The sequence below is a fragment of the Triplophysa rosa genome, linkage group LG20, assembly GCF_024868665.1.
Source record: "Triplophysa rosa linkage group LG20, Trosa_1v2, whole genome shotgun sequence".
NCBI classification, from domain to species: Eukaryota; Metazoa; Chordata; class Actinopteri; order Cypriniformes; family Nemacheilidae; genus Triplophysa; species Triplophysa rosa.
The window spans coordinates 7,319,173-7,862,154 of NC_079909.1; the positions used below are offsets into that span (position 1 = coordinate 7,319,173).

The window sequence follows — 542,982 nt, forward strand, 5'->3', positions numbered from 1 at the left end:
TCATCAACATATGTGTAACACTGATGAAACAGAGAGACCAGAGAAAATGTTGATCATTTGCTAAAACAGATCCTGGAAATAAGATTTTTGGATATTTCTTAGTCTTATATAGATTTAAAGCATTTAAATACAATCATTTTTTATTTTGTTTTGTTAAAAAGTGAATTTTGTATGCAGTTCATTTACCACAGATTTACACAATTGCTTGCAAATAAAGAAGTCTGTTGTACACACAAAACAACTTTATTTCATTTTTTCTTTTTTCGTAATTGTCCTTTGCTAGAGCATCTGAATATTTTATAGCATTTCTTACATTTTTAGAACTCGTATCATATAATGAAGTCTTCTATTTTACTTTTATTTTTTGCCTTCAAATTTTGAGCATAAATCCATTTGACCCATAACTCAATGGGTCAATAAAAAACTTGATTAAATAAATATTTCCTAAAACAAATTAATATTTAGTATATCACAAGTAATATAATATTTAAAATATTTTTGTAATATTTCACACTATATCTTTTAATTATTATTTTCTGTTAAAAAAGGCTCAGATTTTTTTATGCATTTCATTCACTACCTACTTACATTCCTTGCAAATAAAGGACTCTACTGTAAACAAAAAACTTTATTTAATTTTCCTTTTTTCGCAGTTCTCCTTTGCCAGAGCATCTGAACATTTTATAGGAACTCAAAATATGTTTTATTCGCATGATTAACAAATAAAAATAATTTCATAGTAACACAAAATATTTTAGGACTACATGTACCAGAATGCATCGTGATACAAGCAGGAAACAACAACAACAACAACAACAGCGACATCTGACTCGTCTAGACTCGTTTAACTGCAGAACTGGTACCATCGTTGCTCTAATAATTCAAAGGTCTACATTATAGTTTCATTTCACATATGAATAATTTCTGATGCTCTTTTGAAAAGTAACGTTGAAAAATAACACGGGATTAAGCAAAATATAAAAATTCCAACAAACATTTTGAAAAAAACGTCATTCGAGTATTGTTCTCATAGGCGATCCATGCCAACTTGCCTTGAAATCTTCATGACATAAATTCTTGCACAGTCACAAAACAATTCCAATGCACAAACATTCCCACATCTGTATAGTTTCCCCTATTCTCGTCATTTTAATGAAATTGTCACAAAAGCAGAAGTGCTATGTGGATTTTCAATCCATCATTTGGAGTCTTGTTGTTATGTAGAGATCTGTTTGCAGCGTAAGGCCTCGGCCCACCAGTCTGTACGCCAAAGCCTGTGATGTCACAGCGAGCGGGCGCTCAGGGTCCCGAGGCCTATCCTTCAGCGGTCCTTCTCAGCACAGATAAAGGGAGCGAGTGCAAGTGTGGGAGATCTATGCGTGACGGGGCAGCACATACTGTAGAAAAGACCACATTCAAATATGACAGAGAGAGAGAGAGAGAGAGATAGAGGCGGATACAAAGAGTACAAGAGAGCAACACAGGTCTGGACTAAGGTTAGAAAGCCGAAACACGAGACATTTCATTGACAAACATCCCTCTTCCACTTGGCACTGTATACACTGCGAAAACCCTTTTTTATCAGTATTTTTGTCTTGTCTTCCAAAGTACTGTCATATTTTAGATAAATTTACTCTAGAAGCATAAAATCATATTTTATATTGAACTATCATTTATTTTAAAGTTTGAGCATAAACCCATTTTGCCCAATTTATTTTAAACAAAAAAATAGCGAAAGGACTAAGAAAACGTAATTTAATAAATATGTCCTAAAACAAATTGTACTATTTCACACGATTTTGCTTTTAAAGTAAATCGATCAGCATTATACTGGAAAATAAACAAAAATACTGATCACATTTTTGCACTTCAAGACAACCAAACTCATTTCAGAATAAGCACCAGTGAAAAAAAGGCCATTTTTATCTACTGTTTTTTATCTACTCAACATTCTTGTTTTTTTGTATGACAAAAAGATAATAGAAAATTGTTGTCACATCACCTCCCCTGCCCATGATTCCAAAAGCCAAGGATGTTCCATGGTAGCATGTGATCGTATACCAAAGCTAGTATTTCCCCCCATTAAAAAAGTATTTAGTGTCTTTGGCAGATTCACAGATATAACTTTCTCTTTAAATGAGTAATGGAACAAGTTTTCTAGTAATTTAGCATGTGATTGACCGCTCTGTACATAATGTTTATAGGCGAACATCAGCATCCTCGCACACAAGCACAAACACACATCGAGATGCTCACACATTCTCACAATAGGAAATCTTGAGCTCTGATGAAAGCGTTGGCTCAGGTATGATAACACAGAGAAACAGAGTGATTCAGATGGCAGTCGGCTTAATCCTGACACACAGATGTTACAAATGCTAGACACTTCACATCTCCCTGTCTTTGTCTGTAAACTGCCCCAAATGTAGGCATCGACAATATTGGCAGACATTCTGCAGGGTTTCGCGATGGGGAGAAATCCGTCAGTCCAAGGAGCAGGTAAGGAGCAATGTCTTTAGGCCGTACTCCAGAACTGATGGGACGGGTGATGTAATATGGGGCAGGGCACGGTGGATGGGCGTGGTCAGAGGCAGAGGATTATAATGCTATGAGGGACACAGGAGCAGAAGCAAAGGAAGGATGAGCCACAGGCTGGGCGTTAATGCGCAACCACCACCGCTGGAGTCATCTGTCAGGAACGGCTCTGGAGACTCGTACAGAGAGTCATCTGAGAGAGAAAGAGAACGTATTTCATGTTAATAATCACATTTACAATTTTTTCGAATCTTTGCTTTTTCATGTTTGCTCTCACTTACATGCAGTGGCAGAAAACAGTATAATACCAGCTATCAATGTGTCACCTGTCGTAAGCTTCAAGAGTCTCATTGAATGCCTGCAATGCTTTAAGTGTGATAAAACCTGCATCCCCATTCAAAAGCTCCGCTAAAAGTGGATTTACTCCACTTTTGACTGTCATCTCAATGTAAAAATGCAGCTCAATTTGTTCACCCAATGTACTTCAATAGAGAAGGATCGTGTTTGGATGTACGATTTCACAGTCGTGATTTTAGGCTTTGAATTCTTTGCTGTCTCATTGGTGAGACCTTTAACCCTCGTACTTTTTCCCAGCCTGCCTTTCAAGGGACGTTTATTCCAGGTTCAAGAGTTCCCGTCCCTCAAGCCCTGAAGACAATCAAATGACGTCTGGGGTTTATATTAATCCTCATTTTCAACTCAAGATTAAGATTCTATTCTGTCAAACAGCAGGAAAATAAACAATGGCGAGGCGGGTTGAGCTGGACCATAAAGTCCTCTTCACGGAAAGGAATCTATTGTTAGCTTCCATCCCGGATGCACGTATAAATATTTCATGATGAGTCCACACCCCAATGAAACAATATTCAGGCCTTTACAACTTTCTACACCCCTAAGAGCCAATGGAAAATAAAACATGAGATTCGTATGATTAAAATCTTACTGTTCATGATCTTTCAGGAAATTGAAGGAGTCACAGGTGCTCGAGTAAACACATAAATGACTGGTGAGATGAGAAGTGGTTGTTTCTTCAATTTGCATGTGGTTTTCTGAACTGCTCTCTGGAACGGAGCACTCGTGTTTGCTAACAATTACATCACGCTAACAGTCTGTCACTGGAGTCGCAGCTTCTCAAATCTTAACATGGCCCTTAAAGAAGGAATTAATCACTGACTTCACTTTTGTTTGCTGTGTTATTGAGATAACAAACATTTCCTTTTTTTGTGGGGTATTTAACATCAAGTTAAATGGATACTCCACCCAAAAATGAAAATTCTGTCAAAAATTACTTGTCCGCAAGTTGTTGCAAATCTGTATAAATGTCTTTCTTCAGATAAAAACAAAGAAATATATTTGGAAAAATGTTAGCAACTGACATTTCTAGAACATCCATAGTAGGAAAAATGACAATGGTAGTCAAAAGTACCCCAGAGCTGTTTGGTTTCTTAAATTCCTCAAAATATCTTCTTTTATGTTCAACGGAACAAAAAAATGATACAATAATTTTTCCTACTATGGTAGTCAATGATGTGTAGTCAATTGTGTTCAACAGAACAAAAAAATGTATACAGATTTGGAACAACTTGAGGGAGAGTAAATTATGACAGAATTTTAACTTTTGGTTGGAGTATCCCTTTAAGTTCAGTAAACTATAAAAAAATTACAAAAAATTACTGGCAATTTTCTGCTAGTACAATACAAGTTCCATTAATGCTAAAACACAACACAATGCTGTGCAAAATAAATACAGGTTAAACAATTGTAAAAAAAAGATGAATACAGAAAATGTCTTCATAATAATATGGTATATTGTGCCCTATTTTTACAGTGTAGATATTCAAGAGCAGAACTGTATAATCTGATTTGTTATGTTTGTGAAAAATTCTGAACTCAAAATCTATATAAAATTTCACAATTTTTCCAATATTTCCCGTGTAACAATTTGCAGAAATTGATGACTGTTTACAGTAAAACACATTTTCAAAGGTCTGTAAACCCTTCTCTACACACTAGGCATGTGATGGCAAAACAAATCACAAAATATGGAGATCCAAGGTTTCAGAAGGACAGAAGTGATTTAATTGTCAGATATATTCACCGTCAATAATAATACTTTTACGGTACCATGTAGCTTTTCACTTATATTGACTGCATTAAAAAGATATTGGCATGTTTAAAAAGTCAGTATTTTTTGCATAGATTTAGTTCACACGTGTTCTCCATAAGCAAAGCATTAAAGGCATTCTTAAATTTGACTTATTTTATTTCCAGAGAAATGTAAACAATTATGCTAATAGGTTATTTTGAATTATTCACTGTACCTTTAGTTGCCCTCAATAACAATATTGTGCAAACGATCACGTAAACAGTGATATTGAATACCGGCACACGTTAACTTTGCACTATACAAAAAAAAACAGGGTTACTGTCCAAGTAAATTGTTCTTGAGCAAGAAAAGATGCAAAGTGCCATTTAGTCCAAAGAGCTGATCTCTGACACTGAGCAGGTCTACATGGGCTAAATACAAAGACCGAGTGTTTATTAAAGCCTGGCTTAAAGAGCACATTCTCTGGACACGCTGGCAACATCTCCGGAGGGAGAGTGATTTAAGCAGCGCTACTCGTAGATGTCAGGTCTACCTATCATGAGAGGTTAAACAAACCGAGGCCTCTGGGTTTAACTGCAGGCTATACTTGTGTCTGTGATTGTGTGTGAGAACCCCCCGCAGGTCTCTTAGGGTCTGCGTCCGCTCGCCTTGATTAGTTGCAGGTCAAAGTTTTTTGATTGTGATCTGGCCTGTGTGAGATGAATAGCTTCCTACAGTAAATGCCCCCGAGGAGCAACACTATCTCTGCTCCGCTTCTGGTATCATGAACGATCGGCCCCATAAAACCTTTGGCCCTATAATACAAGCTGTCTTTGTCACGACTGGAGGTCCATAGCAATGGGAATGAAGTTGCTAAACATAAATTAAGCAAAGCTGAGGATGTCAGCCATCGCTGGAGTTAATACAGGTGTTCCCGGAATTCCCATGGTTGACCCGCCGAGTTAAATCAAGCTGGACACGAGGATTGGGATGTGAAATTCCTGGTACTGATTTAGAAGTATCACCAGGTCTGGTATATAAATAACAAATATAGTCAGAGAGTTCAGACAGGTCAGATGCATGCTGGGAAAATACTCACTCGTAGGCTTGACGTACACTTTCAACTTCAAACATGGCTTTCCAGCAAGGTTAGGGTGCGGTGAGGCTGTGGAGAGAAGTTGAAAAAGTTTTTGTTACAAAATCTCTTTACAAACCGATACAGTTAATCAATCTGTCCTGACTTCATTTACATGGAAAGGAATTGCAAAAGTGAAACAATACATCTTGTTTTACAAATGATTTAAATCAAAACCTACTAACCCAAACCAAGTGAGCACAGAATGTAAAACATTTCTTATTCATTTTAAGTTTTTACTGTGCATTTCAAGTAATATCAATCAATCTGCATTTGGGTTGTTTTGATTAAGTAATAATTCCTAAAAAAAATACAGCTAACTAACACAATAAAACACAACAAAAACATGATGAAATAATAAAAAAACATCACCTTGGTTTACACAATTTTGTTCAAAATCACTTTCTTTCTTAAAATAAGATTTTTTTACCCGACTGTTGCATTCTATAGAGAAAAGACACTGGTGCACTGATGACAAACACACACGTGACATACCATGTCAGGTGACATCATTGCAACCAGGGTAGAGCGAGAACACATTTCCATTAATCTGCCATGTGACTCTCTCACACACACTCCACACATGACTACGAGATGTGTTCTCCATTGAAAGTATAACTTCATTCCAGTACTTATTTCCCTCATCACCTTCAAAAGCCCACACTTGGATTTTTGGCTAATTTTTTAAAATGGCAAATGGAAAACAAATCACGATTTTTGCCATGACACAGTTTTCAGGCCGCTCTTCAGATACATAAAAATTCTTCCAGCAATTACCACAAATCAGTCAGAGGCTCAGCTAATGGGCAGCTGATGTATTCGGCACAAAAAGCTTCTTTCGGCTGAGCTCTGTTCTAACAGGTGTTCTTAAGTGTATGAACATTGAATTGGCACCGGGTTTTCTCTTGCAGTCAAAAAATAAAATCCTTGGTGGAAAAGACATAAATTACTTTGTGCTGTATTTTTACAGTAAGTGCATTTGAAGGAAAAAGTGTTGCATGCACTGTAAAAGAATCCAGTAAAAAAAAAAAATTACTGGCAGCTTGGGCGCCAGAAATAAACCATAATATAACAGGTTTTACCTGTAAAATGACACGTTTCCCTGTTTTCTTGTAAATTTGCGGTCGTTTTCTGTAATTTTACGTTTTGGAGTGTAGTTTTGGGGCACGTTCTATGCACACCGGATCAAAACTGTGCAGTACAAAAAATGTTTTTTTAGCAAATTTAAACACTACATTTACTACAAAATCTGTGCCACAAGAGTCACTTGGTTTTTCATTTCGTCAACCAACAAACGGTGGATTTATAGCAATCTCTGCCTATTAAGTTAGCACTTCACCTTCAAAATTACCTTTGGAAAAAGGAAATATTCGGATACCTAATTGGTATAATTAATTGGTATATAAATTATATTTATAATTGGTATATAAAAAGACCAAAAGTCATGCTGACCTTATAACCTCAAGCTGCAATCTCCAGCTGGCTTCTTCCTTTAATGCTCATGCATGTGTGTGTGAGAGTGTTTATGGATGCATGAAGCTATATCACAGTGTGTTTTGTGCATCTGAAATCTCATAGCGTTTTAGATGTGTTTGTGTGTGTTGGGAGGGGTCTGAAATCCCCCTACATTTGCAGTATTCAAGCACACAGTCATGTGAAAATGTCACAGTTGCCATTTACTCCCTTACTCTTTTTCATCGGGGCGGGGCGGGGTCGATCCAAAGGTGATGGACATTTTCTATTGTTGTGGGATCACCAAACTAAGCCTCGGTCACCCCCCTCTGTAACCCCATGGCCCTTTCTGCCAGACCCCTTTGCCTCATAACCCCAGGGGCCATGACAGCAACAATATTGATAGTAGCCAAACACTCCTCCGGAGGAGGAGACGGTTTTCGTGTGATGAATAGCCAGACTAAGTACTTCACGGCCCAGACCGCTGTCTGGAACAAAGGGCGCACAATAGCGGGTCTCGCACCGAGCAAAAGGGCGGACTGCATTAAAAACAGCTCAGGACAGGCATATGAAATGCCCGGCCTTGTGTGCAAACTTTGAACCATGGGATCTTTTTTCTTTTCTTTTCTTTGATTGACCCTTCTCTTGGTCTTCTTCTCCCCCTTGTTACTGGGGTGACAACATCACATGGTTGAAGATAAGGTCTGGGACGCCCCGCTGGTTTGGGGACATTTTTTGTGACACCCATCGCCTCAATTTCCCGGACAACCGTGATATGTGAAAAGATGCCAGGGCGAGAGGCTGGCAGACCGTGAGATATCTCCACATATAAGAATCACACTAATATTTTGCATCTGGCATTGTTTCATTGTATCTTTGTATTCAAAGTCTGGAACAAATGACAGATTTTTGTAAGAGAACTATCCCAAATTTCTGTTGGTGCATATCAAAGTTAGCATTTTTTCTTTGGGGTAGTGAAAGCTGAAATTCCTCTTTCTGAGCATAGAAAGCGTTTGGTTTTTCTCAACCTTCAGGCCTGCTCAGTATTTCTTGCCTATAAATCTTTGCCTGTTACAGACAACAGATGGCCATGAACCATTAGAAATGACTCCTCAAACGATTATTAGGACAAATGTGCTTTTAGCGTTCAAAAGAGCAATTTGTGCGACTATGCTTTTAGGATCAGGTGTCCTGACATACACGGGGAGATTTATAGATATGAGCAGAGCTACAGGTTTCCCCCCCCGAGCTGAAGTCCTTTTAAGCCGAATCACTTTGTCCGGTTATATTGGTAATGCCCCTGGGCAGCATTTTCCAGTAAGCAAGGCTTCAATCTACTTAATGTGAAAAGACCAACATCTCCAAAACTGTTGGTCAAGATTAAGTTCCATCGATATGGTTTATATCAAGAATTAAATCTGATAACAATGGCATCATATATTTTGTTTGCTTGGCTCAAACTCTTTTAACTGCAATATTTTCAGTTTTTCATATTTAGTGTTGCAGTGCATTTATCGAAAAGAATAATGGCTATTTCAACTGTAATTTCAACTGTTACACACATGTAAAAAGGGACTACGGTCGCCATATTTAACTTTTCCATTTGTCCCTTTCGATATGTGAACGGTCCCCTTTCCCTCCGTTTATAATATCTCTGCCCTGAGTCCAAAACCTCTGAACCGCTGGTCTCTGAGGGGACGGGGAGGTTCTGAAGCAACCCAGGACACAGCGAAGAGGGAGGGCGGACGCTAAAAATCATGCCATTCCCTTAATGAGCTGCATTTATTTAAGATGAAAAGCCGCTTTTTCCACACGCAAACGTTCCTCTGAAAGTCTCTTCCCTCTTCTCAAAGTTGAGATAAACACACACACACAGAGAAAAAAGCATAAGCGACAGGAAAAAAAGAGGAAAAACAAAAAAAGAAATGAAATTGCCTCATTAATGCATCCTGCGTGCTGCCCGAAGCCTTTCCCTTTGCCTGAGCCCAGCGGGAGACCTTTTTATCAGGCCAAAGGACACCTTTCACAGGACCATTAGTGAAACAGGGACAGATGCACCCGGCAAATTCCCCCTGTCATGCAAGTGAGAGAGAGGAGAGAGATAAAGCAGTGGGTAAAACAAAAAAGAAAACAAAATCGCTCACTCCATCCGGTCAGACCAAGGTCTGACCTTGAGGCGGTGGGCGGGCCGCCTCTGGAGGGCGAGGTGTCAGGCCTGTCATCCGGGCGCCATCCCGAGCCCAAACTCCCCCTCCAGGTTAATGGCTTTTAGCTGTTGTTATGTGAAAAATGTTAATGACTGGCACCCCAGAAGCTGCGCATGCAATTACCCCATCAAGATCCCCATGTTAAATATGATTTGACCAATAAGCATAATTTGGACAGTTACGCATGATGGCCTCGGTAACTGGTTTTGCACCGATCTCACCCGGAGCGGCAAAGCGAGTTGTTAACGGTGCCCGCGCCATCCAACAAATTGACATTTTCATCAGGCAGAGAGATCGGACACGACCGACCCCTGCACGAAAGTCAGATAGGGACCCTGGGGAGTAACCGGACTTTCCGCCCGACTCGCCGCTGATTAAACTCCTAGACATACAAATTGCTATAATGAATGTCTCTGGATCTTACTGCTCTGAATGTCACTTCAACTAATGCAATAGAGTACACCAGACATTTAAATGACAGTGGTAATTGATTTTTAGACTATTTTGATTTGTTTACCATGTCTGGCATTGGAGAAAAAGAGACAATTTTATTCCTTAAAGGCTGCATGTCGTAACCTAAACTTTTATAAATGACAATGGATAGAAACTGCTTAAATACAAATGAAAGTAATGCACTTAAGAATCATGTGCTTAGCATAGCTTATTTTAGCAATAACTTGACCTAATATTTAATTTGATATTCAAATATTTTGTATGCAGATTTTGGCACCAAGCAAATCTTAACACATTCACTTTTACAACTAAAGTACAAAGCTACAAACATTGTTAAGATTTCTTCTTAAAACTCTGAGATCTTACAATCTGTTCTTTCTTCATTTGCTAATCTAATGCTAACTTGAATTAGCAACGCTAATCTAATCTAATCACTGTCTTCAAGAAGCACTTGAAAAATTAAAGAGATCTCATTTGTTAGTTTTCTTTTCTACAGGTTGGCACGTTATTCAGAAAAAAACCCACTAACCTTCTCTCTTTCTCTCAACAGGTAGTGGTCTAGTTTTTGCTGAAACTAGTAACTTGGTATTAGCACCTATTGTATTATTGCTCCCTGAACTCTCTGTAAATCGCTTTGGATAAAAGCATCTGCTAAATCACTAAATGTAAATGTATTCCAAAAATCATATTTTGACATTGAACAGGCCTGAAGTATGTACAGCGCGAACGATCGAAGGTTTAGAGTCAAAACAGATTTCATAGACCAGTTCCCTCTTGGCAACATATATCGGATTTGATATCAGTAAAGAGAATTCCCCAGTAATCTGGCCTTTTGTTAAATTGTTAAAATGCAACACATGCCGATGTGCACTGGTGCAAACGATAGCTGAATAAACAATGCCATGCGGTGCCGGATTAAACTACGAAGCAAAACCTATTAATGAAGCTATTTCTGATATGGAGACAAAATTCCTTCTTTACAAATCTTCTTTAAAATTGAAAATCTGGTTCAATCCAAACATACGCTACAAGAGTAAAGCTCATCGCCTTCTGATATTTTAAAGTCAAGTTGTCGCTCATTTTCAGCACCTTGCGTGCACACTTGCTGCGAACAGACATCTTCCTGAAAGTTCAAGTTTTCTTGAAAAAAGCTAACTTCAGCAGATGTCTTTTTGTTTACAAGAATTTTACAAACAACATATCACTCCATATGGAACACGCGTATAACAAATTAGTTAAAAATGTGACCCGTAACATTTCAGTTGATACTCTCTGATCAGATCCATAAAGCACGTCACTAACCAAAGTTTGACTGACACATATTTTATTTGTGCTTTCAGCCATACGTCCCCAGAGAGCTCATAACAGAATTCAGTTTGAACTGTGTGCCCGTTATCGATTAGAGTCTGTTGTGAAATCTGTATGTCCTTATCAAGTCTGCATTTACCCTTTACACCCCAGTTCCTGTAACCCAAGAACCATCAACTGAGTGAATGATTGGACCCTGGGGCGATACTGACACCTGGTCGCAGACGGCGAGGAGTTTTTGGGGTTGAAGAACGAGTTAAGGAAAAGGTTACTCACAGATGTAGTAGTACTCATGGCCTGGGCGGAACTCGAAGCCCAAGGAGAAGGGCGTAAACAGCTGGAACTTCTCAGAGAACTTAAGAGGCCCGTTCGGACTCGTCGGCCGATTGCATTCCCAGCGCTTGAAGCCTTTCATGTGGTGGTTGCAGGTGGTGTAGCCGTCGTAGTTGACCATGAAAAGGATGTAGCGTTCCATGCGCTCCTGAGGAAGGGGGTCCTCGTAGTGCGGACAGTAGATGTCCAGGTAGTCGTTGATGGCCACCTCCACCGTGTATTCTCCGTGCATGAATCTGAGGAAACAAACACACACAATTTATTGTGCATTTTTCGAGAGGGACAAATTCACAAACGTTATACCAACGACAGGCCGGAGATAGAAAATGTAACATCTTTGAACTCCTTCAAAGTAGACTCTTTTATCAATAGTAAAGAGAAATTGCTAGTGGCTCCTGTCACTCATGGTGCAGATATTCTCCATGTTGCCTGTGACACGATGGGATTGGTGGGTGGGGGGGGGGCGTAATCTTGGTGCTAAGGGGCCGAACTGACTGGAATGACCAAGTAGAGGTGGATGAGCGGAGATTGACAGCGGTTCAGAGAGAGAGAGTCACTTCATTAAGGCTTTTCATATGGCCTGGCTTCAGCCCAGCTCTTCTGAAATGAGTTTGCTGGCTGGGGCAATTTAGACACAAATTGAGCACCTGCAGGAAGGTACGAGTCAAGTCGCAGAAACCGCATTCACTTCGCTGGAACTGCGGCTTCATGTGCAGATGGATCAGAAGAAGTGCTGGACACATTACAAGGCGGGTAGACGGTGGGCGCATACATGTTTGAACCAATTCCCAACTAAAAATTAATCAATGTCTTTGCATTTGGGATAGAAATAATCTGGAAAAATTGAAGGGGGCATGTTATAAACCTATCGTCTTGACTCATGAATATTAATCAGGATTATAGTTAGCATATTCCTTACTGGATCGCATTATACCAAATATACTTTTTCCAAAATGAGAAATTGTGCCTTTTTGATATTTCTTTAGACTCAAGATCTATGCATTGGTATTTGCTCACTGGGATCCAAAATGGAAAGGCAATTCTCTTAAAAGGATAGTTCACCAAAAAATAAAAGTTCTGTCATAATGTATTCATCCTCATGTCAGTTAAAACCTGTATATGACTCTTTCTACTATTTTGAGAAATGTCTTTTTGTCCATAGTGAAGTCAACAGGGGTCAATATTGTTTGGTCACCAACATTCTATATTTGTAAATATAAGATAAATATCTTTTTTTGTGTTCTGCAAAAGTCATACATGTTTGGAATGACACGACGGTGAGTAAATGATGACAGAATTGTAATTTTTGGATGAATTATCCCTTTAAAGTTCCCACAGGTGTCCTATAGTAGGTGAAGTTCATAGCGTTACTGTGTAGACATGTTCCACTAAGAAGTATATTTCATAAACTGATGAACTGAAAATAATAATTAGTATCTGAAACTGTTTTAAAATTGCTCATCATATTGTTACTGATGCTGACATAATAAGTCTCTCATCCAAAACGCCTGAGGTCTCACTTTTAATGGGTCAATTTAAGTGCCAAACCTTAGCATGGTTGTCACATGGCAAGCAAGCCAAGGCAAGATACACCGAAGCACACACATACACAGGAGTCATTCAGATCTTCTCTTTCTGTCCAGAATGTGAAGATTACATGAATAAGATCTAACATCTCCAGCAGAGAGACCGTAATGGTTCGCTACCGGTGTGGTTGACACACCTGCTCCATCCTCCATTCTCTGTGCCATCAAAGCAGCCTCCTTCACAACAAACGCAGAAAACCAGATAGCAAATCCACATTAAGTGTTCGCACACAATGTGAAGCCACACCAGGACGCTTCATCCAATTTAGCCGAATATGAAAGTGCAACAAGGACAATATGACATCAGAAGACATGCTCTGGGTGCACAAAAGACACCACAACAAAGACCCCCCCATACTTTCTGGGGGTCTTTGAGGGGTGAGAGAGGGTAGGGGAGGCACAAAACTGGGGGGCTGAGATTTGGCATCAGATGACAGCTAATCTAGGTCTGGAATTACTGTCAAAGGGCCAAGACAGGCCAAACACCAGCTGTGGTAGCAAATGAAGCTTCTCCAGACGTCTCTTTACCTTATCGCTGCGTCCCAGACTACAGCCCCCTTCACCCCTGCCAGACTTCCCAATTTCTTCATTCAGTTTCACATTCTTCTTTGTTCATCAGCTATACTTTAAACCCTTACGCTTGCATTACAGTTGACACGGACCCCATCAGTGGTGCTCCCCTAGTAGTCAACAAGCCCATCTCGTAAAAACACCTCATGTTCATCTTTCACGACTTCAGCGTAGAGCATACATTTCTCTCCCTGTCAGCGGACAATGTTTTTCTTGTCCTCCATTTTTTTGTCAGGTTCCTGTTAATCGCGGCTTTGCCAGTAAGCGATATCAAGAGTGCAGGGGAAGAGTAATGACAGAATGACTTCGCCATAGGACCCGCTTGATGTTTACCGAACTGTAAATTCAATCATCTTGCCATAAAAACATGTGTTAGCGGCCCTTTAATGCGAAGTGCGCTATCATTACCAGCGTTCCGCGGGTCAGGCATATCTTTTACAGATTCATACGGTGCATTATGCCTTAATAAATCGATATTGATGCCCCGTTCCCTCCTCCCCCTACATTCCCAGATGTCATAAAATCCCGAGGAGTCGACCAAATGATCCAACACACTGAGGCAACACGTCGTTCCCTTTGATTCAAAAGTACCTCGGTGTAAAAAATGACCTCACAGCCAATGGCTGGTGGATATGGGGTGGCGTAAGGGGGAGAGATGACAGATGGAAATATCAATAAGTGAGCCCAGAGTGTTTAGAGAGAGCTAATGCATGCAGTTAGGTGAGCTGGCTTCATCAATCACACTGTAGTCAGTTCACTGCTTCACTTCCTCAAGTCCTCCGAGCGCAGTCTCCAACAGACCTCCCACAACCTCTCTCTCTCTCGCTGTCTGCTGATACAACAACAACTGATCTCCCATCAGCTCTAAAAGAGCTGTGAAGCCTCCCTTTCTCAGTGTGATGTTTTCATCACAGGCCTAAACTCTAGGTTAGAACCAAAAGGATGCTATTAGAGAACGTTTTCGTTTTTTTCCCATCAAGCACTTAGTGCACAGTATAATTAAGCAATAAAAACATGTTTTTATGACAATGTTTTTTTCTAGATGAAATGGAAAAGTGAATTGAGGCTTTTTCATATATCTTATGCTTCCTCAATTGCAAAAGCACAGTCTGCCAAGAAACTGCTACATTTGCCAAAACATGTACAGGAAGTCAATTAATTCTAAAAAGTAAACATAATTTTTAATCATATTTCCACAAACTCAAGCTATCCACAGGAAATTTTAATCTTTACGGCAATAACAGTATAGTTTTAGTGCAAACATTGAAGACAAAATGAAGTGGATTTTAAGTCTTTAAAGCAATTAATGCCCAGTTTCACAGACAAGGCTTAAGGCTAGTCCCAGACTAAAATGAATGTTTGAGCTGTCTTAACTGTTAAAACCTTGCCCTGAATATCTTAAAATATATCAGTGCCATTGTTTTGTCTCAAGATGCACACCAGTAATGTTTTTTACATTAACATTTTCATAAAAGCAACTTAAATATCCTAATCTAACTAAGGGTTAGTCCTGGTGTACCTCTAAACCCTGTCTGTAAAACCGGGTCTAAGTCTCCTAAGCAACGAAAGAGCAACTTTCTTCTTTCAATTTTCAGTTGGATTTTACGGTTTTATGAAAGGATAGTTCACCCCAAAACAAAAATCCTGTAATTTATTCACCCTCGTGTCATATCAAACCTTTATGACTTCCTTCTGCAGAACACAAAAGAAGATATTTTGAAGAATGTTGGTAACCAAACAACAGCGGTACCCATTGACTTGCATTGGTTTTGTATTTATACGATAGAAGTGAATGGGTAGCGGCATTATTTGGTTACCGACATTCTTCAAAATATTTTCTTTTGTGTTCTGCAGAAGAAAGAATGTCATACAGGTTTGAAATGACAAGATAACAGGATCATTTTTGGGGTGAACTATCCCTTTAATAATTGTATTTATTATATATACAGTATATTTGAATTTGTAGAAGTTTGTGTATTGTAGGCACCTCAGAATTGTATAATGATTTATGTAATTTTTCATATTTGATATTTTTGGGATTGTTCTTTAGAGTTCTGACATATAATAGAAAAATGAGCTTCTAAAAGCCTCCAAAGAACCAAGTTGCTAATTAGTACCAATGGAGCAGAGTTTTTGCAAAACCTAGTGAGGTCGGTCTTTGAAGAGCCCTTGTTTTTATAAGTGTGTGGTAATCTGTCTTTCCTTCATGTACTTTGTTTAATACTTCTTTGATGCTGGCTAAAAACTGTGAGGACTTAGACGTATTGCTCCCCACAAAGTGAAAAAGCTGCCCTCTATTGCAGCTCTTGCCAGCTGAGGAGAACACATGTGAGCAGAAATCCAACTCTCCATTTTGGGCTCTTTGATTCGTTGTTCAGCCACTATCATCCCCACAGGACTTCAATTAATCAGACCGACCGCTCTCATTCCGTGTGTTTGGAAGAAGGGTAACTCTCGGGGTGAACTTTCCCGGCGGTGCGGCTGAAGAAAGGGTTTGAAGTGCCGTGATTTACAGCGATGTCTGGCCATCAGAGGGCCTCGGTTCCAGATTTCCGAACTTCCATCAGTAAATGTTTGCCTGTAGAGGAGTCTGCTCTCTAGGACCAGAGCAGAAGGTCTTTAATGCATGAGGTTAAAACCAAACAAATGGATCAGATAAGACAAAATCTAAGATTCAGAGTTGTTTTTAGAGGCTCCTGAATGGCGCAAACAAACGTGAATACAATGCGCAAGATCAGATTTTCGTACAAATTGTGTCCCCTCAAAAAAAAACGTGAAACTGATTTTTATAAATAATATACACAGCTTTCGGGTTTCTCTAAGTTTGCGGCCAGGACAAGGTAACTTGCTCTTGATAAAGACAGTACATCTGTCTGGTACTTGAGTAAAAAGAGACCAAGGAACAAAACAAACAATCCTTATCCTCCTTCAGAAAGCACTAGACTCTGAGCCAAGTCATTTACTGTACTTTCTACCGATCTTTCCACAGAGCAGACGCTCAAGTTTGCCAGGCTCTTCCAGGTCAAACAGAGCTGATGAGTTTGTGAAGGTCTTGCAGAGTTTCGCCCTCATTTAGACCTTCCCCAAGCTGTTGGTTTTCTCTGCCCTGAACCTTAACGTCAAGTTGCAGCCAAAGCAAATACATGCGTTTATTCTGCAATTAACCAATGACCTGGTTATATTAGTTTAGGGCAAACATGGCCAGATATTAACCTGGCACAAGCCTTGCACGCTTTCGCATAATTCTCTTTCAAACGCAGCACCATTAGGTTTGAGACTCATCGCCCGTGGCGTGCCGCAGGGCTCTAGAGTTGCTCCCAATGAGTTTTGAAATGATATGGGCAGCTATGTTCAGGTTAGCTTGGGTGTCCGGGGTTTAACAGCACATTTGGTGGGAACGTAAGCGAATTGGGGGGGATGTAGACGGTGCAAGTGCGTCTTTTGGCCTCAGTGCTATATTGGAGCTTCAGATAACTAACTAAGCACACAAGGCCCCAGAATAGCGTAGTGAAGTGATATTTGGAGAATTTTTTTTGGAATGTATACTTCCATTCGATCGCAAAATAAAACAAAACCAAATAATATATTTTAAGGGGAGCGGGCTCAGGGGGTCACACAAAGCATCCACAAAACACAAAGTCAAGCTCCTCCCCCCGGCTCCGCGTGTGTGAGAATGGCCCTTTGTACCGACGGCTTCGGGTCTGGAACCTATTTCCATCCGCTCAGCTTGGGCTTGGTCTGTGAACCACCTCTCCCCATGTGGAACATGTTTATTGTTCTTTGTGTCAGGCAGACGCCGAGACCTCCGTGCCCCCCTCCTCCCTCCACATTTCCCCGCAATCTCCCCTGTTATTCCAACTCTGCTTGAGCAATTTTTCTATCACAGCATTTATGCAAACGTTATCCCAACTGACGTTCAACCGGCGCTAGAAAAGTTGGGTGGGGGGGTGAGAAAAACAAAACAAACTAAAAGACTTTGGGGCAGATGCCCCAGGGGGCAAACCTGATGTGCTTTGCGTGTACGGAAAAGAAATGCTTATTTTATTTTTGTGTAGTGTTGGTGTCAGATGTAATCACTCTGTTTCTAGTAAATCTGTTGTGTATGTTTTGGATGTACAATGTCCTCATTTACTCCGGGCCACTGTGGGGTTGCATCGGTTACATAAAAGCTCACCGGAACACTACGCCCCCATGTTTAATTACATTTTTATGTCTCCGTCTACTTTGTAAGACCTTTCAGTGATTGAAAAATGGTGGGAGTGAAAAGAACTGACCACTGCAGTCCGGCAAATGAAAGAACTGCCAACAAATCTGTGTTCTATCATCAAAAGCGTGTTCAGAGAGCAGCTGCGCTGGGATGCTGTCTGTCATTGTACTGCAGCTCTAATGGGCTACTAATGGAGGATGTTTACACACACACACACACACACACACACACACACACACACACACACGGTATATATGGAATTCACTCGAGAATGAACTGCGTCCACTGATAGCATAAAGTTTATGTGCACTTTATTTTTGCAGCAGCAGATTCGCTGAAGGAAGTGTGCCAATCCTCTAATGGTACAAAACACGCCCTAAAATTAGCGCTGGGTGCATTTCGCATGCCGGTGAGGTAGGTCGGCTGTGATCTGGCATATTTTACTGGGACTTTACACTCTCCTCCCACTGTAATTCAGACACCTAAATCTGCTTTTTATAATGCCAGAAGGGTGCTCGGGTGCACATCACATGTACCGGTTATAACATTCCTTCCCATCATTTCATCATAACTGATGAATTACAGCTGCAAAGATCAATGGAAAACACACACACCTCTTTTAAACAAAATCTGAGATAATGGAGTCCAAGTCTGGAGTTCTGATCCATACTATATTTTTTACTCTAAACTGTATTATCAGCATAACAACTTGAGTAAAAAGTTCAACTGAAATAAACTGACATTTTGAATTGCACAATGTATTATTTTGTACATACCTTTTTGCTTTAATGATAGCATGTACTTGAGCTGGCATGGACTCCTCGAAATGATTGGAGTTAAATCTGATGATTATCCCAGCATGATGTGAAAACGTTCCAAAAAGCATTTTGTGTGCTTCAATAAATCAAGGAAATCGAACCAACGGCGTAATAATGTTACTTTTCTAATGCTCACAATCTTAAAACTTTAATTTCGAAAAATCTAGATTTTCAATGTAGTTTCTGTAACTTTATGATAAATACATTGTGTTATTAGGGGCAGAGGATGTTTGGCATTTATGTGTGCGTGTTTGGTTCTCCGTGTCACCGGCGGCTCTCACAGTGACTGTAATGAGGCTTCTGGGATTTAATGGCTCAGCTGAGAAAGTTCTCGCTCGTACCTGCAGACGCCTGTTGAGAAGCATCCCTCACCGCCCCCAAAAACACACACTGCCTACAACAATACACACGGTGAAGCCTTCAACAACACTCACGCTGCTTAAAACAACACGTATTCACACACACAACACACACATTCCCTACAACAACAACTACCTCCCACAAAATACACAAACTTTCCGAAACAAAACACACAGTTTTTAAGCCCTACTGGTGAGTAGACATGATTTTTATTTATTTATACATTTAAGTACACCCTAGGCTACCCTTAACGCTCACACAGACCTGATGGTATTATTACATTACATTCAAAGCAATAGATGATTTGGTAGATTAATGTTATTAATTATACGTTTTACTATGTTTGGGAAGACATTTTTAAAAATGTACCTCATAAGTAGACCAACTTGAAATATATTGTATTTACACAGTTTTTGTGAGAACATCCCAAAGATCCTTTCATTGTTTTCTGATGATGCTAATCATATTTTCTATACCCTAACCTGTACACACACGCACACACACACAAAAAATGTTTTGTGTATAATTTTATATAATGGTTTTGAGCTACTTATATTTTCTACCTGTTTCTTTAATCCTTTAGAATAAAAAATGCATTTAGAAAAATTATTAAAAACATTGAAAAACTTATATTTAGATATACGTTTTTTATGAATTCAAAATGTTTTATTTTGTGTATTTAAATACTACACTTTTATTTAAAAACTTTTATTTAATAAAAAAGTTATTAAAAAAATTAGGGCTGTCCAATGATTATTCGCATCCAGAGTAAAAGTTTGTGTTTACAAACTGTGTACTGTGCATATTAACTTGTATTATTAAACACATACACAGACATGTATGCATATTTAGGAAATACTGTATTTATTTTAGGAAATGTATTTATTTATATTTACCAATAAATAAATGACATGTATCTTTTATATTTTTCTAAAATATATGCATGTATGTGTTTATAAATACAAAATTAATATGAACAGTACACAGACATATATTATGTAAAAATAAACTTGCAATCAATGTAATTAATGGCGATTCATGGTTTGACAGCCCTAAAAAAAACATGAAATGTGTTTGGAAAAATAAAAATGCTATTTACTTAATGAAAATGACATTCTAGATGTTTTGAGGTTAGATTACGTTTGACTTCTGGGAAACTCTAGCTACGGTAAGTATAGCCACTCTGCTGAATCCTGGCAGCTTTCACTCATGAGGTTAATCATACAGGACTTTATGCTGAGTATAATTTAAACAGCGGCTTAAATTCAAACCCAGTTGGACGTGTTACTTTCCATACTAAAGCCTTTATCAATACAGAGAAAAATATGAGGGCCAAGCAGTGTTTAATTCTAAATCAACACTAATTCTAAATGCATTCTGCAAGCCGAGACATTTTATAAGACTCACTACTGAATGGATGCCATAACACATGTTCAGTTCTTCAGCTAGACTGTACTTGAAAATAAAAACATGTGTGAGGCCGTGATCCAGTCAAACATGTCTGGGGTTCTCTGCTTTGTAATCAACGCTAAACATTTCTGAAGGCTGTTGGCTTTGACCAGCCAATCCTTCCTTGCTTATTTGAGCAAGCTTACGTTTTGACGGACAGACCGGCTTCTGATTAATCACGCACTTACTGAAGTATTGTTTCCACTCCCCACATTCTGAAAACATCAGCATGCGTGTAGCGGCAAAATGTAAAGACTATACAGGTTGAGAGTCATAACCCTTTTTACCGAAGCCATGTGCAATCACTTTAGAGTCGTATGAAGTGTTTGACTCCATGGAGCTGTGCCACATTATTACGATTAACTGGAATAAAATCCACTTTGTGTGCGTTACGTCCTCTAGGGGGCTGCTGGGACCCACACTGTGTGCTTGCGAATGCTTTTCTCCACAGTGTGATAACATGCTGTTTTTCTCATCATGGGGTGTGTAAACACCTGTCCTAGAAAACGCACCAATCGCAAACAAACAAACAACCAAACGAGAGCGCGGCGATGAGCTCGGCAAGCAGGGCACGTCTGAGCGGTGACGTGCGTACAGACGCCGCATACGTGGGAAACCCTGTAATTGTTTCTCTAGTTTCGCATACATGCGCACTTTAATGCCCCCCGACTTATTCTCTCTAGCCTGACAAACACACGAAAGAGTTGAGGACGCTGTTCTCGGGTTTCTGCCTCTGCGTAATAAGGACAGGGTTCGTCAGCGGACATCAAACACAAAATGATGGTAATGCCGTGCACTTTAAAGCTAAGTATATCAGACATCACACTCACTCCGACCCGCCCTCTTTGTCTTTTTTAACACCATTAGCAAAGTGCAGGGTAATAGTGTTATAGGACCGCCCCGGTCCGCAGAAGAGGGATAGGGTGACGGACTCGCATCCACTCGCCCGCTCTCATCTCGCCCGGCCTCTTTTAAAAGGGCTTGATGTATTCTTTTCTTCTTTGGCAAGTACGGGGCCATTTTCTCAGGCATCGCCGCACTCGGTCAAACATCTCGCACTGAAAAGCACTAACCAGCGTTCGCTGCGAGAGAAGAAAGTTTTGTATTCGACATGCTGCGATGAACCTGTGTCTCACTATTTCAGCCAGTTTATTTTAAAACCACTATATATGTCAGGTCTTTCTGCATATTTGCTCTCTCTAACAAAGGGAAATGTTATTTGAAAGCAGAAAATATGGAAGAAACTATCAACGACACAAAAACAAACCAAACACCTTGGCAAAGTGTCTGTATTTGCTCTGTGGATTGAACATCACATGCATTGATTTTCCACACAACCTCTCCGGCACAGGCATTCGTCACTCTGCAAATGTAATCTTACTCTCTCTACAGATGCATGGCGAGATCTTCAAGTTAAGCTAAGTGTGTTATTCTCCAAACCGGGTGTAACCTAATAAACACCTTTTATGTGGGCCTAGACCACATGTGATGGGTTGCATTATGCAGAACTTACCCCAGGTCAAGCTGTAATGCACACGGCTTCTTTACTCTGGAAAAATATACCGTATCAATTTAAAATTCATGTTTCTAAGGTCACTGATTTTTGCATGCTTGTGGTTTGAGTTGAATCCTAATTTTACCAAAAGTGCAAATTTATTGGTTTATCGTGTTTCATGTGAAAGGTTCACGCACAAGGGTACTGAATGAATTAATCCCATTGTGTGTTACCAGGCGCAGCTGTTTAAGAAATGAACGTTTGTAAAACTGTAATTTGAAATCGCTCCTTTTTGTGATTCTTGAATCATTTGAATGCACATCGTCGGAGAGGGAAGCTAATGGATGCACAGACCCTAGATGCATTCCATGCGGGCACATCAAGCTGGGAGGTGGAGTGAAATCCATCCAAACGTTCCGGCAACATTCTTACATAGCAATTACACGAGGGTAACTTATAAGATACCATCAGTGCTACAGCGAACCTGCAGAGTCATCAAAACCCATGTGTTTGTTTAACTCCTCCTTCAACCAGGTAACACAGGCCACGCCCCTAAACACAGGCCCCACCTCTGGCTACGCCTAAGAACCAACCGCCGACCGTGTTTGGGAGTGCGCGCAACGGGTCGGTTCCTGAGCTCAGGTGGAGGTCCGCCAGCTCCGCCCGCAACTTGAGCCTTGTAATGACAAGAGCCAAGACAAAGCAGGCAGTGTAGTAACCGTCCAGCTCCCAGGCAAGACTCCCAGATGTGAGATAAAAGATACAAGCGTTGAGACAAAGTTATCTGCAGCCTGCATCAGCCAGCGGGGGAAATGGAAACCAAAGCCTATTGAGCAGACTGGATCAGTGTGTCTAAAACACCCACAGGAGAAGAAGACAGTGGTGGTGGGGTGCACCCCCCTGGGCGGAGAGGTCCAAAACACAAGTAACCCAAGCCACGACTACCGCCCATTCCCAGGGTCCCCTTCCTCTACACCCCCACCGCCACTCCGACAGGCTTTGCAGGGGTTTTCTTTCCAAACACTCTTCCATAGTGATGAGATGACAGAATGGGCCAGGAGATATGTCTGTTGTCACAGGACTCATCCTCATGTTCTTGCCCTTTCATGTAGTGGCTATGCATTAGCCATGTTTTTTTTTTGTGAGAGGTGGCAGGTCGAGAAAAGATCCCCACGGAATCGCTTCGGTTTCTGTTCGCGGTCAGATCAGAGGGCACAACCTTTTCATGATAAGTAATGAACCGAGATCAGAGGTCTTGTCGTATCACGTATCGTATCAACAAAGTGACGAGCTTGAAAATGCGTGGAAAGGATCTTAACTATGTAAAGAAGCATACTAATGCTTTTTTTTACAGCTAGAGAGAATAGTCTTTCAAGGGTATTTCATATTTCTTACACAACACGGAAAAAGGCAGCGTTGATAAAAAGTGCAAACAGTACCCGACAGAGGTAATGCATTTTTTATGACCGCCTACATGACACGTTTACATATACACGTTTATGTTCCTTAGCAGATGCTTTTGCACCAATATTATATTTAAATATTTTTTACACGTGTTAAACTCATAAAAACTAGGAATAACATAAAACTATGGGAATTAACTACAAACAATAATAAATAACAAATATAATTTATAAAAATAATAAACAAGATAAATAATATAAATAAAATAAAAAAATAAAATTTTAAATAACAAATAACTACAAACAATAATAAATAGCTCAAAATAATTCATAAAAATAATAAATAAAATAAAAACTAGGTTATATTTTAGCATCTTTAAAGTATTCACCCTTTGCCTAGAATTTGTAAAAATGTACTCTTGGCCTATTCTATCTATTCTGTGCTCTTATTTGCTGCTTTTTACACACTACTTGGCCCAATATTATTCCGAACCTTTTTTCAATATATTTTTTTAATGAAATTAAATGGAATTGATGTGTTTGTGGGGTTCTGGGTCGGTGTGGTTGCCTTTATGAAAGACTCAAGGTAGTGACAATGGCATCAACCAGAAAGACTTGAACTCTGCTCCTGTCTGCCAATATCTGAAAGAGTTGTGGCACGAGATAATTTCCTGAGGTTAAATACAAATCGAGCTAGAGGATTTTAGATGGCTTCCAGGGGACTTGGGTAGCAGATGCTGGTCGGCAGGAAGGGGGATGCAGCAGTCTAAAACGGTAACAATTAAAGCTTGGAGAATTATCTCAGAACCCATTCAGGAGATAATAACGATTCAATAAAACCAATTAGTGCTAGGTTTTTGGCCACAAGACACAAAAAATCTAACACTAAAATAATGCTGGAGCTTGGCTGGGGAATTTGTCTACATGCGTGTGTCATGGTGAAGAATGGTCAAAAGAAAAAAAAAATAGTCCAGAATTATCTTTTCTCTGTAGAAACACACAAAAGACAACAGGCTCTAATTTGTTAGCAAACTCTTACAAGAGGACAGAGAAGAGCTGAGGTCTTTACTGTCATGAGCATGCTATTATCAAGTACCTCTACTCACTTGCTCTGACTTCCATTGTTTGGCTTCACAATAGTGATCTGTAAAGGTTTAGGAATGAAAGGTGTGCCAGGATCAAAGCAGGACTCACTGGCCATTTTCAGCAGGCGGTGAAGTAAACTGACACTGATGGAGCAGATGATGTTGGGAGGGGGTCATACGAACGCAGTCCTAGCTATGAGTGTGCACTAAATCTACTAGATGTCCGTTCATTACCTACTTTCTCATCAGCATCTATCAAATTACCATTACATCCCTGTATACCGGTACGTATGTCCACCTTAAAATACATTTCATCTCGAATCCTAACTTTTCACCCTTTAGAGCTTATCATTGGAGCAGCTGTCAGCTGTTATTGGTTAAGCCGAGTTAAAGCGAGTTGGATGTCGGGTAAATCAAGCCAGCCAGATCAGCTCCAGTGTAACAGACTACAGCTCTACATGAAACCCAACCGCAAAGTCGCACAGCGTCTAGATCTATTCCAACCTTTCTGAACTTCTCCTGAACCCTTCTGGGCGGAGCACCGACATGTTGCCGCAATGCACTGGAATACGGTTTGAATACGACACTGCCACGTGGTGTCCTATTGATTCCAACATGCCACCGGCGTGCATTACGAGAACAAAAGCCGTGTTCGACAAAAACGCAGCGATTAGTACCAATCTATGTAAGAGAAATGAACCTGTAAATTATTCCTCCACAGTCAACAGACCAACTAACAAGACTTTGTTTTAGTGATTCAAGCACAGCAGATATAAGCTGCGAGTGGTGGCCCGGGGCTACAGCTGAAAACAAGCTGGGGAAGTCGCTCGCTACGGACAAATCTCTCTTTCAGAAGCCTGCGGTAGTCAGCCAAGCTGGGGGGACCGAATCCATCAGAGAGCCAGACGGCAACCAGGCTGACGGATCGATGGGGGCTGTGACCTCCAGCTCTGCAGCCTGTGAAGCTGGTTGAGAAAGTGACAGTTGAGATTTAACCATCGATTTGGGATGACAGAAGTAAGGATCGCACGGAAGAACGAAAGAAAGGAAGCGATACGTTTAGCCTCTGTGGTAGTCGAGGCTCCTTTGTGAATTTCTGCTTCTGTGTTAATCATAGCGAGGTGATCCCAGTGGCCGTCCAGGGGTCTGGGGGTCAGGAACGTTGAGGAACATAATTTCCCTGCTGTGTGGTTATTAGAGAGCAGTTGTAATTCCCAGAGCTCAACCGTTTTCCCTTGGCGTCAACAACTAACAACAAATTAATGGCAAGGGCCGAGGTCCTGCTGCTTGACAACAGGTCCGGAATTAAAAAGGTTTTCCAAAGCTTGTGTGTTACCTCACCCTGAAGTAGCCTCTGTCCCAAAGGAACGCAATATGAGAGTCAAGGGAAGGAATTTACTACAAGCAATGTGTGCATTGTTTTAGTGCTCAGCTCTCTGTAGGAATTATGCAAAAAATTCAGTATACTGGATTAATAGCACAAGGCTAATATATAATATTTTTATAAGGTCTCTGATAAAAAAGAAGACATTGGAGATAAATCTAACTTTATAGAAAACACATAATAGTAAATCTACATTCACCAAAGCAAACTTTTGTATGTACTCAAGATAAGGGGTTTTCAAACCAGGGGGGCTCCAAAAGGTTGAAGGGGGTGCCCAGAAATTTCAGGGGAAAATAAAAGCAAAAAATGTCAAAGTCTACTGAAGATTATTTTTGTTAGTGTTTTTCTACATGCATACTTTTCAAAATTGATTATATTTGTACCTTTCTAGTGAGTTTTTCCTCACTATAGTTACTTTTTTGTACTCAAAGTTAAAGTTGCTACAGTACAAAGACATTTGAATTGAAAATGTCTCTTCATGGTTATAAACATCTAACCAATGAAGCAAACTATTTAAGTTTGGAAACAAAATGTTGTCTTTATAACATTTACTATTTATCTAAAATTAAAAACAATTGAAAAGGGGGCCTCACAAATGGTTCATCTTTTTGGGGGGTCCTTGGCATCATAAAGTTTAAAGATCCCTGCTCTAGACAATGTACAGTATTTGCTAGAATACACAAAATATAATAGTCACAAATCAATGTAAATTACATACTTTCATTATGCACTATTGATGATTGTAATGGTTGCAAGGATTTTCACAACTCATTGTCTTTCTTCATGGTAAACTTGTGGATAAGCTCTACAAGCGTGATTGGACTCTTTGAGATCTAAAGACTTACACCGGTCACGTGACTCATGCTCCGTCACAAAAGGATTTTTTCTCTGGCATACCAGCTCAGATGCCGGCCCTCCGGTGATCTCTCAGGCTGGCCGATGTTTGGCTGGAGCCCGGCAATCGTAAAAGGTTGGGACTGGCTGTCCGCAACAGCGAGCTGCAGCAGGACTGAAATGTGCGTTAATTGAGCCAACGGCATCCAAACCCTCCATCTGTCCATTTTCTCATCTCTAAGGAAACGTCATTCTGAGCTCAGTGCAAGCTGCTCTTGGCCAGAAAAACACTCCACTAATAATGGAGAGGTACAGCAGTCCACCAACACAAAGAAATTCATTCATGTGTTTGTTGAGTGAACGTTGACAACTACATGCTTTTTAATATAACTTTTTGATAACAAGCAATTTACAGTGCTTAACAGTTACAGTGGCTTTTAACCTTAAGCTGAGCAACAGGTTATTCTAATGGACACTTGGATTTTTACATTTGCTGCATTGCACTGAACAGCCCCGCCCACAGTAAAATCTTATTGGTCAAAAATGATATTCCACATAGCTGTACAATAAAAAAATTTGTGGTCTAAATAACTATGTTCTACATTGCACAACATTTTTACACTCAATGTGGGCAGACAAAAATGAGATGAGGAAATTACAATATATATTAGCATAGATCAATTTTTTTAAATAACTATTTAAAGAATAATTTTACTCTGTCAATAACCACAGACTTTTTGTTGAATATAATTGTTTTTACGATGCAGCATGATGTACATGTGAACGATTCTGCAAGGATGCATTAAAGATCCATTGTATGAAATTTAGCAGCATCTAGCAGTGAGGTTGCGAATTGCAACCTCACTCCACCCCTCCCTTTTGAAGGACTACGGTGGCTGACACAGGACTAAGATGTTGTTACATTTTCGGGTCTTTGACGAAGGAGATAACATATTTACGAAATGCGCTCTGTAGATCAGTGTGTCCGTTTGGGGCTACTGTAGAAACAACATGGTGAAGTTCATTCCGGTGTATGTAGATAGAAATAGCTCATTCTGAGGTAATAAAAACATAACGCTTCATTATGTAAGGTCTTTATACACCTCTGAACACATAGTTAGGTATATTATATTGCATTTCTGTCCATAGATCCTCCAAAAAATTACACAGCACATTTAAAACAAATAATCGATTGTTTAAAAAATGTAACTAAATATCATCTGTGCCAACAGTTACGGTTACGGTTGTGCCTTCACTCGCGTTATCGAAGAAGCGCATGCCTCAGAGCGTAGTTTCAATGCACGGCTTTTTGAATTGTGAGACCAGTGACAATTCATACCCTATGTACGCTCTCCAGCTACAATGCAAGATGTTGCGCAAACAGAAAAAAACTGTGTTTAGTCATTATATATGTTTAGCCCCTAAATTACTTTTCACTGGAATCTCATCCCGTCATGTTTGGTTAGGTCACCGTGTCCATATGCCACACCTTGCATTGGGTATGACCGTGGTGTGAAAATCCCCAGCATGCTTAAAAAAACGTGAGTAGTGGTCTGGAAGACGAAATCCCAGGAGCGCAGAGTGACATCTTGCTCTGTCCAGGTTTACACCTCTTTGCAGAATCCTGCAGAAAGCGTGTGTTTGAGTCTCAGCGGTCATTAAGCCAACTGTAGGGCTAATTGAGCATGGTGTTGCGTGTCATCAGTGCATGCAGAGAGCCTGCTGCCCACCGTGCGCTTTCCAAGAATATGTCTCTGTCTGCCCGGCAGAAGAGACAATTTTAGCACCACAACAAACATCAGTGTGCCGTGCAAATGTGTTTGTGGAAAAACGACACTAACTAGTTCCAGACAGAAAAAAACATGTACGCATAATCGAAATTCTGCTTGTGACCTTTAACCAAATGCGCATGATAAATGACACACTGTTTCGTGGTGCTGTTGATGTTCTTCACCAGCAAAGCAAACACAAAATCCTTCTATTTTAGCAATGCGGTACCCCAAATTTAAAGTGACAGGCTGTCATAATATGTATAACTTTAAGAGTGCAATATAACCCCAAGAGGCATTGGGGGATATTAAAAAGCACTATTACTAGCCAGACAGCAGTATAAAAATGTCAGAACTGTTAAACCGCTGATACAGGATGAACACATGTCTAAAAGTTCTCCTGTCGTGGGCACCCACACACCTCTCTGTTCGGCTGGGTATGCAGGGAATAAATATCCTTTCACACAGGAAGACACTCATTTCAGAAACAGGGACGCCTCTTTTGTCCTTTTTTGGTCTCTGCGTGAATCGCAACCCCACAGAAAGATCTGGAAATAGGCATCCACTCAGGGGAAACGGGCACCGGCTCAGCAGAACCCTGATATTATCTCTCACATTATCCCCCCCTCAGACAATGAGGGTGGTTAGAAAGCAAGGAGAAAAGGATAAAGATGTTACTTTTTGAATCTTTTGCATCGAGTAAATCAGTTAGAGGTGAGAGGAGGTTTAATCACAGCGGCTCATCATCGCTGTCCTCGCGCCACTCAAGGACAAAGACCTGCCGCCACGGGCCCTTTAAACCCCCAGCCTACGGTTTTATTGGAGGGCGCTGAGAGAGGCCATGAGATGAGCATCTAATGGTGAATCAGCACTGTTCTCAAACAGGTACAGCTGAGGGGTTGTTGACCTCAACAAAGTCTTCCACCAACAATCTGGCTGGTTGTATATGTGGCACGCAGGTGCAGGTTATCAGATCTCGGTTTCATTACGCGATTCTGTTTTGAACCTTCATGACTGTTTCTCTGAAGCAGTGCTTCTGAACCGGTGGGTCAATGGTCTATAGAGTTGTGTAAAGCAGGGGAAAATCATGTTGTTGTAAAATGCAAAATGCAAAATAATAATAATATAAAAAATAACAGTAATAACAATATATAATTAAAAATGTCCAAATTTGTTTATTATATTTTCACAATTTGGTAGGATTTATAGGTTATGTAGTTAAAAAAAAGTTATTTACATTATTGGCCAGAAGTGATTTCCAGGGGAGCATATTTGTACAATATTTGTTTTTGATGCCCCTTCTGGTTGGATTTTATCATCAAAATATGAGGTGTTGCAGTTTACTGGGGGAAAATTAATTGGTAAAAAGTAGTGCTGTCCAATTGATTAATCGCGATTAATCGATTCCAAAATAACTGTTTGTGTTTATATAATATACTGTATGTGTGAGTGACGTATATATTTATATGTATATATAAATATACAGAAATGCATAGTAAATATGTGTAATATTTATTTATACTAAAATAAGAGCTGTCGAGCGATTAATCGCAATTAAGAATAAAAGTTTGTGTTTACATAATATATGTCTGTGTACTGTGCATATTAACTTAGTATTTATAAACACAAACACATACACATACATGTATACATGTTTAGGAAATATTTACATGTGTTTATTTATATTTATCAATCATTTAAATTATATATAAATATTTATAATTTTTTATATTTTTCTTAAAAATGTGCATGTACGTGTATGTTTTTATAAATATAAAATGAATATGCACAATACACAGCCATAGTATATTTTGTAAGCACAAACTTTCTTTTTATTCTGGATGCAATTAATCGCGATTAATCGTTTGACAGCCCTAATTTAATATAAATGTATACATATTTATGTAAATATTTGTTATACTGTATATCCACATGTACTGTATGTGTGCACATTTATACATACATATAAATATAAACGGCACGCACATATTATATAAACACTTTTTTATATTGGAATCGATTAATCACAATTAATTGATTTGACAGCACTAGCAAAAAGGCAAACCAGAGCGTGGGTTTACACACACAAAAATGCATAGATAAAAAAATGCTGATCCTGATGCAAAACAAGTAAAGAAACACTGCTCTAAAGATTCCTTATCAACAAACCAAACAGCATTATTTTCCGTAAGTATAAGTCGCTAAACGCAGCTGGCAAACAGCATTTCACATCAGAGTCATTCAGACGACATTGCCGTGTCAGTAAGCATGTGATTAAAGCAGTTCTTCACTAACCAGTTTAATCTGTGTTAGCTGATACTGGTCTCTTCTGTCTAATATTACAGTGGCTTTGATTTTAAAGGACTTAAATCCCCAGGGGATCTTCAGCCTGGCAGGCCCCGGGCTCTTACCCTGTTCTCTGTGTATTCCACAACATTTATCTGTGTTCGGAGCCAATGACAGTAACGAAGAGCCAAAAAGTAATTAAAATGTTCCTTTTGTATATAAATAACAATGAGAAGTATTGTCCCTTTGAGCTGTTAAATCACAGAATTCATGAGCTCAAGTCAAATATAAAGAATGCTTTACATGAATGAGACTTTAATATGAGGTGTCCGGCTCTGGTGACAGTGAGAACATCTGAGAGACTGTGTGTGTGTGCGCATGCTGTGGCGATGTTTGCCAGGAAAGGTAGACTGTACGGCCCTCTAATGAGGCAGGGATGAAAGCAGCAGCGAAAGCAGATTACAGATGAGCATTGTATCGATTTTTAATTGACTGAGGAAAGTTATGGAGGCGGCAGAGGGCAGGCTGGCCAGATTATGAAATTAGCTTCAGCTGTCAATCACAGGGCTGGACGAGGTGTGGGGGTGAGCGTTTAAGGTCTGGATCCATTGCTTAAAAAGACTCTAAACAGACAACAATGACCTTTGATCTTTGACCTCCATGCCTGCAGTGTTGATGGTCAGGACAGACGGAGCACAACAGCTGTGATTTGACACAATAAAGATAAAAAGACACTCAAGTAGAGAGAGAACGCAGATAAATGACACATCTAGGGTCTTCAGAAAGGTTTGATATGTAGGGTGAGCGTACCTCTGTAGGGTTGTGAGAATTTTGAAAGCTAAAAAATGGGTCAAACTCCAAAAAAAGAGGTTGAGAACCTTGTAGTGTATTATTTCTCTGGGTCACACACTTCTTTGTCATATGACATCCATTTCATTATGAGATCCATTCTTCTCCTACATCAACACTGTTTTCTACTGGTTACACACACACACACACACACACACACACGCACACACACACACACACACACACTTTATCTCTTGAGGATACATCCTCTTTTTTCTACCACTGCCCTTCTCTATTTGCATCTTCTCCTTCACAAGCCCATCTCTCGTCTTCTCTCTCTCTCTTTCTCGTTTCTCTCTCATCAGTATCCTGAGGGAAAGTGCAGAAGGCTTTGATCTGGTCTTAGTTTTTTCAGAGGTTGAGAAGTCTTGAAATGGGAAGTGCTCTCCAATTAACTCGGGTTAAATATTTCAGAGGCTACACAGCATTTTTTTCCTGATATGGAGAGGCTCTACAGAGGAATGGAGAAAGCTGTACTCAGGCCATAATATGCTTTGGCCTTCGTGACATATATTCTGTATTTTGAGAAAAATATCAGGCTTCGAAACTGGATACGGCCTGGGGTTAAAGAATCAAGTTTTGGATGATAATGGGTCCATTTTACGTACAGTAGTGTCTATTGTGGATATATGTTGTAATACTGCTCATCTCACCACGCTGAGTTGATTTAGTTTTTTTGCCAAGCGAATGAACTACAAGAGAAGCGAGGATACTGACTGATTGGAAGTGACAACAGTCTGGCTGGATATGTTATATTCATGTCCAACTAGATTACTGTGAACGTTTTGATGATGGACTTCAGACATGAAACATAAACAGAGCAGCAAAATTCCACAGAAATCATGTGATGCTCGGCTCACGAGACACAGCTGGAGCAAAACGCCTCTGACCTTCTTGTCAGTGACAGACAAGAACCTGAAGAGAGGAACACAGGGGAGGAGGGTCAACAGTCAAGCAGGTCACAGTGACCTACCCTTACCAGTCTCCTTACAAACACCCTACAAAGGTTCAAATCTGTCATGGATCTGTCACAACTATTCACCACAGCACTGTCCATGAATTGGACATGAGACTATTGAATTTGAAAATGAAGCAAATGGTAAGTAATAGGGGATGCTTAATCCTAATTGGAAAGTATTGATTGTCAACGTCAGGACGTCGAACTTGGTTAGACTGTATGATGGGTTTTATGCTCGATCCATTGATTATGAGGTTTGCTTTGAATTACCACCCTGTTCACAAAATTTGGGATGTCCGCATGAAGTTCAGAACTATGTTGATAAATAAATAAACATAAAAGACAACATGTATGAAATAAAAAGGTTCAATTACATTTTTCTAACTGTACACAGTTAAATTCAGTTAAATTTCTGTTTTTTTCCCATTTTACTTTTAAAAAATTGAAATGCGGTAAAAAATGTCAAATTACAAGGAATAGACTGCAAATTTACAAGTCAGGCGTAAAATAACACAAAAAACATGCAATTTTTACTTGAATTTTACCTTACAAAAATTGATGCTATTTTTCTGGCACCTTGGAATATGCCAGAATACGATTTTTTGTGTTGTGTTCATAATACGTTGTGTTCAAAATGTTGTCCACATCCAAACATGAATTGATTATCAATTTACAATCTACATAATGTTTTACCAAGCATCAAATAGAATTGAATTGTATCTGCGATATCAGCCTCTACACAGTTTAACAATAAACTTAATTAATCAATTATAAAGCCAACATTTCTTTAAAAAATCATGTAAGTGGCTAGAGCCCACAAGCAGACAGCATTGCGCAGGCTTAAAGCTCCATCTGTGGTCTTCAGCATCTACAAAAAACAATCGAGTCCCAGATGAGCAGTACGATAATACTGTGCCATTCACACATTCTCTCCGCTCACCTCCCGTCTTACATATTACACGCGAAACATCGTAGCTTTCCGACTTCAAACTACCACGCACACCAATACAATATGCATGAATGCGAAAAAAGAGTGATTTTCTCCTAACGTGCCTCTACGCTTCCTAATGAAATCCCGGGGAATTACGGATAAGCACCTAAATTATTAAATTTTCTCAAACTGTTGCTCACGTATTAATTTTTTTTTAATAATTCCATTTGAAGTGTGTTAATGAGGTTGGTGAGCCTTGGCCTTTTTTCCCACGTGGAATAGAAAAGGAAGGTGGAAATAATGTAACACCAAATTAGCCAGTAAATGGAGAAGAGAAACTGTGACTACAGGGAGTTGGTCGGCCGTACTGGCCTGCGTTTCAATTAAACGTATGTGTACAAATGTGTGTCCGTGTGTGTAAAGCCTCGACTATACGCAAGAATGCAAATGCTATTGCCTATGTGGCAGCTTTCGATAATGTAGAATATAACCTAAATACTGTAACACTGGCCATCATGTTGGTTATGAAAACAATGGCCAAGATGTATATCATGTATATATGGTGGCTACCCAGCAGAGGTATCAGTCATAAGCTCATCACAGAGGCATTTTCCAAGGAAAATTAAATAAATCGGAGGTACAGTTTCTTCTGCAAGCGATTTATCAATAATGAGACAGAGAGAGAGAGGGATATTGAAAGGTAGAAAAGAAGTCGGTAGTGACCACAGAGTGAAGCTATGCTGACCAATTGAGCAGGTTTGATCGTGTTCAAGTGCAGCTCTTGGTTAATGGCTATATTGATTGGTCTCAGTGCTGCTCTAATGAGTTGCTGTTTCTGAAGGAGGCAATGAGCTGAATTGAGTGGCTGATCCACACATCTGAAGCTCCGCCCAGACGTTCTGTTCACAGCAGAGCCCAGTGCAAATGACTGCCTCTCTCAAACCAGGATCACAATCACAAATCCATATCCCCATACATGCCTCGGTCATTTTTTATATGCACGTTAAAATGCCCTTTTAACATATGTACACATTTATTTTATTTTTTTATTATTTAGTCTTCCTTACAAACATTAAGGGAATAGTTTAACCAAAAATGAAAATTCTTTCATCATTTATTCACCATCATGTCAGTCCAAACCTGCAGGACTTTCTTTCTTCTGTTGAACTCAAAAGATGTTTTAAAGACTGTTGGTAACCAAACAACATCGCCCCCCCATTGACTTCCATTGTATGAACACAAAGTATTATTTCTTCTTTTGTGTTCCACATGAGAAATTTTGGGATTATTTATCGCTTAAATGACTTGCACTTCACATATTTTTGGGGGAACGTCCAAACCATGGCAGAAAATCATTGTTTAAAGCCATGATGTGAAAAGCAGGCTACTGGCTATTAATTGTTTAAAAAATAGTTTTCCGTCCTATTAAAGAAACCCACTTCCTGTTTAAACAATAGAAAAAAACATGACATGTCCGTCAAGCGATTTCAATGGATCTTTCATTCGCTGTCAGTGAATACCCCTTGGAGTCTTTCTTTGAAAATCCCAAAATTATAGTAATGCAAAAATGAAGCCCAAATAAAAAAGCTCATTCCTGCTCAGTTGCCCCTCAACCACCATATAAAAAGCCCAGCATGCACGAAAAAACCTCAAAAATAAAAACAAGAAAACAAACACAGGGATGGCCATCGGCATGCCAGAGAAATAAACAGCTCCCTGATTCTGGCACAAAGAAAAATTCTGGCTCAAATTCCCCCAAAAGCTACTAATTCTATCCAGCTCTGCCTGTTTATTGGTGCCGAGAATGAAGACTATTTAATGGCATGGCACATCGGCGATCGTAAGCAAACAATCCGCTTTTCGTGATGGTTTCTGAAGGGCATGAGAGGGCAGAGTTTAGATGAGCAAACACATGACGCGGCACATGGCGGAAAATATATACAACCACATTTAACCATACAAACATGCAGTTCAATGTCTTGCCAACTAATTCAGCAAATCATTAAACACCCCCCTTAAATTATGCAGAAATCATTTGGTCCTAATATCTGATGGTCTATTTTAGCACAAATACACTTCAAAAACATTTTTACACAAGCCACAAGCACTCAGGTTTGTTGCCATAAACAGTTTTTGTCATTGACGATCTTAAAACTAACTTCTCTCTTATGTAAGTGACTTAAAGCACTTAGTTTTTGTCAATTCCTATTTTAGTTTGACAGGTTAAATGATAAGCTAGCCAGACAGCTGGCCGCTAAAATGAAATGTATGTCCAGAGACGGGCATGCGACTCAGGGGTCAATCTTCTCAGAGGCACACCGGACGGAGAGAAGCGGAGGCTAATTTCCTCATGGCAGAAGCGGGTCTAAGAGGCTTTACATGCGTTTAGGAGGTGAAAAGTAATGCGTGCGTGAGGGTGTGAGCGAAGGAGTCCATTACGTCCTGGTTTCTCCATCAACGGGAGATCGTTTCCACAGGCGCGCTGCCGAGGGTTCGGCTAACAGCATCTCATGCGGAATTAGCGTGGATCAATGTGCCCCGCGCGTCAGGTTTCGCTCTGAAGATGTTCTCTTATGGCAGATGGTCCGCAGTTTATCACTTCAATTAGCTTGCACACACAGCGTGGGGATTTGGAGGGGGTGTGGGAAGCACTCAGCGGAGTTACCGGCCTTCCGGTCCAGCTTTACCGCAAGACCTGCTCGACTAGATCTCTCCCACCTGTGGCTATGGGCCACATCTTGAATCCCATTTCCACCAACTACCGCATGAATTAAAGCATTAGGCTTTCACTACTGTTTCAAATCAGGAGATTAAAATGGCCAGGAATTTGAAATATAGCCAACAGGATGGACTTTAATAGTTTTGGATGATGGATTGGTTCCGCTAATGGCCAAGGGATCCCCGTTTCACATAAACAGATTATTTCATTAAGGGCTTTAATTGGTAATAGATTGTATTGATCAAAGCTTTTGTATTTTGGCCGACGTGCCTGCGACTTTCCCCCTCTCCCCATTGGCTGAAGCTGTCAGGATGACGCCGCGAGGAGCTTTTTACCTGCGCGAGATGATTGGTTCAGCCTTCACATCTCATTTGACTAATGTGACACACCAGCCTGTCAGGCACCGCACGCTCGCGCTTTTTTGGAGGGCTGCCAAGCACTTCTTCCACATTTGCAATTCAAGACTGTCACGAAATTAAATTCGTCCTGTTCCTCTGCGCGGAGAGGAATGTGGGAGCGTTCAATGCCATCATCACTTTTGGAAGGGCTTTCCAGATTTCATTTCACTCGTCTGTCAGTGAAATGATCCGTTAATGTCATACGCGGAACGTATTTTAGCATCACCCGCAAAACTTTTGAAACAAACGGTACGTGGGACCAGAGGAAATGAAAATGTAAAAATGTGGTGATGGCGTGTGCAAGTCACCATCGTGATGCTGTTGTGAGTGGTTAGCAAAGCGTTGCTATTTGGTTGTTAAAGTGTTTGGAATGGTTTTTAGAGCAATGTTGGAAGTGTGATGTGGGGGGTGACCGAAATCTAAAGTGGACAGACAAGAAACAGGTGAACACCACCAAATGAAGAAAAGAAATGTGTTTTTCATGACCAAAATATGAATAAAACGTTATACATCACCAGCCCCCAAGCAAAAGTATAGTGATGTTTGCTTTAAAGGGATAGTTCACCCCAAAAGTTGGTCAATTTATGAACTCACGTGTCATTTAAAACTTGTATATGACTCTTTCTTCTGTGGAACACAGATGAAGATATTTTGAGAAATTTCTCTGTTTTATGTCCATACAATGGAAGTCAATGGGGGTCAATATTGTTTGGTTACCGACGCCCATCAAAATATCTTCTTTTGTGTTCTGCAGAAGAAAGAAAGTCATTCAGGTTTGGAATGAGATGAGGGTGAGTAAACGATAAAACAACTTTCATTTTTGGATGAACTACACCTTTAATAAAAACTAAACACTGGGAAAATGCAGAACACTAGTAAACAACAGGGTGCGCTTTTTAAAAGAAAAAAATGTGATCTAAGAGCAGTCTGGGTAAAAGCCATCCTAGAAAGGCTGGCCAATCTGTATGGAAGACAGCTTTCAAGGTTGCACATCCTCTCTCTTCCCCACCCCTCTTCTATCTTTCTATAATTGATCATGTATTCCTGGGCAGGATCTTCTCTTGTGTCTGAGTGCCAGTGGGTAAATGTGGATCAAACATAGAGATCTATTGAGGTCTCTACCTGCGGCACCCGCCAACTGCCACTGTCACAGGCCACCGAGAACACCCGCTACACCTCGTCATGAAATTTAAAAATAAATCCATTCATTTCCACATCAAAGGCAGCACTGTCGTCTGTCCTCACTAGCAGAGCTTGGCAGGTTGAAGTTGCCTCTTGGCAAGGTACTCGAGGTTCGTTTCTCCAGTTGGCTTTCACTCAAGGACAGGTAAACCTCTGCTCTTGTTTGTTTGAAAAATTATTTTGGATTGACATTTTAGATGCACAATGGGGCCTCTTTGTAAGCGGAGTCAAAACCTCAGGGCGAATTTTCTGACCTTTCAAACTTTCTTAATTAGCTCTTTGGTGTCACAATGTAATTAGTAAGTTGGACTTGCACCCTATCTAGGGACCAGACACTCGAAGGGTGGGCTCTTTTGACTTCGCAAGCAAACATCCAGCTACCACCCAAAATATTTGTATCACCCTTGCAACCGCACAGCAACTCTCATCAACCCTATAGCATCAAGGTGATGATTTCGGCATGGTCAAGCGCCATCCACATTTTCTTCAGGAAAGATCTAGTGCATATTTTCCTATGGCGTGGTGAAAGACCGTTCCCCGTCGTTAATTTGAGCACTGAAAGCTCACCGCACTGAAAATCCAAATGTGGACAGATGTGATCATGTATTAATTCCCAGGGACCCTTTGGCTTGTTGATCCCGGGGCTCTATGCTGCCATGATCTATCAATACCAAATTCACAGATGACCCGCTGTGACCGACCCGATAGCAAAGAGGGAGGGGTGAGAGTGTTAATAACATACGCAAATACAAATCTGTCATGCTACGGACCAAACATTTATCCAAAAAGGACAAACCCTCTAAAACAGTAGTAAGGCGAATGTAAACATCTGGGGAAATCGAGACCCGTCGACAGTTTCTGGAAGTTTCAATCATGCAGTAAATGTGCTAAAACGTGAGTATTGCATTTACATCATTATAATTTGTTTTAGATCAAACTGGACTTCACAAAATTCATTTCTTTTAGGTTGTTGCAATTAATATATCACGCTAATAGAATGAAAGAAGAGCCCTACAAATACAAAATATATTTGCAGCCCCCACAACCTCACAGCTGGCCCACAAGATGGAAACAGTGACGTGCAAATAGCGTTCAGCACAGATTTTATGGGCGATTTGCGCCTTAACCTGATTTGCATGGCTCTTTAGTGAATCGGGTGCTAAGCAATGCAGACACTGTGCACAAATAAACAGTTTTATTAGTTAACACAAATTTTAATAAATTCCCCCTCCATGAGCCTATGTGTATTGCAGAAAACTGAAGCATATACGCTTGTGAACTGTTTGCCGGCAATGCACGCCAGCACGTGTGTGGAAAAACCCCGCTACGTGGCAGCAGGGACTGTGGTTAGCCATGTGGCACTGATGGCAGCATAGGGTGGTATATCCATGACTGACACGTCCTTTGCGTGTGACGGACTGACAGCAGGAGGCTGGAAGTTGGTGCCCAGGAGGAGAGCTCGTGTTGCAGAGTCGATCCGCAACGGATCGTCTGACTGATGTGGCGGGGGGTGGCGAAGCGTTGGTGGCTGCCATCTTTGGTGGGTATCCAAGAGTGGCACACGTATCAAGCCAGGTAGGGGGTGGCCGGTACCACATCCGACAGTCCTGAGGTTCAACCGCCTATCAAGGCAAAAGCAGGTGTACATGTCACGGAGGCTGACTGCGATTGGCCAACGATCCCAGCATGGGCCCCAACAAAGAGTGCGCGTGTATGTGGGGAGGAAAGGAAATCTGTCAGAACGCTGCACGGCTCACTCACTCGCTCTCGAGCTGTCACCTCAAATCTGGATCTGTCATACCTGTTTACACACTTGACACCTTATTTCTGGGCAGCAATCGACGCTTCTGAGTACAGCTCTGCTAGTTTAAAATCACGCTTCCTCATTCATCTCCGAGTTATCGACTTAACATTGAGACTGATACTCCAGCACATTTGTTCAATAGTCTGCCTCCAAAATCAAAGAGAAACGCATACCGTTTTACAGCTTTTTGGCACGTGTTGTATAACTGAATGAGTCTCAGAATAAAAAGGCTCTGTTGTAATACAACTGGGACCGCCAATCCCAGCTCCGCATCAGTCATTCTGAAATATGGATAATGCTGCCTTGATAAAAAGCAATTTATCTGAGAAACAAAAGCAACTAATGGAACACAGGCCCTTATGTCACAATGCTTTTACTTTGTGACACTGACTACATGAAGAACCCCATAAGATACCTATAATAAACACATTATGCATATTAATGAATCAAGGACAAAATGTATAAAACCTCTTGAGAGTATCTACTGTATGCTCCTTGATAGCTCTGTTTCAAAATCTAGTGAGCTGCTATAGTATATACTGTAGTATATCTTCTGCATTTGAGTCCAGTTTCTATCAATAATAAATACCACGAAAAGCATTAAAACATCAAAAATAGTAAAAAAGATCAAATTTGTCAAATAAAATAAACGTTTCTTCTGATCTGTGTTTTACCAATAATTTTCAAATTTCAACATTTTTTCCACTGAACTTGTCTTAAGGTATTCTTGGATGGCATTTGCTACAAAGGATAAATAAATAAAACAATAAATTAGAGATGTACCAATACTAAATTTCTACGGAGAGCCGATTATTCAGAGTGATATCTACGGATGCCGATAGTATGGTGGTTATATTAACTCCCATTAACTAAACTCTGAAGATTAAATTAATATTTCTTAACTTTCTGAATGTTATTAATTCATATAATGACTGTTAACATTGAACGTCAAACTGGAGATGTTTCTTAACATTTACTATACACGGAGTACAAATTCATTGCATTTTCCTGTCCTCTTGATTGACCCTGATCATCGGCTGTTTCCAAACTATCGGCTGATAGCGTGAAAAATTGATTTTATCGGCCGATACCGATTACTGGCCAATATATTGGTGCATCTCGACAAAAAATCTATAAAACAAGCATGCAAAAGTCATAATGGGATGTACCATCCATAACTCCATTGTGTTTTCGGTAAAGGAAATGTCATCTCATGAAAAAGTTATCAACCAAGGTGCTCTGGGTTTTACTCAAAATCTTAAAAAGGCCTTTATCGCAACTTGGCTAACAAAGTTTAAGTTGGGGCTAACAAGCCTTCATCATTGCACCTTGGTTGAAACTTTTTCACAATACACACAAAGCTGCCTTACTTATCTTAAAAGATAGCAAAATATAGTTCCCTACCTTGAAGAAAAGGTCTCATTGTCTCCATTTTGTACCAGAGCTGCAGTAGTGTGTGTAACTGCACATTATCAGTGCATTTAAATATTTATGAGCAGCTGTATAATGTCAGTCTTTACACTTCTGACTTGGGTTTTAATCTAATATGCTATTAAAGCCCACAGGTCTATCTGTGCGTGTGCGTACATCGAGACACATTCCGAGAGAGAGAGTTGATCACTCTAGAGTGTTTGCGGACAGAACGTGCGAGCTCATGACAAGAAGCACCTTGCGGGTAGCTGTGACTGACAGTACAGGTCACCCTACGTCTGGATCAATCACAGTTGTGGAGCAGACAGGGAGGGGTGGGACCCAAGGGGCGAGGGCGGGGTGCTTCACTCCCCCAATCCGAGGGTCTGTCTGTGGGACCGCCGGCCCTGGACGAGGCCGGTGCCTGCTGCTCATCTGCTCACGGGCAACACACGGGCAAGTCAGCAGCCATTAATGCCAGTCAGCTCACATTAGCGACCTCTCTTCCAAATATTGGATGCAGCTCAGATTTGTGTGCCAAAATTAACATTTTGCCACAAAATATAAGAGGGAGTGATTTGAGAACTGTCTATAAACTGTACAAGCCATTGTATTATATACTGCATTATTATTAATAATAATAAAATGACAACTTCCCTGTCACCAAAACAAAGGCAACCAATTATAATTCAGATCCTAATGCATTTATTTTGTGGCTTAATACACAGATTTACACAGTATTATGTTACAATTGCTTTTAAAGTTACCGTCGGCTTTATTTCCTCACCAAATCCAATTTTGACTTGCTTTTGGCGTCATATAATTACAATTTTGGACCCTGGACAATTGAGAATATACATTTTTAGTCACAAATTATTACATTTTAGTCAAGTTAAAGTAAAACATTTGGCAAAAAAGAGAGTAGGATGTAGCATTTCTAGCATTGATGGTTCTCGTTCACAATTTACAGGCTTAAACTGCTAATTGAATTGTTGTAAACCTGATAGTTTGATGCAATCCGCTGTCTCTGGCTTCCATAGCAACAAAGCGTGTCTGGCAACCACACAGCAACACTATCATTTCCCTTTGTGAAAGAGAAAAACTTTAAAGCCAAGACAAGGCGTCAATAAAGGTACGAGATGCTGCCAGTCGATATCATGCGACTTAAAAAACAATCTTGTGACTGAAAGCAAACACCAGTAAAGCAAAGAGGAACGTCGCGCAAACCAGTAAGAAAAATAAATAAATGTACCAGCAAATGAAAGACACAAGGCCTTAACTGTTTTCCTGGAAATTTTCCGAAGGGCTGGGGGAGACGTGGCAGACGAGCGATAAACCAACCACAAAACGCGGGTGCCAAAATCCTGCGAGCGATACCCCCATCCAGACACATTTTGGAATGGCGAGGGCCCTCCTGCATTACTTGTTCATCAATTTCCATTTCATTAAAAGGGTTTATGAAAATACGCTCTAATCTTAGAGGAACACACTAAAAGCTCAGAGGTTCAACCCCCTTTTTTCTTCACCAAGGCATTTTTTGTCAAGACCCCGAAGCCCCTGTGAGCAGTAATGGATGCTGTTCCACAGGTAAAGAGTTTCCATTAGGCATAAAAATAATTTAATAAAATCCAACGCCTTTCATGCAAAGCCTGTTTTGCGTAATAAGGCAGGATGTATTCTGCTTTAATATCTGCCTGTTTCTGATGCTTCAGACCCATGCAGGCTGACACACACCGCTCACCCGTGGCCAATTAGTGGAACATCAGGTGTCCGTGGAGGCTTGATCCCCATCCTAGTTTTGTTGCCTCCTGAGATGGCCACCAGCGCACACGCTGGGTCCCAACATGGTACGGGCCGGCTGTTCAAACATCTCAGCTCCTCGAACAAACACATCAGAGCTTCAATCCCACGAGGCACCACAGGTCCAACACCCTGTACGCTATCTGGAGACGTTACCCAGGGGTCTCATAAAGAGAGACGTTTGAGATCCCTTGCTGCAAACTATGTTCCACCACTATCTCTCCGTTCGCTACAATGTCACAATAACACAAATGGATACATTACAATAATTAACGCTTCCTCATCTCTATCCGTCTCTAGAGGTGAGGACAGTGTGTGCGTTTGTTTGCCGTAGGTGTGCCGTTGCGCGTTGATGTGTGCGTGTCCATGGGTGTGGGTGTGTTTGAATGACACCGCATAAGTCAATCGGCATGGTTCACGAGATGTATACGAAAATAACACGTACTCCAATTAAAGTCAATATCGAATGGCCATAATGGAGGGTAATTTCAGGAGGAGGTGGAACGCAAGGAGCCCGCACTAATGAACATTACATAAACAGCTACAATTACCTGCGAAACAATTCGGCCACCCAGCCTCACACTGCCGCCCTTCTGATGACTCCGATGGTGATTCACCTCAGTGGAAAATAAATATTACATTGTTCCATTATTGTAATATGTTTACAAAGAGTAAACATTAGAAAACAACCCTGATGTTAATCACCACAGGTCATGATGTAATGAAAAGATGCGTCTTGAGTGAACGTCTGAGCTAAGGCACCCGGGGCAAGAACGCAGTGGCCAAAAATCTGCTATCCTAACAAAAGAAAGTCAACATATCAAGGAGAAACTTAATTATCGTGTATTTGTTTCTTGCATTACGCAACATAGCCTCATCTCAAATAAGACAAAATGTTTTTTAGACATAGATACCAGTTTATGAACATGATGGTGGAAAGACAGGGCATTAATCTGTCAAAAAGGGACAGTTCACCCAAAAATAAACATTTGGTCATCATTTATTCACCCTCGTGTGGTTCAAAACCTCTATATGACTCTTTCTTCTGTGGAACACAAAAAGAGATATTTTGAGATATGTCTCTGTGGTTTTGTGTTCATACAATGAAAGTCAATGGGGGACCATGTTGTTTGGTTATCAAAGTTTTTCAAAATATCTGCTTTTGTGTTCTTGAAATTACATAGAGATAACAAAATGATGAAAGAATGTTCATTTTTGGGTGAACTATCCCTATACCGTACCTTAAAGTGATAGTTCACCCAAAAATGAAAATTCTGTCGTCTACTCATCCTCTTGTCATTTCAAACCTTTGTGACATTGTTTCTTCCGCAGAACACAACAGAAGATATTTTGAAGAAAGTTGGTAACTGAACAGCACTGGCCACCATTCACTTCTGTTGTATGGACGCAAAACCAATCCAAGTGAATGGGGGCCAGTTAACAACATTCTTCGAAATATCTTCTTTTTTGTTCTGCGGAAGAAACAAAGTCATACAGGTTTGAAATGACAAGAGGGTGACTAAATGAATTTTTATTTTTGGGTGAACTATCACTTAAAGGCTACCTTAAGACCCATCACCCATGTGAAATGTCATATAACCTTCACTATAATATTTCATTGATTCATATTGATCACTGATCGCTGATTTTTATTTGGGCAAACATGACTAACACAGCATGAATGCTTTATTTTAACCCAACATGAAGTGCTCTTAACTCTCGAGTACGATGGTCAAAAACCCAACCTGTATGAGCTCTGGTTCTAAAAGCTCAAACTGCATTTCGAATCTGCATTTCACACAACAGAACGGCCTCCGTTGTGTAATCTGTGCTGTGTCCCTGTGCCACCTGTATCTGCTGTACACACATAAACCTTCCTCTGCTCCAACTCTTTCCAACAGGACACACATGGGATGTGGGACACTGGCAATGAGACACCAATATGCTGCTCTGTTCTCCATCCATGCAGTCTGTTAGTCTATTAGTCATAATACCGTTTTTAAAACACTTTTCTATTCTATTCTATTCTATTCTATTCTATGATAAGCAAATAACATACAGTCTTTTCGCATCACTGACAAAATATGTAACAGAAAGATAAATTATGAATCTGAATGTGCATTCACATCACCGTCACACGCTGCTCGCCGTAAATAATTGGTAAAACTTACTGGGTTGGTAAATATTTATTCTATTCAAATCCCCATTCAAAGAAATCTCACGTCCAAACGTGCAGTTGCATTGAATCTACAATCGGATCATACAAAGGACACTTATAGCATTTATTTGCTTTTTATTTCATGTAAGACCTCTGCGATGAATTACTCAAACAGAGCCCCATACAGCTTCTCATATCTCACCTACAGTACATGGTTAGAATTCCACACGTGAACTTCCCCTACAGTGGGAACGAATCAGTGGATCGCTCAGACAAAATTAGGCCACTACGCTAGCCTGATCTTCATTCCCCCCGTACGCAAGGATGAAGGAGGAAAGCATTCGAAAAAGAATGACTGGAGCCCAGGGCAATCATGGCAGAGAGCAAAAACATACAGCCGTCCCATACACACGCCGCATGCAAACATACGCACACATTTCATGAGACTGACAGGCTCCTTTGCTCGATTCTGTTTGTGTGAGCGCTCTCTCGCCGCGCTTCTCCACGAGCAGCAGATGAAAGAGCAGGATGCTCCAGCGCGAGCCTCCCACGGGCCTCCCGAAAACGTCAATACGCTCCCTCAACACATCTAAAGCAAGATGCACACATACACATACGAGCTTACATACAAACAACAGGGCGAGATCTCCAGCAACCACATAACACAAACATGAGACATTTTCATACGCCGTTTTATCAATAAATATCTAATCCTGACGAGCGCAAACATTTCCAGTGGGAGCGAACATTCTAGTACGGCTTCTTGGTTAATTCGCGTCAAATTGTTTTTTTTTGTTTCATTTTGGGGGTATAAGCATCTGCCAGAGGAATCAAAACAGCCATCTGGTAACACAGGAGGTCTGTGACAACACCAAAAATCTAGGGTGTATGAAGGGTTAATGTTTAAAATAAATTATTTTGTTCAATTACTACCTATTTGGGACACCCAGTAAAAATTCCAGTGGTACTGTAAATTTGACTATAATTTTAGAACAATGCTATGATAGTTTACTTGAAAAGATTGAACTCATTTCAGTTTATTGCCAAGGCAACATTTCTAATTTTCTTTTAGCTTGAGGAATTAAAACTATTAAGTGGAAAAATTAAGCCAAACTGAAACTGAAATAAAAATATATGTAACATTTATTTATAGCAATATAAACAATACAAAATGACAAAAGCATATAACAAACTGCTAAACATTAAACTTATCTAAGATATTTGAATGATCTAAGATAAATGCAGATTAAGATCTGCAAAAATTTCCTTTTTTTATTTTGACCAGTTTTCTCCAAATAAATGTCATTTTGAAAATCTGAAAATAATTTTGGAGTGGTCTTTTAATTTTGTATTATTTACCATTTGTAATACTTACACTTAATACATTTTTGCCATAACAATATAATATAAATTGGATTGCATTTTCTTTCATTATTCTTTTGAAAAAATGCAATTAATTTTGGGTTAGGTTAGCGCCAGGTGTATCAGTATATCAATGCCAGGGTAACCGAGGCTGGTACTTAAGCCCCAATGTTGGTATGGAGCCAAGCCTACTGTCTCTCAGCTAGATCTGTTGGTTGAGTATCTGCATGTGTTCAGCTTTAGACTATGAAGCTCATAGCTTGTCATGTAGAGGAAGGCAGATCTAGCGGTCTGGTGCTGCTGAGGTAATGAGGCTGGCTAATGAGATGATGCAGTCTTCCTGGCCCTCTCTGAAGAGAACTCCCATCTGCCCGCTGGAGAATCAGCTCCCACAGGCCTTGTATCTGGCGTTTCCTCAAGTGGATGGTGACACATTGCCTCATGCCATCTGCCCTGTGTGCCATCCCTTCTCCACACCTTCACACCAACATGTGTGTATGTATGTGCGCATGTGTGAGGGTTTCTTGATATGTAGGTTATTAAGGCCAAAGGCACACCACATGACTGACGCTTGTTTCCCTGATCAAGACTCGGAGGAATTCACTAAACGGTAAAACTTGCAATGGGAGACAAAGTGTGTTTAGAGAGGCTGCATGTGTAATTCACTTTATCTAAAAGATTCTCTACATAGTACCCAGGTTCCTCCTCAAGGCCACGGTGACATTCAGGCCTTTCATTACTAAAACAAGTTGATCTTATCGGATTCTGTGTGACTATCCCTGGCAAGCGAGAGAATATATAACGTATATTAACTGCTGCTGAAAGAGGGGTTTCTTCACATGAATCAAGCTTTAGTGTTGCACCCTACACCGCATGAAGAAAGTGCCGCCAGGCTGACCCTAGCAGCCTGCGTGATTTACAAGCTTCTACAGGACAAGAGGTCCTTCAGGGGACCTGAAAGGGCCAGGGGTGTCTGCCTTTTGTGTGTCTTACAATTAATTATCCTACCACTAATAACGCAGCCTTACCTGCTGGGAGAGGGTCCCCGGCATGAGGGGGGGCCGGAAAGAGGTCAGCAATATTTTAGAACCGTAACAGGTGTCATGGCAACTGCCCTATAACAACAACTAAAAGCTAAACCCCTCCCGCCACTTCCAAGCTAAGCCAGAGCTGATCCAAGACCAGTTGCGTTACAGCAACTGAAATTCGCAACTGTCCACAGCACGCTGTTCTTTATGTGGTCCAAGCATACATTTTTACATAAGATTGAATTCCCGATTAGTTTGCCCGATTGCACACTTGGGACCTGAACCCGAGAAAATTTAGCTTCCACCAAGACTGGATAAAAAATAAAAAGTTTAATTGGTATTGACGCAGGGACTGATGTGGAGGCGACCGGCGGTTGAGAAACTCTAGCGTGGGGCTGAAGGTTAAATTTAAACCCTTTCCATTCTTTCTGCAGCAGTTTTACCCAGAGACTCTCTCCCCAAAGCCTCAGGTTTCACGAAGCATGCAGTCTGCACAGCGGATACCACAATTGCTGAAAATTACATGCCTGTTTGATTTGGATGATTTGGAAGCTCTGAGGGGACGGTGAAGATGGTGGGTGCGGGTGTGGGGGTGCCGTCAAGGGGGAAACCGGAGCCATTAACCACAGCCAGATTTAAACAATTACAAGTCTCCATCAAAGATGCTGTTGTGCGGTGGCGTAGCGCGAAAAAAATGGATGATTTGCACCGTCAGAGCACACCAAATCTGTGCAAACAATTTCGCTTCCCCAGTGACACTAAAACAGGCCCTTCAGTGTACCCAAAAAGACGCTGCATGATAGACTGACAGCAAGTTTTCCATGGATGCTAATAGTTGTTGGAGCTCTCGGCTGCCTTGGATGGAATTCAGAGGATCCATGACCATAATAACAAGTGATGTTTTCTGACCTGTGGTGGATAGAGAAACAAATGTGTTCTTGTTTCAAACAAAGGAGATTTACAGCATCTTTGCCAGGGTGTCCTCAGTTTGCCTATTGTAATTCCAAGAATCATTCAATAAACCTCTACCTCCAGCAACAAGAACTTCAACACCATAAAGACCAGAGGTGTGAATATAAAAGGCATCACATAAATTACTCTCAAAATTCAACAGTGATAAGGCCTACCTATCAGACACTCAATGGCAAATATTTGGACCGCATCAATGTTATTCTGTCAGACAGCTTGACAATTGCAAAAGCAGAGAAGATTTTAATTAGACGAAAAAACAAGCGGAACCACCTAAGAAAACAACCCAACGGGGGTCTGATAGCTTTATTTTAGACTCCAGCGGCTCCTTTACACGCAACCCAGGGTGTGGTAAAATAACTGTGCTTATTCCACTTAGCAAGTAACAAAGCTTGATACGAACATGAACCCCTCTTAGCCCTGTGCCCCTAATAATGCCTGACATAGCCACACAAACTCGGTCTATCATTAAGTAGTGGAGCATTTCAACACAGTCAAATTAGTGGCCCTGCACCTCTGCTGTCAGTCTTTGTTTAATGATGTTTTGTGTTCGCGTTACACACAGACGGTGGGAGATGTGCAACTGAGAGACTTCTCATTAGGGAAGAGAGCAACTCAATTAGTGCAGTCAGAGAGCGCGGCCTAGTAACAGCAACCCAAGAGAACTTGTGACCCCGGCTCGGCTCGGTGCCATTCAGACCCCCGCAAGGCTCCTACCGAAAAAGAATTTGTCTAAGCTACGCCGCCACTAACTTATCGCAGCCGTGCATCTGTGCCACAATGGCCGCATCCATTCCCTAGATTCCCAGACATCTGCCAAAGGGGAGACGGGCACGGCGTGAGTCCCACAAGCTGTTTAACCCAACCTATAGCCGTGACCAATCGATTGCATGAAATGGGCACGGACGCCTCCTCCTCTTCCACTTGGGGGCGGAGTCAGGAAAGAGGGAGTCTGGCAAAAAGGGCAAATGCCTTTCAGCATCTCAGCATGCAGTGAGGACAGTCCAGTCTTAACCCCCCCGCCTGCCCTCCCACACTCTTGCAACTTCGTCTTGGTTTACTTCTGGACTTCTTTTTTCTAAGGGTAACCCCTCCCACCGTAACCACCCCCCTTTTCTTTCCAAATCCATTTGTTTGCGTAAATGAATGAACGGCCAACAAGAGGGACAATCCAGTTCACATTCTTTTATTTTGCATGTGTGCTGTTGAAGATGAGGCAGGTTTAATGGGGCACAAGACCATAAAAAGATTTTTTAAGAATGCCATGGGTTGAGTTTAGAGGTTGACTCCTAAGAGAGCGGAGCTCTTCAAAGAAAGACCCACATATAGCCAGTCTGTCAATTCCGAAGTGGAGAAAATTGATCCACCAAGAAAGAAGCAGGTTACAAAAAAGTCGCTTGGTTCTGACACGTTGCATTCCACACCCAGAAGTAAACATGTTTGACAAAGAAATGCTATTTTGCGAGGGAAAAAAAACGTTTTTGTGGAGCTTGGCCGTAAAATAGTATTCTGGTATTATTGGTCATGACATTTAATTACTTAAAAAGGTTCCACATGGGCCCTCTCTGCTCCCCCATGCTGAATGTGACAACCCATCGACACACGTTCTTGGCCCGAATGTTTTACCAGTTGTCACAGCTGAGCATACAGAGACAAATACAGTCCTCAGACGTTTAACCCTGATCATTCTGTCCGGCTAGAAGGTGGATGCAGATGGCCGTGAATATTTAAATTGCTCCATGTGTCTGAGAACATATTGGGGAGGGGGAAGGACCAAGCAGAAAGAAATCAATGCCTTACTCTTCACCTCAAACAGTTCTGCAACCCCACAATGTTAGAACTAAACTTCTTAATTTACGCAAAGGAAGAAATGAACGGAAGACTCGCACAACGTCCTGAATAGAAGACCAATGGCCCTGCCAATGCTCGGGTGCCTGATCAAACAAGACACTCAGTAAAGACTTGTCTATCAGTTCAGCTCAGCAGGTAATAAAAGTCACAGGTCAATGCCATTGATTTGTAGCGCTCCAGCAGCTGAAATTCGATGCCTATAACACCTCTCAAGTGAATGTCAAGGTGGAGAGTATTTACCAGACACCCAAACACAAGAGACAAGGCTGTTGTTTTAGCCTATTCACGGCGGTAAAAAGACATCTAAAGACATACAAGCTGCGCTAAAAGCCTCCGCAAGAGCCGCGTTCTAATCTCCTGACAATCCTGAAAGAGAAAACTGGCCGCATACCAAATATGTTCAAATAAAGGATCTCCGTGATTTTTTTCAAATAAGGTTTGGATTTCGGCAATGTAGATCTTAACAGCCCTGGATTGCGGCCTAATCTGAAAATAGGTCCCAATCACTTTGCCAGTGGACTGGAGGATTTTCCAGTGTCTCCATGAACTCCATCAACTCGTGTTTGCTCACTCTCGGTCACTCATTTGGAATGCATGAATATTATACCCAGGGCCGCGCACCGCCGAGCGAAAGGCTCTTAAGGTTCTCAAAAGGCACGTTTCGATCTCCGTTGAGCAGGTAGATTAGCTGATCTATATGTTAACTCTCAGGAAAAGCTCTTTAAAGATCACCAAACTAGCGGGAAACACGGGAGATTCATCTGTGACTGGATAAGATACAGGAATACATTTTTTTATCGATGCGCCTGGAAACAAACTCATGTTTATGAGATAAAGCTGACATCAGCACGTTTGTGAGTAAAATAAAATAACTTTTGCGAATAAAATCAATACATTACTGGATTATTGGCAACAAAACCAAAAATTGGACATTTTCCACATTTTATTTGATGCACTTCATTATCTACACACTATAAATACATGGTCAAATCTTATCCGACCATCGTATTCATAAAATAAGTGGGCTATTTTATTTTGGTATGACCAAAATCTTCCAATCATACAGTCTACATATTACGCTATTTTTCCCAGACAGTCGCACCATTTTTCAGACTTTTTCAGATACTGTAAACCCGCTTTAAACGGCAAACAACAAAGCAACAGTTTTTACACCTTCCTTTTTAAATGGGCCATTTCGCCAAAGGTCTGACTACGTGAGACTAGCAGTACGCTGGCGATAGCGCATCGCAACATGGGTGGTTTTAACCTGTTCCCATGACTGTCTGTTCTGAATGTTTACGGGGGAACATCACAGCGGGGAACCATTATAACAGAAAAGTCTAAAGGAGGGGAAAATGGTTGCATAGTTGTGCCAGATTTCCATGGGTAATTCAATCTCATCTGGGTTTAAGAGAGAGAGAAATAGGGGAAAGGAGAGAACTGCCCGTTCAGATGCACACTGCTCAACACACGCAGTGATCTTTATTACATTTCAGGCTCTGGGATGGAACTATTTAACAGCCACGGGCTCTGGAAATATCATGGTTAAGTTTTATTTTTCTGTATCTGCAGGTCATCCTGCTTCTTATAACCTGGAAGAACAAAGAACGTCTGTGGCCACTGCAGAAGGAAACATTGATCTACGGGCGTTTATCAATCCTGCTGACTAGTCAGTATTGTTGCAGCCACTTTTCTGTTTTTCTAGCGGTAAACTGCAAAGCTCTTCCTCAAGCCGTAGAAAATTCAAATAAAGGGTCTGTGTTCAAAGTGAAACCTATTGTGTAACACCATCTCGCTTTTTGCCTTTTTCTTGGCGTTTTGTGTACTTTTTCCCTCCGAAATGGGAATGTGTGTAGCGGTCAGGTTACTTTTGAAGTGTCCTGAGGTACAGTACTACGAGGGGGGGAAGAAGATTTGTTCTGCTTGGCTTCATGTCTGCTGTATTCACACAACCCCTGAGCTGGCTGCCTGTCAGTCCTGGATATGGAAGGAAAATCAAAGGGGCTGGACAACAATAAACCTTCCCTGAGTTTCTTTATTGTGAATGGGGCTGAGGATTTTCCCAAGTAGCGTTTGCATACTATAGTGGACACCTGGAGAGGAGGAGAAAGTTTTGAAAATGAAAGTGACTAAGGAAAATTACATTACTGAGAGAGTTGAATATTTGCTTTTGTTGCGTCTAAAAGTAGGTTATGCACAAAACACGCCTCAAAAAGACAAATTTAACACCGTTTCAGATCAGGTGGGAATTATTTTACGTAGCCTTTTAAAGTAGCCTTTTCTGTTCATTTAAAATGTATGTTTTATTTTCAAACACCCCTAAAACATAATTTACCAATTTACACTGATTCACATAAAACTATTAATGGCTTGAGTGCTCGGTTGTAAAACTAATATACAAAGATTATGATGATTAAAGGCGGGTCATTTTAACACCAAATTTATCCATATCTATACTTCAGACTGAAACTGGGTAATTTTGTTAAATTTAATAAAATAAAGAAAGATCCACAGAGTATAATGTGGCCTCAAAATAACAGGAAAAGATTAGAAATAAACATAGAAATGTTTTCCACATTTCCCCTTCAAACAAAATCTCATTTCGGATTATACAGACACTGAAAAGAGCTCTACCACGAAACCACTGATGTGATTTTCAAACGCTTTTGAGTCAGCCAATGAAAAGCCCGCAAACTCTGGGCAGGGCCAATCAGAGAAGGGCAGGGCATCCTTGTATCCGGGCGTCTACTTTGCTGCTCTTGGCCGTTCTGGTTTTTTGCTCACGCTGGACCAGTATGTGCCCTTATCGCTAGCCTGCCACTGCAGGGATTACATGCTACAGGCTGCTGGGAGCACGGCCCTACCCTCTTTAATCCAATCACTCATTAAAATTTCATGCAAATCCCACAGACAAACAGAGTCATGGTCAGTGATTGGGGCGATTAACCCACCTACGGTGAGCGGCTGAAGGATGCCCTGAAGAGGGGATGAAAGGTGATCTGTAACAAGCCCATGAAAGATCAGGAGCTTTCACATTTAGCTCTTTCACCTTTCTTTAAGACGTTCACTAGCACCCACAAGCACCCGCTGAGGTTCTCAGCGTGGATCTCTTGTGCTGCTTGATGTGATCAAGCACCTCACTGTAGCCTCACTATCCACACATCTTCCTGTAGCACTGACACAAGCACACCAGTCTAACAGAAGACCGAGACACATGGAAACACTCACGCTCCATTCAGAAACCTAGTGAGCTGACTCATTAGACAGCATTTTAGACAATAGCCTTTAGGACACATCCAATGACCAAATTCTTAGGCATCTTTGTAAAAAATATTTTTACAAAAAATGATGATTATTACATTTTTTTTAAATAGTGAAAGATATAAATAAAAAGTTATAATGATGGAGCTCACTTTTTTGCTACAAATCCTTATTCCATATCAACCTCATTGCACTTGGACAGAAAATCTAATACACGAAAGTATTACACGAAAACTGTTATAAAATAAAATAAAAAAATAAAAGTTGAACGAATCCCTAAAAGTAGAATCTGTCTAGAATTACCGCAATGATAGAAATCTTTCTGGAGCTCTTATAACACTATTAATTTAAGGTTATTATTATGCTTAACTGCTTGCAGTACATTATCTCTAAATAGGCCTATAAAAACACAATTTGTATTAAATGTGTAATATCATACCTTATTCATAGTTTGTAATACTTGTCTATTTCAACAAAATATTATTTAAATTCAAGTGGTACATTTCCCAAATCCTTATTTATGATATATCTAATATTTAAAAACTTCAATTGATTATTATTAAAAACTGAGATGAAGAGAAGATGAATGTAGACATACATACTTGTGAACCTAACTTGCACAAAAACTCTTTTAGATTAAAAAAGTTTTTACATTTACAAGCATGGGTCCCCATAATTTAAGTGATTATGTAGATACCCCCACCACACACACACACACACACACACACACACACACACACAAACAAGCGATGTTTAAAACATGCCCAAATCCTTGAAACTTAAGTGCTATCTCAGGTGACCTGTGCTTTGCTGTTATCAACAGTGGATTTACTAGAAAACCAGCTCAATGGGCCCCGCGTCAGCTGATGAATCTGCTTAAACAATTAGCTAAGCCCAGACTGAGACTTAAACAGAGGTGAGGAATGTGAGAAACCTCTTCAACAGCTGGCTGCCTCTTAAAATCGTCCATGAATGGCCTTGAACAGGCTACCGCTATTCGTCTGAGCGGAGGAAACCATGGCATCAGCAAAAGCATGCTTTGATGGCTGCTGGTTCCAGATGAGTGACCGCACAGCTTAACCTTTGACCAGCTGGCAGAGGGGTCCTTGTGTCCCCATCCCTGGACAGTGGGGTGAGAGGACCGCAGCATCTCATACACAGGGACGTGCAGAGCGTGGTAGCCTCTCTGCCCTTTGACCTTACTTGCCAAAATGTCCTTTTCTTTAAATGAAATTTGAATGTTGTTGTATTTATTATAAAAATATTTATTCATATTTGTTTCAGATGAATTTTTAATGAATATCAAAAAATAGTGCTTTTCTATATCTTTATCTGCAGTTCCAAACATAACGAAGTCAATGTTTTGTATGAAATATAAATAAAATGTATAGTTTGTATGAAATATATATTCTATTTATAATATGAATATTGTAGTCAATCAAAATTATGTTATAAAAATACAACATTAATATAATGAATAGTATTATTTATATTTTATTTATTATATTATATATTCATCATTTACTTTTATGTATAAATAATTTATTATTATATTATAAATTATATAATTTGGATTTGTATATTGCATAATGTGATATAATAAAATACGATTAAATCATTTGTAAATAATGTATACTTATTTTACCTACATTAGTAAAAACAATAAATAAATGTATAATCTGTATTTGTATAATAAAATATATGATACAATAAAATCTAATAAAAAAGGTCATATAGTAGATTTTAGAGCAGCTCTAAAATCTACTATATGTCAAGAGCCACCAGTTCAGATAGTAGATGTTTGTAAGAAAATCCATACAGCTCTCTCAAATCTCAGAGCAGGTCTATCTGCAGGGTAACGTCTTCTGAACATCACCAAGGCAAACTGATGATTTGGGCTTGAAGAAATCTAATCTTCTGGAAGGAGCGTTACTCGTTCAGAGCTATCGAGGGAGGGGTGCAGACCACCTCTGAGGGGCCTTTCAGACCACTGCACTAAACCCAGGAAAGATTTACAAAAGATTTCAACACCGAGTTCGATGGATTTCCTCATCCATTCTTTAGCAGAACAGAATTCTCGTGTAAAGATATTTTCTGTGCATTGATTTTCTACGCACACTCCATCACGACCTTGGGGCATCTGTTGTAACGGATAAAAAAGTTTGTGCATAAGTTGCAATGGAAAGAAAACAAAAACTCAGTCCTGACACTACCTTCTCGTGACCAAAAGCAAAGTTTTAGTCATAAATATACTTTGGTGTGCGGGCAGCTACACAGTAACAACCCGTACTGCCTTTGCACAATCTCATATTACTCCGAAGAGGCCAGTGAATAAAATATGCTTGTCCAAACCGTGTTTGTACATGTGGCCATGACTCCACAAAGCCCGGCGATGTCAACAGTGATTTAGCATCATTTGTAGCAAAGCAGCCTCGCTCTGGATTTATGAGGAGTGAAGCGTAAACCATGTTCCCGCACAGACTAAACCGAATCAATATTAATTGAATCATCGAATATCACTGTCGAGAGCCTCTTACTGAACTTATATTAACAGGAGAACCCGCTCGCTTCTCAGCCAGCGATGGCAATTATTTAACGAGAGTGACACTGTGAATTCCAAATGAGGAAAATTCCAGCGCCGACCCCGGATGATTCTTCCCTTCGTGACACCAGGCCATTTGAGATTGTTTTACGCCTGACGCCTGTACAGAAATTCATCATTAGACCAATAAAGAGCCATTATATTGGAAAACATCTTACGCTGTCAAACCCGGTATAAAATATCTCTCCGAGATCATTTGGGCCCTTTCGTTCCCTTTCTTGAGCGATACCGAGCAGAACTGTACATGACAAGAGCAAAGCTGCCCAAATAAGGGAACAATGGGAGTGTAAGGAAAGTCATTCATCTTCATTTTAGCGCCTAGGAGAGAAATAAAGAGGCCGAAATTACTCTTAGACCACTGAGCTCACCGCCGAACGTAGTCGAAAATCAACGACATCAAGTAGCATTCATAGGCCCGCATTGTGACGAAGAAAGAATCGGCGTGGATTTAATTCAGCCACAGAGTCACAGAAAGATAAACAGATACTACAGGCTTCTCATGGAAGAGACGTGAGCAGCGTCGTTCATAAATAAACAGCACGTTTCGGCTAATCCCTTCCCCTCGCACACACATATTCACTGGTCTGCATGACTGCACATGCTCAAACATTCAAATGCAGCTCAGCGCCTCACTGCTTATCCACTGCGCTCTCTAACTCCTGCTCTGTGTTACAGACCTCATGAATGATTTTCAAAAGGAAACAAACAGGCTGGAAATGCGTAATACGCTGACTAAAGTTACGGGGTGTGATTGGAGAAGCGCATTGCCTCGCGTTCTGACCGCTGCATTATGCAACGCTTGAACGTCCAGCAGTTCTGTACATTGTGTGGGTCTAAAATCGGTTCCCACAATCCTCGGCGCTGGGAGAGAAACCTGTCTCGCATTACACATAACGTGGATTCTGAGATGTACTGAAGTTTATATCCTGTGGGGATTCCCAGTGTTTGCATCGAAGATCTCTCACTCAAAGGCTTTGGCTTTAAGGTGGGTTTCGGATTTTCACTGAATAAGGGAAAAAGTTATATACAACAAATTTTCCTTATAGCAGATGAACTTGCCCAAAAATGAAAATTCGGTCACCATTTACCACCACCCTCTCTAAATTTTGGTAACAGAACAATGGCGGCACGTTCACTTCTATTGTAGGCACACAAAACCAATGCAAGTCAATGGGTACCGCCGTGTTTCGGCTACCAACATTCTTTAAAATGTCTTCTTTTGTGTTTTTCTGCAGAAGAAAGTCAGACAGGTTTGAAATGAAAAGAGGGTGAGTAATTCATGACAGAATTTTCATTTTCGGGTGAACTATCCCTTTAATGTATGTTGTGTGTAAGATTTATCAGTGCATGTTGTTTGAAAGAAAACATTTTTTTTGCTTCGCCTCTAAAATAATGTTCCAGTTTGGCTGATTTGGGTGTTTAAACCACCATAAGCAATAAAGGGACCACACTTTACAATCCCATTAACTGTACATTTGATTTCATTCGATATCCTGGCTCACCCAGAAAAGCGAGAAAAAACAGGTTGAAAATACAGATTTAAAAATGTAATTTTTTTTAAAATATCAATTATGAAACTTTTATTTCAAAACGAAAAAGTAAACTTGCAAGATATTCCAATAACATTTATAGTAGCACGTAAAAGCACAAAAATCTTACCTTTTTCATGACACCAGGAATCCAGCGTAAGGAAAACCAGAAAGAGAGAAAAAAAGAACTGGAATTAGAAACATTTCAAGGACGTCAGACACAGAAAAAAACCATTGAGCTCTTAATTTAATTTAGGTCAGGGATTTACACACTTGAAATTCTTTTCAAAACAAATGATTAGTGTTCCTAAACAAAGGGGAAATAATTGATCTCAAACATTTAGATACATTAACCAATAACTGGACAGGTGAAAGTGTTTCTGAGGTCACGGAGTTGCATGTTTCTAATGACATGGAAATCAAGAGGGACAAATAATTAGGGTGATTGGTTACACAGAGAATAATGTCTTAACAGAAACATGTAGTGCACTGATCAAGTTTCACTTTCCAAAGTAACTGGATAAAAAGGCAAAACAATCAAGAACATGTGAAGGTTGTTACAAGAACTTAAAAACTAGTTCAAACAAAAAGGAAAATGTTATCATCATGTACCTCATGTTGTTCCAACCGCTTATAATTTACTTTCTCCTGTGAAACACGGTTACGAAGAATCTGAGCTTCTGGTTTCCATACAAGGAATATTAATGGTTTTATTGTACCAAAAACACATCAAAACTCCACATTACTTGTGTGCAACATTATAAATGTGTTTTACCACTGTGCACACATTGTATGGACTTTTATAATAACATGCAATTTTACACATATTTTCTGTTTTTTTCTATAAACAAATGATATGCTATTTTATACACTTTTATTACCATTATAAATTCCAAATCTACTTTTATTGTATTGTAAAAAGGGAACACTGACATCCTGCTTCATTTCTTTCATGGAAGAAGGAAAATAATATGGGGTCGGAATGACATGAGGCATGAGGTACATGATGACAAAAGTTCCCTTTTTTGTTTGATCACACTGACAATTTTAGACACGGAATCAACTTCTGACACCATAAAGGACTGTATCTTGTCTTGTCGAGAAGCCGTGTTTGCAAATGCAACATTCACGCCAATCGGATAAGACCACCTACTCCTTTTCTCTTCCGTCCCTCTTCGAGGAAAAAACCCAACATGCTTGCTGTTCTTGTAATGAGGTTTGGATAGACGGTGTATCTTTTCTGAATGGAAAAGGAGAGGGCCACAGGGTGGGAAGAGCTGAATATTCAGTCACACACTTCTTAGGAGGATTCGTACGACAGAGCCTCTCGCTCTCCGCTAACCAATAAAACACTAATTGGTCACAGAACCCGTTTCCAGCCAGACAAAAGGAGCAGAATCCCCTCAGACCGAAAGAGTTTAGTTCTCAGAGACTCTCCATTATTCCTCAGAGGAAGCCCCATAACTTCAAGAGTAGCTCGGCAGGGGTGCAAAGCTTTACAAGAATCAGGAGTTTGTTTTAGAGACGAGATGGAGGAATGTAGGTCCTAGGTTAACGATGACACAGAGCTCCACTTATCGGAGTGTTTTCTGCTTTTGTCAAGTGCAGGTGCTTGCGCTGTAAAACATTTGATCTTAAAGGAGCCGTCGTGGGGAGAACAGCATCAGCTTGCTACACAATATTGGATCCTTCACGTTTTGAGTATTTCTCTTTTTCCGTTTCTTTAAAAACGCTTTAGAGTAATGCGACCGAGCAGATGAAAGTGTTTGGAGCTCCTTCTTGGATGGTAGTGAATGTGTGATATACTATAGAGAGATGATTTTAAGAGGTATTGCACACAGATCAACATGGCCTTGAACTTCTTTTTGGACAAAAAGTGAGCGATCCGGAATCCTACTCGTTTTTCACACGAACTGCTCGCTGGCTTCGCATCACAGATTTTGCACTTTCGATTGCTCAAACATCCCCTCGCTTTCTTCCAAGAAATTAGAGCAATTCCTATAACGGCACATCAGCCAATACGTACAGCTTAATGACAATAAATACTTCCATTAAACACGGAGCGCAATTGGAGCGGCGAATCAAGGAGGATATTAAACACAGATGTGGGCCTGAAAAAAATCAGCGACTGAAACGACCAAATTCCCTCACCCCCCTCTCAGCTATGCTGAACGGAGCCCAAAAGAATGACCAGCTACACATGCAATTTAGATAAGATATTATTACAAGGAATCACGGAACGTTTGTATAGTTTCGAGTAACATAACGTTGCCTTGAAACGCTGCGATGAAAAATTACTTGGAAACTTGATGGTCGCTCCTATGAAATATCAATCCACGCCGGGCTGCCGTCACAGCTGTCTCGTTTCTTTTATCTTCCATGCGTGCAAAATTTCACTCATCTATATGTTGTCTGTCTCCTTCTCCCGCATGTCTGTTTGACCATCAGCGATTTCGTACGCCGCCTGACCTTGGTGTTTTCCTACGAGGGCAGTGGGGAAGTAGAACAAAGGGCCTCGAGCTTCCTGCCCGCTCGTTTTTCCACAGTCCAAGAAACTGTAGGCCAAATGCCCGTGTCTTGAATTTATTGTAGCGTGGGCATGATGCCCAGTTTAGTACTGTGGAGACAGACATTGGGCCTCTTTCGCTGAAGCCTGGATAAGACAGAAGAACCAATATTCTGCTCCTCAACGCACACACTTGGAGAAACCTAAACTAGATTGTATCTGAGACTGAATCTGTTTTTTTCGGCACGTAGAGCTCCTGACTCTTGCTGGTGTTCGAGAACCAGATCGGCTAGTAAACCATCTAGACCATCCTAAACCAGCTAAGACAAGGAAACCATTGTAGGCTGGTCTAAGCTGCTTCATTCAGCAGCGGCTTAATACCTGTGAACCAAAACATGGGGATTGTAACTACAAACCCCTCTGAACTACAGCCCTCAAAAGCCTAATTTGCTGTGAGATACCGAGTGTCTATAGTAGGTCAACAAAAGCTAAAGGATGAGGGATCTCATCCCCCTCTCGCGTCCCGGCTCTCTTTTGGCCGAAACACATCTCAAAGGCTAATCAGATTTGGGGGAAAATGAAAAGGTTTCCAAAGGACAAGCCCTATAATCCTGAACCCCACCCGGACCCCCTCCCACCCGGTCTGTGCAGAAAAAAATGCGGCAAGAGTTTTTGCCGCACTCCTTCCAACCTCCGATGACCTCACCACTGCTGGCTTTGTCAGGTTACCCCAGGCAACGCTGGCCCTACTCTTGAGCAGCAGTTGGCTGCTTGGAGAGGCGACCCTCCTTTTGACAGGAACATGCCCCTCAGCCCCCCTGCAGATATCCTTAAATACCACCCTATGGGGTTGGGGCAGTCGCTCAGGGTTCCAACCAGTATAAATCTACATAGGAAATGTAACTGAATGGAGATATGGCGAACTGAATGGCTAATATTCATACTTTCTTTTATGGTTTTAGCAAATGATTCAACCAAACAGTGATGTTTGGTGTTTATTGCCTTATGGTCCCTTATTTGTATACACCCCTTCTTCATGAGAGAACATGATTCAACAGGTGAATTCACTGTGGGGTTTACATGTAATCACCTGATTGGAACTCCTCAACAGTGTCATAGTAACAATATTGCCATAGCAACAGCATCATGTAAATATGATTTATACTCACAGCCAATATTGCCCCAGTTTTACCTTCGATACCTAGACATTGGGTGACTTAAACGGACAGTCCACCCCAAAATGAAAATTCTGTCATGAATCACTCCAAACCTGTATACATTTATTTGTTTTAAAGAACACAGAAGGTTCTACATTCATTAAAAGACCTTCTTTTGTGTTCTACAAAATAAAAAAATATATAAAGTTATTTTTCCTACTATGGCAGTCAATGGGGTCCAAGAACTGTTTGGTTACAGTATAAGCATTCTTCCAAATATCTTTCTCTGTGTTCATCAAAACAAAGAAATTTATGCAGGTTTGGAACAACTCGAAAGTAAGAAATTTTATTTTGGGGTGAACTATCCCTTTAAAGATGAAGTGTGTAATTTTTGTTGAAATTCATGTTCATCTTGAACTTCATTGTCCATTGACTATCAACTTCATGTAATCGAATGGTAGATTGATTCCTTTAAAAAGTCGAAACACTGTGGATTTGTGACTAGCAAACACTGCTAAATTTGGCCATCCCAACCCGTCGGTGTGACTAAGTTTGTGTGACCTATAACAGATGCTGAGTGTTTGGAAATCCAATTTGAATCATTTTTGCGATTACATTTGGCGACACAGAAATGACACACTTCAGCCTTACGAAATCATTTGGCAAAAGAGATAAAAATTACAGGTCATTCTTGCAAATCTTTGCAAGCTGTTGTTGCAATCCGGTCCTTTAACAATGGCAAAAAAGTATCAGTCATGAAAAGTATTAATCACCAGGGCTGTCTGCATTTTGTGAATAAAAAATGAAGCAAAGCTCATGTGTCAGCAGTTTTTTCGTCTGCACCTGAGGTGGATTTCGCGAGCTTTCCACTGTCTTTCCAAAACATTTCATATCTTGCCTCATTTGCTTTGTAGATTGATGATGAATGCATTGAAGAGCATTAAATATGTGCATAACATCCACCGTCATGGTGAGTGTTTCACAATAACAATGTGCATTGGACATATTTACACAACTGGAATGGCCCTACGTGGGAAATCTGTTTTTACGCTTTTACGATATCCAATGACTATAATTCCTCTGCAAATAAACACAGCCCTAACAAATATCTCTCGTACATAACAGCGAAAGAAAAATATATCCCATAAACCACATGAATAAACAGCAAAGTGAATTATACCGCGTCGTTTATCATCTTAAAAAAATAGTTCACCCCAAAATAAAGAAAATTATGTCACTGTTTACTTAGCCTTGAGTCATTTCGAACTGTGTGCTGTTACTTTTTCCATGAAAATGTTTTGAATAATTTTAGGTATTTCTTTACATATAATAAAAGTTCCTATTGACCACGTCTGTTAATATTCAAAAAAATTATACAAAAATGTAATAAAAAGAAGTGAAAATCGTCTATCCCTTTTATCACATATACTTTTCTTGTAAACATTTCCTCACACAAAGCTTTACAATCGTGGTCACTATTAACATCACGTTATAAAAAAAAACAAAGATTCTTCGAAAATTACTTGCATATTCCACTGAAGTAAATACCTGTTTAAAACAACATATAAACATGAATTTTGGGTGAATTATTACTTGAACATTCATCATGACCCAAAGTCAGCCTTTCATTTATCAGCCGCAGTCTGTTCTCAATCTAAACTCAATGAGACTTCCAGCCGAGTTGGGACAGAGATCCCATCCTGACTTCATCATCCCATTTGTCAATACTCGCAAATAAAGTCTTTTTCGGCCTATTGACTGCAGATTGCCGATGCGGGGCGCGTCGTGTGATTGTAGCCGGCTAATGCGCAGAGCGGCACAGAGTAACCGCAGATTGGCGATGTGGGGAGCATGGCGTTCTGCGACCGTGCCTCCACTGAGACAAACAAAGCAGGTGAGTGGGAGGCGGAAAAGGGATGTAGTGAAGGGGAATTCGGCATCCCACTTCATCAGACTTCTTATCCTGGTTAAAGGATTATTGATTGGAGAAGCTCATTAAGCCCTTTTTCTGACATCTCTGAGAATCAGCGGTGGTAACACGGCTTAATAATTTCTTCCTCGCTGGCCTTTCTCCTTTGCGCTATTCCAGCGAGGTTTTAAAGATCAAACGCAAGCGACGGTATTCACACCTGTCGCAAAAACTTTTTTTTTTCTGTCGCAGATACAGCAGATTAATCTGAAATGTAGTATGAGAAAAATCCAAAGACAAATGAACATCTGCTTTTTTTGTTCTAGAGCGACATTGAGGTTTTGCGATGGTGTTTTGGGTGTCGTAGAATAATTTTTCGTAACATCATCTCATTAATTTGTGCATGGACAGGTTTTCCTATCTTGCAGTCCACTGAGAGAAAAGCTACTTTGAAAATCATAATTTAAAGTACATTGAACCTATTTAAGGGGACAAATACCTTTTAATAGATTTTATATAGACTTTTTTTTTGGAAGTATTTATTTAGTACAAAACCAGATTTCAATTAGGATGCCAGTGTTGCACTTGAACTGATAAATACAGCTTTTAAAAATAGATCAAAATTATATAAATATAATCATATATATTAGAGATTTTAAAAAACATTTAAATAAATACATTTTAAATAATTATATTTTCATACCTAATATGTAAAACGTTGCCGGGGCCTCGAATAAATCTGTGAGTCACTATATTTTTACCTTTCTCGCCATTAACAGAAAAATTGATTCACTAAAATGAATCGAGGACACAGAGCGAGGACAGTTCAGGAGAGCGTTTTTAATTATTGACCATTTGCTGAGCTGTAAAACTGCACTCGCAATACTGCACAACATAAAAAAGAACTATGTGTTGTCCAGGAGCCTGTTAAAAGTGCTTCGAGAGGAAACAAAAACACACACCAAACAAAAGTCGGAATAAAAGTTGTCTGAAAGGTCGTTTTATAGACGGAACAACAAATAAGCAACATTTGGAAAAACAAAACAGAGCCGAGAAGTGCGGTTGTAACGAGACCTCTGACAGCTAGTCATCCATATCTGCAAGTGACCGTAAACGGCGCTCGGGACTGAAGGGGCCCCTTTTATTAGAGCACTTTAGCAGGCCTGGAAAATCTGCCCAGGGTTAAAGAACACCATTTTTCTTGCCATTTTCTTCCTGAGGGAAAAAAATCAGCAGCCAAAGTTAATCTAAAGAGACACCCACAGGAACAGCACAGAATCCAAGAACAACCCTTCAGTTTTGTCTCTGGAGCGACTGCAGCCAGCGCTGAAGAGAAACAGCCGTGTGAAGAGACAGCTATGACGACCCTTGAAAAGGTCTAAATGCGACGAAGAGTGTGTGAGGTTCGTGTGCATGCGCCTGTGCTGCAGTCCTGCAGATTTACTGTAACATTATTGTATACACTCATGCTAAAGATCCTGAACACAAATAATAGTAACATTACTTTAAACACAGCTCTTAAAATGCTTGATTCTGATTGGTCAATTCTGCATTACATATCTGCAGTGAAATATTTTTGTATAAATTCCTATAAAGCTGCATTTCATGTCTCTCTTTCTTCTCACAATTAAAGACAAAACTATAATTTATGCCCATTTTTATTCTTTTGTTCTTTCTTTCTTTCTTTCTTTCTTTCTTTCTTTCTTTCTTTCTTTCTTTCTTTCTTTCTTTCTTAGAAACAAAGTGACTCAGAAAACTTTATTGATATACATTTTATTGATATAAATTTTCTTTTCTTTTTCCTTCTTTCTTTCATTCCTTCTTTCTTTCATTTCTTCTTTCTTTCTTTCAGATTCAGAAAACTTTATTGATAGAAATGTTCTCTTTTTTCTGTTTTTCTTTCTTTCTTTCTTTCTTTCTTTCTTTCTTTCTTTCTTTCACTATGTTATAAGCAGAATAATATAGTCAACCAGAGAAGTTGGGAAAATGCTTAAATGATTCACTCTTTTCAATTTGTCCATTTTACAAAACAGCTATTTGCACACAACCCAAACTGAGGCAGTTCTCCAATTCAGCACACCACTATTGTATGTCATACTGTAATACAGCATACTTTTTTAATACTTTATCATTTCAGAGCTTGACATCCTCAGTCCCTATTCACTTTTGTTATAAGCAAAAGACTCTCCAGGATTTTTCTCCCTTTAATAATCTCCCTTTAATAATTTTTCCACAGTACAATAGTGAAACGACATGAGGCTGACTAAATATTGACAGTATTTTCATTTTTGGATTAACTGTTCCTTAACTTCTAAACATGGATCAAATGTAATTGTATAAGGCCCATGAGCTCACTTTTATTAGAGTGCTTGCATACTTTTGTGTAACATGTAAATATGATCAGCGGGTAATGCATAAGAACTTTGGACAAACGTCATCCCTGATGAGCTGAGCTGAACGATACGTTTCTTCTTAGATGTGTGGCCGTGTTTCTCTTGTCCAGATTAAATCCTCAGTTTCAGAAACAACAGACAAGCGAAAAGCGCAGGGTCCGGCGCTGGCTAATCCACCATGGGCTGTCAGCCTCTCACATCCACCCGTGAGTTGATGGAAGCAGTTTGAGCTTGATCATAGACATGAGTTCATTAATCACCCACCGATTCTCCCACTGTCACATCTGACAGACTGAGGAAACGTGTTTGCCGGAGAGTCTGACATCCAAATCATGCAACTTAACGCAGCGGGTTGGGGAACGAAAAGCAATAATGAAACAGAAGGGGGGGCCTGGGGCGGGGGGTCCGGCTTTGGAGAAGTTGATACGTGCGTGTGAATTCATCAGAAATGGAACATGTGTTCGGTTAATAATAAGGAGCTCATCAAGGACACTGGAAGGGAGCATGTGGCTTCATAATTGAGATTTTTTAAATCAATGCGTTTCCTTCCTGAGGGCCCGCCCCTGGCCCCACCCCTTGCCTGTCTACATTTCACCATTGTGATGTCACAATGAGCAGGTCGACTGTAAGATCACATAGTCCTTTAAGCAATGCCCTTTCCTTCTCTAGCCGAAAAAAAGGTGCTAATATCATTACTGGATTCACTTTAGGGGATTAGCTAAGAATTCGAGGACGTAATCCCTATATATCTTGCGCACAACATCATATATCATCTTTTCTATAGGATTAGCCCTATGCAGTCATCTTCCCCATGTAGTCTGATGTGGCACACACACACACACACACCTTTGGAAATGAACTGACTCATGGAATTTTTGAAGGGTGGATAAAGCTGCCAAGAGCATGGAGTCAAAGTGCACTAACATTTATCAAGTGTGAGATGTTTTTGTTACCTTAGCCAGCCTATTGTCCAGCATCCCGCAACGTGAAAGAAAAATCAAAATGAAATCTCTATTGTTTCTCCTAGAGAGTGAAGAAGACTTCTTCTATATTCATGTGCTTCACAAAATCACAAATCTTTCGGCTCAAGCAAAAAGCTTATTGAGCTGGCATGTGCCTCCCTTTGAGTTTCAGAAGAGATCTCAACAACTGTCTTGGCAAGATAATGAAGATGTTGATATAAACTGAAACATTTCACTTCAAATTCTAATCCAACAAAATAACATGACCGCTTTTATTTATACAGCTCTTTCACTGTATGGAAACAATTAACATATTTTAGAGTATTTGAACGTGATTATATAGGAGAACCAGTTTAGAAACCGTTGAGAAATAACACTGGAAAGAAAATGTATTAAAGATATTAAAGTGATAGTTCACCCAAGAATGAAAATTCGGTCCGCACCTACTCACCTTCTTGTCATCCGTATGACTTTCATTCTTCCACAGAACACAAAAGAAGATCTTTTTAAGAATGCTGGTAACTGAACAACTGCGGTACCCATTGACTTGCATTGGTTTTGTGTCCATACAATAGAAGTGAATGGGTACTGCCATTGTTTGGTAACAATCATACTTCAAAATATCTTCTTTTGTGTTGTGTGGAAGAAAGAAAGTCAGGTTTAAAATAACAAGAGGGCGAATAAATGATGACAGAATTTTCATTTTTGGGGGTACTAGCCCTTTAAACATTACTTCAACAATAAGCACATGTAGAATATTGGCATCTTCAATTTGCCAACCTGAGCATTTTTGGCGTCCCAGCTTTTTTCCCTCACAATGATAGAATATTGATGTTGTTTTGCAAAAAAGACCAAAAATTTCACCACACTGCAGAAAAAAAAACCTTGACAAATTGGATTTGACCACTGCTGTCTTGTTAACCGCAATCAAACCACAGGCCGGACTGTCAGTCATTTTGCCACGGACTGTTACGACATCACCGCTGAGGGCCGACGGAGCCCGGAGCCACATTCACACAGGAAGTGAGAATAACATGCTTATTCTACCTTTCAATAGACCTTTTCCTTCACTGTCAGGCCTGCTGACTGTAATAAGGAAACCGCGGAGAAAAATGGAGACAGACGCTGCCAGGGACACAGTTACATTCTGACAAGTTTTCCGGTAAGAATCACATTTGCAAAACAGGTCATTCACAAATAAACAATAATTACGTGCCTTCCGCGACCTCAGCGGTTTGTGCTTTCCCCCCGGGCACACAGGAACGAGTCATTAGTGTCATACGAGGTGAGAGAACGCAAAACGCCATGCAAATTAGTCTCTACATGAAAAAAATATAGCTATATACACAAAAACCAACCTTCTGAAGAGTCATCGTGGGCACGTGAGAAAACAAACAGCTTTCTGGGAAAACAGGAATAATTACATTTGATAATCAAGCGGTCATCAAAACCATTATTTAAACACGCACGCCTAACCGAGGGGAAACAGAGTTGATTATGATGAAGCTAATGAACATCGTGTGAGAGACTAAAAAATCTTGGTGATGTGATGGCAAAGCATTCAACAGATAATCTTGTTTCCACGAATCTGGCACCGAGTTGGTTTTTCTAACCTTATTGGAAAACTGCTCGTCTTGTTTGGTAAAGTTTATGCCAAAAATAAGGAAATATCATAAGGTAATAAAATATATTATTTTCTGGAAACAATTAATTACTCTTATTAGTTTAAAATAGATTTAGATTTTTACTGGAAAGCCGGACAAAAATACTGATCAAATATGTAAGTCAATGAGCACTTATGTCCACAATTACGATGACAGTCCGCTCTCGGGGCCGCTCACATCTCTACACTCTCTAACCAAAAGACCAGAAATATCATTCACACCATCCACAATCACACACCCACTCAGGACTTCAGCCCGAAAGAGAAATGAAACCAAATTTATCAAGCAGGAACCCGCTCCCTTTCTTCCACAGCGGCTTTCCAGTCACAGCTGTGAATCATTGTGCGCGACGCTACGAAGAAAAACGGCTTTTTCTTGAAGCGTTTTCTTGGCTCTATCAGCAAGACTCTGTAATTGCAGTAAGTTCGCCTCATTCCTCTGTAACAACAGTCGGTTTTTTGTGTTTGGAGGACATGGCCGGAGTCTGGGTACATTTATACGGCTGTAATTAATAATTCTCTAGGGAGCGAGCCAAATGACTTCTAATCACTGCGTCTCTCTCTGCCAGTCTCTGCCCAGCGGCTCACCAAAAAAGGGCTTAACCAAAACGCGCCGGTTTCATCTTGGTCCCCATCTCGCTCTCCATTTTGTGTTCCGCTCGCATGAGTTGAAGAAAAGAGAGGCTCCAGTGAAGCACTGTCCAAAATGGCAGTTTGAGAGGGACAAGTACCAACTATCAACAAATTTGTATACAAGTAAAAGAAGCAATCCATGATGTTTTTGGTTGAACATAAATAAAAAACACTTATTGAGCAAGTAAATTAAAAATCAAGCGTTTCTCCTTACCATACCCTGATTCAGAATGGTTATTTATATTTTTTATAATTTGATTTATAATAATCAGTTGGGTATGATTAAACAAAAAAATCAGTTTGCCGTAATATGACTTAAAGTGTAAAGAAAGCTTCCAAAACAACCTTAATTTGCGTTTTTGGGAAAAATGGAGGACCTACAGATGTTAAACTACTTAAGGGTGAGTAATTAATTGCAGAATTTTCATTTTTGGCCGGAGTTAACCTTTAACCCACATAAAGTATGTTAAGTAACCTGCAATTTTATGTTTCAAACAGAGATGGCGATAGAGAGGCAACATTTTGGATCGCAGTCTTAAAGGGATAGTTCATCCAAAAATGAAAATTATTTAGTCATTTATCCACCCTCTTGCCATTTCAAACCTGCATGACCTTCTTTCTTCTGCAGAACGCAAAAGACGATATTGTGAAGAATATTGGTAACCAAACAACATTGGCCCCCATTGACTTCCTCTGTATGGACACAAAACCACGGAGACATTTGTCAAAATATCTTCTTTTGTGATCCACTAAAGATAAGCTCATATACATGTCTTGAACAGCATAAGGGTGAATAAATGACGACAGAATTTTAATTTTTGTCATGATTTGACTTATTAACAGGCACCTTTTAGCAGTTTTGAAAATATCATTTTGTGTTTAGCTAATCCACATCAACATAATTCCACAAAAGTGGTACATCTTCTTCTTGCTATGTTTTAGGAAGTGTGCTAGATATTTTACAAAAGCGAGGGCGAGACTTCAGTTTCACTTTACAAGTAAAACACTGATAATCTGTCACAAACTGTGGTCATATAAGTAAATATACAAATGCATAAGATGTAAACAGAGCGATGTGCTTTATTTAGAAAGCAGTGAGGAGTGGAGGACTGTAGTATTGCTGCTCTTTGATCTTGCATCACTGCAGAAAAAAGCATTAAAAATCATAAATGATTCAGCAGTTTTCGCTGAAGCCTTCAAAATATGTTTGCCGTGTTGTGTATCCATTTCTACAGTGCACTTTTAAGGCTCTTTAATCTATTAATATCCATACATTTAAATCGATCGATATAGATGGATGGGTTTATGATATATTTTCTGACCGAAAATAGGAAATACCTCTAATACGAAGCAGAATTTATCATCCATGAATATCAATGATATTACTTTTGTGCATATACACATTAAGACTTTTTGAAAGATAAGAAAGAGTGGAGCAGCGGTCACGCGCAAACACGAACCAAACCAAACCAAACCCAGACAGTGGAGCAAGATAAAATTTGTCCTTTTGCTTCCATTTCTTTCACAGGAAGGAAGCCCTAGTGAGGCGTAAAATTAAACCCAAGGCAAGACCTTCCTCTCATGATCTCTTAACTAGTGTAGGCCTGGCAGCTGCTAAAATTATTTAGTTATTTTGGCAAAATATGCACCCTTAGCTACAAAAGCACACGCAAAGGATGGAGGAAAGAGCAAGCAAGGCCTCTGAAGGTGCATCTACAATGCTAAACAGGAAGCTTGCTTAGGCCCCGGCATTCGTTAGCTTTGCCTTTGTGGGCCATCCTTTCCCCACCCCAAAATACAAACACACACACACACACACACACACTACTACCACACCATATGCAGAAAGAGAGCTGAAGAAGGAAACATGAATTATTTATGGAGGCCTGTCTTTAAGAATTAAAGCATGCGAGCAGAAAGCTCCACATTGTACCACCTTAAAGAGAGACGAGACACAGAGTGAGGGGGTAAGGCCCGGCCCAGGAGAAGAGCTGGGGGGAGCATCTCTCCGGAGGGTCTTGAGCACCAGTGCTGTCTGGAGTGTGACAGCGTGCAGACCGAACGCGAGTCAAACAGGACGTTCACCTCCTCCTCCAGCCCTCCGAAACTAGGATGAGTTCCTTTTTTTAGTGTGTCCTCATCCAAACCCCACTGACTCTTATTCTTTGTCTCCCTTCGGCAGGGGAGCATGTTTGTCTGGCTTTTCTGTAGACCGTGTTCATCATATCGCTTCTCTAAGAAAGACGGTTTCGTTTGGGAGGCACAAACGGCCCGTGAAAAAAAAACAAATGAAAAAATGACCTAAATCCCAGCAAGTACCCCAAATGTTGAGCTCCCCAGCCATTCAGCTTATATCAGACTTCGCTTCTTTTTAAAAGTGGATGCATAGCGTGATGGAGACAAGAGGAGAAACGAAATGCAGAACACTTCAACATTGACCTTCAAGGGAGATTTCAAAGTTTTTGTTGTTCTTAAACTAACAAGCTGAAATGTGAAATTTTCGACTAAAAACGAACAGAAAACTCTTGCATTGTGGCTGTTCGTTTACACGACAACAGCGTTTTGGGGGACTGAAAACGCATATTAAAAACGTGTTTCAATGTGCAAGTTTTTGGAAACTACACATTGTCGCTTCGGTGTAAACTGTGAAAAAGCAAAACTGTTAAATTGCTGACGCCATGCGTATGCACGCAATGCAATATACTTATTGTTTCTCTAGCAAAAATAGATTTACTGCAACACTACGACCACTACGACACATTATTTCCATTTGCCAGACTCTAAACAAACATATACATCGACAAAGAGTATTAAAAAGCACTTATGGCTTAAAAGCGCACTGTAAAAAAATCCTGTAAAGCAGTGGTCACCAACCCTGCTCATGAAGATCCACCGTCCTGAAGATTTCAGCTCTAACCCCAATCAAACACACCTGAACTATCTAATCAAGGTGCTCAGGTTTGCTTGATAATTACAGACAGGTGTGCTGAAGCAGGGCTGGAGCTGCAGTCTGCAGGACGGTCGATCTCCAGGAGCAGGGTTGGTGACCCTTGCTTTAAATCAACAGAAATTTTCTGGCAGCTGGGGCGCCAGAAATGAAACGTAAAATAACAGTTTTTCCCTGTAAAATTACATGTTTCTCTTGTAAATGCTGTCTCTCTCTATAATTTTACGTTAAATAAAAAAAATCTTAATATTACAGTTTCTTTTTTTACATTATACATGAAAAATGTGTAAAAAAACAACTGAAAAATTCTGTAAAATTTAAAGTTATGTTTTTTAGGTAAGTTTATGTTTGCAGGAGCATAGTGCTTCTTTAAAAAGTGACATCGCCAACTACTGGTCTGGCATGCATAATACAACGTTTTCACTTGTTTTTGCTGATCCGTGCAAAGGCAGATCATCCCTTTCGAAGCACTACGGTGGCTGACACAAGACTAAGATGTTGTCACGTTTTCGCTTCTTTGTCGAGTGAATAACGTATTTACGAAACATGTTCTGTTGAGCAGTTTAGTCTGTTTAGGGCTACTGTATAAACAACATGGTGAATTCCATGCAATGGGGACCCGCGGTGTATGTAGATAGAAATAGCTCATTCTAAGATAATAAAAACATAACGCTTCATCACGTAAGGGCTTTATACACCTCTGAACAGTGAACACATATGTATATTATATTGCATTTCTGTCAATAGATCCGCAAAAAAAACACACATTGGACCTTTAAAATGAATAATAAATATGTTAAAGCCACTACTTTTATTTGGATTTGTATTATGTCGGTTTTATTATGTGTGTGTGTGTTAAAATGCGTTTTCTGTAACGGTGATTCGCAATAATGTAAACTGCAAAACACACTGAATAAATAAACTCATATTGAGCTGAACTGAAATAAGCACTGTTGAAATAAATATGGGCTTGGTTGAGTCGAACCTAAATCTCACTTGTTCTCAAACAATAACCTTTATTTAAAAACACTGCCTGTTAAGTGATTGACTGACTAGGCAGCAATGCACCTGCTTTTTAGTTTTAAGCACAGCCATTGTGTATTGGGGAAAAGCAAAGCACCCTGGGTATTCAGTCCATTAAAGACAAAGGCCAACCGCTGACATTGCTTGCAAACATTTTACACGTGCCTCTTTGTGAGCGCATGCATGAATATGTGCGACATTTCCAAATGCGCGTGCACCATGTGACCAAGCAGCTGGAGTACGGCGGGTGGAACAGACAGAAAAAGAACAAAAATTGAACTCCAACCTCTGAAAATCTCTGTTTGTGCCTTTCCAGCCGTGTGCGGCGGGCCTGTGCTGAATACTGTGTTAGTGTAAGTAAGTGTATAATGTGTACCAGCCTCCGAGCAGTCTGACTTTTGAGTAATGCGTGTGTGTGTGTGTCTGTGTGAGAGAGAGGTGAATGCTCAGATAGGGTGCCTGATTATATATGCATTGAATAAAAACTATTTCCCCAGCCAGCAAGCCTTCCAGCTCCGCCCAAATACTACAGCTCCCTCCCAATGAGAGGTGAGGAAGAGAGAGGGAGACGAGCCATGTGAAATGACCCTCAGGAAAAGCCTCATCCTGTGCAGTGAATGACAGAAGAGGCCACTCCGACCGCTTCCCCGATCACTATCCCTAAAAAAACGCTTTTCCACACAGTACGGCGCTCCGTCCTGCCCTCGGGGTAAACTGAGACATTCAGGTCTGACAGCAGTACAGCAGAGGGCAGGACATCTCAGCTGTACATCAGCCTTACATTAATGTTTCCAAAAAAAGAGACATTTCATGTACCGAGTGGTGTGAAGGAGAAAAACAAGGAAACGGATGAGGAGAAATTGATTCAAATATCACGGCTTCTGACAGCCATCAAACTGACGCAAATCCACAAGAGCAAATTCATTTCAATTCATCTCCGCATCTTCACGTTCAACTACACGCTAAACATGCTGATGCAATGCGTTATTGCTCCCATCAGAGCTACTGACGATATTTCTTTTCTTATTGCCATTTCATTCCACTTGTATTTATTACTCTTTGTATTTACTGAGTATTGTCAGGGGTCCTGGGTTTCCAATCCTGCCTGTTATTTTTAACCCTGAACATGTTTGATCAGTGTTGGAGATGAACTCTGTGGTACATTGACCCTTCAGGAGCAGGATTGAAGACCCCTTGTCTACTTGTACATCGTGCGCGCACACTTTTTTCCCCTGACACAAGAACCAGAGCCCATCTGGCACGGTTCCATGCTCTGGTACAAGCAATGTGCAAAGTTTAATTCGTACAACTAAACAAACAAATTACAGATGACTGACAATTTCTAAACAACCGAATACGTTTGCAAACAAATGACCCATATTTGTTTGCAGGGAGGTTATGCATTACCGCAGTCAGTTGCGTCAATGCTCGGCTCTCAAGTCAGGGCAAACTCAAATGGCCTGGCGAGGAGTTGAACTAAGACAGATTCACAGTAAAAATAAATTCTTTCTGTCCCAGTGTCAGTTTTTTTCACACTGTGCGTCCAACTGACTCTCATAGCAATTCGTAACTATTCGTAACTGATTCGTATGAATGTGTATGTCATTCGTATTTTTCAGTATGATCTGCTTTCACACCACCGATGTTACGTTTAAGAGTGGGGTTTTGTTATTGCTTTCATAGTATGAATTCATACAAATTAGCAGTCTCGTAAAATAGTTCCCATGAGATCGGGCTGGTGTGTCTAATTTGTCTTGTTCAGGAATCAATCTCCCAAAGGGCAGCTCCAAGACACAAGATTTGGATCATGTGAATTACTTTGTGGTTTGGGCGAAGCAAGGTTACAGCCAGGGCCGGGAGGCTAGGGGGGCATTCCCCCCAGATTATTCTTGGGCCCCTCCTAAAATATCCAGATGACAATTAAAATAAGTAAAACTGTAATACCTCTTATTTGTATTATCTATTAAATAATATTCTGATAATTTAATCACAGAAAACTGCAAAAAATTATGCTTGCAATGACTTATGATTATATGTCTGCCGAATAAATGATTTCCACACCCAGTCGAGCCAGCCTAGTACCCGACCTGGTTACAGCAAATAAAAAGTGCTGAAGTATTTAATATTTCTCCTTTTAAACAGTAAAAATGGTTTTAGGGGATTCAGTTTGAGCTCTCTAAAACAAACTACACGCTTTACAGTACAAAGACGTGCGAGTGTAATCCTGTAATCCTAACCTGTGGAGATCTCCCCGTCTATGCCTATCACTCTCAGCCTCAACGTTTCTCACAGTCACTTTTACAAAAAGAACAAGGAAGGATGTCCTTCTACCTGCGGAGCATCAGAAGATTAATAGGCCACCTGTGACACTCAAAATACCTTAGTCTGATACAAGCACTGCCTTACAACTACCACATATGAGATTCGGCGTTAGCCAACACTTGGTAGCAGGTTACAATGACCAGACTGTAAACAAAAATGAAACGCTACATGTCACGTTGTACGCTGGCAGCTATGTGTGCATATAATAAAAACTCAGTGGTTGTCTAAATGAAGTGCTAAAATGCATCTGAGATGCAATCACTTTTTTGTGACTCTGACATATGACTTCATTGCGTCTGCTGTATAAAGAAATTAATTTTAAAATGTCACATTTAGGCATCACGCATCATTACACGCACATCAATTTAGCTTCAACCATAGCAAATTATATCACTGGAGAATTGAGACTGTAAATAAATATTTCATGACAAACAGACTCAACTTTAAAGTGCTTTGTATTTTAGACGTTTTAATTAACAACAACAAACCCGGTGACAAATGTAGCATCAATTTGAGAACGCAACTCTTTTTTTTATACTTCTATATATTCATGTGGGCTGGGAGGAGCTGCCTTGATAACAGCGGGTGGAAAGTCAAGGAACGTTACTGCTAGTTAGCTAGTTAGATAATAACAAATACAATATAGCACAAAGGCACACAAAGTGGTTCACATCTGCCTTTTTATCATTTGTTTCCTATTTGAATCTGTCATCTTTCATGTAGATGCTCACATGTGAAATCAAACCCCATAAATGCCGAAGCACTCCCAGCCATTCAGGTGTAAAAGGCTATAATGCAAGTTTATCGGAAGAAAAGCGTCAAAGAAAATAAAGCATCATTGCCACGGTATCATTACCTCAATAACAACCTAAAAGTTCACTCATCCTTCTGAAACAAGCTGTATTAAATGACAGCATCACCTTTAACAGCATGAAGCTCAAGTGATCCTCGCTTTCCCTTTTCAAGACCGTGATCATGTGACGTGTCAAATTGCACGAGGCACATTTATGACTAATAAATTTATGATGGATGGACCGCTCAGCTGAGATGCCAGGCAGATGAAAACAAAACACTCATTCGCCATCACTCAATTTGCATCTGCGGGCATCAGCACGTAACCAGAGACTTCCGCGAGCGAGCACTCCGGGCCAAATTGAAGCTGATTTATGCACAATTCAATTTCGTCGAGTGACGCAACTTCGCAGATGGACACAAATCGTTGATTTATAGTCGTGCTCTAAGAGGTTAGGCTGAGCAAATGAAAAAAAAGAAAGAAACTGGAAATGGGGAAAGGGGGCTTCAGCTGTCTACAGCAAACCTGCTCCCCGTTCCGCCCCAATCCCGTCTCCAAGGCAGCCATGGGGAAATCGCCATGGCAACAACTCCCACCTGGGAGCACTTGTTAACATGAAAGTTGGAGCAGAGGAGAAGGAGAGGCTGGCATCTAAATGGAACGGCTGCAGGCTGTGTGTGTCTCAACAGGTTGAAGGGAAGAAACGGGTGCCAAACAGGAAAAGGAGTGGAGTGTCCATCCACCAGCCGAGTGTCATACGAGGCCCGGCTTTTCTAACGCAGCATCCACTCTCTAAGAAAAGCGGCCCGAGGACGAGCCACACAGCAAGACTGTGAGGGTGAAACCCATTTTGCTTCTATTCCTAAAGGAACATTTTATTGCTCAGAGGTGTGCTGTGTCATACTGTAGCTTTCTTGCGTTCTTTGTTAGTTTCAACTCGGTCTCAGATGTTTTTGAGGCATTGTAGCGATCTCTGCTGAAACTCTAAAAGCGACACGTGACATTACGGGGGTCATTTTCTCAGCAGAAGAACTGAGAAGCAGAAAAGTCTCCATTTGCTCATGAAGTCTCAAGTCTCATCATCAAACATCTAGGAAAAACAACAGAGATAATAAAAATATCTTTTTTATATCAAGTTTTCTTTTCAAAACAAGCGCTGTCCAAGTCTAAGGCTGAATATAAATGGCTCGGAGCTGTGCCGAAATCATCCGAGGCACATAATTGAAGAAAAGCCTGATGGTTCTGAGTAAAACTGAGTGGTTTAAGTGATGACGAAGATGAGAGAGATTTTCAATTTCAGTCAGTAACGTGGAGGTCATTATTTTTCTTTGATGATACCATAATAGAGTTGGCTGGGATATATATTCAGAGCATTCTGGAATAGAACCACATTAGCGCTAAGATACCTTTCCATCTACCAAATCTTACTCATTTGTCCAGACCACGGCCCGGGAGGGGCGACGGCCCCCGCGCCCCAGAGGGCAATTCATCCATCTTATCATTCTATATCAATTTCAGGGAATGAAAGTTAAGTAACACGACGAGGAGAGAAACTCATCTGATCTTGAACCATGAACGCTACTTCCAGCCTTGGCAAACCTAGATGAAGCCAATGAGAGGACAGGAGGGTGCAATGACTGAGAAACTATACGTGTGGTGAAGTATGCATAGTGTGTCAATATTTTTCTGAATGCAAGTAGTGTTTCGTCTCTGAAAATGTACAAGTACTAAAATTTAGTCTTAAAGGTCCAGTGTTTGAAATTTAGCGGCATCTAACGGCTCACTCAACCGCTCCCCCTCCCTTTCAAAGTATTACGGTGGTTGACACAGAACTAAGATGTCGTCACGTTTTCGCTTCTTTGCCAAAGGAGATAACGTATTTACAAAAAACGCGCTCTGTAGAGCAGTTTGTCCGTTTAGGGCTACTGTAGAAACAACATGGTGAATTCCATGTAAGGGGAGCCGCGGTGTATGTAGATAGAAATAGCTCCTTCTGAGGTAATAAAAACATAACGCTTCATTGTGTAAGGTCTTTATACACCTCTGAACACATAGTTGTATATATTATATTGCATTTCTGTCAATAGATCCTCCAAAAAATTACACATTGGACCTTTAAAAACAATTAAGTGCAAATGACCAAAAATAATAATATAGTACTAGAATAGTATTAAAGTACACCCCTGTGAAAGAACCCTAAAAAATTTACAGAAAGCATATAGTTGCTGGCATGGGGGTTATTTGAAAGGAGCGCTGGGACCTGTGTCTTTCACCTTTCTCAATATAAGCCGAAAAAGACTGACAGAAAAGACAGTTAGCATTGACATTTCATTATTCCATACATTCATTTTGTATCTATCAATCTTGTAAGACACCATAGGTGTACACAAGACGTACAGTAGTGTAGGTACAGGCACTGAAGTACTCACGCCCAACTAGGGCAGGAAGAACAAGTTTTATGTGCCAAGATCACAAAGTGAACGTCACAAAGTCAATTCGATAGACTCATACTGCCTTTAAACCAGCAGTGACTTTGAAGACAGAATGACATGCCTGGCCCTGTTTTAAATTTTGAACAACTCGTCTTCGAGTCAGAACCAGCTGGATTTTTTCCATCTCTTGTTTTCTGGATTCTTCTCCGGCCCGCGTGTTAATTCTTTGACCGCTGTGGACAGGCGGGGATGGACGGGGGCGTGAGGTGGATGACAGGCTACTGGTACTTTAAAAGCACTGGCTATTTCTCACACCACGACACATCAAAGGCGAAACCCCGTTTTCTGACTCCATTACCAGCGCTGGCTTCGAAATGAAAAAAGACAGAACGAAAATCGAACAAAAGGGCCATCTCTATTTGGCGAGCGAAAACGTAAACAATTAATTTACAATAAATGCCCATGTGGAACATATTCATTCATCAAAACAAATATTCTTCTTCAGTGTCGTACTGCAGCGCACCAGAACACGTTTCAATAATGCATCTTCTTAAATAATGAACAGATTTCAGCCGGCGTACCAGTAACGACATATAAACAACTCTTTAATGAGCTTTCTACGACATTAAAACGCCTGAACCTGTGCGGGGCCAAATCACCGCTCTGAAACTTTACAATATACATACACTCCTAAACACGGCTGTAAACTTTAATTACGGAGTCGGCGGTGCAATAACGCGGAATAAAATGTTTGATGGCTTTCCAAGGGTACTCTCACACCGCATTTCCACCGGTTTTCCACAGAGCCACCAGACTCGGTGCATGTATTGTTCTTCAGATATGCAATGTTGTAAATAGGGCGTAGAGTATATTTCACATTCAACTGGATCGACCAACCTGTTCTGCAACATTTGACACACTACAGCTTGGCTGCTAAAGTAAAGCTTTTTCAAATTCTTCCAAGAATGCCTACTGCTATTAATAAAAACATAACGGGTGATTCAGCTGTGCTAATGTACAGTTGCTATGTGCCACTACGGTGCACAGTTAGCATACGGCAAGAGCTATATCTACTGTATATAGCATGTTCAATTTGACAGAGTTTCAAACATTCACTTCCTGCTAAATTGAGAGCATACAGTGAGACAGATACACATTTATAGCCCGTTTAATTTGACACGGCTCAAAAAATAGACATCAATTTTCTGCTAAACTAACCTCGTGTCTCCATCAGCTCCCTTGCACCCGAGATCGTGAATGAAGTATATCGTGTACACGGGTTCGGGCACTGGTAAGGACCCTGGCTCCCTTCTCATTGGGACACGGTTCACTTATTTTCCTGTGACGTGACTGCCCTGTTCAAAAAATCAGCACATGCTGGGTTAGGTATGTTTTGATGCTGGTTTAAGCTGGTCATGTGCTGGTTCCTCACCAGCTTAAACCAGCACATGACCAGCAAAAACCAGCATCAAAACATACCTAACCCAGCATTTGCTGGTTTTTCAACAGGGTGCTTAAGCGCGTTGTGATATACTTCACAGCTGGTATTACTTAACAACCAGCAAAACCAACATCAATCTGACTTTATTTTTTAAATACTGGTTGAAGCACATTTGAGAAACACTTTCATTATTCTGTTACATAGCAGTGCACAATTTGGTCGATTATTAAATTTAACTGTTAAGATTGTGTTGCCTGCCTGTCTAGTAACATTTGTTTATACATAACAAAAAATAAGCGTTTGTCTTTTTAAAAGTTATATCGTGTTTCATGAAGTTCATTGAGTTGGTTCCTGCGATTTCAGTTAAACGTCTTCAAAACTTTTCATGTGATTTCCGCTAAGGGAACATAGGGAGCATCGATGCTCCCGGGTTTTTGCGGTGAATTGTGGGAATTTTTAGGGAACGAACGATTCAGTGCACTGGAAGGATTTTGCGAATGAGACATCCCTTAAAATGGCTGACTCCCTGGTCAGTGCCCTGACTACTGAACAAGGGAGCTGATTGAGACACAGGGTAAGAGTAAGTTGTGCTAGCACCACATAATGTTCTCTGCTCGTATATCTTTTACACATTTCTTAAAAACGGAACAAAATTATGAAACGACGCCGTAACAGATAACAGAAAATGTATGTCCCTTCTAATAGTTTTGGCTCTTGCAGTTTATTGAAGTGTCTTACGGCAATTAAATCCTCAGCTAAAACAGCCGAGCCATGCAATGTGTGGGAGCCCCTTTAATTAAAGGCAGGGAAATTAGTCTCAAATGTGCAGCGAGTTCAATTGCTTCTGCTCGCTTAGTTCAATGAGCAATGGACCGAGATCAGGTGATCAGGTGAGTTTATTTGCTCTCAGGGCCGAGGCTGCATCTACGGCTCTAAAAAAATCTACATGCAAATACTGAGTCAGCTTTTCCATTAAAATATGTTAGCCACAGGGGTGCTTGCTTTGGAAGTCATTTGTGTTATAAAACCACATAGGAAACGGTTTAAATAACCTTGTGTATCAATGTGGGAAATAAAACATTTGGGGAATTTGTATAATTACTTGAGAAATACATTTGGTATACGCACATTTATCATTGTCCATTCACAATAGATAGATCAAATCAATGTAGAGTTTAGTCATGGCAAAAATTAAAAGAGTAGCTGTACGAAAAGTTTTTTCTCATTTTAAGTGGTCTGACTTTTCACCATTTCCTGTAAAACAGAGAGATCTATCAGTATCTCAACTATAAAGTTTCTATTCAATGACTTTTTCCTGGATTCAAAACCAAGAATTTTACATCCAGTTTCACAGAGGGGCCGCCAACATCACTTCCATGATGGACTCTAAACCGCAATTTCCCCAGCACGAAATGCACTTCCTGAGGAGAATAAAAGACTGTGAGTGCGTCCAAACTTTCAGGAGTTTGCAACATTAACATTAAATCAGACAGCGTTTAACGAAATGAACTGAAGAAAAAAAAATTCTCTCTCCTCTCTCCATCTTCTCCTCCTGGTCGGCCATCCCGCCTTCTCCTCCCACAATGCTGACAAGCAGGCCAACTGGATTTATTTATCTATTTGTGTCCCTCCTCACCGAACCTCCTCCCAAAACCTTTCCACCTCCTTTCATTTCCACTCCAAACGCTGGAGCCAGTGAACCATTTCCATAATCTCCATTAAACACTTCAAATGGGCCCTTTAAGAGCGCTCTCATTTGCATAATCCCATTAACTCCCCCGTTATTGCTCTGCCTTTACCTCGTCCTCTGCCCCGCTCGTACGGACGCCCCAAAATATAGAGAAAAGAAAGGAAGAACTAGGTGGGTTAAAGCTACATTAAAAAGAAAATCACAGACGGACTCTTTCATAGGAAATCATAAAAAGAGGCATGCAGCGGTATTGATGTTTATTGTGACCGGGGTCGTGTTGTCAGATGGGTCGGTGAAGATGAGTATTTTCTAGTTAATCACTCACTTAACATGCAGCAAAATTTTATGATGTTTATCAGGCCTCGAAATAAAACTTTTAAAACAACATCTTATAAAGTGACTTGCCTAGCCAACATTTTCTTGTTTACATGAATCAGTTTATGAGTCACTTAACAACAAACCCACATTTCTGACATGACAAAATGCACAATGAGCTTTTAAATGTAAAAACGCATCTCTATGAAGTCCTGTAGGGAGTTAAAATATTGTAGAAGCTTTGATCCATTGTTTGGATTTAATTTGGGGAGCTATATTTGTTTATTCATTGTCTTTTTCATGTGAAACTATTCATTTAGATATACAAACATTTTTTAGACAATAATGAATGTGGGCAATTTCAAGCAAATGTCAACCGGGAGATAAAAAACAAGTTTTTACCGAAGGTTTTCACCATACTGATAAGTCAAATGTCAATATTAGGTGGTCTAAATACCCATGTGAAGTCTCAATGTTTTTAAAGCACTTTTGTTTTAAAAGGATAGTTTTCTATAGTCAAGTGAATTTTCACATCCATAACCGACCATATTCCTCATAAATATGAACATTCATGAACATGAAAAAAACTATTTTGTATGAAAAGCCATCTGTTCTCCATTTGTTGTATATTATTGCTTCTGGTTTGTATATTTTAATTGACAGAAATCCTACAAAGTACGTTGTCTCTGTAACGCATGATTTTTTTAATATATATATTTTTTCTGATGTCTGGACTTTATCATCAATGGTTTAGTAAAAAATAAACAGATAATTTAATATACTGGTAATAAATACACTCTCTGAGAATTTATATTTCAAGTTTTGACTAAATATGTCTCTGGAATTGCCCATATTCAGTCTTTAACAGACAGATAAGGTTTTGTGCAAAAAAAAATGTGTTTAGTGTGAGCAAACATTTACACTAAAACGCAATATTGGGAGAAAATATTTTGCAGCTCACATTTTATATTTTACACTAAACTTCATACATTAAAAATATCAAATTTATAACTTATTTTAATAGAGGTCACATTAGACATGCAGACAATATATACTATTCCAAATGCTTTAAATGTTATAGTTTCTAAATATCTATTGTGAAAATTCTCAAATCTGGTCATACTCGGCTTTGAAAAAAATAATTACAGTATACATTTTTTATTAACAATATAAACAAGTGGAAATGCAGATAGAAAACTCAAAGGATCCAAATTTACTCAAACGTATCCAAACTGGTGTTAGTTACACACTACTACACTTGCGCAAACACACACATACACGCAACTGTGATTCGGCTGAAAAAATACCCACAGTAGGCATTGATACATGAGAATGTGTGTTCTGTGCCAGAGTACGAGCCATCACGCATGGGTATCACAGCAGAGGCAAAAAAGTGACATATGGCAGTTCCTTCTGCAAGACAAAGGGGCAGATTTTTTCCCATTTGGCCTTCATGCAGATCAATAAACAATCTGTTTGCTTTTTCGGTATTTAGACTCACTCCAAGTGCCACTGTGAGCGACACAAAACACCCTGAAAGAGGGGAGAACTGGCCCAGAGCTGACAGCTACCTGTGTAATACATGTCGAAGAATTGTGCGCTGGCCTTGAGTTACCGTGATGGAAATTTACACCAGCAAAAGTCTTGACTGATTTCTGTCCAAGGGTAAGAACTGGGTGACGAAATGCTTTAAGCTGTAATATCGCGTTTCAGATTCTCAACGCTCTCTCGCACGAACAGCCCAACGGAAATGGGGCCCTGTTTGCATGTGCAACACATTGTGTTTGCTGTTACGAACACTTATCAATCAATGTGGGTCTGAGAATCTACAGTAACGGTTTTAATGTACCGGGAGGCCAGAGTCTGCCTCGTCTTTTTGATCAGGCAAGCATGTCTTTAAAAGAGCCATTACATAAATGCACGGCATAATTCATTCCATTTCTTTCTACTCGGATCCAAATAGCTTGAACCTGTGTGTAACTAGGTCTCATTCCCCGAGGATGGGGAACAGATTTGAACAACAGTTATTCTTTGGTTTAAAATGATTTATGAATAGGCTACACGCAGCATGCTAAAGCCATCCACAATGAAGAGCACAAGGGTTCTAAAAACACTTTTATTTTATACAAGTCAACAGAATTTATACAATGTATATCAAATCACATATCCAGCGAAAACAACAAAGAGAGCGTTGTTTGTTTTTCATTAGAAGAGGGTCTTTATCTATAGCGCGGTAATATCATAGCGAGTTTGTGGAAAGGTCATTGCGTTCCCAGATATGAGCTTTAGTCCCAGTAACTAATAATCAAAACATTCATTTTGAGCATCCAGGTACAAACTGTAGTCAAAAGTTCACGACATACGAAGTATGTGTTTCCATGAACAGGCTTGAAGCAATTTCAGCCCTCCGCTCTGAGAATAAAACGCAGCACATTTTATTCAGTTTACGTACATTTGGAAAGTTATTGGCGTTAAGTTCTTAGCATATGCAATACATAGGGGAATTTCAGAAAGATGCAAATACAGCATCACAATTCCTGTCAAACCATCCAGTGAAACAGTCAAATGTTTTGCACATTGAGCTTTAGCATTGCAGGACACCTCAGGCAAAAATACAGGGAGGTGTGTTGTGCACAACATGTGTTATTCATCTCTTCAGAGTCACTTGTAGACTACTAAGGATTAATATTTGGACCAGGCCGAATATTCAGACAACATTTGGAGTACATTATGAGATGATAAATGTACCTGGTTAGCCGATTAGCAATAGTGCTAATTTTTCCAATAGTGCTAATTTGGTAAAAACTGTATAAATTACATTTGCTTTATTTACATCTTTTTTTGTGCACATCTTTTCACTTTTACATAATTTTATTTATTTATTTATCTTTTTGTGTGCTAATTTTGGGGGAAATTAGTATAATTGTGTTAAATAAATTTAAACACAATAAAATGTTAAACATTGCTTAAAGTATACTGCTCTCTTAATCGTCCCATAAACAAACCAGCTAACATATCGCTGCGGTCTTTCTAAAACCTAGTATCTCCATATCTCATGATTTTTATTTTTTTCCCATAGTCAAGTCACTATGTTTTGCAAATAGCTAACCAATAAAAAGTATTATGCTTGTCAACTTTGACAACATAGTATTTAACCATTTTAAAAGTACATTGTATTTTTCCATTTCCTGAAAAACTGTTAATTTGGACATCCGAGGTTTCGGAAGCACAGCGAAGATATTTAATAAACAAGTTAAACATTTGCGTAGACTTAAATTCCAGTGGAGTTCTGCAAACACACGTTCAAGTCTGGTCATCAGCCTGCCTGCTCTCTAGATATTGCAGCCCTTAAAAAACCCAGGTTGACTACTAATTTACACCTGTGAAACTCAGTAGTGTTCTCGAGCCCATTACACCAGTGCTCAATGCACACAAAACAAAGTTTCCTGTCAGATATCACCCAAGTGCTCCAGCGTGCCACTGCTTCACAGTTGTGCCTCAACTCAGTGTGATGTGGGGATGTGATTTTGACCAGAATGAGAGCCTGAGGCTATTCCACAGTGAAAGTGTCGCTCTCCATCCAGGGATCTCAAGCTGAGAGAGTGGGTGTTGGGTAAAGGGCCCCCTGAGAGTCAGGGATTAAGGGCAGCATTAACAAGCCTTGTGCTCTGTGCCACTGCGACCCAACCTGGCACTGCAGAGGACAGCTTTCTACCTAGCGAGTTTACAGAGCGGCGAGCTAAAGAGGCAATACATCGTAATATAAACCAACTTGTTTGTAAAAGAGCAATATTCCCTCTGCTATTTCCCCCTGAGTGGCCATGGATTTAATAAACTTTGTCTAATGGATAAAATATGTCTCTTTTTGTTTCAGACACAGTAAACATATTGAAAAGCAGCCCGGAGTAAAACAATACCTCCGTCCTATTTGTTCGAGCTGTTACGCTTTGGCCTTTTTCAGGTGACGTGATGTCATCAAGCCCATTCGGCTTCTTTTTCTCGTGCCAAACAGACATTTAAATAACAATCGAAGAGTCTGCCTTTCTATAACTGTCAGATTAGATTCAGGCTCATTTCGGACACCGACGTTTGAAGTTATCCGAGTAGCACTCATTGCGTTTTATTGATACCACCCCCCTGCTCTAGCACACAAAGCACATCCAGACCCTGTAGTCTGTTGAAGCTGATCAGTCATGCAGACTGGTTCAACTAACAAGGCTTGATTTCCTTAAAAAAGACCCTGAACAAAGCGCCTTTAGCCCCCTGCCATCTCGGCAGCACTGAGAGTTGTCTCAACTTTAATTATAGCTCTGATGGGCGTCGGGCAGGGGACGCACGGGCCCTTGCCGACCGGCCCCGCGGACACACCTTCTATGGGAACTTCAGTTAATTGCAACTGCTGAACTCTGACGAAACTGAAGGAGAGGGGGCTGCTGTTCCTAGACTTCAGAAATCCCTTTTGTAAAAGCTAATGTGGCAGAAAAGACCCTTGCAGTGGAGTCTCTCACTGCTGATTTAATCCCTGTGTGTCGAGTGAGCTCTTCAATAAAAGGCTCAGTGGCTTGGTGCTTCCGAGGATTTCCTAATTGCCCATTCTGCAGACAGATTAAAACAGCTCTGGCCAGCACCTACTAACACTTGGAAAGGGAGACGGTAAAGGATCAAACCCAAATGAGCCTGCTGCTCTTTGGAGGGCATCAAACGTGTCCACTTCGAGGGACCATACCTCTGGGTTTGGAATCTCAAAGACCCCACCAAGGGGTTACCAAAATTGTGACCCGGATCGAGGACCCTTACACTGATCCACTGACCTCCTTCATTTTTCCAGCCCGCTGGACTTTTAGATCATTCACCTTACCACGAGTCAACATCCCAAGTTCATCTACGTGGCAGCTTCCAGTCTCTGAAATTCTCCCCACTTACGGTCAAGTCCCGAACGCACTTTCGTCGTAGACCATCAAATACAGGCCCACAGAGATCACATCTTGAAAAGTCCTTAGCATGGTTCACAACCACGCCTAACGCAAATGACCCATGAAATTCCCTCTTTCCCTGACCCCGGCAGCGACACAAGGCTAGGGCTTTTAAAAGCACTGAGTGCTGCGGTGTCTAGTGAGCAAACGGTCTTTTGACCACTGCCTACAGGTTTCGGCAAAGAGTCCTGTGACCGTTAAGAGGTAAAAAAAAACATTTTCCCAGAGTGCTTGGTAATGGAGTGTATGGAATGACGTTTTCCACACTAGCTGTCGTGAATAGATCTGGACAGTGTCCAGGCCGAGCGAATGTTTAACTCTCGGTGTGTCCAAGAGGGAGGCTCTCGAATGGGGAAAATAGCTAATCTGCGGGATGCGATGTGTTGACAGGCAGAGTTGCTAAAGACCAACAGGCAGAGATGTGGAACAGATGCATGGCTAAGGGATGATGCAGTTAATGGTGCAGTAAGGGATGCAGGGGGTTGGGCATCTTTCCAATGCACATTGGAAATAATTGGTGGGTGGCCTAAATAGGTGTATAATCAAACTGGTTTTGGATTTGACCATTAATATGCGTTACCGATCAAAAGTTTTAGAACACTTAGTCAGTTTCATTCAAATATAGTAAGCACATCAAAACTGTGCATTAACACAAAGGGTACTTTGACAATTATGTTGCGAGTAAGTAATTCTAAACTAAAAAAGTAAAACTTGTTATATTATATATTTTAGCATCTTTACTGCAGTCAGCTTTTTGCAGGAATGTTTTCTCGGTGGTTCCCATCTATTCTGTGCTCTTACTGGCAACCCTTTTTTCATTATTAAAATTAATTAAAAATAAAATTGTAGTTCATAATGAAAAAACAAGTTTTTATTTGCACAATTTTTGGCTATGAAACACTTTCCCGATATTTAAGCACACACCTTTAGATCAAAACCTTGTTAAGATAATAAGAAACATTTCAGTCAACTGTTGTAAAACTTTTGACAGGCATTGTATTTCTTAGGGAATGTTTAAATAAGAAATCCGGTCGACGGAGTGCCATGACATGAAACATCATGCAGGGGTCTTGCGACATGTTTCTAAAACTTGGGCTGTTTAACATTACCAAACATTTCGATAGTAAATGGTAGGACGTGTAAAACACAACACAAGGGTCAGAAATATTAGTCTAAATGTGCGAGTACTATAAAGGGGACTAATTTCTTTAGACCGGGTTTTAATTTTGCTAAATATCTAACATCTTAAAATTGTCAGCACACTAAATAAAATACTGAAAATATACCCTACCTAAGAAAAAAATCTAGCCGACCTCACCAAACGACTAGCACATTGTTGGATAACTAGTCAACTGTTGTGACCCATCCCTAGAGACACCGGCAAACTAAAGTATTTCCACCACACAAGCCATGATGAAATGCCACATCTGCGTGACCCAAAAATAAGACATTAGGATCTGACAGCAATATAGACAGATTATGTGTCTCAGTGATGTGTTTGGCTTAGTTCTTTTTCGGCGGAGGGTTAATGGTGATGGAATAAGAGGTTAATGACACTGAATCTCCTGTGATTGTTGCCATTGTCACTGAACTCTAAACATCTGGAAGAAAACGGATAGAAATGGATGGTGCATTTGACCTTATGTCTGGCCTCCGTGTTGGGGAGAATTCTCCATCATAATTAACTATCTGGGTCAAACTACAGATGAGAAAAGGTTAAGTTCAGAAGTTTCATCCATTTCCACTGAAAGTTTAATGAAGAAACCGACAAACCCGATGATTTGTCTGCGTCAACACACCCACTATTAGGCTTTCGTTTACAAGAGGTGAATAAGGAAATTCGGAACACTTAGGTGATTAATAATCAAAAATGACTGAAAAAAGTTAAACAGATATAGGAGCGGCCTAGCATTGATGATTTCCAGATTGCCCGGTTTTGATTTAGAGGTGCAGTCTGTGAGATCTGGATCACGGATGTTTTAATGCAAAAGTGTGAATCGTTCCCTTGTGATGGAAAAAAATCGAACTGAAAATCATTAAGCGGTGCTGAGGTTAAACTCTCTAGAAAGAGAGCGATACAGTTAACTTTAAAATGAACAAAAAACATCTTTGATTTTTGACAGATCTCCACCATATACAATGATACTACACAACACACAACAATAGTACAAAAATGTATAAAATATAAAATTAAACCTAGAATTCACTATTGAACTAAAACTACATTAAGGATAGTTCACCCAAAAAAACGAAATTTCTGTCTTCATTTACTCACCCTCGAGTAGTTCCAAATGTCTTTGTTCTGATGAACACAGAGAAAGATATTTGGAAGAATGCTTGCAACCAAACAGTTCTTGGCCACCATTGAGGAAAAATTGCTTTGTTCTGTTGAACACAAAAGAAGATATTTTGAAGAATGTAGGACAGCAAACAGTTCTGGGGCACTTTTGACTAACATTGCAATTTATTCTACTATGGTAGTCATGAGTAGGCAAGAACTGTTTGGTTATATGCATTCTTCCAAATATCTTTCTCTGTGTTCATCTGAAAAAGAAATTTATACAGATTTGGAACAACTCGAGGGTGAGTAAATGATGACAGAATTTTTTATTTTGGGTGAACCCATTTTAGCTCGAAATGATTTCTACTAACTACATACTGTATGTTAACACACATAAAAAGGCTCTAAAATCCTCATCCAAAATTTTGATGATTATATAAAGATGTAACTGACTTTACAAATATTTTAACACTTAAACATTACAATATATAAAATAACTTACTAATTAATTTCCAATGATCATCTTTCTTTATTGGAAACCATATAGTTTCTATCTGCCCCTATAATCAACGAGTTGAGAAAAGACCTCTGGAGGAGTTTGTCTTTCCAAGGTAAAATCCTTGTCTTAAAAACACATCTCTCTTGGGATGTTGTGTGTTTGGCCTTCAGAAAGACCGCAGTCCTGTCAGTTGTCTTCAGCCCTTGTCATACAGCACAGAACATGATGCATGCGATAATCAGAACATCATGTGAACGGAGAGCATCGCTGATGTCTCATTCGCTTAGGAAATCATTCACGTTCACAATGACACTATGTACTCACAGCCCAAAAACGTCTCAAGACCACAGCCATATTCAATTACACCAAAATTCAAAGCAAATATGCTGTTGGGTTGATTAAAATCAACATGAACTCAGACCCTATTGACTTTCCTAATACACATTCCCCTTCCTATTGTGCACGATTCACCCCTGCGAGTTATTCCAAAGATAAACTGTTTATTATTTCATAAAAAAGTGCCGTCACCATCTCCTTATTCTTCCTTTCAACCAAGATACATCACAAATAGACAATTTTTCATGATTTCCAGTGAAATATCCTGCTTATAAATCTCACGTTGCACAAGTAAAACAGGTTGACCTAAAGCGCTACATGTTTGCAAAAAACCATGCGGTGTGTTCGGTGACTAAACACCTTTGTTTCTGGACTATAATTGATCCGAACATCGAGACGGGACAGTAAAGGAAGTCTGTAATCCTGTTAGCATAGCACATGAGTCGAGATGGCTAATCCTGTTTAAAGTCACAACACAGGCCAGGTAATCTTCCTGCCGTCTCTAAAGATGACACATCAATCCACGATCGCACCTGCGCCAGGATAAGCCATCTCACGCTCAAATAATGTACTCGTATGGTGTGGAAAATGCAAGATAAGTACTTCTCTAGCACTTCTGTAGGGGGTTTTAAAAGCTGTCAAATGGGTTTTATCCTACACTTATTTGACAGTTCTTTTAGCGCGAAGGTAGATTGAACACAGTGACCGACTGAAGCTGAATAGCAACTTATGTACAGCAGAGGCGTATAAAGATAAGATACAACCCAAAGGTAACTCCATTGCAGCCTTGCTCCCCAAATTCGCTAGGAAATAGGATTTGAAACATTTAAGACATACGTCCCAAACCACTAAGCACTTCAGCGATATCCTAATATTTGGCTGGATTAATCTGATTTTCGCTCATTTTACAATTATAGATTCTGCTTTGGCCAGAGGTACCATAGCCTCTCCACACAGAATTCAGATTTGGAGGTTTTTGTTTTCCCTGTCACAGTAACCTACATTCGGAGGCAGCCGAGGCATTTCTAGGGCTGATTTAGGCATGTGCAGCGCCGCCCGCACGTCACATCATGCCCATCACGAACAATGCACACCACTCGTTCCATGTCTTCCTGTCTTTATAAACAGACAGCAAGAGAATAAAACTGATTTTACTATCATAAACACACAGTGTCGCTAGAAAGTTTTCACTTTGAGAAGAAAAAAGTTGTTTTTATCCTCACAGTTTTACACAGGACATAATTCAGCATAACTTATACAGTCATGTACAGTATGCGGCGGATGTTGATGGCACCATAAAAACGTGGCTGTTACTGCGGCGTGATGGATGTTATTATGCACACACAACATTTCCCATCTGCTAAATATGGATTTGTAGATGCTGCAATTCCAAATTATATTTTTGTGCATAGTATTACTTTTCAAACCGTGCAAGTCAAAAAAGTAACTGCATAACTTTTTGATGGTATTTGGTAACTCAACGCAATTACCTTAAAAACTGACTGGGGTTAGTTGTCACACAAGGGCTATTAGCATCTATTAGGTTTTAATGCAATACAATGTTTTTTTTCTTTTTATTGAGGTAAATTGTCATATAATTCGGAAGTTATTATGATTATAATTATTTATATAATATATAATTTATATATTTTTTATTATTGTTGGTCAAAGAAACAGTCCAATATTTTTCACATTAATGTTAATTTTACTGTTTTATGAAATGTTCTGTGTATCAAAAGAAATTACATTTTGCTAAAAAAGCCCTCACTAGGTTTAACCGCAGGTTCCATTGCGACAAAATGCACCTCCAATGGTCAGTGAATGTTCTTCCGTTACATCAACAACAGAAATGTTTGTTGTTTTGTTCTATACAATAGTATGCAATAAGTGATTTTTGAAAAAAAAATTGAGGATTATTCACCAGAGAAAAAAAATGTGACAACACACCCCTCTCCAACTTTTGCTTGGCAAATAAGCTCATGCAGCAACACTAAAGTTTTTCATCATGAATAATGCATTTTCATTCTGCACACTCCAGCAGATCTCAGCAGTGTCCACCGCGCAACTCTATCATCAGAGGACCTCTAAAATGTCACTTTCTTCAGGCGCTGGTGGCTTTGTGCTTGTGACCAGAAGGGGTCCAGACACCAACCTTCTTGTCCACTTTCCAGTTCCAGATGAAAACAGCAGTTTGTCCCTAAAAGCAACTTCGAAAATAATTTAGCCGTCTGAACACAACGGACTGCCGTCCCTCCTCGTGGGCTACTGGACGTGTCCAAAAAGCACTCGCTGACATTCTGAAAGCATCTAATATTTTTTTAGGAGTCTAAATATTATATTGTGCTCTGTGCTTGTGATTCTTGTATTCTTTTGTACCACTTCTGAATTTGCCAATATGGCATTACCATTAGAAAAATATCAAAGGTGGCCTCACGAAATTTGAGCATGTTTGAGCAAGATGTTGCATGATTATTGTTAGTGATTTTGTAATAGTGATTGACGAAAAAAATTGTTGTGGCAGAAATCATGCATTTAAATTTGGTCAATCAACTCGACCTGAACCATCCACAAAGCATTTGCCTTAAACTGAAAATTCTTTAACCCTTTGAACTCAAGTTATAAAACAACGTAAACCAAAGCTGTTCCTGTACAAACAATAAAAATGCAGAGTGTTAAATTCAGTAAATGCTTATAAAAATTGTGGCACTGGTTAAAAAAAAAGATGTTATTTTGGTCATGCTGACTCATGCCACAGAGCTATAGTACCCCCTCAACTAAAATAGTTTAATGACAACCCTAGTGTCCTGTTGAGGAGATTTTCACCACTAATAACAAAATCAATCAATTGTAACTTAACCCAACACAAAACCTAGTTTGCATTTAGCAACTTGCATGTTTTTTGTCTACACATACGTACATGTAACGTACATATATAATAAAAATTATTGTTGACAATCTCCATTTGACAAGCAGTATAATGTTCGTTCTACGTCGAAACACAAAATAATAATTTTATAATAAATAGTGTGATTTGTTTGTCTTCACTTATTTACCTTTAGTCTATTGTACATTGCTCTACCGACGAAAAAACAACAACTAACAAAACCGTGTGTTCTCTACATAAATAGGGATGTACTCACTGTAAAAAAAAAACTCACTGTACAAAAAACTCACTGTACGATAATACCTCGGTATGAAGTCCACGGTACAATTTTTATTGCAATATTTGAAATGACAAATGATGACTTAAAAACGTCCCATAAGCATCCTCTTTTCTTTATCCTCTAATCATAACTGTTGCTTAGAGGTATGGGTTATAGTATGAGATGGGTCTAATGACCTAAAAATCCCTTTTGTCAAATAAAATAACTGCACCAGATGGACCTTGCCAAAGGCAACATCTATTATTTTTTCTAGCATTCTCTGTTAGGTCCAGAAGACCTAACGTTTCATACAGTCATGTCCCCACGATAATATTGAGACAATTTTGCTATTGCTATAACACGATATTGATAATATTGTTACATCCCTAAATACTGCTTTCTAAACATCATAACATATTTAACTTGTTATAGCATAAATTAAACTTAAGAGCAGCGCAGGATTTTGATTTTTTGTTTCACAGTGCAAAATTCAGCCGGAGTTAACTAAAATGTTGACTTCAATGACTTATATGAATCTGTGCCAAGCATAGCTGTACTGCTTGTGTTTTAAAGCCAACAGACACAGACTAACTTCACTGAACCACATGGTTTATGGTGTGCGGAGAACAAGTGTGAGGTGAAACAGCTACGTCGCATTTCAAAACTGTCCCACTAACCCTGGCAGTGGGCGTACAGCAGGTATTTAGGGTAAGGGTCGGCCATTTTCCCTCATAGATTGGTCCCAACCCAAAGTCCCTGCTGTGCCAACACCTTCCCACATAACAAGGCTTTTCTCTGGTTCTGCAAGAATGACAGGTTTGACGTATCTGCAGGTTCAAGAGCGAAACCTCCCAGATGACTAATGGGTCGATGTCATACTTTTCACATGTCTGCTTTCTTTCCTATTCTTTTACTTTAGAAATCTCGAGTTATTTGAAGGTCAAGGCCCGCTGTGATGTGTGAGCGGCTCCTCCCTCACGCTTAAAGACAGGACCATGTGTTCAGCGACTCTACACCCGCGTTGGTATAAAGAGACATTCGCAAAGTGAAAACAGGTGAATCAACAGAACGCATCAACACTTGTCTGATAATTCCAGTGAGGAGAGATGAAGTCAGACGCCAAATAGATTAAATAAAACATGGTTTGGATCACATGAAAGCCTCCTGAGTGACTCCAAGATTAGGAATCAAATTCTGCTAAACTTTATTTAATCCTCTTAAAACTTGCCGATTATACTGTGTACATTTTACATAGTATTTATGTGACACAGTGAAGGTTTTGCCAGAAAACAAAGGTTAATATTGTTTCGTAGTAACAATATAGTTATATTTTGTTATTTCGTGTAATATTTTTATTTTTTTATTTTACACTGTAAAAAACTATGCAGCTGAATAAAAAGTAATTCTGAATAATTTGTGGACAATTTTATTGAAAACAATTTTGAGGCATTTGGTAAAATATTTGTTTTTGTAAAAAATATTTTGGTAAATGTACTTTTTTCATAAGAATTCAAAAAACGTATGCAAAATGTCTGCTTTGAGTTCCCACACTAAAATAATATCCCATTCAATTTTTAAAAATATATATTTTGCATTTAATAGTAGGCCTATCTGCAGCTGTGTTTCAACAAATTATATCTGTCATCACATTTTTCCATTGTAAGTGAAAAGAATAAAACTGCTACGTGTCCTCAAAAGTACAGCTGGAAACAGAAAACATCTGACGTTAAAAATACACTTCAAAATAGTGCAGCGAGTAAGAAACGTGATATGAAGCGCTTAAAGGCTTTTGTGAACTCCTTTCTCCAAAGTAAACAGCAGTATTTTAATCTATAATGCTCCCCGATGATACTTTTGAAAAGTCTAAAATAACAAAAATTCGGGGCGTAATTTCGCCTCCCGTAAACCGGGCTTGCTTTTATTTGCTTATTTTTAAGGGCCAATATGCTACAGTAATAAAAATGTCAAATGAACTGTGTAAAAAGCCAAATTGAGCACTGTCCTTTTTAACTACTATTTATTTACCCACAATTCCATTTCTGCTAGTGTATAATGCTTAAAGTGCGTGACTGTAATTATCAGCGCTATAACTGAGAATTAAAGCCGGCCGCTTTAAGCATTACATTGTACAAATGGGCCTCAACATACCGTTTTACAAATAAGGATCCGGACGTAAAATTACCCTCCATTTCCAAGAAGAGGGCTGAGTGCATTTCTAAATAAAACTCACTCAAGGAGAGAAATGAGGAGTTTGTAGAGGGACATAATGAGCTGACTAAACTACTCTTACGGCCGATTGGGAATTAAGGGAACGCCATTTGTTTTATGAGCGAATGAAACAATGCTTTGTCCGTACATCCTGATCGAAGCCTTAGAAAATCATGAAAAAACTGTAGTGATTTAAAAAACAAAAACAGAAAAGTTTAACAATAGTCACATATTATGAAAATGAAAGTCAATAAATTAAAATACACATTCATTGATAAACGCCTCATTGTACATTACAGGGAAGAGTCATTTAAAGTATTAAAAGAGCGTCTTCAAGAACACATTCTGAACAAGAGCTTTTTGGTACTCTCATAAATGCTGTAGACTAAATGAGAAAGGCCTCCGAGACAGAAAGAGAGACATGTCCTGAGCTAACTTGGCCGAGAACTCAATGGCACCTGCAAAAAAGCCAAACAATACGGTATTTTAACAAATCCCAAATCCTCAGTCTTTCTTGTATATTTGCAGCAGAGCCACTGTACAGTGCTGCTTTGAAATCATCTGCGCTTTCTTCAATTTGGGAAAGATCCACCCGTGAACGTGCACCTACTTCAAACCAAGTGTCGAGCTCCCTGGATGCACGTGACTGCCAATGTGCTACGTGAATGTGGGTCAGGCATTAAAATGTATGAGTAATACAGAAGGCAGGGGGACGTAGTGATTGGGTCTGTTGCCGGGTATAAAAACAGACTAAAATAAACCGGTGCACAGAAAGAGGTGAGGACGAGGGGGTGATAAGGTGCCCAGTTAGGTCCTGGGAATGAATTCTGGTTTATGTTACGCTCCGCACAACAAGTGTGAAAAACTAACTGTCATGGCGCCCGCATTGAAAGCACTTCTCCTGCTGGTTTCTTTAAGGACTTTCAGTTATGACACTTTGACTGCGTACAGACAGATTGACTGACAGAGACACTTAAGCTTACTTGAAAACTTTCTCTTTAACTACTGTATATAAGCCTAAAACTATAATGTAAACGAAAGTGAAACAATTAGGGATGTTACCATAAAAGGACAAAAAAACAACTTAAACCAATAAAAACAAATAATGTGTTTTGCGCAACTGTGCAAGCGCATAAACTATCAAAACGCTCTCCAAATTCCAGGTGACCTAAAATATTTAGCTTTACAACAAAAACAAACACGGGGATTTATAAACACACACCCTTACTCTTTTTTTTGTAGCTGTGGAGCGTTTGTCCACTAAAACGTTTTGGTTTGTTTGGATGTCACGTCAAATCTGTGTAAATGTTCACGTACGAGCCGTCATTCTGTCGCAGGGTGGGGTGCAAAAATGCCGCAGATAATGGCGGAGAGGGTTATGTTACTCCAGCAATAGAAATTTACAGAAGCACAATCATTTCCCACCATTCAGCCAATGCTCGGCTAAAAACACAGCGGGACATTTGAATCCAACCTGCAGTAATGTAACTTTGATTAACGCTGAAAATGAAAACACAGGGACCTGCCTATGAAATGGGCTCTGGGATCAAACTCTCTCTGGGTTATTTTATTTAATGAAGCTTTGAACCTAGGTTACTCATTACAGAGGTTCTTTGCTTTTCGTTGAAACCGTAACTTATATGTTACAGCCTTTTGATGCAATAAAGACCCTTTGCATTATTAACATTTCATTTCCGACCACGTATTTAGAGAAACGGAGACTCATGAAACATTTTGCCACTGTCATGTCATTGATAATCATTAGCAGATGAATCCAGAGTTCAGCAGTAAACACCATGGAAGAGAATGGAAGCATTATGGCTACAAGCGCTGACCTATAGACCTCTGTAACTGAATTTTTCTCTACAGTATCTAAACAGAAGTGGCCGTAATCTCATAGAAATGAAGCACTAGCTAGCCTGTGTGACTTCATGCCCCCATTTTAAAAGATGCACTGTTTCTTTTTTTCAGCCAGTGACCACCATTCCCACTGTAATGTGATTTGCAAACTAACGAATTCACTGCGTCCTGCGCCCTGTCAGTCTAAGTGCATTCATTTTACTGTCGTAACTGCACATTAATGGCTGAGAGTCGTTCAGGAAAAAAACAATGATTATATTTATACCACTTTAATGGATTAGCTCATTCAATTAAACCACTGCAAGAAACTGCGTCCTCATGCTAAAGCTGCAATAAGTCATGGGGTGGATGGCGATTCGGGGACTGGAATGGGTTTCAGAACTGATAACTCACAAAGTTCTGCTTACAAAGTGGCAAGATCCCTCCCTCAACTCTTACAGGTCACAGTCCGAACAAAAAAAGAGATACTTATTTTATTGTGAAATTTTACCGAGCTATTTTTGAGATGCTGCGTGGATGAAAGCGGACTGTAAATTGCCACCCTTCAGCTGCCTGAAATGAATTTTAAGCTCACGTACAGCTGGAATTTACAAAGAAGCAAATCTGAGTGAACTCAAAGTTCTGCTTAAAACAGAAAAATCAATTATGTCAAACACAACAAACCGGCCACTGGGTATAAATGAATCATTTTCCACAATTCAGCCAAAATACCGCTGGAATATGACAAGACTTAAAATAGAGAAAAACGACTTTTGTTAAAATAAACAACTTTTGCGTGTGTGTTTTTATACATGGGACTATGAGTGCATTTCATCACTGTTGCTTGCGTGGAAAAATATATAAGCATTTTTGTCGTAAAGCAGTAGTGAAAATTTGCAACAGAAATACAAATATTAAAAGTATCCTTATCACATACATTTTTCTGACTAATATGAAGACACTACAAACATTTATCACTTCAAGTGTTATTACAGCATTTGTAAAAAAAAATATGAACAGCAATAATACACTATAATCAATAAAAAACACTACCCGAGGTGATAAAACTGAAAAGTGAAAAATAAAACAAATGGAAAAAATCTGCTGATTTGTTCAAGTTATATGACACATACTCCATTTTTGTCTTCAGCTCGTACCACATTCCAGAGGCAAGTGTGAGGGTTCACAAAATGGCCGACAAACCCGTAAACTGGGGCAGAATGTGGTGCAATGTCATCCACAGCCGAAGTTTGACACGGCCATCCAAGGTCAACCTTGAAGTCATTAATTTCCAATAATTCCAATGCCAATGGAGGTTAATGTTCCTAGGAGAACAAAACTCATGTGGTTTCACACAACCATATCTATGTCATGCCCTCATATTGCCTATGTCCTCTGACACCACCCAGCTCTGTTAACCTTGATGAACCAATTAAACAATACCAAAAAATGAACAAAATAAAACCACACGAAATATAAAATACTTCAATGAAAATCTTCAGTGTTTAGGTTTGCCAGCGTGTCCTGAAATAGTTCATTAAAATGAATTGGTTTGTTCAGATGTCATAGCACGATGTAAAGTGAGAGACGCTTAATAAACTTGCAAGAATTTTTTTTTAGAAATCATATTGAATATTTTTACTGGTTCTAAAGCCAACAAATATATATTTTTATAAATAGTATTTAAAACACAACCACAGTGAGACAAGTAAAAAACTTTGTTAAAAAAATTTAAAAAAATGATTTAACCAATTGCACAAAAAATCTAAAGTTTGGCAAAATATTCATACAAGCACCAGACATCATGTGCTTAAATTATTTGCTATTCACAAATGCATACTAAACCCACCTTTAGAAGTCAAAATACACAACACTGTCTGCTAAATTGCAAAAATCTAAAGGTCTGCATTTACCATAGCTGCACATAATACTTCAAAACTTAAGCCACAATCAGTTTTTATTTGGAAAAAATCCATTCTGAAACACACATGCCTGTTAAAAACTGCACTCCAAGCTCTGTGTACGGACGTCGCCTATTATCTGTGCAGCTTCAAGTGTTGTAACCTACGTGGCGACTCACTTTCCACACTAGCCGCCCATGTTAAGTCACCACCCGGCCCGTACAACTTACTATAAAGTCACGAGGGTTAAATCGACACCTTCAGGCTTAAACTCCAACAGAGCAGAAATATATTTCGCTGTATTTATTTGTGCTCTGATTGGGGTCATTTAGCACAAGCCGTTCCTCTCACACGCTCTAATTGAAGCACGTAACACAACTCAAACAGTCGAGGCCTGATTCAAACCACACCAGACAGCCCCGCTCACTTACGGTGGGGTTCTGGAAAACCACAGGTCGCGATGAAACCCGCAAGTCTAACTTTAGTTTCGCAGGCTTTCTAAAACCATTAATCAAGCTAGATCAAGCGCACGGCACTGGAATGGACAACACCTAATCCGTCCGTTCTGAGTATCCGACCCACCAGGAAAAACCTGGAGGATCTGGTATCTCATAGATCTAACGGCTGAGCAGTAAAATCGATAACATGGGCTAAAACACTATCAGCAGTCTAATAATAGAGACTCAGTTTCCCCGAGCTCTTTTACACACAGAGGGAAGACCGTCTTAGTTTAGCTGAACAAACATTTCACGGATCTGCCATAACACTGCAAATACAAAGTCACTGTAAAACTGGTGGCAAAAAACGGCATGCGAAATTAACCCAGACCAGCCGTAATCAGTGATTTGATTATTTAAATCTGCGGAAGCGTGGAATACAAAACAAAACAACTTTTTATCAACTTTTTTTTTAGAGTTGATAGATATGATGATGAGTTGTAATTTATGCTTTCTTTTTTTGGAAGGCATCTAATTAGGTCTGTACCTAATCTAGAAATAATCTAACGTCTATAAAAACACAATCAACAAACAAGATTTATTACTGTGACTTAACCGCTTTTCTGCAGAGTGCATTAGCTGTTTACTTGTAACGCAAAGTCAAGGAAATTAACATATTTCAAAGACAAACTCAAAAGACGAAACCAAAAACCGAGTTAAAAAATTGAGAAGTTACACTCCAGCAGCTTCGACACGAACTCTAGAACTACAAGGGTGTATAAAATTTCTGAAAGAGACTCTTACACCGAGTATTTACATCCATTCCCTTTTAAGAAACACAAGCAAATTTGTCATCTATTTTTCCTTTCAATGTATTGTTTGTATATATAAATTCAGATCTTAAGATTTTCCAGTCAAATACAGGGGTCCTTAGACAAACTAAAAAAATGATTTCCCCCCCCAAAACTACTTCTAAATTCTTCATATCACTATTTTTCAATAAACACACATTGGTTGATTCTTTAAAGCAGATACAAATGTGGTACTAGAAATGACTAATGCATTTCACGCAAGCATTCTGTAGGCTACTAAAATGTAATACGTTTGACTGTGGTTGGACAAAGCTCTGTCCCGTGCCAAAAACTAGAGTAGGAGCACTGCTGGTGCTTCTGAGAGCGGCCTGATGAGGAGCGGTGGGGTGTTGCGAGCGGGGGGCTTCATCTCAGACTATTTAAACCAGATGCGATATGAAAGCACAAGTACTGATCCCACCTCAGGAACATCCATGAAAGGATGGAAAACAAAATAACATTATCTTTAGAAGCGGACAGGATATCAGATCGTGCATTTATTTGCATATTTTTCGCGATTATCAACCCAGCAGACCGACGGCGCATAATGTAACACAGCATATGGCCCTGAGTAACTCATAACAGACACCATGCTAGAGTGTCAAACAGTAAGCATGCAATAAATGAGGCCATAAAGTTACAATGTGCTCATAGAGAGGCAGATTTTGCGAGAAGACCTATAAGTACTTTCGAATGGAACACACAAGACGTAATGGTGCCCGCTGTCAGACTGAGACATCTGAGGGCCTTAAACACAAAGGATTTTTGTGACTTTAAAATTGTGATTTTTTTACCTTGTGTGTTACTGGTGCATAGCAGTGTATATTTGAACTCATCCTCTAAATAAAGAAATACATTTATATAAAAACAAATTATTAGCTTTATAAATTGGAATTATATATATATATATATATATATATATATATATATATATGGTTAATTTAAATATAAACATTTAATGCATTTTAAGAATATTTAAATTTGTAGCTAATAAAAGTGAACTCAAAAAAGTGACTTTACAGTAGTTTGCAAACACCTGTACAAACTACCACTGGCTTCTTTGCAAATGTAAAAAATACATTCAAACCCAACTCTTCAGAATTTTGTATGTAATTAAGTATTTCATACCTGGGATTCGTGCTGTTCCAGTATACCGCATACCGGTCTGAAATGATCTTACTGTCATCCGCACACACGGTGACCCAAAACAGGAGGACGACCATCGAAAGTGTCAACTCCATCTGATATGCAATACTGTTCTTGTCCATAATGTCAATGCAAACGGTGAGAAAAGACTCAGTCAATGTATCGATAAGTTAAGAGAAATCTGTCTGTTCTTTATTTGATGATCATGTGTGGGTGAGTCTCGTTCACAAGCATTACCAAGACGACAAAAGTAAAGTCAAAGCTCAGCGAATGAACTTTTCAGGGACGATCCCAGCATCTCTACCTCCACAGCTGTGCAAGAGTGAAATTGACAAATAACGCAGTGTTTCCATGTCTTTCATTCAAAACGGAGCGTTTCCTCACACGCGTTTAGAGTCGCGCGTGACACTTTTCGTGCGCCAAATATAATACCGCTTGCTTGTCACATCCATTCTTCCCGATAGTGGCTTTTGCAAACTTTACTCGCACTTTGTAAACAGTGACCAGATAGTTGACATCCATTCAGTTATATGTCCATGCTCGCTCCTGTAGATCAGTTTTGGTACTCCACTCATGTGCGGGAACGCACGGCCCCGTGAGCGGGATATCCGCGTGTCTCCCTTTCAAAGCGATCTTCCACCAGTCTAAAAAGTAGCCTAGACTCTGTTCCGTATCTTGCTGCCGTGTGAAAGTTACCTTGGTTGCAAACGCGCTGCCGAATCCCGGAGCCGCGCGAGCGCGCGTCGCATCACCCGCAAAGTTGATGCTGTGGTCCTTTAAACGTCGCTTCTGTCAACGAGAGCCAGAACAACTCGCTGCACCTCATAAAGCGTCGCTCTCACAAGTGTGAAATGACATTGTCTCTCTTTCCAATACAAAGACGAGCCGTCCTTCCTCTAAAGCGCGCTGTCTCTCTCTCTCTCTCTGCCGTCTTTCAACACATGTCTCAGTCTCTGCGCTGTCTGTCCTCTAGTGCGGGGCGGAGCTGATCGAAAAGGGGGACCGCCTGGACCTATACACTGAAACTTCGGAGATATTGCCCATTAAGATGGTCATTAAATGAAATTAAACTAACAACAGCTCTCATTAGATAATGATAATTGCATATTTTCTCCTTTCTATTTTGGGGTGTGACATCGTTAAATGTGTTTTTGCTTTTAGGCTGAGAGCTAATTCAGTCAAATCAAATGACTCTGCTATTACCTAAGTTTAATACTACCGGAATTGTAATATTCCCTGCTCTGAAGTTTTGATTTCTTGAAAGTACTTCCAAGAATGTTGTTGCTTTTTGTAATTTGGCTGTTTGCATGCAACATGTACTTGTAAAGACCTTAAATTGTTTCCGCATAATTTGGTCATGAAGAACATTTTCCTTTATGACCATATCATGGCATTTAAACTACAGAAAAGTTTTCTTGCGTTTAGTCCACATCTTGCTAGTATGCAAGTAAAAGTTCCACAAACTAAGTTAAAGATTATATATATTTAAATTACTCTTCTAAAACTGACGAATACTCTGGATAACTTATATTGCTCCAGCAGACCAAATGTTTATTTAATAAAATGCTCTCTATAGTGAATGCTTCTTTTCATGGTTCTGGCTTGTGGCTACTAGAGGAAAAAAGAGAGACGAGCCCTTCAAAATATCCACCCTTAACATTCTGTATCGAGGACACTTAAACTTCCTATAGCAAATACTTTTATTCAAAGCGACTTCGAAAAGAGGTAGTATTCAACACTTTTCTTGCCAAGTTAATTCATGGTGTCAAACAAACGCACCCCATTTCTACCATAAAAACATGAAAATAAAAAGTTAAGAATGCAGTTCAAGCCCCAAATCCTAAACCCAAAATATGAAAGTCTAGAAAGTTAAGTAAAGAACCAACAAGAAAAGAAGAAACCTAGTTTGCGAAATCAGAGCAGGCATTTTGTTGCACATCAGTTAAATCATCAGGAGGGAAAAGAATGGGAGGGGGATTGTTGCTGTGTTTGGTGTGATTCTGGCAGACTGTGGCTTATTTAAAGGGGGGCTGAGTGAGAGAGAGAGAGAGAGAGGATGGGAGCTAGGAGCGAGTCCACAACGTGTGATTCAGCACTGATTAATATTTAAGCAGCAGAGTAGGCTGGGGGCTCAATAGGCACGTAGGAAAGAAAAATACAAATGAAAGTTTAATTTAGCTTTTAAAGATGGTACAGAGATTAATGGTGCTCATGTATTAAACATTCAATGCGTTTTATGCATATATGTATGGAGCGTGAAGTGCTTAATGACTTGTGGAGGGGTTTGTGAAATCATTATATCCCAAACGGGATACAGATGCTATACAAGGCAGGCCTACATCACACACACGGACATCAATTCAGTTCTGTTGTATTCACTCGCTCCGCAAACCTTGATAGGATTAAAGTAATGCATGTTTAAATAATATACAACTTCAAATTCATTTAAATGTCAGCTTAGCCCTGATACTAAAAACATGTCTATATTACTCATTGAATTTTTTACGTGAAGGGGTGGATCACCTGTAACCTTCAGTTACCAATCCGGATCCTTAAATCACTGGATTACATCACACATCCCGCTGTTGTTCGAATAAACATTAGCAATGCAAATAATATAGTATACTATGTGTATTGTCGTATAAAGCTTCTGCCAAATGCATAAGCGTAACGTATTTGCATGAGTCATGGTTTCCCTTAACAATGACCAAGATGACCGTATCATGAACATCTCCGGCCAAAGCAGGAAGCATTATGCCTGGCTTACATGTAAAAGCTTTGTTTACGACTGAACCTACACAATCACAAGAGAAATGAGTCACACTGTTTCTACACATTTTGTGTTTTGTGCATCTGAACAAACCTGACCCAACATTAAGTGTTTGCCAGCAGAGGGCAGCGTGACTCACTGGAGTTGTAGCCCTTGGCTGGATCTGCCAGCTTTGTTCAGTTTCATTTTTGACAATTTCTTATCTGCGTCCATCGGCGCTGTGCAGGATCCATCAGCAGTCATATTCATCCACTCGAAAGCAGCAATGGAAGCTACGAGAGGAAATGTTAGCACTGCTGCTAATAAACTGTTCACAAACAAATTTCTCTCCCTCGTGGAAATCACTTGACAGGTCCAGACAATGTTTGAAAAATATATCTGTCAGCGTAATAGGTCACTTTCTTAAAAGCAGTCAGTTGGAAACGTATTTTGGCCTGAAGAGAGATGTGGCTAAGAAAGACAGGAGTCCACATCTGTTTTTTCTTTTCCTGAAAGATCTGCAGCAGCACACGCCAGCAACCGCCATGTGTGTAAAAGTACACTTGAGGGAACCGGCATACCTTTCCAATAAAGCTTCAAACGCAACCGTACTTTTGCCGGACAACAGCCGAGGTTTCGCTCGAGCACTTTGACAGCTGAGAAAGGGAGATACAAATACACACATACTGCAGGAGTTTTAATAGGTGGGATGTTGCTCTTCGCTTGGTCTAGATGATTTTTTTATAAGGTGACTGTTATAAATACTTGGGCCGGTCCTGTTCCTGTGCAGTGTCTTTTGAACTTTGTAAAAATGTACTTGCTTGAATTGTTACTTTAGAAAGTATTTCTATTAAGCGGTAACAGATTCTAAATAGTAATGCTCTGGCCAATGCCTAAGGTTTCTTAATAAAAATGTTAAAATGAACATTCTGTCATCATTTACTCACCCTCAAATTGTTCCAAACTTGTATCAATTTCTTTGTTCAGCTGAACACAAACGATGATATTTGGATAAATAAACAGATCTCATCCCCCCTTTTCTGCCATAGTAGGTTAAATAAAAACTATGGGAGTCAATGGGGATGAGATCTGTTTGGTTACTAACATTCTTCAAAATATCTTCCTTTGTGTTTAGCAGAACAAAGAACTTTATACAGGTTTGGATCAATCTGAGGGTGAGTAAATGATGACAGAATGTTCATTTTATTTGGGTGAACTATCACTTTTAGGGTGAAATATTCCACTTACTATACGTTTTTATACTTACAAAAAAAAACTTGCACTAGTTTTTTGTTAGCGCGACTGCTGAACATTTCAAGGGCCCCATGTAAGCAAAAAAAAACTTTAGGCCCGTAACTCATTTTTAAGTGTGAATGTCTGAGACATGGCTGAATTGGAAATGTCTCAGCAGCTGGAGTCAGTCCTCCTCTGATGCAGATTGTGAAGGTCATCAAGTCCCTTATGAAGCCCGCTGTAAACTTTAAATGCCTGCTGGCAAATAAAGTGCTGGAAAGCCCGCAGATACGAACTCCATAGCCAAATCAAAATCCAAAGGTTTATCTGACTTTAGTCCTTTAATTGCCGAGAACTGCGCACAAAGCTTTTTAAACCACGTGAAGTCAACGAAACACACTACATGGTAAATTAAACACATACGATAGTGCGCCGCGCTTGGTTAAAGGCAGTGAGTTCACGATATCGTACATCGACAGATGTCCTATCAGATTACTAAATCATACACGCACACATGCATACAGTCACACAAATATCATAATATTTGGACCACCTCCACTGGATTAAGAGTAATTTCGCAATAAAGGAAGTGATTTTCCTCACAGAAACAGCGGGGAAAACATGCAGCGCACCGTGTGACTTCTCACTCAGCAGCAAAAAAACTTACAAATCAGTCCCATCTGTTTGCTTTCTATTTAGCATAATAAAAGCATTCACAACATCGTTAAGAGTGTTATTTTTACCCAGCTCAGAACACTTTATGTTAGTTGTCTGGCTTTCGGATGTGAGTGCTAAATGTAAACACAAGGATGTCAGTTGTAGGTCTTACCTGCTGCTGCTGCTGCTGCCTCCGCCGAGCTGATGGACGTGTTTGTGACGTTGCGCGCCCCCTTTTGAGCGTTGGAGGCATTGCACTTAAAAAAGGCGTCTTGGGGAATGTGATACCGTGTTTGTGATGTTATCTGCATGCTTGTGTTTGTACATGACGGTGTTTGCTTTAAGAGCATTCAGCTGTTCATTTTTAACACATGCGGTTTGATACAGAAATGAGATAAGGAGAGTGTGTTAGGTTATACAACAGAAACAATCAACTTTATGGGCCTTTTAGTCTGCCTACATGCTTACAGACACGTGGGTACCAGAGTGTTATCAAGGCGCCATCATTCTAAAATCAGTCTGGGATGGCAAGAACTTACGTGAAACCCAGCTGGGTGGACTTTTGCCACGAAGTGAATATGTAAGACCCGCTTGTCTTTCTCTTCACCGTGGAAGTGAAAGTGTCCAAAAGAAGAAGCGTTGACTTTTCAGGCAAAATGGGGGTGGCAAGACTTCAAGGCCCATCCAACATTCTGCCTTCTAAGAAACCCCCATGTGTCTGAATTCAGAGAAAATGTATATCCTGTGTAAAACATCCCACAATCCTTTGAGTGAAGTTAAATACATGATGGTAAGAATGACAAAGTATCTAAAGCAGCAGTTCATTATCATTTACATTTGAATTATAAATAATCATTCACATTCTAATTCTCTTGTTTTGTTATTAAATGAATTTGTATATATTGTGACATTATCTCTAAGTCTCTGACAGACCGGTCAGTGAAGCACTAAAGCAGTTGCCTTCATTTTCAGAAAGAGCCATTGAAACAAAGATACTCTGTTGTCATGCCAACAAATGAAGCTGTCTAGATGAAGGCACTTCTAAAGCAGCCTATGGATTTCTCCCATTGGTCTTAGCCTCGTAAAACAAGGTTTTCGATCCTGATTGCACACCTGCTGTGTTTCTTATTTCCCCTCTCTGCTTATTTTTAGGCTGTCAACAACAAACATCTGCAGCGTAGCCAACTTATCTGACTCACCTTCTCTTCAAAGGTGCACTCAGTGATTTTCGGTTAATTAAAATGTTTTACACATGATGGAACGTGAGAAATATAATTTACATTTTTGCATTTAGCAGAAGCTTTTATCCAAAGCAAGGATACATTATAACCTACATTATATATTATATTGGCCATGCAATCTTGGGAATTGACATGATTCCCCTGGCTGAGTGACAGAAAGAGTATGTTTCATTAAATGATGCCCCATTACATGAGTTAAGAACTACTTTTCCTACGTTTCATTCATTGCTGCTTTGTTTCCACTGTCTTTCTGCCACCAGTATGCGTGCGCAGCTGGCAGTGACGTAACCGTGGCGTCGACTCCAATTTGGTCTATTTGCATGAAAATAAAGAAAAAAGGGCGGGATTTCTTCTTTAAGGATTTGATTGGATCGTTAGATGTTGGAGGCCAGGCCAATTAGACAGGAAATTTTCAAAAATCCTGGGGCATGTTCAAGCTCAAACCGGTGCGCAACGTTTTGCTACGGTTTTCGGGTTGAACGACACGTTTCCTGGAAACGGTTTACAACGGTGTGCAACGGGCTTTGAGATACGTTTTCTCTTGTTTGGTGGGTGTGTCAAGAATGTCAGCCCAATCAGCAGCAACATGTGTATAACCCACGCAGTATTAAAGAGACAGCTCGCACAATGGGAAGTAAAGATGTTTACAAATGTGTCTGCTGCAGCTCGGTATACGCAACAATTGAAGATATTAGAAGAGATGTATTTTACAGTATTAAACATGCATTTATACCGATTTCATCAGACTCTGAAAATTCTTCAAAAAGATAGCACTTCAATTAAAAATAATGACCTACACAGTTAAATAATTTTTAATAAACTCTCTCAATAAAAAAATAAGAATCGTCAGTTTTGATTTCGCAGTGCCTTTAAAACTCATAGCATCCTTTTCTTTCCTCTGGTAAAGCAAGAGTTTATTAGACACATTCCTGTGCAACAGAGATTCAAGGAAAGATGAGTCAGTTCTCTGCATTCACATCATGAACAGACCAATCTAATTACCGGCCGATTCTAGCAGCTTGAACAGATTACATTAGCCCTCCTCCTATGAGCTCGTGCGAGCAGAGAGATGGGTTAGCGTGGGCCGGCCAGCACTGGTCCCACTATTAGATTAAGCAGCACTGTGTGGTGGTATGGCACTCTGTCACCTACCAGCTAGCAGAAGAGCTACCGGCAACTCTCTCGTCTCTGAAGGTCATTAGAAGCTCTTAAACCATCACAGCTGGGGTCACGTGGGGTCAGAACGGTAATTTCGTTCCCTTCGGCAGTTTCTGTTATTGACTGGGACATCAAGAAAGAGAGTTATGATTACAGAGAATGTTTCAAGAGGCATTACATGAACCCGAGTTGCTATGTAAGACTGGGGAATCGAGGCAGAGAATGAACGGCAGGTGACAACAGAGATAAACAGGAAAAAATTGAAGCTGCTTGTGCATTGGCTTCAGTTGTTGGCCTGAACAACACAAGATGTCTCCAGACTGCAGATTCCTTCTCCTCCTCAACCAGATCTGTTTTTAATTCTGTGATATATCGCTTCCGTTCCATTTGCTGGCCATATTGGTGTCTACGTAAACCGAACCACCTTTTGCTGATGCACATTTGAGCTCAGACTGTTTTAACATCAATCCAAAGAATCAAACTGTATGTTTTCGTGCAGACTGTACACTCTTAAAAATAAAGGTGCTTAAAAGGTTCTTCACAGTCATGCCATAGAACAATTTTTGAACCATTCAGTTAACTATTCTTTGAAGAACCATCTCTTTCTTACCTTTTTATAATCTGAAGAACCTTTTTTCGCCACAAAGAACCTTTTGTGAAACAGAATGAAACCATTTAGAGAAAATTGTTCTTCTATGGCATCGTGAAGCACCTTTAGTTTTAAGAGCTCAGGTCCACGCTGAAATTTATAGTGTGGCAGAATCCTAAATTATAGACCGTGCACACTGCCAAACACAGCATTACAGACCCTCGCGTCCTAGAGCACCAAAGTGTGTGGTGATGATTGGAGACAAATGGAAAAACACTTTAGTGTCCAACACCTGAATAAAATCTAAAATCAGGAGTGGATGTTCATCCACAAGATACTTGGATCTTCAAGTTTTTTTGCCATAAGAGAAGACACAACAAAAGTATCGCAGATCAGATTTTATGTGCATCTTTCTGATGTTTTAAAATGGCTGAATGATTTTTGGTGGAATTTTAATTTAATTTATTTTGAGGATAAAATAAATACCGAAACATTTAGGCCCGGTTTAGAAGGCGAGTCCCAGACTAAAATGAATGCTTGCCCTGACATGTCTTAAAAGTCTCAAGATGCACACCAGTAGCCTAATGTTTTTCTAAGGCATTTTTATATTAAGCGACTTAAATATCCTATTTAACTAAGGCATATTCCTGGCGTAAGTTATGAAATATAGTATTTGTCAGTGATTTGTGGGTTTATATTGTCTTATCTTTTCTGTCTACTCTATACCAACCAAGAACATACATCTGCAGAAAAAATTAAGACACCATTTCATAATTGTTTTTACTTTTTGCAAATTTACTATTTATAGGTATAGTGTTTAAACATTATCCATTTTGTTTCATTCTTTGAACTACTAAGAGTAGTTCTCCCAAATTTCGAATATTTGTACATATATTTAGGAAAAGTTCAATAATTATTTTTTTATGTGTTAACATCAATTTTTATCACAGTTTTCATGTGTCTTATGCGTCAGTCTTTCACAGTTGCTGTTGGATGACTTTATGTCACTCCTTAGGTTTGATTTTGTTGAAATTCAACAAACACTGGACTGGAATGATCACAATACATCTAGAAATGCTGATTAAATTAACATTTGGAATGGCTGTACATATTTATCTTATCATTTACTCTCACACAAACATGACTGTATCTCAGTGTTGTTGCGGGCATAGTTGTGATCTGAGTCATTATCAGTCATGAGAAGGCAGAAGAACAGACGTCACACAAGACATCAGAACGCCAAGCAGAACAAAATCAAGCTGCTAAAGCGTTCGCAACACATTGGAACCCATAAATAGAATTGACCTTTGCTCTTTAACACAAATTGCATTAATGAATACTAAACATCAAAGAAATAAATCTGCAGGTGCTACAGCTGTCCTTACACCTGCACAACAGAAACACATTGGTGTGTAATTGGTTGGGTTCTCTATTATTCCATTAATTGCTCGAGCTAAACATTTATCTATCCATTATTCCTGCTGGGCAGGCTATTAGCATAATGAACAAAAGTGCTTATTAAAGGAATCACCTAATAGTCTCATAATGATCTATGACAGAACACTGTCTTATTGTTTCAGTATTACTACATATGCTAATTGAAGGGCTGGTGTGACTGTTGGTTTGACTGATCTGGCCTTTGTCATAGACGTTAAAGGCCTAATTACAATTCTAATTACGACAAAGAAACTTGAAATGGAGTCCATTTCCATCCGCTGTATGACTTATTTTGCTGTAATAAGAGCTGTGAAAATCTGCTAAAAATGAAAATATTTCACAAGCTTGCTCCATAAAAGGCCAAAGGGCTTAAAATTACAGTTTCAATTCATAAATTACAGTCTAAACGTTGATAAATTATATAGCCAGCTTCAGAAGGAAATTTTAAACGATGAAGGCTGACCGCACCGCAGACGGCTGCCAAAAACCGCTCAAAAGCAAGTTTATAACTTCCAAGTATAAAACTATTTATTGCAGGCAGTGAAAGGCGAATCTTGAAATTGCGGGGGGGGGACAGTGTAAGTTCTGATGAACTGAACCGCTCAAGCTGAACAAATGGAAACACTCAGAGTCCTGGGAAGTGAGGTGTCTAGAGACGACTAAAATAGGTGCACCTGGAGTCCAAATTTCACTTGGTGCTACAATGAATAAAACATGGTCAACATTCCTCCTCCTCCTTTCTCTCTCTTTCTCTCGCTCTTTCCTCTTTGTTCCTTGCTCTCGGATGCAGTTTCAGGCTCCTTTATTGGCATGACAAATAACATTAGATTCGTATTGCACAGCGGTAGCTCACAGGCTGTGGACAATGGTTTTAATAAGCAACTGGGCTAAATAAATGATGAGAGGGAAATATATACAGTAGGTTTAATAATGATAAAAACACCCCGGACTACAGAAATTGGATGAAATGGAGTAAATTGGATCACGGGAGGAGTCGGGGTGGAGGAGGGATGCCAGGAGAACTGTCATGGGGAAAGGTAGACGGTCGGTGGGCGGCAGCTTATATAGGTTTGGAGAATGACTGACAGGACTGGATGATAAAGCTCCTCCTGAACCTACGCATACAAGTTCATTTAAAATCAGACACCCACAACTCTGCCTCGTACACATGATTTGATTTACTTGTTGTTTGAAGGCCTTTTGCATTTAGTGAAATGGCTAGCCGAAGCCGTTATTAAGACTGTTGTTGAGAAAACTCCAAACAAAATCTTTTTCTTAACAATTTCTTTACACAGGGATGAATCCATGATCCACTGTTTCAGAGCCAAACTGAGCAGGCTTTTATCCAACAAAATTGGACCATTAATGTAAATGGAGGCCCATCAGAGCCCGTGACAGAAACCCAGAACAGAAGAGCGTCTTTCTATGCTATCTGAGCAATAATGGCACGAGATACAAACGTAAGGTAATGGAAATAGCCGCTCAGCTTCAGGAGAGATCCATTTGGGACGGTACTATAAGAGATGCAGCACTGAGTTCTGACTGGCATAATCATACCATCAATAGAGCACTTCATAATGCACATGTATAGACACAGATTAAGTCTATCAGTGGACTAACGACCGCTCACTCTGTTATTCACCACAGCACCACTAGATTTTTTTCACTGCCGGGCAACATAAACGCCCTAATACCCCAGTGTCCCTTTTAATTCTTTCTCAAATAAAAATATAAAAAGAAAAGCAGCTTTAAGAAACAATAACAGTAAGCATATCATTTATTTATGCTGCAGTGCATGCTGGGAGCTTACAAACCTTAACAGCACTATGCTCATATGATGTAGGTTGTTCTGAAAAATTGGCTATTGGCTATATAACTTCTGTAGGGAAATATTATTGCTCTAACATTCACGTAACATTATTTAGGATTGGTCTACATCTGACATTTTCATATATTTTCAAAGTGATTCACATTTCTGGGCTTGGTTAACTCCAAGCTGCATATGCTGAATAATATAATGTCTTTCTCTGTTCAAAACCATACTATCCATACTGATCCATGATCCATACTATCCAAGAAAACATGCAAAAAAAAGACGCAAGAAAAAAGATTGCACAAACAAGTTAACATTGCCAATGTCACAAATTTGTGGTGACCCAAAAACTTTTTTACCTTCATAACTTTTTTTTACAATTTCAATGGCTTTAATTTTGCTTTTTGGTTTAAATCCTGCAACTTTACTTATTTTCAGGTTCAAATATAGCAAAAAAATCCCCCACATTTTTCTTCCGGGCTTTTGTACCCCACTGTCTGCAAAAAAAGAGAAATGCAAGTTTTGATGAAAGAGCTAAAGACTCGGGCTGCATTTACTTCACTGGAACGAAGAAAAGAAAAAAGTTGGTAATGGGGGAAAACGGGCGATGACATCAGTAGTTTGGTGGTGTGGAAGCTGAAGTGGCAGTGGGGAGGGGTGAAAATAAGGCTCGATTACTCCCAGACGCAGATCCGACCAAAGACCACCTGATTGAAAACAGCGACCCACTGGCATGCAGAATAGAAGCTAATCAGAGAAGTTAAGGAACTTTAAAAGGAAGACATGACCGCATATGTAGGTCAGGGCCAATGAGCTTCTCAGCATGAGCTTTACAAAGCTGTAGTGTATCAATGCAGCTGAGATTATGACTCCTGCCGGACCGAACATCAGAAGAGAGCGTGACCTCATGTTTTGCCGTGATAAAATAACCATGAAAGCTGGCTGGTTGCTGGACGGCTTCTGATTATGAATATGTACAAAACCCATGAGTCACTACAAGCTTTACCTTATTATAAACGTTACATTTCACATGTGCATCATGGGCTAACTTTATTATGTGGAGACATGCTGCTTCATAAAAGGCTTGAGATCAAATGGTACATTCTGAACACCAAGTCAAAGAATCAAAGTACAGAAAAATACAAATCAACAAAACATGTTTCACTTGATATCAAAATGAAATTGCATTTGGGAAGTGTTGTTACACAGCATGAGTTGCAACACAAGCAAAAGAACAATGAATGAAAAAAATAGAAACATATACATTTACAGAAAAGTTTAAGTCGCACAGCGCACATAGGCTGTTTTACAGATGTTCCAAAACAACACGAAAAGCCTTTCAGCTGTGGAATCTAAGCATCTGTTTCGTGTGATTCAGTGTGTTTCTGCGTGGGTTAAGATGTGTTGCTGATGTGTGTGTTAAAAGCTAAGTCACGATTTGTGTTTGCGATGCATGTGTTTAAGATTGGGGTTGTGAAGTGTTTTTAAGAGAGTGTGTGTTACATGCTGGCTTCAGACATTCACCAGCAGTGAGAACGCGGTCCAGCCTCAACCGAAACCAGAAGATTTAACTGTCAGAAAACTGAAATAGAGGAAAATAAAGATTCTTTGATGGTTGATACCAAGCAAATCCATATGGTATCGTGAACCATTTTTCCAAAGCTGATGTTAAATTACGTGATGGTTTGCATTTTCAGTCTTTGAATTGTTTACAGGTTTACTTTACATATATGAAAATATTTGTATGACCTTTTTAATATGCACTAAACAGTATCCTATTCAATTTCAGGCATTGATGTTACACAATAACTCTACACTGGTTCACTGGTAGTAACTTTAAATAAGACATGTGTGCTTTTATTTAATGGCCAGTAAACAGAACCGAACAAAAAAGTTCTTTGTGAAACTTGAACATGTTTTCGATCAGACTCCAAACCCCTTTGTGGTTCTTATTGGGATTTTCATTTTTAACCGTGTGTGATAAAGCCTTCTGGGGATTTGGGTAAGATATTTTCCAAACTGTAAGCAGCCTTAACTACGGCCTACAGAGAAAATTTAAATGGGTAATTTCATGCATTTTTATTATTAATTGATTCCCCTGAGGTCCACTTATAATGTTAGTAAAGTTTTGGCGCTTATGTCCCACTCTTCTTTCATTCAGATGTTTCCCTGTGACGCTTAGAAAAAATCCAATATTTTGTCTGCTGCTTTTAAAATAGGGGCTTCTGTGTTCTATTGCTCAGCTTATTAAAACAAAGTTATTAACAAGACATTGTCCACTTTAAAAGTGTCTTCACACAGTTGAGGTTGTTCAGAATAAGTAGTGCAGTTTAATTTTGAGTTCAGAGGTATACTTCATTTTCACAGTACATCAAGGTTTTATATTTGAAAGGTGAAGGAAGATTCGATCCTTACTGTATGACCTCTATAACAAAAGGCCATTCTGACCATTAAAAGCCTGTGAATAGGTAATTTCATTATATTTCCTTATAACCATTGTAAGAACATAACAGTATTTGAATGAGTGTTGCCTTCTCAGACACTAAGATTTTGATCTAATAAATTACGGTAGTTGAGATAGCGAGTACTGGCTCTAGTCAATTGAACATAGACAAATGATCTACTGTTAAACTAGCACATTCAATGACATCTGTTTCACAGAACGAAGAGGTGGTGATTTACAGAAGAACATTATTGGTTACATGACTATGTGTCTCTTGGGTACACCGTACCCAAGATGTGACAGAGACGGCCAGCTTTAGGAATCAGACACATTTATCAAGGCTAAGAAGACAGCAGCTCTACAGCCGACAGGAGCAGACAGGAGGGCTGACCGCGGCAGTGGCTGCTGTTGACAATTTTGTCACCTTCTGGAAGACGAATAGGTGAAAGGCTTTGAGGGATGAGGGAAGATGATACTGGAAGCATACAGGCCCCTGTGGAGTTCCTGACAGAACGTAATCTGTTCATCACCAGGTCAACCTTCATTGTTTCAGATGGTGACTACTGCAAAACTTTCCTCTGAGGAACAGCGTGAAGAAACGATTGCCCTCTCTCACGTCTGTCCGTTTCTTTTACTTTCTCTTCAGCAACAACTTTGGGTATTAAAAGTAACACGGGGCATGTCAGGAAATATGCTCATAAACCAGCTAAATGAGCGGGCTTTATTGAAACGTTTAAATGCGAACGTACTTATTATGATTAACACCAATTTGCCACTATTCTGACAAGCCTCCAACTCAAGAAGTCAAGGTTTAAAGACAATCCAGACTGGTAATTACTGACTTACGTTGGCACTCAACATAAATACAACCGTTCCGACACGACTCGATTGCGGCGTCATTAACGGACAGCGCTGAAAACAGGTGCTCAAAGAGAACTGTCCATCACAGGAGAATTTTAGAAATACACAAAAGCTAGTTAGAGGTCACTTGAGGATCCATCAAGCATTAATTGGGCTGTGTTTTATTGTGTTTTGGGAGGAAAAAGCTCTCCCATCCAATCTGAGCGTTGAAAAGGCCCTTGAGTGTGATGGGAATGGCAGTGGCTCTCCAGAGCTCCGAGAAGGAATGATGAGTGCATGGGGAAAAAAAACTTTGTCCATTCTGCCCACTGTACACCTTTACAAGTGCAACCAATTAGAGTAATTGAAAACAGGAGACGTGTCCAATTAATAGTTTGTTCGGAGAATGCAAAAATGGGGTAGAGTGGTTCGCGGCGGGGCAAAAACAGGAAGAAAATTGGCAATTATTTACGTCTCACATGCCAATGCCATTATCTGCCCATTCGCTCTCACCAGGGATTCCTGTAAATAAACAATGGAACGGGCAGAGAGCAAGGGCTGCCGGGAGGGAGGCAGAGGGCAAAATATGACCACCGGGGGAAAAAGGCACTCTGACTGGAGGTATTCAACCATAACTTTGCATAATACCCCTTTAGGCAAAATCGCAAACTGATGGGCATCCGAACGGCGGGCATGCCTAACTAGCCAATGGAGCCATTAGGAAGGCCTGGCGTGGAGTTTTTTTCTTCACATGTCAAATCATGCATGCTCACTTTTCTTCACCAGACAACACATCAAAACCTTTTCATTTCCATCCCTTCCATTTTGCGAACGGCGCACATGGCAATTTATATTGATCACTCTGACATGCGGCCCGCGAGTGCGAGCGTTCGACGGTGTGGTAAGATTTGGGCAGCACTTACGCCTTCCGGGATATGGCAGGAGATGTGCCATAAGTAGTTTGCACGGTGGGGGGAGAGCGTGTGCGGCCATTTTTATGCGTGTTTTTGTGGGTATTATGGGAAAGAGGAAATTAGCATATAAAGTATTCACTTACAAGGTGATTTTTTGCTTTGGTGCACCCAGCCATTCTACTGACCTTTAAAAACCTCACAAAGTCGCTCGCAAATTGTCCAAAGTTAACAGAAGAGCTTTTTCGTTTGTCTGCGCTAATTTGTGTGGGCTCTGCAAATATAAACACGACAACCATTAGCAAATGTTTTCTGTTTATTGTGAAGCAAGCATGTAATGGAAGAGGGAGTTTGTTATTTCGTTTACAGTTGTGAAGCTGAAAAATACAGCGTATATGCAAATAAATTGTTTAATAAAGACACCGGATCTCACAAGGCAAAACAAGTGAAGGGCAGTTTGAGTCACAAATCCAAACATGAAAGAGAACCAATAATGCATATCGCTGCTGTCTTTCTGAAACCTTGTATCTCCATATTTCTTGATTTGTATTTTTTGCCATGAATCATTTTTGTTAGTTAGCTTTTATGTTTGTCACTGGGTTTTGCAAAAAAAAACTATTAAAAAGTGCTTGTCAACTTTATGTAATCATTTAAAAGTACAGTGTTTTTCCATTTCCTGAAAAACAGCGAAATTGGACATACAAGGTTTCAGAAGGACAGCGACGATATATTGATGTAGATAAATAGAAAAACGTTATACAGAACATGCGGCCTTTGCGAATCGCTAATCTTTATGTCGCTACACAAAACTGTACCGAACAGTTTCTGTCAGACATCGCAGAGACGCATCACGGGGCAAAAGTGTGGCACGCGCTTGCCCTCGGATCGACCTTTGCTTTGAGGCGGTTGCAATTGCTCAACACCTAATTTCGTGACAAATGTTATAAAGATCTGGATGGAGATGAGATTTTGAGCGATCAGTTTGTTCTTATCTTCAGTAGCTAACGACATTCTGTAGATCATCATCATTTCCTCGGCAAAGCCTCGGTTTTCCCGAGAGGCTGCGTTAAATGAACCTCGCTCAGGCCAAATCAGCTTAACTTCCTCTCAGCATGATAACGATACCGTCTCTTGCCCTCGGGATGATTCTCTCGGTGGGTGAGTTATGACAAACACCCCCAATCACACCCCACCATCACCCAATCTTCCAGATAAACGAGGGGAACTACAATGACGGAGTTTCATATCTTCAGAAGAACAACAGCAGATGAGAAAGAAATCACGCTCATTGAGCACACTGCACTATTTGGGGATGAAACAACAAATCAATAAAATCAATATACTGTGTAACAAAATATAGTGTTATTAAAATCAATTTATAACACATTGGTAAAAAACACAGTGTAGTACACAGAAGAAAACAACTAGTTGGATGTACCTTTTTGATGTTCATTTGCATAATTGTTTATTTACTAAATGATTCCCATTTACTTCATTAGTTTTATTTTTTAAATAAAACTAAATTTACTTAAAAAACTGTGTGCAAAACCTTGCCACAATTTTTTTTAAGTAAATTAACTTAATAAAACGTGTGCAAAAAATTAAGCAAATTAACACCAAAAATTAAGTAAATACTAGTTGTTTTTTCTGTGTAGTAAAAGGACTCAATTATTCATTAAAAACATTTTAATAAATAAGAAATATTTTTATTATATTTATTCTTGTATTTATTTGAGTGTATTCTCAAGTATTTATTTCATTTTGCAAAATATTATGTCCATCAGCTAGCAAAGATTAAATAATATTCGATATTTTTTATGATTATATATTGCTATAAAATTGTCAAACTTATAATATTTTGCATGCAGAAACTAAGTAGGCCTACAATCATTTGATGAAAATATATCAAATTAACCATAACTGAAACTTTCCAGAGAATGAAATTATGAGGGTTCTGATATATTTATAAGTAAATATTTCCATTAAACACATCGTTTGTGTTTTAATTTGAGGTTTTTAAACTGATCTACTGCTTTTAAACTAAAAAAAAACAAATCAAACAAATTTTTAAATCACTTTATATTGCAATTTAACATATAACACATACAGTTTATATACAGATCAATTTGCACATAGTTTACAAGAATATTCTGAATATTCAATAAATTGATTGATCAAAACAATAATAAATCAGTTAAAAAATGATTATATTATGATAGTTGCAACTCTCTCTCTCTCTCTCTCTCTCTCTCTCTGATTGATGCGAAGTGAGATGTGCTATACCGCACTTGCTGGAAGTTCAGACAAGCTTGAAAATGTCAGTAGCTGCTGCGTTGTGGAGACGCTGTGAGCTCCTCTGACAGCGTCAGCGAGAATATGGACTGATTGGCTATAAAACCAGAAAGATGAATGGATGGGCAAGGAGAGCTGGAAGATGGATAGAAAACGAGAGGAGAAAGATGGATAGATGTCTCAGCTGTCAAACGTGTCACCAGTGATGTGTGAGACGTGTCATTGGTAAATGGAGTCCAAGTTCAATCAATCACCAGAACGTGAAGGATCCATTGAAGCTTATAATCTTTCGAAACTGCTTATTTTTGCAATAAAGCTTCCTATCGACCATAATTCGTGATGTAGCCACTGCGCTCTTGACAAAGCCAAACCATTACAAATGCAATAAATATGAAATGAAAGCAAAATATTTTATTGCAAGGACCTACAGATTCTTCCTGTAAGCTTTTCACAAGCACGTCAAGTGTTCATCGCTCTCTGCTTGAGTTTCACGGTCATGCTTTAGCCTTCATTCTCCGTGGGCCAGTCCCGTTTTGGCGTTGGTCACGAGGAGAGGCCTGCACTTATCCAGACCTTGAGGAAAAACTGTCAGCACAGCTACAGGGAAACTCCGATTGTTTTTCAGCAGGAGCTTTGTATCCCCACTGAGAGTGTTGATGGCTCTGGGGCGCCGTGAGGACGGGGGTGGGTATCGACGCAAACCTCTGTTGAAAACATATGGAGAGCCAACAGGATTAAAGAGACTGATAAACACCCCGTCTGCGTACAAATCAATTAGCAGGGAGCGTCCAAATGTCGGCGCCGGGGTGCATTTGAACACGTACCCTACAAAACCATTAGGCCTACGAGCAAAAATAGGCGCATCTTACTTTATTGCATTTTCAACACACAGGCGGCAACAGTGGGCACAGCACAGGCCTTCCATCCGCTTATATGAATAACTTAGAGACCACCGACGGCTGCTCCTGATAGCTGGAAAACTCATGATGGCATTCGGTGAAAACTCCAGGGCGGGGAAGTGATCACAACATGCATCTCTGAACTGTTGTCTAACTGCTGGTGGCAGCACAGAGCTGCTGCGGGGCCAGCGGCGAGCGGGACAGAATTGCCACAGCCTGGTGCCGCCATCAGACGCAGAGGAAGATGGAGATGTGCAGTTAAGAGCCTCATTTAGGGGGGACGCAGATGCTCCACCTGCCTCCTATTGTGAATGTTTGAGAGAGGGAAGAAAGACGGGAGGGAATTTTCACTTTGGGCAGCCACAAGTGATTTGTAAGTTGCGTTGTTGGGAAGGAGCGTGGTGACGCCGCTATCTTAAAGGAACAGTTCACCTGAAAATGAAAATTCATTTCCTCACACACACGCTGTTCCAAACTCATTTTAATTTTTCAAACATTTTATGAATTTTTTTTATGAATTAAGGCTACTTTCTTTAAATCTTTAAAAAGATGATATGATAGCTTTGGGTACAGACCAATTGTAAGTCATTTATTATATGGTTTCGAGTGTGTATGTGTGTGCGTGCGTGCATACACCCACTTAACTATATTTTAGGACGAATTTGTACCCAAAAGTTAGCAAAACCTGTCAAACTTGAATAAAACCTCCATTTGGGGATGTCCTCATTTGTAAAGATGCTAGAAATATAGTAAATCAAGTTTTTTCAAAATTGTAAAAATGCTAAACATTTGAAGATCCGTTAGGGTTAGAGTGTGGGTTGGGGTTATATTATAACTTTATATGAAAACCATAAAAATTTTAAGAATGTCTCAGATGTTTCAAGCTGTCCGGTTTTGTTTATTGTTTATTTCATTATTTTATTGCCATAAAAATAAAACTTTAAATTAAAACAGAAATTATACTAAGGATTTTATGGTTAAATAAAATCTATTATTATAATAATTCTATTAAAGAATAATAATACACTTTGAAGGCGATCTCATTAAATCTCAACTTCTTTGATTGGAAACCAGATCCCGACCCAAACTCACGCCATTGGTTGACCCAATGTAGCTGTACACACAGCACAATATTTGATAGCGAATAAAAAAATCATCCATATAATTGACTCTGACCATCGGAACAGAAGAGAGTATTTAAACTTTAGAAGAAAAGTGTTAAGCTACTTGTTAGTCATAGTTGTTACATAGTTCCTTTAAATCAAAAGAGAAGTTACATGGCAAGCTAAACTTTGAAAGTTAGCAAACAAAGCAACTACTTGCAAGCTGTTGATCCTCCTCCTAGTTTAAACTGATGAAAAGATTAGTTGTATCTCAACTAGAGTGTCATTGCTGTGAGCAGAATGAAGTTGATAAACAGAGAAGACAACAGGCGCTTCCGCACACAGCTGACTGATAATGAGCATCCGAGCGTTACCTGAGTTGTCTGGTTCAGTCATTATTACGGGCCTTCTGGGGGACGTGCCACTGGCCATCTAATTACACACACAGGACTGTGGTGTCACTCCTAAACTCTGCTGTCATCGGACACAGATGGGGTTTGATACCTTTAATTAGCGCGCGATGCCATGCCCGGGTGCTAATCAGAGACAACAGTACGCAGTACATCAACATATGACCCCACCGCGGTCACACTGCGCCCCCGCCGGGCCTCATATGGCAGCGGAGACACGGGGGAATAATCTATTAAATACTCGACAGGAAATCGAAAGAGATGAGAGGAGAGATGATGGCTTGAACTGTGACCAGAGGAGCATGAAGGAAAAATGAAGGCCCACAGCTCTCTCGCTAACCCTCGTTCTTTCTCTCTGAAATGAAGAGATGTTAAAAAGCAGTGGGGGATGAGTGAAATATTGATATTGGTGAGAAGTGTGAATTTGAGTCACTCAAGAGTGTGTGTGTACGTGTTTGCATGAGTATGTACTGTGTGTGTGCGTGCGTGCGTGTGTGCGTGGGGATGCACATGAAAGGCTGCACTGCAGGTGTGACGAGCAGAAATGCACAACATTTCTTTGGCACCACTGTGCGTGTCAAGAATAAAGAAAAAGACACAAGTGTTTAGTGTAAGTGTGTGAGCGTGTGTTATAATGAGAAAGGGTATTAGGGAGAAAGGACCACGGTGCACGGGTGAAGTCGGAGGTATCTTTGATCAATGGCTTGTTGTGGTATTCAGCAGGTACTGGTTGCCCTGGTTAACATTTCATCTCAACGGCAGCTGCTCAGATGGTGCAGGACCCCTTTATTTGATCAATGGTCGAGTTCTGATATGAGAAATCTGATTGGCGCATCCTGAGCTGTGACGCCAAAAGCAGCAGACTAGGAAAAAGACAAGTCCTTGTAATGCTTTTACAAGCCTTTCAAATACTGACATTTTCACAACAATATAATATCTGCCATTTGTTGCATCTAAAAACCTGTATTTGTGAATAAATTGCTATTTTGAATGGCTGTCAGTTTGTAAACACACTGTAATTTATGAGACCAGCGGGGGCTTAACGGCACATGCTAACAAGATAAATCTCGACATGCTCTGACCTTTGACCCTGACGTTGGTGGGTCAACTGCTGAAAAATTCCAAGAGGCAACTGCAATCATTTTAAAGGACTAACAGGTGTCTTGTTTTTTTTTGTTTTTTTTTCCGATAAGAGGCAGAAATATAAGAGCCAGGGTTTTATTGAACAAAAGCCTTTTTGTGCTTTTGTGTTCATTCAAAGAAAAAAAATGACAGACTTAATTAATGACAGAATTTTCTTATTAACTATAACTTTGTCTTTAAATATGAAATCAGATGAAAACTGCCACTTAATTGAGATTTGTGTCCTTTATAGGATTTGAATATGGCACTAGGGGTGTCACAATACATACATTTTGACCATGATATTAAAGTCCATGATTTTTCAATTCATTCTGATAATGTTTTAATTATACACATATGACAAAATTGTAAATGACTTGTTAAAAGTTTTTTCTTAAAGGTCCAGTGTATGAAATTTAGTGGCATCTAGCGGTGAGTTTGTGAACTGCAACCAACGGCTCACTCCACCTTTACCCTCTCCATTCAAAGCACTACAGTGGCTGATACAGGACTCAGATGTCGTCATATTTTCACTTCCTTGCCGAAGGAGATAACATATTAACGAAATGCGCTTAGAGCAGTTTAGGGCTACTGTAGAAACAACATGATGAATTCCATGTTAGGGGACCTGTGGTGTATGTGGATAGAAATAGCTCATTCTAATAAAAACATAACACTTCATTATGTAAGGTCTTTATACACCTCTCAACACATAGTTATGTATATTATATTGCATTTCTGTCAATAGAACTTTGTCCTCCAACTTTAACTTTAAGAGCTACAGCGGTTACAAACTCTCTTTAATCCTTACACTTAAAGTTTTAGTTTGATTTGTTGGTTTACAAAATGAATTAAATTTAAGATGAATTTGACTGAAAGCCTTATTATGTTCAATAAAAAATAGATATTGTGATAATATCATTACCATTATGGTCATGATATATGGCACCTAAAAAAAGAATTGAATTTGTACATTTGTAGAGGATTTTCCCTTCTGATTCCGTCTTTTTAGGCATATCCTTTATTTTACAGACCAATATGTTATAGTTAAAGTATCACATTGTTTTTCATATTTTTAAAGTGGTATTTATCCAGACCATGCATCCTGTTACACCCTGACAACCTTCCCAGCAACATACAATATTCCTCTCAAAGTAATGTAACCTCTGTGAACATAAAACTTCAGGTTCTTACTCTAAACTCTCCATAAAATGTGCACCAAGCAATAATCTCTCGCAAATAAGACTCAGTGGCCTATTTATACCTGTTATGACTGTGAATAGATCTGCAGAAATACAGCAGCAAACTTTCACACGGCCTTCTTCCAGCCGAAATGACTTTTTCATGAGCCTAATAAGAAATTATGGGTTATTATATTCTGCCGCTTGACACCCTGATTATAAAATAGCACAACACAAAGAAGTGGGAGAGGAAAAATGAGGCGAGCAAGAATGTACCACTTTATTTAGAAAAGAATCAGATTGTCTAATTCATTACTCTCCCAAGAAGCAATATACACCTCATTACACTACAATGAATGGGAAAAAATTATTTTCCCACCTTACATTTGCTCATGACTGCGACCTAATCCTTAGGGCCTCGGGGTAACATACTTTGTTTCCTTATACATCCCCCGCATAAATTCTCATCTGCCCTTATTTGCCTCTAATTCAACTTTCTACCCAAGTTTAACCATCCATCTGCCCCTCTCAGCCGAGAGCAGATGAGACACTATAGTAAAATATATCCCATGTTTTACAAGATTTACTACATGAACTACATTCATTACTTCTGATAAAAGTCTCTAGTGTTCTCAATGGGTTCCGCTGTAAAAAAAATAATTCAGTGCTGGGCTGATTTTAAAGAAATCGTTCACCCAAAATGAAAAGCACAATACATATCTGTTTGACTAAATGTACACTCTTAAAAATAAAGGTGCTTCAAAAGGTTCTTCGATGCCATAGAAGAACATTTTTTGTCTCCATGAAGAACCTTTAACATCCGAAGAACCTTTTTGTTTCACAAAAGGTTCTTTGTGGCAAAAAAAAAAAAAGTTCTTCAGATGATAAGAATGAGAAAGAGATGGTTCTTTAAAGAACGTTTGACAGAATGGTTCTTTGTGGAACCAAAAATGGTTCTTCTATGGCATCGTGGCTGTTCTTATGCTGTGAAGAACCTTTTAAGCACCTTTATTTTTAAGAGTGTAATAAAGGACCAATCACAACAAACCTTGTATAAATATACAAAAATCTACATTTTGTTTTTTGTGAAAAAACGTCTTCTGGGATCAACAAAAGAAAGAAATTCACACAGGTTTGAAGAACACAAGGGTGAGTAAATGAGGAATTACTGAAATTATTGTTTTTAAACTTCAAAAAGTGCATTTTCGATCTGAAGTATAAAGTAACAACGCTCCCTAGATTCCTGAAGGGCTTGTTGGAACAGAATATTGTATTAACTTGTTAAACTCAAGGATATATGATCGCCTTGCTCCAAAAGAAGACTTCTTGGAAGCATCTATTGAAAGAAGTGAACCATTTTCCACATTAGTATCTCCAGAGAGAGAGGACAAATTCATTAGCACTCCGCTGACTGATGGAGCTCTTCTTTTAATATTACTGTTTTTGTTTTGCTTCTTGAGTTTCCACTGCTTTTTCATACTATAAAAGTGTGGTTTTAGGATTTGTTCTGGCACTGTTTTACACCTCAAAGGAAGGATGTGAGAGATAAATTCTAGTCGGAGGCTGTCAAAGCAATCTGTCACTAACAGAGAGGATATTATTTTTTCTTTTTATTCTCAAGACATTCATTTTATTATTTTTAGTCAAATGAATGGAATTTGTTCATTAGGAATTTGATTTGCATTGGCTTTGATTTTTTTATTATTTCAACAAACGTTCAATCCATTGTTCTTGAAATAAAAGAAACTTTAATATTTTGTTTGTGTCTGATGGACAGTTAGAATCGCAAATGATTTGTGGTGGTGTTGTAGCATCATTTTGAGCTCGTAAAGATAATATTTCCAAAGAAATGGATAGAAATCTGTCTTACCGCATTATAGCGCAATGCTTAAAGGTTTAAAATGGATAGTTCACCAAAAAATGGAAATTCTGTCATCATTTACTCACCCTCAAAATGTTCCAAACCTCTACAAATTTCGTCGTTCTGCTAAACACAAAGGAAGATATTTGGAAGAATGTCTGAAACCAAGCAAATCACATCCCCCATTGACTCCCACAGTATTTATTTTCCCTACTACGGCAGTAAAGCGGGATGAAACCAAACCATAGTCTCCCTTTGACTTATGTAGACGCATGATATCAAACAGCTAACATAAAAATCTATCAGCTTCTACGGAGCCACAAAATAAAAGCGACTTTACAATCACCTTCATGAATTGCTCTTTTGCATGAGAATCTCTCGTCTCTGAAGTGTCCGTCAACCTCATAGGGAACATGGTCCAATAGCATGCGTGCCAAGTAAAAGTGTGTGTGGTTGCGGGTGTTTAGTGAAGGATTATGCTAATGAAATTTGGGAGAAAAAAAATCCTGTCCAAAAATGATTCGGGCGGAACGCTCGCTCAGGCGGGTTGCTTGACTAGCGTGTGTGACCGAGCCGGCAATGCCCACGCTTTCCCACAATCCAGCTTAGTCCATTGGCATGTCACCATGAGGGTGCAGAGCTTCGGGTTGTGGAGAGGAGGAAGATGAAGAAAGAGAACAAAAGGGACAAAGAGCGGTAGATAACTGAGAAAGGATTTTGGATCTCGTATCTATAAGATTTACTGCATAAGATACACCCTTGGGAAACCAAGGTTCATGACTGGACTCAAACCTGTGCCATGAATTCCTTTCCATTCATTTTCTAAAGTTTCCAATAAACTGGCAAAGTTGCAAGCCAACAATCAGTTGCGATTATTAAAGGTCACGTGGTCAATTATCTATGTGTTCTGAGGGGGAAACGTTTTAATTCCCGCGAGCCCAGACCAGAGACTGGCTGTAAAATCTAATTGGTTGACCTAAATGTACTTATTTGGCTCCAGTAAAGTGGACTAAGAGTTCAGTCTCTGGAAGTAATTGTGTCATCAAGTTATGGTTTTCTTAAGGAGTGAATCATTTAAGTAAGTAAAGTTACCTAGCTGAAAGTAGCATCAGTCATATCGTACAGGTAAGAAAGAGCAGCATCAACATTTTTCTAAAATCTCTTGAGATGATTCTTTCAAAGAAATTCATTATTTGTAACTCACCGTTGGGTCAGAAAGGCACAAACCCAGCCGTTGGGTTAAATTATCCCAGAACATGTTTATATCTGACCCAGCAATGGGTTAAAACAACCACCGCGTAGGTTAATTTACAACCCAATGGTTTGGTTTGTCCCTTTTTGACCCAACGCTGGCTTCTTTTTAAGTGCAGTTTTAGATATTCATATGTGTACAAAGTAATCATTTAAAGGGATAGTTCACCCAAAAATTAAATTCTGTCAACATTTACATGTTTGCAGTTGAGACGGTGAGTAAACAATGACAGAATTCTATCACTTTAATATAATAACAATTAACAAATACATTTCAGTCATATTCAGAGTTAACGTTTCTTTTTAATGAATGCCAGATAAGGATGGGGCATGTTTCACACGTCACATTGTTGCATTAAACAACAAAGCGCAAAAAAAAAGAAAAAGAATACACAGAGGGAGAGGGCGAAGGCAGAATGACAGAAAGAATGATAGGACAAAACAGTGTGAAGTTTCAGTCTGCCCTTTTGAACTTCATGCCACTGGCATTGAGTAGAAAATGGTTTGTCAACAGGAGAGTGACCGCAGGGAAAATCACCGCGGCACCTCTGAGAAACAGACAGCAGAAAACAGCCTTCTGATCTTCATGATCGCCAAAATAAGAAGCCTTTTCCCGATTGATTTACAAAATGACACGAGCGGTTTGGAAAAGGATATTTCATCCCACGAGAACATCGTCCGCTTTTGCTGCATCCGCGTGTAGCCACAGGTGAGAGCTCGCTCTCAAACTGATGTCAATCAGCAACAGAACACAATGCAAACGCCACAGCTTCAGCGGAAAATAGCGTGAAACTTCCACTAGGAATATTTTATGCTTGCTGTGCAGGCAATGGACAAATGGCCGAGGAAAGCCGGAGCGACTCAGTGGGGAACCAGGAAAATCTCCACACCGGCCTCCGGATTTCAGACAAAGAGGCACAAAAGGTAATTTTTTATCTGCCGAGCGGCATCTAAAAGGTATCAAGCGGGCGCTGCTTTTCACGGATGGGAGAACAGATGGACTGCTGAATCAAGCTGGGATGATCATCAACAACACACCACTGCTCCTCTGCCTTTCAAACAGTCCGAGCGTAGCTTCCCCCTAAGTTGGATTTTCGCTTTTCTTTCTTTTTTTCTCTCTTCGACTGAATTAATCTCTCTTCTGGCATGCTTTTCCTTAAAAGGAGGATTCTAGGCATGGCTTGGCAGCTGGGTTGCCTGCGTTTCTTTTCTTTCTGTGGAAATCATTAGCTTCGATTATTTGCTTTCCTTGTGAGTTTGTTTCTGTGCAATTTCAGGAGGTTTGTAAGTTGCTTGTGACATCAGACGGGCACTTTAATGGTTAAACAGTATTCTTACATAAAAAACAACATAAACAACAGACCCTTTAACTATAGGCCTATACGCTCGACCTGATTTTGCCAAGTGGTTGATAAGGACAACATTTTTATAAATAAAACCCTAACCCACACCAAAGCCCAACCCTAACCATAACTTACCCCTAAAATCAGAGGGAAATGATAAGTGAAAAACAATGGTCTAGAAGCACCAAATCCTGGTTGGAAGATTAAACTTAAACTAAACTGTAAATTTATTTCTGAAATCTGATTGGTTGATTTAAATGTCGTCCCAGGGTCAACATGATGTTGCCCTGAGGACATCAACCACTTGGCAAAAGCAGGAGAGCCAGGCCTATACGTCATGTGATGTTGCATTAGCTGCTCTCGTGTGACCTGTATGTGACTCTTCTGTGAAACACAAAAGAAGATATTTTGAGAAATGTCCATACGATGGAAGTCAATGGGGGTCAGACTTCTTGGCCAAGAGCGGCCCTCAGTCTGTTCTGTCCATCAGCGATTGTGTTCCGGCCGATAGTGCTTGTGTTTTGCGTTCCGGGGGTCCCCTTCCGTTTATTGCGTTCCGGCCCCACGTTTTGACGCGGCCCACCGGGAAAGGTCCCCATTCGCCAGTCCAATGTTGTTTGGTTTCCAACATTCTTCAAAATGATCTTCTTTTGTGTTCTGCAAAATAAAGAAAGTCATACAGGTTTAGAATGATTTAAGAGTAAGTGAAGAAAGAATTTTCATTTTTGGGCGAACTATCCCTTTAGGTAGATACAAAGAGGTGTAGAAATTGTATTGAAATGAATCAGTTAAAATAAAGTTTTGACATATGATCTCATGTCACTGTAGCCTACTACTGTATTTATATGGTAGGATTATACATTGTTCTGTCGGTGCACACAGACATTAATAATTGACATTTAATCATTCGAAAAATCACATTTTCAGTCACACTTTTCATATATAATTAATATATCAAATAATTCATATTTGACTTTGACATTCCTATCAGTGTTCTGGTCAATAGAAACTGAATGTGTTTCTGAAATGTGGCATGAGAATCTTGTTCATGAACTGGTATGAACAGAAACTGACATCATGCACTTATCATCATGTCAGTGTGAAGTAATGATTATTCGCGCGAGCCCTTTTCTCGACCCTTTGAGCAGCATGGTCGAGAAACAGGCTGAATTAGGAGCTAATGTAACCTTTCTGTTATTCCAGCATAATTATGTTAATAATTATAATTCCCTGTCTTATTTAGCACTTTCAATGGTTCAGAGGGCAGGAACAAGGCCAGACTTCAGGCAGTGGGAAACCGGCCGCTGCTGTGTGAGTTTACATTGTGCTCCTCTATTAGACAGGTGGATAGCGCCATCTCGTGGATACATTATGAGCAATCACCGCAAAATCCCTGAAGGAAAATGAAAAGTAGCCTAGGTTAAAATAAATTGTCTCCCGGAATCGAAGTACCGAAAATTACTAAATTATTAAAACACATCTAATGAACAATTGCAAATAGCTATATTAACATTCATCCTTGTCACACACAAAGTACCCCCAATATTTTGGGGCTGTGCACAGCACAGAAAATAACGTCAAGTATATGTTGTTGTTTCGTGATGGATCCAAAGATCAAGGTGATTGTTTGTTTTGTTTTATTATTTTGTAAAATACAGAATAACGTTAAAAAAAACTCACAAGAATCAAAATAGAGAATATAATTTGATGTTTTTAATTACAAAAGAATCAAATTCATTTACAAAAAGGAGACCAATTTCAATAGAAGGCACATCTCAAAGTCATTTCAATTATCTACTTTATACATTTATAGAGAAATACTCCGTGCATCAGAAAATCAATATTTCAGGAAATGTGTATGAAACACTACATGTAATTATTAGTAAGGAAAGCCTTGTCCCCAATGCACCATTTTGCACATAAACATGCCACAGAATTTCAAGATGTGAAAGTGATATGTTTGTACATATGTGTGTATTCTCAATTCCGACAGCCTATTGAAATGCTCTTCACACAAATACAATTATAGATTATAAAACATAAGATACAGCTCAAATCACACCTATTGTAATAACAAAGGTGGGAAGAGCACAGTTTCATAGTCAGACTTCATTCCTCTCAACCATATGATTAACTGTATTATGTAAGAAAATAAATCCTCACTTAACACATGGAATGATATGAATAAATATACTTGACCTAAATAAACCATGTGGGAATTTAGTTTAGATTCTAATAACAAAAATTGGTATGATGATGTTTTGGTCATTAATTATCATGACTGGCAGATGCCGCCGAGTTAAGTTTTTAAGAGAGAACCAATGCAACCCTAAAATCAAAGTGCAACCCTTATATATGCTGGTATTTGGCATAAACATGAAAATAAACATGAAATCTGGTAATTTACCACATTTTCAGAATTCATATCTCAAATCAACAACCAGTATAGTGCAGTTTATAGCAGAAAGAAAAGTGAAAATACAAAGATATCTGAAACTTTAGAGAAAACTATTTTTAAAAATAACATTATAATCAACGCAATCAAACATCTAAAACAACAGCAAATACACAAAGTCCAAACAATATTACAGTCTCATAAATAACCAAACATTTTTTAGGCTTTCCAGGGAATGTAAACTGAACATCAGGCCAGTTGTTTACAATATGAATTATTAACACCCATTTACTCAGCCAGGAGTTTAGGATCCATAAAAAACTCTGAAACATTATGCATAAGTAGCTTTGGCACAATCATTCCCAAATAAATGTTGATACTCTAATAACCCCACACCATAAACAAAATGCATGATCTTCATACACATTTCCAAGAAGATCTATTTGGTTACATGAGTCCAACATGTATTGGTCCAAACTAAGTAAACCACTTTATTCTTGGAAAAAGGCATCCCGTCATCCTGCCTAGGTCCTCCTAGGGTTGTTGAAACTGACAACACCAACAACCATTTCAGTGGAAATAACGGGATTGTCTTCATCACATTCTTCTGTCTGCAAGCAACAAATAAATACCCCCAGAGACTCATCTGTTGAAACAAGCAGGTCAGTCAGGGAGTACAAGTACTGTCTGAAGTGTAAATTGTCGAACACTATAATCTCAGTCCGGGATATACTAAGGTTCACTGTCATTGATTGAAAAATGTATTGGTTGACTACCTTCTGAAGGAACTGGCCTCATAAACAGTGTTGTCTTCTTCGTCGCTTTCCAGGTGGGCCATCTCCATTGTGTCATCGTGGTTTGTTAAGAGACCATATTTCCTCCTTTGACCTGTCGGCTTCTTCAGACTTGTTCAAGAAATGAGGATGATTAAAGAAATAAACAACAAAGGCAAACATTTAGTTAAAAATGGCAATTAACAAGTTGTGAGCTCCTGCGAAAGTGAAACATTTTTTGATTATAAACGTGGTTAATATAACCTCGTGGCACTAAATGTCAACTGACAGGAACCTGTGACAACAAAGACCGCATATGTGGGCATCAAACAAAAACATTTAAAAGCGAATATAATAACCAAAAGTGATGTCTATGCTCAACTACGTTTAAAGACACTTTTAATTGATATTAAATTCACGTTAGATGTTTTAGGTCAGACTCACCGAACCGCTCTCACTAAAAAGTAAAGAACTCCGATGGCCGTGATGCCGATGAGAACATACAGAGCCCTCCGAATCATGTCGCCGTCCAGAGAGCGGCCCGCGCCGGAGGGTTTTACTTTCGATGCGGCGGTGGTGCTGATGTTTTTATGGGGCTCAGGACTGATTGTGGTGTTGGCAGTAGTCTTGTGTAGGGGTGATGTAGTGGTGACAGGCTTCGGCGAATCGCCATGGTCATCGGCAAAAGAAACAGTCCACAATGCCAGAAATAGAAGAAAATGTGTTAAAGATGTCATGGTAGCTTGGTTCCTCGGTTTTGAAGCTCGAGATGTAACTTCAACGCATATGAAGTTCGGTTTAGCAACTCAGTGGAGTTCCTGTTCCTCATTGATGACGACAGCACAGGCGGTGTTACGGACAAATGTGTCCGGACTCCGGAGAGGAAACAACAGCGTAATCGGGTTCCCCGTAGAGAGCGTGATGAGCAGACTGGGATTATTTTCTTTCTCTTTTTTCTTTCATCTTTTCGTTTCGTTTAATGTAAATCCCATTTTGATTGTTTATCTCTTTGTTCTCGATTAAAAAAAACATTTTGACGTCACGCCCCCGTTACTTCCTGCTGTCGTCAACATAGCATGAACGAGGCGTTTGAAACTCACAGAGGTGTGCGTCCAGGCTGCCCTTTTCCCCATTTCTTTTCCCATTTTCTTTTCCTTTCTGCAGATGTATTATAGATAAATGTTTTATAGATTTTTAAAGGTATTGCTAAAGAAAAAAGTCAAATCCCAATATGATTAAACGGTTTTATTAAACGTCAGGTTACTTATTAAATTGTTGAGTTTGTTAAATTTTTATCTTTTTGTATTGTATTGCAATTATTTTATTCACCAAAATAAATTTCTTAAAACTGCCTATTTTATAAATATGTTTCAATTACTTTAAATAAATACATAAAGACGAATTAAAAAGAATAAACAAATGTCTTGGGGAGTTTTCTTACTGTATGAGGTCCCTCTATCCGTACATCTTGTTTATTTATTGCAATTTATTTATTTTATTTATTGTTATTTAAAAACCATGTTGATACCGTTGTTGCTGAGTAACTTTTTTTATTAGCCATTACAAGCTGAAAAAATAGCAACATATCCACGAACAATGGTGAGCATTTGTCAGATAACTACAAAATTACAGTGTCTTTTCATGTTTATCCTCCCTGAAACCAATGAAATGGACTTGTCAGTCAAATTGATAGTTTATGTGACTAACAGACATTCAAATGTTTATTTCCAGCCACCAAAAAGAAAAACGCCCACCAAGTCCCCAAAGTACGCGTCCTCAGAGGAGACGTACAGTCGTGGCCAAAAGTTTTGAGAATGACACAAATATTAATTTTCACAAAGTCTGCTGCCTCAGTTTTTGTGATGGCGAATTGCATACTCCAGAATGTTATGAAGAGTGATCAGATGAATTGAATATTATTGTGAAGTACCTCTTTGCCATGAACATGAAGTTAGTCCAAAAATAACATGTACATTCCATTTCAACACTGCCACAAAAAGACCAGCTGACATCATGTCAGTGATTCTCTGGTTAACACAGGTGAGTGTTGACGAGGACAAGGCTGGAGGTCACTCTGTAATGCTGATTGAATTAGAATAACAGACTGGAAGCTTTAAAAGGAGGGTGGTGCTGGAAATCATTCTTCTTCCTCTGTTAACCATGGTTACCTGCAAGGAAACGCGTGCAATCATCATTGCGTTGCACAAAAAGGGCTTCACAGACAAGGCTATTGCTGCTAGTAAGATTGCACCTACATCAACCATTTATTGGATTATCAGACACTTCAATGAGAGAGGTTCAATTGTTGTGAAGAAGGCTTCAGGGCACATAAGAAAGTCCAGCAAGCGTCAGGATGGTCTTCTACAGTTGATTCAGATGTGAGATCGGGGCACCACCAGTGCAGAGCTTGCTCAGGAATGGCAGCAGGCAGGTGTGAGTGCATCTGCACGCACAGCGAGGCGAAGACTTTTTGAGGATGGCCTGGTGTCAAGAAGGGCAGCAAAGAAGCCTTCTCTCTAGGAAAAACATCTGGGACAGGCTGATATTCTGCAAAAGGTACAGGGATTGGACTGCTGAGGACTGGGGTAAAGTCATTTTCTCTGATGAATCCCCTTTCCCATTGTTTGGGGCATCCGGAAAAAGATTGTCCTGAGAAGAAAATGTGAGCGCTACAATCAGTCCTGTGTCATGCCAACAGAAAAGCATCCTGAGACCATTCATGTGTGGGGTTGCTTCTCAGCCAAAGGGAGTGGGCTCACTCACAATTTTGTCTAAGAACACCGCCATGAACAAAGAATGGTACAAAAACATCCTCAGAGAGTAACTTCTCCCAACCATCCAAGAACAGTTTGGTGATGAACAATGCCTTTTCCAGCATAATGGAGCACCTTGCCATAAGGAAAAAGTAATAACTAAGTGGCTCGGGGACCAAAACATCAACATTTTAGGTCCATGGCCAGGAAACTCCCCAGACCTTAATCCCATTGAGAATTTGTGGTCAATCCTCAAGCAAAACTAAAACCGACAAATTCTGGCAAACTCCAAGCATTGATTATGCAAGAATGGGCTGCCATCAGTGAGGATGTGGCCCAGAAGTTGATTGACAGCATGCCTGGGCGAATTGCAGAGGTCTTGAAAAAGAAGGGTCAACACTGCAAATATTGAGTCTTTGCGTAAACTTCATGTAATTGTCAATAAAAGCCTTTGCCACTTATGAAATGCTTGTAATTATACTTCAGTATACCATAGTAACATCTGACAAAAACATATAAAAATCACTGAAACAGTAGACTTAGTGAAAATTAATATTTATGTCATTCTCAAAACTTTTGGCCACGACTGTACAAAGAGCAGGTCTGATGTGATTTTTATTGCACAAAACTGCTGCAGTTTAGAGAAATGTTGCATAATCTACACACACAATATTGTATTCACTTTAATTCACAACACTGTACGGGCATCATTCACTCATCATTTCATTGCTCCATTATAGTGTGGGGTTTTTTTTAGTAGGAGAAGAAGCCGTCTGCAAGATGAACTTCAAAAAGGTCAACAAGAGCGCAATAATCTTAAAATACAGAGAGACGAAATCCAAACATTTTGGGAAATCAACAAAAAAGATTTGGATGAGAAAAAACGGGCGATGGAGGAAGCTGAAGTGCGTCACCAACAAGAGATTAAGGTCTTGCAATGTAATGTTATTTATACTTTCAATTAAAAAGTAGGACGCTTTTATCCAGTGCATTCGATATCACAATGTTTAACTAGCGCAATCCTATAGGCTACAAAAAACACACACGTACCAATGTGATGTGAGGTGATGCTGACGTGTGTTGTTGTTGTTGTTTAGGAATATAAACAGAAAGTGAAGAACCTCCTCTATGAGCAGCAGAACAGCCTGTCACAGCAGAAGGCTGCTGCAGACGGAACATACTGAGCTCGAGACGCAGCTGCGCAGGGATCTGCGCAGGAAAGAGCGCCAGCAGTCCACTAAGAATTACCTCAAGAACTTTCAACTGGTGTGTGTGCATAATTATAATACGCTACGACAACAACAATACTGCTCAATATATCTCACATGATGATGACACACTGTCTGAGCTAACAAACACCTTGCGTTTTCAACAGAAACATGCTGAGGAAAAGACTGACCTGATAAATGACTTTTCCAGACAAATACGAGGTTATTTTTCTCTTAGATTATCATCAATTGCGAGGTTCTTACAACATTAGACATTTAAGTAGAATCACAGACAGGGTCACAAAACCTTATAGAGTGTTAAATATACAATTGAAAACAGCATATTTATGTTGGCTTGATAAAGCTTTTTCTGAAAACTTAAAATTGCTGAACCATTGGTAAAGGCCTTACAGCATGACAAAGACAGAGACAGATCAATCTGAAAGTTTAGCTATTCATTACTGTCAGAATGCAATTCAGTGGGACTTTGGGCCTGTAAAACACTCTCACCAGTTAGATCTGGTCTGTGTCGAGTTTGCATAACATGTACAAGTGTTTGTCTTACTGGCAAGGTTAGATTTAATGATTGAAAATCTCATCACAGAAATTGAATCTAAATATAAGCAAAAGATGCAGGAAAAGCATCAGCATCAGCAGGAAAAAGAGAAATGCGAGACAGAGGTTCACGAGATTGAGGAATATAAGAACAATCACATTACTATGCTAATGCACAACCACAAGAAAGCTTTGGAAGAAATGAAAGACCACTTCAATAGCATCATCCACAGGAACCTGGACCTCATCACTTCACTCAAGGTGTGATCAAAATATGCATTAATGCATGATTTATACGTATTCCCAAAGCTTAAATGGTAGAGCATGCCACTAGCAACGTCATGGTCATGGGTTTGGTTACCATGAAGGCACATACATTGATTTGAGACCCATGATGGTGGTGTTGCTATTGTCATCCTCTGCCACTTGAGTTACAGCAACCAATGATTTGTCAATCCTTACTTGCATGCAGGAAGAGTTGAAGGAGACTAAAATGAAGGAGATGCAGGCATCTAAAGAGATGGCAAAACTGCTTCAAGAAAATAAGAAACTTATGGAGTCTAAACAGGACGACAAAGTCACAGAGCTCCATAAACAGCAGAGCCAACTATGAGGACATGAGCCACTGAGATTATTTATTGATCCTTCTAAATATAACAATCTTCCTTTTAATTTATTCAAAAACTATTATTATATTATTTGACTGCTAATATAAAACATGACTTTTATTCTTTACTGCGGAATGAGAAACACTGAAGACAAAGTTTCTTTGAAATTAAGTACCTAATAACAACAGGAAGAACTTCTTAGAACACATTATAAATGTGTAGTTCAATTTCATCAAAGCTTTTTTTGCATATAAATAAACGCACAGACGGTTAAGTAAACAAATATTTATTGAATGTAAAACACATAGAAAAGTACAACTAGGAATGTCATGAAGAACGAGACTGCAACGGTGTAATCCTGATTTTAACCATTTTTATATTGAACTTTATTTTTGCATGCTCATGGTCCATGGCTGTAATCAAAATATACATGTTTTCACAGGTATAAAACCCATAACATTATGATACAAAAATAGCATGTACACCTTATCTGTCTGACTACAGGTAGAAACAGTTTTCAATCTAAGGCAGATGTTATATATCAAGGGTTTTTGTGTTGTGCAAGGATGCACAAAAACGTTTTTACACATTTTTTAGGCATTTTAAAGTGACTTTTCCAACAAGGCAAGTTTAAAGCGCATGTTTATCAGCCTCTAAACTTGAGATTGGTCCCATACAAAAGGGAAGTAGTGAAAAATAGTAAAAAAAGTTAACAAACTGTTTGTAATATAATAAAACAAAGGTGGCGTTTTTTCCTCTATATTCCCTGGTCCAGAGCAGTGCCAGATTTGCATCACAGGTTTCTCGTTGCCCTGACAAGCCTTTCAGAAAACATCTTTTTAGAATTTTGTACAGCATTGTGTCTCTGGACTTGACTGCTATGAATCTACCGGGACTGTGATCATTTTAAAAAGGCACTTTTTTGTATTTCCAAAACAAATTTTCACTTTAAGGAGAATAAAGGTCCCAGCTCCTTATTTACAGAGGTCACTGAAGGCCATTGTGTCTGATGTGTTAAGACTTGTGTGATGTGCACAGCTCAGCAGGAGTGCTGATTATCAGATATATCTGCTGACCGTCCCAATTCACCTGCACTGCTGTTTCCATCACGCAGGCGTTCTCTACAGAGAGATATCCAGAGCGTCAAAGCCACGCTTGAGCACTGAGAGGACATGTTTCTACAAGCCATTTGAGGCAATACGTGTCAGGCTGTCCCTTATGAAGGCTTTGGTTTCGAGCTGTCGCGTACACGCAGGTACATCAATACATACAAAACATGGGGCATTTAACTAGAATAGCTTAAATAATCTGCTATATCACACATTAACATGAAGCCCAACACTACTAAACATTATTCAAAATACAGGACAAACAATAAACAGCGATTAATGATCTACTGACCACAGCCAACATGCAATGGCCCACAGTATAAAAAAACAAGACAAATCTAGATTTAACTATTGGATTCATACACAAATGATTGCATAAATTTGTTTGTAAACATTCTATTTCTAAAGATACAGTATAAATGCTAAAGCTAGAGGATATAGAGAATATAACTCTGGGATATAATGCAGAGTTCAAGGCCTGTACCATCGGCTTACTGAAATGATCCATGTCTGCAGAGAGCATGAAACTGATTGTAAACTACAGATTTGCAAACATGATTTGCAGAGGTTTGAGGTTCTGGGGCAGTAAGGCACAAAATGGTATGTTGTGGAATTAAAGGCCCGTGGAGGTTGAGCTCTGCATCTACATAAATCAATCGTGTCTAGAGTTGAACTAGCCCTAAAACTGAATTGGGGAAAGACGGAATGACATCTACCGATTAAAATGATACAAAATAACATTGATCAACTTGAAGTCGAGGGACAAACAACTGCTTTAAAACCTTGATTAAAATATTTGATTAAAACATATGTAAATATTTAAAACCACTAAAATGCCTCTTAAATAAAGTACAATGGAATGATGAAAGTGAGCTTTTTAGTTAAGACTCGAGGTTTAAAAATAACGGGCATCTCCAGCCCCCTCTAACCCAGCATTTGTTTCAAATAGTGGATTTAGAAAAGGAAACCCTAAGATGGTGGTTTTCTCCAAGGTCGTGATTGTGTAACTGAATGAGAGACTCGATTGCTTCCTCCACTGAACCCATCTGAATCAAAGCCATCTTACGATCCTTCCTGAAGATAGATTGATTTTGACACATCAGTACTTCACCAAAACCTTACTACTGACACACTGAAGATATTAAAAAGCAACAGCAAGACTTACTGAAAGAACTTGAAGTTCTTAACCAGAGCACCATTGCTAGCGAAGAGCATCTTGAGTTCATCTTCAACAACAGCGGGCCTGAAACGAATACATCAATAAAAGTTAACATTCAGGTTTTTAAATACGTCATATAAAAAGAGTGAAATGTTGTGTTGGAACTCACGGGATGTTCGAAAGGTGCAGAGTGGATGATGGAGGAAAGATGTTGGAGTAGTTTTTGGAGCCTGGCTTCTTGAAGCGATGGAGAGGAGAGTTACTGTAGTCTTTGGTGAGACCCTGATCCTCATGTCCCTCTCGTGGCATTTGGACAGTCGTGTGTTTGGAAAGCGTAACACGCAGGGGCCTGCCATATAACTTCTGCCCACTGAGATGGCTCATTGCTAAAATGGAAAAAAAAAAAAAAAACTGAAAATATTGTAAATATTACATAAGGTCTGAAAATAACGGTCAGGTTAAGGATGTTTACCAAGCTGAGCTTGTGTCACATCAGACATCTGTACGAGAGCATTTTCCTTTTTGTTGAACATGATTTTCACTCTCAATACGTCCCCATACACACCTACAAACAGAGAAACGGTAAGAATCGTGTCTTATACAGTCGGTCAGTATGTTATAATACACACCCTCATCAAACCAGCTTGAATGCTATAAAAACTTCAGTTCACAATCAAGATGCTCCATTATATCACACCATCACATGCTTTATCATGGTACAAAAACTTGTAGAATTATAACAGAGACGTGTCTCGCAGCATTATTATCTGGGGGGCTCTAATGTAAAAAAGACGCAGGAACGTGTGTGAGAATTTTTTTTAAAGATTTTAGAGAAGAAACTGCATTGCACAGAATAAAACTGAGTCGAGAAAACAGTTAAAGCACAAATGCAGATCTTCAGTCTATACTCGATTTCGAGTTAAGTGCAGATTAACGTAGGCAGCCTGATTGACTGAGATAAAAAGAACTTGAAAGAAAGGGGATGAAAATATATTTTAACCCAAAAAAGGATGAACTTATAAATCAGCAGGAGTCTTGACTATTAACCAAGTATTTTAAACAGCTTTTCACCAAAGACATGCAAAAAAAAAGGTTGAGTGTAAAGTTTTCCAAAGCATGCAACATTTTACAAGACGCCAATTTGTTTGGTGCATCATAAAAAGCTGCAGCCTCCCACTGCGTTCAGAGGAAACACTTCATCGCACCACCAGAAGGCTGCAGTTTTTCATGACGTGTCTCATCTCACCACACCAAATACTGCAGAAAACAAGCGAGGTACTCAAAGACCTCGCGGCCTTGTGAGGAAATAAAACCAACTTAAATGAACAAAACAAACGAGTGACCAAAAAAGATGCTAAAGGATGACATACCGAAGAGAATAAAGAGGCAATGGGGCGTAACTCTCTTTAAAGGACAGCAGAGGGGGGCAGCGGAGGAAGAAGAGACAGGTAAAGATCGGAGGCAGAGTGGAGGTTCAACATATCCGAGGCAGCGAGGCAGTTCCACAGGAAATGGCGAAAAACGATGGTTGGATCATGAAGATGGTTAATGGATTGGGAGCAGGAGAGAGGGGGTGGGAGAGGGGGGTTCAGGAGAGGTGTGTGTGTACGTGTTTGTGTTGATGTTTGGTGTGTGATCGTGTTGGATTGTGTACATGTTCAATCAGTAAAGAGAGACATATGGTGCGTGCAGCCAATTGGCAAAGAGGAAGTTAAAAAAAAAAAGAATGGGATGAGGGGAATGGGGAGGGAAAAACAAGAGAAAAAGGAGGTAAAAAAACAAGGTCAGTATACACAAAGAAATACAAAGTAAATATAGTGCTAAGTTAACAGAAACTTCACCAGCAAAATAGGCTATTCTTTAGCAATTAGTTACAAATGTACTCATTCTCAAATGTGTTAACCTGTTCAATGCTACACATATGCAAATGCATTTTCCTATGGTCTGTTTAAAAGTTAAGAAACTAGTCGACTGTTTATCAAGCTCAAAATGGAATCAAAATATAGATCAATACGTCAAACTCTAACTCTAAAATGGATATAAAACACATGCATATGAATGTCTACTCACACCCTGAACTGCAATAGTTGGCAGAGAAACTATTTTGATCATTCATAAGAATAAAAATATATTAATAATGAATAAATAAATATTGTTTATAATGTATAAACTATTAATAAATCAAAAATATGATTTGAGCATTGGTTTAACATGGTATGGGTGTTATAAGCCACCTCAATACAACAGACCAACAGGAAAATACAACTTTTCTTTTTACGATGGTATGATATTGGCAGAGATGAGTGGAACATGAAGTCAAGAAGCAAAATATTTAAATAAGAGCAACACAAGAAAACAGAATGAAGCGCAACTGAATGGCATCTTTTTATGTGAAATCTGAGGATGTTAGAGGAAGAAAATAACCGAACTAAAGTACTTGAGGAGGGGTGAGAATACTGTGTCAATAAAGAGACTGAGCTTCTGTTAATGGAAACTCTGAAAACGGCATTTATCTATTAACCTCACTAACGCTAAAAGACTTTAACAGCAATACTACGTGTAACATCTTCGAAATTAAACTACAGCTGATGGACGGGATGCTAAGACCTGTCTCTCAAAAGATCTAAAAAATAAACCTTCATCTGGCGAGGTGTGGGATCTACTAACCTCAGGGTTCAGGTTGCTGACCAGCATGACGCAGTGGCCGCCGGGGAATGTGTGGAAGCCCATTCTGCTCGCAGCTGCAGCGGCCGCTGCTGCTCCGGGGATGGAAAGCGAGGCCAGAGCTCCGTGAACCCCAGGCAGAGTCAACCCTGAAAGAAAGTAGTTTTCCTTTTAAGAAATCAGACATGTATGATTAAGAGGGTTTATAGACTTATGGATACGCAGTCTTACCTGTGGCCTGCTGGATGGCGAATGCAGGTGGGAAGACGTGAGCTCCTCCGTACGGTGCAGCGGAGATAATACCAGGAGCTGTGAAAAACAAGGCAGGGAAAATTATTCTTTGGCCTTTTGAGACAATATGAGTGCTAAGAATTTGATTTCAAGGGAAGGGTTTATAAGAAAAAGAGATGCTGGGCAAAATGATATCTTTATGTACCAATAGCAGTCATAGCGTGATGTTCGAGACCAGGCTGGCTGTCTCCTGTGGGCAGATCTGGTCGTGTGTAGTCACGGCTCTTGTCGTTGTTGTATTTCACGTTCAAGCTGCTGAGCTTAGAGAAACTGATGCGCAGGGTACAGCAACCGTTGTAGATGTTCTGTCCATCCAAAGCCTTGAGAGAAAAAAGCAAATGTACCATCTAAATATAATGCCCACATCAGGTCAAATGCATTTAAAATGCATTTTGAAAGTATAGTTTGTTTATTAAGGTCACCAATGCATTAAAAGTCATCGCAATCACGGTCATTACTTATATTGACATATAGATGGCGCCACTCACCAGCTTGGCATGCTGTGCGGTCAGGCCATCGGCAAACTGCAGGAGAGCTTGAAACTGGTTGTTCTTTGTGAAAGTGATCACCTTTAACACCGTGCCAAACTTGGAGAAGATCTGTCAAGGAAACCATTACACAAACTTAAGTATCGAACAATCTTTCTGAATGTGCCAATTTGGTTCAGTATAACAGAGAAAGAGAACTGGGCTGGGTTTCCCGAAACTTTCGTATCACTACGTCATTTTTAAGAATATATATCGCTACCACTCTTAAGGTATAACTTAAGAATGACGTAGCGTTAAGAAGGTTTCGGGAAACCCAGCCCTGGAGGATGCTTATACCTGATGAAGGACATCCAGGGTCACGGGGTAAAAGAGGTTTTCAACTATGACTCTGAGGACAGGGCTGGGGCCAGCCATACCAGACGGGTCAACACTAGCTAGAGCCAAGCTGCCTGTCTGAACGGCATTCACTGCCTGCAGTGCCGCCTGCGCCCTCTAAAAACACACGAAACGACAAACACGTCAAGAATAATGAAAGGTTGATTAGATTTAAAAAAAGAAACACCACATTTTCTATTTTACCCCTATGTCCTTAAAAAGTACTTCTTTCCAAACACAACATTCTAAACAAGACTGGCGTAAATGCCATTAGCAACGTTTCATGTGTTTACTCAAACAGAGCGATGCAAAGCAAATTTAGCAATTCTCCAAATGAGTGCTGATGGGCTGCAGCTGTGGAATTCGCTGCTTAAGGCCTTCAGAGGCATATAAACTGTGTTTACGGGCAGCGTGAAACACGTAGCCACCAAGAAAAAGGATGCAAACAAGACCCTTCACTTGTATCAACTATCAAACGCACAGCTGCACCAAATAAGTCTTTATGTAAAAAAACATTTACGAATCAATCTGTAAGATGTGTACTGGAAGACTTAAACAGTGTGTATGTGATGTTCTGGCAGTGGGTGGATGCTAACTAAACATAAAGAGGGTGAATGGAAATGAAGGGTTGTTTTTAAGCACATACCACTTGATTTGGCGAGTTGTCTGTTTTGAGCTCTTTGTGGTTGGAATACTGCATGAAGATGGGATGGTTCCTGATGACTGGTGTGACTGAAGAGTAGTACGTAACCATCGTCTGAGCAGCCTCCTCTGAATTCATCTCCAAGAACGCCTGAGCAGAAAAACAGCAATGTATGCCGTTCAATTCTGGCTAAACAATCTCAGGATTAGAAAATCAGAGTATTGCGAGTAGAGATGGGAAGGTACCTGATTCTTTCCCTTCAGCATGAGCAGATTGGTGACTTTGCCAAACGGAAGGCCGAGGGAGATGACCTCAGCTTCATTGATGTCATTGGGGAGCTTGCGGACATGTATGACTCTAGATGGAAGACTAGGACTTCTGATGTCCCCTTTGAACTTCTTGCTGTCGCTGCCGTTGGCTGTGAGCAAAGCAGACGATCAGATGGTTTGCAGAGACAAACCGGAGCATATCTGAGAAGGTAACAATAAGCGAGACTCTACCTGCTGAGCTCATGATATAGGGCCCGCTGGAAACACAGGAGAATAACTCGTCAGATCCTCTCTGGAAAAATAAGGATAAACACATGTCACGAATACTTATTTGCGACTTGCAGACTAACAGTGAACATCAAAGTTAGCAAAAGAGAAATGAAGGTGATCGTTTTCACACTTAATTTGGGTACCATCCAATATTTTGGTGTATTTGTTATAAGTTAATGAGTGTTAACACGCGGGAAAAGAACAATGTGACGACATCCAGCATTCTTGTGAAACGGCATAGCCTTAAGGGTGGGTGAGGTCAGAGATCAGCCAGTAAAAACACCCCCCTCCCCTCGCCCGGAGCTGAATCTGGAGACACAAGACATCTCGTAGACTGGGGAGAGGGGCGGCTTTACGTTTCAGGTGGTTGATTCGCTGAATCACTGACCAGTGTTTCAACAGATTAAAATAACGAATCTCAATTAATCTGTCTGTAATCCGAGTTCAGACAATCCAAACAGCAGGATGTTGTTATTGCAATAAATTGGACGCATTCAGTGCTGATGGTAAAAGTTAAAGCGATGGTAAAACCAGCGTATTCAGCCGAACGGAGCCCAATTAACCACACGGCCTACCCACCACGTATTAACATTCCACAGCCAAACAACTCAATGAGAACCACATGTAAACCAGAGGAGGGCGGCTATACAACAGGCATCTGGTTCGGCATCTTAACACACCGAGCCAAGCTATTCTCTGAATAAACAACCTTTTTGAGGATTACTCCAAAAAACGCTCAACTTGAACTCAGGAAAGACTTTACGACTTGTACGGAAACGTTACTTGCAGCTCTTCTCAATTGTTGGTTACACTAAAAAGCACTACAAGCTATTTCCAACAAGCTTAGCATGTTATAACCCAACACAAGTTCGCAAGGACATTTTATGTTCAACACAACTTGCCTTGTGCTCTATGAAAAGCATCTACACCATACATTTCCACAGAAAGTGATTTGCATGCTTTCGTGTATAAACAAATGCGTAAGCATGTAACAATGTAGCTATCACACTCTGGATAAAAAACGTATGCGTTTGTGTTATTCTACGTAAAGCAGTCAAATTCTGTGATGGGATCACAACAATGTATTGCAACACTAGCTCTGTCCATTTACCCGAGTTAATGAAGCATAATGAATACAAACATTCAATGTGTTAAAATGTGTTGGGTGTGGCATGATGGGATACTGCGTTAAACAGAATACAAAGGTGTGAAGAGCAGGGAGGAAGGGCCGAGACCACAATTCACAACTATAGAAACGGGGGCCGTTGCCAGGGCAGCTCTGATTGTAATGCGCTCACCATGGAGACCTTGTGCCTGCGTTGCAGGTAACTGAAACCCAACCCGGAGCTGAATACACAGAACCCATTCTCAATACGCCCAGGTGTGTCTTTCACCCACAATTACTGTCAAAACTCCAGCCGTTTACCACACTAACCATACAGGTTACGAGCACAGGTCTAGACCTCAGTTTTACATCACGCCGTAATGAAACCACCAAACATTAAGTCTGTACAGGCTATATATTTACATCAGGTCGCTGTGCACACAGACATTACAAACAGGATGAGACAATGCGTTAACAGCGTATTGTGTATTGTAAATGTGCTGTAATCAGTACCTGTGGCACACAAGCTTTCAACAAACATTCTTGACAAGATACTGAGAGACAGAGCGACCGATAGCATCAAGCAAACCCCATGTCAGCCCTTAGCCCCTCCCCCATTCATCTTCCCCCTGATCAGCCCTGCTAAACAAACACAAGAGCTACATGTGTTTGCCGAGTGATGGGGCAAACATATTTGCATTTGATGAAAGGCCTTCATTGATCTCGTCATATCAACAGCCAGAACCCATCTCTCAGGAATGTCTCTGAAATGGGTCTTGAGCTTGTCACCTGTATGTTGATCACAGACACGGCCATCTTAAGACAATCGAAACCCCCACTTTAGGTCTCAAAAAAGCTCCCCAGAAACATATGGGTGACATCACGGACACTACGTCCATGTTTTATACAGTCTATGGTCTGAATATGCAGTTTCACTTATGTCTCAAAAATACCTGTTAAAAATGGTAATATTCCAGCAGCTGGGGCACCAAAAAAATAACATTTTAAGTAAATATTGTAAGTAAATTTGCAGATTATCTCTGTAATTGTGTTTTTTTTTTAATTCAATACTTCATTTCCTTCCAGTGCACATTATGGTAGTTAAACTGCTGAAAGTATAATTCAGCAATTCAGTTTTAGAAAACAAAAGAGTGTTACAAGTTAAAACTATTTATGCTGAAATTCTGCATGTGCTTGAAAGCAGAAATCTCAAATAAAACCTTTTTTAAAATCCAGACTTTGGATCCGACCACTCCAGTAATCCTCAGATAAAAGCAGTCTCCATGCTACATACGTTTCTGCATGACCTGATACGTGTAAGTTGGTAACTTAAATGAGGCCCATGAATCAGCCTTTTGTTCCACATCCTGCAGGTCCCTCCTCACAACCCACATACCACAGGAAATCATCTTTAATGAGAAAGCGAGCAGGATTGTTCATGTTGTGGCATTTCAAGGGCTGAGCCCAGCATGAAGTTAGAAATTCCTCTAACTTTGAGATTCATAACATGCACGTCAACAATCAAGAGAAATATTACAAACCAAAATACTATTTAAAAACCTAATCATATGTAATCTGAACGACCTATTTTGACCACTAAAAACACATGATGGTTCTTATAGTGCCTGTTCTGGCAAAACCTTGACTTGCTCTGAAACAACTCTTTGTTGCCAGAATGAATCATATCTGAAATGGGTGATAGCAGAAGGTGTGGATGTAACAAAAGCCATGTGAATTTTCTCAACACAGAGAGGCATTCAACACACAGGAAAGGAAGATAAGGGGATAGATCCTATGTACCAAATCAAGTCATGTTGTAAAGTGTATATAGTCAGTTGAATGTGGTGGTTGCAGTTTACGAGAAGATTCTTACCTTTGTACCAACTGTAATATCGTGAACGACGCTGTAAAACAAAGAAAAAGATGCAATCAGAGCATGAAACCAAAAAGAAAACAAAACGAATAAAACAGAAACTGGAAAAGGAGAATAGAGTGAAAAGCTTATAGCCCAACCCATCCACCATCTGACCCCCTGCTTTGTTCAATATAGGGCTAATGAAACAAAAGTAAAATTGTTGAATATATATTTTTTGAGTTGTGATGCACTATTCATCACCACTTGAATTCGAACCTAATCTGTATGGGGTTAGAGAGAAAATGAGATTCATTTGTGTCACGTTGGTCGTATGTTTATTTCCATGAAAGGAATAATCATAGAAAATATTATGACTAGATATAATCTAGTTCATTCCCACAGTGCTCCCGTAGACCAAGAAATATGAGTGGTATTTCGGGTCAGTCAATGATTGAACATTAACCCCCACATCCTGTTTCACATGAAGTCACAGAAAATGCCAGAATCTCTTCTCTGGCTCAGGTCTTTAAAAAGTCTTAATATCAACACATCAGTGCAGGCGTGCAGGCTTTAATGTTTAAAACAATGAATAGCGAAAGAAGCCTTAAGCCCGAAGTTCTGATACATTTTTTCAGAGAGGATAAAACAGCATGGAGATAGGCGTGAGTGCTCAGGCGAGGGGTCCGCAGACCTGAGGTGTGGTTAAACAGCTTTAGTTTCTGTGTATCACATTACATAGTCAATGTCCACAGTGTCTTTCTGGTTCATCCAGGTCTATGGTTAAAGGGACAGTTCAACCAAAAATGAAAATTCTGTCACCATTTACATTTATGCATTTGGCAGACACTTTCATCCAAAGCGACTCGCATTGCATTATACTATACATTTGTACATTATACATTTAGTCACCCTCAAGTTGATCTAAACCTGTATAAATGTCTTTGTTTTGCTCAACATAAAGGAAGATATTTGAAAGAATGTCAGTAACCAGATCTCATCCCCCATTTACTGCCATAGTAGGGAAAATAAATACTTTGGGAGTCTGTGGGGGATGAAATCTGTTTGGTTACTGACATTCTTCAAAATATCTTTCTATGTGTCCAGTAGAACAAAGAAATTTGAACAGGTCTGGAACTATCTGAGGGCAAGTAAATGATGACAGAATTTTCTTTTTTGGGTGAACTGTCCCTTTAAGCTGACTGGACACACTTTACAACCTTACGTTTACCAGGTTACAACTGTTACTATAGTAATAGTTGTAACCTGGTAAACGTAAGGTTACCTGGTAACGTACTGGTTACCATGGTGATTTTTTTCTGTGGTAAGAAACAACGTGTTTCAACACAATACTAGTATTTCTCTGAACCACACATCCAAAAACAAATGCAATCTATGTGCGGGTCAGAAAGAAAAGCGAAGACTTTAGAAAAGAGATGCAGCCATTATTGAACTTTTAAGCACTTCTAAGCTGTAAAACGTCAGGTGAACTTACTCTAATTCTGCGTAACTCGATCCCATAGGATACAATTCAGTCTCTAGGCGGCTGCACAGGGAAAAAGGTGTCAATGCCATCACACATCCTACTATTCAATTTATCTTACTAACGTCATATCTCACATTTATGCCAATAACGTTAAGTTTGGACATGTTCAATGTTGCGTTGCGTATTTATAAGTTTCAAAGAGCGTTGCTTCTTATTTTCTTTTCATTTCCATTTAGGTTAACGTTACGCTTTATCGCACACGTGACGCAAAATACATTTCGAGAAAAATCTTAGCAGTTTGGGGCGGAAAGTTAAATCACAGACAATTGCCTATTTTAAGCTAAAACACGGATAGCAGTGTATTCGAAAAATTAGGGTTAACATACGCAAAAACTCAAATCGTAGTTAAGAAAACATCAAGCATCACAAAAACATGATGCACGAGAAAACTACGGGTTTGTTCATCGCAACTGGCGAGTTCGCGATGACCAATCAAACAAAAAAACACAAGTAATTGATAAACCTAAAGTAAGTTCGTGCAACCGTAAAGGATGTCTATCACTCAAAGACTCCGACTTTATTTCCATTCATAATCATGTAACATCACTTACCCGTCCATTGCACACCGAGGAACAACAGCTCTGATCCGTAACTTTGTTGCTTGGCTGAGTTTTCTTAACGCGCTACAAAATGGCGGGGTGCGGTGAGTGGCGCCACAGCGATTAGCTCGCTGATTGGTCAACTCCTGAAAACAATGGAAGTCTGAGACACGAGGTGGATTGTAATTGGATAAGACGAGTTGAAAGCGAGGGGCGGTTACAGTCGAGGGAGTGTAGCGTGTGTTCCGCCGCATCCGAGTATTGTTCGATGTTCAGCGTGTTGTGTTTGGAAAAAGGAAGTAAAGAGTCGGGGGACTAGGATTTTTCTTTTTTAAATATGTGCACTTTGTTCCTTATGAAACGAGCGTTTTGTCTAATTAATGTATTATTTTTCTGTTAATAAGTTTATGAGATTTTAGGACCCACTAATTTTAAACCAATGTGGAAGAATATGGTCCAGCCTTGCATATTTTAATGTAACAGTCTGCGATGGATGGTTGGCTGTGTACACAACAGCAATGTAAGCTAATCACACCAGCTTATAAATATTTCAGGCAGAAAGCCCAGCAGACGTCCATTATGTCTGATTGTAACATGTAAAAACACGTTGGTGCAATGTATGTCGGCTTATGTACATGAATGAGGATTGTGGCATCATAGATTACAAGCCTAAAGACGGCCTAAATGATAAGGAGGAAGTTTATAAAGAGCACTCCCAGACAAATGCACTGTTTCTTCAGCCCTGCACCGCAGACACTGTCTTCTGATCAAACCTCTATAGTTGAATTGCTGTCCGTTATATTTAAGCCATGCTGGCATCAAAGGCTCAATGATCTCCTTGATGTTGGAGAGTCTCTGGTGTGAGACGGAATCTCTCATGGCCACCGGGCTGAGAAGAGTCTTTACTGTCATTTCACTCTGTTCATAGACCGACTAGTCAAGTACAAATTATTTTGAGTTTGGTAAAACAGCACATAGGCCTATCCACACATCAATTTAATAGCTTCTTGATTATAGAATTATCAACAAAGTTTTAATCCACAATCAGGTTTATCTGCTTGAAATGTGTTGTCCAGACAGACTACAGGGCACAAAGAAGAATCAGGTATCATCATTAATAATTACCTGTTGTAACACTCAGGAAATTACTTTTTCTTGTGCCATGGGAGACACACCTGCTGGGCTGAATAATAGATAGGGGCCGCAACAGAAACTGAGACTCGTTGTCTCCAAGGTAGCCAACTAAACGCATCACCTGATCTGGCCAGGTAAATAATAGGCCCGCCTGAGCAGAAACCAAACAATCAGTCAGGCTTTAACTGAGGAGATTATACAGCTGTCAGTGGGAGAGACTTAACCCAAACAAAAAGCTGGAATAGTTTTTCTAAAATTTGACCATTTTTAAACAACGAGAAGACCTTAAAAGTGCTTTTCTTCAGTATTTAACCATCTTGTGTTATTTATCCAGGTAATTGTATTAGATGAGTGCTTTGTGAAGACCTTGTTTTAGATTAGGTGACACCATGTGGATGCTTTTGGACATTATAGATAAAAGATCTCTGACTTTATATAAAGATATGAATGCAGTTCATCAATTTTATACATGGTGTACTGTAGAGAAAATGTGAAGAGAGAAATGACGGTCAGAACTATTAATTGCCATTAATATAGGAAAAGACTTGAAAAAAGACAAAAGAAATTTTGTTTAGTAAAATTATGTAGCAACGTTCTTTTATAACAATAAAATGCAATTTCTTTAAAAAAAATTGTTTTCACAACATATATATTCTTATATATTTCATAATTTGTGTGTTTATTTTACGTACACTACCGTTTAAAAGTTTAGGATCACTTGACTGAAATGTTCATGATCTTAAAAATCATTTAATCTAAAGGCATCGTTTTATATTTTTTTATATAATCTTCTTTATATAAATAAGTAAAATTTTATGTAAGAAAAAGTTTTTGAAATGGATTATTTGGACTAAATAATGAGAAAAAAGTAGCCAATAAGAGCCCATCATAGATGGGATTCCATCACATTATTGTTTTGATGCATTTGTGTTAATCTACAATCTAGAAAAAAATATTAAAAAGGCATGAATAAGTGATCCTATACCTTTTGACCAGCATTATTATATTTGTACCCATACAACTTGTCTGTCCAATTCTTTGACATTATTGGAATTTATTTTTACAATTAAATTTATTTTATACAATAGTTCAAAGAAATCAATGTTACATTTAGGAAATCATTTTTAATGTGATTATACAGTCTAGAGGAGATTATTATGGATGAAAATAGAATAATATTCTTCATTCTCAAATGGCTTCATGTCTTATTCTGCCATTTAGATAACTGCAAGGGAAAAAAGAAAAAGCAGCTCTAACTGTAATTTCACAGCAGTTTAAAGTACAGTATATGCATTTGATATACAAATTCACATTAATCGAATGAATGTGGAGACAGACATTTTTCTGGTGGTCTGCCCATAGGGGCAGCTGTACTCACAGGATTGGAACAGTACTCATGTAGCTAATGCCACTGGAGAGGAGAAAGCAGAATCCAGCGAACCAGCTGAGAGTCAGCGGGTAGATGGAGGTGAAGAAGACATTAGACAAAAGTTCAGTCACAGCCAGAACCAACTGGAGCAGCCCGAAAACTCGCCCTGAGACACAGTGAATAATTCTTATTTTTATAAAGAATAAAACAGCATGTTGTGCTGTGGATGCTGGTATTCAGCAAGACTAATTTGGTCAACCAGCTTCTCCAGAAGAACATACTTGTTTACCAGCTATACACAACACCAAACTGACAAAGAGTACCATAACTATAAAATATATCATGCACTGTGCATGAGTTAAATGTTATTGCTTTCTTTAAGTTTATTTTTATATGTAGTTGTGATATTACCATATTGTTGGGGATGCAGATTCTTGGACAGCATTGCTCGCAGTGTTGGCATGGGAACGCAGGCAAACATCATGATTCCTCTGGCTGTTGTAAGCAACACATTTTAATGTAGAAACATGCTAGAAACCATAACACATTTTCAAATCTTTTACTTTTAAGCCTGTTTTAATGAGTGTGCCAAAAGGCAGGTTTTCTTATTCTGAAGTGTATTACCATGCATTACCATCTCACTTCTGTCAACCGACATGTGCAATGTTACTTACATAGTCATGCAATCATGCAATATTATTTATTTACTTACACCTCTTTTTTATATATGTGTATGGTATTTTAATTAGACAGTGTAAATATTGTGTTAATCTTTTATGACTAAAGTGGACTCAGAGAAACACACAAGAATAATGTTCTTGTGAAAATGACAATAAACACTAAAAACTTTTTATTTTAAACTTTTAAATTATTTTATTTGATTTATTATTTGATTTATTATTTCAATTCTATTCTATTCTATTACTTTAGATGGAGTTTGTAAAAGTATGACACCTGGAATTGGAAAAAAATGCACGAAAAGCAGATTGGAAATTCAAAATAACTATCTTCATCTATTTAATTCTGTTCTATTTTTTTATTTATTTACAGTGTGATTTCTCAGTACAGCAATTTCAGTGACACCTGCTGGTTTGGACATGTAATGCATGTCGTTTGAAAAAATGCTTGTAGTACCTTTGAAGGCCCTCTGATGAGCTTATTATTCTGTTAACTCTAGTCAGACCATTGTATTATATAATTTGTTTTATTGTTTATTATCTTTTAATATATTTTCAGGTGGACTTACCCAAGAAGTAGACCCAACTTTCAATGGCAAATGCCATAATAGCCATCCCAGCACAGTTGGATACAATGCCCACAAGAGTGAGCGCCGTGTCTCCTAACACATTAAACAGAATCAGGACTCCTAGGAAGCTACTGAGGTACATGGCACTAGTGGCAGCCCTGCCGTATCCTGCCCACACTGGGTTCCAGCTCAGAGGAGGCTTCAACACATACAGCTGAAGCACGTTTTCTGCCCCAACCATGCCCACCATGAAAACCATCATGGCAACCATCAGTATCCCTACAGAGATCTTGTCCATCCTGTTCACACTCTCAAATTCTGGTAACAACGGCTCACTCTCAGATTCAGAACATCTCACGTCAGATAGAAGAAACACGGAGTACAGCAGTGCCACCACACTGACCAGAATTGCAATAGAGAGGAGAACCGAAGGTCCTATCTGATAGAGATATCCAGACAGGAGACCTCCCACGACCCCTGCAACTCCAAAACAAAAGTCCACGATGTTTAGTTTAAGAGTGCGCTTGCCTTTCTCCGAGCTCAGGGAGGCCAGAGCGGCCACCCCGGCCCAGAACATCGGCCCACCCCCACTTAGACCGTGCAACAAAGAACCCAAGTACAGAAACTCTAAAGGAACCTCACTGTACATGAAGATGAGAAGCATAAACATGCCCAAAACAGAACCCATCTGAGAGGCCACCACAAAGACTTTAGGTCCGTGATGGTCAGCGATACGGCTCAGAGGTATGATGGACAGCATAGCTGCCACAGAGGACACTACACTCTGAATAAGAAGGAAGCGTGAGGATAACGTCTGTGCTCGATCACTGTCTCCAGCTGTTGTCTTCAGAGAGTGGTTGTATATGGTCTGTGTGAGAGCCATCTCGAAGAAAGAGGTTCCCAGTTTATTGATGACCACCACTGGCTCCACTAAAGTCAGAATGATGCCCATTTGATTGGCAGAAACAGAGCTTACGTCTTGAGGATGTGCTTGTTATAACCTTAAACACAAATGGTAAATAAGATTATATGTTATTATATACATTTTTTGGCTTGACGCTACTCATTTTTGCTGTATCTTGATAAGTTATGGTATATTGATCTCTATAATTATTGTATTTCAAACATCTGAGAAAATTCACTACAGAAAAATACTCTCCAATTTCTCAATAATTTTAGTTACATGCAAATGAATGTTCCTGTCTTACCAATATAAGATAAACTGCGTTGTCTTCACACGGGCATCATTTTTTAGTTGTTTCAACATTTAAATTCAAATTATAATAGTTTAAATAAAATATTTCTCTAATTGCACACACTATAAAATAATACAAACATACATAATATACAGATTTGTTTGAAAAAAGAATGAAAAACCCACCACACATACCCAGAGGATGTTATCCACAAATGGATTTTAAATACAAGTAAATGTATGAAAAGCCTCACCTGACACTGAACTAAATTTGAAACATGATAAGATGTTCGATTAAAATGAAAGTGATTTTAAAGGAGACTTGTTTCTGCTTGTAAATGCTTCACATGCAGTTTACCATGAGATTAATGATGAGACTGATTTTTCATAAATGTAACATTTAAAAATCCTCTTTTATAAATGTATAAATGTCCTCTGAATTCATTTCAGGGTGCTGGGTCCCTAGATCTCATACAACCATCCTTTCTCAGTTATCTTTCTACATAAAGTTTTATAAACTTTTACAACACAGTACAATATGTTTTTTCCTTTAAATAGTGAGACGGCTTTACTGAAATGTAACAACAGCATGAATTGTTGGTTATGGCAGTGTTTGTCACCCAATTCGGATGTCCACTCCACTTATTGTCCAGCTGCTTTGTTAGAAGTGACGCAGTGCCACCTGCTGGGTTGACTAAAGATGAGGAGGACATACACATCGAAGTAAAATGCACGGCATAATTTAATATACTTTTACTTTAATTTACATTTTAAGGTTGATATATGTTTTGTTTTATGCGTTTTCTTTGGGGGACCACAAAGGATGCACTCCATAGGCCTACAAGTGGGCATTATGCTGAAAGATTTTGAGAACCACTGCCTTAAATGATCTAGCTGTGAGGTATGATTTTTAGATCTCATGAGTGCAGTTCCAGTGATGCCTAGGATGTAGAAGGTGGACAGCAGGATCTGGTGGTTTACTGTGTTAAAGACAGCAGAGAAGGAAAATAATGAGGACAGATAACACAGTGTTGAATCTTGCCTGCCGGAGACAGACAGAGGGGCAGTGTGGTTTAATATTATGTTTTTATAAATGATACATAAGGTGATATTACAAAAGAGACAAAAGAACTGCAGTACAGCAAATACAGAACATCCTTAATTTTTTTTAAATAGTAGACCACAGCAAGTAGCCTAATTTTGTTTTGTTTCGAAAGAATGCATTCATAACTCCCTTTAATAATGACGTTTAATAAATTATGGTGAATAATAAAATTGGGTGAATTAATTGGGTGATTTATTTATTATGGTTTGTACATGCAAATAATTTTTCATGGTTTGAATATGTCGTGCTGGCCAGTCAGCAAAAAGCCACATTCAGATGACAAGCTTGATGCCGCGTCACCATGGAAACCATTAAAAGCTCACTGCACGGAAACAGTTGATACATTTTAAACTATGCGTGAAAAGGTTAAACAAATGTTTTGTTTACAGAAGCAGACAAATCAAATAACATGACTAGCATTCAGTAGCCTACGCGTTCATAACAAGCATCATGTAATAATAGTGACATTCTCTAGAGGACGTTGTTGTGCTGTGGTGTAAAGACAATGTACTGTACATGTTTCTCGTCAGCATTGGACACACGAAGAACATCAAAATAACATTAAGTACAACTTTTTTTATAAATATTGCACAAACGTTATCCTTAGAATGACTGTGTTATTGTGTGAGTGTGAGATATTAGTGGGTTTAGGATGTTGGGGGATGAGATAGCTTGTCACAATAATATTTGCAAAGAAAGACATTTGTATTGCACACACTCTGCTGCTTTAAAAAATATCTGATCAAAATCTGTAAACTTGTTTTTTAGGGGGAAAAAATCATATATATATTATCTGAATTAAAATCAGCTTTTATGTCCACAATCATTAATATACTAGAATCAAGTCTTTTGTAGTATTAATTTCCATCTATATAATCTTAATATAGATTGTAATGTTTACTATTTCAATTTCCTATAAACAATAGAGCAAAAGATAACTATTAATATTTCATGCTTCTCATCAATATTACATAGATTGTTAGATGAACAGACTTCTATGTTGTGACTTCCAGGTCCAGACTTTGCTTTGGATTTATTCCTGATATAAAAACCAAGTTGACCTGTGCTTGGTTTGGAGGTCAGTAACTTTATCAGCATATTTATGTTTTACTGTCTCACAAGACAGTCACCTTAATTAAAAGTTTTGTTTAATATTCTTCATAGGAATGCAGGGTGTGTTGTTACTGTTATCTGACATGGTATATTAAATGTTAGTACTTGGCGAGGAAAAGTATGAAGAAAGTGTTCACAGAAGCTAATTTCATACAATTCACCCCAAGCACATGCTTTCCACACCTACACCTACGTCCTCCATGGCAGTCGTCTCTGAAAAACCATATAAACTGTGAGTGGCATTGTAAAGAGCGGAGTGCCTGTAAATGCAATCAGGAATTCAACCCAGCACCACATTTTCCTAATGTGTCAGTGCTCTTGTCTTGGATATTTTATGCCTCCTGGTTGGCGTACATGCCAGCCTCCCACTGCAGAGCTCGCTGGTTTTTATGCCTTGTTACACGGGTGGCTTCTACAACCTGTGGAGAAACAACAGTTACACCGCAGGATCAAACTGGATCTATTCCAAAATCCAGTAGAGCATGCAAAACATAGATAACTTCAATATCTCACCTCATTATTAATGTCATCAATGGGTTGTATCCCAGCGTACTGTGAGACAATGAGAAAAGAGTATGTTTGAAAAAAAATCAATTTCTACTCCCATCCCTCACCTTTAAACAAAAGAAACAATGTCTTGGAAAATTCTTGGAATGTTTTTTTAAGATTAATATTATCTAATGCTAAAGGCTAATGCTAATGCTAGTTCACACAGTCCCGACAAATGTCAACAAATATCATTTTCGTATTTATTGGCCAGTGTGAAAACATCCCACATCCATACGAAGCCAGAGCTTTCCCTATCCGATTTTTTTTCGTTTTAATTCCGTAAAAATACTGCGTCGTCTCTAGAAATATCAGTGTAAACAGGAAACCACTGAAACTGACTCGAAACGATGTAGTATTTATTCCAAATCAGTATGTGATGCTGTAATTTTGTCACAGAGAAACATTAAAAATGAAGAGGAAGACTTGGAGCATGCGCATAAACCTTGCACGCTGGGGTGATAACATCATCGTTTCAGAAAATATATGGATTGGCTGTACACACAAAAACGCAACGGTGTCATTTTCTGATTTATCCACTCTGGGACCCGCTTTCAAAAAATAGTGGTTCAGGCTCCCAAAACACAGGATCCGTGTGGACGAAATGCCGATACGATACTAAATTTTACGTATACAGCTAAACACATCTCCGTGTGGATGGCCTCATAATATGGGGTACAAGATGTGTCTCACATGTGAACTCATTTTTAGGGCAATGTGAACCAACTTTTGATTTCAAACTATTTCCTAAAACATACGAGGTTAAGTTTGAAACGGATCACTCACCGCACTTTCCTCCAGCTGCAGTTTGACCCGTCTGTCTTTAAAATCTTTCAGCAGGGTCTCAGTCAGACCTTTCTGAGAGAGAGGCGAGGACACGTCAGCTTGCGGGCTGGAGGGCTTTGTTGGAGTTACCCTTGAAACAGTAGGGGACACAGGGTTGGTGCTGCCCCACGGCTGGGGTGACATCATGGACACAGATGGCAATCTTGAACTGAGCCGTGGTGAGGACAACTGTGTACCTTTATCTGGAGAGAAATAAAAACTATCTTAAAATTCAGACAGCTACTTCAAGGAGTCATAAAACTTGTTCTTCCTTATGTTCCATACTTTTCAGAAGTATGTTTACTTGATACATTTTTACAGTTTACTTGATACTTGATCGTATGTCTAAAGATTCTGCACTGATACGCATATTGTGACCTAATTTTATGTGAGTTTTCAGTTCATAAAATGAGAACACTGATACTAAATTACTAACAAGAATTATATAAAATAAGACAATCTGTACATTTGGTAACACAGAGCCAGTCTTTACTGTAAAATGTGTGTGTACATCTATGAAGTAAATGATTAATCATTCATCAGTCAAGCAGAATGTTATGCCATGGCTAAAGTTCAGAAACGAATTCAGTTGGCAAGTCATTCCCATTCCATGGTGCTGCTGACACCCATAAACATTTAGCACACAAGTTAATCAGTTATATATGGATACGAGCTATGAAAAGCATTTGTCAAAAACCACTTGCCCCATCATAAGGACAATATAGGATATATGTCTTCTGTTCCTGTTATTTTAAAGTGTTATTACACTGAATAGTTTTACCTTGTATTGATAATCTGGAAACAGAGGTGTCCTGACTCCAGGAATAATGATCCACTTCAATTAAGTGTTTTTGTGAAGTTTGTGGTGAGAATACCATTTCCTCACCACTGGTTGGTGGGTATGTAGGTTCAGTCGAAGTTAGTTCTAGATTCTTGGCATTCTTGGAGCTGCCCATGTCTCTGTTTGTTGAAAAGGACTTGGTACCAGACTCTCTCAGCTCCTGAAGCTCCTGTTCTCGCTTGAGGTCCTGTTCGATTTCTTCCCGGATGCTGTCTGGTGCATTTAGCAATTGAGGGCTCCAGGTGGTATGCTTGAGATGAGATCTCCAAGTTGGGGTGTACCGGCTGTATTTTTTGGGTTCTGATTGGGACAGAATATTTAGAGAGGATAATCTGTTCTTCCATGGCATGCTGGTCCCATTCTCAGCAATCCAGAATGGTTCTGTCTTTGTTTTGAGAGTACTTGATTGGGTCTCAAAAATATTATCTTTATAAAGCCTTACTTTAGAAGAGATATTTTCCACAGGACGTTCTATAATATCGGCTTTTCCATCTTGGTATTCAAATGTTTTGCTCTCAGTGTAGTTTCTCTGAATTGTAGATTCATCTGGATGTCGATGGGGGCAGCAAGGTGACAGAACTTCCTCCGAGTCGGACAGGTCACTTTTCTTTTCATGTGCAGGATCCTCTACAGAAGACATCCTTTCCTCATTTGTTGGAGTCTCTTTGGGATTTGTCCTCAAAGATGTGATTGCACCTTTATCTGGTTGTGACTCATATGCCTTGCTCTTCTCTTTGACTTCAGCCTGTTCTTGGATATAAAGACTTGAAAGCCTGTTTTGGCTCTGTTGCCGTTTCTCACACTCAAACCCTCTCTGAATGAGGAAGCTCACCCTGTTTGTATCTTTGGCTTTCGTAGGCTTAATCTGCGGAGACAAGTACATCCGAATTGGCTTGGTCCTGATCTCCACCATCTCTGAACTGTCCGCTCGCAAGATCCCCCTTGATCGGCGTAGGTTTTCTTCCCGTTCTTGGTTGATTCTGATCTCCCTTTCGATAGGAGTCTCCCCTGCATTGTGCGTTGAAAAGTTACTCCCTTTTTCTGAAACGGAAGGATCATTTGAAATGTTTCCATCACTAACGTAACCTGCACTTCGGTCACCGGGCCCAGAGTCAACATCGTCTCTGGCATTACTTTGAACTTCATCTTCTGGGTCCTCAGTCAAACTCACAGTCTTAATTTTTGTCTCTAGTTGTGTTCTCAATTGGATCTGGTTCTCTCGAAGGCTGTTCTCTTGACTCACTTGCTTTGATGGGAAGATGCTGGCTTTTGGGGAGAGAGTCCTTCCTCTCAGTTTGGCGGAGTAAGGGAGCTGTTGGGGACTCTGCGAGGGGGATTTTTGCTTCGACTCTTCCATCATTAGAAACTGCTGGCGTGCAGCATTAAAATCAATTTGCATATTGTCTATAGTGCCAGGCTCCACCTTGACCTCTTCAGCCTTTGAACTGACAGGGGAGTAGCGCAGACTAAATCCATCCATAAGTCTTTGGGGAGTGTTACTAAGATCCAGATTTTCCAAGGAACTCCATTGTTCTTTAAGGACAGGGTTTTTCCTAGGTGCCTGGTTCCGGATGATCTCCATTCGATCTGGATTTGCCTCTACTTCATTCCCGTTAGAGAAACCCTCGACATGATAAGGTTCGTCATCGTTACTTTCTTCAAACAGTCTCCCAGGTCTCCTTTCCTCCACGTATGTCTGAAGCCTAAAGGCGCTCTTCTCCTTCAAAGTGTTCAATTTAGCCTGCCTCTCTGGAGAAAGCATGTAGGCCTCATTCATCTCTGCCTCTGGGCTGGCCAGGTTCTCTACGAAAGAATAAAACCCAACATGTGAGCCGCTGCTGCTTGGGGTTCCAGGGCTGCTGGGATTGCTGGGTCTCCAATCCTCACTGCCACTTCCATCTTCAGACACAGCTACCTGCTGAGCCTGGACCACCACGTCTGGTGTGTTCTCCTCACTCCTGTATGAAACCATCACAGTGGGCTGCATGCCAGTTACTGATACGCTTTCAAAGCTGAACTTTAGAGAGTCCCTGTCCCGAATGCTGCTCCACGGGTCTGGTGACTGTATTTGGCCAGTAGGGCTCAATATGGAGCGGAAATCTGTCTGCTCTAACTTTGGGTAGAAGGGTTTTATCACCCAGTGTTTTGGTGTGCTGGTCATGGGGACTGTGGGGGGTGGATGGTTTTGGTCAGGAAGAGGTGTCGGAGAATGATGAGAATGGATCACGGCCTGCTCCTCTTCTGAGGGATGTGTGCATGCATCACACGGGCTGTCTTTCACAATTGATGACTGCCTCTGTGTAAGACAAAATAAAAGCAGAGCAGAATGTCAGCTGAGCTTTAATGTTACTGTGCAATTGTGAACAATGCTTGAAATATGTACCATACTTTAAATGTATTTTACATTTTTAATAAGTAAAACTGTCTTAAAGGGATAGTTCACTCAAAAATAAGAATTCTGTCATTTCTTCAAACGTGTATATGAATCATTCTTCTGTGGAACACAAAAGAAGATATTTTAAGAAATGTCTCAGTGGTTTTGTCAATGGGGGACATTGTTGTTTTGTAATCAACATTCATCAAAATGTCCTCTTTTGTGATCTGCAGATCAGGCTGAGGAAAAGATAGACAAATTTCACTTTTGGGTAAACTCTTATAGTCTACAGTAAACCTCTAAAATAAAAGTCTCTTAAAATATCCAAATGTGTAACACTACAGGTACTTTGTACAAGTAAATAGCATTCCTACTTGTAAACAAAACTTTGTGTACTTTGCTTATTGTTGGCTTTCAAGACTAAATGTTTTAAGGTGAAGTGACCAGAGATCATATTATAATTCTGTTTAATCAACATTTTTTTTTGTTTAATTCAAACTTAAACATAGGCTTACATTTATGAATACATTATTTACATATGTTAAAAGACGTCGCTTACCTGCTAAATAAAAAAAAACATAGTCATCATGGGGAAAAACTTCAAGTGAAACCACCGAGTACTGCATCAAAACAATAGATAAGACTGTCTGCCCGTTCAAACAAGCTTACGTAGTTGTAAAGGAGTTTTGCTCATAGACTGACTGTCAGTGGGTGTCCATGTGTGACAGGGTGAACTGTGAACCCCTGATAAACTCAAAGCAGGACAGTTTCCTGGAAACCACAGCTCTCCTGTTGCTGATTGGCTCGGACTGTTTAAGGGGTGTCCCTAAAAAACTACTATAGCTTTACTAAATTATGACATGTGAAAAGCATGGAACAACACTTGTGTCGTAGTGAAAATTTAAAATTACACCCACAAGATAAAGCTTTATAGCTATTTTAAAACTTGATCTTGTTATTCTAAAACGTGAAACAGTCGGCAATAGCAAAACAGCAGTGTTAAATGCTCAAAATAACACAGTTTGTTTAAATACATTTCTTTTTTTCTGTCTATCTATCTTTTACTTTCTTTCTGACAGATGTAACAGATTTTCTAAATAAATATCATACGATTTATAGCCAGCCTGCAACCTTTAGCCTGTAGTGACAATAAAAGTCTTCAGATGGAAACTTCCTTGTTATAAAAAGACGTCTGATTTCACCGTATACACTATAAGATTTGGTGTTTTACATTTCCCAAAAGCCGAATTTTCTCAATGTGATCAGTTTTTACTATTGAACACTGAACAGAAGCACAAATGCTGTACATGTCAATACCTACTGTTCTTTCAGATAGTTTCAACATTAACCAAACATACAGTCAGTCACTTTTTCAGCACGTTATATATCTAAACTGTCCCATTTTTTTAAGTCCATTGTTGACAGCCTACATCACATATATTTATTCAAACAAACACATACATCCACTATTTATTCCACGTAAATGAGAGCTAAAGAATATGACCAAACACTCACCCTCAGACAGTAGTGAAGTGAGATTCTGTAGTGTCACATGCATCTGAGGGCACCTCTGTTTTCACTGCCAAACTTTACAGACAAAGTTCAGCTAATATCACGTATGCCTGAATAGACACGCCCCATACCCATGATGGACAGTGTGCAAAAGACAGATAGATTGAGGCTAAAATTAAACCTTTTGAGTACACAGCCACACATGCTATTAAATCCTTTTGTCAAGAAAGAATCGGGACATGCCACATTAATTTTAAGTTCATTACTGAACAATCTGTGAAAAATCAAAATGAAAGAGATTTTATATGGGCCTGAATAAATGCATAACGGTTTATTAGGGTTTCAGTTATAGTAAAAAAATGGATTGTGAATTCCACCCAATGCTACAATGCATTTCATATCGTCACAGATAGGTTGTGGTCAATGGTGGTCTACTTTTCCCAAAGGAATGTAATGTGAAGAATGTAACTAAGAATACAGATAGGAATGATAATATAAATCAAGGTAAAATATATCCCACCCCACCCTTAATGGACAGGTATCCATGCTACCCCAAACATTCACTGAAGTGAGGATAAAAACAATAGTGCACTTTAAATTAAAGTTTAAGTTTCACATCTGTGATCTGAGCTGCGCAAGGAGCATGACACCAATTCATCACATTCCTGAGTTTATAGCCAGGCCACCACAAGCCTTTTGAACATCATCCAGAGTAACTGTTTAACAGATCATTTTTATAACTGTGATTATCCATTCACCTTTGTGAACATTAAGCATTTTGGGGGATTTTAAAGAAACCAATCCTGACACCTAGTGGACACAAACCAAGACAAGAGGTTTCAGTAAGGCGGTTTTAGTTTAAACTGTGCAAGACTCAAGGAGACCATGGTTCTTGTCCAGTCTTAATGTTTTATACATTTATTTATCTTTTTTTATTTATTTTTTAAATCAAGCAAAATTACAACATGACAGTCCAAAACATGTTCCATGCAGCTACCTGAATTTAAATTTGAAAGAAAATCACGTGTAGACTAACCAATTTTGCATAAGAGAATGTCATCAATTAATTCTGAGTGGTTTAGACATTTATATGTCAACATTTATATTAATTGTGCTAAACATAATTATTAAAGATACACTTTAAAAACATTTAAACCCACTTGCTATAAAAATCTGATGGGGATATTTGAATGGACAATGATGCTTTCAACCCGTCAAATTCTGCTGAATTGTATGTTGCATGTAATGATAATATATCAGTATATATTAGGGCTGTCAAACAATTAATCGCGATTAATCGCATCCAGAATAAATGTTTGTGTTTACATAATATATGTCTACTGTATGTAATTTTGTATTTATAAACTCAAAAACATACACATACAGGTATATATATATTTAGGAACTATTTATATGTAGCCTATTTATTTATATTTACCAATAATTTAAATTATATATAAATGTTTATTAATATTTCTATATAATATTTGTATATAATACTTGCATGTATGTGTGTTTATGAACACAAAATATGCACAGTACACAGACATATATTATATAAACACAAACTATTTCGGATGCAATTAATCGCAATTAATCGTTTGACAACCCTAGTATATATGCATGTCTCGGTCTTATGTACGTATGGAACAAAATGAAACTGAACTAAACAAAACTGAAATGATATACAGTATATTGTATGTTGCCAAAAGAGCAGGCCAATTGAGTTTTTTGATAGCCGTAACATACAAACACATGTAATTGTACAGCATGTGACAGGTAAACCTACCTTAAAATTATGTTCCAGGTTGTTACACAGCACCTGCCAGGGAGGAGTGTACCTGAACATGCCTGTCCTGTATGCGTCAGTTTAGGGTTTTCCTGCAATACTACCCGAGTTTCACACTATGCAATTAACTCAATCCCGGTTGATGAGTCCAATCTGAAGAAGTTTTTAAATTCGAGTGAGAGCAAGAAGATAACTTCGATGTACCTAAATACAGAATCTTTACATCAGCACAATGGAAGCACTTGGTCAGATAATATGATAATGATTAAATACACTATCACAAATTTCTTCCATCACTGTGATAATTGGACTTACCTCATTCTCTGGAGATCCACAGGAGATTGTGTCTAATACTGATGTAGCATGCAGAGAAACCCTGGGCCCAGCTCACCCCAGGAGTACTACTGCAGGTGTCAGCCAGTTTCAGACAACATCAGCCAGACCTGACACAAGTCCTCACCCACCACCCATAAAGCCTGTGTTGTGAGCTCAATTGCTCTGGCAAAGCCCCACCTCCAATAGCTTCAATATGGCTGCGTGTTTGTGCTACCTATACAGTTCACAGCCACAACATGTAGTCCAAGAGGTATCAGCTCAAAAGAAAAGGCCCAAAGGGTACATGGCGTAACCTGGCCAATGTTTGGTTCTAGAGAGTTTCACTGCATGCAAGCCTATGTAAGTGTGTGTGCTTGTGAGTGTGCTGAGGGCAGGCATATCAGTGTGGAATCCTGCTATCATCAGCAACCCCAGAACAAAAGCTGAGAATATCCCTCTACTATCCCATAATACACCTCATAGTTGTTCTGTAGCCTGGTCATTTAGTCATTGACAATGCTAGTGACAATACCACGGTGCTCTCAGTTTAGTTCTGTGTTGCAGCTATGGTGTTCCTCAGGGTTTTGTACTAGGTCCATTACACTTGTAGTATTCTGATGTATGCACAGATCTTAAGAAGCACAAAATGCATTTCTGTTATAAAGAAGACAAGACAGATAGCGGTTTCCATGAAGCACATCACATTTTAATGTCTCTTTCCAACTCTTTCTACATCTGTCAGGTTGGTAAAAAAGCAGACCTTCACAACACACAGACAACAGTGGTAGTAAGAGCACACACACACACACACACACACCATCATCATCAGAAGAACCTATGGAAGAGGGCATTTGAGACGGGTAGCAATAGACCTCGTCCAGGCTGCCAACCTCAGGTTGGGTGTTCTTATATTGTCCTCTGCTCTACTTTGCCTTGAAATCTACCATTACAGCAGCTTGTCACCAAGGGTTTGGGGTCCAAGCACAGGGACGTTACCTTACATGGAAATGGATATGTATATATGCGATTTATGTACCTATAAAAGCATGCATCTATACAAAAGAGATAAGCCAGACCTATGGCTGGACAACAAGGCATTCAGGGGGGGAACATCAGAACTGGAATGTAGTACTGAAAGACAACAGGATGTGCAGTAAAAGTGAGAGACAAACACGAGACTCACAGTGAAGCAAAAACAGGGCATTCATGGAAGAATAACTGTTCTGGAGCCAGTGCATAACAGCTTTTATAGTTGTTCGATTGACCAGCGAGGGGTAAGAAAACTGTTTTTTATTCAGCTGGACCATGAGTCAATCTCACAGATGCTGATATGATGTACAAATGTGTATGTTGATTTGTGTGTGTGTGTTTGTGTATATGCAAGAACATAATAAAAAGAAGGGTCTGGACTCTGGATACCAGCCGTAACACAGATATCCATTCTTAGAGCAGTTTAACAGATTACATGACTATGATTGAAATTTAACACATATTAACAGACAATCGATCATAAGTAGAACCACACAGACACACAAAATGCACGCACACTCCATCTAGCACATCTCTACGCCAACTGATAGCGCCACCGAACAAGCACTATAACTATAATTAAGTTAGTTAAAATGATAATTTGAGATTGAATTGATGAACCAAAAAAGATTTAACGTTCATCAACGCACCCTAATATAATGTAATGTATAATGCTACTTGCATTTCCATCTGTTACAGGAAACATTAAGCCAAAAATAAAAAGCAACACGAGATTTTATTAGCACCACATTAAACCATAATGCAGTCAATCATCCATCGCTACCACAAGAACACATGTTCGTTCCTACCAAACGTAGGAAAATCCTGAACGATTTGACATCATAGCTACTTAAAGGGCCTTTTCAAACTTTTGCCAGAAGAAAATATCTTCAAAGTGGGCGAAAAAGGATAAAACTCTTACTTAAAAACCATAAAACCTAATAAACTCTCATTCTCCACATTTCCAGCAACTTCCTAATGCCGAAACAGCCGAGGAAGACAGGATATTGTCTTTCCATTCTGTTACGCTTGCTGTGTAGGAAGTGAGACAGTTTTGCTTATTCGGACAATAGTTTACATGCATGAGAGCTCTTGCATAGGATTGGCTGCAGCAGTCTGGTGATGTCACTCGTTAGGAATGAGCTGTCAATCACCCGGCATGAAAGAGGACTGATGCGGACTGGCATGCAATCTACAAATCCCCCCAGTGCAGGGTTGGATAAAGCAATCCAAAAATAAAGATGAGATGTAACTATGAGAAGAATAAAAACGACCCAATGCAAGTTCATATCATACCGAAGTTCAAAAATAACTGGGAGAACTTTTCAACTCTTCATATCGACTTTCAGCAAAGAGCACTTTAGGTGGGATTAATACTGTATATGATAACAAGAGTTTTTAGTCATAGACACACAGGTACGTTTACAAAAGTTTGCGTAGCTCTTTTCTGGACCAGTTTGACAGAAGGATCATATATAACACCAAAGCTTGTTCAGATATCCTCAGCTCACCTGGCCTGTATTTCAATATGAAAGAGTGCAATCTATTTGACTGATGTGAGAACGAAGATGAGGAACAAAGACTTTCCTCTTGAAAGGAAAAAGTGGGGTTTTAATGACTGTATGCTTGTGTGAGTGTGTGCGTTTGGGTTGTGTAGTTAAAAAAGGAACATTTTGAGGAATTCTGGATAGTAGACAGACCTTGTATTTAAAGGGATAGTTCACCCAAAGATGAAAATTCTGTCATTATTTAATCTCTCTCAGATTGTTCCAAACCTGTATAAATTGAACACAAAGGAAGATATTTGGAAGAATGTCAGTATCCAAACAGATCTCATCCCCCATTTACTGCCATAGTAGGAAAAATAAATACTCTGGGAGTCAATGGGGGATGAGATCTGACATTCTTCCATATATCTTACCAAATACCTTTTTGTTTAGCAGAACAAAAGGGATTTATAGAGGTTTGGAACAATCTGAGAGTGATTGAATAATGACAGAATTTTCATTTTTGGGTGAAATGTCCCTTTACCGCATGAAAACATGATGGACACTATCACTATATATATGGTTCGGCCATTTTTAAGCAACCGTGTAGTGTGTTCTATAAATCCCAGAAGCTCAGGACGACTACAAGAAAATAATAACCTAAATGTTTCTCACAGCTTTATAAGCAATAAATAAAGCACAACGCAAACCGCTGTTGTGTTCAGTGAAAATACTTTGGATAGCACGCAACACATCATGCTTTGCAAAAATTTGGGGTTTTTAACAAGGGAACGAAGAACAAAATAAATAGCTTTTCAAAAATAAATGGCTCAGATATGTTTTAGTTATACAGAGATAATTGAGTCCACATATGGAAAGAAAACAAACTCCGTGTGAAGTTAATGCTGATAAAGAGGTTTGTTGGATGTTGATCAACTCGGTTCAGTTAAAGAGAAAATCCTCCTCAGACCTCTCTCACAAGTATGTGAGAATGATTCATTTCAGGCACAATAAAACCAGAAAAATAAAATAAAATGCATGAAGTTGAAATGAGGTTAGAGGGTATCAAGGGGGAAGAGGGAAAATAGAGGATATAAAACAGCTAAAAATCAATTAAAGAAACAACAGCGTTCTATCAAAAGATAGTGAACGTTTATTCTCTGCCTTGCTATTGTTCGCTGTGTATGTTGTTGCATCCCATCAATAAAATCCTTGTCTGCAAGGACTCACATGATGGTGCAGCACTTGCAGGGTTGTTTCTCCTTGCTTTTGACCTCAGCAGCGCCCCCCTCTGGTTGCCCTGCCTCGCCAGCTGCCTCGGGGTCTTCTGCCTTTGGTGGATCTGCTGGACTGCCATTAGGAGGCGCCTGTTCCTGCTTTGTGTCTGTGGCGGTGGTCTTGGCATCTCCATCCTCAATGACCACCACCTCTGCCCTCACAGTTGTACTTTCCAGCCCTAGAACCTTCTTCGTTTCGTCCGCATCTTCCACATTCTGGTAACCCATGAATACCATGGTAACCGGTTTCTCTGCACTGGCCCCGCCCACTTCTGTCTGGGGGGCCCTGGGTTTCGCTTCCATACCCGTGATCTCCTTCATGGGGCCGGAGACAGTCGCAGGTGGGACTATATCTTTCACTTTCTTGGTTTCTTCGGCTTTCCCTCGTTCCAGTTTAGGTGTGGCCTTTCTGCTCTCAGTCATGGTGACCTCATCAGCTTTGTGAAGGAGCTCTTCCACCTCTGTAGAGCTGAGCTGGTGAACACCATTGGTTACTACGCCATCCACAGTGCGGACCTCATGCACCACTACAAAGAAAAAAGAAGATTGAGTTCAAAAAGAGTCATTTTAGTGCTGAAACATATTCTATACATGTATGCAAGTGGTTCTAGCTACGCAAGCTCGACTCCACATGTGATGCATTCTGAAATGTTTCTGTTGAGCAGCAAGTCATAGGCTATATGGATAATTTTAAGTGTTGCTGTAAAATTTCATCTTCTAGGGTCAACAAATGTCATGACGGAAAGAATGTTTATGAATAGTATTGCTGAACAAGTTTGCTATAGCATGCCTAAAAACAACACAACGTATTTGTTTGGATTGATGGAAACTTTATCGCCCCCTTACGGTATGTTGCTGCCATCGCAACTCAAAAGTGCACATTAAATCTGTATTCCATACAGATTTTGTTTAATATTATTTTAAAAATCTAACTTTTACATTAAAAAATAATCATAAACCTGATTTTGAGCAAGCACATAAAAATCAGTGTTGAAAACTGTTTCCATATCTTTCCACAATTTTTAATAGTAAGCATATAATAATGATTTATACATTTGTTGGGTACGTTTTACAAAACAGCCTGACATCACTTGACCTAAATATAATAACCAAAGTGCAATTTTACATTTCAAACATAGATGGCGATATAGAGTCTACGTTCACATCTGCAAGATGTATTTTTTGATTGTTTGCTCTGAAATACGTCTCTGAGATGTCTCCTGTCAGATGGCGTAAAGACCTCTAGATGTCTGTAAGATGTTTATGATTTAGAATGCATGTAAAACGGCCCTTTCTAGGATGTTTAGCAGATGTTTTTACACAGCAGATGTTTTTCAGATCCCCAGATCTTTAGCAGACATCTTACAGATGTACCTGTGCTATCTGGGTTGTGTCTGCATTTGCGTAAAATATGCTCAAAACTTTTACCTTACTGCACTGGAGTAATACTGACCTAAAAGACTCCAATACCAAGCTAATTTCATATTTGATACTTTCCCAGACCTTTTGATTTAAGAATACTCAGCCTTGTGATATTCTGAATGTTAGCAAAATAGTGTACAAACCCCTGTGGCAAACATGTGCCCGCAAATCTGCTACATATTAAGGACGTTCACAAATAGGCTACAGTTTTGCAAGTATTAAAACAACAATGGCTTGTAAAATGCTACAGATTGACAGAAAGCACAAAAACACATTCTATGCACAGTTAGTGACTGCTGTTAGCACTGAGGGTTGTATTTCAAGTGCACTTCTCTTGCTAGAAGTGGTCACTTGACTGATCAGGGATCAAACACTGGGAAAGTGTTGCAAGTTGAACAAACATGGCAGCAAGCAAGCACAGTGTTAGCATTAGCAGCCAGCAGCATTAGCTTTACAAATATTAGTAAAGCAAGATCGTTCTTTATTATCTGTAAACCTTTGGAGAATACGTATATTTGGAGACAGTTTTGTGTTTGAATTAACTGTACAAATTTATTGTGTTGCAGGGTGACCGTATGTGAGTAATTGAGAATAATTGAGAATGAGGAGTTTCGGGTAACCCTGCATCTAAAGCCATGCTTTCATAAACATTTTCCTTACGAGAAGTGAGCGATGTTTGAACACTTCAAGTTGGTTGTAGTTGAAGGGACAGTTCACCCAAAAATTTTAATTCTGTCACCATTTACTCACCCTCCCTACAAACATTCTTCTGTGGAACACAACAGATGTTCTTGTCTACACAATGAAATCATACAATGACCACTAGCCATCAAGCAGCAGAAAGGATAAAGAAAACATCAGACCAATTTGCTTTCTTTGAAAATCTTGCCCATGCCATCTTATTTCCATAAAATATGCTGCCTACAGGATCACTGATTGATGGCAATGATGGCAAACAACAATGGTTTTAATGTGTAAATGAGAATATGTGACAGTAGGAATGAGATATGAGAGCTACACTCTTAAAAATAAAGGTGTTCAAAAGGTTTTTCACAGCGATGCTATAGAAGAACCATTTTTGGTTCCACAAATAACCGTTCAGTCAAAGGTTCTTTAAAGAACATCTCTTTCTTACTTTTTTTATAACCTGAAGAACCTTTTTTCACCACAAAGAACCTTTTGTGAAACAGAAAGGTTCTTCAGATGTAAAAGGTTCTTTATGGAACCAAAAGGTTTTTCTATGGCATCGAAGAACCTTTTGAAGCACCTTTTTTTTAGGGTGACATTATGAGATTTTTGGTGAATAATGACTTGAATTTTAGATCTCAAACAAAGTTTTTGTGAACTATATAAATACACGCGCGATGCGACGAGAGACAATAGAATGCATTAGAACCCATGATAACATGCCGCGTCCGTTATAGACACGGTGAGAGAGTGAGTAAACAATGACAGATTTTTTCCTTTTCTGAATTAGGTTTTGTTGATTGAACCAAACAACACTAAAGCTGCAATTCGTAACATTTTTGGGTTAAAAAAAATCATACCCAGATTTTTCCACGTTAAGCTTTAAATAATGTCAGCTTGACACAATTTGACTGTAACCTACGTAACCTGTAATTTTATGTGTCAAACAGAGATGTGATATAGAAGCCAAAGTTACAGACTGCAGCTTTAAAATTAGCTTGTAGCTAGCATATTTACCAACACGTTGGGTTTGTTCTGATTGCAACTACACACTAGAGTATTTCCTCATTTAACAGACAAAAAGACATCTAAACTCATCCAACCTACATGTCTATTATCTATTTTATGTTAACACTTCTCGTAAAGCAAGCATGATCTAGCAAAGCCGAGCACGGCTGCACTATTGGCCACCTTTCTGTTCATCCTCATAGACCTTGACCCCTTGTTGCGAGAGGTCTTTGGGAAGCAGTGTGTTAGTGGACAGGACTTTGGTCTTCCCAGTCACCAGGTCCTTCTCAACCGTAATCTCTACGGAGTACATCGCTGCAGTGGCAACGGAAGAACACATTATTATCCTGCAGTGGTGTGATATCACTGTCACAACAACAACCAAACACTCATTTACACACACACACGCACACACACACACACACGCACACGCACACGCACACACACATACACGCACGCACGCACGCACACACACACACACACACACACACGCGCGCGCACACACACACACACACACACACACACACACACACATACACACACCTGTATAAGTTATATTATTGATAAACAATAATAATAATGATGTAACAGTGAGGAGATGAATTACAGAGATGTTTGTAGGTATTATTCCAACATATTCTAAGGTTCCAAAAAAGTGTAATGGAGACATAATATAGGATTTTGTAGATGATGTTCTTTCATTATAATTATACATTTTTGTTTTCTAGCTTGTTTAATAATTGCATCGCTGCTTTGTTTTGTATTGAGTTAATTCCACCATGAGAATCCATGGTTTCCTGTTAGAGAAGCGGTGTTACCATGGCAACTGGATATTTTCTGAAAGAAACATCAGTAATACTTCTAAAAATAGGCTTTTCTATTAGCTGTTACTCTGCTTTTCAACTTGATTTATGAGTGAGAGATGATCTAGTACGCATGTCAGACTCACAAAGACACACACATGCACACAAACACACAGTAGGTGAGAAAACAAAGAGAATTAGAAGACAAGATTAGATTAGATGAAATCAGCACAAGATTAACACCGTAAAATAATATATTACATTTATTGTTTTAGCAAGTAAAAGCTCTGTTGTGTAATACATTTTCTTTAAAAGAATAGTACTATTTATTTAATAAATAATTGCATTTGGCTTGATCTTATATTTATGTATTATATTATAATTGTATATCTTGTATATCTATACATTAAATTATGTATATCTTATATTTATGAGTGCAGTTACATATATAAAGAGGTCAACTGATAATAAACCTCCTGTTAATGTGAAAAAATGACAGGAAGAGTGTGTGATCTCTGCGTGAGGCACGGCTGGACCAACACTCACCTGCTCTCATCTTGTCATAGTCACCTCCGGATTTCACCAGACGAGGACTGATGTGAACTTTGACCTCTAATAATGGTCATGAATTGAACATATGCAGAGAAGAGAAGGACAGAGAATGATAAAGAGGAGCGAGGGAGAAAGAAACGAGCGAGAAGTATGGGAAAGAAGAAGTGCCAGACACAAGACTGACCAGCAATGTCTTACATCCCAATGAATATAATATAAACACTGCAAAAATGAATTTCTCCTTTCTCATTTTTTTAGTAGAAATATTTAAAAATGCTTGAATCAATCACATTTAATCACACATGAATCATGTTTGCTTAAAGGGATACTCCACCCAAAAATGAAAATTCTGTCATCATTTAATCACCCTTGAGTTGTTCCAAATCTGTATACAATTTTTTGTTCTGATAAACACAGAGAAATTTATTTGGAAAATGTTATGTCTACTGTGTCTACCATAGTAGAAAAAAATGTTGTTTCATTTTTTTCTTTCTTCTGTTAAAAACAAAATGAGATATTCTCAAGAATTTAGGAAATCAAACAGTTCTGGGGCACCCTTGCCTTTAAGAAGCAAAATGACCTTGATTATATTAAAAATATTAAGTATTGTTTCCTGAAACTACACTGTATATCTCAAAATTAAAGGTGCTGTTTGTAAAAACCACCGCTAGAGGGTGCACGATCAAAACAACAACAATGCCGTAGCTTGATGACGCTGTGAAGGAGCGTGCAATGATGGGATCTGTTGTCTTCAACTCCACCGCTGATGGCCATCAATCAGACAGGAACGAGAAATCATGTTAGTGGATGAGGAAAAGTTTTATAATTGTTGCGAATAAATGTGGTCCATAAATGAGTGACTGCTCGAAACAATTTAGTGGCTTGCTAGACGCTAGACACAACTTCCGCATTTGACCACGACACTGTTGTCATGCGGTTTCTACGTCAGTAAAGGCGGTAACAAAGGGGAATTTGACAGTGACAGGCGACCGCACAGCCCCGTGTCACTGTTTAGAATGCCGATTTTCTCACGATTTACAAGTAGTTGAAACATTTGAGATATTGTAAGTACTCAGCTGAACAAAATATATAACACTAGCTTAGTGGTTTTTGGATATTTTACTGCAAAATTGTTACAAACTGCACCTTTAAGTTTATGCTTAAAGGCGGGGTAACCGATTTCCGAATTACGGTTTAGACAACTGAGTCAGGCCGAGTACCAAAACAACCTTGTAGCCAATCAGCAGTAAGGTGCACAGTGCACAGGACAGACATTACCGAGCCGAGCGCTGCCGAAAGCGAAAGATGGGGGTAGGGGTGTGTTTGTTTTGGTGATTTGAACATCAACAACGGCTAAGAGAAATCGGACACCCCGCCTTTAAACCGACACAAACATATGTGCCAATGAAGTACGAAACATAAACTTCAATTCAGTACTTAATATAGGTTTTCCTACTTCATTGGCAGATATTTTTGTCTTGTTTAAGCATTAACTATATTAATTAATTTACTTTAATAATAAAATATATTCAAAAAACAATACTTATTTTGTAGTGAGGTAATCGATTTTTCTTTGCAAGAATTTGACAGGTTCTGTGTAACTTAAGTGCTTAAAATGAAGACCCAACCTTGCCTTTTTGACATCAGAACAGTCTTTAACTAAAAGCGGAGGAAAAATACCAATGCCATGTACCCCTGTAATACCGCAAATTAGTTTACATGCAGTTGGATTATTCAAACAGAGCAATGTTTAGCACCATAGTATACTTTGGGTAAAAAGCAAAAAGGGATTAATTAAAACCTTAATATGTCAAGCCAGTGTTGAAACATTAAAAACACATCACCTTTACGGTGAGCATTACGTGAAGAGATTTGTCATTAAAAGCCTCTATTAAATGCGTGACGGTCAAAATTAGAATAAACAAACTCAATAACATGGAATTATACACAGAAACAAGAATTCTGACAAAATATTGCTTCAAAGATTCCTAAAACTGTGGGTGTTGTTGCTGTCAGAGGACGTTACCTTTAACAGCGTCTGTCACAACCTGCAAAAAGAGAACAAGAGAGAGAGAAAGTTAGCAAGATAAAATCAAAATGTGTCAAACTACACACATTTATGTTTCCTATGAAATACCCAAATGCAATCCTGTTACATTGTTGTAGTGAACAATTGCCTTTTGTGTTTACTACACAACTAGCGGTTTATCAGATGGCCTGTGGGTGTGAGGATTACTGCAATGCTACAGTAGGAGGGTCTAAATTAGCTGCTGATTCAAAATATTTGTTTAAATGTGTGTGCAAGCCAAAAAAGACGTCTTAGTGATGGCAGACATTCAATTCTATATGAAGGATTTATGGGTGAGAAGCAACAGAGGTCAGCATGCACTAGATACAGTGTGTTTCACAGAAGCGGCATATTGACTACCACAGAAAAGTCCAATCAGTTAAATGAATTACTGTTGTGACAGCATCTTTGCCGTTGCTATGGAATCTGCCCTGAACGTGGCAAAGAATTCAGCACACTAATGCATTCGGTGAATTCAACAATCCATCAGTCCCAGTTGTTTAGTACACGCATGGCTCCACCGTAAGAAATGAGATGAATTGCTTCCCTTAATCAAAACAGCCTTTGTGTGGCCGGACGTCAGATTGTCCCCCATTGTGTCAGCACTAAAGGATTTAATAGCAGTCTCTGGATCCCCGCCGCCCACCCTGGTGTTAAGTTAACGTGTGTGCCAGTCAGAACTCACCTTTGTTTCAAGTGCATTGGTGTTGTCTTCCTGTACGGCATCTTTCAGGTTCTCTTTGGTGGATGTTGCAGACACACCTGTCTCTAGTTCCTCCAGCTCTCTCTCCATTCTGTGGATGAAAGTGAGAGATAAGAAAACGTCTTAAAATGTAAGATTTTCATATTTTCAAAGGCACATTTTTCTTTCACGCTAGGTCTTAGTGGTGCTGACTGCTTAACTGGCATTACTCAGTGTTTGGCATGCCAGTCTTGTGCCAGGAGCAGAGATTTAATCAGCGAGTGGAAAATCAGATTGGTCTGCCAGTCAGCAGTAAGATTGATCACCATCAGTTCATCAGAAATACACAAATCTGAGAAGAAATATCTTGTTCCATGGATTCTCACTGCACAGTCTGGATTGATGAATCCCACATTGGGGACTTAAAGGGGTAGTTCACCCAAAAATAACAATTCTGTCATCATTTATTTATTCACCCTCATGTTAGTTAAAACCGATACATGACTCTTTCATGTGTGAAACACAAAAGAAGATATTTTGAGAAATGTCTCAGTGGTTTGTCTTCATACAATGGAAGTCAATGTTGTTTGGTTGTCAACATTCCTCAAAATATGTTAATTTGTGTTCTGCAGAGGAAAGAAAGTCATACAGGTTTGGAGTGACATGGGGGTGAGTAAATGATGAAAGACTTTTCATTTTTGGATGAACAATCCCTTTAACCACAGCTGGACTGATTGTGTCTATATTAACTGCGTCTATATTCACTACCTCTGATGATTTATTCAGTACTTTACCATAAAGCTCTTCATCACACTGAAGTAGGTACCTGATGATATTCTCCTCTAGGTCTCTAGTTTTGGCCTCGTCCTCGAGGAGCTGTTTCTTGGTCTCATCCTCTTCAGATCCGGCAGTGGGCGCACCGTCCAGCAGCCATCTTTCCCGCAGCGCCTTTGACTACATGGAAAAGCACAAATAGGTCGATAATATGCCGTATACAACAGAAAACACAACGAAGATACTTATGTATCCATACCATAATGTCCCATAATGCAATGCACTAGACTTGACCATCCAACATTCAATGTGACGAATGACTCGATATCATTTGCAATATTCTTTGATAAACATCTTTTCGGATTTGATTGGACTGGCAAAAAGACTCAAACTGACCAAACCACATTTTATACAAAAAAATATTTTAAAAACACAAACAGTGTCAAGAAATGCCATAAACTTAAGCAAATTTCCATGGCAAAGACAGAAATGATATCAAAGCAAACCATGCATTGGAACAAGAGTGAAACATGCCCCAAGAGACGTTCAATTCTCTTTTCTCCATCCTTTGGCGATCTCTTAAAAGAAAAGAGATCTTTACTAACCAAATACCCGCTCTGTGCCTGAATTATTCATATAATTGACATTAAAATCTAAGTGTTGAACTGGCACGGCAAAAAGCTACCCTGGCACAGAACCAGACATTGTCATTGATCTGACTCTTTCTCTCACTCTTAGTGCTTATATTTGATTATTAGTAAGATAACACTGTTTGGGACAACATGGTAACTGGGAGCATTCAGAAACCACACAAGATGTTGGCCCATGCCCATCTTATTACCAGCAGTGTTACTATAAACCTGCAGGGTGCTGAAGATTTGGTTGGGGTAACACAACACCATCTCCAACACCACATCTGTTTCTTCTGTTGATTTTAAACCAAAACATCAGCAAATATGATCAATATGAAACCAAAAGACAACATATAAGCTATGACAATTGGATGTTTTGCATAAGAAGCAGAACACCCTGCTGATTTTAGATCTTTCAATACAAAGCATGCATATTTGATATCTGCTCCAGCAAGTGCTCACAAAAACAACAAACTGAGAAATGTATCCATTGCACAATGACATACTGAGCATTATGGAAGTGTAGTGTATCATTTGGCAGTTGTTCAACCCCTAAAGAGCTCTTGGCCTTCACTTCCCAATGCACTTAACATTCCAGCTGTTTCTAATCAAAACTTTCAAGATGTCAATATTTCTTTATGAAGTCCAATAACATTATGTATATGCTATTACAGTATTACGATCGTGTCTGGAAACTGTTTCTTTGTTTTCATGCATTTCCTTTAGTTGATTCTTTTGTTAACTGCCACCTATTGTGCAAAACACCAGACAAAGCATTATCTGGGAGATTCGCATGAAATCTTGAGAGTGACCTGTTTGTCAGATATGGTGACCCATACCTGAAATGTGACCTCTGCATTTAACCCATTCAGTTAGTAGAGAACACACGCAAGATGTTTCAAGATGTCCAACATGATTTTCTTAAAAACACTCGCATCACCACATTTCCTTTCAATTCCTTAAGAACAAACTATAAAATTAATTTAAACTATAAAATTAATTTAAAAGCTTTTACGGACAGTTTCACACAATTTTGAACATTCTTTACAAAAAAGGCCTTAAAATTTTCATTACCGTATCTATTTGAAACTGTCAATTCCATTCCATGTTTTGCTGAAAAAGTGAAGCCATGGCTAAGCAAGTTTTATTAAGCATACATAAGAAATCAATGAAATATATTTTAATCGAAAATTATGCATGTAAAAAAAATGTATTGCGGAAAACGTCTCGGTTACGTCTGTAACCTCTGTTCCCTGATGGAGGGAACGAGACATTGTGTCGACAGAATGGGGTTTGACTTGAGAACCTATCATCTTCTGACTAAGTTTGAAAAGGCCAATGAAATTGGCGAATGAAATGCTGCATTCATTCACCTTTTGTGCTGAAGACCTGGAGAAGCATCTCTTGACTGCTGCAGTGGGTGGCAAGCGTTGTGGCATGTGGAATGTTCCCTTTCTGTCGGTCTCTCGACGCTGTGTCGACAGAATGGGGTCCTATTGAAAACGCCACAGCGCTGTGCCGTGTCACAATCTCTACCGAAGCAATGCTGACTGGCCTGGGCATGTCAGATGTGAGCACTAGCGCAAAATTGTAACCATCCAGTGGAGAGGTAGGGGGTCCCAGAGCTTTGGAAAAGGTGGGAAGCCCCTGCCACCAGCCGTCATGGGCGGAGGCCTTCTTTCTCTAACAGCGAGAAGCCGCCCGGCACCGTAAGGGCCACTGGGGAAGCGTTATTTCCTCACTGAGGAAATGCGCTACGGAGACCACTTCCTACCATAGGGAGGAGTTTAGTGGAGACACCAACATGTTCTCGCCGGCAGGGGAGAACTCATGGGAGGAATGTGCAGACTGAAGGGAGTACCGCGAGAGGTGGAGGCCCACCTAGGGGAGGTCATGGGTTGCCAATATGGGAACCAGATCATGAGGATAAATCATACGGAACCACCCTGCTGGGGGGTTTACTACGTGTGGAGCACTAGGTCCGGTTAGAGCTATGCGGTAGATAACTCAGCTGATACCCGGCCTAAGGAAGCAGGGCTGCTCCGCCCAGCCTGCAACTAGGAAGTGCTTAGTGATGGATGGAATGCCTATTCTTTGCCCGGTGGGGGAAGAAGGGAGGCAGAATAGCACACTGGCCCACCTAGGAGGGGGAAGGTGCTTTCGCAGGCGTATGCCCTACCGGCCGCCGGTCTCACCTGTTGGTACCATGCAAGACTCGGGCTGACACCGGTTCTACGCGGAGGCTGTAGAACCTCGCGAAGGTATTGGTCGTAGCCCAACCCACAGCTCTGCATATGTCTGTCAGAGAGGCGCCCTGAGCCAGTGCCCACGAGGAGGCTACACCCCGGCTGGAGTGTGCCCTCACTGCCAGTGAGCAAGGGCGATCTTGGGACCGGTACGCCATAGCGACGGCGTCCACAATCCAGTGCGCCAATCTATGTTTGGAGACAGCCCTCCTCTTTTTCTGACCTCCAAAACAGACAAAGAGCTGCTCAGAGCTCTGCGTGTGGTCCAAGTAGAGGCGCAGCGTGCGTACTGGACACAACACGGATGGGGTTGGGTCTTCCTCCCCGGTGGGGAGCGCCTGCAAGTACACCACCTGGTCCCGAAAGGGTACTGGGTGGTGTCCAGAAAGGCGAACAGGTCTATCTGTGCCTGACCGAACTGCACCCAAATGAGCTGGATTGCGCGGGGGTGGAGTTGCCACCCTCCGCGAGGCGTCGACTGACAAGAGAGCGCATCGGCTGTCTGGTTCAGGTCGCCCGGGATGTGTGTGGCTCGCAGGGACTTTGTCACCTGTTGACTCCACAGGAGGAGGCGGGGCCCGTCCATCGACCCGACACTGTGTGCCCATTGCACACGGCACCCCAACCTTGCAGGGAGGCGTCTGTCGTCACCACGACATGCCTCGAAACCATCCCAAGGGGGACCCCCGTCTGTAAAAAGGTCATGGAAGACCAAGGGGTTAGGGTGTGTCGGCAGAGAGGCGTGATGACAAAATGCCTGCTGTAGCCCGACTCTGTAGCCAGTGCTGGAGCGGTCTCATGTGCATCAACCCGAGGGGGATCACCCCTGCCAAGGATGCCATGTGCCCCCGGAGCCTCTTAAATAGTTTCAGGGGGACCGCTGGCTTGAAGAGGTTCAAGTAGTTCAGCACTGACTGTGCGCGCTCGGTAGTCAGCCGCGCTGTCATGGAGACAGAGTGGAGTTTCATACCGAGAAAAAAGGTGCTCTGCACGGGGGAGAGCTTGCTCTTTTCCCGGTTGACCCGTAATCCCAAACGATCTAGGTGCCGAAGCACCAGGTCCCTGTGTGTACACAACAGATCTCGCGAGTGTGCCAAGATGAGCCAGTCTTCGAGATAGTTGAGTATGCGCATGCCCTTCTCCCTGAAGGGAGCGAGGGCGGCTTCCACGACCTTTGTGAAGACTCGTGGAGACAGGGACAGACCGAAGGGGAGGACTCTGTACTGATATGCCCGCCCCTCGAAAGAGAAACCGCAGGAATGGTCGATGACGAGGGAGAATCGAGACATGAAAGTATGCGTCCTTCAGGTCGATTGCCATGAACCAGTCCTGACATCTGACAGATGTCAGGATGCGCCTCTGTGTGAGCATGCTGAACGGCAGCTTGTGTAGGTGCCTGTTCAGGGTACGCAGATCTAGAATGGGGCGCAACCCCCCGTCTTTCTTGGGGACGATGAAGTACGGGCTGTAAAACCCACAGAACATCTTGGCTGGAGGGACGAGCTCGATCGCTTCCTTCGCCAGAAGGGTGGCGACCTCGGCCCGAAGCACGGGAGCATCCTTGCATCACACGGAGGTGGAGAGGACACCCCGAAACTTGGGCGGGCGTCTGGCGAATTGGATTGCATAGCCGAGACGGATCGTCCTCCCTAGCCACCGTGACGGTCTGGGAAGCGCTAACCAGGCTCCCAGGGACCGAGACAGGGGGACTAGGGGTTTGATCTGCTTCATCGATCCCCTGGGGGGTGGTTCGATGGCTAGCAGTGCGGCTCCCTCGCCGTGGGGAGGCCCCCGGGGAGGAGAGCGGCTCTACTGACTTACCTGCCCAGCGATAGTGCAGCTCAGCGCACCGTCAAACTGAGAGTGCTGAGGGCTGCTGAAGAGTACGCCCGGCATTGCCGTGACTGGAGGGTGAGAGCGGCTGTAAGAAAAACCCAGAGAGAGAAGAAACTCTTTTTGTGAGAATGTGGGCGCTAGGTCTTCAAAGGGGCCCAGCAGGTGCTGGGACGGGGCAGGGACCGTTCCAGTCCGACCAACCAGCGATGGAATGGCTGGGGTCGGGCCCGATGGTGGTCTCGATCTCCCTAGGCTTGTCCTGTCAGGGCTGCTTCTGCTTCCGCGGCGGCTGGTGACGGGACGGTGGTCTTCTCCTCAACGTCTTCTTCTGGGGGGTCGCCTGGGTAGGGGGCGCTGGTGTCGAAGAGGGCCAGGGCTGATGGGGAGCAGACGCTGCAAGGGACCTTGACAGCCGGAAGCGGCCGGGTCGCGGCGGGGCAGGATGTGCTTAATCGCCTCTATCTGCTTCTTCACTGCCGAGAGGTGCCTTTCCTGGACCACTAGTGTGGACATCGTCCGACCCAGGGCCCGCGCCTTCACCTTGGTCGCCTGTAGGGCAAGGTCGGTGGTGGTGTGGAGTTCCTGCATAAGCTCCTGGTCGGTCTTACCCTCGTGGAGCTCTTTCAATGCCTTGGCCTGTGGACCTGCAGGATGGCCATGGCGTGGAGAGCATAGGCAGCTTGTCCCGCGGCAGTGAAAGCCTTCGACACTAGAGATGTCGAAAACTTACACGCCTTGGATGGGAGTCTAGGTCGACCTCTCCAGGTGGCCACCGTCTGCGGGCATAAGTGCACCGCGACGGCACGCTCCACCTGGGGCACGTCGACGTAGCCCCTAGCTGCCCCACCATCGAGGGAAGTAAGGGCGACGGAGCTAGTTTGATGGGCACGCACCGAGAAGGGGGCTTTCCAGGTTTTACTGAGCTCCTCATGCACTTCCGGGAAAAATGGTACCGGGGCCGAGCGCGGCTTGCCGGACACCCAAGCACTTGAGGCAGACGTCGTATCCGTCTCCCTCCTTGATGAGAGTGTTGCACCCACGAGAACAGCGGGACATGCTGCGCTGAGGAAATTTGCTCTTTTGAAACACCTCTGGAACGCATCACGTCGTAAGAATCCAGCAATTTTCAGAATTTTGGTCATCAGATGTGAAGGCTCCAAAGAACAAAAGGTGAATGAATGCAGCACGCCGACTTCCTTTTATACACGGATGTCCGGGGCGGAGACCGGCATGCAAATTTCATTCGCCAATTTCATTGGCCTGTTCAAAGTTAGTCAGAAGATGATAGGTTCTCAAGTCAAACCCCATTCTGTCGACACAACGTCGAGAGACTGACAGAAAGGGAACTACCTGTATCGGTAATGAGAATAAATAAAGTTTTGTATATGGCGCGACAAGATAATATTACTTTTTAACCAGAAAACTATAAAGTAATCTGTTAACCTGCCATTTGAAAGATACTGGTAGATGTGTTTCTTCACGTAAAGTGAAACTTAATGTAAATATCTTTGTGCAATTTTAAACAGTCTTTTAACAATGTTACGTAGGATGAGAATACCAGTCATGGACACTTCTTTTTTTCCCCACTTTTTCTTCATTTTAATTATAGATTAATATTTTGTCAATGATTTTTTTGCCATTTGAGAACATCTAGTATAACATCTAATGTTTATTTACTGTTTAGATTACAACATGCACTCATACAAATTGTGATGTAATGATGATTCCATGTTTTACAATTAAAATCTGTACTGCCATGATAATCTGTGCTGCCACGATATTTCAGTGGTTTCGTGATATTAACCCACCAAGTGTCCTGTTTTTTTTTGCAAAACAACTATTACAGGCCCATTACAGTCAAGTTTTTCTTTAAAAGAATCATCTAAGTTGTTACAACTAGCCCAAATAAAGTGTGCATGATTATCTTAAAAGAAAATGTAAATAAAATATGTTTAACATTATATATCGTTCTAAACACTTAGGGGAAAGTGTATAACTTTGTGAATGATGTGTGCTTAGTTTGCAGATGCACAATTTAGTGAAGTGCACTCATTTTGTGTGTGGGGTTAATTAAACCACACCAAACTAATCAGCATCAACTTCCTGTTCTGATCACCCCTGGGACATCACACATCCTTTAATCAGTCTGAACCAATTGATGAGCCAATCAAAACAAAGGAAACTTTGGAGCCAAAATACTTCAGTGTAGCGTTGACTCTCTCAGACAAAGAATAAGTAAATGATCCCTGCCATGTAATATATTCCAAACATACTGTATACAAAGACTTCAGTGAGATTTGGCAATAGACCTAAAACCGCATAGCTTCATGCCTCAAGTGGTTAGAATTGTTCTGTATTTGAGAAGAACACCATAGTCCTTATCTCAGATGGACAAAAGCTTGCTCATATATCAGAGAGCATGTGTTTTCAGAGCTAGAAGAGGCCCCTTCAATACTTCAGCAGCCCACTATTCAATGGCCATTCATCTCTCTCTCTCTTTCTGTTTTGTTGACTCTGAATGGAAGCTCCATAGAAACTGCTAATGAGGAGGGTTTTTGGATTTCATCTCTGGCCAGCGCAGCCAAGTCCCTCTCATTCATTGCTTTGTAACATTTATAAACTATAAAAACACCACAGAAAAATCCCTGCCAAATTCATCTTCCAGCTTTCAAAAATACTTGCAAGACTATATTTTGTTATTTTATTTATGGGCTTTGCCACTTATTGATAAAGACAGTGAATTGGTGACAGGAAAATGTGTGTAAACCTCCCACGCGAGTACCAAAAGACCACAAAGCAACTCTTCGACTTCAGGCTTTTTCACTACATTGCAAGTTTAAAGGGACAGTTCACCCAAAACATCTTGAGAAATATCTTATTAGTTTTGTGTTCATGCAATGAAAGTCAATGGGGACCAGTGTTGTTCGGTTACCAACATTCTTCGAAATATCTTCTTTTGTGTTCTGCAGAAGAAAAAAAATCATACAGGAATTTTCATTTTTGGGTTTAATTCAATTTGCGGTATCCCGTTATCATCTCCAAAACATACATATTCTGACTTTTTCATTTGTTATACTGTAAATAGGATAATCAATACGAGCACTTTACAATATAGGGTAATCTGCGTACTCATTACAGTATATAAAAATAGCAAAAATAGCATGAATAGTAGAATATTCCAAATATAGCCAAAGACTAAATTAGCTCTACTCTAAAACATATCATCAAGTTAAATTGGGAAAAACAGCTCTGAAACCCAAAAGCAATTGTGTACACCTGACCTGAGGACCACAGAGACAATACAACATATATTTAGCAGAGTGAAGCATTTCCTTTCACGCACAAACAGGACGTCCTATCAGCCACCCCCCAACCCTGGCAGATTCTCCTTCCTGTGTCTGACAGGGCGTCCTTGTCCCAAACTTTTAAGGTGTCCAAGGAAACTACACATTGCAGTGGACTGGAAAACACACCATTATGACATAAAATTCACCATATTAAAAAACTCTAACGTAGGCAACGTAATATACTGGCCAAAAACATATAGCTCATGAATACTCATCAGCAGCTACAGCCTCAAAATACCTGTTCATCTATCCATTCTGTTTACCACTGTATGCCACCATTTCTTCAATTGAAATATTGGAGTCTGAACAGAAAAACAAGGAGCTAGTTTGTTATTTGAGATGTAAAACATCCATTTATTTTCACTCATACCAGTGGCATTGCTAAGCCCTTTTTAGGGGAGCTAAAGCCCCCCTAAAGTTCTAGCTTAGCCCCCTTAAAATATTGTGAGGAATAATGTAATCTGTACAAGACTTCGAGATCGCTTTATAGTCCCCTTTAAAACTCTTATTATGAAAACGGCGTTAGCGTTATGTAGCGCATTCTTCAGTTCACAGCAGCACATTGGAGTGAACGTCATAAGCAGAGTAACCTACAAGGAACATGACATCTGCATTTTTGCCATTCTTTGTTATAAATCCATCTTAATATGATGCGGGAGCGATACAAGACCCTTTCCCATCCACTCTAAAAAAAGTTTTGTCTGCGTTCACCCCTCGTTAACTAACGCTAGTTGTTTACGTTACCTCCAGCAAAATGAAAGCATCACTTCACACCGATGATCATGATGATATTGTAGCGCACAGAAATGTGTCATTCATGATGTGCTGTTTGATTTTTCTGCACCTAAGTTATAGAGAGTTGACAGTAGTTTTGACAGCCCCGGAAAGACGTCGACGGTCAGATAGTTACTGTAGTTCAGCCTGGTGCGGCTGTTATTCATTGTTCTGAGTTCCGAGGAAACAAAAGTGTAGCTAGAAGCTCTTTGTCATTTTTCAGACGCTTCAGTATTTTTATTATTAATTTAAAACATATTGTGGATGTAATAGATGAACACGCAGTCATGCACAGGAGTGACAGCGCTCGTGCTAATCAGAGTGAATGGCAGGGAAATATATCAAGTTATTCCTACTAAATAATGATTCAGCAGTTGATTGTGACATTTATTATATGGATTTGTGGCTGGTGTTGTCACTTTGAATTATAAATGTTGCAGATTGACCGATTAATGTGATATTCATTTGAATAACAACAACTTGTCTTTATGCTTTTCTGCATATTCTTTCTTAATTATTTATTTTAGTAATGTATACAGTATGTGGTGCTTAGAGTGTGGCTATATATATATATATATATATATATATATGTATATCCTCATTGGAGGCTGAGCCCCTCTAATATTGAAAACATAGAATCGCCCCCGACTCATACAATGAATTACATGACATGCACTGCGAACTATATTTTACCTTGAGGTGCTGAAGCTGTCGTCGATCATCTTCTAGTTGTCTTTTCTTGTTCTCAATTTCTGTCTGTCTTTTCCTTTTCTCCTGAGAATAAAAACATAGAATATCAAGCTTTATGTATTAGAATTTTCTTTAAGCATTGTGAATGAACTCTCAGGGGACAAACCCATCTTTTTCTGTGTTTATAATGGGCTTTGATTTCATACGTGTGATAATAAGTGTTAACAAGTGTGTGTGAGTGTATCTACTCCTCCGTGCATGCATTAGTGGGTGGGGGCTAAAAAAAGATCTGTCGATTAATAGTCTGAACTGGAGTGCGTTGCAGTTCTCATTTTTATCTTGATAAAAACAGATGAACATTATCAGATGATATTAGGTGTGTGATTATATATAGAGGCACAATGTATTGTGATAATAATGTTCAGTATGTATTGTGGAGCTATGGTGATATGATATGACATCCGTTGAATCTTTTAATCTATTCTGCTATTACAGAGCAATATCTGGCACATAAAGAATGGGAATCTCAATTAATGCAAGCGACATATTTGCACAAAATACAACAAATACAATGATTGAGACTTTCCATCCCAACATGTGCTTTACGCTACACTGATGTTTGTCAGATAAATGAGCTCATTACAGCATAATGAGTATTTTGAAAGCAGCTAAATTACGGTCACATTATTGAAAAATGCAGCTAAGTTAATAGTGCCGCTACTTGTAGTAAATCACTTCCCAACGCTGGCTGAACATAAGACAGCACAGATTTGTGCAGGGGTACAGCTGGGGTGTTTATATGTAAGTCTAAGTATTTTCATTGCAAGAGTAAAGAACCAAAATCTTTGCTTATAAAAGCACCAGGATACTAAGATATTTAAAACATAACCAAGCATTATAGTGTGTCATTTTTTGGAGAATCTATTGACAGAAATGCAGTATAATATACAGTACTTAAATATGTCTTCAGAGGTGTATGAAGACCTTACATAATGAAGCGTTTTGTTGTTATTATCTTAGAATGAGCTATGAGATTTCTATCTCATACACCGCGGGTCCCTTTACATGGAATTCACCATGTTGTTTCTACAGTAGCCCTAAACGGACAAACTGCTCTACAGAGGGCATTTCAAAAATACGTTATATACTTCGGCACAGATGTGAAAACATCTTAGTCCTCTGTCAGCCACCGTAGTGCTTCGAAAGGGAGGGTTGAGCAATTGGCAACCTCACCACTAGATGCTGCTAAATTTCATACACTGGACCTTTAAAAAGATGGCTGTCATAGGCACTCTGGCTGGGTTATCAGTGTCACTTTCCCAGTTCACAACATTCCAGCTTACTTCCTAATAGCCAAAGTTGTTATTTAAATAAAAAATAAAACACTTCATGGCATTTAAAACATACAGACAGAGTCATTTAATAGATGAGTTGTATATGTAAACATCTAGGTCGTGATTTGTGAAATGGGTTCAGTAGGTGGATTTTAGACCGCCAGGGGAACATGTGGTGTAAGAAATCTAACTTACTGCAATAGCCTGGAGCCGCTCCTGCTGTGAGACTGATTCTGACATCCTGTGAGAGAGAGAATATATATACATCAGACTGGCAATAACCACATACAAAGATAGATTTCCTTCTTGTTCTGGCATCTGGACTTTCTTAAATATTTCTGTAAACTGAATGAAGTGAAATACTTATTTCCAAAAGCTTCATGTCATGTCACACTGATCTCTTTTACAAATCGGGTATGCATGGGACTTTTGCAACCAAACCACACTTCCCATAATTCTTAATGGCAGAACAAAACTAAACCAAACATATCAAAGTCACACCTAATGCGTATCCTTCATTCTTGTTTGTTCCACCGGTGCTGAAAAGGCACCTTTGTTGTGATGTATAAAAGGGAAAAAATGCAAAATATGCCATTTCTCCACTTTCTAAAAACCTGGAAAGGTTTAGAAATATGACCTTAAGCATGGAAAACTGTTAAATGTCTCTGAAAAATGACTGCCAAGAAGCAGGTAATATGGTGCGAATTCTCACAAAGAAAGAAAAGAAACGTTTGGCAAAATAAGTCTGGAGCTTCCTAAGATTTCAATAACGATGAGTTTGATTGAGCAAGAGAAGAAAAAATTCATCTCTGGAGGAACACTGCGAAAATTCCTCGTATACTTTCTGCAACTGATTCCGAGAAGAACAAAAATGACTGTAGTGTTGTGTTAGTGTAGACCACAGCCTCTGTGGATTATCAGCGAAAATATCTGTAGACAAATGCCAAAATAAATACTAAATGACAAATTAAATACAGGAACATCCCATATAACCGACTCCTTAATTTCTGGTCAACACTTACATACATGAAAAGCTCAAAAATGCTTTCAGACAGTAGGATGGCCCCACGCTGTCAGTCCTGTCTGCTGTAGGACGCAGCTGTGGCGGCGGCCCCATACAAAGCTCATGAGAGCTGAGGTGAGATCCCATCAGGGAAAAGAAGAACGTGAAGGTTGTTCTCCGACCCACCACAGCCAGACAACTCACATCCCCCCCACACGAGTAAAACACAACACCTGTACAAACAGCCTGTTAGAGGATCCGAACACACTAAAAGTGACTCATGATGCTAAAAGTGACTCATTATACACCAAAAATAGATGTTTGTGCAAACATTCTTATGGAGGCAAGCTTGTTTAAAGCTTTAAAACATTAGGCTGAAGTCAAAAGAGATTCAGAAATGAGAAATGCCATAGTCTTAATGTGGATCCAGAGCATCATTTGATCTGAATCTGCTTTTAGATGCGCAAGCACACATTTGTCAGTGCTACTTCACTTTTGCATAGCTCAAAGCTGCTTACTCAACAAAATTCTCCTTCACATCCAGACAGACTGACCTACAGAGCACAAACACACTCCAGCATTCAGCAAAATAACTGAACTGATTTACATTCACATAAAAATATTTAATATTCCTCTCTTGAAATTGAATGGTGTAAATTATCCCACATCATATTTATGTAATTGAAAGCCAGTAAGCTCACGCTCACAACAAAACTAGAATGGGTGAGAAAATGAAAGGAATCAATGAAGCGGTCCACACAGCAAGCAAGATGGTTTTGTTTTGGTTGTCAATTTTCAATACTTCATAAACATTTTTATTTAAACAATGGGAACATTTGTTTTACAATCACAAAATACAACATCATGGGTTTGATTCCCAGGGAATAGTGAGAAACTTTGAATAAAAGCATATGTCAAATGCACCGATATATCGGCCAATAATTGGTATCGGTGGATAAAAGCAATTTTTCATCCTATCGGCTAATAGTTTAAAAACAGCCAATGATCAGGTCCGATACATCCAGTCAATCAAAAGAGGACAGGAAAATGCAATGACTGTGCGATATTAGTATGCAAAATGTTTAGAAACATCACCAGTTTGGTGTTAAACTTTAATAGTCATTATATGAATTAATAATAACATTATGAGAGTTAAGAAATATTAATTTAATCTTCAGAATCGGTATCGGCAGATATCACTCGGTACATCTCTAAAATAAATGTAATGTAAATTATAAGCCACCTTTCTCTCTATATACTGGCACAAAAAACGCTAAATACAGTGGGTCTCATTCTTGAAACATTCTTAAATAAATATGAGTAAATTCCGAGTAATTTGCACGTAAAACAGACCTTCCCTAAAACTTTCCTCCGAATTCACAAATACTTCATAAACATCAGATTTCATAGTAAAATGTGTGTATGTTAATGAATTCCAATCATTCGTAAACAGGGCGCGCATGCACGCTCATTCAAAATTAGCATAATCCCCGACTATGAATTACGGCTACGCAAATTACGCAGCCTATCTAGGAATGCTGGGATCCTCTGGATTTCATTCTCTGGTTTGGATAGCAGTGATAGCTGCAAGTAAACAGTCACTTTTGTTGCAGCTTGAGATGTTAAATACAGAAGAACAAATAATTTATTTAGATAATTCATTCGGAAATGCGTTTGAGTAAACAGTTTTTTGACCCGAGGGAGGGGTTCAAACAGACCAATCACAGCGCTTGCGGTCCGCGTAGGGTCCGCGTTGAGTTGACTATGGCTATGGCGTAGGGTACGCGACTCTGTGTAGGCTATGGCGTAGGTCCTACGCACAAGTATAAACTGAGCTTTATTCCAGAGATGCGTTGGTTGCTGTGCTTTAGAATATCCGCAACAGTTAGCCTACTTGTTACTAGTATCTTATTTTGAAGAATATTACTTAATATGAAAATGCAGTAACCATTAATATGAACTTTTCCATTGTTGTCCATTTGTCCCACCTCATCTTCACTGTGATTGGACGGCTGTGTAAAAAAGTACAGTGATGAGCTCTGCGTTTTACCCAAAGTTAAAAAGTAAAAAATGATAAAAAACAGGGCAAAATAACTCGTGAATTATCATTATAATACATAGTGCATCAAAATGCAGTGTCATCAGTTTGTCTAAAAGAATACAGAACGTCACGTGCGGTTTTACGCACCATTTACACGTGGTATGGAGCATGTGTACATTTCTTTCGTAACAACTAACATTTTGAAAATACGAACATTTTCATGTATCTGAAAATTTATGTTAGAATGACTTTACGAACGATTTACACATAAATTTGTTCTACTCGTGTTTCATGAATGAGACCCAGTGTATGTAAATGTATGTTTAATGCAGTATAAATTGTATTTTAGTCATTTTCACAAACAAAAAATGGTAAAAAGAGAAATAAACTCTCACGAAAGCCAGCACAAAATTACCCAATAATACAGGAAACTCATAACCTCACAGTGATGATTATTCTGTATCTGTATACAGCTGTATGTGTGTGCTCTGGAGACTCGGCCACGTGTAAAATGGGGGTCATATGTCTGGCTAATTTTCCTCGCTGTCACATGCTTGTCAGCCATAGCTACTGTAGCACAAACAACAGCGGAATCTCAGAACAGGTCCGGCCAGCATGCCCCATACCAGCTGATTACATTTCTTATGTTTCTTTTACTAGCTCAAACACTTTAATAGCTGACAACAGTATGTCTGAGTTGTCTCGTAATGTTATGGATGAACATTTGTGAGATTTGTCAAATAAAGGCCTACAGCATAACGAAACAGAGGAATGATTGATACTGACGTGACATTCAATAAAAGTCTGAGCGAAATATTGAAAGTGTCGGCATATGTGAACCATCGACTAGCCATATTTCACTGCTTGGTGTGACTCTTAAATATATGAAATGATCTGGATCGTACAATCCCCACACCTCCGCTTCTCTTGGCTTTCTATGATACAATAATTCTGCCTAAGTAGTTTATTACTTCTGAACATCTTTGAGATGAAATGAAGTGTCTGACAAATGACAAATGGGAGAAAATCCCCACATCCATGTTCCATCTAGTAAAAAACCTTCCCAGAACTGTGAAGAATAATGTGCAATGGCTTTGAAACGTTCAACGAGGACACCAGTGTGAATATCGACATACTTTTGAACATGTAATGTATTTCAGGCTTGGTTGTTAAATGAATCACATCTTTCACAAATTAAGATGCTTTTGACATGCACCACTGTTCAAAAGCAGCCTAGGGAGATGATGGAATTCCACCCTAAAGAAATCACATCAGACATGCTAGAGAACTGAAACAGATGTTTTTTTCCACTCAATAAAGCACCTCATCTCAGCCAACACAGTGTGAAACGTTCATCTAACAGTTTTAGCCATTAGATCATTTCATGTCTCTCAGCTGAGATGTCTTGAGGTCGTATCGCTGAGATACAAAGAGAAGCTTTGAGACCCCATGACTGGAAGAGCTTCCCACAAATAGAGATGTTAAAGGCATAGTTCACACAAAAATAACATTTTGTCATCATTATTTTTCATTTACGTTGTTTAGAACCATTATATAACTGTAAAACAAAAAAGAAGATATTCTGAGAAATGTCTCAGTGATTTTGTGTCCATATAATGCAAGTCAATGGGGGTCTGTGTTGTTTCGTTACCAACATTCTCAAAAAAAATTTAAATTTTAAACTTAAAAAAAAATTGTGCAAAAGAAAAAAAGTCATGCAGGTTTGGAATGACATAAGGGTGAATAAATGATGACAGAATTTTCATTTTTGGGTGAACTGTCCCTTTAAGAGGACCATTCAGCCCAGAAACTTCTTTAATTTGTATAACATCCATACTTCCTGTCTGTAAACTTCACCATAAAATATGTTTTTTTAAAACCCTCAGAAAAACAAAATCGAGAAAATCTAATCAAAAATTGCATATATAAATTAATTTAAAAATCTTTCGGAAAATTAAAAGGAACTCCCTATAACAGACTACAGATATAATTGATGATGACAATGTTGATGCTTTCTGGTCTTCGTTGCCCCAGAAGACCTCAATCAGTTTAATGATCCATGCTCCCATAATGATCATACTTAACTAATAACCATAAGTCAGTAAAACACATTTAAATGTCATGGCAGTGTAGTTAAATGCAAAGAGATTTGGTTTAACCTTTCTACTGTGGCTTGTGTTGAAGAGGAGAACAGAAGGGATGAGAGGAGAGAAGAGAGGTCAAACTTGTTAAAGAAAGAGTTTACCCTAAAAAATGGTCCCCATTGACATTCCATAGTAGGAATAAAAATGACTATGGTCAAGTCAATGGTGACCTATTCCTTTAACGTAAAAAATGCATTCCCACAACTGTTCCACAAAAATCTCCAAAGAGATCTGAGACTAATCATTGTAGTATCACATCTCACCGGCATAGAAACTACATGCATGACCTCAGACATGAGCCCAGACTCCATACACTCAGATTTATAGTGCTTGTCTAACCTATGTGCAGAGCTGTTCAAGCTCAACACTGCAAAGTGTAATATCTAACAGTCTTACAAAAAGCACTGTCACAGAAGACTAATGTAAAGCTGAGCAGTGAGAGATGAAGAGATTTCATAGGTGTTGCTTAATAAAGCCCAGACATCACACATTGCATTTATCTATAGGTCAAGCTTAGCTTTAATGAAAAGCGCATGCTTTGACCACAGTTTATTATAAACAGGATAAAGTTACAACACAAACCATACAAAATACAAAAATACCATACAAAAAGAACCCCCAAAGGAGCCACACAGATCCAAAAAACATATGAAATCATATTTACACTTACTTGAGAAGAAAGCATCACTATTTTGCTCATATGTAGGATATGTATAAGAAATAAGTTATTAAAAACTAACTCTAATGCTGCGTTCACACCAAACGCGAACAATCGCGTTCCACGCTCTATATTACTCGTGGGAAAAGTTAGTTATTTTCGCGTCTATTCGTGTCGTCGCATTGACTTAGTATGTAATTTACTTGCGCAAATCGCTTAATTCCCCTTTGGTGTGAACACAGCATTAGGGTACATTTACACAAAACAGATTTAAACTAAAAACTTCATGCATTTTAGCGGTTCACCGACATGACAAAGGCTTGAAAACGCACTCGTTTGAAAACAGCTTTCAAACTGCAAGTTTTTGAACTTAACGTTATCGTGTCTGTGTAAACTACAAACATGCGAATTTGTAAAAACGGCGAAGTCATGAGCATGCACATGTGTTTCTTTACAAAGTGACATTAGCGGCTGCTGATGCATAACGCAGCACAATACAGCATTTTTTTTGTATTTTTCACCAATCCTTGAGCATTGTAAACGTTTCAAAAACATTTTTTATATATCTTTATCATGTCACCCTAAGAATCAAGACAAACCTCAAACCACATGGATTGCTGTGGAGAGGCGTCCTAATATATTGAAAGATAGACTTGAGGACATGATATAGCTTGACAGGGGCCATTAAGCAATAGCTAGAAACCACTGAGAACCCCCTAGCAACCATCAAGAAATGCATTAGCAGTCACTCAGAGCACCCTAGTGACCACACAGCAATGCCCTGGCAACCACCCAGAACATGTAGTTTAATCTTGTTACATTACGAAATAATTAGGATTCCTCCTGATCCAAAATTGCTGGACTGAATTAAACATTATTCTGTCCAAGGAAACAGGCACATCCCAATGGAATTACTCCAGAACTGCTCAATGAATTTAATAATAATTTAATTTAAACCTTTAAATCTAGTTCATATGACATCACCCCATACTGTAAGAAAAGGGTGGTGAGTGACTATGGGAGTCAATGAGAAAAAAAGCATGATGCCTCCAGGCTTCTCTCACACTGTATAAAATGACAGGAAGTGAGATGATGCATTAGATTTAATGGATCCTTATATGAAGGGTGGATGGATTTCCGCTCGATCACACTGATGCTGTTTTGTTTTGCATCTTCTTTCTTCCATCTTCTGTCTTTGAGGAACCCTGACCCAGCAGTTTCTCAGCCATTCATTAAGACTCAGCTCAGACACGGAGTCATGCGAATCCTTTGAAGCTTCCGAGCATTCCTCAGCACATGTGGCTGAAATCAGCGCTTCATGAGCAGGGTTCTAACGGTGGGGAAACAGTACACATGCTGAGTTTCAAAGGAACATCCACAGGAACTGATGTGCCCATCAAGCTTGTTTGCTATTCCAGCATTTTCATGGGAGCAAGAGGTCAAGACTTCTCCGACATTTTCACTAAAGTGAAGCTTTCCAGACCAGTTCGATCTGTGCTGCACGATCATAAAAAATAAAACCGTCCACAATAAGCCTATCCATATTCCATACAATAACCACCACATATTTTAGAGCTAAAATGTGCTCAGATCATATTCCAGGGAGGTTATTTTCATTGTGTCGAAAGCACAACGGCTGATTTCATCCTCCCCTCAACGGAGTGGACATTTATGGGATTTCATACAGAGCCCAGCCAGTCACTAATGGAGAGGCATGTGTTATTCGATATGGGCAGGGCCGTTCATTCAGATTCCTGGAGCAACTGTCAGCCCACCCCTCATACCTCTCTCTCTCTCTCTCTCTCTCTCTCTCTCTCTCTCTCTCCCCTCTCTCTGTCTGTCTGTCTGGTGTAGTAAATTAGAGTAATTAAGTCTGCCAGCAGTTGCTTTTCTAGTTGAAGGTCTACCTATGATGTACGTGTCCTCCAAGATCACTGCCAGATTGTTATTTCACTTGTTGTAGTTTTAAATAGATTGAAAATAACTCCAATTTAAAAAACACTTCAAGTCTAGGGGAGTCACTGCCAGTTATTAACTTGCATTTATAATCGCAAGTTATCCTTCATGCCTCCATTTTTAATGTACAAGATGTCCAAATGTAACAATACATTTACATTTAGTCATTTAGCAGACTCTTTTGTCCAAAGCGACTTACAAATGTATTCACATATACATAATGTAACCATGCTGTATATTGCATGTTTTGTTTTTCTAGTTTTTAATACATTAAGCAGTGATCATGCTAAAGAGAAATTGCCTTTTTATTTATTGCAACTACATGGCTCATATATTAATAAAAATACACATGTAAACAACTGCACAGAGAGAGTCAAAGCCATGAAGGAGAAGCTGTCACGCTGGATCTGGAGCGCATGTGTGGATGCTGCTCACCGCTGTGATACCGTTATTCCGCGCACATGAATGCAACATTACACTAATAAACCGAGAAATAAATAACTAGGCCTAGGCCTATATAAACCATAAATCTACGTTCAATAGCCAAGACAAAAAAAATCCTGTTCAGCGCGAGCTGCGAATAAAGAAAACTTTATTTGATGCTCATTTGTAACGCAGACGCGTTTCGACTGCCCCTCATCTACATACACTGACTGACCGTCTCTATCCACCACATTTAAACAGCGTAAATCAACTCTTTCTTAACATAAAACTCACAACCGCATTAAACATACTTTTTTTAAACGATCTAGGTATACAGCGCACAAAAGCTAGCGTTTTTGCATATAAACAGCAATAACAGAAGAGCAGCGCATGGGATCTTTTGCAGGTGTGGCTCCGTTAAGTCATTATAAGGGCCAGAGGCACACTGGCCTGCGCTGGCATTAGATGAAGAATAGTTAGTATACTCACTCCATATTGTCCAAATACGGTTTCTCTCAAATTCCCGATTAATTTTCCTAGAGCAAGCGGTTTAAATCAAAGCCGCATCACCATCAGTTTCCAGCCTCTCCTCAGCCTGTCCTCTCCTTGTGTGAGCAGTGAAACCGGGAGCTTATGCTGGCGTCCCTCCCCTGATTCTGCTGTGCTGGGAAGCGTCTCTCTCTCTCTCTCTCTCTCTCTCTCTCTCTCTCTCTCTCTCTGCCTTATGAGACAGCCCTCAGGCGACACACTCGGCTGTCAAAAAACACGAAAGCTATTCGCAATATGCACACCTCATCATGTTTGCACTGAAAGTGTCAGAAAGCTGGGTTTTGTATAAAGGCGCGTTTAAATTATTTTATTTTCCTAATTATAAGATATTTGGGGTTTTGGTCGGATCTGACAATGAAAAGGGGGTGTGCCTCCCCCTCGTGGATGTTCGAGATAACACACGTCAACGCAAGAGTCTAAAAACAACTTATTTACCAGCAATGAAGATAAAGAAAATACACAAAAAATAGGGTATCTGTTAACCTACATAAAACCCCCAGATGTGTACAACTTAAATGTACTCTTATTTTATAACCTATTAATTAGTCTTCCTTTCTATTCTAAAACGCATTTTATTTTGAACAAAAATTCTTGCTCACAGTACATTAAATACTACAGTCTCTAATGTGTTTTTCTCATGTATGTTTTTTGGAGGATATGCGTCAATAAAACAAGTGTCCATTACCCAAAAATAAACATACATGAGAAAAACACATTAGATGCCGTAATAGACCATAAATAATAATGTTGTATAGCGGTGGTGTTATAACAGCAGTAAATATGTCACTGGTCTGTGTTGACGTGTGTTGGCGATGCAGCCTGGAGTACATGACCAGCTCTTGCAGAACTGTAAATTGTCAGCAATTTTGTCAAGACCACTTCGACACCGATTTATATTGAAATACGAATTCAATTTCCAATCCAAAGTGTCTATGTTAATGATACATAAATAAATAAAAACACCCATGGTTTTATTACAGTAAAGTGTAGTAACCATGTTTAGCCAAAAACCAATCACTGCCTCAGTTCTTACCTTATTAAATATAGGCCTACATGACACATTGTACATATCAAGACATGTTCACGATATGTAGTTTAATTTCAACGCCTAAACGAAAAATAAAAGTTAGAAGTAAAGAAGAAATCATTATTAATTGTTTCTCCACGTTTAGGACAGCCAGGAGTTCTGATATCGATCTCAACTGACATTCATTAACAGCAGGCGACTTCCTGCGACGGGATGTGGGCGTGCCCAGTGACACGACAACCTTCAAAATAAACATTTTGTGAGTACAAAGCGATTGTTTTAAACAAAATAAAAAATTACGTGTGTACTAAATTAGTCTGGAACTGTGACTAATTTTTTTTAAGAATTACTAACCAAATGTGAAGCTTGAGTGTGAACATAACCCAGTCTTACGTTTACCCAGGGTTTACATAAAATGCCCTTGAATCTTCTTAGACACTCCTGTTGTGTAACATTTAAAAATCACACTAGTGACTTATTGAGCGTATTGTTAGCATTCTTTGCCTGGCAAATCTCACATTCTTGAAGTATTCCCGCCCCCACAGCTCCACCCTAATGCTCTTCAGCAGCCTGCATACAGTGTGGACACACTGGCCTGCCAGTTGCCGTGGTAACTTGACATGTCTCCATTTGCTCTGATCAATGGAAATGTTGCCGTCGCAGGGAGCACTGCCGCCATCTCTCTCCCCCCCCTCTCTCTCTCTCTCTCAAGATGGAAAACACAAAAGAAAAGGGCTGCTGAGGTGGTGGGTGTGTATGCCAGCTGGGTTTTTTCTTGGCCTCTCTGGTCAGGGTTAAATGATCGTTCATGTCGCCAAAGAGGCCAATAGGCCTAATTTAATTTGAACGCATCAATTCTCTAATCACAGAAAAGAAGTGACATGTGTCTTATGTGGCAAAGATAATCAAACGATTCCCCATCGCGGTTTACAGATTTTGCTGAGTCTACATTTCTGTCAGGGACAGAGGGAATGGAATTAGCTGTGGTGTGTTTGTGTTTGTATGGTAGAGATTTTTTTATGTCAGCATCATTCTAGGCCATGGAAAGCTGCAAGCATAGATACACCGATTTATGGTATTAATTTCTTTTTAAGACATGTGAGCCATGAATTACCACACAGGCCTACCGTAAATATGTCAACATTCATTAGTTATGCATTAACCATAATTTATGCAAATTAAATCCACTGAATCACATTAACTGTCATTTATTTTGAGTAAATGACATGTCAAATTTATTTTCACAAGAAGGTCTGTAATATCTGGAGAAGATATTTGTTGGCATTGCTCTGCTGGCGCACACAACCTAATAAGGTAATATCAATGTGAATTGAACTGTACATCACATGACCAATTTTTGCCAAAAAAGATTCACCTTCATTAGCATTGCAGAGGTGGTTTACTTTTTAAAGGTCTGCAGAAAGTGTGATATTTGGTCATGTGAGGTATTGAAAGGTGGAAAAAGTGTTATGTAAAATAAAAGCTATAACACCGCCAGCAGCTGAAGCACCTGCAGATCAAAGGACCACAGTATTCATTAAACCTTTTGAAAATTTTATCAACTTGAGTTTAATCAGGATGAGTAAACTGAACATCAGGTGGGGATGAGGGGAAGGAGATCTCCCATCATCCGGGTTTTACATTGCGATCTTGTATTTATTTTAACAAACAAATATAAGAATTATGAGCAAAAACAATTAATAAAGTGTTTAAATGTGAGTATTTGAGTATGGGTATGAGAATTATATTTATTTTAAAAAATGCTTCCTTACCTAACAAATCTATTTTTACTTTTCCTACAGCTGAAATGGAGAAATCAAGGTTCTGCAATGTTCAAAACCATTTCAATGCCTCACCTTTCAAAAAAATTCAGTGAAATCTAACTAACTGAAGCTCTATGTGATTGTGAGCCTATACCCCCCCCCCCCCACACACACCCAAACACACATATAGTTTTCATTAAAATGATAAATTGTTCCACACATGAGGCCCCCACTGCGCAGCTCTGGTTACCATAGCAACAGCTGGATCTCTGTTTGTGCTTTTGCAGACTTCATGTAAGTTGCTGATGTTGTGGGCATCGCTCCTGTTTGGAAAGTGTAGGTGTCAGAGTTTCCTGGACACAGAAGTTTTAGGTCGTGAGACCAAGGTGGGCCTTTGAGAACCTTCTAGTCTTTGAGAGGTTGTGAGATGACAGAGGATTTGGGAATCATTTTGGAATGGGCTAATAATTACAGTGATTCCTGCCCCATAACCAATAACTGCTAGAATTACATTGCATTGCCATTTTCACAATCTGTCTTTTTTCAGTAAAATGTGACCCTGGACAACAAAACAAGTCCTATGGGTCAATTTTCCAAAATTGAGATTTTTACATCACCCAATAGCTGAATAATTAAGCTTTTTATTGATGTATGGGTTGTTAGAAAACCCGTGGGGGACTTTCCCGGTGAGAGGGTTCAACACCCGCACTTTTTCTGCAGTTTTGCACAAACGCCTTACAGCAGTCACTCCTCCGTTTCTCTGGCCGCTCTGTGTCTGCGCTCGCTGCGGCTGCCTCCTCTCCTCTCCCTCTCAAACATGACACCGGCTTTGAGTGTGACCGGCTGATGATTGGCTGTTCTGCCTTAAGTCCCGCCTCTCTTGGTGTGTTAGATTTATCGGTCAGCTCGTGCTTTGGAGGCGGGAACTTATGATTTACATCTCCCTTTTCCAGGTACTTTGAATGAGTGTTTATGCTTTCGAGGTTTTTAAATAAGCTTGATATGTGTTTGGGAAGATGTTCTGTTTATGTTTTGTTGACATGTCGAGTGTTTTCTGTATTATATTTCGTTTTTTAGACTAATGCTAATTGCTAATTGGGATATTGTTCAGCAGCTAGCTAAATTCGGTTATGTATGTGGCATGCAATGTATAAAGTAACTGTGATGAAGAAGGCAGGGAATTGACGAGGAGGAGGGACAAATTGTCATTGTTAAGCAGTGTATTTATGGGTTTATTGCCAGTGCAATTGATTTTGATATTTTAAGCATTGTTTGTTGATTAGCTGAATACTTTTGTGGATACTTACCTGTTGTGTTTGATTGTACCTGTTGAGGAGAAAAAAGTGAGAAATGATGTCATTGTTTGCATACCTGTTGAAGAACTATGAAAGAAAAGTGTATATTATTTTAATGTTTAAAAACAGTAAATTGTACCATTATTTATACCACCAGAGAAAAAGCTTTGTGTGGGTGTTTTTTTATCTCCCCTTTTCAAGGCGCAAGTAAGCAAAATTTAGCAGTCTCAGTCACAGTCCTGTCAGACCCATGTCACTATCAAGCTTACCACCGAGTGTGTTTTTATACTTTTCTAGTATCACTCATTTAAATGGGAAGCTTTTTATATCTTGTATGTTATACCTTTTGTACCCTTCTGTCATTGTATTCATCGTTTTTATTGTTAACAAACAAACCACATCCATCCCCTGCACTTTTGAAAAGCTTGCTACGCCCCTGGTTGTTATAGGATACAATAATATCTAGCGGAGATACAATCGTCTTCAGTTTTACAATCGTAAAACTGAAGAATCTAAATATTGAGAAAATTCCTTTGAAGTTGTTAATCAGAGGCACTAGCAAGACCATCCACTCACAAAAATAAAGTTTTTATATATTTAGGGTAGGAAATAACTTTACTTAAAGGTCTAGAGTGGGATTTATAGTGGCCACTAGCGGTGAGTTTGATTGCAACCAATCTCTCAGTCCAAACACGACGGTGGCCACCACTGTACAAAAAGATGTCGTCGGCTGATACAGCGTGTCTTCTCATGTTGACGGAGGAAAGAGATCATGCGGGCATTAGAAAGACTGTGGAAAGAGCAATGTCTTATTTATTACATAAAATAAAGGGTTTGTGGATTTTAAGTATAAAAAGAAGGATAAAAGTCAGGCAGGAGCTAGGACCTGTGTTAATATTATAAAAACTTTCCAGCAGAGACGCGTTAGGACCCGTGGTACGAAGGCTTTTAGCAGAGATACTCACAGATATCTATGGAGATACTTTCCAGCAGAGAGACGTTGGAGAGAAAGATCGTCTAAAAATCACCCCCTAGGAGGTTGCTTTGATTTGGATCAGTATGTGAGTAACATTGGTTTTTCTGTTTGTTAGAACCAAGATATGTTGTTGTTGTTGTATAGCTGTGTAACGGAGCAGTTTTGAGCGTTGTTTATCTGGCACTAGTGTGCTGCTTGTATATATTCGTGTCGTCTTCGCTTATTTTATTCATTTGCTTTATTATCTGCGGGGTCTAAGCTATGATAAAGCTAAGCAGTTCATTTTGCACAGCACGTTTGAGGGCAGCGTTAGCTAACAGTAAATAGCAACGCTGTTAAAAGCGTTTGATCTGACAGCAAGATAGCAGTTCGGAGTAAGTTAGAAGACATTTTCCCCCTTTAAGTCAGGGACAACCGGACTGCATACCGCAGGGTAGCGGGAGAGGAAACGCGCTTTGTAGAGCTGTTGGTCCGTTTAGGGCTACTGTACAAAACATGGCGGCGAATTCAATGTATGTAGGGCCGCTCTGTATGTAGATAGAAATAGCTCATTCTAAGGTAATACAAACATAACGGTTCTTTACGTAAGGTCTTTATACATCTCTGAAGAAATAGTTTATTTGTATATTATATTGCCTTTCTGTCAATAGATCCTCCAAAAAATCCCACATTGCTCCTTTAATATCCTAAAGATTTTTGGCATAAAAGAAAAATCGATCATTTTGACCCTTACATCCATGTATTTTTGGCTTTTACTAAAAATGTTCCTGTGCTACTTAAGACTGGTTTTGTGATCCAGGGTCACATATATTAAATAAAAAAAATTAAATAACAATTTAATTTAGTTAAATTTAAATGCCAGTAAGAGGTAAGACAAACTTTTAGTTATATTCTCCAAATACGTTTATCTTACAAAAAATAGATTTACATTTTTTTAAGGATGTCAAGATACTGTATTTTAACTGTAAAGCAAGAATAGTAATGACTAAAAAAGGACATTTAGATTATATTATACTGACAATCGGTAACAGAATGCTTTATCCAAAAAAACATTTCATTTGGACTGAAGGCAAGCAGAATGTTCATGGAGGACAGAAATAAGATCATTTATATTCAGTCTGAACACTGCATGGCAACAGTATAATAAAACCCCAGGTGTGGGAAGCTCTGTAGACATCATAGTTGTCTCACATATTTCATCATTGTTTTCTCTTGATAAAATAATGTAACCATTAGACAGAAACCTCCATTTGGAGCTGTACCATGTGTTACTAATATTGAAAATTATGTTGGTCTGTTGAAAAGACCAGATATTTGCCAGGCTGGAAATGTCTTGCTGGTTAAGTTAGTTAAAGGGGTAGTTCAAATGACTAACATTCTTTCAAATATCTTTCTTTGTGTTCATCGGAACAAAGTAATTTATACAGGTATGAAGCGTGAGTAAATGATGACAGAATTTTCAATTTTGGATAAACTATCCCTTTAAGAATCTGTCACAGTCTGCCATTTTTGTTACATAAAATACAATTCATGTTTCGAAATTATCTCCCAAAACTTTTGATTAATCTGCAGCTAATAAATGCCCCCCCCCCAAAAAAGCCATAGAGTGAAATTTGAATTAATTTAAAATTATGCTAATTTTGTATTACTATTAAAGCATTTATATTAAAGCAATACGGCTTTAATATAAACAACATACATTACAGAAAAAGTCCAGGATATACAAGCACAGCATGCATTCATCTTCATTTACAGCAACTTGTTTATTATTGTTATTTACTTTGTAATTTATTTTCTCTTTTTCATAAACTGCATCAACAGCACAAAGCATCCATTACGGACAACCACTTAAAAAAATATTCTGGAGCAGCCTGGAGCACCGTGAAGAGAGAGAGCCGACACACACAGAATTCAACCCGCACTGACAGCTGCACGTTTACATCATAACACATTTCAATTCTTCACTGACAAGGCCAAAGTTCCACCTTGACAACATTCACATGCATCAAGTCAACCTGGGAAACAGACAAAAAGACCGCTAACTATCACATATCAATCCCAGAGAGTTGATAGAAATTCTTTTTGTGATTTACACCGGGAAAGATTGTTTCTTTCGGCCATATATATTTATGACACATAAAAAGTGGTGCCTGCGGTAAATTCTTCAGATAAATCCCTTTCAGTGAATCCTGAATCCTGAGTCCAGTTCAATGAAGCTTTTTAGTTTGCCTCTTGTTAACACAAAGAGATTCGAAGACGAATGATTTACAGTTTAAGTGCTTGTTTGAAGTGCTTCCACATTTTCCACATCATTTTGAATAGTCTGCAAATGTTCTGTAAATTCGTGAAATGTCCAGAGTGCCGTTTATCAGTGTTTTTAAAGTCAGATTGCAACGTGTTTATCCTCCTTCATGAGCTAACAAAGCATTTAAAATCAATTTTCACAAGGCAATAAAATATAGTCTAATATCATTGTATCACTACAACATACACTTAACAATCGTGCGTGAACACACATACACAGAAAATGAGCTCAGCCGCACCTTTATGTTCTTAAAGTGACGGTTCACCCAAAAACTAAAATTCTGTCTTCATTTACTCACCTTCGAGTTGTTGCAAATCTGTATACATTTCTTTGTTCTGATGAACACAGAGAAAGATATTTGGACGAATGCTTGTAACCAAACAGTTCTTGGCCACCATTGACTACCACAGTAGGAAAAATTTACGATGGTAGTCAAAAGTGCCCTAGAATGGTTTGCTTGCCTACATTCTTCAAAATATCATCTTCTGTGTTCATCAGGAAAAAAAACATTTATAAAGCAATATTACCTAATATGGAAGTTAATTGTGTCCAAGAACTGTTTGGTTACAAGCATTCTTCCAAATATCTTTCTTTGTGTTCATCAGAACAAAGAAATGTACAGACTTGAGGGTGAGTAAATGATGACAAAATTTTCATTTTTGAGTGAACAGTTCCTTTAAAGTCAAGTATAAACTGAAAAACATCAGCAATACAAACAAAACCAAACCTTATATTACAGTCCGCCTAGCACGTTTGAGAATATGAAGATTATGTAAATACAATAAACCTTTTGATAATGTAGTTTGGCTTTCATTTTCCAAACCATTGTGCTCAAAAGTTTACAGAAGCAATATCCTGTGAAAGCTCTGCTGATTCAGAAGTGCATCTTCGAATAATCCTCATGGACTCCAAATGATAAAAACTATTAAGAATGACGCATGTTGAATGATGTCCACCACGCATCTGCAGTTGTGCTCATGTGTTTCACTGTCACACACGTCTCCCACTTTGTATCTTTTTGTAGTAGTTGTCCTGTTCAGTGTGGTTTTGAGCACTCTCCCTGTCCAGAAGAACCAGAGGGGTCTTACGACGCAGACTGCGACCCCCTGAGGTTTGACCCATTGGAGGAAGTTGAGGAGGAAGCGGTGGCTGGGGCGGCATATGATCGGCGTCGTTGACGGATGAACAAGGAGAGCCGCTCCTGACGTTACGGTAACTGAGGGAACTGTCGCGATGTTTAAGCTCGTACATCTCGGTCATGTTTCCATCAGAGGACCCCCTCCACTCCCAGGGGTTATTGGGGTTGGAGGTCATACGAACTACAGGATGGTGAGGGGCGTGGGCATCCACGGTGATGATGCCTGAGCCGCTGTCACGCTCTGAGGCAGTGCGATTAGGCGGCGACTCTGTGCCTGTGATGGATGATGTTCCAGAAGAAGATGAGGTCTCGGAGGATTTGGCCGATCCAGATAAAAGTCCCTGTTGCTTTGACATGGCAATGACCTGCATGATGCGAGGTTGATTCCCTCCTTTTATGGACGGAATATTAGCACCGCTCTTCTCAGTGATGGACAGCCATTTGGCCCGAGTGCTGACGCTTTTCGGGGATACGGGTGGCGGTACTGAGGGTTGTCCTGGGGGACGAGGGGTCATCACGACTCTAGCTCCGGCTGGTGTGTTAGCTGGTTTGGGGGGCTGTGGCACAGATGCATAGATGGAGGAATGTGCGCTGTCCTCCTCTGTGGTGGTATCGTCACCGCCGTCGGATCCCTGGTCGCTGGTGTCCTCGTCTGGCAAGCTTCCGCCTCGCATCTCCATTGACCTTTGCTTCCATTCGGACACCAGCTGCTGCGACCTCATGGGGTCCAGTGGTATGGGCACGGGTACCGTCACCAGACGTCTCGTCAGCTCGTCTGGAGCTGTTGCGCGGGGCAGAGTGTTGCTGAAAGTAACCATGGTCTCCTTACCCATAGGGCTGCGGGGTGCCAGCAGCTCCACGTCCACGCTGGCCCTCTTTAGGCTGCCCAGGGAGGTTTTCTCACGCTGTACGGGACGGTTCAGCCCATCTAGAGATGCTGGAGATGTAATTTCCTCATTGCTTTCGGAGGCGTTGCCTTTGTTGTAGACAGAGTCGTGACCCCGCTGAGCCAGAGCCCTCAAAGCATCTTTCTGCTGCGGAGGAGGTTGCGGGACGGCTGCGTCCTCGGGAGATTTGAAGTTGGCAACAGCATGGAAAGCCTGGAAAATATTTCAATAGATTTTTGATTGTTTATTCATGCAATATTTCCAAAATAAATGGGGACAATTAAGGGACCACTCCAAAATGATTTACTATTACTTACTATAGGTCAGGTTTAATTAAAATAATCATTTTTGTTTCATTCTGTGAATTACTGACAACATATACAGTATAACATATTCCAACTACAAAAAGTTTTTATTTATTTATCTATATTGCAATCTGAAAATATACAGTACATAAGAACACCAGTCACTCACCAGGTATGCAGCAATACCAGCGCCAATACAGAACCCGACGTAAACGTCGATGGGGTGACTGCGGTACTGAGTGATCTGAGTGAGACCCGTCAACGCAGCCGCAATGGCAAAGGCAAACACCAGGACGGGTTTCAGCAGCTTGGTGCTATCCGAGATGGTTGAATTAAAGTACATCTAGAAGAGCGCAGAGTGTCAAAGGTTTCTGAATGTATAACGCAGATTTACAACACATCGCCTTGCAGCTTTTGACAGCCTGACAAGCGCAGGGCGGGAAGCAGCAGCAACTTATCTCCACGTTTGTTGCATGAAGTGGATCCTGCCAAGTACCGAGACATGTGAAGCACTTGCCTATAATTAGACCTTCACTAATTCAGAGAACAAGCGCAGATACGGATTAAATAATCACACATTTATGTTGAAATCTGTTACTTACATAACCCCTTATTTATTATTTTTACAATACTGTGTTGGTTGTTATGTGTTTTGTAAGTTGAATATACAGAATCACTTACTATTTTGCTTTATAGTCTCAGTGTACGGTAGAGAATATACCACAATATTTGTATTTATTCAGTGTTCTCTATTGTTTACTGTAAACATGCCAAAACACACACACTGAGAGGGTGCTGAAAAGGACTTACTGAAATATAAACAGCAGCAAAGGAAGAGAGGGTTGCATGCTGGGAAGGGAAGGTTTTCCTGTCACAAAGGAAAGCAAACATCTAGAGTAAGTCTAGACCAAAGATGCAAACGAAGCTACTGTCAAACATTTAAATGTTGGAAAACATTTGATACAGGTGAGTACAGCGCTCCCTACACAGGAAAAAAAAACACAGAAGGGAGAACAAAAATAGTGATCGTACAAGGTTAATAATCTTAACAGGTTGGGTAATATTTTCACACAATTTAAACAATTTTGCTATTACCTGGCAGACAGAATGGCATGTTGATCCTGACCAGAGCAGATGTCTTTGGTGATGTAAGGGTTCTTTTCACAGGACACACCTGGGACTGTATAATTGGGTTTGCACACTGTAAGGAAGAACGGCGTGTGATAGCCAGTGGCCAGCTGGATGACATCAGTGACCAATGCTGTCGCACACAGACCAAAAACATGAACACCTAGAAACAGAGACAAATGAGAAGAACCGAAACGTCGGTGACTCATTTTATCACCTCCATGTAACACTTTGTGCATGACTCATGTGTTTGCATAATGTTCATCTGCAGCATTCCTGCACAGAAATACTGCAGATTGCTGTTTTGTTGCAGCTCATAAGCCAATGGAAAAAGAGTTACATACCAACAAAGCGAACCGTTCTCCGAAGGAAAGAGTTAAAGTTACAGCCGCCAGCATTGATGCTACCCTCAATCCCTAGGCGGACCTTTAGTTTAGACTGCATACAGTAGAGCAGACCCTCACCCATCATGATCTGAACACATGAAAACAACAGAAGATCTGTTTTTGTTCTGTTATATCGTAAATTGAATATGAATTAATATAATACACCTGTTCGGATATTAGTAGAAAGTAGAAATATATACTTTTGGGAACATCTGAGGTTTAATAACCAGGAGTGCTTCATTGGATCTTAAACAGGCCCCCAGACCCAGCCCTGATCTTGAAGCCAGCATGAAATAGCATTTTGTTTCTTTATTGTGATGTATTGTTGGGTAAAAAGACAGGTAAATCTAGGCTGGGGCTTGATTTTTTCCTTTTAGAAATTGATTTGATTATAAAAAGGGCATTTCATGTCTGAATGGATTCAGGTCTGAATGTGAGTTTGATTCGAGAAAACTCTGGTTCTTAGTGCATCTTGGTGTATAAATGCTTTTTTCTAAATGTGTAACTTTTTGCTAATTTTGCAATAACCTTTATTACGTTGTTTTTAAAAAGGCAAAAAAGGCTAAACTTAACAGTACCCCATTATGGAACACTGTTTTGGAGGCGGAGCAAGTTATTCTGTTTTCTATTAATCATTCACAGTAAAACCTGGAGCCTATTTAGAATGAAATGTGGATTTCATGTTGACCAGCTAGTTCACATTTTTTAAGGCTAGATGATTAAAAGACAGTAAGTTTTAAGTGTTTTATCTCACAGAGGCAGCGGGGCCAGCGAATGCCAGACTCAGAAGCATGAGTAGAGGTATGAGTTCATCACCGCTGTCCACATAGGGCATGCTGAGAGAACGGTCATGGCAGCGGAATCCCACCTGCGCCGGCTGGAGTACATCCGTGAGCTCCAGGAAGTAAAGTGAAACCATTGAGGAAGCCACAATGGGCAGCTGTGGGCCAGAGGAGGAAAATCTTAAAAATACACGTGTAATTACAGGGTTATAACTAATTTATTACAATGTAATAAACAGTGATGTCCAACTAATCTGTCTTTTCTGTTGGCATGTCTTTTACATACACAAATAGACATTAAAGATTCATAATTTACACCAGATCAAGATGAGAGCATGGGTTAATTACTGTTGAGCGACTGTAGCAGATGGCTGTTAAATGTCAACTAAAGGAACTGTACTTCGGGGGCTGACAGTGTGCTGAAGTGAATTATTATGTATTTTCAATTATGTCTTCAAAAGAAAATAAGAAAGCCGATTTGTTTGGAGTGTGTAATGTAATTATTAAGAGACATTAATTGCTCTATTGAAGTATTAAACTGGTAATAAACAGTGGCACGTACCTCTACAAAATAGAAGCAGGGCAGCATCGTGAGGCTGTCTTTGGGAGGTTTCTTCTTGATTTTTTCACGTGCGGTTATCATGTTGGGCTTCTGAAACTAGATGGTCTCTAAGAACACATAAGTTCATTTTAAAAAGCACATCAAATAGCTTGAGGGCATATTTACTTTTCAAACAGGACGTTGGGGAAAGATATGTCAAAAAGCGTTCTCAATAGGCATGTTAGCATTACCCTGATAGCACACATACATCTGGGAGAAATCTATTTGATGTCTCATTTACATCTGCAAGACATACAGTATTTTTTATTGTTTGCTCATCTGCAATACATCTCTGAGACGTCTGCTATCAGATGTCGAATAGACATCTGGATGTCAGTAAGATGTTTATGATTTTGAATGCATGTAAAACTGCTCTGTTCAACAGTTGTTTTTACACAGCAGACGTTTTCCAGATCTCCAGATCTTCAGAAGGCATCTTACAGAAGTACAGTACCTGTGCTATGTGGGTACTGTATGGCTTTAGTTTACAACAACTATTTTTCCTATTTTTTAGACAGAAATAATAGAATTACAGAGGTGGATTTTCTTTTTAGAAAGCAATTTTGACACACCTGGACACAAGATAAGTTATCAATATTTTTTTATGTTTCTCATTAAAGACACTCCTTAAATAATTTTAACCAAGATCACAGGTACGTCTCTAAGATGTCTGCTAAAGATATGGAGATCTGGAAAACATCTGCTGTGAAAAAACATCTGCTAAACATCCTAAAAAGGAAGTTCACATACATTCTAAACAAAACATCTCACAGACATCTTCTAGATGTCTATATGACATCTGACAGGAGACATCTCAGAGACCTACATTTATATAGACGGTTTCATCAGTTTCGCACGCCTTGCCTGTGTTCGGTTATAATATAACCATTTATTTATATTTAATTTATATTGATATTAATTTATAGCCTACTAATATTATATGTTAATATGTTAATTGTATTAAATTAAATTAAAAATAAATTTGAAACTAATATTTTATAGTAATTTAGATTCTTTGCTAAGGTCTAGTTAAGTTTGGGCCACAGAAAGTTTGTTTGTGCTGTTGCGGCTGAAGCAGTCTACAGCCTCACAAATGGCAGCTACTGACTAAAGTCTACCACTTTAAAATGCAGTTATTGTTTTAAAACAGAAAAATACAGAGCTTCAGTATTTTTAGTAATACTGAGATTTCCTGCAGGAAAAAAAAATCATTAGGATTTTCTCATTTGAAACAGATTGAAATCCTCCTGACAAAATGGATGATGACAGACTGCTTGCCTGAGACAATATTAAATAAACATCTCCTCTCAGATTATTCTCAACTGAACATAATGAACAAATGCTTTTGCAGGCTATTGTTTGAGCAAGCGGTGACTAAACAAGACATTTGTCCCAAAGACACTTTCCATCTCTCAAGTGGGAATGGACGAGGCTTTGCTGAAATTACCAGGGAGCCTATTTTCAAAAGTAGGAGCTCTGTTTATCTCCAAAAGCTGCAAAGGCCTTCCAGGCACAATATCTCTGTGTGTATTTTCAGTGTGTGTGTGATTTTTGACGAGAAATCCATCTAGCGCTGGGATTTTTTTCACATTCTCACAGCGTGTGGCTTTGATGGCGAAGAAACTTAATTAAACTTGACTGCGTTTCTCACATCAGACTGTTCCCTGCGACAGTGGGGTTAAAGTGTGTGTTGTATTTTCTGACCCTGCATGCCTGGTGTGTCCGAAAGGATCTTTGCAAAATTGACCCACGACACTTCAGAGCGATGCATGGGGTAGATACAAATTTCAAGTCATGATAACCACTCAAGACAAGTCATTATACACTTGAAGTTAAGAGACTTGAGGAAAAACGATTCAGAGATAAGAATGAACGCATCGGTTCCGCTAATGTCAACACGTCACCAGCCAGTATAAAGCGTAAACGAATCTTAGATAGATAGATAGATAGATAGATAGATAGATAGATAGATAGATAGATAGATAGATAGATAGATAGATAGATAGATAGATAGATAGATAGATAGATAGATAGATAGATATGATCCTCAGGAATTTCTCGGGTGTGAATTAATTGAGAATTGTACTGACTGACCTATGTTTTGCAATGACAGGCGAGGACATCGTGCACATCGACTATAGGTTTATGTGAGGAATCGTAAGATTATAATATTGAATCGCAAAATTATAATATTCAAGAGGCAAAACTGTATAAATTAGTACTATGCATTGTTAAATAATAGCTCATTTACCTGTGTAATGTGCATTATATAAAACTAATAGCAGTACAGTAGCGTCACTGCGACACTCTCGGTCATTACAGAGAGTTATAACACCGCATTTAGGCTGAACGCGACAATCACCAAAGCGTGCGCGCAAAGCTTTGTCAAATGATAACGGACGCGTTCCAGTCGCGTCGCGTCCAGCTGCAGTGTTTATTCCGACGCACCTGCTGCTGTTTATCATGCAGGTAGAAAACTGGAATAATTCTCACCTCGACTGTGAAAACGATTCCCTGAATGACCGAGTGATTATTCCCAGGAAAATAACGTATTCGTTCCTCACCGCGGCTCAAATCATGTTCCTCTTTCTGCTCACGTTTTACACGTAGCGATCACGCAGCCGTGGACTGCTGTTATGACAACTGAATTCAAGCACAATATTCCTCAACTCACTGAGCTGCCAGTTACAGCGTCTCCTCGTGCCGTCACGCTTGAGCTTCAGTCAACCCCAGTATGATCAGAAGGACCCCAGTAACAGAGATCTAATGGTGTCTGTATCGAGCAGCATTCACTGATGTCAATAAAATCAGTCCGTCCATCATCATCATCATCATCACCACCACCACCACCAGTCAGCAGGTGTGGCAGGCAGCATTCCTGCGCATCCTCGCAATGATCTGCTGTGATCTCCTCGTGCGCATATTATGTTGGCGGTACCCGCGCGCGCAGGTAGCGTGTGCTTAGAGAAGGTGGGGTGGGGGAGTGTTTTGGGGCTGGATTTGGACTAGTGTCATATGTAAGGATAACGGGATTTAATGAAATTCACATTAAAGCAGAGAAATAATCGTAGACTTACATATAAAAGCAAATAATCGTTTCTTCACGTGGAACAATACAAAACAAAACTGGTCCATATGGTGTACAAGCGTCTGTATCAGAGTGAATTAATAAAGAATTTATATTCATTTTTGTTCAGAGATGACTGAATACGCAAAGCCTAGTCTAATATGATCAGTTGTGATTTTGAACGTTTGGTGATTCAGAGACCCCTCTGGACCCATGGATTGTTCTCTTTTTAAAGCTTTATACTGTAAATCATAGAGTTCAGACGCAAGAACAGTTATGTACAAAGTATTTTTGTTGCCTTGTGTAAGGAGGATAGAAGGACGAATATATTTCATTAATAGGGATTACTCACCTGTAGGGTAGTGTTTTCATCTCACATCAATATTCCTGACAGCTGTCAAACTAAAAGCAGGAGTGGCCAGGACATGCAATTGCTCTACAAAGCTTTCCACATGTAGTTATCAATTATTTATGACACAACAGATGCCTGCATGTTTCATTTACAGACTAGGACACATTAGACTCATTCTAATGCTCTGGGGTGTGAGATGAATCGGGTGGGCACCTGCTGATGTGACAAAAAATACGGATTTATTCCTGAAATGAGTGATTGAAGCTTAGCACCTCCTCATGGCTGTCAGACCATTTTTATAAAACCGTTTATTACGACCTACAAAATTACAAAACAAAATTGTTCATATTTACAACAGCACAGAAACATGACGTTATACACTGACAAAAATCACACTTTTTTTTAAGGTTCACTGTTCTCTGTGGGATTCAAAAAATGTTAATTACTGAATTTTTCAGCTAGTTTTGGCCATATTTTACAGATATCTCCAGGCATGTGGTCGTTAGTTTTAAGTGGAGGGGATTTTTCTCCAGAGACCTCCACACAGACAGTTCTTGATCCAGCGCTGCTCCCACTGTCTCATGGCATTGGTTTTATTTGGGGATCCGAGCATGGTGACACATCCACATCTAAACAGCACAGAGTCACAACATCTCACAAAAAAGTCTGGCTAAATTTAGAAGTCATAGATCTTTTCTTGAGCAAGCTTAAAGTCAAGTTCAGCTTTGAAAGCATCTTGACATGTCACATTGGAAATGCTTCTTTTTAAAATCTACCACTATTTGCTATTATTAGAGTGACATTTATTGAATTAACCAGCATTATCACAGACTGGAATACTCAATTCTGATTGGCCAGTCATGATATTCCAAGCTGTTAAATTTAAAAATAAAGGTGCTTAAAAGGCCATTTTTTGTTCCACAAAGAACCGTTCAGTCAAAGGTTCTTTAAAGAACCATCTCTTTCTTACATTTTTATAATCTGAAGAACCTTTTTTCGCCACAAAGAACCTTGTGTGAAACAGAAAGGATCTTCAGATGTTAAAGGTTCTTTATAGAACCAAAAGGTTCTTCTATGGCATCAAAGAATCTTTTGAAGCACCTTTTTTAAGAGTGTATTTTCAGATAACAACCACTTAAATCCAATAACACAGGCTCATTCGGGTACTACAATATAGCTTCACATATAAATTCAATATAAAAAGGAATAAATCTGCCTTGTGTAAATCCGTTTCATATCAGGGTTCTGATAACCCTGTCAGGATTTGCATTGCAGTGCCCCTTACGCAATTTATTGCATTAAATATGGGCAAGATTTTAGAAGTATTACCTACAAAATTAAAACGGTAACCTAAAAAACATCGAAAGTTATTTTATGTAAAATTTTATGTTAATTGTTATGTATGCATGTATGTAACAAATATTTTTTTCTCTACCAGTATGTAAAGACCACATAAAACACTACATAAAACTTTTATTGTTAAATTATGTAAATTAACTGTGTTAAACCAACTGAAATTATGCATATTAAAGGTATAGTTGACCCAAAAATGAAAATTCTATCATCATTTACCCACCTCTTATCATTTCAAACATTTATGACTTTCTTTCTTCCGCAGAACACAAAATAAGTTATTTTGAAGAATGTTGGTAACCGAACAGCACTGTCCCCCATTCACTCCTATTGTATGGACACAAAACCAATGCAAGTGAATGGGGGCCAGTTCCCAACATTGTTCAAAATACTGTATATTATTTTGTGTTCTGTGGAAGAAAGAAAGTCATAATGGTTTGAAATGACAAGAGAAGTAAATGATGACAAAATTTTTATTTTTGTGTGAACTATCCCTTTAATAATTAAATAAACAGTAAAAACTTAAGTAATATTTTATTAAGTGATGGAAAGAAATCATTATATTATTAAATCATTATTTCCTATTTATTAAATTATTAAATCATTACATTTTTAAGAATTTACACATCAATTTGTTGTCCAAATAAAGTAAATCAAAGAAGATGCAGAGGAACGCATGTATACCTGGTGCAAGCTTTACAGTCCTCTGTCGGAGTGATGCCCAAATGTAAACATCTCAGATGGTCCATTCTCTGAGACGCTGGACTTCTGTTAGATCAAAGACAAAAAAACACAAATGTGTTAAATAATGGCAGCTGTTAAATGCTCTGTACATAAGCAGAGTCAAAGCACTGATGAATTGACATAATGTCATAATGTCTCACCTGAACACCTCCACCTGTGCAGTATGGTTGAGCCCGGGCAGCGTGTAGGGTTTGCCGAACTGCAGTCTGAGCGGGTGTTTGCTCTGGATCTTAGTGATAACACCATCATTGATGGGCAGCCAGTCCATGTTGGGTACCAGAAGCTGACTGGGGAGCAGACAGCACTCATCAATCAATGTCTCGTCAGGGTCCTGCGGGTGACTTTCATCTCGAGCTGCCAGCACAGAAAAAACAGCAAGACATTTTTTTTACAAAAGCTTCAAAAAATTTATGGATTTAGGTCTGCTTTGCTGAAGTGAGGGAAGGTTTGACTCACAGCACAGCCAGAGTTTGGTCAGCAGACGGAAGAGCAGAAACATGCTGTCCTGGTTATCAGATGTGGCTGTGTAGATGGGCAAACAGCCGGGCTTCAGCAACCCCCAAATACGAATCATCACCAGCATCTCTCTGAGCATGCCTAGAGATGCGCCATCCCGCAGGAAACCGAACCCTGGTCGTACTACTGAACCCTGAAAATAAAGTGTGCAGGAAGAGAGATTTGTTAAGCTTTGAAATAATGGTAATTTCATTAGAAATTAGGGCAGTTCCACGATTAATCGTGACTAATCCAGAATAAAAGTTATTGTTTACATAATATATGTCAGTGCACTGTGCATATTTATTTTGTATTTATAAACACATATATAAATGTAATGTTTATATATAAACATTTATTCGTTTTTGTATTTTATGTTTTCTTAAATATACTAGGGCTGTCAAATGATTTATTCTGGATGCGATTAATCGCGATTAAAGTTTGTGTTTACATAATATATGTCTGTGTATTTTGCATATTAATTTTGTATTTATTAGCACACACACATACATGCATATGTTTAAGAAAAATATAAAATATGACAATTAATAAACTTTTTATATAATTTCAATTATTGGTAAATATAAATAAATACATTTAAATATTTCCTAAATATGTATACATGTATCTGTTTATCAGGGTCATTTTAGTTTTATTTTGTTATTTTTAATATTTTTAATTAGCATTTATTTTTAGATTTTTATGCTAATTTTGATTAAATGTTTAGCAACTTTGTTATATGCGTTTGTCATTTTATTATTCATTTGTTTATTTTTTATGTTGCTATATAAGATTTATTAATTTTAGTTCCGTTTAATATATTTTTACTGCTTTAAACTTATTTCAGTTTATTTCTGAGGCAAAATTCAAAATCTTTGTTTGTTTGTTTTTTTCCCAATAATTTTTAGGCCAATATTTTATTTGATTTCAAAAAACAAAAACGCTTTCAAAGTTTTAAATTTAGTAAACTAAAGTAGCCTTGGTTTATAAATACAACACTAATATGCATAGTACACTGACATATTATGTAAACACAAACCTTTATTCTGGATGCAATTAATCGCGATTAATTGTTTGACAGCCCTAAAATATATGCATGTATGTGTATGTGTTTATAAACACAAAACTAATACACACAGTGCACATACATATATGATGTAAACACAAAACCTATTCTGGATGCGATTAATCGCGATTATTCTCTGGGGCAAAAAACTGGGGCAGATTTCAAAAGTACAAGGAACTGAGTAAACTTTCGAGGACACTTCTGTGCTTAAATCAGGGAGCATCAAGATTCATAACTACTGTGCTAACGGTCTACTGGCTTTCCTGTAGCCCATCTTGTACTGACATACATTACTTACATTACAAAATAGTCATAAAGTCACCAGCTTACCTGGTTGGGCAGGTTGGCCAGTAGGTAAAGAACAAAGTCGCCCACCCACTGAATGAGCTGCTGTAAGGACTGAAGAGGGTGACCATCCAGAACAAACTCCTCTGTCTTTAGATTGATCATCACTTTATCGATGTCTAGACAGATCAGATATCGCCATTAGTTTCAGATCAACAGGATAAGAAGATAGATGGATGGTTGTTACCTATGTCAGTGTTTTTGGCACAGATCTCTGCGAGTCGGTCTCCGGGACTCTTGTCAGGTGTGTTGAGCACGTGGGGTCTCAACAGAGATTTCAGCGTGGAGCTGATGGCGATGAGCAGCAGTTTAGCATGAAAGTCACAGGCTCTTGCCGCAGTGGCTGTTGAAAGCTTACATAGAGACGCCTTCACCGCCACGATACGTGTGGACAGAACCTTCACCACCAAGCAAAAGTTAAAATATGTGTCAATAAATAGAACTAAAGAGAGTAAGAACAATATATTTTATATACATTTATAATATATAGTGAGTATCCTGCAAGTTGATCTACCTGTTGCAATGCTTGGTTTTGTCTCATATACTCTTCATGAAGCTTCTCCAGAAGGTTATGGACCATGCCGGGCTGTGCGTGCAACAACACGTCCCACCAGTCGTACCCTGTTACCATGCAGTACTCCAGCAGAAACAGGAGGTGCCGCAGTAGCGTGTTCATGTCTAACATCTGCCCCATAGATGGAGACACTCGAATCATGTGAAGCTAGAGGAGAAAAGGATGACGTGATTATATGAAGACGTGAAGAACAAGTTATTTCTATGTTATTGCTGTGCATCACGCTCCACACCTTGCCGTGAGTATCCACGCCCACCAAAGCCAGAGAGGTCCAGGAGAACTGAAGGGCTTTGAAGTGCAGCGTCGGGCCGCCCGCTCTCTGACGTTTAATGGCGGATTCCTCCCCAACCCGCTGAGAGGAACCAGAGGAACCGTAGAACACACCCATTGTGTGCAGGGAAAGACGGTGGAGGATCTGAATACTGCCATCATGGAATGCCAGAGCAAGACCTGTACAGTGTACACATCAGCATTTAACACCCAAATAAATAGAAAGTGATGTATTTTTAAAGGGTTTTGTATGAGGGAGCATGCACAAGATGTCGCACCAAGCCCAGGGAAGAACTTGGTATCAGAGGCGACTTTGAGATCAGTGTTGGAGATGGAAATTGGAAGTTTAGGAAGAGCAATAGCAGAGACTCGGTCCAGATCGTTGGTTGCGGAGAGAATGCGCCACTTTAGAATCATCGGCTGCTTTTCGCCCACTGAGTATGGCGAAAAAATAAACACAACACAAAAATTTTGATTAACTTTCCATTCAAGAAACCAAAATGCAACATGAATATGCTTTAGGAATACACGGTGTCCCTTCCACGACAGCATCGATGTAACGTACCCACAGGTGAGCGATGCTGAAAGATGTTATTGACAGGAAGACCCTCTTTCCGCAGAGACCAGCATTCAACAATGCTGCCCATCTGACAAGACGCACAAAGCAGCACCTTCAGAAAAACAGAGAATCCAAAGTAACATAACTGACAAAAAATTATAAATGCATTTGAATGTATGAATATATGCTTCATGTAAACAGAAAAACAATCCAACATTAAAAAAATGAATTACTTAACAAAAAGGAACTCTTCCTGTATTTTCTGACATGCAAATAAAAAAAATCATGTGCTCACTGTCTCACCTGTTCAGAGTTCTCACGCGTGAGAAATTTCAGGTGCGTGACGGCAGGGTACTTGTCTCTTCGGACCGGGTCGGTGGTGCAACGCATAAACAGTGACGGCAGCAGCTCAGTGTCGATACGGCATTTTTCATTCACCACACTTACACACACTTTATAGAACTGCACCGGAGAAGAGCTGCTGCCGTCTGTGGCCGCCACCACAATGTTCCCTCCCCCAGTAAAGGCGATGTCAGCCAGGGCCACTCGGCCCCTCAGCCTGCACAGGCTCTCGCTGGCTGTCAGCAGTGTACCGTTGGGCTTTAACAATGACACTGTGACCAGTCCGCTCACAGTCACCGCTAACCAACCCTCCATAGGTTTCCCACCAAACAGTGTGAGAGAGGGGGAGAACTTGACTCGTGAAAACTTCTCGCCGAAGTTCGTAGAGCCCGACTGTAGGGAGAATAAAGACATGAGATAGAGTGTTATAAAGAGATGTAGTTTATGTGAATGGATGAAATTCATGTCCTGTGGGTCCGGAGAGTTCCTTACCTTTTCAACATGCAGGGCGAGTTTGACTCCATTGTGTAACCATGACAGGGCTACTATCGGATCTCCGTCCACTGAGCTGCTCTGTGTGCACTCCCAACTGTTCACCAGGTGCTCTGTCATACCCCAACACTTAATCTGTCCATCCCCATCAGCTGACAGCAGCCGCGAACCTGATGCACATCCAACATGTGACAATTGAGTATAATTTGTCCAGATTTATGCCATTAACTAACATGGTAATTTATTCATCAAAAATGACAAACCTGATTGGTCCCAATCCAGACAGGAAATTATCTCAGTGTGACCAGAGTTGATAGAGTAAACATCCCAGGGATGGTCAGTGTCAAGGATATGTATCATATGACTGAGATCTGTAGTAGAAAGTCATAGAATAGTATATTGATGGTTCTCAGTTTTTCTCCTGATAATTTAAAGCCTGACAATTATGATACAGCCTTTATGTACATCTAATCCCCCAAAGATGTATTTATTGTCACGTAAATGTACACAATTGCATTCATGATATAGTCTATTACAGATCAAATGGGTATAATTTCTATAAAAGTCCATTATTCTGTAGGCATAACTCACAACTTAATCTCATAACAAAGCAGATTTCCGTACCTTTGTCATCTTCCTCGTTTTTCAGATCGGTTGTGAAGGCAATGAGGTTTCTGCATGACCAGGCGCACACCAGAGGGATCGAGGGACAGTGGTTGCTCTTTGGTCTCTTCTCCCACTCGCAAACATAAGCGATCTCCATAATATAATGAATTAAACTACCGCACAGATGTATTCACTGAAGATCTTTAATTGTTTAAAGAATCATTCTGTGTCCAATAGTATGTTAACGTTAATCAATAAACGACAAATCTCCCCAGCTTGACAGACAGGCAAATGCTACAGGCTGGAAAACATGTTATAAAACTGCATGCTATTGTTTTTTAAGTTGTATCATTTTAAAGTAGAATCCACTCGACTTTCAGAACTCTATTTGATCTACAATGATGTTTTTATCGGCCGATTACAGAGCTGATGTGTTCCTCGATTCATTCCAGCTCCAATACTCGACGACCATCTTCCGCCCCTACTGGACTGGAGGAAGGTTATACATGCGGGCATTTATACATTAGACACATTTCATTTAAAAATTCTGCATGGTGTACGTTTTATCAGTACATTTACTGGGGATCAAACCCATAACTCTGAAGTTACCCTAAAGATAAATACTTATAATAACATGTGCTCACCCTACCACAACGGGGCGCTGTGCACGTTTACTGTCAGTGCACCCTCTTGTGCACTGTGCTTCCACCGAGTCACATGTACCGTAGCTGTTTTTCTAACTAGCCCTTCCACTCTTGTTTTTAAATTTATTTTACGTACAAGTACATGTTGGTACATTAGAATAAAGAAAACAAAATAATAATAGATCAAATTAAATAAAACATATAAATAAAAGATAACATGAAAATAGAAAATGAGTTAAATATTGTTTACAAATATTATTTAAGTCTTATTTAACTTATCTATATATGTGTGTGTAGCCCTTCCAGTCTTCATTTGTTCTTTTTTGCTTACTGAGGGATGCCTCAGTTAACTGCAAACAGCGGTCTGGAAGTACTAATTATGAGAAAATAAATAGGTTATTTGCAACTGATACACAATGCCGTTTTAGAGCTAAACTAATTTTAAAACAAATTAATATTATTCACAAAAATTATGAATTAGAAATTCGAACAAAAATAACACTGATGAAAAATATAAAATCGATATTAAACAACAACAAAAAACACTGTAAAAATTATATATAATCGTCGGCAATAATGCGTCTTGTGCTGTCACGTGACTAAACGCGGAAGTGAATCTAGAGTGGAGCCTCTCCACTCGGCACGAGCTTCTTCGGTGCTGCTCCCAAGTCCTCCTCTTTCGCTCCAGAAAATGGTTGTGTAAACAGATGATCGGTAAGACAGGATTAGATCATTTTGTCAGTATAACATCCAGTATCAAAAGCATTATTTAATCTACGAGTGTCTGTGATATTGGAAATGGCGAAGGTGTTTATCGAGAACTAAACGAAACATACGGGTTCTTCAGAGGAAGCTCAGCTAACACGTTAGCTTACCACTGAAAGCCACCAAATCAGACGTGCTGGTTATCCTTCGTTTTGAACACACACCGATATTTCATTTTCAAACATGAGTAAATGTTAACATACTTAGAGTTCAGCTCGTGTTGAAACTTAAGTTATACCTGTGTGCGTTAGCCTAAATTGCTGGGTTGCCAATGGAGAGGCAAGAGGCCTGAGTCACATCTGTTGGACAAATTTGAGTATAAAACGCACTTGATAAGCCTGACGTGTTTCTCTAATCTCTCAGTATACACTTCAGATGATCACCAGATGTGTCAAAAGCTTAGAAGAGTGTATTTCTTGTTTGTAAGGTCATGACATGGTAGCAGCAGAGGCAACTTTGTCCACCATCATCCTATCAGTATCAACTGGAGAGTTTTTTCGTGATATCAGAACACCAGTTCCGTTTTTGAAGAAACAAGACAATGTTTGCTGATGTTGTGTGACTGGCCTGCTCATCTGGATCTGCTCACGTTGTTGTCCGTCTGACCTTAATCGATTCCCCCCACATAAAGTTACTCCACACCGCGACCACCATGTCGGACAACCAGGGCAATCTGAACAACAACGTCCCGCTGAACAACAACAATAACGGAGGGGCGAACCGGATGAGGAACCCTCCAATGAACCAGAACCCCCTGATCAACGTGAGGGACAGACTCTTCCACGCCTTGTTTTTTAAGATGGCAGTCACATATGCCAGGCTTTTCCCACCATCCTTCAGACGGATATTTGAGTTCCTGGTCCTGTTGAAGGTGAGATTTGCTATGTGATTTTCTTTGCATTTTGTGTTAGTCTCTGATTGGTGTATATTTGTGTTTTCTAATAAACTTCTCATCTTAGCCGTTTGAATAGAAATGGTGAAGATGGATGCTGGTTGACAGCATCGACATGTATTTGGGAACTATGCCTTATTGCTTTTGTTTTGTAATATGTCACCTATACATATTGACTTGCTCCCTTTAAAGGGATAGTTAACCCAAAAATGAACATTCTGTCATTATTTACTCACCCCCATATTGTTCCAAACCTGTATACATTTCTTTGTTGTGCTAAACACAATATATATATATATATATTTGGAAGAATACTTGTAGCCTAACAGTTCTGAATCACTATTGACTTCTATAGTAGGAAAACATCTACTATGGTCGTCAATGGTGCCCCAGAACTGTTTAGTTTCCCAAATTTATTCTTTTGTGTTTTACACAACAAAGAAATGTATACTGGTTTAAAACAACTTGAAGATGAGTAAATGATGATAGAATTGTCATTTTTGGGTGAAAAATCCCTTTTAAATTTATTTAAATTATACGAGAACAGTATCAACATTTGGTAAAGCCCAATTTATATAATTATAAAATGGCTGAATAACAGCCACTGAATCGAACTGGAAGACATCTGTGTGACTGAGAGAGAATATACAAACTGTAGTTCACCAGGGGCCCGTTTCAATAAGGAGGTTCAACCAACTCTAGGTTAAACCTTGAACTCCGAGTTGGTTTACTTAGAAATGAGAAACTTTGAGTTTTTGGTTTCAGAACAGCTGATTTGAGTTAGTTCAATTTACTCTGGGTAGGCTTACCCTGGGTTAAGCGCGTGCACCACGACTATAAAAAGCCATCATCAATGGAGCTCCGATATTTTGATTCACCATGGCAACGGCACCAAAAAAGCAACATGGCAGCAGAAAGCACTTGAGTGAGGCACACTTTCCGCTCTGCATACAGTGGATTTACTGATGTCCTGAAAATGACTTAAGTTTATATTAATAAATTGATAAATGTACCAATAAACAAAAAATTAATCATTACATGAATGAAACAACAGAAATAAAACAGAAATAACAAAAAAATCGTATGTTCTCATGGCTGCTCTAGTTACGCGAGTGAGATGTCATGGTGTATAGGACACCTGTAGGGCGTCAGACTCTCGTGCAAAGTTAGACTGATCGCCGGTTCTAACCCTGCTCTGAGCAGATTTCAGTTGGAATGGCTGCCGTCTAAATTACTTGTTTATTACCTTTATCACTTCATTTGTGCATGTATGTCTGTATTTATTCATTTCCAGGGCTCTAGAGTGCGACCAATTTGGTCGCACATGCGACCTTATTTCTCAATGGTGCGACTAAGAAAAATCTAAGGTCGCACCGGTGCGACCAGCCGTTCGAGGGAGAAAAAAGTCTCCGCGACTCTGAAAGTCTCCCTGTGATTCAACAACAGACACACATTAGGCCCATATCGTGGTCTAAACCAATCAGAGATAGTGAAGGGCGGACCCCCTCTGATTGGCCGTGGTCCAGATTTTCCTGTACGTGTGTACCAGAGGTCGCGTTAAACGAAAATTCTCTGTCATTGACAGATTTTTTTTACCAGTGACGGAAAAATCTGAAGGCCGTAACAATTTGTAACTCCCCGTTTCCCTTCATTAGAGCGTGATATGCTCGCGAAGGGACGTGCGTGTTTTCACCTGTCATTGTTAGGGCTGTCACGATTATTAAATAATCGTCTCATCGCGATTGTTTGACCTCATCGCGATGCTTTCGGATCATCGCAATTATCGCACATCTCTATAGAAGACACTAGGGGGAGCTGTAGTGCATCTGCATATTGCATATTTTAGTGTATATATTGTTACTAAAGCATGGTAATACTTGTAAAATGTACCACCACAACACAATCACTTAAAAAAAAAAAAAAACATACAAATTACCTGCAGTACAATTTAATATTATTTAAGCAAATCTCAGTGTGAAAACCAGTCTACCAAAATTTCATTAACACACAAGTAAAATTTTACTGTAGTCTTGCAAGTGAGAAAAAATTTGAAATCAAATTTTAATGTTGGCTTCAATTCACACCTGATCAATTTACTTCATTTACAAGTATTTGGTGGTTGTATTATTGACAGGTAAAAGCCTAAACCTTAAATATATGATGACCCAATTTTTTCCGATGTATTTCCAAGAAAAAAACATAGTCTTGTATTAGAACAATATGGTCGTTTCAATCGCTGAATCAAAAATGAATGAGAATTAAATGTCAAAGCTCAAAAACAGACAATTAATCGTCATAATCGCCAAAGCCCTAAAACAGACAATTAATCGCCATAATCGCAATGATTTATTAGACAATTAATCGTCAATCAAATTTCATAATCGTGACAGCCCTAGTCATGTTACTGACTAGACATATGTGATGCGATCTGGGAAACCCGTCGGATGTCGGCTGGGACGCGGGAAAGACAGTTCACCTATCAAGTAAACCACATAACATGAAGAATGAAGGAGTATCAATGCACATTTCCGCCAGTCCTGTGTAAACTACGGCATGCAAAGTTTTTTATACAATGTTTTCGTGAGATGACAGAGCTCCCCGTCTGCAGCACCGGGAGTTATCCGATCGCAAAACATACAGCATTAGGCTGAACGATTAATCGAAATCGAATCGCAATCGCGATGTGAGACGTTGCGATTTGCTAATCGCAAGAGGCTGCGATGTGGAAGCGATGTGAAAAATAGGAAACGCGTCTGTTCCAAGCCCGCTTTGAGTGGCATTCTTGCTAACCAACTGAGTGAGCGCACCTCGTTATGCCTAATCAGCACTGCCCAGCCAACTGCTAAACGTCCGCATTAAAAAAAAAACATAAGAAGGCAGGAGAGAGAGAGTGTGTGTTATTATGGCATCTGCAGAGTCAGATCGATCATATTAGGCAAATAAATACTAAAGAACCGTCCAATTCAGAAGACCGCACACACAGCCTGCAACTCGACACTTCCCGCGTGCGTCTCGCGGACGAGCCGTTTAAACTTGAGCGCACACACAGCCTGTGTCATACTCGCGCGTCTCGCGGACGAGCCGTTTAAACTTGATGCGCACACACAGCCTGTTTCGTAATGACGTTTATAGATGGCGTTATTATAATGACAAATGTCGCGAGCGCATTATTACAAGGCGAGAGCGCATTCTTGTCATACGAGCGCGCGAATCTCTCCGCTCGCACGCCGATTTCCTTTGCTCGTGCACAAAACTGGACGCGCGCTTTCAACTATACGCTGCTCTCTTATGAATTTCTCTCCTCTCGCTCAGTGAGCGTGTGCGCACTCAAAATGCGTTCCGTGCGTCCACGAATCTTTTGGTACTCTTGCTCTCGAGAGGTCCTCCTGTGTGTTCCAGGCATTATAGGCTGTCAAAAGTAGTCAACCAATCAGGGATAGGCTTCCACGGCGGGCCAATGAAAACGCGACCTCTTAACTACAGTAGGCCTAATTGTTAAAAATGCTTGATGAAGAGTTGTTTTTCGTGTTCTTTTCTACAAAAGTGTCATGTTAATGTGTAATTCTTGTAAAATAGTATATTGTAAATTGCTGAGTTTCATTCTTATAAAATCTTTTAATATATAAATCTTTTAATGAGTGGATTCTTGCGTGTGGGTAGGTGGGTGGATGGGGGGCACCAAGAGGTCTTAATACGCCTCTGGATCCACCACGTTCTCAGGTAACAATATTAATATATTTGATGCAACATTATTAGTTAGGCGCACCAGTGCAACCAGTGCAAAAAGTTAGTCTAGAGCCTTGGTTTCTTTATTCATGCACTTAAGTCATTTCTCATCGTCCATAGAAAATTATTCTCTGATGTAATACACGTACGGTGGCTGATGTTATTGATGTATGGATGGATGAGATATATTTTGATATATCTAATTCACTGTAAAGAAAAACGGTACAGTTTTAATAAAAATGCACAGGGAAATGACAAAATTCCACTCGGGTCCTAAATTGCTCTCCTGAAATCAAAGCACATCCCAATGAATTAATGCAGCCTCTTCATGAATCCTCTATAAAAGCACATGTGACATACTGTATAAGTCACTGAGATGGTCTCTGTGTGATCAAAATGTGTGTCATGAATGACTGTATTAATGAATGAATGAATGAGTTACACCAGTTGCGCTTTAAAAGGGGGAGGAGATCGAAATAAACTCTGGGTTTACCAAAGAAAACCTGCTCCCGACCACGTTAGCTTCACAGAGTAAGTTACTATGGTTACTGACTCTGAGTATAAGTTACTTCTCCTTTAGAAACGGGCTTGAGTTACCCTGCTTTCTCGGGTTTGACATACCTCACATTCTGAAACGGAAAACCCAGAGTTTCCCTCATTTCAGGTTTAATATACTCAGAGTTTTCACTAAACCTCCTTTCTGAAACGGGCCCCTGGTCTTTGTGTAAACATCCGTAAAACATCAGCAGAGTGCCTCCCTCGTAAACTACAGGTGCACACAGGAATGAAGGTATTCGGATATTGTTGACCTGAGGATCTGCTTCAGGGACCCTTTTAAGTATCTAAAACGTGGACCTCGGCTAACTTACCTACATTAACATTTTGTGTTATTGTTGAAGTTTAAAGTTTTGCTTTATTAGAAACAGCTTTCTAAAACGGTCAGTTCTGGTCCTTGATTCTGATTGGTTGAGCCGAGTTCTAAGCTGTTATAAAATTCCCTCATTTATAACTGCTGACCGCATTACATAGACTGAATGTCACTAAATGATTCTTTCCTTGTGGCAATGCTATATTTTCTTTATTGCCTAAACTGTGGTTTTCATTCATGTCATGTTGTGTAATTGGCAGGCGTTGTTTATGCTTTTCATCCTGGCGTACATCCACATCGCTTTCTCACGCTCACCTATCAACTGCCTGGAGCACGTGCGGGAGAAATGGCCCCGAGACGGCATCCTGCGCGTGGAGATCCAGCGCAACTCCAGCCGCGCGCCCATTTTCCTGCAGTTCTATGAGACGGAGGGAATCCAGGGGCTGGTGAAAGATCCGGAGGAGGATGGAAGCGAGGGCACACAGCCGGTGGTTCAGACAGATGCTGAGGAGGAGGAGGAGATGACCATGGAGATGTTCGACAACAGCACAGTACGGGTAAGTTTATCGCAAGATGTGGGAAATGAATAGTGCAATCCAGAGCCATTTATGCCATTCCAGATCTTTCTAACTTAGTGTTTTCTTTCACAGTTTGAGCTGGACATCGAGCCGCGTCTGAATCCGTCGATGAGCGGCGGTGTTCCGGCCTCCGGCTTGAACGAATCGCAGGATCTGTCTTTCGGCCAGGCCTCCTCTAAAGGTATGCAGCCGCTGAGGGAGTCTGTCTCCGAGATTGAGATGCTAACTCGAGCAGGTAAACATCTCAAACTGCGTAGCGATCTGCTCAACTCCTTCCTCCACATCCTCTCTTCCCTCCATTCAGTGCGGCCCTTCACATTTCCCCTAGTCTGATTCTTTTTCTGTTTGCATTTCTGTTTTCACGGCCCAATCAAATCAATAGTCTCTGCGTGTTCCAGATACTCTCGAACGTTTTTGAAACCATGTGTAATATTTGGATTCTGATTAGTTATGTAGGGTGATTTCAGTGTTTCCCACAGGATTTTGAGAGACTTGTGGCGCTCATGATGTCATACCTAATTAGCATATCCGTGACGTCATCACGTTGTGTTTGCTCTGGTGTTGGCACTTGAAATCTGCTTCGCTTTTACTTTCTGCTCTTTCACAATATACTGTATTTAATTACAACTGAATGCTATTCTCACATATTATCTGTTCTGTTGAAACGAATGTGAAATAGTGGCTACGACCCAATAACCCCTCGTGTTTAATACAACCAGCTGTCACTTTTACTGCTGCTAAAATCCTGATTTATAAACACAACATCGTCTGACAAAATCACCATACATCTACATTAAGGAGAGGCTATATGCGGTGGTTTTGGCTATATTACTTATTTGCCTCATGCTGTTGTTGCTCCTCTCATCAATGTGTTGATGTATTATGAGCGCTTCTTTGATTTTAAATGCGAGTGATAGTTTTATGGTAGATCGCGTATAGCGCAGAGAATTCGGAGCAAATTCAGAAATATGAGAAAATACACTGTTACACAGAGTTACGACTACACAAACTCACGTGTAGAGGGCAAAAAGAGCTCACACACGGACACACCGAGCACATAGAGAAAGGGTGTGTGGGAGATGTGTCGTGATAAACCCGGTCAGCTGTCTTCTCTGTCAGTAACATCTGTGACTGTTGACGTTTACGTGGAAAGGCAAGAACACGGAGGAACGCATATTGAAAACACGACACATTTTAATTCCTTTACGGTCATGTGAGAGAGTGGCGCTTAGCGTCAACACGGTGCTCGCAACTGCACCATGTTTTAAATAGTAAAATAGAAATGTATATAAGGGGTATGATGAAAAATCTATTCGTGGCGGGCAGTGTTGAAAGTGTGGCGGGTCGCCACGAATAAATCAATGTTTGGGAAACACTGGATTTGGATGTTTGGCAAGATCAGACCGTTCAGGTAAAAAACAAGAGTGATGGCTTTCCACACTAGCGGTTATTCCTCTTTTGTCCGTGTATGTCTTTCAGAGGTCTGCTGTGCATTCTTGTGGTTGTGAGTCTGATGACTAAAGCACGATGCCAGAGTTGCCTTGAGCTGTCTTAGGCCAGCCAACAGGATGTTTTATATTGATTTTCTGATACTTAGAGATTTTCTGTTAGCTTTGTGTTAGTAGAGTTCTTTTGATGACTTATCACAAGTGGTCAGGAAGCAAACAGAACTTCACAGAGGAGAGTGTTTGCTTTACGCACCTTATTCCCATCGGGGAGTTTGAAATCAATGCTGTATTGAAGCGTTTCGGGACTATTTTCAAGACGTTCTGATATTGCATTGAAAGATTTGTTTCCCACTATATTGTCTTTTCATGAGACAGATCCTCATATTGTCTCAATTTCTGCTGTGTTTTAAGTTGGATATTTTTCTTTATAACACTGCAGGTCTTATCTAATCTAACTTTAATGTTCCATTGATGTGGGATGATAGATTTTAGATTTGGTTTTGGAACTGCGTGTCCTTTATTGTGTCCTTAATCGTGTGTTTGTGTTTTTGTAGTGTGGCCACAGGAAGAGTATATCGTGGAATATTCTCTGGAATATGGTTTCCTGCGGCTGTCTCAGGCCACACGCCAGCGGCTTAACATCCCCGTCATGGTAGTGACCCTGGGTGAGTAGTATCTCACCCCCTTCACAGACCCCAATACACATCTCTCATATATTAGTCGATCATTAAAACAGATTTAAAAAACATGTGAACTATTTTATAGACTATTTTATCAGAACCTCTATAAAAAAATTTTTTTTTAATATGATATTATTTATTATGTTATATTTATTATATATGTATATTTATTATATTATTAGTATTTTAGTATTTATATTGTATTATTTTAGTAATTCAGAATCTTGGGCGAATTGTGACCCCTATATTAAAACAAAAAATTTGTGATTCTCAATTTATCCAGAATCGTGCAGCTCAACAACACACTTACATTGTGAAAGGTACTAGTAGCATGAACTGGCGATTGTTACTCAGAAGCAGTGTTTATGTTCATAAAGGAAAGATCCATTACTACATAGTCTTATTGAGTGGAACCATAGTACTGCTATATAGTAACCTCAGGAACCGTCTGTGGTTTGTGTACAGATCCTATGAAGGATCAGTGCTTTGGAGATGGTTTCAGTCGCTTCCTCTTGGATGAATGCTTGGGTTATGACGACATCCTGATGTCCAGTGTGAAAGCTTTAGCAGAGAATGAAGAAAACAAAGGTAAATGACTGGTTCCCTCTCTAAAAAGATGTTGTTTCATTAATATCATGACGTGTTAAAGAAAACACCCTTTGTTTGTCTTCAGGGTTCCTGAGGAACGTAGTATCTGGAGAACACTACCGGTTTGTCAGTATGTGGATGGCCCGTACCTCCTACCTGGCAGCCTTTGTAATCATGGTTATATTTGTGAGTACTTCATGTCAACTTTCAGAACTTTCACCCCAGTTCAAAAAGATTATTTAAGATTCAGATGTTAAAACGTTTAGCTAATAAATGTCCAAGATTTACAAATTTCTGTCTTTTTCAGACGCTGTCCGTATCGATGCTGCTGCGGTACTCGCACCACCAGATTTTTGTCTTTATAGGTGAGTTCCCATCAGCCTCTAATATTCACCTCTGCATCATCTGTTATCTGTGCAAAACATCCTCTATAAAACTCTAAATGTGTCCATTACATCTTTCTCTGATCTCTTCTGTTCTCAGTTGATCTTCTGCAGATGCTGGAGATGAATATGACCATTGCCTTCCCCGCCGCTCCTCTCCTCACTGTCATCCTGGCTCTCGTGGGTGGGTACAATTAAAGTCAAGCTCGAGACATCCCTGTTCAAAAATATTCGATTTATTTGTTTGATTGTAAAAAACTTGTTTGCAGGGATGGAAGCCATCATGTCTGAGTTTTTCAACGACACAACCACTGCCTTCTACATTATCCTCATCGTTTGGTTGGCCGACCAGTACGATGCCATCTGCTGCCACACCAACACGAGCAAACGCCATTGGCTCAGGTGTGTTACCGCTTTCATCTTTCTAAAGGGCGACTGGTTGTTATGTGGGTTTTAAATCTAGCTTTGTTTTTGAGGGTTTTTTTGAAGAATGAATCTAAATAGATCTTCTGTGTTGTTTTGCAGATTCTTTTATCTCTATCACTTTGCCTTCTACGCATATCATTATCGATTTAATGGCCAGTACAGCAGTCTGGCTCTCGTCACGTCCTGGCTCTTCATTCAGGTATTGTAGTATTCACTTAGCATTCAAAAATCTCTAAATGAGCAAATAATGAATCAAAAATGTCTTTTTCTGCAGCACTCCATGATCTATTTCTTCCACCATTACGAGCTGCCGGCCATTCTGCAGCAGATCCGCATTCAGGAGATGCTGCTTCAGAACCAGCAGGTGGGTCAGGGCAACCAGACAGCCCTGCAGGACAATCTCAACAACAACACTAGCAACGCCGCGCCCGCCGGACAAGCGCACATGGCTGCCGACGCTAACGGCCAGGACCGCCGACCCGCTCAGGACCAGCCTCAGGTCGAGATCCACAACGGTTTGCTAAACCCCGGTCCATCCATCGACCCATCCAGCTCCGTCAGCGACCTCGACTGGATAGCCGAGATAGCCATCGGCTCAGACGTTCTGTCTGTTTCGCACCTTAGCGGTTCACTTTTGGAACCTGGAGGGATCCAGGAACCAGCAGCATCGGGACCAGCTGTGACAGAGCTGCAAACTTCAAGCACAGTGAGAGAGAACCAGGAAGGGAACATTAGTCCAGTCGGCCGTCCTGCGGTAGATATGACGGGGAAGAGTTGTGCTCAGGGTCTGGGGCCCCCTGGTGGTGGCGGAGGGCAGACGGAGATGAAAACAGACACTGCTTCCTCCTCAGTGACCTCACAAACAGACTGCACAGCAGCAGATTCGTGTCCGAGCGCCGCGGACGAAAGCTCGACAGACCCCCATTCCTCCCCCGCCTGAGATACAAATCGATCCCTCGCATTCAAAACCAATGAGTCCATGCCGTTTGCTCCACAGTCACCGACCCTCTCTGTAAATTAACCAAAAGGCATCAAGAGGAGAAGTTGTGATGGAGCTTTATATAATTACATCCGCGAAACCTCCAGCGCAAGCGCGTGGATGCAGACTTCTGTCGTCTAGATTCGAGAGTAAATCGCATTGAATTGTTGTTGAAACTGATGACGTGGGGGTGTGATCATTCAGAGAGTCCTTACATGTGATAGATTTTTTTTTCAAACAAAAAATGAAATTCGTTTTTTAATACAGGGAGTATTCAGCTAACAAATGTGATGTAATTGTACTTTTTGTGGCTCTCACATACAGGTATCAGCGGCACACATGGGAGTCATTTCTTGCTATCAGAATGCACATCATGATTGCTTTGGATTTGTTTCATTCCTGTAATGATAACAATCACTCACTCCCTTAACGTTGCCTACTTTTGTTTATTCATATGTTGGTCTTGGACACTAAAGCGAGCCACCAAATTGTGAAAATTTGTATCCTTCTGTTGGTTTCAGTTGTTGTCATATGTATTGAGTTGTGAGATGCTCTAACATTGACACTGGTATGTCGGCGTAACCGGTATCGACATTATTACACCCAGCACATCCTCCCACACTGTCCTAATTGAAAACATTGTCATGTCCCTCGGAAATCATTTCTACGGTTTCTAATCCTCATCAAGAGAAACTCTCTGTGGGTATGTTCAGACAGACGTGTCGTCTTAATTCAGGCCAAACTGGGTTTGAGAAAGAGGCCGTTTGAAGATTATTGCCTTGCGCTTCTAAAACTGAATGTTAACCCAGTATTTCCCTCTGAAGTACTCCAGGGTCGATAGCCTTACTAGAAGCTTCAGAGACGGTAAAGAAAACAGTTGCAATGAGTAAATGAGGTGTTTTGGGATGGTGGATCTATCAGATTGGATGTAAGTAGTGTGAAGGTCGGATTAAATGTGTGGTATAGATGCTAGGAATTCAATATTGAAGCATTGCAGCACATCAAGGTCACCATGAGTTTGTGTGTTCATTCAGCTTTTGAGCTTTTGAAATTTCCACATGCAGTGTCAAAATCTGTCTCTTTTATTAGGAAGTCCTGTGGCTGGCCAACTGTAGAACAGGTTTGTGGATGTTCATGTGTTATGTGCATCGCAAACCAGAAAAACAAAATGGAGCTTGTTGTCGTCTCTCTTTAACATGTGACTGGATTGAATAAGGTACGATTAAATGGCTATGCAACAATAGGGCAGTTTTTTTTTTTAAATTGTGCAATATTTGAGGCAGATCCATTAAGGATTTCAAGTCTGAAAGGTTTTATGATCAGTTCCTCTTCATTCTTTTTCTGTGCCTATGTTTGCCATTGTGAGAAGCGGATGATTGTAGTGTTTAGATTGTAATTTGTCTGTCTTGACAGACGCTGAAAGATTTTCAGTTCTGTGATCAGCTAGATTTCGTCTCATTCAAATGTATTTAACTGTAATGTTTAAAGAGAAATGCATAAAGAAACAAAGTTAATTTCCACTTAGGGTCTATGGTTTGTGGTTATTTTGTTATTATTAAGTGTTTTAGTAAATTTAGTTATTTAACACAATAAAGGAACAAATCTATCAATTAATCTTATACAAAACTCCTTAAATACAATTTTCATATATGCAACCCTGTCTGTGAAATCCAGGTTAAAGTTGCATCATTTAATTCTAGAGATCAGGAGCATCGAAGTATGAAATGATAAAACTGTATTGTGTGTTTATTGCTGTTAAAGATAAATGATATGATGTTCAGATCAAATTGTCATTTATAATATGATAAATACTGAAAATATTTTATTCACACCAGGAAACTGTAAATAAAAAAAACTAGCTGGATTTTCACAGACAGGGTCATATTTCTTAAATTCCATGCCAAAATTCTTAGGATTTAATTACAGATTTGTGTTAAACGTCCATCAGGATTTCCTGTGGAAAAAAATGCAGCCTTTTACATCAAAGAGCATCAATGATGTTCACATCTGTTTTGAAGGCCGATGTGCTGCATCATACAGCCGCGGAAAAAATTAAGAGACTTTCAGAGACCATTTTTCTGATTTTAAAATCATGTTCCATTTATAGTTATGCGTTTAGGTAAAATTATTATTTTTGTTTTATTCTGTTAACTACAAACAACATTTCTCCCAAATTTTAAACAAAAATATTGTTTCTTTTTGCATCTATTTGCAGAAAATGAACGCTGGAGAAACAGGTCAAAATAACAGAAAAGATGCTCTGTATTTTTCAGACCTCAAATACTGCAAAGAAAATATTCATATTCATATTCACTTTTAAGCAATACAACAGGAATAGTTGTACATATATTTAGGAAAAGTTCATAATTTCTTTTATGTGATAACCTTGATTTTTTTCACAGTTTTCATGTGTTGCGTGTTCACGCTGTCAGTCTTTCACATTGCTGTTGGAGGACTATGTCACTCCTGAGGTTTGATTTTGTTCAAATTCAACAGACACTGGACTGGAACGACCACAATACATCGAGATATGCTTTTGAAATTAAAATTTGGAACGGTCTCTTATTTATTTCCACGGCTGTATGTCAATGCGATCACAAAAAGTCAATCTAAAACTCTCCTAAAATCACAAATCATACAAAACACTTCCATCTGATGTTTTTCCCAAAAGGAAATTCTCTCACTTTCTGCGTGTCATTATTCAGTGTTTGACTGTCAGTTTATCGTTGGCTAGAATCCTTCTTAGGGTGGTTAGCTTAAACCAGTACTGTGCCTTTGTGAAATTAGGATATTAAAAGGGACACTTCACCCAAAAATGAAAATTCTGTCATGAATGACTCACTTTCTATTACAAACCTGTATAAATGTCTTTGTTCTGATAAACACAGAGTAAGATATTTGGACGAATGGTAACAGTTCTTTGCTATCATTGACTACCATAGTAGGACAAATGACTATGGTCCAAAGTCCCCCAGAACTGTTTGCTTTCCTACATTTTTCAAAATATCTCCTTTTGTGTTTAACAGAAAAGTTATTTTCCCTACTATAGTAGTCAATGTGGTCCAAGAACTGTTTGGTTACAAGCATGCGTCTTAATACAGCTTTCCTGTAGCTCAGTGGTAAGAGCATGGCGCCAAGGTCGTGGGTTCTATCCCAGGGCATTGCACATACTTAGAAACAAATGTATAGGATAATGCAAAGTAAGTCACTTTGGATAAACGCGCATAAATGTAGATATCTTTCATCTTAAGAAAGAAATCTAGACATATTTAGAACAACTCGAAGGTGAGTAAATGATGACAGATTTTTAATTTTGGGGTGAACTATCTCCAAGTTGAGTTTTATAACATGCTATATAAAAACATTACCGTGTGCAACACAATCACACTGATATATTTTAAGATGTGTCAGTAATTGTTTTCGATCAAGACACTAACATTTAAGTCGTAACCCTGTCCAAAAAATGCCCCTTGGTGTTAAATAATCCCATTAACTTCAGTTAACCCCAAATCCAATTCTAACATGTAACGTTTCAAGTAAGATGTCAAATGTATGATAAGATCAAGTTTATTTCTTTACATAGAACGTAATTCAAACAGGCAACCAGGCCATTCATACAGTATGTCAGACCTTACAGAGGATTTCAAAATTTCAAATAACAATAGCAATTTTCAGATCACCACAACCAAGTTATAAAATCATTGCCAAAGCAACAAACTCAATGTTTTGACTCCAGGGTGAGACCTCCAGGCTGTCGATTCAGGTCTTATTTAGTTCCTGAACCAACTTGGAAAGAGTCTAACGGCTGGGCCGGGGAATGAGCCTCTCTGGATGTGGATAAACGAAATAATAAGCTCTCATATCTGCAGAAAAGCATGGGCTTGCTGGTGCTTTCGAAGTCTATCCACAAACATCTCAATGATGCAAGAATTCCCAAGCAGGCATCTCCTGGTTCTTCAGTAGCTGGGGAGTGATGCTTTAAAAAAATCAGACAACATTTCACCCTTGTACCATAACCATTAGCAAAACCATCGCAAGGATCAATCCATAGCATTAAGATTTGAAATGGTTCCAGTTTTGAAAGTCTTGCAGAGATAGAAAAACATCCTTGAATGTAGTTATTCAAGAGTAATGCAGTCATCCAGATGTTATAAGCATCACCTTTTCAGATCTCCTGGCTCTTTGGTGAGGGCAGGGCAAATAGTGGCTGTAACTGTGGGCGGAGCTGCTGTGGTCCCCGGGACAGCCGTGGCAGCCGCCCTCTCTTTAGCCAAAGCAGTCTGAAGCTCCGCCCTGCGAGCCAAAGCGGCTTTTAAATGCCCACGGATCTCCTCGATCGTCACCTGGAGCTCCTCCAGCTCGCCCTCTCTAGGGGGGCTCGAGGAACCCTCCGAAGAGGCGGTCCGCTGAGCCACGGGTCCTCCGTTTTCACACACCCTCCTCAGCAAACTTCCCGCCCCGGAGCCGAGCGTGGAGGTGGAGCTGCCCTGAGCCCCCTCCGCCATGACGCGTGGGAGCAGACATCGTGTGTTGAGGGTCTCCAGGTTGAAATGGACCCTCTTGTTGTCCTTGGGCTCCTGTTCCGCCTTGGCGCTCTCGTTGTTCCACTTGGCAAAGGATCCAAGGGGTGCAGGTGCAGGTGGTGGATGAGGTTGAGCTTTCTGGATGTTGCAACTAGGAAGACAGAGCCAAGATAAGCGGTTCGGTTAATAACGGCATTCATCATTACAAGATCCTCAGCATGCGGTAATAAAATGAGCAGGATTATAAGCAACAGCAAAAACAGAACATTTACTTTGTTCTGGCTTCATTACGTGTTTGCACATGTTTAAAGAGGACAGATGTGAGACAAGCTGTGATAAGCACAAGCCGGCTGTCAACATGAAAAATAGATGAAAGGAACAACGTGGAAACCTTTTCTCGGCGTTCACGCGCTGCCTCTTCACATCCTCGTAAGTCATGTTCAGTGCCCTGTGGATTTTCTGTGCAAAAAATAAAGTTATCTCAGTGAGAGAGAAATGAGAAAGATCAACATCATGCTTTTGATACAAAAGAAATCTATTTTTCAGAGATGGCAATTACAGAATCTGCCTGGAAGTAATCCCCCCAGAGAAAGTAGCTATAAAGACCCCGAGACATCAAGCATGATTTATTTAGCTTTTGCCCCATGAACAAAATATTACCATTCCAGAGGATCAAGATATTTTATTAACCGAAACTTGTTGAATGTTTGCTTTATTTTCTATGAGCCTTTTCCATTTTTCAGTAAATACAACCCATACATTAACTGATACGATGTTCTGATAATGTTCTCATCTTTAAAAGACACAGATCTTTATACATTAAGCTTTATTTTGTTTGAAGTAACACATCTGAAAGTACCTTTCAAATAGTTTAACAGATTTTTTTTGTAGTTAATGGTTTAATATTCTCTTGTACAGTAGACGGAAATATTGACCATCATTACCGTAACAGCACGGTTTTCCCACATTTAAAAGTTACATTTATAATTTTCTATAAAATATACTTCATTAATATCTAATTATGTATGATGAACAAAAAGTTGCTTAGGCATTCTCTTTTTTAACATGCTACTGTATTGACATTTTTAGGCTGTTACGGTAAAGAGTTTTTAAGGTCTTTTTAATATTTATGCTTTAATGCCTTCATTTTGACAGGACGGTTGGTGTTCTGACATGAGAGTACTGGGTGGAGAGAGGAGTGCAGGATCGGCACAGGACCTCGAGCCGCCGGATGCACAGTTACGCCATATGTCTGAGCGTTGCCACAAGGCTATCAGCTCCGACTGCGGACTTACGTGGAAACACATCGTTTAAAAACATGTAAAAGTTTTCAAATGAATGCTTTAAAACATATCAGACCTTGTTTTAATGCCTAAAAAGGACATTTGGTTGATGCTAATATTTAAAAATATATATGTTTGACATCTTGTTTCATTCAGTGTTTTGTACCACACACCTCATATTTTAATGGTTTAATCTAACCTGAAGGGCATTTAAAGCAAAACACCCCTTTTGGCCACTACTGTATGTCTACCATCAAACCATAAATGAGCATTTTAAACTGGTCAAACGATGTATTAAATAGCATCAGTTTCTGCCTCACCTGACTGGTGTGAAGCCAATATTTGAACTTCTGTCGGCGGCGGATATGCGGCAGAACCAGGCGATAGAAGGCGTGTTCTCCCGCCAGGGTGAGTAAGGCTCCGGTCACGCCCACACACAATAAAACAAACAGCCCTGAGAAGTGACGAATGCCCATCTGCAACGTCTGAAGAGACACATAAAATACAAGTGTGATTATGCTTCATTCTATTAGATTATGAGCCATATTAACTATAATTATCGAATCGGTCATGCTCTCCACAGGCAGCAAATTCCAGTGTGAGTCATAATGTGAGTCATTAAAGCAAATATAGTTAAAGGTAACTGAATTAAGACTTTCTGCTAACCCTGTTTGATATGCGAGGACGCCTATAAGCCATCTGTAAGAAAAGAGCAAACGCTGTGGCGCTTTCAACACAGCTGTGTTGATGTTATAGTTTACTTGGAGGGTCCTGTGGCCGTGGTTTTATCGGTGGCCTGTGCCCACCTCTTGCAATTCTCATTGAGTAGAATGGAAATACACAATCTGCTTTCTCCAGGTTTTACACACATCAGGACTGACAATACTTGCGCACAAGAGGGCAGTACAATCCTGCCCTGACATTTCATCAGACGTGTAAGATTAAATTCACAGAACACCACATCATCCCTGAAGTAAATGTAATGGAGAAAAACGTGTATGCGTATTAAAACAGAAGCAGGAGTCACTTTTTATTTAGACAGAAGAGCGGTTTTTATGAATCACCACATTCTATTTCATATGATTTAAGGGATAGTTCACCCAAAATGAAAACGATTTCATCATTTGCTCACCCTTATGTCATTTCAAACCTGTATGACATTCTTTCTTCTGCAGAACACAAAAGAAGATATTTTGAAGAATGTTGGTAACCGAACAACACTGACCCCCATTGACTTTCATTGTTTAAACAATAAATCTTTTGTTCTTACATCACATCATAAATACAGGGATTCCTTGTAACTTTAGGTAAATATGTATTTTTTACACTAAAATGCTTAAATCTCCTATATAATACGTGCTAAAAAATACTATATCCAAGCACAACTAAATATAATTCCTTGGTATTTCATTGGATTTCCCCTCTAAATTGTAAATAAAACCATGGATCAAAAAGATCAATAGTGCGAGTTACTATACAGACCATGAGATGTTCTGCGAGTTTAGGAAACATTTTTGAAAATGTCATATTCATGCAATTCCTCTTGGTGTGGCTGGAGGCACATAGATTACACACTTTAATGTGATATTAACCTTTAATGAACTGGACTGTTTACTTTTTCACAGCGAGTCTGTCAACCAAAGCAGTGACTCTGTTAAAAGAAATGATATGAATGAGCTTTTCTAAAATTTTCATCCGTGTGTTTTGACGGTAGGGCATGAATGAGTGAAAGAGGCAGAGGAACGGTTTTGATCTGCAAGACAGCAGGCAAATTCTAAAAACAAACAGACAAGACAGATTGATGGTGAATGTTATAATTCACGTGCAACCATCCACTACATACCACCAAAAACACGGCATTCTTGGAAATAACACTTTCTATAGCTTTATCCATCGAGACGATATGTTTACTTGTTGGGTTGATTCAAAACCCGGTATTTCTAGTTATGGCTTTAAGCGTCCCACAAGGCATTGTCCTCATGTTCTCATCCTCCTGTGATGCCACAAGAGCACCACAGATTTGAAATGGAAATGAGGAATAATCTTTTCTGCCCAGGCAATGGTAATTTTCCCCCTGAAATTAAGAAAAGACGGAAAAAAACATGCCCTGCTGCAAGTTTAAAGCGGTAGCTCTAAGAAATCTGTGTTGGGAGAGAAAGGGGATAGTTTGGCCTCAAAAACTCCTCATTTCTTAGACGGATGTCAAAAAGCCTCACGCAGCCGTCAGCCTATCAGCACGCTCCAAAAGTGTCATTTACTCAGGAATCTTCTGAGGGTTTTTCACATCCAACACACCTCTGAGCTCTCAGCAGCAGAGATAATGATATGAGATAAGTTGGTAGTGAGCCAGATCAATATGTACAAAGAATCGAAGCCTTCCTTCACTCAGGGGTAAAGCAAACGGCACTTACATCAGCCTGACAGACTCAAAGAGGCTCTGTGGATGTGATCAACATCTGAGATCTCTATTACACAGAATGACAGCGATAGTTTCATTGCCGTAATTGTATTAATAAGATATATGATGGGAAGGCGTCGTAAGCTCCGCCCCAAGAGCTTTGCTTGATTGGATAAAACATTTAGTAATGAATTACAGAGTAATGTCATTTAGTCAGTCTGGAGATTTGGGTATGTGCACCGCCGTAATGAAGGTCAATATTTATCATTTACATCTGTAATGGCACATGTGGGAGCAAAGAGATATTATATGCACATTTCTGGATATTTAAAAAGAAGATATTTTGAGAAATGTCTCTGTGGTTTTGTGTTTATACAATGGAAGTCAATGGGGGCCGATGTTGTTTTGTCAAAATATCTTCTTTAAAATACTGTATCTTCTTTTGTGTTCTGCATAAGAAAGAAAGTCAAACAGGTTTGAAATGACATGAGGGAGAGTAAATGATGACGATGATTTAATTTGTGGGCAAACTATTCATTTAACTATCTCACTAGCAACAATCTGCTCTGTCTAAAATATTAACTATCTACAGTACAATGTAAGTAGTTTTAAATAAAATGTATGAAATATTTAGATTGAAGTGTGTGTGCATAACATACACAGTATTTCGATCTAATAGCTCATATGTATGAGATGTGAAAGTGACACCACTAACCACGCGCATTACATGCTTCTCATCTGCTTAAAAGGATTGAAATATACAAGAATTAAGTTAATAAATATTCATCAATTCATTAATATTCAAACTGATGTTTGAATAATGATTAAAATGATTCACAAGGAAAATCTGTTTTTATCACTATATCCCATTATTGATTTTTCACTTGACAATATGCCTAAAACCGTGTCTACACCAGACGCGACCGGCGCGACGCGACACGACAAAAGACATTAGAAATGCATTAGAACCCATTATAATTTAAAATTTTGTCCACACTGGATGCAGCGCGGCGCAGGTTGTCATGTCGCGTCCGGTGTAAATCCTGCTCACCTCGGTAACAGCAAAGACTCTCTTCCCGCACGGCACCACTTTGTACCACTTATCGTGCAACATGTCCATGTAGCCGTCAGACTTGTAGCGGCTGATGAACTCTGATATATTGGAGGTGAGTGGTGAGTTTTGAGGCAGTCCGATCCCATAACCTGAGGACAAATAAATCAGCCTGTTAAAGTCATAAATCCAGTCGCTCAGTCCATTTCACCAAAACACAAGCATCGCATATAAAAACAGCTAATGCTTCATTAAATAGTCTGTCCCTAAAAACTTTCTTGTGTTATATAGATCAGCATCATTATGTGCCCACTGAGCTGTATAATGGCAGGACATATGAAAGAAATGACCAATAGGAAATGTCGTCATATTTCATGTTTTGACAATACAAGTTAAGTCAATAAATGGCGCCTGAAATATGCTGTTGTTGAATCAGTGGCTCTCAGACGATTTTGCATGGCGACCCAGATTTTTTATCGGAACCCAAAGTTTGTTCTGTACTCTACACCTAAACTTTTGACCCTGCACCAAAAAAATCTTCATTTTTTTGCCGTTATGCTGATCTTGCTTTTCATGACTTCTCTTTGATATCTTTAATGAAACATGCAGATTCGATTTTTAAAATAAAATGATATAGGACCATAGGAAAAGATCAACCTGTGCCAAGAATAGATTGTGACGGCAGAACACGGCCAAAAATGTAAAAGCAAGAACAAAAACGCAGTGATTTGAATGATGTCTGACAGAAGGAGGCGTGTCTCTCTGGAGTACCTCACAGGTGAGTTATGATGTGGGCGGGGCTTTTGAGTCCTATCACTGATAAGTCATGTCACGAATCTTATTCAATCAACACACACGTGGCAGATGAATTGACATTAGAAATGAGATGACAGGCATATGATAATGAACACAGCCAGGAGTAGGAAATTAAACTGATTATACTGAATCCCCAATTACTGAATTAGTCCATCCGTCCATCTGAAATGGAAAAATTATTGACTAGCCAAAATATAGGGAAATATGAAATATAGAGTATAAATATAAAGAGCAAATATAATATTAGGAGCTATCAGTGGGCTGTTTTTCCTCAAGCTCTCTGCAGGAAATCTGTCACTCAACAGCCCCCGCTGGCCCCTAACTGGCTGACAGATCACTGGTATTCAATTGTTGACATCTATGCATTTCATCACTGCCAAGCTGCAACAAGAACACAAAACACACACACTCACTCACTCACTCTCTCTCTCTCTCTCTCTCTCTCTCTCACACACACACACACACACACACACAGATGTTCTGATGGATGCTTGTCAGTACATTGATACAATATGGCATACATACAAAACAGATACAGGCCAAAAGTCCAAAAGAGACCATGACTGAAAACACTTAATTTTTGCATTTTCTATTATTTAATATTTTTTAAATTATGAATTACATTATTAGTATAACAATTTCAGAAAAAGTTCAGAATTTATTTCTATATGCTTTGCCTCCCTGTTGTTTTAATGACACTCGAGCTTATGCTCCAGAAGTTGCAAAACCTGATGATCCATATTATCCCAGAGTGATTTGAGAACGTTTTAAAAATCATTCTTTGTGCTTCAATGGAAAAGGAAATCTGACCTTTTCTACAAAGGCGTTAACATGGTCCATGTCACAAATTTACATTTATAAAATACTTTAAAATCTCAAAGAAATTATTTTTAGAGTCCATCAATTCTACATTATTTTTATATCCATTTTTCTTTTATTATTGTTAAGAATCCTTGAAAGGTTCTGCCTATTTCTAGTTTTAAGTCACATATTTTCAATCATTTATTTATTTGTTATTTAACAGGGACAATGAACAGTCAATGACTGCCCCAGAATTAGCTACAGAGCTAAATTTCATCTGTAGTCCCTGGGCAGGAATTCTAATACAAATTACAGCTTTACATACATCCTTCAGTAATAAAAACTCATATAACACCAAATACACCAGATAACCCAATACAATATAATTGGACGTTATCGTATAAAGATAATACATCCAGTATCAAATATACGTAAAAATATAGTCATCAAGCCATAGCAAAAACACAATAAAAACAATATATTTAATGATCACAGACTCGGCTCATTTTTAACCATAGTTTAAAGTTTAGCTTAAATTGTGCAAAAGTAGGACATTGTCTTATATTAATTGGTATGCAGTCCCAGCTAACAGCAGCTCTTACAGATAAAGCCGAACGACCAAAGTTAGTACCTCTATACTTCACTTCACAGTCACCTCTTGACGAAGATCGTGTTTTTATTACATTTACGTTACAATTCTCCAGAGTCCCTTACAGGAAAAAAACACATCAATTATGAGTTTTTACTAGGGCTGTCAAAAGATTAATCGCGATTAATCACATCCAGAATAAAAGTTTGTGTTTACATAATATATATCTGTGTACTGTGCATAATAGTTTTGTATTTATTAACACATACACATCCATGCATATATTTAAGAAAAATCTTAAAATTAATAAACATTTATATATCATTTAAATTATTGGTAAATATAAATAAATACATGTAAATATTTCCTAAATATGTATACTTGTGTATGTGTTTGTATTTATAAATACAAAATGAATATGCACAGTACATAGACATATGTTATGTAAACACAGACCTTTATTCTGGATGCGATTAATCACGATTAATCGTTTGACAGCCCTAGTTTTTACATTTGATTTTACACGTGCAAAACCACATGCGATCCCATGTGAAATGTTTGTATGAATTCTGTTTGAGTCCCATGTTAATTCACATGTGAAAACCAATAAAATCGCATGTGTTTTTACCCACATGAAATTCATTAAAATTCATGAGTTTCAAATCTCGAAATTCTATGTGGTCTCTGAAATGTGTATCCCAATTTACAATAGATGCACAGTCTATTGTAAATACTCTTGGAGGAAAATTAAGAGACCGTTTCAAAAATAGTTTTAGTTTTTCTGAATTTACTATTTATACTGTACAGTAGGTATGTGTTCAGGTAAGGTACTAACAATATTTCTCTCAAATTTCTAATACAAATATAGCTATTTGCAGAAAATGAAAACTGGAGAACTTTTTTCTGACCTCAAATACTGTAAAGAAAACTGTTTTTCTTTACAGTTATTCACTTTTAAGCAATAGAACAGTAATATTTGGACATGTATTTAAGAACAGTTCAAATGTTACTTTGTTTATGTGTTAACCTTGATTTTTATCACAGTTTTCATGTGTCTTGTTATCCTGTCAGTCTTTCACATTGCTGTTGGATGACTTTATGTCACTCCTGAGGTTATTTGATTTTGTTGAAATTCAACAGACACTGGACTGCAATGGCCACAATACATCTAGAAATACTGATTATATGAACATCTGTAATAATCTCTTATCAACATCCTCACTGACCTTCTGCCTTTTAAAAAACCCCCTCTAAAAATGTGACCCATGCAGCGTTGGGTCTAAAAGGGACAAACCTAAACTTTGGGTTAAATTAACCCAGAAAATGTTTATGTTTGACCCAACAATAGGTAAAACAACCCAGCATTTTGGGTTGAAACAACCCAGCATGGGGTTAATTTATAACCCAACGGTTGTGTTAGTCCCTTTTTGACCCAACAGTGGGTTGAAAATAACCCAGCATTTTTTAAAGTATAGAGCAATTTGATATTGAAAAGCATTTTGCACAGTTTAGGCATAATTAAAGAACAAGACCTGTCTGATAAATTACAACAGACGCATGAGAGCGTGCTTATTAATCCATATAAACATGCAGAAAATTGTCCCGCGCTGACACGTGTCACGACACCAAGGAGCAAAACACGCTGAGGGGTAATGAACGGACATGAGAAATGACACAACAGGCATATGGTAATTAACACAGAGAATAGCAGGGCGTGAGCTCAATTAGCCCTGACGCCCAGCTGAGGGTCACGTCTGGAAATGAAGAAATCATACGCTGAAGCACAATTATTTCATCCAATTTTGCTGAACTTCGTTCCCCTCTTGCCTTAAGGAAAGATCCGGCAGCTCAGGAAAACAGGCCAGGCTTGCATTTAAATTGGCCTCTACTGCTAAAATGCATGACAGCAGGAGAGATCGCAGGAAGGCCAGCTTGAGTTCTCACTGTTTCTGCTTGTCAGCTGTGGATTTGTCAGTAATATAGTTGGAATATATAGAAATATAGTTGGGATACTTCGTAAACAATTGTAACTTTCTTAAGTCACAAGCTTGTTCAGTGAATATGACACAATTTTGGTCATATCCAATGCATATAGGGCTGAAAAGATTCCTCGAGTAACTCGAGTTATTCGAATACAAAAAAATCATCGAGGCAATTTTTGTTGCCTCGAAGCGTTGTTTAATCCAATTAACTACAGTTCACACAGAGCACTGCGTTCCCCCACGGACCATTATTACTGACGCACAGTCCGCTAAACTCTATTCATGTTACAGGGCTCTCAAGTCTCACGCATTCACCGTGAGACACACACACTTTAGTCTGTTCACACGCTCACGCGTATTTCTCATGCTGATACATAAGTGATAGCTTATTGAAATGGTGAACTGCTATTTTACTTAGTTTTAGTCTATTTTGCGAGTGAAACTTGTTTTCCGGCTGCGTTGAGTCCATAAAACTAGATTCGGACTAACGTTAGTGGATGCAGAATCATGTTATTTACACATGTCATCTGTCTGTTCTGCGTGTCTGAGTGAATGAACTGCACTTTATGAGGACATGAACACATGAACTTCATCTCCAGAGTTGCTCTGAGAGTTTATTTCAGAACATTTTACTGAGTGAAGCTAACACACTAAAAAATAAGCCTCTTCAGACGACCTGCCAAAATAAAAGTCCGGTTAACTCGGTATTTTTATGTGAACAAATATATTACTATTTAATAGTAAAAAATAAACTAAAACTAATTTAGATAAACTAAATGCATCATGCATAAGCTGAAGTTAGTTGTTTACCTTTGAAATTATTCTTTCTATTTTTATTAATGTTTCTTATTTATACATTTGTATTAGGCCTATATTGCATTTTGAATGTAATATGGCAATGGAATGTACTAAATGGGTTTAGTTTTCACAGATATTAATGTATGAAATTTCAGCAATAAATATATAAATTTTTCTAAAAAGGAAACAAATTAGTTGTTCATTTTAAGAGACCTGTCTTTATTAAAGAGAGTTGCTCTTTAATAAAGAAAAAGTACTTATTATCCGAATACCCGATTAATCGATGGAAAATCAGTAGAATACTCGATTACTAAAATAATCGATAGCTGCAGCCCTAAATGCATAATCACATCAAATTCTGACAGTTCTACCTCTTGTTCACAAATATATCCTTCCACAAAGCTCCTGACTTCTTAAGGAGGAGATTTTGTTTGTAAACCACATGAGCCTTAAAGGGATTGTTCAACCAAAAATGACAATTCTGTCATCAATTACTCACCCTCTGTAGAACACAAAAGAAGATATTTTGAAGAATGTTGGTAACCAAACAACAGCGTTACCCATTGACTTGCATTGGTTTTGTGTCCGTACAATAGAAGTGAATGGGCGCCGCTGCAGTTCAGTTACCAACCTTCTTCAGAATATCTTCTTTTGTGTTCTACAGAAGAAAGAAAGTCATAAAGGTTTCAAATGAGAAGGGGGTGAGTAAATGATGACAGAATCTTCATTTTTGGGTGAACTATCCCTTTAAATGTCATGTGACTAGCCACTCCATAAGCCGTATACATGTCTTACCTTCAATAGCGAAGGGTTTACCGACCGTTAGCATCTTGCAGTCGGCATCAATCGACACCTCGTAGTCCAGCAGGGCTTTGTCCATGATAAACGCATCAAGCTGAGGCGGATCTGTCCTTCACAACAGAAAAAGAGGAGGGGCTACAAATCTACACAAACAAACAGGCACACCACACTCAGTCTCATTAAACATGCACAGTACCATTTTCGGAAGTCTGATTGTGGTGCAAATGGAGGGCAGCCATCATTCGTCTGAGGTAAATGTTCGTATACGCAGCGTTTGCCATAAGTCTGCAGCTACGCTAAACCAGATGCACACTGAGTAGACCCTTAACTTAGCACTTTTAATGGATAATGATTACCAGCCCAACTTTCTTCATTTACACATAATGAAATAACTCATTTATTAGTATAGGCATAGGCATAGTCCTGGCTTAAGCTAAACTGTGTCTGTGAAACCGAGCCTAAATGAACAGTTCAGCCAAAGATTCTGTCATCATTTACTCACCCTCATATCGTTCCAAATCTGTATAATTGTTTTTGTTCTGATGAACACAGAGAAAGATATTTGGAAGATTGCTTGCCAGGAAAAATTACTTTATAGTTTTTTGTTCTGTTGAACACAAAAGAAGAATGTAGTAAAGCAAACAGTTCTGGGGCACTTTTGACTACCATTGTCATTTTTCCTACTATGGTAGTCAAAAAGATTATTGCTGTTTTACCATCAGCGGCCCATTCATGTGACTTCTGAAGTCTGAAGCTCTTGAAATCTGGGCTGCAAACACAGCTGCATATAAACACCATCTCAGAGCAAAAATAGCAAGCATGCAGCACACATTTGAAAGTCGAGTGTCTAGAAATGAATTTGCTTTGCCGCTTTGTTCGTGTTGTACATGTGGTCACTGATACCTCTGATCTTCTTCACAAAATTAAAAAAAAAGGATTCAAATGTTTTCAGCCAATTGCAATTTTTCACGGAGCTTTGACTCTTTTGAAACAGAAAGTCGCTTTTAAGTTCTTCGTCCAATTACATTTTAAATGATACATGCAGAAATATAAACGGAAGCAACTGTGACTTCCTACCGTATGATTTCAAGCTTAATTTGACCTTCTGTCGTACAGAATCAAACCTTTACTAAGCGATTATTGAAGGAAACGAGATGCGGCGCCTTTCAGATTCTTCATATTTCTGGTGTTCTTTCTTGATTCATCTCTGCCTTGAGGTAATGTGAGGTTAGAACTCTGAAAGCCGTTTGCATAGTTTGCTTTTATGGAAAAAGCCTCCTAATTAGACTTTGATAAACAACGCATAGAAATGTTTTACCGTCTTTCTCTCCCTCTCTCTTTTTCTCGCTCTCTGGCATAGCCCAAAATAAATAAAAATAGAAATAAACAAACAAAAACATGCACTTCACAATTTGGTATGTGTGACAGACTGTGGCACCGCAGCTGGGAGGAAATAACAAAAGCCCCTCTTGGCGGGCAGCACTGTGAGGGAATCTTAAAAATGTACTGCAAGAGACAATTCTTCAGTTTTCAAAACGCGAATTCATTGGCACAAGTATTGACACATGTTGTGCCGTCGACTAGGGGAGTCACTAGGAGCAATATTTTTCAGATTTGCATTGCCTGGATTATTGTTCACTGCTGAAATGAAAGCTCCACATGTAGAATTAATGCCATGCTAGCATTTGGAGGTATACCATGTGCACAGGCACTTGCTACCATCTGCTAGCTAGTCTCTTGTGTTTTGTGAATTGATCTCTTACTTGAGAGTGGCAACACCATCAGGCGTGGTAGGCTTGTTGAATTTCTTCATGTACTCGTGCATCTCAGGAAAACTCTTTTTCATGTAGTCCTCCGCGCTGCTTTCCCGAACAGTGCCAAATCGGAATCCCTGAGATGGGTGATGGAGCTGAGGCCAAGGGCAAGCAACTTTTTAGATTACAGAGTAACACGCAAAAATTTTATATAATTGCTGCTAATCATTAATGCTTAGCCTTCTCTTAAAGAGGTCATCTCGCTTTGCTTTGAAATGAAAGTGTCTGATGTTAACATTCTGTACATTAAATCATTTAGGAGATGCTTTTATCCAAAGTGACTTACAAATGAGGCACATCACAAGCGATATAATATAGGAGTCAACAATATTCGCAGTGTCGCAATGCCACATTTCAAGAGTAAGTAAAAGTGATTTCAGAACAGTAATTTTAGATATTCAGTGCTGGAAATGGCAGAGATTCACTGGGGGACTCTAGTTGTGGAAATATTTTATATTTTTAAATGCAGAAAATCTACTATATTTATGTATGAAATCTGCATTATGTTTGGAGGCTATTAAGTGGATAAAAGATGGAAATTCTCTGCATTCAACTCTGTATCCCCTTGACATTCACTCCCCCATGTGCCCCCAATTTCAGCCCCGTATTTATTATTATTGCAGATTTGTTATTACATTTTTTTATTTTATTATTAAAAGAATGCCTGTGTTTGTTGGTGTTGCCGTTTGATGGCATTTATTGGTGTTTGTTGGCATTAGGGCTGTCAAGATACTCGTTTTTCACTTCACGTTTATTGTGCCCAAAAGAAATCACAATGACTATATTACCACGATATCTGCATGTTTGTTTTAAAATAAACAATACTAAAGCTTAAATTCATCTTAATTTTGTGTTTTATCTTTTTTGCGAATAGATTACACTCAAAATATGAGTGTAGTGAGGCAGAGAGAGAGAGTTTTAATTGTAAATTGGCTATTAAGGCAAAAGTTTAATCAAGTGTCAAATCATAGCGCGGTATCTTGTTCTATCATGGTTATTGTCACTACCGGTATATTGTGACACCCCTAGTTGGCATTTGTTTGATCATTGTGAATTAGCCTTAAGATGAAGGTTTGAACGAGCTCTATAAGTTCTAGTCAAAGTTCTACATAGGAAATACTTTAGGAACTACATATACAATAATGACACGACCCTTTTAAAGACAATGCTAAAACAATACTGTCAGTAATTGTAACAGCATCTTCCGAATCAAACTACTGCTCCAAAGATCTCACCTTGGCATCATGTATTCCAGAGAGCTCTTCGAAGGTCTTTTCCCCAACCATGACTGCAGCCAAGTTTGCTGTGTAACTGGACAAAACCAGCAAACAAAATATGGCCCACAGGTTCATCAGAAAGCGTCCAGTCCAGCACTTGGGCGTCTTACTGGAGACGGTACGTCCAAAGAGGATGGCATAGCAGAGGTTGAGGGCTGATGAATACGAGAACACCTTCACACGGTTACGTCCATGAGGTGTCATGCCGAAGGGACTCTTCCATTCGTAGAGGGTGAGGAACAGCGCTGTTATATGTAGTGCCACAAAGATGCCCATCCACATGGACCAATGCAGCGGCCACATGAAGGCTCCGATGGGTGCGGCCGTGTCTTTACTGCGTACCAGTATTCCCAAACTCGTTGAAAAGAATGGACTGGTGAAGTCTATCACTTTGCTGCGAGCCGAGTTAATGCTGAAACTAGTGACGGCCATGTCGGCCACCCCACTCAGCAGGTCGCCCACCAACCCTGTCCATTGTCCACCCTTCACTGCTCCGTATTTCCCGTCCCCAACTATGTACAGGTCAAACTCGAAGTTCATGTCTTCTGCGAGCTTCTCTAGCAGGTCGATACAGTATCCATAGCAGCATTTACTGAAATCCGGCGGCAAGAAGCTGCTGTTACCTTGTGCCCGCTCGGAATACAAGTGGTCCAGGGTTTCCGAGCTATTGGTGCCTGCATCCAGGCAATATTGTCCAGCGGGACATTTCCCGTCTTCATCTACCTCTCGAGTAAACACGAACGGATGTTCCACTAACGTTACCACACGCAAACGGCTCCCTGTCACAGGAAAGCCTGCCCGCCATCTCCGGCCCTCAATGCCCATTTGACCCTCAGTGCGGTGTCGAGGGGACGAGCCCTGCCACAGACCCTGCTCCTCGACATCCAACTTACCTCCTTCCCAGCTACCCACCGTCACCCACGTGGGCTGACCGACGGCATCACGCCGAAGGCTCCAAATGTGGACCCGCTGGGAGGTGAGTGCACGTGAAAGGTTCCGTTGAACGCTGACAGGGCCCGTCAGTCCGACGAAGGATGTGTTCGAGAGGAACCTGGGGGTGAGAGAGAACAAGAGTCAGCGCATGATCGACAGAGGGCTGCAAAATAATTCAAGGGGAACAAAGAATCCAGCATGTTCAGAAGTAGGAGGCAGTAACAGGATTGGCCACAGGTTAAGCCAGCTTTATCCATCCTCGCAGCAATGCAGACAGTAAATATCACTGCGGCAGAGGGGGAAGGCCTGGGAGAGGGATTGCCTGACACGCTCTGGCACTCGTCACACCATAAACTACAGATGTTGCTTTCACAGAGCAATATATTTGATTGTGAAACCCTCTCCTACTTTACAGAATTAGAGCCACTCAATTGGCAGGGCTACGGCTCTGGTGCAGTGCTAGGGTCACTTAAGGAAATGCTTGACATTGATCTTGAAGCCATAAATAAAAGATATGGCATTCGACTAATGCCGAGCTGGTTAATGAAAATCCGTGGTGAGATGAGTAACGTGTAATTTGACTCTAAATCCTTTTCCATAGGTTTTACCTGTCACGGAAAGCAAAAGATGGGGGTCCACCTTAGCAAGCCCCTGATCCCAGTGATGTCAAATTTACAGTGTGTATTTCAGCTCAATTAGGAGGAAACATGGTTATAATCTTGTGTTCCTGTAGTTGGTCGTGTTGTTGTATTAGCAGCTTAAAGGATGATTCCCAGTGAACAAACATACTGATAAACGTATAGCTTGAATGCACTGTAAGTCGCTTTGACTTAAAGTGTCTGCCAAATTTAAATGAAAGCCCTCGTTTATTCTGCTTCCACTTTATGATCTTTCATACATTACAAAGGGAGCAAGAGAGCAAGAGAGAGAGAGAGAGAGAGAGAGAGTGAATGAATGAATGGAAGACATAGTATAAAACCGAATGTGCGCTCAAATTCGCACATTTAGCAGGTAAAAGTGCTGCTCGACGTTTGTGAACCTCAGCATAAAAAAACCTTTAGATGTTAAAGTTGTAGATGTCCTAAAGTTGTACAATTGCTTTTTGAACAAGTTTTAAGGAATTGTGAGCGGTGTTCATTGCTACTGTAATTCTATGATGCTGTCCATTGTTGCCAGAGTGTTACTTTGAGGTTGCTGAAATGTTCTGGGTATGTTGCTAGGAAGCTGAAAGGTGGTTGCTAGGGTGTTCCTGGTGGTTTCTTATTGCTTCAAGTAAATGCCCCAAAGTCTGTTTAACGTACATGATATTTCGGGATATTATTGAATATAATTCTAATTGTGTTTGGCTTAAGAAAGTAAGTCATATACAGTACACCTATGATGGCATGAGAGAGAGTAAATTATGGGGTCAATATCATTTTGGGAAAACTATTTCTTTAAATAGATCTTCATAAAAAACCCTAAACCTTAACAAACCTGCACATTAAATATGAGCATTAAATACTAAGTTTATTATAATACTAGAGCAATAATAGTTTTCAGGAATCCTCAGTAATTACAAAAGTCACCCACAGGAAACATCAACTGTCACAAATAGGCAAATCACGTTCAACTAATTACCATCTTCTCACTCTACCTCGAGCTATTACAAATGAGTTTAAATTTGTTTAGATTAAGATCGCACAGAAAAATGAAAATTGCTCACTTTATGTTAAATCAAAGTACCCAGATTTTTTCGAACCGCTGATCTATGTGTGCACGCAGCTCTGCACACACGACCGTACGCCTCTTTCAGCACGATTTGAGTCCGACTGGCAGATGTTCAGCCTCATCCTGTTGTGATGAGAGGCACAGGCTCCCCACACAGCCCGTTTTCACTTCTGTTTGCTCAGAGAGATATAGTGTTTGGGGCTGCGTGCTGGCGTGATCCGCACCAAGCATCGGGTCTGCATGGCAGGCCAGTGCCAAGTCTTTTGATAAGAGTGATCCCACCTCAGGGAAAGGCAACTGAGGGGAAGTCATATATAAAGCTCAAAGCTCCAAAGCATGTCTGCATTCCAGCTGTGTGTTTGGGCAAACAAGAATAATTTTCCACTGCGTGAGAAAGTGGCCGTACGCCTGTCCTTAAGCATGACGCTAGCTAACTAGGACATCTCGTCTAGATGTTTGGGAAAACATCAAAGTTGGCAGATGGTTTCTTCCGAAAATGTAACAAATTTATTGACACGTTTATTCCCTCAGTGTGGGTGAGGTTTCTAACAAAAAGCTTTTCACCATATGTTTTTTGTACTTTTTCATAGATTTTTCTGGTAAACTACTGATCTTTTTTGTATGTGTGTTAGGGCTGTTCAATGATTAATCACGATTAATCGTAAGGTTGGTGTTAACATAATACTGTATATGCCTGTGCACTGTGCATCTATAAACGTATGTACTGTATATATTTATGAAATATTTGCACGTATATACAGTATTTATTTTATTGAATTGAAATTGAAATACAATTTAAATTATATATAAACATTTATTCATTTGTATATTTTTCTTAAATATATACATGTGTATATGTTTATAAATACAGAATTAATATGCACAGTGCACAGACATATATTATTATAAATACGAACATTCATTCTGGATGCCATTAATCGTTGTTTTTTAAGATAAACATCAAAGCAATTCTTCATCTGGAAACTATAAGGTTCTATCTGACCTTTTTTCAAATTTAAGTTTTTCACATTTTTATTCTGTGACAATTATTATTTATATTCATTATATAATATAATATATTTACTTATTTACATTATTTGATGTTTTTTTCTTTATGCTGTGTACATTTTGGGACTTTTTCAGAAAACAAAAAGGGTTTTTCTGTCTACAAAGTCAAATTTTAAAACTGCTCAAAATGCAAATAGAACCTTATAGTTCTAAGGTGGCGAATTCAGTCTAAAAATATCTAAAATCTTATAGAGTGAATCTGCAATTTGTATTCTTGTTAAATTGATATGTTTTTATTAATATTTAATTCTTATTATTTATGCCATTCCCATTTAATTTTTATAAGCAAAACGAGCGTAATGAAATTCATGTGGACCCTGTTCCCAGTACTAGCCTACCTCAATACAATAGCAATGCACACTGCTTTCTAGACCACATTATTGCTTCAAATATATAAATCTTTTATTTTTAGCTTGGGGTTCAGGATGCTCTTGTGGAAGAAACTGAAGAGCCCGCTGTGTTTTCTGCCCGCTGTCTATTCTGAGTTCATTTCACAGCTACCACTGATGTGTACAATATTCCACATGACATAAGGCAATAAGGCAAACAATGCACAATGTAAACACTGTAACAGTGGCCCTCTAGGAGGAACGGCAGAGGAATTGGCTTTTTTCAAGAAAACATTCACTACCCTGATAAAAAGACCAGCATTATTTCAAAACTGGTCCACGCTGGTTTGTGCCGTCTAACATCGCAATTCAATTAACCAACAAAACCAGGGTTTGATAGATTGAAAGAATATGGATTTACCTTGCGATGTACTGTCCTGACGAAGGCAACTCATGTTTGTTGGGTTTATCAAAACAGTTCACCATGTTTTGAATAAGGGCCAGATCAGGCCGTACCACCGTCGCCGCTGTCACGGCTCGGTTGATAAGCTGAAGAGCATCACGAATATACAAGTGCAGCGGTTTGCGGTCGACCTCTCCATAGGCCAGTAGCCCTAAAGGCAGACCGATAGAATGAAGGGCATCCGGGCTTAAGGGATACCCCATAATCCAATGCACAGTGGGCAACGTCAACCCCAAGTCATGCGTGCTGCGCAGAACGGACGAGACGCACTCCGGGTCGGCTCCAAAAAGCAGGACAGAAGCGGGTGGAGGATGGTCCTGATTAAAGTGCTCAGAAAGGAAGTCAGATATATTAGTCGTGTGAGGTGTGCTGTTGGAGAGGTTTAGGGCTGCCCGCAGGTGCCATTGTGAACCTCCCCAGCCAGATTGGCCCTGAAGTTTCAAGAAATCTAGAAGACCGGCATCCTCCCAGCCTTGGCAAAGCACGGCCATGCTCTCCTTCCAGCCTCTGTGCTGCAGAATGGACAAAAGCAAGTCTGCCAGTCCAGACGGAGGGATACGGGTGGTCATCTGCAGGTGGAAGCGGTTCTGAGGAAGACAGAAAGAGACGGTAAGACAACACGGTCATCGATTTAGAACAGATGAATTACTGCTGTGCAAATGTTTGGATAGGTTGTGGATGTTTCACGAAGATGACAAGAATTTACATGGAAAAATACAATTACAAATAAGATCTTTTTAATGGTTTCTCCCAGGCATCCATTTAAAGGCAAAGAAAAATTGAGAGATCTGCTGATGACTCCTGCCATTCATATATTTCTTCTGAACAAAAATACCTCACTAATAATCTCACGTATCCACACTATAGAGTTTACATTAATGCATTTGGCCACAGCTTTAATCCAAAGTAATTTACAGTCAATTTGAGGTATAGATATATAACACATAGACACACAATAAAATCACCAGTGCATGCAAAACAATACACAATAGACTGTGTTACAAACATTATAGACAGTGATAATACTATACTGTACACAATGTAATAAATATGCAAATTTAATACAAATTTATAAACCAACAAAAATCTATCTATTGAATGATACATTTTATTAGTGTGTGTGTGATCCCTGAGAATCAAACCCATGACCTAACGCAATGATCAGCCAATTGAACTTCTTTTACAGAGGTTCAACAATGTCATTGTAGTGGACATGAAATAGTTCAAGTGTCACATGATTTGGGAGGGGTCATGAGATTATGTTGGAATTAGGCACCTTTACACTTTGTTGACCAGCAATAATAACAATACTTTTTTTGTAACATTTGTTTGTCAAGTAGGCTAATAAATGGAGGATCGGAAACAAATCCTTTTTTTGCATGGATGATGTTCTTTGGCTGCCTTTTTTTGGAATAGCAAATTGCCGCTATAGTCCTAAACTGCTTAGATCTGCTTGCTTCCTGTCAAATGTCAAAGATTTCAATGTAAACTCAAAATCTTCTGATGAATTTATCAATCCATTCTCTTTGCCGCTTGTCACAGAAATTCCTGGAGCCCATCCCAGTTTATCTTGGGCCAAAAGCATGGAAACCCTAGTTGGCCAGTCCCACACATGGACCAACACGTTCATGCTCTCATTTATACCTACAAGCAATTTGGGAAAACCCATGCCAACACGGTAACATGCAAACTTTGCAAAGACTTCTCAGGTGAGTTAGGACTCAAATCAGGGATCTTTCCCATTGTGAAGTGACTGGGTCACAATGCTACCCCTCATTAAATGATGAATATATGATCTACAAAATATATAGAATTAAATGATCTATTATCTATAAAATATCTATATCTAGTCACTATCCTCTGCGTCAGTGTTTCCCACATTTTTTGCAATGGCATACTCCTCCTGCTGTCTAGGTTTATTGATTGGCTAATTTGATTGGACCATTTACTTTACATTGACACATTACACTGACAGTGTGTACCCAATAATGCTTTGTCTGTCTTCAATAATAATATAAAAAAGAAAAAAGTTTACCTCAGTTCTGCTCTATGTCAACGTGTCTATTTTTATTTATCCTAGTAAATTTTCCTAATCAAATACTTCTGAGCGTTTATGCTTAAATAAAAAATTAATAGTAATAATAATATTAATCTATTATAATTCTGGGGCTTTGAAAGAGCAACCTCAGAGCAATACAATTTTCCTCTAGGTTACCAAGGTCTAAAGTTTTCATTGATGGCAAGCCTCAGACATATAAGTCGTCCTCAAGGTCAAAACCGGAATCACATTATCAAAATGCACAGTACTTCCTTGAATTCTCTTATTCCCTCTCAGTATGCCACTCACATGAAAGAGCTCTGCATGTCCTTCCATAATATGGCTAGTTGTGCTATTGATTTTAAACACTGAAACCAAAGGCCTTAATAAATTTGCTCTCTAGCATGATCTTGACAGAGGCTGCTACACCAGCGGTTTTAATGCCTTACTGAATCAACTGCTCATTGCTCCTCAACCACTTACTTTAGGAGATAGTTAAAAACAGATCACAGGATTGACTCATCTCAGCATCGACAATCTGATTCAAAAAGCCAATGTTGATTCTGCGACCCGTCTGCCAAGTGAAGTTAAGGTGGAGGCCTTTCATAGGATTTTATGAGTCATGTTGAATCTCTTTTTTATGAGTTTCTCAACACAACTGGCAAAAATCAAGGTTCTGATATTATTAAAGTAGTTGATGCAACACACTTGAACGGGGTTTAAGGAACCAGAGAGTTTTACACAAGTATTTATTTGGCTAAAATACTGTATGTGTATGGGAAAAGAATTGTGCAATATCCAACAAAACAGTGATGATTAAATAAGTTGGTTATAATGTAATATAGTAATAAACATAATAATCAATCATAATATATGATTAAAGGACTAGAGTAGGGCATTGAAAAATGAAAATTCTCTCATAATTTACTCACCTTTTCTTCAGATGAACAGATGAAAGTGTTTTGACAACAAATCCATCACAAAATATCTACATAATGTATTTTTTACAAATAAAACATTGTGTTTGGGTTTATAAAATCCAAATGACTCCAGTGTCTTCTGAAGCGAAACAATAGTGTGTGTGTGTATGTGTGCGTGTGTATGTGCGTGTGTGTGTGTGTGTGTGTGTGTAGGGATAGTCAACCAAAGCCTGTGCGTGTGTGTGTGTGTGAGAGAGAGAGAATTGAGTTTATTTAGTGAAATTGAAACCAAAACTAGCACTAAATTCAAATGGGTGACGCGTTGATAACTTGACTGTCTTATGATATTTCATCAAAACACAAATAAGAACCAGTGACATTTTAAGTTATGAATTTTCTGCATATTTATCACTCATATATAGTTTTGGCTTCAATGTTTTGAAATTTTAGGTTCAAAATTTTAATCATTTTCTTACACCGACACGTTGTTTCACTTTAGAAGACATTTAATAACTCACTGGATTTGGACTTCTTTTATGATGATTGTGCGTTTTGGAGCTTCAGCATTTTGGGACCTACAGTATATGTATTTATACTGTATATTAAGTGACAATATTTTTATTTAAAAACTTTGTGTTCATCTGAAGAAAGGAAGTTGCTAGGATGATATGAGGGCGGGTAATTTAAAAAGATTATTTATTTTTCAGTGAACTATTTCTTTAAAGCTTAAAAGCAAATGCACCATAAAATCACAATATGCAAATTCAACAAAATTACTGAATTACCCACACCAACCATTTGTAATGACCATAACGTACATATACGATCACTTTATGATTGAGCTACAGAGACCAAAGCACCTGTTTTTGAGTGGATGGTGAGAGTAATTCACAGTCTCATGCAGTCTGAACTGATGGAGCCCAAATCATTTCACTCCATGTCCCTGCAGCTGTTGCGTCTAGTCACCAGGGACTCAAGACTCATCAGCATTATCATCTTAAAAAAAAACACATTCATTGAGAACATCCACTGCCGTACTGAATGAAGATAAAGCTCAGTATAGTTGTTCAGTCTTTCTGTGAACGTGGACTTGATGTGGATGCTGTTTATTAAGCTTTAAGGCAGAGCACTTTATTTAAAGCTGTACTGTAGCTGTAAGTACATTCTGCTGTTGCTGTCGCCATGTACACCTCACAAGCATGTTTTAGTAATGAACAATGCATGAATAAAGCATGTTACAAGTACAGTACAGTAGTAGCTTACCTTGAAAAAATCTCTCAATTTGTTGGAAATTATACTTTGCTGAAGGGGCCAACACTGCTCTTGGTCATATGTTGTGTTTTCAATGTTGGCGTCAGAAAATAGGTGTAAAAGCTTTACCTTTTTACAAAAGTACACTATTGCACCTAAAGGTACATATTTGTACCAAAATGTATACATATCTGTACCTAAATGGTCCATATTAGGACCAGGTATCTTAAAGGTGTATCAAGCTTGTTTTTATGTGGTATGGCATATAGAAATATCAAAATGTACATCCAATATCATACAAACACCGAAAAATCTTGATTTGAAAAAAATCGAATTGTATAGATTATTAGAGCAATAATTATTATAAATAATTCACAATTTTGCATCGTTGCAAAGTAGCTTTACATTAAAAACATACTACATTAACGCATTAAAAACGTACTATATTAATACAGAAAGTGACAAAAAAACAACTTTTAGTTTGTAATCAGACCATTATATGCTTATTGCTATTGAGTGTGTTTATCAAATTGTTATAAGATGTACTGTATATTAGCAAAACTTAGTTTTAAATGAAAAAAAAGACAAGCACATCCAATTTTAAGTATTTTAAGAAATGGATTCCCATCCGAACTTCTATTTCAGCCAAGGTTAATGTATCAAAAATGAGACGCTTTATCATTATCATGATAGATGCCAAAATTATATATGTAAGAAGTTGCAATAATACCATAAAATGTAGATAGTATGCGCATTAGCATTGCCAATGGTGAGAAAAAAATAGAGAAGGGTCTATAAGATTGAACCAAAACTCCAATGGTGTATAAGTGGAGAAAAACAAACCTTGTGAATTAGCTATCCTCTGGAAGAAGAAATAATTGTTTATTAATAATTCATCTTTTCATTACTATGTCACTCAGCCATGTCTAGAAGAGACATATATTTGAAAACATTTTGTTAATATGTGCAAGTCTGTGACTCCAAAGTTTTTCAAATCAACATTAACTACAGCTTGACTAACTATGATGATTCATCATTGAAACCTGCAATAAACATCCAAGATGGTTACGTATTTAGCAGATGACCTTCAGTGGTTCAGCGTTGATCAGACCCGAATGAAAGAAACTATGAATCAAAAGTAGACACAAAATCACCAACCAGAATTGTCTATTTCTCCAGTGTCACACAGGAAATGCATTATTCTCAATCCATCACCTGTCATCCTGTTGTGACCAGCTGAATGCAGCACAACAGCTGCACGTAAGAGGATGTTTGTGCTTTCATCGACAATGAAATTACAGTAAACTGCTAGGAACACTGCCATTGTTTGTACATGAAAAAGAAAACAACGTCAGGATGTTTCCTTCAAAATCATGACATGTTGTAGCCGCTCGGGGTAAACACATATTTGTTTTTTTTTTGCGCTGCACGTAATGCTGTTTTCAATAATGATCATTGATATATTATACAAAAACAGCACATAGGAGGCTATCAAACCTCATTCTGCCTTTTGCTCATTTGCTTTCAGCTCTTCTTTCAAACAGAAAAAGCGTGATATTTTCAGCAAGAGGCGCTCCAGTTCCCTGAGGGTGCAGTATAAATGTTTGAAATCAGACACACTCAAATGGAGCAATGATGTGATACATCCACACGGAGACTCAAAGGGCCAAATTACGCAAGTTTTTCAAATGCCATTCGACTCAAAAGAGCCCGAGCAAGAAATAACACTTGAGGTTTGTATGGATTTCCTCTCATTGTGCAATGGAGATTTTGATCAATGTTCGTCCTTTGAGAGTCAGTGAAGATTACGCAATTTGTCAACACAGCAAAGTAGATTATTGAAGTCTGTTTTTCTATTTAGAAATACAAGGATTGAATTGATGCCAAAAATACATCTGACAGAGAACATGTTTGATATCATAAATATCGTAAATATTAAGTCATCCGTTTTAAAGGAACAGTTCACCCAAAAATACCATTTCTGTCATCATTTACTCACCCTCGAGTTGTTCCAAATCTGTATGAATTTCTTTGTTTGGTTGAACACAGAGAAAGATATTTGGACGAATGCTTGTAACTAAACAGTTCTTGGCCACCATTTACTACCATAGTAGGAAAAATGACAATGGCAGTCCCCAAAACTGTTTGCATTCCTACATTCTTCAAAATATCTTCTTTTGTGTTCAACAGAACAAAGAAATGTACAAAGCAATTTTTCCTACTATGGTTGTCAATAGTGACCAAGAACTGTTTGGTTACAAGCATTCTTCCAAATATCTTTCTCTGTGTTCATCAGAACAAAGACATTTATACAGATTTGCAACAACTCGAAGGTGAGTAAATGATGACAGAAATGTTATTTTTGGGTGAACTGTCCCTTTAAAATAAAAAATCCAACCAAATCATGACAACAAGGGCATCCGAAAGATGTAAATACTAAACAGTTTGTTAAGAATGGAAACGGAGCCCTGGCTGATGGACAGATGATTTGTTTCTCTCTTTAAGCCTGCAAATCAGATATCTGTACTGATTACTGATATTGTATATTTCATTAAATGCTCTCATCTGTGCTTTATCAAAACTGTCACTATGCTTTTTACGTGCCGCACACTAATAACGGTTTCTATACTCAAGGCACGATATAAGTGAAGAGTATACACTGTCAAGGTCAGCCACAGAGGCCCTATTTGTTCGCCAGGACTTTTTAAGAAGCAGAGATGCAGAAAGGCTTTTCATTCATCAACTGGTAGTTTCCATTTATTTGGTTGTCAAGGTGACACCCAAAATATTCAAGTGTGGTATTGCGAGTACCTCACTGCAACCACCTAATATGAGTGTTTCTTGCAAAAACATCACATTCAGAAAACCAAAAAATGTGCTGGATGCAAAAATGTTTTGCATAAGAAGAATAAAGAACGTACACAAATCTTAAAGGTCCAATGTGTAATTTTGTGGAGGATCTATTGACAGAAATGCAATATAATACGCATAACTATGTGTTCAGAAGTGTATAAAGACCTTACATAATGAAGCGTTGTGTTTTTATTATCTTAGAAGGAGCTATTTCTATCTACGTACACCACAGGTGATGGAATTCATCATGTTGTTTCTACAGTAGCCCTAAACGGACAAACTGCTCTACAGAGCGTGTTTCATAAATACGTTATTTCCTTCAGCAAAGAAGCAAAAATGTGACAACATCTTAGTCCTGTGTCAGCCACCATAATGCTTCGAAAGGGAGGGGTGGAGTTAGCCATTGGTTGCAATTCGCAAGTTCACCACTAGATGCCGCTACCATTTCCACACAGAACACATATTTATGATTCTGCGCTATTTCTCGGTCGGTAATCAAATGTAAGCACATTTGTGAGATTGACGGTGTGAATTTTTTTCCAAAGGTCAGATTTCCTTGTCTCCATTGAAGCACTCAAGACGCTCTTTGAAACGTTCTCGAATCACGCTGGGAAAATATGGATCATTGGCTTTTACACACACTTGTGGAATCAATGCAAGCTGAAATGATTCATTGAAAGCAAAGGAGAAACAAATCACTTCATATGTCCTTCAATTGTAATGCTAAAATGATCTTCTTTTGTATTTATAAAGAATAAAACATTTTCCTAGTGTTGCACTAGATGCACTGAACTTGAACCCTCGCTGTTTCAATCAAACCCAAACAGAAAAAGTTTGTTCTGCAATCTTTGCAAAGTAAGACTACTACACTGTAAAGGACAGAGAAAGGGCGATATTTTAACTCTCCAGATTGCCATCTCAATGTGTGGCGCTGGCACCATAAGCACAGCTAATCAACATTTATGAAGCATTACGGATAATGCAGGCTCTGCATAAGAGGATTATTTCTCACTCTTTTCCCAGCGCAGTGGAAGCATAAATCGCGACAGTCCCTAAACTTCCATAAAACACTGTTTTAATATTCATAACATGGGAAATGCAACCCTGAGGACAAAATGTTTCTTTTTACCGATTATCACCAGAATGATATACTGGGGATGTTTTTCTTCATAAGAGCCGTGACAAAAAACACTGTAGCATGTTTCCTCAGATCAGTTCGATCAGCACTTTTAAAGAAAGAGGAAAAGCAGGTGAGATTCAGGTGAGGTGATTCGCTGAAACGTCTCCATTAATCATTCCTCCCTATTGGCACCTCAACGTGTTGCGTTCATGACTGTTTAATTTGTACTGTTTGATGACAGATGCTCACACACCAGGGGATGATGGGAATTAAACAAGAAAATTCACCATCAACATCACATCAGCTCTGGATCGCTGGATTATCTTCTCAGTGCTGAATTTGTCAGAACAGCTGCAATGATATTGAATGGCGCAGTTATTGTTCCTTTATGGACAGTCTGGTTTTGTCCCCCCCTCAAAAAAAATCTGCCAGGAACGTAAATGTGAATGTGAAGGAGTTCTTCTCTTCCAATTGAGGACACAATTGAGGATCCCCCAGAGGGGAAAAAGTTTAATCAGCAAATACACTTGGATGAAAGTTTTTTTGAGTCTTTCTGTTAATTAAGAATGTCATGAAAATACATTATTTGGAACGCATTCAGCGGGACACAAGATGCTTAAGTGAAATGTAAGCATAAAATGCAACTGAAAAACTGCAACTTAACTACTCAATTATAGGCTGTGATGTCACCGTTAATTACTTATGTTGTACAAAAAACACAGCCAGCTCAGCAATTCACACCACGTTCTAAAACACCCTCCAGAACAGCCGGGACAACCTGATCTCACCAGAATTCATGAGGGTGGCTAATTCGTATGAATCTGAACAATGCGATTATTACAAAAAGCAATACTGAAGCCCCTCCCCTAATCCCACCCCTAAACCTAACATCACAAATAAGATGTAAAATGGTTACAAATTCCCGTAAGATTGTGTTGGCCAGGAAACAGTTGGTGGTATTTGATGACCAACTTTCTGACCACGTTGCAAAGACCGGCTACATGGAGATTTGTAAATATATCAGGAACAATCTGGTTTATCTTTTTTGGTAACAAAAATAGTATACAATACTGACTCAGAATGTAACAAATATTATATTGGTTTTTTTTACCGGCTATGATTCAGGGGCTTGAAGCAATAATATCCATTCTCTTTCTCTCCTACATGCAGTCACATAAGAACCAGTCTGTGCCTATTTAATGATTTATATCGTTTTGGAGACTTTTCAACAGATTCATTAGGATTACCATCAAAACAAACCTTTAAATAAAATGTATTTTTATGAAATTTATGTAAATAAATCTGTTCAAATAAACAATAAACTAATTGTTTATCATCTTTTTCTGCTGAAATACTGATTTTATTTTGCTGTTCCTTCACTTTTTTCAGTTAGTTTTTATAGACCACTTTGCCAGATGTAAACACTGGTCCAGCAGCACTTCCGGTTTAATTTGTGTGTGTGTGTGTGTGTGTGCGTGTGTGTGTATATTTTCTTAAATATATAATTAAATCTTCAGGATATTATTTTAACATTTGGATTCGTTTATAAATGTTGTGTATGTTGTTCAAACATTTGTGTAGTGTTAAAACATCTGAAACAGGAAGTTGCTCTGGATCAGCATTGGAGTAGTGTTGCTTACATTTTCCGCAGTGGTCTATAGACGGTTTCATCTGACGTACACGCCTGGCCCGAAGTTCTCCTCCGGTCTGTGTGTTGGTTATAACATAACAATTTATTTGATATTTAATTAATATTAATATTAATTAATATTAATATTTTATTGTGTATTAATTGTATTCAATTCAATTAAAACTACTCAACAGCTATTGATTCTTTGCGGAGGTCTACCGGAAGTTAAGTTTGGGCCACATAATGTTTGTTTATGTTGTTGCCGTTAAAAACATCTATAAATGTAATGCCACCCCCCTAACTGAGATCCCATTGCTTACGTGCTATATAACGTCTGCTCTGGGTGTAAAAATCAAACAAAGTGTATCGCTTTAAATAGTAATATGATCTAACTGTTTTTTTAAAGGGGTATACACTTCAGTTTTAAATATGCATAGCTTACACTGTATAGTTTGTAAAGCTAAATTTTCAAAGAAGAAAATCGACATGTCTAAAGACTTTGCTTTAGTGGTTGTATCATCAACAACTCTACATAAATTACATACATACATACTTTCATGAACACATACAACTGTAAATAGAAACGTACAAAAGGCATTTAACAGCAAATGGATCCGTTCTTTCCTGTAGATATCATTTCGAGGTCATGACTCTTTAAGGATTGGAGGTGACAGAAGGCAGAGGGCTCTGATGATTACAGCGATGACTGTCCTGCACACTGATTGAATCTCTCTGATCTCTGTGCAGGTGCTCAGGCTCAGCTGACTGCTGCCACAAAACAAGTGTGTGAGAGGAGACAGGAATGAAGTATTGATCACAGCATGCGTGCGCTTCTCTTTTTTGTTCTCTACTGACCGAGGGGCTTGAGCTTCTGTTTGTACGAGCTACTCATTTCATTGTGAGCGCAACATTACTGAATGGCCATGACTGACTCAGACTCAGCTTTACTGACATAAAAACATGAAGAAGACTTTTATTTTATGTGTTGAGCTTCTACATCAAAGTGCAAAAAACATAGACCTGGAGTTCTTAGAAAAGATTCTGCCCTGTGTCTCTAAACCCTGTCCTTGATTTTGTAACAATTCTTTCAGATTACATGCACCATGCCACCAAATTCCCTCTGTTGCTGCAATGATGTTAGTGAGCATTAGTTATTGTAATAGTAGTATTGTCCCTGTAATGCTACACCCAATTTTCATTGAGACACAATACATTTTCATTTGAAAATGCATCTTTTTTTTCTCCATTTTGGCTTTCCATCCACGCTGAGATGGCATTTTTATCATTTTTGAAAACGTTCTCCAAAGTAGATACACTTGAAAACGCTGCTTTCGCATTGTTGTGTGGAAAAATGTTACATTTAATGACAACATTATGACATCATGTGACGCAGTTGAATTCACTGCTCTCCAGTTTGATAGGGTTAATGTCAGTTTGTGCATACTTTAGATTGCATTTTATGAGTTAAAATGTTTAATTACTCGCAGTTATTGCTCGGCAACGGAGCGCAAGATAGTTTCCCTTTATAGTTTGTTTCCTGGAACAACATCTCTACCTCATTGAAAGCCTTGTCATGTGATTGGCTGAAACACTCCTGTTGTATGTTAAGAAAAGGTAGATTTTAAATGATGTACTTTTGGGTGGGTCCAGCTGAATGTTCGCAGATATCTCTCTCCAGGTATGAAGACCTCCTGGACTCATGAAGGTGACACAGGTTATTCAGGCCTGAAACATTTTATCATCCTATTCCTCCTCTTTCTTCTCTTTCTCCACAATAATTACCTGTCAATCTCCACTATATGTTAAATAAAAGAAGCAAATGCCCAATATAAAAACAGCTCTTCCACCACCTGAGCTCAGGATGAACTGTGAAGAAAAAGCACAAACTGCTGCAGGAATACAGCCATCGTGGACCTGTCCCCCACTTTTACAGTTTTGTCCACAATTTACCACCTCAGCATGTCAGTTTTTTATACACCTGTCACCACAAATAATTTACAGGGGAGGCTGTTGGCAACTGTAACATTATTTACATTTCCTTCAAAACCTACATACTTTTTCAACTCTACCTGTCATATTTTTGGTACAAAGCATACAGAAGCTGTATGCAGTCTTATAAATATATGAACTTTTGTATTTCCCATGTCATGGATTGTTGCATAAATTAATCAAGTTAAATCTGAACTTCACAAGAGAGAAACAGGTTGTTTTGACAAATAACACCCTAACAATTAAACTTGTCATGTCCCTGCTCTGTGAATGTTTACGTGTTGCTTTCCATGACGTGTTTTAACGCTTCTGTCACAACTGGTGCTCCTACGTCTCTGAACAATCAACCAATCAGCGCTACCGAAAACAAACGCATCACAAAAGAGAACTAAATGTAAGAGTTTAACTACAGGTACATCATGTAAAATGGTTTAAATGGTAATCAAAAAACAACAACAATAATAAATGCAAATGAAAAAATGAAAAAATGAAAAAATGCATAAACGCAAACAATAATAAATGCCAATTTACAGTGCATTAGTAATTCATGAAATAATGCCAAACAATCTAATAAAACAGATCAAAGATGAACATTTTAAGGACAAATATTATAATGGATTTGCTAATCTATAATAAGATGATCTGAAAATCCTTTTACTCAGAGACACACAATCCCCAATTTCACTTTCCATCCAAGAATCTTTGAAAGATAAGGCAGGAGATTAAAAATAGCAGATGAGCACTATGTATTTAAAGGAAAGGATATGTCATTATGGATGCAAATGTTACTGCAGTGCAGATCTCATAATGCTCTTAGAGGTAACAGTAAGTTCAGGCTTAATGTGATCGTTAGCTCAGCTTTGTATTCTTGCAGTTACTGAGGCAAAATAACTTTTTCATTATGCTTTAAATCATTTACCATTAGTTAGCCTGACATAATGTTTATTGCAATAGCAGTGCCTTTCATCCAGTGCTCACTATATCAGTAATCTATAGTGTATGAAAAGCAGATTAGATCAACCGTATTGTATTCCTAAAATTCAACTGGTAAAAAAAGTCTGTTAGCAACACCAGAGTCACATGTTTGTTTCCCAAAGAATGCATGGACTTATGGGTTTATTATGAAAAATGAAGTGTACAATATGAAAATGAGTAATGAATTAACTAATAAATCTACCTTTTTATAGTAGCAATGAATTACGCACTTTAAAAGTAACAGAAAAATATAAACCAAAGTAAATACAGATAGCATATATATCTTATTTGGTTTTCTAGTACCTGACAAAACTCAACAAACTTTTCTGGGTTACAAGATTATTTCCGAAAACAGGAGAGCCCTGGAGGCGTGCAGGGGGGGGGGACTACAGCACGAGCACACAATACATCATCACATTATCCCTGGATAACTGTTGATTCACTATAAGTTTGTGTTGTTTACACAACGCGCCGTTTCCAATAAAACACAGACATTTGACACAGTTTCACTTACAGCGTGTGGTGTCTTTCAGCGCTGGGACGGCTCCATCTAACAATTTCAAACGATCTCCAAATCCAGCGTTATATCCACCGTTTATATAACATCCATCACCCAAAAGCAGTGAACAAACAAACACAGCTGAATGCAGTGCTCTCTCTCTCTCTTGCTCCAGCTGGTTGACTTGTGTGCATGCTCCTTCTCCCGCTCTCCCTGGTTGACGCGTGGGCGTGCTCTTTCATCTCACTCTCGCCGGTTGACGCGTGGGCGTGCTTTTCCGGAAGAATTGTCCAATAAGGGACTAAGAAAAGTTGTTACGTAAGTAATTTTCATGTTCCAAAAAACTTTCCGAAACCTATACGAACGCCGGGGGAGTGTATCTTGCACAGAAATACTAAATCATACGTCCAACTAGTTTTTTGACAAGTTGACCACGTCAAGCACGAGAAGCCAGCACTTTTAACATTGTAAAGAAGTCAGAATGCATGAAACACTGTTGCACCACCCCTTTAAGATTCTGCTAGAACAACATTTGTCCTATTTTAAATCTAACCCATAATTCCAACCCTAATAATAATTTACCTCTTAAATCATAGGGGGACAATAGATCGATAAGACTGCTACACACGACCCTAACCCAGTCCTAACCCTAGCAGTGAGTCTAATCTAATCCTGCAATCTGATTGGTTGATAGAAATGTTGTTGAACCAGGAACAATGTCCTTCTTGATGAAATCACGCTCACCTATATATTGCATACGGTGGATGGTGAGACTTTACATGGGCCGTAGCTGAGCAGGATAGAGAGGAACCCAATTCCCAGAGGAAATAGATTACCCGCACAGCAAACTCAAATCACAGTTACAAAGTTTATATAGAAAGACAGAGCACCATGAGAGAGAGACCATCAGAGACAGATATAGCAAGATGAATAGAAAGACAGAACAGAGGATTTGTTGCAGACTGCATCCAGACCCTCTCCGATTTAAATTCCCCACATCATTACAGCTGTGTCTGTTAGAAAGAAAATACTAAACAGATTTTTGTTTCTGTTTATTAAAGGGGACAAATGATGTAAAACAGGATTTTCCTTGCCCTTTAAAAATAGAGCTTGATGTACCTTGTTAATAAATCCTTCAAGTTTACTATGCTAATTTACTCATTCAGAAAACATCATGGTTATGATGTCACATGATGTCAGAATCTTGGTCTGGATAAATTATTATGCTGGCACATAAAAATAATACAAGAAGTCATTTACAATATACTGTAGTCCTCTTCAAGGTAAAGTACAGTATTTTTTGTTGTAACACATACATAGTTTATTTAGGCATATTTACATTTTTAAATAGACAAGGTTTTTATTAGTAGTATGTTGTTGCTGTGGTATCAAAATTGGTCTTATGATCTGTAATATTTAGATTTCAGAGATTCAGAGTGAAAGTTTACCCAAAAAGGAAAATTCTATAATTATTCTGTCATTTCAAGCCTGTATGACTTTCTTCCTTCTGCAGAACACAAATGAAGATATTTTGAAGAATGCTGTTAACCGAACAATGGCTGTACCCATTTACTTAATGTATGGACACAAAACCAATGAAAGTCAATGGGGGTCAGTGTTGTTTGGTGTATAACATTCTTCAAAATATCTTCTTTTGTGTTCTGCAGAGGAAGAAACTCATACAGGTTTTAAATAACAGAATGATTATAGAATTTTCATTTTTGGGTACACTTTCACTCCGAATCTCTGAAATCTGAATATTACAGATCATAAGACCAATTTTGATACAGGTTTGAAATGACAAGAGGGTGTGTAAATGATGACAGAATTTGTTTATTTTTCGGGTAAACTATCACTTTAAGTGGATAAGGTAGAGTTGAGGTAGAGAACAGATGTCTATAGAATTGTGATGTAAAAAGCAAATGAATACATGCATATTCTGCCATTGCGATACAACATCTACTGAACTTCCGTTTAAACCTCCATTCTCCTCATAAGTCAGGATATACACTTTAATAATTGCGGCGAAATTATAACAAACTGAATTTTAAAAACTCTGAACTAAACCTGGTGGTGAAATCTGCCACGTCTAGACCCCATTTGAGCAAATAAAAGCAGGATCATTATCGGCTGCCTTTCCAGTCCGTAAAGCGGATCAGTGTGTTGAATACTATCTAGCCTGTGAGTGCTCCAGCTGCAGACTCACGACACAGCTGAGATTAGTGAATGTGTTCTGCGCTTCTGAGAGACCATCATTCAGAGAACATTCGTCACAGGCCCAAAGAGCCACCATAATGATAATGAAAGTAAAAATGACACTTTTCTTCTGGCTTACACAATTCATCGCAGACTCCAGCAGTGAGCCATTACTAAATTTCACACCATTCTTAATTATGAAGAGCTGTTGAAAGCTCCCGTATCAATGTACCATATCAAAATCCCTGAGCTCAGGTGATGTCACGAACAAAGCAGAAGATTGTTTCATAGCTCGTGTAATTGAACAGATTTTCACAAATTCTACATTTATAGATATGCACCTTCCCCAGACATAACTCAGATATATAAAAAGGAGCAGAAAGGTTTTTGTCCTGAAAGACCGTTTACTGAAATTAGCCATCAAAATGTATCATAGCAAATTCTTTGACAAATAATTCATCATAAGGATGAATAAATCACACATAACCGACCAAATTTGGTCATCAATAATAATCTTCTGTATTCAGAAACTTGGCTACTTCAGTGACAATGATGTAGAAGTTGAAGTTCGGAATGAATTGTAACAATTGAGCTTTTAACAGCTGTATAACAAGCACATGGCTTAAGTTATTACACTAGTAAAGATACTGCATTTGATTGATAGGACTCGTTTCAAAAAATACATGCACCTGACAGCCCGACAGTCAATTTTCTGAAGGACAGAATTAAGGAAAATGCTCTCTATACAACAAGAAAGATGTACATTTCATCACACAAGGCTGGTAATTTGTCACAGAATTTGCTGTCATGCTGTGATGAATGACCAATTAATATTTTATGAACTTAAAGGACGGTTAAAAAATAACCTGCGGTGATGATGTACTTCACCAATCAGGAGAAAACATTAATGAAAGTGTAATTGGACAACAGATAAATGAAACGTCTTCACTCGTATGTCTTCACTTTAAGTGCAGAGGAGGTTCGTGTTTTGGGCTTCATCACACATGTCAAAAGCAATATAGTAAAAGATAACTGACCGTTTTGAGATTATTGCCATCAGCTAGTATTAAACTGCATTATTTATATACACGATGTAGGCATTTTATCAGCCACCTTGCCAGTGGAAATCTGCTCTGTTATTAAAATTACAAAACCTACTGTATTTACAGCACCTATTTACAAAAAGTACCAATTTCCCTTGTTATTTTTGTTTTGTTATTTAACAACAGTGACTCATTTTTTTTACGAAAGCTAAAACCAAAACAGAAACTGTGCATCATTCAATGTGTACTTACCCCTGTGGTGACTGCTTTATTGTTTTAATAAAATAGTTACCACATAACACAAGTAGTGAGGACACAAGTGTGTACTTACTTTAGGAAAATCAATTAAAACCACCCTACTATTATAAAAAATAGCCTGACACGCTGCTCTACAGAGCGTGTTTTATAAATACGTTATCTTCTTCGACAAAGAAGCAAAAACGTGATGACATCTTACTCCTCCACTCTCTGCCACCATAGTGCTTTGAAAGGGAGGGGTGGAGTGAGCCGTTGGTTGCAATTCACAACCCCACCACTAGATGCCGCTGAATTTATTACACTGATATTATAATTGATTTCAATGAACAGAAATGTTAAACTATAATTACCTTGTCAACTGTTATAACCTTGTCAAAGAATATTGCTATGCAACATAAAAAGTGATGGTCTGACAATAACAGTTGTGTAAAGAGGTAATAGACATGCATTATCTTGAATACACCAGAAATATTGACCAAACGGTATCAAAACCAGAACCATCTGTTTTATATGATGCACTTGAATACAAATGTATTACCATGGAAGGAGACAGGATAGGATTGTTTTCCAGCAAAACAATGACCCTAAGCATAAAGCCAATGTTACACGGGAATGGCTTCAAAACAACAATTTAATGTCCTGGTGCTGTGCCAAGTCAGAGTCAAGTTCTCAATCCAAATGAGAATTTATAAGAGGACTTGAAAAAGTCCATCCCTCACAATCTCCAAGCAAGCTGTCCGAGCTAAAGCACTTCTGTACCATGGGCGTAAATCCCGGGAGGCCGGAGGGGACACGTCCCCCTCCATCCGAGGGTTGCCCCCCCAAATCAATAAAACGCACACTGTCTATTGTGATAAATATATTTATGTTTACCTAAACTCATTGTGTAATCTGAAAAAATACAAACGCAAAAAATGCGTTTTAAGTTTAGAAACAGTTGAGTTCCCCCTCCCCTGCCTCACAGCTGGTTTGGCCCACTGCCTGCTCTCCCCGTTCATCTCACCTGACCTACTACTACACTACACACACAGGTATGCGGCTCAGTTCATTAGTGGTTGTTGAACTCCAGTAAGTAGGCTATTTTATTCACTTTAAATGAAGTGATTCTCTTTAATGTAGTTGATGCTGATTCATTAATAAATTAGTTGTGGCAAAGCTAATAAATTAGCTAGTTAACGTTAGCTTGTTACATAGGACGTCACACACTGCAACTATGCCGAAGCCGTTTCCCATGCATTGTTTTATTTGTGGCGACCTGGCATGATGTTAACATTAACGGCCTCAATTAGCCACCGATCCTTGCCATTCAGGTCCCGTTTGACACACAGTCGCGCTAATACCGGTGACAATTTTGTGTCTTTGGCACTATATTTGGCGAATTTCAGACCCCTTTGGTCCACAAAAGGTGCACAGCTTTCATTCAGTTGGTAAAGGTTGTTTTCTCAGCATCTATTTTGTACAGTGTGTGCGCAGTGGATAAGCTAAACATTCAGTTGACTGAAATTCGACGATTCATCAACGAGTACAACACAGAATTTAAGCATCTGTCACTGTTACTGACTGTTTGAGTACACGAACACGAACATTGTTGGCGGAGGCAGTGCACTACATGGGAAAATAACCACCACTCTTTAATGTAGATGTATGGTGACTTTGTCAGACTATGTTGCAGTATAAATTAGGATCAAATTTATGAGTGTAAAAAAGTGTTTAAGTGTATAAAGAGTGACTCATTGTTAACGTCATGGGGAGTGTGTTTTTATATTTGTTTCCTGTCTTGACAACAGAGACAAAAATATATGCATATGTAAATGGAAACAGCTTTATGAGGTGTTCACTTGTATTACAGTATGTGACAGTTCAGTTATAATATGACTGCAAGTCTGCATGATAAACATATGAACCTAACGCTTTGTGTCGTATAAGTACAACTTTGACTGTATTATTTGTGTCACCTTCAAAAATTGTTCTTGAGAAATGTTATGTTTATTGTCCCCCCTACTGTTAAATGAGATTTACGCCCATGTTCTGTACAGATGAGGGATAAACGAAAGAGTTCACATAGACTGTAAGCTATAACTGCAGTTAAAGGTGCATTCACTACATACTGACTTCAAACAGGGTAAACGCCTACACGTGCATGCAAATGTTTCATCTTGGCAAATATGTCGCACGAAAGATCGGCCTGTTATCTATTTTTTTATTTAGATGATATTTTTGTCTGCCATGATTGATGCTTTTGCATGCACACACACACACGTTTGCTTTAACCTTCCTTCTACATTACATATCAGTCTTAGCAGCCCCTTTATGACCAAAGCGACTTAGCATGCTGTGCCTTCTGCATAATTACGTAAACAGTCCCTAGGGTGTATGTGAGAGGCATTACCGCAACGACAGTCTTTGCATTAGTTTCACATTCCTTCTGAACTATCGAATTCATCCATTACACACAACAGTCAGTCAAGCTTGTGGCTCTTTATAAATACAGTCTAAATATAGTCCTATACATGCTCGAGTACTCTTGACCAAACGCAGGAATCAAAGGCTGCAGTGCCTCTCAAATTAAGATGAGTCATTTGAGGTTCTTTCTTAAGAACTCCTCAGCCGAAACTGACTTTGAAAACCTTTCCATCGTGCCTTGTGAACAGGACACACAGAAAGATTGAGAGTTCTTTTTTCCCTCTCTCTTTTCTTAAGTTTATCATTCGTCGGATTGAGCTCCTTCATCCCTCAACGCCAGCGCTGACATTCCGAGAGATAAAAGAGATTTAATGGAAGATCCCACACCTTTCTCTCCCTCTTCTTCTTCTTCTTTTTTGAATCGGAATGACTATGCTGAAGTGTAAATCCTTTGATATTCCCACAGCCGCTCGAATGCGGAGGTTCAAGGACGGAGGAGTGAGAAACGTGAAGGGAGATTTAAACCCCAAAACGCAAATACTGGATCCCCAGAAAGCCGTAAACACAGCAGAAGAATAAAGAGAGTTTCGCTGGATTATAGATGTGGCGTGTGTATGTGTGAGTGTGTTTACTTGTGTGTGTTGTTATGGATTATGATAAGTGTTTTGGAATTTTTACTCTGGATTTTCAAGAACACATCAAACATCAATAAAAACTAAGACGTTATTTCACATCAACGGTCCCACTATGCCGCCAACTGTGGCAACATTATTCTGCCCTTTTGTCTTATGTGCCTCTACAGAATTAAAACCGCAATCCCTAAATCACAGGAGGAGTTAGAATACAGTGATAACTTGATCACGTCACTTAGTAGTCATCTAGGGAAAAGGTTAATCCTAATGAATTCACTCCCTAGACAAATGATTAAACAGGTGAAAACAGCAGTCATGGTTTACAGACCAAACTGAGCCAATTAACAACAAACTACTATATCACCCCAGGAACTGGAAAGATAAGAGAATCCAAGAGCCAGCTTCCAAAAACAATCTTACGCTACGATGGTCTCGGTCAGCGATGCTGCTAATTCAAGGTGAAGGTTAATGACGGCAGAAGTTTGGGGAACATGTCATCACTGAAGTGTGATGTTTCACTCCAGCAGAATGCAGGAGCAGATTCAGTGACATCACTATTACAAATGTGATTCTCACCAATGTTATGACCTGACTGGTTGAGACACTTGTAACTGCATGGCAGTTTAATTTAGTAATACGCAAAGTTGCTAACTTGCTACATTGTTTGTAAGCAATTATAAAACATTGTCATGCAAACTATGCCATTCGCAGTGACACATAAAAACGCATATTGATTTATTAGTAATGATAAAGCTGTAATCTGTAAACTTTTTTTGTTAAAGATGAACAAAAATCTGTTACTTTGTAACTAACCCTAGAATGCCTTTTTTGGTCCAAATAATCTATTTATATACTTGATTCTGATTGGCCAATCGCGACCTTCCAATGTCTGATATTCCTTGATAACTACCGCTCACAACTAATAACACATGGTAACCCGGTGTCTTTCTTGGTCTAGTGGCAGGATCATGACAGAGCCTCATGTTTTTTTTGGAGAGAGGCATGTTATTGTTGGTTCTGACACAGTATGCTCTCTCTCCGGTCTTGTCTTTGGCCCCACCCCTCTCGTTACCTCGTTTAGCTTCCCATCAGTGTTTCATTCCCGACACCTGTCCCTTGTTCATTATCCTTTGTTAGTCTCCCTATTTAATGCCCTCGTGTTTGCTGTCTTGTGCTGGTTCGTTTTGTATTTCTCTGTGTTTCCCGCTGTTAGTATCCTGTCGTGTATTTTGCTCTTGCCTGGTCTTGTTGTTATTTAGTTTAGTCTTAGTCCTGTCAAAGTTTTACGCAGTTTAGTTAGTTACCCTGTTTTTCTGTTTTGTCCCCCTCGTGGGAGGTTTTGGTTTTTGTTTATATTTTTGATAAGTCTTTGTTCTCGTGTTTTCCCCCATCGCGGATGTTTTGCTTTTAGTTTTTATAAATAAAGTCTTTGTTTCCTGCTCACCGCTGTCTGCACCTGGGTCCTCATTCGCAATCATGACACCCTGATGCTGCAATCATTTTGACATCCAAAAATGAAATAGTCTATAAATATGTCCTTTAATATAACATTATATTTACAAATGATTAAACTGAATTGCCTGTTCCTGGAATTTGAACGTTTTACCTTAAAACCGAAAGTATAGGGTTTTCCTTGCGGAAGATCTACGTTAGTTAAAAATGAGATAATAAAATATTTCAAATCAATATTTCATGCTCAATAACTTACTTAAAAACCCCCTTATAAACACTTATAAAGTGTGATAAAAGACCCTCCACTTCACGCTAGGCCCTGATCACACTGTTGGGGTTTATTCTTGCGATAAACACTGGATGCCTGTACATTATCTCTTATTTAAAGAAAATCAAGTTTTTAATGTTGTTTATATGTTTATGTGGTGTTTTCAATATTGTAATGGAGTCTACAGACAACAGCACATCAAGATCCAATAAAGGTATATTTATTTAATAATTTTCACTGGAAAAAACTTTTAAATATTTCATTTTGATGGTCAATGATTATTTTTAAGGGATAAAATTGCCACAGGGGACTTTAAATATTTGTACTTATTTTACATTTACATTTATGCATTTGGCAGATGCTTTCATCCTAAGTTACTTACATAGCATTGTATTATACATTTGTTTCTGACTATGTTCAATCCCCTGGGATCGAACCCATGACCTTGGCATTGCTAGTACCATGCTCTAGCCACTGTGCCACAGGAAAGATTTAAACTTTTAAACATTCCGACATATTCCTTCAATTAAAAATGGTTTAAGATCATCAAAATATTGCTGTCAAGTGACTCTAAACTTTCGAACGGTACTCCCACAAAAATGTACCTCAACAGATGATGCACCTTTCAACCATGACGCTCATGTTATTCATTGTAGTGATTCCACTTTTCCTCCATCAAGTATCAAGCAGCTGATGTCACTGCACTGACACAATGATTGATGAGAGCAAAGATCAACTCTTGCAGCCCAGCGCTTCATTAGACAAAAGAGTGAATCCATCATGACAGACACAGACCTCGTGGAAGAGCGCGATGACAAAGAACCATGTCAAAACCTGATGTGAAGTTTGTCTTCATAGTGCAGTTCAAAAGGTGGAAGAATGATTCCCGCTCATGTAGAATAAAAAAATAATTGATAAGTCAAGGAACCTGACAGACTCCATGAGCATCAGATATATTACACCTGCTGTCATCACATGTGTGACCTCGTCTTGCGTCACGGTGCAGAAAGGAAATAATAAGTGTTCTCCGGACTAGAAATCTTGCTTTAGAGTTGATAACAATTCCCTTCGCATGCAATTTGATTGACAGGTGATCTGACCAATCAAAAAAAACGCCAATATTATGTGCCTCCGTGACTGACCGCCATTTTGTCTGACAAACAAACCAGTCCAACAAACCTGGCGTTGTAGAGCTTTGGTGATTAATATGAAAACATAGCTTTTTAATTATTGTAATAGTAAACACAGAGATATATACCCAGCTGCTTTAATGGACGATAAACGATAAATAAACTATAACTTTTAAAAATCATTCTAAATGAAGGAGAATAGCGGAGTTCACATCACAACTATACCAATACAGATACAAGACACGATATCGTTGGAATCGTTAATGTATTAATTACAGATGGAAGCATTCGGGAAGTGGCGTTTTAAGGTGGAATACAACACTTATTGATAAATTACTTACATTATACAAGTATGAGCAAAGTGGCAAGATATGCTTTGCATCCCTGTGATGTGATGAGCGCACCTTCAGCCTTCAGAGAGCAGCATTTGCAGTGACATTTTAAAGGAAAGACGTTTTCAGCAATGAAGTCGTAAATCAACAGCTGTACTGTGTTTGTTGTATTTAACACACATACAGTAAAGATTAAGACACCGATGGACTGTTATTTTTTTCTGTACTGAACTAATATTTAAAAGTTTACTTTCGTTTTCATAAAGAAAGATTACGGCCGACCAAAACTCTGCCAGAAGTTACTCTCTCTCTCTAAAATTGTCATTACTACAAATTTCAGAGTAAATATAAACAATTAATACACCACATTTAGGTTAGCTTTACATCCATTTGTGTGACAGTAGTAGCAGCATACTGTATCGCGCGAGTTTAGAATTATCGTAGCGTTATCGTATGCTGGTTTGGATGCAAATATATGTATAATTATTGTTACAGTTATCTCATACCCTGAATGTATCGCTCGAATGCACACTCTTAGAAGAGACTGAACCTTAAGGGGCGGTTTCCCAGACAAGGATTATCTTAAACCAGGACTACGCCTTAGTTAAATTAGGATAATTAAGTTGTTTTAAAAAACATACTTTACAAAAAAAATGTTACTGTGTGCATCTTGAGACAAAACAATCACAGTGATATATTTTAAGATATGTCAGTGCAAGTTGTTTTCGATCAAGGCATCTCTCACATTTAATTTAGTCTGAGACTAGGCTTAAACCCTGTCTGGGAAACCGCCCCTTAGAGTTAGAAAAATAACTTTAAAGTTCAATTATGAACTTGTAATAATCAAAAAGTTTCAAAGTTGAACTTAAAAGTTCTATAAGTAACCCTTTTTTATTTGGTATACTGTCAGAAGTTCTTTTTAGAACCTCTATTGTGGCAAAAGGGTTCAAATTAGAACCTGGCCTGTTACCAAGGTTCCTTTTTGAACCTTTTCTAAACTGGATTTTGTGGACTATGTGGACTAGATTTTCTGCTGTTTCTTCTAATTCTTATTAATATAATTTTATTGTCATAATTTTAGCATACTTTAGTTTACACTTACATTAGTTATACTATGTAAAGATTAATATATAAAAAATTAAATACACAAACAAACAATAAACATGTCATTTCCCCACGAAAAACACAGAGAAAAACATCTCCAATCGTTTTAACTTTTTTCAAACATCTAAAAAGACTGATGATTTCAAGAGCCAGTGCTATGTTAAAGTAAACTCAGAATGCTTATTTCCATATACTACTTCGAAATACATCACAGTCTCATGGGAATTTGTGACATTGTCACGAACTGTAATCTATTAATTCGTGTTTACTGACACTAATTTCCCCCTTTTTTTGTGTCAGTCAGCACGACTTTTTTTCGTGTCACCCAGCACGACTTTCAATGTGCTGTCATGATCCTGTCCTTCCGGTTAGTAGTTTCTTAGATTCTGTGGACAGGGTCGTGACAGTACCACGTCTTCTATATTGTTATGTTATGTGTGGAGACATGTGGCCTTTATTTTGACGTTGCGCCACGTGTCCTCCGGTCTCATCCTTGGTCCCGCCCCCTTGTTTCTCCATTTAGCATCCCATTAGTGTTTCATTCCCCTCACCTGCCCCTTGTATCTTCCCGTTAGTTTTCCTTATTGTTAATTCCTGCCACCTGCCCTGCATTATTGCCCTTGGTTTTTGTCCCTATTTAAGTGCCTCCCATCTCTTGTTCTGTGCGGTTCACTGTTTGTGTTTGTTCATCCACGTCCAATATTCCCTCGTCATAGATCGTGTTCCTGTCTTTTTCTGATCGAGTTTTGGAGTATATCATTTTGGATTATATCTTTTGTTACCTAGTCTTTCTTGTTTTGCCCCAAGTGGGAAGTTTTCTGTTTGTATTGTTTTCTCTTGTCGTTTTTCCCCCTCGTGGGTTTATTATTTCATTAAAGTATTTTTAAAGTATTTTTCAAGCGGAAGTACGCCTTCCCCCCAGTGTGCCTCCTTGCACAGGTCCTGTGCAAGGTCAGGGAAGAGGGACACCAAGTACTGTTAGTTGCACCTTACTGGCCCAACCAGACTTGGTTCTCAGACCTGGTGGCTCTGAAGACAGTTCCTCCCTGGCCGATTCCCCTGACAAGGGATCTTCTGTGGCAGGGGAAGGGCATGGTGTGGCACCCCAAGCCAGGCCTCTGAAATCTCCACATCTGGCCCCTGGACAGGACGAGGAGACCCTGAGTGGCTTGCCGCCGGCGGTCAGGAAACCGTCCTACAGGCTAGAGCCCCCTCCACTAGGCATTTATACGCTTATAAGTGGCGTCTCTTCTCGTCCTGGTGTTCTTCCCGAGGGGAGAACCCACGGAGTTGCCGATCGGGCCAGCGTTGGCCTTCCTACAGGAGAGACTCGAGAGCAACCTCTCCCCGTCCACACTGAAAGTATGTAGCCGTTATTGCTGCTCACCACGATCTCATGGAGGGTAACTCCTTCGGCCAACATGATGGTCACCAGGTTCCTTAGGGGCGCGAGAAGGGTGAATCCACCTCGACCGCACTCCGTACCCTCTTGGGACCTTAATGTGGTCCTACAGGGCCTTTGTACAGCCCCTTTCGAGTCCCTCAGAGACGCCAGTCTTTCACATCTGACTATGAAGATGGCACTCTTGCTGGCGCTCGCTTCCATCAAGAGGGTAGGGGACCTCCAGGCATTTTCCGTGTGCCATGGGTACATAGAATTCGAGCCCGGTAGTTCTCACTTTATCCTGAGACCCCGGCCAGGTTACGTGCCCAAGGTTCCCACCACTCCTTTTCGGGACCAAGTGGTGAACCTGCAGGCGCTCCCCTCTGGGGAGGAAGACCCAACCTCCAACGTGTTGTGTCCAGTACACGCATTGCGCCTCTACTTGGACCGCATGCAGAGCCTTGGAAGCTCTGAGCAGCTCTTCGTCTGTTTTGGGGGACAGCACAAGGGAGGGCTGTCTCCAAACAGAGATTGGCGCACTGGATCGTGGGTGCCATTGCTTTGGCATACCGGTCCCAAGATCGCCCGGGGTATGGCCTCCTCGTGGGCACTGGCTCAGGGTGCCTCTCTGGCAGACATATGTAGTGCTGCGGGTTGTGCTAGTACCTTCGCGAGGTTTTACAACCTCCACGCGGAAACAGTGTCAGCCGTGTCTTACATGCTACCGGTGTGTGAGGTCTGCAACTGGGTTGGGTGTACGCCTAAGAAAGTGCCTTCTCCCCTCTCCAGCTGAGTCTAGCACGCTATTTTAGCCTCCCTACTTCCCCCCTTAGGGCAAAGTACAGGCCTTCCATCCATCACTAAGCATTGGCAATTGTGGTAACAGACCGGGCGGAGCGGTCTGTTGTAACCAAGTCCAGTACTGGTAGAGTCACCCCTGCTTAGGTGGACCCCTTTACTCGGACTGTTGCCCCATACGTAGTGACTCCCCTGCAGGGTCGTCCCGTATGTTGAATTCCTCACTCTTGGTTCCCCTGTCGGTGAACCTGTGACCTCCCCTCCGGTGGGTTACCCCACCTGGGTTCCGTCCCCACTACTCGGGCTGGCGCATTTTTTCACATGTGTTCCCCCCCGGTAAGACCATGTTGGTGTCTCCACATTTAACCTCACCTTGCGGTAGGATGTGGCCTCCGTAACACACTCTTCACAGGAGAGCAGTGTTTCCCCAGTGTTCCTTACGGCACCGGGCGGCATCTCACTAATAGAGACGAATGCCACCGTCCGTGACGGCCGTCGGTATGATCCTCTCAGGGTATGCTACTAAGTACTGATCCCACTGGAAGATTACGTCTCGCAGTAGCGCTCACTCGTGACTCGCTAGTCTAGTCAGTGTCGCTCTGCTTGAGGTCGTAATATGGCTCAGCGCCGTGGCGTGTAAAGATAGGTCCCCAGTCTGTCTCTCAACACAACGTCGAGAGACCGACTGAAGAATGTCTCGGTTACGACTGTAACCTCCGTTCCCTGATGGAGGGAACGAGACGTTGTGTCTTCAGGTTCCTTAGCCCAAAGGGTGAGTGAATAGCCGACGCCACCTCCCTTTTATACCCGTATGCACAGGGCGGGGACTGGCATGCGTGTGCCATTCGCCAAAGCCCATTCGCGTTTTAAATTCCTCTCATATATATGTATACATTACCTTATATTACATTGACATGTTTAAGCAGGCTTTATATCATTTTGATTTCTACTTGCTGCTTAGACTGTACTGCTCTTTACTGTTTAATGTTTTATTGACTTAGCAAGGTGGCATGAACATTTTAAAACATTTACATTTATGAATTATAGTGCTATAGAATTGTTTGTGCATCAGTGCATTATGTTATGTTGCGAGCTTGGATTTGTGGGCCGCTCCTGACGAAAAATACAGACTGAAGCTGTGACCTTTTATCTATTTAGGACAGTTTCGAGTTATTAAGAGAGATGTATAGGGCTACAAAGGCAACATTTGTGTTAATTATTTCACCCCCTCACTTTCTCTTAAGTAGAGAAAATGATAAACATATATCACTGAAAGGGGAAAGATGCTAAAAGACGCAGATGACAACGCACCTGCAAAATGGATGAACTGCATTTCTAGCAACACCATATGGACAACAATCAGAGCGTAAGTACTGAATGTAAATGAAGATTTATGTGTTTAACACAGGCCCAGCTCCAGATATACAGTAAGATGAAAGGTGGGCCAAGCGATTTTCCAGGTGTGCGGAGGCCGAGGGGGGGGTAAATATATATATACTGTATATATATATATATATAAGTGAATGAGCTAAGACTGTCTCGCCATAAAAGGGAAAACAGAAAAGAAAAATATTTGGAGCTGTCTTGAATATAGCATTAATTTTGTGATTGGCTGTTATGTGGTGTGGGGGCAGGGTGGACGCTGAGAGAGAGAGTTTCTGAATCAAATTCAAAAGCTTCTGATAGGGTGGATAAAGTTCTCCCTCACCCCCCATTTACTGCCATAGTAGGAAAAAATAAATACTAGGGGAGTCAGTAGGGGATGAGATCTGACTTTCTTCCAAATATCTTCCAGCAGAACAAAGAAATCTTTACAGGTTTGGAACAATCACAGGGTGAGTAAATGATGACAGAATTTTCATTTTTGGGTGAAGTACTGTATCCCTTTAACTGTGAAAGTTTGTTCAATCTTAATTAAGATTATTTACATGACAAGACAGAATATTTAATTGAAACCAATCTATTAATTTCTTGTTCAAATTTATTGTGGTATATTACTGTATAGCTTTTAATCATTCATTGTGTTTTCCTGTTGAACCCACAACCTGTATAAAGAGTCAAAAGCCTACATAATTTTAATGAATGGATAATCCTTGATCTCCATTTATGCCTAACCACAAAGAACATGCTACAGGTAATGTTTGATCTAAATTGATAAATGCATAATCTGTGAATAATACATTTTATTGAGACAGCCTTATGGGGACACAACATAACACAAATGAGTTTCACAGATCTGTGGTGTTCTGTTTCCAGACCGGTGTCCACCCATGTTATGCATTTGTGCCTTCTCCTGCTCTGCACTTTTAAAGCCCACTGTTTGGTATGTAAACATCATGTCTACGATGGTGAACTTATGTAGAGATCCGAGTAAAGTGGTTTGCTATTCTGTATTAGTATAAAGTTATATTTAAATGAACTTTTTTTATTTAGTAGGCCACTGGTTTGGCTGTGCTGCAGAATTTGTCAGTGCAAGACGCTGCGCAAGTTTTCCTCAATGATCTGGATTACCATCGCAGGTAAGTAACATATTGTTTATATTCATGTTTCTTGCCTCTCTCTCTATTCAGTATTTTTGGTCAGTTTTAAGGGGATTTATTTATTACAGTTTCTTGAAACAATGATGCTAAAACATCAAAATAAAACGTGTTCAAATTTTTGGACAATACACAATAACAGCAATATGAACATGAATGACTGATCCTTATCATTACCTCATCTTGATGTTTACTGATGATACAAATCCATCTACTGTCATCTACTGTGTGAGATGTCATTAAGCTGTAAATCTAAAATTACAGAGTTGAAGATGTTAAAGTTAATTGTTATTTTATTCATTTGTCTATTTTTCTTCCTCTCAGGTGTCAGTGAAGCCTACATCAGTGCTATGTGGCAGCTGATGGGCAAAAGGTCATTTTAAATGTTTTTTAGTGTTTTTCTAGTGTTAGAAACTGTCACCCTGCAGTACTGAAGGATCATACAACTGGGATTTACACAGCTCTGCACTGCATACATCATTTTATGGACTTTCTCTCTGTTTATGGCTGATGTTAGGAAGAATGTTACTGACTGACAAAGTCACCGTTCACTTACATACAAAAACACTGTAGTCAAAAAATGTCTCTTGTGCTCTGCTAAGGAAAGAAAGTCAGGAACGTTTGGAATATGATGGTCAGTAAATGATCACATATTACAGATTAAAATGGGCATTTTGTTTGTTTTAATAAATGTATGCAGTGAGGTGGGGGTTGCTTTATTTCATAATTATTTTACTTTGTTTATGTTATACATATCACAATCAGATGTTACATAAAATGTATTTTAATTTTGTGTTTTGTCTGACATTTTTGCATGTACGCAATAAATATTTAATGGAGAATCATGGAGTTGTGTCCGTGTTATGAAATGTTATTATAGTATAATGTGTTATATAATAATAATAATAATTATAGCAATAGTTTTAATAATACTACTGAAATGGTGACTAGAAAAGGGTTCCAAAAAAGATCTCTGCTGGTTCTTTAATGCACCTTTAAAGGGATAGTCCACCCAAAAATGAGCATTCTGTCATCATTTATTCACCCTGATGTCATTTCATACAGTACCTGTATAAATTACTTTGTTCTGATGAACACTTAGAAAGATATTCGGAAGAATGTTAGTAATTTTCAGTTCTGGAACATCATTGATTACCATTGTAGGAAAAATTAAATGGTTGTCAAAGGTGCCCCAGAACTGATTATTTTCCTAAATTCTTCAAAACATCTCATTATGTGTTCAACAGAACAAAAAACATACAATATATTTTTCTTACTATGGTAGTCGATGATGTCTCAGAACTGAAAATTGGTTACATTCTTACAAATATCTTTCTCTGTGTTTAACAGAACAAAGAAATGTATACAGGTTTGAAACAATCTGAGTGTGAGTAAATGGTGACAGAATTTTCATTCCCTTTAAGAGAGGGTTCCCCCAGAGTTGCAATCCTTTTTCTTCTTAGAGTGCATTTTGCAGACCTTTCTGTCTGAAATCAGCGTGTCATTTTTCCAGATATTCTTCACTATTTCCCCAGAGAGTTCACAAATTTACACTGGGAGTGCTTGGCTGATACCGAAAACTTGTCGGACATAGCAACAGGAAAGAAGGGGGGCGGTGTTATATGATATGTGCTTCATGAGTACAATTAATGACACTGTTGACATAAAATCAACAAGAAAGTGTCAAACAATGATGGAACATGGCACTTCATTTTTGGATTGAATTTGTTTTCTTTTCTTTTATTTGACAGAGCCAAATGTTTAGCAACAGATGCTCTGTATAAGCGCTAAACTAATCTAGCTCATTTGCAGCTTGTGTCCTCAGTTAGAGTCTGTAATGAAATACAGTTATTCAGTGTTCAGTATACAGTCCTGCTCAAACGTGATGTCCAGCTTTGGTCAACTAAGATGTAATGGAATTAAATAAAGATCGATTAAAAAACGCTATATTCATGTTGCATAGCCGTACTTGAGCCATAATCTGAAGCTCAGGCTTTGAAAATTTAAATAGCCTTTTGCAAAATATTACAAAAAATTATACACAACAAATATTAGCATCATATATCAGCAAAATGGATGCAAAATATTCATACACAAGAGGATCAACAAATTACGTATGCTTTGTTTCCTGTGAGCTTTTGTGTTTAATAAAACCCATATACTCTAAAATGCTGTAGTTTGCCTTTTGCCAAATAAAAGTGTGATGTTTTGTCCATTTTGTACCGCACACGTCATATTTGGATGGTTTAACCTAACCTGAGGGAGCATTAAAAGCCAACATTGTACAAATGTACCCCATTGGACATCACTTTCAGCCAGTACTGTATATATAGGAAAGAAATATGAAAACTAGGTAAATTACCAATTGTATAAAAGATGTGTGAATCATGTGTTGTATGCAGCAGGGGGTCAGCGAGAGATGAGCTGCTATAGTCTTATAAACATCTAAAAGCCAAATTAAAGCTATTTGTAAGAGGAACCAGATTTGCTCAGGTTCAGGATCCATGTCTCTGTGTTAATAATAAACCCTGTTTAAATGAAACGTGTCTGTGTTCACTATCATGATCTGGACTCCTGGGGATACAGATGTGTTTTCGGGGGTCCGCTGGCTCTGATGTGCCTTCATTATCCAATGCTGTTGTGCTCTTGGGTAAGACGCCTTGTCCTTGACTGCTCCACAGGTGTTAACATGGCAGTATCCGTGTTTCCCGTGACCGCACCCTTGGCCAAAGCACTGTTGGCCAAATTTATGAACTGCACAAACATGACTACACAATGTCACAGTAATCCCACAACATCAGAACTGAGTACAAACCAAACCAAAATACACAAGACTTGACTGTTCCTGATATCGATCTGCTACCTTACATCCTGACCAGCGGTCGGTGTTGAGAAGTGGCTGATTGAAATGCTCCCCAATCATCTGTCATCACACTGACCATCCTTTGCCACAATTGGGTCACAGCATCCCCGCTTTAGCAGTGCCTCTGTCAAGACCTCTGATGCAGAAAACAGCCAAAGTGTGCGCTGCCTACAGCATATGCCTTCCAACGCATCAAAAACAGAAGCTCTGATCAGAAAATGGTGGTCACGACTCAAACAGGAGAAGCACGGCATGACAAAGAGTCGACTAATATCAGACGCTGTGCTGAGAGACGAGGCTTTGGCAGGCCCCTCCATCCCTGCGATGCTTGCCAAAAGATAGTTTGCAGTCAGAGGGAAAAACAAAGGATTCTTTTTAAAGTAGAATGAAAATGCAGGACTCATCTCATTCCTGAAGCTGCCAGAGCCTACTCAGCCGAACTCATTCATAGGGAAGAGGAATTGATGCATATGGTAGTGGATAAATAGATGAGAAAGGGAATCAATGAGACATGGAGTGGATGAACAGAGGAGAACTTCAGGATTACATGAGTGGAGTAGTCGACGAGTTAGTTCACCCAAAAATAACAATTCTGTCATCATGTATTCACCCTCATTTCATGTGATTTGGGAAACACAAAAGAAGATATTTTGAGAAATGTCTCAGTGGTTTTGTGTCCATACATTGGAAGTCAATGTGGGCCATTGTTTTTTGGTTACCAACATTTTTCAAAGTATCTTCTTTTGTGTTCTACGGATGAAGGCAGGTCATGTAAATTATGACAGAATTTTCTTTTTTTTTCTTTAACGTGATTTTCTCTTGCTATTCACTTTCATTGTGTGCAAAGGAGCAGTAAACTTTTTTGTTCTTAAAAATAAAGTCATATGGATTTGGAAGGACATGAGGGTGAGTAAATGATGAAAGAATTTCCATTATAAAGTGAACTGCTCCATTAACACCAGGTCACATGAGGACTGCTTCAGCCGTGAGCTGCTTTAGAAAAGAAGCATCATCTAAATGACAGTGAACAGTGAGTAGATGAATCTCTAGCCATGAACCCTTAATTATCAATCCTTATACCATGGTCTGTTTGAATACTGGATTCTGATTGGCTGGAAGGTGTGCATTAAAAGTCTTTAACGCACGGGTAGCTCCAGTCAGTTTGATTACATTTAAAATTAACTGACAAAAGAACCGTCATTTTCACCTGTTTAATCTAAAATGACACTGTAAACATCAATAAAAGCTTTAACTTGGCAAATAACCATGGTATAAGCTGGATAATCCACGGCTAGCCGTGCGTTAAAGGATTTTAATGGGTGGTTGCCACCGCGAAGTGCATTAAAATCCTTGGCTAGCCGTGGAATTATCCCTTACATGTGTCATGGCAGAGTTCTGCACGGGTCGAAGTGCCCGAAAACAGTGTTTAAGGTTTTGTTTTATCTTTAAGGTATTATACAGCGGCTGGATCAGTGCCAAGATAGCAGTACTTCCTTGGACAAAAAAATTCATTCAGACAAATAAGTGTTTTTTATAAAAATTTATAAAATGTATGGAAATGTTCATTAAGTAATTATTTCTTTTATTTTCTTATATTTAGCACTGGTGGCGGTCAAGAGCAGTGTGACCATGGCAACCGGAATATGCACTTAACTCAAGACAGCAACTCTATCCAGTTAAATGACAAAAGACCCACAACATTACATTAAGTAAAACACATTTAAAATTGTATTTGTTAATATTTATCTGTGAATTATTTTGCAGCATGCTTAAATCATATGTGATGTCTGTTGTCTTAGAACTATTAGATAGATATTATGTATTTTAAAAGCTGTCATACAAATTACTGTTAATTGTTATAAACCTGTTCCAAGTTTTTATTCTTTTATTATTTTGACAGTTGTTGAAGCAAAATAATAAACTGTTATTGTGTACTGTTGTACAATAAATGAACAGAATTTTGAATATACATTCCTCATTTATGTATGAATATATAAATAACTAGCTGACGTTGTCACAACGGTATGATAACGTAATCTGACGACCAAACTTCCGTTGTGGCAACGTAATGTAGTTACGTTGTGACAACTGGAAAAGTGAAATTCCTGGATTTGTTGCCACAACGTAACCTTGTGATGTTGTTAGTAAGTAACCGTGACGTTGTGACTAGGTACATTGTCACAACGTTGTGGTTACTTACTGACAACGTCACAAAGTTACGTTGTGGCAAAGAAAACAGGAATTTCACATTTTCCAGTTGTTACAACGTAACTACTTACGTTGCAAAAACGACAGTTTGGTGGTCAGATTACGTTACAGTTACGTAACAATCACGTATTATGGTTAGCTGGGGTCCTGTTTGATAAACCCGCACCCGCAGTAATTAAAGGGGTCATATGGCGCGAATACATGTTTTTCTGTGTCTTTGGCGTGCTATAAGTTTCCCATGCATGTATTAGACACGTAAAATTGCAAAAATTAAAGTGTCGAAACCAAAGATGCATTCTATCTTAAAGCGAATGCTCACCCAGACCTGCCTGAAACGCCTCGTGTAACCACAACCCCACAAATCTACGTCAGTTCGTGGTATGACTTGACTAAGACCGCCCAAATCTATACGCAAGTAAGGTGGGCGTACTTGTAAATCTCATTGTATCGTCGCCGCCGCAGCCATGTCGTGGAGTTTTGTCGTGTGTCTTTGTTTGCCCTACCAAAAGATGAGACAACTAAAAACGAATGGTTACATTTTATTTACAATACTGTTCCAGAACAGTACAATCTGAATATTCAAGTGTGTGCAGCGCATTTCACAGATGATTGCTTCATGAACCTGGGAGAGATCAAGGCCGGCTGTGCACGAAAGCTTTTGTTAAAAAGTGGGGCAATTCCAACCATTACAACTTCGCAAGGACAGTCTGGCGCTTCAGATTTGCAGCCTGTAAGTATATTTTCATTGTAAAAGACTTTGTTACGGAATAACGCGAGTTGAGTTTTTCATGTGTTTGTAGCGCATGTTGTTTCTTTGTGTGATCTGCAAATGCAGACACGCGCGCAATGTGAAAAAAGACAACATAAGTCCTAATAATCAGTAATTATGTTCCAACTAGAGGCAACAAATGTCGTGTTTATAATGGGGTTTATTGTCTTTGTTGAGTCATGACGAGACATGGCGTAACACTGGTTGATCACTAACGGCAAATCTTTATAATGTCGTATATAAAAGGTAAAACAGTTAGCTATAGTTTTTAACAATTTTACATAATATTTTTTTTAAAAACCTTACCAATCCTTTACATCCTGCTCAAGTTGCGCTGGCAAATTTTCCGGATCAGATTCGGGCTCGAATTTATAAGGAAAGTTATCACCTGTCAGTACAATTGCTTGGAAGCATGATGTTCCGAATATGGTAAGAAGTGTTACATTTCCGTCACACGCTTGCAGTATTTGACCAATCACTACGCACTGGTTAACAGGCCAATCATAGCACACCTCGCTTTTCAGAGCGATGAGCTTTGTAAAAAATCTGCGCGTTTCAGAGAGGCGGGGCAAAGAGGAGATACAAACATGCACGGTATGTGGAAACCTTAAATCGTGTAAACACATTGCATTACATCTAAAACAAACGATAATATTCGTTTCAGCCGTGTCATATGACCCCTTTAAAAGAACACCAGACCCAACATCAGACAGCAGCACTAATTTAATTCCGTACCCGACCCTACCCGTTTGACAAAAATGCCGCGACCCAAACCGCACCCGCATTACATCTACATGATGTACTAGACAAAACCATTTATTTTCTCACGCAACAAGCAACAAAATATTAGGAATTCCTGGTTAATGCATTTTTAAAGATGTAGTAACTCAATATGGCAGAGTTTCGGGAGAGACAACTAAGAGTGAATCCACTAAAATATTGTGAGCTAATAGTAGCTATTCTATATTTGATTAGTGATTAATGAAATGTGTTTTGATTGATACAAAATTTGTTAAAAATGTATAGTTCATGTGCTATTAATAACAGTTTCCCCTTTTTTTCTGTAAAATTATACCAGAGCCGTTTTAACGTTTATTTAAATTGTGATAAGAGTATTGAGTCCTCACTATAACTCATGCCCATCAGTTGCACGCGATTGGATACAATGCTCAACGCTGCGAAGCGCGCTGCAATTAGAAACCTGCTCTTCAGACTGAGCTTGAACACAAATAAGCACAGGACCGTGTAAAAGCAGTTTCGTATCAGCTCACTGAGGTGAGTCGAAATAGTCTTGGCTACTTGATCCAATGTTCAGACCGTGCGTATTTTTTCCCGACTCGCACCCGAACCGCAAATGACACATGAATAATTATTCCACCCGTTACATCAAATATTAGCCAGCAGGACTCTGTGTCATGGGTCAATTACTGAACACCAGATGTAAAACCCCACAGAGGGGTGTCACATATACCAGTAATGACAATATCCATGGTATTAAAACCCTGATTATGAATATCATGTTAATGCACATATGACGACATCATAAATAATTCAGCAACAACTTGAAATGTTGCCTTGAGAGCCACAATGGTTACATACTCTTTCTCTACCTCCGTATCTCACCGGAAGAAAACACAAAATAAACTAAACTAAAGATTATTTTGAATAATTTTAAAAACATTTAAACAAATATTGCAATAATTTTATTATCGTGAACAAAAGTATTGTGGACAAAACAAATAAAAAGCCAATTTTCTAGCTAATGCTATCACTGATTAGCATTACAAAAATGCAAACTATTTTATTTTACATTTCATTTGTTATGTATTTTCTAAATCAATATGAAAATTTAGACATTGAAATTTTAAAATTCAACTTTTTCTACGTTTTCTGCATTCTAACTTAAGCACTAAGTACTAAGTAAGCAATAAGATATGAGGGGCTAGTGCTTTATTGTGAATAAATTACAGCTGAATGGCGTTGTTAGGCACGACGCGAAGTGGACCTCTCGTACCTTATTGCCATTATAAAACAGTTACCACACAATATTAAAGCCTAAAAATATGTATTAATGCAACTTTCAAGTACCTACCTATCAACGGTACATTCTATATAGTATGAGTGGGAGTAGTATGAATACATTTCGGATATACAGCATCTGCCATATTTTATTGTCTTGCGACCCACTCTGGCTGGAAGCAGTAGACCATCCAGGTATTTCTCACATACTATTCATGAAGCATACTGACTCTGCCTACTAAATAGTATGAAAGTAGGCAATTACGGAAGCAGGTGCTGCGTTCCAATTTGCCTATTTGTGCTATATGTTTTTGTTATTTTAGTGCGTTGCAAAACCATACACGCACTCGGACATACTAAAGTGGTACGGAAGTGGCCGTTGTTTCCAGACAACAATGTGATCATGAACCGTCACGAACATCAAAATACATCTCTTCTTTGCATTGAAGTATTTATTCATTCATTATTTCATATGTAATGTTTACTGTATACTTACATTGATTAATTTAGCAAAGCATCTTTTATTTAATTGTATTAATGCAGGGCAGCGTCACTAAACTCCGCCCTCTTGCAGTGACTTGTGTGTAATGTCCACGGATTCACACGTTGAATTTTCACCAGAAAGAGTAGACCATCCGGGTACTTTGGGAATACTCATTTCAGCATACTATGATTTGGGACATACTAATTCTATTTTCAAACACTATTTAGGATGGATAGTATGCGGATTGGGACGCAGCTAGGGACAATGTTTCATTCACGTTGCTAAGGGTGCTTGCTAAGGGAGCATAGTGATACACAGAATCTTTAGGTGAAGCGGTCGTATTTGTTTGATCATGAAAAAATCACTATTGACCAATCAGAATCAAGCACTGGAAAGTAAATAATGCTGCTTGTTTAAACACATTACTGTTAAACTGGAGAGGCCTATAAACAGCTGTAATGAATGAACATTTACTCCTTCACGGCGAGACAGTTAAATTTGATTCTGGTGCTTAATCTGATCAAATTGAAAGACTGTGGGGGTGATAAATGTTTCGCTCGCTCTGTGTCTTTTAAGTATAGTATCAAGCCTTGGACGGTCGTGGGTAGATGTTTTTTCTAGACACTTGCTCATTTAGCACACAGGTAATATGTCACGGTCATTACAGACTTCTTTAATGCCAGACGTGGAACCAATTCAAGCCCCTAGAAATGTCTAGTCAGCAGAGGGATGGCAGCAAGGCAGCGCATTTGTGAAAAACACATCCAGAACAGCCTGTTAAGGCAACATTGTGGCTTTTAATCCAACTTAGACTTAATTGCGATGTGAATTAGTGAATATGTCATCTGCTTTTTGTTTCGCTAAGAGGCGAGGTTTTCTTTATGGATAATCCACGCAATTTAGCAGCATATGTTCAAACATCATTCCTTGATGATGTGTTAGGGGAATGAAAGGAATCATTTGGGTTCTTACATAAAGCCTGTTTACAGTTATAGCAGCCCAGAACATTCCCACAGCGGCACTTTCCCAACCTAAGAGGTGAAAATCTCCCAGAGAAGCCGTGTACCCAGAAGGCAGTGCTGCCTATCACTGTCTCGCACCTGTGCACTGTTATAACTTATCTCTCTCCTCCTCTACAGCTTCCCTTTTCTGGGACTCCAATTTTGAACTTATCAAGTCGCTGCTCATCAGGTCTGCCCGGACGCAACACAGCGAGCAATCGCCACAGATGCAGACGGGGGGAGATGGGGCGTCAGGTAGAGGAGAATTACGCAACCGCTGCGGTTGGGGATGTCGAGGGCAGAGCTTGTAATTCACGAGCATGTCTTGTAATTCCTTGACCGTTACACCGGTCTGGACAAAATGCAACGTGTCAGTTTGCTGTAAATACTTTCATTTACATTTAATGGAGCTTGAAGGATGATTTATGCAGATCAATGTTGATTTATTTTATATTTTCAGAAAAAAAATATGGGGGCAGTTTCCAAGGTGTTAGCTGGTGGCTGCTTGAACTCTGCTTCAGATGATGAAATAAATAAATGTTTATTATTCAATTCAACATTACAGTGCTTTATTTTGTGGAGGATCTATTGACAGAAATGCAATATAATATGCATAACCATGTGTATAAAGACCTTACATAATGAAGTGTTATGTTTTTATTATCTTAGAATGAGCTATTTCTATCTACATACTGTACATACTTACATACATACATCTACATACTTAGAAACAAATGTATAGTATAATGCAATGTAAGTCACTTTGGATAAAAGCGTCTGCCAAATGCATAAATGTAAATGTGATACACCGAAGGTCAAGTTACATGGAATTCATCATGTTGTTTCTACAGTATCCTAAACGGACAAACTGCTCTACAGAGCGCGTTTTGTTAATACATTATGTCTCTCGACAAAGAAGCAAAAATGTGACGACATCTTAGTTCTGTGTCAGCCACCGTAGTGCTTTGAAAGGGAGGGGGGAGTGAGCCGTTGGTTGCAATTCACAACCCCACCACTAGATGCCGCTAAATTTCAAACACCGAACCTTTAATATAAAGTGCTTGTCCAGAATTTGATCAAACTTTATGCTGTTAGTCAAAACATGTGAAACTAAAAGACATAATCTGTGAAGTTAAATCGAAGTGCATCATTTCCCTCTGGTTCACATTAGCACTGAAGTGCCTCGTGGACTGTAGCCTGTGCTACAGAGATACTGTGATAAAGTGAAGTGTACAGGTCGTGGAGGTGGTGCCCATTAACAGCGAGTAAGGCAGCGTGCTCTCTCTCAACACACCGTATCCCTCTTTCAGATAACTGGCTCTTGGAATTGTGATTAAATTCCTATTGATTTTTACACCACGCTGATCTCTGTGTCATAAACGGCTACTGACTCTATTGCAAATTATTGAAGAGTAATTTATGAGAAAAACTGGAGATTATTCGGTTAAAACTGAGAATAAGATTAAAACCTTTAAGAGATAGTTTACAATTCAGTCAACATTTATTCACCCTCTTGTCATTTTAAACCCGTATGACTTCTTCTGCAGAACACAAAGGAAGATATTTTGAAGAATGTTGATAACTGAAGAATGGCGATACGCATTCATTTCTATTGTATGGACAGGACACAAAACCAATGCAAGTCAATGGGTTTGGCTATTAACATTCTTCGAAATATCTTCTTATGTGTTCTGCAGAAGAAAGTAAGTCATAAAGGTTTGAAAAATCATGCGAGTGGGTAAATTATCATTTTTGGGTGAACTATCCCTTTTCAGCTATTAAATGCTGCAAATGTTTCTGAAATTATTCTTTCTGAGCAAGATGTGACATGACAGAATTTGTGTCACATTATCTCATTGTTGCATCATGTACCTAAATTCACCACAAGCCAAACTGAAAACAACATCATAAAAAACTCACAACTACAGGTCAGACGATCTGGACACTTATAAGGCACAAAAGTGACAGTATTACTATCTCAGTAATTCAGTAGTTCATGAAATTCACTCCTGTCCTGATCCTTTGTACATTTTTTGTAACTTTTGTATAGATTTCCTCATTAAAGAGTCAAGGGTATCCGCAGGGTGTGCACATATTTATGCTAACTTTAGTTTTCATAAATTCCGATATGTGCATGGAACCTTGCGTACACACATTTCAGTGCCAACATTTAAACATCAAGCCCCAGACTTTTATGCACCTTGCTACCAATCTATGTGAATAAGAAAGTTTGAAACTGCTTGAATATTCATGGTTCCACTCTATTGATATTTGTGGATCTTTCACATGAAACAATGGTTTTAACAAGATGTGTGAGACCAGCAGGAAAGTGAATCTTTAAGCTCCTGAGAGATGAGACATTGTGTTCACCATAAGCTAATTGGTTACCTAAATGTTCACCTTGCAATTCTGGTTTTGAGATGTGTTCTATAGCAATAAATGACCATTGAATTGAATTGCTGATCTGAATATTAAGCCGCGAATCAGCACAAAGGTTGTGCTTACTTGCCATTCGTGACTTTAAAAGATGCTGATTCTGTGTGAATTACATGCGAACTTCTGCGGTTCAGTAACAAAAGCTTCTGCCATTTTGGAAGCATGTTTGCTTTAGTTATTTCAAGAAGAAACTGTATTTCGCAATCTACAGTTAAAAATTCATCGAGCAGGTAATAGTCTTCGGCGCTGCCCGTGGATGACCTTTAAATCTCCCATATTTTGTGTTAAGCAAACTAAATGTGGGACCTTTGGGAAGGACCTGTGTGAAATATCAAAAGGGCTTTGGCTTGATAATCTGATGATGTGAAAAGTTCCCTATCAAAGGTGAACTTGAATGCCGAGCTGCCTATTTAGCAACGGCCACATTAACAATTCATGAACTGGATGGTGATAAATGTTATGGTATTGTGATAAACTGTGATCAAATAAAGCGACGGTTTTATTAGTTGTGCAACAGCTGTGGTGGCTTTAGTGTCAGCGATTGAAAGCTTTAACAATTTGTGTTTTAGAGTCACGTTAATGCAGGGGAGTGCATTGCTCTTCTTTATTGTGTATTTATGCATAGCATAAATCTAGCAACATCTGTACAAACTCTGCTGTATAACAGCGGGATGGATTGTCCCTTTCAGTTGATGGCATCCCTCTGGTTATTCCTGTAAATTTCTACTTGAAATTACAGTAGATAGAATAACATTTGTTGTTTTATTGGACATCACACAATCGCAGCTTTTCTGTGATTCCAGGTGGACTCCAAGCCTGGTAGGTTACAATTCTGTTAGTAGGCTATATGTTAGGTACAAAACCTTTAGCGGTCTCTGCAAAGCAAACTGCATCCCACAATGAGAAAAACCAGCTTGCGCTCTATAATTGCCCGGCGTGCTCTCCGCATGGAGCTCTGTAGCTGTAACAATTGATAAACAGAACACAAAGCAAAAAGCAGACTGCTGAAGAACACACATTTCTCCTCAAACCGTAAGATTAGCAGATCAAGTGAAGCTGGGAGATCCAAGCAGCTGGGAGCTCCAGAGCCTCCCATAAGCACTACAGCGGCGCCCGTATTATCACCCTGCCTTCATATTCTGGCCGAGCGACGTCGCACGAACGCTCCGAGCTTTTAGACTGATTGGCAGATTGCAGAGGAGACACAGAAGAAAGTTTACAGCCTTCATTGTGAGATGATATCTGTCTGTGTCTGATCTCCCGTGAGTTGTCCGATGTCAGCGTGATGACTCAGACGTGGTTGAGAGCCTGTCTGTAATCATTCAACCAATGCGTGGATTGTACCATTTTTACATATATGGAAGCTGTTGCGTTAACCTCAAACCGCGGCCTTGGTACGTTCACAAGCAGAGATCAAAGTGTCTTCATTTATTGATTTTTTTATTAGACCACTGAAATATTTTTACAGTTAGTCTCTGAAGTGATTTTAATGGATGGATATTAGACAAGACAAATGTATGCATTTCCCTAGCTGGCTGTAAGATTTACTGTATTCTTTCAGCCTTTTAATTTCTTAAAGTACCTTGTGATGTAAGCACTTTTCAACCGGTGATGCGTGCCAAATCCTCCAGCACACATGAAGCTTCTTGACGCAGCCAGACAGGTGCAAAATATCAAATGCTGTGTATTTGAACGGACTCTTGAAATATTGTATGTGTCTATTGTAGTACTTCATTAAATAACAACAGGCCAAAAAAATAAATATATTTACAGGCAAACAACATTGTTGAATTTATGCTGTCAAATTGTAATTCAATGCTATTTTAACCACCTAATGTACCCTGGCTCGTTGACTCCAGTATTTTACCACAACATCTCATTGATTTGACAGTCATGAACCGAAGAGGTGGTGCACAAACCACCACAGCGTCTGCAATACTTGAGTGAACACAAGCACGAGAAATATTCTCTCTTATGGCAGGTGCGTTTCAAGTGTCCAAACGCAAACTTAACACAGCTGAGGGTATGTGTCGTGACCTGAGGAAAACATCAAAATGCCATCTCAAAATAAACATCAAAGAGAGTGAAAGGCGAATATGAAAAGTCATTTGTTAGGTATAGCCTACATTGAGGGCATTGTGGTTAATTAGACGGTCTTACGTAAAATGTTACACAAGCACCTTGAATTGACGGGGAAAACGGGACTGTTTGGAAATGTGGTTTTTGGGTTGTGTCTTGCTATCTTACTGATTTACAACGCGTATTTTCATTTTTGTAATCCATATAATATCGAATAAAGCCTTTACGACCAGATTTATTTTCAAGGACGCACAACAACAAAGACAAAACTTGTTTGTAAATATTACGCAGGCAAGAAAACGCTATTCTCACCTGTTAGTTCGTACACAATATACAATTTAACAGCCTTCATTCCTTACTGCAACAAACAGGCGCACTGTTTGCTCCAATGACCAATGATCGTGGAAACGCAAGAAAAAAGCGCACCTGGCAACAGTTGAACAGTGCGTAAAATGAGCTCGGATTTCATATTTAATACACAAGTTTGTAAAAACTCTACAATCACCCAGCTAAAAGAATATAATTCACAGGTATTCGAAGGCAGGAAACATACGCATGTAGCCGGAGTCATCTGTAAGGTTCGCGCGTAAAAGCGTAACGTGTGTAAGTTATGGAGGAGTAGCCTATTACGCGCTGGAAAAACTCACACAATTAACACAATCAACTAAAAACCTTAAGATAAGAAAGGTTTGCAGATTTAATAAAACGCGTTACCTTAGTTTTGAGCGGTTCCCCGTGCTCTATGATGCTTATAAAAGGAATTTCCAAAAAAGAGGACATAAATTCCATTTGTACTATTTCCTCCTGCGTCTGCGGAAAGGCGAGAACGGCCGAGACCCCTTGGACCACTATATCCTGACAAACACACCTGAAGAGCGACTCGGGGTCTCCGCTCGGGGCTTCCCGAGCCACCACGTCCAGGCTCAAGTTGTACGGCAGAAAGTTGTTCCCGCTTTCGGCGAGACCGTTGAGGGCGCGGTTGAGAGCCGCCCGCACCCGGACCGGCTGGCGGGGAGGCAGGAGGGCACCCAGGCGCACGGTGTGTCCTATCCGCGCCAGGATGTGACAGGGCTGCGGGTGAGAGTGAGCGGGCTGGATGAATAGGGTATGGAGAAGGAATATTTGCGATCCCAAATAAAAGTATGCCAAGAATCTGTGGAAGATGAAATTCATCCTGCTTCACTCTCAAAGGTGGTGATGAGGCATTGTCAGATGATAGCATTGCTCGCCTTGTTTTCTGGTCTTTTCTATAATGTCCTTTATTTTTTTTGTGCAGGATGGTGTATAAGGAGTGATCTATGGAGTTACTGTGTGAATGTGATACTCCGCTCGGGAGAGGAGGGGGTTCGGGAAAGGCGGGGATGTCGTTGCGTTCACACCCAAAGAAGCGCCGGAGAGGCGGTAATGGTGTCATTAAAGAACTGCGCGGGAGATGCACTATAAACACGAAGCCTTCTTCATAAAACATCTTTCAAACACAAGGGCATGTTTATTACTGTTTATTCAACCTAAGAGGGATTAGTTCTTTTCTAAATATTTTCAAAAAGCCTATTAGAAACAACGTTTCTTTATAAAATATCTAACTTGAGAGGCTTCACAAGGAGGCATCAAACTAACACATTTACACGTGTTACGTGCTTTTCTGTTGAGTGTACAGTACAATACACACTGTTATCCGTTGTGATTTGTTTCAATAAATTAATTTCATACATATTTACATTAAATATTCACGTGTGATGATGAGAGAGAAAGTAAAGAAAGACTGAACAGAAGATGTGTGGGGCAGCAGGTGAACCTGAGGATCAAGGGCTTTGACATAGCATGTCATGCGATAAAATGAAATCCAATGAAGGTGGACTGAAGCCCTGGCCAATCACACACAACAATGAAGAACTAGAATAACCTTCAACGTGAAGATAACCTGAGATTTCCCTTATTTATTCATCTTAAGCAATAAAAAGGGTTAACTCAACGGAAACGCATACATCCAGCCGCTGGTTATATACTGGTATTAAAATGTTAAGGGCTCAGCATACTACATTCGAAATCGAAAAAGCGTTTTCTGTGTGCCGCAACTACCCCAGCCAATTTCACAAGAGATGGTATTGATCACTGTACTGTATCAACTGATCTGAGACGCTCCCCTCAGGAGTTCTGCTCATGGATAATACATGTGTCTTAAGGTGAACACCGGACCGCTGGCCCTGCACCTTTCCTTTTAAGAGCAGAGGAAATCCAGGCGAGATTAACAGGAGGGTTGTGCTGTGATACGAAGGACAAGAGCAATAAAACTAAAGACTTTATCTCAACAGGAAATTAACAATCAAGAGTAAATATGCAGAGGTCCGTCAGTGATTACATCGCACCTGCAGCACACAGATAACTGGAGGCAGAATGCTCTTGTGGGTCATTGTTAATTTCACAAACCTTTGATACACAGGGGGAGTATTGAAGCACTCTTAAGAGTCTCAGGGGTTTTTCAGAGGGGGTTTTAATATCTTCAAGCGAGTCTCACGAGTGGCTTGCAGGAAAATCATACGCGAGTGACAGAGTTACTGGAACGTGTAAATATAAAACCTGCATTACTGTGTCATAAAGGTGGGACGCAGTTGACATGTTACCTGATGACAAAGGCTGAGAACTTTTCATTTGAAAAATAAAATCAACAATTCAAAAATTGTTTGAAGTGGCACGACATTAGACTTAATGGGATAGTTTAACCAAAAATGAAGATTGTCATATTTACTCACCCTTAGATTGTTTCATTTCTTTCTTTGTTCACAAAGGAAGATATTTGTAAGAATGTCAGTAACCGAGCAGATCTCGCATCGGTTTGCATGTCTTCTGTGACACTTCTGTTTTCTTTCATGGAGTAGTGAGAATGCAATAAGGTGGTCAGCTTTTAAATGTCATCATGGTGCCGTATCAATATTCCCGAGCCGTGCACGGTTCCACATGAGCGTGAAATGTAGCAGGGTATCGGGGGGAGGAGGGGTGGCTAGCGCTTTGTACAATCTTCAGGCCAGGTAACTGAAGCAAGGAGATTGACAAACCCTCGAAGCTCACGAACAGGAGACTTTCCATAAATGCCACTGTGCTTAAATGACACGAGCTGTTCTTCAGGGATGGCAGATGTGTAGATGATGATTTTTAATAAATAAACTGACTGAGAGACGTCCTTTCAATGGAAAGAAAATAAACAGATGACTTTTGCTGAATCACCTATGCAGTCGAGTAGCGCTTGCAGTCTATTCATTATCCTCTCAGGTGACAGTGAATAACGCGTCTCTGTGTGTGTGCGCGTATGTGTGCATGCATGCGTGCGTGTGTGTGTGTGTTTGAAAACTTTCATTGACTGTGCATCTGCCAGATTCTTTCAACCCTAATAAACAGTCTCTCAGATGCTTGAACCACCTCAGGTATTTAAGAGTCTTGAGAATTCACCAAGCAGGTCATGAATATTCTAAAACGTGCAAACAGTTCTTTGGCATAAGCATTTCAGTTTCTGAAATCTTTAAAATTGGATGTAAAGTGGCCCTAAAATGTGTAAGGAGAAATCTGCCATCATTTATTCACCCTCGTGTCATTCAAAAACTGTATAACTTTCTTCTGTGGAAAACTATAGAAGATATTTTGAGAAATGTCTCAGTGGTTTTGAGTCCATGCAATGGAAGTCATTGGGGTCCAATGTTGTTCTGTTACCAACATTCTTCAAATATCTTCTTTTGTGTTCTGCAGAAGAAAGTTAAACAGGTTTGAAACGACACGAGGATGAGAAATGATGAAATACTTTTCGTTTTTGGATAAACTATCTATCCCTTTAAGCTACTCCAGCCTGATCTCACAGGAATATTTTACAAGGTACCTAATTCACATGAATTCGTAAGATGTACAGTGCTTAGCAAATTATAAGACCAAAATTAAAAAAAAAGTTTGTGTATTTTCATTTTTTAGGCAAATACCAAACAGTAAAACTATGTAGACTTTATTCGCTTTTAATACCCCAATTTCAACTTCTTTTCGGAATTCTGAAATCAATCAAGTGTATCATTCAACCATTAAAACAGATTTTTTGTTTCAATGACTCAAGTAAATAACTGCATCTGAATAAACAATAATAAAGTGCTTTACTATTTTATCTCCCTATCTTGTAAAGCAGTAAATCTTGCCGTTGCATTAACAAATGGCATTTATTGTAAAGTATGGTAAAAATTATTTTACAAAAATAAGTTTGTTGAGTGCAATTTTTTTGGACAAATCTTAAGTTAACAGAGCTGATAATGTAAGGGTAACTTCAGTGTTTATGCAGTAGCTCAGTGTTCCTGCTCCTTCAGGCTTTTATTTAAAGGCAACAGTGAGGTGCAGTTCTGCTTCTCTGGGCTTATGTACCAAAACCTTTACCCCTTAAAAATAAACCTCCTTTCGGTCGCCCTCTCTCTCTCTCTTCTGTTTGAAGCACATTGCCTAAAAATCAAAGTTCACTTCCTAGTGAATCTGGATGTGTGCCAGAGGAGCTCAAGGCAAATCTCTCTAATGTGGACTTGTTGCCAAGTCTTTCCTTTGTAATTCTCTGCCTCATTACATGAGTGTCTAACAAGACAAAAACCGTGAGACCAAAGAGATGTAGACACCCGGTCAACTGTAACAGCAGCCGGTGGGGAAAAAAGGGTGAACCTGAAATAACGAGACACACGGGAAACAAAGTTAGCGCGTAAGAAAGACTGACCCCTGAAATATCAATGTTGTTTTTTGCAGACGTGATATTGCTGGATAAATCTTTAAATGCTATTTCTTATCATCACTTTCTACATTCTTCATAGCTGGGTTAGTTGCACGGATACGCCTGCTATCATTATGATCTTATTAAGCCTCGACTCACTTTGTCTCTTCATACGCACAGTAAATTGGTGATATTCAATCATAATTTTATGGTGGGCGTCTCATTTCCTGTTTCCATTCCTATTTCCACTCGATCTCCCTCTTTATATAACACCACGGGTCTTATTTTTCATTTCTCTAATCCGTTCTGAACACAATATCCAAATATATGGACTCCATTGTGCGGAGAGACAGGTACCCTGTATTTGCTTAATTTCAGTCAGACAGACTTGCGCATGAATGCACCTTCCAAGAGACAAAAAGACAATTCACTTGGCTTGATGAATTACGTTTTAATCTTCAGATGTGTTTTCAAGCTATCGCCAAAGGCTTTTTAATGTAGAGACTATGGGGTCCTCAGAGAATGAAGTATTTTAAAGTTCACTGATCTGTATTTAAAAGATTGATTCTTTTGAATTCTTGCAGACACATTCTGCTCACTTTCTGTACTAGATGACATTAATAAATGTTTGGCAACGCAACACATTCACGCTATTCATCAGGGTACAGAGTTGATTTTGTAGGCTGATTCAGATTCAGTATTCGTCAAACGTTCAGGTCGCAGTGTGAGAGAACAGGTGGATTTATCTCGTGTTCTGGATTAACCTCTGTATTACACTTTCACAGCTGACTGGTTATGCTCAACCATCTGAATTACACAGTTAACTCAAGTTGTGCTGAACGCCCTCCTGTGTATACAGACTGGGACACTGGCATATTGTGTATAAGTGAACTTTAATGGAGGCAAAGTCTATTGGGTTTGATTTCTAATTCAATATATATTCATATTCTGGTTAATGTTTTGTTACATACACTGTAAAACTTTGCTGTATAGTTTTGCAGCAGGTTTTCCAGTCACTTACTGTAGATTTAATTTACAATTTTGTTTTAAAGATGATCTTACCTAGTTCTTATATTTTCTTTCATAAAACAAGACTAAATATCTTAGGTCACTTTCTTGTTATGTAAATGTATCGTAATTTAAAGGGATATTTCACTGGCGAATCAAAATTTCTGCATGTTTTACTCACCCTCAAGGCATCCTGACTGAATATGACTTTCTTCTTGAAGAATAATGCAGTCGGAGTTATAATACCACGTATCATTTTACTTCCAAGCAGTAGAATGGGAGTGAATGGGTGTTGACTTTTTGAAGCTCCAAAAAGTGCATCCATCGATCAAAGAACTGCTCGACATGGCTCCGTGGTCTTAACAAAGGTCTTCTGAAGTGAATCGATGCTTTTGTTTAAGAGAAATATCCATATTGACAGCGCTATTAACATTGATGTGCTTCCGTTATCCCTCGACTGCACTTGAACCTGAGGCTTGTTTTTCTGGTGAGTAAAACATGTGGGGAAATTTTGATTTGCCAGTGAAATATCCCTTTAAGAAGTTTTAAATATTTTTAATAGAAAACTGGACTGCTTAGGAAGAATGTAATTTTTTGACAGAGACCAGTCTCTTCTTGCTCATTTTGAATCTCAAAAGTCAAAGTGTTAACTCAAATTGAAAACAGTACTGGAAAGTGGTATTATTAAGTAGTAATTAAATCTACAATAAGTTACTGTCAAACCTGCTGCAGAACTACAGCAAAGTTTTACAGTGTAGGTCAAGGGATATGGCACACATTTTACTTTAAACAAGCAACCAATACTATCCTATAATATTTCATATTTAAGGACTATTATCAAATCAATAGTTGTAGTTCCGGATGTTGTTTATTTACACTCTAAAAAATAATTAACGTGGTTTAGTAAATATCACAAAAATAAACAGCTATATATTAACTTAATAAAATCTTTTAAAATCATTTAGCTGTGTTTTTCAGTGGGATATATAAAAAAAATGTATTAAAAATCCAACAGTTCATTTCTCAAAAAAAGTTTATTTGATGAAAAAATAAGTATTTAATTAAATTATATATATAATTTATATATACTTTCAAGTTTTTGAGTTTTATTTACATTTAAACAATTTAAACAGTATATTTCATTGATTTCGCAGCTTTAAAATTTACTTGATTTTTTGAGTGAAAATTGTTTTACGTAAAATAATCGTAAACGTTTTTAGAGTGTACGATAAAGCTATATATAAAGTATATGATTTCATCACCAAGTGACTATTAGTATCATAACTACTGATACTACCCATAACTACTCGGGTTTATACAAGAAAGAATAGCACTTAAAGATTTTAAAAGAAATAATAAACATTTGTATTTGTAATATTTTTTCTGTAACAAAAGCATTGTTTTATAAACAAAATCAAGCACAGGCTCATGTAATTTAAATAAGCAAATCAAAACACATCAAAGTCTTGAATCGCACCATTGAGAATATGAGACGCTGTCCTTCTCCAAAACTCTCATCCTCTAACATCACAGTTGGTTATTTAAAAAAACATGTTTCAAACCCTGTTTGATCTCATAACTTCATAACATTTGTTTAGTTGTTTGCACTTATTTTTCTCTTTGCCTCCTAGAGAAAATGCTGCCAACGTGTGCCATTTTCCTCATGCGGGAAAGGACAATAGTGTAGTTAAAGGCGGGGTGTCCGATTTCTCTTAGCCGTTGTTGATGTTCAAATCACCAAAACAAACACACCCCTACCCCCATCTTTCGCTTTCGTCAGCGCTCGGCTCGGCTAACGTCCGTCCTGTGCACTGTGCACCTTACTGCTGATTGGCTACAAGGTTGTTTTGGTACTCGGCCCGACTCAGTTGTCTAAAGCGTAATTCGGAAATTGCTTACCCCGCCTTTAAAAGAGAACATCGAGTTTTATTTGCTGTTTGATGGTGTCTGTAATTGGTTTACACTGCGATAAGTTCCTTTTGGTGGTTTAAAAGCCTTCAGTTTTAACAACAGCTGTCTTAGTGGTATCATGAGACCATTAACCGAGCCTCATGGGTAGGCGTTTGCTCTACACACCAGTTATGCATAATCCATTTTATGGATCTTTTTTATTTAATTTTAAGAGCCTGGAATAGGACATATGAACTACTGTGATAAAATATTCCTCTAAAATACGACTATAAAAGGCTGGACTGTCCAGTAGCAGTGATGCGTGAGGTGTTTGGAAAGAACTGTATTTTTCTGGTTAGGAAAATGTTTAAAGATAGGCCTACATGGACGTTGCATAAAAGTGTCAGGACTGTAATTTGCGGTTTCTCTTTTTTAACCAAGGGGACAATTATTTAAATATTAATATGCTTAATATAGCCTATACTATGTTTTTAGACTTTCAGACATTGACTTCATTATAAAAAGAAGAAATCAATCATTTCAAGTAGCCTATAGTAGAGTTGACTGCATCCATTACTTTTTCTTGTTTTGATTCAGTTTCTTTATCATATTTGCATTGATTTTCTCAAAAACATTGATACTGTACACAAATCTTTGGACTAAATAACATTAAATGTTTTAAAGAATGAACACCAGACAGAATTCCACCCCACACAAATCCGCTAAATCTCTCGACATTAAATAAACAAAGTTTGTAAAAAAGGACACAAGCTGGCACAGAAATGAGCGCTGCACGCCTGAATGGGAAGCGAGTCTGTTTTTGCCTCAGATAGACTTCAGCCTTTATAGTGCAGTGACAAATTCAGACTTTCACATGAGCCTGGACGGGTCATCCCACGGCACCATTAGCGGTTCAACAGAAACCCTTTAAATTATTCACATTCTTCTTGAAAGCGTCTTGAAATTTGAGGGCTGTATTTGCATAGCACTTCTGAAAAACTTTTTTATTTGGTCAGCGTGCAGAAGCCATTGGAGAGCGATGTGAATTGAAAGATGTTGGAGATTTAATGACAAATATGTGAAATGACAGCTGGAGGGCTTCAGCAATCAGCACACATCTCACTGCTAGAAAATGTGTGTAATCTATTGTAATCAACAATTGTGTGGCATCGCATGCTGCTCTTTTTATTTTGGACACGCTCCAGTAATCATTGACTTTAAAGCCACTAGCAGTTGAAATAGTTGACAACATGAAGTTTGACTGAGAGATCTTGTTCTAAATAACAAAAGACTTTCCACTGGGAATATTGTGCGATTATTTAAGCCACAACGTTACTGTGCATGCGCGCGTTCACCTTCCGGTACACATTTCCGAAAAATAGAGTGCCTGTAGATTATTTCTGATAACAAGCAAAAGAAACCGAGTTACTTGGCTAAACTTGCCTCTCCAATATTTTGAATGTAGACTGCGATACCAAGCTCAACCGCTAGATGTCAATGTACCATATGGTTTCTTTAAATGCGACAAAACAGACATATTCAACAAATTGTTTATTTAATTAAATTAACATATAACAAAATTCAACAAATCATTGATTTAATACAATAAAATAATAATATGAATTCATATTAACACAAAATAAATAAAATTAAGAGTTGATTTCCAAAAAGAGATAACTCTGTCTTTCACATTTTTTTTAATGAATATAAATCAAACTGCAGTTGGTTTGTTTTGATTTAAGACAAAATAACAAAAAAATACAGCTAACTAACACATTAAAAACATGATAGCATAATAAAAAACATGATTTTTGAAACAAATTTAAAACGGAGTTATCTCTTTTTGGAAATAAACTTCAAATATAAATAGTTATATAGACACTAGCCATAACGATAAACAAACACAGACCGGATCCGGCAGTCCAGGTGCGCGCGTCTGCTGGTGCGTGCCTTATCGCTTATCTGCTTAGAAGGAAACTTCCGCTGACATCATATTACTGGTATTTTGGGACCAATGTTTGAACGCTGACTCGCAAGTAAAAAGACAGAATTTTGTTGCTTGTGTGAACACAGTCTCAGACGTCACGCCCACAGACCGTTGGCTAAACATCTGATGCATAAGGCACACTTTTCTGGAAACACTTCAGCACATTCGAAGTCGTCATCTGATTGGTTGAATTTCACAGGATCTCCGGGAGACGTGCGTGTCGCGTTCTTTAACGGTCCGCCTGGAAACAACACGAAGCCGTCACAAAGTAGTAAGCTGTCGTGTTTACAACGGTTGCTATAAGAATTCATCAAGATCGACTAAACGCTTAATTCTTAAAAGTATGTGAGGTTCGCGGCATAAACTTATAATCATTTTAATGCCGTTAACTTTTGACACGTTTGTGAATGTTGCAACAGCTTTCGATTCAGCAGTACACGAACCGAAGAGCCGCTTCTTTCGGTCACGTCCGAGTCGGTCGTGAGTGAGAACTGATGAGCTAATGATAGTGAGTATGCGTGATTCACCGTGAGGCTACAGAACAGACAACTGATGCTGTGCTAATGTTACGAGCGCACGTGAACCAAGGACTTAAAATATATGGAGCAATCTGGCAAAGCGTAAGTTTATTTAATAACACATAAATCGTATTGAATTATGCATGGATCATATAGTTTCTGTAAAATGCTGATGAAGATTAATTATTCACTTTTTATCTTTAAGACTTAAAATGTCATAGTTTGCTGCACTTCACTGTGCCTATTTGGGTGCTTTAGTTGCAAAACGTATGAAACAGATCATGACGTGATGTGTTAACTGACAGAAGTTATGATTACTGGTTTTGGTTTATATTTGAATGTGCCGAGTGTATTTTCATCCCAGCCGGTCGGGATGATACTGGAGTCTAGACTTGACGCGTTTCGTCAGGGCGAGTGACGTCATTACGTCAGAGCGTAAGAGAATCGGTGAACCGGTCTTTTGAACCGGTTCATTGAAACAAACTGTCCGAAAGAACCGGTTCGCAGAAAAGAGCCGGACTTCCCATCACTATTACCTGTCAGTCATATGGCCTCTTGGGCGGGCCTTGGCCAAAGAAAGCGGCGATAAATTCCAGACTGGCTACGCGAGACTAGTGTGAACAGCATGTTTGTGTACTTACTGGTGAAGTTATTCTGGTAAATTGATGGTAATTTATCAGGATGACAGTGTGAAAAGGCTTTAAAAATGAAGCAGATGGAAACACCTCAGTAGGCAGGATGTTGAACACTGGACTCCTACAGTATGCAACACCTTCATTTTTCAGGGTTTAGACAGGCAGTGCTGCACACTATTATACACAGCAGCCAGATGAACAGGTGTTTACCTGTAACTATATATTTTAGCACATCTGTAACGCTGTATCGATTTACCCATATAGCCACTTATTAAATAGGTGCAAATGCACTTTCACAAAGCCAGTAAAACAAAATAAACCTCTCAGAACCAGCATCTTCAACAAGCCCCTTAACACACCCTGCTTCAATGCTCCATATGCAGCCTAGGGGACAGAATGACTCTGTCAAGGTGAGGGAATGAGTTTCCACAAAACATTTCACCGTGTTTGTGTAGGGGGGGATAGTTTCTCTCTTATGAACAGGAAGAGCTGAAGTAGAACAATCTTCAAAGAGGAAGTGCTGAGAGGTAGTTGTTATCTCTCTCTCTCTCTCTCTCGGTCCTAAGATAATGATGTTTAGGTGGGTCTTATCTCCATCACACGATCTAAATGAGTTAACTTGATAAAAAAATCAAGCATTCCTTGCATATGTGACAGCGTGCCATCATAATATTGATGACTTTTTCCACATTTTTCAAGTAATTTCATTTTTTAAAGACTGTCATATTTTCGCTTGAAGTTTCTACGGACGTTTTCAGAATTTAAATCCTGGGAGGCATCAGCAGGGGGGTCACAGCAAGGGCAGCTTTACTCTCCTGTAACAAGGGATGGAAAATAAGCTGCTATGCAGGGGAAAGGTGTTTATAAAGTGAGGAGGGAGGCAGACACATGGGGGGAGGCGCGCGGCTATGAGATCGAAAGTGCCATTTGGACATGCCGTGCGGCTGTATGAACACGGCTAATCTGATTTTACTGACCGCCTTCAAATTACAAGGAAATAACTTCGCTGATAGCCTCTGGATGTAGAGCGGGACACATTGTACCTCCCTGAGGAAGGATGTTCAGAATGACCCCGTGTCTGGTAACAGGTGAGATGGAGTGTCTTAAAATTCAGGCTGTGGTGATTATGAGTAAGAAAATGTTATCATGGGACTTAAAGACAGAGATGGAATGAGAGCACATGCATTCTCATAGAAAAAAACAAATGTGACACTGACTGTGAAAACCCCGCTAAAGCCATTTTTTTGTGACTTTGTGACGTTTTCTACAAAAAAGATATGAAAAGATTGAAATCATAGTGGGAAAAAAGGATTGAAATCATAGTGAAATTAATGCTTGATATCAAATTGTGTGACATCATAAATAGATAGAGACTTCAGCCAGGCAGGGGCAAAATTCTACCTATAAACTAAGCTTTTATTGAAATTAAAATGTTAGACATTTAATTTGTAGATTCTACACTGATTTATGCATAAAAATGTTTTCCCGTTTTAAAGTTCCAGCGCATAAATTTTAGCGGCACCTAGTAGTGAGGTTATGAATTGCAACCCATGACACACTCAATCTTAATCTAATTAAGTCTTATTAAGAATTAAAAAGTAACTATTCCGGTGTCCTTAAAATGACATTTCATGCCGTTTGTAATGTTGCTGTGTATGAATGTAAGCAGTCTGCCAAATTGTGAACGAATAACAAAGTTATTGGCTTGGGAAAAATGGAGTCGACTCTGAACCATGCGAACGAGTCGTCTGTTGTTCTAATTTCAGTTCCGGGTCAGATTTGCGTCACTCTGTGTAATGCTCGCCTACGTTCCATTTGCGACGCTGTACGCGGTAGACCAATCACAGCAGACTAGACCATCTGACCAATCAGATCAGAGTACGCTGACAGAAATGAGGGGATTAGACAGATGAATCGCTGAACAAATCATTTGAGAGTCAATCAAGAAGTAAGGTAATAATAACTGCATATTATTATAAAATTAAAGTGTTTTTACACCTTGTATGTACGTAAACGTGTTGTTGGACACTCCATAAACCAAAGTAGGACCTTAAAAATCACAAAATATACTCTTAAGATTTTTTTACAGCTTTATTACAGTAAAAGCTTTCTAAAGCGTGTGAAAAATGGTAATGCAGATGAATGATTCCTTTTCGAAGAATACTTTTTAATAAAGTGTACGTCCAAGTCTTTCATAACACAAACAAGAGGAGCTTCAAATTTAGATTCATTTCGACCACAATACAAAAAGTAAATGTCACAAAAAATCCTGCTCTTAGGGTCACTACAACCGTCCAGGAATGACCTGAGGTTGGTGTTGTTTCAGTCCAGTCTCTCAATCATTTTAAACTGACACAGTTCTTCTGATAGAGATAAAAGGTCTTCTAGTTGGGTTTGGTCAGAAGCTGAGTGGAGAACTCGTACAGGTCTTTATTGATCTTCTTTAGGGTTCTCACCTCCTCCTCCAGCTCAGACACTCGTACTTTAGTGTTCTCTCCATCACCAAACACGCTCTGGAAAAAAAATAAAGAAGACAGTTACCTCAGCCGTTCTCTCTTTATTTTTGCGTTTCATAGAGAAGGGAACGTCAGGAAATGATTTTGAATAATCACTTTAGGGCTGAATCCATTTCGGATGAACTATTCCTTCAACTTTTATTGAACCTGGAATAACCCTTTAATCTAAAAGAGCTAACTTGCAAGCATTTATAATCCAGATGAACTGTGTAAATGAGGAGGTGAGGTTATTTCGCGTAAAAACCCACCTGGCTCTGAGAATTCGAGTTCCATCACATTCGCTGAGGTCATCAAATCTTGTTTTAGAACATCCCTAATCTAGCCGAGAAAATATTGACATTCCCTTTGTGCTGAATTCCCTCCTGGCAGGCAAACACCGGGTGACAGCGATGCACATTTTCCCAAGATTAAGTCAGGGGGAGGAGTGATGGCAAAAACTCTTCAGTTATATATTTATTTACATGCATCTCGTGAACAAACACAGCGGGCTGTGAGCTTGCCGGCAGGATCGAGCTCTCTTTTGAGTGAGTGAAACTAATCCACTTAATGGTCCTGTCAGAGCTGGACTCTGTTTAAAAGCCATCTGAGCTCCGCGAGGAACCGAGAACAACCTCTATAGTGACCTGAACCAGTACGGCGACAAATAATGACAACGGACCCCAAAGACCCCCTCGGCCCCTCCAGATGGACGGAACTGAGGGGACCATCTGGCCGCACTGTACTTTGACATTTTAAAGAGGGTAAAATAATGTTTTTGGAGGTACGCAGTCTTTGAATCGGCCAGAATTGGATTCGGCGTTGTGCGCACAGGTCGCTGTACCGTATATCTAATTCCCTAAACAACTGACGATCAATAGATGCAGCTCAAAAACCTCCGAATGGATGGTCAAAAAACCTTCCTCGAACAGAAATGTGGTGACAGCTGCAGTGAGATTCCTGAACTACGGAACATAAAACAAAAGGCGCCAGATCTTTGATCACTCCTGCTGCTATTGCTTTTTTCCCACTGTGGAACTCAGAGAAAATACATTTTATGTGTTAATCATTTCAGCTTCAAGCCCAGTTGATCTGATCGTGTTCTCCTCCAGCGGCTCTCAAATACCTCTCTCGTAATTTTCCGATAGTGTCTGTGTGGAGAAAGTCCTTTACAGTGTTATGAGAGCTGAAGAGCCCGGTGGAGCTGCTCTATCAGCAGATTAAATCACTGGAGACTTCATCTGTGTGTGTGTGTGTGTGTGTGTGGCTGGCTGGCTGATTTCCTGTAAGTAGCAGTAAATAACATGGTCTATATAGAAGATAAGCATCATATTGACCCCATCTGGAAAGCAGACACATTTCACACTGCTATTGGCCTTTCCCCAAAAAATCCATTTAAATGTCAATTGATACTTTCAATTGTGAATTTTGACTGCATGAAACATGTTCCTGTTGTAATATGTTGATAAATGTTCTCTTTTATTAATAAATAACTGTTTGTTGAGCTTTGATCTTGTTGCCATTTTAAATACTGTATACAGCAAGTTGCATGTGGCCATTACTTGCCCAAGTCAAAGGAACCTCATGGACGTTCACATTATTGATAGTAACAATAACTCAACTCAACTCAACTTTATTTATATAGCGCTTTTACAATTTTCATTGTTACAAAGCAATGAAAATTATAATTATAATTATGTAACGATAACTATATAGATAAAGAGTCCAAACCACAACAACAACAATAAAGATACAGATGAACAATTCTGTTGAAATAACTTTAAGACCTGTTTTTTCTTATTTTGATGAACAATAATACGTACTGCTAAACAGTTTCTGACAGGGGCGGTTCTAGGGGAGACATCCATATGTGTGTCAGAATACACTGTATACACTTTAAAAACATATGGGGCCGTTCACATTTCATGCCTAAAAATGTGAGGAAAACGCAAGCCGCGCTGCTTTCTCACTTGTTTTCAAAGCGTTTGTGCGGCACTTCTTGCCGTGCGTCTACATTTAAAATAACCAACTTGAATATAACCATAGTGCAAAAGACGCAAAATGTGAACAGCTCTTGATTCGTACAGGGCATAGTAATAACATTTGCTTTGGTAAAGACATTCGGGGCTTCAGTCCTCTTTATTTCTCGCAGGATTAGTTTGTTATATTCGTGTGAGTGACATTACATTTACATTTTTTTATAGCTTTATTACAGTAAAAGCTTCACATTTAGATACATTTCGACCATAATACAAAAAGTAAATGTCACAATGTACTAAACAGTAAAAATTCCTGCTCTTAGGGTCACTACAACCGTCCAGGAATGTTTTTTGTGAAGTGACACAAAAAACATTGTGCGACAGGTCTTGTGGACGTGTCAAACAGTAGGTGTCAATGAGCTCTTCATACAAAGTACATTCGTACTTTCATGCATTCTCTGTTCTTGTGTTCTTGAGTATTGGAACGGACTTTGACGGTTATTGATGACGTAGAGCGAGAACATGAGGACTCAAGAACCTTGAAGAACGCATATTGAGAAATGGCCGTAGTTCAATGAAATGCCAATGGGCATATTCTATCGCTGTGCTTCAAACCTTTTCAGGTATTTTCATGCTAAAAAAGTATATTTATAATGAAGAGGTTTGACAAGTGTTGCTTTTTCAAATCCACATTATAATCGACTCAATCTCCTAGTGATTTTAAATTGAGCAGTACTTCCTACTGATCAAAGAGCTGTAGTTCACGGAAGAGCTGTGCATAAACCACAGAGTCGAAGCCTTTGCGATTTCATAATCGCCCTAGACAGGTATAATTAGTGTGAATCGTGATATATCGTCCCAGACCTACTAATATAGTTATGTTATGCTAACAAAGTTAGTTAGCGATGTTGTTAGTGTGAACGGCCTAAAAGTCATTTATGCAAGTCTAAAAGCTGGTACACACCGGGACGCTAATCGGACGCGCTTATCGCCAGCATTTTTCGAGACGTTTTTTGGCGTTCAAATCATATATAATGATTTTTACTGGCGATTAGCCAAGTGAATGTGCAAATTCACTCTCTGACATAGATGGCACTTAATGAAAAACATAAATACCACGGTACACAAGGTGGTGCTGCGCAATTTATAATTCTGACACTCGCTTGACACACAGAAGAAGAACGCTTCCTCTTCGTCAATGTGTGCTTGGCAAGACCGTTTTGTGCTTGAGCGTCGTGTTTTACTGTAACTTCAGCAGCTCCAGGCACGTGAACAAAAGTGCCAATCTCATTGGTCGGCCAGTTTTTAACGTGACGCGTCAAACCAAAAAATTGAGCCCTAACTCGGTGTGCACACTCACATTGGCGCCCTTTGTTTAGTCACGAGGCGTTAAATGTCAACGATAAACACGTGTGATTATCATCCCGGTGTGGACAAGCCTTAACTTTTTCACTTTAGTTATAATGATAAAAAGTAGTCTAAATTAAATGACCATTTAAGTTAAACGATATTTACTCAAAAATATCTGAAAGGAGCATATGAGTTCTCTGAAGTCCTGTTATTTGTCCAGGTGGAATGCAGAAAATCTAAAAATGACAATTATGGCAGATTTTTTTTCTCTGGCTGAGATATCACCTATCGGAGCACAAAATCTGAGATAACCATCCTATCGCTGATTATGACAAGAATCAACGGCAAGTTGTCCCTCCCTTGCTAAAATCCAGCCCGTCTCACGGTAATGATGTTTACCTTGTCCGTGATGGCGCACATCAGAGAGTAGAGCTCGTCTGCTTTTTCCAAGTACGTGCCCTCCAGATCCTGTAACATGAAAAGAAAAAACATCAACATAACACATTAAAATACTCATTGAGCATGCCAATAAGACGCCTGCATGCGTGCATTTCCCGTGATGCAAGCGTCCTCGAGAGATCGTGCCGAGCGTGAGAGGGTCAATTAGAAACATGGTCTAATGGCGGCTGTCTCCTGCTGGCTGATCACTACTGACAGTGAGTAAGTGGCCGGGGGGTTGCGCAGGGTCTGACGTTGTTCCAAGGGTCCGACGAGATTATTAAGGCTGACAATGAATATCCCAGCAAGGTCAATCTCTTTTTAACAGCTCTTCCCAGATCCTGCCATCTTACCCAACTGATTTACAGACCATCAATGCCAGTCTACGGAAATTTACCGTTTCTTCCATGACGCATACAGTGAAGTTGCTGATTTTACAGGAAGAGGAGGAAAGCGGGTCCTGCTGTTTTACTGTTCTTGTCAAAAAGTATTCTGTTTTATTATTTTTATTATTCGGGTTGTTTCCTACATAGATTTTTTTTGCCGGCCGCCAAAACATATTTTTGCCTCGCCAAATATTTATTTGATCATTTACATTTATGCATTCGGCAGACACTTATGCGACTTACATTGCATTATACTACACATTTGTTTCTAAGTATGTGCAATCCCTGAGTTCGAAACCATGACCTTGGAACTGCTGATGCCATGCTCTAACCACTGAGCCACAGGAAAGCATAATTGAATATGATTTATGAGCAATGTAGAATAGATGACTGCCGCGATTGTGATGACTGCAGGAAAGAACGAAGTCTGTGTCAGACTTCATTCTGTGTTGCGCAGACCGATCGGCATTGAAAATTCTCAAAAAAGAAGTGCACTTTAAGTACCCCGGATGGAGTACCCCGGATGCACTTTTATAACCGAAAATATGAAGTGTGGAACTGTGGACACTTCACGCACTCAACGGTCGCAGTTTCGATTACGTAGCTGAAGGGAGTGGGGCTGTCAGACGCTGCTCGAGCAAAACTCTCCCGCAGAGTGATAACGCTTCAATCTGATGATGACTAAAGTAATGCTGTGCAAAACATATGAAAACTACATTAATGTACAAGTTGATTTTTATTCACACTCATTGTGCTGTGCGATTGACGCCATTTGCGCTCGTCTGGGAAACTGATATACTTTCGGTTAGTATAAAACCGTTTAGTATTCCATTTGGGACGATACTACCCTTCTAAAATCCATACACCTACATGGTTGAGTGCATAGTGCATAGTATGTCATTTGGGACACAGCTTGTGATTAACACACAGCAAGTCTGCTAATGTCCGATTTGCGTAACGACTCCTTTGCACCGATTCGTTTTAATGAATGGTTGAAACAACTGATTCTGTATGTCAAACACAGAACTCACAAGACTGACACTAGAACACTTCAAGCCTTTGCTAACTATCACTTATAAATGATTATATACATAATTAATTGTAATTATTAAGACTGATGTGGTTAGGAATTGGTAAAATGTGCCTGGAAAAAAACATGATCAGAAAATCAATGCACCTAATAATTATGCACGCCAAGCCAAGATGCTTCCAGTAAGATTAGCATGAAGCTACCTCATGTGAAAACTTAAAAAACATTCAAAAGTATTTTTACCACACGAAATGATACGAAACATGATGTGAAACAAGTTAATTAATGAATTCAAATTCAAATAATAAATATTGTTTAATGTGCCGTCACGCATGACTGGAACGCATTGAGGTCGGAGGTAGGACATTTAAACTTGGACCTTCGGCTTTGTCTGGAATGCGTCAAAATTCCATGATTTTCCATTCCGATGAATAAGTTATTAACAGTGTTAAAAAAGACAAATTTACAACACAAATAAGGCCAAAAGCTTTGATCTTCACCAATCAAACTGACCTGTAAACCTCACCAAGAGCATTTGCCCCACCACAATGAGCTGCCTAATCCTCAGCCAAATAATAGCTTTCCTATCTTCATGCAAAGTTATCAAGAGATGTGGTTCACTCTATTAGCAAAGAATAAAGAAGCGTGATCTCCCCAGAGATGGAAACACGTCGTATAGAAACCCCTGCTACATTTATCTGACCTCCATCTGCTTCCATCAACCGGCACGTTAATAGACTTCTCCCCGCTTGCGATTATTAAAAGGGTCACGCAGTTTATTTCGGGCCAAGCGTCGCGGTGCGGTTCCCATCCAAGCAAATAATGGAAACAATTCTGAAAGAGAAATTAATTTTCTCCAAGCAGCTTTAATTTACACGCTGTGTGGTACCCTAATCGTGCCACATGTGTGATGTTGAGCGCAACCTCGGGGTCGCAGTTGGAACGCGTTGTTTTGGCTCCTGGTCTAAGTGTTAATGCACTTATCAAAACATTTGTTTCAGGTTACCCGTCGCTGAGCAGAGGTGCGAAAGATGTGTTTTTCAGATAGCTTGTGCAATCCCACGGGCCGGAAGATTAGCCACACGGTAAATAAACTGTTGGGGAGGGGCAGGGAGGAGGAGGATGATATGTGGAAGAGGAGGAGAGAATAAAGAAAAGTGAAGGCTAGACCCACAGAGCAGGTGGTGGGCAATTTTAAGACTTTGTATGAGCATTTCATTTATACGGCTATAATTGATTTAGACGTGGGAGGAATTACAGCCGGGCCACAAACAGCTGTTGCTCGACACCACTGTAAACATTCATCATTCCAGTGGAGGATGGACATATCCATCTGTGAAACACGCATTAAAAAATCTCCAGCCCAATCATATCACCAACATGCAGCTGTTACATGCAATTAAGTCAAAGCCTAAAATGAAAATGAAAATTTTTCTCTACTTATTTTTACTACTTAAGTGTCAATAAAACTACAGAAATTCTAAATAAACAAAATAACAACACACACAAAAAACATACAGTATCCACCCACTGTAGAAAGAGTTCTCTCATATTTATAAGGCACAAGTAAACAGAGATTTTCCTGACTCTGAACATTGTTTCACTTTACCTGCGTGTTGGCTCCCGGTCTCACACACACACCTCCGGCGTCTCCCTGCTCTGATGGGTTTAGGTGGCGACTGAACCGCGGCAGTGGGATTGATGGACGACTGTCAGGCACAAACATGTTGGCAGGTGCTGGTATGATGGCAGCGTTGGTTACAGGACCTGTCGGAGAGAAAAAGATGGACGTTTCTGATGCTAGGAGTAAAATATCAGTTATGTGTCATGAAAATCTTTGCAGTGGTTTTGTTAACCCGTAAGAACCCAGAAGTATTTGTCACCAAATGGACCACATATAGACCACGTTTCTAAAATGATTTAGAATAATAAAAATTATCCAGCACTGAACGACTCCAAAAGGTTGTGGGTTCGTTTCCAGGGAACACACATTCGGATTGAATGTACAGCTTGAATGCACTTTGAATAAAAGCTCCTGCCAAATGCATAAATGTAAATGAAACTGGAAAATGGCACCGTAAAACCAGTTAAGATCAGTGCTAAGCATCATGCAATTTTACGACTTGTGGAAGTGCTAAACAGCTCCTTAACTACTTGCTTACCCTGTAAGACACTTTTATTCGCCCATTACAATCAAAGCTGAACATATGACCATCAAATCATAGAAACACCCATCAGTATGTTTCATTCTGTCAGTATCACCATAAACTTCTGCTGTGTGAGACTGAGAGAAAAAGTTTGTTTGTTTTTCATTGAGCTGACACAGTATATTCAGCACTCTTAGGAATAAAGCATTGTTCCCGCTGTTCACCTGAGATTAATTAACAACATCCAGCACCAACTGAGCTTCTGGCAACTGCTGTTTACCGTCCTCTATAGAAGAGCTAAAGACGAATCATTTGACCACAGGGACTGTGGCTGACTCACTTGATCTGCATTAGTTCATGTACTAAATGTCTCCCTACAGCGGATCGAAGTGTCAACTGGAAGGATCTGAACCCTTTAAAAATGTGTTTGTAATTCAGCTGCTTGAGCACAAGAAACTAAATTTATTCTTTTTTATTATTAACCCCTTTGCAATCCACTGTCCCGCCCGCTGGACAAAATGAGACTTTAGGAATGCTAAGGGGTTAACAAACATAAGTCAACTATTGGATTTGTATCTATATAGACCACTTCTCAAGATGTAAACACTGGTCCAGAAGCACTTCCGGTTTCAGTTTTGATTAAAAAAAATTTTAATATCAAATATTGTCCCTGTCCTTCTAAAACCTTGTATGTCCAAATTTGCAGTTTTTCAGGTAAAAGAAAAAAGACTGTACTTTTAAATGATTTAGTACTGTGTTGTAGAAGTTGACTTTTTTGGTTATTTGCAAAGCCTAGTTACAAACATAAAGGATGACTAATAATAATGGTATTGCAAAAAAATTAAAAATACAAAATATGGAGATATGAGGTTTCAGAAGGCCAGCAGTGATACATAATTAAATCTTAAAGATATCTTGTTTCACATTTTTATTCGTTGGAAAAAGTCTGTAAAAAGTGTTAAAAAAAACTGAAACAGGAAGTTCATCTGGACCTGCTTTGGATCAGCGTTGAAACAACATTATTTACATCATCCAAAGTGGTCTATAGCGGCTTGTTGAGACAGAAAAAGATAGCACATAATATGTAAGAAAATATATTATGTGAAATAAATGCTTTTTACACAACACTTCAACAAAAAAATAATCTGATCACAGATTAAATAACCACTTCTGTTATTTGACCAATAGGGAATGGTCATTAGATGTGGTTTAACATATAACAGACCAATGAGATTTGACTGTAGGAACCCAGAAAAAAACCCCAACAAAATAGTTTTGCTACATCAATATCTTGTATTTGCATAAAAGTCATGCCTGGGTATCACATGGACACCAATATATCTTTTTTGTTTCAATGCAACAGAAACATTTCACAGCTAGGGTTACAAATTTCAGAAATTGCCAGCGATTTTCCATCAGATGAAACCCAATAAACAACACAAACAATTAAGGTGAGTATTCATACTTCAAAGAGACTGCAACGGTTTTCTATGGCACAATTTTGTCCTGTCATCTTGATATCCTCTAAAGATTAATCATTGCATAATTTCACAGAGAAAGAGAGAGAGTGAGAAGATCTATCACACAGAAGAGACTGTTGGCAGATTAGATTAGACCCATAAACTGTGTTGGCGTTTGATAGAAAAATTCAAAAATGAGCTTCATCACTCACTCTGAGTCATTCAGACTCGGTTGACATCAAAAAGTTCAAACAGGTCAACACTGGAATGTTTGTGGGAGGAGTTCGATTCCTGCAGTGAAAGTCGAATGGTATCGGTAGATATTATAATAATAAAACAACACAAAAAAATATGTTTTGGCATTAAAACGGCGCAATACCTCAGAGCCTCTGTATATGGACAAATGGAGATCATCTTTAGTCAACGAAAACTGTTCGTATTTGACTCCTGTAATTCTTCTTGAAGTCTTCACAATTAGAATTGTTAATTTATTGAAGCCATTAAATTTAACACAAAAAGCACTCCCGCCACCTAAGCTTCTGGTTTGGCCCATGCTTTCCAGTGAAAAAGAAAATAAGGTGATAAATAGCTTTTTTGTGGCGCACCGGCTCAGTGAACTGTGTACATTAATCCCTGTTTTTGAACGATGCCAAAGCAATTACGATAAAACAGGTAAGCAGCGATGCAGCGGCAGGCGTCTAGGGGATGCTGCATTCTCTCAGCTGTGTGGATTTGGGTAGAGAAACACGCCGCTCAAATGCATTCAATTATATGAGCCGTTTGACCAATTTAGTCTGTATCAGAATTTTCCAGAAATTATGCAGCTCACCTCATTTATTTTAAACAATTTACGGGTGTAAAAATACAGTGAAAAATTACTCTTGCATTTAAAATAAACATGTTGATGTACATTGTAAAAAAAATTATATTATTATATTTTTATAATTATAATTACTGTTTTAATTATATAAAATTATGCAGCTCACCTCTTTTATTTTACACAATTTACGGGTGTAACAATACTGTGAAAAATTACTGTTGCGGTTAAAATGAACATGTGCATTGTAAAAAAAAAATCTTTACAAAATTTTACCATTTTATTTTTACAGAATTTTCACGTATTTTCAAAATGCTGTAAAAATATTAAAATACAGAAACAGAGTGCAAATTTACACCTTGGATATAAAAAAAAAACATTTTTTAACAGGGGTGCCCTAGCTGCTGTTTTTTTTACAGGTAGCTTATACGCAATCACGGAAGAAATCTACAGACATGCATTGTAAAATCCACTTTAAAAATGTTTGCTATATTATTAAACGTAAAACTGGAACGTTTGGAAGTCCACTGGAAGTCTACTGAGTGCCTGAATTTTTTTGCCTGAAACGATAGATCCCGTTCAGATTTAAATTATTTATCTAAGAATCAATTATTCAGCTCGTTGTCTGCGCTTGTGTCTCTTGATTCTCTTGCTAAATAGAACCTTGAGAACCCTGTAATGACCTGCAAAAGCTCTACCAAGTTCACTGTAAACGATTTAAAAACATGATTTTTTTACACGCCATAAAAATCACAGGTACTAACAAAATTGAGCATTGAAAAAAATGACACAAGATTTAATACATAAAATGAGAGTACGATAATGTTAGCATAACTGTAGACACTTCTGTACCAGAACAAATGTGTGTGCATGTGTGACAATCACATACTAAAGAGCTCAGAAAAAAACAATTTTGAGCTGAATAAATGTTGACATGTTCAATTAACACAGAATTAAAATGTTAAAATATGAACAATACTACAGACGAAAAACACTGAGTTTTTTTGTGTCTGTTTGGCGCATCCCACGTCTTGTGTCATGCTCAGTTATGTTCAGCGTCACTCTTCTGGATTAAAGCTAAAAGATACATGCAGAAAAGCAAGCAGTCTCACACACACAGGCCGAGAGTGGGTTGATACTTCATTATGTTTTTGTAGAGTATGCGGGAGGCATAACATGAATGTTAATGAGGGTTTAAAGACCTCCTGTAGTAAAATTAAGAGTGCCTGCGGGTGGATTTACAATATTCAAACATGGAAACTGTGAGGGAACCCCTCATCATAAATTCAAAGCCGCTGACTAAAATATTGCAGAATGTTTCTATTTGACCCGCACATACAGAAACGGAGGGCAGAGCCATCACAACGACCCTGAAGCCAAACCGCAACGGGGTTCTCAACAGGCGAGCGTCCGCACCTCTGTATAAGAAGCATTTTGTCCATTATACACCCCAGTGAAGACGCCACGGCTAGGTCTGCTGATGGCTTTGTAATAATGGGCTACATTATGTTAGTAGTCATTCAGCCATGCAGTCTGTTGTAGCTAAAGGCTCATCCGCCCTAATACGGTCTGAAATGCCTTTTAAGAAAAACACCTGGAAGCAGGTTGGATGTATAAAGCATGACAGGGCTACTCCTGAGTAATAACATAAACGCCTGTAGCGGGGAAAACACCGGGCTCCGAGTGACATTTCTGGGAATCTTTGAAGCTTGTCATCACATTCAGAAAAAAGCGAGAAGAGAATATCGCCGCTTCAAAAGCGTTTGTGGTTTCATAGCATTTTAAACCCAAACAAATGCTGCCCAGATGTCTGTAAAGTCAAATCCCGACAGAGCGCGAGCGCACTTCCCAACCTCCGCTGCAGCTTCCTACAGTCTAGATTTGAAAAATCAAGACAAATGTCCCAATTTCTCTTTGGTTTCTTGTTGACAGGGGAGTTGAATGATGCTTCCAACGTCAGGAGGAATCTTAAGTAGAACAAGTGGATGTTTTTTTGTGCGTGCGTGCGTGCGTGCGTGCGTGCGTGCGTGCGTGCGTGCGAGAGGGAAATGCAGATATGTATATTGGCGTGATTTGAGATTCGATCTCCCGGTTCATTTTGTTGTGCTAATAAACGCAATCTGCAAAGGGAAAACCGTATTTGTACAGCTAATGGCTTATAAATAACAATGATAAACTCAGATAAAGCTAGAGAGGGTATGTTGTACCAAAAAACTGCATTCTTGTTTTACTTCACCTGACTTGAAGGTATTTGGGATGCATCCTTTGTCTCTGTCTAAATCTTTTAGAGCCGAGACCCATGGGCTGTTTGTTAGCTACTTCTCTCAATGCAATAAGTGCTGTAAATCACTTCAATTAACAGCAAGGGATGTTTAATGCAGGCAATCTGCAATTTATTAGAGTCTTCCATGCACTAAAAGCCCAAATTACAGTCTAGAGGAATTAAAGCATTCAAACACACTGTAGGCTCCGTCCCAACAACCGGTCAGCTGCCTATATAGACAGCATTTTAAAAGGACGTTCACATGTCGCGCTTAAAAGAAATGAGCTTTCTATGTTGTTACTGAAAGGATGAAGCTGCGGTATAGACACACCTGGATAAAAATGAGTAGGTGGCTCTCTATTTAAGCACGCTTTCTAGGCGTCTACATATAAAATAACAAATCTGAGCGTGGAAAAGACGTGACATGTGAACAGCCATCATAAGTGCACGCCAGACACAAAGCACTTTATATTAACAAATAACACTTTATTATTAACAATACAAACCATCACAGAAATTCTAGTGATTTAAATTGAAATACCATTATGAATCATTCAATTTTTCCATTCAAACTAGGGTTGTCAACGTTAGCATGCGTTTAATTTTTTTTAGATTAACGCGTTAAAACCATTTAACGCAGCATCCGTTTGTTTTGTCATCTTTTGTCTAGCGTTACATTATATAATCAAAGCCTTATTCGTGTAAAGGCTTGTAAATCACTTAAGCGCGATTTGAAACGGTTGCTTTGACGCGTTCAGTTTAGATAGACAGCTTCTAGCTGTGGAACGCGGCAAAACGCAACGCGACAGCGGTCCAGTCTGGTGTATACAGTCACGGGCTAAAGGCTGCATCGGTGAATCTCTGTCAGAATCTGTCAGACAGCGCACCAGTATTAAGTTATCTTTCGTGCTTGAATGAACGCAACTACAAGATTATGCCAGAAAGCCCGTTTGTCCAGCATTTTCGTAAGCACAGATTTCAACATGTTAAATAAAATCTTAAATGAATGCAAAGAGTTGTGAAAATGGGAGAGCGTCAGATCTGCGCAGAACGTCAGCTCTTAAAGGGGCCATGTTCTTAAACCTGCTACTGCAACTGCTGTCACTAATGTGAATTAAAGAACAAAAGAAAAGAGGAATTCAATGCGTTTTGTAGGTTTAATGAGAATTCTTCTGTATTTAATTTAGAATTTAGATTAAAGACTGTAAAGTGTTTGAGAACTTAATTCAATTTCTGTATATTTCCTACCTGTTAGACATGATAGCTCTCAATTATACTGTTGAATGGCTATAATTAATGTTAAAATAAATACAGAATAATCAATTTAATAGAAAAATTAGTTGCAGTACTAATATCAGAATGTTGGCTTTTATTCATAAAATGATGCTGTTAAAGAAATCTGTTGTTTCTACAATAATTTGGAGATTAAATGTGAAATTATTAGAATGTAAAAAGTATATTTAAAAACATTAATGTTATGTGCGATTAATCGCGATTAATCAGTTTAACTTTTTAATCAATTGACAGCACTAATTAAAAGCCACACTAATCCTTTTTGTAGTGTGTTTTGATCATTATTCCAATAGAATTAATCTGCCAGATAACACCCCTCCAATAGAATCCATCACATACACATAGACACCATTATAGTTTCCATTAAAGGCCCCCTAATCCAGAAAATGCACTTTTAAATGTTGTTTGAACATATTTGTGTCAGGATTGTGTGTACAGAACCACCCTAAAATGATAAAAATCCACTCAGCGTTTTTTTTTAATCACCAATAAACCTCAACTGCATTCTCTCAGTAACCTGACGTCACATTGATTGAGCCCTCCCTATGACTGCTGATGGACCCTGCAGTCTCCGCCCTCATGGAGTTGTACACTGTCCGCCATTGTTTTCACACTGGACTACTGACAGTGAGCTACAAGAATGTTTTGTAAACAAACAAGGTGTTTTGTTGTTGGATGCAAGACTGAACATAAGTCTTCATTTACTCCCGACATCGGAGCCTCTGAAGACGCTGTGGATTAGTTTGATTTCTCAACGGAATGTGCAGAAGACATCAGGTGAAGTCACTTTACATCAGGATTCTTCACAAACGAATGTTAGTAAAATGCTGGATTCATAATGGGTCACGTTTTCAGTTTTTAAACATATGACGCGCTTGTCCCGTGTTTTGTCACCTATAAAAACAATGTGCACGTTGTAAAGACATAACGCGTTTGCGCATTCACTCATAAAGAGCATGTTTTCAGTTTTTATATGATGCGTTTGTCATGTGAACTTTCACTTATAAGAGCAATGTGGCGGATTTAAAGACGTAACGCATTTGAGAATTCACTCAGAAAACAGCCTGCTCAGTTTTTAAACAAATAACGCGTTTGTCTTATGTACTCTCACTTATACAAAACAATGTGTTTGGCTTTTAAAGATGAGACAGTGTTTCTCATTCGTTTAATGACCATTCTCTTCAGTTTTGTTGTTACTGGAAGCACCAGCTCACACAGTACAATCCCAGAACGCAATGCGACAAATCCATCCAAAATTGAGGATAACGCAATAAAGAGAAAAATGTTAATTATAATATAGTTCATTGCTTATATTAATAACTCCCTAATAACAAAAAGTATTAATAAAGCTACCTATGCTGTGTGATCCAAATCAGGCAGCTGCCTATTTAGACATTAGACAGCTCACCAGATTTATAGCCATTCACACCCACGAATTAAACTTTACGTCATCTTAAAATGTGGCACGTGTGCTGCGTTTCTTTGTTGAATATGTTTATATTTTGTTGCATGCAGTCGGGTCTGGCTAATTATCTGCCACTCAATCACGGCAATTGATTCACAAGGAAACTGGCTCCACTCCTGGAATTACACTAATAGCGCGGGGTACACTCAACACACGCTCATAAATTGTATGTGAAACCGCTCCAGGTCACGCGGGTTGGAGTGACAGGGAGAGGCATGAGGAGGTGGGTAAACGTGCGTGCTATGCCAGCTCACTGCAGAGTCTCTTGGCACGATGACACCCCGGAGGGAATGGGGCGGAATTGATATAAAATTTGTAGCTGTAACTCTGCCAAACGATCCCAGAGATCTCCCTCCCGAAGGTTTTGAGCTTCCTGCGTCGGATTCGACCTGATTTGATCGGTACTGCATTTTCATTTCTATAGCGGGACAGTTTTACTCTGTATGGCATATTTAAGTCAACAAAGCTAATCTAGCACCAGTCAGTGGGATAGAGAGCGTCAGACAGTATGGGAATGGGGTTTTGGTCATCTGAGTAGTCTCTAAATGCTGTGTGCTTGGAGTCTGCTCTTGACTTTAGGTCAGATGGGTTTAGGAGATTACATAAGGAATAGATAATAGCCACTGCTTTCTAATTAACACGGGGTCAAAAAACTTGACCTACATGACGCAAGAATTTCTAAACTTCCTAAGAGCTGCAACAACCACTCAATTTATCCAATTATAATCAATAAAAGTAGTTGACAATCAACGTCATTACTGATGAGTTGAGTCTGTATTTTATTGTGGTCATTCTAGTCGAGTGTCTGTTGAATTTCAACAAAATCAAACCTGAGAAAGAAGGCTTTAAAAACAGTGATAGAAAGATCCCCATAAGCATTTCCTGGAACTAGTATCTTGTAGGGTTGCACGGTGTACCGGTGCTACGGTAGCATCGCGATGCTAAAGCTTTAAAATACCCGTGATGCCTCTCTATTTTTGAAACGGTAGTATCGTAGTTAATGTTGCATATGCGCATTAATATTCATTTGAACACTTACATCTGCCTTTTTGGGGTGTTTATCTCCAAAATGAATGTGTGTTTTGAATGTCTAGGACGAGTTAATGATTCAAATTGGCGATTTGAACGAGTTGGTTAAATGATTCACTAACTCAGTGGAAAATTGACGCCACCTACTGGCCGTTTTAGTTCTGCATTTAAAGTATGCCTAATATTTCCCTTTATAAAGACTGCTGTATCAATTAAATTTGTCCAACATTTGAATTAGTTCCTATGTGAAAAATGATCTAGTGTACTTTAGTATTTACTACAGTAAACTACTCATAGATACTAGTGTTTTTGAGTCTTACCATAGTAAATATTTAAGTATACTACAGTATTTATAGTATTTACAAATGACTAAATGTAAATGTATTTGCTACAATTTATCCAATTACTACAGTTAATACAACAACATATTCTAGTGCAAAGTATAATACAGTTTACTATAGTAAATACAAAATGTTTTATCTAAATCTGTGTTTTTTGTATAGATTTGAATTATATGGCACAGCATCGTGATACTACTTGGTATTGAGATACTTCAGCTGGTATAGTATCGTAAGACATGTTTATGGTACCGTGACAACCCTAGTCTCTTGTACATCTTCTGCTGCGCTTATTTTGAGTTTCTGCATGAGAGCTCCCTCTGGCTTTTAGATGCATCAGCATTTAACCGCACTTCACGGTAGAACTGCACCAAAAAAAAATCGTAGTAAATCGCCTAATCGCGTGCAGTTTATTAACGATTTATTGTGCATCCCTACTCTAAACCTTATTTGTGTGAATGCTAATATTGTTGTTTTGTTAATATTGTTATTTAGTTATCTTTATCATTCTTTGTGTGAACAGACCTTTAGTGCCTTGCTTAACAGCTCACGGCTCATTACTACACCACCTCAAGCACTACACCACCTCACCTTCATAAAAACATAATAATGACAAAATGTAATGCCAATTTTTAGCTTCCTTGTGAATGACATATTGACATCATCGGCGAAAGATATTTATCATAAAAAACTAAACTACATGAGAGCCTTTCTATTTTATAAGACCTTTTCAAAAGAATCTCCATGGAAACCATATTTTAACACGACCCACTTAAAACTAGGCTGGACCGAAAGTGGACTGAACAAATGGACCCTTCATCCTTCTGAATACAAAATGACTGACAGTTCAGTTCGGCTGGTTTTGGCAACAGCGCTTGTTTGGGTCGCCCTCTTTTCACTCTGTCATTTGACAGGCTGGCTGCTGGCTTTAATGAAGACAGATAAAAAAGAAGGGCGGGGATCAGTTGCGTCTGGGGATGAGGCGTGAAACCGGGTTTAATTGCCTCCATGATCAAGAGCCTTGAGGAGAGAGACCATCGCCCCTCGTCCGGCCGCTATGAGTTTACAGAAGCCGCTCTGCTCAGAGGCTCGTCTCTTTCTGAAGTTTATGCCACGCTCGCACCCCATCCTGATGGCCAACAGACCCAAGAGAGAATGCTTCTGTCATAGACTCACACAAATAGATGCATGATGGGAACGACTATAAGAAATGTGGTTTCTAAGGCAATATGTAACAATAACTGCTCGAAATTCATTCATTTGTCCATTAAAAAAGCATGCAAGCTGTATATTCTCTTTTTTAAACTGTTATTTGACTATGTACAGTCATTCAGAGGTGAAGTGTAAACTCAACAACAAATGCTGTGCAGTTAGTCCCGGCTTGTTTTGATGGGCCATTGGTCTGATTTTGTAAGAAGGTCTGGCAACCCGGCTATAAGATTGCATATTATTTTCATGTATACATAATGCATATTATTTTCTTCTGTCAAATTCACTCTAAATGTTGTTTATTTTATGTTACGGTTTGTGTTTACGGTTAATGTCAATACTGGTATATTGAGATAGCCCTTAAATTCTCAGTGCAACGCCTTGGAATGCGCAGTAATATTTGATGTGTTGATGTCATTTGAAAAATGCAGAGAGCGCGAGACATATATCGAGTGCCCCCACCCCCTTTTAAAGGTCTCATGCAGAGACTTGGGCTTGTTTATTGTTTTATACTGTTGTATGAGGTCTACTTATGAGGTTCGCGTGGTTTTTACATTCAAAAACATCAAAATCAATAAGTAATAGTCTATTTTCTACCCGGGTTTTGAGGCCGGTTCGACAAACGCTCGGTTTTAATGGACGTGCCGCATCGAAGACATGGAAGTAAACGCCCACTGCTACAGTATGATTAGATAGCAGTTTGCGTAGTAAACTTAGTTGGAGCCTTCTGTGAATTTGGTAACGTTAGGTTACACATTAGCCCTATTCGCACGGGATTAGTATTATCTGGGGACCTCTTGTGATTTATAAATGACCTCCCCACATCTGTATTTCATGTGGCACATTCGCACGGTTTAAATGAAGCTTGTGATTTTACTCAAATTTACTGACTTATTTCCCAGATATGATGGCAAGGCTTTGCGTATAGTTTGTATAGCCTATAGTTGTATGGTGTTTAATGATATATGACTGTACCTGTCAGCATTTGAGACCTGTGATCACTAACCGGACAGAAGATCACTGTGATCGCGGGTCTCAAATGTTACGAGAGTTTCCATGATAAATAAACAAATGGGAGACTCCCGGTAACTAATGGATATGACCCAGCACCCGAAATAATACCAAAACACTTCAAATCAGCCTCCATTATTCGCAAACGGTGGATAAAACCTTGAAAAAAGATATATGAGCCCGCCAAATCACAGAGATGCTGATTCGCACTGGACTAATATTATCACAGGACCTCGGTGTTCGTCAAAATATGATAGGTAATTTGTGGGGGAATTTTTACTTTTTACAGACAGTAATTTTACAAATTACAGACATCAGTGTTTCCCATACAATGCATTCACTTGGGCGGTCCGCCCAGGTATATTAATGGCCACCCAAGTATATTTGTCATCACATTTTGTAATTTTTCATCCATCCATGATAATTAATGTATCTGTAATCGATTAACTAGTGTGCGACAAACAGTTCTTCCGCATCTTCTGTCTTTCCTGACTTGTTTGGTGTGAGTGGCGCGTGGTCGCGTGCACGTCCTCTTCTTCTGTGAGCTCTATGTGTGTGCGAGCCCTCGGCCTCTCTTCTGCGCGTGTAGTTAGCTCCATGTAGTGTAGCTAACTGTCACTTGCATTTAAAATCAAAGAAGCGTTCATGATACAGCAACACATTGTCGACAAAGGGCAAACAGCATATGTAGATGACACTGTATTGTGATTTTGTCCGATGATGTTGCGTTTATAAATCAGGATTTTAGCAGCGGTTAAAGTGACTGCTGGTGGCATTCAGTTGTAAAATACTGTATAATGTGACAAGATCAAAGATAAAAAGATATCAAGTGCTAACACTAACACGACGCAAATGTGATGTGATGACGTCACAAATATGCTAATTAGTTCGTGACGTCACCAGCGCCACAAGTCTGTCAAAATACTGTGGGAAACACTGGACATGGCCGATTCACAAGGGATTAAGATCACATACAACCTCTGCAAGTATTACAAATGACTAGAGATCCCTAGGTAATACTAATCCCGTGCAAATAGGGCTATCAGGGCATATCAAGCGATCTCTAACAAAGCAATAGTGACGCATTGCACAAAAATGTTGTACTCACATAAGATTGCTGCGCCATTCCTATCGGATCCAATATTGACAGCAAAGCACTGCTTTTTAATTTTAGTCTCTCCTCAAATCCAGCGTCGACCTGTGTCTTGTTCACAAAGGAATCCGCGGTAATGTTTTACCCACGTGAGCTGGAACGTCTTTAAAAATAAACTTCAACCACGCATTACTAACGTCGGAATCCGAAGGACGGTTAAGCAGCGACTGTGTTCTTCTACAACCAGGCACCGACTGCACAATATTTTGTGATCTTTAACAGCATGTTTATTGCTTGCTCGCTCTATCTGGTTCCGCGCAACTTGTGTTACTTCAGCACTGTCATGCGCGAACCAGTGGGCGGGGCTAGAGAAGTAGTCATAGATAGGAGCATTCCAGGACCTGATGTTCGCTGGGCCTGGTGTCAATAACAGTTGTAATTTCAGTAACAAGTTCGTTTTCAGTTCTGACACTTGCATGATGTTTGCTTGAATACGATTCCCTCTTATATAACAAAAGCACAGGTTAAAATTGATGTCTTAATTCATCGCTCCTTTAAAATAACCAATAGGGTTTCGTTTATGGGACAGTCATTCTGGCAAAGCTGCATTTAACAGCGTGATAGACACAGTGGTATAAAAGTGTATTGAAAAGAATAGGATTCCAGTGATGTGTCATTTAAAGCTTGTTTACACTGTCTGGATCAACCCCTATCTCCCATCTAGTGAACTATACATCAATCACCATGTAGGACATAATAAATGTGCTGTGATTTTAGGTGCCGCTTCAGCAGCTCTGCTAGTGAAGGGGGCGGGACTCTTTGGATTCTAAAGCGGATTTGATTGGACAAGAACTTTGACGAGAGGCTGAAGTGTAGCATGATTTGTTTGAGCGCACGTGCCAGCCTGTCAGTTTTGAATGGTTATATCTTCTAAATGGGAATTTTGTCAGCGTGTAGGAGCATATCAGTTTATTGATGTCCTTAAGGCTAACTTATTTTTAATAAAAGGAAAAATAACTTTCACTATGGTTTCACTGGGGCTTTAAGTAAACATACCTATTGACACTATTCAGGATAAAGGCATGGGGAATTTTTTATGTTTATATAAACAACAAAGGTCATGAAATTTTGCAAGGGTGGACGTGCACCTTTCATGTAATGAGTTGTGTAAACCATCAGTTCATTTAGATGGAGATGTGATTGAGTGATTACGTACTGGGTAAATTACTAATGTACTACTTAAAACAACAATTTCCACCAGTCTGATTGACAGCAACATGACTGTGACTGTGTTCCCTATCTCATTCACAACTTGCTATAGAATCTTAAACAGAAAACGTATAGACAGTCAAATGAGACACAATTGGTTTACAAACTTAAATGTCAAAAGATTTCATGAGTTGTGTTTAATTTTAGTTTTGTATTGATGATTATGGCACTGCCTTCCTCTACACCAAACCTCTGAACAGCTACTTTTTTATATTTCTCTCTCAAAGAAAAACTGTTCTAAAACACAAAATTCTCGAAAATCGGGCGGTTGGGCAGACAGGCATCACATTGGTTATTAACCAAAACCTTTAAAGCTCTCCAAGCAGTTTAATTACAACAGGTATGTGATCAAAGGCCCTTAGAACCAACAGTGTAATTCAGCCCTGCATCGATCTGAGTACACACAAAAATCTGCTTCAGCCTCACTCGCTCTGACTCCCTCTCTTCCTCACTTTTCCTCAAAGCAAGACTATTAAACAGAGAAGCAACATAATTAACTACTGGATAAAGGTTATCACAATAATTCACTGCTAATTTCTTCAACTCGACCGGCCTTATTGGCCTTTAAAAAGCCGTCGACCGGTTAAACAGATCGGAGGTCTCTGACATCTGTTGTTCTTTAGCCCTTATTGACCAGCAGGGTAACAATAGCAAGAACGAAAACCAATTCATCAGGGTGATTTTTCACCTTGCGATAGCCCTTACCCTCCACCTCTCCACATTTGACAAATTACAAAGTTATTTAGCCATAGATTTTTGGTGCCTCAACCAAAGTGATTTATTAAGGGTATAAAAAGCGTAGCCAATGAAGTAATTGTGTATAAAGACCGCTCGAAAGCAAAACTGGAAATAACACAACTGTGCACGGGACTTATTCTGGAGTCTGCCGGAATGAAATTAATGGGAAAATTCTTTCATCCTCCTGCCCGTAACCCAGGACGACCAAAGCTCATCTGTATGTTGGAAGAGTGAACGGAGCTAATTAGCGATTTCACCTCACGGGAGAAAAATGAGAGAGAATTCAAGCAGTCCATCAAAACTGCCAAGGTCTACAGACTAACTCATTCAAAGGCTGAAGGATATTGGAATATTTAAGGTGTTATTGATACAGTATCAGGGATTCAGATTTATAGAACGGAGGTTAAATTCACAAAACCCACTTTACTTCTATAATGTGATGTAATGAGTAAAAATGATACAGAGAACAGGGTTTAATCTTTCAGTATTTGATATTACATTCATAATTGTGTTATATTAGCATTAACCAGAACACTATTATAAATAATAAATATAGCTGCAAGCAGCAATTATGGGTTCAAGACCTACAAGGGCAGAAAGGCAAGCGTCTGTGGATATTTTTAATGATATGTATTTGAAAAGCAACATAAAAGCAGATTAAAAGCTAAAACCACTTAAAACACCATTCATTTGATTAGTATTATTATTGATTACCTTTTGACCAGTAGTCACCAAGTTTCTACGAGGCAAACAAGATGTGCCAAGGATGATACATACAATGTGTCAATACACACACTTTGCAGTGTCAATTTCGAAGTCAATCAGTCAAACAGTACTTTAGTTAGAGCCAATTTCATGTCCCACCATCGTTTTTTGTGTGTCCTCGGACTGTGCCCACACGTCAACATGACCAATGTGGAGTCTCTAACTCAAACCCTCTATCGCAACAGTCCAAACATTCACTTCCTCTGAACCCTTGACAATTCAAATATACCCTTTGATGGCTTGACCCCAATGATGTTAAGATTATCTTTGTAATACTTTAAAATTAAAGTTTAAACACAACAATTCTTTTTGCACATTCCCTTCACATTATTTGCATAACTGACACAGGCAGAAAGACAAGACTGAGGAAAAACTCATCCCAGTAAACCCAGACAGGAAAATAAGGTTGTTCCTTAGAGGGTGAATTTCTGTCTCATCTGTGCACCGCTGACAGAATGTGTTCACAGATCAGAACCACAACACTGCCTGATGTGTCACTATCTCTGTAGAATCTCATCATTCACTCGTCACCGCTGCCCGGTCTCGACCAAGACACCAGAGATCAGACACCTAAACTGGAAAAGACGCAGGTGTCTGATGGCACGTCAGCCGTGAGTGGGTGACAGGAAGACTGGTCAGCTGCCAGGGACGAGAGAAGAGTCAGCAAGCCTGGCTGAGCACTGATGGATGCCGGGACAGAAGAGGGCTGAGTGTACGTAGGAGTTGATTTAGCCTGTACACGATGGAATCAAGCAGGGTGAAAGAGAAAGAGGAAAAGAAAGAGAGAGATGCTCACCTTTGTGGGTGATGGAGCGTATGCACTGCTTGCTTTGAACATCCCACATCCTGACAGTCTCGTCATTGGAGCCGGACAGCAGGAGCGTGCCGTCCATAGATACAGACAGACATGTCACCAGATTTCTGTTCAGGAGGAAACAGATTGTTATAATGGTGGTGACAGTAGAGCTCAGGTGCAGAGCTAAACCGGCTTTAGTGGGAAAACCTGGAAAATGTGTTACTATTCAGAAGCAATGAATTGATGCTTGAAGGTTCTCTGGTGTACAAACAAACAAGTCTGCATTTTAACAGTGTTTATCATAATATAAAACAATTCTGGTACACAAGTTAGCACACATAAGGTTCAATTTACCTAAATTACCTTTATACTCATACAAACAAGGAAACTGTTCATATTTGTGTTGCATTTATGCTTCAACATATATGAAAATAATACAACAAATACGTGAGCATTATTTTCCATATATGGCATTCTAAACACTATAGACCCCTTTACGGCCGACGTCACGCTTAAGTCACGGCATTAGCTGGAGGAAAAACAAAGGGATAACTGGAGGCGGCCAATACAAACCACCACAGATTCGACTATATAAGGAGTTTAAAATATCATCTTGTTGTGTTGTTTAGTGGAGGTAAACTTGTCAGTTCGTCCCTGGATCCACTGAGTGAGCGCGTACAGGTCGGCCAGTTAATTTAAAGTTAACTTAAAACAATTGCGATCCTAGACAGTTAAAATTTAATCTGATTTTTTTCTAGTCATTGTAAAAAGCAAGGAAACAAAACGTACTACCTAGCATTAGTAATGCGGTCAGGGGGATCTTTCTGCCTCCACCTAAGCTCCGCCCACAAACACGCATCACAATGTTTACTAACAATAAAGGCGTCTATATTGCTGCTAGTTCTTAAAGGGATAGTTCACTTAAAAATGAAAAATCTGTCATCATTTATTCAACCTCATGTCATTCAAAACATACAGTATGTGAATCTTTTTTCTGTGGAACACAAAAGAAGATATTTAGAAAAATGGTTTTGTGTTCATACAGTAGAAGTCAAGGGGGGCCAATGTTGTTTGGTTATCAAAATCCTTCAAAATATCTACTTGTGTGTCAGTCATACATGTTTGGAAAGACATAAGGGTGAGTAAATGATGAAAGCATTTTCATTTTTTGGGTGAACTATCCCTTTAAGACTGCATTCAAAGTGACTAGTAAATAATACATTGATTAATGTAGATCGATTTATAATTATTAAATTAGCAATTTTTATTCTATAATTTTTTTTATATTTTCAATTTGTCAAATGTGATTAAAAATGTGTGAAAAGCACCACTCAAAACAGGGTGTCCCATACTGTGGTTCCTCAGGAGGAGTACCCCTCAAGGGGTACTTACGAGTAAACGATTTAGGTCGAAGGGGTTCGGCTGATAAAAATGTTTGAAAACCCCTGACCTAAAACATACAGTCTACTTTACAAACATGCCAAAAATAAAAAGATCATGGTCATAATTATTTGCCAACTACTAGCACAATTAAAAAACTGTATTCTCACATAAGAGATGCTCTAAAGTGAACATGTGTTCCTTAAAGATATGGAACACAATGACAAATTACACCCTCCTGCCACCAACAGCCACCACCAATTCTACAATCCACGCTGTGTGCCACCTGAAAACTTATAGCACAGGTGCTCATGTTGGCAGCCTCCAACAGCACAGCAAATGGAGGTTGCGATTACACCGCCTGCCTGCATTGGCACACAAGCAGAGTTTTTCAAAGCACAGAGTGAAGGAATTTAATCCAAATGAGACCAGATGAGTTCCAGCGTAGACGCCAGAAACTTTCTCCCTTTCTTCCTTTCATTGACTGAACTTTGGGCTCCAGATGCAAGAATGCAGTAATGACTGAGGACAGACACATGGAGCACACCAAAGAGCAGACATCCTCACCTGTGTCCTTTGAACACCTGGTTGCCATCGTTGTCCTTCTGGAAGGTTTTATCCCGGCTTAAGCTCTGCCAAACAAGAAAAGAAAGAAAATGAGACGAGTGAGAAAAACATTTACTACAAGCAGACTAAACAGTCCTCTCGCCAAGGATTTTGTTCCCCCAGAGTCAATCAGCATCCAGTCCAGGTACACACATAATCATGTTCTGTCCAGCAGCTTCCATTAGGTAACGGGGGATTCAGTTGTGTCTGTCTTTCCTAAACGGCCTGATCGATTGACTTAATGGCATTAATTAAGGAAGAGGATGTGGGAGATGTATGGTGGCCTGGACCGGACCACTGCTGAGTCAAATCATTACATCACCTCTTAAAAAGGCTTGCAATAGGGATCATCAATAATACATGACAAGAAGATTTTAAGCCGGAAGGAGATGTCTGGCTGATTTGGAAGAATTTTTCTTATACAGAGTCACACAATTAATACGGCCGGATGCCACACTGGTAGGGAAATAAATCCCATGTGATAAGGAATATTTTTGAAAGACCTTAATTAAAATAACAGCCCTAAAAGCTAAGAGAGAATTTGCATTTTCTAACCATGGGTTCCCTCCGGAATTAGCAATGATTTTAAAGCTGTGGCTTTACAAGTACAATAAGATTTGGGAAATTACTAAGATTTTAAACACAAATTACACATAGTCACACCTCAAACGTGTGTTTATATTTATATTTATGCTACCCAAAGTGACAGAGTGCTTTTAAGTATTTTTTATCAGTAGTGAGTTTTCCCCGGGGATCAAACCCATTACCTTTTAAAATTATTTCTACCAATTTTTTTAATACTGTGCTTTAGAACTACAAGATGCTTATTAAGGCCTACAACTACCACAAGTATGTTATCTCGACAAGCATTGTAGTCCTTGCATACTTAGAAAGATAAATAACAGCCATAAAACATAATAGCAATATAATACATAATGGCATTAAAGTCTCATGAATAACGTTAATCATAATATTTTCAAAGCCCAATACTAATTCCTGAGGGAACACAAGAATTCTGGGTAGACTAACAAATTCACATTATGACTGATCAGCTCAAAGGAATATAAACAAAATATTGAAATCAAAATGGTGAAGATATGATACTTCATATCAAATAATCATTTTTTACATAACATCTAATAACTAAACAAGGCAAGAGATAACAAAAATATGTGTCCCACTTTCTTGCCAACAGATTTTCAACAGGAATTTCAACCAATCAGAACTTGAAGATTGGGGTCGGATTTTTGGGGGTGAGAGTTTTTGGGAACGAAATCAGGATGTTAATTCCCAACCACATAACGCTTCCTAGTTTCACCCATTACTCTAACTGCAAAAACAACTTTTAAACAGTACACCCAAATTATGAAGAATGTAAAGACCAGCCTGAGAAGTCCATGAGATCTGAATCAAGGCTTTGAACATGTTGAAAGGTTTTAGAGACGTGAACAAATAAATAAATCAGGAAACCCTGCAGACTAATAAGGCTGAAGAGATTCCAGACAGAGTCAAATGAATAAACGTGAGGATGAAAATCCCCAACTTGTCATTACCAGCTCATTAATGCCCTGATTAATGTTTCAGAATGATGATGAATATAGCTGGACACAGTGGGGATGAGTTGTGCACCTCAATTTGATGCCTAACTTAGAGAGTTTATGTATCCCTCTTTTCTCAATAATTTACATACAGCACCCCCAGAATAATCTTTAAGCATTTAAACCACCAAATCAAATTTAAAAGATGATTTTAAAGATCTTGTATTTAGTATAGCTCTGAATAAAATGCAGGCATTGACACACATTCTAGGAGATAAAATAGCAGAATTTACACAAATTGTCCTGTTGAAAAGTTGGCATGCCCTTGGGTTTCACATGTTACCTCCTCTGGCTTCAATGACTACTTCAAGCTCCCTAATTGTCCTGAGAGATAAAGCTGGATCTTAACATCACTGAGCCCCTGTGGTTGAGAACCCCAGTGCAGAGTATGCTGGGAAACCAAATAACTTACAGCTCCTAGAGGATTTTTGTTAAGAACAGTAGGCAGCTTTACCATCAAGGACAAACAAGGGACTCATGGACAACTCCCAAAACCCTACAAAGTCATTGACGCTTGAGAAACTAACATTTACTATGAGGTGATAAAGGTCTGTAAACAATTATTGTAACGTCTGTCAGCCGCAGTGCCCTCGTGATCCACAAGAGGGTACTCATCTCATCACCCGGACTGCCATCTCACACTACATTTCCCATAACCCTTTGCCCGGAGTCGTCAGCCATCATTGCATTCACCTGTGTCTTGTTATCTTGTGTGTATATATAGTGCCTGTGTTTCTTGTGTCAGTTGTCCGGTATTGTTTGGACTGTCTTTCTGTGTATGACCCTTGCCTACTCTCGGATTTGCCTGTGGTGTACCCCTTAAATAAACTGCATTTGGATCTTCACCTCTTGAGTCTGTGCAAGTCGTGACAGAAAACCAAGCCATTTATTGATCCAGCAGTCCGTTTGGCTCGATTCCACCAAGGTAACGTTTCCCTCGAGGACCACGTACAGACTTTCTTGGACATTGCCTGGTATTCTGAATATCCAGACTGTATATTAATTGAACTGTTCTGCGACAGTCTTAATGATCACTTCAAACATTGCATCTCCCGTTATGGTCCTCGAGGGTCCCTTGCTCAATTCGTCGACTATGCTTTTGTCGTGTGGCTCTCCCTTCACTGTGGGAGAGGTGGAGGCTGCCCCTAAACATTTTTTAGGAGGGGGCAGTTGGCCTCAGGCTCCACTAGCCAATGAGGCAGACCCAGCACGGCAGCCTGCATGCCCCACGCTAATGGTGGTCAGCCCGATATTCAACATGGCCACCAAGCCAGAGTCTCCAGCCGTCATGGCCGCCAAGCCGGTGGTCCCAAGTCCGGTGGTCATGGAGGTGTCTGTTCCTGAGGTCCTGTCCTGGGAGTCTGCCCCGCTGGTGATGGTTGCTGTGTTGGGGTGTGTTTGGGCTGTGCACTGCTCTCCCGTTCCTGAGGCTATTGACGAGCTGGCCACTCCAAAATTCCCCAAGCCGGTCCTGTCCGGCATTCCAGAGGTCTTCAAGCCGGTCCCGTCCGGCCTTCCAGAGATCTTTGAGCCAGTCCTGTTCGGCCTTCCAGAGATCTTTGAGCCAGTCCTGTCCGGTCTTCCAGAGATCTTTGAGCCAGTCCTGTCCGGCCTTCCAGAGATCTTCGAGCCAGTCCTGTCCGGACTTCCAGAGATCTTCGAGCCAGTCCTGTCCGGCCTTCCAGAGATCTTCGAGCCGATCCCGTCCGGTCTTCCTGTGTTCTTTGAGCCGGTCCCATCCGGCTTATCTGAGTTCCCTACCTCGTTCAAGATGGACTCCTGTGATCTTCCTGAGATCCCTGCCTGCCTGCACTATGGCCCAGGTCCGCCTCTGCACCACGGCCCAGGTCCGCCTCTGCACTATGGCCCAGGTCCGCCTCTGCACCACGGCCCTAGCCCTGTGCCCCTTCACGGGCCTGACCCTCCCCCTGTTCCACCTCCACTCTTCCACCCTCCTGGACTGTCATATAAGGGCATCTGGAATCCGCCCTTAGAGGGGGGGCTATGTAACAGTCATCAGCTGCAGTGCCCTCTCAAAGCCACAAGAGACCACTCTCCACATCACCCGGACTGTCATTCACTACATTTCCCATAAATCACTGCCTGGACTCGGTTTAATCATTTACACTTGTTTCTTGTTATCTGTTTAGTTCTGTCTATTTAAACCTGGTTTTGTCAATCATTCGGGGCTTGGTTTTGTGTTATGTCACAGTTGCTTCTGTTCCTCGTGTTCTTTGTCATGCCCTGGATGTTTATATTGTTTGGACTGTCTTTCTGTGTATGACCCTTGCCTACTCTCGGATTTGCCTGTGGATTACCCCTTAAATAAACTGCATTTGGATCCTCACCTCTGAGTCTGTACAATTCGTGACAATTATAAACATATCATTTGCATTGGACATACAGTGAGGGAAATAATTATTTGATCCCCTGCTGATTTTGCAAGTTTGCCTGCTTTCAAAGAAATGAAGGGTCTATAATTCTTATGGTAGGTTTAATTTAACTGATAGACACAGAACATATAAAAAATATTATATAAAGGTTATAAATTGATTTGCATCTCAGTCAGTGAAATACTGTAAGTATTTGATCCCGAGAAAAAATAACTTTGTACTTGGTGGAGAAACCCTTGTTGGCAAGCATAGAGGTAAAATATTTCTGATAGTTGGTAACCAGGTTTGCACATGTGTCAGGATACATTTTAGTCCACTCCTCTGTCAATCTTTAAGGGTTCTTGGCTGTCGCTCTGCAAATTGGAGTTTTAGCCTCCTTCACAGATTTTCTATAGGACTAGGGTCTAGAGACTGGCTAGGACATTTAATGTGCTTCTCCTTATGCCACTCTTTGGTTGTCTTGGCAATATGTTTTGGGTCTTTGTCATATTGAAGGCACATGCATGACCCATCTTCAGTGATCTAGTTAAGGGGAGAAGGTTCTCGTCCAAGATTTTACGGTACACTGGCCCGTCCCTCAGCCCCTCAATGCAGTGAAGTCATCCTGTACCCGTAGCAGAGAAAAAGCCCTAAAGCAGAATGTTTCCAACACTGTGCTTCTCTGTAGGGATGGTGTTCTTGGGGTCATAGTCAGCATTTCTCTCTCTCCAAACACAGGAGTCAATTTTGGTCTCACAGCAGTGCCAGCACTTTCGCTAAAGCCTTTTCTGAATCATTTTGATGTTCATTGTCAAACTTCAGATGAGCCAGGCGGGCCTTCTTGGGGAGGAGGACCTTGCGGGTGCTTCAGGATTTCAATCTATTGTGGCATAGTGTGTTAACAATGGTTTGCTTGCTAACTGTGGTCCCAACTGTCTTTAAATCATTAACACACTACTTCCGTGTAGTTCTGGGCTGATCTTTAACCTTTCTCATGTCCATTTTTACCCCATTGGGGAAATCTTGCAGGGAGCTCCAGACCAAGGGCAATTGATTGTTATTTTGTATTTCTTCTATTTCTAAATAATCGCACAAACTGTTGTCTCCTTCTCACCAAGCTTCTGTCTGTAGCCTATTCAAGGTTTGTGCAGGTCTCCAATCTTGTTCCTGACATCCTTTGAAACCTATTTGGTCTGGACCATGGTGTTGGAGAGGTTGAACTGGAAGATACAGATTCTGTTGGCAGGCATCTTTTATATACATAACAAGCTGATTTAGGAGTACTTTCTTAAAGTGACAGTTCTAATCTGTGGTCCATATAGTCACATAACCAATCTGTGGAGCCAGAATTCTTGTTTGTTGGTAGGGGATCAAATACTTATTTCACTGACTGAAATGCAAATCAATTTATAACCTTTATATAACAGATTTTTTTATATTCTGTCTCTATCAGTTAAAATAAACCTACCATAAAAATGATAGACCCTTCATTTCTTTGTAAGCAGGCAAACTTACAAAATCAGCAGGGGATCAAATACTTATTTCCCTCACTGTATATATTTATGAACTAAACTTTATACACAGTGAATTTTGCAAAGAGGACCCTGAACTTACCCCACTTAATGCACACACAAATGTGTAAAATCAAGAAAGGTCTTGAGAAGAGACAAACATGATCTAACATTTTTCTGCCTGAAGCAACTTCTGTTAGATTTGTGTTTTGCAATATAAGCTTATGAATACTTTAGCTCATAGTGTTAGCCATATGATAATTAAAGCTCTTTATTAAGTGCTGACCAATAAACGCTGCCAAGAAGTTCCTCCAAAGGTTTGTCTGTATTACTCTTATCATTTATGAGAGTTTTTCTGTCACCCTTGGCTAATTCACTAAAAGTTTCAAAGCAATGGTCTGCAGAAAGCTTCTTTTTACACTTTCTCAAGTACATGTGAGTGGTTTTAGCCCATGCAAAAGTTGGAATGTGGGTACAGTATATGCCCGAGTATGAGGTTATTCTGAGTGATTGTTAAAGAATTCCATTTTACAGTTTGCTTGATAGCACATCTCTGCTCAGTTTGAGGCATCATTCATGTTGGTACCAAAAAACAGATTGATCATTTTCATGAGCCCAGCAGTACTACAATGTATAATATGACTAATAAATAAGCTAAATCGATGTATAAAGTGCCAACTAGATAAGCATAGCGCAATTGCTAGTACACTCTTAAAGTGATAGTTCACCCAAAAACAAACATTCAGTCATCATGTATTCACCCTCATGTCGGTAAAAACCTGTATCTGAGTCGTTGTACTGTGGAACACAAAACAAAATGTTTTGAGAAATGTTTCAGTGGTTTTGTGTTTATACAATGGAAGTCAATGGTGGCTAATGTTGTTTGGTTATCAATGTTCTTCAAAATATCTCTTTATGTGTTCGGCAGAATATAAAAAGTCAGACAGGTTTGGAATGACATGAAGATGATGAAAGCATTTTAATTTTGGGGTGCAGTATCCCTTTAAGTGGTTGCTAGGCTGTTGCTAGATATCAAACAGTTAGAAAAGATGAGACTAGTTATGTTAATGATTAATCGACGATCGATTAATTGTCGATAACAGTTTACTCGAAATAACTTAATTATGATCGAGTTCAAAGTCATGCACGTGCGTGCGGCTTATGCGCATAACACATACAGCAGACTCATGGAAAAACGCAATGGCTATCCACTTATTACATTACTTGGCTACCGACACACCTTAGTTTTGTATTTTTTTTTATAGAAAGAAAAAGAAAAAGTTCATTTGAACAATGGATGCAAGAGTTTGCGAGGCACACGTCTGTCAGCGGCAGCTGCAGCTTGCAGTTGTGAGGCGCGATGATTGACAGGTCAAGGCGGAGGAGAGCTTTTATAAGTTTTATTTCTTTGTTTAATATAAGTAGCGTTGTCCTTGTTTTATTGTTGCAATTTCATTTAAAATAATAATAAACCACAAACTGTGTTGAAGTAGGGGGAAAATCCGAAGATCTTTGAATTTATTTATGTTACAAAACAGGTACAATGTTATTATTCGTTTTGTTAATAAACATTCTGTTTCATATAAGCAAGTTTGTCAGTGTACTTTTTTTTGTTGTTTAATTAAAAGTAAATAATGAATGAATAACTATTTGTATCAAAAGAAAATGTACCATCTGCCTTTGTTAGTAAAAGTTTACCACAAGTGTGTTTGTAATGATACTAGGCTATTTTATGTTTGTTGAGTTTTTCGTTAAGAATAATAATGAAGAAACATTTTAAGCATTTGCTTTAGTCAAAGAAAAAAGATCTAAAGCTGCAGATCAAAATATGTGCTATAGATGCAAAATGCAAATATATTTTCTTTTATAATGTGTGGTATCGGTAACATATGTTGTTGTCACAAGTTTATTAAATCCTCACCGGCATTCCTAAAGTGTACAGTACCATCAGGGTTTTTAGGTTTGCACTGATCGCATGTGGACAGCTTATCAGTTATTTTATTCGAAATGGTTTAGCACATCATTTAAAAGTTATTTTAGCTTCTGCTCATGTAACACAAAGAATTATGTTATTTATGTGAGACCAGTGGCGTAACTTTGTTTTCAAAAGTGGTGGTGACAAAGTCCGCCCCCACCCGCTGGGGTCGGTCAAATCAATGGAAAACAATACTTTAATATCTAAAATATTTATATAATAACTTGTTGGGAATAATTAAAAATTACACTTCTTTATTGGTTTACACATGTTTTGTGCTTGGACAATGGATGCGCAAGCGGTGCGTTCACAGCGTGTTTGTTCCACAAGCTTAGTTTTATTCAAATAAGTGCTCGGGACACAATTGACTTGGCAAAAAGTGGTGGCGACATGTCCCACTCGTCCCACCTGCAAATTATGCCTCAGTGTGAGACACAAGTCTCAACTTCAGGACCACTAAAGGTTGTAACACGTTATGGACATTTGTGAGTTAAAATGCCCTTTTTCGAATTCTACAGATTCTCCGTAATACTGTCGATAGTGTCCATGCGCTGTGTCATATGCACATTTAGAAAGAAAATAACACGCTTATAATAACAAATCTACCTATTCTCTCAGGCAGACGCACGCAATGATGAGTCTGCTTATATGCAATTACCAGAGTGCGCATCTGAGGCAGCGACACGTTGTATATTGGTCCATATGTTAATTATCAAATACATCATTTTATTATATTATCAATCACACAGATTCATTTTAACAATGCTACTAGGCATTTTTTTAACTTGGAAACTTTTTTATTCAGGTGAGGAAGATGGCTTTTTGTGTGGCTTTTGAGCGCTGTCATGCCTATATACCACTGCAGAGGCATATTTCAGTATTAATGATAACGAGTAATCGATTACTTGATCGTTAATGTAAATGAAAATCGATTATGGGAATTTGTCTAAATTGACATCCCTAGATGAGACGCAACAGGAACATGCCGGATGTCTGTGGTGAGTTTGGTAAGTAAAGTTGGAAAGCTTTAGAGGGGTTTTGAGTGAAAACAATCAAATTTTAGAAGAACAAAAATCTTAAATATAACAAAAGTATGTTGTCAACGTATCATAATTTCTTCCTTAGCCATTATGTCTCCCCAACACCACTGTGTTCTTCTGTTTCTCTATTGGATCTTTTTTGGTGAAGTGATCCCTCTGGTTGAGCTCACCCAGGTCCTCAAAGCCAAAATCACCTGCTGGGGAATAACCCACTTCCAATGATCCAGCAGGTACGGCACTGGCTTTAAGTTAGGTTGACAAAAGCCTGGATACATTTCATCTTAGATTCCCTTTGAGATGAGCCCTCTAGTGTAAAGATGAATGGAGGTGAGAATGGAAGGAAACACGTTCAATTCACATCCACTTAAAGCCTAGCAAGTTGCCAAGAGCTAAGCTAGGATTGAAAGCTCATCCCCCCAAAAAAAATTTAAAACAAGAAAATCACTTATTTTATTTCTTAAGAGTGCTGAAAATAGATTTGAAAGATCAAACTGGTGGATGACTAAAATAAGCAAGTAAATGCATATCAATGGGAATCAAAATGAACTGTCTACTGTAAGATCTGTGTGAAAGAAAATACATTTAGATTTATATCTCATCTCTACCGAGCAGAAGTCCAGCTCTAACCTTCTCTGGCTAAAGCAGGGAACAACAAGTATGGAGGACTAAACCTGCAAAAATTATAAATAAATAAATGTATAAATAAATATATATATAAACGAATAAATGTAATAACATGAAAATAAATAAAGGAATGAATGGTTTGATAAAACAAAATAATTCGTTTTAGCTATTATTGATCTTAGCTTTAATTTTTCATTTTTTAAATTGATTTATTATTTTTTGTGTCCATTTTTTAATTATTTTTAATTATTATTATTATTATTTATTTTTAGATTATTTTATTTATCATTTCCTTTTATTTTTACATTTATTTATTTATACGTTTATTTATTTTTATATTTATTTATTATCGCATGTATTTATTTCCACTTTTATTTATTTATTCTTGTATTTATTCTTACTTTTCTGTGTCTTGTATGATAATTAGATGGGTTGGTCTTGCCTACTATTGGTTCAGCGTAGATTGAAGCGTTTGATCGATTACTCTTGACTTGTTTTGGACTAACGTCACGTCACTCACTGATCGTTTGCTTCGTGTATAACGTTAAGTAACTATGGCGGGCGCACAATTAGCTAGAGAGTTACAGCATTTAGCCAATGAAGTCGATAACCATGCATCAAATGACTGTGTGTCATTTAGATTAGGTGCGCTTATTGATGATTTATTACAGATTGACTGCGAGATAAATGACAAAGTTCTTAAGCAGTACTTACCGTGGTGCAGAGAGACACCTGAAAAATATTGCCGTCGCTTCCACCACAAAACAGGAAGTACTCGCAGGGGTCAAAGGTCACAGACATGATACCAACATCGAAGAGGACGGACAGCAGCATCTGCCCGGAGGAAATTTCCCAAACCTGTGAGAGAAACAGGAGACGCACATTTGATTTATTAAAGTGTCAAAGACGGATCAGGAAAATCTTTTTACAAGAAATCTAGTTTCAGAGGTGCACGTAGTAATTTTTTCGTAATATTAAAAAAGTTTATTACTTTGTTAAACGTTTTAAAGATGCCATGAATTAAAACCACAATTTTAAACCGTGCTTTTGTTATATAACTGGGAATCGTATTCACGCGAACATCATGTAAGTGTCAGAATTGAAAACGCCCTTGTTACTGAGATTACAACTGTTATTGACACCAGGCCCAGCGAGCGCCAGGTTCTGGAATGCACCTATCTATGACGACATTGATTGGTTGAACACCGCCTCCACAGAATAAATATCAACGACTACTTCTCTAGCCCCGCCCACTGGTTCACGCATGACAATTCTGAAGTAACACCAGATAGAGCGAACATGCAATAAACAAACATGCCGTTAAAGATAGCTAAATATTGTGCCATCCCTGGTTGTGGAAGAATACAGTCGCTGCATAACCTTCCTTCGGATTCCGATATTAGGAATGCGGGGTTAAAGTTTATTTTTAAAGACGTTCCAGCTCATGTGGGAAAAACATGGAGCATTTGTTCGTTTCATTTCACCGCAGATTCCTTTGTGAAGAAGGCACAGGTCGAGGCTGGATTTGCGAATAGACTAAATTTAAAAAGCAGTGCTGTGCCGTCCATATTGGATCGGATAGGAAAGGCGCAGCAATCTTATGTGAGTAAAACATATTTGTACTATGCTTCACTATTGCTTTGTTATCGCTTGATATGCTCTGAGCACTATTCGTACGGGAATAGTATTACCTGGGGACCTCTAGTCATTTATATTAATTGCAGCGGTTGTCTGTGATCTTAAGCCCGTGCGAATCGGGATCTCTGTGATTTGGCGGGTTCATATATCATTTTTCAAGGTTTTATCCACCGTTTGCGAATAATGGAGGCTACTTTGATATGTTTTGGTATTATTTCGGGTGCTGGGTCATATCCATAAGTTACCGGGAGTCTCCCGTTTGTTTATTTATCATGGAAACTCTCGTCACATTTGAGACCCGCGATCTCTGTGATCTTCTGTCTGGTTTGCGATCACGGGTCTCAAATGCTGACAGGTACTGTCATATATCATTAAACGCAATACAACTATAGGCTATACAAACTATACGCGAAGCCTTGCCATCACATCCGGGAAATAAGTCCGTAAATTTGAGTAAAATCATCCCGTGCGAATGCGTTACATGAAATACTGATGTGGGGAGGTCATTTATAAATCACACTAGGTCCCCAGATAATGCTAATCTCATGCGAATGGTGCTAATGTGTAACCTAACGTTACGTCTCTAACCAAATTCGCAGAAGGCTCCAACTAAGTTTACTATGCAAACTGCCATCCAATCGTAGTAGTGGGCGTTTACTTCCAAGCCTTCATGGCGGAACGCCCATTCAAACCGAGTGTTTGTAGAGCTGTCCTCAAAACCCGGGTAGAAAATAGCCTATTACTTATTGATTTTGATGTTTTTAAATGTAAAAACCATGCGAACGTCATAAGTAGACCTCATACAACAGTATAAAACAATAAACAAGCCCAGGTCATCACACCTTTAAATTACTTTATTAAAGAACATTTTAATCATAAAACATGTGTATTGTAAGTGTTTATTATATGAAAGACATTTTTTACTAAATCTATAGCCCTGTGTATAAATAAAAGTGTCACTTCTGCAACTTCTGTTCTTCTTTATTTTTCTCTGATCTTTGAACCGGTTCATCTTGAAATGAATGGCACAAAGAGAGGCCGACAGAGAACAGAACAAAGAGACACAGATAAGAGCGGAGAACACAAAACGAAGACCAAGACTTCTGGGTAACAGTTACTCTGTCTGTCAGGACAGCAGCTTCTTCTCTCTGGGTAATAAAATCCCCAGTAAGATCTCCGGCTCTCCAACATCTCCACATTTCTGTTCCAACTTGCAGCTTAATGGCAACACGTTTGCCAAAAAGTTTAAAAGTAACTTATTGGTACAGGGGTAATGTGGTGTTATCATCTCAAATAAATGCTGAAGTAGACTTGGAGAGCTCAGAAGCTTAACTTTAGAAAGCTCGAGTTTTCTGCAGTGAGGACGATGAGCCAACAACACAGAACCTTTAGTCCAAGTGAAAGGTCTATATCGCAGAGCCCGTAAGAAGAGAACGACCACTTTCCCGAATTTACAGCTGCTTTTAAAAAGATGGTTAAATCAATAGAAACAAAGTTAGGGTCAAATATTCTACTTGAAGAGCAAAAAAAACATTGTGAGTGTTTGGTCAGAGCGTCTCAGCACATCCCCGCACAGGTCCAGAGTGATTGATGTGCCATCCTAAAGAAGACAAACTGACCGGAAAATAATTTTGGGTCTTAGCCAGTAGATGAACAGGATCAATGCCCATGACCCTGTCATAAAATGGCAAGAGCAAAAGGAAACTGCCCATTACCTGTTCGTCACTCTTACTGGCTCAGAAAATCTATGCAGAAAACAAATCCTATTATTTAAAGGGATAGTTCACCAAAAATAAAAAATGGTCACGGTTTACTGACTATCATGTTGTTTCAAGCCTTATGATTTTCTTTCTACACTCCAAAAACTGTTGTTAAAATCTGTTCTTAACACATTTTTGCGTCTAGTTACTTTTAACTCGACCTTGCATTGACCCTTTTATTTACACAATCAAAACAAAATGACACATTAAGTGTTACAATTCCATAACATTAAAATGTGTTTGGAATTATTGCATGTATCACAAAATATGTTCAACATTGCTTTTTGAGCCTTACAGGACTTTTTCACTGTAAATTTTAATTGACAATATTAATTAAATATAATATAATGAAAGTGTTTCAATAAAAAAAAATCTGTATCATTACATGTTTAACCAATATAAATGTTTTTCTTATGGAAAAAAAGTTGTGTTAAAAACACGTTACCTTTTTAAAACCATGTGCATAAGCCTCCTCAGTAAATGGGAGGCTTACTCAGTAAGTAAGGTCATGTTTTTCAACTAAATTAATTAACCATCTGATAAATCAAAGCTGTCTAAAGGTCATGCGTCAACTGGTCATAGGCCATGAGATGTATCTGGATGTCCTGCCTGATTTCCATCTCAGTTCATGATGTTAGATGTTTTTAACCCAATGACTAAACGCTCAACACTGATCTGTCTATAGCCAATAGGCTTGACACAGAAACACCTCATGATCTGTGTACTGAGTGACCTCCCGGATTCCCCACACGCATCTCTGATGACTGACAGGCTGTAATCCACTGCAGCCAAATCTATTGAGCTCAGATGACTGATGAACAACAGCAGGACAAATTAAACCTTTGAATTATCCACCTGATTGATGGCAATCTGACAGCAAGCACTTTGTCTGAGGGGGACACGAGACAAAAAAAATAAGAGAGCACTTAAAATTTATTTTTGTTTTTTTGAGAATTTACTATTTATAGGTATGTGTTTAGGTAAAATGATGTTCACAGAATGAAATTAAAATCTAACAATATTTCTTCCGAATTTCAAATAAAAATATTGTTTCTATTTGCAGAAATTGAAAACTGGAGAAACAGGTCAAAATAACAGAAAAGATGCTCTGTATTTTTCAGACCTCAAATACTGCAAAGAAAAACAAATTCATATTCACTTTTAAGCAATACAACAGTAATATTTATACATGTATTTAGAAACAATTCAAAATGATTTTTATGTGTTGGATAATCTCAATTATTATCAGTTTCATGTGTCTTGTCATGCTGTCAGTCTTTCACATTACTGTTAGATGACTTGATATCACTTCTGAGGTTTGATTTAGTTCAAATTCAACAGACACTAGACTGGAATGAACACAATAAATGTTGATTACATGAAAATTTGAAATCGTCTCCATGACTGCATATTTGTGTCCATTTATTAAAAATACTTTCCAAATGCAAAATATGTAGGCCTAGCAAAGGAAGTTTCACATAAATGTGAAAATGTGGACATTTTTTAGTCTTTTTGGTTTACAAATAAGAAACGAAATAAAATAAAACAAGAACTCCTTTTGTACGCAATTTGATTATTAGTTGACTTTTTTCATTACTGTGTCTTAAATCTCATTATTTCTCAATACAGTATTTAAACGTATTAAATGAAAAATATTGCATGACTCAACCCACAATCTATTAGAGTAAACACACTTCATTCAAGGCCAGCGGACTTGTAGCTTAAAGAACCGAGTGAAATCGCTTCTCTCAACTTCATCTAAAATTTATAAACTGAGATTTGCTCAAAAGGAGAAAGTAGCCCGGGCAGTTGTCATCAGAAATCAGACATCCTGACTTGGAAGACAAAACGACTCTGACATTGAACCTGACCAGTGAGCTTCACCTTATCTCTTTCTCTCACAGACAGAAATGTGTTAATCTCAGGTTTTTGAAAAAACATCACCAACAAAAACAACAGCTGTGGATCCACCCAGAAACTGTTAAAGAAAACTGAAACATCAGTGTTATTAAAGATGTTAAAGCTTTCACTTCTTTAATTGAGCTTTCATCTTGAAAATGAAAATGACTATTTACAGTCACCTTGAACATTAGCTAATTAAATGCATTACTTACATAAAATGATGACATCCACACTTTGCAATTACGAACATTGCTCTCACCAACTATTCAGCATACTGTTATTTAATATTGATAGCATTTTCTGTATATTTAATATCTGCTGCAGGTCTTGAGTATTTTCCTATTATGGGCTCAGCAATGCGCCACTTTAACACTCGATTCTTTGAGCCAATCAGCTGAAGCGTAAATGCAATGTGACGAATCACTCATGGACCACAGAATAGGGATGTCGTGACAATGCTGATTGCCAGATGTGCGCATTGTTTGCGGTGGAAAACCAATTTTCTGCTTTTAAAAGAGCCCTCCAGAAAAACATTTACCATAATGGAGGAGGATGCGTTTCCATCCAGATGTTGGTGGGTACAAATAAACCGTACAGTACGAATGTGTCCTATGGTGTGACGGCAAAAAAATTGCAAATGAACTGTTAATAATATATTCTTTTATTGTTGTTATATCTATTTATAATATAAAATAGCAGAGATTTATGTTTATTGTATGTTTTTTTCTCAGTGTTTGTGATGTCACTCAGGTTTACTTGTCATCTACTCTGGTGCAGTAATAGCGTACTGAATTATGCTACCCGAAGCCATATTAAGGATTTTAGGTTGATCACAATCAGAAAAAGCTATTTTATGAGATACATGTTTAAAAGGATAGTTCAACCAACAAATTTAAATTCTCTCATCAGTTTAAAACAATGGGGACCATGCTATGGCATTACAAAGACAAGAAGTTTATTTCTTAAAATAACTGTTTGTGTTCAGCAAAAAAAACAGTCATATAGACCACTTCGCAAAATGTAAACACTGGTCCAGAAGCACTTCGGGTTATGTTTTTTTTTTCTTATCTTATATATGATAATATCTTAAAGATATTAACGTAAAGAATTTGTGTGTGAATTTTAGCGGCATCTAGTGGTGAGGTTGTGAATTGCAACCAATGGCTCACACCCCCCTCCCTTTCAAAGCACTACGGCGGCTCTCACAGGACTAAGATGTCGTCACGTTTTTACATCTTTGCCGAAGGAGATAACGTATTTACGAAACGCACTCTATAGAGCAGTTTGTCCGTATAGGGCTCGGAAACCTGTGGCTCTTCTGCCCCCCTGCTGTGGCTCTCTGCAGTCTTTATAAGATGCGTTTTGGTCGATCGTATCACAAGTGGATGAAAGAGGCACATACCCGTTTACACCTGCTGCTGTAATCCGTCTATTTTGTCCATTTTTGACCACTTCTGTCTTTATTTCTTCAAGAAATATCTAAAAAAGCATACACATTTACCCAGCCATACACCCTGGCTGCATAAATGTATTTGCCTTTTCAGATATTTCATTCGAATAGACGAAATAAGTGCATGCAATGTACATATGAGCACGACCGGAGATGACAGAAAAAAACAAACAGAGAGCAGCGGTTTTATTTCTGCTTTGACAGACTTGAGACAGCGCCGAACACTGTATGCTATGCGTAGAACTGGAATGGTGAGAAAACATTCTGCTTGGTACTTTTTTCGTTTTTAAACCAAACTTTTAGGTCTTTAGCCGGCATAGTTTAAATCCTGTCTGGCTAGCGCGCCTTTCATAATGTTTACGCATGATGTCCGTATGCGGAGAGTAGGCGGTCTCTTGTGGCTGTTCATTAAACGCTGCAAAAACAAAGGCCAAAACAAAAGTTCAAAGAAAAAAGCTGAAGTCTAACTAAAGCAGCGCGTGTAACACTACGCTACTCTCCTATTGCAACATTCCCATTTCTTGCCAGGAACAAAAATGTATAAATTGCTAACATCTAAATATAATAAAAGTCGCACTATATGGGTAACAACTGGGTAACTACTACCTTAGATGCATAACAACCTGTGTTATAGTAATTTAAAGGTTGCATATAATTTTCGGCTCTAGACCAATTTTATTTGGTGGGAGAGGGCCCAAAACGGCTCTTTTGGTCGCAAAGGTTGCCTACCCCTGGTATAGGGCTACTGTAGAAACAACATGGTGAATTCCATGTAAGGGGACCCACAGTGTATGTAGATAGAAATAGCTCATTCTAAGGTAATAAAAACATATTATGTAAGGTCTTTATACACCTATGAACACATAGTTATGTATATTATATTGCATTTCTGTCAATAGATCCTCCTTAATCTCACACATTGCACCTTTAACATTTTGATTTGGCTATAAATCCTCTTTTGGTTACATTTTGTTCAATCGTTTGTGTAGTAGGGCTGGGCAATGTGACGATGTTATCGTATATTGGCGATGTCTCGCAAATATCCTGATGTTGATTACAACAGACAGATACCAGAAGATAATCGATAATAATGGAAAATACACGTTATAACATCATCAGTAGGTTCATCAGTAGGCCGATCGTCTGCGCAACGTTGCATGAAGTCAAACATACCTGATATTATCGGATTTTAAAGTCGATTATCAAATTTTTGTTTAAACACATCGCCCAGCCCTATTGTTTAGTGTTAATAAAGCTAGAATTTGTATTACCTAACTATATATTATTACCCAACATTATTTAAAATACAAATACAGATATACAATTCTTAAACTGTTAGCAACAACTTAAGCATACAGTAACAAATAAACAAAAGCTAAGCCTGTAACTAGACCAGATCAAGTGCCAACAAAACAATCCCAAAATCAAATGAAGGACTGCTGCGCTTGAACCCCTGCCAGGGAGATCTTGGCTGCTTATCATTCTCATTTAAAAGTGAGCTTCAAAATTCTTTGGTTCAGCTAACAGAAAGGTTTCCCTGTCGTTCACAGGCCGCTAAAGGATAGAGACCAGACTGAATGCAGATTATGACAAAGTTCAGGTCGTGAGTCCCTTCAGCTCCTTGCTGCCTCCGCGGTATTTAAAATGCTCATCAGCGCTCAGGGCCCTGGTGCGAGAACACTTAGATCAGCTTTGACGCTGCTTAACACAAATCTTCATCTCAAGCACATCAACACACTTCTTATTGGTGTTGATGTTTAACAAAGCTGGTTTGAAACAATGGCAATCAAATCGAACAGAAAATTCAATTGCAACACAATGGCTACGATCTGAAGAATTATACGTTAGTGATACGAAACTGACTGCATGAGTCACGGCATGCGTGTCACATACATGTCAATGTCAATAAACCGTCTTGGATTAACCCTTCGCTATCTTTGACAGATAATTGGAAGCATGTGGCAGAACATCCGGCTCGTGTCGATAAGGATCTTCCATCCATGACAATATCTACAGGGACAGGCCATGACACAGTCTTTCAAACCAGATGAGAGCAGGATATGTCAGAGCATTAGCACAATGAAACGGTGCAGGCAGGTTTCCCACATACAACACAAACAAATTTCATCACCGGCTCTTAGGGTGGGGGTGTGATCGATTCTGATATAGATCAGCTCCGGGGCCCTGACAGCAGCCACTGAGCTCAAATGGCTTTTGACAGCATGAGACGGGCCTGATTAAACCAGACCGCCAGCACGTTTTGTTTGGACGTTCATCTCCCACAAGAAACTCTGAGAGCATCTGGTAATTTCTAAAACCTGCTGCTATGATGCTGTGAAGGTCACGGTCCAAAGATGATTTTCAAGCGGCCTGACAGAGAGGACACTGAGGGACAGTGTCTAAAATGTACTCTGTGCCCCACCTGTCAACAGTGTGTGAATTCAGAACAATGTTATTATAGTTGACTAAACTAAAACTATTAAAACATTTATGTTAACTAACATTTAAATTAAAGTTCAATTTAATATAAGTGAAATAGTTAAATATAAATATAATATCTTAACATTATTTGATAAATGAAACAAAATAGAATGATCAGCAATAAACTGAAATACGTTTAAGTTGAGGCAATAAAATAATTAACTTAAAAGAAATTAAAAGAAACAAATTAAATTAAAAAGATAATTGCAATTAAAATAACATAAAAACTCAAAAAATATAAAATATTACCTAGTTATATAGAATACAAGATTTTATAGATATTATAGAATAATATTATATTATTTGTATTATTATAGAATAATATTTTAAATATTAATAAGACTTAAAATATTAATTAAACTGAAAACAAAACTATAATAACTCTGATTTGGACTATTATGCCACAAATAGTTATTACAAACATGAAACATTCTTTATAAAAAATAGGAATACTTATCAATAAGGTTGTATTTATTAACATTAGTTAATGCATTAGTTAACATAAACTAACATTGAAGAATATACTTCTGGAGCATTTTTTAAACACTGGTAATGTTAGTTAATATAAAATTGAATTGTTTTAATTTATTGCATTTTATTGCTTGTTTTAATTTCTTTATCGTTTGTCCATATAGGTCATTGCGTCATATTTCTCACTGTTAACTAATGCAATAATGAAAGTAATCTTGTAAAGTGTTACCAAAAATGCATATATATTGAAGTCCAAATCTACATCACAAAATGTTAACCATATCTTATATCTACATACTCATCAGCATTGCACTTTATCCCCCACTAGCATGCACAACCAATAAGAACTCTAACGCAGTCAGAACAATACGTAATAATCACTGTACACTACGCACATTGTGTGTACATTTGCTGCTGTGAAGTTATATGTCAATTATGTGTCATTCGTTATACTTGGTTAAACACTTGTACAGAAATGTTTACTGTGTAAATGTGTACAAGAAAATTGTCTACTGTAACGTATTGTAATTCTTTGTTACTTGTAAACTACATATCTGTCATACTGCCATGTTGGTCGTAACTGCACCCAAGTTTTTCACCTACTGTTGCACTTGTGTATATGGTTGCGTGACAATAAAGGGATTTTATTTGATTATTGCTGGTCTTTATAAAGTTACCGGCCACCTGACATGTAACCTGCTAAATCCTATTTCTACTCGCATTTGGCGCATGACTACTGCTAATTGTGTACCCTGCTGAGGTGTGATTCCAGCTGTGCTAAACTCGATGGCCCTTTATTACCGCAGTCACCCACAGCCTGCCCTCGCCATCTCCTCCTCCCATTTCTCTTCACTAGAGCTCTGCTGTGACAGCAACTGGCCCTACGAAAGCCCCACGGGGGATTCTGGGTAATGAGCGAGCGCACACAGTGTGACATTGAACGCCTGGTGCCGCGGTGCCCCGGGCACACCTCGAGCTTAAACACAGACTAAGCAGCCAGTCATTTATGACAGATCCTCACAACATGTGGCCCCCACGATCAGTCATGGCTATGGCTTCTTTATAATGGGCTTGATTACTTGGCGTAATCCTGTCAATGCAATGTCAATGACAAGCGGCATAGAGACTCAACCAAGCGCTGTCAGGTGAATTGAGAAGTACACCTATAGATTTATTTCTTGTGTGAAACACACAAGAAGATATTTTGAGAAATGTCCACACAATGGAAGTCAATGGGGGCCAATGTTATTCGGTTACCAAAATATCTTCCTTTGTGTTCTGCTGAAGAAAGAAAGTCAGACAGGTGTGGAATGACATGAGGATGAATAAATGATGATTTTTTATGTACTTTAACAGCATCCAAAGGGTGATCTCTGGTTGACCTTGGAGGGACGTTGCTGTCACCCCATCCCACCTACCCTACCCTAACCCACCCCCCTTCCTGATTCTAAACTTATTAAACATATCATAGCATGGAAGTGTCTAAAATAATGGATACAAGCCTAAAATAAGGAAATACTGTCAAATGTAACCTTTTAACACCCTTAAAAATGAGAAAAAAGTAATTAAGTGACACAATAGCAGAAGCTATAATAATCTAGTCTCTAAAACCAGAATGATTGCTTTTCTAAAAAAGACTTTATTTAAAATCTTCCTAGGGGACAGAAATGTTCCCACAAAAGGGCTATGTAAACCTTGCTTAGCACTTCATGGATGTAAACCATTGGACGTGTGTAATAATGTATGGATTTGTTCTAACAGCAAGCTGGCAGATGTTTAGTCTGTTGGAAGAGAATGTTCTTATGCCCACTGTCCATCCATCCCTCAGGGACATCAGTCTCTCTAGCCCTGATCTTCAAACAGTCTCCTCAATCGAATCAAGCACATCGCCCGGAGGCGTCCAGGAGAAACAGCCCTGAGTGCCAAACATCAGCACTCAAGACTGCTGCCTGCGGGCTATCCGGTTTAGACCCGCGCGACACGTACTGGCCCAGTTTCAGAGAGAAAATCTAATTCCACCCAAGTTCACAACTCGAGAAAGGGGAAGCGTGCATTATTGTGCATTTAAAACAAAATTATCCTGTTTAAGTGTTTTCGCTGGAAGACAAGAGGCTTGGCTAACAAGGTCCATGAAACGTGCCAGTCAACAAAAGTACGGCCGCAAATGGGATGAAAACTTTCTTTGAATGACAATTCAAGGTCTCATCAGTGCAAACATTAATTTAAGAGCATCTTGCTCCACACTAAACAAGGAAGATAAATTATCTGAAGCAAAGGACCCCCTCATGACCGGATTTCTTCATGCCATTATCAGACTTAAATAAGCAACAAACTGGATTACAAGTGAGGCAGCTTTAGGACCGTACAGCTGAAAAATATGACTTCATAAATATTTATGCTTTTCAAGAGATTTCTCCGACACTGAAGAGAACAGATGAAGACATCAGCATATTAAATAAGTTATCTAGAAGATAAACAACCGTATGAATCCTTTGTGTTTCCAATTTAATAAAAAATAGATAATGTCAGGAAGCATTAGAAAGGTGTGAGGCTTTGTGTAGATGTACCTGCGGATTATAAACATGATTAAAGTGTTCTGACATTTCAGAAATTATACAGTATGTGGAACACCAAAACAATACAAATGATGAATCCAATATGTAAAGCAATAAAAATATGTGTACTTATGTTTATCTTAATAATGCAACGATCTATTATTTAAAACTAAAAAATCTGTCATCGTTTACTCGCCTTCTTGTCATTCCAAACCTGTATGACTTTCTTTCTTCCACAGAACAATAAGATGTTTTGAAGAATGTTGTTAACTGGCACTCAGTTTTGCATTGGTTTTGTGTCCATACAATAAAAGTGAATGGGGGTCAGTGCTGTTCGGTTACTAACATTCTACAAAATATCTTTTGTGTTTTTGTGTTATTACTTTCTTTCTTCAATTGACCACAAATGAAGATATTTTGAAAAATGTTGGAAACCAAACAACACTGGACCCCATTGACTTCCATTATATGAACACACAACCACTGAGACATTTCTCAAAATATCTTCTTTTGTGTTTCACAGAGGAAAGAGTCATATACAGATTTTGAACAACATTAGGGTAAATAAATACATTTTAAAAAATGTTTTTTTTTGTGAACTGAAGAGCAAATATTTACCCTAAGATCACATCAGAAAGACTGGATACAATAACTCACCTTAACAGTTTGATCTAGTGATGCTGTGGCAACACGGGCTTGTGGTCCCATCAGGCCACAGTGGATGTCTGTGATCGGGAGGGAGTGAAGCGACAGGATATGACGTGGTTCCGGCGTGTGTGGCGAATCCAACTGAACGACACTGAAACACAATCGGAGGTCCAACGGGTCACAATACAATCTCTCATTAACATCCCATTATAAAGTCATTATTTTAAATAAGAGGCTTTGGACAACAATCGTTTATTGTGCGTGCCATCAATCTCATCGCATATTATTTGTCTGATGAGTTAATTAAAGATTCTAACGGAAATCAATCATAATATTACACCATGATATCTGAGTGGACAAAGGATCAGATAAATGAGTGAAATGGAATGAGAGAGATCCAGATGGAAACTCGGGGGCACATAAAGCGAGATGAGACAGAGCTGAGCCCCATTCTGTCAGCACCGCTGCATGATGCGGCACCTCTGGGTAAGCTCAGGGGCCGACCTGTCTAAAACAACATCTGTGAAACACACACACACACACACACACACACACACATACTCTATCTATATCTACAGTTCATAAAGCTGCTGTTTTTGCATTCATGAGGTCTAATAAACAGATTGACCTCTACCAAATAAAAGAAATGATAGAAGCAACATTCACAGACACATTGTGCAATATGAGTTAAGTTCTTATTGTTATTCTCATGGCGGTCACATAATCTTGGCTTTATTCTTAAACTGTGCCTTTGGGAATGATGACAAGGGGGTGCATCTTAAAATTGTGTCTACGTTCATTGGTTGAATCCATGTGGGCAACTGTCCAATGACATTTTGAACTCACAAATGGATCAAGAAAAGCTATAGATTTTTTAAAACGCAACACTTAAAACAAAAACATTAGCTGACAAAATATAGCTGCAAGCAGTAATAATGGGGTCATTGACTTTATAGCCCTTATGGTTCAGAAGTTAAATAATGTATGAGTTACTATAGAACTTTGAACTGGTGGTGGCTCTAGAGACTCCAAATTTGCTATGGGTAATGTTGGAACTGTCCTCTATCTGTGTGCAAAATTTCCTAACTTTTTAACATACGGTTCTATGGGCTACCATAGACATAATGGCGGAAGAATAAGAAGAATATAATATTAGGCCTGTCGCGATAGCAACTTTTTATTTGCCGATTAATTGCATCACAAATAATTGCGATACTTGATATTGTCATTTTATAAATATTTTATGCCACTGATTAAGTAATGATAATACAATAATGCAACTACACCCTTTTAAAGAACAAAGACCTTTTAATAGTATATTTGGACATTGAAATTGGAATGTAAATAATATCTGGAGTGTAAATATTTAAAACAAATAGTACAAACCCGATTCCAAAAAAGTTGGGACACTGTACAAATTGTGAATAAAAACAGAATGCAATGATGTGGAAGTTTCAAATTTCAATATTTTATTCAGAATACAACATAGATGACATATCAAATGTTTAAACTGAGAGAATGTATCATTTTAAGGGAAAAATAAGTTGATTTTAAATTTCATGGCATCAACACATCTCAAAAAAGTTGGGACAAGGCCATGTTTACCACTGTGTGGCATCCCCTCTTCTTTTTATAACAGTCTGCAAACGTCTGGGGACTGAGGAGACAAGTTGCTCAAGTTTAGGAATAGGAATGTTGTCCCATTCTTGTCTAATACAGGCTTCTAGTTGCTCGACTGTCTTAGGTCTTCTTTGTCGCATCTTCCTCTTTATGATGCGCCAAATGTTTTCTATGGGTGAAAGATCTGGACTGCAGGCTGGCCATTTCAGTACCCGGATCCTTCTTCTACGCAGCCGTGATGTTGTAATTGATGCAGTATGTGGTCTGGCATTGTCATGTTGGAAAATGCAAGGTCTTCCCTGAAAGAGACGACGTCTGGATGGGAGCATATGTTGTTCTAGAACTTGGATATACCTTTCAGCATTGATGGTGCCTTTCCAGATGTGTAAGCTGCCCATGCCACACGCACTCATGCAACCCCATACCATCAGAGATGCAGGCTTCTGAACTGAGCGCTGATAACAACTTGGGTTGTCCTTGTCCTCTTTAGTCCGGCTGACATGGCGTCCCAGTTTTCCAAAAAGAACTTCAAATTTTGATTCGTCTGACCACAGAACAGTTTTCCACTTTGCCACAGTCCATTTTAAATGAGCCTTGGCCCAGAGAAAACGCCTGCGCTTCTGGATCATGTTTAGATATGGCTTCTTTTTTGACCTATAGAGTTTTAGCCGGCAACGGCGAATGGCACGGTGGATTGTGTTCACCGACAATGTTTTCTGGAAGTATTCCTGAGCCCATGTTGTGATTTCCATTACAGTAGCATTCCTGTATGTGATGCAGTGCCGTCTAAGGGCCCGAAGATCACGGGCATCCAGTATGGTTTTCCGGCCTTGACCCTTACGCACAGAGATTGTTCCAGATTCTCTGAATCTTTGGATGATATTATGCACTGTAGATGATGATAACTTCAAACTCTTTGCAATTTTTCTCTGAGAAACTCCTTTCTGATATTGCTCCACTATTTTTCGCCGCAGCATTGGGGGAATTGGTGATCCTCTGCCCATCTTGACTTCTGAGAGACACTGCCACTCTGAGAGGCTCTTTTTATACCCAATCATGTTGCCAATTGACCTAATAAGTTGCAAATTGGTCCTCCAGCTGTTCCTTATATGTACATTTAACTTTTCCGGCCTCTTATTGCTACCTGTCCCAACTTTTTTGGAATGTGTAGCTCTCATGAAATCCAAAATGAGCCAATATTTGACATGACATTTCAAAATGTCTCACTTTCAACATTTGATATGTTATCTATTGTGAATAAAATATAAGTTTATGAGATTCGTAAATTATTGCATTCCTTTTTTATTCACAATTTGTACAGTGTCCCAACTTTTTTGGAATCGGGTTTGTATACTAATACTATAACAGTCCTTAATTATGATTGGTTGATTTACGTTACAAGCAGTTATGATGAAGTTTAGGGTAAGCAGAGCCCTTGATATGTGAACTCTGGAGAGGGCAGCATGATTGTATGTCATAATGTGGCCGTTTAAAATACACTTGCCCAATTGAGCAATGAAAAACAATGTCTCTTTATCTGGAACGACTTTTTGAGTGGTGTTCCATTCGTGAAGTGCCCTTTAAAGGAACCAACACTCTGTTTAAAATTGTCTATAAGACCTCTCTCGAGCTCCAAATGCGGCTTTTGTTTTAATCAGTTGTGTTGCTGTTTTCGTTACCTCCATATTTAAAGAGTAGAGAGTCTTGTTCACGCGCTCCTTTGTTTTCATATCGGAGTGGGAGGTTTGCGGTCCCGCTTTTGACACACAGACACAGGGCAGCACTAACAGAGACAGCACGATCGGATAAAATGTTAATGTCATTCATTTTTATGTAAACAAACGCATATATAAACTCAATGGCGATATATTGCATCACCAAAAACTACCGATGTCAAGTTTATATATCGCGCGTTAAGTCGCGACAGGCCTATATAATATATTATTATTCATTATTTAATGGTTATATTTAAAAGGTGTGTCCCACCAGTACCAGTGATAAACAGACATTTCTATAAATACTAACTCCATTCAAAAAAGTTTCCAGAACACTCCGCCATCTGCCATTAGTCAGAACAGACAGTCCCACAGAATACCAATGAACCTGTCTAAAAATACAACTCATTTAGCTGCTTTACAAAACGGTAGGCCCGTGTGACATTGCAAGGTCACATGGGAACTTTGGCAAACGCTTTTGTCCAAAGCAACATACTGTAGGTACACATTTTATCTGTACACAACATCTGTGCTACTAACATATACAAAGACCAACTACAAAGTAGAATCCAAAAACGTTTTAAGTCCAAAATCACATCACATAGCTCGTACATTATCTGAGCTCATATGTAGCAACCTTCTAGGACAACTTAAAGGAAGCAAAAAATGTGATTAATATGAAAGCCTTGTATACGACAGTGTGACAGTCCGAGTAAGCGACTTCATTTGTTCACCCTGACCCGCGACATCTATAAACCGAACTCTGTTAACGTGTAACTTTGAGGATCTCTTTGGCAGGAGGCATGGCTACTGCAATCAGTTTAAGCTCTCCTGTTCTTCTCATCTGCCAGCGTGAACGTGTCCCTCTCCAATACTTTAGATTCCCCTCGTTCACTGCACGCTTCATTCTTCATGCTGCGCTGCGCTCGGTGCCGTTCACTCAGTGGCAAGGTCACTGCCGACGATTCTTACAGCACAAACCTGAGTGCAGAACACGGTTGCGTTTCCAGCCAAACACGATTAAGCTGGTGCAAACACAGGCTCGGGAAATCAATATGTGCGCCGCTAAAAATAAACGAACATACTCAACATACAAAACAAAAACGTGTTACTAATGAGGGTGTCTTGATGGTAGGGGGGTTATAATGTTGCAATGTATATTTTATGTAATTACAAAACTTACAGAAGTTTAGCTCACGCAAAAATTCTTTCATTGCTTTTTCACCCTTATGTCATTTCAAACCTGTATGACTTTCTTTCTTTTACATAACACAAAAGAAGATATTTTGAAGAATGTCGGTAACCAAACAACATTGCCCCCAATTGACTTCCATTCTTTGGACACAAAACCACTGAAACATTTCTCAAAATATCTTCTTTAGTGTTTGAGTTATTACGTGAGGTTAATAAATGACAGAATATTTATTTTTGGGTAAACTATCCCTTCAAAAACTCAAAAGATTTTACAATGGACAAAGAGCCAAAACCTGAAAATAATAGATAAATACACAATCTAGCACTGGATTTATTTATGGCATCTTACACCACGGCTCAAATCTGGTTAACATTTTACCCACAGTTAAATAATAAGAACACGTTAATAATTTATTTTACATTAGTAATAGTTATATATATATATATATATTTTTTTTACATTAGTTAATAGTTTGTTTTACATCAATAAAATGCATATTTCATCAGCTGTATACTGTGTTACTCACATAGTTAAAACAATGAAATTGATATTTTTTTCCGTCTGCTGTTTTTGAAGTCATGGCTCACGCAATGGCGCAGTCTTTAATGAAGGACCCGGGGCTGTTTATGTTTTCATGGTGCCATTAGCCAATCAGTGCTGTCTGGGTGTCATTTTCATTTTGGAGAGTGAACAGTTACATGGCATGTACTGCTCCTGTGATTGGTTAAAAAAAGCATTTCGCGAACTGAGTGCCTATGAGAGAAGAGACTCGGCCAGCCATGCGACTTCCATTGAGATGAATGGGAAAACTAACAGGCTTTGCACTGTCCAACTGTAATTGACTTCTTTTTCTACTCTGACTACATTCCCTTAAGGAAGTGTGACAACGAAATGCGAACATTAAAATCTAGAGAGCTCCCTACTTAGACAGTATATCTGGTTATCAAAGACGCTATACGCCACTCACTTGATTTCAAAACAGCCACAGGGTGCGGCGAACTCGCATACTGTGATTTCTAAGGTCGAGACCTCTCAGCTACGTGTGAGGGTCAGGGAATGTCGATTACGGCGGAGGCCGAGGTTATTCTGCCGAGTTGTACAGATACAGAATAATAGATACGCATCATCTCCTTTCAAAACTCAAGAGACAGATGCTGAATTATTCATTGGGGTTTGATGGCAGCGCAGGGCTCTCCCGCTTCCTCCTTTCATATATTGCAGCCCGTGGGCCTGGTTTACCTTACCTAATGCCATCAAACAAACACACGCAGAACTTTCATTTAAAATCCTTGCGCGTCTTTCACCGTCGGTTGTCACTGGTCTTCTCCTTCAAAACCAGCAGACGTGTCAGTGCAGCTCAGCAGGAAATCTCAAGCCGAGAGTCTGACACTCTTCAAAAACATAGCGGAGTTGAAGTTTGGGCATCTGTTATAATTGATAAAGCTCAGAGAACATTGAGGTCAGTGTCTTTCTTTATCAGCCTCAATTCAAGAGCTTCAAAGCGTGTTACATCAGATCGATAACAATAACAGCAGAGCACAATACAGAGAGAGATAGACAGGCCGACTGAACGCAGGAGAGGCTCAGATGCAGAATTACTACTACATAGCTGAGAGCTATGAAAATACAACGCCTGAGGGTATAAAAATGAGAGATATCATTTTGAAAGTCGCTTTTCCTTGCTTTATATCTTAATTATTTTGGTAGAGATGTTTTCAAAGACATCTTGAAATAAAGTGGAGCTGTAAGCTTGTTTGTGTGTATTTATTTCACCATCTGTACCTGTGGGAACGTTGAAAATGCTCACGGTGCCATCTACTGGCAGTGAAATTAACTTTCTGTTTCTGTATCTAGTTTGCACTTCATCGTAAAATTAAAAGCGAAATTATATTTTGGAAACGTAACACTTTTCTGTCATTAAAATGTTTACATTGTGACATTATTTTCAATGCTCTAAAAAGATTCTCATTATTAATGTGGAAAAGGGTAATAATAAAATTGTTAAGTATTTATACACTAGCAGATGCACTGCCCTTAATTTATGGACATTATGGACATGATTGCTGTATTACAGTAATGAGATTCTAATGAGAATCATCACAGAGTAATGAGAATCAGAAACAAACTCAAATATAAAACATCTAGACGTATTACAGTAATTAAAGTAATGTCACAAAGCAAAAATGTATAAACTGTATAAAAATAGGCTTCCTTTTCATGCAGTAAAATATAATTTCTGGCTTTTTATTTAGATTTTATGATGAAATATGACGTGAATATGTTTTGGGTAGCTTCAGCCATGGTATGTAGAGTATGTTTATGACACAAAGACTATAACGACCGCAGCAAAATAAAACAGCGTACATACCGAAAATAATAATACAAATGTGTCATCTACACTAAAGTCACTACAGTTTAACATTATGAAATTTTGATTCATTGACTGTTTGATGCCGACACTAAATAAACTTGGTTTAGTAACTCACTTACTTTGTGTCCCAAGTGCAATACTGCTGTACAAATAACTCAACAACAAAGTAAATTAACTCCAATTATATGGGTCAATGATGTCTAACCACCACTTATCAAGTGGTGTGACCAATAACGTCAATAGTTGCATTAAATCAAAAATAAAATATATATTTTTTGTGAAATATGAATCTCTGATACAGTATACTTAAGTGAATGGTATTTTTAAAACATTTATATCAGTTGAATGATTTTCCGGAAAAATTGGTTTGTTAATTTTGTTAATTTAAGAAGACAAAATTATAGAACAAAAATACTGAATGTGATGACTTACCAAAACTTTAAATTTGAAATAATTGTTTCTAAAAACTTTAAATACTAAAGATTTGTTAAGAATTTTAAACATGTCAAGGAAATGAATTCATTTTAAGACAAATCACGGTTGAACCACATGAAATATTTGGCTATGGCCGATTCACAGATAAAAAACAATCAAATTAAAACTTTTATCTGCATTTATGTGTACACCACATTCCTAATGTTTGAATAACTGCAATATAAATTATTATTTATTTGTATTTTAAAATTGGCATGTTGAAAATCCTTATACACTCACCTAAAGGATTATTAGGAACACCTGTTCAATTTCTCATTAATGCAATTATCTAATCAACCAATCACATGGCAGTTGCTTCAATGCATTTAGGGGTGTGGTCCTGGTCAAGACAATCTCCTGAACTCCAAACTGAATGTCAGAATGGGAAAGAAAGGTGATTTAAGCAATTTTGAGCGTGGCATGGTTGTTGGTGCCAGACGGGCCGGTCTGAGTATTTCACAATCTGCTCAGTTACTGGGATTTTCACGCACAACCATTTCTAGGGTTTACAAAGAATGGTGTGAAAAGGGAAAAACATCCAGTATGCGTCAGTCCTGTGGGCGAAAATGCCTTGTTGATGCTAGAGGTCAGAGGAGAATGGGCCGACTGATTCAAGCTGATAGAAGAGCAACTTTGACTGAAATAACCACTCGTTACAACCGAGGTATGCAGCAAAGCATTTGTGAAGCCACAACACGCACAACCTTGAGGCAGATGGGCTACAACAGCAGAAGACCCCACCGGGTACCACTCATCTCCACTACAAATAGGAAAAAGAGGCTACAATTTGCACGAGCTCACCAAAATTGGACAGTTGAAGACTGGAAAAATGTTGCCTGGTCTGATGAGTCTCGATTTCTGTTGAGACATTCAAATGGTAGAGTCAGAATTTGGCGTAAACAGAATGAGAACATGGATCCATCATGCCTTGTTACCACTGTGCAGGCTGGTGGTGGTGGTGTAATGGTGTGGGGGATGTTTTCTTGGCACACTTTAGGCCCCTTAGTGCCAATTGGGCATCGTTTAAATGCCACGGCCTACCTGAGCATTGTTTCTGACCATGTCCATCCCTTTATGACCACCATGTACCCATCCTCTAATGGCTACTTCCAGCAGGATAATGCACCATGTCACAAAGCTCGAATCATTTCAAATTGGTTTCTTGAACATGACAATGAGTTCACTGTACTAGAATGGCCCCCACAGTCACCAGATCTCAACCCGATAGAACATCTTTGGGATGTGGTGGAACGGGAGCTTCGTGCCCTGGATGTGCATCCCACAAATCTCCATCAACTGCAAGATGCTATCCTATCAATATGGGCCAACATTTCTAAAGAATGCTTTCAGCACCTTGTTGAATCAATGCCACGTAGAATTAAGGCAGTTCTGAAGGCGAAAGGGGGTCAAACACCGTATTAGTATGGTGTTCCTAATAATCCTTTAGGTGAGTGTATGTCATTGACCCATATAAGAATATTAAATCTGCATTTGCAAATGTTTGAAAGATGCATTAAACACAAAATATAAAATGGCATTTATTTTAAAGATACACTGTGTAATTACAATGCCACTATAGGGTGATCAAATTTATTTTACTACAAAAACAGAATTTACACACCAGTACTTGAGGCAATATCGCTGTGTCAAGCCAGTTGAGATGCTAAACAAACAGAGCAATGTTTTGATAGTACCACAAAATCGCATGTCAATCTGAAATAGATGAAGGCTAAATTAATATAGATGCATTTGTTTGCTAGTGAAATGTTAGTAGAAAATGTCCACAGTAAATGTGATCAACTACAGCAATAGTTACAGTGGACAGTGGACATCTGAGGTTGATATTTAACAATTATAAATATCCTGCACTTACTAAACAACGTCTGTTCTGATGATGATGAGTAAACGCTTACAAATCATAAAATCGTACATTTCATAGTAAACATATGCTAAAGGCTCTGATATCAGAGGCTGTATTATATGTTAATGTGGATATGACCACTTGAAACAAGCACAAAATTACACTAAGATATGAGAGAATGTGATAGAAAAGAAATGCAAATCTTCCTGCAGACAGACATCTCGTTACAAAGACACGAAATCATTAATCTGTTCTCATCTCACAATTACTGAACTGAAATCAGCCTTGTGTTACATTTAATCTGTTTTAATATTCTAGTCTCATCTCTCAACATGCCAGAGATCCAGATTGAGTTCCACTATACACTTCTGGCAAGCACCGACTATGAGAAGTGGAGCAGTAATTTAACAATGTCACCTTTAAAACAGAGTTTTCAGCTAAATTTTTGATGTCGCTTTAAAGGTCAATGTCGCATCATTGACTCTTTTGTCCCAATCCTGCATAAATGTCTTTGTTCTGATGAACACAGAGAAAGATATTTGGAAGAATGTCAGTAACCAAACAGATCTCATCCCTCATTTACTGCCATAGTAGGGAAAATAAATACTATGGGAGTCAATGGGAACTCTCCTCCACGGAGTATTGGGGGAGCTGAGGTGGAAGTTGCATCCAGTTTTAAATACTTGGGGGTACATATTAACGACAACCTCACTTGGAAAACTAATTGTAGTAGCCTGGTAAAAAAGGCCCATCAACAGCTATATTTTCTGAGGAGGATTTACAAGCTGGACTAGGAACTACAGCTTTAACAACATTCTACAGATGTGCGGTGGAGTGCATTCTCACTTTGTGTGTAACAGTGTGGTATGGAAACTGTTCTGCTACAGAGAGGAAGGCACTGCAGCGTGTGGTAAAGCTTTCTCAGAAAATCATAGGATGCAGCCTTTCGGTAATCACTGACATACAGTATCTCACAGAAGTGAGTACCCCTCACATTTTTGTACATATTTTATTATATCTTTTCATGTGACAACACTGAAGAAATGACACTTTGCTACAATGTAAAGTAGTGAGTGTACAGCTTGTATAACTGTGTAAATTTCTGTCCCCTCAAAATAACTCAACACACAGCCATTAATGTCTAAACCACTGGCAACAAAAGTGAGTACATCCCCAAGTGAAAATGTCCAAATTGGGCCCAATTAGCCATTTTCCCTCCCCGGTGTCATGTGATTCTTTAGTGTTACAAGGTCTCAGGTGTGAATGGGGAGCAGCTGTGTTAAATTTGGTGTTATCGCTCTCACTGTCTCATCCCTCACTGGAAGTTCAACATGGCACCTCATGGCAAAGAACTGTCTGAGGATCTGAAACAAAGAATTGTTGCTCTACATGAAGATGGCCTAGGCCAGGAGTCTTCAACTAAAATTGCTTGAGGTCCAGTAAACGAACCCTCATTACCAGCCGCGGTCCGGACAATTAAATGCCTAAAAACATGAATTGATGGTTTTTGGCAGACCAAAGAAATAAACATGTCTTTTCATATCTATACGACGGCATAACAATTGTGCAAAAAATGTGCAAAATGCCCTAATCTCTAAACCTGCACTGAACATACATTCATTTCAACATGAACAACTTTAAAAGAAAACTAAAGTGTTGTTTTCTGCTGAACTGAGATTAACAAATAGCAGCATCAAGTTGTGACTGAACATCCTCTGATAACATTTCAGCTCTTCTTGTGGCTGGTGCAGCTGAAAGGGGGGTTTGTTTAATATTTTCCTTCTACAAGTGTTTCACACGCAGCCTCCATGCACTCTTTTACTATTTCCCCAACAGTAAAGGGCTTGTTATGTTTTCCTAAGATCCACTGTATTCTTAGTGAACATTCATATGCTCGTTGTTGGTCGGTAAGTGAGTGAGTGAGGACCCGTGTAGATCGCTCCTACTGGGCTTTGAGCTCATATATTTTCTGTGTCCTTACCTCGGACTGCTGCGGGTAAGTTTCTTCAAAGTGTCTACGTCTAGTTTCATAATGCCGTTTAAGGTTTCCACTTTTGATGACCGCAACAGACTCTGAGCAAATGAGACAAACACGAGGCATGTCGATGCAGGAAGAATAAATTCATCTTGGAAAACATGGTTTTCAGCGTCAACTTTTCTAACTTTTGAAAAGGACATTGTTTTTCAGTCACTGACAGTTACATCTGTCTGCGCGCTGTGCAGCGAGTCTGTCTCGGCTCACTTCACTCCACTAAGTCGACGTCTGAACGTAGCAACAGTGCGCAAATGTTAACTGTCCGTGGCGCCGTAGGACCCAAACTGCTACTGAGCGGACCTTGATGTGCCTGGTATAAATTTGATTGCTTTAGAAAATAATGTTAGGCGTTCATTTATTTATGATGTCAAAAGGCTTTGAGGTCCAGATGGACGTATCTCGCGGTCCGCATTCAGACCGGAGTCCACCAGTTGGTGACCCCTGGCCTAGGCTATAAGAAGATTGCCAAGACCATGAAACTGAGCTGCAGCACGGTGGCCAAGACCATACAGCGGTTTAACAGGACAGGTTCCACTCAGAACAGGCCTCACCATGGTCGACAAAGAAGTTGAGTGCACGTGCTCAGCGTCATATCCAGAGGTTGTCTTTGGGAAATAGACGTATGAGTGCTGCCAGCACTGCTGCAGAGGTTGAAGGGGTGGGGGGGTCAACCTGTCAGTGCTCAGACCATACGCCACACACTGCATCAAATTGGTCTGCATGGCTGTTGTCCCAGAATGAAGCCTCTTCTAAAGATGAAAGCCTGCAAACAGTTTGCTGAAGACAAGCAGACTAAGGACATGGATTACTGGAACCATGTCTTATGGTCTGATGAGACCAAGATAAACTTATTTGGTTCAGATGGTGTCAAGCGTGTGGGGCGGTAACAAGGTGAGGAGTACAAAGACAAGTGTGTCTTGCCTACAGTCAAGCATGGTGGTGGGAGTGTCATGGTCTGGGGCTGCCTGAGTGCTGCCGGCTCTGGGGAGCTACAGTTCATTGAGGGAATCATGAATGCCAACATGTACTGTGACATACTGAAGCAGAGCATGATCCCCTCCCTTCGGAAACTGGGCCGCAGGACAGCATTCCAACATGATAACGACCCAAAAAGAAGCTAGGGTAAAGGTGATGGACTGGCCAAGCATGTCTCCAGACCTAGGTGGAGCAGTGCAAGGTCTCTAACATCCACCAGCTCCGTGATGTCGTCATGGAGGAGTGGAAGAGGACTCCAGTGGCAACCTGTGAAGCTCTGGTGAACTCCATGCCCAAGAGGGTTAAGGCAGTGCTGGAAAATAATGGTGGCCACAAAAAATATTGACACTTTGGGCCCAATTTGGACATTTTCACTTAGGGGTCTACTCACTTTTGTAGCCAGTGGTTTAGACATTAATGGCTGTGTGTTGAGTTATTTTGAGGAACAGCAAATTTACACTGTTATACAAGCTGTACACTCACTACTTTAAATTGTATCAAAGTGTCATTTCTTCAGTGTTGTCACATGAATAATATAATAAAATTGTGAGGGGTGTCATTTACAAAAATGTGAGGGGTGTACTCACTTCTGTGAGATACTGTATATTCCAGCAGATGCAGGAGTAGGGCGGCCAGCATCATGAAGGTCTCTTCCCATCCTGCTAATAGACTATTTGTTTCACTTCCCTCAGGCAGGAGATTGCGCAGCATCAGAGCGAAAAACAACCAGGTTGAAAAACAGTTTTTTTCCAGAAGCTGTTAGACTTATGAATTCTGCCACTCACCAGAATTGACAATTTCTGGTTTATTGAACTAGTGTTCTTGTTTTTATTGAACTGCTGCTTTTTGCTATACTGCTGCCCTCATTGAATTGCTGCTTATATTATTATGTTAATTTATTTATTTATATATTTCTTTTAAATGCATATATCTATATATATACAGTATATGTGTGTGATCCGGAATTTTTTTATGAGTGGGCTTTTACCGGATCTCAGTACGAATTTCAATAAAAATCCTTGAATAATAAAAACTTGAGCTTACCTGGAGAGATTCCATACGAGAGCCAGATTGTCTTTCCCTCCCGTCACGAAATGGCTGCTGTCGTCTGTGAAACACATGCAGCTCAGATCCTGATAGTGACGACTCAAAATGGCCAACAAATTTCCTGTTGACACCTGAATGTTTGATGAGAAATATTACAAATGAATACTTTCATAAGGCATAAGACAAGAAGTACAAATTAACAGAGCAAAGAGGTGCAATGTTATTTGGTGACCGATGCACATCTCCTCACCTCCCACAGATATATAGCTTCAGCGATGCCTGCTAGTACATAGAGACCATTAGGAGATGCACACAGACAGGTAACAATCCCAGGACATACGACCTTCTGCTGTAACTGGTCCTGAAAGATAAACACAGAGCATTAACTCAGTGAAGAAAAACTAAGGAACAGACTCAGCACTTTGGTGCAAGTTAACCGCAGCTGTCAGAAGTTTCACTTTTTAATGATGTGCACAAATAGGAGGCTAATGGCAGAACTGCTATGTCATTGTTTTAGGCATTTTGAAATGTGATTCTGATGTATTTATTTGATAAGCAAAGGTCATCACAACTAACTGTAAAGACATATGAACTTTTAAATATATAAACTGCTTAAACTAAGTGCTTTTTGTTTTTGCATCACTCTCTAATAGAGACTTATGAACCCACCTGATCCCTACACTCTGCAAACGACTGACATCTTGATCCCAAAAAGGGGGGGGGGAATCGCTCTCACGCACCTTCTCTGGATCTGTTCCACATTTGTGGAATGATCTGCCCACTATTACAAGATCAGCAGATTCTGCAGTACTGACTTCTATCTCTTTTCTACTCATTCTATACTTTAAAAACTTAGCTTTGTATACCGTGGTAGGCTACATGAGACCAGTTTTACTGCACTTAAGCTTTTTTGTTGTCCTTATATTGTTCCAATTGCTTCTATTGTTTACTACATTTGTAAGTCGCTTTGGAGCATCTGCTAAATGACTAAATGTAAATGCAAACACTAAGGTAGTACAATGAAGTTCTTGTTGTGGCAAGTATACTGTTGTTATTTTTGGTTCAGTTTTAACTACACCAGAGAAGAGATAGCTCAAGTTCATATCCAGCTCAATTGCTCGTCCTTTAAATACTTGACCAAAATATTAAACAAATACCTAAAATATTTTTTTTTCAGGGATGTCAAACACAATTGAATAGCTATATTTAACCCAATCACACACAAAGAAAAAATTCTTCAATTCATCTTTGGTGTTAATGGTAAACAAAAAAATGTCAATACAAACATATTTAGCCTCTTTATGATACATAGGCTAACATTAACGGGTTAGAATAATATAAACTAGACAAAATTGATGACAGTGGTATGTGCAATTGTGAAGATAAAAACGACTCAAAATAATAACAATATTATATCTTAAAATGTATATTTATAAGATAAATAGTATATTTTAGATATTTTTTACAACACAATTGGTCACCACTTCTTTTAGAGCCTATTCTTCGACATTTTAACCACGTTTAACTGTGTTATTTGTTTTATGTCGCTGCGGTGTAACAAATTAATAAAAGAATAAAATAAAGTATCGACAAAATATAATGTTGGTAACATTATTTCAGATTGTATTAATTTGGTGATTCCACACTGCAGGACAATGCTGTCAAATCTGACTGACATGTTAACGTTAACCCTTTAAAAACAAACCTAGCCGGCTCAATGCGGAAAATAGTTTAGCCATTTATAATTCTGTCCTTGTGTGCATGAACAATCTTGTTCAGTGAATAAGTTAGATGCAGCAGGCTGTACCCACCTTTCTCTGGATCTCCCACACGTTTATGAAGTTCTTGCCGAGTTGAGCTCCTAAAATGTATTCCCCATTCAGGACAGTTAAAGACCTCGCGGAGGTGTTACCCCCTCTATAGGACAAGAGATTTGTCCCGGCATGAGGGTCAAAAACTGCGCAGTTCCACAGCTGTCCCGCAGAATCTGCGGACAGAACCACCTCCATGGGAGCCGACATGTTGAACACACAAAGCGCGATTATTTTGGAAGGCTAGGTGGGCGGATGCGTCGGTGAGGCGTCATTTCCGGTTCAGAGATTAATTCTGGGTAATGTTGTTCGTAGTACGCAGCAAAGACTTTTGTGTGTACTCCACTTAATCGTGCCCTTAAAATGTCGCTTTATAACTTTTTTACTTTCATGTTAAAGCAACATTAGAAAATGATAGCGCTTTTAATCATTAAAATCATTTATACTCACAGAAGTAAGTGTTCTCAGTCGTTTTTATTTTTTAAAACATGTACACTCACAAAGATGAAGACTTCATTTCAGTAGACTAATGAAAGCTTTTTTGTTTAACACTGCATAGATTCAGCTGGATCATTTGACCAGACAAATACAGTTCATTTTTCTTTACTAGCATAAAATAAATGTAATAACAAAACACACAAAAAACAATTTATTCTGTCTCAGTGTATCCCATGCTGGTTTTGTCTTTGACACACGTATTTCAGGTGACAGTCTGTGGATTGGGACACAATGAGATAAATTGTGACAAACATGCCTCTTAGTATTTCTACGTCTCCTTTAACTGGTTGATTCTGCATCCAGACAAATGGCAGTATACCTGTATCAGTCATAACATAAAGCTTTGGTGCATCTCGAATGTCTTTCCTCAAAATTACCACAGTGAGAAATAGTACAGTTTTTATAAAATAAATCTGTTATTGTTACTACTGTAAACTTGAAAAGATGGAACAATTTATTAGAAGTATATTATCTTTAATAGTTATAGTTGTAACTTTATCTAAAAATAGCTTTAAAGAATTTTTTTAACAGTGGTAAAACAAATTAATTAACATTAATATCTTTTTGCTATTTTATCCTGGTTATTCCAATAAATAGGTCTGTCAAATCTCAAACGTCTAGAAGTTAAACTTCAATATATTTTCATAAAGAAAAAAACAAAGATTTAAAAAAGTGAACACCAATGAAGTACAGCATATAGTTGTATGAAGTGAATCTAGCGTTCCGATCTCACCCAGCTTACATTTTTTGAATGTCAGCAAAAACCCTTTGCGATGAAACTAACTTGACTGACACTGAATATACTAATCGAATTGACTTCAGTGCTCTTTATTGCAAATGTAGAATAAAATGTGCTTCAAGTCCAGGGTTACAAGTGCACCTGGCGGCATCCTCAGAACAGTGTTGCACTGAAACGTGTACCCAGATACTCCATCATCCAGTCTTCCTCTCATCTCTGAGAACAAAACAGAGTTTTATTAACACACAGAACATTTCAAAGTTTCATTATCAATGCTCTTTACTTTATATATACTAAATTAAAGCTTAAAGAACACTTACATGGTACCAGAAGCAGACTTAAGCAAAGGATCATTGCCAATGTAACGCTACTTGTAGTGATACTCTGGGCTCCATTGTCTTCATTGATTGCAAAGTGATATGGAGCTGTATCCTCCTCATGGATATCTGTATTTTTGCACTTTGTCCTATGATGAAACGAATATGTCAAAATTTTCAAAACACTGCAGCAATAAAATGCAAAAACATGGTTCTTTAATCTCATCTGCAAGAATAAATGTACAGTATTTTCATAAAGCATTAGCCTGTATGTTTTTTATTCAATCTGCCATTTGACGAATGTGTTAATATAAAGCGATTAGATGGAATTGAATAATGCAGAGCAATGGGTGAGCTATGACTTACAGTTGCTTCTGTAAAAACTGCTTGGACGTCTCACAGGCCTTGTGCTGTTTCTCCGCAGCGTTTTGGAGCTGTACGGCAGCGATGTGTAAAGCCCCGCACGAGTCCAATTCTTGGGCCTTCAGGGTCAGGTTATGCTCAAGGCCTTCAATCTGGTCTGAAAAAATAATGAAAATTTCTCCTCAGTCATAACATCTCACACTGTTTGATATTTATTTCACGTTCATGTCACTACATGCAATTTCAATCGCCCATCCACAATGTTTAAACACTCTTAACAATACGCCAAACATTCTTTGGTGGAAAAAAAACATTCATAATTCCATTGGCTTATAAGGTAATGTCCAGGCCGGGTAATTTATCAGTTTGTTTCTTGAAGAGGCCTGGGTGATGTAAGAGCACTATTTCGGGTGGTAGCTTATAACCGCTGCAACGTGTTCTTCGCTTGCTCCTTTGTCACAAATTCGACACTGGTGTTAAATTATGGTCTTGGTGTGAAATGTTTTTCTGGACATCACACCTATCCTGTTTTTTTTGAAGGCCCACTAACTTTTTCCCTTACTGAGCGGTTCAATGGAGTGATTTTAATCAGTGCTTACAGTATAACAATCTCTTTAATGCCCCATTTATTTTCATATCTCATGCAGTCAGGAGCTATTTCCGGCAGTTGTTTAGTGAGGCAGGAAATCCTTTCCGAAATCACAATATTCGGGCTTGATATGGTGAATAAAAATTTGGATAAACAGGATCGCAGGGTGGTTGTATTTGGGGAGCCGCAAAATCCTGTTCTTCTGTCAGGACTGCTGAGCAATCACTGGCACAACCCTCCCCACAAAGAACTGTACTCATCCAGAGTGAGTAAAAGAACTCTGGACCCCGCACACTTTCTCTTTGGACTGCTGCCATACACAACTATAAAAACGTGCAATACACAACTATATATACTCATATTTATTATACATATGCTATTGATATAATATTCAGCTATCCACATTTCCCTGCATAACTTATCCCTGTTATAACATATAACACAGTATAATTTGTATATAGCACATCTGTACACACAATATACTGCCTTTTGTCCCTTTGTCTAATATTGTCCTTTTTGTCAAATGTGTATTGTCTCACACATATTTATTTTTACATTTTGTTACCTGTGCCTTGTCACTTTTTTAACCTGTATGTGCACTGGAAGCTTCCGTCACTAAGACAAATTCCTTGTGTGTCCAAGCACACTTGGCAATAAAGCTCTTTCTGATTCTGATTCTGAGGATTATAGAGAATGTGAAGCTGACGTCACACCCTATGTTGCGTGTTTCAGTGGCGCTTCCATCTTAGAAGTATAACACTCCACTGCTATTGTTTTGATATGATTTCCTAATCAAACAAGAAAACAAAACACTGCATTGAACGCACTAGCAGCCATCCTCCCAAGATGGAGCCACATTCAACGCGGCGTGACGTCGATTAACAAGCTGTATTGAATACACATACTTGTATATTTATATATATATGCTAAATATTAGCATATACAGTATATTAAGTATTAAATAATCGATTTTTTACATATCAATATTGCTGTTTGCTAAAAGGATAAAATTGCTTTCCTACATTCTTCAAAATATCTTATTTTGTGTTCAACAGAACAAAGAGATTGATAAAGCAATTTTTTCTATGGTAGTCAACGGGGTCCAAGAACTCTTTGGTTACAAGCATTCTTCCAAAAATCTTTCTCTGTGTTCATCAAAACAAATACATTTATACCGATTTGGAACAACTCGAAGGTGAGTAAATGAAGACAGAATTTTCATTTACACTGTTTCTTTAAAAAAGTTAAATGAGTTAGTACGTTTCTGAACGCAGCGAGCTTACGAATGTCATGTTTTTATAACAGCCACTGCAGAGAAATCCATGTTACTAACAAGCAGTGCTTATTTGTTGTTTCCCAAGTTTCTATGGTTACATGGGAAAATGCATCTAAGAATATCGTCTGAGAGAGAGAGAGAGAGAGAGAGAGTGAGAGAGAGAGAGAGAGAGAGAGAGAGTGTGAGAGAGAGAGAGAGAGAGAGAGAGAGAGAGAGAGCTCCTTTCATGGCTGCTCCAAGCAGAGGAAAAACTGTGACGTGAATTTTCCTACCTTTTTGCAGGCTGATTTCAGCGCTGAGGTTTCCCACCGTGACTTTGTATTCTTCAATCTTGCCCTTCAAAACCGTGATGTTACCGTACAGAATTATCTGCAAAGAAATGTCAAGTTTATCATTAAGCTGAAGATCAGTAATGGGGTGAGGCTTGGCCGTGGAGGTTAGCACTGAGATATTAAGGAGTGGTCGTCACATCTCACGGGCGTGCGAGTGGACACCACCACCTCCAAAGGTCAAAAAAGGCATTTCACAAACATATCCACAGAATTTGTAACCACTTAAGTAAAGGCATGTGGATGAAATGTGAAGAACTGAAACAATGTAAGCATTATCAGTGCCGTTTTTTTCCAGGAAGGGGAGTGATTGAGTTCCTGCCTCCTCAATGGGAGTTTGCTGCTTTTAATGTTAGGATTAACTGATTTGACAAATATTTGCATAACTGCTCGGGTTTAGCTGACCTGCATGTTCTTTCCTGTTTTGGTTTGTCGCAAACCAAACCCTGCTGCTCTAGACTTCATGCGTTTAGGGGAAATTTAACTTAAAAATATATATTTTCAGGTAAATGAGAGTCAATGTTCTTATAACAACCGTATTTGTCAATTTAATGATTCATAGAAAATGTGGAAATTAGTTTAATATGAACATTCAAGTGCTCTTTGACTAATTTAGGTGAACAAGAAGCTCCAAAACTCACATTTTCTTGCTGGCTGGCCTCGAGGGACAGGTTGAGAAATCGCAACTGCTCCTTTTGCTGGTCGATTTGCCTCTGTAAGACACTCTGATTTTTCCATCCCTGCCTTACCAGGTCTTCAAGAGCCCTTCTGTCTTTGGTCCACACAACTTTAGACCCTTCGTGCTTCTCTCTGAGTTCCTGCATCTCCGCACGACACTGGCTGGCACTTTTCATGTCCGCCGAGGTTGCCCACACCACAATGATGATAATAGAGATGATGGACCAGATGGCGAGGATGGCGATCACGATATTGCGGGTAGTCTGAGAAGACTTCGAGGCTGTCATCCTCATCCACGTACAGTACAGTGGCTAAAAGGAAACTAGATGCTGTGATCCTCACAGGTCGATGATATCCGTGCCTAATGGGCTGGTGTGTCCAGCTGCTGTGTGTTTGCTGGTGAGAGACAGGCAAGGTGTTGACTCCAGGTTCTTTGCAAATGAAATGAAACTTTTAAAGCTTGGGCTTCCCCTAAATTTCAGCCCCTTGGAGCTCAGGAAAGGGGAGTGGCCGTGCTTCTGTTGTCAGCCTCCTGAACGGCAGGCTCACCGCTATGTGACGCATCAGCTTGAGATTTCATAGTTGGGAAAACTAAAGTAACCTCCTTCGTTTTTAACTGAAAGAGTGTGTTTCAGTTTCCATTCCTCACTTTTTGTCTTGGCAGAGATCCTGGCTCATGGGCGAGTTTGGAACCGCTGCGATGTCTTATTTAAAAAAAAAGATTAAGACCTTCAGAGCATGAGCAACTCAGTGTTTCCTGAACTTTTGCCAGGCACACTGTGTTCATGCTTCTTTCAGTCACACATTCATAGCCTACTGTACACAGAAGTGAGGGAGGATTGACCTTAGAACCTTAGAAATCTGAATACAAAAAAATATATATAGATATGGAATTCATATCCGTGGTGTTTTTCACTGCTTATATTTGATCTGTCATTCACTTTCTCTTACAGAGAAGTAAATAAACATAGACAACTCCTGTGGCAAACGCAGACTGAAAGCTCAAGCGCCATCTACTGGTAAACAGCAGCACATGTGAGCTGTGTGCTGGGTTTAGTTAGAGCAGTTCCTCAGCGTGATGAGTCATCATTTAGGGGGCTATTACATAATGTTGTAGGGTGGTGGCTGTTTCCATGGGCCACAGCTTACCCCCCTGTACTGAATTCCAGTGCTTGAATTTGAAATTTTGCTGAATTTTGAAATAGATTTGCCTGATTTTGGAAGAGTAGCATGTCTGGGGGTTTGCAGATGTGCTCGTTGTAAAAGATTTTCTATGAAAGTTTTTTTATAAAAGTTCTTTCTATAGTAAATATTGTTAGAAAGTATATAAAAAGCAAATACTTAATAAAATACTTAATAAAATGTTTGCTGTCTCTTAATGCTTGTGTGGTGTTCAGGTCTATGGTACCCAATGTTTACGAAATTCTCAGACATTTATTTATATTTATATAAATTAATAAATTAAAATATTTATTGAAAATAAACATGCTTTGGTTTTTCTTTTTAATACATAAAAAAAGAACAGGGCTATATAAGCGAATATCCTTTTTTCATAAATGTGCTTTAACAAATATAAAAATATAGGTTCTATTTGACAAAGTCGACATATTCTTACTCCGTGACAACTTATTTACATGATGGGATGTTTTTTGTTTATGCTGTGTACATTATTGGCCTTTCTAATCAAACAAATGTTTTTATCTACAAAGTTAAATTGAATGCAAAAACTTTGAAGCTCAATATCTCAAAACTCCTAAGAATGCTACAGAACCTTATAATTTCAAGGTGATAAATATTAGCCATATAGTGTCATGGTCCTGCCTTCTTGTTCATGATTTTCTAGTCTTGTGGCAGGATCGTGACAGATCCCTTGTGTTTAGTGTGAGAAAGTCATGGTTTGTTTAATATTGACATTCCATGTGCTTTCTTGTCTCGTCATTGGCCCCGCCCCTCTCGTTTTCCGTATTGCTTCCCTGCCGTGCCTCATGTTCCTCACCTGCCCCTCGTTATTTTCCTTTGTTTGTTCCCTATAAGATGCCCTTGTGTTCATTGTTCTGTGCTCGTTCATTGTGTATCCATGCCGTGTACTTACCTGTTTGTGGAAGTTCGTGTTCATGATTCCTGTTACCTTGCCTTGTCATTGTCTGCGAGTTACCTTGCCCTGCCCTGTTCCCCTGCCGTGTTTTGTATGGCGTTGTGTCGTGTTTTTTTCAGTTAGGTATTTTGCTGCTCTTGTTTTACATTTTGCCCCCACGTGGGAAGTCTTTATTTTATATATATATTATTCTTAGTTTCGTTTTCCCCCACCGAGGGTGTTTTGTTTTGTGTTCTATTAATAAAAGTCTTTGTTAACCCCTTTATTGCCGCTGCCTGCATTTGGGTTCTTCCTCCCCCACCATGACATATACTGTATTCTTTCTAAGTTGCTTGTAATTGGAATAAAGTAAACATTTGTTAAGTGTTTTAACATAGATTTTTACATTTTGTATTGATCTTTAAAAAATTCTAAGAGAGACCCGCAAAGATTGGGTATCAAAAACATGAACACCATACAATGCTTAGATTGACAGTTCACCCGAAAAGGAAAATTCTTTACTCATTTACTGACCCTGAGTTTCTTTCTTCTGCAGAATACAAAAGAAGATATTTTGAGGTATGTTGATAATCAAACAACATTGATCCCCATTGACTTTAAAGGGAAGGTCGATGGAATTTAACTTCTTTAAATTTAGTTGCTGAGTAGTAGCTGTTTGAGCATAAGCAACATCTGCCCGGTCGCAACGAACACTTGAACTCTGAACACTTTCTTTAACAGAAATCTCTTTTTAAAGGGGTCATATGGGGTGCATTAGAATTAAAATTGCAAAAATTAAAGTGTCTGAACAAAAGATGCATTCTATCTAAAAGCGAATGCTCACCCAGACCTGCCTGAAACGTCTCGTGTAACCACACCCCCACAAATCTACGTCAGTTTGTGGTATGATTTGACTAAGACCGCCCAAATGTATATGCAAGTAAGGTGGGCGTACCTGTCAGTACAATTGCTTTGGAACCTGATGTGCCAAATATGGTAAGAGGCGTTACATTTCCGTTACACACTTGCAGTATTCTACCAATCACTACGCACTGGTTAACTGGTCAATCATAGCACACCTCGTTTTTCAGAGCGATGAGCTTTGTAAAAAATCTGTGCCTTTCAGAGAGGCGGGGCAAAGAGGAGATACAAACTTGCACGGTATGTGTTAAGAAACAGTGTTTTTGAACCTTAAATCGTGTAAACACATTGCATTACATCTACAACAAACAATAATATTCATTTTAGCCGTGTCATATGACCCCTTTAAAGATTACAATGAACGGCTCTTTGGGACAAACTTTTTCCTGGGTTAGTAACATCATGAACCCCAAAATTTACATTGACCCTGACCCTGGAACACGGATAGGGTAATGAGCGGGACATCTCTACACACAATCTAAGCGATCTAACCAATCACAAAAGACTGGCTCAGCTTGACCAATCAGAGCATTTCGGAAGGAGGGACTTCATAGAACCAGGTACTCAACAGCCTGTTTTCTGAGAATCGAGATGATTGTGTAAAACACAGGTGAAATATGTAATATATAAAGTATTTTTTGAAAATCGAAACATGAACAACTATTGTTTAGCACATCATAAACATAAAGACTTTGAAAACGAGACAAAATATGACCCCTTTAATTGTATGGACAAAACCACTGTGACATTTCTCAAAGTATCTTATTTTTTGCACTAAAAATGAAATTGTGGACAATACATTGTGAATCTAAAGATACGCCTAAAGATTTAAATGCAAGTCTTCAATTGAAACTAAAGGCGTATTAAAATCCCATGAAAGAACCGAGATCTGCCGATAAAAATCCAACATCAAAAACGTCTTTAATTCCATAACCTTACTGTTGAAATAGTCATTCCTGACAAGCACCAAATGTGTTTCAGAAAAAAAACACCGAATAGCTTTTTGCAGTGAGTATGTTGTATATTTGAACCCAGCCAGTAATAACAAAGCATCCTGTGATTGTGCTCTGACGCACTGACTAACCAAACGAATTTGGACTCTCTGGATTCCAGAAACTAAGAGTGAGTTTATATTCAGACAATGAAAGCTACGCTCTCTTCTGTTCACTGTGATTTATATTGGTCTGTAATTAATTATACACTCTACAATAAGTGTGCACATTAACCAACTACATTAAGTGTGTTTATGTCTCAATTTTCCATTTCAATTAACTACAGTGTTTCTCATCAGGAATCAAATTAACCATTAAAACAACTAAATGGCTATTAAACAGCTCTTAAATAACTATTAGAATGGTTCCTTACTGATCTGGCTTGATGCATCATCTTGCTAAATAATAGCTTTTACATTCTTGTGTAATTATTATATTTTTCTGAAATTAGTTATTATTCTACTTTGTCACCCTGTGGAATTATTTAATACTGCATGAAAGCTTCAGTGTGATTTTAAAATGTCAAGAAATTGGTGATCAGGTAAAGCACTTTCTACATACATTGTTGTCCAAATGTCTGTGAACACAATACAAATCTAGTATTTTAAATCTAATTTAAAGCTCTAAATAAAGTGAAAATTACCTTTAAACAGCAAGTTAAAAGTAAATCTGATTTCTGAAGTGTCTTAAATGCAGAGGTGGGTAGAGTAGCCAAAATCTTTACTCAATTAAAAGTACAAGTAACTAGAGAAATTGTTACTCAAGTAAAAGTAAAAGTCACTATTTTAAAAATTACTTGAGTAAAAGTAAAAAAGTATACAATGAAAAAACTACTCAAGTAGCTAGTTACTTAGTTACTTTGTATCTGATTATATAAGCCTACTACATAAAATTAATATTAACGCCAATATTTTAATATTACATTTTAATCAATATTTGTAATTATCATAAGCAGATATCTTTGCAATATACTAGAGAGACTAAAGAAGAGACAAACACAGAAGAGACGAGCATTTCTGTACATTTCATCTAGTCCTGATGTCAATGTAGTTTACACAACTTATTTAGAATAATAGACCATGTCAAACTAAATCATGAACTAAACTCAGAGCATTTCCTAAGATGATCTAGAGCATCTGCAGTGCTCTCTTAAATGAAATACACATTTTTGAACAAAGCTCATGTTTTCTCGTGTTGTGTCACGTGTGTGTTGTGAAACGCTCTTACTTGTAAACAAACAGTAAACAGTGAACCACACGCCCATCAACAAGTTTTCTTCCTTCTGTTCTTCAAATGTATATTTCTGCATGCCCACGTCTCTGTGTCTGACAGGTAACGCGCATGTTGCTGTGTCTGACGAACAGGTCGCGCGGGAGCGCGCATATGGCGGGCATTTATCATTGCTGGCAAACAATATGTCACATTTTCAGTTTTGATTGTATAGATATAGATTAATATCCACTTCATCCAACGCTCTTTGTGTTCTGCGTGTTCTTAAATTTCGCGCTACGAGGAGTGAGTAATCCTGCTTCAGATGATTCAGATCGTGCTGCGAACTGAACAAATCATTTGAACTGATTCATTAGCCTATTCAAATGGTTTTGCCCATTGTTCAATTAATGCTTTCAAAAGAATCGACTCACAAGACTCGATCACTCGGGAATGGCCGTAAAAAGAGACGACAACCTTGAAATAAACAACGCGTTTTAAAAAGCATATTTTTAAATGAAGGAACGAAGGAACGTCACGCAATGTAAGTTATGTAACGAAGTAAAAGTACAGATTTTCTATTAGAAATTTACTCAAGTAAGAGTAAAAGTACACACTTTTAATTTGACTTACAAAGTACATATTTTCCAAAATGTTACTCAAGTAAATGTAACGAAGTAAATGTAGCGCGTTACTACCCACCTCTGCTTAAATGTATTTGTATGGTGGTCATGGTCCCGCAGAGGTTTGTTGGATATCATTATTCTTTCTTAAAACATGCTGCAGGCAGCAGAGAGTGTTTGATTTAACCTTACATAACCTAGGACATGACTCACTTGTCTATCATCAGATCTTCATTAGATGTTTAATCTGTACTGACTGTATATAATGACCATGTATCATCTGTTCGCACAACACATAGAAAGCTGGCAGAGACAGAGAATCGCATAAGAGCTGTACCTCCCTTCAGTGGGTATTATTTCTCATAAGAGACATCCTGTAAAATGGTATTAAGACCGCAAAAACTGACAATCCACGGAAATAGCATCACACAGCCGAAAACTTTAAGAGCTCAAGCCAAGTTAAACTTACATTGACTAGCTGCAAAATGAAGCGGTTTTCTCTTTTGTGTCTTTTACTACACTGTAAGTGTTTTAAACTCATATTTTCTAAGTGTAAGATTTAATAAATCTTTGAATGTGCATAAATTAAATATAGATCTATGCAAATATTTATTTTACTGTTCTGTTAAGAAATATACAGTATATGACTTATCGTGAAGTATATTACCTAAATGTAATGAATTAATTATTTATTAAATTACACAAGTTAAATTTATTATGAATAATAATGAATGAAATTAATGAAACACATAAGAAAGAGTTCATATAGACTTTATGGTAACACTTTACAATAAGGTGCTATTAGTTAACATTAGTAAATGCATTAGAGAATATTAGCCAACAATGAACAATTTAGTTTTCCAGCATTTATTAATCCTTGTCAATGTTAGTTCACGTCAATACAGTTATTCATGTTAGTTCATGGTGCATTAACTAATGTTAACAGTGACAACGTTTGTTTTTAATAATGTATTAGTAAATGCTGAAATTAACATGAATTAATATTAATAAATGCTGTAGAAGTATTGTTCATGTTAGCTAATGCCTTAACTAATTGTTAACAAATAGCACCTTATTGTAAAGTGTTACCGACTTTATATTAAAGTCTTTAAGGAAAACGTGGAAAGTTGAGATTATTATTAATATATTTCATATAGTAATATTTTTTTAGTATCTACACTTTAACTATGTTAAACATCTCACTTTGTTTCAGGGTTTTTGTGGAAGTCTTCAATGAACGTCTCTGTAAAACAGGGTCAAAATGTAGCTCTGACCTGTCCGCTGAGCCCAACCAGCAGTGCGGGGGTTATAAGCTGGTATAAACAGGCTCCTGGGCATGGACCACAGTTCATTCTCTCTCACAACTTGACCAACACTTCACATGTGCATTACGGCAGTGGACTGAACCACAGCAGATATGCCGTCTTCACCAGCGATGGATTAAAAACACATTACCACTTGCAGATCATCACAACCTTGAAAAATGACACTGGTGTTTATTATTGTGGGTTTGCAGATATAAATCTGACACACGATTGAATGCACATGCAGGCTTGATATAGCACAAGACTTCATCCTGAAAAAGGCCTTTTTATTTTCTTATTGAGTTTTGGATTTATTTTGGTAAAATATATTTATATATTTTTTAAACATTGTTGCTACATATCGAAATGCAGTTATTGGTGTGTTGGTAACTAAACATTCAGCCTGCTATTTTGTGAAAGGTTATCATTGTTAAAATATTTTTTTCATTGTGAAACCTCAAAACTTTGGTCTAATTGGATTGGTTATTTCCCAGGAGGTCTATGCAGAAGCGCAGGCAGTGTTGTGATAGAAAGTGCATCTGTCTCTCGCAAGCAAGCCAACGGCTCTTTCCTGTTATTTTGTCCCTTTTAACCGAACAACAGCCAAATGGCACATGCTTTTAACACAGAGAAAAACTGTAAAACATATCAAAGAAAAAAACTATGTATGCCAGTTTTACTATGCCAAAAATAAATAAAAAAGCATTCTTGTACAGTGTCTCTGCACTTTAAGAGTTTTTGTTTTTTTGTCTCATTAAAGTAAAATACACTTTAGGCACAGCATTGTGATTCATTCTAGTGCTAGTATCATTTCAGTTAGAAGATGAATATATACTGTATATAATTCATCAGAAGTCAAACCAGCATGCAACTGGACATAGACACAAAGATTTCTTTGAAATAATTTATGACAGTGCCTGACTTTGAAATATGAAAGACGTTGTTCGCAGAAAGCAGCAGATAATAAACTAACCCTGCCCAGTCTGCACATTTTCTGATATAAACATTATAGTAATACCAGTACATGAACATATAATAATAGTTCATTCATTCAGGCTGTGAAGAATTGAGAAGTTATGCTTCATTGCTTGTAAATGCTTCTACAGAAGGAACACCTGTCACAGGAGCACATGGGACACTCCTAACCGCCAACTTTTGTCAGCTTTATAAGAGTCGACCCTCCATCAAATGACACTTCACTAGGGACATCTGCAGAAACAACACACATGAGACATAACACACATGAATGAGCACAACAGAATGAAATTGAGTGTGATGATTCTCTCTCCACTTCTCCTGAGGTGAGATTTCAAAGTCAAAGAACTGAATATATAATAAATGTCTTGATCGTGTAGCTAACTGCAGAGTTTTCTTTAACAGCTGTGTATTCGGTGGCAAGGCTCAAATGAATCAGATATTTAGCAGAGGACTTCAACTTATTGTGGAAGGTAAGAGATGCATTGCAGTTTCTGAATCAAAAATGTTTATTCTTAATGAAATGACCATAAGCCAGTATCCCATGCATATTACACTTTTTTTCAGTACCACGTGTTGTTTTTCATCATCTGGTGACTCCAAAGGTGCATCTTCTTCTACCTGTCCAAGTTCAGAGCAAACGTCCTGGTACAGTTACACTTGCATGTGTCATCACTGGATTACAGTCTAAAGCCGTCCGGATCACATGGAAGGTGAACGGAACATCAGGCCTCAGAAAACACACCAGCACGGCTGAAGTCCACAGAGAACGCAGGGGGACGTTTTCTGCTGTGGGACTGTACACAGTTCTCGCTCATAAATGGAGTCATGAGAACACGTACCGGTGTGAGGTAACATACAAAGGAAGATTTCACTACAATAAGGCAGAGTCTTCTCTCTGTAAGCCCTCTTTTTAATTTATTCTGCACTGTATTTAGACGGTTTGTTTAGTAGTCCAATAGTCTATTTTACTGACCACTATCTGATAATACATTTTCAGATGTTTTATGTCTAAGCATCTAAAAATGTGTTTTCAGATATTATACATAGACTATGCGTTTAATAAACAAGCCACAACTAAATTCTAGTTTTAGGAAAAGTTTACAACAACCTGTAATTGGGCGAAAATGCTATGTTTGTAATCTAATAAAGTCATTTTGTCATACTATATGCATTTTACTTTGCAACTTTTCGACATCACTATTTGTCATTAATTCTTATATACATCAATTGCATTTGATCTTAACTGTGCATAAAATAAACAAATGTGACTTGTACTTTACTAAAACCGTTAATGATATTATAAAGTATTGGCCTAAATATTATTGGGAAAACCTTGTGTTCTCAGGAAAAACTGAAATACGTTTCTAATAATAATAATAACAACAATAACTAAAATGCTAACTTTATTAACTAAAAGATATTACCTTGAAATAATTAAAAACTAAACTTAATCAAAATGAGTTAAACTGATGTAGAAATATAAAAGATAAATAAATAATAACTAACTAAACTAAATATATAACCTACAGTATAATAACCTTATCTGCATAAAACTTCTCTCTCTCCCTTACAAACGGCGCTGAAGTTCAGTTATTACACATAAACAGTCAGAAGGGGGCGCTGCAGTTCAGTTATTACACATAAACAGTCAGAAGGGGGCGCTGAAGTTCAGTTATTACACATAAACAGTCAGAAGGGGGCGCTGAAGTTCAGTTATTACACATAAACAGTCAGAAGGGGGCGCTGCAGTTCAGTTATTACACATAAACAGTCAGAAGGGGGCGCTGAAGGACTACAATAAGACCTGTTTACTGACAGACTCATGAAGATGTCAAGAGGAGGACACAGAAATACTTATTTCTTTCAGAAACAGTAAGTACACCACCTTCTTTATCTTTTCATTTGATTTTTAAACTCGTTCAGGTAACTGGAGCATTACTAATAGCCTATAACAAACACCATTAACAATCACTTTCTGTTGACTCAAATGTCAATAATGTGGTCACATTAACACAACAACTGACCTTTGAGGCTATTCATTACAAATGGAAAACAAAATGCAGCGTTTTGTTTTGTATCTGGGTCTCAGCATGTCTGCCTTTCTTAAGTGACAAACATTTCTGTCAGAATGAAGATTGTGTTTAGTTCTTCTTTTACATAATACTAAGGGATTGACCCCCATAGACATACGTTAAAGGAACTGTTCGCGCAAAAATACAGTTCTTATTGTTATCCCACCCTCATGTCATTCAAAACCTGTATGACTTTCTTTCATCTATGAAATATTTTGAAGAATGTACTGGTCCCACTTTCTCGCACGATAACAATCAACTGATGCTTTAAAGCTTTCAAAAGTACAAACATCCCCATGAAACGTAATAAACATGGTTTGCGCTATAGCCTACTAATGCGATCATACTATTCACTTGAATTTGGAAATATTAGGGGCGATTCACATTTCGCGTCTAAAACCGGGCGGCATACGCGAAAAGTTGAAATATTTCCATCTCGATGCGGCAAAGTGTGCGCGCCTGCCGCGTGTCTACATTTAAAATAACGAACTTGCGTGCGCAAAAGACGCGAAATGCGAATCGCCCCTTAAAATACAAAAAGATCATACAGTTTTGCAACAGTATGCTGTATGTAAGAACAGTATGATAGTGAATGATTTTTTTGGTTGAGAACGTTCTTTACGCCACTGCTCTATATAGCCTACTATAGATCTTAGATCACAGGAAGAGGTTTACAGCAGCAGGCAGCTATAGAGAGTTATGCTGAATAAACTAATGTTTGACCCTGCACATTTTTGGCTGATGCCCAGCCTGTGCACTCATGTGCACTGTTACCTTATGAAGACTACCAATGTAAAGCAAAGTGAATCTATTAACGGTTAAATGTTAAACATTTTAGGCTACTGGCTAACTGACTAATCTCCAGAACATGCGATTAAGAAATGTTGCTGGAGCAGTGAGAATTCACCACGTGTAGCAGCGGTCCTGTTAAACAGGTTCATCTCTCTGTTTTAAAGTGACAAGCCTTGACATGTCCCACAGGTGAGGCCTAGAGAGTCAATTAGGGAATTACCAGCTTTAATATGAAAACATAACTTGTTTCGCTACATCACCCTGTCTAACAATAACATCCAACAACACCTAAATTAATTAACACAAATTTATTTCTCAGTTTGGTAATGATATTAAATTATTGGCCTATAGAATTTCTTTAAAGGGGTTATTAGCATTTTAATTTTTGTTTGCATCTGCCTATTAGTTAAGATAGTTTTAGTGTATCTTTTTTGGTGTTTTGTAGTTTCAGTTTGTTTGTGAATGTAACAGTTTTGATAAACAAAACAAAAGTAAAAGAAAAACAAAAGTGAAACAAAAAATGTCAACTGAAATGAAAAAATAACTGTCTTTGGCTGTCATTGAGAATTTATAAAAATGTGTAAATATTATTGGTTCCTTTAATGCTCATTCTCTTTACCATTCCCCATTTGTTTTTATAAATAAAAAATGTGTTTGTTATTTTTTCTTATAAAGTTCATTTTTATATTTTTATGTATGAAAAATAAGTCTACTTAAGCTCAACTTGCGACTTCATTTGGCCCACTTTTTAGTTAATAAAAGTTAACCTTTACAGGTAAGTATACTTTAAGTGTAACACTACAAAATATACTAGACAATATACTAGAAAGGTCATGGGTCAAGTATACGAGAAAATATGCTTGAACATTTAGTACACAACTAGTTTACATCTACGTTATTCTGAGAAGTACATAAAACATAGACTGAAAGTACTTACTTTTTGTTTTAAAGTAGTGTCACTTGAATAAACTTCTTTTTTGAAATATTTACATTTAAGATATAAAATAAAATTGTTTGATAACATAATAGATTATCGTAATAAATGAAATATTAAAACAATCTAAATATGAACTAATATAAAAATCAGTGCTGAAACTAAATCTAAAATTATATGATTAAAAAAGGAACTATTATGAAATAACACATTTTTAAATGCAAATCTTGTGCTATACTATATAATAGCTATACACTATAATGTAAAATCATTTTACGACAGATTATTTCTCACCCAAAAAAAAGAAAAGATTAGCAGTAATCAAAAATGAGCTCATACACATATCAGTCTTTGGCATTCTGAGATTAACCAATCCTGAGGGACTCTGGGAAGCCCTAGCCTTACCCTCCATTCACAGTCTTTCTTTCTTTCTTTCTTTCTTTCTTTCTTTCTTTCTTTCTTTCTTTCTTTCTTTCTTTCTTTCTCTTTCTTTCTTTCTTTCTTTCTTTCTTTCTTTCCCTCTCTCTCTCTCTCTCTCTCTCTCTCTCTCTCTTTAGCCGAGAGAGAATGGTGAGTAATGGTGGCGATATGCCAGGCCGCTATTTACATGTCTACTGTGCAAGAGAAACCGGTCTGGACCAGTGCATACCGACTCCCAGGGCTTTCCAGAACTCTGCTCACTCATGCTCTCTCTCTCTCTCCCTGTCATTGACTCAGATGCAAGACCGAATGAACTTCCCTCAAGTTCTCCTGTGACATTCTGTCCCCTGCATAAGGCTTCGGTACAGATTCCTGGAATAGATTCTTGGTTTAGATTCCTTGGAGGTGTAAGACTACCCTGATTTAATCCTAGCTCACTGACAGTGTGCGGAGCCCAGCCTTTTCATCTTGTAATACGTAACATGTCATGGGGTCTTGGTTGGACTGTCCACGTCTCACAAACATTCTGAAGTTGCATGACTCAGAATATGCAACTGCATCCATGTCAGGAAAGTTATATGCTGTTGACAACATAAGGTTAACATACCCAACATTTGTAAGTGAATTTGCTGTATATAATTATTATATTATATAATACTGTAATACAATATAATACTGTATAATACAAATATGGGGAAAATATCATGGATGGAAAAAATTGATGATTTTAGTGAAACAAACCAACAAATGAAAAAAGAAAAGAAAGAAAGAAACTTGTCAGCGTAACACACACACCGCATCCGTGCATCATCCCAGCTGTAAATGAGCTTTACCACACACCTGATACCTAATACATATTAGTCAAATAAGTGTTTGACAACCAAATCCACATCCTTTATGTATCCTGCTGCTGTCTTATATGTTTAAGTCTAAAACTATAAGTACAATCATCATCCTATTATGGTAGTCAATGGTGGCCAAGAACTGTTTGGTTACAAGCATTCTTTCAAATATCTTTCTCTGTGTTCACCAGAACAAGAAAAGCTTTTTTACAAATCTACATTTCTGTTTTCTCAGTAAAGCAATTAAAAATCAGCATCACAATTGAATGCCCAGCTGAGGTTGGAAGGTAGCCATAACCTCTGACCTCTAGGGATATGTCATCATACGCACATCCAGGTGCAGAGGTCATTTTTCCGCCTGGTGTCCTTAAATGTGCCATTCATCTATTTTGTTTCGTGAACTTCAAAGACATGTATGGCCTCTGGTCATTTATCTGAGCTTGCTCCTCAAGCAGCGATGCCCAAGGAATGTATTTGGTTCATTCGCTGAAATGACATCCAAATGCAAGGCGAAGTTTGGCCTACCTATTTTTCCATTACACGCTTTTGGCTGCAATTAAGTTTTCCCAAAACTCTCCTTTGTTTTGTTTCTTGGGATCTTGTTTTTCTTTCTTGCCACATTTACAAAATATTTCTAATTTACTGGAAATGGGGAGGGATTTGAAGCAAACAACACCCTGCTGTTTTAGGTCCAGTATCAGTAATATTATCAAAAAAATTTGAGGTTGCTTATATTGTGTGTGTGAGTGTGTGTGTGTGTGTGTGTGTGTGTGTGTGTGTGTGTGTGCCTGCGTGCGGGTGTGTGTGTGTGTTCATGTTTGTATATCCCGGTGGGGACCTAAACCTGAATACACACCAACACATGGGGACTCGTGTCACCGTGGGGACCAAAGTTGAGGTCCCCAGGGGCAAAAAAGCTAATAAATTGTACAGAACAATATTTTTTACAAATCTAAAAATGCAAAAAGTGTTCTATGATCTTTAGGTTTAGGGATAGGGTTAGGGATTAGGGATAGAATATACAGTTTGTACAGTATAAAAACATTACGCCTATGGACTGTCCCCACGGGGATAGTCAACCAAAGCGTGTGCGTGTGTGTGTGTGTGTGTGCGCATGTGTGCGTGTGTGTGTTTGCACGCGTGTGTGCATGTGTGTGTGCAAGTGTGTGTGCGTGTGTGTGTGCGAGCGCGTGTGTGCATGCGTGCGTGTGTGCGTGGGTGTGTGTGTATGTGCGCGTGTGTGCATGTGTGTGTGCAAGTGTGTGTGTGCGTGGGTGTGTGTGTGCCTGCGTGCGGGTGGGTGTGCGCGTGTGTGCACACATATTTTGACAGCAGGTAAGTAGGTTCTCATCACTAGTGGTATCACATATGGCTATTTTTGTCGTTTCCATGTAAATCCTTAACACTTAGTTGTATAATTACAGTAAATTGCAGTATCCAGCCTGACAGTACACGCAGGGTAAAGATGCCTTCAGGATAGATTAGCTATAACACAAATGAGTCAGACTCTGAAATACCCAAACTGAACCCAGTAACACATGGCCTGTCTATAGACCATGGATGTTCTTCTCAAAGATCAGTTCCACGCAAAGGACAAACAAGGTGTGAGCCACCTTTCACAACTGTGCTTAAATCCCCTTACCCTGGAGCCCAGCCAGACAAAAAGCAGAGCAAACCAGTGCAAGCCAGTATGACATACAGCTCTGCAACCTCCCACCCCTCCCAAACCCCTCTGACCATTCTCAAACCCCCTATCACACATGCTTCCCGTTTCTCTTTTTATGTCTCATTTAGTTAAAAATGGCATGTCAATATGATCCGTTTTAGTTCTGGTTGTTATTAATATTATCCACTCTTGATGATCTTTGTGTTTCCAGTTTTGTAGTAATAACTCTTGAACTCATTTACCGTGTGTATTGACGCCAGAATGTGTCTGTGTACAAATATAGTCATTTTGTTTAGCTGATTCCCATAAATGGAAAGCCTGCCTGGATCCACAGACCAAAGGAAATAATGAAAATTCGCTTTTTAAAAACAGTTTACAGTTTTCACCCACATGTCTCAGAAGGAAGGTTTAAACTCTGCTGAATCATGATGTCACATATGCTTTCAATCAGGTTCAGTACTGGAGCAACTGGGATGCTTTCCTGGAAAAGAATCACAACCGAGCAACACTTCAAAAAAAAAGACACGCTTTATGGTGGTGTTTTGGACGAGCGGTAATTCTAAACACGTTTGCCAGAACAACACTTCTGGTATGAAGTCATGAGCGTCACAGACAGAGATGTTGAAATCTGGGTTATTTACATTTGATCAGCGACACGTCGGCATCCAATTAAATGACATGTTGATGGTCATCTTGTTTACTTAAATTCAAGAACAAACAGGGTGTAAAAGATTTTTCAAGCTTCTATTTTGGTAAGTGACTTTTCACCCCCACCCCTGCTTGCACCGCAGACAGCCCATACCAGAGCTAATAGCTTTAAAATAGAGCCATCACAGACAGTTAGATGTGGTTAGATGTAATGCCCTCAGTCTTGCTGAATGTCTCACCTTCAACCTAGTCCGTACATTATTAATGTTTGCATGCGAAAAAATACAGATTTTCTAATATGATTCAACGTATTTGTGAATTGCGTTTCAGACTTCTCACATGCAGTTTAATACACAGTAGATCTAAGTTGTATGGCGTGTATGTTGTTTGAAAAATGCTCATTTAGGTGTCACCCATTCAAAAATCTATATGACGTTTACATAACAGGTGGCGATTATACCACATATGATACATATATATTATTATCACATATATGAAGATATAAGTTTATAACATAATGAAATACACATAGTAATGTGTTAAACTACAAAATATTATGTATAAAATATTTAAACTATGTATATGATCAATTTCTACATATGTATGTAGGTATTATGCCCATATATGTTAACAATATATGTTTCTTTTTATTTGGGGTAGACTTATATGTCAATCTATAGAATTGTTTCATATCTAATAGGTTTCATATATTGCTTAAGTATGTATTTCATGTATTGTGTGGGCATAAATGAACATGTATTTCATATACGTACATATTTTCCTTTACCTTTCCGGGCAACTTTGCCTCAGATGTTACATAAGGATTTTTTCCTCACAACTGAGACGATTATTGATATACAGAAACAGCACAGATCTATTAAACTAGTGAGGATAACAGCTCAAGTAATTTAGACTTGATAGAATTTGATGAGAATTATTAAAGACCACTGGTTAGCAAAACCGAGCACGGTCTCAAGAATAAAGGCGAGTTGTTAATTTGATCTCTTTTTTAAATTCTTCTCGTCTCAGCAGAAAAACAGAGGCGTTTCAAAGCATTACCACTGTATTGCATACTGAGTTGTTGAAAAACACAGTTAGGTCAGCTGATCTGAAAAGGGAGGACTGATGTGAACTCAGAACCTGTTCAACAGGGACACTCATCACAAACAGTCTGTGGAAATGTAGGTCAGGGGTGGTATGGCAATATTTGGTTAAGTTTAGGCTTCGCCTCCAGCTACGTTTGATCATGTGATTTTTTTTAAGTCCTTGACTCGAAGTGTCCTTGAAAACTCTCACAGCCAAGACACGTCTATTTTTAACCGAGACAAATAAACAACGACTTCTTCGTGCATTCCTCTGTGGATCTGATGTGAGGAAGATCAAATCAATACGGTACCTTACTGCACCATTTTATAGGTATTTGCTTTTGTTATCGACTTGTTCTGCAGAATCAGATTTGAGAGGAGTGGCCCGCAGGCCCAGCAGCAGATGATCTTATCTTTTCTTGACCATTGACCTTGTCTGGACTTCAGTGTGTACTTTGAAATGAATGAATGAAAGAGAATGTCTGTTATTTCTGTATCAGTTTTTTTTTCTTTTCTACAAAAGAAGCTTTTTGAATTTTCTCAAAAGTGATTCATACAGTACGTGCAAACAATCTCGTGCAGTTCTCAGCATTCTTCAGCCAGTCAGAATCCCAGTTTCCTGCCTGGTAACAGTTTCAGAAGACTTGACCAATCATTTACAAACAGGAAAAGCTGACTGATAGTGAGCACTTCCCCAGCACACTTACATTTTTGAACAAAAAGAGCAAACAAGAACAAATATAGATTTTGTTTTCACATCATGCAAAAGTTACAACATTATGTGAAATGTTGTCTGCACTATGAAAACCAGGAATGTATTAGTTTATATAACACAAAATGCATCTTTCTTCCTAAAATTAAGATTAAAAGTGTTTCAATGAGTAAAATACACAAAGAATCCATATTCTACTGTATAAAAGTGTTGGGTACCGCTTTTGATTACAGCCTGCAATGAACCGCATAATTAAACAGGATTTACAGCACAACTAATTGTAACAACAACAATGTACCTCTACAGTAAATATCTGTAGGTAACGTGGAACAATATGCAAAGTTTGGGCAATATTTATGAGGGAACTGCATGCCATATAAACATCCAAATCAAACCACTCTTGAAATACTTGATTATAGTCAAGAAGAGATCAATATTGATTTTGCACATTTTACGCATTAAAACTCAGCAAAATAACTCATAATTAAAATAAATTATTTGTGACCAACAATTCTAAAATCAATCAAATATAAATGAATCCTAAAGTAAAAAAATAGTTAGTTTTAAAATACTTACAGTATAAATATTTTTTGAATTTTCTGACTTCTTATTTCTCCAAACTTTGCATATTGTTCCATTTAACCTACAGATATGTACTGTTACAATTAGTTACGCTGTAAAATCTGGTTAGTTATGCGGTACATTGCGGGCCGTAATCTAAAGCGTTACCAAGTGTTGTAAGATATAATAATGCTTGTTGTCCAATTACAGAGCATTTACCCAAGTCAAAAACAGTCATGCATCATGCAAACTAATGCATTTTGCACCTAATGACATTTAGTGCAAAAAACTTTCAAAAAAATTGTGCTTGAACACTATTGTTAAAACGAAGAAAACAATCATGACATAAAAAGCGTAGGCAGGCAAACTAGCAACGTTTCACCGGTACAATGTGTTCAGCAGATGCGACCTGTCAACCACATGCTTTTTAAATGTCTGTGGTTTTGGTTTAAAGGCCCGATGATGTCACCAATGTTTCATTTCAGTTTTTCTGAAACCTCTGCAAGAAGGGAATTTCATGCCTCCGTCCGATTGGCCCGTTACTTTTTTGTTCTCTGCAGGCACATGCCCGGAGACAGCAGAGCCAATGAGAGCGCAGCTGATGCTCCATATTTTGAAGCAGTCTGGTTTCCTGAACAACCGCACAACAGCACTAGTCCGGATGTTTCATGTCACAGAGATGTCTGTGTGCACAAGGCCAGCTGTGCCCTTTCCTGCCCTCTCTTGGCTTCTCCCCCGATATTCCCATGATTTCAGCTCCTCCTGGGTTATTCTCTGTGACTTATCAGCTGTGCGAACACGCTTACCCACAGTAGTGTGACCTCACAGGCCTCCGGGTGCTGTTTGTCGGCCAAATGTTGAGTCAACGTGCACCCTCACGCAAACAAACAACAGCATGAGTTTTGCAAATGTGGTAGCAGCAATGCAACTAGAGACTGCCCAACGTTTATCTGATGCTGCTGTAACATCTGTCCTCTCTGTCCCACATGGTGCTGGTGTTTGTGAGGTTTCAGCACAATAGGCCCTTTGTGCCACGATTTGGCTTTTTGTCGTTTGGCACCAGACCTCTGTACCGCTCGGCTCCGGTCAGTGACTTCTCTCCCCACCTGTGCGCTAGCTGTTACTTAATAACTAGCAGCCAGATCAGGTTTGCCTGGTTAGTAAATCCAGCATCACTGCCAAACGTTCAGATATGAAAATAAGGGCTCTGCTGGACTCTCTTATATATTGTAAATATTCTCTCCTGTGTGTGTCACTTTATACAGGCAGTGACTGGAATTAAATGCTGAGCAGTTAAGATGTCATAAAGACCCTAATTAGGGCTTGGACCCTCCCAAAAAACAAAGTCTAAACAAAAGGTTGGGGGTGGGATTGAAAGTTTGCGGTCAAAACAAAAGGTTTGTCTGGTTTTTAAATAGGTTGGGTTCATTAGACAGAATAATGGCAATACACAATACTGTCATGATCACTTTTTCATAAATATCCCTGCAGAAAAAAAACTATAGAAACCCAAACCATTACCGAAATTCTAATGGTTTACAATAAATACTATTATGAACCATTCGATTTTTCCATTACAACCATTACAAAATTATTTTTTGTTCTGTGTTTTGGGCATTATGCCAGTAGGATTAATCTGCTAGATAACATCCCACCAATAGAATCCAACAGAAACCAGTTGCGACCAATTATAGTTTCCATTAAAACCAATACAATTCACATTATAACCATTAAATACATTTTCTATTGTGTTTTGGGCCCTCGGTGTCTGTTTCTATCATCTGTTTCTATTTTCCTAAACTTCAGATGATAGTCTAGACATCAGAAAAATATCAGTCACATGTTTTCTGTTTTAAAAAGGGGGAAAACATGCGTTACCGATGTGAAAGAAATGACACAGATAACATGTCTTGTAGGATTACTGTGAATTAAAATGCACAAACCAGAAGCAATAACACATATACGAAGTGATGGCTCTTTATAAAACATAAATAGGTATTATATTTTAATTTGAAGTGACAATTTATGAGGAATATAATCTATAATGACAATCTGAAAACTATAAAACCGCACTTTAAAAATAAAAGAAAGTAAAAAACTTAAAGAGAGACCTAAACATGGATATTAGATGTATCTTTATGATTCAACAGAGGTGTAATTCAGATTCTTTACAGGTTATCCAGACAATCTCAATGGGAAAATCCCTACTACAATACAAACAACAATGCATGCGGCATGCTGGTGTGTAAAAGTGAATGGGAATTACATGATCCGTGTAAACTTTTGTGCATTTGAGAAAATTAATGTGACTTATACTTTAAAATCTGTATTCGCTTGCCTGTATGTTTCAGTACATACCTTTAGTCTGGCCCCAACAGTCTCTGTTATCATCTGTACTTATCAGCTCTTGTTTTTTTGTAACCTGAAACCTTCTTTCAATGTAGGGAGACCAGTAAAACATTCTTTCAGCTCAAAAACATGACAGAACAAATCACAGGTGACAATACTGCACTGGAAAAATACTAGCAAAACCAGTGGGACACGTGTAGGGTTTTGACACGTTGGAGCAGCAGGGAAGCAACAGCGAGGCGTTTTTTTAACCTCTGCTACACACCGGCCACAGCCCACGGGCCTTTCATACAAGTTTGCGGCAAGCAGGATCAGTTATCACCGGCTCTGGTCTCGCTCTGCCTCAGGGAAACAACAGATACAGATTCACATCCTTACTCGATATTCAATCTACCTGTTATGAAGGACGAGAAGTATTGTTTATATCAAATAATTCTGACTTAGAGATAGTGAGGATTCAGCACAGAGAAAAAAATGTGTATTGATCATAAATATATTCTAACTGAATATTCATGAATATTTTTATGTCCCTGCTGTCCTTCCAAAACCTTGTATCTCCATATTTTGTGATTTTTTTATACATCATTAGTAGTCATCCTTTATGTTTGTCACTGGGTTTTGCAAAGATGTAACCAATAAAAAGTACTTGTCAACTTTGACAACACAGTATTTAATCATTTAAAAGTACTGTGTTTTTTCCATTTCATGAAATAACGCGAATTTGGACATACAAGGTTTTGGAAGGACAGCGACGATATAAAAGCATCATGTTTGCTAGGTTTACATACACTGTAAGGATTATTTGCTTCCTTAATATTACATTTTTTATTTTTCTCGAGCAGTAAATTCCTTTTACATATTTTACTTACAAAATAAGTTATGATTAAATAATACGTTTATGTTAACTTTATAAATAAGTTATGATTTCATAAGTTGAATAAACATTTAAAGATGAAATACTAGTATAGATACAAAAATAAAAACACTTATTACAAAAGTAATAAAAGGTAAAAAAAAAAAAAAAGTAAAAAATAACGTGTCGTGCTTTATTTTTTACTTATTTGTTTTATTAGTATTTTTGCGAAAAATTAACGTTTGCAGAAACTGCCCGAAGTGAAAAATATATTACTGTTAATTTAATCGGCAATTAAATTGTAAAACATTTCTATCCACTCTTTCTAGAGACCGACTCAGTCGTATTTATCACAAAATAAAAATCTTAGTCTACTGTATATGTAGTCATTTGACACTTCGCTCAGGAGCAGGACCTGAGAAAAACCATGTGTTCAGCTGTAGGAAGAGATGCTCTGTTTGGCTTCCCTGCCCACGCTTTGTGTAACTCTAGTGTGTTGAGAGGCGGCTGTAAGGAGAGAAGGTGTAGTCTGTTTTGGTTAACAGCTTTCAGCCGCCAAACATTCCCTGTTCACTTAAGAAACATGAATGCTAGTCTGACCTACATAGATGGCCTGTGAGAGGCCTGGAAATTGTCTTTGTACAGTCAGGACAGGGATGAGAACCTGTTTACAAAGCACTTTGAATAGATTGTTAAGACACTGATTTGTTTTCATGCTTAGTACATTTAGTGTGTTTAGCAAACATTCGTCTGTATTCCTTCAACACTATTCGGATTATGTGAGATTGTGACAAACCATTCCTTCCTGTTTTTTCAGACACGCTTAAAATAAAGAATATCACAATCAAATCTTATTTTTAAAGCACACACCCAAGTGTTGATTATTTAATCTAACTGAATGCAAAACTATCAAATGAACTTCTGCAACGCATCCAAACTGCGTATCCTCTGAACAGTAAAAACATTTCAACACCCAAAGGACAGCACTGTAAGAACCCCAGTCTGAGAAACACACATACAGAACATATCATCCCGACAGTCTCATCTCTTGTCCACAGAGACGCAATGTTGAGTTCAATGGTCTCGGGTGCTTCGCTCGTTCACTGCAGCCAATGTATTTTAAACAGAGGACATGACAAACATCTCCCAAAGTGAAACCCGGATCAGTGTGACGCTGGAGAAGCTGTCAGTGCCACGGCAGAGTGCCAGTTGATGCCTGCCAGACCAATGAGTTTACGGTCACTTCTAGAATAAACACTGACCTACATACCCTCTCTCTCTCTCTCTGTCTTCATCGTCAAAACATATTTTTCCTTTCTTCATCCCTTCCTTATCTCATCAACGTTCTAAATCTTCTTGACGTGACTGTTTACATCTGCTTGTTCCCATCGATGCCGGTTGTTTACTCGTACATAAAGCTTGACGTCAGAGAGGCAGGGAGCTGTAACCCTCTCCTGGGAGAACTATGAAAAGAAAGCACATTATTCCCAATCCTCCCTGTTTGTGTGCTGTAGCTGTGCTGTTTTCTGCCGCATCTGCTCAGCGGGACTATAGGGTTGTGGTTTGGGATGCGTTGTGTGTTCTTTCAGTTCTTACCCAAATCCTCTTTTCTTGTTTTCTTGTCATTGTTTTGTCATGAGTTTGCAGATAATGATGACTGTGCGGAGTGTTTGATAGAGGGAAGAGCTGAAATGTGTGAAAGCTTGTCATGAGTCAGTCAAAACTTTACAGTTCAGCATTTGGGGAAAAAAATAACCAGCTTCCGTTTTAAACTTGAAGTGTTTAGAGTTGATAAACAAGGTTCTTGGCGGCATTCACCAGGATCACCATCTGTGGAAAAGGCGAATCCTCCTAATGGCCGAAAACGGAACTGCATATCCATATGGCACAGCGGATGTGGGTCTAGGGAGGGACAACTGTTGCTCGTAAGAAAATTTATTACATTGTGTACCAGGTCACAGCTGCACCCTCTGCAGACACATTCCTCCGTGAAAGTGTGGAGAGGCATCACCCATTACTACAATTCAGTTTCTATTGTATAAAAAGAAAATTATACATTGAGCTCTATGCCCCTTTTTGTGTTCCACACAAGCAAGGATGAGCAAATAATGACACGACTTTCATTTGTGTGTGAACTGTCCCTTTAAGGATTCCTTCCAAGGCTTTAAAGTGATAGTTCACCCCAAAAATCATTTACTCACCCTCTTGTCGTTTCAAATCTGTATGACATTCTTTCTTCCGCAAAACACAAAAGAAGATATTTTGAAGAAAGTTGGTAACCAAACAGCAGTGGCACTTATTCACTTTTATATATGGACACAAATCCAATGCAAGTGAATGAGGGCCAGTTAACATTCTTCAAAATATCTTCTTTTGTGTTCTGCGGAAGAAAGAAAGTCATACAATTTTGAAATGACACGAGGGTGAATGTGGGTGTAAAGGATGACAGAATCACTTTAAGGGCATATCAAGTACATGTCCAATACACAGAAGTACCGCCTAAAGCATTTGTGAAGGAAAACACTGGTGTCTTCGAGAACGGTGGGTATTATAGAGACCGAAGGAGAAACAATCTTGGAGAACGTCCTGTTCCTGCAGTAGTGCAATTGTGCAACTGCAAACACATCTTGAAGGTTTAAACCTTTTGTTTATGTTTTTCTCCACCCCGCATGAAATCTCTCTTTTCGGCTGAAGTGAATGCATTCCTTCTCAACCCCGCCATACATTCCTCATAATATTTAAGTTCACAGCTCTTTCTGAGACTTGGACGCCGGCCAAGAACGGAGGCAAAACACACGGCCACGTGCAGCTCAGCCTGAGAGGGGAAGTAACATGCACACGCTTTTGACGCATTTAACAATGCTTCCTCATTTTAGCACTGTTTGTCAATATGCATGCGGAGAAATATCAACTCGTTTCTAAATTCCTGACCTTTGGGGTTCCGTATGTTGCTTTAAGCTGTTAACCCTATTAAAATATACAAAATAAATATTGCATGAGTTTGACTTTTTTTGGATACAGAATGTTTAAATTAGGTGGACACTGATTTGCATTGAGCTGCTACATCAAAGACTCAGAGTCATCAGAGTAACGGCTGGTTTTTTTGTCTGTGAGTATCTTAAGAAATTTTTGGAGGTTCCTTGGCTGTAAGTAGTCTCTTCATCTGGCTCAAACGTTGCTTTCCATGAAGTCACAGCAGACCATTGGCTTCACGGCAAACTGATCCGCCTGGATGAAATCAACAAGCGGCTCAAATGCACATCCTGGAACGTCATGTCTCCATGTAAGGCAGACGCATTAAAGACAAATGATGGTTTGTCGGTGCAATTTAAACTATATTATCAGTGTAGGAATTTAAGCAAGAAAGAAAAACATTTGTTTTCAGTATCTATTATGGTACTTGGTGCTGCCATTTTCCTCAATGACAGCATGTTATCTTCTTAGCATGACTTGAGAAGGAAATGATCTTTACATATTAGACATTGGGCAGAAGATTTATTCAAAACAACTAACAGTGCAGTGAAGCTATGCATTTTATTAATGTATATAATATAGTGCTTTCTAGTAACTGAAAGCAAATAGATTCTTTTAGTTTATTTCTCATCTTATTTATTTAAATCTAATCTTAAAACCCTTTTTCCTATTTAATATTATCAATATTTTATTATTTAATTTCCATTTTTATTCTTGTAAAGCGCTTTGAGATGTAAGGCTCTATATAAAATAAATTAATTGAAAGCAAATAGATTTTATTTTATGTTATTTTTTATTATTTTATTTATTTTTTGTGTTTTATTAATTCATTTAATTTCATTGTTTTGTTTTGTTTTATACAGTGAGGGAAATAAGTATTTGATCCCCTGCTGATTTTTTAAGTTTGCCTGCTTACAAAGAAATGAAGGGTCTATAATTTGTATGGTAGGTTTATTTTAACTGATAGAGACAAAAAAATCAGGGGAAAAAATGTTATATAAAGGTTATAAATTGATTTGCATTTCAGTCAGTGAAATAAGTATTTGATCCCCTACCAACCAGCAAGAATTCTGGCTCCACAGATTGGTTATGTGCCTATATGGACCACAGATTAGTCCTGTCACTTTAAGAAAGTACTCCTAAATCAGCTTGTTATGTATATAAAAGATGCCTGCCAACAGAATCTGTATCTTCCAGTTCAACCTCTCCAACACCATGGTCCAGACCAAATAGGTTTCAAAGGATGTCAGGGACAAGATTGGAGACCTGCACAAGCCTTGAATAGGCTACAGACAGAAGCTTGGTGAGAAGGAGACAACTGTTGGTGCGATTATTTGGAAATAGAAGATATACCAAATAACTATCAAATGCCCTTGTTCTAGAGCTCCCTGCAATATTTCCCCAATGGGGTAAAGATGGCCATGAGAAAGGTTAAAGATCAGCCCAGAACTACACGGAAGAAGCTTGTTAATGATTTCAAGACAGTTGGGACCACAGTTAGCAAGCAAACCACTAGTAACACGCTATGCCACAGTAGATTGAAATCCTGAAGCACCCGCAAGGTCCTTCTGCACAAGAAGACCCGCCTGGCTCGTCTGAAGTTTGACAATGAACATCAAAATGATTCAGAAAAGGTTTGGAGAAAGTGCTGTGAGACAAAATTGACTCCTGTGTTTGGAGGGAGAGAAATGCTGACTATGACCCCAAGAACACCATCCCTACGGGTACAGGATGACTTCACCGCATTGAGGGGCTGAGGGACGGGCCCATGTACCGTAAAATCTTGGACGAGAACCTTCTCCCCTTAACTAGATCACTGAAGATGGGTCGTGCATGTGCCTTTAACATGACAAAGACCCAAAACATATTGCCAATGCCAAGACAGCCAAAGAGTGGCTTACGGAGAAGCACATTAAAGGTCCTAGCCAGTCTCTAGACCCTAGTCCTATAGAACCTCTGTGAAGGAGGCGAAAACTCCAATTTGCTGAGCGACAGCCAAGAACCCTTAAAGATTGACAGAGGAGTGGACTAAATGTATCCGGACACATGTGCAAACCTGGTGACCAACTATCAGAAATGTCTGACCTCTGTGCTTGCCAACAAGGGTTTCTCCACCAAGTACAAAGTTATTTTTTCTCGGGGATCAAATACTTATTTCACTGACTGAAATGCAAATCAATTTATAACCTTAACATTTCCCCCCTGATTTTTTTTAATATTCTGTCTCTATCAGTTAAAATAAACCCACCATAAAAATTATAGACCCTTCACTTCTTTGTAAGCAGGCAAACTTACAAAATCAGCAGGGGATCAAATACTTGTTTCCCTCATTGTATTTTAGTTTATTATTTATTTATTTATTATTCCCCTTGACATGTATTCTAGTTCCTCTTTCTCTTTACTCACTGACGGTCTTATTGGTTTTTCTGTTCTTTTCTCATGGCCTCTGAATTACTCTGCTATCTGGACACATACTGTACATTCATTCAATCACTCAATGGTCCACATGAGATGTTAAATAAACAGATGAATCAACAGTGCAGAGGCTGGAACTCATACACAAACACACACATGTATTGTGGATACAACACAATAAAAAACAGGACATCTATGACATCATGTGATGTTGTTATTCTTGAGTTTAAAGATCTTTGAATTGTCACAGAGCGAGTAATTAACTATAGTTGTGCTGGGTCTTCATTTCTGCTGCTTACAGGGTTGGTTGGCCTGATATATCAAAGTGATAGTTCACCCAAAAATGAAAATTTGGTCATCATTTCCTCACCCTCTTGTCATTTCAAACCTGTATGACTTTCTACGGACACAAAACCAATGGGTGCCGCCCACGTTCGATTACCAACATTCTTCAGAATATCTTCTGTGTTCTGTAATGTGTGTTAAAAGCAATCGTGTTTATAGATTTTCATATGTACAGCGCTTCCTGTCTGTTCGTCTGGTTTTACCAGCCAAAACAGCTCAGTTTAGAGTTCACCGTAGAGCAAAATGAAGGCCAAGAATTATTCAAGTCAAAACATATGAAAACATGAGAATATTCTTTGACAAATACATGCGCAGTGTATGTGATGAAATATTTGCCTTTAGAGAAGAAAGAAGTTGCCTGTTCCACATTTGTGACACTGGACAACAAAACCATATATAATTAATTTTATAATAAAAATAATTAAGCTTTCTATTGATTGTATGGGTTGAAAGGATAGGACAATATCTGGCAGAGATACGACTGTTTAAAACTCTGGAATCTGAGGGTGCAAAAATCAAAATATTGAGAAAATCGCCTTTGAAGTTATTAATCAGAGGCACTTTAGCAGGCCATCCACTCTAATAAAGTTTTGATATATTTAGCATAGGAAATTTACAAAATATCTAATATCCTAATGATTTTTGCCATAAAAAAAAAAAAATCGATAATTCTGACCCATACAATGTATTTTTGGCTTTTACTAAAAATGTTCCCGTGCTACTTAAGACTTAAGATCTTAAGACTACTTAAGATCCAGGGTCACATTTTATACCCGTTCATGTTGCTAGTAAATATTTTGTGTTATGTCATATTCTATGCATGTTCATTCATGTTAATCTTACAATCAAGATTGTTCATTACGATCAAAGACGTTCTTTGTCCTGTTAAATGATCTGAATACATTGGCTTTCTGGGGAATTATGGGATTGTGTAAGAATGTTATATTTTAAAAAACATCACAGGAGGCAAAAGCACATTCAATGCCTCAGGCTCCACTGACAGTACTGCATGCTAAACATTGTAAAAATAACAACCCAAAGCCCTTGAGTCACCTTTGAGCAATGTACTTCAAATGTAATGTACTTCCTGAGATTCAATTTATCTTAAGGAAACATTCTACCTTAACATTTATGAAATAAAAAAACATTCATCATCTTTCTCTTTTAACATTTTTATTTACTTAAAAAAGTGGTTAGCAAAAATATACTCATCAACATGAAAAAGTATACAAAACACATTAATTCAAAAACAAACGCCATTAACATCGTGTTTCGACCTGAAGTTACACGTTTTCAACTTGAAATAAACTTTGTACTTCTGGAATGTCTGTCAGGACACTTCAGGGAGTCGTAACAGTAGGAAAGCTTAACGTGACATAATCCCTGTACTCATTTATCATTTCCTCAAAAACAACAAAAAAGGCACCTTGGAACATGGCTCTATATTTTTCCACATTGTTTGTAAAGCAAACTGAGTGGCTGATCTAGCCCTGCATAACATTGCGAGTTGCCTCAAGCCAATGGCGAAAATGACAAAAAAATCTAAAGTTAAATTATCTGTGCGTACAGATGCATTCAGCCTTGTGTTACATTCAATGAGACATTAAGACCCTTGAGGACATTGACTCGACCTCTGTCGAACCAGGTAAAAGCTTTACACCGACATTAAACTGGACGGGAGATGTTGGTTACCAAAAGGGAAAGAGCAGGATTTACACGTGCGATCTCCCCACAGATAAAGCTTTAGTTTTTCCCTTCTGCATAGAATTTCCAACGCACACACACATTCGAGCATTTCGAGAATCTCTTTGGCTTGAATCAGCACCAAATGTGACAGCGTTGTGGGGCGGCTTTACGTTTCGAGCCATCACATGGCTCTCTAATGGCTAAGGCAGCTGGTTAAGAGAGAGTCACCCCCTCATTCACAGGAAACCCAGCAAAACATTACTCTCGCGTTCTTTAATAAGGCAGTATGTGCAGCATCTCTGAATGGCTTCTGCAAAGAGCGTTCTCCCAGTTCACTCATCACCTCCAAATTTTATGAAATCCGTTCTAGGCACAAACCGGAATCTGATCGCTCTTCGGGACACCAGAACGGGCTTTATTTGCCGGGCCTGAATGTCCTCTTTGTTATTATGAAAGCGCACTGCCTCACCCAGTCCGGACATCTCGCTATGGCCCTCTGCAGGAGCCACAGATGGTGGATTTGGATGTGAACAGCTCGAACCGATCTCAGTCTCAGAGAATCATCCGGGAGAATCAAAACTCAGCGTTTTTTCAAACATCACGTGATGCTCGGATAGCAGAGTGTTCAACAGGTCATGCAGCGAGGACGCATGGCCAAGGGTTGAGGGTTCGGATCCACCTGACGGAAACAAGAAACGAATGTTGAGAAATCTCACCGTGACGAGAATAAAAATGTCAGTGAATTGTTACGTAACCGTCGGCTTACCTCGCTGTACACCGGAGGGGGGCGTAATCTGAACTCTTGGACGTAGGCCATAAGGGGGCGCTCCAGAACGGAACTAAGGTCTTCCTCTTGTCGATCCGCTGTGCGGCTTTGGACGGCTTGTTCATCCGTGACGACAGAACTGTATTCTGGAGGAGCTGCGTGAAGAGACGGCGAGAGATCAAGATGCGCAACAGACAGATATTTGACTGCGTGCGATGCTAATGACAAGATACTTACGCTCGGGTTGCTCAGGGATGGCCATGCGAAACCATTCTATGTTCATGCTGTACTGGCTGCTGACGCTGGACGTGCGACTGCCGAACGGATGGAGGGGGATGGTGCCCATTACAAGCGGAAGCTCAAGAGAAAGCTTAGACGTCCCAGGAACGTCCACGCACACCTGATGAAGATGATGAAATGGTCAGATTGAAAAAGAGAGAAACGCTAACCTAAGAAATGTTAGTCAGCTAACTCACCCTGAGCATGTATTCAACTTTGATGATGCGACATTGCAGGATGGAGGGGCCGACCGGGGGGATTTTGATGGCTCGACCGTGCCACGTCTCCCTGCGGCGAGCGCCGACTATGTCACCGCACAGCGTGGCCACCACGGCGAGTTTCTGTTTCATGGTTCCCCTGGCTATGAAAGTCTGCTTCTGTGTGATGTACGCTTTAGGCACCACAGATCGTGACGTGCCGTTATCGAACTCGGCGAAGACCGGAATGACTTCGCCTAGAACGCACAAATGACGGTTAGCATTTCTTTAGTACAAACCCAACCGCGTCTCAAGTGCGACAGTGTGCTTCCATCCTCACCTGGTGTGTAGCCCTTGCGGTCTATCTTTGCAGTGATGGACACCTGGCCACAGTTTCGGTACCACATGCGGGCCATCTTCTCTTTGGTTCCAGCTTGAGGAGCCTGTGAAAAAAAAGAAGTGTGAATTGGAGAACCGGATAGACATCAGGATGGTAACAAAACATAAGATGCTGTCGAATCTCACCAGTAAACTGGGTGTGTTGATGTCGATGGGCTCGATGACCGTGAACTCTTTCTTGATCTTCTTGACCGTGGCCCACGGACGATGCAGCTTGACCTTCACCCAGTAGCGAATGCTGCCGTGCTTGCCTTCGAATGATGTCACCAGAGCCCTGACAGACAAAACAGCGATTTTAATCCTGGTATCCTTGCAAACGTTTCGTTTAAAATCACCGATAACATCTCAAGTCCCTTACTCTTCTGGAAGCTGGAAACTGAAAGGGTACTCGTGTCTCCCAGCAGAAAGCACCGTCAGCTCTCCATTATCTAAAAGGGAACAAAGGTTGGACCCATTTTTCAAGTTTCGTATTCGTCACGTTCACACACACCAAGTATCACTTATAAGAAACTAAGAAAGATCTCATCCTTCATTGGAAAACATTTCCGTCACCATTTAGCATCTCGAGGACGACTTTAAGTTATTCATAAAATGCACATAGCTGAAGCTGGTGTGAAATGAAAGCATTTCTTTCGTCTCAGCCTATCATTCTAACTCATACATGGAACAGCGAGTGCTGATAGCAATGCGGATGTTGTTCTCAAACGCCTCTTGAATTATCACTCAATTGGTTTATACAGAAACCATAAAAACTGTGTAAAGCATTAACCAAACTGCCTTTTTATGTTAATATTTGACGTGGCTTTAAGTTGTAAAGGTGATGCACGCTCAAGCAGTTCATGAATGATTTTCAAATATGATTTCATTACGATGCACAAATGTACTGACTAGATTTTGAGACAGCACAGAGCTCTAGTCGCGAATGACTGACCTGCCTGCAGAAGCACTTCTCTCCGGTTCAGATACTCCACTTCATCGCTGTAGTTTTGCGTGTAAGCGGTGCTGGACCCGGCGCTGCGAGACTCGGTCCAGTGCACTTTGGCGAAACCTTCCGCGTGCAACTTTATCGACTCTAATTTACTCTCCGCCGAGAGCTCCACCACAACTTTCCCCGACACGACATCTCCACTGCTGAACACCGGAGGACAGTCCATCTCCGGCGAGTCGAACACGATGTCGAACTTTTTCAATTTGTCGAAAATCATCTTTGGTCTTGCAAAAGTTTCCTAACTGCAGCCTTCGAACGTCAAATGTCGCCTTTAACACCGTCAGGTCAAACAAAGAGCGTGAGGTGCGTCAAAGTGCCGTGAAGTCCTTTACGCTCGACGTTCAAAACAAAACTGAAGCCGTACATAGACGAGCTCGGCCTTTAACACTTGTGGGCGGTCCTCGCTGAGTTTATTATGTAAGGCCTATGGATGAAATCGCTGTCTGCTCATAAACATCTTGACTGGGTGTGGATAGAGAGCTCGGATGATTGATGGTTACAGGTTCTTAGACAAAAACAAGCTGACTGAGCATGCCCGAACCAGAGGAACCTCCCCGTGAAGTTTAGCAAAACAACAACGGCTTCTTTCTGTAGAACCTGTAATGTCGTTCAAAGGTGCGCGCGTGCGTGTGTGTGAACGCGCAACTTTTCAGGCATTTTTGAAAGACGCACACATACAAATTTCGCATGTGTTTATTTTTTGATACATTCTTTATCATGATTAAAAAAAGAACTGCATAATAAAACGCAATTTCCAACTGATCATTTGCGAAAAAGCGTTTAAACGAAACTGCAAAAGATGTTCTTAAAATACAGCACTATAAAAGTACAGGAAACAAACAACGTAACTTGTTTCTTTGTTACATCAGGGAAACTATCGCCACCTCGCGGAGGATTCGCGACATTAATTTTAGTATTTATTTATGTGTCTTTCTGTTACCGATGCGGTTTGTTCTCCCTCTAGTGGTGTAACATTCACATTACAACATGAATATTATCGTCTCTATGCTGCCAAGACACAAGCTGTAGTTTTAGATAACGATAAACAACACTGCAGCTTTTTAAACTGATACTGTGGTGTGTTCTGTTCCAAACGAAGTAATGCAGCAAAACACAATACTAATACTAAAAAGTCTTTGAACACAACTGTGACATACTGTCTACAAAATGTGCTGATGTAAAAAAGTATTTGTCTTAAACTCCAAAATAGATATTATTTTTTATATATACTGAGCATTCCTGAGCATTTATATATACTGAGCATTCCTGAGCATTTATATATACTGAGCATTCCTGTAGCTCAGTGGTTAGAACATGGCACTAGCAACGCCAAGGTCATGGATACGATCCCAGGGATTGCACATACTTAGAAACAAATGAGTAGTATAATGTAAGTCGCTTTGGATAAAAGCGTCTGCCAAATGCATTAATATATATATATATATATATATATACTGTTTATTTGTTTGGTCAAAGGATTAATTCTTAATCAAATATTAACTGAATAATCAACCTGGCTGATATTGGTATATTATTAAAATGCAGAAAGATGAGAACAGCAGACAAGCAGGTTTCTGAAATAAAGAATGTTGCCTAATCGTATTTCCTTGAATACTTTCCATTATTGTGAGTTGATGTTTTCATGCCTGACAAAGCATTGACTTTGATGGCCCATCTTTCTACCTTCAGCCTCGTTACTCTTAGACTTTACACTTAAAGGAAAGTCTATTTATATTCTGATAACTTTTGACCTTGTTTGCAATCAGGCATTTAGATGAAAGGGTACTGGTGCAATTATAAAGTGCAATTCACACAATTACTTTTCACATTTTACATCTTCATTGAAGCTCAACAGCACTTTGCAGCATTTTGTTGGGTATTTTTCCAATAAGAATACAGGTTTTTCACAGAATCAGTCATACTTGCTTGATTTACTATGTTTAAAACTGAAAACAAGGGTTTTTTATCATGAAAATATCAATAAAATAAGCATAATTTACATATAAAGGGCTCAAAGAAGAAACTGTGACCATGCAAAAGGTCACGTGTAATAATGCTATAGTGTTAAATCCCTTAATCTAAAAATAAGACAATAAACACATGTGCTTCCAAATACAAATCATCTGTGTATGTTCTTACTTAGTTCATTTTAAAGTCATTTCATTCACTACTACTGAAGTTGTTACCAATTTAACATGTGACCAAGAACTATGACGTATTTGAAGGAAACAATGTTTCATTTCCTACACTGCTTAACTTCCTGTATCACTACAACTACCAACAGTAAATACACTGCAGTTTATAGGCAACTTGTTGTTACTTTCCACGAATAATGAAACGAAGAATACAAAAACAATCAAATCATAATTTGTGCTTTGGCAATATGAAATAAGAACTGCCAGGATTCAATTGTTTATTTGTTCTCCTGTAATACAGCAACATGTTATGTTGAAATACATAGGTTTGTCACAGCATCTCCAACATCACGTTTTAAACTTTTTCTCTACTTAATTTTAAAGCAGTAAAGGAGTAAACCAGTGGGCCTACTTCTCAAGTTCCTATTTACACAAATTTCAATGGCCTTATAATTTGGCCTTTCAAATTGTAATGACAATAGCTGAGCTTTATCACCCTTGCTTATGAAGTGCAGTTGTTGGTTTGTGTATTCCAGCTAAACAGATGAATGATTAACCAGTGCACACACTTGCTCAGCATTATCACTTCAGTGCCATCTGTCAAAGGCCTCGTCTTGACTCATGAACAAGAACACTACACGCGTTTCTGCACGAACACACACCTCATGGTCATGTTGTGCATGAAACCACAGTAAACCCATAGCCTACAAACCACAGAGACTAAACGCTTGATAAAACGACGAAAATGCACTAACCTCTAATAAGATGTTGTCTCTTTCTGAAATAAGTGATCCTGGAGGTGTAGTCGTTGTAGACGGTGTTCACCCCAACACTGCGGTTTTCCAGCCAGTGGGCTGTGGCGACCCCTCGTCCCTGAACTCCCAAAGCTCGGACTTTAATATCGCGGTTCAGCTGCAGGACCACCACGCCAGTCACCATCTCTCCGCTGCGGTACACAGCATCATCCGGACCGTCCAGCTCGAGGGAAAAGTCTTTAATACTTTGTAAAGCCATTGCTTTTGAAGCAACCTAAAACTGTGTGCGTTATACACACACCTGTTATGATAAGAGACCGACTTCAATAATCGTGCATGCCCACGCGAGCAGAACAGCTGAGGTATTATTCATTTATTTATCGATTAAATCTTTAAAAAGTTTTTTTTTTCAGTTTGAAAAATCGCTGTGGGATATTCCCGACAATACAAGTACAGAAAAGTCGAAAGCATGTACTCACCTTGCACTTCTCAAAGTCACAGACCGCAACAACAACACACCGGAGAGTAAAACTGTGTGTGCTGTTTGAGAGAACGCCCGCTTTAGATTTTGCGCCAGTAGGAAACAAGCGCAAGTGTAAACACGCCCCTTTGTGGTTATAGCCCCGCCCGCCCCTAGTGTAAACATGCCCCGAACAGATGATTCGGGGAAGTGTGTAATGAGTCAACCACCTAAATATAGTCCGTTATAGACGATTTCATCTTAAAAACATCAACAAAACTTACTGCGCATGCGCACTTTTGTGAACGTAGACTGCGATACCAAGCTCAACCGCTAGATATCAATGTACGATACCAAATACAGGACCCTTTCAACAAATTGTTTATTTAATAAAATGAACATACAACAAAATCCAACCAATCGTTTATTTTATACGATTATTACACAGTAAAATTATAATAAAAATAAAAATTAATATTAACATAAATTAAATCAAATATAAATAGTTATAAAACTAGCCAAACACAAACAGGAAGTTAACTGGGGGTCAGGCGCACGCGCGTCCGATGAAACGGTCTTTAAGTCGCACGCGCATTTTGAAGACAGAAAATTTCGCTGCTATCCTTCTAAAAAACCTCGTAGGCCTACCTCCATATTTCGTGATTTTAATGTTTTGCCATAAATCATTATTAATAGTCACTCTTTATGTTTGTCACTCGGTTTTGCAAATATCTAACCAATGAAAAGTATTAAAAAGTGCTTGACAACTTTGACAACACGGTATGCAATCATTGAAAAAGTACCATTTCTTGAAGAACAGCAAATTCGGACATACAAGGTTTCAAAAGGACAGTGACAACTTGCTATTTTATCATAATGTATTGGCTAATACAAAATATGTATATTTACATTATTATTTGTTAATTCTATGATTGTGACAGTTTTATCGTTTTCTTAATCACTAGAAAAATTACACTATAATAACATACTTATTATAAAGTGTACAGAGATCTTGTTCAGGGTTATAACTAGCAGTAGATGTTCTGTTTGTATTGAGTGCCATCCAACTGTGAGAATGCAATGCTGAGGGCAAACACCACTGACACACTTCTTTGATATTTGGCACGTTTGATGGTCTAAATGCCAATATGACTGATTGAATGCTTTGTCATAAGTACCATCAAGAGGCATGAATTGCCATTTAACCTTGAGAACTACCAACGCAGGGTATGTTCTGTTGTCACAACACGCCTCAAACTCTCTCATCTGCTGATTAAAACTGTTATCACCCTTGGTGATGGTGGTAATGACGTCTCGATTGTAAGTCATTACATGCATACGTTTAATATTTCTGACATGACAAGACCTTGAAATGGCAAAGACAGTAAAAAAATATGCTTTATTTTAGACTTTTAATGTTTCTTTGACAAGTCAAAAACAAACATGACTGATGTGTTGAAAAGGTGGATTGTCCAGGGATGCCTTGGAATAAGGCTTGGGAACAAAAACTTCATTATGAGTTGTTCTGAAGTCACAGGTGCTTAGCTGGGGTCTGATGTGACTCTCTTTAACCTAGGAAAACAAAGACTTTTATAAGGTGACTTTTTTAAGCTCATGACAATGTCTATGTTTAATTCTCATGGATTCAGCTGAAAAATAAGCAATAAAAGCATTGGGCAGGAGCTGATCTGTATTGAAGTGTTAATATTTTACCCGCTGAAGCTGCCAAGGGCTGAGTTGCTGTCTCCTACAGTTCTGGGGCACAAAATCTCTTTGCATGGTTGTAAGCATTGGATTCGGCTCTAAAACACAAGCAGTTCATAGAAATATTAGATGTGGGTAAATAATATTGTTTATATTAAAACGACATCATGCCAACGAAAACAATCTAAAGGGTCAGATCAAGCTCTTTAATACTGCCCATATACAAAGTGGTCATGTCATATAAAAAGCAAAAATACTGGTCTAGCATGGACTGAAACGTTTGATCCTAGAGGGCAAGATGCTGTATAATTCAGTGCGACCTTGTTCAAACAGCATATGGCTGGATGGGTAGGTGTGTGGTCTGGGTCGGACGATCTCTTTTGGAGAAAACTGCTCATGTGACGTTGTGCTATAGAATGTTACTGACAGACCGGGTCTCCCAAATTCGACATTGCTCAAAGTCCTTAGATTTGCTCCTTTAACATGCACTGGAAACGACATGTGGCTTATCTAAGAAGATAAACATATCTTAATTAGAAAAAAAAGAACAGGCTTGTACTGTATAAGTTCTCATTTATATCCTCATAAATAAGAAGATATACAAATCTTAACATTGGATGAAGGTTCAAGTCAAACCTCTGGGAAGAAGGACTGGTTAGTTGTCGTAATTCTGTCCTGGTTAAATGTTTCCCCCTCAAAGACAGTGCTCAGATTTTTGTATTTGCGCACCAAATGAACAGGATCTGGTTTCAAGAGAGACAAGAGTTAAAGCGATAGTTCACCCTAAAATATAAATCATTTACTCGTCTTCGTGCCATTTTCAACCTGTATGACTTTCCTTCTTCCACAGAACACAAAAGAAGATATTTTAAAGCAAGTTGATAACCGAACAGCGCTGGTACCAATTTACTTGTATGGACACAAAAGCAACACAAGTGAATGGGGGTCCAGTTAAAGGGATACTTCACCCAAAAATGAGTCACCTTCGAGTTGTTCCTAATCTGTATACATTTCTTTGTTCTGATGAACACAGAGAAAGATATTTGGAAGAATGCTTGTAACCAAACAGATCTTGCCCACCATTGACTCCCATATAGTAGGAAACATTACTTTATCATTTTTTTTTGTTCTGTTGAACACAAAAAAAGATATTTTGAAGAATTTCGGACAGCAAACAGTTCTGGGGCACTTTTGTCTACCATTGTATTTTTTCCTACTATGGGAGTCAATGGGGGCAAAATCTGTCTGGTTATAAGCATTCTTCCAAATATCTTTCTCTGTGTTCATCAGAACAAATACATTTATACAGATTTGGAACAATTAGAAGGTGAGTAAATGATGACAGAATTTTCATTTTTGGATGAAATATCCATTTAACAACATTCTTCAAAATATCTTCTTCTGTGCTCTGCAGAAGAAATAAAGTCATACAGGTCTGTAATGACAAGAGTGTGAAGACAGAATTTTAAAAATTTTTAAATGTTTAAGTTTGTGCTGTTTTCTAAGTGAGAATTTGCCGTTCACTTTACCCTGCACAAAAATAAATGGGCATTTTTGGTTCCCTGAAAAGCCATTCAGTCAAAGTTTACTTAAATAAAATATGTTTGACCTTTTTATAGGATTTTTTTCCCATTACAAAGAATTGTTTTGAAAAATCAAGGTTATGCAGATGGTCTTTATGGAAACACACAGCCAAAAATGGTTCTTCCATTGCATTTTCAAGAGAAACTTGAACAAAGACCCAAATGTCTATGTAAAAAAAGTCAACACAATTTAGGTCTCTGGTAAAACAAAAAGCATATGGCATACAATTAAAGTACATACCACATTTACGAATAGGAAATTGCTCAGATGTGGTTGTGTTCCATTCATCATCAGCAAGTTCTCGGAGGTTGAAAGGTTGAGGTTTCTTTATCTTGGGAAGCAGAAGTTCATTCAGTATCGCAGGGCTGTGAAAATACAAAATGCACATTCCAAAATTCTTTAGCTCAATTGTTTTAACTTGCTTCTTGTAAATCTCAGTATCATTCTCATTTTATTAGGATAAACTGTAAGTGGTGATAGAAACTGTGCAGGTTGGTACAATTGGTCTTAGTGCAACCTGACAGTTAGTTAGGCGGGCCACATTACAATTCATAGTTGCAACATACTAACAAGTGGTGACGTTTAAGTATGAAATAACATTTATTTGTTGTGACATCAGTACCTGAGGTCACCTGACTGTCTGAAGGAAGAAGAGTAAGTTGTTTGGTTTTCAGTTATCTTTTCTTGGTCTCCCATCACTAAGGATGAATGCTGAATTCGTTGCAAATGGATGAACACGCAAATAAAACAAAGATGTGCTTGAGTTTGAACACATGGGTAGGTAAACAAACAAACAGCAGAACTCTCTGAAACCAGCAGCTGATGGATGCACTGACTCTCTTACCTGTTCAACAGACTGGAGAGGTGGAAGTGGAGGACACCATCTGTTCTGAAACTGCTCATTATAACTGGAAATCACAAACTTGCTATTTTTGTCCTCGGTAAGCGTGGACCCAACACCTTATTGATAAACAAAAAAATATAATCGAAAACTAAACATCAGCAGGACGTGAAAGAGAGAGAGAAAGTATGTGTTACTGACCTGTGTTCTCCATTGGCTTTGCTTTGAGGACTGGGGGAACTTCATGCTTGATATAACATGATCTGTAAGTGGGTTGCGGATATTTGCCTTTTGGTAGATTTGTCCAGACTGATGTGATGGGAAGAACAGTCTTGGTTACAGATGTGGGCAGGTGCTGGAAGTCCTCAGTAGTAGTAGTACGAAATGTTTCACTTTTGCTGTCAGAATGTACTTTGAAATCGGTGCTGTGCATGGTTGCGTGAGTTTGCTTTGGTTGAATGACAGGGACTGGTTGATGTGGAGGAAAGGACGATGAAGTTTCTGTCTGGTGTTCTCTGATACGTTTCAGGTCTCTGTGATGGAAGTTTGGAGAGACAGGAGGAGCAAGGGTCTTCCTTTTTGGCAGGGTGGTCTCCAAATATTTAAAGTGCTTCTGGAAAGTAGTTTCATACGTGTCATCTGGTCCGTCACCACCACTTCCGATCCAAAACGGCACATTTGATATTCTGGAGCCATGGACCTCCATTAGAGCTTGCTGTAGAGAATAGTAGTTTTACAGATTTTCTTAAATAGATATGAAAAATCACAATCTATTTAAAGGTTTAAAACAGCTGTGCAGAAATCCAGCTTGTGTCTTGAAGCGCTTATATCTGACAGTACTTTATTACTGTCAAGAAAACAATTCAATGTCACCTAAACTGTAAAATAGTCCGTTTTTTTAATTTGTTGTCAAGTTATGGCTGGAATACACTACAAGACTTTTAAAATCTGAACAGAGTTTTTTTAAACTACACATCATCATACACTTGCAGACTTTTTGAAAGTTTCAGATACTGGTCAAATCTGCAGACTGGCACAGACTTTCTGCAACAAGTCCAGACTGAAAATCTGAGCAAAAGTCTTTTGTATTTTACAAAATGTTGACAGTGTATTTTAGCCTTAAGTCAACAACATCAGATAAGTTAATCAAATAAGTTTTTGTTATTTTGGAATAAATCATTTTAATCTTTGTTCAATGTATTGTGTTAACTGATCTACATGATATGATGGTATTTTATATCTAAGAACATGGTTATAAATGCTTGAGGAATTCAGGAACTGGGTTTTTTGAATACAGAGAAGACGTTTCGCTGTTGTTAAATGCATCTAATTGAAATTAATTGTGTATTTGACACAAGTTATTAAGTAAATAAAATGCCATTTTAAGTAAAGCCATTTTTCATAAAAGCTGTTCCCTCACATAGTTCATTAGCTGAACCTTTGTCTACAAGTAGGCTATAGGCTACCTATTTTAATTTAATGTAATATATAAATTAACATTTAAAACGTGTTTTGTTATTTATCTCAATAATAATGCACACTAAAATAATGAAACAATATTTACCTCGGTGTTCTGTACAGTTCTGTCCAAACGGAGCGGAGCACCAAGGGCAGGGGGTCAAAGACTTTTCAATTTGTTGTGGAGACATTAATTATTAAGGGTTTCCCAAGACAACCGCTAGCGAGCCTTTATTCATGATATTTACATTAAACACGCCTCTTATTTAGAATTTACTTGTCGTAGTAGTTTACATTTTGGTAACACGTCGAACCTTTCATGTCTTTGTATACAGTATCAGTCATACCTGTTTCTCTTTTTATACTCAGAACTTTAATTCATCGCTAGGTGGCAGTAGTGAGTAAAACAGCCGTGCGAGTGCTTCTAAACATTATAAGTGTCATCAAACACACTAAAAAGGCATACATAAAATTTTGCATGTTTGCAAAGGCTATTTACCAACTGTATATTTCACGACTGTCCCCGCTCATCCTTCCCCAATGAAAAACAACATTTCTTACAAATATTTAAAATGTAAAATAGCATTTCCTTCAAAACCATAGCAATACAAATGTCCAACAATGTGCAGAACATTTTATTTATTTATTCATAAGATTTAAAGTTACTATATTCAATGACAGCGTATTACTTGATATTTTTTATGAATTTATAGGCTACACTGGGTAATGTGTGAGAAATAAATCACAGGAGGTGTTCCAAAGTAGGCAAACACTCATATATTTATTGTGAACTCATATAAAATCACCAACAACAGGCACACAATAGAAAAATAGCATATGTGCAAATGTTCTTGAGAGTATGTGAAAACTATGTCCAAGTGGACTAAACACAACCGTTACAGTACACGTTAAACTAAAGAAAGGAAAATACTTTCTTAAAAAAGGAGAACTACATAGTATAAATAATGGTATAAAGAAGCAAGCAAGATGACACACGATTGTGGTCATTAAAAGGTCTAAAGTTACGCACCTAAAGGGTTGTTGCGGTTAGTGTGTTTAAACTGATTGAACTGTAGTGGAAATTAAATCTGACTATTAAATTGTCCAGCTTGCAGGAACCCATCAGGCTTTATACAACAAATACTTGCATATTCAGACACAAGCTGCAGCACACCAGTAAAACAATGAATAAATGAGTAAAGGATAAAGAGATGTTAATGTTATACTTGTTATCATTTGTTGCCACGAGATATGTTGTGTTAGAAGTTAGAACTATGTGCTTATATTTCCGTTGCTGTAGTTGTCAAGTACAGAGCCCTACATAAACTTTATGAGGCATGTAAGAGAAAGTGCTAATGGCCCGAGTAATTCAATAAGCCATTCAATGAAATAATAGCCTAATAAATGTCCAAACAGAATCTCCCAACAGACATACTGGTAGCTTTAAATACTGAGATATTTTTAATGTTTAATTCTAGCTATATGCATCAAAGAACAATACTGGTGAATATATTGAACAGTATAGCTTATTTCTACACGTTCTGTTCAAAATGCTTCAAAAACTAGTTAGCTCACAGATTTAACACAAGTCAATGTCATCTAAACTATATTTATCTGCAGTACCAGTCAGGTCTGAAACCTGCCTATAAAAAGCTCTTTTCCACAGTTTGCTATTATTTTAGGCAAACATGTGCTCTGTTCTGAAGATGAGAAACATCTGATAAATGTGAACAGTGGAAGCAAATCAGCAATGGTGCCCTAAACATAAGTTACTGTCATGCAACTTATTCGTTTTTGCGACCAGACGCGTACCATGATGAACCGCTGAATTGTGCGACTTGGGCAGCTGGACAGATTCCAGTAGAGTTTCTACTTTATAATAGTGTCTTTGTGAAGGTTTTGCCGCAGCTGTTGCTGTCCAACTGCAGCTGTTGATGTTGCTTTAGTCATTTCTCCAGGAGCTTGGATAAATTCTGTCGCAGGTTACTCAAATCATAGATCTTGACATCTAAAGTCTCAATGACATTCTGCACTTCACTCTCCACCTGGTTCCGGGCATCCAGAGAGAAAGCTAAAGCGTTTTCTGCTGACTGCACACGATTCTCCAACTCTGCGTTCTTCTCCTCCAAGTCCTATTCCCAAGACAAATATGTATTAAAGGAGCAGTTCATCCCAAAATTAAAATTTTGTCATCATTTACTCACTATCTTGTCATTTCAAACATGTGCGAGTTTCTTTCTTCTGGAGAACAGAAAAGAAGATATTTTGAAGAATGTTGGTTGCCAAACAACAGCGGTACTCATTCACTTCTACTGTATGGACACAAAACCAATGCAATTCAATGGGTACCACTGTAGTTCGGTTACCAACATTCTTCAAAATATCTTCTTTTGTGTTCAGTAGAAGTCATACAGGTTTGAAATGACAAGAGAGCGAGTAAATGACAGAATTTTCATTTCTGGGTAAACTATCCCTTTATTTCTCTATAATTTTAAAAATGACAATATTTTTATTAGTGAAACTCTACCTGGACCCTTTTGCTGGCCTCCTCTCTTTCCTTCTCCAGATCAGTAACGTCTGGTTTCTTGCCTTGCAGAATCTTTATTTCCTGTATAATTAAAATTTGAACAACAAACAAGAAATAAACTAGGAATATTTTATCCACATTGATCTCAAAAGTTGAAAGCTGTTTTTATCAGTGTTATTACATTATGTTTGGACAGTGTACCTCATCTTTAGCTTTTATAAGGGCCTCCATCTCCGCCATAGACTGAGTGAGCTCCTCGCTCCCCCTCTCGCCTGAGGCTGAAACTGAGCTCTGAGCTTCCAGCTCTGCAACCTGAAACATGAAACCACCTGCCATCTTACAATTTATGAAATAAATCATTATATATTATGTATGATATTCTTTTAAATGTCTTTAATTCCAAACTTTTCTGTATTTTCCAGGTTTAAAGGTTCAGTGTATAATGTTTTGGAGGATCTATTGACAGAAATGCAATATAATCTACCTAACTTTGTTTTCAGAGGTGTATGAAGACCTTACATAATGAAACAATATGTTTTTGTTATCTTAAAATGAGCTATTTCTATCTACATACACCGCGGGTCCCCTTATGTGGAATTCATCATGTTGTTTCTACAGTAGCCCTAAACGGACAAACTGCTCTACAGAACGCGTTTCGTGCATACGTTATCTCTTTCGGCAAAGAAGCAAACACATGACATCATCTTAGTTCTGTGTCAGCCACCGTAGTGCTTCGAAAGGGAGGGGTGGAGGGAGCCGTTGGTTGCAATTCGCAACCTCACCACTAGATGCCACTAAATTCCATACACTGGACCTTTAAATAGAACTTAAATCTTCCAATATGGTCTTCGATTTTTTGACCAAACTGTAGATCCATAACTCAGACATTTACCACGATTCTTCTTTCTGTAACTGAGCGTTTTATTTTCAAAGGTCTCTATAATTTACAAGCAACTTGACACCCTTGCAAACTCCAAAAAGAAAGTAAACCAGGCCATCACTGCACTGTGGAGCTTCTACCACCGTCACAACTCCAAGTACTTTTCTGTTTATGTTAGAGAGTCTCATTTTCCCAACGGTCATTTGTCTTTCCCGTTCTGGGCAGTGAACGCGTATTGTCTTTTCCTATAAATATCCTTGGATGCCCTCCCGTGAGACCTGAACTACATATGTCACCTAGCTGATGTTCGGTTCAGCAGACCTTCAAAGCATTTGTTGAGAATCATTTATGTAAAAGCGTGCCGAAGGGGAAGTTTTCAGTTCGCGTGAGACCGCTGCTAAAACAAATCGTTAATACATCAGAACATTTAGATGTGAAAGTTATCCTCAAAGAACACAAATAAAAGAGGAAGCGGTGGGGAAAACACTTCAAAAACACCATCTGAAATGATATTTACCCAGCCATCTTAATAATGACATCCAATGGGCATTAAAAAAAACAATCATGAGTCTGAAGTGCTATGACTGACGGCTCCTCACCTGCTCTCTGAGCCGATCTGTTTCTTCCTGATACTCGGCTAGCTGTTTTTTCCATTGTTCAATGCTGCTGCTCGCTTCATGAAGAGCCGCTAACAGCTTTGCGTTGCTTTCCCGAAGAGAAAACAGCTCGGCTTCTGAGTTTATTTCACATATCGACCTGTGAACAAACAAACATCTGTGTTTCAGTTATACTCATTATGAAGCTCCTTCTGAAACCCAAGACAAATCTTTCATTTCATCAAAGATTTTGGTGCAACATCAGCAGATGGTAAACACACCTTTTCTGTCAGGCATCATCAAAAGTTGATCTTTTGTTTGATTATTTATTCAATTTATTTTGCATCGTTTATTATTTATTTTATAGCACATTAGTCAACAACTGTTGTTTTTAATAGTGACATTGACAAAGCACATATGTCTTAAATTTGAAATGTCACAAATTTATAACAAAACCGTCAGAGACACATTTCACTTGAGATTTCAATGTGCCATTTCAGATTTCAAATGTAGAAGTAAAAGTGCATCATTTGAGTGTCAAAATAGTTTTCGCAATCCCATTTTAATAGCAGGGACTACAAGCAAGCAAATCGTAGGCTGACTTCCCACATACAGTATAAACACTGCGGCTCTTTGGTGCTTTTAACATTGTTTTGTTTATTTGGCATGTCATCGTCTGGCTCAATAACTAATCTTGGTGTTTGTCTCAATGTTTGTTAAAAGATAATTCACCAAAAAAGGTTTTAATGTCATGTTGTTCAAAACCTGTATGGACTTCCTATGTACAACACATTTCTTTTAAATGGATAGTTCACCTAAAAATTTAAATTCTGTTATCATTTATTTACCCACCTGTCATTCCAAACCTTTATATGACTCTTTCTTTTGTTAAACACAAAAGAAGATATTTTGTGAAATGTTTTGTGGTTTTGTGTTCATATAGTGGAAGTCAATGGGGGCCAATGTTGTTTGGTTACCAACGTCTTTTAAAATATCTTCTTTTGTGTTCTGCAGGAGAAAGAAACTCATACAGGTTTGGGATGACATGAAGATGAGTAAATGCTGAACGACCTTTAGGGCAGCTGAATGAGCATGGGCTTAGGTTTTAATTCAGATGCTAAAAACAATGAGTGTATTCAGTGTTGTGACTCCGTGAATCCATAAACTTTTGACATGAAGCTCACTGCCAATTAGCCCAGAATACTACTGAGCAGGAAGTGTATGTCAGGCGTACTGATTAGATCAACATGCGTGAGGAAGTGAGGTCAGACACCACATGTACCTAGTACCACACTGCAAAATGTCTGACTAATTTAAAGTCAAACAATGAATATTTTACGTGTCCAAACATGCGTACATGCTTTGTGTCCAAAATATAATGTTAATGTAAATTAAAGGTCCAGTGTATGAAATTTAGCGGCATCTAGAGGTGAATTGCAACCAAAGGCACACTCCTCCCTCCCATTCAAAGCACTACGGCGGCTCTCACAGGACTAAGATGTCGTCACGTTTTCACTTCTTTGCTAAAGGAGATAACATATTTATGAAATTCGCTCTGTATTGCAATCTCTATTGAAATATGTCGCAACGTGCTTGCGTCAAACCCCGTGTGTATGTGTATGAGTCGAAGGAAGTGTAATTTCCAAGGCTGTGTATTCAGCTAAAAAGCAAGCATGCCACAGGCTTAAGATAATAAAAACATATCGCTTCATTATGTAAGGTCTTTATACACCTCTGAACACATAGTTATGTTTATTATATTGCATTTCTGTCAATAGATCCTCCAAAAAATTACACATTGGACCTTAAATATGTGTAAAGAATTTAGGTATAGAGGCCTGTTCTTTGAAGATACACTACTTTCCTAGTAGATCGAATAATTGTCAAGAACAACAAATGGTCAGTCAAATTAGGTGCTTCAAATGCTGATCAATAACCTAAGATGGTTGAATTATGAATACAACCTTTAATTTTCTATTAGTTTTAAATGAGGTTTTCCCTTTTTGTAACCCAACATTTGAGACACATTTAGAATAACTGCTATTTTTCAGTAATAAAAAAGTAGTAAGATTAAAAACCTTTTTAGTAGCAGGGTTGACCTTGATGAACATCAAAATCACTATTTATAAAGAGGGAAAGAATACGATGCATTTAAAAGTAGCCTTAATTTCTAGATTAATTTGATATTAGATAATTTTGTAAAAACAACAAAAAAAAACATGGGATCTATATCTCCAATGGTAAGTAAATGCACACCGAAGTGTTCCCTAATGTACAGAAAACACCATATTTTATGAATAAACGTCATTTAAAACTCAAGATGTAAATAGGATGGGAGTCGGGCAGATGTGTTTTACCCTTCAGACAGCATCTTCCTCATCTGCTCCTTCTCGGTGGTCTGCTCCATATCAGCACTCTTACTGCGAAACAGCTTTTCCTCAGTGGAGCCGTTGACATCGAGCAGCGGAGGAGCCTGTGTTACACACATACATGGATCAGTCAACCCCATGACTATCATTATGGGCAATCATTTGCATACAAAAGATGTACACATGCTATAGAAGCACAATATATTTGTGATCATATCAGTGCTGGCCAATGGAAGCATTGTTTACATTTCCAACATCAGCCAATACTGGAAGCCAATAATATCCATGCCATTAGAACTTTTTTATTCATTGATTCTTTGCAGAAGGAGATAATGGATTAAAGGGGTCATATGACACTGAAACGAATATTATTGTTTGTTTTAAATGTAATGCAATGTATATACACGATCTAAGGTTCAGAAACGCTGTATTTTCCACATACCGTGCATGTTTGTCCGTTTAGGGCTACTGTAGAAACAACACGGTGAATTATATGTAAGGTCCTGCGGTGTATGTAGATAATAAAAACATAACACTTCATTATGTGAGGTCTTTATACACCTTCATACACCACAAGTTAATTATATTATATTGCATTTCTGTCAATAGATCCTCCATACACACAGCACCTTTAAATACAAATAATGCATTTAATGATTTGGTGCTTTACAGTATTATGAGAGGCGGATCCAGCTGGCGAACATTTTCCAGTTCACACTAAAACAGCAAGAAATCATTTCTATGAACACGGCATTCCTAGTCAGTTTCTTTGATATAGAAAACCTTGAGCAGTGCAGTCTGGAGTACATCGGGGACGAGTCAACATATGGCAACGTTCTGTGATTGAAAACTGAAAGTACATCAGTTTATTTCAAACCGCTGTTCATCGACAAAACCAGAACGTACTCCTGAAAGGCTTTCTCGGTGGAACAGCCTTGGTCTTTCAAACATGTACTGTGGTGTGTCTGTAGAGCACTCAGAAAAGCTTGTATAATTTATCAATCTCGAACTTGGCATTCAGGAAGATGTTCTACTTTCAATCCGACCGCTCCGGCCGACGGCTCATTTGCCTTCTCTATCGATCTTCACGGCAAAAGCAAAGAGGATGAGATGATGCTCTTTATGGACCTCTTTAAGGTTAATGGCTTGGGAGAGCTTCTTCAATAATGTATCTCGCAGATTTCTGCATTTTAAAGGAGGGATCACAGATTCAAGCATGATCTTTCTTTATCAAGAACTGGGGCTGTTTCACAGAGCACTGAAGCTGATACTGGACGACGTTAGAAAAGAATCCCCCCCTGCACTGAGGAAATACAGCTGGATAAAACAAAAACTGTGTCCATCTTAATTTCAAGCTGCAAAGCAACAAAATGTGATTATTTTGAAGGGGGAGGGAATTCTTTTCTATAGTATCTAGTAGGTTTGGATAAGGCCATATAAAGCAATCTGACTACGGTTTGGGAGATAGACGATGCCATTGTCCATCGCCGATGGCTGACAGACATCACGATGTTGGGTCGGCATCGTGATTCCAACAAATGTTTCACTTTCGTCACGTGACTCGCTGCTCTGTGCTGCAAAAGACACGGTGTAAACAAATACAAACAGGGCTAAGAGGCATACAAGCTCACGCTGTACAGACTGGCCTGACTTTATAATAGAGGTGTGAACCTACACTAGTGTCATGGTTCGGTTCGGTTCGGATTATCATGTCATCGATTCGGTTCAATTCGATATTACGATGCATTGACGATGCACTGCATCCTCAAATTTCAATTTTACTAGTTCACAATCACATGTATACAATTTTGTCAATAAATACAAGCAGTCAGATATATGAACTGAACCTTTAATTTTACCTGCTCTTCTTCGATGTATCAAACATCAAACATTATCTGTCACAAGCACTACATCTTTATCCGATAACGGCATGAGACAGTAGCTCTGCCAGATGAGCACCCATGTGAGACTCATAAACTGCTCTCGATTTTGTTCGATTTATGCAAAAAAAATCAGATTTTTTTGCTCATATGCGACCCAGATCTGTTTACTGCATGACAGTGTGAACAGGACAAACCACATGGAATCTGATCTTTTTTAATCTGATCTGAGCCACTTCCATATGTGGTCCTAAATCAGATACAGGTCTGATGTTTCGCAATGCGACCTCAGTCTGAACGGTCATATCGGAATTCATGTGACTTTTGCGTCATTGTAGATCGACTTGCGTCATAATTCTGCGCTAATTGAAAGCTTCACGCGCTATTCTGTTGACTGAAGTGCACTTTACAGCTCGGTTGCCAAACATTAAGCATCAGATTATAAACATAAACCCTTGCACTGTCCGGGAATGCTCTAAAATCGCGCCGTGAGATCAATCCGCTCAGCACCGCATAAAGTCAAACACACCCGCTGACTAGACCCTTGCTTAATTCTGTATGAATGCGTGCTGCGTGTTACGTGTTATTGTTGTTTTGCGCATACGATTCAGTTTATAACCATCACGACTCGAGTTCACACTGGAATCTGATATTGGCCACATTTTAAAAATAGTGTGAACAGCCGAACAAAAAATCTGAATTGAGCATTAAGGCTTGCAGTGTGAACATATTAATCTCCCAGTCCTCGCTAATGTAATATGCCATTATTGTCACATACGACTCTGTCGCGACCGAAGTCCAGGAATCGCATGTTATAGCAACTCGATGAGCACAGAGAGCAGTGGCGCTGACAGGCGTTAACAGCTCAGGGTGAAAACGGCTGACCTGGTTTCTCAAGTTAGTGGTATTACCCCCTGCATATTTTATTTGTGCGTGACAAGATTTACACACAGCAAGTGTCCTGTCCAGGTCGTGCTTACCAGGTTTTTCATAAAAGCCAAAATGTGCCCAGATGTCGGCTTTTAAAGTAGTTGGAGCATTTTTAATTACACGCATCTCACCTACCTCCGCCATTGTATGCTAAAGCAGTAAAAGCACGTATGCGACATGACGTCAGAAAAACGTAAATTCGTTATAACCGGTTATGGTCTGTTACTGAACCGATACCGAATCGTCCTCGTTTGCATCGCGATGCATCGTAAAAACGATTAATTTCGACACCCCTACTTTATAACTGTGACGCTTGCGCTGTATAAAGAGGATACAGTTTGTGCTGACCCGCCTGACTTTATAACTGTATAAAGAAGATGCGTGTCTGCGCAGCCAGCGGCTGTGTCCCAATTCAGGGGCTGCGTTCTTTGAAGGCTGCATTTTAAGATCGATTGCGTCACAGCAGCACGACTGAAAGCTGGTAAGGCTGTCACGATTCAAAGGTTGCTTCAAAAGCAGCCCCAAAATGCGACCTTATTTCCTGTTTTAAGGATGGAACGAATGTATCCTTCACAGCTTTGGCTAACCAAGATTCTTTGCGCGCCTGTAACGGCTTGAAATTTTTCTATAATCATTCAAAACTTTAGTTTAATAAAAGTATGTAATTCACAAAAACAGTCCATTTCAGTGTTGTAATTAGGGGCCCCCGAAGGGGCTATGGCAGGGGTTTTCAACTACTTTTCTTTGAGGGCCAGATTCCAAAAGTATAAATAGGATGCGGGCCAGTTTTTTACCATATCCTAATTTCTTCTGTTATTTTGTATTTCTGTTATTTATTGCGTTTTGTTCCTTTTATACTGTTTTTGTTGCTTTTACTTATAAGCCATATATATATAAAAATGCACACAAATATTGCATCCAGTATTTGTGCCTTTTCATGATATTAAATTAAAAGGGATATTGTCTTTTTAATTGTATTTTATATTCCTTAATGTGTTACTTTACCCCAAAATTGCTCCTAATTTACTCACCCACAGTTCTCCAGTACATCCAAGATGTGGGTGGCATTGTTTTTTCAAGAAGATATTTATGAAGATATTTGGTTGAATTAATTATAGGTAAATCAATAAAAGTAAAAGACGCAAATACATTCAACACAAAAGTAATCCCTGCCCCTTGTGACGTTAAATTAGCTTCTTATAAAGCGAGTCAATTGATCTGTGCAAGAAACTGAACGTTATTATCACATCGTCGGGTGAATTCCGATCGCATTCATGTGCCCCACGCACTTTATAGGGCAGATCCTTTGTATAGTGCTCTTGAGTTCTGGGGGAGATGAACAGCTGTTTTTTGTAAATATAGCCATTATTCATAATGAATGCAGTAATAAAAACAACACCGTTTTCCCATTATCTGAGACAACCGTTCACGTGGTGTACCCTTCCTACAGTTAGCCTACTTTCAAGGGCACAAAACGTGTTTTAGAACGCGACCTATCACGTGCGCAAACCGATTGCCTGTGGCTGTGCAATGCATTGCTGATTATAACGTTGTAAATAACATTAAGTTTTTTGGACAGACCGATCAAATCGCTTTAAAAGACGTAAATCATTATGAGCCGTGGGAATTACTTTCGTATTGAATGTAGCAGCGTTTTGGACTTTTAAAGATGTGGCGTCTCAGGAGGACGTGCATTTAAAGCACACCGTTCTTAAAGTTTCTCCACTTATTTGAAATGTTAAGGCGGGCCAGGTAAAGATGATTGACGGGCCGCATTTGGCCCGCGGGCCGCCAGTTGACTAGCCCTGGGCTATGGCCTGTATTGTTTGTCAGTATTATTATTCTTATTCTTAACCAATGGTAGTCCTATGAACCGTACGTAGGACAATGGTGAAAATTGGCACACTCGTATAGGTGGTACTCATTAGTCATGTGGCTCTAGCACTCACTCTATAGCGCCACCAGCAGTTCAAAAATTCACTTTTCAAACGGCTGTAACTTTTGAACCCATTGATGTACAAAAATTCTACTCGGCACACATTCCATGCATTACACTAAGACTCCGCCCATTACAGTAGCGGCCATCTTGAAAAGTACAGTTTGCGTTTTTTCGCTTCTAGTCCTAGAAATTGTGACTGATTGTCATGAAAATCGGCTGAAACGATCTTTCGACTGAGCCGCATAGAAGAGATGCTCCGGAATGGACATTTTCGCTGTTGCTCAAAAGTTATGACGCCGCAAAATGGGGAACAGAAGAAGACGCGTGTCTGTGTAGCCCGCGATGTATAAAGACGACACGTGTCTGCAGCTCGAGTTGTATAAAGACGCGCCTCACTTTATAAAGCCGCAGGGCCCACCCTAAATCTGACATTGCGATTTGTCCTAAGAGGAATTATTGGTAGAACAAACATATACTGTAGATGTGAAACGGATCGCGGTTGATCCGTTATCCGTATGGGTCGTGCTCTACGTTTCAGAACGCATGTGACCAGTGGATTAACTGTAAGTTTATTCATCATAAAGTAAAAGAGTTTTAGCGTGCACGCGCTCTCTCTCCAGTTTGTTCTGTTGATGTCTTCAGGGTACATTCACAACTTAATTCTTATTAAAATCTTTATTATCGCCCCTATTTTTGAGCATTTTATTGATTGCAAAGACAAGTTACTATAGTCATTATTATAATAATATATAATAATAAAACTATGATGAGCATTTACATTAGCTGATCCGAAAAATGATCAGATATGGGACCAAAAATCAGTAAAATGATCCGAACCATGAGTTTTGTGATCTGTTGCACCACTAATATACTGTATCTTAATATTATTTATTGACTTTAATACATATTTACATTTAGATTTAAGCATTTGGCAGACACTTTTATCCAAACGCGACTTACATCGCACTGTCTATACATTTTTTTTTTTTTTAAGTATGTGTATAGTATATTTTGGCCTGATTTTTTATCCGGCCGTTACTGATACCGATAACATTAAATATGACCATTTATCGGCCGATAATATATCATGCATATCTAGGCCAAAGTTTTGAAAAGCAGACTTAATATAGATTCTGGTTTCACGTACAATACATGAAGCGCGTGCTGCGTGCCGTGGAGCTCGTTCTCAACACAGTAACGCATTACCAGCAGTCTCCCGTTTGTTTATTAATCATGGAAACTCTCGTAACATTTGAGACCAGCGATCGCGGTGATCTTCTGTCCGGTTCGCGATCACGGGTCTTAAATGCTGACATGTACGGTCATATATCATTAAACGCAATACAACTATAGGCTATACAAACTATACGCAAAGCCTTGCCATCATATCTGGGAAATAAGTCCATAAATTTGAGTAAAATCACAGGCTTCATTTATCCCGTGCGAATGTGCCACATGAAATACAGATGTGGGGAGGTCATTTATAAATCACACGAGGTCTCCAGATAATACTAATACCGTACTGTGCGAAAACTGCGAATGGTGCTAATGTGTAACCTAACGTTACGTCTCTAACCAAATTCACATAAGGCTCCAACTAAGTTTACTACGCAAACTGCCATCCAATCATAGCAGTGGGTTTTTACTTCCAAGTCTTCGATGTGGCATGTCCATTAAAACCTAGCGTTTGTCGAACCGGCCTCAAAACCCGGGTAGAAAATAGCCTATTACTTATTGATTTTGATGTTTTTGAATGTAAAAACCAAGCGAACGTCATAAGTAGACCTCATACAACAGTATAAAACAATAAACAAGCCCAAGTCTCTGCATGAGACCTTTAAATAAAATAAACTACTCAACCGTTATTGATTCTTTGTGGAGGTCTACGGGAAGTTAAAAGGACAGTTCACCCAAAAACGAAAATTCTGTCATCATTTACTCACTCTCAAGTTGTTCCAAACCTGTATAAATGTTTTTGTTCTGCTGAACACAAAGGAAGATATTTGAAGGAACAGATCTCATCCCCTATTGACTCCCATAGTATGTATTTTTCCTACCATGGCAGTAAATGGGGGATGAGATCTGTTTGATTATTGACATTCTTCCAAATATCTTCCTTTGTGTTCACAGAACAAAGAAATTTATACAGATTTGGAACAACCTGAGGGTGAATAAATGATGATAGAATTTTCATATTGAAGGTGAACTATATCTATAAGAATGAAGTATGATAGTTATCATAGAATGTCACTTTCAGTAAGTGAAAATGATCAGCTTCCTGTAAAGCTAAACAAACACTGCTTATAAATTCGCTCAGAGACCCCGCAGTGTTATATAACTCGCTCCACACCCGCTACAACCAGTGTAACCACCTGGCATGTGAAGACATGCTTTGAGAACGTACACAAACACGCTTCATAAGCATTCAGAAAAACAATAAACACAGTAAAACCGCCTACATCTTCACTTTGCTTCCCAGAGCAAAATCAAGACATAATGCCTCTTCTGCAAAAACAATTAATAATCTTAAACCCAATTTAATAGTTTCTGTGTCTGTAATAAAAAAAACTGCCGAGTAGTTTTCATATTAAATTTTGAATGTACCAAGCATAAGGACAGCTGCATTAGATGTCATATCCCCAAAGGCCAGATGATCCGCCGCTCTATCGTTTGTGCAGCTAATATTGATGGAATGGAATCTGCTGGCACATTAACTATATTGAGCAACTGAGATATTACGACATGAGTTATTAAATGTCTAAGTTATAATCATTACGGCAAGCTACCATGTTGTTTTCAGTCAGGCGTCTAACAGGTGGTGTTTTGCTTGAAGTAAGTGTTTTGGTGAGTTTACCTGAGGAGTTGTGATGTTTAAAGCAGGACTCAACAACTCGAACTTTTCCTGAGATTTATCCCGAACGAGCCGAGCTGCTTCCTTTAGGTCCTTGAACTGTTCTGCAAACTGAACAGACAATTGCACACAACACAATTGAAAACAATGAGTTATTTTATAACAAGTATGCTTAAACAATAAAATAAGACTTACTATTACTAGGCCTATATCCCTTATTTAAGCATGGCTGGAATGCTGTATTTTTTAAATCCGAATCTGTTGTATAATACAATATCCTACACATCAGTAACATGTCTCAAATATAGTCTAAATCACAAACTACAGTCTAAATTATTGTCAGTGATTTTGAATAAAGTCATATTTAATGAAGAAAATTCCTAAATAAAAATGTCTTTCTATCAATAAACATTTACCTGTTGAAGATGCTGCTCCGAGGTGAATCCCAGGCCGTAAACTGTGTTCGCCCTGCTGTCTGCCCACTGGCCAAATTTCTGTGATGTTTTTGTGAAGGTCATATTCGGTGTAATTGTGCTGTTTATAATCGCCTATATTACATAAAACAACAAAAGAAACATATCTTTTGATAAATAAAACTGGAACAAATAGATTTAGATTCGATCGCCTATAGACGAGGTCTCTCACCTTAGTGCCCCCCACGCTGATGATGCGATACACGCTCCTGCCGACATCGTAGAAGAACGAGACGGTGACAGCGTGTTTGCTGGCCGGAATCCAGTTACGTTTAGTGGCCGGATCGATCTGGAAAACGTGCGCCTTGGCGCTGAATAGTGGCTGTTCCCTTTGAGACAAAAAAATACAACACACACTGCATTATTCAGTTCCTCATCAGGATGCCATCAGTTTCATTATTCTTTGGCTGATATAGGTCAATAGCACAGCAGGTGTGTGATCGAGCATCTAATGCGAGGTCAAGTGTGGGACGTCACGGTCAGATCTGATTATGAAGGTGCACAGCTCTCCGGTAGGCCGGGGAGAGATTCTGTCTGACATCATCACGTCCTAATACTAAATCAATACGAGATGATGATGAGAATAAGGTTTTCTGATCTGCAAGAATGGCTCAAATTTCCTGGTTATTCCACACTGTTAGCAAAAGGATACAAGTATGGTGTCAATGGATAAAGCTCAGGGTTGGTAACCAGGTTGCTGGTCTAACCAGATGTGACTTGATGAAAGCTCTCTTCTTCACGTAATTATAAAACGTTTATTATAAAAGTTTTATCCGTGCGCTCTGAAGTGGTGTTCCTTCTCTGATAATGTCAGTTTGACGGTTTATGCAGACAATGAAAAGGACAGCTGCTATAGGCCCTATTTGTTGTTCGATATTCAGTTTCACTTGGAAATACATTACAATACTTAAAGTCCCAGTGAAATTAAAAATTGCAATTCTTATTTTTCATGAAATATTGCAGCGTTCATAGTAAATAGCTTATCAATTGTGGGTCATTTTCTTTTTAAAATTCACGTACCCTCATAATCTTGTTAAAATCTGAAAATGCACTTACGCCCTGAAATGACTATCCATCTCAAATAATATAAATAAGAGGGCTTGGGCGGAGCATCTGTTAACTCCTCCCATTCAACTGTCAGTCTGCTGCTAGTTTCATTTCAATATGCAACAGCTATTTTTATAGATCCAATAAATTCGCAGTAAAAAACGCAAGCCATGCCCACTAATTTTCTCCTTTGAAATTCCTTTTCACTCAGAAATGCGTCAGAAAACGATCGCAACTTCCGGTTCACAGGGACTGTAAGTACAGAGTACTGCGCGGAATTGACAAAAATGTGATGATAAAAATTTCTGAATTTACTATTTATATGAATGTATTTAGGTAAAATGATCATTTTTGTTTCATTCTGTGAACTACTAACAATATTTCTCCCAAATGTCAAGTAAAAAAATTGTTTATATTTGCATTTATTTGCAGAAAATGAAAACTGGAGAAACAGGTGAAAATAACAGAAAAGATGCTCTGTATTTTTCAGACCTCAAATAGGGATGGGAATTTTTGATCATATTTCATTTCGAGTACTGGACAGGTTTGAAAAACGAGTACTCGATTAACTGAGGGCAGGGTATTAGAGGGGACTAGGTGTGTCCGGGGCGTGTTTTAATCCATTCTTAGGCCCGATTCACATTTCGCTTTTTTTTCTGCGGTCGCGGTGCGCATATTTTTCTAGGCGCTTTAGCGCCGCAACGAGATGGAAAAGCTTAACTTTTCGGAGTGCAGCGCAAAAGAGAAAGCGGCGCAGCTACCGTTTTCCTCGCGGTTTCAGACGCGAAATGTGAATCGGGCCTTATGAACTTGAGCACACGGTGACGTGTGCTTGCGGAGCAGAGGAATGCTCGCTTTGCTCCGGGAGCGCAAGCGCCACGCGAGCTCAGCTTCCATGGGAATGGATTGAAAAAGCTAGCCCTGCTCCGCGAACGGAGCGAATAAAGCACTAGAACCCATTATAAACAGAAATTCTGTGCCCACTGGATGCAGCGCGAAGAGATGCAACAAAACACCTTGTTCGGTTTCGTTTTGCCACGTTGCATCGCGCCACTCGCATGAGTGTTATAGAGCGTTCCCACCAAACGCGACTTGTGCGAATAAATTGCGCTATTCGCGCGTAGTTGGACGCTTGAACATTTTGAGTTTACTCGCTTCATTTGCGCGTGAAATTCACTTCACAACAGACGCGAATTTGTGCCATGGGAGGGGCTTTGTCCGACCTCCTCACTCACTTTCTTCCAAGCAAGATCCTTTTTATTCCTGTTTCGATAAAAGTAAGAAGATGTATCGTACAGCTCCAGGTATCCACATACAGCGATGATGATTTTGCCCTCCATTGTTGTTTCGGATTTCTGCCTCCGCTCGCTACGTCATAATCACGTCACAAGCTCCTGATTGGTTAACGCGGCGTGAATTTTCACCAAAGTTCAGATTTTTCAACTTGCCCGAAACGCTCAATTTGCGCCGCGTCATTCGCGCCGCAGGATGTCTTTGCATTGACTTACCATGTCATTTGGTGGGAACGCAGCATTAGAGGATAACGAATCAAACTTGTAGTAGTTTGGATGTTTTGTCTGCAGCTTGTTGCTGCACATTTTGCAGTTGACAGAATTTTCAAGTTTATTAAAGTGAAACCAGGCATCGCTGTTCACTTTCAATATGCCCTTCTGTGCTCCGGACTTGACTCTGGACCGCAAACTCTCGCAACGCAACCAATCAAAACTCTGGGTACCACACGAAATGCCAGCATAACCAATCAGAAAGAAAGAAAATAATTTTATAACAAAAAAAAATATTTATAGACCCAAATGATCATCGTTTTCATCATCGATCGTCAATGGCGATCGCGTCCGAGTACTCGAGTATTAAATAATGGTTTCTATTTCTCAGCTCACTTGACCAAAATCTTGCTTTCGTAACATAAAATCCATAATATAATAATCAAACATCTAATTAAATGTGATTGCGTCAACACGTTCGTATTTAGCATGGACAGAATAATTGACAACTCGAGTCACTGGAAACTTGTTGCATTGTGCCTTGCTAAGACAAAATACCTACAAGAGTTTAAAAAATGGAGTGAGTAGGCAGACTAGAATAGACCGTCAGAGGCCTCAGGGCCTAGGAGATATGCATCATCTCTAAGGGTCGAATCGTTCTCTATGCAGTGCACGCATGTGAATGTAAACACTTCTAGCTTTGCAGTTTTGTGTCAATTAATTGCACAATGCAGGTAAGCAATGCATTCTCGGCATTGATGGAAGAACTCCCATAGTACACACTTGCCAAGTATTGACCATCCATTTCACACACTTCTTCAGTGCATGCTGCTTAGAGAAATCTCAGATGAAAGAGTCAGGAACGAAAATGATCTGTGTTGGCGTGTGAAAAGCCAAGTCAGTGAATTTCCAGGAATATGAAATGGATATCAGAGAGCACTACTGGAGCCGCCTCTGCTTAACTCTCATTGGCCGATGACAGAAGATTATGTCACAGGGTGTTGCAGCTATAGTTACTTGCGTTTTCCTCCTCGTCTTTGCACCACACCATCCTCGCTGAACTCTGATATGCGCACCATAACACCTCCTGATCCCTCTGCCCCGCCAGCAGGGAACCCACTGCCAAAAAGTAAGTAATGGGCTGATGCTAACAGCAAGCGATCAAGTGAGTACATCTCATAATCGCTCATTAAATCTCATTCTTCCGTCCAAGATAAGATTTAGACCAGACTTGGCTCTGACACATCACCATCCACACAAAGAAGGTCACACCTGTGCCACCACACCATTAAGACTCTAAAGCAAAATCTGGGCATCATTCCGTCCTGCGGTAAACCTCGAGAGGACAAAGTGACATTTTGGCAATGCTTAATCACTCTGGCATACGGGAAGGTTATCTCGGACAGAGCACCTCGGAAAAGGCAATACAGGTGTGAAAAGTGTTTATCAAGCACTTCTGTTGAACAGTAGAGATGCATTCAAAACTAAAGGTCGAACTCCCAGCGTCTATAGTAAATCTCAGCTCCAAGGTCTGTAGTATTCACTAGACCTGATTGTTCCCAAAAGCACAGTTGAACTTCTTTATATACCACTAAAATGACCAAATCTGGCAAATGCTGAAACAATGAACAGCATAATGTAAAAAATAAACTGCTAAGAGACTCCTTATCACCTGCTGGGTAATAGCACACAGTTCTAAAATTTCACATCTGGCCGATGTGATCCTCAGACCCAATTACTGGGAAATGTCTGTTAGCAACAAGATGTATTTACGGAGTGCCATTTGAGCTCCTCTGAGCATGCGAGGCCAATCTCAGTTCACCTTCTCTCGCCTCTGCAGTGAATGCGTGTCAATAAAGCCGATCTGCCACACGTCTCAAGCGTTTACTGAAAGGAAACAGGGATGTTATGATGATTTGATTTGTTGCAATAAAAAGTGCATTTTAATAAATGATTAAACTTAATGCAAAGTGAGGTCAAATAAGACTTCTTCCAATTCCGAGTACGTTAGGGTTATTTTAAAACATTAGTATACCGGGTATACTAAACTTCCCATATTACATACTGTAAAAAATCTGGTTCCAGATTTTCAAGGTGATTCTTCTCAGTCAAGCAAAAAATTACTCGCAAGATGAATGAAGGTTTGTGTTCTGTAGATAAAAGGCTCCTGGTGTTTCGTTTGCTTTTAGCACAAGTATTACATGCAGCTTATAAGAGAGGAGAACATTCATAACATTGCAATGTATTTGTTTTAGGTCACAAAAGAACAGCATTTAACAAAAGTGAAACAACAAAGATATTTTGCAGACAGCTGAAAGGAAATGAAAAACACATGCCCATAAAACAGCGTTTATACTGTTTGAAATCTCGTGAGATCTAACTTAGTCATCACTGGCGCGTGCAGCATTTTTTGGACATTACTTTGGACATTTTGGTAGACTTCGAAGCAAATGATCACCAAAAACGCTGTCTAGCTCGGTAGCTCACTAGATTTTCAAACACCGCCAGTATGTGCGTTTATTTTCGTCTTTTCTTAACTTATCCAAAACGCGAATCCATACGAAACTTACACAGATATGACAACAACAGTTGAGTGTCAAACAGAGATAAACCGCGCCGTTAAACAGCAAATCATCGTCGCTTTTCTGGACGTTTGTAGTAAAAGCCGCTTTGAAAGTGAACTCACTCACTCACTCACCCCATTTTGCACAGAAGTAAATCGATTAGCACTCTAGTTTGTTTTTCCAGCAGAGGTTCGGTTAAATCCGATATGTCCTGTCTGAATGGCGATGGTCAGTCAGCAGCGCAGCTGTCAAAACAGTTGTTTGGCTTTGTTTGCTCCGTTATGGGGTGTTTTTGTGGAAATGGAGCTCTCCTTTGTCTAGTGGCTCTCCGCTTGTCGCCCTCATAGTCCTGTTAGTTTTTTGGAACGGCCTCGTTGTTTCCAAGCTGCTCAAAAGCACGAAATAAGCATGCGCTTCTGATGTTACAATTTCTCCTCATGATGATTTTTCTCAAGTAATCTGCACCCCGTGAACACTACAGTGTGTTCACTTGCATTGACCTGACGTTACTCCCTCATGCATTTGTAATCTGCTGCCCCCTACGGGCCACTGACCGCAGCAGCAAATACTGAAATCTTATGTAGGCTACTGTAATAAAGACGTAAGTCTTAATTTCATGAGAGATACGGCCTATGATTTGATATCAATATGTTGCTGTTTTACAAATGCTTTGTAGAAAAGCTAACTGCATAACGACAGTTTGATAGAGTGGGACTGATGGTTACCATGGCAACTCTTGTCACTCTACTTCCAGAGCCGTTGAAAGAGAGAGTTACGACACTCCCATAGACTTCTATGTGGGAGAATGTAATGCGAAATTAACTCGTGTCAAGGGTTCTATAATTCCACACACTGCACCCATTTAAACAAGGTGATAGTTTGGAAGTACTGAGAGCTCCGTGAATCACGTGACTGCGCGGCTGCGAGATCAGAGTGTGTCGTAACTCTGTTTTTCAACAGCTCTGAAATGGGCCATAGACATCAGAAATGCTCGTTGGCTGCCGGATCGTACGTCAACAGCGCCCCCTAGTGGTGGAAACGTTCCCCTACAAGCACGTGCAAGTGAATGAGTAAATATTTATCAGGGAAGAGTCGAAATAATTAGTAAAAGTAATCTTAGTAGACAAAACGTGTACGTATCATAAACGTTTGTTTTATTATTTTGACCTTTATAAGACAAATCGTTTGACTTGTATGAAATAAACATAACAAAATACACATGTTTAGTTAACTTTTTTTTTTAACTTCACACAAAACATATTCGTTTTAGTTTATTATTTTATATAATTTTCTACCATGCAAACACACATACTGCATTAAACAAGTTGCAACGTTCATTTTATTAGCCAACTGTTAAAGGCTAAAATACACTACAAGACTTTTGCTCAGAGATTTTTGCCCAGATTTTGAGTCCGGACCTGTTGCAGAAAGTCTGTGCCAGTCTGCAGATTTGATCAGTTAGTGTGTTTCTATCTGAAACTTTCAAAAAGTCTGCGAGTGTATGATGTCTAGTTTTAAAAAAATCTGTTCAGATTTTAAAAGTTTTAAAAGTACGCCACGTAGTTTCTTTGTGGGAGATATCAGGCGACTCTTGTCAGCTTTCGAGTGTGTTAACTAACTTACATTGTTTATCATTTATTTTCAGTTTATTTCTAATACAATCTCACACAAAACAAAACTAGCTTTAGTTTTTGGGCCGAGAAGTATGTTTTTGCGCTGTCAAGTTAACCATACCAAGCAAGTGCTTTTACCATCTACATAGCTAAAGACGATGTCCGAATCGTTTATTTGAGCAATATTTGTTTTTAATGTCAAAAAGGCAAACATCATTGTTGTTAACACGAGTTTTATTAATATCAAAAATGATCATGTCTTCAGTAACGTGCCCTGTTTTCGCCCCTCCTTTTTGTACTACTGTAACAATCAAACACGGTCAAATTTATTTTTTATTGTTTTAACTAATGCTATTATTATTTCAGCCTCACGTTACCTTCACTGGAGTGAAACACCTTATGAAGGGAACAAGCGCTACAGGTCCAGAAGACCTTTGACCCGGTCTGATAATGCATTATTCAAATGTTGCAATACAATGTTCATGACTTGTAGGGGAGATGTGGGTCAGTATCATTTTTCATATTTTGAAATGTGTAAATGTATACATAGTAGTGGCCAAAAGTGATTTCCATAGGACACTGATCACTGACAATTGATCTCAGCAGAACTAAAAAGCAACAGTACAGTTTTTACACTCATAGAAAATTCACATTAAACGCAGAAATCTGTAAGTTCAGTGTCATTGTTTTTTTGCTCTGCAGGTTGCCATCAAGTACGTGTCTAAGGAATCGGCAGAAATGGTGGAGGACCCTGAAACTTCCACTTTGAATCTGTTTATTTAACATTTACTGTGACCCAAAAAATATCCAGACACACTATGCATGTAACTTTATTAATGTGTTTGCATTAAACAACAAAATATCAATAGCACACAAAACACATCTCAAGCAAAACATAAAAAAGCAATTTGTTCGATTTGAAATGATGAACAGTTCAGTGTCTAAAATGAAGGCAACAAGAATTTGGACAATTTTGGGGGGGTCAAATTTTATGGGGGTCACTGTACATCAGAATTCAGTCTTTAAAGAAAGCTCAATGAAACTAACATCTTCCTTTATCACAGGGTTCAATGCCATTGGAGGTGGCATTAATGTTACGTGTTGAGTTCACCCCCGGCCTGTCCCAACATCGTGCGCCTTTTGGAATGGTTTGAGCTGCCGAAACATTACGTGATGATCCTGGAGCGTCCTGATCCCTGTGAAGATCTCATTGACTTCTCCGACCGCAGCGAAGACACAGACGAGGAGATGGCCAAGGGGGTGATGCTACAGCTAGTCAACACTCTTAAACACTGTGAGAGCAGAGGAGTCCTGGACCGAGACGTAAAGCCAGAAACATCCTCATCCGCACAGACACTCGTGAAGTCAAGCTCCTGGATTTCGTCTGTGGAGATTATCTAAAGGACTCTGCCTACAAAGAGTTTTCAGAAAAGACCTCAAGGATTTTCAGTGGTGCCTTTGGATCGGGACATTTTTCTTTATTTTCATTTTCATCTCTCAGGGACTGACATATATGCTCCACCAGAGGTTTTCTCGTAAGGCGGTACCACGCGAGACCTGCGACCGTGTGGTCTGTAGGAATAACACTATATAACATCCTGTCAGGTTCAATGCCGTTCACCAACAAAGAGGAGATCATCAACGATGACATTTCTATCGGATTTTCTATCTGAAGGCAAAACAACATGAAGAGACTTAACAAGGGAGTGATTTTCTCTTCTGTATGTTGAAGACAAGGACTATATGTTTTGTTTAACAGAATGTAGACACCTGCTTCAATGGCGTCTTGATAAAAATCCAGATAATCGGCCCAGTTTGGACGAGATCGAGCGTCATCTCTGGTTTCAAAACAGGTGACCAATAACATTACTTACATCTTGGATAGTAACATTGATTCGTTTAAACCAAAGTACTCAATATCTATATTTTAAGTATTCATATTATTTTGAGTAGATAATGCTTGGAAGGTCTTGTTTTGTATAGTATTGTTAGAAGAAATGTTTTGAATTCTTTCTTTAGGGTCAGCTGGATGGTCAACTACAGGACGAGATATCACCGTCATCTCATCATATTAGCATTAATTGTTTGTTTGTTTTTATGTCTTTATACTTGTTAATACAAAGTCAAAATAAAGTATTAAAATGTAAAAACAAACTATTTATATTGTAAACTATTATAGGTTTCTGCCTGTGAAAACCCAGCTGAAATCATGTTTTCTGATTGATTAAAATCATCCTTCATAATGTGAAGAACGTGTTTAATATTGACCAAGTAAGGCCATGTCAAAGGTTGAAATCATATTGAAATTAATGGGTAAAATCAAACTTTTGAAGCTTGTTATCTAAATCTTAGATTTTGAGATTTTAGCCTGGTTTTAACAGGCAGGGTCACATGTTATGCATCAGTATGGTAAACTTCATGATGAAATATTGTAAATGAAGAGTCCAGATGCAAAAGACTCTATAAGTGCCGTTAAAGATAAAATAAGTTTTTATATAAACATCAGAGCCAGAAAAAATGATTTTATAAGAAAAATGCCAGATGGCATAAAGGCTTTTGCATCTGAACTCTTCAAATATTGTTTAACTATATTACACAAAAACTTTGTGTACATTGTTCATAGAGTTTTTTTTTCAGATATTGGGAGCTATATTACTGTATATAACAATATTGTAAACTTCATGATGGAATATTGTAAATATCCACAGATTTAAAATCTCAGTCTGTTTTATTGACTGTACTATACTTACTGTACTGTTGAACTTATTTTACACTTTAATTTACATTTTTATTTTGATATACTGTATTTATTGATGTGTTTGTTAATGTGTATATCCGTGTAATGTGTACAGCAGCACAATGACAAAACAGTCTTTTGAACTTGAAATATTGAGGTGAAAGGGCTTATGGGTATTCCTCACTGCATGCATACTGTACAGAAAATAACACTTGATATTGTATGTTGTAGGTTACTTTAAAAAATTGTAAAAGAAATGTGTAGTCATGACCAAATTCTGTAAAGACAACATGGCAGACACACAGTTTTTGCAGATACATAGTTTACAGTAGATGTCTCAGAGACATATTGCAGATGAGCAAACAATAAAAACATACAGTATGTCTTGCAAGTGTAAGTCCAGAGATCAAATAGACGTCTCCCAGATGTATATGTGCTATCAGGGTTATTCTTTTTTATTTTATTTCTGCAAGCACAAAGGACATTGATGCTTGAACGAATGGCGGCTTTAGGGTGTTTGTAGACCCAGCATAGTAAAAAAATATTAACCTATATTTTGTCAAATAACTTCAACTTATCCATAATAAAGGTCTAAATGAGTGGTTACAATGACCAAAACACAATCGTTTGCTCTCATAAGTAATATTAATCATTTGGTACACATTCATAAATTTTCACAAGGGTCTTTGCATTGCATCTGTACTTTGATGTTCTTTGATGAAGGGCGTATTCATTCAGTACATTCAACCAAACATATGCTCTGACAAACCTCACGTCCAACTCCATTGGCTCGTGCTTAAGTCACTCTTTTAAGGAAGGGAGCTGCATTGCTCAAGAAGTAGTGATGGGAAGTTTGGATATTTTCAGATGTTTGCATGGGTGTCGGACCCACCCACTTTTCAAGACCAATGATATTGGAGCAACTCACTTTTAGAATCAACAAACCTTTTTTTTAGTCATTTCATTAATCTGAGCAGAGTTAACTTAACATTACATGTTAATAGCCAAATTACCCCATAACGTCTATTTATGCTCAGATTTGTCATAAAAATAAATTATATTGCAGTCAGGGACAAGTTATGAAGAAACAGTCATTTAACTCATTTTTTCCTGACAGCTCTGCACTCTGTACAAGAAACAAAAATGGTTTGCTCACCTCTGAAGACTTCATGCCATAGTCATTCCTTCTTTTGTCGCATGTAAGCTCAATATAGCCTGTGTACAGAAAAATATAAATGATTAGTTCACCTACTGAGTCCGAGTCATTCGTTCTTTTGTCAGGTGACAACCCCAGGCCAGTCCAGAGCCGTTGAGAGAGAGATTCGCCTACTTATTCTATGCCCTTGAAGTATGTACTGTTTTTGTAAAGTATATACATTTTAGTGTGCAGCAAAGCAATATGCATGCAGTGGGACGTATTAACACAAAGAGGAAGTGGCTGCTGTTGCCTAGACAACACTGTGATTGTTAACAGACATGATCATCATAATTCAGCTCTTCTTTAAATTTAAGTGTTTATTCACATGTTATATCTTATGTAATGTTTACTGTAAACTTACATTTATTAATTCAGTGAAGCATCAGTTATTTAATTATATTAATGCTTTGAAGCGTCACTAAACTCCGCCTACTCGTGGTGAGTTGTGTGTAATATCAGCCGTTGGAGTATCTATGGATCTGCACTTCGAATTTTCACCGGAAACAGTAGATCATACAGGTACTTTCCGAATGCTAATTTCAGCATACTATGATTTGGGACATACTAATTCTAATTTCGACTACTATTTAGGACGGATAGTACGCGGATTGGGACTGTATGACGTAGTAATTCTGTGCACGATACACTCCGCCAGGGTTTTTACAGGTTTTGGAAAGTTTTTTCGAGCATGAATTCCTGTTTCGTAACAAGGGTTCTTAGTCCCTTATTGGACAATTCTCCCAGAAAAGCATGCCCACGCGTCAACCAGCGAGAGTGAGACCACGCCCACACGTCAACCAGCAAGAGTTGCCTATTAATGTACTTTGTTCGGGTTACGGAAGTTCAGTTGTGTTTGTTTGTTCACTGCATTTCGATGATGAATGTTATAACCGGCAGTTATAACCTTCATCTAATTTATCAAAAAATTCATCTAATTTTTTTCATCATATAATATATGCTGGATTTGCAGATCGTTTAAAACTGATAGATGGAGCACGCCTCCAGGAGCTATTTTTGGAAATAATTGTACAGCTGTATCTTTCTTTTATAAATGTGATCAAACTAAATACTCTTCGAAGAAACGAAGTATGCAATACTCAAGATTAAAATGAGATTGGCAGAAGATGCGTGTGTTACCTATAAGCAAAACAGTCATTTCTGCTGTTCACACTGCTGACTCATGACTGTGTAGCAACCCACGGCTCGAACCACATCATCAAGGTTGCCGATGACACGAGTCAGCATATAGAGAGGAGAGGCTAACGGACTGGTGTTGAGTCAACAACCTGTCTCTGAACGTTGACAAAACTAAAGAGATGGTTGTTGACTTCAGGAAGACAAATCGAGCGATCACTCTCCGCTGTACATCAACGGTTCCTCAGTGGAGATCGTAAAGAGCACCAATTTCCTTGGTGTCCACCTGGTGGAGAACCTCACCTGGTCCCTCAACACCAGCTCCATCACTAAGAAAGGCCAGCAGCCTACGAAGGTTGAGAAAAGCCCACCTCCCTCCCCCCATCCTGACCACGTTCTACAGAGGGACTATCGAGAGCATCCTGAGCAGCCGCATCACTGTCTGGTTTGGGAACTGTGCCGCATCAGACCACAAGACCCTACAACGGACAGTGAGGACAGCTGAGAAGATCATCTGGGTCTCTTTTCCCTCTATCGTGGACATATACACCACACGCTGCATCCGTGAAGCCACCAGCATCGTGGCTGACCCCAATCACCCCTCTCACACACTTTTCACCCTCCTGCCTTCTGGAAAAAGGTACCAGAGCATTCGGGCCTTCACCTCCAGACTGTGCAACATTTTCTTTCCACAAGCCATTCGACTCCTAAATAAAAAGACTCAAGAATAATGAAGAGTTTGGTTCCAAAATGAGATAACTCAGTTTTTTTACATTTTTCAAAAATCATGTTTTTATTTGTTTTATTGTGTTAGTTAGCTGTATTTTTTATTTTTGTATTAAACTGCAGTTTGATTGATATTAATTGGAATGCACAATTAAAAAACATGTTTTTTTATTTATTTTAAAAACGGAGTTCTCTCATTTTGGAAACAAACTCTTCACTGTTACACCCTGTTTGCACATTTGCACCAATAACTGCCCTATTCGCATATTTTTGCCGCAACATTAGTATGAGTACATGGACAATGTTTCACTACCTCTGATGTTTAACACTGTGTACTGTGGTTTACGTTTACGTCACGTTTGCACTCAATGTCTGGGTTTTTTTTTGCACTTAATGTTGTACTTGCACAGACTTGCACATGTGCACTTTAAGTAGTCTGTGTGATTATGTCTCATGTAGGCTATGTACTGTATAGCACCTTGGTCCTGGGGCTACGTTGTTTCATTTCACAGTGTACTGTACTGTATATTGTTGAAATGACAAAAGCCACTTGACTTGATGATCTGGGATGAGTCATGTAAGGACTCGGACCCAAAGACTCCGGGACAGACTGCATAGGTTTGCCTAAGACTGATTTCACTCCCCTGCCATGTTGAAATCGAAAACGAGGCAGAGGTGGGAAGAAAACCGAATCAAAGGACAGTACCATCGGGGGTACGTCTTTGACATAATGATGCGTTTAAAAACAACATTAGATTGGCTGTGTGTGCGCGAATGAAACCTGTTTGTGGCAGTTTAAACAGTCACTAATATGTGATCAAGTCAAACAGCTCGTGTGACATGCATCCTATGCTTATATTGTCACATTTAAGATCATAAGTCGTTTTAAGAAGAGGGACCGGTTGCATAAACTGCTTAGACTAGTCTTAGAAGTTATTCATCTCATTTTTTTCATCAAGACTGGTCATAACTTCAAATAGGTTACATAAAAAGGTAGATTAGGCTTATTGAAATATGAAAAGTAAAACTGATTAGTCCTAACTAATTGCTAGTCAATAAAACTTAGCGGCTAAGTTTATGCAACAGGGCCCAGGTTGGTTGTCCAAACCATTGCAGTCTATGCTATTTTGTTTTATTCAGGTTTATTATTAATAATAATAACAAGACACGAGCAGTGAGGGATTTAAAAGGCTGCGAGATCTGAGGATGTTGTCTTGTTGGCCTATATCATGTTCTTTAATCCTTTAATCATTCTTGTCAAAAAAACACCTCAGTACCGAGTTCATGAAGAGGGCACAGAGGTGTTGCGTCCTCTAGTGGACGTGACGACGTATGGAATGATACAGACTCGTTTTCGTTGACACCCCTGTTGCACATTCGCTGCCACAGTCATACACGGTTTTACCCAAAGTATAACCTTTTACAGAAAGTTTAAAGCCTAACAGAGTATTCAATTTTTTGTTCATTTTTTGAATATGATGCATATATCCAAAGTGTGTGATTTGTAGCTTCTATATATATTTCTGATGTATCCTGCATTCACCCTCATGTGTATTATATGTATATTTGTATTTGATGTGTATGTGTATCAGTATTGTATTGTACATGTCTGTACTATAACACTGCACATAGAGCATCTGAAGTGACGTTCACTCACCTCTCATGAATGTTGTAATATAAACCAATTACTCGGCTATCTATGTTTCATAGTAGCACCTGACCGATTAGTTCTGACTTCTATTTCTTCTCTACTCTTTCTATCCTTAAAAATAAACTTAGCTTTGTATACTGTGGTAGGCTATATGAGACCAGTTTTACTGCACTTATGCTTTTTGTTGTCCTTATGTTGCTCCAATTGCTTCTATTATTTACCTCATTTGTAAGTCACTTTGGATAAAAGCGTCTGCTAAATGACTAAATGTAAATGTCATATTAAATACATGTTATTTGTATTATGAACATTACCAAATAACTCTTTATGTAATTAACATAATATTATAGGCCTACTGAAAACACAAATAAGCACTAAGCTTCATAGACATAATGAAAATCCAGAATACGTCACTTTGACCACAACAAACGTTTTGAAGCGGGGAGGCACTTGCAACCTCAGTAACTGCCGAGAATCTTACAGTGTTCTCAGAAACGGGTTATTTCCAGTGTTATGTGTCATGTGCACTTTAACTGCACAAAAAGAAAATTTTCAGAAATGTTTTACTGACTGAACTTGGCATATTGCGTAATAATAAGGTTTGTCAAAATCATTACGCACAAGTTGGGCCTGGCAGTCCCTGTCATAACTATAATGATGTTTCATCACACTCCAGAAGTCTTGTTTCAAAGAACATGCCATTTCTGTACGTGGATTCGGTGTCGTTCTCTTTAAAAATGTTCTCGGTCGTGTGGATTGGATCTGGCAGATGCAGCACCTGTCCTCTGTAACTAGGATTCGGATAGCAACAAGATTTCATAGAGCCTAAGTCAGTAACTCCTTCCTCATCATCCTCGTCCTCTTCTTCAAACATAACCAGTCCAAAGTCTTGCAGTAAAGTGCTCTGTTCAGGGGTCGTGTTTTGGGGGTGTTTGTTGTGCTCTTGAAGCTGCAGAAGAACGACCTCGTGCACTTCCTCCGTCAACTGTCTCAGGTCCTGCAGAATAAACCCGCAGTTAACAGACATTACCCGTCCAGCTTTTGTTTTTAGATATAGCTTTCCTCACTCAAGTTAACAGACACTGGCCGTTCTTTTGAGGTATGATATTGTCAATATGCTGATAGGACATATTTTGGTAAGGACATGTTATTTTAACCTTACCACATTTTTTTCTGCTTACAGTGTTGGGGGTTTTGAAATTTGGGTCATGTTCATTTAAATATGCAACACAGTCAAAAAATGATTTTAAAAATAAAGTAAATCTTCATGTGGCTGACCTGATCATGTCGAAAAATGGATTCTGTTGCAGGGATCACAGGACTGGGTACCACTGGTAACAGTTTGCTCCTAAACCTAAGAAACAATTTTTTTAAAAGTGCATTATTTCTGGACCACTGATGGTTCATTAAATTGGTAATAAATACATTCTCTGAGAATTTATATTTCAAGTTTTGAGTGAAAACATCACATCCATAACACTGGAATTGCCCATGTGTGTCCACTGGTTTAGTAATGTTCACTTTTGGCATTTTTGCCTTTAAAGTCCCAGTGAAATTAAACATGACAATTCTTATTTTTTCATGAAATATTGCAGCGTTTATAGTAAATAGCTTATCAATGTGGGTCAGTTTCTTTTTAAAATTCATGTACCCTCATAATCTTCAGTTAAAATCTGAGAATCCACTTCCGCCCTGAAATGACTATCCATCTCAAATGACGTAGCATCCGTTAACTCCTCCCCTTCAACTGTCAGTCTTCTGCCAGTTTCATTTCAAAATCAATGCAACAGCTGTTTTTACACAGGAGAAGTGAATATCATCACAAGTCTGCGGTAGTGCGTGAGTCTGCTATTTACCCGGTTACCTTGTTTTAATTGTTGAACTGGACTGTTGCCTGTTGTTAGTTAAGATTATTTGAGCTTGTTTATTTAATTATTCGTTATTCGTTGACTGATTGCTAAGGTGTTAGCGTTTTTGTTCTATTGGTACTGAAGTCACATTAAATTGCCGTTAGCCGCTCGTTACAGCTTGACATTATAATTTTGCACTTAAAAAGCAAGGAGCAAGTTGATTGCTGTTTGATCCGTGGCCCATTCAGGTCGTTCAGGCTAATCGAGAAGGCGTGTTCCAGCTGTATTCTGTTCGCGCTAATCTCAACACATACTTAAGCAGTGCCTTACCGCGCCAGCGGTAGCGTCAGCCCTCCTCGTGTGAAGACCGACGAGAGTAAAGAACTGCGACTCTACCTGCACGACTCCGCCGAGCAAAGACACCGGCAAGGCACATCACTATATTTAACATAAGTTTTGTTTTTATTTACGTGTATACTAACATCATGTGTTTCAAGTTTATTCCTGTACTCCACCGCATACAGCGTTCTCACCCAAGATGCAAGGCACGACGCGCTCACTCTCACGCGCGTCCCATTCACACCTCCCCTTCTACACCTCTGTCTCTCTCTGTGGGGCTCTGGAACTGCCAGTCAGCTGTGAACAAGACTGACTTCATCCATGCGTTTGCCAGCCAGTCTGACATTCACATTCTAGGTCTTACTGAGACATGGATTCGTCCTGAAGACTCAGCCACACCCGCTGCTCTCTCCACAAACTACTCCTTCACTCACTCTCCCCGCCAAACTGGAAGAGGAGGAGGCACGGGTTTGCTTATCAACAATAATTGGAAATATTCCACACCATCTTCCCTATGCAACAACTATTCATTTGAATACCATGCTGTTAATATCACTTTTCCCACTCAGCTCAGTGTTGTTGTAGTTTACCGCCCCCCAGGTCCTCTTCACAACTTCATTGATGTGTTGCTCTCATCATTCCCGTTGGATGGCGGCCCTCTTGTAGTCTTTGGGGACTTCAACACCACCTAGAGAAACCCTATGCCTCTGACTTCCACACCCTCACCGCCTCGTTCGACCTCACGTGCCTCGCCACAGCATGTACTCACAGATCAGGAAACCAGCTTGATCTCATCTACACCCGTAACTTCACCACAGATAACATTCAAGTCACACCTCTTCACATTTCTGACCACTTCTTCATCACTTTCAACATGCTCCTTCCTATATGCACTACACCAACACCAACACCCGTTTATTTTAGACAGAACTTTTGCTCTCTCTCCCCCAGCACCCTCTCTGCTAAAGTGACATCCTCTCTTCCCTCCAACTTTACATCTCTAGATGCTGACACTGCCACCGACACCTTATGCTCAACACTTACATCCTATCTAGATGACCTTTGTCATCTGTCCTCCAGACCAGCTCACGCCACCCCCTCCTGCCCCTGGCTGTCTGACATCCTCCATGAACAACGGAGTACACTCAGGGCTGCTGAAAGGAAATGGCGGAAGACCAAGAATCCTGCTGACCTAGGGGACTACCAGTCACTACTCTCCTCTTTCTCTGCTAGTGTTACCACAGCTAAAACGTCTTGCTCACCGGCACTTTTCCATCCACATTCAAACAGGCCCAGGTCACGCCCCTACTGAAGAAACCCACATTGGACCCCTCTACTACCGACAGTTACAGACCTGTCTCTCTCCTCCCATTTATTGCAAAAACACTTGAAAGGGCAGCTTTCAACCAGGTGTCGTCCTACCTATCCCAGAACAAACTACTGGATGACAAGCAGTCTGGCTTCAAAACAAACCACTCCACTGAGACTGCACTGCTATCGGTCACAGAAGCTCTGCGGCTAGCCAAGGCGGAATCTAAATCCTCAGTCCTGATTCTGCTAGACCTATCTGCAGCGTTTGACACTGTCAATCACCAGATACTGCTAGCAACCCTGTCATCTCTAGGAATCTCAGGCTCTCCTCTCCACTGGTTCAAATCCTACCTCTCCGGCAGATCCTTCAGGGTGTCATGGAGGGGCTCCCTGTCCACTGCTCACTACATGATCACTGGGGTCCCTCAGGGATCGGTGCTTTGACCGCTGCTTTTTTCCATCTACACGGCATCCTTGGGACCCATCATATGGGCACACGGCTTCTCCTATCACTGTTATGCTGACGACACCCAGATCTACAGTACATCTCGTTTCACCAAGACGATACCACTGTAGCAGCTCGCATTACAGCCTGCCTAGAGGACATCTCGGCTTGGATGAAAGAGCATCACCTCCAGCTGAACCCTGCCAAGACAGAACTACTTGTGTTTCCGGTACACCCCGCGGTGCAACACGATCTCACCATCCGACTTGGCAATACCACAATCACTCCTTCCAAAACAGCCAGGAACCTCGAAGTCACATTTGATGAACAGCTGTCCTTCAATGATCACATTGCAAAGACAACGCGGTCATGCCGATATGCCTTATTCAACATTAGAAAGGTTAGACCCTATCTCACTGAGCATGCGGCACAACTCCTTGTCCAGGCCCTGGTAATCTCAAAGCATACTTTCATACCCTCCTACACCCCATCAAGAACCCTGCGTTCAGCAAACCAGCGGCGTCTTGTACTGCCTTCCCATAAGGGCAGTAAATCGCTTTCCCGCTCATTCTCATTCACAACTCCTTCCTGGTGGAACATTCTTCCTAACTTGGTCCGGTCAACCACATCTCTCACAACATTCAAAAAACTACTTAAAACCCATCTCTTCTGTGAATACTTGACAGACAAATGAAAAAAAAAACTAACCCTCTCTCTTTCTCTCAACAGGTATAGCTTTTCTTGAAACCAGTAACTTTGTATTGGCACCTATTGCATTATTGCTCCTGTATGACATATCGCTCATTGCTCCTTAAACTCTTTGTAAGTCGCTTTGGATAAAAGTGTCTGCTAATTGTAAATGTAATGTACACATCCAATCAATTCGCAGTGAAAAACTAGTTTTCCCACTAGTTTTCACCTTTAAATTTCCTTTTCACTCAGAAATGTGTCAGAATACGGAAGTAAAAACAATCGCAACTTCCGTTTCACGGGGACTTTAATCATATTAGTTCATGTATATCATATAATGATGTATATGATGAATCACTGACATCAGTTCATATGGTAATCTCACCTTCTGAAAGCCACTGAGCAGATTATTGTACACAAGAGGGCAACCACACAGATGCTCAGGATGGTCTGGTCCTGCCATGATAAGGCTATTTGAAAGAAGAGAACATTTGCTGTTGGCAGGTTTGTTCTCACTCATCGTGGTGTTTATTCAAAACAAAGCCAGCGTTTTAAATAAATGTTCCAGTCCTGCATAATCAACTCATTTCTGAATACCTGTTTTTATTGACGGGGTTTCAAAGTTCGCCGTCGAGTTCGGCCCTTCTCCAGCTTTTGTTTGTCCGGCTATGGAAACCGTGTAAGAGACTCCTGGGTGGAGGTTCTTGATCAAGAAACTTGTTTCATTTGCTGGTAACTGATGGTGTGCTGAAACAAGAGGAACAGAGAGCATGACATCTTCAGTTCAGACATGTTTTGTGTCGACGCCGATACTACAATCTTCGCCATACTTGTGTTTTCTTGTCCAGATATCCAGATGACATATTGTTGCAGAAAGCCACGCTGATTCTCCACAGGAATGGAAAGCCAGCTCACCACAGCCGAATCGTATGTCACATTAAAAAACAACACGTTGTCTGGACCTTTACTAGGCACTGCAACAAATGCAAAAGTTAAGATGCAATGCAAAGCAGATACTAAGATCAATTCATTTTAATAATTTAAAATCATCTGAACGTACATCTATAAATGTGTAGTGTAATGCAATGTGAGTTGCTTTGGATATGCCAAATGCATAAATGTAAATCTGAACGTACCTCCCTCCTGTGAGTAAAAAGGACACATGGCAACAGTCCGATGTTTTTTGGTCTTGGTGTGAAGAAAGTAATAATGGCGTACAAAGTTTTCCACCTCTGTGGTCAACATCAGACACAAGTGAATAAATGTGACACATAAATATCTCAATATCAGATGGATCACTTATGACAATATCTTTACCTTTTTCAATGTCCTTAAAAGTTTTTTTGCTTGAGGTATTTACGGCTTGTGATCGAGTCTCACCGTCTTCCAGCTTGTACCATTCCAAACAGGTTTTCTTGGTCTTGGTTGAATTTCTTTGGTGTTTGGGGCAGTCTGAAATTCGTGAGAAAAACTATTTCCAGTGTTTTTTCATTTACATTTTATTATAATCTGTATAAAGGGACTTAGAAGTTATATTGAAAATTTAAACTTTTAAACTTTGACTTTCCATTTCAATTGATGTCTTGTGAAGCTCTACATTTCTTTCACACTGTCTCACTCACAAATACGTCACAAGAGTAAGCGGATGTAAAATATGTTGTGAATTCTTTTTTTATTCTGTTTTGGTAGCTCTTCATCATCTTAAACCTCGCACCTTACACTTACTTCTGCGATAATTGAACACACACATCATTCTTTCTAACACGTAATTTGCATTTATGATAAATACACTTACGGTTCAAATGTTTCACAGCAGGAATGGTGATCAGTTGGGGTGGTGAACTCCCAACCTTGTTCATTGCGATGATGGACACCCAAGCCTCAGAAAATGTTATTGAGGTTTGGAAGCTTCGATTGACAGTTATGGGTTTAAGTGTTTTGGGTTTATCACAAGGCCAAACTGACATGGTCAGTATATACGTTACCCCTCCAACAGACTCTTCAGCAGGTGGAGCCTACAGGAAAAACATTTGAGCGCTATTGGAACACCTGTTCATACTACACCAACCAATACAGAACATTTCTGTCTTTTGTACTTACATCCCACATGAGGTGAACATCCCTGCTGTGAGTGTTCTGTGTTTCTTCCCAGCGTACTTTAGGTGAAAGGCGAATTTCTGTAGAAATGTGTGACATTTGTTAACCAAACTATAAGAAAGAAAAATCACATTTGGGATCTTTAATATCTCATTTAGTTCTTCTAGAGGTCAGTGAGATTAAATTGATATTTCTATTGAGAAACCTCACAAATGTCTCCATGGGTTTCAGAAGAGATCTCGGAGCTCAGATTTGCCAGATATGCAACAAATAGTTAATATTGTTGAATATTTTAAAATGAACTGAAACATTTCTCATCAAATTTACCCAAATCCAGATTTCCACTCTACATTTATTTTACAACTCCATAATCTTTGTGTATTTTAACAATGGTCTCTTTTGTTTCTATTTTTATTACTCCTAAGCAACACTGTACAAAAATTCCTTAAAAAAACCCCGGAAATTTTCTGTAAACTGGAAAAACAAAAAATAAACCGTAAAAATGTTTTTCCTGTAAAATTATAGGATATAAAGATATATATTAAATTGTTTTCCCTGTTTGTCTTTTAAATTTATTGTCTTTTTCTGTAATTTTATAGTTTTTGACCGTACCTCAAAAATAAACTGTAAAAAAAGAAATCCTGTTAAAAAACTCCAGAAATAAACTGTAAAATAACGTTTTTCCCCTGTAAAATTACATTCTCTCCCTGGGTTTATTGTAAATTTGTGGTCTTTTTCAAAAGATACATACAAATCTGTAAAAGAATATAATCTGTAAAATTACCATTTTTTTACAATTTTATGAGAATCGTCTCATTTAACATTTCATTTGTCTTTCATTTAAATTGATTCTTAAATGAAACACAACTGAGATTGTGAAATTGCAGCATTTGTTGACAAAAAGGTTTTGCACACTTGAAATTGGTTTATTCTTCAATAATATGTTGTATGTTGATTCATAATTTCACACTGTACCTTTTGTAAGCTTTGGGTTAAAGTTTACAGTGTAAACGTGGCTTTAGCCATGGTTAAAAATGAATACAACCCTAACCTATAGTTAGGGCGCTTTTGTCACATAAATCAACACTGTAAAAAACTGTAATTTTATAGAATGTGACTGTTTTTTACAGATTTTTCAACATAATGTAAAAATGTTATTTTACATCAAAAAACTGTTATTTCACAGTATTTTACAGGCACCCCAGCTGCCAGAAATTTTCATTTTTTACAGGATTCTTTTACCGTGTATTTTTGAAATACGGCAAAAAACATCAAATTACAGAAAAAGACTGCAAATTTACAAAACTTTAAAACCTACCATTTTATGTGACAAAACTGTTATTTTACTGGCACCCCATCTGCCGGAAAATTACATTTTTTTCCAGGGTTTTTTACAGTAAAGCTCTTTGTGCTCTGTTGTGAGGATTCATAAACTAAATCGTACCTATGGGAACGTCCACCATGATGCTCCAGTCACTCCAGAGGGCTTGTAGTGAATCACATGTTGGTAACAGCGGTTTGGCCTGTCGCCTCAGCTGGATCTGGTAAACAGCCTGCTTTTGTAGCCATAGCGTATAGAAGTCTATAAACAAAACAACCTCAATCATTTTTATGTTAAATAAGGATAGACATGTGTACATAAACTAATAACATTCAAACGATTTAAACAAATCATACATTTATCAAAGTCCAGGTAAAATATCTGTCAAGTTTTTATTCAGAATAACTTTAACATTTTTACTTTTACAAATGTTTTTCATAAAACCACTGAAAATCAGAATAAGGGGATGAAGACTAACCTTGGAAAGTGCTTGCCTCAGTTTCAAAAGTCTCCTGCAATGTTAAACCACATCACATTAACACAAAAGCTTCAGTTCAGGACATGCAACTATATTAACATCAGATTTCCTGAAATGCCTTACAGTTTGCCATTCAGCTCCTCTTTCCCTCCATCTGATCTCATATATAACACTTTTGTTATCCTTCGGTTTGCTCAGTGTAAGATTCAGTATGCCAGCTGACCTTGTCATGCTGTTAATCTTAGGTTTGCTGTATTTGGCTGTTGTCAGGTGAGAATACAAAGTTAAAAACAATTGTGGAACATGAGCCGTAAAACAATAACTGGATATAAATAAATATATAATAAATATCAATACATATTTATGAATTAATAGATCAAATTTACCTAAGCATTTGAAGATGACAGAGATTTTAGTAGAATTGCAGGTAAGGTTGCCCACTTGTCTCTGTACCCATATCTCCATATTTCTAGAGATGGTTCCTAGTTGCTCCAAAAGAAGGTATTTTTCTTTCTGGTTGGTGTTCGCCTGCAAAACAAAATGTTTCCTTTCGCTGTCACTGTAGACAGCATGAAAGAATGGCAATTAGATTTATTAAACATACAGTGCAAACATACAGCTATGGAAAAAATAAGAGACCATTCCAAATTTTCATTTAATCATCATTTCTAGATGTATTGTGGTCATTCCAGCCCAGTGTCTGTTGAATGTCAACAAAATCAAACCTCAGGAGTGACATAAAGTCATCCAACAGCAATGTAAAAGACTGACAGCATGACAAGACAAAAGAAAACTGTCATTAAAATCCAGGTTATCACTTAAAAATATAATTTTTGAACTTTTCCTAAATATATGTACAAATATTACTGTTGTATTGCTTAAAGGTGAATATGAACTTGTTTTCTTTACAGTATTTGAAGTCTGAAAAATACAGAGCATCTTTTCTGTTATTTTCACCTGTTTCTACTGTTTTCATTTTCACATAATAAATGCAAATAGAAACAATATTTTATTTGAAATACGAGAGAAATATTTTTAGTAGTTAACAGAATGAAACAAAAACGATCATTTCACCTAAACACATACCTATAGATAGTAAGTTCATACCAACTTAAAATAATTTTGCAAACGGTCTATAGCGGCTGACGGCTGTATATGTAAATGCATTTCTTTCATTAGCTCTAATGTCCACAAAGGCTGTTAAAACTACATGAAATACTTTTAGACACATAGAAAATGTTGCTAAAATGCTGATTCTTGGTTAAACTCACAATATGTAGAGGGTGTACGTTGTATCCTGCTCAATGTTTCTGTCCTCCCATTTACAAGTAAAGTCCTCTTCTTGTCCGGTTGAATTTTTGAAACACTGTGGGCTGGTTGTAGGTATGCATCCTGTTGCTTTAAATATATATATATATATATATATATTAGTAAGTTATTTAACACAAAAACCATGCTCATATTCAGTACAACAACACCATTACGACTGCCATAAATGCGATGCTCCTTTCATTTGTTTACATGCTGTGGTTTTACAGCCTATTGTTTAATGGCGGTTTGCTGAATGACGTCTGTCAAGTTCACAGCTCTGATAAAATCTACTCACCATCTAACACACCGGCAACTATCAAAATAATCTGTGTCATCTCTAAAACCAAACGAATCTCCATATGGTCTTTCTCTGCGGTGTATGTGCGCCAAAGATACAATCGGCTACAACAGATAAAACAATGTGACATACTGTACCTTTAACCAAACTGACAGGAAAAACAAGCACCAGCCAAACAACTCTCATCCCCATCACGACTAGTGTTCAGACATATCCAGAAAAACAACAACAAGCTCATATGAGAGACGATGAAAACACGAGCAGCTCAGAATGACCACTTTAACAGTCATGAGGACTTCACGTCAAGAGTTTAACTCTGTACGCATTTATCTGTGTCTGTTTCTGGGGCAGAATGAGGTGTCAAGTAGTGCATCGCCACAAACCACAACACGAGATCAACAGGGGAAGCTCTCGCTTCATGAGAAAAGACACGGTTCACTAACACACCTTTAATCATCTCACAGAGGAAGATCTTGCTTTCACCTTCGTGTGAACACAGAGGTGTGATAGGTTTTATTTTACGCGCACGAGATTAAAAGCCCAATTGTACAGCTATCGAGAATCATTTTAAAAATGATTTTCATTGATGTGATGTGGGCGACTTGGAGTAAAACCATGTTTCATGTAATCAGGATTTGACCCCTGAAAGTGACTTCATTACATCCTCATTTCATTTGAACTCCCTGTTGCTAAACACGCGCAAACCCTCAAACCTTTAAACAGAAAGCTGAATAAAATTGGTTTGTGATACAAGATTATAGTCAAAATACACAAATCAAGCTGTATAATATAAAACATCTTTAAAAACGTGTATGTCCCTTTCTTAATAACCTAAAAGCCACGTTTTTATCTATATGTTTACTAGCATATCCATATTTCAAGTCTGACAGAGTTGTGTATTTTACTGTGTCAGTTCTCAGTCAAATATGCAGCTTTCTGACGAATGATCAGGGGCATTTTGGTTTCAGTTTTTATAAGAGTTTTGTGGGTGAGGTAAAAGGGAAAGCTTCAAATTAACCGCGTCTGTGGTTAATGTAAGAGTGATATTAACTGCTTCCTTAACTGCTATTAATAGTAACTGTGCTGCTATGTATACATTAAGCGCTTTAATATTATTATAAGCCTATAATAATAATAGAAGTGTATGTGATTCTCAGCCTTTAACTTCTCAGAAGCTTCGTCAGACAGGATTAAAGTACCTCAAAAACATTATTTTATGTCTTGTTTAATGAGGACGTATGTAAATAGGCCACTGAAGTTTCATGGAAATGAAAACCCATGTTTCCTCTCTGGGTGACTTTCTCTGAAACTTAAAAAATGTGTTAAATGTTGTAAAAACCTGCCTTTTTGCCTTAAACAACAGTTTAATAAAAACACTAAACATCTTTTTGTGTTCATATTACCATCGTGTTATTACTTTTGTACGTTTTACGCGCGTCAGAAATGAATACAGAAAATGTACTAAAAAAGTCATCCTCAAATATAATTATTTGGTGTATCTAAATGAACGTTATATACACATGTACACAGTGAATAAAATAAGCAAAAACACATTTTTTTTCTTTCGACCATAAGGCCTAATGTCACAGTATGGCGCCATCTTGTGGTTAAATATATAACTGGTTATATGGTTAAATAGTGTTATTTTCTCTACTATATGCAGTACATGGGGTTGAGATCTGTTTGGCTACTGACATTCTTCCGAATTTCTTTCTTTGTGTTTAGAAGAACAAAGAAATGTATACAGATTTGGACCAACCTGAGGGTGAGTAAATGATGACAGAATTTTTATTTTTGGGTGAACTATCCCCTTGACACTTGCTGAATGTTACAGATTAAAAGACAAATAAATGTTATTTTCTGTGTATTCGAAATACTCCCCATGTTATCATGTATTGCAACGTCTTAAAAAACAAAAACAACTGAAACATAACAGTGACATCAGATTCAGTATTTATGCTGAGAGACTTTTTATCATAAGACTGCCTATTTTATAAGCTCTCCATAAATATAAAATGTGTATCGTGTCTGTGTGTATGATAATGCATAAATATAAAACTACATAATACTACATACAGCATAGCACCACCAAAAAACGTGTCATTTCTAATCTCAAAACGAAAGTAGTTTTGACACAGATAGCCATGCTGGGTGTTTGCTGAGTTCACTTCTGTTCATCTCCCATTTATAATCAACAAAAAAAGAAAGGGAGAGGAGAAGGTAGGTCCTCATCACTATGGTAACAGAGAGACCTCAGCTCTCTCTTATTTTGCAGTGTTCAAGTCCTCAACAATGCGAAAGAGAGCAGAAAGGAAAGCCCCAAAACGTTTAACGTTACCAAATTTCCTGCCGACGGAAATGACAATATGCCAGATCTATATTATGCAGTGCTGCAGAGTTTTTAGCTGGTTCTTAGGTTAAAACAATCTCAGATCACGTTACGATCAGGGAGTTTTTTTACACTCACGTTATAAGAAGTTGCACATGAATTCATGTAATGTTAGTTTTATTTATGAAGCAACATTTGCCAGATAGATGTCTGCACACACTACTGTCACGCAGCCAAGATTGGTTAAGAGCTGAACAACGAAAACTATAAGTGTGTTTTAATGTGTCATTAAAATAAAATGTGTGAGAAATGTTAAAATGACAGGCCCTGGCGCAGCTTTCAGTGGTCTCTTGGTGTTTTTTTTTTGGTGTTGTTTGTTTTTCCACTTGTGATCATGATGAGACAGACAGCAGTGTATTGTTGAAGCACACACCTCCCCCCCGTGCGATCACATGGGAGAGGTGACCGCAACATTCAATCTCAATCATCTCTCTCGCGCGCGGTGCCACAGTCACTGACAAACATGACTTCACTTTAACTCGTTGTTTTCGCCGGTTGTAACGGAGGGCGCGCGGAGTTTCGTCAGATGTTACGCGACGATGCGTTTTTGACAGCACTTGTGTTGTCTCGCCTACAAACCCGAGGATTTTGACTTCCACTTGATTAAAGATGAAGAGGAGAGACAAACTGAAAATCCCCTCCCTCACTTTGGAGTAAGCTGAAATATTTCTTTCGTTATTGAAATTTTGTGATGAATTATTGCCTCGCTTTGAGGGGAAACCCCTAATGAGTTGGTGAGATTGGCAACAAGAGAAAGAGATTTTAACACAATATATTATTTTCTTCCTCGTGTGTGTTAAATCGTGTGTTACTGTAAATACGTTAAACGGAAACGAAAGATAACGTTACTCAAGTAATGTTATTCGCGGAAGCAGATTCCATGCGCAGTAAGTACAAAAAATAACAATACGGATGGACACATTGCGGTTTTACATTATTAAACAAATAGATTCATTGTGTATTAAATTGCTAATTTTGTGACGCAAACACAACCTTGGCTTTTGTTTCATGCGCAATGACCGTGAAGAATACAATAACACTACAGCGCGTGCATTTAAACTAGATTGTAAAGCCTGCCATTAAAAATGCAGTGTTATTCACAGAAGCCTATGCTTATCTGTTTGACTTTAACCTGTGCTTTTGCAGTTTTATGGCTGCTCTTACTTGGCTTCTTCTATTTCTGCCTTATGTTGGTACATTATTTATATTTACCATTTGCCGGACAGTCAGGTCACATGGACTGTTGGAATGGCCTTTACTACTTTCCCTTGCTGCCATCTGTCATTTTATTGGATTTATTCCACATCACCTTGTATCATTGATGTAGACATCACATAACAGTTCAGTGGCATAGGCGCTGACTCTCCAATCACACTTTCAGGATCCTACTATGAGGTCCGAGCCTTTGAGTGCGAATAAGAGTTGAAGTGTTCTCACACTTGCGTTATCGCATCCGTGCCGTCCTCGCAATGTTTTCCTGCTTTTCTGACACTTCCCTTAGCCTGCCTTCAGAGCTGCTCACTGCAGCTTTCCAACCCTGTCCTCCCACTCCGAGTGAATATAGCCGACCCCACAGCCCACTGCATTTTCAATCCCAATATGTAGGAGCGCACTTCCGGAGCCTTTCTTCAGCAGAGCATCTCCGAAATGGATAACTGCTGATTTATAAGGATTTCGTACCAAAAGGATCACAGCAAATCTACTTCACAGTAGAAAATACGCGTGTTCCATACAACATACACGGATGCACTGAGAATGGCTGAAAACGCCATAGCATCAGATTGTTGAGCGCAGGGGGGTAGTGTTCACAGTTCGGTCATCTCCAGTTCTCTCTCCTCACCATGACAACATCTTCACACTTTTACAGCACCCGTTGCTATCCGTTGCAATGTGCGGTGGGCACACACAAACTGCCAGACGGTGGCAGCCTTATTTGGACAGTCATGCATTGTTAACGTTTCAGTTAGCTTTTAGGTCACTTACATACAAATTTGTTAAGCAAACCAAGTTCAGCAAAGTTCATTTCATACTCTCCAGTGTATATTGGTACATAGTCTAGCCGTGCCAGTAGTAAAAACGAACATTACCCTCATCGAGATCACAATGATCAATACCTGGCTGCATGCCGTTGAACATGCATTCAACCGTCATGAAACTCTGTGTTCTTTCATTTCGATTTGCTCCATTAATTCTGCTTTAAGTTTAAGTGATGTTGTGCTTTACATCTTTACAACCTGTCTGGTTAGTTTGAATACACATTAGCAGGCTAACCTGATGACAACATTGAATGGCATGAAGGAAACATTAGAAACGTGCTTCCTGGTTCCTGTTATTGGCGTTTTATCTGGATTCCGCTAATGCATCGGTTGCAGTGGAACTGCGAGTTATGGCAGTAAACAGAATATAACTTTGAAAGTCACATTTTAAAGTATAATTGACTGCAGTGATGCTGGCAGACGGGCTTCTCCTGACAGACCAGATAGAAAAGGGTTGATGAAACAGTGAAATTAGAGATTTTGTGACGGTTAATAGCTATAAGCCGTTTAATATTCTAAACCAAAAGCTGCGAGGTGTCTGATTATATGAATCATGTTGCATATTAGCTCTTAATCATACTTATTATATTGTTTTAAACGTGTAACGTGGCTTGTTCACTATACTGCATCAGAGATGTAAGTGGAAATCATGTTACTTGATGGAAAATTCAAGCACGCAATTGACAGGCAGAGAAGAGCATCTAAGAAAGCCTAGGGCTGTCACATAGACAAGAATTCTGAGGATGCCTATTTCAGTGATATCTTCCAGTAAGGAAATGTTAAGTCTGGTAGAAAATATGGTTGAAACATAGCTTACAACAGGTTTGACATGGTAATATCTGCCCCTTCGAAATCCCTGTTCACAACCCCTCATACAACTCAATTGAACCCCATTCATTCGGTTCATTCATTCACTTCTTTTATATCAGCATCATCTGTACCATTATGCCATTTAACTAAATTCCCAAAAGCACATTGATTTGCAGCATAACCCAAGAGCACAAGGACACGCCAACACAGACATACAGGCCACATGCACTTAGTCAGAGTGCTAATGCATGTGAACGTGTCTTGCTTTTCAGTTTGTCACCCAGTCAGAGTCCCATCATCCTGAGTCCATGCAGCCCAGGCAGCCCCTGCAGTCCTTTACAATCCCTTCATCCCTGGAGGTAAGAGCTAATTCACATGACAGAATTATATTGAAACTGTCCTGTAGAGTAACAGGACTGGACCTTTAAAGAAACTGTTTACTCCAAAATAAAAATGTACTCACTCGAATGCCATTACAGATGTTTGACTTTCCATCTTCAGTTGAACACAGTTTTGAAATAAAAATGCCATTTAGTCATTGAGTTTACATAATATATAGGTCCCAAAAATCTTTAGGCTCTAAAAAGCACATACTCCTATCATAAAGGTCTTTTAAGTCAAAACGATAACTGTGTGTCAGAAAACGAATAACATTTTGAGCTTATTTAGTAAAATTAAAACCAAAACATGAGATAAGGATAATTAGGATGTTAAGGATAATTTAGATGTTAGTATTTTTTAATACTACTTCAATTAGAAATCAATATATTTGTAGACAAAATGCTAATAAATATGAATAAAATATAGGCATTTTAATAAAATATATATTTTTTATGAAAAATGCTTTTTTAATTGACAGGTAATTTAGGTCAACTTTGTCATACACACTAAGCATGCTTTTTCAATGTGATCTATTCAACAACATTGTTATGCCCTCAGTTATCTAATAATGGTGTTCAGTAAAGGAACTAAGTTGTCTACATTTTTTGTACATTAGTTTTTTACACTATTACTTGTCAACTCCATTAGCTTACAAGTTAAATCTATCAGGTATAATAAATCTGACAAAGTTGACCAATTTTAATATTTTTCCATCTTAACCACGTGTTTTACAGCGGAGCCATTTTGTTTTGAAGCTGCCTTAATAAACAGCATAAATGCCACGATTTATCCCACATCTATTGACAGAAATGATCACACTTGGAGGACAGAGTTGACATGTTAAAGCTATGACTGCAAAGACTTCCACATTGTTTAGTTTAAAATATAATATAATAAAATACAAAACTAACCAGACCATGTGTTCTACTGTGGCATCCAAAATGAAAATATTTAAAGATGTATGCATTGAGTGTAGATATTTTCTTTAGATTTAAATTAAGTATTTTTGTTTTTATGATCTGTGAAATTTTAACGTAAAGATTTTGTATAAGACATGATTTATCCCTTATCTCAAGAATTATTACTTTATGATTGACGTATGTGCTTTTTGGCACATTTTATAAGCTTTTGGGGACATGTGTACATAAAGTGACATTTTTAACATTCAATTTCTTTTGAAAAAAGTCATACACATTTGGGATGACATGAAAATTGAGACTTTTATTTTTGGATGAAATAATTAGTGAACGGGACACACACCTCATTCGTTTGTTTTTGTTAAATGGGGAAATACTCTCATATCTGTAAAAGCCACTATATATGTTTCTGATTTATATGGATACCACAAGCAGTTGGTTTTAGTTTTGCCCATATGGCATGTCTTTGACTAGTACACAATTCATCTTTTAGCTCATTTTTAGCTTTTTTAACCCATCCCCCCACCCCACAGGTATGCCCAATATAACTCGCCCATCCCTGTAATGTTTTACTTCTAGTTTGTTAAATGTAAAAGGAGAAGCTCTGTTTTGATTAGCTCTCGCGTGAAGGTCTGACGTCACTGGGGAAACGCTCGCTTCAGATCATACCATATGTAAAACGCCCCATGCGTTAGTTAACACATTACATTTAGATGTAAAAATACATATTAATACGCCTGGTATAATATTTCAAGGACTAGTTACGTAGAATCGTGCCATTTTGGTCTCCAAATGTGCCAGTCCGTTAAAACAAAGACCTTTTATTCTCAACTAAGATTCGTTTCCCCCTGTTCACAATTAATGGTACATCCCAAGCTTATCACCCGGCGGATCAATCAACACCAGAGAAACAACAACCACAACACACCGAGCATCTTACTCAAAATCACGGGCTTACTCGTGCTATCCCATGCTAGCCCCGTTTTGAAATCATCGGAGGTAAATCGTTAACTTTTCCGCCAGCTCGTGGCGATATCGGACGATGCTTTACGCATAACGTGGAATTCTCAACTTTGTGGAAGTTGCGCTGCGAGTCTATGCGAGTCCCGCGAGCAGCAGCGTGTCGCACAAAAGACGCAGAAGCGAGATGAAGCCTTGTGAACCAGACGCGTTCCCCTCCGCCTCTCCCGTGGATTTATCCAGTCAGGACGTGGACTCATGATTCGACACTTCGTTTGGGTTTTGTGTTTCGGTGTCGCTTGGACGGTTCGCGCGGTTATCCAACGCGATGTCTGATCCAAATTATTGGAGCGCTGTGCCTGGCAGCAGCAAATCTCATTTTGTGACTGGTGCGATGCTCAAGCGATCCAAAAGGTAACATGCGACCTTAGATGCATTAAAACTTACTGCAGCATCAACTTCTGTCATCACGTGTGTCGATTTATGTAATGCCTCTATGGGGCACACTGTAATTCAATGGCTGCGTCTCAAATCGTAGTCTGCTGCCTACCTAGGCTGCATGTTTAGCCATCGAGTCGAAATGTGTGTAATCTACTCAGTTCGAGCGTATCTATGAAATTATGCGAAATAATAATGTACACACTATGAAGAGTGATGTATAGCTTTACATGATGCATAACCTTATGGTTTATTTAAACATATGAGATTTTTCGTCGCTCAGTGGTTGTAAAGACTGCTGTCTGTCTGTGCATTGATTGTAATCTGTGTGTGCAGACTGAAGCTAGACGTGAAGGTTGCATGCATGCTTCTGCAAGAGGTGTTGCCTGAATAAGTGTGATATCACATGCTTAACTCGATTCACCAGGGGGTCTTGACTAATGCAAATGACAGTTGTGTTGAAGGACACCATCTCTGATTTCCAAAGCTGCGAATTCCCAGTGCGGTCTGAAGTCTTGCCACACCAGTGCCTGTAAACATTACAGCATTGTTTTATCCTAAACCAGCAGAGCAACATAATTTAACCCTTTGAAGAGCCGAGAGCTGCATTTTCCTTATCAATCTTGTTGATTTTACTTTGTTTTTCATTACAATGACTTAAAGGATCCGAGTTAAAATGGATTATGATGAAAGGTTTGTAATAATCCCTCTCTTCCCGTGTTTTTTGTGTGTTACAGCTGTCGCAGCAGTAATAGAAAGAGCCTTGGTGTTGGAACGCCGTCGCCGACCCGCCCTCTCTCACCTCTCTCTGCCCACACAGGTAATACTCGCTGTCACATGACACCTGCAACTGCACGTACAGCTGACATGGAGCTGGGCAGTGACTGTTGAGAGGTTTGATGTACCTGTAGTAATACAAGCTTTTCCACCCCTTCCCCCTATGTATGTTATGATAGCTGCTCAAGGATTATACCTTATAGATTTGGTCTCCGGGATATTGAAGAAAAATGCGATAACTTTGTAAATAATGCAGTATCTGCTAAATAACATTATAATGCTTTGAGTTCGAAAAATCAATTTGAACGAAAATAAAAAATATTTTAAACCTAAAAATTATGTAAGGAACACGTTTCACATTTCTTCAACATCTTTCACACGTCATTTGCATGTCTCGCTGCTGTCTGGATCCACAGAGGTTATTATAGTTTACTAAAAGCATTTCTGGTAATTGAAACAAGTAAAATATTGGTATTATTTTGAAATGTTGGCTCAGCAATTAATTGAAATAAATTTAAGTTGAGGTACTATCATCTGAAAAATAAAACGTAACTAAAACTGAAATGAAAATAAAATTAATATTAAGAATAAACAAATAATAAAATGACAAAAGCACATAACACCATAGCAAAAAACAAACTGAAATGAACATAAAACGAAAAATATCTAATTCAAACTATTAATAAAACTGAAAACAAAAATATAACTCTTGCATCAACTTTAAACTTTGACTACATCGTTTTTGAAGTATTAAAATCATTCTGTTTTTTGCAAACCAATGCGATATGCATTAGGGCTGGGCGATGCGTTTAAAAAAATATATTTTTTAGACTTAAAAATCATCGCGATATCTGATAATATCGACTTCATGCAATGTTGCGCAGACGATCAATCTGCGGATACGGACCGCGAAGGAATTCGTTCCGGACCCGCCAAGTGTCAAGCACACAGGCACTTGTGCACACACACACAGGCACGCCACGCGCACAAACCAGTGACTTCTTCATCAGGTAAAGCGCGTAGATAAACCATAGCTTTTATGCAGTAGAAAAATGTTGCAGGTGTCCTGAAATTTCATCCTACCCATCAGATTATCCTACCAGGCACGCGCACATCAATGTTACGTCATATTTTTTGCGCTATAAAATAGGGATGTAACTATTCACCGTGAGCCGGTTGAAAATCGGTTATAATGAGTGACGATTCAATTCGGTTGAGGCTTGAACTGAATCGCAATACATTCTTTGAACAGCAGGGGCCGCTATTTTCACTGCAAACCTAAACGTGGATGCTGATATTTCTTAAATGCAAAAAAATCCAAGAAAAGCTCAGACAGTATTAGTTTGTTTATATTAAAGAGACTTTTTCTATTATTAATTTGTTATAAAATCGCAGTTTACTTTTGTTATTTGAAATAAAACATTATTTTATTATGCAAAGAAACGTAAAGCATTTAAGAAATAATGCAAGGGAAGTTGTTCATTTCTAATTTGTTTCAACTCATTTTTTAAAAATAAATCGTGAATAAATCGCATCGTGAGATCAGAATCGTGAATCGCATCGCATCGTGAGCTGAGTGAATCGTTACATCCCTACTATAAAATCATCCTACCTGTTTATTTTATACTGCTACGGGAATATGATAGTGTATTTTCGTTGTTAAATCATTCTACATATTATTTAATACCCACAGTACAATTTGATTATGCTGTAAATTAATCCTACATGTAGGATACTCTGACAGGGTATTTACGCTGTAAATTATTTTGTGTTTATTTTAAGATGGTAGGACTATCTGACAGGGTATTTTGCATTGTAAAATCATCCTACCTGTTTATTTTGTCGATGTGGTTTAGATTATATTAAATTTTGCCCTGCGGTAGGAAAATCTGACAGGACAATTCGAACACCGATACAGCCCCGCGAGCGTGAAGTTTTGCTTTGCTGACGCAGCTCGTCTTTCTCTTGGTCTATCTGTGCAGCGACCGGCTGAAAACAGCAGCACTTTCAACTGACCGAACAAAACAGCGTTTCCAAAATTCTGTCACTGTTACTGACTGCTTGGGCATATGAACATTAACGTTCAGGCTTACATCGCATGATAATGTTATGATGCGTATTTTCCATTATTATCAATTATCGTCTGGTATCTGTCTTTTGTAATTGACATCGGGATATTTGCAAGACATCGGCGATATACGATGACATCGTCACATCGCCCAGCCCTAATATGCATGTTTGCAATATTTTACAATATCCTTGTATTATTAGTAGTTTTTAATTATGATGTATGTTTAGCTGATTTGCAACAATTGTGAAAAGCACTCTATAAATCAAATTGAATGTTTGAATAATTTTAATATTTTGCACAGCCAAAAGTGGAGTTTTCTTTCTTGTTAAATTATTTCCTATTAAAGCACAAAGTTGAGGCAGTAAATATTGAAGACCTCTCAATTTGATTGGATAAATGAGTGAGTGCAGTGCAAATAGTCAATATAATTTGCTGCTTATTCATGTATGAGGGAGACTGTTAGTTTGAAATATTTTACAGACACATTTAATAATTTTCCAAGTGTGCTAGCATTTAGATGGCTTCAAAGCTAATTGACATCTACCAAAAGCCAAAAAATCAGCCTCTCACGCCATTGGTTGGGCATGTGTTGCTATGTTGGATTGCTCAAACAGGTCAAAGTTTTGATTGTGCCAGAATGTTTAGACTTGTTTTTCAAAAATCGGCCTATGAATGGCTGACTTTCAGCTGTCTGTGAAGTGGAATAAAAAAAAAAAATCACACATCTAAACTAGAGCATTCTCATAAGTAGTTGTTATTATATCCATTTTTCTTCCAAAGTGAGATTAAAGTCCTCAACTATCAGATTTGTGAATCATCTAAAGTGACTGTGTGGCGTTTCTTAAGTCCAGCATCTTACATAACGCCGTGCTGTGTTGAAATGTCCTCTTGTTCCTCTTCCAGCAGCCAGCAGCCCTCTGGACAGCCCACGAAATGTGTCCACTGCTGTTTGCTCGCTCAACTTCCCCTTCGCCCGCAGGTAGACAAACCTTCTTATTCTTCTTCGGTTTATAGACAACAATTCATCTTGTGTAGATTTAGACCAACTCTCCTGGTATTCATTAACACTTACTAGATTGTCGGCTCACTGTCAAGGTCTTATTATGTGGAGTTGACTCTTATTAAGTGGCTCTTTCTCTATAGACCTCACTATAAGCGTTCCATCTATTTGATCTCTTTTCATCCCTCTTTATTTTTTCTCAGCCACCTGGCTCGAGCTGACAGGTAGCCAATCTCTTTTTCACACTATTATAGTCATGCTTCAATCACCCTGTATATTACTCTGTATTTATTGCATACTGTTCATGAAATTCTGGCTAATGTATCAACGTGGTTTTCCTTTGTGTAACGCTCCAGCTAACAAGATATGACTTTTGCCTGCCTCTGTATGCAAATCAAACTTTTCTCTAACTGAAAGCATCTGCTCATGAGGAGTGTTTTTAAGATGGACCGCAGCTGTCCACAGACATTTTGAGAATCTTAAAATGTTATTATTTGCATAATGAAAACACGGACACAATAGCAATCAACATAAAAATGCTCTTTGTTTTCTGTCTATAGAGCGGAAGGGAGAAGGTGGTCTTTGGCTTCACTTCCATCTTCTGGTTACGGCACAAATCCTCCCAGCTCAACCGTCTCAGTATGTATTTATAAATCCAGTATGTGGTGTCAGTTATAGTTGAAATTTAACCCTATAATGAAAATTCTGTAACTTTCATTACATACTTTTTTCTTTCTTGAAACACAAAAAGATATTTTTTTTAAGGGACAGTTCACCCTTATTATTCCTACTATGGTAGTCAATGGAGTCCAAGAACTGTTTGGTTACAAGCATTCGTCCAAATATATTTCTGTGTGTTCATCCAAACAAATACATTTATACAGATTTGGAACAACCAGAGAGTGAGTAATTCATGGCAGAATCTTCATTTTTGGGTGAACTATCCCTTTAAAAAAATATTTTGCAACTCCGTTCCATTCATCCAATTCAATTTCAAGTAAAGTGTTTCTTTTAACATCAAAAGTGCAAAGATATAGACTGTTATGCAAGTTATTGTTAAATTTGAGGTTGTTTTTAGGTTGTCGTTGGTTCTTAGCTCTTGTTGTTTGTAAACTGTAGCCGTGTACGTGTTATGCATTAATGCTCTGTTGTTTCAGTCATCGTCCTCATCTCAAGAACGACTCCACCAGCTTCCATACCAACCCACACAGGACGAGCTTCATTTCCTTTTCAAACACTTCCGAAGTTCTGAAAGCATGACCGAGGAAGATAGGCGGCCCTCTCCGTTTATGCGACCCCGGTCACGTAGCCTCAGGTAAACAAACGCATGCACTAATGGATTGATGGTGATCGGTCATTAGGGTTTAATTGTTTTACATCCTTGAGTGTTGTTTTTAGGAGTTTTTATTAAAACAACAGCAACTGTATCGGAGCCATTAGTTGTGTTCATGCGAGGTAACACGAGTTTCCCGATCTCATTTCCCCAACTTCATCTTGGTGTTTCACATTTGTTGTTCATGTACTAACGCATAACGTCAGAATGAATTTCTTTAATAACGTTCAGTGCAATTTGTTGTTAGGCCTGTGTTCAGATGAGTGGACTTATGACTAATAATGAAATCCCAGGCTTTGTTAAAGAACCTCCATCACGGATGAGTCAGAGAACATGAGACTGAATTCACAATGTTGTAATTCAACACTGGACTTTGAAATTCGCATCCAGTTTGTTGTGAGACGCAAGACGTGAAGTGGGACTTAAGAACTCTGTTTAGAGGGATGAACTGAGATACGTTTCAGTGCCATTATACTAAATATCAGCACTGTTGGAACCACTGACTAAATGTTATCTGCAATGTGTGCAATAAACAGTACTTACAACCCACAAAACAAATCTTTTCCTTCCTTGTTTCAGCCCTGGACGAACAAGTGGTTCATTTGATAATGAAATTATAATGATGAATCATGTCTACAAGGAGCGGTTTCCAAAGGTATGCGCTGCTTGCTAAATAGATGAAACCTCCAAATGATTGTCCTCCGAGTGTTGCTAAACGTTCGCTCTGTCGTTCCTCAGGCCACGGCTCAGATGGAGGAGCATTTGCTGGACATCATCCGGCATTGTTCTCTAGACAGCACGTTGCCTCTGGGCGATGGAGTTCTGGGGTTTATTCAGCATCAGCTGGTGGAGCTGGCCAGAGACTGTCTGGATAAATCCCAGCAAGGTCTGATCACATCCCTGTACTTCATAGAGCTGCAGGATAAACTGGAGAAATTGTTGCACGAGGTGAGGCGGCAATCTTACGTTTGATGCCTCTAATAAACAATGACTTGAACATATAACACGTATTCCACAGCCCTTTCCTAAAATAAGTTGCTTTGCATGGATGAAGTGGTTTTCACGTTTTTTCATAACTAGACACTATGTATTTTAGCTTTCCATAAAAAACTGGCAGCTGTAGTTTGCTGCTGTGTCGAAGTCACCAAAGTCAGTTTGATAACCTTTTTTATTCTACCAAACCAGGAGGTGGTTTGGCAGGTTATTGTGGTTAGGTGGCGCTGTGGCGTTGAGCCAGGGCGGTCAGGTTGACAGTGATGTGAGCACAATGTTGTATTCTGTCAGCCCTGCTGTCTTTTATGAGCAAATAAGATCTTATTCTCAATAGTAACTGTGACCACTTCCCCTTAAGAATGTGAAATGTGACTCATTCCTCAGGGTGATTTTTACATTAATTCTCTTCAGATTTTTTCACACGTCTATCATCTGGTCATCACTCCGGCTGGTGTTTTCCTGGGCTTCATTTCCCTAAGCGCCACATGCATTTGCATACACGTGAGCGTTTGCGTGCGGGCTAATCGCGCGTCGTCTCGGGTACGCGTGTATCCTGCAGCTTAGGGTTTGATTAGAAATCTACATTTCCTCGTTCAAGCTCCGTGCTCTTCTTTGCAACTACAGGGTGTTAGTTTCCATAGCAACCCTTACGCCCACCCTGTATGTGGCGTTCAGACAACCCCAGGCAAGACTCGGCGTGCGCTGTCAGATCGCTGGTGCGCTGTGGATGTCGTGCTCATAGAAGAGGCTATTAAAGTGTTTCCCACCAGCCTTAGTCAGCGGTGCCAGCCGCAGGTCCACTGATTCTGCAGTCGTACTGCGCTTGTGACTGCCGTACGTCTTTTAACGTGAACTTACAGTGATTAATAGTCATATCTGGTGGTTTTGTGTTTGTATGTGGTTGTGTCAGTCTGTGCCTCTTTCAGTGTCTCTTAGATCTCTTATAGAAGCACAGTTTTGTCTCCAAAGGTTTTATGTTGAGAATTGGGGTTGGACCAGTATGAATATGTCAGTTCAGATACGACAAATAAGTTTAAAGGCCCAGTGAAATAAAAAAATCACAATTCCTATTTTTTGTATGATATTTAGCTCTTTTTAAAATTCATGTGCCCTCAATCTTGTTAAAGTCTGAAAATGCACTGAAAAGAAGCGAAACGAGATGAAATCTTAGTCCTGTGTTAGCCACCGTAGTGCTTCGAAAGAGAGGGGGAGCGGTGGAGTGAGCCGCTGGTTGCAATTCACAACCTCACCACTAGATGCCGCTACATTTCATACACTGGACCTTTAAGGATTACAAGGTGCATGACAATTACATTTTTAACTTCCTTGTGTTTGTACAATCTTGCTCCATTAAAAATTTCTCATTAAGCGGCACAAATAATCCCTCATATTATTTGTTATTTATTCATTAAAGGCGCAGTTTTTGATTTACAGCGGCCACTAGCGTTGTATTATAGATTTGCAACGAATCGCTGAGTCCAAACACGATGGTGGCCACCATAGTCCAAAAAGATGTTGTTCTCATGTAGGGCTGAAACGATTCCTCGAGTAATTCGAATACAAAAATCATAGAAGCAATTTACACACGGAGCGCTGCGTTTCCCCATGGACCGTTATTACTGACGCACAGTCCGCTAAACTCTATTCATGTTACAGGGCTCTCAAGTCTCTCGCATTCACCATGAGACACACACACTTTAGTCTGTTCACACGCTCACGCGTATTTCTCATGCTGATACATAAGTGATAGCTTATTGAAATGGTGAACTGCTATTTTACTTAGTTTTAGTCTATTTTGCGAGTGAAACTTGTTTTCCGGCTGCATTGAGTCCATAAAACTAGATGCGGACTATTGGATGCAGAATCCTGTTATTTACACATGTCATCTGCATGTTCTGCGTGTCTGAGTGAATGAACTGCACAGTTTAACATGCTACACGCGTGATGCTCATGAATTTGTCTGCGCTTTATGATGACATGAACTTCATCTCCAGAGTTGCTCTGAGAGTTTATTTCATGAACATTTTACTGAGTGAAGCTAACACACTCCGACGACCTGCCAAAATAAAAGTGTGGTTAACTCAGTATTTTTATGTGGACATATTACTATTTAATAGTAAAAAATAAACTAAAACTAATTTAGATAAACTAAATGCATCATGCATAAGCTGAAGTTAGTTGTTTACCTTTGAAATTATTCTTTCTATTTTTCTTAATGTTTCATATTTATACATTTGTATTAGGCCTATATTGCATTTTGAATGTGATATGGCATTGAAATGTACTAAATGGGTTTAGTTTTCACAGATATTAATGTATGAAATTTCAGCAATAAATATATATATTTTTCTAAAAAGGAAACAAATTAGTTGTTCATTTTAAGAGACCTGTCTTATTTTCTCTTGTATATTTAGTATTGCTCTTTAATAAAGAAAAAGTACTTATTATCCGAATACCCGATTAATCGATGGAAAAATCAGTAGAATACTCGATTACTAAAATAATCGATAGCTGCAGCCCTATTCTCATGTTGACGCAGGGAAGAGATCATGCGGGCATTAGAAAGACTGTGGAAAGAGCTATGTCTTATTTATTACATAAAATGAAAGGTCTGGATTTTAAGTATAAAAAGGATGAAAGTCAGGCAGGAGCTAGGACCTGCGTTAATATTATAAAGACTTTACAGCAGAGATACTCACAGATATCTATGGCGATACTTTCCAGCAGAGAGACGTTGAAGAGAAAGATTGTCTAAAAATCACCCCCGAGGAGGTTGCTTTGATTTGGATCAGTATGTGAGTAACATTGGTTTTTCTGTTTGTTAGAACCAAGATATGTTGTTGTTGTTGTTCTAATATTAGCTGTGTGATGGAGCAGTTTTGATCGTCATTGTTTATCTGGAACCGCTGTAATATTGTACTCGTCCAGATGCTTGAGAGCGAGAGCGCGTTGGCTCTAAAACTGTAGAGAGACCGCGTTTTACTCTCTTACTCAATGATGAATAAACTTACATTTAATCCGCAGGTCACATGCGTTCCGAACCATAGAGTACGATCTGTATGGATCACGGATCATCCGCGATTCGTTTCACAACTATACCGCAGGGGAGAGGAAGAGAAATTGTGCATTGTAGAGTTGTTTGTCCTTTAGGGCTACTGTACAAAAGATGGCGGCGAATTCAATGCATGTAGGGCCGCTCTGTATGTAAATAGCTTATTCTAAGGTATTACAAACTTAACGGTTCATTACGTAAGGTCTTTATACAAATAGTTTTGTATATTATATTGCATTTCTTTCAATAGATCCTCCTAAAAACCCAGTATTGTTACTTTAATAATCGTAACCAGGTATTTGCTCATGTAAACAGTGCAGCCGGTCCTTATTAAAACGAGCCGGGCTGCATGTCATTGTACTTGCAGTCCACGCTGTCGTCTGCTTGACTAGATGCCATCATGACTTTCAGCGCTAAAAAAAGAATGCCTTCATCGTTTTTATGTGACGTTCATATTGGGGTAGAATCATCCATGTTTCTCTCTTGCGGTGGCATTTGGCCGTCTGTGAAACATGAGTCATACGTCTCATCGGACTTTCAGGCTCTTTAATGCTGATTTGATAGCACATCATCTTCACTTTGTTCAGCTTCGTCAAATACATAAAATGCAGTAATTTTAGTTTATCGTAGGAGTCGCCTGACCGAGGGTGATCTCCTTTACTCAGCTCGACTCCTTTACTTTTTACACGAGGAGACAGCGGCTCAAGACAGATTAATGCTGTTTTTGTGTATTCTGTCGCAGATGTTTTTTGCTTCGAATATATGATACTTGAATATGTTTCACTTTTTTGCATCAATTGCATTATTTAGTGATAGTTCACCCCAAAATACAATTCTGGTATCATTTACTGAACATGAGGATGTTTCAAAATTGTATGACAGTAGTCTCAGTCACCATTCACTTTCATTGCATTATATAGAATAAAAGTGGTTAAAACGGATGTTGTCGCTCCCTAACATTACATCTAACATCTCGTTTAGTGTTTGGCAAAATGAACAAATCAACATAAGGTTGTACGAATGTTTACACAACGTTCATTTTAGGGTGCAATGTCCCTTAAATCCATATATTCAGTGAGTATGTTGATAAAAAATTCACACAGTGCATGGGTAGGATTTTGATCCTGTAACACCAGTGCACATGTTGTGCTCATTTACCGCCCACATCCCACAAGCCAGCAGATTCCCCTGCTCAAACAAGCAAAAACATTCCAGTCACAAGCATAGGCTCCTGCGTTCAGGACAGACACGGGGTTTGATGAGTGTCGCATTATGCTGCTGTTTTTGATGGATCTGTAATGATGTGCGTTGGTTTAATATAGCCGGTATTTGCAGGGAGGTTAAACGGGCCGTTTTCTGCACTTTTTTTATGTTTCCCTGGAGTCTGCTTGTGTTAGTCATCTGCTGCTGCACCAGATACAGTTGTCATTTTCTGTTTTATATAACCTTCATCCTCCCTCTTTCTGACCCTGAATATCAGCAGTTATTATTGCCGATTAGGGCTGTGCAAAAATATCGATAGATGTAACTATCGCAATATTTTTTTTTTCGATAGTGATACCTCTACTATTGATAATTTTTTTTTAAATCATGTCATATACATGCGGCCGAAAGTAAGTGGCATGGCAAAAAATATAAGACGCTTGGAGCTCTCAGAGCTGATGTGTGGGTGTGCTTTGGTTTTCAAAAGAAGTCATGGAGTAATGAGTTATATCAAATAATGCTGTTTGTAGGCTTCGCAAGTCATGACACAAGTCACTTGGCTACTGCAGTGCATTAGACAAAAAGTTTATTAAGAAAAGTAACAATGACATTTATTGTGCTTTCACGGATGTGACACCAGCGCATTTACAGCACGGATGAACCAGAGGTTTTATACTGCCCATGTTCAGTGTTTTAACTGTAATGCACCACAACAGCCAAGTGACTTGCGTGAGCCACCTTATTCCCCTGTGCTACCCACTGAGGGGCGCAATCCACAGTTTGAGAACCCAAACCTCTGATCTAAAGGTCCATGCATCGCACATCATGGCCACTCTGCAGAGGTAAGGGATGTTTTTACACTTATCCTTACAGAAAACCCCCGGTGGTGCACAGCATGTTGTATTTCTAGCTCTACTTTTTACATTTTCTATTTAAAGTATTGCAATATATCGCAAATGTGTATCGTATCGAAATACATAGCAATATATTGTACTGTGACCAATCTATCGTGATATGTGTCGTATCGGGAGGCACTTGCCAATACACAGCCCTATTGCTCATATGGCCTTTTAAGTGTGCTGATATGTCAAGACTTGTTACGGTTGGCTTAAATCCAGAGGTCTCTGTGAAGTTCATTAGGGTGGTTCAGGGCAGAGGTGTATTTGGTAGTAACGCGCTACATTTACTTCGTTACATTTACTTGAGTAACATTTTGGAAAAATGTACTTTTTAAGTTAAAATTAAAAGTGTGTACTTTTACTCTTACTTGAGTAAATTTCTAATAGAAAATCTGTACTTTTACTTCGTTACATAACTTACATTGCGTGACGTTCCTTCGTTCCTTCATTTTAAAATATGCTTTTTAAAACGCGTTGTTTATTTCAAGGTTGTCGTCTCTTTTTACGGGCATTCCCGAGTGATCGATTCTTTTGAGTCGATTCTTTTGAAAGCATTAATTGAACAATGGGCAAAACCATTTGAATAGGCTAATGAATCAGTTCAAATGATTTGTTCAGTTCGCAGCACGATCTGAATCATCTGAATGCAGGATTACTCACTCCTCGTAGCGCGAAACTTAAGAACACGCAGAACACAAAGAGCGTTGGATGAAGTGGATATTAATCTATATCTATACAATCAAAACTGCAAATGTGTCATATTGTTTGCCAGCAATGATAAATGCCCGCCATATGCGCGCACCCGCGCGACCTGTTCGTCAGACACAGCAACATGCGCGTTACCTGTCAGACACAGAGACGTGGGCTTGCAGAAATATACATTTGAAGAACAGAAGGAAGAAAACTTGTTGATGGGCGTGTGGTTCACTGTTTACTGTTTGTTTACAAGTAAGAGCGTTTCACAACACACACGTGACACAACACGAGAAAACATGAGCTTTGTTCAAAAATGTGTATTTCATTTAAGAGAGCACTGCAGATGTTCTAGATCATCTTAGGAAATGCTCTGAGTTTAGTTCATGCTTTAGTTTGACATGGTCTATTATTCTAAATAAGTTGTGTAAACTACATTGACATCAGGACTAGATGAAATTTACAGAAATGCTTGTCTCTTCTGTGTTTGTCTATTCTTTAGTCTCTCTAGTATATTGCAAAGATATCTGCTTATGATAATTAAAAATATTGATGAAAATGTAATATTAAAATATTGGCGTTAATATTAATTGATGTAGTAGGCCTATATAATCATATACCAAGTAACTAAGTAACTAGCTACTTGAGTAGTTTTTTCATTGCATACTTTTTTACTTTTACTCAAGTAATTTTTAAAATAGTGACTTTTACTTTTACTTGAGTAACAATTTCTCTAGTTACTTGTACTTTTACTTGAGTAAAGATTTTGGCTACTCTACCCACCTCTGGTTCAGGGTGCCAAGTAGTGATTCATGTGAATTAGGTTTTATACAATTTAAGACTGCAACCAGAAACTATTTTTTGAGCAAGTTACCTGCAATTTTATGTTTCAAACAGTGATAGAGAGGCAAAAGTTAACAGGATGAAGTTTTAAGCTGTGTGAATCTGCATCTTTTACATGTAGTTCATTACCAAAGATTTAACTTGTAACTTGTAATGTGAACGTTGTTCTGATATCAAGACCATATTACAATTAGGGATGTCCATGAATATTCAAATACTCGATCCGCAATAACTATTTGAATATTAAAAATGCTATTCGAATATTCCTATTTTTCATAAGAATAAAACTGCGTCACCACAAGGTTAAGTGACCGTTACTGAAGACCTTAGAGTCAGGTCTTATTTAACGCTTCTTCACTTCTTCTGTAATGATTTTTTAATGTACAGAAAATATAAAAAATCATTTGTATGTGTTCCTAAATCTTTGTTCACTCAGATTGCAAGCTAGTTTAAATATTTTAAGTTTACACACCCACCGGATGCCCGCATCGTGTTTTATGCTCGGCTAATATCACCATATTAAAATGTTTCAAAACTGGTGAGCCACAGAATTCGTTAACATTACTTACATTGGGTATAAAAATATCAACGCAATATTAAATGATTAACAATAATAATTCATTTATTACCATTACTTGTTTGCAGCGGTTATTCTTAGTAAATTCATATTCGTTCGTTAAAAATATATTAAGTATTGCTAATTTAAACAACTTGAAACATGAAAATGTACATTTCACTTCAACAAATGTTAATGAATTTGGCCTTAACATAAGACTGGCACATTTTTTCATACCTAAAAGCAAGAATTTTCCTTCTAGAAGTTCAAATAGGGTCGTCGCCTTCAAGTTACAGCCTGTAAATAAATTTGCACGGATGCTTTTTTGTTTGTTTTAAAACGTGCTGTAATTCCTTACCTTAGTTGAAATAAATAGGCCTACCTTATTTATTGATGCATATCCAATGCAAAGCTAAACAAGACAGACACTGACCGTGAATGACAAAGAAAACAATATTTATATATGTGCTGATCAGCAGAATATCTTCCTCAGATGACGTAATCAGGGAATCAAGCACTATGGCTCCGTCTTTGTTGTGGGGTATTTTTTTAGGATCTTAACAGTGGGCATGAGGTATCAAGCCCGTTTACTTTATTTATTATCAACATTATAAACAATAAAGCCAGGTATTCTTGTCAGATCTGGGTTTTGTTTCCGGGAGTTAGAGAAGAGCAGCGCGTTTTCTCCGCTGTCGGCTTGTTGAACAGAATTTCACCAGAGTAAAATAGACCTATATGCTTGTTTTTCTTATCAAGAACATGTAAAACAAATTAAACAAGATAGCCATATATCACAGACTGTCAATATACGTTGCGTTTTGTTTTGTCTGTTTTCTTTTTGTATTATACCATTCTGCGCAGGTTTAAATGCAGTTTTTATGTATTTTTCTATTTTTGCAACATAAAAAAATGATATACAGGATATAATATTAATTCATTATGAATATTTAATGATAATTATAAGCTTGATGTGAAATTGTGACTAAATTACTTCATTATTAACTTAATTTAAATAAACCAATATTCTAATATTCGTTTTTTATGAGCTCAAATATTCGAAAATGGAATTATTGAAAAATGCCCATCCCTAATTACAATATTACAAAATGATGCTGTTTTTGAAGCTTTCATAAACTCAATAGAGTGAAGAAGGAGCTTTCAACAGTGGTGTCCGCGGGTAAAACTTTAAAATTCTAAAGCAGCCCCCCAGCCAGGCAAATAGTGCAAAACAGTATAACTGTGAGGTGTACTGCTCTGTGTCGGAAGGCGATTAGCATAGCCTAGTTTCTCTTTCTAATAAACCTTGCATTGGGTTAGTCACTCAATTAATTATCTGGAGCTTCGTTCCCACCCTTCTGAATTATGTTGCATTAATAAGGAGTTATCACAAACTAAGACTGTTTAGTTTCTTACAATCAGTATATAGTATGTAAGTTAAAGTGTTGCCAATGTACAATTAAAACTTGAAGTAGTGATGAGGTCTTAAAATGTATGGAAAAAGTCTTAAAAAAGGTCTTAAAAAGTATTACATTTAGCTCCATTATTTCTGTATATACCCTGTTCAATAGAGTACCTCAGGGATGATGTATTTTTGTAGGCCAACCAAGTTAGCGCCGCACTGGTTACCTCGACCGAAAGCCTATGTATTTTTACTCGTTAGTAACTGTCATTTTTAAGACGCAATGAAGCTTTAAAAAAATCATGAGCGAGTGATAACTGATGCGTTTTATGTCATAGATTAAAACGTGAAAATATTTAGAGGTTTTGTTAACCACAGACCTCATTTCAGACTTTTAAAGGGGTCACATGGCGTGAATACGTGTTTTCTTTGGTGTGTTATAAGTTGCCCATGCATGTATTAGACACGTAAAATTGCAAAAATTAAAGTGTCAGAACAAAAGATGCATTCTATCTAAAAGCGAATGCTCACCCAGACCTGCCTGAAATGCCTCGTGTAACCACACCCCCACAAATCTACGTCAGATCGTGGTATGATTTGACTAAGACCGCCCAAATGTATACGCAAGTAAGGTGGGCGTACCTGTCAGTACAATTGCTGGTGTTCCAAATATGGTAAGAGGTGTTACATTTCCGTCACACGCTTGCAGTATTTGACCAATCACTACGCACTGGTTAACTGGCCAATCATAGCACACAAAATGCGTCATCTCTGTGATACTTTATTGTGAATATTATAACTATATAAACTGTATGAACTATATAAACTACAACTAAAATAATGACATGATCTATTTGTGTTTGTTTGTTTATAAAGGCTCTGGAGCGCTCTGAGAGTGAAGAGGTTACAATTATCACTCAACTGGTCAAGAAGATTCTTATCATCATCTCGCGTCCTGCACGACTGCTGGAGTGTCTGGTAAGATACATTGACTATTTCTGAGATCTAATGAGAAATGCGGCCATTTGCCATCACGTTAACCCAGAACCCATTTTTGATCATTTTAATAAACTTTGGACCCCAGAATATTTTCAAAATTTTCTGTCTTCATTTGTTGTTGTTCTACCCATTCTCAAATGTGGGTAGGTTTCATTAAATATATTTTAAACAAAAAACGCATGTGTTTTTTGTCAAAGATTTTGTTAAGACCGAGCATTTGTTATTTGCTTTGGATCTGTAGCCGTACTCTTTCAGATGATTGGTAACAGCGCCCCCTATTGTAAAACAGTGACAACCTGGAAAATCAAAAAACTCATCAAGCATTGTGTCAGAAATCATGAAAAAATCTCAACAATGTCAGGAAAGAGTTAACAAGTACAAACAGGTTTGCGTTCCTGATTTTATTTGGATGTTTCTGTAGGAGTTTAACCCTGAGGAGTTCTACCATCTACTCGATGCAGCAGAAGGTCACGCGAAGGTCGGCCAGGGCATCAAAACAGATATTCCCCGATATATAATCAGTCAGCTGGGGCTCAACCGACATCCACTTGATGGTGCGAAATCTGACATCACATTATATTGTCGTGTAGAAACCCTCTGCGTTTTGGCTCATTTTATTGTGTTTCTTATCTCTGTGACAGAAGTTGTGCAGTTAGAGGAACAGTACGATTCAGGCCAGACACTGACAGTTGATTCTGAAGAGTGTGGCGAGGTAAATGAGCTGAAGCAGAAAATGACCTCACTTAGGTTCATTGGATGTCACTAACAATAAACCTCTTCCTGTTTCTCACAGCAGAATAAATCCTTACCCACACCGCCACGAAGGAAACCACTGGAGAGTGATTTTGAGACCATTAAACTCATCAGTAATGGGGCTTATGGGTAAGCAAATCATAGCCCGAAGTATGAATACGATTACGGCAGAATAAGGACACACTCTCAGCTTGAACCAAAAAATGTTCTTCTTAGTCACACTTAGGCTTATATTTCATTGCGCCGTACAGTCTGGATTTCATTGCTGTTTATTCACCCAAGAACCCCCCCCCACCTTGACATTGATACTTTGATTGACCAATCAGAAGTTTCCTTTTTACATGTCATTTATAGGAGGGGTCATCATTATCAATTTAAAAAGCAGAACATTTTTTTGTTTGTATATTTACCTTGAGAAATAAATGGTGCAGCTGAATAAAGTACAGAGTTACTAAGCCTCTAGTGTGGACATGACGTTCCACTTTAAGTCAGAACGTACGAATGCTTGGTGCAACCCTACCCAGATGGTGAATAGACTGTGGGCGGTCCGTCTGAGGCTGAGACTCTCATCTTCCAGCTTTAGTCTCATCCAGACTCAGTACATCATCTTGTTATCTTGAAAAGCAGGTAGCTGCCAGAATCACCCAAACAGCCTGCTGGTTTTAAAGGTCGCTATGTTTTCCATCTGTCCCGCAGGGCCGTGTATCTGGTACGGCATAAAGAAACTCGCCAGCGATTCGCGATGAAAAAGATCAACCGACAAAACCTGATTCTGCGGAACCAGATACAGCAGGTGTTCGTGGAGCGAGACATCCTGACGTTCGCAGAGAACCCCTTTGTAGTTAGCATGTTCTGCTCTTTTGAGACACGGATACACCTGTGCATGGTCATGGAGTATGTGGAAGGTCAGGCACTTAACAATATTACTTTCATTCTTATTACTTCACGGTGATGCAGGAAGTGTTCTATAAACAATAACGTCTGTGATTTGATTTTCAGGTGGAGACTGTGCTACACTGCTGAAGAACATGGGACCACTTCCTGTGGACATGACCAGGATGTATTTCGCAGAGACGGTCTTGGCACTCGAGTACCTCCACAGTTACGGCATCGTGCACCGAGATCTCAAACCAGACAAGTGAGAAACGAACGAGAAACCTGTTAATATGCAACTGTTTGTGAATGTGAATGTTGTTAACAGATATGTTGACCCTTCGCAGTCTCTTGATCAATTCTATGGGACATATTAAGCTCACTGATTTCGGGCTCTCCAAAATCGGCCTCATGAATATGACAACCAACCTGTATGAAGGCCACATAGAGAAGGACACCAGGGAGTTCATTGACAAGCAGGTAAGGCTTGTTGGTATGATCGAAAGCATAAGAGGAGAACTACAAACTATTTCAGAAAAAGTCTGTCACGTGTTCAGTCTCATGGCAATCAAAACCTGTATGTGTGGAACACAAAAGATGATATTCTGAGAAATGTCTCAGTGGTTTTGTGTTCATACAATGGAAGTCAATGGGGGCCGGTGTTGTTCGGTTACCATCATTCTTCAAAATATCTTCTTTTGTGTTCTGCAGAGGAAAGAAAGTCATGCAGGTTTGAAATGACATGATGATGCCAATTTTGGACCAATGAGATTTCTCAGTAGGTGGAGCTATGGGGCACAAAGAATGCCCTCTCCTGATTGGATAGATTTGCATGACAAAAATAGCTTTGTCATTGTAATGATATCGTGTCATCTCGTTAGGCCATAGTGTGGATTATAGTCAAAACCTTTATTAGTTTAATTACCATTTGTTCATTTTTACTTTTAAAAATATATTGTATAAATTTATTACGAATCTCTATTTTGCTATTTGATGTGTTGATTCACTGCTGTATAGGTTTGTGGCACACCGGAGTACATCGCACCAGAAGTGATTCTCCGGCAGGGCTACGGTAAACCTGTTGACTGGTGGGCCATGGGCATCATCCTGTACGAGTTCCTGGTGGGATGTGTCCCGTTCTTCGGAGACACACCGGAAAAGCTGTTCGGACAGGTGGTCAGCGGTGAGTCCAGATGAATCTGTCTGCATTGGGAACCTGCGAGACACAGATCCCAATTAAAGGATGAGGAAGCTTTACAGACTGTCTTAAAATAAAACCGCTGGAACAGGATTTGATACACAGTGTTCTGTATGCAGATGAGATTATCTGGCCAGATGGAGATGATGCCCTTCCTGTAGACGCTCAGGACATGATCATACGATTACTGAAACAAAGCCCACTGGAGAGACTCGGAACAGGTACTTGGTTACGTAACTGCAGTCAGGGCCGAGCGAAACTGCTACTAAACTGTATCTGATGTTTGGTCTTTTGTCGATAGATAAGAGTGATTATGTAAGTGATCTATTGGCTTGAAAGAGGGATGTTTTATACACTGAGAGAAACCATTATTATCATTATATTATAAAAAAAATGTATGCAAATTCATAGGTGGAACTCAAGAGGTGAAGCAGCATATGTTCTTCAACAGTCTGGACTGGAACGGACTCCTGCGTCAGAAGGCTGAATTCATCCCTCAGCTGGAGGCAGATGATGACACGAGTTATTTTGACAGTGAGTCTCTGGTGAACGCCTGCAGCCGAGAGCTCTGATAATATCAGCTCATCAACTGAGATGCAGTCATTCGTTTTTTATTGACCCCTGACATTGTGTTTTCGTCCCGTGTAGCACGCTCTGAACGCTATCACCATTTGGCTTCTGATGAAGATGAGGAAACGAACGATGAAGAGTCTTCCCTTGAAATACGCAGATTTTCCTCTTGGTCAAATCGATTTAGCAAGGTTGGCTTTTGTTCCATCTTACTGTAATATTTAAAAGGATACTTCACCCAAAAATGAAAATTCTGTCATTTACTCACACTTGAGTTGTTCCAAATCTGTATACATTTCTTTGTTCTGATGAACACAGAGAAAGATATTTGGTAGAATGCTTATATTGACCATTGACTACCATTGTTGGAAAAAATGCTTTATCATTATTTTTGTTCTGTTGAACACAAAAGTAGACATTTTGAAGAATTTCGGACAGCAAACAGTTCTGGGGGACTTTTGACTACCATTGTATTTTTTCCTACTATGGGAGTCAATGGGGGGCAAAATCTGTCTGGTTATAAGCATTCTTCCAAATATCTTTCTCTGTGTTCATCAGAACAAAGACATTTATACAGATTTGGAACAATTTGAAGGTGAGTAAATGATGACAGAATTTTCATTTTTGGGTGAACTATCCCTTTAATAAGATGATCAAGGACCCTCTGAAACCATGTGATATGTGCTTTTCTCCTTTCTGAGGATGAGTGCGTGTCATCTAAATATTTAAAATAAAAAGGTCAGTTTCGTAACGTTGAAATATGAGTCATAACAGTACTTGCTGTTGTGGTTGGAGGCAGATGTATTGGGGGAGGGACATTCTCAATGTCATCCTAGAGAGAATTTGATTGGACGAAAGTTTTTTTTTACATAAGTTTTGTGGGAAAAAATCGATTAGTCAACTTTTAGCCGTACACTATTTAATTTAATTAAAAAACATGCACTTATAATACCACAAACTTCATTCAATTTTTATTTCATAGCGTCTAACATGCGACTCGTGATGTGTAGACCAAGCAAGCATGAACACTTGGTATACCAGTATGACAGGTTTGTTCTGCAAGAATGGCATTTTTTCCTCTGTCATTTATTATCGATTATTTTCCAGGTGTACAGCAGCACTGAGCATCTGGCCACCCCATCCAACCTGAGTTTCTCATCCGACCGCAGTCACAGTGAGGAGATTGAGGACCGGGCTGAAGGGAGAGATGCTCATTGCCATGGAGAGATCCAACGGCAGGCCTCCACTGGAGATAAGAGACTCTCTGCTCAGAGAGCCAGGTGAGAGCGCACATTTTCGATTCATACTTGGTTTCATACACTACATTTAATACATGTTACCTGAAAATGACAAATCTGTAATTCACTCACAGTTCTGTTGCTACACACCTACATTACCCACTTTATTATATTCCAGTTTTTCTGAAGGAATGTGGCATTTTAAAGTAGTTCTTATACTTTTTTACCCTTCATACATGTTTAGCTTACACAAATTGGCACCTCATGCAACAACCAATTGCATTTTGCAACCCATTGCATGTACGTATATTTTTGGGGGATAGTTCACCCAAAAATTCTGTCATCATTTATTCACCCTCGATCTTGCCAAAACCTGTGTGACTCATTCTTATGTTGAACACAAAAGAAGATATTTTGAGAAATGTGTCTGTGGTTTTGTGTTCATAAAGTGGAAAACAATGGGGGCCGGTGTTGTTCGGTTACCGCATTCTTCAAATTATCTTTTGTGTTCTGTAGAAGAAAGACTGTTCGAAATAACACAAGGGTGAGAAAATGACTTATTTTTGGTTGAACAATCCATTTAAATGACTTCAAAGATAGAAAGCACTCAATAAAACATATCTAGATTTACATTTAGGGATTTAGCACACACTTTTATCCAAAGAGACTTACGATATCAACATTTATTCATAAATGTAAAAGGACGGTAGATGTTATTGGGCAGCAGTCAGACTCTTTGTGTTTGATCTCTGGCAGCCTGAGGCCTCGAACCTCCTCCAGCTCTTCTCAGCCCGAGCGTGCTGTGAGCCCTCTAGTGGTGAGCAGCACACACAGTTTGGAGGCCATGCCTCGATTTGCTCTGTCTACAGATGATGAGGGTAAGTTTGAATTTAACTATCAGTCAGTCAGTCATGTCATAAAGCAGGACATTAATGGGTGAATGATCTTCACATGTTTGACATATGTACTATGTTTGTGAGGGTTGTTCCACCAGGACATGGTTTCAAATGTACTTGAATAATTTATTTGTAAATTAGTAAATGGAGAAAATGAAAAATAAAAATCTAATAAAATAATAGTTTTCATCATTAGTAATTATATTTATCTGGTTCATTGAGTTCCTCCAGCAATGTTCATTATGGTTACACTCATCAGGGGCGTTTTTCTGGCAGTGATGGTGCTAAATTTGGTACCATGGAGTTGCGTTCTGATATAAACCCTTTAATTCTGCAGCTGAGGTTGTCGTATCCAACCTGCGACGAATCAGACTACGTAGCAACAGCACTGGAACAAAACACTCATCGCCAAGGGAACAAGGTAGTCCTCAGTGCTTCGGCAACCAGCTGGAGACGCCTGATAGGCAGCGTCTCTCGCCAGGACGCAAAGTCCCCAAGTCTGCATCGGTGTCCACCCTCTCTCTCATTATCACGCCAGGTCAGGACCCAAACACTGTTACCATAGCAACACTGCAGAAACAGTCTTCTCCTCCTCCTGGAACATGATGTGGTATACACTCTTGAAAATAGGGGCTTGAAAGGTTGCCATAGAAGAAGCCTTTTTGGTTCCACGAAGAACCATTCAGTCAGAGGTCCTTTAAAGAACCATCTCTTTATTACCTTTTTATAATCTGAAGAACCTTTTTACGTCACAAAGAACCTTTATTTTGGATGTTAAAGGTTCTTTATGGAACCATTTAGACACAAAAGGTTCTTGTATGGCATTGTGAAGCACCTTTATTTTTAAGAGTGTATAGTAATAAAACATAATTTTTAATTAAATAGAAGTATAAAAGCTGTAATATTATTTATAATTATTAATTTCTTTATTATTAGATTATTTACTTGTATTTGAAGAGTTTGGTTCCAAAATGAGAATGAGAACTTTTTCAAAAATCATGTTTTTTATTATGTTATCATGTTTTTATTGCGTTAGTTTGCTGTGTTTTTTAGTTATTTCTGCTTAAATCAAAACTGAATTAAAAACGGAGTGATGTCATATTGGAACCAAACTCTTCATTTGATTTTAGTATTAAATGTTTTTAATTCACATTTTTGTGACATTTTCATCTTTTTTTTGTCCCCCAGATGACGGCAGTGGCAGCCTACATGCACGCTCCATTTCTCCCCGCTCGTTTTCCTCTAACCCGTCATCTCGAGACTCCTCCCCCAACCGAGACCTGTCACTCAGCATCAGCAGGCTCCGCCCCCCAATCATCATCCACAGCTCTGGGAAGAAATACGGCTTCACCCTGCAGACCATTCGGGTTTACATGGGCACCAGCGACATCTACACCATACACCACATGGTCTCAGTGAGTGATACGTTAGGTTTACAAGCAATACGCCCAAAAAGTGTAGAGTTCAGGTGATTTTATTTTTCCGGTTCGCTCAGGGTGTTGAGGAGAGCAGCCCGGCTCATGAGGCGGGTTTGCGAGCAGGAGATCTGATCACTCATGTGAATGGAGAGTCTGTACAGGGTCTGGTGCACACAGAGATGATGGAGCTTCTGTTGAAGGTACGGAAACGGTCAACAATACTGTCATCTTTGTTCTCACATGCCCGTAAATCCACTTTTACAAATCGTTTGATTTGAATAGTTCAGTAAACATTTGTTGTTCTTTTATGTCTAATGTGCAGAGTGGAAACCAGGTGTCCCTTCAGACTATCGCTCTTGAGGACACGTCTATAAAGATCGGGCCGGCACGCAAGAGCAGCTGTAAAGGAAAGATGGCCCGCCGCTGTAAGAGAAGCAAATGGAGGGACAATCAGGATCGGTCAGTGCAGTTTTTTTTTGTTTTTATGCAGTATAGATGCATTGAGAATAGTTAGATGCACATGTGTGAACCTGATAAATCTGTTGCGTTCACTCAGGAGACGGAGCGTGTTAAAGAAGCTGTCTAAACAGAGCACAGTCATGCACAGCAGCCGGAGTTTCTCCTCCGGTCTGCATCACTCGGTGTCCTCCAGCGAGAGTCTTCCCGGCTCTCCCACCCACAGTCTTTCCTCTGGACCCACCACACCCTGCCGGAGTCCTGTCCCAGACCACACCGCCGGTATGACCTCACGTATTAACTTTTTAAGTTTAAGAGTACCTTTACATGATTAAAACTGAGAATTAATAAAACTATCATTCGTGCAGATGCCGGCGTCCCCCAAACCACCTCACCATGTTCCTCCAGCTCGCCGAGTTCACCGGCGGTCCAAATGCGCCCCAGCACGCTGCACGGCCTCGGGTCCAAACTTGCCAACCAGCGCTACACTAAAGTAGGAAGACGGAAGTCCACCAGCAGCATCCCGCCCTCGCCTCTCGCCTGCACCTCCTCTCCGCAAGCTCTATCTCCCCAGCGCTCTCCCTCCCCCCTCCCCAGCATCTCCAAAACCCTTCACCACTCCTTCCACGGCAAGACCCTCTCGCCCCCCACCATCATTCGGCACGTGGTCAGACCCCGCAGCGCCGAACCCCCGCGCTCCCCTCTGCTGAAGAGAGTCCAGTCCGCAGAGAAACTCTCGGGGGCTTTATACGCCGACAAAAAACCTCACGCCCCCCGCAGGCACACGCTAGAGGTCCCCCATAGTGAAATGGATGTTCCGGGTGACGTTGAGGTAGAGGCGGATCACGGCAGGTTCGGCGGGTACCTGTGCGGACAGCGGTTGAGGGACTGGTCAGGTGACCGCATGGAGCAGATCGTCGTTATGCGCAAACTGAATCTATCTGAGCGCCGGGATTCCTTTAAGAAACAGGAAGCTGTGCAGGAAGTGAGCTTCGATGAGCCGGACGACAGAGCCCCACAGATTCCTGCTCAGACCAGCACCAGGCCGGTGTGGATGACAAGCGATGTGCAGTCGGAGGAGGAGTGCGAGGTGAGAAGGAACCCGCTGGTTCCGCAGATCGCCGTGCAGGGATCTGAAAGCGAAGAAGCAGATGAGTGGCAGTTTTGCTCGGACGAGGAGGAGGAAGAGGCGGTCAGTCAGAGTGACCCTCGGCCAGACCCTTGCATGGACAGAGATGCTTCAACAGCCACGCATGAGATCGCAGAGACGGCCACGGATACGACGAAGCTGGAGAAGCTTCAGAGTCCAGAAAAGGGCAAATTGAAAGAGAGATCAACAAAGTGAAGTCTGTTACCGCAGAGCTTCATCTGCTTTGGCGTCTGCTGAGATCGTTTGTGTGATTTGTTACCGCGCAGAATTCAGTTACAGAGAGAAGTTGCTGTGTTTTATAACATGTCAAGTGAAGCTAGTCTTGAGCAGGGAATTTTTGCTTTTGGGTTTTATTTATGCACATTTGAAGTATGTATGTAGACCAAAAAAGAGCAACGTTGTGCGAGTAAATTTTTTCTGTGCGTTCGGTGTGCCTGCGGAGGAATGACATTTGAATCTGTTTCGAGAGTTCTTTGTTTTTGCATAAGTGGGCAGGTCTACTTTAAAAGCTGCAAGTTTTAATAGATTGTGAAAGAAAATTACACATTGTGGAATATTACATGAGAAGACCCACATGACAAGAAGTTGCAAAAGCGTTTGAAATGATCTTTTTATGGCGGAATAAAGGTCTTTGTGTGTCTGCCATGGAAGTTTGTAGTGCAAATTGGCCCCAAAAAGTCATTGTAAATTTCATGCTTTAAAGCAAACAATACTTTTACACCAGATTTTATTTTACGTCTTGATTTTTAGATCAAGTTGTTTTTAGAGTGAAAAGTCCCTCCTCAATGCTTCATGCGGTAATATTTGTTGATGCAGAGTTGCAGTTGTTTCACTTGTCACATTTTCTGCAACTAAAAATGATCTTGTCATTGATTTCTTCACATTCATGGGTAAAACCTCACCATTTTTTTCTTCAGAGTTCCCAGGGTTTTGGTTGCGTGTTGTTTTTACCCTCAGAATGCATTTATGTACTCCTCACATCACTTTGCGTGACTTCCCGTTCAATTTATTTGATACCTAAAGTAATGAAAAACATTTTCACGGGTGCTAAGGCGAACAGTTTCACGGTTGCTTCAGATTTGATATGTGAAGCATGCAGTCCACACACGGGTCATCTGGAACTCATCTGCGTGCACTGAACTCACTGCATCGTGAGTTTTCCATGGACTGTTGACTTGTTTCCCACATGCTTTTGTACCTGGAATAATGATGATGTTTACATTTTTTATACGCGTGAATTTCTACCGTGTGAATGAATGTGTATGGCCACTGTTAAAGACAAATCTGTGCTGAACTGGAGGTGGTGGGTAGAGGTTTTAGGTTTTGGTATTATGGTGGCTTTATTGTTAAAAGGCACATACAACAAATACTGCACACATCAGACTGGATGTTTCATGTGAATTATATGCATGACCCGCTTCCCAAACACAAATGGTTATTCGTTATTTTTTACTGTTGTTTGTTTATCTTGGGCTTTTACTTAAGTGGGCCTGAAACGGGACAGTATTTCTATTGCACATATTGTTATAAGCTGCATGAGAAGGTGCAACTGGATGTTATTTTGTCAGGATTTGATTGATGCTGTATAATTATATTATTACTGGAACGGCACACGTTCAAAAACATTTCTCGTACATTTTTGAGGTTTTTAGTTAATTGCAACCAACGTCGCAATTTTATGCATCAGGCTGCTGGATTGAAATTGCAAGCACAGAAATGTGTGTACATTGTTTAATAAGCTGTGTTTATTTCTTTTTGACTGTCAGCCGACTGTTTGCATGCTGCATGTTAAGTGATGACACAGTAAGCGTTGGCATGGCAACATAAGTGCAATATGTGTTTAATGGTATAACCGAGCCTTTAAATTACAGCGATTAAAAGCTTCATGTCATGCAGACTCTGTTGTGACATCTTATCCCTCTATTATCACAGACTTCTGTGGATGAAGTGTTTGCTGTCTACAATCTTGTTGTGTGGATCCCAAAGCCACTGTAAACCTGTTTTTACAGGTCTGTGTGACCCTCGCTGCAGTTTCATTCACAACGGTGATAAGTCCATCATCTCTAGATCTTCTTGTGCTGATGGTCTGCTTCCATTTTTTCAGAATCGTCAAGAAATCTTTGTCCGTGTTTGGAGAAAAAAAACTTTTATAAGTATTTTTTAATGTTGTTATAACTGTTTGTCTTATGTTTTGGAATAAATCATTCACTGATTTAAGAGGTAAGATCTCTGACGGTTCTTTTGTTTTTACTCTTTAGTGTTCACATGCATTTACATCTGCCAACAAGACATTTTTGCTGAAGTTCCATTTAGACATTTTCTTAACATAACGCATTCAAACAATGGTTCCTAGTATTTGGATTTTAGGGAGTTTTAAAAATACAGAGCGGTTCAAATAGGCACACAAACATGAAAATTGCAGGATTAATAAAGAGAATTATTCATGCTTAAGGTTGGCGGTGTTGAGCTGTAAGGAGAACAGTGTGATCATAAGTTTTGAACCAGTTTTATTTAATGGGTTTATGTAAAAGTGAATTCATGTTTTTTGGTCGATAGTTTACCATTTGTATTTCCACTGTTTTAATGCATATACCATGGTAAAACTATGGTTACTGTAGTTAAACCATGGTTATTTCTTGTAAGTGCAAGCCACCTGCTCAAACAAATGTTACCAACAACAATTACAGGATTTGGAAGAAGCATACAAATGTCAATATTAAGATATAAAATCATGTTTTTACTAAGTTTTTAAACATACTGATAGGTCAGGTGTCAATATTTGCTGGTTTAAATACTTATGGGAAGTATCTTTTAGGCCTGGTTTCACAGACTAAAATTAAGGTTAGACCTGTCTTAACTGAATATAACTTGCCCAGAAATATCTTAAAATATATTAGTGCCATTGTTTTGTCTCAAGATGCACACCAGTAATGTATTCTTCTAAGGTATTTTTATAAAAGCGACAAATATCTTAATTCAACTAAGGCATAGTCCTGGTTTAAGCTAAGCCGTGTCTGTGAAACCGGGACTTAAAGGGTAACACTTTACAATAAGGTGCTATTTGTTAACAATTAGTTAAGGCATTAGCTAACATGAACAATACTACAGCATTTATTAATATTAATTCATGTTAATTTCAGCATTTACTAATACATTATTAAAAACAAACGTTGTCACTGTTAACATTAGTTAAAGCACCATGAACTAACATGAATAACTGTATTGACGTGAACTAACATTGACAAGGATTAATAAATGCTGGAAAACTAAATTGTTCATTGTTGGCTAATATTCTCTAATGCATTTACTAATGTTAACTAATAGCACCTTATTGTAAAGTGTTACCACTTAAAGTTTTAAAGCATTTTTTTGTTACTAATAGTTTTCCATGGTCAAGTGAATTGTCACATCCATAACAGATCATATTCTCATTAATAGAATGTTGAAAATGAAACTAAAACAACTATTTTGTGGTCTATGAAGAGCCATCCGTTCTCCATTTGTTGGGTATTTTTGCTTCTGGTTTGTACATTTTAATTCGCAGAAATCCTAAATTGCCTCTCAAAAACACGCGTCCTTTTTATCACACCCATAACACATCAAATTCCCCCCTATTTTAAAATAGAATGAGACTGATATTTTTTGATGTCTGGACTTTCTCAGCAGGGGTTTAACAAACAGATGGTTCAATATACTGGTAATTCTCTGAGAATTTATATTTCAAGTTTTGACTAAAAATGTCACATGACGCTGGAATTGCTCGTCTTCATTTGATAAAGTAACCTGAATCTGTGTTAATGGTTAACTTCACTTGTCACAATGTTTGCTTTTGTGTGGATTAAAGCATGTACTTTAGCACTATCCTTTCTCACTAATACCTTCATGTTTGACTCATCTGGACCGCAGAAGAGATCTAAACCATGGGGAATCATCCCTGTACTCCATCTCCAGCCACTATAGACAGTATTTACAGTGTCGCTGAGGAGCACCGGATCATCCCTGACATCAGCCTGGACGACACCGTCTCAAACTTTCTGTCCCTCAATTCAAGCGCTGCTCTCAACCTGCAGTACGCGTCTATCCAACATCACCTGACCCCAGACCAGCTCTCGGCTTTAGACACAAATCTCACTTCAATTTTCGGCCGGAGCACAAATGTTTCTTACGGTGGAGTCGGAGTCGTGGCGCTGGCTTTATCTTTCCTCCTCGAATCTCTCGTGTCCGGTATTATCGGCTGGACAGATGCGACCGGTGACCCGTTTACGAGACCTTTCGGGACAGAAAACTCCTCAGAAATCAGCAGCATTGTAAGCGAATACCTCAAACGGGTGTCTAAAAGTGCCAATGACGTCGACGAAATGGGAGAAATAACTGAACTCTACGACCAGAAGTTGAAATACGCTTTAATCGAGCTGTACGAGAGCATGACCCTGGATCGTCACCTGAACACTTCCGGTATTAAGCAGTGGATTAATGGAGCTGCGATTCATCTGCATATGAGGATTCAAGGGATTCGTTTGGCGTCGGTTCCTAAAGGTACAGCCGAATCTCTGCGGCTGTCTTACAGGACGGGTCTGGCCCGATTAATACAGCTGTACGCGGGTTACGTCAGACACAATGTGAAGGAGCGGACCACCACACCGGGACCCCCGCTCCGGGCGGGATTTTTAATCATCGAGCCCGGCAGAAAGATTCGACACCGTGTGGTTCATAATCACTGCCAGTCTCAGGCTATCGCCTCTGCGGTCATGACTCGGATTTTATCAGCACAGAATATCGGAATGATAGAACGATTTTTTGACGAAACGGGTGAAATGTTAGACAACTTGCTGTGTCAGAGAGACACGTTTGAACTGCACAGAGAGCAGGGCCGCGTTCAGCCCCGACAAAACGTTGCAAAACGGTTTTTAAACGGAAACGGTGGTGCGGTTGAACGCCCTGTTGTGATGACGCAAGAGTTGAACTATGGCAGCTGAGAAGGCCATTCTTTGTGTTCTTTTTGAAGAATTTTCGGAGTCTGATGAAATCGGTATAAATACGTGTTGAATACTGCAAAATACATCTCTTCTAATATCTTCAATTGTTGCTTATACCGAGCTGCAGCGGACATACTTTAACGACTTTACTTGGACCCATTGTGCGAGCTGTCTCTTTAACACCGCGTGTGTTATACACATGTTGCTGCTGATTGGGCCGACATTCTTGACACGCCCACCAAACAAGAGAAAACGCATCTCAAACCCTGTTGCAAACCGTTTCCAGGAAACGTGTCGTTCACACCGTTGCGCACCGGCTTGAGCTTGAACACACGCCCCTGCACGTCTCTGACTAAAACCAATATGGTTTCAACGGACGCACGCGCTGTCCCGAAGTTAACTTCCGGTCTGTGTTTGGTTATAATAATTATAATTTTAGATTTAATTTATATCAATATGATTTCTTATTAAGATTTTATTGTATATTAATTGTATTAGCCTAAATTAAATAAACTACTCCACAGTTATTGATTCTTTGCGGAGGTCAACAGGAAATTAAATTTGGGCCATGTAACGTTTGTTTATGTTTTTGCAGCTGAAATCGTTTTTATTAGGCTATGTTGTTAAAATAATGCGATTAGTTTGATCTATGTAGTATGTTTTGCTTTACTAAGATACTAAATTAGTATTACTGTTTAATAAATAAAAAAGGCTGCACCAGTATTGGCATTTTATTTGATTATTTATTATTATGAAGTCAATAAAGATGGCTACATCTTTTATATAACAAACAACAAAGTAGTAGAAAGAGGATCTTTGAAGATCTGTGTTCTTGACTGAAGCCTCTAAAACTATCAGCCTAAAAGCACAATTTTGTCTATTTTTCCATTCCTTCCACTGATTTCAACCCCTGACCCTTAAGTCTGAAAGTATTGTTTTTATGCTGAATGCTTTACATGAAAATACAAAATACAATATTTTGGCAATGAATACAATAAGCATGAATAAATTCTTGTTTTCAATCTTCATTAAACAATGAACATGTTTACAAATGTTAATTTCCATGATATTATATCAGAGATGATCTAATCCCTGTGTGTTTTTACAGTGAATTACAATTTAATGTACATTTAAATAAAGTATAATACGTATATTTTTGTCTCTACATAGTAAACATATCAACCCATAGTCTCAGTTATATTATTTGAGGATTGAGGTCATTTGATAATTTCATGTTAACATTAAATCATATATGAACCCTTGCATCAAAATTCATATGCATGAGTTTTGATTGCATAGTTTTACATCGACCCTTGCAAGGCACACAGCTCCATCATCCTATACATTGTCACTTCAGATGTCCACTCAAATGGTATAAATGCTAAAGAACAATGAAAACACACGGAGAAAAATCCTGACTGAGCTTTTCATAATTCATGCATTAAAAGGTTATAAAAAAATCACACAACATGTACTCAAAATAAAAAAAAAGATTCCTGTGTAAAACAGGCATGCTAGACCATTTGTTGGATATTGCTGCTGTCCTTTTGAAACCATGTATCTCTGTATTTCGTGATTGTTATTTATTTTTAAAAAATCATAAATTTTGATTATTAGTCACATTTATTGAAAATATCTAACCAATAAGAAGTATTCAAAAGGGCTTGTCAAGTTTGACAACACAGTATTTAATCATTTAAAAAGTACAGTGTTTTTTCCATTTACTGAAAAACAGTGACTTTTGAGTTTTGGGGCTTTGAAAGGACAACAACGATATATTGGTCTTATCATAAGAAGGATGTACATCGTTTTCCTCAGTTTTTGAGATACAGTATATGCTTGATATGACACTAGCTGATGGGAGCTCCAGTTGTGACGAGTTTATTGTATGCTCCCTTCAGACCCATCAGATGGTCATGAGTACCCTTCTCGATTACATAACCCCGTGACATCACGGCTATGATGTCAGAGTTCTGGATCGTGGAAAGACGGTGAGCAATGACGATGCAAGTTCTGCCTTCTCTCGCTTTATCCAGGGCTTCCTGCACAGTCTGACACAAAAATACAAGTTAGAAGTTAAAAGTTAGAAGAATAAAGATTTTCTTTTTTCTATGCCGCTTACCTTCTCACTTTCTGTGTCCAGTGCTGAGGTGGCCTCGTCCAGCAAAAGTATTTTGGGGTCTCGTATGATCGCTCTAGCGATGGCAATACGCTGCTTCTGACCACGGGAAAGCTGGGAACCTTGGGAACCAACGCTTGTGTCGTATTTCTGTGTAAAGGAGGGATGGAAACAATAAGCATTTTTTCAAACCCACAAGAGAAAAATGCATTAAAATGCGCTAAAGTGGATTTATCTTAATAGATGACAAGTGTCCTTAGTATCCTTGTATTACAGTAAATCAGACATGAACGTTGTGTAAATCCTAAATGTGGATAATCTGAACATTCTCTAATACTTTACATCAGGAAGTGACATCACAAAATCATGCAGCTGGGCCTTTTTGGCTGCTGAGATGACATCATTCATGCTGAGCTCTCGTTGGTTGTCACCATAACGGATGTTCTCTGCAATACTGCAGTCAAATAAAATCGGCTCCTGGGAGACGATCCCGATCTTAGAGCGGAGGAACGCAACATTGATCCGGCTGGATTCATGGCCATCAATGAGCTAATGAATTAAGACAACCATTCAATTATAGTTAACAATGGAATTCAACGTAAGCGAATGTTTTGAGATTTCTTACCACACGGCCTTTATCAGGATCATAGAATCTCTCCAGGAGCTGAACACTAGTGCTCTTGCCACATCCACTGCTGCCCACAAAAGCCAAAGTCTGACCGGGCTTGACGCTCACATTCAACCCATTCAGAACCTGAATATCTGGCCTGGAGGGGTACGTGAACTTGCAGTCTAGAAACTCAATGTCCCCTTTAAAATTATCCTGAGAGAAAACACAAAAGAGAATTAAAGACAACGCTAGTGAGAGAGGCAACTAGCCTTGGTTTTAGTCAGAATAAACTACAATGTAGACTAGCTTTTCAATAATGCATGACAATTTTGTAGTGCATGTACAAAGGGTTCACATTCAAAGTTCTAAAAGGGTTCATCAAAATTATTTCTATCCACATTAAAGGGATAGTTCACCCAAAAATGAAGATTCTGTCATCATGTACTCACCTTCGAGTTGTTCCAAATCTGTATAAATGTCTTTGTTCTGATGAACACAGAGAAAGATATTTGGAAGAATGCTTGTAACCAGACAGATTTGCTCAGACCCCCCCCCCGTAGAAAACCATATTAGGAAAAAATAATTTATATTTTTTTGTTCTGCTGAACACAAAAGTAGACATTTTGAAGAATGTCGGACAGCAAACAGTTCTGGGGCATTTTTGACTACCATTGTATTTTTCCCTACTATGGGAGTCAATGGGGGGCAAAATCTGTCTGGTTAAAAGCATTCTTCCTAATATCTTTCTCTAAAATAAATTTATGCAGATTTGGTGAGTAAATTATGACATTTTTATTTTTGGGTGAAGTATCCCTTTAAATGCATTGCTCTTATTTTAAATCAATATAATTTGTCTCATTTTTGACTATTTTTATTTCTTATAAGGAATTTTAGGGGAAATTTTACTGAAAAGAACTGAGAAGTCCATTAAGGAACCCCACTATTTTAGGCTTGTTCGAGTTCATGCGACTGCACAAGAATCAGGCGGATGACATCAAAGTACTTTGAGAGCGATTCGAAAAACCATAAGGCGTTTTCTTTGGAATCGCTCTCGCGATACCTTGATGTTATTCGCCTGTCGATTCTTGCGGCGCCACATGAAGCCAAACAAGCCTTTTGTCTGCATTATTATATTTAAGAACTTTTATTTTTTATATCGTTCTTTATTGCACATAACAATATTTAGTATTTCATTGCTGTTGAGCAACCTTGTATCTCCATATTTTGTGACTTTTATTTAATTATTTTGATCAAATAAATCCTTACTATTGGCCACACTTCATGTTTGTCTGTGGGTTTTCCAAATATTTAACTAATCAAAAGCATTAAAGGCGCAATGTGTGATATTTAAGAGGATCTATTGACAGAAATGCAATATAATTTACATAACTATGTGTTCAGAGGTGTATAAAGACCTTATATAATGAAGCGTTATGTTTTTATTATCTTAGAATGAGCTATCTAAATACACCGCGGGTCCCCTTACATGGAATTCACCATGTTGTTTCTACAGTAGCCCTTACTGGACAAACTGCTAGAGAGCGCGTTTCATAAATACATGATCTCATTCAGCAAAGAAGCGAAAACGTGACGACATCTTAGTCCTGTGTCAGGGTTGGAGTGAGCCGTTGGTTGCAATTTTCAACATCACCACTAGATGCTGTTAAATAGTTTTAGTTAGTTATTTCCTTACGTCATTGAGAGTTCCTTTACAAATAGATTGTTAATTACCCATTTCTCTCCTTCACAGCTATAGATGCTAATTTTCGGGATGCGGTCGAGCAGCTTGAAGAATCGTGCAGCTGAGATCTTGGCTTTGGCGTAGTCTGGTGTGTAAGACGATGCTCGACCTAAAGCTGTTCCACTGGTAACGATGGCTGAAATCACCCTGCGGTTACAGAAACAGCTCTCAAAACCTCCTTTAACTCCACACACATATTTGAACAATCTCCTCTTCGCTGTTATCATCAAACCTGAAAACTAAGCTGAAGTGTAGCCCCTCTTGTCGAACCAGGTATCCGCCAAACCGGTAAGATGCTGAGTTTGCCATAAAGATCACGCACTGGGCAAAACCTTAACAGACGCCATAAACATTAGCCTTCTTTTTGGCAGCACGGTATGGGCCTTCCAGCTGTGCCTCATACATTTCCACAAAATTACGCTCTTTGCCCAGGCCAGCGATGGTGCGGATATTATTTAAAGCTTCGCCGGATATCTGCACAAAGAAACAAGACAAGTCTGTGAAACATATGATATTGTACATCAGCCTACAAGTGAGTCTAGTCTACAAGCTCACCTGCCCTGCCACCTCCATGGCTTCTTTGTCCTGTTTGGCGAATCCGGTGAGCATCTTAGCCTGGAATCCTCCAGAGAGAGCCAGGAAGGGCAGGAAGCACAGGATGACCAGCGTGAGCTTCCAGCTGAAGTAGAAGGAGATAATGATGGCCACACCAATGTTGGTCAGAGAATTCACGATCATGCCGATCTGAGAACCTGTGGCCTGGAGAGATGGAGATGGTGATGATATTTGTCGGTCAAATGTGTCATCTATATATGCATATCTATGATTAACACTAATAAACTTTTCTCACTCCTTGAACTTGTGAGGCGTCAGTGGCCAGTCTTGTGGTCAAAGCACCGGGGCTGTTTTTATGATCATCAAACCAGCCAACCTCCTGTCCCAACATCGCCTGGAAACCCAGACGTCTCAATCTACGAGTCAGCAACTCCCCAGATTTGGAGAACGAATAGCCCTGAGAAAGAAAGAAAGTTCTTTCAATGCCACTGACACTAAGGAGCTCACAAACACAATCTGTACATGTTATTGATCAAAATGAATATCTTGACACACCTGCAACATCTGTGTGAAAAAAGAAATCACACCAACGAGCACAAAGAACAGACAGATGCCATTGATTTCTCTCTTCTGCTCAACAGGATCAGGCATTGAGAAGGTCTGCAGGTAGGGATACAGGTACAGTCATGCTCAAAGGAGACACTTGCAAAACTGAGCAGAAGAGATGAAAAAAGCATAACATATCCTCACCGCCAGAATTTGACTGAAGAGGAGAGAGTACACCGGGTTCACCCCTCCGTTCACAGCTGCTCCGATACTTCCAAACAGCATGTAGGGCCATTCAGGAAGGTTATATTTCAGTATACGGGCCACGGGGGCTGGCTCCACCTCTTCTGCGTCATCATCGGGAAGCGTGCTCTGCATACACGCAGACATGTGTGTAAGATGTTTGTGCGATGTTCTGAGAGGTCGACCGATTGATCGGCCGGCCGATTAATCGGGCCGATTTCATCTGTGAGCCGAGGTTCATCTGTGAGCAGCTAAACGTTGTCGTGGCACACACGACGCTGCCTCTTGCGGCACTGTGATGTTCCCTTCTGCATGCTAACTTTTTAACTACCTGATAACTTCACAAGAAAACGGTAAGACTTAAATTCTTTTTATCCTTCGTTCTTAATCTAGCCTTGTATATTTCATTGATTAAATATGATGCTACTTGAGAATGCGAGGTTTTTTTTGGAACTCTATTGTTAGCGAGCCTTCGACCACATAGTTTGGGCTACATGTGTGCATGAGTACCAAAACCTGGGCTGCGTTCAGCCCCGACAAAACGTTGCAAAACGTTTTTTAAACGGAAACGGTGGTGCGGTTGAACACCCTGTTGTGATGTCGCAAGAGTTGAACTATGGCAGCTGAGAAGGCCATTCTTTGTGTTCTTTTTGAAGAATTTTCGGTATAAATACGTGTTGAATACTTCAAAATATGTGTCTTCTAATATCTTCAATTGTTGCATATACACATTTGTAAACGACTTTACTTGGACCCATTGTGCGAGCTGTCTCTTTAATCTATGAACGTGTGTGTTAGAAATTTGAAACGGGGAGAAAACATTCTGCTTGCTTGGTACATTTTTCGTCATTAAACCAAACGTTTAAGTCTTCAGCCGAAGTTTAAATCTTGTTTAGGCATTATGTCCGTAGGCGATGTTTTGTGGCTGTTTAACCGCATTCGACCACAATAGCGTCTATTTTCCTGTCAGGCTTTCTACTGTCATATAAAATAGAAAAAGGCTTAAAGCTAAATATGACTAAAAACCCAGTTACGAGCAGCAGGCTGTGTAATATGAGTGATTTTTTTATTTTTGTTTTCACTTAGATTATGACCATTTGACTAATATCAGTGTCTGCCAACAAACATAAACACAAAGCAATATTCTGTATCACTTCTTATTACTTAACCGTTAGATTTTATGAGATGAAGGTGGAAAGAAGTAAATCGGCCAATAAAAACGGCTCATATATCGGCCATTGGCTGGCTTGGTTTCTAAATATCGGCCAGAGAAAAACCCATATCGGTCGACCTCTCACATTAAATGATAAGGAATCAGGCTTGTGGTGTTGTTGAACGCTAACCTTGAGTTCCTGAGGAACCCAGGTTTCAGAGTGTGAGCGAGGGCCAAGCTCTCCAGCGATAGCCACAGAGGATTCAGGTATGATGTTTGATAACTGGGATCGAGATCTTTGGTGAATAGAGACCCTGGATTGTAAAGATTGTGAAAGAGAGAGTGATGGAGAGACAAAGAAAGTTTAACATTGCTTTTCTGTGTCTAACAATAAAAGAATTATTTCACCATTTTTTACCTCAAGCTCTCGCGATAACTTCCCGCTCTTTTGAAGCTCTTCCTCTCTGCATTTGGGTCACTACCTTCCTCTTCCTCCATTTCTGAGAAGAGTCAGTGGAAGATTAGAATCACTTTATTTGAATATTTATTCATTTGAGCAACTTGAAATAGGATTAAAACCCATTAAAGTTCATTTCACATGAGCCACATCATTGTGTCGTTCACCACATTGACCTTATTTTAAGCGTTGCTGATGGAGTGATAGAAGAAAGTTACCAGATAGCAAGAAAGTGTACACTTCCTATCCATTTTAATGGGTGCAGATATATTTACAAACGTTTATTTTTTTTAAATCCTGATATGTGCTTGGAAAGGTGTGCATGAACATTTTAATGCCCATTTTGTGCGTACACAGTGTTTAAACATCAGACTTCTGATAAAGAAGGCCAAAATAACACTTCATTAAAAATGAATACAAGAAGGTAAATAGAGGAAATGAGGAATTCAAGACCTGGCAATATAAAAATAGTTTCTTATTACATTTCTTATTGCTTTGAAGAGTTATTATTGCAATTTTATTTTATTTTTAATAGCTTGAATTTTTTATTAGTTTTCGTAATAATTTTCGATTTTTTTGTAATTATTGCGTATTTTTATAATATAATTATTTATTTGTTTATATTGCTATATAGTTCTTATTTTATCATTTTTGTTTTTATGATACGTTTTAGTTTAGTTTCTATTTTTTCCAGTTAATGTTTTAGAGTCTCAACGTATTTCAGTTTATTGCCAAGTCAGCATTTCTAGTTTTAGTTATATAGTTTTTTTTTAATAATATTTAGGCCAAAAGTTTATTTTATTTCAGTTAACAAATCATCACCTTGGAATTATAAGGTTCTAGTTATTCATGTTTTCTTATTTATATTGTGTGATGTTTTTTCGTTACATTTTTCTCTATACGTTGTGTACATTTGGGAACTTTTTTTGGAAAAACTAAAACGTTTCATCCACAGAGTCAAATGGCATGCAAAAACTTTGAAGCTCGCTATCTCACAACTGCTCAGAATGTAGATACAACCTTATAATTCCAAGGCAACAAATGGTATTATTAAATTTAGTTTCAGTTTTTGTAAATGATATAACCTTGCTTGTGTGTTCTCTAAAAGACCGAGGCAAATGTGTAAAAATTACAAACTTGGGTGCAAAATAGGTTCTGTCATTGCTGGTCCTGTAATAATTGGCTGATCTACAAAACAGCAAACAAGGTCAAAGTTGACATTTTTAAACTTTGTGACATTGTAGTTGATGCTTTGATCTACCGAGTTCAACGTACTGGAGAACATTGACACGCGTCATGTGAAACGACCTGAGTACTGAAGCTGAAAAGCAATATTTCACCTTGTCTGGCTTTTCGGTTGAGTGCTTTGTCTCCTTGGCTCTGAAGAGTGACCAGAGTAAAGTAGACACCCTTTCTTTCCAACAGCTCATCGTGTTTTCCACGTTCCACAGCACGGCCGTGCTCAAAGCCCACGATCACGTCTGCATTCTTAATTGTTGATAAACGGTGAGCGATAGAGATGGTGGTGCGCCCCAATCGGACCTTCAACAGAGGTTATGTCACGTCCTACCTGATGATTTAGATTTTCTTGATCACTGTTTGCAGATTGTGTTTGTGCTGCTGACCTGGTCCAAAGCTTCTTGTACAACAGCTTCACTCTCATTGTCCAGAGCTGATGTGGCCATGTCCAAGAGGAGGATTCTGGGATTCCTCACCAGCGCTCGGGCTATTGCGATTCGCTGTTTCTGCCCGCCACTCATCTGGCCTCCACCCTCACCTACCATAGTGTCAAATTTCTAAACGAAAAAGAAAATTTTGTTTAAAAATGTTGTATTGTGTCTTCAGCTAGTTAAGTAATGTGGTCTCCTGCCTGTGGTAAGTCCATGATGAAGTTGTAAGCATTAGCCTCTTTGGCTGCTTTGATGATGTCATCAGTCGAGACCCCAGGCCGTCCGTACCGAATGTTTTCAGCAATGGTGGTGGCAAACAAAACCGGCTCCTGCTCCACGATTCCAATCAGAGAACGAAGCCATTGGATGTTCAGACCTCGGATATCATGACCATCCAATGTAACCTGAGTAAAAAAACACCACCACACATTTCCATGAATTATGAATCGTATACATGAATAATACTGACAATATGTAAAACCTTTTTTTTACCATGCCTTCTCTTGGATCATAAAAGCGTTGGATGAGCTGGATAGTCGTGCTCTTCCCAGCACCGCTGGGACCCACAAATGCTGTTGTTTCTCCTGACTTCACCTGCAAACTGAGCTGATCCAAGATCTGTGAGAAAGACGTGAGAAGAGATGCAGAGAGTCATCTGGACCAGATGGAGGAAGAGAAGATGTCACTGTATTGGTGTGAATTGAAATGTTACCTTTACTTCAGGTCTAGATGGATAGTGAAATGTCACATTATGAAACTCCAGATCCCCTTTCACTTTGTCGAACTTATATCCAGCTTCAGAGAGACAATCGATCTCTGGTTCCTGAAGATCAAGGAACATTTGATCAAGATCATTCAAAGATAACAAAAACATAATGCTTCACCTCTGAACACAGTTATGTATATCGTGTTTCTGTCAATAGATCCTCCAAAAAATGACACATTGGACCTTTAATATCTCAGTTGTTTGTTTCTCTTAGACATCAATGAGATAAAATGGAGAGCAAATGGAAATGTTGGCTTAAGTCCTTACATCCCAGACATTTCTCTTGAGAAAAAGAGTCAAAATTCTCACAAATGTCTCAGACGAGTTTCAGAAGAGATCTCAAAATGTCACAAACTGAGCTCAGATTTGCCAAATCTGCAATCAAAAGAATCTCAATATAATCTCAAGTATTTCTCATCAAATCCTGACATTTTACCTCTACGATCTACAGTCGTTGTACAGCTCAATACTAGTTTATTTAAAAAAAAATCTCATTTGTTTCTGTTTTTATTCAAGTTAATACTGAAATTAAACAAAACCAAGAACTGTATCAAGCCTCCTGAGACATGAAAGAGCAAATTATGAGCAATAAAATTGTCCTCTGGGGTTTTTTCTCTTAGTATAGAAAGGGATCCAAAGATCTAAGACCACGAATGAACTTGGCTTTTATTTGAGATTGTGATGTTTGTATTTTTGTGATTCAGATGTCTTCGGGGTGCTTACGCGATCTATGGTCTCGAATATAATGGTAGCAGCTCCTCTTCCAGAAGCAAAGGCCTCCAGACAAGAAGACGCTTGGCCCAGATTCATCGCAGCTATGAGCACTCCAAAAAACACCTACAGTACATGCAAAACACACACACACAGCAACTTTTGAGGAAATCCAAACAAACGGTTTGAGTGTACGTAGTGTGTTTTTGCATAGGTTTGAATGTGGGTGTATACAGTAGTACCTGTAGTAATGTTCCTGGACTGTACTCTTGTGTGTTCAATACCAGACTAGATCCATACCAGAAAGCCAGTCCATAACACAAGAAGATGATGAGCCACATGTATCCAGTGAAGAATCCCATTATCAAACCTTTTCTGATGCCCCACTGCTGGGCGGAAACCAGATTACAATCATACCTGCACAGAAACAGAAATGGATGGATATGTGGTAAGTGACATTACATAGCAGTTGAATTTCTTCAGATTGAATCATCAGTTACCTCTCCACCTCTTTTCTCTCTCCGCCAAACGCTGCCACCGTGCGTATAGAAGACAAAACCTCATCTGCCACGGCACCTGCTTTAGCGTAAGCTTGCAACTCACGTCCTGTCAGTTTTGCCACAAACTGAACATGCAGACATTTAGGTCAACAAAATATTTTATTTCAGTCCATAAAGTTTACTAGTCTTTTTCACTTTCTCTTTATTCTCACCAGAGCCATGAGAGCCGCTCCGATGCCGATCAGAGGAGACACAGAGATAATGACCAGCGTGAGCTTCCAGCCCCTTACTAAGCCCAGAAGGAATCCACACACAAATGTGGTGAATCGCTGGATGAAAATCCCTACCTGATCGGCGATGGCATCATTTATCTTGTTGATGTCACTAGGGTAAAGATCGTATGAGATGGTACATGGAACATTCTTCACAATGCCCACTGTTTTAAAGCAGCTTCACAAACATGTGCTTACTCAGACATGCGTGTGTTGAGCTCTCCTACAGACGTGCAGTCAAACCAACCAATCTCCATTCTCATGACCTTCCTGAAATACATCTTCCTGATGATCTGAATCTGACGTGCTGCTGCCGTGACCCACAGAGAGATCTGAGGCAAACCACACAAAAATAAAACATGAAGAATCCTGCAGTTGAATCTCTTTAGCAATGTAATAAGGTTAGGCCAAGCTTCTGCATATGTGACCCTGGATTACAAAACCAGTCTTAAGTAGCACGGGAAATATTGTGTAAAGATATTAAAGATATTTTGTAAATTTCCTACCCTAAATATATCAAAACTTTATTTTTGTGAGTTGATGGCCTGCTACAGTGCCTCTGATTAACAACTTCGAAGGCAATTTTCTCAATATTTTGATTTTTTGCACCTTGATTTTTTGACTCATAAGACTGGTTGTGTTGTCCCGGGTCTCATTTGCTTCATTTTTACAAAAAAAAAACAATACGAAAAGACTGGAAAACATACTTGGAGGTATCCAAGAATGAAAACAGCCGTTCCAATGCCAACATAGTAATAAGCAAAATTGGTCATTTCATATTCAATGTCCAACAGCCTGAAAAAGAGAAATATGCCTTCATTACTATACAGCTTTTAGCAGAAACAAATCGTAAGATTGTAGTTTTCAATTACTGACAATAACTGATCTTTTTTTGCTATCATTTTTTGCGTATAATCACAGTTAACTATAAATTACAATAAAAGACTTTTTACTTATTATATTTAAAGAGAACAATGAATAATAATGAAAAAATAATATAATTATAAACAAATTATAACAATTAAAGATAATGATATCATTTATATTAAAGTTGTTTAATGTTAATTTCAACATATAGGCCTTCTATGTTGTTCACATTTGAGTATGAATAAAATAACTGTATTACGAGAGAGCATGAATTAACAGCTAATTATTATTTTAAAAATATTAATAATAACAATTATTATTATATCACTGAGCATACATGATTATATATATTTACAATACAATGTGCAAGCCTTTCCAGTGTTTGTTTTTTCATACTCTTACCCGCATGGCATGGTCATGTTTAGAGAAAGGTTTTCTTCTTCTGTCAGGTTTCGCCACTGAATAGTGTTATTCCGACATTCTTTCTCTGGATCCTTAAGCTCATTGAGCTCAATGTCATAGGCGATGAAGGTGTCGGTCAACAGGCCAAACACGAGCAGCATCAGCGGCTGAGCTGAGCCGTGCACAACCGCACACGAACTCCCAAATATCATCATCCAGATCTCTCTGCAACTGGCGAAGCGGAACTACAGGAGACATCACAAAGAAAGCACAATGTCAGCAATGGTGCCTCATATTTATATGCATTATAAACAAGCATGGCGTCGCTACACCCCTTTCATGAATTGATCATTAATAGCCCCTGTAGATGGACATCAGAAGCATGAAATGGAAGCAGAAAGGAGATGATGAGTTGAAGGAGGTAAAACTTGATCAACAAACTACAGTACATCCCCAGCCAGTCAGGTCTCAGACATTAAAGGAAAATGTCTCAGGTAAACCTTTGTCAAGTCTGTAAAATTGTATTGTTGAAGAACATTTGTGTTCTGTACTTTCAGAAATATAATTAATATTTAATTTTCTAGTTCTAGGACATTGCATAAAAAGATAACTATGTGCTGTTGACAGTACAGTTTAATGCAGTACATTGGTTAAAGAATGAACCAACTTTGTTTGGACTTGGCTGCGAAACCAGAAAATACAGTATATATTTTTTTTATAAAATATGCTCTTTATATTAGTTTGAGCCATAAAATGAATAAAATACTGTAATTGTAAATTCTTGAAAAGATGTAATTATTCATTGTTATCATTGTGTAATGAATGCAGATGTGCAAGAAAACAATTCTCTCCGCTTTCATTATTTTCACAGTGCATGCAAACATGTTTATAAAGTTTATGTTTAGTATGTTAACGATACTTAAGTATTTTTAAATACATAAATGTTTACCTTCCCTGCTATTGTTGCACTGTAGGAATAGTGGTTTAAGAAAGGGAAGTTTGTATAGTGTATTGTGCAGAGTTAAAGGGGTCATATGTCAAAGCTAAAACAAATATTATCGTTTGTATTTTATATTTTATATTTGTATGTATAAAACACTGTATTTTCCACACACCGTGCATGTTTGTATCTCCTCTTTGCCCCGCCTCTCTGAAACGTGCAGATTTTTTACAAAGCTTATCGCTCTGAAAGCAAGGTGTGCTATGATTGGCCAGTTAACCAGTGCGTAGTGATTGGTCGAATACTGCAAGCGTGTAACGGAAATGTAACGCCTCTTCCCATATTTGGAACATCAGGTTCCAAAGCAATTGTACTGACAGGTACACCCACCTTACTTGTGTATACATTTGGGCGGTCTTAGTCAACTCATACCACAAACTGACGTAGATTTGTGGGGGTGTGGTTACACGAGGCGTTTCAGGCAGGTCTGGGTGAGCATTCGCTTTTAGATAGAATGCATCTTTTGTTCAGACACTTTAATATTTGCAATTTTACGTGTCTAATACATGAATGGGCAACTTATAACACACAAAAGACACAGAAAAACACGTGTTCGCGCCATATGACCCCTTTAAGAAAAAACGTGATAGAAAAGTAATGGGGGCCTGTGCCCCAGTAGAGCTTTGGGTCTAGCAACACCCCTGCTATATATAAAACATTAGTTTTAGTTTAAATTCAGAAATTAACAGGACACATTTATGCCTACTGCAAGAATAAAAATAGCTGAAGAATGGTCTGCTAATTTCTTTATATTAGACATTGTTTTTAGCACCCTAGTGTATAGATAGGAATCCAATACTTAACCTAAAGTTATACTTTTTAACTAATGCTGTCAAAATTAGGTGCCCACGATCTTGCAGTGTTTTGTTCAATCCTGCATCAAAACAACTGTCTGTACAACTTAAATATAAATGAAGACTCTGATCAGCTTTTCTAACATAGGAGAGGTGTATTTAAAGAGAGGCGTTACCAGCTGAAAGAAGCCCACGCGAATAGCAGATTCTTCTTTCTTGTCATTTTTGGACCTGGGGATGAAAAGATGATGCTCAAATTAAATGTGAGAAATTAAACCTCCATCCTCAAAAGGAACAAAGATTTTATACTTGTTATCCTTGCTAGATGATGCCATTGTCCTGTAAGACACAAAGACATTTAGAGTTAAAGAACAGTTAAGAAGAAATTATTTGAGATAAAAGAATATGTATATGTTAAAAAGCAGAACTTACATATAATCACCATTTGTTTCTGTAACACACAAAATAAAAACATTTTCATTTATGTCTGCATTTCATAAATTATATGATAAGGCACTACAAAAATAAACAAAACAATAGTAGGCCTACTAATGAACAGTTTACCCTCATCTGAAAGTTCATAACCATCATTTTCTTTTCCAAACCTCTTGACTCTGCGCAGCTTCACGGTGCCTGGCATTGTTCTCACTTTTAAAATTTAGAGAAATATTTTCCATTATTATTGCTTAGAAATTATCACAGAGGAATATAGTTTATCATTTAAAATTTCAACCCGACACTAAATACTTACCAGGTTAATCCTGATTTGACAATCCTAGAAAAAATCCCACATTTAAACCATTCAATGGTTAATTTCGCTGTGAAAAATGTTCTCAGGGTCCTCCTAAAATCCAGACATGTTCTGGATGAAGTGTGGATTGATATCTTTATAGCTCCCAGAGTGAAATTGAATGATGTGCAGTGGTGAAGCTCTTACGTCTTTATCAACACTGTGTGTGTAGTTACATTTGGTGGTTGGTTTGGCCAAAGTTCGTTTAGGGAAGTCGTGCCACTCGGCGGCCATCTTTGCAACGCGCCTCCGGGCAGTTATTACGTAATTCAAACAAGGCGTGAATTGTCTCAATCGCCGGCTAAAATCCTAATTAAATGACATATTTAAAAACAACATTTAAAAATGATGTAAACTGTACCATAACGTTTGTTTCCTATGATCAAATTGCCCTTAAAAATATTATTTTTCATGTTGCTTTAGATATTACGCATGCGCAAAGCTTCGTTTGGGCGGCCATATTGAGCGTTCCGTTCATCTCCATTCATTTCAATGGCAGTGATGCATCTTGTTAATATTACTCTCTTTGGTTTGGCTCAGGTGGGGTAACTGTCCTGCAGGTTTGTCCTGCCACAGAGGGTGAATGACCCCCTTAGACAAACACTGAAAAAAATAAAGTTAACCATTCAGCCACATGTGCTCACAGGATATGAGCATTATTATGATGATATTTCCGCAGTTATGCACTGACATATGAAAAAATGTATTTTTTGATATTTATGATCATTATTTATTGTTTAATGTGTGTTAACATATACTAGCCTACACTCTTCTGCTTAAAAGGTTCTTCACAGTGATGCCATAGAAGAACCATTTTCGGTTCCACAAAGAACCATTTTTCACCATTGCGCCGAACGGTTCTCGTTGCTTAATCATTGCATCGAAGAACCTTTTGAAGCACATTTATTTTTAAGAGTGTATATTGTTCACATTTGAGTATAAATTAACTAAAATAATGCATTAAAAAAAATATATATACTGGATATATATATATATATATATATATATATATATACACACACAGTATATATATGTATGTAGTACTAAAAAAACTTTCATTATTTACACACCCTCATGTCATTCCAAACCTGTATTGACTTTTTTCCTCTGCAGAAAACAAGATATTTTAAAGAACGTTAGTGAAGAAACAACATTGACCCCCATTGACTTCCAGTGTATGGACACAAGACCACATAGAAATTTCTCAAAATATCTTCTTTTGTGTTCCACATCTATGATTTTCTGGAACCTCAAACTGCTAGAAGAGGTCATAGGCCAGGAAGGGTAATGAATGATAAAAACATTTTAATAACCAAATAATGTCACATTAAACATTAGGCCAGTATTGAATCGGACTGACTTTACTATGAAATGTGAGATTTCTAAAGGTGAACAGATATAGTTCAGGGAACTGTTTCTCTGATAGACTAAAGTGAGGTAAAGGTTTGTTAGGTCAACGCTCTTACTGTGTTTCCGTCCCGCAAGAAGAGGGCACAGCTGACCTCTTTATGCACTTTGCTTTAAACTAACATGATCTGTATTACTGCTTCTGTAAACGCAGAAAGATTGGCTGAACAAACCTTGTCAATAAATCATTAGTTTAAGTCGTTAAATCTGCACGTTAATCACAAAAATGTGTGACGGAAAAGACAGTTTATTTGTGAGTGAAATTTTTTGTTGCCACATTTTTTGGGGGGTTATTAAAACCGCAAAACCAATTTCCAAATTTAATTCCAAAGATTCATAATAACTGTTTCCTATGAACTTTACCATATGTGTCAGGGGGTAAATAAGGACACGTCGATGAAGTAAAGCCCAAATTAGTAAAATAACTTGAACTGAAAAAACGTGAAAAAAACGTGAAAAAAAGTTGTATGCAATTCCACCATGTGGTATGAATAGTTTCCAACCGTTTATCCAATCTTCGCTACTCTTCTCACGCACATTAAAAGTTTATTGAAATCTTAAAAACTTTTGTGTTGTAGAATTGCGCTCTCTGCTGTCTAACATGAGATTGCGCGCGACTGGAATATTTTCACGCGTGCGTCATCGCGCGAGAGTCTGCAGTGAGCGGTACTTTAGGAAGATAAATGCACAGACATTGGGAGGTGGGGCATCAGACAGTGTTGCGCATAAACTTAAAAGTGGCTTCTTGAGTTCAAGTTCAGTCTGCGTGAACTCTATAGTCAAACTCATCCCACCGGGAACACATCGGGAAGTCTCTTCGGGAGAATCTTACAGGTTGCTAAGCTGTGTTTTCTTATTCTACATTCTATTTACATTATTTTAACATTTATTGTATTGAACTGCTACAACTTATAATTGACTTGTTTCTGTTCAGCATGAAATAATATACTAAACGAAACATAAACTGTGCATGTGATACGTAAGAACAAAAGACATGTTTCGTTTTTTTAACAATGTTTATGGCCTTAAACGTGCCTAGGTCACATGACTTGTGTAACTTCTGTGCCCTACCAGCCGCAGTTCTTGCGCAGAATATATATAAATACTTTTAAGTCTTAAAATCACACACAACTACTTTATCATTAATAATAGGCCTACATAATCATTTTTACAACTGTCCGATTATTATCTGCACTACGTATAACGTTGACGCACAACATTTAAATAAGGCTGAATGTTGTAAATAACGTATATATTTAATTTGCGTGAAGTTCAAAATTTTGCGAGATATTGTGTAAAAAGTAAAATGTCACTTTTTGATATTTGGGGAGACTTGGGGACGGTTGCTTGGGACACCTTCTCCCAGTTACCTTGGACTAAACCAACACATTTTTTATTATAACCTTACATCTCTCTTTTGGTTACCGTTACGTCCCCAGTTTAAATGTAGGGGTACGAGAGGACGTACAATAAGAGTGATAAAATTGAAAACAATCTCGTCTCAAAAATCACAACAGTAAGTTCGTTTTAAGGCGTTTTTATGACGCCGGTTTATTCTTTAAGTGTCAGTTAAGACAAAAGAAATTAATCAGTTCAAAATTAATTATTACCTCAGGAGCGGCCCAAACAAAACAACAAACAAAAATACTCTCTTTTTTTGTAGACACTGGCTTACCTTTAAAAAAATCAAAGAGGCCTTTAGGCAAAAATAAAGACAGGTCGCTGCCCTTCCTCCCTCTCTGTGGCCAAACAGGAGAAAAGATCAAAAGAAAAAAAGAAAAGGAGCCTGTTCCAATACCGGAACACTTCGTTATTCTGGATTAAATAGGGTGCCAACACAACACCGTAAAGAGTAACTTTTTAAACTCTACAACGTATTTCGAAGTTCACACCAAAAGGGACATCTCTCTCTCTCTCTCTCTCTCTCTCTCTCTCTCAATGGAAAACATTTAATGGACAGTTAAAACATGTTCACAATACATACACTTTCACTAATGAACTTTTATAATTTGATAAGTCTTTTATAAGTCTTAATTGGTAGGGGCAGTGTCCACCTGAACAGTGTTGGGTGTAACTAGTTACTGTAATTTCATTACTTTTCACTTGGAAAAAGTAAAGTAAGTGATTACTCTATTTTTTTCTGTAAATTTATTACTAAAGCAATAAGCTTATTGCTTTTATGAAACGGTTACTCCATATGTGTCGCAAGGTTTCATAAAATAAAGTAAATAAGGTGATATTTAGGAAATATGATGCGGTCCTCAGTTATAAATGGGGGTATTTTATAACGTCTTAGAACTCGTCTCAGCCAATCAGAATCAAGGACCAGAACTGACCATTTTATAAAGTTACTTTTGATGTAATTAAACTAAATACTTTGTGTAATATACAGGTGCTGGTCATATAATTAGAATATCATCAAAAAGTTGATTATTTCACGAATTCCATTCAAAAAGTGAAACTTGTATATTATATTCATTCATTACACACAGACTGATATATTTCAAATGTTTATTTCTTTTAATTTGATGATTATAACTGACAACTAATGAAAATCCCAAATTAATTAGAATATTACTTAAGACCAATACAAAGAAAGGATTTTTAGAAATCTTGGCCAACTGGAAAGTATGAACATGAAAAGTATGAGCATGTACAGCACTCAATACTTAGTTGGGGTCCTTTTGCCTGAATTATTGCAGCAATGCGGCGTGGCATGGAGTGGATCAGTCTGTGGCACTGCTCAGGTGTTATGAGAGCCCAGGTTGCTCTGATAGTGGCCTTCAGCTCTTCTGCATTGTTGGGTCTGGCATATCGCATCTTCCTCTTCACAAAACCCCATAGACTTTCTATGGGGTTAAGGTCAGGCGAGTTTGCTGGCCAATTAAGAACAGGGATACCATGGTCCTTAAACCAGGTACTGGTAGCTTTGGCACTGTGTGCAGGTGCCAAGTCCTGTTGGAAAATGAAATCTGCATCTCCATAAAGTTGGTCAGCAGCAGGAAGCGCTCTAAAACTTCCTGGTATACGGCTGCGTTGACCTTGGACCTCAGAAAACACAGTGGACCAACACCAGCAGATGACATGGCTCCCCAAACCATCACTGACTGTGGAAACTTTACACTGGACCTCAAGCAACGTGGATTCTGTGCCTCTCCTCTCTTCCTCCAGACTCTGGGACCCTGATTTCCAAAGGAAATGCAAAATTTACTTTCATCAGAGAACATAACTTTGGACCACTCAGCAGCAGTCCAGTCCTTTTTGTCTTTAGCCCAGGCGAGACACTTCTGACGCTGTCTGTTGTTCAAGAGTGGCTTGACACAAGGAGTGCGACAGCTGAAACCCATGTCTTGCATACGTCTGTGCGTAGTGGTTCTTGAAGCACTGACTCCAGCTGCAGTCCACTCTTTGTGAATCTCCCCCACATTTTTTAATGGGTTTTGTTTCACAATCCTTTCCAGGGTGCGGTTATCCCTATTGCTTGTACACTTTTTTTCTACCACATCTTTTCCTTCCTTTCGCCTCTCTATTAATGTGCTTGGACACAGAGCTCTGTGAACAGCCAGCCTCTTTTGCAATGACCTTTTGTGTCTTGCCCTCCTTGTGCAAGGTGTCAATGGTCGTCTTTTGGACAACTGTCAAGTCAGCAGTCTTCCCCATGATTGTGTAGCCTACAGAACTAGACTGAGAGACCATTTAAAGGCCTTTGCAGGTGTTTTGAGTTAATTAGCTGATTAGAGTGTGGCACCAGGTGTCTTCAATATTGAACCTTTTCACAAAATTCAATATTTCATGAGATATTGAATTTGGGGTTTTCATTAGTTGTCAGTTATAATCATCAAAATTAAAAGAAATAAACATTTGAAATATATCAGTCTGTGTGTAATGAATGAATATAATATACAAGTTTCACTTTTTGAATGGAATTAGTGAAATAAATCAACTTTTTGATGATATTCTAATTACTGTATATGACCAGCACCTGTATGTGTGTGCAATAGTGGAATTGACATCAAAAGTCTAACTTTAAAATCCATGCTTTAATGTATAACTCTCACATTTGTAATACTTTGGTCAGTTAATAATACTACTTTATGTACTTTTATATAATTTATTTGAATTAATTAAAAGAGCCATTTCATGTCTATCCTTGAATCATGTAACTAATCAAGGTTGATATAGGATATAGAAAGTAATTAAATACTTTTTGGAGAGATTAATTTGTACAGTAATCTAATTACACTATTGAATATGTAATTAGTAACTAGGAATTCATTAATTTTTTAAGAGTAACTTGACCAACACTGCACCTGAACATGTACAGTATGACCATCATCTATTACGTTTCTGACTAACAAAATACAGTAATACCTGTTACAACCATCATTTTTGCAACTGTGTCCCCTACTCTTGAAAATTAAAATTGCATTTGCATTGAGTCTGAAGGTTATGTGATATTTACAAGACAAATTCATCCAGGGCCTATTCCTCTGGCATTGAAGTGGATGGGAGTGAGGCAGTTCCCATGCCTCTGGCTTAGAGAATAATAATAATATAATGCAGTAATTAAGATTTCATTAACGTACACATTTCTCTCTTTTTATAACTGCAGGTTTCGTTTAAGTATCTGCTGTCAAACCAAATTAATCCAACATTGTTCATGTGTGTGATGAGCCACCATGCAAAACATACTACATAAAATGATCCTCAAAATGATGCCATAAAAATGATCCTCAGTATTGACACAAAAATTTGATAAAATCATGATAATAGGTTTTGAATGACCGGTTAGCTGTGTTACAAAATGATCTGTTTAGAGTTTTGTACCACAGTTACATTCTCAGTCAAATGTTCTGTGTGCTTGATGTTTTTACAGCCATGTTTCTGTACATTTGCGGGTTGGTGGTCCTGTATTACATTGTGAGATGGTACCGGGAGCGTGAAAGAGTTCCAGACAGAGGGTCTAAGCATGTTTTCATCACGGGGTGTGACTCTGGCTTTGGAAAGCTCCTCACAAGCCATCTGGATAAGTGCGGATTCTGCGTTGTGGCAGCGTGCTTGACAGAGAAGGGAGAGGAGGAGCTGAAAAAGACTTGTTCGTCTCGATTGTCTACCGTCCATCTGGATGTCACGAAGTCTGAGAGCATTGATAAAGCATTTGCTTTTATCAAGAACCTGGTTGGAGAGAAGGGTAAGGAATTACATTGTACATTGTGCCTGGAATTGAACAAAAACACTGTATCGTTGATGAAATATAAAAACAAAACAACTCTGTGTTCGGCAGGTTTATGGGCTTTGGTGAATAATGCTGGTGTAGCTGTACCATCGGGCCCTGATGATTGGCTGACACTGCAAGACTATAAGAACATGCTGGATGTCAACCTTAATGGGGTCATCGGTGTGACCCTCAGCGTCCTGCCGCTCATCAAAAAGGCCAGAGGTCGTGTGGTTAACGTCGCAAGCGTATTCGGAAGAATCAGTCCTTTCGGTGGACCATATTCTGTGTCGAAATATGGCGTGGAAGCTTTTAATGACACTCTCAGGTAGAGCAGATGGCTTTGAGAGTCAATACGTTCAATTATTTGATGCATTATGATGCAAAATGTTATATTTTAGGAGGACCTTGTATTACTTTGGTGTGAAGGTTCTGTGCATTGAACCAGGATTCTTCAAAACCAACGTGACAGATGTTGACCTGCAGATTAGAAATGTGAAGAAGCTTTGGGAAAAGATGCCAGAGGAGACCAAAGAGGAATATGGACATGATTATGTTCACAAAGGTACATGTTGAATGTGTGCGTTTATATGTTGTAAATGAATTTGAGACTTGAATATATGTATTATTTTCATACATGAAGCATATTGAATGCATTGGTCTGGACCATGTAATATGTTGTAATTCTATTTGCTCGATTGATTCTCAATCAGTGGAAAACGTGATGAAAGAGAAATTCTCCAACATGCCAGACGGCAATCTGATGAAAGTGGTGAGCTGCATGGAGCACGCCGTCTCGGCCGTCCGTCCTCGTACCCGTTATTCCCCGGGGTGGGATGCGAAGTTTTTCTGGCTGCCGCTCTCTTACCTCCCCACGTGCATCTCTGACTACCTGCTGCTCAAAGATGCTGTTAGACCAGCCAAATGTGTGATGTGAACATCCCTGAGGGCATTAGCAACGTGGACTGCTGTGCCATTTCATATCCATGCATAGGTGTTGGAGGCTTTTGCAATGGCAGTTGCCATAACTGGCACAAAGCCTTCTTTTGTAAAACATTAACTGATCTAAATATCAGCAGAGGAACACATTCTTTTGACTTCATGCCGTCGGGATTACTCCCTATTACAAACTGATAATGCACCAAAATCCATTATAAATCTAAACAGTTGTTCTGTTTTGGCTATTATCACTTAACTCAAATTACAAACAGTAGCAAACAAAGTGTTAGTGCAGTATAAAACGTAAAACAACCTGTCCATATCATAGCCAATAGAGTCACAGAAATCAAGATGTCAAGGTTTAGTTGATGCAAGCCTGTGGCCTTGACTTGTTGATAGGATATGATGATGAAATGCTGCACGTGCCAGGTGAAGATTTTTTAACAATGTTTGTGGGAAGAGAAAAATCTTTCTAGTTTTTTTTTTTTTTAAGTGATTATAGGCCGAACGGGTCCTGCGAACCTTTTGCTTACAAATGTGTAAAATAAAGGAAACACTTGGCAGGCGTTTATGTCTTTAAACACCAATGCTGGTGATTTGAGCTTTCATTCGAGTTATTGATTGTATGAATATAATCATTTGATATGGCATTTATCATTTATTGCCTTTTGATAGGATAGTGTGTGATATGAAAGTCTGCCAAAATCGGGGCATTTGATTGCACCCGAGGTCAAACTGGAATATCGTAATAATTCATTGACTAAGTTCAGTATAAAATGTGCATGATAAATAACACTGTTCAACTTCTGTCATGTAACAAAACCTCAGGTTATTGGTTGAACATCAATAACGGCTTAGACACGTTCTGGTTTACTGTGCAATGACGCCATCATGTGGCTGAAGATTTGAAAGGACCAACATATTCTAATGAAATAAACAATTATTGAAATTTATTGAAACAATGCTGAAATGGATTATTTTGGAAACAAATAAATTCATACGTTACTATACATACGTCCCTACCTAGTATTCTATGAAAACATTTAGAGCTGCATTTGAATAAAATCTGAATCATACATGCCAAGTAAAGGTTAATATAATACAAATTCTACCAGTTAAACATTTGTATTTGTCAATTTAAGATTTGTAATTTAATTTGAATCAATGGAAGGATTCTCTTAAATTGATTTGCACTATGAACAAGTGAACATGGATATTTAAAGCTAGATAAGTGTTTTTAATTTTTCCATAAATTTACATTTGTATGTCTTTAAACTATTTCAGATTTATACCTCTGCCATTCAGACCAGTACTAACAGGAAAACCATTTAAACTAATCACCTACAATGTCCTGTGAGAAAAACATTTGTGAAGTTTTAAAAAAATAAAAGTCAAGCAATACTAGATCAGTGTTTGTTAAATGGAAACATTTTGTGAAAGTGGTTCTCATGGCAGATTACAAAATAAACCGGTTTTAAAATTAGGATGGTTTCTCCATGCTTCATTTTATCTGATTTTTCAGAGAATATCCATATTATTGGTTCCTTTAAAGATGACCAGTGCTTTGATAAACAGGGTTGCTAGTGCTGAAAATTTTCTATTGAGCTTTAAACGTATCCTGTTAGGATTGAATTTGTTCTAGTTAAACTTTCATTTTGCTTTACAAATGTAAATTAACCTGCAGTCAATTTACAAAAAAAAAAACCTTACAAAGGAATAGGAGTCAAGAAAAAGAAACTGTTCACGGCAAGACAGTTTTATTTCCATCTTGATTAATTGGAAACATTAAATAGAACTTTCAGGATGACCATTGATAAAGATACAATTGCATTTTGAATGTGACGTTACAAACCAAGTGCTCCTCCTTTCCATTCAGCCCACCCCCAAGACATTTAAAAGTGACTTATTTACGAATGTTCCTCAGCCAGTTTCTCTGCCTTCAGGACGACCTCCTCAATTGGCCCCACCATGTAGAAGGCCTGTTCAGGAAGTGCATCATACTCGCCTATAGAAAAAAAACATGCTATGAATAAAACTGAAGAACCATGACCAACAGACCTGGACTATCTTGATGTATCTAGGAGCAATAAGAACGAACAAAACTCACCACAAAGAATAGCCTTGAAGCCTTTGATGGTCTCTTTCAGGGGCACAAGTTTGCCCAAGTGTCCAGTGAAGACCTCAGCAACCTGGAAGGGCTGGGACAGGAACCTCTGGATTTTACGGGCACGAGCCACGGTCAGCTTGTCCTCCTCAGACAACTCATCCATACCCAGAATAGCAATGATATCCTGCAGGGACTTGTAGTCCTAAAATATATAAAAAAGATATCGATTATGAATTGTGCTACAAATATGAAGACCCCCAAGAACCCCATATTCACCGCAACTTGCCTGGAGAATCTTCTGCACACCACGGGCTATGTCATAATGCTCAGATCCGACAATGTTGGGGTCCATGATACGGGAGGTGGAATCCAAAGGATCCACAGCGGGGTAGATACCCAGCTCAGCAATAGCACGAGACAACACAGTGGTGGCGTCCAAGTGAGCGAAAGTGGTAGCGGGAGCAGGATCAGTCAAGTCATCAGCAGGCACATAGATAGCCTAAAAAGAAACCAAACAGTTTCAATGTCATGTCAGCACTGCAAGTCATACAGAGAAACGGGAAGTGTGGGGTTCTGCAAGCCAATAGGATTACGGTTGTGTACCTGCACAGATGTGATCGAACCCTTCTTGGTTGTCGTAATTCTCTCCTGCATGGTACCCATGTCAGTGGCCAGTGTGGGCTGATAACCCACAGCAGAGGGGATACGACCCAACAGGGCAGACACCTACAGAACACAAACCAAAACCATCAGGTTAAGAGCAAAAAAGGTTCACATCTGCAAAAACAGACGTCAACAATCCTGACCTCTGATCCAGCCTGAGTGAAGCGGAAAATGTTGTCGATGAACAGAAGCACATCCTGTCCCTCCTGGTCACGGAAATATTCGGCAACGGTCAGCCCAGTCAAAGCCACACGGGCACGGGCGCCTGGGGGCTCATTCATCTGTCCGTACACCAGCGCCACCTAATGGGGGTAGTTACAACATGGTGATGACAATAGATGGTTGCCTTCATTCCTTTTCGTTTACTTGGGCAAAGAAGCCAGAAGAAAAAGAAATGCCTTACGTTACCTTTGAGGTGGTGTCCTTCAGGTTGATGACACCAGACTCGATCATCTCATGGTAGAGATCATTTCCCTCACGGGTTCTCTCTCCCACACCAGCAAACACGGAGTAACCACCGTGAGCCTTGGCCACATTGTTGATCAGCTCCATAATCAATACGGTCTTGCCCACACCAGCACCACCAAAGAGACCTAAACAAATCAGAGAACATGTTAGCTTGTGCACAGACATAAGCCTTTAATTTAAATGTTACTCTAGTTTGCATTGGGGAGTCACATACCAATCTTGCCACCCTTGGCATAGGGGGCCAGCAGGTCCACGACCTTGATTCCTGTGACCAGAATCTCCTGCTCGACACTCATTTCAACAAATTCTGGGGCCTCAGCGTGGATGGGGGCAGTCCTGAGGAACGGAGCACAACATTCCACATCAACAACTGCAGCACCTTAAAACTCTAAAAGCATTGAATAAAAAGCCTCCTTCGTTGATAAACTAGCAAATAAATCTCAAACATACTTGGTAAAGAACAACAAAGTCTCGGAAAGCACCAGGACAATACTCACTGTTTTGTGGAAATTGGTCCTCTCTCATCAATGGGCTCACCAATGACATTCATGATCCTGCCAAGCGTCTCGGGTCCCACAGGGATTCTGATGGGCGCACCAGTGTCAAGAACCTTCTGACCACGCACCAGTCCTTCAGTACCGTCCATAGCAATGGTGCGGACAGTGTTCTCCCCTAAAAACAAAATGTTTATTGTGAAGCTCTTTAATGTGGATTAAACTTTTAATTTATAAACCATTACTTGTATCAATTATTGAGAATAGTTTGTTACCAAGATGTTGAGCCACCTCCAGGACTAGCCTGGAGTCACGGCCGGCCACCTCCAGGGCATTGAGAATGGGGGGCAGATCCTCGTCGAACTGGACGTCTACGACGGCACCGATGACGGCGACGATACGCCCGCTGGCGACGGCAGCAGCTGCGGCTGGAGCAGCATAATCCCTGCCTGACATAGGAACATGGACCAATGAACATCCAATGACACCAACATTTTATTTAATAAATGTATTAAACTGTCTGTATTGACTTGGTCTTCTCAATTTCGTTAGTCAAAACATGCTTGCGAATGAACGTAACGCCAGGAAATGTTCTGACGTTAGGAAGATTCAACGTCAATATGTCTTTATGCAATCTATTTGCTGCACGTGTGCATTTAAAGACAGAAAGAATTGATTCATGAACATAATTCTTTATAAAGCATTTGCATTTAAAAGTATTCGCATGTTTATCTGTACCATGACCTCGCGAGCTTGTAACGCAGTTAGCACCGCGAGCTTCTACTTCATGACACATAAAGGTCATTCATGGTTTGTAACGAATAAGAAAATCTCGCTCTCATTGACTGCTGTATAACATTAGAGCAGTTAATATCTATCGTGAATCAACAAGCAGATTGTCGTTACGGTAAAATCAATCAGTGAAAAATGACGTTAGAATTTTGCGGCCTGCGCTTGAAGCCCGCATGCTGCCATTTAGCTGTCTCGCGCCGGCGGTGACGTTGCTGTCAGAAGAGCTGCGTTAAAACGAACCGTTAAAAACAAGAAATGATATCTACTTACGAGAAAACAGTGCCGGAGCTCCTTTGAGAGCCTTCAGGGGGGTCACCCCGGGCTTGAGAGCCTGCAAAGCCCCGGTGCAGCAGCGTCCCACAGCACCCAACATTGTTAAAATGGCTGAAGGTGGAACGGGACAAGAGGCTCACGAGCTTATATATGGCCGCTCAAGTCCAATACTGCGCATGCGTGTCAGACATGGCGACACGGGAACTAAACGTCTGCGCATGCGTGTGTGTTGAAGGACAGACTGGGCATCCTACATTGAAAGGAAAAGGCATGTGTACTGTATAAGTTGCTACTTGAACAATGATATGGAAGTTTTGGACCGAAACTATGTATAGACAGACCACACTTATGTGTCAATATGAATTTATATTACAATAGTGATTCTTCTATTATTATATTTATTATTAAAGTAAAATGTAAGTGTAAAACAGGTGGTATGACCGTGTAGTGTAAGTTAGCTTTTTGTTTTTTTGGGCAGACTATTTATTTTACTTTATTTTGTGGTACATATTAAGAATGTTTTGAGCACATAAGATCTATGCATTAAACGCAGCAGAAATCTCACATTTCCGTATTATTATTAGTAGTAACAATTCATAGCCTGTTTTCATATGTATAACCACTAGGCGCCGCTATTGTATACATTTGTGATACCGAAAATCTCGATTTGGCATTGTGTCACAGAGGACACTATCAGTACTTATATAATGTATACTGTATATGGCTGAATTTGTTGTTCAGTGTTTGTCTCTAAAAAACATTGGTCTTAAAACAAGATTAGTATACCGAGTACAATGTTGTGGTTGCTTACTGTAATGAAGGTCATTGAACCCACTATGATGACAGTTAGCCATTAAAAATGGACATAGAAATAAAACATTGAATCTTTCAAAACATTGATATACAGGCCTGTAACCAAAGGTATTACAACCTAAATGTTATGTTTACTAAACAGATTTGCAGGGACCTTCATTCAATCCAAGTGCATGTGTCATTAAAGTTGTTTAATGATGCAGAACAAGCAATGATTAGGCAGTGAACTATAATAGCATCTATAATGACTGTGTATAATTGTACATTAAAAAAATCAGGACCTGATCCAAAGGATGGAGGTGTACCAATTGCTTCGGTGTCCACAGCAGTAAGTGTTGTGTACACAGATGGTGCTGGACCACAACTGAACAAACAGGCCTGATCTCTTACAAGCACTAGCAGCACATTTTTGCTTTGTACTTTTGTTCATGATAAGAGAGGATTTCTTATGTAAACCTGCTCAGGTTGAGTTTGATACGTTTTTATGCCATCTGACAACTACTGTTGGTAGTGCATTGGCGGTCATGGGTCCTGTTCCCATGGAGTAAAAACGTCTTCCAAATACATACATGTAAACCACAAAAGCTTTCTACATGGTAGCATTGTTGTTTATGCAGTAGCTTTTGTGTCACGTTTTTGAACAGCATGGGGTTGTCAATACTATATGTGAGCAGAGGGTTACATTTAAATAATTTTGACCATTTCCCTTATTCAATCAGATAGTCAAATTCAATTTTGTTGTTGATGTTTCAAGTGAGATTATTTAATGACTCCAGACAGACAGGAAGGAAAGTGGATGTGGTGGTAAATATGTTGACAACAACATTATGTGAACAGTACGCAACATTCCAACAATGCACTTACAACATACTCATTATTTGTTTACAATAAATAAATTAAAATGATTTAAAATAGACAAAAGTTCAGTGACTGAGACAGATGCTAGTCAGTGTGTTCTCAGTTATATTTATTGATAAACAAATACTGAATGGTACAACAACGTATTATGCAAAAAATGATAAATTCTCTCAAATTATTTTATTATGTTACTTTATTTACTTGATATTAGCGTATTTCATAGGTCACACTATACTGTACATAGTAATAAGTACAGCAATATTACCATTTTTATTCTTTAAAAACAACCAGAAAATTTACAAAATCACACAATATCTTTATGTTAGAGAAAGTCTTTCATGGCCACTAAATTATCAATATGGCATAAATGTAATATGAAATGTAACATTTTTCCTAAAAAGTTACAACTGTAGAATTGTACAAAACTCATTTCCTTAGCAATTTCTCACATTTTTCCAGGTGAACTGAATTTCTCACCTATCAGCCCAAATTGTTCCTGATTTTCGATTTCTAAGTGACACATTTCAGATCACATTCAATTTGCTTTGTCAGACAAAAGGATGAGTTTGTTAGATCAAATGGTTTAGAATGGATCCCGTGATAATCCTATATTAGCCAGTCTTCCTTTCATTTCTGAGATAATTAGTCATTCAACGTTTTTCTCATTTTAACACCAAATTCTTCCTCCAAAGGCAGGACTGACACTGCAAGCTCATGATGCTGAACAGAATTTATTACTGCCCCTGTAAAATAATTTGCCCCGTCTGATTAGCTGCACGTCTGCCCATGCATGTCAAGAAATATAATTTTGATTCCAGATCAGACAGGCGTTAGCTCTCCTTCAAGCTGCGCAGTCTTGCAGGGCCCAAACTATGAGTCTGATTCATCAATGGTGTTCTGTCCCCTGGGCAGTGCAACAGGAAGGTGGGTGGGGCTGCAGCGGCAGGAGGGGCTTGGAGAGTTTGTTGGACTGAGTTGGATGGCCGTGGTATCCTGAAGTGTGGGTTCACTATTCTCCATCTCCATCCTCATTGATGGCCAGCGGTCCCCTCCCGCAGACATACGAGAGGGAGGGGCAATGGGGCGACGGCTATAGATGCAACACATGCCAAAAAATGAAAAGGCCACCAGTAGGAGGATGGGTCCGATAATGATGGGAGGATTGTTGAAGGGGAGGAGTTTGTTAAAGGCAAGAGCGCCTACCAGGGTGATATTAATGCCTGCCAGCATGATACAGAGACCGCAAGCACAACAGAGTGCCGGGGAGGGAAACCCCTGCGAACGGAGCTTTCTCCTCCTACCATCCTTTTTCAGAACAGGACGGGCATCTTCATCAGAGAAAATCATCCTCTTTAAATGACATTGACCTTATCACACATCACAGGGAGGGAGAGGGAAAAGAGTGTGAGAGATAAGAGACAAAAATATCAAACAGAACAGTGAGTATTATGTATTTGTACAACGGTTGGCTTTTTCCATATCCTCACATATCCGTCGATCCTCATATATTCTCCTGCCTGGTTGTGTGTCATGGAAGCAGCAGGGCCAATTCAATTAATGCTGTCAAGACCAGAAGAGTCTGATTACAGTACCATATAACTTTATTACTCAGTGTGTTTGTGTGACAGATAAACATGTTTTATGATGATATGTCTATTGCACATGCTGGATATTGTTATAAACATTTCTGTTTCTATTAAGCATTCCTCTTTTTAAATATCAAATTGTCACAAACAATTATTCATGGGCTGAATCTATATAAGGAGCAACTAATTTATTAAAATTACATAGATGATCAAAATTGATCATCAGTAAACACCATCAGAACTGTTTTAAAAGGCTAAGAGGAAGAAATACATACTTTACTGAGGCTTCATTTGTGCTTTTTTCTAATAATCCTCACAGCAAAATCGCCAGTGTTAAAAAAGGTCAAATGAACACTCACAGTGTATATATAAGCCACACTATCGGTGTACAAATTCTTATAAATAAGGCACTATTTGTAAAATAGTTTTACAAGGCTGGAAGTGATGCTCTCCTGGGCGCTTTGAAACACCGGTAGGTTGTTTTCTAAAGAAATGTAGGTTCATCTATAGCCGAAGAGCCTAAAATGCTCCTATGGCATTTTGTAAACCCTATAAATTAGTATGATAAAAACTTTAATATGTCAATTTATCTGTCTACATAAACATGGTAAAAATATGGTGACACTTCACAATAAGGTTGTATTTGTTAAGAATTAGTCAATGCATTAAAATGAACTAACAGTGAACAATATTTCTACAGCTTTTATTAATCTTATTTCGTGTTAATTTCGAATACATTTTTAACATGAAAAGTTGTAATTGTTAACATTGTAATGTACCATGAACTAATATGCATAACTGACATTAAATGGTGAAAACTAGGCTATAGGCTAATTGTTGCCTATGGGCCTGTTAAAAAATACAAAACATCGAAAGTCAACGCCGACCATATACATAGCACTGCGTCTTATTGATATGAATGAATAATCAATATGCAAAAACGTAAAGGGTAAAAGTAAATTCAGTAGGCTATACCTTAAACTCGACGGAAGATAAAAGAGCTGACTGATCCTGTCCTCTTTTTAAAAGCGTCATGTTCCTCAACTTCAGATTCTGAACGAGCGCATCATGTCGCTGACAGTATATGGATGCCGCGAATGGTCCACATCTGAACGCTTCTCTCACGATATTCTTTTAATGCAAAACAATTCGCTTCATTACCGCACGAGGCGCTGTCGAGTTCAAACTCAACACACTGTACTTCACTCCGAGATGACTACTGTGGGTTTGTTATTGGGTTTATTTTGAGTGCCCACAGTAAAGATAATATAAAGCACTGAGAAATGGCACAGATGTGTTCTTTAGTTTGATTGGATTCTAGACCGTAATCTGATGTTTACTTTATGGTAATACATCAGGGCATTTAAAGGCACTTAAAACGAGAAACAATGACTTAAGATACCAAGACTGTTTCATGTTTTTTCTCTGGCTTTGCTATTAAGTAGACAGTATGTTAGTTTTTGTACATGCTTCTCCATCATCACTGTTGTTGGGAAGATGGACAGCAAAAATATTGGTATCAGCAGTTGTTGGATGTTTTAGTTGGCAATGAAGGCTTGCTTTGTTGCCATGGGAATGATGTGGCTGTAGGAACTCAGAAGAACAGGGTAATACACTGTTTATGGTCGAACATGTTGGAAGAATATAGATTGACCAGCATGTATAAGAACAAAATGCTAACATTATAAAAGTGTAAAGCACAACACTAATTCAACGCAAGGTCATGGGTTTGATTCCCATGTAGCACACAAGCTAATCAAATATATATCTTTAATAAAAAATGATTGCCACTTGCAGATATGTGCATCTCCCAAACGCATAAATATAAACTCAAATTCAAAGTAACCTGATATTATTAATGTTATGCATGTGATAGTACCCTATAAATGGCAGTTGTAGTTTTAATTTGTGTCAGTTTTCTTAACATAATTTTTGGTGTTATTAATAAAGACATTGTTTCCTTGTTTGAGTGCAAACTGCTTTATTTTTTTCAAAACCGGAACAATGAAATGAACACTGCTTTGTAATAAATCCCAAAGTTTTGTTGGGGTTAAACGGCGCTTCCATTGATATCATTCCTGAACAAAGTCGTCTGTAAAATCATACAAGCACGGAGTACTGCATAGCCATAAAGATGAGGTAGCGCCGTCCAGTGTCACCTACAGTATATGAAATGTTTCCCAACACATCCTCAAAAATACACATACATAATATAGACAGCCAAACGCATGCACAAAATGTTGACCAAATAGAATTTTGAGAGAAGATGAGGAAGAAATCACGTTTTAAAATGTTATAATACAAAAGGCAAACATAGGCTCACTTAACTGCAGTTATTTTTGCAGTTGGAAAGCACATTAGAGGCTCTGCCCCCAAATATGGCACAATTTCCAGTGAATACAAAACAAAAAATAATAACTTACTCTAACTTACTATTGTCCTTATTCCTAGAAAAATACTGCACATTTACAATAAAATATTTTGTGTCACTCTAAAGAAAATAAAACCGTTCATAAAAGAGAAGCAATATACTTTTATACTGAAATATACATTAAAAAATATACTTTTCCAAAAGAAAAAAATAATTCCTGTGTAATATTGACTAACCTTTTATATTGACAGTAACTAATGTATGTGATACTTCATCAGCACCTTAATAAAGCTAAATACAGTATCTTTCAAAGTATGTTGCTATCGGAAAGCATAGCTCACATAGACTCCAACTCAACAATAACAATGAGATAAAGCCAAGAGCTACAAAAACAAGAGGTCCAGTGCTTTACAGTAACTGAAATATACATTTTAAGTGGGTTTTAAAATACTTAAAAACAACTACAAAAATGGAAATGCTCATTTAAAACATCACTGATGTAATAACATCAAAATTAAAGTCTATAAATTCCCTCACATCCAAGTACCTTTTTATATGTAGCTGAGAAACACATCCAGCCATAAATATGTTGTAATAAATATTTAAATATCACCGTTTCAGATGCTTAAAACACATATCGCAAAACTCTGGAAGCAGGAAAGGGATGACAAACATTACCCTGCAGCACACTAAATGCAAAACTATTTCTTTTTGTGTGCATATTTAGTTAGTTGGCTCCTAGTCAGCACTTGTGTTGTCTATAAATTAGTGTGTTGGTACTAATTTGCTAACTAGTGCGAGTTAGTGTGTTGTATGGCTACATAGAGGCTACGCTGCCCAGCAGAGATTATATATATATACAGTATATATATATATATATGTGAAGCATTGTAACGCATCATAAATGAGTGTGCATGTATCATTCAATCACCTGTGCCACAAGCACGTGTTAGGTATTGGTGCGTAGTGCCTGAGATTGTGCTCGGCGACGTGCTAATCTAGAGTTAGACGGGGGTGAAAGTCGCATGGAGCAGACAACAGCCCCAAAGTCCTCTTGCTCCTCTTCTTGCTGAGATAGTTGCCGGTTGAATGCGATGGCTTCTGCCGCGAACTGCGTGAGGTCTTTAGTGCTCCAGTTTCTGCGTGTTCAGCACGGGACATGGTTAGAAACACTGCACAGACACCAAGAAATGTATCTAAGTCAAGTGGATCTATCAATCGAATTCAAATACCTTTGGAGAACACGAGGTGTTGAAAGAACTCTTTCAGGTGCATTCTGAAAACAAAATAGCACAGTTGGACACAATGCTAATGAACTTGTTTTGACATTTTTTGCTTATTTTGAAGAATGACAACTCCAGACCCCATTCACTTTCATTATATTGAAAACAGTCATGATGTTCATTAAAATGTCTGAGTTCCGTGAAAAAAATAAAACAACATTATAATACAATTTTCATCTGAAATTTCAATATTTCTTTAATGAAATTAATCAATTTTTAATATTAAGTCAGTAAGGTTCATAAATAACTAAAGAGCAGAAAACTCACCCCTTGCACCCAGGGGTGCTTCAGGACCTGAGCGGCACTCAGCCGTAAAGTGGCGTCTCGCACTAGCAGCCGTGAAATCAAATCTTTGGCATCGTCTGAGATCTGTGCCCAAACTCCATCCCTACATTCGTACTTTCCGTCTTGAATTCTCTCAAACAAGTTGTTCTGAAGAGTAGAACAGTACACTGTTAAGTCCCCAGGGGGGTAAAGTGAATTCTTTCCGCATCACCTTGTTGCAAGTTAGCGCGTCTTACCTGACAGGCACGGCACGTCTCTCCTCGTTCCCAGCCGCAGTTGGTGCCGCAGTGGCCTGTGAAGGGGGGGCTCCCGCTAAGGAGAATGTAGAGAATGACCCCGAGGCTCCACAGGTCACAGCGCTTATCATAGAACGAAGCCTCATCCATGAAGACCTCAACCACCTCGGGAGCCATGTACTCTGCCGAGCCACACTACAGCAGAACACACCACTTACTAAATGCTTTCCTACTCTAAAATGCTACTTAGTTCAATTCTGTGAGAGCAAATTTAAGGTCGTGTTTACCGGTGTGGTGAGCTCAGGGGTGGTTATTGGGGTACAAGCGCTGTTCAACTTGACTCCACTGCCGAGGTCAAAATCGCAGATCTTCACAGGAGACACCTGAACGTAAGGACACACATCACATTTCACAATTAGAATAGAGCAGATCTGAAAGTCTTGTTCTCACATATATGTTATCAAAAACAAACAAGATGGATTACCTTATCAGTATATTCACACAGGATGTTCTCAGGTTTGAGGTCCCTATGAGCGATTCCTACGGATGGAGAGCGAGGTGACTTTTAATAAACATACATACTCTGTTCAATGGTCGGAGTAAAGCTGTAGTATTTACCTTTGTTGTGTAAAAAGTCAAGAGCGTTTGCTATATCCCTGACAACATGACTAGCTTCTCTCTCATCAAAGTATTTTCGACTCTGGATGTGCGTTAAAATAGAACCTGAGAGAACAGAAGAATGACAGATTTACTAAAATTGAGAATGTATTGGTGAGAGTTTTTATGACTCTGCGTACCTCCACGTAACTTCTCAAAAACCAGATAAAAACAGTTGTCGTCTTCAAAAAACTGAATGAGTTCCAGAATATTCCTGCAGAAACACAACATATACAGTTGACTTGACAAATGCACTTGATAATTTACACTTCGTATGCACATAACTATTACAAAATATAATCATGTTTAAATTCAGTTTTTATTGAAGGGATAGTTCACCCAAAAATGAAAACTCTGTCATCATTTACTCGCCCTCACCTGTATAAATGTCTTTGTTCTGTTTAACACAAAGGAAGATATTTGGAAGAATGTCAGTAACCAAACCGATCTCATCCCCCATTGACTCCGATAGATAGTTTTTATTTTCCATACTATGGCAGTGAATGCGGGAAGAGATCTGTTTGGTTAATGTTAATGTTTGGTTTAGTTTAGTTGAGTAAATGATGAAAGAATTTCCATTTTTAGGTGAACTATCCCATATTGACTACTGAGGAAGAAAAACATACTTATTTCCTTGGCACTGGTAGAGTGTCTCCACCTCTCTAAAAACCCGGCTGCGACTGTGACCTGCGTTCTTCTCGATTATCTGAGAGAAAAAAATCATGCGAGGTCATTCAATTAGTCTGTTTTACAGACTAATGTGGTGCTTGAATAACATTTGAGAAAAAGGTATGTTTCTTTTGTGGAAGCAGTGACCAAGTTTAACAATGTTGACATCTCACCTTCACAGCATACTCATTGCCATTCTGTAAACTCACACATCCCTGGACTTTAGCATAAGCCCCCTGACCCAGCAGTTCATCAGTCAGCCTGTACAGATCTACAGCAAACACACACAGGAGAGTTTATTTACACTGTACCAAACAGTGCAATCGAAAATTGGTTTTCAAAACACATTTGCTTTCAAAAGCCTACTCTAACTTTCATTTACAGCCTGCATAATGCTGAGAATAAGGCAAAGAGAGTAATGCTGAAAGAAAACAAAGACCAGAAACATATTGTCACGATTATTTTTTGGTATAAATCTTTTGTGATGAACTGTTTTGATTCAGTACCACTAAATTTGCCAGTGAAACTGTCAGAGGCCCGAGTTCTGCGCTTCTTCTTCCGGCGTGTAACAGGATCTGTGATGTTCACTGGTTGACTGTTCTCCATTCCTAACCCAAACATTAAAAACACAAATGTTAACAGAACCTTAAATACGTTCCCATATTAATTTTGCTAAAGAAATTAAATATTCTAAAGTATTGTCTTTTCCATATTTCTCTAAATATACATTGACAGCTACTTTAAGGTATTGGTAGGTAAAGTTCATTAAAACTGTTTACATAATGGTTCTTTATGCAACATTTTATTTTGTATTTGAAACATTAGCACTAAGCAGATGTACCTGTAGGGGTTTGGGAGGCAGTGAAGGGGGCATAAGACAGTGGACCACAGCTCTCCACCTGACCAGATGACAGACTGCTACTGGTTATCTGAGAGAGAGAGAGAGAGCGCAAAGGAAAGATAATTAAAGGGGTCATATGACACGGCTAAAACGAATATTATCGTTTGTTTTAGATGTAATGCAATGTGTATACACGATTTAAGGTTCAAAAACGCTGTATTTTCCACACACCGTGCATGTTTGTATCTCCTCTTTGCCCCGACTCTCTGAAACGCGTGGATTTTTAACAAAGTTAAAATACTTTTCGAATACTGCAAGCGTGTGACAGAAATGTAACGCTTCTTACCATATTTGGAACATCAGGTTCCAAAGCAATTGTACTGACAGGTACGCCCACCTTAGTTGTACACATTTGGGCAGTCTTAGTCAAATCATACCACGAACTGAAGTAGATTTGTGGGGGTGTGGTTACACGAGGTGTTTCAGGCAGGTCTGGGTGAGCATTCGCTTTTAGATATAATGCATATTTTGTTCCGACACTTTAATTTTTGCAATTTTACGTGTCTAATACATGCATGGGCAACTTATAACACACCCCCACAGGCTGAACTAAAGCACGTGTGCACCCATTGCCAACAAAACACGGCTCTCACTAAATCCTTGGTGTTTCGAGTCAGATCCGTGGGCGTGGCTTGTTGGTTTTGACTAAATCCTTGGTGTTTCAAGTCTTACGAAACCTTTACCCTAACCCTAACCTTATTCTAACCATCTAAACTACCCATAATTGTTAAAATTGCCTAAAAACACGGTTGCGTGATGACGTCAGACTCGAAACACCAAGGATTTAGAGAGAGCCAACAAAACACAGACATCAGTTTCACTCACCGCATGCGGTTCATGTCTGGCACCTTTTAGCGCTAGGACGGCTCCATATATCAGTTTCAAACAATCTCCAAATCCAACGTTATATCCACCGTTTATATAACATTCATCACCCAGATGCAGTAAACAAACAAACACCTGAACTTCGCAAACGTATGCTCTCTCTCTCCTGCACACAAGTGAAAGTGACGTCTGCGCATGCTCCTTCTCCTGCTCTCCTTGCTGCCGCGTGGGCGTTAGGAGTGGGCGGATTGATCCTGAAGTATCGATACTTCCGATACAGAGGTTGTATCGAAAAGGATCGATCCTAATATAAAAATATTGATACTAATGCGTTTTTATTACTGATTTTATTTATTTACTTATGTAGCTAATAATTGTATAATATAGAAAACCTTTTTCCCATACACATAGTTTTGCAATTTGCACACGTTGCTCCTCTGCGCTGCTGTGTTTTGTTGTCCGCCATCACGTGACTCAGCAGCGCAAAGTTCGTTTACGGAAGTCGTGTCACTTGGCGGCCATGTTTGTAACGCCTCTGGGCAGCTAATTACGTCACGGACGTAAGTCCACAGGCCTATCTACTTGAATGGGGTAAGGTAGAGATTTCGAAAATTGCTGGCAAAAAGCACAATTAAACAGCATATGTCCGATCAATAGTTAAACATGACATGAACTGTACCATAACTTTGGTTTGCTAAGCTTACATTGCGCTAAAAATCACCTTTTTCGAGGTCGCCTCATCTACTGCGCCTGCGCACAGGCTGGCCAGCGCCTCACGAGAGCCCCGCCCCAGAAAATCTTCAGTCTTTACTGATTGACGATTGGCTCGTTTTACTATAAGGCGGGGCTTTCTTCGCGCGAGCAGCCATTTTGACCGTTCCATTAATCCCCATTCATCGTAACGGTAGTGGCGCATCTTGTTAATATTAATATCTTTGAGCATAGGAGATAGAAGAGGAGCATCGTGTGGAGTTATCTGTGAATAAAAACACTGCGAACTGCGATGTATGGCAGTAGGGCTTTGGGGGTAAAAAGCCAAAGATTGAGAGTTAAAGTAATTTATTATTTAAGCATTTTATTTACTTTGTTTTTCAAACAAATGTGTGCACTTATAATTCATAAATTCTCCTAAAAAGTGTAATGAAAGGGAGACATGTTAATTTGTTCTATTATTGTGTCTAAACATAACACTGAACAAAATTTATTTAAAATATCTCCTGTGTTTTAACATGCACATGATTAATTAGCCTGCAGGCACATTAAGAGCACAAATCACAAAATATTTTAGTGATCATGAAAATGTATTCAGATTTAGCATATTAATGATGCATTCATCTGATAAATCATGACTTCATCTACAGGAAAGTAAATGTAAGTTCAAGTGAATGCTTCTAAAAGTAAAAAGTATTGTCAATATCGGTATCAATATCGGCAATACCGGCCCTGCATTTACTTGGTATCGGATCCATACCAAATTTTACAGTATCGCCCACCAGTAGTGGGCGTGCCGCGTGCTTTTCCGGGAGAATTGTCCAATAAGGGACTAAGAAAAATTGTTACGAAACAGTTTTATATGTCCGAAAAAAACTTTCCGAAACCTGTACAATCGCTGGGGGAGTGTATCGAGCACAGAAATACTACGTAATACACCCAACTAGTTTTTTGACAAGTTGACCATGTTAAGCATGAGAAGCCAGCATGTTTAACATTGTAAAGAAGTCAGAATGCATGACACACCGTTGCAGCACCCCTTTAACAAACGAATGTCTACAACAGCTTCATTACTATATTCATGACTTTTACTCTCGCCGTTCTGTGACTTTAAACGTGAACTACAGCGAAAGAGGAAGTTTGCATGTGTGCGTCACAGCATGCCATTCGCACGCACTGTGTGTGTGTAATTATCAGATTTCACACACTGACCAAAGCTTTCATGTTTAGCGTCTCAAAACTGCCGACACAAAATGCAGACAGCACCTGACAAGTTTATTTATTTATACACCGTGTAACACTTATAAATACAACAGAGAGAACATGCGTACTGTTGTGATACATGTTAGTACCTGTGCACTGTACGAGCACTGAAGCCGTGACACGATCATTCCCGAAACCGCTCGAGAGTGTTCGAGCGACAGCGCCTCAAGAAGAAGAGCTCGTGACGTGAGATATCATCTATCAGCCGTTACCTCAGCGTACTCAAAATATAACAACCGGTTTTTCGAAGTTAGTGAGGTGACATCATGTTCATACTATTGTTAATGATATAGTTTCCGTCCATATTCCCGCTTTTGTGACACGTTGTCAAGTTATTACCTGATGTCATTGACAGGGGAAATCCCGCACGTTCAAACCGGGATATTACAGACTTCTGTTTTTCATAGCTACAGTTCGATTTAAATAAAATAGCGAATTAGATAATTGAGGACAAGACTGAATGACGTGACATCTAAAACATAGACTAGGATATAACAGTACGCCGATAAATACGATTCGCTGCAATAGGCGGGAACATTAGAGACGAGGAATTAAAAAAAATAACACACAGTACAAGTCAATACTACGTTTAAAAGGAAACTGACGACACATGTGAACTGTTAAAAGAAATAAGACAAGCAACAAGTGTCCAAAAGCTACATTTGTGTCGCAACGCCGGCAGAAATGAAATAGTGCTGCTAACCTAATAGCTACAATGTTGTAAGTGATACAGCGGTGAGTTACAAATCTTCACGTGACTATAATCTAACATATAACTATAACACGAAACTCACAGAAATGTTATTTTTGCGACCAAAAAGCCACAGAGCGTTTCAAAAACCTCTGACGCGTATTAAGTGACCTGAAAAGACACTTTAACATATCACACAGATGCAAACACCAGCGAGCTGAGCTGCTTAGGCGCATATGTACCATGGTAACGTTATACATCCAAGCCAGTGAAGCCACGTATATTTAAAGAAAAATCAAACCTGGAAATTGCAGCCGAATAGCCATCCTCCGCAGGAGCAGTGAGGGCTGGAGAACAACACAGAGCCACCCGAAACGCGCCAACTGCCCTCCTACTGCTGCACGCCACTGTGGGAGCTTCACCAATCCTACTACGGAGAAGGCTCTACTCATGAATAATTGATTACATACGTGGCTGAAGCCACTTTTGGTTTACGAATGAACGTATGAAGAACGTTTTTAATATTCATGACGTTTCTGCAGTAACGTTAGGTTTTATATTTCGTGCTCTAAAGGAATGTTTTTTTTATTATTATAAACATTTATATTGAAAATAGTACAAGGGATGCATTTCAATATTATGTATAACAATTTTGTAAACATAATACACAGAAAATAATAAAAACGTAAATCATCATTTTAAATGAAAAATAATAATAATGAAAATTATAAAAAGTACTTTCTTTTTTGTTTTTGAGCAGAGTAAGGGGGTAGAAAGTAATCAATTAAACATTATATTTCTGTTCACTGGTGATCTAACAATTACATCTAATATTGCTCTAAACAAATGTCGTTTTTCACACCGAGTGACGCAACTGGTTAGGTTTTAGCTGAATAATGCAATACTTGCCATTGGTTAAATTACATGTTATGTTTAAACTGGTATAATTAGTTCATTAAAAAATAAAAAGTTTGTCTTTTAATGCTGTTGCTACCACCAAGCCAATGCCTTTTATGAAAATTCTTCCGCCAAAGCGTGACGTGCGGTGACGTGAAGTGTGTTCGGCTTTGGAAGTTTTCCCACGTAGGACCATTTCGCTTACTATTTGCAGTTTCCTTTTAATAACAATTTGATTCTTTTTTTAACATTGTAATCCTAACCCATAGCATAAATTCCCATATTTTGTTATAAGGCAGCTTTATCTTTTTTATTCTACACTAAATTGGTTAGATTCATTTCTGTCAGCTATTGCACATACTTCAGATGCTGTAATTAAAGGGACAGTTCACCCAAATAGGAAATTTCTGTCATGAATTACTCATGGCTGGAATACACTACTAGACATAATACACTTTTTTTTGAAAGTTTCAGATAGATACACACTAACTGATAAAATCTGCAGACTGGCACAGACTTTCTGCAACAAGTCCAGACTGAAAATCTGGGCAAAATCTGAGCAAAAGTCTTGTAGTGTATTGTAGCCTTAACTCTCTACTTGTTCTAAACCTGTATGAATGTATTTGTTTGGTTGAACACAGAGAAAAATATTTGGACAAATGCTTGTAACCAAACAGTTCTTGGACCCCATTGATTACTAACCCGAATAAGTTGGGAAAACTCAAAAAATTTGAGGTAATCAGTTACATCAATTTTTTTTGAGTTATGATGTTCCCAATTTTAAGTAAGCAAAACTAGTAAGTTTTGAGTTTGTTGTACTGTTGTTGACTCCTTTTAATTTTGAACAATTTTAAGTAAGCAAAACTAGTCAGTTTTGAGTTTGTTGTACTGTTGTTGACTCCTTTTAATTTTGAACATTTAGCAAAGTAACTTTTTTTATTTACAGCTAAATAAATGAAAGGTCTTAAGACAACCTAAACAGTTCAGCTGCATCAACAATTAACAAACAGCCTTCACAGAGAGTGATGCAACACACCAACACAACCTAAGCATAAGCACCACTCTTCTGAACGATGGTAACCCCAAAAGTCAAAAACACAACAAACTCTTCTAAATATCCAAGATAATTGAACATTCATCATTAACAAGGCTTTTTCCTTTCTAAAAACTCATAAAATAACACTTCATTTCAAAATTTACTTTCCTAATGCAGTCTCACGCAAAGCATGCTGGGAACTGAATTTCATTCTCAACAAATCATCTTGAATTAACTTGTTGAAATTAAGTTAAACTAACTCAAAAGTAAGAATTAGTTACAGGAACTCAAAACATTTAAGTTAGGATTTTTTTTATATAAAATTAAGTTTACACTACTTAAACTGTTTAATTTCTTTGAACATTCGGGTTTACAGTAGGAAAAATTAAAATGACAGTCAAAAGTGCCCCAGCACTGTTTGCTGTCCTACATTCTTCAAAATATCTTCTTTTGTGTTCAACAGTAGTTTTGAAGTAGTTTTTCCAACTGTGGTAGTCAATGGTGGCCAAGAACTGTTTGGTTATAAGCATTCTTCCAAATTTCTTTCTCTGTGTTCATCAGAACAAAGACATTTATACAGATTTGGAATAACTCAAGGGTGAGTAAATGAAGACAGAATTTTTATTTTTGGGTGAAGTATCCATTTAATGCATATTGCATTGTGTTAACCTGTATGTAATATTATGGACTTAATAAAACATAATAAAAATCAATCAGTCACAGATGTGATTTTCCAAGGTCCCATCCAAAAATGTAATTTCTTGAGGAAAAGAAGTCAAAAGATGTCAAAAGAAAAATATATTTGAAACTGGTTTACATGCAATAAAAACAGCACATTTTTAAAACACTATCTGAAATTCGAAAAGTATTGATCAGTACTGTTCATCATCAGTCACAGGCATCATATAATTTTAGATTTAGATTTTTTTTTAGATTTAGATTCAATTTATTGTCATTGCACATGTACAAGGCAACGAAATGTGACCTCTGCATTTAACCCATCCAGAGAGTAGTGAACACACGTACCCCCGGAGCAGTGGGCAGCTATCACTGCAGCGCCCGGGGAGCAAGTAGGGGTAAGGTGCCTTGCTCAAGGGCACCTCAGTTGTTACCCGCCGGCCCTGGGAATCGAACCGGCAACCTTCTGGTCATGAGTCCGACTCTCTACCCATTAGGCCACAACTGCCCCTATATAATGGTTTCTTAGTGCACATGCATGCTCTGGTTATATAAAGGTACTAGAGAAGGCGTCTGTCCCTACAGAGTCAGACACGACACAGCAAGAATGTAACCTGCTCTAAAACTATTACTATTATTAGTTCAGAACATGCAATTTCAAGAAAAGTTCCCTGAAGGACAAATATCTTCCAAGTCACATTATGAAATTTTCTAAAATGGAACTCAAGTCAACATTTGATGTCAATAATTTTTGTTTTTTGTTGCTCATAGTTGACATTGATTGATAAACTATTCTTTTCGAATTTCGAACTATTTGAGATCCATAATAGAATGAAACACAGAATTATGTAAGAATAAACAAACAAGGCTTTGATCTTAGATCAGAATTTAAATACAGTACATTGTTGTTTTGTTCTAAATGTTTGAAATGATTAGTTTACTGGCTCGTTTTTGAGTTTTGTGCCAGGGCACATCCATTCTCCACATTCTTTCAGTGGCAGATCCTTTCTGTCATTTCTTTCTGTAAAGATAGAAACAGGGTTATTAGAACATCATTAGAAAAACAGCATAATACATTTGCAGTGTCCTGTCATTTAGCTGTTTCTGTCAAATATTTTGAAGGGAACTGATTGTCGGATTATATACATTTGATGCACACTGTCTTAATCATATTTTATTTTGTAATTATTTTCTAGCACAATTTGAGAGTCAATCATTTATCTCTCCTCCTGTATTACCTCCTCCCCCATTGACATATGCCCCTCTAATCTATAGCTGTAATGAAAACACATCTATCTCACCAAAGGCCTCAACTCTGACTGGTCGATGAGGGTGAACTCAGAGATAAAGTAATAATAGTGTTTGTAGCAGGTGTTGATGTGAGCTTCCGCCCCCATATTGCAGATGATGTCAAAGTGATGAATGTAGACATGTACAAACACCCGAAACAATCGGCTCAGGATCTTCTTGCAGACCTGCTGGAAGTTCTTAGGAAAGGGGACTCCTACGAATAGAAGAACACTAGTGTCACCCTTGTATCACAGCATATTAAAATGTTAGGCTTTGGTGGGAATCACTTAACAAAACTAATTGTATTCATAGTCTTTCATGACATTGTACTCCATTGTACATAATGTTTTTTATTTCTGTTTTCTTATACTTTTTGACATGCATTTTTACGGTGGCCGCTAGATGTCACACAAGAAAACACACAGCAAATTCAAAAAGCATCTTCATTTGTTTGGCGACACATATGCCCTACAAATTCTCGCAACAGAAACGCGCTGCAAATTCTCGCAACACAAACACAGAAACGCACTGCAAATTCTCGCAACACAAACAAATACAGAAACGCACTGCAAGTGTCACAGGCGACAACAGAAGTGTTTGAGGGAAACTTCAAAATCTGATGCACCTGGCTGGGATGGGCATCATTTTACCAAAGACACTAGATGGAAAGCTTACAACCTTTAGTCAAAAAAGCATTAAGCTTTAGAATTTATATTGGGTTCTATACTCTTAGTTGTCGATCACGTTAAATGTTGGTTTTTGCTTGTTTGTTTTAGCATTCTTAACATACGTTTCCTTAGCCCTTTGGATTAAGCTATCATAACGTAAGCACAGCCTTTAACTTTTACTTAAATTGTTCAATATGGACACAGTGAAATGAAGCACGTCCCAGCCAGGTGCATCAGTTTTTGGAGTCCCCCGGAAACACTTCCGTTGTCATCTGTGACACTTGCAGCGCATGTCTATATTTGTTTGTGCTGCGAGAATTTGCAGTGCGTTTCTGTGTTTGTTTAGCATGTGTCGCCAAACTAATGAAGATGCTTTCTGAGTTTGGTAGTGTTTTTTCTATTTGCATGTGTTTTCTTCCGTTGCAGCACTGAAACCTAGCAGCCACCGTACATTTTACTATCCAGTCAATAAAAACGCCTGATTCTTGATGAATATCCTATTGGACTCTGAAATATGTCCGATTATGGTGGTAAAATGGTTTACAAACAGCATTTCTTGATAACTTAAAGAGCAGTATTGTCAACACAATCCAACTGGTGAACCTGTCTGTGGAAACATTTTGGATTTCACCCACAACACACCTACTCGTGTAGGAAAGATGTCTTCATTGTTGATAAGTGATTCGATCCAGTTCATCAGAAGGTTCATGTAAATAAGAGCAGGCAGCTTGGTGGGCTTCTTGTACTGATCCCCATCCTGCCACCTGTATTCATAACGTGGCCCACCGGACATGATGGGGCATGTCTTCTCAGAGCAGAACTCACTGACCGTCCCATAGATGAGGTTGATACGATTAAAGAAATCCACCACATGCACGGCTATCCAATCGTTAATGCTCTCCCCTTCTGGCAGCTGCACAACTTTCCTAAGGTCCAGGCCTGATTTCAACGAAGCTTGGGCTCTTTTATACAGCTCAAAGCGCTGTGTTCCAGGTTCGAAACGCTTTCGAGGCCGAAACGTCTTATCTTTGCTGAAAACCTGTCCCAGGCAAAAATCCATTGGAAATCTGAGGAGGTTGATGGAGAGGTTGGCCACCAGTCAGGATTGTTTACACTGATTCCTTGGGTCCAATCAAATGGGGAAGTTTCTGAAGAGCAAAAAGAGTAATGTAATGCCTTAGAACTGGACTTTTAAATGGCTAAAGTAATCTTGGAAATGCCTGATCAGCACAAAATCTGGTCAGAACATTGTGTTGTTGATATGAGACTTAGAGCAGCATATCCTATCCTCCAATAAAAGAAACCAGATGTGATTTCAAGTGTAGCAGTGATAATTAAACCCATGTGACTGTACAAGATTTTACAAAATGTCAACAAAAAAGAAAAAACATAATAATAGTAACAAAAAGGAACATTGGGACCAAACCAAGAAAATTAATTGGTGATAATTCACCCCAAAATAAAAATTCTGTCATTCTTTACTCCCCCTCTTGTCATTTCAGACCTTAATGACTTTCTTTCATCTGCAGAACACAAAAGAGGATATTTTAAAGAAAGTTGGTAACTGAACAGCACTGGCGCCCATTCACGTCTATTATATGGACAACACCAATGCAAGTGAATGGGGGCCAGTTAACAAAATTCTTCAAAATATCTTCTTTTGTGTTCTGCAGAAGAAAGTCGTACAGGTTTGAAATCACAAGAAGGTGAGTAAATTATGACAGATTTTTATTTTTGATTGAACTATCATTTTAGGAACATTTTAGTTGATAATGCTTCAGATATCTTTACAGTTTCTTTATTCAATGCTTTATTCACCTGCTAATAAAATGATCTCGGTATCAATTTAGACAACATCGTGAGGATCATTATGTCAGGTTTATGTGCAATTAAAAATATAAATGGATTTGGCATTTTCTATTGCAGACAGAAAATGTCAATGGGTTGGGAGGTCTAACCTACAATGACCAACATTAAAGAGAGAAAATGAGAGTAAATGACATATCCATTAAACGCCTATCAGTACCATGTGGGATTAAGTTTTGTTTAATAATATTATGAATGAATCTGAGTGTTTCTTAGCTACTGACTGAATAAAATAAACTCTCATACAAAAGTGGACAAAGGACCCTCGCCCAAACTATTCATATTCCTTTCCTCTGCACTTTCAATGCACTTATGTTGGCCTTTAAAGGATAATATCTTGTGTTATCTACATCACCATTTTCCTGTGTTTGTTCCAAATAACTAGAAGGAGATAATTTTTCTCTTCAGTTTTGCAGTCAAATCTGTATTTATTTAACTCATGGCAGTGTATCTGTTTTCGAGTCCATCCTCTTTTTGCTTTATTTTTGATGAGTAAAATTAGAACATTGCTTCACATTGTTTCTTCACATCATTTCTCTTTTCTTTTAGAACTGTTAAAAGTACAGACATTACAATCAACACAATATAGCACCCTGTTCTCAAACCAAAGAGAGCTGTGAAGGTTTGCTCTAACCTTCAAAAGATGAATGGATCTATTGGACAGAGGAGGTTTTATTCCACCCCCTCCAGTCACGTCAAACACTGGCATGTCTGATCACGCTTTCTCCGAGCACCCACGTCACATGAGATCTAACATTGCTGCTCAAAATGTGCCATGTGAAAGAGACATAAATGAGAGCAGATAGTCTTGAAATGTTGTAAATGAAAGCAGACAAACAAATAAAAAGGGGTTAGAGAGAAAAAGAAACATTTCTTTCCCTGCTGTACCTGGCTCTAGTCCCACTGAAGACACATGGAATGTTGAAGGATTTGTGGGAAACCTGAAAAGAATTCCTCTTTTCTCCAAGAGGGCAGAGTGTCAATCCAAACTATCAAAGACTCTTTCTCTTCCCATTCATCGGTTACATTTACTGTACGAAAACCTCCCAAGAAAATGGATCAAAACAACAAGTAGAAAAGTTATGTGGCTTCCCTTTCTGTGAATGATGTCACATCCTGGTTTTGTCTGGTAGGCCCGTTGTCTGTTTGTGTGTGTCTGTGTGTGCGTGTTATGTGTGTTCGGGGCAGTATGAAGTTAAAAGGGAAGATTTCATTGGTGCATGGGAGGAGCAGGAGTCTGTAAAGTCCAGTCCTACATCAAGCCACATCCTTTGCCACACCCCCTAAACTTTCATTGTGTTTTGGCTTCATTCATTTGGCAAAGAATGTACAACTCAGGAGGATTTCATCCAACAAGTCTGGAATGCTGGGATTCATGCATTAATCCAAACTCAATTTCTTTCTTTCTTTCTTTCTTTCTTTCTTTCTTTCTTTCTTTCTTTCTTTCTTTCTTTCTTTCTTTCTTTCTTTCTTTCTTTCTTTCTTTCTTTCGTGTATACTTTTAAACCTAAATTAATTAATTAATTTATAAAATGAGTTTAATAACATACATTGATTTACCATATACAGTATTTTCAAACATTTTGAAATTTAGAATTCAATGTCAAGATAAGCCTATACTTATCAATTTATTAAATGAATGCAAAGAAATCTATGATCTATATTAATTTACAAAATTCATTCTGATGAATTGTAACCTACAAATGTGAAGAAAATTAAGAAACAAACAACCTCTAAATCTATCAGCTATGAATTATCTTTCTAAATACACAACGTATATATTATTTACTTTTTATATATTAATTATTTATTGTATATTGTGTAAATGTATGTATATTGTGTAAAAGTGTGTATATTGTTGTTTATGTATATTGTACATTTTCCATATCTTGTTGCTTGTACTGCCATGGCCAACAGTCTTGTACCTAAGAATTTCACATTCAGTACACTTGTGTACATGATGTGTGACAATAAAGAGATTTGATTTGATGTGCTCATGTACAAATGTAATTGCTATCACTAACCACTAGAGAGAAGTATTTCGTTTCCTTAATACTGACATATGGAAAAATCAGTAGAGGCAAGTCTAGCACAAAGGTCTTTGTATTTAAAGTTAAAGTTAAATTATAAAATCAAAGTATCTGAATTAAAATACTTCTCACCGTTTATAACAGATATGGAATAAATAAAGATTTGGCTGGCTGGTGGTCAGAAGTTTACTTTTGTACTGAAGGTCAGAAGTTCAGTCTTTGGCTGAATGTCAAAGTTCAGCCTTACAAATATTTATACTGTATGATAAAAATGGGATAAATAGAAGGATTAAGAAGGCTGGCTCAGTGATTGGCTTTAGTTTAAAGTAGATTCACTGGAGGTCACTGTTGATAAGAAGACTAAAAATGATTCTGTCCAATGAGGGTCATCCATCGCATACGGAACTCAGTGGACTAAGAATTTTATTCAGTATTCAACTCTAGAAGGTCTGCTGAAGTCTTATAATTATTTTTAATTATTGTTTTGTTTTATGCATTGTCTATATTTGTATTGCATTTGTGTAAAAGGTGGCAAATATGTTTCCCCAATTGTAGGGATTAATAAACCTTTCTAACTTGTGTTGAGGTTTTGTCCATTTCCCATGTATGATGCGGAGAAACCTTGTCAGAGAAACATTCATGCTTTTGATATCTAAACCACGTCAGTTGTGTGAAGCAAGCGGACTACAACGGACAAATAACATAAAAATCACCAAATAAACATACAACTATAAATATATAAAGATTTTACATTTATTAAAAAGAAAAATATATAGTTTTATGACATTTATGTAGAATATAAATGGAATCACAATGTGCCCAAATTTGTCCACTAACAGCAGATTAGTGCAGTTGTAATTAACACCACTTGAGGGTTAAAATGAGAGCTTTGATTTGTTCAGATGCCATGCACCACCAATTGTGTCATTTTAGGCAGAAGCAGCTAGCCAAGATGGAGCCCAGGTGGAGAGACAGAGGCAGGGTCACAGGTGATTAAGCTTTTAAACATGATTATGTTATTTGTTGTGCAATATATTAAGGTTGCACTGTTATAGAAGTCTATCAAGCACTCAGTCATACATACAATAGATTAAAAAATATAGGCATAGGTATGTATATAAAAAGTAGTTTTTATCCAGATTGCAGATGCAGCTACTGTACAGTAATACTGAGTGTCTAATTGTATATTCTGGTGTATTTCTAAGGAAAGTGAACTTGCTGTAGACAGCAATCGACAGTGTAGCAATGAGAGTGACAACAATGAAGAACAGTGTAGAAAACTATTTCAAATAAAACTTATTTGTGCAAGTGCCTTGTATAAACTCCAACAGACACCAATCCAAATGCCTTAATTTTTAGTGTACTACCTTAAATTTCTGGGAAACAGAAAACTCATAATAAATCAGTACATCTTTAATGTTGTCATATTAGTGTCATACCACAGCTTGCAGAAGAACAGTCATTTTTAAGAGTTCACCTAAAGGACAGAATAGATGAACACAACAGATAGACAAATACATAGATAACCAAACAGACAGATAGATAGATAGCTAAATACATGCAAATAGATAGAACATACAATACCATAAACAAACCGAAATAATGCATACAGTAAGGCTACACGTTTTCATATTTTCACATCATATATGATACACTTAAGTCCCACTTCAGTCAATTTTAAGAATTTGTAACAACACCTAAAGGACAGAACCGATGAATACAACAGATACACGAATACAAACGGATAGCTACAAATAGGGCTGGATCTGGGGGACTAGGGGGAGGCATTGCCCCCCAGATTATCCTTGGACCCCTTCAAGAAACCATTAAAAATGAGGTGTATGGCACAAAATTTACAAAACAATACTAAGGAATTTATTGGACATATTTGGCAAGTAGTCAAATTACAGCATCATGTATTATTCAAATAGACAAAAAAATGCATAGAAAAAGAAAGGGCTTGCTGGAAAAAAGCAAATAATTATTACAGTTTTATCTGTTATTAAAATTGGTTGATCCTCTAGTAATGTTTTGTTGTCATTCCTCCTGGGTTTTGACTAAATAAGCTAATGTGTGTAATATTTGCCGAGCCTCCTGAATTTTTTCTCAAAGCCCAACTTTGAGTTTACACTCAAGCACAAATGCCACATGAACAACGTTTGTGACGTTTTAATCTTAAATATATATTAGTATGAAAAATAAAAGATGTCAGTTTTGTACATGAATAGCAAGAAAGGGACACATACAGTACCATAAACAAACAGAAAATGTATATTATACATAACTTAAGTATACACTATT

The 542,982-nt window shown here is 38.9% G+C and overlaps 22 protein-coding genes and 1 long non-coding RNA gene across 45 annotated transcripts; 3 read left to right on the forward strand and 20 right to left on the reverse strand.

Moving 5' to 3' along the window:
- Positions 1-613: 613 nt before the first annotated feature.
- Positions 614-102,316, reverse strand: LOC130571517 (ephrin-A2-like). Its single transcript, XM_057362554.1, has 4 exons — positions 101,349-102,316; positions 11,453-11,745; positions 5,721-5,786; positions 614-2,728 (listed from the first exon to the last, which is right to left on the reverse strand). Exons 1-4 carry the CDS (start codon positions 101,486-101,488, stop codon positions 2,607-2,609), a joined length of 621 nt encoding a protein of 206 aa, XP_057218537.1. The 5' UTR covers positions 101,489-102,316; the 3' UTR covers positions 614-2,606.
- A 27,274-nt stretch (positions 102,317-129,590) lies between these two features.
- On the reverse strand, positions 129,591-131,926 carry fam174c (family with sequence similarity 174 member C). Its single transcript, XM_057362145.1, has 3 exons — positions 131,512-131,926; positions 131,071-131,199; positions 129,591-130,940 (listed from the first exon to the last, which is right to left on the reverse strand). Exons 1-3 carry the CDS (start codon positions 131,802-131,804, stop codon positions 130,937-130,939), a joined length of 426 nt encoding a protein of 141 aa, XP_057218128.1. The 5' UTR covers positions 131,805-131,926; the 3' UTR covers positions 129,591-130,936.
- A 4,561-nt stretch (positions 131,927-136,487) lies between these two features.
- Positions 136,488-148,590, reverse strand: ptbp1b (polypyrimidine tract binding protein 1b). Its single transcript, XM_057362332.1, has 16 exons — positions 148,514-148,590; positions 147,912-147,962; positions 146,438-146,468; positions 143,421-143,481; positions 143,166-143,338; positions 142,924-143,070; positions 142,239-142,394; positions 141,903-142,013; positions 141,560-141,734; positions 141,355-141,432; positions 141,127-141,272; positions 139,830-139,863; positions 138,932-139,024; positions 138,629-138,845; positions 138,466-138,543; positions 136,488-138,374 (listed from the first exon to the last, which is right to left on the reverse strand). The coding sequence occupies exons 1-16, from the start codon at positions 148,519-148,521 to the stop codon at positions 138,242-138,244; spliced, it is 1,692 nt and encodes a 563-aa protein (XP_057218315.1). The 5' UTR covers positions 148,522-148,590; the 3' UTR covers positions 136,488-138,241.
- Positions 148,591-151,009: 2,419 nt separating this feature from the next.
- si:ch211-262i1.4 (thymic stromal cotransporter homolog) lies at positions 151,010-153,202 on the reverse strand. The gene is made up of 2 exons (XM_057362759.1): positions 152,251-153,202; positions 151,010-151,170 (listed from the first exon to the last, which is right to left on the reverse strand). Exons 1-2 carry the CDS (start codon positions 153,200-153,202, stop codon positions 151,010-151,012), a joined length of 1,113 nt encoding a protein of 370 aa, XP_057218742.1.
- Positions 153,203-154,495: 1,293 nt separating this feature from the next.
- misp (mitotic spindle positioning) lies at positions 154,496-164,262 on the reverse strand. Of its 3 annotated transcripts, none has more exons than XM_057361838.1 (5): positions 163,551-164,262; positions 157,816-160,171; positions 156,996-157,237; positions 156,177-156,215; positions 154,496-156,082 (listed from the first exon to the last, which is right to left on the reverse strand). In XM_057361838.1, the coding sequence occupies exons 1-5, from the start codon at positions 163,608-163,610 to the stop codon at positions 155,996-155,998; spliced, it is 2,784 nt and encodes a 927-aa protein (XP_057217821.1). In that variant the 5' UTR covers positions 163,611-164,262; the 3' UTR covers positions 154,496-155,995. The 3 variants fall into 3 exon arrangements, with proteins under 3 accessions (XP_057217821.1, XP_057217822.1, XP_057217823.1); XM_057361839.1 differs by lacking the exon at positions 163,551-164,262 and adding an exon at positions 161,765-162,661; XM_057361840.1 differs by lacking the exon at positions 163,551-164,262 and adding an exon at positions 160,809-162,661.
- A 2,607-nt stretch (positions 164,263-166,869) lies between these two features.
- On the reverse strand, positions 166,870-195,406 carry palm1a (paralemmin 1a). Of its 3 annotated transcripts, XM_057361841.1 has the most exons (9): positions 195,228-195,406; positions 186,709-186,754; positions 185,183-185,263; positions 175,707-175,834; positions 174,884-174,992; positions 174,157-174,178; positions 172,125-172,190; positions 170,959-171,090; positions 166,870-168,185 (listed from the first exon to the last, which is right to left on the reverse strand). In XM_057361841.1, exons 1-9 carry the CDS (start codon positions 195,230-195,232, stop codon positions 167,608-167,610), a joined length of 1,167 nt encoding a protein of 388 aa, XP_057217824.1. In that variant the 5' UTR covers positions 195,233-195,406; the 3' UTR covers positions 166,870-167,607. The 3 variants fall into 3 exon arrangements, with proteins under 3 accessions (XP_057217824.1, XP_057217825.1, XP_057217826.1); XM_057361842.1 differs by lacking the exon at positions 170,959-171,090 and having other exon boundaries at positions 166,890-168,185; XM_057361843.1 differs by lacking the exons at positions 170,959-171,090; positions 172,125-172,190 and having other exon boundaries at positions 166,893-168,185.
- A 6,027-nt stretch (positions 195,407-201,433) lies between these two features.
- plppr3b (phospholipid phosphatase related 3b) lies at positions 201,434-210,841 on the reverse strand. 2 transcript variants are annotated; one of them, XM_057362629.1, is made up of 8 exons: positions 210,555-210,841; positions 207,842-207,948; positions 207,252-207,437; positions 206,456-206,585; positions 206,079-206,274; positions 205,794-205,851; positions 205,153-205,326; positions 201,434-204,891 (listed from the first exon to the last, which is right to left on the reverse strand). In XM_057362629.1, exons 2-8 carry the CDS (start codon positions 207,920-207,922, stop codon positions 203,644-203,646), a joined length of 2,073 nt encoding a protein of 690 aa, XP_057218612.1. In that variant the 5' UTR covers positions 207,923-207,948; positions 210,555-210,841; the 3' UTR covers positions 201,434-203,643. The 2 variants fall into 2 exon arrangements, with proteins under 2 accessions (XP_057218612.1, XP_057218611.1); XM_057362628.1 differs by having other exon boundaries at positions 201,435-204,891; positions 210,374-210,840.
- Positions 210,842-211,576: 735 nt separating this feature from the next.
- On the reverse strand, positions 211,577-218,809 carry med16 (mediator complex subunit 16). The gene is made up of 14 exons (XM_057361997.1): positions 218,164-218,809; positions 217,803-217,910; positions 217,540-217,709; positions 217,009-217,440; positions 216,712-216,817; positions 216,425-216,580; positions 216,109-216,326; positions 215,817-216,023; positions 215,490-215,700; positions 215,288-215,421; positions 213,853-214,045; positions 213,537-213,750; positions 213,337-213,420; positions 211,577-211,928 (listed from the first exon to the last, which is right to left on the reverse strand). The coding sequence occupies exons 1-14, from the start codon at positions 218,300-218,302 to the stop codon at positions 211,808-211,810; spliced, it is 2,493 nt and encodes an 830-aa protein (XP_057217980.1). The 5' UTR covers positions 218,303-218,809; the 3' UTR covers positions 211,577-211,807.
- Positions 218,810-219,382: 573 nt separating this feature from the next.
- tmem259 (transmembrane protein 259) lies at positions 219,383-231,642 on the forward strand. 4 transcript variants are annotated; one of them, XM_057362386.1, is made up of 12 exons: positions 219,383-219,503; positions 220,186-220,425; positions 225,301-225,597; positions 225,691-225,853; positions 227,621-227,731; positions 228,212-228,334; positions 228,420-228,520; positions 228,642-228,699; positions 228,818-228,901; positions 228,987-229,119; positions 229,243-229,342; positions 229,418-231,642. In XM_057362386.1, the coding sequence occupies exons 2-12, from the start codon at positions 220,207-220,209 to the stop codon at positions 230,081-230,083; spliced, it is 2,055 nt and encodes a 684-aa protein (XP_057218369.1). In that variant the 5' UTR covers positions 219,383-219,503; positions 220,186-220,206; the 3' UTR covers positions 230,084-231,642. The 4 variants fall into 4 exon arrangements, with proteins under 4 accessions (XP_057218369.1, XP_057218368.1, XP_057218367.1 ...); XM_057362385.1 differs by having other exon boundaries at positions 219,388-219,503; positions 219,982-220,425; XM_057362384.1 differs by having other exon boundaries at positions 219,413-220,425.
- Positions 231,643-233,683: 2,041 nt separating this feature from the next.
- On the reverse strand, positions 233,684-296,690 carry grin3bb (glutamate receptor, ionotropic, N-methyl-D-aspartate 3Bb). Its single transcript, XM_057362022.1, has 9 exons — positions 296,144-296,690; positions 252,717-253,345; positions 248,214-249,306; positions 246,928-247,073; positions 245,159-245,274; positions 239,378-239,529; positions 236,249-236,413; positions 235,037-235,104; positions 233,684-234,796 (listed from the first exon to the last, which is right to left on the reverse strand). The coding sequence occupies exons 1-9, from the start codon at positions 296,600-296,602 to the stop codon at positions 234,280-234,282; spliced, it is 3,345 nt and encodes a 1,114-aa protein (XP_057218005.1). The 5' UTR covers positions 296,603-296,690; the 3' UTR covers positions 233,684-234,279.
- Positions 296,691-308,237: 11,547 nt separating this feature from the next.
- On the reverse strand, positions 308,238-370,908 carry wdr18 (WD repeat domain 18). The gene is made up of 10 exons (XM_057362488.1): positions 370,671-370,908; positions 369,110-369,220; positions 368,857-368,990; positions 355,576-355,717; positions 343,376-343,519; positions 333,503-333,567; positions 331,556-331,680; positions 315,472-315,629; positions 312,408-312,476; positions 308,238-308,700 (listed from the first exon to the last, which is right to left on the reverse strand). Exons 1-10 carry the CDS (start codon positions 370,878-370,880, stop codon positions 308,572-308,574), a joined length of 1,287 nt encoding a protein of 428 aa, XP_057218471.1. The 5' UTR covers positions 370,881-370,908; the 3' UTR covers positions 308,238-308,571.
- A 221-nt stretch (positions 370,909-371,129) lies between these two features.
- si:ch211-1a19.3 (uncharacterized) lies at positions 371,130-375,985 on the reverse strand. Its single transcript, XM_057361984.1, has 5 exons — positions 375,423-375,985; positions 374,725-374,821; positions 372,591-372,744; positions 372,228-372,373; positions 371,130-372,123 (listed from the first exon to the last, which is right to left on the reverse strand). Coding segments are annotated over exons 1-5 (729 nt in total). The 5' UTR covers positions 375,753-375,985; the 3' UTR covers positions 371,130-372,121.
- A 27,398-nt stretch (positions 375,986-403,383) lies between these two features.
- arrdc2 (arrestin domain containing 2) lies at positions 403,384-409,739 on the reverse strand. 2 transcript variants are annotated; one of them, XM_057362561.1, is made up of 8 exons: positions 409,433-409,739; positions 405,913-405,982; positions 405,681-405,828; positions 405,496-405,598; positions 405,156-405,412; positions 404,917-405,079; positions 404,680-404,834; positions 403,384-404,592 (listed from the first exon to the last, which is right to left on the reverse strand). In XM_057362561.1, the coding sequence occupies exons 1-8, from the start codon at positions 409,689-409,691 to the stop codon at positions 404,539-404,541; spliced, it is 1,209 nt and encodes a 402-aa protein (XP_057218544.1). In that variant the 5' UTR covers positions 409,692-409,739; the 3' UTR covers positions 403,384-404,538. The 2 variants fall into 2 exon arrangements, with proteins under 2 accessions (XP_057218544.1, XP_057218542.1); XM_057362559.1 differs by lacking the exon at positions 409,433-409,739 and adding an exon at positions 406,486-407,122.
- Positions 409,740-411,318: 1,579 nt separating this feature from the next.
- On the reverse strand, positions 411,319-415,799 carry si:dkey-13m1.5 (uncharacterized). The gene is made up of 9 exons (XM_057362715.1): positions 415,586-415,799; positions 414,223-414,736; positions 414,025-414,140; positions 413,803-413,891; positions 413,421-413,545; positions 412,233-412,339; positions 411,917-412,106; positions 411,606-411,694; positions 411,319-411,464 (listed from the first exon to the last, which is right to left on the reverse strand). Exons 2-9 carry the CDS (start codon positions 414,725-414,727, stop codon positions 411,324-411,326), a joined length of 1,362 nt encoding a protein of 453 aa, XP_057218698.1. The 5' UTR covers positions 414,728-414,736; positions 415,586-415,799; the 3' UTR covers positions 411,319-411,323.
- Positions 415,800-416,240: 441 nt separating this feature from the next.
- Positions 416,241-435,566, reverse strand: homer3b (homer scaffold protein 3b). Its single transcript, XM_057362504.1, has 9 exons — positions 435,172-435,566; positions 430,097-430,253; positions 429,868-429,999; positions 429,455-429,562; positions 421,840-421,955; positions 419,486-419,642; positions 418,208-418,318; positions 418,007-418,087; positions 416,241-417,611 (listed from the first exon to the last, which is right to left on the reverse strand). Exons 1-9 carry the CDS (start codon positions 435,174-435,176, stop codon positions 417,426-417,428), a joined length of 1,053 nt encoding a protein of 350 aa, XP_057218487.1. The 5' UTR covers positions 435,177-435,566; the 3' UTR covers positions 416,241-417,425.
- A 2,597-nt stretch (positions 435,567-438,163) lies between these two features.
- On the reverse strand, positions 438,164-454,601 carry il12rb1 (interleukin 12 receptor subunit beta 1). Of its 4 annotated transcripts, XM_057362531.1 has the most exons (17): positions 454,234-454,335; positions 453,899-454,025; positions 453,014-453,186; positions 452,751-452,887; positions 452,628-452,661; positions 452,273-452,410; positions 450,832-450,908; positions 450,527-450,746; positions 450,049-450,183; positions 449,868-449,963; positions 449,562-449,705; positions 449,329-449,478; positions 449,117-449,201; positions 445,375-445,450; positions 440,544-445,093; positions 438,421-438,488; positions 438,164-438,319 (listed from the first exon to the last, which is right to left on the reverse strand). In XM_057362531.1, exons 1-15 carry the CDS (start codon positions 454,295-454,297, stop codon positions 444,746-444,748), a joined length of 2,004 nt encoding a protein of 667 aa, XP_057218514.1. In that variant the 5' UTR covers positions 454,298-454,335; the 3' UTR covers positions 438,164-438,319; positions 438,421-438,488; positions 440,544-444,745. The 4 variants fall into 4 exon arrangements, with proteins under 4 accessions (XP_057218514.1, XP_057218513.1, XP_057218515.1 ...); XM_057362530.1 differs by having other exon boundaries at positions 438,164-438,488; XM_057362532.1 differs by lacking the exons at positions 438,164-438,319; positions 438,421-438,488; positions 454,234-454,335 and adding an exon at positions 454,374-454,601 and having other exon boundaries at positions 443,640-445,093.
- Positions 454,602-457,038: 2,437 nt separating this feature from the next.
- Positions 457,039-488,776, forward strand: mast3b (microtubule associated serine/threonine kinase 3b). 10 transcript variants are annotated; one of them, XM_057361815.1, is made up of 28 exons: positions 457,039-457,278; positions 459,744-459,830; positions 462,905-462,987; positions 465,919-465,994; positions 466,219-466,239; positions 466,576-466,654; positions 467,173-467,330; positions 467,928-468,003; positions 468,087-468,296; positions 477,863-477,964; positions 478,407-478,539; positions 478,627-478,697; positions 478,779-478,867; positions 479,435-479,643; positions 479,738-479,876; positions 479,959-480,091; positions 480,629-480,794; positions 480,929-481,030; positions 481,221-481,343; positions 481,458-481,570; positions 482,487-482,659; positions 483,374-483,495; positions 483,851-484,051; positions 484,702-484,928; positions 485,009-485,131; positions 485,254-485,390; positions 485,488-485,669; positions 485,756-488,776. In XM_057361815.1, exons 1-28 carry the CDS (start codon positions 457,235-457,237, stop codon positions 486,730-486,732), a joined length of 4,356 nt encoding a protein of 1,451 aa, XP_057217798.1. In that variant the 5' UTR covers positions 457,039-457,234; the 3' UTR covers positions 486,733-488,776. The 10 variants fall into 10 exon arrangements, with proteins under 10 accessions (XP_057217798.1, XP_057217799.1, XP_057217800.1 ...); XM_057361816.1 differs by having other exon boundaries at positions 478,782-478,867; XM_057361817.1 differs by having other exon boundaries at positions 465,922-465,994.
- A 4,587-nt stretch (positions 488,777-493,363) lies between these two features.
- abcb11b (ATP-binding cassette, sub-family B (MDR/TAP), member 11b) lies at positions 493,364-506,559 on the reverse strand. Its single transcript, XM_057361916.1, is given in 28 exon segments — positions 493,364-493,564; positions 493,636-493,782; positions 493,975-494,181; positions 494,258-494,455; positions 495,974-496,130; positions 496,216-496,457; positions 496,539-496,742; positions 496,834-496,995; positions 497,094-497,198; positions 497,289-497,456; positions 498,665-498,794; positions 498,899-498,980; positions 500,278-500,479; positions 500,563-500,733; positions 500,808-501,011; positions 501,100-501,225; positions 501,320-501,430; positions 502,097-502,210; positions 502,327-502,501; positions 502,585-502,709; positions 502,797-502,968; positions 503,055-503,188; positions 503,564-503,651; positions 504,126-504,370; positions 506,096-506,150; positions 506,229-506,258; positions 506,352-506,370; positions 506,484-506,559. Coding segments are annotated over 28 exon segments (4,050 nt in total).
- A 2,258-nt stretch (positions 506,560-508,817) lies between these two features.
- On the forward strand, positions 508,818-516,276 carry LOC130571139 (retinol dehydrogenase 7-like). Its single transcript, XM_057361918.1, has 5 exons — positions 508,818-508,950; positions 512,993-513,307; positions 513,401-513,659; positions 513,733-513,896; positions 514,045-516,276. Exons 2-5 carry the CDS (start codon positions 512,995-512,997, stop codon positions 514,266-514,268), a joined length of 960 nt encoding a protein of 319 aa, XP_057217901.1. The 5' UTR covers positions 508,818-508,950; positions 512,993-512,994; the 3' UTR covers positions 514,269-516,276.
- Positions 516,011-519,199, reverse strand: atp5f1b (ATP synthase F1 subunit beta). Its single transcript, XM_057361917.1, has 10 exons — positions 519,065-519,199; positions 518,278-518,451; positions 518,006-518,180; positions 517,723-517,844; positions 517,449-517,633; positions 517,184-517,342; positions 516,981-517,103; positions 516,664-516,876; positions 516,378-516,579; positions 516,011-516,275 (listed from the first exon to the last, which is right to left on the reverse strand). The coding sequence occupies exons 1-10, from the start codon at positions 519,165-519,167 to the stop codon at positions 516,178-516,180; spliced, it is 1,554 nt and encodes a 517-aa protein (XP_057217900.1). The 5' UTR covers positions 519,168-519,199; the 3' UTR covers positions 516,011-516,177.
- A 1,711-nt stretch (positions 519,200-520,910) lies between these two features.
- LOC130571441 (uncharacterized) lies at positions 520,911-523,441 on the reverse strand. The gene is made up of 3 exons (XR_008965088.1): positions 523,300-523,441; positions 522,226-522,298; positions 520,911-522,105 (listed from the first exon to the last, which is right to left on the reverse strand). It is a non-coding gene; the product is annotated as an uncharacterized LOC130571441 (long non-coding RNA).
- Positions 523,442-524,282: 841 nt separating this feature from the next.
- mknk1 (MAPK interacting serine/threonine kinase 1) lies at positions 524,283-532,630 on the reverse strand. The gene is made up of 13 exons (XM_057362805.1): positions 532,518-532,630; positions 528,667-528,754; positions 528,332-528,433; positions 527,999-528,096; positions 527,783-527,862; positions 527,297-527,370; positions 527,118-527,222; positions 526,984-527,039; positions 526,787-526,882; positions 526,500-526,694; positions 526,246-526,410; positions 525,928-525,971; positions 524,283-525,834 (listed from the first exon to the last, which is right to left on the reverse strand). The coding sequence occupies exons 3-13, from the start codon at positions 528,429-528,431 to the stop codon at positions 525,645-525,647; spliced, it is 1,203 nt and encodes a 400-aa protein (XP_057218788.1). The 5' UTR covers positions 528,432-528,433; positions 528,667-528,754; positions 532,518-532,630; the 3' UTR covers positions 524,283-525,644.
- A 2,135-nt stretch (positions 532,631-534,765) lies between these two features.
- mob3c (MOB kinase activator 3C) lies at positions 534,766-539,796 on the reverse strand. 2 transcript variants are annotated; one of them, XM_057362052.1, is made up of 5 exons: positions 539,540-539,796; positions 539,286-539,410; positions 537,428-537,933; positions 536,129-536,331; positions 534,766-535,848 (listed from the first exon to the last, which is right to left on the reverse strand). In XM_057362052.1, the coding sequence occupies exons 3-5, from the start codon at positions 537,843-537,845 to the stop codon at positions 535,819-535,821; spliced, it is 651 nt and encodes a 216-aa protein (XP_057218035.1). In that variant the 5' UTR covers positions 537,846-537,933; positions 539,286-539,410; positions 539,540-539,796; the 3' UTR covers positions 534,766-535,818. The 2 variants fall into 2 exon arrangements, with proteins under 2 accessions (XP_057218035.1, XP_057218034.1); XM_057362051.1 differs by lacking the exon at positions 539,286-539,410.
- Between the last annotated feature and the right edge of the window lie 3,186 nt (positions 539,797-542,982).

What these genes read in the sequence shown, in the direction of transcription:
- si:dkey-13m1.5 (XM_057362715.1), bottom strand. Translation starts at nt 414,727, where the DNA reads ATGGAGGTCCATGGCTCCAGAATATCAAATGTGCCGTTTTGGATCGGA. An exon ending in AGACAGTCAGGTGACCTCAG is followed by an intron (nt 413,546 to 413,802) that starts GTACTGATGTCA and finishes GTATTTTCACAG; the next exon opens with CCCTGCGATACTGAATGAAC. An exon ending in GCCCTTGGCAGCTTCAGCGG is followed by an intron (nt 411,465 to 411,605) that starts GTAAAATATTAA and finishes TTGTTTTCCTAG; the next exon opens with GTTAAAGAGAGTCACATCAG.
- homer3b (XM_057362504.1), bottom strand. An exon ending in AGGAAGATGCTGTCTGAAGG is followed by an intron (nt 419,643 to 421,839) that starts GTAAAACACATC and finishes GTTTGTTCACAG; the next exon opens with GTCGATATGTGAAATAAACT. An exon ending in TTATAAAAGCTAAAGATGAG is followed by an intron (nt 418,088 to 418,207) that starts GTACACTGTCCA and finishes TTAATTATACAG; the next exon opens with GAAATAAAGATTCTGCAAGG.
- LOC130571139 (XM_057361918.1), top strand. Translation starts at nt 512,995, where the DNA reads ATGTTTCTGTACATTTGCGGGTTGGTGGTCCTGTATTACATTGTGAGA. An exon ending in GAACCTGGTTGGAGAGAAGG is followed by an intron (nt 513,308 to 513,400) that starts GTAAGGAATTAC and finishes TGTGTTCGGCAG; the next exon opens with GTTTATGGGCTTTGGTGAAT. An exon ending in GCTTTTAATGACACTCTCAG is followed by an intron (nt 513,660 to 513,732) that starts GTAGAGCAGATG and finishes GTTATATTTTAG; the next exon opens with GAGGACCTTGTATTACTTTG.
- LOC130571517 (XM_057362554.1), bottom strand. Translation starts at nt 101,488, where the DNA reads ATGGACAAGAACAGTATTGCATATCAGATGGAGTTGACACTTTCGATG. An exon ending in TGGAACAGCACGAATCCCAG is followed by an intron (nt 11,746 to 101,348) that starts GTATGAAATACT and finishes TTGTTTCCTCAG; the next exon opens with ATTCATGCACGGAGAATACA. An exon ending in AGTGTACGTCAAGCCTACGA is followed by an intron (nt 2,729 to 5,720) that starts GTGAGTATTTTC and finishes TTTCTCTCTCAG; the next exon opens with ATGACTCTCTGTACGAGTCT.
- misp (XM_057361838.1), bottom strand. Translation starts at nt 163,610, where the DNA reads ATGTTCAGGTACACTCCTCCCTGGCAGGTGCTGTGTAACAACCTGGAA. An exon ending in ACCTGGAACATAATTTTAAG is followed by an intron (nt 160,172 to 163,550) that starts GTAGGTTTACCT and finishes TGTCTTACACAG; the next exon opens with AGGCAGTCATCAATTGTGAA. An exon ending in TTGATGACATTAATAATGAG is followed by an intron (nt 156,083 to 156,176) that starts GTGAGATATTGA and finishes GTTTCTCCACAG; the next exon opens with GTTGTAGAAGCCACCCGTGT.
- tmem259 (XM_057362386.1), top strand. Translation starts at nt 220,207, where the DNA reads ATGTCGGACAACCAGGGCAATCTGAACAACAACGTCCCGCTGAACAAC. An exon ending in AGTTCCTGGTCCTGTTGAAG is followed by an intron (nt 220,426 to 225,300) that starts GTGAGATTTGCT and finishes TGTAATTGGCAG; the next exon opens with GCGTTGTTTATGCTTTTCAT. An exon ending in AGAGAATGAAGAAAACAAAG is followed by an intron (nt 228,335 to 228,419) that starts GTAAATGACTGG and finishes GTTTGTCTTCAG; the next exon opens with GGTTCCTGAGGAACGTAGTA.
- med16 (XM_057361997.1), bottom strand. Translation starts at nt 218,302, where the DNA reads ATGGAGATCGCTTATGTTTGCGAGTGGGAGAAGAGACCAAAGAGCAAC. An exon ending in CGCGTGAGAACTCTGAACAG is followed by an intron (nt 216,818 to 217,008) that starts GTGAGACAGTGA and finishes GTTTTTCTGAAG; the next exon opens with GTGCTGCTTTGTGCGTCTTG. An exon ending in GCACAGGTGGAGGTGTTCAG is followed by an intron (nt 213,421 to 213,536) that starts GTGAGACATTAT and finishes TTGATCTAACAG; the next exon opens with AAGTCCAGCGTCTCAGAGAA.
- wdr18 (XM_057362488.1), bottom strand. Translation starts at nt 370,880, where the DNA reads ATGTCGGCTCCCATGGAGGTGGTTCTGTCCGCAGATTCTGCGGGACAG. An exon ending in TGTGGGAGATCCAGAGAAAG is followed by an intron (nt 369,221 to 370,670) that starts GTGGGTACAGCC and finishes TTTATCTTTCAG; the next exon opens with GACCAGTTACAGCAGAAGGT. An exon ending in ACGCTCCATCACCCACAAAG is followed by an intron (nt 315,630 to 331,555) that starts GTGAGCATCTCT and finishes TCTCTCCGACAG; the next exon opens with GTCCTGTAACCAACGCTGCC.
- mast3b (XM_057361815.1), top strand. Translation starts at nt 457,235, where the DNA reads ATGAAGAGGAGAGACAAACTGAAAATCCCCTCCCTCACTTTGGA. An exon ending in CACCTGGCTCGAGCTGACAG is followed by an intron (nt 466,240 to 466,575) that starts GTAGCCAATCTC and finishes TTCTGTCTATAG; the next exon opens with AGCGGAAGGGAGAAGGTGGT. An exon ending in TGGAGAAATTGTTGCACGAG is followed by an intron (nt 468,297 to 477,862) that starts GTGAGGCGGCAA and finishes TTGTTTATAAAG; the next exon opens with GCTCTGGAGCGCTCTGAGAG.
- ptbp1b (XM_057362332.1), bottom strand. An exon ending in ACAACTCGCCAAATCAAGTG is followed by an intron (nt 142,395 to 142,923) that starts GTATGTGCTTAA and finishes GTGTGTTTTTAG; the next exon opens with AGGGCGCAGGCGGCACTGCA. An exon ending in TTGCCTCTTTATTCTCTTCG is followed by an intron (nt 139,025 to 139,829) that starts GTATGTCATCCT and finishes CTCTGTTTGTAG; the next exon opens with GTGTGTATGGGGACGTATTG.
- arrdc2 (XM_057362559.1), bottom strand. Translation starts at nt 406,759, where the DNA reads ATGATTTTCGACAAATTGAAAAAGTTCGACATCGTGTTCGACTCGCCG. An exon ending in AGTTTCCAGCTTCCAGAAGA is followed by an intron (nt 405,829 to 405,912) that starts GTAAGGGACTTG and finishes TTTGTCTGTCAG; the next exon opens with GGCTCTGGTGACATCATTCG. An exon ending in CATCCCTGAGCAACCCGAGC is followed by an intron (nt 404,835 to 404,916) that starts GTAAGTATCTTG and finishes CTCTTCACGCAG; the next exon opens with CTCCTCCAGAATACAGTTCT.
- mknk1 (XM_057362805.1), bottom strand. Translation starts at nt 528,431, where the DNA reads ATGGAGAACAGTCAACCAGTGAACATCACAGATCCTGTTACACGCCGG. An exon ending in TTTTGAGAAGTTACGTGGAG is followed by an intron (nt 527,223 to 527,296) that starts GTACGCAGAGTC and finishes CTGTTCTCTCAG; the next exon opens with GTTCTATTTTAACGCACATC. An exon ending in CCCCTGAGCTCACCACACCG is followed by an intron (nt 526,695 to 526,786) that starts GTAAACACGACC and finishes GTTCTGCTGTAG; the next exon opens with TGTGGCTCGGCAGAGTACAT.
- mob3c (XM_057362051.1), bottom strand. Translation starts at nt 537,845, where the DNA reads ATGGATTTTTGCCTGGGACAGGTTTTCAGCAAAGATAAGACGTTTCGG. An exon ending in CATCTTTCCTACACGAGTAG is followed by an intron (nt 536,332 to 537,427) that starts GTGTGTTGTGGG and finishes TTCTATTCGTAG; the next exon opens with GAGTCCCCTTTCCTAAGAAC. An exon ending in AGTCAGAGTTGAGGCCTTTG is followed by an intron (nt 535,849 to 536,128) that starts GTGAGATAGATG and finishes CTATCTTTACAG; the next exon opens with AAAGAAATGACAGAAAGGAT.
- il12rb1 (XM_057362531.1), bottom strand. Translation starts at nt 454,297, where the DNA reads ATGGAGATTCGTTTGGTTTTAGAGATGACACAGATTATTTTGATAGTT. An exon ending in TTTTAAGGACATTGAAAAAG is followed by an intron (nt 449,964 to 450,048) that starts GTAAAGATATTG and finishes TGTTGACCACAG; the next exon opens with AGGTGGAAAACTTTGTACGC. An exon ending in AACCCCGTCAATAAAAACAG is followed by an intron (nt 449,202 to 449,328) that starts GTATTCAGAAAT and finishes TCTTTCAAATAG; the next exon opens with CCTTATCATGGCAGGACCAG.
- grin3bb (XM_057362022.1), bottom strand. Translation starts at nt 296,602, where the DNA reads ATGAATTTCATCTTCCACAGATTCTTGGCATACTTTTATTTGGGATCG. An exon ending in GATGGTGTTGCCACTCTCAA is followed by an intron (nt 245,275 to 246,927) that starts GTAAGAGATCAA and finishes TCTGTTGTGAAG; the next exon opens with GACAGATCCGCCTCAGCTTG. An exon ending in ATTGGCTTCACACCAGTCAG is followed by an intron (nt 235,105 to 236,248) that starts GTGAGGCAGAAA and finishes TTTTTTGCACAG; the next exon opens with AAAATCCACAGGGCACTGAA.
- si:ch211-1a19.3 (XM_057361984.1), bottom strand. Translation starts at nt 375,752, where the DNA reads ATGAGGATGACAGCCTCGAAGTCTTCTCAGACTACCCGCAATATCGTG. An exon ending in TGAAATCAGCCTGCAAAAAG is followed by an intron (nt 372,745 to 374,724) that starts GTAGGAAAATTC and finishes TTATTTTTTCAG; the next exon opens with ACCAGATTGAAGGCCTTGAG. An exon ending in CAGTTTTTACAGAAGCAACT is followed by an intron (nt 372,374 to 372,590) that starts GTAAGTCATAGC and finishes GTTTCATCATAG; the next exon opens with GACAAAGTGCAAAAATACAG.
- plppr3b (XM_057362629.1), bottom strand. Translation starts at nt 207,922, where the DNA reads ATGATAACCGCACGTGAAAAAATCAAGAAGAAACCTCCCAAAGACAGC. An exon ending in TCGCTGGCCCCGCTGCCTCT is followed by an intron (nt 206,586 to 207,251) that starts GTGAGATAAAAC and finishes TCATGTGTTCAG; the next exon opens with ATCATGATGGGTGAGGGTCT. An exon ending in CATGCCATTCTGTCTGCCAG is followed by an intron (nt 205,852 to 206,078) that starts GTAATAGCAAAA and finishes CCTTTGTGACAG; the next exon opens with GAAAACCTTCCCTTCCCAGC.
- fam174c (XM_057362145.1), bottom strand. Translation starts at nt 131,804, where the DNA reads ATGACATCTTTAACACATTTTCTTCTATTTCTGGCATTGTGGACTGTT. An exon ending in TTTTTAGTGAGAGCGGTTCG is followed by an intron (nt 131,200 to 131,511) that starts GTGAGTCTGACC and finishes TTCTTGAACAAG; the next exon opens with TCTGAAGAAGCCGACAGGTC.
- si:ch211-262i1.4 (XM_057362759.1), bottom strand. Translation starts at nt 153,202, where the DNA reads ATGGGCATCATTCTGACTTTAGTGGAGCCAGTGGTGGTCATCAATAAA. An exon ending in AAGTTGGGTCTACTTCTTGG is followed by an intron (nt 151,171 to 152,250) that starts GTAAGTCCACCT and finishes ACTGTGTCTCAG; the next exon opens with GGCGAGTTTTCGGGCTGCTC.
- palm1a (XM_057361841.1), bottom strand. An exon ending in AGCGGCTCCAGGCTATTGCA is followed by an intron (nt 185,264 to 186,708) that starts GTAAGTTAGATT and finishes TTTTATTCTCAG; the next exon opens with GAGAAAAGGAAAAGACAGAC. An exon ending in CTATGACAAGATGAGAGCAG is followed by an intron (nt 171,091 to 172,124) that starts GTGAGTGTTGGT and finishes TTGCCACTGCAG; the next exon opens with CGATGTACTCCGTAGAGATT.
- atp5f1b (XM_057361917.1), bottom strand. Translation starts at nt 519,167, where the DNA reads ATGTTGGGTGCTGTGGGACGCTGCTGCACCGGGGCTTTGCAGGCTCTC. An exon ending in GGACCAATTTCCACAAAACA is followed by an intron (nt 517,845 to 518,005) that starts GTGAGTATTGTC and finishes TCCGTTCCTCAG; the next exon opens with GACTGCCCCCATCCACGCTG. An exon ending in TGAAGGACACCACCTCAAAG is followed by an intron (nt 517,343 to 517,448) that starts GTAACGTAAGGC and finishes TACCCCCATTAG; the next exon opens with GTGGCGCTGGTGTACGGACA.